At 41.5% G+C, this 532,712-nt stretch overlaps 5 protein-coding genes, 1 long non-coding RNA gene and 1 pseudogene across 10 annotated transcripts; 4 read left to right on the forward strand and 3 right to left on the reverse strand.

Moving 5' to 3' along the window:
* The first annotated feature begins 88,306 nt into the window (after positions 1–88,306).
* On the forward strand, positions 88,307–124,590 carry JAG1 (jagged canonical Notch ligand 1). The gene is made up of 26 exons (XM_082744390.1): positions 88,307–88,925; positions 89,356–89,661; positions 98,245–98,296; positions 103,682–103,936; positions 105,696–105,756; positions 109,941–110,071; positions 110,377–110,496; positions 110,950–111,063; positions 112,698–112,811; positions 113,402–113,515; positions 113,928–113,974; positions 114,317–114,490; positions 114,907–115,057; positions 115,861–116,025; positions 116,495–116,608; positions 117,163–117,276; positions 117,389–117,502; positions 117,645–117,761; positions 118,261–118,288; positions 118,767–118,852; positions 119,897–120,010; positions 120,602–120,711; positions 120,825–121,058; positions 121,247–121,378; positions 121,567–121,717; positions 122,579–124,590. Exons 1-26 carry the CDS (start codon positions 88,845–88,847, stop codon positions 123,034–123,036), a joined length of 3,657 nt encoding a protein of 1,218 aa, XP_082600516.1. The 5' UTR covers positions 88,307–88,844; the 3' UTR covers positions 123,037–124,590.
* A 10,389-nt stretch (positions 124,591–134,979) lies between these two features.
* SLX4IP (SLX4 interacting protein) lies at positions 134,980–320,776 on the reverse strand. The gene is given in 13 exon segments (XM_082744411.1): positions 134,980–139,288; positions 139,290–139,613; positions 139,617–139,872; positions 141,021–141,121; positions 157,962–158,050; positions 161,270–161,347; positions 198,907–199,027; positions 203,414–203,503; positions 300,732–300,787; positions 309,087–309,343; positions 315,657–315,703; positions 318,658–318,704; positions 320,403–320,776. Coding segments are annotated over 9 exon segments (1,224 nt in total). The 5' UTR covers positions 300,759–300,787; positions 309,087–309,343; positions 315,657–315,703; positions 318,658–318,704; positions 320,403–320,776; the 3' UTR covers positions 134,980–139,150.
* Positions 320,777–321,650: 874 nt separating this feature from the next.
* On the forward strand, positions 321,651–352,627 carry MKKS (MKKS centrosomal shuttling protein). 2 transcript variants are annotated; one of them, XM_082744405.1, is made up of 8 exons: positions 321,651–321,763; positions 329,370–329,454; positions 333,515–333,750; positions 339,821–341,237; positions 343,461–343,636; positions 344,605–344,715; positions 346,694–352,309; positions 352,518–352,627. In XM_082744405.1, exons 4-7 carry the CDS (start codon positions 340,253–340,255, stop codon positions 347,132–347,134), a joined length of 1,713 nt encoding a protein of 570 aa, XP_082600531.1. In that variant the 5' UTR covers positions 321,651–321,763; positions 329,370–329,454; positions 333,515–333,750; positions 339,821–340,252; the 3' UTR covers positions 347,135–352,309; positions 352,518–352,627. The 2 variants fall into 2 exon arrangements, with proteins under 2 accessions (XP_082600531.1, XP_082600532.1); XM_082744406.1 differs by having other exon boundaries at positions 321,661–321,763; positions 339,821–340,730.
* Positions 339,863–340,221, forward strand: LOC309871429 (uncharacterized protein; the record flags this gene model as incomplete). The annotated part of the gene is made up of 1 exon (XM_082744415.1): positions 339,863–340,221. The coding sequence occupies one exon, from the start codon at positions 339,863–339,865 to the stop codon at positions 340,013–340,015; it is 153 nt and encodes a 50-aa protein (XP_082600541.1). The 3' UTR covers positions 340,016–340,221.
* Positions 352,628–376,950: 24,323 nt separating the features above from the next.
* Positions 376,951–377,504, reverse strand: LOC309871428 (large ribosomal subunit protein eL21 pseudogene; annotated as a pseudogene). The gene has a single exon. The product of its transcript is annotated as a large ribosomal subunit protein eL21 pseudogene (transcript).
* Positions 377,505–433,877: 56,373 nt separating this feature from the next.
* SNAP25 (synaptosome associated protein 25) lies at positions 433,878–517,906 on the reverse strand. 3 transcript variants are annotated; one of them, XM_082744413.1, is made up of 9 exons: positions 517,741–517,891; positions 509,046–509,114; positions 462,335–462,470; positions 460,395–460,436; positions 454,398–454,446; positions 447,422–447,539; positions 443,650–443,775; positions 440,430–440,574; positions 433,878–435,179 (listed from the first exon to the last, which is right to left on the reverse strand). In XM_082744413.1, the coding sequence occupies exons 3-9, from the start codon at positions 462,404–462,406 to the stop codon at positions 435,111–435,113; spliced, it is 621 nt and encodes a 206-aa protein (XP_082600539.1). In that variant the 5' UTR covers positions 462,407–462,470; positions 509,046–509,114; positions 517,741–517,891; the 3' UTR covers positions 433,878–435,110. The 3 variants fall into 3 exon arrangements, with proteins under 3 accessions (XP_082600539.1, XP_082600538.1, XP_082600540.1); XM_082744412.1 differs by lacking the exon at positions 509,046–509,114 and having other exon boundaries at positions 517,741–517,906; XM_082744414.1 differs by lacking the exons at positions 447,422–447,539; positions 509,046–509,114 and adding an exon at positions 447,714–447,831 and having other exon boundaries at positions 517,741–517,894.
* Positions 517,907–518,525: 619 nt separating this feature from the next.
* On the forward strand, positions 518,526–519,493 carry LOC309871431. The gene is made up of 2 exons (XR_014315274.1): positions 518,526–518,870; positions 519,255–519,493. It is a non-coding gene; the product is annotated as an uncharacterized lncRNA (long non-coding RNA).
* Positions 519,494–532,712: the final 13,219 nt, after the last annotated feature.

The following is a 532,712-nucleotide window of genomic DNA, read 5'->3' on the forward strand; positions in this document are numbered from 1 at the left end:
TCCAGGGCCATTATCTCAGTTGGGTCATTATTATTGCTCAGTATGCTATCACGGCAGTGCTCCGGCTGCTATGTTGCCTCCAATCTCTGCCAATTTCCCTCCCAACACCTGCCATTCAAGAACTCTGCCTTTTTTGCTAAGTCCCTTTGATGACTCAAACTCAAGATAACACCGCAATCTCCTTATATGATCCATACAGGGTTCTCCAAGACCTTCCCCTTCCAGCTACTTTTCCAGCTTCATCTGCTTCTTCCCCCACCTCCACCTCTGTTGAATAACTTAGAGTCCCCCAAAGTTCCAGCCTGCAGCTTACCATCATGTGCTAAATATGCTATTGCTTCTGCTTTTGATGCTTTCACCTGGTTGACATCTGTCCATTTTATGAATTCAATTCAACTCTAACTTCCTCCCAGAACTCTCACCGTAGTCTTCCTCATACTAATTCCAGCTGAGTTAGCTATTGTCCCTCCTTTACTTCCATGATCTTCTGTGCTTCCTTCATCGTTAATGCTTTATGCCGCACTAAAATTTAGAGGAACTTTTTTTTCATTTTATCTTTTCTTCTCCTATAGTTGTAGTTCCTCTACTATAGGGACCATTTTTCACTTGTCTTTTTGTCCCTAGGGACTATGTGATCTCTGTCATGCAGTTATTACTCAGTTCCTGATGAATTAATAAAGATTAGGATGCCATTCTTCAGGATTCTAGAACATTATTGTTTACACTACACCTAAAATAATGACTGACTGATTAAGAAGGAGGTATATCAATAAACATAGTGGTCTATAAAATACGAGACTGTTTTTCATACTGTACAAAAATGTAAGCTTACAAATATCTCATGTTCCAAAGACCTGGTAACTGGAACTATGTTCCAAGAACTGATTTAATTCTTATTTTATTATATTCTAAGAATTAAGTTATTCATTCTAATATTTATATATGTTGACTTCTTGTCATTGTTTAAAGCTAGAGATGCTCCTTCCACATAAATGAAATTGCTGAGGTTGATTTCAGAGATGATATCCCTTTTTTTATCAAAGATTTTACTTATTTATTTGAGAGAGAGAGAGAGGGAGAGAAAAGCACAGGCACCTGTGCCTGTGAGCAGGGGGAGGGGCAGAGGGAAAGACACAAGCAGACTCTGCTCTGAGTGTGGAAGCCAATGCAGCTCTGTCTCATGACCCTTGGGATCCAGACCCTGAGATCACAATCCTGAGATCATGACCTGAGCCAAAATCAAGCTCAACCACCGCTTAACCGAATGAGCCACCCAGGTGTCCCTCAGAGATGATCTTTAATAATCTTGGATTCAATTACAATTTGTAACAATTAGTGCACTTCTGTGTGCATTTCTGGTACCATGGTTCTCATCAGAATTCCCCTGCTGCCTAGCCGGTTTGTCCAGAAATGCCCCCAAATCTTTGAGGATACCCTCAAGTGTCTATGAAGACACAAATAGAACACTTTGAGTCGCTTTCTCACTCCACATCATCCCATCTTATTCTACCCTTCTTATCTGACAACAAAATGTGGGGGTAATGAGCCTCATAAATCACCTTTAGATTCCCTGCAAGGGACCAACTAATAGGGAGACTGCCTTAGAGTAAAGATATTCAAGGACCTGAATAGTAAAACCCATCCAAGTTGAAACCAAGGACTCCTAGGATAGCAAACTTAATCACAAAACAAATAGAAACCGCCTACAGAGAGCCCCCTAACACTCAGAAATTAATTTGTACATAGCTTTGCTCAGAACTTGAAGTTTATTTTCCCAAAGAAGCTAACCTATACATCACAGATACTTTCTCCTGGGCTGCTTCTAATGGTGATTTAAGCCTCTTATCATTTAACTGTGATAGAATTGAAGGATCTATCTGCCAATCCAACACTATACATGTGGACAACAACTTAAGTCCAACTTCCAATGAGCAAAATATCTGATTTTCCCACAACCCTTACAGAGTGAGAAACCATATTTGAGGAAGATTGAGAGGAAACCCCCCAAGACAGGGCAAAGGGGAATTTTTAAAACTCAAGACTGCCTGTGGGCTGGAGAAACTGTTTCCTGCAGCCAGTCACATCCCAGCTGGGCATTTGTACTTCAGTAGGCAGCGCATAAAGCTAAAAGGAAATTCCACAACATCAGACAGACCCAAATTGAGGGACATTCCACAAAATAATTGGCCTGTATTCATCAAAAATATGAAAGACAAAGAAATACTGAGAAATTCTTTCACATTAAAAAAAAAAAAAAAAAACTAAAGACATGTTAACTGAATGCAATATGTGATCCAGAATTTTCTTTTGCTGTAAGGAACATTATTGGGGGGTGCCTCGGTGGCTCAGTGGGTTAAGCCTTTGCCTTCAGCTCAGGTCATGATCCCAGGGTCCTGGGATCGAGCCCCACATCAGGTCTCTGCTCGGCAGGGAGCCTCCTTCCCCCTCTCTCTCTGCCTGCCTCTCTGCCTACTTGTGATCTCTCTCTCTCCATCAAATAAATAAATAAAATCTTTAAAAAAATTATTGGTACAATTGGGGAAGTCAATAGGATCTATAAACTAGATAATAATATGTCAGTGTTAATTCCTGATTCTGATTATGGTACTATGATTATACGACTATGTTCTTGTTTTTAAGAAATATGCATCAAAATCTTTAAGGTAAAAATATATCTTTGCAAGGGTATTCCCAGAATTCCAGGTGAGATAGATAGATAGATAATATATATATATATATATATCATATATATATATGATTATAAGAGAGAGAAGGAGGGAAGGACGGAGGAAAGCAGGCAGGCAGGCAGGAAGAGCAAGGAAGAGAGAAAAGAGGGGTCATTAGTAAACACTGAATATGAATGTGAAGGGCAGACAGCAATTCTTTTTACAGTTTCGCAACTTTTCCATGAGTTTGAAATTCTGTCAAATTTTTAAAAAATTGTAAGGAGATTCCACATTTTTGTCATTTTCAGTCACGCGGTACAACTCTCAGTCGTGGTCTTAAGAGGCTAACATGCTTTTTACAATTTTTTCACTTGAGTAACAATGGAGGACTGCTACAAGTCTTCCAAGGTGTGAGGCCACCCCTTTACAAGTGTCTTTGCTTCTGGTTCTTTGTAGAGCTGTCTCCTAGTGGGAGGGGAGAACCAGACTACAACCCCAGCCTGTAGCTATCTCCAAGGACCCTACTGTTGTGAGTATTCTGAACAGAGCTTCCCATTCTGAAGGCATGAGCAACATTTATCGTTTTCACCCAAACCTTTGGTTAAGCCTGTTTAATTTGGCTCTCCCTTAGTTTTATTCTGCTATGCTTGGATAATGGTGTGGATCTATTTACAGCTTTCCCTATTGTCTGAGAATGTGGCTTTGAGACAGTGTCATTAGGCATTTCCAACTTGGTGTCAATGATTTCTCTATGATACCTTGATCCACTCCTGGTCCCTCCCCCTCTGCTTCTCCTGGAGGGTCATCCATATACCAGAGGACTTGAGCTGGTCCTCTTCATTCCAAGCAACTCACCCAGCCTGCCTCCCTTGGCCCGCCCTTCCAGCAGCTATCTTGGTGAAATGCTTGACACGGCCCTGCTCAGGCTTGTCCCTGGGCCAAAATCAACATTTGATATGTACTTCTGGGTTTTTTAGAGCTGACCCCAAAATATCTATTTACCCAGACGTTGACATTCTCATGAGTAATGGGCAAAGCTCCGAGGACACACTGTTGGTGGCAGAGCAAGATTCAGAATCCCACTCCGAATTTGAGAGCAGGATGGGGACTGAGAGATTGTCAAATCCAAACATCTCAGTGTAGGATAAGGAAAATGGGGCTGCAGACAGTGAATAAACGTGCCTGTTGAATTCAGCATTAGAACCCAGGTATGCTGGCTCCTGGATTAATTCCTTTTGACTCTACCAAAGGAATGAATGCACTTGGGTAGAATGGGCTCTGGAGCCTGAGTTATTAGGTGGGTAATGGTGAAGACAGCCTCCCAAATACATACTTTGGGATTAGAGACAACATTTCCAAACCCTTTTTCAGAGTCCTACACAAAGAAACCTCAAACCCAGGATTCCAGCCAAAAACAATGATTCTCAAGTCCCTATGAAATCTTGGATGGACGTTTAATTGGGCAACATATTAGCTGACTCCTGCGGCAGAGGCAGGCCGCAATAGAGCTCCAGGGCTCCCACTTCAAAAGGAGTAGATGTGTGTGTGAGTCCGAATCACACACAGTAGGCCATTTGCTCTTATCATTTGGAAGAGTGCGTGCAAGAGAATATGAGGGAAACTTCTGAAATGTAATGCAATACAATATGCCCCTTTTAACTCAATTCACACATTTCTCACAGCTTACAGAAAAGCTTACTGAGAAACTTTACAGAGAAAGTTCCAGAAAAATACATTGGAAGAGGGACATTTCATTCTCTGTCCAGTATTAGTACTAAACAAGAAAAACACAAGTATTAACTCATTCATTCACTCCCTTTCTCAGTCACTTATTCATTTATTCATTCACATGAGAAAAAATTACTGATTTTCACTTTGTCATTAATATCTTGATGGATTACAGTGAGGTCCCCACTCTTATGAAGCACTTCATTCTAATTTCCTTAATATATGAACACCTGACACACTAATAAGAAAGGAGCAACCCAACTGAGTTATGACCAAGGATTAGGGAAATCAAATTAGAGCAGTGAGATAATTTTTTAACTCTCACCTCAGCCACAATTTACAATACTGTTAATATCAAGTGTCCAAAGATTGTGGAGAGAGGGGGCCTTTTTAATTGTTGTTGGTGCTGGGAATACAAATCGAGATACAATTTTGAGACAGCAATTTGGTGGTAGCTCCCAATTTTTTAAATTCACACAGCCTCTAGCCCTGTATTTCAATTTGTAAAAACCCATCTTGATTCCTTCTCTTGCTGTGCAGTGTTCCTTCCCCAATTATTAGAAGTCATCAGTGAGAGATATTTCCAGGGGCCATGAGCTTCCTGGCACTTCAAGTCTTCCCCATGCATGGGCAAAGAGGACCTTGGGCAGAGGGTGTCTGGTGCTGGCAGTTAGAATTTGGGTCAGCATGCATCACAGTGTTAAATGTCAAGGACATATGTGTTGGCACAGAGATCATCTGCTTTAAGTATATCTTCCGGGACTGATAAGCAGGTCAACACAGATGGGGAACAAATGCTGTTAGGAGAGGTGTTTGAAGATACCTATGAGATCAGGGTGATGATGTTGGGTGGGTCAGTGAAGAGATCTTTCCACCGTATTAAGAACTTCTTGGCAATGGGAGGCCAAGAAGAATGTGTAAGTAGTAGATAAGATCAGACACATATAAATTCATTTTAGGACAGCAGATCTAATCACAGTTGTCTAGTTGTATTTAAAAAATTGACAAGTAAATTTAAAACATTGACAAGTCAAGATCCACTACCGTGTGTGTGTCACAAATAACACTCATCCTTTCAACAAATATTTATGGAGCACTCACTATAAATATCTGTTAGGCCCCAGGAATCTGTTTTCAATAATTTTTTAAACACAGTTTGCAAGTGATTTTTTTAATGAAATGCAGATAATTTCATAATCATTGTGTGATATCAGTCCTATACACAGATCCATGTGTTCTCTTGAGTGGGAACATGTAAAAAAAGAGCCACAGCCATGTGCTAGCTGTGGGTGCCCTTCCCAGACATATCTTACACATGAATACCATCTGTTAGTATTAAAATTATTAAGGAATGTTTGTTTTTGAAATTAAATTAGATCACAAACTGGAGACAGATAGGACAATTGGGAAGGGTTTTTCCAGCCATCCAGGAAAGAGATAATGGTCTTGAACTAAGGCTGAGTTTTCAGGTATTGAATGGATAAGATGAATTTGGGCTGGTCATTGTCTACTTGTTGCTTACCCCACCAGGTCCCTTTTGTTCCCATCTTAGCCTTTTCTGAGCCCCAGGAGCCTGACTCCTATGGCCCACAGTACTAAACTCCTGTGCCCTCTGATTTTCAGTTGGCCTTTGCCAACAAGGAGCTCTGGTAGCAGATCAGAGGACAGAAAGAGGGAGTTCTTATTTCCCCTACTCCCCCTGGACTCACTACAGTTCTGGCAGTGGCTGCATTATCATTTCAGCTCTCATTGGGTGGCTTTCTTTCCATGGCCCAAGCTCACATATAAAGTACTTTTGAGAATGTCACTGCCACCTTACCCCTTATTTCCTAGGATATTCACAGCATCCCATTGTTAACCCTACATCTTTCCATATTCTTTCTTAGCTTCCTCATCTTGACTCTGTTGTTGGGAGGGTTAGGGGAGGGCTCTTCATGAAACTCTCTGCCATTCAGTCCTTTGAGTATTTCCTATGGAAACGGTAATTTCTACATAAAATAAAAGATTGTTTCCAAGGGTGCTTGGTTAGACTTCATGATTAGTTGGATGGGAGGTTGGGAAGAAAGAAAAAAATAAAACCTCTTCAGGCTCAGGCTGGAGCAGTGAGGCAGATAGTCAATGGTGTGAGAGATGAAGCCAGAAAGGTACACAGGAACCAGCAGGTTGAGCAGCAGGAAGAAGGAGTAGGTGGGGTTGCTCACAGGTGAAGTAGCATTATGGATCTCTTACCTTAAGTCTCCAGGCACTGATGCTGCCACTGGAATACAAGCATTAGATTGGGGTAGAGGGATTGAGGATGTGGATAGATTTGGAAATGTGGAAACCCATTAAGAAAACCTCTGACAGGGTGGCTCCATTAGCTGATTGTCCAACTTTTTGGTTTCAGCTCAGGTCGTGATCTCAGAGTTGTGTCCTCCAGTCCCAACATCTGGCTCCATCCTCAACAGGGAGTCTGTCTGGGATTCTTTCTTTCCCTCTCCCTCTTCCCCACGCCCCCACCCCTGGCAAATAATTTTTTCTTTTTTTTTTTTTAAGAAAGAAAACTCTGGCAAAATACAACACCTACAACTCCATCCTCTTTTTTTTTTTTTTCTCCTGCTTCTTCCTCAGCCCCACCACACTCTTCTGCCTCCAATCCAGATTCCCTGTATCCCATAACATTGTATATTTTCAAGACTTCCGCCTCCCCATCACCAAAGATTTTCTAGTTTCTAATCCCTCAGAGGCCTGAGCACAGTTTTCCAAAATGAGAGCAAACTCCTCTGAGAAATGACCTCCACATAATATAAAAATCAAACTCCCACATCACTGTTCCAAGGGAGAATTTGTATATTTCAAAGGACAATGGCTAGACCACCAACTGGACAACGACTGAAGTCCTTGTTTCACAGAATAGGATCTACCTCCTGCCAAGGAGAGAAGACATTGTTCCAGAGGAGTATTCAGGGATACAGGATAAACGTGGTCCATCCTCCTAGAACATCAGCTTTTTTCAAAGATTTGAGTATGGATGACATTTTTAAATTAAACAAAACATGGATACAGTATGGAGAGGATGCAAAATTCCTAGCAGTTTTTAAGATAAAACATAATCCTCCAAAGCATTCCCTGCCAAAAGGTTCACATTGAATTTGACCTGCTTGTGGGGAACTTAGTGGGGACGTTGAGCTAAATTAGTGCTTCTCCAAGGACTATGCCAAAGATGGGAATTTCTGAACATTGGAGAGCAAATATTTTAGAGCCAGCAAGACTTATGATACTCTCATAAATCATGCCTCTTTGGCCCACCCAAACAGCATTTACCACAAGCCTGTGCCTTAAATGACAGTTCCTTGTTTAGCTGCCTTCCCTAACTTTGGAACTTGGTGCATAAAATACCTTTCAAATGATGTAAATCCATCCACTACGAGCCTTCTTTAGGTTTTTCTGTTGTATGTTGTTTTAAGTGCAACACACTTGCTTTCTTCCTGCAGAGAACTTATCCTGAGTCCAGAAAAATCTTCCAAGGGAGAAGGGAAAAAATGCATACACCAGCTTCTTGAAACATTTGGCACCTGCTACAATCACCAATAAATCTAAACTGGACAGCTTGACATTTCCTCAAACAAGACCCCACCTCTCAAAGAACATTTGTCCTAACATGAAAAACAATAAAAGCCCAGCTGATAGGATGCAAAACATTTTCCCTTGTCTAACTGGAGAAACAGAAACAAAATAATTGCTTGCTTCGGCAGTGATCTGAACCACTCTACAGTCCATGAACATCATAATCCTGTCAGATGGCACCAACAGATTGGAAAATTGGAAAAATTCACATGCTGTCCCAACCATCAGTATTTTTAAATCTACCTGTCAAAAGAGAACTGAACTCTGATCTTCCTAAATATTGTATATGCCTGCATGATGGCTGTGGAGCTCAGTGCATCCTTTTTTACTTTGTAAAAACACAGTTGTCAGTTCCGGCCTTAGAAACAATTCAACTTATAAACAATTTAATGGAGGTTTCCTGTCTCCTCCTTTCCCCTTTAACATGGAGCCTTCCTCCGTTGTTTCCAAAGGAGACCTTAGCTTCCCCACCAAACCCCCACTCCCACAGGCACTCCTCCCTTACTACTCAATGGCTGCCAAATTCTCCCAAAAGGAGGAGGACAGGATATGGCAGAGCCTCTACCAGTTTCCCAATCCATCGAGCTGTCTCTCCAAGGTTTGGACCTTAGCAGCCTCTGAGCATTTTCATTCCAGCTCAGCCACTTGGGAAATCCAATAGACTTTTATGATGGCTTGGGAAGATAACCGTCCCTTGGAACACTGTTCTATAAGAAAAATGCATCCAAAGTTCCAAGGAACTTTTGGAACAGAACATTTTCACATGATAGGACTTCTGTGATCTACATAATGTGCTGGAGACTTATGTATAGTTTCCATGGACCCACAAGATTTTGTGGGAGTTCCCTAGCAATGTCACCAAAAATTAATCTAGAGGATTTTGGGAAGGGCTGGGAAGATCATCCACTTGCTTAAAGCACTAGCAAAGTAAGAGAAAAATGCTCATTCTTTCAATTTGATTTGCATTATTTTGCAAAGTATCAGAAATAGTCATATTAAGAAAACTAGAACTCTTTTGGACTTCATTTATTTCGGGCTTAGAATTGTTATTTTGAATTCTGTATGGGGAAACTAGCTTAAAGCCATTAAACAATCTTAAACAGGCCTTGATTACTAGATAAAGGGGAAAGAAAATCGGTATTTGTAAAAATACCAGCCATGGCTTCCACACTAAATGGTTAACATCTGGGTGTCCATTTCCTATGACCTTGGTTTGCCTAACAATTCCTTCCAGTTTAACACTTCATGGGGTCAATCATTTCTCTCCTGTCTTCATGCATCATTCTCCAATGGGACCTTCTTGCCCTGGGTGAATAGTACCAAGATTCTTCCTGCCTAGGTAGAAACACAGCTGTGTCTCCTGGGTACATGAATTGACATTCCCCAGAACCTAGTGAGGCAGCAGAAAAATGGAGGATCTCAGCAGATGCCATCTACAAACCTCAGTAGACAACATCTGAAAACTCCTGTGACCACTCAAGACCCCATGTCAACATTCATAATATTCCAAGTTAGATGACCATTGGATTCACCTACCAGGTGCCTAACAGTTGGCAAAATTCTCCTGATTCATCACAATATCGTAGATTCTAATGTTAATATTACACCAATTCCCTTCTGTTTTAGAAAACAGGTAACAAGACACCCTAGGTTGTGGAAATGGAAAAGCCAGTATCTGTCAGTTGGTATAAGAGAAAACATTTAGTTGATGCTTTTTGCTCTCTGCTCTTTGTGCGTCCTCTCTCTCTCTTTTTCTCTGTCCCTCTGTCTTTCTGTCTACCCACACACAAACGCGCACGCGAGCATACACACACGCACGCACACACACCATCCCTCCACTATGTGCCAAAGGTTTCAATAGTCAAAGCATTTTGAGCATAAAGCCAAGTCTTGCTTGGCAGGGAGGTCTTGATTCCAAGAAACTTTAGATAAAACAATCTGCTAACTCAGAACAGCTTGCCTGAGCTTTGGAATCAGATAAAACAGGGGTCATTTAACTGTGGCCTCTGGGCCAAATCTGGCTCACCACCTGTTTGTGTATACCTGCAGGCTAAAAATGATCTTTAGATTGTCAAATCATTGAAAAAATACAAAGATGTATAATAGTTTGAGACACATGAATATTTTATGAAATACAAATGTCAATATCCATACATAAAGTTTTATTGGAATACACATGCTTGCTTATATAATGTCTCTGACTGCCTTTACACGACAACAGAAGAGGTGAGCAGTTACAATAGACTATATAGCCCACAAATTGAAAAATTTGCTATCTGGCCCTTTATAGAAAAAAGTTTGCCAATCCATGAGATAGATCAACACTTTGATTCAGCCACTTAATATTTCTGGGGCACTAAGCAAGTTTCTTGGCCTCTGTGACCTCAATCTCTTTTTCTAAATTATGAGTAGTGTATCTAGAATATGCAGGTGTCTAGAATAATGCTTAGAACCACATATATTGGATCTTTTGCCATGTGTTCGTGCTATGCCTCTCTCGGTGTAGCTCTCAGAGGCATTAGGCCAACAAAGTTCTAATTTACAAAGAAGGCAGACCACATCACATCTTGGTTGCAAGGACCAGAGCTGGGCTTCTGGGCCTATTTTAGTAAAAGTTATTTTTGGCCAGTACCTGGACTTTTTATTATTTTCCTTTCAGCAGAGGTGAAAGTAGATATTAACAAATTTGCATCTACCACTTTTTCTATTATACTCCTGGGAAACTCTTGACCAAGAGGAAAGTGTGTTTTAGTTATTAAACTGATAAACCATATAAAATAAGTCAATAAGTATTAAAAGTTGGAGGGTTCAGACATCCCACTCCATGGAAATTGGAATTATTTATTCAATATGCAATGACTACAAAGCATAAAAGCTCCTACAGTGAGAGCCCGAAATCACAAGGTCCTCTGAGACTTCCCTGCTGTTCTCTGGGATCCCTCTGCCCACTTCACTCAAAATTATGTTACCGCTAAGTCAACTCAACAAGGAAAATGGTACTCTGAAACCAGCTGAGCAGATGATTCCTCCCTCAGAGGGAAACCGCTATGTTTAGAGAAATTAAAATACAACTTGAGTAGTTTTCTACCTAATTGGGAGGCAGTGCGCTTTCATGGAATAAACTTAGGAAGGAAGCAGGCCTGGGTTCCAACATCAGTGTGTTTCCTACTGCTCCACGATATTGCTCTCTCACCTTATTGGGACAAAAGGGGAAATCATTTTTACCCCAAAGTGTTAATGTGGCATTAAATACAATGACTTAGGGGTGCCTGGGTGGCTCAGTGGGTTAAAGCCTCTGCCTTTGGCTCAGGTCATGATCTCAGGATCCTGGGATCGAGTCCCACATCAGGCTCTCTACTCAGCAGGGAGCCTGCTTCCCTTCCTCTCTCTCTGCCTGCCTCTCTGCCTACTTGTGATTTCTCTCCATCACACAAATAAATAAAATAAATAAACAAATAAAATAAAAAAAAATTTTAATAAATAAATAAATAAATAAATACAATGCCTTATATAGCAGCTTGTGAATGTCTGAGCTATGCCTGGCACATAACAGTCGTTCAGCAATTATTTGTTTCTAGCCCCATCTCCACAGATTCCAAACTGAATCAGGGGTTCAGGATTGCCACCCTTTGGAGCTTCTGCCTGTACTGAAAACCACAGCTATGTTCAAGATCTCAGCGATGATGTGTTTGATGTTTGTACCTTCTGCTTTAGATGAAGATATTGACTACACAATCCTGAACATGCCCTTTGCTGTGTAAGACATATATGTTTAAGGACTGGAGGGATTGTGTGGAGCTGGTTAGCTTAGCTGGCCAGCTTCATTATGCATAAAAGATTTGCTAATTGTTGGGGCACCTCGGTGGCTCAGTGAGTTAAAGCCTCTGCCTTTGGCGTGGGTCATGGTCTCGGGGTCCTGGGATCAAGCCCCACATCAGGCTCTCTGCTGGGCAGGGAGCCTGCTTCCTCCTCACTCTCTCTGCCTGCCTCTCTGCCTACTTGTGATCTCTGTCTGTCAAATACATAAAAAAAAAATCTCTTTAAAAAATTGCTACTTGTGCCTAAGGCCATGAAGATGGTAGAAATAATAATCTGGCCAACCTTTAAACCCTTGTAACTAAAATATGATATACCGAAAATATACTTAGGCATAAAGTTCAATGAATTTTCACAAACTGAACACACCCCGCAACCAGTGCCCAGACCAAGGCCCAGAACAAGACTTGCCCCCAGGAAGTGCCCAGCCATAATTTCCTCTGGTCACTAGTATTCCAAAGGTAACCACTATCTTTTTTTGTATTTAATTTTATTTATTTATTTGACAGACAGAGGTCACAAGTAGGCAGAGAGGCAGGCAGAGAGAGAGGAGAAAGCAGGCTCCCTGGTAAGCAGAGAGCCCGATGCGGGGCTCGATCCCAGGACCCTGGGATCATGACCTGAGCCAAAGGCAGAGGCTTTAACCCACTGAGCCACCCAGGCGCCCCGAGGTAACCACTATCTTGGCTTCTAACAGCACAGATGAGTGGGGCCTGTTTTTATACTTTATATACCTAAAACCACGCACTGTTTTTTCCCTCATGTCTGGCTTCTTTGTCCAACACTGTATTGGCGGGTGTCATTTAAAATCGGATCATTTACCCTCTATGCTGTAGAGCTCCCCATTTTGTGATTCCACCATAATTTATTCATCCATTCTATTGCTGGTGGTCATTTGGGGAATTCCAGTTTGAAGGTATTTGAGCATTCGGCCACAGGTCTTTGGGTGACCATTTTCTGCCCTTCTATTAAATACACAGTGAAGACCAGGCTTCCTGAGCCCTGGGGTGGCTTACATTCAGCTTTAGTAGGTAAGACCAAGCATTTTCCCAAGGGTTTGTCTCCATTTATACTCCCACCATCAGTGTCCCACATCCTTGCCAACAGTTGGAATCTTTTCCGTTTTCTGTTTTTACTATTCTGGCACACCTCTTCCCATTTTTACTTCGGTCTCATACACACAAAGTATTCAGCTCCAAGAATGAAAGACAAGAAATGAATACAAGGAGGACAGATGGAGGGAGCATCACAACGTCTCCAGGAAAAACATGAGGGCCATGGACATGGTGAGCCACTGGACAGCATCTTTGTTATTTCTTTTCCTACTATTTTATTCATTTATTTGAGAAAGAGAGATAGAGCAGGAAGGAGAGGGAGAAAGAATCTGAAGTAGACTCTATGCTGAACACAGAGCCCAATATGGGTCTCCCGTGACAGTGAGATCACAACCTGAGCTGAAACCAAGAGTTGGGTGTTTAACCAACTGAGTCATCCAGGCACGTCCAGCATCCTAGCATCCTTGTTATCAAAGGTATGTGGAACTCGCTTGCATGCTCAATGATTCAGCCCCCTCCCCCCACAGTGCTTATAAATCTAATTTCTGTAATAGGATCCTGTTTCTCCATCATCCCACATTTTGACTTCAGAACTGCATTTTCTTCCCACCATTGCTTGAGTCTCCCAGGAGAACCTTTATGAAATTTGGGATATTGGCAGAGAACAAGTGGGAGAAATAGGAGAAGACTGGGGTCCAGATCCAGGAAACTGTCAGTAAATATAATATGGGCTTCAAAATGGGAAGGAGTGGGAAGGGAGGAGCCTGAGTTGGGCCCCATACGTCCCATCTATAGCGACCACTTCCCCAGTTGATGCATGTAATACTTTACATTTATACAGCCTTTTCAATTTATAAAATGTTCTGGGAACCTATGGAACACCAGGAAAGAAAGAAGTCCTGTAAAAGCAATAATCTGAAAGGATATTGCTTACTGGCTTCGTACCAGAACTTTCTGCAGTAGTCAGGTAATAGCTGCTCTAACTAAGTGTGGACTTCTGACAATAACAGAACCATCATAAGCTCTCTCTCTCTTGCCTGGTTGTTCTGTTCCATTTCATGCCATCTGACCTTGGGGACAAGCTGAAAATGGGCTTCCCTCCTGCCCCCTGTGACACTGCTTGTGCAACTTACATCCCTTCCCCATCCCAAAGCAACCCTAGGCACTTATAGTTTTACTACTGAGGGGCCTGTACTCCATAGCTCATAATAATAACCCATACTTACTGCCTGCTGTTACCTGCTGGGCAGTGTGCTAAACACATTGCACGCATTATTTATTTTGATTTGGCTTAACCCCTGCAAAGCTCAGAGTCACACAGCACATAATTCATAAAGTCCAGCATGAGTTCCAATCTGCTTCCTCTAACAACCAGTATTCCTTCTATTTGGGCCATGTGATCTGAGGAGGGCATCCCCCTTCCCCAAATAACCCATGCCTGCTGGTGCTTGAGATTCTACAATTCTAATTCTGTCCCGTGTTAGAAAGGACATTTGTGCTTGTTTGATGCATTAATGTGTAGTGAGGATTTTATCACACTTGCTCCTCCACGGAAATGTGTTGAGAAGGAAAAAGACCCTCTGTAACCTGAGGGAGCCTTGATGAAAGGTCAAGGAACATGAATTGCTGGATGATTTTTCCTGCCCTTCGTATGGCTAAATCCACAAATACATTTCTGGGTTTCCTCTGAGACAACTCTCTCGGGCTCTGAGGCAAAGACTAGCTCAGAAGGTAAGGGTAAGGTAGACACAAAATTATTTCCCCAACCCCAACATTCACAGAGCAAGTAAGCTCCTTTTCATTCTTTCCTTGGAGCTAAGTTTAATTATTCTACCCAACAATGTATGAACCCCCAAGTGGGCACAGTCTCAAGAAACAAAATAGACTTGTGAAAGGTCATAATAATTCCTAGTTGGTAGTGACACCATGGGTCCATGCAGCCCACTGGGATATCACAGGAACACAACCTGATGGTTAACATCAGGGGAAGCAAAGTTTCCTCTACCACCTCGCCCTGCAAAAACCACTGAGGTAGGAAGAACACCTTTGCCACTTGCTCTTGGGGTACCCCTACCAACTCCAGAAATGACCTGAGGAGTCTGGCTTCTGACTACCTTGTGTGACTCATTCCTCACCAGTCCATATGTTAATCACACCAACTTTCTTTTAGCTCTTTGTACATCCTGGGCATTCATCCATATGCAGGCCTTCACCCACACTGACCCTCTGCCTAGAAAGCATTCTCCTGCCCCTTGATACCCATTGAATTTCCTCTTAATCCCTAGACCTCAGTTTTTTTTTTTTTTTAAGATTTTATTTATTTATTTGAGAGAGAGACAGTGAGAGAGAACATGAGCGAGGAGAAGGTCAGAGGGAGAAGCAGACTCCCCATGGAGCTGGGAGCCTGATGTGGGACTCGATCCCAGGACTCCAGGATCATGACCTGAGCCGAAGGCAGTCGTCCAACCAACTGAGCCACCCAGGCACCCCCCTAGACCTCAGTTTTAATTTCTGTAGGAAATCTTTGTCAAACCCCACATGAGGAGAAGATCCCGGTCCTTTTAATGGCCTTTCTTGCTTTAACCCCATGTCCATTTTTTGGAGATTATGTGATCATAATTGCCTTTTTATGCATCTATATCTTTGAATGTCTAGCATGAGGCCTGGCACAGAGTGAATACCAAAATATCCCTTCATTTTGAATTAACGAATAATTTGTTCATTAAACTAAGACATTTTATTCTAATCAAACAACAGTAGATCCCCTAGATGCCTTCAACCATCTGGGATAAGCTTGCTATTCTCTTTGGGAAAGAGAGAGAAGAGAAACCTAACTGAGAGAAAAAAGCCTACACTCCATAAGACCAAATAAATGAATTCTATGTAGCCAACAAGTAAATACAGGATTAGGAGTCAAAAGTCTACAAAACCCCCTTCCTTGGCATGTGCAGAAATCATGGCCAGCTCTGAAGCATCTTCTCTTTTCCCAGACTGCTTTTGTTGCTTAGTTGTTTAGCAAAAAAAAGAAGGAAATTCGTGCACTCCCAAGTCTCCCTCCCACGGAAACCTGTTTTACTAGCTGCATTTTATATGGCTGCAGAAGGCCCCAGAAGGAACTTATGGAAAAGAGCAAGGACTAACAACCATGCGTCCTTGCAGCTCCAGAACACACATCCAGGCCTCATAAGAGACTCTGGTTTGGGTGTTTTCTTCGTGTACCTCTTAGAGCTGCTATGTCATTAAGTGAACTTGTATTTTGGTACTTGTATAAAGCATTCTCTTTGTGGCCCATTCCCAGTCTTAAACCTTGCATGTGACCACATGTAAATGTGTATTTTTATGGTCCTATAATCTCAGGACTTTAAAATCTCTGTTGCTTAAAGGCACACAGTGAGCTGAAGCGGAAAACTCAGGAGGTTTCTGATCATTTAGAAGCAGTTTATGTGCTGGTTCTAAGTGGCTTCACCGCTTCGGCCATTGTAGGGACTGGGGCATAGAATAGATAAGGTCCTGACACATACTTAACTCTTAGGGGCCTTCAAAACAAAAAATCAAACATCATTAAAAATTAGGCAACCTCTTTCTCTTTACACACCGCATTCGCAGGTACTTGTATCTGCTTACTCACTGGAAGGCTCCCTTCTTCACCGTCACCCTTCTGTTGTCTCTTGTATTGTCAGTACGTCTTCAGATCTGATTTTTCCTCCTAAGTTTGCATGGGTTTCTTTGGATGGCCTCGATAAAAGGCGTATCGACAAGGAAACAAAATAGGAGAGCATGGGGCTCAGGATCCAGGAAATGTGCTCTCCTCATGTTCTACGGAAAATGTTCCTAACAAACTCTTCACTCACATCTCGTCCACTCATTTATTGTTCTTCATTCTTGTAGTTCAATATTTCGTGGACCTGGGTCAAAAGCAAAAAAGGTAAGCAAAATGCAAAAACAAACAAACCCCATAAGTTGATCTTATATTTAGATTCTCTTTTTCTCAAAAACAGGCATCATTTCTTGGGCACTGACAACAGATGACGATTCAAAAGAATATTTTCAAGTGTTGATGTAATGAAAAATATTATATGTATCTCTCTACTCTAACAGCATTCAATTAAACTTCCTATACCCAAACCCCCTGAGGTGCTTTTTTCCATTATCCAAGTGTAATTTCCATGTTATTTGCTCTTTGGGCCAAATTGATCTGTTACTTTTTTCAGAACCCTCTTCATATTTTGTTTCCCTATCTCTTTTTTTCTACTTGTTTATGTCCTTGTTATTATTTCATCTAAAAATTTGTTTCTGAAAGATTGTCATAAGGAAAAAACAGGCAGCAGGTTTTGAAGCTTAGTATGAAATCACACTTAATATACAGTCACACAATTCCAAGAAAACACCCGCCTAATGGGTTTGCTCAAGAATTCAGATGTTGACAGCCTCTCATTCGCCCACTATGTACTGAGCCCAGGGCCCCCAAGATCTGGTCAATGTCTTCACTTCCAGGCCACTAGTTTCTCATTCAAGTACTCGACAAGGGTGAGGTGGGAAAAGTTCCATTTCCACCCAATCCACATTCCTAGCATGGGTTTACTTGCAGTGAAAACTCCCAACCAACGTTTTATTTTGTTTTTGCCCATTTTATTCCCCTTTGGTCTGCATTTATGCTGGCTGATCATTTCTGATCCAAGTGAACAATCTCACATATATACTCCTGTTAATTTCAAGTTGTTAGAGTTGGCCCAGATTCAGTTGTCATGACTTTTTGGATGTTAAGTCAATCTTAAAGTCAGAGGAAGGCTGCCTCTGAGAAATTGCGTTCTCTTTCAGCATGGCGTCCACAACACATTTAAGAACCATACTCTCAGATCTTCTTCCAAAGCTCTTATTACAGTGTTGGTAAGGGCAGGTCAAGAAATGAGCTTTGGCACCCATTATTGTGGCAGGATTTTAAAAGATTGTGTTTTTATTGATGCAGTTCCTCAGATAGATATCATGAAGATATTTTGACAGAAAAAACTGGTGAGAGATGAGAGGTGTTACATTTCCACCACTTGAGTTTTCTAAGAATGGAAGGACTACGAACAGGGATGGCTTCTGATGAAGTGAGGGTGAAACTAAGTAATCTCATTAGGTTTATGAAACTGTTTGGTTTGACATCTTGGAAAAGAAAAATGATCCCATCTATACTATTCTTTTTTGTATATCCATACTTTTAAAAAGAGTTGGCCCTGAGAAAAATCAGTCTTATGGGAAATTGATTGTCATTCACATTTTTTAGGATTGCTCTGTAGCGAAGTCTTTTTGCCTGGTGGCCCATGCATTCCAAGAACAAGTAGGCAAAACCCTTCTCTCTTTGGTAGAGGCCCAGATATATCTCAGTCTTTTATCTCATCCCAAAACAGTGAGTGAAATTCCAAGACAGTTTTATGTATCTACTTACATTTATATATACCTAGATTTGTGCTATAAAAATAATTGATGCAGGGATACCTGGGTGGTTCAGTCAGTTAAGCATCTGCCTTCAGCTCAGGTCATGATCTCAGGGTCCTGGGATGGTGCTCTATGCTTGGTGAGGAGTCTGCTTCTCTGCCACCCTCTGCCCCTCCACCCCCACATGTGTTTGCCCTCTCTTTCTCTCTCAAATAAATAGTCTTTATAATGAGAGGAAAAAAGAAAACAAAAGAAAGAAAGAGAGAGAGAGAGAGAGAAAGAAAGAAAAAAAGAAAGAAAGACTAATTGAAGTGGATGGCCAAATGCTAATGCAAGAAATTCCCCAACACAATCCTCCTTGTCTCTCCTTGAGGGTCCAGCACACTTTGGTTGGTACTAGGGTGTAGCCTGAAGCTTACATTTTTTACAGTTGGGCAACAGGGAGAGATTCCTTCAATATCGTATGTACTTAATAGGTGTCTGTGGCCTTGAAGACATAAACAATTATGCTCTGCCGTACTCATGGGATGTGATCAGATTACATTTGTGCACAAAAGAATCCACATTGCACTTTTTCTGTGTTTTTAAATACTTGAAATCCAATAAGAACCTTTAGGAATTAACACGCCTGTCTTTCAAGTACATTTACTTTAGGTGCACATTCATAACTGTCACATTCTCATGGCATTTATAACTTTGGGTAAATAGCAAAAGAAAGGGATTCAGAGAGACAAAGAGGCAATAAGTGACCAATTGCAAAAAAAAAAAAATCTGTATCTCTTGAAATGGGCATTTTGGACCTCATGTTTAATTAAGGATGATTTGGATTTCTCTAGAATGAACTTGCTACTTTCTCATATAAACCTAATAGTTGTTTCAAGCAGGAAACACCAATTAAAACTAGTAGGTGAAAGTATGATGAGAAACAGGACGTTCAGTATCAAAGTAACTCCCCATAGTTCAGTTATTAATTATAGTAAGAAAATTTTTGACTTTATGGTGGAGAAACCTGACAGACACCAATCAAACCACGTGATCAAAGTTGACAACATCAGTAATGAGATATCAACACCCTGTACCTTCTGATACAGTGCATTGAGAAGGACATAATATCAGTTTTTGGTATTCCCACTAAAAGTGCATAACCTGAGTAGAATCACAAGAAAACATCAGACAAAACCAAGCTGAGGAGACTTGTACAAAATAACTAGCCAAACCACTTTAAATTTCCAGGTCACTGAAATCAAGGAAAGGCTAAAGCAATGTTTCAGAGGAGAATGATAGGGGATAAAAACTAAATCCAACAAAAAACCTTACATTGCACTTGGGACCAGAAGAAAGACATTAGTGATATAATTGGTAAAATGTAAATAAGATCTATATTTAGATAATGGAGGAGTATCAGTGTTAATTTATTGATTTTTGATCATTGTGTTGGTTTTAAGAGATTTTAACATTTGGGGGGTCTAGATGAGGGCACACCTCAAATTATTTATATTATATTTGTATCTCTTTTATAAGTCAGAGAAATTCCAAAGTCAAAAGTTAAAACATAAAAAAATAAAGCCAGAAAAGATGAATATATTCACATATATGTCATATCTAATAAATTGCTAAAGGGGGAAAAAGGTATAATTGAAAATCTTAAGTTCGGAGAACTACTAAATTTGATAATTTTATATATAATTTTATAGTTTATATATCTATAATTCCATGCTAATTTTTTAATAATTCCATTAATTATGAAATTAAGAAAACCAGAAAGTGTCGGGGTCAATTGCTTGAAGAAAAGCTGCCTCTAACTGAACTGTGAGAGAGAATAAGAATTTATTTGAATTTCTTACAACTTCATGTTCACACCAGGGATATAGAATCAGTTAATATGTTTGTGAGAGCCATTGGTTGCTTGAAATGAATGTGCCTCTTATTTTTCCTCCTAGTTGGGGCCCATACACATGTGTGTATCATTAATGAATTCTAGATAATATATGAGGTTGATTATCTAAATTATCCATACTCATTCCAACCTAGATTGGCCTGACATGTAGCTTTCCATTGTTTATGGTTGGAGTGTTCACAGATTAAAATTTCATTTCAATTCCCCTGAAATATTCAGGAGATAAAATTGCTTCTAGGAATGCAGAAAATAACATATAATATATTCTGTGGGACTGTTTAAATATAACCTACGTCATTGTGCCTCTGTGTTAATCTTTTCAAATGATGACATGTACCTAACTTAGCAATGTCCACACTCTAAAATGAAAGAAGAAAAGTATATTTAAATTTGAAAACAAATTCCCTGGCTAAGATCAGGCTCAGGAATTATTTATCATCTTTGATTACTATGCTTTAAAACATGGTTCTAAAGAAGTGTTTGGTATTGTTTTTAGTAAGGGTACTCTCCTCTCCATAGACTCCTATAGACTCCTAGAATGGTAGGAAGAGATGAGAAATAGCACTGTGGGTTCTGGCTTTCTCTCTGCCACTCACCAAATTGCCACCATTTTTTCAGTTGTAAGTAAAAGATATTGAACAAGAAGAGATTCTTAAATCTTGTATTAGGGACCTCTTTAATAGTCTGATGAAACCTATGACCTCTTCTTAATATAATATTTTAATTGGTAAAAAATAGATATAATTATAAGAAACCAAATTACATAAAATACAGTATTCAAATATTAAATCTTAAATCTTGTATTACGGACCTCTTTAATAGTCTGATGAAACCTATGACCTCTTCTTAAAATAATATTTTAATTGGTAAAAAAAATAGATATAATTATAAGAAACCAAATTACATAAAATACAGTATTCAAAATAATTTTAAATATGTGATGTAGTAATATATATTTCTTTAATAACATTAAGTATCTAACAGTAAATCTAATCATTACTATAATTTCAAAAAAGCCTTGACCATAAATGATATCTTGAGATAATCTGCAACATTGTAATATGATCTGAAGACATCTTTGATTTTGACTGTGTCAAAATCATGGATACAGGTGATACCCTTGTGGCTCATTGATTGCATTTGAAATGAACAGAAATATTACATTTCAATTAGAAATTAGTGAAAACAAAAATTTAATTGTTTTCCCATCTAAGTTCTCAGATCCCCAAGTTCTCAGATACCCCCTGTATTCTTTCCACGGATTCCTTGGTTATGAACCTCTGGACCAGTTGACCTCCAGGTTCTGTTCTGGCCCCCAGGAGTCTGTCATTTCTGTAATCTTCTCCAGACAGCTACCTTGAGGGGGACCCTAGTCAACCATGTGTATGTGTGTGTGCACCTCTCTGGGGACTCAAGTTTAATGAGATATCAAAATATTTCATTTGCAAGTCTTGGCTGCTGTACAGCACTTAGCAAAGCAGAGCCAGTTTTCCTAGTTCAGATTGGTCAACATCAGGTTCATTTGTCTAGCATTTCACAAAATATTTTCCCACATTTGTCCAACTGCAGTTTGAAGGCTATAACTGACAATATAAATGTGCCCTAAGGTGGAAAGTCCGACCCCATTTCCCTGAGTGATCTCCAGGGTTGGCCATTACCATGCAGATGCCCGGAGTCAGGGGATCTCCATGGATCTGCTAATTATTCCCCAGACTTTTCCACCAGCAATAAAAATCCCATTTGTTGTAGCTTGTTTGCAGAACAGCCCCCATTTCCACAGTGGTGGCATTAATTAGCAAAAACCTGTGAAATTTGGGACCAGAGTTTATAGGTTTGAAGGGGAGAGAAAGAAAGAACCTTGAGTCACTTCTAAATATTCTTATAAATTCCCCGACAGCAACCAGGAGCTAAAAGCCCGCTTGTCTTACATACAGTGATTTTTCATGTTGGTAGTCCTAAGTGGGAATTAATAGAGGCCCCAGGTTCTCCATTAGGGTAGTGGCTTTCTGAATGCAGAAAGATGGTGAATTTCTCAGACAATCAATCACCATCTCCTAATGGTCTCGTGGCACCTCACACTGGGTCTAGAAGGTTCCTGGATGCTCCATTCTCAAAGGGAAGACCCCTGCTCAGTGGGGTGCTCTAGATACAAACCATTTCTCCAGGAGATATTCCAGATGATGACGTCGGGTTTTGAGGACTGGAGAGTGATGAGAGGTGCCCCTGCCCTTCAGTCCAGAATAATATACGATCTTTGACCTCAGAGATATCTGATACATCCACACTAGACTGATGGAGGAGGAAGAACAAAGCTGGGAATGTTTTCATCAGTGATTTTTATCAACTCTTTGTTTTGGAGTTTTGTTTTCATTTGTTTTTGTTTTTAAGTTAAGTAGCCCTATTTACTATTTAACAGCTCATCCCTAAGGAGAAAATGGTGTGTCCTGCTCTTAAAAACCCAGGACTTAATCACTTTCTAAGCAAGCGTGACTCTAGATTTACTTCTGAAGGGTTAAACAAATGGATAAAGGGTAATAAATCTTCCCTCTTCACTTTCAATGAGTTTCAGAATGTTTTCCTCCCTAATTCCTACCCTGAGCCAACAATCACTGCTGACTTTAGCTAAGAATTCTGTTTTTTAATTTTTTTATAGCTGCAATGTGAGTTTCCCATGCAGTTTTTATTAACTCTGTTTCATTGCAAGCCCTTGCGAGCAAAAATGGCCTTTATTTTTATTTGGAGAAATCTATTTCAGTGACAATCTAGCCTCAGGGCAGCTATATGTCAATCTCTTTGCTTTTTTTTTTTTTTTTTTTCTGTTGAAACAAGCATGGGAAAGTTGCAAGACAAATGCTACCTAGGGCAGGGCTGAGGAAAGCAACATACCAACCCTCATCTTTGGCTAGCTCAGGACCAGAAAGCAAAAAGAAAAGTGAATGAAGGGAGGAGCCAATGGTATAGGTAGAAGAAAGCTCCTATGTGTCTACTAGGCCTGATTCCCAGCAGATGGAAGGCCTTAAGTTCTCACCACTTACCAGCTTTTCCCAGAGATGACATTATGTGGAATTATGCTGGGAGGCTGGAGCATAATATTTACAATAAGAAGCATGTCTTCTTAAAAAGGCAATGGGAGCTAAGTGCCAGATGTTTCTGGGCTACCACCCCGGACTTCCGGAACCTTTACTTTGCTGTGACCCCTGATACAGAGCCAGTTTCTTTAAAGATTCAAAGATAGGCATCTAGAAGTCTACAGTAGGGATTATGGGACATCAAATCCAACACTTCACACTACAAAATGGTGGTACACCAGCAGGACCTGTCTGCAGGTATGACCATCCTGAGATTAGGTTCCCTAGACTCACACAAGCTTGTCATCTAAGCCTCAGTTGCTTGACTGAAAACAGTATTTGAAATTTCAACCCCTAACACAAAGTTCTAAAAGCAAATGGGAAAATACTGTAATGAGGCTAGGGAGTATGAATGTCTCGGAATGAGCCTGGCACTGTCCCAGATCTTCCACATCTCTACATTATTTCACTTAATCTTCCCATCAACACTACCAAGTAGGCTTTATTGTCACCATTGTATATACAAAGATGAGGTTGACGAGAGAATTAATAGCCAAATAAACAGCAATATAAGTTATTATGTTCTTTCTTTATCTGGCATATTTAGAAAAAGAACCCCTTTCTTTTTTTTTTTCCAGGAGAAAGTTGGAAAGAAACTCTAAAGACCATCTGGTCTTACTTCTCATTTTATAGCTGATGGCTAATAGAAGAAGGACAAATCTGGCCCACAACATGTTTTTGTCAATAAAGTTTTATAGGAACATGGCCACACTTGTTCATTTACATATTGTCTATGACTTTGTATTACAAAGGCAGAGTTGAGTAGCTTAAATGAGGATCACATGGCCCATAAAACCTAAAGTATGTATTGTCTGGACTTTCACAGAAAATGTTTGCCAACCCCTACCAGAGATGAATTTGAGAACTGGCACCCTTATATTGAGTTTTCCAATCCATGAATATGTTTTTCCATTTATTTAGGTCTTCTCTTCTTGCAATGTTTTGTATTTTTTAGTGTACAAGTCTTACTGCATTTTTTCGTTAGAAATAAATTTAAGTGTGTTATCTTTTTTGATGCTATTGTAAATGGTATTTCTTATTTTATTCTTCAATTGAGGTAGGATATTCAAATGTAATTGATTTTGTATATCAACCTTGAGCACTGAAACATTCCTGAACTTACGTATTTATTCCAGCAGTTTTCTTGTAGATTCCTTAGGATTTTTCTACATAGATAATGATGCTATCAGTGAGGTAAGGAGTTGCAGACTTTCTTTCAACCTTTATGCCTATTTTCCTTTTCTCCCCCTTATTGCGCTGGTGTGACCTATAGTAAAATAACAATGAAAGTGGGAAGAGTGGGTATCCTTGTCTTTTTCATGATATTAAGGGGCAAACATTGAGTGGTCACCATTAAGGATTGTGTTAAGAATTGCTTACTCTTTGGATTTGAAAGTCCTTTACCTTCCATTTCTTTAGACCTATTGAAAGATGATTTGTTTGTTTGTTTACAATGAATGAGAAAATAAAATGTAAACTGAGATGTCAATATCCACCGAGTCCTGCCCCATGTTCAGATTGACTAGCTAGCCTGCTTGATAGGAAAAGAGGGAATTGGGGGTCTGACAGAAAGCAGTACAAAGATCTCGTTCCAGCATGTTGATCTTTTGAGAGAAAGTCTTGAAAAGTGTATAAGATAGCACTACTTTGAAAAGCCACTTGATGGCTTCATATGAAGTTAAACAATTGCCTATATTCTGACCCAATGATTCCCCTCTGTGCATCTATACAGGAGAAATAAGTGTATATGCCTATACAAGACTCAAACATGAACTTTCATAATGGTTTTACTTATAATGTCTCAAATTAGAGATAATCTAAATGTCTATCAGCGGGGAAGGGGGTTTAGAAGTTGTGGAATATTTTACAGTACTACTACTCAAGAGTAAAAAGGAAACCCACACACATGAGGTTCTATGGATAAATCTGAAAACCATTATGCTACATGAAAGAAACTAGACTCAGAAGAGTACGTACTATTTGGTTCTATTCACATGAGATTCTAGAACAGATAAAACTAATCTATAATGAAAAAAATCAAAAGAGCTATTACCTGGGGTGGGCAAAGGGGGAGGGAATGACTGGAAATGAGCAGAAAGGGATTTTCTGATGAAGTGAAAATGTTCTAAATATTGATTGTGGTGGTAGACCCATGAGGGTATGCTTTTATGAAAACTCAAGATCTTAAGTACACTTAAGATCTGTGCATTTCGTGGAGTGTAAATTAATCCTCAAGAAAAAGTAAACTTAGAAAGAGCATACCTGCAGGGAAGAGACAAAGTACTAAGAAATGAGTCTTCAATGATGCAGTTTCAGCCTTGGCCCCCAGTACACACAAAAATTGACTATATGAGTAAATACAGTCTAATTAACATACTTACAGTGTCTTGGAGAGTAGCAAATGTACAGGAAACATGAGATACCACCAGAGCTTCCATTTCTACTTTTTCCCTCTAGTTCTCCATGAGTCTTACTGGATCCTCAGGAGCAGTTGGAAAACAGGCCCACGTGTATGTTTTCTTGACTTTTCTAGAAGTTCTGAAGGAACTGTAGAAGCCTCCCCATAAAATAAGAGGCTAGAAGGAAGATTTTTCCTCTATGAGGGCTTACACTCTCATCCAGATTTACCATATCCCAGAATTTCAAAGGATTCTTGAACACCAACACATTATGCTTAAGCAAATTGAGACCCAAGACAGTAAAATGGGTTTCACCAAGCTCCCCTGTCTGTCAGAACCATGTTAGGACTTTGCATTCACTGCATTTATCTCCTATGACTTACATGTAGCCAGTGCATCCAATAGGCACTCAGTAAATGGTTTTACAAAGTGCATAGTGGGGTCAGGAGAAGTTAACTCCCTTTCAGGGTAGTGATACGTTCAAAATATGCTATGATAAATTCATTCATCCATACAAATTAAAATTTGTTGAATCATGAGGATTTTTATTTTTTTACAACTAGATATTTTTCTCCCAGGCAATACCTTTTGCTTTCCTGGGTTACACAGGAGAATTTAAGCAACTGAATTGAAATATCTGCTTTAATTTCTAGTCTAGGAAAGGCAGTATAACAGAGGGAAAAGGCAGAGACCTAGGGGCTAACTTATCCTAGCTTCTGAGCTAGAACATGTTACTTAAAACCACTCCACATCCGTGGGTCATTAATTGCCTCCCTTGCAAGCTTGTTGTGGGAGGCTAAGACTGTGTCTAGCATAAGGCTTGGTACATAGAATCACAACAAACAGATGCTTTTCATAATATTAGAGCTTGTCCTTTCTCTAGTTGCATGGGTCAACTGACCCTAAGCTCCATCACTTCCAGCCCATTGTCCTTATCCCATTCTAAGTCTATTCTAGGTCAGAGCTTCAGAAGCAAAGTAGGTCATGAGGGCTGTCTTCAGCCAAAATGATGAACCCATGTTCTGGTGCAGCTTTAACTCAGGCTGTTAGGGAGGTGAAGAAGAATGATGCTTCATGTATCAAAAACAAGCAAACAAAAGAGGAGACGGGTAGCCTGAGCTCCAAAATTCAAACCTAGACCAAGTAACAATTCCAAAACAGCCTCAAACTGGGGCACAGTGAACCATTATGTAACCAGAAGGCTCCTTTATTTATTCCATTGGCAAACATTTCCTGCTTGGTTTTGTGTAAACATGGGTGCAGAATTTCCTAGCAATCGTATCTTCTGTGGGGCCAACTATCATTACCCTGTTTCGTCGGAAGGTTGATCTCATTGTTTTAGCACTTTGCTTCTCCCCCTCACACCAGACACTTGGGTGAATTGGCTCCATTTAGGGATGAGGGGTTAGAGTCAATGCTTCTGGATTAACAACACCACAAGACTGAGTTGTCCCAAGCAGCATCAACAACATGAAAAAACCCTTCCCCTGAAGAACTTGAAGCTCAAGTAGTTCCTCAGCTTTTCTGAGAGGTGGAAAGAATGCAAAGATACATAAGGACTTTATCCAGGTAGGGTTACACCTTGTAAGTCTATGTGTACATGAGAGAACTTGGTATGCCCCAGGAGCTCTTCTAAGAACTTCACAAATATTAAATCATTCCACGAATATACACAACCCTGTAAGAAACACACTATTTATTCCCATTTTACAGATGAGAAAATTGAGGCAGAGGGGATGGAGATGATAAAGTTAATAGATGGCAGAGCTTATTCAAGTGTAGACAGGTGAGCTCTAGACTCTGTGGTCTTATCCACTATGCCATACTACCAAAATACAGTTCCTAGGATGAAGGAAGTAGAACAGATTTGAAAGGTCCTCCATGTCATTCCAGGCCCTGCCTCACCAACATGCTTCTCTCACATGACAATAAATATATATTGAGAACCACCATGTCTTGAGTTATGATTCAGAGCTGAATAGGACATGGATCCTATCCTCTAGACCAATATGTTTGCCACTAGACACATTTACCTAATTAAAATTAAACAGTATTGAAAATTTGTGTCCTCAGCTGTACTAGGTGCATTGAAAGTGCTGAATAACCACACATGGTTAGTGGCTAGTGTGTTGGACAATATACTGTATAGAATATTTCCATCACTGCAAAAAGTTCTATTAAAAAGCAATATTTTAGACCTTTGCTCTTCAGGGAGCTCTGAACCAGCAGTACCAATCCCTAGGAGCTGGCTAAAAATGGAGCATCTCAGGCCCTGCCTCAGACCTACTGGAGATTAGAATCTTCATTTTAACAAGATTCCCAGAAAATTCATGTGTAATTTGAAGTTAAAGAAGCGCATGCCTCATTATTTCCTGCTGAAGTATTAATCAATAACTAAGATGTTTACAATCAAATAGCATGATTCCTCCCTCCCTAGAGCATGTGCCCTATAATAAGTGATTTAAGAACCAAAACTGTCCAAACTAAACAAACAAAAAGATATTCTTGGGATGACAGGCTGTGAGTTCTGTCTGATATTCCCTCAAACATCTAAATTTAAGGAGAGTCTGGGCAGAAAAACTTAGGATGGAAGGGTGTGGAGAACCTGAGTCTGATTACCAGACCATGTGGATACCAGTCTTGGATCTCCTCTAAGTAACTGAATAGCCTTGGGCAAATTACTAAAACCCTCTGGAGTTAAGTTCCTCACTCATAAAATGAAGGAGATTGTGATGGTCATTTCCAGATCAAAGCCTCTTTATTCCAATGGAGCTGGGGATAAAGGAAGCAAAAGGAGGAAGAAGTGGTCCTTTGAGATGGGGTGTCAGCCCTGGATAATGGTGAGGGAAGGATTATTTTACTCACATATAAAGAAATCTCACTATAAAAAGTCTTCCTTCATAAGCGGAATTCAGTATAGAATGGAGTCATCATGAACCCTGTATCCAATGGGGTAATTTCAGGCTTATTATAAAGTGTCTCCTAGAGCTAAAGTGATTTCTTTAATGATCTGCACCCCTCTCTATAGCCACGCCTATTACCATGTGATTTGGGGGCTCCTCCCATTGAGAGGTATAGTCTTCCTTCCACATCCCCCCTCCACCCCAGCCCCTTTTAGTTCTACCACGAAACGTTGTAGTATCCTTCTCTGACTCTAGGAATGGCCCCATAACTTGGTTTAGCCAGTAGAAAGAAGTGAAACGATGTACAAATTCCAAACCTAAACCTTAAAATGCCTTGAGTATCTCCACTTACTTTCTTGAGCCTCTACCATCAACAAGCAAGCCCAAGCTAGTCGGCTAGAGGATGAAAGACACGAGGAGAAGAACTGAGTATTTGCAGCTGATCCAGCAAAGGTCATCCTAGATTAGCCACATCTAGCAGATATGCAGGCATGTGAGTCTCCAGCCAAGATCAGCAGAGGTGGCTTGGCTTACCAACAGCTGAGCCTAGATGCGTGAACCATAAATGTTTAATTTTGCATGCTACTGAAGTTTTGTGTTATCACACTGCATCATTATAGCAACACATAACAGGCATGCTTTCTATTGTGTCTTCTTAAAAACAGAATACAGATCTGTGAATGAAATCATCATTGTAACAGCTAAGCTCTTTTCATCCATTTCTAATTTAATCTCACAACTACCTTATGAAGTGACTTCTTAAAAATGAGGAAATTGAGACTCATAAAGGTTAAATTATTTGCTCATAATCACATGGCCTATAAGTGTGTAAGCTAGGATTTAAACAAAGTTGTCCAACTCCAACTCTGACCCAAACTTTTAAGCCCCAATGTTATCTAAACACTGTATGATTGTATGAAAAGCTACTGGCTTGAGTATTTGTTACTAAAGAGTTGAATAAGTCATGGCTCTCCATACATCAGTTTCCTCAACTGTAACATGAGGAAGGTGAACACATTGATTTGTATTTTTCTTCTATTGCAACAACCCATTGTTCTGTAAGATTATGAGTCCAGTTCTCTAAGTTTAAGACTCTTCTGACTGGAACTGTAGAGGCATATCTTAGAGATTTCATGGTATCATTCCTAATAAACTTTGGACACATATCCAAACTGGAGTTCTGCAGCAATCTCCATTTCTTGCTCAAAGTTAGATGAGCTAAATTGGAAACTCAAGAATGAACACAGGATATAGAGTATTCTCAAGGGCCCAAAACCAAAGGAGCCTGATGGGTCTTGCTACCATCATGACTCTCTCTTAAAGCTTATGCTAAGCCAGGGGGTAGGGGGGTGGGAGGTGGTTGGGGTGGATAGGCCATTAGAGAGTGGTGAGGGTAGGCAATAAAAGGGATGAGATAGCAAAATTGTACATATACATGAATATTGATAACTAGCAATAATAATAACAATTAACATTTATGAAATGAGTACAATGAACTAGGTACTTGTGAGTGACCTGGAGATGTACCACACAGACCCTTCTTTAGGAAGGGCTTACTATTTACCTGTGGATATGCCTTCTACACACAGGCTCTAGCTACCAGTCCCTTCAGGATCTGCCTCAATCACACAGTCCCCAAGCCTAAGCCACACATTTTCTTGGCACAACCCACATCAAATGACTGACCTATGAAGACATTTAAGGGAGTGGTCATCTTGACCCAACTCAGGAGAGCTCTGAAAGACATCATAGCTCTAGAGTTCACGCCCAATTGGCTTAGGCTTTTTCAGACATGCTTCATGTTTTAATTTTTTTATCCCAGTTGTACTCCCTAGTCCTTCCTTTCCCAGGCATTAATCTCTTTTTCCCCTTTTTTAAAAAGTAGACTCCACACACAATGTGGGGCTCAACTCATTACCCCAATATCAAGAGTCCCATGCTGTACTGACTGAGCCAGCCAGGTGTCCCCACAGGTGTTCATCTTAATAAATATCTTGCATCTCAAACTCTGCCCCAACATCTGCTTCCAAGACCCAAAGACAAATTCACTATAAGAGTCTGTGGTTATAGTAGGTACTGAAATCCAATCCATTCATCTAATGAAAGTACTACTTTTTTTTTTTTTTAAGAAATAAAAGATAGAAAGAAGAAGGAAGGAAGGAAGGGAAGGAGGAAGGAAGGAAAGGGGGGAGGAAGGGAGAAGGAGGAAATTAAGAGAAATTATGCACTTCCCAAGATTTACAATTCACTACCATAGGCTCTAAAAAAACAGAATTTGTGACGCTTTTGGACCATTATGGAAGTAGTAGTCAGTGATTAACTGAACACCAGCTGAGATAAGGAAGCAAGAGATGGAAACTTCTTTCTGTTCTCATATTGCTAACAGTCTTTCAGGTTCTAACAGGAGTAGAAGTAGGGCAATAAAGAAGAGACTTGGGGCAAGTTGGAACATGAATCTCAGTAATGTCTGCATGAGTTTCCAGAAGTTCCTTTGTTCTTTGCTCTCTTCAAATTTATGACACCATTTTTATAAGAAGTAATAATAAGGAATGCATATTGATCTTTTACTATGTAACAAGTAAATGTGCTAAGAGCTATACAATATTATATCAGTCATCACTCAAAACAACCTTAATATAGTGAGGTAGGAATTATTGTTCAACAACTACCCACTCGGTCTTCCTCTTTCCATGGGAAAAGCATAATTATCCACCTCCTCAGTGTTGAACTTGGCCATATAACTTGTTTGACAACAGAAATGTGAATGTATGCAAGCGGGGGTCTGACTGAAATTGCTAAATGATTTGGCTCATTCTCTTGTGCTTCTGACATTCCTCCTTAGAGAACCACTTCTCTTTCAGCCTGGCACCTGCGGAGGCAATCTGAACACAACTATCAGCCTAAGAGTTGCACAGTTGATCTACAGACCCCTGAAGGAGAAAAAAATATTTATGGTTATAAGCCACTGAGATTTGGGAAGAGCTATTTGTTACACACCATTATTGTAGTAAAAGAGGATTAATATGGACAAGTTCTATACTTACTCCCATTTTCAGATGAGGAAATTTAGGTACAGAGAAGCTAAATGACTTGACCAAGTTTACATAGCTATATTAGTGGAGAAGCTGGAATTTAAACCAAGCAATAAAATTCTTAAACTGTGTCCTTAAGTCCTGTTTTATATTGCATATTCAGTGCTTAAGATAAATACTATCATTTCATTCTATGTGAAATGCATTGCTTCTTTTTTTCTTCTCTTCTCTTTTCTTTTTTTTTTTTTTTTTTTTTTTTTAGTTGTCAAATGATTCTTTACTGAAATATTTTACTTTATAGTTCTTAACTGGCTGGGCAATCCACTGTACCATTATTGATGTCATTAACAATGTCATGAGAATGGTTGTCATCGACATTGCAGCCTACAGATTGGACAGTCCTCAAAATCTTTTTAATGGTTCCAGAGAATTCTCTGGCTAAAGACTGGTACCACATCTATGGGTCAATGTTAACAATCTCATCAAGAGTGGTATTTCCACTGCACTTAAAGTCTTTCTGCTACTTTCTGTCTGATGGTAATTCCTTGAGGGCTTTGATAATCAGGGCAGAGGCAGAAGATACCACTTCAATCTGGCCCTGTCCTTTCTGAATGGTCAGTTCCACTGTAATCCTCAGACCATTCCAATCACTGGCTGCCTTGCTGATGTCATTAACAAACTTGTTTGGAAAGAGACCCAAGGGGCCAATCTTTGGGGCCAGGGCAGATGTGGCTCTGATTTCCCCAGTGATGCACCTCAGGTACATGACTTTGATCTCATTGGGGTCAAACGTAGGTGGCATAGTGGAGGTGGCTGTTGTCCAGTGAACTTGGATTTAGGATGACCAAAGTCTGTTGCACCTTCACCTTCACCAAGTCAAAAGCCAAAAGAAGCTGAAGTGCCTAACTTCTACGTCTTAAGAGATTGTTGAATTTCACCTCAAAACAAGACTCAGTTATTTTATTTCCTGGTCTTTCTAAGCATTCTCAGATGGTTAATGTCTGTGAATGGGCCAGCATTTAACATATTACTGTGAATATTGTACCAAAGAAATGATGCTAAAATGTCCAATCATTGGGATGCCTGGGTGGCTCAGTAGCATCTGCCTTTGGCTCAGGTCATGATCTCAGGGTCCTGGGATCAAATCCCACATGGGGCTTCTTGCTTATCAGGGCAACCTGCCTCTCCCTCTCCCTCTTACTCTCTCCCAGCTTGTGCTCTCTCTATCAATCTCTCCCTCTCTCTCTGGCAAATAAATAAATAAAATCTTAAAATAAAATAAAATGTCCAATCATTGGTTCAGGAAATATGTACATTATTTCCATTTTTAAGACATGAGTTATTATTGAAACACACCTGATTTTCTTATTAATGAAAACTTGGGGCAATTCCAACTTTAAGGGAGATGAGGAACAGTTGAGAACAGGCATATGTCTAAGCCTGTGTGCTTTAAGAGATTTAAACCATTAAAATAAAGATATGTAAATGAGGAACTGTAACTTGCATTTAATTAAAACTTTAAATTAAATAATTAATCACAATATTTTCTTTTTGATTTTCAAAAGTAGCAATCACAAAAACCTTTCCTCTTATTATTTGACTCTTACAATCAAACTTTCCCTATATGTACTGAAATGTATACAATTTAGTCTAAAGGATTGTGTGAACCACCCCCCCTTTTTCTTCATTTATTGAATTTAGACTTTAAGAAATTCTTGAGACTTCCTGGGGAATTGCAAGACCCCAACAGAACTTCCATGCACACCCTTCCTCAGAACAACTCCATCCATCATCCCCTGCCATTGTGGCTGCTTTCACAGCCCTTAGAGAAGATAAACTTGTGACCCACGCTGGGAAGTTGGGACTGACTCATGCTGAGAAGTTGAGCAGTATAAAGGGCATCTGGTACTTTAATTTATTCCTTCAGACTTCCCACTGCCCTTACCAGAAGCTTACTGCCGCAGAACTCCAGGCTCTTTCAACTCAAACCACTTATATACCTAGCTAGAGATGCATAACTATAAAAGGTCCAAACCATTAGTTTAGATTCTTTCCAGACCTCTTCAGAAGGTCTGCCCTAAAGACAGTGACATGCAGTAAATGACCTCAAAGGTAACATGCCACAAAACCCTTACTGGAAAGATGACCTAGGATGGAAGAGGCATAACAAAGAAAGGCATTTTAAGATTCTGCCTCTAATTCTCTGAAAGGCATCTTACCTCTTGCAGCCTATGAGTACCATGAACAAAATGGCTATGGTAATACTGCTCCCCTTACCTCCATGCTGGATGAATACACTGTCCTTCTGTGGCTCTCCACAGGGTCTCCCATCATGGTTTGCAAAAAGTATCTGAAAAGATAAGAATACATATTATAGCTCCAAAGTAAAACAAAAGGCCCCAGTTTTGTAGACTCAATATAAGTCAACAGTAAGCCCAGCACTGCCCTGTGCACGATGGGAAATGTATGATAACGATGGGGCCTCTCCCCCCCTTTGGGATGCTCACAAAGCAGGTATTCATTCAGCAAATAAGTGTGAACCACAAGCTCAAGGTGTGTCCCACCTCCTGAGGAAGAATATGGAGGCAAATCAATCTATTATTCCAATTCCAGGACTTTGCAGTCTATAAGGAGAGAGAAAACAGACACTAAGTTATTCTAATAAGAATAGAGAGTGATGTGTGCCTACGAGACACCCAGATCATGGACAATAATGGATTAAGGAGAAAAGAAATTACTTAAGTAAGGGGGATGAATCAGGGAGGAACTCTCCACTGAGGGAGATTTTAGGTGGGTCTTTAAGGACAGGAGTTGGATGTATGCAGTCAGAGGAAAGGCACTGTAAACAGAAGAGAATTTTATTCAGAAGAGCTAAAGACACAGAATGGAAGTATATGGAAATAGCAGTTCCCTCAGACTCAACTGTAGGGGACATAGTTGGCACTAATGCGAAATAAAATGGGAAAATTTTGAGAGGAAATTTCAAAGGTCCATGACGATGAGGCTCAGGAAGTTGGCACTTATTCAAATTCTCTTCTGCTGAGTTCTGGGTGTTATGAAGACAGAATGGGCAATGATCCAGGATACTCTCCTGTGTGACCAGAACAGCCTGCTTTTATCTAGTTGACATACTGGAGTTTCTGGATAAGATTTCATTTGGGGGACCACATGTAAAACCACTGCTGTCAGCAAATTGAAGCTGTGTACGTTTTTTTTTTAAGAGGATCTAGTGAGTCAGAAAATCAGATGCCAAAAGATGAATCTGGTGGTAGCGATGTGTATGATGGATGACAGGCAGGAGAGTATAAGCTTGGAAGGATGAATTAAGAGGTTATTAAACATCCCCAGGTAAAGGACTTGGGGATCTGAAGTCAAGCACAGTAATATGGGAAAGGAGGCTGGGCCTTAAGGAGCACAAAGAGGTCAACCTTCTGGGCCTTGGAAGCAAGTGGAATATACAAGGAAATCAAGAGTTTTGAGTCTAGAAGATGGGGTGCCATGACTAGAAATAAAGAACACAGAGCACAAGACAACTTTGGAAAATAAGAAGCCAAGTTCAGTTTGGGAAATATTATGTTTGAGGTTCTGGCAAGATTTCCAGAGGACAAACAGCTTGGTGGGAATGTCTCGCAGGCAGTCAGGGGGAAAAAAAATCTCACTGGATAAACACACACATAAGAGATGAACACATTAAATAGTTACTCATATACATGGGGATATTTTTTAATGAAATGAAAAAGCTCACTACATACCAGACTTCACTTAACTATTTGCTTCCCTGGTTTATCTTCCTGATCCCCAATATGTCAGGTGCACAAGTTTTGGTCCCAGACCCTCTGTTCTTTCTGATCCTCATTCTTCTACTCAAAGATTCATTTACTACCGACTTCAAAAATCCACATTCCATATCTTTATTTCTAGCCCCCAGAGCTCCAACTGCCTGCTAGAGGTGGCCACATGGCTTGGGCATCCCAACCCAACCAAAGCAAACATGAACTCTTCTATTCCTCTCCCCTGTAACTGGTGCTTCCTCCAAATGTTCCTATTTCTTTGAACAGGGACTTGAAGCTCTGGTGCCTCAGACCTCCCCTCACTCATATTGTCCTAGAATAGCATGTTTCTAACATGTAGTTCCCTTACTAAGGGAACTCCTCAATGTTGGACAAAACAAAGCCAAGTTTCTTTATCCAGATTTCAAGGCCATCCATGGGTCCACCTCAAATTGCTTTTCAACAGTTCCCACTGCCTCTCTGCCCAAGCCTGCTCTGAGGAGACCATCCTGCACTTGACCCTCAAGCATGCCTGCCTTGATTCCTTCCCACCTTCTCAAACACATTGGCGTTCCTTCCTTCCACCAGAGATCATTCCTCCCCCTGATGCATACCCTGCAAGACTTAACTAAAGTCCCACCTCATCCTGAATCCCTTCCTTGTCTATCTGAAGCCAGAGGAGGTACTTCCACTATTCTCACTAAACAAACCAGATGGTGTTTGCCTATTTCCTCAAGTACCTATGTCATAGGATTGTTTTGCAAATGAAGTAAGTGCTCAATAAATAATAATTACTGCCAGGATATAAGCAGGAATAAGACATAGTCCCTGACCTCAGGAGCTCAAAATCCAAATGGGATTTTGGGAAGACAGTTGACTGGAGAAGGGAGAAGCAGTTAATAAGACTTTTCTTCACTACTCGTCTGTCTTTTCCAGGATGTAAGGCATGCTTCTTATACATAGCCTTGGACAAACTAAGTTTAATATTTAATGAAAGACTCTTTGGAAAGTGTCTCATTTCTTTTTGGTGCTTTTTACTTCTCCTAGGAGATTGTGTACTAAGTAATTTTTTTCCACAAAATTAGCATTTTAATTCCAACAGAGATTTTTACTCATCTGACTCCATTTCAAAATAATAGTATTATTATAATAGCCAGATATTTAGTATTTTCAAGTGATAAGTCCTCATCCCTATATGCCTGTGTATCACACACACACACACATTCATCCCTTGCTGTCCAATGCATATGCACTCAGAGACTTGAGAAAAGCACTAAATCTAGAGAAGGAAGGAAGAAAGGAAAAATCTCCAGTCTCAGCTCCATCTCTAGAAGAGGAGTTGAGTACATTAATTGTCCTAGCCACATATCAGTCCACTCATTTGTAAAATGTATACACTAGATTGTGTCTCCCCATCCCGGTTGGTCATAGATGCCCATTAAGAGAGATTTATTATCCTGTGATCTCTCTGATATGAGGAATTTGAGAGGCAGAGTCGGGGTTACGGGGGGAAGGGAGAGAAAAAATGAAACAAGGTGGGATTGGGAAGGAGACAAACCATAAGAGACTCTTAATCTCAGGAAACAAACTGAGGGTTGCTGGATGCGTGGGAGGTAGAGATATGGTGGCTGGGTGATGGACATTGGGGAGGGTATGTGCTATGGTGAGTGTTGTGAATTGTGTAAAACTGATGATTCACAGACCTGTACCCCTGGAGCTAATAATACATTGTATGTTAATTTAAAAAAAAAAAAGAAGTTTATGAAAAATCATGTTCCTGAATTCCAGTCTGGACCTGCTGAGTCAGAATATCCAGAGGGAGAAGACTGGAAATCTGTATCTTAAAAAAGCATTCCAGGTGATTATGATAATCAATCAAATTTGAGAATCCCTATCTCAATTCTGATTCTTCTCACATTAAAGACTTACTCTTCTCCAAAGGGTCTCGGGCAACCTCGAGTCAGGAATCCAAAGCAGAAAGAGCATAACAGTTCTAAGACAGAAGTTAAAACAACGGACAGGGTCTCCTGCCTCCTGGCTTTATGCTTAGAAACACCCTTTCCTTTCACTTCCTAACTGTGGTATCTGATCAGCATGAACATCTTAACCATTTATAACTTTTTCACAAGATGCCTAAGAGCAAAGAAAACACTTTGATTATTTTGATACCTCTTAAGGGCTCAAAGCCAGCTTTGAACACGTGACACAAAATCTCCCTCATGAGACAATATTGTTGCAGTTGGTGAATTCAATTTGAATGAGATGCATATCTTCAATTGTTTCACTTACTCAACTGTGTTATTTTAAAATCTTGTTGAGTCTTCCCGGTTTACACAAAGATACACTTAAGGAATTATGCTCAGCTTTCCTGGCTTTGATAGAACCTCTTCTATAAAATGCCACTTTGCTGGGGCTTTCACTCAGTTAGCTTAAGAGGAAACGTCTACCCACTCTCCCAGGGGAGCTCCAGAACTCTGCTTTGCAAAATCCAGAGGGCAAATTTTTCTAGACAAGAAAACCACCTATAAGAGGTTCATAGGAAGAAACGTTTCCGAACTCGAGCTAATCTCTACGAAATGTGTTTGTTCACTAAAAATGACCATTTGCCCTTCCCCCATACCATATGACTGGTTCCTATGTACAAACAAACAAAATCACCCAAATTCTCTGAAACTAATTTTTAAGATGTTGTGCTTCTTTCTCCTGGTTGCGGCATTGGAAACTGATCCCAAGGAACTGTATTTTCTGGTTAAAACCTCCCAGCTTCTGGACCTCAACTGTCTGGCTTCATCTTTTGCTAGCTACATGAATTCAGGCAAGGTACTGATGTTCTTTGTGTATCTGTTTACCTACCTGAAAATAGTGCCCACCTAAGAAGTTCCTGTGAAGTTTAAATTAGGTGTATATAAAAGGGTGAAAATAAATCCTTTCACACAGTAAATACCCCCATGAGTGTTAACTATTATTTCTTCTTACAGGACTTTAGCATTTTGAGCAAAATAAGAAAAAAGAGTTCCTACACTCAATCCATCCCACCACCTCAGCAATAGCCTATTGTCTTCTTGAATGGTTTGACTTTTTCTACACTAAGAAGCCTGTTCAACCACATGAACAACTGCTCAAAGAGAGACTTGAAAGAGCTTCCTTGGATGACTGTCACTCTTAATTGAAGGACACAATTTTGTTCACTTTCTTTGGTATCAAAGGGACACCACTAGCAGGTTCCACATGCTCCATTCTCATGCCATTGTGAAGCCATCTCTAATAACTCTTGTACACCAACAACATCAGAACACCATTGCTTCAGCTCATCCCCTACTGCTGCCATTCTGGGGGTGAGGGATGTACAGTCTAACCTCAGTTGACCTCAGGGGTTAACATCCAGTAGGTACCCAACAAATACTTGAGTAATTAAGATCTGCCCTTCCAGCCCTCCCTATTGAGGCATACAGACTAACATGGCACTCTGAAAAATTATCAGTCTATCTCAGATTGTCCTTTAAAAGCCAGAAGAGGTAGAAAGGCAAGGAGAGAAGGTTGGGATTATAAAAAATTCACCATGAGAAGCTAGAGATTATGATATCTTTTGGGAAGGGAGAACTTGAGTATGAAGTGGTGGGGATTTAACAGGATTCCATCTGTTCTACGCCTAGATTTGAGTTTTGATGTGACACGGATGAGAATGCACCAAACTTTATGCCATTTCCAGGAAAATGACAGAACTACCCAGGAGTCTGGATGAGTTACTTGACACAGGAGACTGACGAGACAAATAGTCAGGCACAGTTAAACAGTCAAGAGGCTCACTGCACCAGAAAACCTTGAACAACATCAGCTCCTTGGCCACAGGGAGTCTTGTGGTCATTTCCTACTGAGCAAGATGGCTCTGTGTTCAACGACAGCAATGGAAAACCAACTCATGCAGAGAGTCATTTTGCTGGTAAAGCTTCCACAAGAAACTTATCACTAAGATGACAAAACCTAAAATTTCATTGATTTAAAATGTGCAGTGTTGAGAGTAAAACAATGTTTACTAAAGCATGACTTGGAGGGATGATCTTGATTTACTTCAGAGCCATGCATAATTAAGCTAAGACTGTAAGTTATTTTCCCTCAAGTGTTGCATAATGTTCGAAGTATGTGGTAAAGAGTTAGTTCTTTATGGAGTTTTTATTACATCCTACTCGTTGGGACACTAAACACTCAGCCTACTCCCAAACCTAATATCATGGTTCAAATTCTGATATTTGGAAATGTAATGAGCCTTCAATATTTGGTTCATATCTGGGAGGAGGGGGAGAATGAACGGTTCTACACAGAGAAAATAATATGAATTATTCAGAAGAAACTTCTCCGTAATAGCTTAATCTGCTCTGTTTCCACATATTTGTAACTGATACAGCTTCAGGAAGTAAAGAAGTTACACCCATCCTAGTTTTAACTGAAAAAGCCCATGGCATTCTGGGAGTAGTCTCTTTTTATCAGTGTTGCTTTGGAGAACACAATAGCTCCTGGGCAATGCCAGTCATTGGGAGATCAACCAAACTGTGAATTCTCTACCCCAAGACAGGGCTTTAATTAATATTTAAAAATCTCTAATATAATGGATTCCATTATTCTCAGGACATAAAAAAAGGAATGGCTTTTACTTTTTGAAACATCCCCATAAAAACATTATTTACTGTTAATAAAGGTGCTGCAGCTGGCAAGGAAAATGACCTGTGAGGGAAATTTTATTTATGCAGAATTTGTTTATGGACTACTGACTTTTTAGTCTGATCTATGTTGCAGGAAGCAGCAGAGCTTATTATGCCTGCTCCTTTCTATGTTTTCTTGGTCTGGTTTTCTCCTGACCATCTCTGTCACCAGGACTCTGCTGCCACAGGAAAATGAGTATGTTCTTGGGACCGTTGGCATATGGATAAAAAAGGTAACAATGGAAACCCAAGCAGAACAGCGCAAAAATTTGGCATGTAAAAGCAAAATGAGTTACAGATAATTAAAAAACGTATTACTTAGTACAAAAATCAAAACAACTATATATTTAGTAAAGAGCAGAAGCTATAGGAACTGAGACTGGCTCCTCAGGGTGGTTGAGTGGTATATGGGCTATTCCTCCAACACAGTCCTCTGTCTCCAAGGAGAAAACAACCAAAAAAATGGCTTCGGCTCATTCCAGAAAAATGTCAGCTTAGCTCCTAGGATGAATTCTTGGTGAATAAGTTGATGCGTATCATGTTAGGTTACAAAAAGAAATCTTATAATCTCTCTCCCAGGAGATGTTGAGACACGAAAAGCCCAGTAACGTGCATGGCCATTTCAAGGGGCCAATTTATCTGGAGCCAGAGAAACATACTAGAAGACTTCCCAGGGTCCTGACAGGCTCAGGATTTTTTAATAATTCAACAAACACGAGGCTATAGAAGTGTCTGCTCTGTACTGAGTTCAGCAATTTTGGCAAATTCCAAATACTTTTCCTTCATACAAATGAGGTTAACAGCAAGAATGGATTTTACAAGGGCATTTTACAACCAATCAGCACCTCATGGGAGGGGATAAATACCTGCTTTTTCCTTAATATGGTAAATGGCAGGACATGGTTTAAAATAGTGCCAGAGCTCAGTACAATTAAAAGAATTGGGGCGGGGGGGGGCGGGGAAGCACCATATACAGGACAGTCATGTAGAATGTCAGTGTTTCGGAAAGATAGTCTGTGGACCTTGTGTTCACAGGGGAGTTTCACTGGATTCTTTAACCAAAGTCAATCTGCCACATTGAGGAAATGCAGGGTCAGGCTTAATGCTTTCGGTCCCAAGGGAAAGTTGTGCAATTGCCAGAATGTGAAGGAGAAAGGGAAGGAAAATTATCTCCTTTTCTGTCAGTGCTATGAGCAGTGACTGAGAAGAAAAGGATCCCATGCTAAGGCCCACAAAGAGAAAGCCTGCTGGCACTTGTCACTCTCTCAGCTGAGACTTGCTCCTGCCACACTAGAGATATGCATGGAAACCCAGACTCTCAGTGAAAAACAATTAGAAATTTTCTAATTCAAAGTATGAATGTGCATGCACACACACATACACACACCACACATCACAGCAGCTAACAAAGACCAATAGACCAAGACATCTTTGTTCTTTCCCTCATAAGGAAGTCACAATCCAGGCAAGAAAACCATCTGAAAGGTAGCCCCATCTCAAGAACTCAGAATAGTCACCCCAGTTTACCCTGCTCTGAAACGCAACCTCCTGCTTCCTCTCTAGGCAGCCACTTCCCAAAGACATAACAGCATCCCTCTGCTTGGGAAGAGATCTCAGTAATCTGCCTTAATTGATGGACTTCCCATCAACTCTTGACTCCACCACAATGATGCCTTAAAAATCCCACACCCATTTTGTGTCCTAAGCCTTGGAATTTTTCAAGAAAATTTAAATCTGAAAACTTGGGCCCGTATCACTCTGCCAAGTAAGTCATGCATGTGGAAAATGAACTCCCTGTTGGGAAACTCCTGGCTGTGCCTAGGTGTGTCACTAATCTATTCTCTTAACTGTTTGTTTGTTTGTTTGTTTGTTTTAATTCTCCTTTGTTCTTTTACTTCTCTTGGTACTAAATGAAAAAGAAGAAAGCTTTGTAATCCCCAATTTGAATGGAGAGCCCACTATAAAACAATTTATATAATGTGAAAAAAAAAAAAGAAAAGAAAAGAAACAACCACAATACTATCCACTGAAATAAAAATGGAAACTTGGTAAACGGTTTCCAAGCAAAGACAACAAAAGTGTCCCTTTTCAGAGCTGATAAGAGATCATGAGGTTGAAATTCTGCACAGCACTTTGAAAACTAGAAACCTTAGTCTGAGGACCTCATTCCCCTTTTAAAGCAAATAGCCCTGAAAGCCTGCTAGATCCCAGACTGGCTCGATCACGTGCCAGGATTTTGATCCCTGACTCTCTGAAACAATTCTTGCTATAATCAAATATACTTTGATTATTTATAGCTCTCTATGCCATTTACACTTAAGAAAAATAATTCTTGAAACATGTCACCATGAGGACATTACAAAATGTAATGCGCAAAAGTCATCTTCTTTAAAAACAACAAATAGAGGAACAAGTATTTTTGTTTGAAAGCTCACAAAGTTGGAAACAAGGCAAGTCAATAAAATTTCTTCCAAACCACCTTTCCCTACCCCTGGAAAGCATTTTATGAGATAATGAAAACCTCTAACATTGAGTGATGTGATTAAGTAATAAAAGGCTGGATTTTTCCTTCCTATGTAACCCCATGGGGTGCTTCCTAGAACACAGCAAAAGTCTGTATAAAGAGTTAACTGTGTGTTGGTGTAACACCAGATTACAGGTGTTTGTTAAGGGAGATCCCGCTGCGATTTTTCTCTGGACCCGTTAAACAACAGCTTCATTCTCTCTCACTCTAATGGGCTAGTTAGCAAGCCCTACCCTTTCTAGAAGGCTCTGTGCACAGGGTCCAGGGGTGCATTGCTTCAGCCTCAAGTCTGCAGAAAAACCAAGCTTGCCCACCTGAAATCTAGTGAGTAGAGGAGAGAGCTTGCACAAAGAACCAGCTTTCCCTCCACGTGTTTCCCAAGAGACTGTGGGGCTCGCCGGCAGCCATTGTCTGTCCACTCAGAGAAGACGTGTGGCCAGCCCCTGCCCCTGGGAACACAACACCCAAAGTACTGTGAATGTGCCCCTCGCTGGGCTTAATCTCACCCCATCCCTCTGGAGGAATGGTGCCGGGCACATGAGCCCCACCCAGACCCGCTGCTCTGCACTGGTAACAAGCAGGTTAAGCCAGCCAATAAATCAACCCTCAAACCAGGGCTTCATCACCCTACCCCCTGGTTTCTGGGAGCTTTGCAGCCATCTGAAATTTCTTCAATGGGATTATCCTGATGGACACAGAATTCCTGGGTTCTGTCATCGTAAGAGGACTCCTTGCAACCATATTTATGAGAAGGTGCTCTCATGGCTCATCCTCATATTTTTCTCCGACTATTCCACCTGCATGTACTCTAAACTCTTCTCCAACGAAACCTTTCCATCAGTGGGCACCTGTAGCTCTACAAGTGGGAGAGAGGTGGTGTGTGTGGTCAGGAGGCTGGCTTCTATTTATTAGAACTTTTTATTTTGAAATGATTTCAAGTTTAGAGAAAAGTTGCAAATCCGAAATGCCCTTTATACCAAGGCAATGCATTTTAATATTTTTCCATGTTGCTTAACACACCCCCCCACACTCCGTGTATTTCTGAACCATGGGACAGTAGGCTGTACCTTTGATTCCTTACTCTGCAATATCTCCATGTCTATTTCCTAAGAATAAAGAGTCTCTTACATAATCACAGTACAGTTCCCAAATTCAATAAATTTAACATTGATGAAATACTTTGTTATCTAATCTATAGCCCATATATATATTTCATCATGTGCCCCCCACAATGACCTTTATAACAATTATGATTCAGATAAAGGATCACGTGGTGCACTCAGTTGTCATGTCTCTATAGTCTTCTTAAACCTGGAAGCAATCCTTCAGCCTTTCATTTATTTTATAGACTGACCTCAATTTGGGTTTCTCTGATATTTCCTTGTGATTAGGCTCCCGGGTTGCATTTGGGGCTGCAAGACGACCTAATGATGTGTTCTTCCAAAAGTATCTCATCTCTGGACCCATGATATTCATTTGCGTTTGTGGTGATATTAATTTCTACCACTTGGTGAAGATGCTCTTCCATGTCTTCATTGCAGTTAACTATTTCCTTTCTGTACTTTTAGATACATTGTAATTATGTAAGTATGTTGCTCTTCATGGAACCTCCACCTCCATCAGTACCCACTGATGATTCCTGCCTGAATCCATTTTTATTCTAGTGGTCCTGTGTTTTCTTTTTTATTTACGTACAAAACAGAAACTTAATTCACTAAACATCATCAAAGGTAGGAAAAAAACAAAAGAAAAGAAAACACTTAAATTGCATTAGCACACAATTTACCAGCCTTCTTCATCCACAAGATCATGATGTCATGAAAATGATGAAAGAGGAAAATAGATGCACAACATGCTTTTCTTTTATCCTAGTTTCTCCAAAGGATTCCCATCCCCAGAAGTGAGAGAGTCTGAGTCTGAAATCATGACACATCTTCTACTCCTTTGAATCAATATCAAACATTTTTCATTATGATTACATGCAGTCACTAGTCCAGGGCATTTCCTCTCTTTTGTTTAAATTGCCTCTAGAATAAACATCTCAAAACTTAGGATGGCAGCCAGCGGAAGATAATCTCTCAGGGGAAAACACTGGAATCCTCACAACTTCCATCAGTAAGAAGAGGAAAATGACAAGTTGCCATTCATTTCTGAAGAATTTTACTTCACAGTAAAGTTCCTCACCTATAGTTCTATGGAGTGAGAGTTAAAATGTTAAATTTTATGTAGGGCAAATAAATCACAACATTTCCAATGGAAACAGAAACACATATGCATATATTATGTTTAAAATTTACACCCATACACACTTTTCCCTGTAAGAGGAATTCCAGGGAACTCAGAAACCTGATATGTGCATTATCAAGAGAAAACTACAGGGTCACATGAAATGAAATAAAGTGGAACCTATTGGTTAGGGGAATCTATAACTTATCCCCTCTAGGGTTTACCTTGTTTGCTAAAAATAAACATATTTCCTTGAGCACAGATGGCAAACGTGAGGTGACAATTCATTCTCCAAGAAAGCATGTTACTTCCCAAGGGGGAAATTCTCACTTCAAGGTGTGGAATATTCACGTGCATAAAAAACTCTGTAATCTTTAGGCAAGAAAGCCTACTGAAGTGAGAATTATCTAGTAAACAGGGGTTTGACTGAAAATAAAAAAAAATAGACAAAATGACCAAGGCCAACATACAGATGCTAATATGACCAATCCAACTTTCCTCCTGACTGACTAATCAGAATCCGGCAGTATGATTCTTGTCCTCTAACGGGGATTTACTTGTCTTTCTTGTATTGATTTATAGTGTGTAAAGATACTAAATCAAATTCCCTGCAGGCCAGCCAGGTGAAAAAGACTGTCCATCTTCACAGAGTGAAAGCATAGTGCACTGTGTTCTACGGTATCCTATCATGTCGGGTCTTACTGTACTTCAGAGCTAGTTGTAATGTAAATACCATTTTACAGTTCCCTCATTTTATAGGCAATGCAACAAAGACACTATTTGAATAAACATTCATTGAATATGTATTAAACTTCTTTAAATATTTATTTGTTTAAAGAAAGGTCTTTATCAAGCCCCTACTTTGTTCTAGGAACAAGGCCAGGTCCTAAATGATGGAGAAGAAAACAAATATAATCCCTATCACAAATATTCCAACCAACTTGTGCAGTATTTATTGCAGATTAAAAAAATCATTTTATCTTGCAAGCTTTAGTCAGATAAATCAGCAGTGCCCTATAGAAAAATCATGTGAGCCACATAAATAATTTTAAAAATAGCCAGTAGCCACCTTTGTTTAAAATGTAAAGAGAAATCAGTGACATTAACTTAACAATACACTTAAACTAACCAATATGTCCAGAATATTATTTAACATATGGTCAATATCAGAAGTTATTAACAAGACATTTTATATTCTTTTTTCACATCAAGTCTTCAAAACCTGGTATTTTTACACTTGCAGATATCTCAATTCAGATGCTAAATTTGCATCAGAAATATTTTATCGGGGGTGCCTGGGTGGCTCAGTCAGTTGGGCATCTGCCTTTGGCTCAGGTCATGACCGCAGGGTCTTGGGATCAAGTCCTGCATTGGGCTCCCTGCTCATGGGGAGCCTGCTTCTCCCTCTGCTTCTGCCTACTGCTCCCCCTACTTGTGCTCTCTCTTTCTCTGTCAAATAAATAAAATCTTTAAAAAATATATTTTATCTGCGTTTAGATTTCATAGAAGTTTACAGCTTAAAAATGTAGAATGACAAATACAAGTTATTCCGACCATTCTTAAGAGTTAACCAAGAACTAAAATCAAACAGAATTTATATTTACATTTAAAGTAATTAAAATTAAATTCAACTAAAAAATCCAGTTCCTCTGTTGCAGTAGCTTCATGCCAAGTACTCAGTAGTCCCACGGCACCAATGGCTGTCTTATTGGCTGTATAGCTCTGAATGATATCACTTTCTTTTCCTAGGAAATAAATGAGCAAGGCAAGGCAGGCATTATTACTGATGTACATATGAAAAACAAACATGGCTTGGAGATGATAAGATGAGTCATCTGAGTCGTCTGAAGCAGTAGGAACACCACATGAGTGATGGAACCAGCATTTAATCCCAAGACTTCCAAAGCCCAATCATCTTTCCTCTATATCATGCTGTATTAAAAATGAATATGAGGAGTCTTACTCTTTTCACAGCACTGTGTTAAGCCATAGAAAATCTGAAATGCAAGATTAATAAATTTGGACTTGAGCCAGCCCACAGAGGCACACAGATGGCCTGAGGCCAGAATTGAGCCACAAATGTGTTCTATTGGCCAGGTCCATTATTTCAAAAATCTGAGTTTGAGTATTTCTCAATGGGACATGCATTTTCCAGTTTTCCTCAGACCCCACCACCTTTTACTCATAACCATCCAGCTTCATTCACTAACCGTTCTTTTCTCTGCCCTTGATGCATTTGAATATGACAACTCAGCGAGGTAATGGGTGCTATTAAGGGTTTTCAAACATTCAGATCATTAATCTGATCCTCTGTGGAGGCTAAATTAGTACCGGTAAAGCCTAGAACCGAGAAGACTAGAGTAAGTGGAGTATTGGTCTTTTTTTCAATACTTTTAACTTCTTTCAGGTTTGTTTTCTTCAAGTTGTCATTGAAATATCTTTTTGACCCCAAAAAGAGTCTTCCAAAATGTCTTAAATTTTCAGTCAATGGCTCAAAAGCAGCTTCTAGTGAACTGGTAGAACTACTCTCCTCCTTTCCCTCTCACCATTTCTTTCTCTCTCTTGCACACACACACACACACATACACACACACACACATATTTTGTCTACCTGAGGGGCACCTGGATGACTCCCACTGAATGCTTTTTTTTTTTTTAAGATTTTATTTATTTACTTGACAGAGACAGAGAGATCACAAGTAGGCAGAGAGGCAGGCAGAGAGAGAGGAGGAAGCAGGCTCCCCGCTGAGCAGAGAGCCAGATGCGGGGCTCAAACCCAGGACCCTGAGATCATGACCTGAGCAGGCTCAGAGGCCTTAACCCACTGAGCCACCCAGGCGCCCCCCACTGAATACTTTTGAATTGTAGAGAAAGATATGGGTTTTTAAACTGTAAGGACATATTTTTTCCTTCCCTTTTTGCCTCCTGGAAGGCATTAAATGAAACCTGTAATCTGTTCTTTTCTTGCCAAGTAGAAACTTACACATTTTTCTTTTTTTAGATTTTATTTATTTACTTACTTACTTACTTAGAGAGCATACACACAAGCATGGGGAGAAGATGAGAGAAGGGGAGGAAGAGGGAGAGAGAATTTCCAGCAGACTCCACACTGAGTGGAGCCCCACGTGGGGCTCTATCCTTTGACTCTGAGATCATGATCTAAACCAAAACCAAGAGTCTGACGCTTAACCAACTGCACCACCCAGGTGCCCTATGCATTTTTCATCTTTGCTACACTACAGACTTCTTGAAGGGATGACTTAATGATAGTTCCCTCACTCTTTGTACGAAAGAAACCATAGGAATGTTGGCTTGGACACACTGTGGCTGAGAAAAGGAAAATGGCCAAATTTTGAGATGCATCAGTTTTTAGGAGTCCCTTGCAGAGCAAAAGCAATCAATCAAACTAATTCTATCTAATTTTGTCAGTATGAATTTATCGATTGATTTAACTGTGACATGTTATATTTATCATAATTGGGGAAAAGTTCAGCCTATTAAAGGCAAATCACTGGAAAAGTCCAACTATATTTTTTTTTTGTAATTCATTTCTGAATCAGTTTTCCATATCTGAAAAAATACTCTCTCTCTCGAGTCTAAGTGTTTCACTGACTGTATTGAGTAGGAGAATCTAAGGCAGAGATTCTCAAATCTGAGTTGAAGAGTTATGGGTGGGTCTGGGGGACCAATTATCATAAGGATTTCTGGGCCCTAACCCCAGACATGCTAATTCAGTAGAATTAGAGCACCTCAAGTTTCACAGTAAATATGATACAGAAAGTACCTATAGACCACACTTCGATAAATATGGGTCTAGCAATTGGCCATAGGTCATGATTCTTTCACTCGGGGTAGAGATCACTAACCTTATTGAAGATTACTTCCCAATTAAGATGTGGGAGATTGGTTACACAGATGACTCCAAGTAATGGTCTCCCTACAGCCAGTCTTGATAGTGTGACTCTGCAGCTCCTTCACTAAGAGGAAATCTATCTCTCTACCTCCTGAGTTTGACCTGGACTCATGACTTGCTTGTAACTTTGCAATAGAAGTATCAGTGTGCCAGCTCCAAGTCTGGGCCTCCAGAAGCTTTGCACACTTCTCTCTCTTAGATCCTTGTCATCACCCTAAGAGCAAGCCCTGATGAGTCTGCTGGAAGATGAGAGACAGCATGGAAAAGATCCCAACCATCTCACTCAAGGTGACCTTGGACCAGCCAATAGACAACTTAGAGAAACAGAGCTCCCTACCTTGCCCATCACAGGCCAGAGATGCATAGTAAGCCCGGCCAAGAGAACAGTCTAGTTAGCCCAAGAGCAGTAAGTGTTACTGTTTTAGGCCACAGAGTGTGGAGGAGCTTGTTATGAAACAATAGCTAACTGGAACATAAAGCTAAGTCCTCACCATCTGTCCTCTGTTTAGAAAAGTGTGAATGAGACACTAATTCATACACAGGAGGAAAACATTTCTGTTATTCGGGCCAAAATAAATAAATAAGAAATCCATGGCCAAAATTTTACCACTGGATTTTATCACAGCCCTTGAACTCTCCTAACACTGGTGGACCAACGTGATGGCCAAGGAGACAGTGTGAGAGAAGCAGTTAAACCCAGGCCCCAAATAATGTAATAGTTAATAACAAAAACATAAAGTGACATTATTTAACAGCATTGCAAGATTAGAGACCCAGGTCAAAATAAAGGTGGTTTTTTTTAGTTTGTTTGTTTGTTTGGGGGATTTTTTGTTGTTGTTTTTCAATGTTCTATTAGGGTCTTGCTAATAAAAGACCTTCACCATAAAAGAACATAAAAGTTATAGGATTTGTTCTTTTAATCAAGAAAGGAGACACGTGTAATCTGGTATTTTTCAGATTTCCTGTAAAATCTATCTAATCTATATGAATTCCTCAAAAGCACTCAAAATCAGATCTTTTAAAGCTCCCCACGTGCAAAAGAAAAGTTAAGGCTTTCTTAACAATTCAAATACAGCTTGGCTGAATCTTAGTGTTGCTGAATTATTACAAGATGTCTCATAGGTCTAAAATCAGAATGACAGAAAGACCAGGTTTCAGAAGAGAAATACATCTCTGAGATCCTAGAATATTGATTGTTTTGGCACCATTTACTTTACTCTCTGCCTATAAAGCCAGGTCCGTGGTGTAGGAAACTCTCTGGAGTGGTGGGTTGAATAATAGCACACCATATGTTCAGAAGTTCACGAGCACAATGGTCTGAAGTCAAGGGTGACCCTCTGACTCGGAATCTCTTTACAAACAGGGCTTTCCAGGAATGTAATGGGTACCTTACATTCAAAGGCCGAATGAGTTACTTCTTTTGTTTGACAAGATAATTATTTTACCCTATATAGAAGAATAAACAAACCTGTCAAAATCATAGAGTTTCTTCATCACTGACCATCTGCAAACACACTAAAATGGAGATGAGACTTTAAAAAAAAAAAGTATACTTGCTTATTAGAGCACATATTAGCCCCACTGGCCTTCTAAGATTTCTATAACTTTCTTAGACATGTGCCTCCTCTAATAGAGTGACCCCAAAAAGTCATCGAAACAGCCGCAAACTAAGAAACCACATTATGTAGTATTTCACAAAATTATATATACCAGAAGGGAAAACAGGAAAAACAAGATGTAACACAAATTCCAAGATGATTTCCCACACCTTTCAGCAAATTTCCTACCAGGTGTGAGTCTCAAGCTTTAAATGATAATCTAAAACCAAGGAAAATCCTATGGGTTCATAATCCTCATACTTGGAAGCGGAGTCTCTAAGTCAAAATATCGTCAGACATATATTTGTGGAAGATTACCTTCCCAGTTTAGGGGGAACCTACACCTGATCAGGCTTTCTGATTGTACAGATCCTGACATTTTGCTGTTTTAATAGAAGCTTAGTGGCTTCCAGTTCAAGTTTGCCAGCACTGCAGGAGTGCCCTCTTAGTGTGAGCGGTCAGAGATGATTAACTGAAAAATATTTCCAAGTTAAACATTGATTTGCCTCTGCCTCTATTTATTCCTATCTTGGACGACCTTTCCAACTCTTTTTTTTTTTTTTTTTAACAAAAGAAAGCAGGCACCAGTGCCTTTGTATTTCTCAGTAAAACAGAAAAAGCAGAATTCTGAGCCTTTAGTTCTTGTGGTTGTATCTTATAAAATGAGCAGGGTTTTGGTACAATCCAAGGAAGACCCTTTGCTTTTCTTCACACACATAGACAGACTGATACACACACACACACACATACACACACATACACACCCCTCCCCCTTAGCTCTGTTGCCACCATCACCCAACACTCTAAGCCCTAATTTTCTGCAATAGCATAATAGCTTCCTATCAGGCTCTCCTCCTCATCCTACTTGCAAGATTAAGATTAATTTTACTAGAACGTGGCTGTCATCATGCCCTGTCCATTCTCAAGAACATACAATGGATTTCTATTCTCTAATGTCAAAGTTAAATTGCTTTTCCTAAGTCAAAATCCCTTCCAAAACCTTGTTCCATTTTATCCACTCAATCTAATTTCTTGCCATTCTTTGCTGCATAGTTTTTATCCAGTTAGGCTGGTTCTTCGCAGTCTATTCCTCCCTGAGGAACTTTACAACTCTTTACCTTCCAAGCACTCACGAAGTTAGGTATGCCTGTGTGATCTCTTCTGGCCAATGAATTTTAAGCAGACAGAAGTTGTATATACCACCTCTGGATGGAAGTATTTAAGAGCTAATGTGTTATTCTCATCTCTTGTCCCCTTTGCCACAAAGACCTATAATCTTCCACATGGTAGCAACTCCATTGCCCTGGATTTCTAAGTGAAGATGAGTTGTGACAGAGACTTCCTACTGATGTATGATGAATATCAGTATGAACAAAACATCTACTCTTTGCTTTACATCACTGAGATTTGGGGGATGGTTTTCACCGTAACATAACCCAGCCCACCCTGATACATACAAGCCACTACACTGGTTCCTGCTTTCAAGACTGTTTATAATACACATGCCCTCTCTCTACTTTTTCTTGTTATTTGAAGTTCTGCTCAGGCTTCTGAATCCAACAGAAGTTCTCTTTCTCCAGAAAGCTTTCCTGCCACAATGATACCCTCCTTCTCTATATAGATATATGCCATCGTCTACTTTAACCCTTGATTCAATATTGACCAGATATTTAATGAAATTCTTGTGTTGGAAAATTATTTGAGATAAAAAAAGAAGGTGAGACAAAATCCCTTCATCAAGGAGGTAAGTTATATCCCAAGAGGAACACAATTAGAAAATCATATATTAATAGAATATGAGAAAAAAAATTCTCAGGCTGCAAAAATGATTCACTTAGCCAGTGTCATAAATACTTAGTGCCAATACTGTGACTCCAGGCATCTGTGACAGCTTTTAGGATGTTGAGGTTTCCCTTGAGTAAGTCATGGCCAGGGGAAAGAGAATTTTAGGGAGGGAATTAAAGTCAAAGTAAAGGTATGAAAGGAATATCTTAAAGTTGAATCTGTTCAACTTTAGAAACAGCAGTTTATTAGAAAAATATGTGTGTAGGAAAGTTCTAGAAAAAAGTAACATAAAGGTAGTTGAAATCGTGTTTTTCTGAGTCATATACATAATGTTGAAAAGTTTGAGCATTCTTCCTGAGGAAATGAAAAGCTACAAAGTTGTCCACAACAGAGAGTAACATGCAAAAAGCCTTTTATTGGGATTGAAGTGACATCTACAAAGTAAATTAATTGAATGAGAGTAAGAAAGTAGAGGCAATATCTAATATATCATTCCCCTCAAGTTTAATGAATGTTCACTTTGATTCCCTAATTATCACGTATCAGTTGGCTATTGCTGTGTAACAAATCACCTGAAAACTCAGTGACTAAAAACAAGAAGCACATGTTACTGGTCATAAGTGTATTGGTGAGCTGGATTGTTCCTGTGGTCTTGACAGAACTGCATCTGTAGTCAGCAACTGTTGATATTAGCTCAGCTTTCTCATGTGTTTTTTCCTGCCTAGGGACTGACCTAGGATGGTCTCCACAGAGATAACTAGGCTCCCCCATGTGATTTCTCACCCCTGTGCTAGCCCAGGCTTGTTCTATGGGAAAGGCAGGGGGCCAAGAGAACAGGCAGAAACACATAAGACCTTTGCAGGCCTGGCCTAGGAAACGGCACATCCATTCTGTTGCATTCTACTTGCCCAAGCAAGTCACAAGTCCAGCTCAGATTGAAGATGGAAGGAAATAGATTCCACCTCTTAAAGGGGGAAGATAGAAAGTCACACTGTCAGAAGTGGCAACTCTGGGAAGCCATCTGGAAAGGAAACACAAGGAGATGGGCATCCTCTCCCACGTTTTACCCATGCTTGCTTTTTTTCTGCCATAAGCCGAGAAGGTACATGATTATTCTCACCATTTTACAGGCAAGGAAACTAAGCTTCTAAGAGGTTAATAACTTACCTAAGGTCATATATAATTGAACAGTGTTTGAATCTCAGATTACTTCCAAAGCCCATGTAATTTGATTTTTGGCTAGAAAAAGCATGTTGAAAAAGCACGAGTGAAAATCAAGGGTAAGGAGGAGGAACACTATGCTGAGGTCAAGAGAATTAAATTCAAGTACCAGCTATGTTTGTTTCCTTATCTCTAAAATATCCAGCTGACTCACAGAGGCTAACATAAAAACTAAAACGTCTACACACATAAAAGTGTTTTGAGAACTACAACATTCCATACAAATATAATAGATCCCTTACTCGAATATTTAATATCCTTTTAGACTCTGGAATATACAGCAGGAGGTGAGCAATGACCTCCCGGAGAAAGGACACAGATTATCTAAAATTATTCAAAATAAGCCATACCAAACATATATCCAAAAATAGGCCAAAAATTTTTATATCTTTTTGTTAATGAGAAATTTCATTAAGGGAAGACTCGTGGATGTTAAGAAATTATTGTTAAGAGGGCCTGGTTGGCTCAGTTGGTTAAGCAACTGCCTTTGGCTCAGGTCATGATTCTGGAGTCCTGGGATCAAGTCCCACATTGTGCTCCCTGCTCAGTGGGGAGTCTGTTTCTCCCTCTGACCCTCCCCTCCTCATGCGCTCTCTTTCAAATAAAATCTTTTTAAAAGATTATTGTTGGTAATTTTAAGGCATAATAAAGCTGTTACAACTTATACCTTTCTAAAGAGTTCTTATTTTGCAGAGTGGTAGTAGCGTGGAAGAAATGATAAGAAGTCAAAAATTTGTCCAAAAAGGGTCAATCAGGATAGAGCTGAAAGATTAGCTATGATTAATTGCTGAAGCTGAGTGATGGGTACGTTTGTGCCTGTTTGAAATAATAAGATATTATAGGAAAAAGGTTTTCCTATTTATTTTAAAATCTCAATACAAGTGGACTTTCTTCCTTCAGAATAAAACCTCTTTGTAGCTGATATTTCAGAAATATTCCCGGAGAAATAGGCATGACATGTCAAATATGGATACTGTTTCTTTCAACTCCGATAGCAATTACCATTTTTTTCTCAATGGCCACAGCATGTTTCCCCAGTTCCTTCCCTGACTTGATCCCTACTCTCATTTAAACTTCAGGGTTCAACTTCTACACATTAACCACTGCAATCTCACTCCGCCCTCGCTATCTTTTCTTAGTAATTGTCTGTTCACCCTTGCCTGAGCGGCTCTGGACAGTATGCATTTCTGGGTAGCAGATTATGGAGCAGGGTTCCTGTTGATTTTGTGCAGTCCGCATTCCTGGAATGTTAGCACTGAGCACAGAATTTGACCTGTAACACAGTGAAGAAAGAGTTCAAATGCAAACTCCAAAGATATCCATCCTGCAGAATAAATGCCAATAAGCAATTTCCTTTTCCCAGCCTACAGAGATTTTCATCAGTTAGCCCATAACAGACAGAACCCGTGCCAATATTTTATAACCCATAAAATTTCTTCAAGCAATTGTACAGATTTCCAGCCATCCTTTGATCAGTCTTTGTAACAGTGACTCCGGGCCTTCGCCTAAAAATGATTCCTAGATCTCGATATATATACAATGGAAAAGATCTGGCCTTCAGAAAGTCTCTCATTAAAGCGCTAATCTGTTCCACCACATTCTTCTGAGACACAGCGATCAGCATTCTAGCCGGCCTCCATGGCCAGCTCTAATAAGACTGATAGAAACAGCTTAAGTAATTGGATTGCTATATGGGATTGAATGTCTGACAACAAAAGATAGCCATCTCTATTCCACCACCATATCTTTGTTCCAGCAATGAATTCATTTAGCAATGCACTTAGAGGCTCCTGGGCCCAGGGAGAAATGACAGACTAGGGACACAAAAGCTAGGCCAGCTGATGAGCCCAGAGACAGAGGCTACGCAATTCCAAAAAGTTAATTATGGTGAACACGGGCAGCAGACAATGACTTGTTGAATCATTACCATAATCACATTACTGCACTGGTCTCCAGGTCCCAGCCAAGGGCAGTGTTGGCTACGTCTCATTCTGACTGGCACTTCATCCTTACCTGCCACTTGCGATCTACTATACATGACCTCTTGGCTGATATGCTCTTAACTAACCCAGCTTATTCATGTGTCCTAGACATCTTTTTTTAATTTTAATTTTTTTTCTATCAAAAGAGTCAGACAGTGTAGAAGTGTTCAAATTGTCAGTGTAGAATACACTGGTACAAAATTATTTCAAATTTGTCTTCAAATTTGTGACTTGGGAAAACAGTATTATCCATTAAAATATAATTACAATATTGGGGCACCTGGGTGGCTCAGCTGGTTAAGCATCTGCCTTCGGCTCAGGTCATGATCCCAGGATCCTGGGATCCAGTCCCACTTCAGACTTTCTGCTCATCGGGGTGTCTGCGTCTCCCTCCCTCTGCCCCTTCCCCCTGCTCGTGTTCTCTCTCTCCCAATCTCTCTCTCATTGATAAATAAAATCTTTAAAAATACATATATATATATATATATATCTCAAAATCCTGTATTTATGTGTAACTTCAAATAGGTCTAAACAAAGTTAATATAAATCAAAATGTTGATTTATAACTTCAGATAGATCTAAAAAGGGTTAATATAAACCAGAATATTAATATCTAAAGCCATTCCTAGGGTGAAAAAACAGCAAGTACTCCCCACACTCAGTGAGTTTGAAGCAACATTTCCAGTTAATATTTTCCTAGAAGCTTTGACGTGTTTATTTCTTGACCACTGGGTATTTCATTTTCTCAGTGGTGTGACATAAATTATTCTCACTTGTAACTTCTCTGGGACAGCTTTGGTCTCTCTGGAAAGAATACTAGCCAGTGAGTGAGAATGGCATCTCATTTTATAATAAACAGAGACCTTGGTATAATGACCATTGCCAAAAGTACAATAACACAACAGCAATAATAAGAGAAGAATATTATTATTAAATAATAATTACTCTAGACATGTCAACTTAGAATGAGGATTCTAAATATTTCTAAATGAAGTTCTGATTGAGCCATACAATATTCTGCAAGAAAGCTCAGAGATCATTCATTCTGCATTAAAATGGAAAGAAATAGCAAAGCCAGGATATCTTCACTCTTTCAAACAGTGGCACCAGAGAAGCCTGAATACAAATGTCTTGACATCCAGTCCAGCACTCCAGGTCCTTAAAGAGCATGGTTTAGCCAAGATTCCTTGCCCAACTTGGCAAAGAGATAGAACCAGGTCCCAGTCCAAATTGTGACTTTGGATCATAACTGCAAATACACAAACATATGTTGTCCAAAGCTGGCATGGTTTTACCTTCTCAATTTATCACTGTTAAATGAAGAACATAGTCTCAAAGTGCTATAACCATAAAAAAGACTGAAATACTTCTAATCATGGGTGAAATACTTCTAATCATGGGTGAAGAACAATAGGCTTCAGGGACACCTCAGTGGCTCAGTCAGTTAAATGTCTGACTTGATTTTCACTTGGGTCATGATCTTGGGGTTGTGGGATCAGGCCCACACTATGCTGAGTGTGCGCCTCCTTGATTCTCTCTCTTCCTCTCCCCCTGCTCCTCCCCTCAGCTCTCTCAAAGAAAGAAGAAAGGAAGGAAAGAAGGAAGGAAGGAAGGAAGGAAGGAAGGAAGGAAGGAAGGAAGGAAAGAAAATATATTTCATTTTGACAAAAATCATGAGCAGAACCATAGAATGATTTCTACTCAAACCTTCTCAGCGGAGACTTCCATGCTCTAAACTTTGCTATGATAAAATGGGTCTCAAGTTCAACCCAAACGCCTACCTAAAATACCTTCTTTTCTTTTTATTTTCTAAATGAGATTAGAGTTGCAATCAATTTATATACAAGACAATCAAGAAAAATAATATTTGTTGTATCTTTAAGCACAATGGCTGAGTAGGACAGGAAGTGGGTCCTACATCCTATAGGAAGTTCTTCCTCACTGTGCCAGCCTTCCAGACCCTTCTCTCCCCTTCCATCTATGCCTTAAGGCTCCTTCCATTTCTACCATTGATTTCTCACTTACCATGCCCTGCCTGTACTACACAGTTTCTGCTTTTTTCAGAGAAAGCATGTATTTCTTCCTCCCTCCCTACATCTAAAGCCCTCTACCCACTCCTCACAGTACAAAACACAGACTTGCATTCCATAAGTATGTCACTGACTGATTAGGCTAGGGGTTAAAATACTAGACAGATTGTGTTGTACTTATATACAATGTAAATATGCATCCATGGCTTACCTTTGATGTCATCACCAATTTCCCAAGAAAATAAGAAAACAATAGGCTTCTAGTTCCAATGTTTGCTGTCTTTCTAAATCATGTAAAGTATGACTAGAACCTAGCCACAGCTTTGTATAAACCCCAAACCTGACAGCCATTTACAGGGTTACAGGAAACGTATGTCTACACAGACAGGGCCTTTGTCTTGGAGCGGTAAATACCCACTACATCTGTGACTAACAGTGAAATCACTTCTTTCCTGAAGACCACGCCCTGGCTCCTCTCTTAACTGCTCTGGGGTCACACAGGAAGGCATGACATGGTTAAAGACAGGTAGACGTATGTCCCTTGACCCACAGTCATTTCACATTTTCCTCATTTCTTATCCATTGTTCTCAGCCTTGTCACCTGCCTCTGCATGGCAATGGAAGGCTGCTAGTCTTTTGAAAAGGATCTGGAAATCTCTGATCAAAGGGCCTTCCCCCACCTCCATGTGGTTTCTCCTTGTCCCAAAGAGGAAGGACCCACAAGAGTCTGGGCTGATTTCTGCCCTTTATCCTTATTCATAGATCATTCTCAGGACTAGCTGTCACTTGCAGATTATCTGCCTCACAGGCTCTTATCTGATTTTCTAGGCTTTTCCCATCCAGCACAACATAAATACTATAAATTGGCAGCCTAACATACACAGGCAACAATGGACTTACAGATGAATTTTACTTACACTCTATACTTTGGTTGTTGTTTTTATAAATTCATCACCTGTATTTTTAAATTAAGAGATTTTATATATCAGTTAAGATGTCTAATTACTCTCTAGAAATTAGGTCTGGCCACCCCTGGTCTGCATTACCACCTGGCAGCATCTGCAGAAACTGAGTAATGGCTGCCCTTTTAGACATGGAGGCAACTCTCCTCTTCTTCACTGTCCCCATCACTCCCCATTGCCAAACATCAGACCCTTGTACTTAGATATGTGTCTGTCATGCCAGAAACTAGATATTAGCTCACAAAGCATGATTCTCCCTCTTCCTGAACACACACAAAACTCTATTCCCCATCTTCCCTTGCAGTTAAATCATGTGGTCATGTGACTATGCTCTGACCAATGGAATACGAATGGTCACTCTATGGTAAGTTCTATAAAATCTCTCACATTTGATCATTCACACTATTTTCTCCTCCACTTGATGCAATCAAGCCATGCATTAAAAATGGCAGAGCTCCTAGACAGAAGAATCTTAGGTTGGGAGATTCACCTGCAAGAATGAAACTAGCTCTATCATGTTTGAGCAATCATGCATTTTGTTTGTTACAGCAGCTAACAGGAGCTTAATATATCTGCCTTTCAACTTCACAGGAAGTCTCTGACTTGATTTAATGCCTGTATGCCCATAGTTCTCACCTTACATTGATCTAACCCTGACTAATTTCTCTGAAAGGCACCACTTCTTATAAAAAAGTACCCACCACGAACTTCAAAAGATGTACTTCCTTCCTGGGCCTCCCTAGTGACTAGCTTTGTATAACAACATTAATAAAGCAGCTATGATTGTGTCTGAACTTGCTTCCCCCTAACCTAAATCTTCACAATGTACCTAGAAAGTTCTGGCTCTGGTCTCCATGAACTTCTCCTTGGAAAAGTAATGCACACTTATGAATAATAGAATTAAAATAAATATAATTACAGTCCTTAGAAATGGAAAAAATTCACTGAAGTAGTATGATCCATCAGCAAAATTTTTTTTTTCAAGACAACCAAAGTCTAGAAAAGAAAAATGACTTGCCGAAAATCACAGAGCCAGAACATGGGAGAGAAGAATCTGCTCTTTTTTATTTCCAAATGCAGTGTACTTGACATTATCCTTCTTCTCTTATTACAGACCAAAGTGGTATTTTGTCTTTATCTACCACACGCTCACAACCCTAGCAATTTATGGAACATTCATTATGTGCTAAGTACTGTTCTGAGTCTTTTGCATGCACATATTAAATTTTAATTTCAGAATAAATATATAAAGTTATATAATCTCCAATTTTATGATGCAAAAAGTGAGACACAAAAGGTTAATGAAATTTTTCAATATTACCTATCTAAAAAGTGGAAGGCAGGGTCTTACTCAAAAGTCCATGCTCCATGTTATATTGCCCACTGCAAACTTATCTTTCTTCCTAGAAGGAAGCACTTTTTGCATCAGTTAGCTTTTCCTGGGAAACAAACCACCTTAAAATAGGATGGCACTACACAACAACCACCTGCATAGCCCATGATACTATGGGATAGCAATTTGGGCTAGGCTCAATGGGGAAGTTCTTCTGCTGGCATGACCGGGGCTCATCTATATATGTGAGGTCAGCTGGCCAATTAAGTTATGGCTAGATGATCCAGATAACCTCATGCTCATATCAGGGACTTTAGCTGGAAGAGCCAGGATGACTGACATAGCACAGACTCCCTCTACCTGGTCTTTCATCCTCCAGCAGTTTAGCCAAGACTTGTTCCCAGGATGGCAGTTGCAGAGTTGCCAAGAGCCCAGGAGTATCATGAAAGGCAAGTACCAAAACACCATTGCTTCTCAGCTCTCTGCTGGTGTCCTATTTGTTTCTATTTGGTTAGCCAAAGCAAGTCACATGGCTAACTCCAGTTGCAAAAATAAGGAAATAGACTACTTTTTTTTTTAATTAACATATAATTTATTATTTGCTTCAGGGGTACAGATCTGTGATTCATCAGTCTTACACAATTCACAGTACCCACCATAGCACATACCCTCTCAATGGGAAATAGACTGCTTTATACATAAATATATATATTTCTTCCAAATCACATAAAGATAAGTAATAGACATGATGCCCCTTTGTCCCTGAATATTTCAGTGTATATTTCCAAAATCAAAGTTTATTATAAACAACTATATAATTATTAAAATTCAGGAAATTAACTTCATAATACTATGACCTATTGTATCTGGTACTGTCGAATATAATAGCCATTAGCCACATGTGACTAAATATATTTAAATTTAAACTAGTAATAAGTAAACATTCAGTTTCCTTGTCATACTAGCCACATTTAAAGAATAAGCAACTACCACATATGTCTGGAGACTATGATATTGAATAGAGAAGAGAATGTTTCCATCATCACAAAAAGTCTCATTGGATGATATCTGTCTATATCTTTCAGGCCCTGTTAGTTTGTATTTACAGATTTATAGAGATAAAATCTGCAGGTGTTAGAAGACTGTAGTACAAGGTAGTAATTAGTGCCCCCAGGGAAACAAAATTAGAAAAGTGAACTGCATCCATATCTGTATAATAAGTCAATCCTAAAGCAGGGATTTGAATCTAAGTTCGATCATTGAAAAGACCCTTCACCTACCAAAGCAACATATTCCATTCCCAAGAAACATAACTCCATGTCTTAGGTTGGGTTCTCCGGAAGCAGAGCCTAAGACAAAGACTCATGTGCACAAAATTTATTAAGCTCTGCCTTTATTCAGGAAGAACTCTCAGGAGAAATAGTAAAGAAATGAAGGAACCAGCACAGGGCAAAAGGAGCCAAGGAATCAAAGTTCAGCCTGATCTTGAAGGTCATTGTGAAGCATAAATCATACCAAAGGCTTTGCCCCACATGGAGGCAAAAGAGCTAGGCTGTCAACATGCCTCCATCCATCAGTTGTTGGTTAGAGGCTGCACCAAGGGAATATCAATTTCTAGGTACTTGTTGTGTGGGCAAAGCAGTGCCAGTAGCCCAAGGGCTGTCCTCCAAAGACAGCCAATAGTTCCCACTGTTGGGAATCAAATCACACAGAGGCTGAAGCGTGAGCACCCTGAACCAGTGAAAAGGAGGCAGAGAACATTGGAATGTGTCCAGACAAAAAACATGGCATACCTTACTATTCTTTGTAAAATATGTCCATTAAATATCTCCCCCTGGGGCCTTTTGTATGAGTAAAACTTGAAAATCTAGCTTGCTCAGAATAAGCGCTCACTTACCCTGGCCTATTTCAATGAATATTTGTTTGAGCCTACAATATCAGTTGAGGAATAATGGGTGTGGTGGGTGGGGTCACCCTTGATAAGGAGCATAAATCAAAGGGCAAGAACCATGGAACACAGATCCAGGGGCATCTGAATGCAAAGCAGCTTGCCGTTAGTGGAACGTTCCACTGCAGAAGTGTCTTCTCCTCCACTACAATCCACACAGACTAGAGAAACCCACAGAAAGTAGTTTCACTAAAAAGGGTGAGGGGGGGATACAATTCAAGAGTGCCTCATATAACTCAAGATTACAAAATTTAGTGGGGCGTTACAAGAGAGCTGGAGAACCAGCAGGAACAAACTGTCTCCTCCTTCCCTTTGTTTTTTCTTTCTGTATATACCCTTGGATCTCTACTTCTCTATGCACATGAACCAAAAACACCTGCCCCAGATCCAGAGTTTGTAGACTGCATGGGATCCAGAAGTAGATCCAGAAGTACTTCTTAATCTCTGAATTACTTAAAATCTCCATCAGGATAGAATCCAGTTAGCTCAGTCCTCAGTAAGATGTCAGAAACCTTGGGACTTGTTATAAAGATGGTATCAGGGTCTTGGGCAAGGGTACAGATTAAGTTAAAAGGTGTGGCAGACTATGTTTTCCAAAAGTGGCCACAGTAATATCTCTGGTGCCCTATACTGTTCTGAGACTTGCCACCCACCCTGAAAAGTAGAGTCCATGTTCCCTTCTCTTGAATATGGCCTGGGGCTTTTGACTGCTCTGTCAAGTCAATAGTATAGGGCAGAATTGGTGCCAGGGGACTTCCAAGGCTGCTAGGTCATTAAAAAGATATAGTTTCTGCCTGGTGCTCCCTCTTCTCTCTGCCTCCCCCTCTCTCCTTACTCACTTTTGGGAACCCAGCCATCAGGCTGTAAGGAAATGCATTCACCCTGGAAAGGTCAGGTGTCAGCATTCCCTCCAACAATCCCAGCTAATGTTTCAACTAACAGCCAGCATCAACCACCAGACATCTGAGTGAGGAAACTTCAGACAATGTCCAGCCTCAGACTTCAAGCTGCTCCAAATGATCCTGAATGGAGCAGAGGTGAGCTGTCCCCACCGAACCCTGGGCAACATACAGATTCATAAGAAAAATAAATATTGATATAAATAATGAATGAATGAATGCATGTTGCAGCTTGTTGTTGGTTTTAGCCACGGTGTTGCAGATAATTTGTTGTGCTGTCATAATAAACCCATTTCAATAAGCTTTGGCATTCCCGTTGTCTTGTCTTTCCCTGAATTCACATCCTCTTGATTTTTGACAACCCCAATGTTCTGCTTTCCTTGTCTGGTCTCCTGGCCTCGCTACTACCCAAGCCAAGCATGATTCTGAGGCTGTGTGGAAAAGCAGTATCTCATTTATTACATGATTTCTATGCTGTAGGGATGATTCAAGATGCTAACTTCCCTCCCAGAACATACAGGGCAAGCAAAAAACAAACAAACAAAAAGCCCACCAAGTGCACTTCCATCAAAATGTGTGAAGGTTTATTTCACTCAGCATAATCCCCTCCAGTTCCATCCATGTCTATGCAAAATTTGGGTATTCATCCTTTTAATGGCAGAGTAATATTCCATCATGTATACAGATCACGATTTCCTTATCCTTTTGTCTGTTGAAGGGTATCTTGGCTCTTTTCACAGTTTGGCTGTTGTGGGCATTACAACAGTGAATAGTTAATCATAGAATAGGACATCAGAAACTTAGGATGTGCTATATGCTGGCTAACTACACATAATAAAAAAAATGTATGAAGAACAACTGAAGGAAGCTACTCATCTTCCCCAGGTGGAAGCTTCTGAATTTTTATTTTCATCTATTGGCATGAGAAAATATACAAGGGGCAAATCAGAAACACTCCTCCTTCATTAAAAAAAAAAAAAATCCCAAGTATAAAGATGCACTCAAATACACTGCTGTCTGGAACCACTTAGTGTAGCTCCTCATTGAACAATTCCTTATCCAAGACCTATGGGTTCTTAAAATGCCACCACTGTGTTGGTTCAAAACCTCAGAAGCTTCACAGGTGAAATCTAATGCTGGACTCTATACATGGAAGGCAAGAAGAGACTGGAGAAAGAGGCAGACCTTCTGGATCAGTAGGTGGCAGGTTTAAAATGCAAGGGACTTGGGGTAACTGCTTGGCTCAGTTGGTAGAGCATGCAGCTCTCGATCTTGGGGTGATGAATTCAAGTCCCATGTTGAGTGTAGAGATTACTTAAAAAAAAAAAAAAAAAGTAAGAGAACTTAACTTCAGGACTTGTCCTAGGCATGATAAGTAGATCTCTGCATCTGCCCACCCGAATCTTTTTTTTTTTAAGTTTTATTTATTTATTTGACATACAGAGATCACAAGTAGACAGAGATGCAGGCAGAGAGAGAGAGGAGGAAGCAGGCTCCTTGCCGAGCAGAGAGCCCGATGTGGGGCTCGATCCCAGGACCCTGAGATCATGACCTGAGCCGAAGACAGAGGTCTTAACCCACTGAGCCACCCAGGCACCCCTTGCCCACCAGAATCTTAAATGTTTACATAAGAGGCCTTACCTGGATGCAGTCCCCTATATGGTTGTGATGACTTCAACAACACATCACTCTCTTAAGACTGTGTCCTGAAATGTGGTGCCCATTGTAGAAAGACTGTATATTCCAAGGCAGTGCAAGGGGCTTCCAATTCCCCAGATCCAGCTCAAGGGTCAGTGAAGTCATGTCCTCTCAATGACCTCCTCCAACCCTCAAGCGTACCATTCTGGACTGAAACCTCCTGTCCCAATACACTGCAGAAAAGCTGACCACATGCACTACCTTTCCTACTACATAGAGCACTCTGGACCTCACCCTTCTTTACTGTTAAACCATCATTAACTCATTAGCCAGTAGGGTTTCCTTGGGGCTACTTACTATTTCTGAGGCATTTTATCATTGTCTTGGAACAAATATCCCTTCAAGGGCAGGCTGATCTTCTAGCTTTAACTAGTATAGTGGTTCTCAAAGTGTGGTCCCTGGGCCAGAAGCATCAGCATCATGTGAGAACTTTCTAGAAATGAGAATTTTTGAGACCATCCATACCTATTGGATCAGTAATTCTGCAGATAGACCAGAAATCTGTGTTTGAACAAGTCATCCAAGGCATTCTTTTTTTTTTTTTTTTTTTAAATAGGCTCCATGTCCAGCTTGGAATCCAATGTGGGGTCTTAACTCACAACTCTGAGATCAAGACCTGAGATGAGATCAATGTGATATGCACAACAAACTAAGCCACCCAGGAGCCACCATCCAGGGCATTCTGATACAACTTGGAGTTTGAAAACCACTAATCTAGTTAGGCATAAGAGATCAAACCATAAGAGTCACTGGTGACTAAGGGGAGGGAATAGAATAGATTGTTAGCTAAGTATAAAGTTCTAACCAGGTAACTGAAAAGGCAGAAAGGGAACCCCAAGGTCTCAAGGAGACCACAAGGAGGTAGCAGCTGGCACTTGGGCCAGGGCCTTTTTGTTGCTTTTGAGAACGAAACATGCAGCAGAGTTGTCGGTTTCTGTCTTCCTGGGACATCAACACCCTCAGAATATGAAAGCTCCTTGGATTTCTGTGGAGCTGGGATGGGCCTGGCAAGCATGCCCCTTGGCTACTTCAGAGAGTGTCCCCTGAGCTTTAAAAAGACAAAATCGCACATCCTTGAGGTCCCCTCTGACAGTGGGCAGCAACACCTCAACTCCAGGTCCTGTCAGTACCCCACCCCCGCGCTGCCCATCACTTTCAATTCAACAATGCCAAGGACGCTGAGATGTGTCTCTCTTTCTATCACACTCTAGCTCTTTTGGGAAACTGAATGCCAGATGCTTAATGGAGAAAAGAGCATGCAGATCTTTCAGTGAAACTGAAAAGAAATTTTGAGGGGCAAGAATATAAATCACTTGGCAGTGGAGAATAATGAGGACTTTTTGATGAAGGTCACAGATACCAAGAGGTCATTTCCCATGGCTCAGTCAGCTCCAGCCCATACTTCTACCATGTCTCAGGAAGCCCCAAGAAGAATCCATTGGAAAATCCTGTTAATAAAACACTATTTAGAAAAGAAAATGCAAGTACAAGAGGACACACTTTGTGTAGGCCTTGGGCCTCCCAACTTTGGCTGTTCTTTGAATTCTAGGTTTTTGTAATGTTTGAGATTGATACTGACTCTAAAACTTGCTTTAATCTATTTTATGTCATGTTGAACAACCATTTTGTCTCAATTCACACACAGCTCTGTACCAAAATGAACTTACAAGATTTATCACAAGATAAGTCTATTACTCCTGGCCAGCTTGCCTCTCTGCAGAAAGGGAATGGTCAGATTATCACAGTGCAACATATCACCCAACTTTGGAAGACTCACTATGGAGGAGGAGCCAAAACCCAAGCTCTCTATTGTGGCATTCAAGGCCATCCAGAGTCTGGCCACAGTCTTCTTTCTCCTTATCCTCAACTCTCTGTCACCTAAATACATGTTTATGTTCATAGGCTTTCTCTGAACTTACGCATTTCAATTCTTTATCAAAACACATCTCAACTTCCTGGCTCCTTCTCTCTTATGAAGTTCTTCTCCAACTAAACCAGTTCACCTATGGACTCTTCCTCTTGCTCTATTACTTAGTTAGCATCAACTAAGTCTGAAAATGATGGATACCACATCTGTCTTTGCTCTTCAATAAGAAGGTGAGATACAAAGGCAAGAACTGTATTTTAGATATCCCTCTGAGCACCTAATACATTTCAAACTTGCAACATAAATACAAACATATGTCAGAGTTCTCTGTGAAAACAATAAAAACTGACAGCAACAAAAAAATACAAGGTAACTAAGAACCTACCAAAAGATATGCAAGGATTTTATAGATAAATTCTTTATCAAGAGGCATTAATAAATAACTTAAATAAACAGAGAAATATACCGTGTTCAGGGGTGGGATGACAAAATTGTGAGAATATCGGTCTGCAAATTAAAATAAAATTTTAATGTAATTCCAACGAAAATGTTCACACAGTTCTTCATGAATCTTGACAATCAGATTATTGGGCAAAGGCACAAAAATAGTGCCTTTTGATTAAGTGTGTGGGAGACCCATCTCCTCACTGTCCCATTTGCAGCACTGGTTTTGTTTCCTTAATAAATTTTTAGTTATGAAAAAAAAAGAATGAATGAATAAAGGTGAATGGAGAAATTAATTTACTAAAATCTAGTATTTTTATGTACAGTGAATAGTGATGAATGCAATGTGGCATTGGCACAAAGATAAACAGAAGTCAGTAGGACACAGATCCTTGAAATGGTCTTGTTCATACCAAACCTGACATGTAACAGAAGAGGCATTATAGAATATAGAGGAAACAATGGACCACGTACTAATGGTGCTGGGGAGATAGCTCATCACACATGTAATTAGATCCCTGCATTACACTACCTACAAGAACCCATCCCAGGTGGTCTAAAGGCCTAATGGTGACAATATAGGAGAACCTGCTTATGATTTTAGGCAAAGGAGTTTCCTAACAACACCCACAAAGAACCCCACACATCACAAAAATAGAGATCAATAAATTCAACTGCATTAAAACTTAACATTTCTGCCTATCAAAAGACACCATTAAATAAGTGAAAAAGTCGGGCCGCAGACTGGAGAAGGATAATTTCAGGGCTGGTAACAATAAAGAATTACTATCCAGAATACATATCTTACTCCTACAAATCTGCAAGAAGACGACAAGCAATTCAGAAGGAAAGAGGAGGGCGAAGGATTTTCCCCAGGAGGAAATCTAAATGTCAGTAATCATCTATAAAGTTAATCGAGGGGCGTCTGGGCATCTCAGTGGGTTAAAGCCTCTGCCTTTGTCTCTACCCTGGTTATGATCCCAGGGTCCTAGGATGGAGCCCCACATCAGGCTCTCTGCTCAGTGGGGAACCTGCTTTCTCCTCTCCTTTCTGCCTGTGATCTCTGTCTGTCAAATAAATGAAGAAAAAAACTAATAAATAAATAAATAAAAAGATGATTGATGTCACAAATAATAAGGAAAGTTCAAATCGAAAGAAAATACCATTTCCCATCCATCAAAAATTGGTAAAAGTAATTTTTGAGTTCTGATAATACTATCAGAGAGAATATGAGATAGGAAGCAGAATTATTACCCAGAGGTGGGAGCGTAAATTGATACAACCATTGGGAAGAACAATTTGTCAAGCAGCCAATATATCTGAAGATAAATATACGTAGTGACCCGAAATTCCACTCCGAAGAATGTACCCCAAGTAATGGTCCCAGGTGATACGAGTGCTGCTTTGAGTGGCAAGTTACTAAAAATTACCTAAAAGTGACAATCAATGCCCCTTTCCACACGGATGGAGTATACGAGTTAGAAGTTCAGCTAAATGTGCACTTAACACCTCGAGGTCTTTAAAGAGTATTCATTCCAATGGTTCTTAAAAAGCATAAGACCCTTCGCACTGACAGTAATCTTGGTTTCTAAATAGTAATAGCATCCAAAAGTATTCCGAGGCTTCAGTGGCCACTTAGCACCTCATTATCGGAACACAGATAGGATTTAAATGAGCTTCATTCCCAAGGATAAAGTGTCCTAAGAGCGGTTTTGTACCTTGCTAACTGCGATCCAACTGAGAGTTTAACCCAAATAAACTTTAACGCCAAGGAAAAGGACAGCCTCTGAATGAAAACGTCATCATGTCAACAATTTAAAATCCAAGTTGCCTGAGAAGGCTTTTAAATAGAACCAGGTTTGCAAGAGTGAAACAGGCTCAGCTTTGGACATGGAAGTCATGGCGACCGCAGTAATGCGACTTCTACCTCGACAGCCAGAGCAGACTGATTATTCTGTCCACTTTACACGCAGAAAGAGAAAGGCAGAGGTGACCGCAAAAGGTAAACGAGGCAAGATTTCCAACAGGAGGCCTATCTTTTGTCCGTTGCTTTTAGTGGCTTCCAACCTGACCTATTAAAGGTATACCCTCGGCTCCAAAAAAGGGGAAAGAAACTATAGCTTTGTATTCCCAACTCATGTATCTTTGCTTGCAATCTTGCATTCAATTTCAGTGTAATATGAAGAGGCCTATTCTTTTACCAAAAGTTCCCTCTTCCCACCAGGCTTGTTTGTTATTTTATGTGTTTCTGCATCATTTGTAGACTCTGCTTTGATCTGCATTCCTCCTGGATGTGGGGTTTCCTTTTCAGCTACCAAAAGGAAAGCTGGTTTGTTTGAAAAATCTGTTTATTTGGATTTTTTTGCTAGCCTAAAGTCCCTATCTTTATCAGGATGCGCAGAGCTCCGTGTCTGCAAGTCTCAGACGGCACTCGTTTTCCCTAAGGAAAAAGGCAACTTGGAAATAATACAACTTGCCCGTCTGTATTTGGAATATTCTGGGAAAGAGGCTTTAGAGGTTTCAGTTTAAAGCTGAGGAGAAGTGATTCCTTACCAGATATATTTAATCAGCAGTGGATCTTTCATGTTTAGACTGAGGGGGAAAAAAAAGTTTCCTCTCATTATTTCTCAATTAGGAATTTTCTCAGCAAGCATGAGCTTACTCGCATACACAGCCAACTACCTCTGCACATATTGGCAAGAACCTAAACCCTCCACAAAGCGAGGACATCTAGGACAGTGTGGCAGTGCTCTGTCTAAACCAGCATGTGGATGTAGGGGGAAAAAAAAGAGTCAAAATCACACCAAGATGACCATGTCACTAGGTCACCATTACCAAAAAATTTTCCTTTGAAAAGAAAAGTCAGTGCTTGACTCAGGGATGGTTAGTAAGTTGCATCCCAGCTGTGATGAATGCACACCGGCTTCAGAAAGAATGCTGAGCACATCAGGGCTCCCTGGGAAAAGGGATACATGGTCACATGGTCACATGGCATGGAAGGAGAGTGGTAGGCATAGAAAGTCATGAGTTGAAAGTCATAGAAAGTCATCTAAACGTACCCTGTGAGTATCAGACCACTGGCTTTGATGAGTATATGTCGTGGATGGGGTGAAGGGAATATTTGTTGAGGGCAGGGTCATAGGTCTCTTAAACCAATCACATAGTTTACTACTTATTACCTGTACATGATACTGGTTCCTGACCAACATTTCTTCTTAGGGCTGAAGCAGTCTACAGACAAAACAGAAAGAGGAAATAAAGACTCTCTGAATGGGGAAGACAGGAGACATTCTCCCACATCCTCCAAATGCCTCTTTGATGGAGAAACAGGATGTGTTCCCCAAGGAGCTTATGAGACCATCACCTCACTGGACGGCAGTGACCGGGACCCTCTCTTCAGAGGGTTAACCAGCAGGATTCAATCTGGGAATCCAAACAAACCTAGGAAAACAATAGCCAGGACCAGGAAGGAATGGGAATTATTTGTCTGTTTTTAATAGAATCCTGCCTTCAAATTGTAGCTTTGCTCTAGGAAAAAAAAAAAAAAAAAAAAAAAAATCATGGTTTTCTTTAAAGTTACACATGAACAGTTTCTGGCTTCAAAAGATAGAGATCAAAATAAACTCCAGTTGTTGCCGAAGAACTACCTCTTTTTGTGGGGACACCGGCCCTCGCTCAGCGGAGGCTGCCTTGGGGACAGGTGGCGAGTCCGCAAAATAAAACTAGTTAGGTAAAATGACTCCACACTGTTTCTTAGCCATTCAAGCAGTTACAAACCCTAAATAGGAATTAAGATGGACTTGTTTACACCAGACTCGGGCTGATCTGATTTCTCCGTGTGGCCATCTATAGGAAGACCTTTGAGCCTCTGAGAACCAGCAGAACCTTACACCCCCATTGGTTACCAAGCCTCAGAAGTGCACACGTTTGAAGAAACCAGAGGGCTTTGTTTTGGCAGAACATTTAGATTCAATTTTGTCTTTAAAAAAGACTGCATCTACACTGTGTAAGTGCTAGGTCCAGAAAGAGAGTAAGGTGGGGTCAAACTAACCTGAGGATTTTTCATTCTGGCAGAGCAAAGAGAAACCAAAGGATCCCTTGTGGAGAGTTTTGGTTTTGAGGCTCAAACTACAAAGTAAGTTCAGCAGAGTGGACGGAATTGGCAAAAACCTCATTGAGAAGAAGAGAGTGTCTTCCTTCTTGATGATTCCCCAGGCACGAAAATACAGGACATACAGACTAAATTGACAAAATTGTCTGGGCATGCCCACCACCATCTTACACCATTGTAGCTCATGTGCTTTGGTGGGACACAATAAGGAATGGTGACTCTCCTTGGAAGAACTTGGCCATCATACCCCAAATCTCCTCTGAAAGGGCTAACATTTGAGGCCAGAGTTCCAGAGAACTTACTGAAGTTGAATCCCTCTCCTCGCAGATAAGCAACTGCATACACTCAAGAATCCTGAGGTCGGTGAGCGTAGACTACTTGCAGCGTGGACCTCAGACCAGCAGCTGCAGCTGGAAGCTTGTTAACAGCAGGTTCCCAACTCCCCTGCCCCCCACACTTGTGGAATCTGAATTGTGGCTGGGGGAGGGGAGCAAATCTGCTTCACAATTTTTCAAAGCGATTCCTATGTATACCTAATCGTGAGATCTTGGGGAATAGTCCAGCAGCTGACTAAGGGGTCCACCCCTGAAGGACTTTGTAAATGCAGCAAGGACCCAGCAAAAGGAAGGGTAGGAAAGAGCAGGTGCCCAGGATCCTGGGGTAACAAGGGAGCTTGGTGGTTGCACCTGTGCCTTCGCGTGAGGCCATAAAACTAACAGGGATCCATTAACTTTGATCTTTGGTGGAACACTGGACACTTCCCGCCACCCTTCTCAGTTTTCATGTGGTAGCGCAAAGGAAAAATAGGTTCAAGGGCCAGAAAACTAAACAAACCCTCTCAGATAAGAGGGGACTCTTACCAGCCTCCTTGGGACTCCCATCTTGACTTCACCTTCCAGGTGCCCATTCCATTCTACTGCTTATGACTTACTAACAACCTCTCAAACACACACACCAGTATCTCCTCCACACTCATCTTGCACCTCTTTCCTGGGTGTGCTCACTCAAGCCCAGGACTCATCCCCACTGATTAGGGCCTGGCCCCCGACCCTGTCTGCTGTGCTCTCGTGGATGGTCAAGCGCCATCCAAAAGTCAGAGATGCCTCCATTTCAACTCAAATCAACACAGCAAGTTTTTCAACCGGCGTCATAACCTGCCTCACTCCTTGGTTACATTCTACCTCTGTCCCTTCCAAAGATGTCAAACACTAACACACTTCTTCAGCGATAAATGAAGCCTCTCTGAGCTCAAATATATCGAACATCATGTCTTTTTCAAAGAGCTCCTTTAGTTAAGCTGCTGCCTTCGGCTCAGGTCATGATCTTAGGGTCCTAGGATCGAGTCCCGTATCGGGCTCTCTGCTCGGCAGGGAGCCTGCTTCCCTCTCTCTCTCTCTCTCTGCCTGCCTCTCCATCTACTTGTGATTTCTCTCTGTCAAATAAATAAATAAAATCTTTAAAAAAAAAAAAAAAGAGCTCCTTTAGTTTTAGTTTCTGGAATGTTTTAGTTTCTACTCTGTTGAGGGGGGAGAACTTCACTCAGTCCTCTCTCCCTTTTATCCCTTGATTGAGACTGACCGTAGGTCTCCACCCCACCGCCCGCACCACAGTGACCACAGTGATCTCAGTGATGATAATGGTAATGGCAGTTAAAACCTGTAGAGAGCTTACCATCTGCTAGGCATTGAATTAAGCATTTTACACACGTTACTTAGTTTTCCCAGCCTCCCTATGAGGAAAGTACTATTTATTATTTCCATCCTACAGATGGGAAAACTGAGGCTGAGAAGGGTTAAGGAGCTTGCCCAAGATTACAGGGATAATAAGTAGCAGAACTGGGATTCTAACCCAAGTCTATCTTGTATTCTTTATGCTTCGTTGCCTCTGTAAGCATAAGACAAAATACATGTGAAAGTAATTTTACCCTCTGAAGCAACATCCACAAGGAACACATTCTCCTAAAGGCTCTCCCACTCTTTCTGGCTCCTTCTTTAGTCAATCCCATTCTCCTTTTGGCAACGTGGCATTCTCAGTTTCTCTTTCCCTAAGATAGCAGATCCTGTTATGGGTCCTAAAGCTTTCCCTGACCCAACTTTCCTGTCCCATAGTGGCCATGAGACCCACATCCAATGGGCCTTTTGGAGAAGAGAAGGTTATTGATTTGTTCGTCTTCTTAGTACACAGTTTGTGAAGCCAGAGCCAAGTTTCAACCCTGACCCTCCTTGGAAGATTTCAATGGTCTCGGTGCTAAGGCTGTCAAGTAGACCAGCTAAAGCAGACTCTCCAGGGGATAGGGTCCAGCAGCAATCCCTTTTAAGGCTCCCCAGGTGATTTCAATGTGTGCAATGAAGATTGTGAACCCTGTCTCCCTGCTACAGTTCTAATTTTTTTTTTCGGGTACCTTATGATTACAAAACCCTCCAGAACAACTTTATATCTGTATGCCTCCTGGGCCATCCTCCATTAGCCGAAGCTTAATAAAGAATCCTGCTGGAATCTTAAAACAAGACAGAAGGAACGCATTGTTTGAAGGATGGGTGAAATTTCTTATGTTCTTTTGCTTTCTCTGAAACTGTATGAACTATGGAACTCTTATGAGGAGTTTTCTCGCAGCCTGGAAAGACCTGAGAAGGTCTGGGAGCATGTTACTCATGTATCAGTGAGTTTTGGGATAAAAAGAATAGGTTTGGTGCTCATTCTGAAAGTAGCCGTATCTTATCAAGTTTCTTAAAATTAAAGAACTTAGCTATAGTATCTCACACTTCTTGGTGGCAGGGGAGAGACCCAAGGTATGTGGCTGTAGGGTGCCTGGCTGGCTCAGTCCGTAGAGCATATGGCTCTTGATCTGTGAGTTTGAGTCTCATGTTGGGTGCAAAGATTACTTTAAATTAAAAAAAAAAGAAAGAAAGAAAGATCCGTGGCTGTGCTTGGCAGTAGAGTAAAATTGTCTTAGATTTCTTTAGCCATGTCTAAGAGTATAAAAATTTGGTAGAGATCCTTAACAATCCATAGGTGAAAATCTACTCACCACCCCCCACACCCCTGCTCCCCCCAATTCCCACCTCCCAGCCCCGCCACCAACCATCTCTATTCTTTTGCTATCTTTTCTGAAGTGAATGCATGTTAAAAGAAAATCCAAATGTTACTTTTCCTTGAAGCCCTTATTTTAACCCCTCTCAAATAGGAGTATGAGTAGAAGCTTCTAGATTAGGGAAGAATCAGCTTCCTGAATAGGATGTCAAATCATGTAACACCTTTCAGCTCCTTCCCAGCAAAGAATTAAGCCCAGGTTTACCTCCAGCCAACCCCACCTTGGTGAGAGAGAGCGGAGAGGATTTTCCACAGGATTAAATGATATGAATAGCTTTCAGGTTTCCACTGGGGGCAGAGCCCGGGAGGGGGTTGGGGTGTTGCTACAGCAGCTGCTCCAAGAAGAGAATAAAGGATTTGCTAGAGCTTTGTGTGACTCGGTGTATCTGCAGAGGATTGATCTGAGATCCTTTCTTAGCCTCCTTTCGAGGGGAGGGGGAAGGACTTCTTTTCAAAGTCACATTATCTGGCAACAAAGCCTGACCCAGGAGGGTGGTGTTTTGGGGATTGCCCACTTGTGGGAGAGAGAGGTAGGCTCAAAGCCCCCCTCAAGGAGGAGGCATGCAGGCCTCAGCAGATGGGTCTGGAAGCTGGGAGGAGCTGGGGGAGGTAAACCCAGGTTCCCTCACTTTCCTGAAACATCTGACCTCCGCCTTCTCCCAGGTGGCTCATGCTCCCGGCAGCTAGTTCCCTCAGATCCTAGAGTGGATACTGTCTACACTGCATGTGTCTGGAGCCTAGGGGCGCTTCATGGCATGCAGCTCAGAAAGATTACTCGCCTATTGCAAGACATGGCACAAAATGGTAGAGCCGCTCTGGAAAACAATTTATTATATATATATATATATATATATATATATACACATAAATATATATAATATATTTATAATATAAACGTACCCTTTCTGAATGACCCAGCAAACTCACTCCTTGGTATTTACCTAAGAGAAATTAAAGATTATGTTCACACAGAAGCCTGTATTTAAATGTTTATAGCTCTCTTTACTCATAACCACCAAGAACTGAAGCAACCCAAAGATCTCTCACCTGGGAACAGACAAATACACCGTGGTACATCCCTCCAACGGGATATCGCTCAACAATAAAAACCTACCCAAGTGTTGATTCACAGGACAGCGTGAACGAAACCCTAGTGCCTTATGTTACGTGAAAGAAGCCCGACTCAAGAGGCTGAACCCTGTAGGCCTCCACGTCTGTAGCATTCTTGAAAAGGCAAAGCTCTAGGACACAGAGGGAGGAGCTGAGTACAAAGGGGCAGCCTGAGGGGGTGTGTGGGCCGATGGAACATTTGTATCTCAACAGCAATGACATGACTGTCTACATTTGTCACAACTCACAGAAGTACCCCACAAAAGGAGTGTATTTCACTACAGGTAAGTCAAGAGAATCAACCAGTCACAGTTGTGTCATGAGAAGTGTGAAGAGAGGATTTGAAACTCCCAGCCCTTACAGTGGCTTTCCCTATAATTCACACTCCTTTTTCCTTTTTTTGGTGGTAACCAGGAGGGCAGAGTGTGGATTTCCATCATAGGCTTCTGTGGCTGGGGAACAGCTGACCCGATGCCCTGGTTTCTTCCCAGATATCATGGTAGGGCACAAGCAGTGGCTTTTCTTCCTCTGCACCCAGTTCCTTCCCCTTAGCTAAATACTTTCTCAAGAAGAATGTATGGCCTTGGCATTCCTCCTCAAGCTCATTCTTTTAACACAGATTCTCCTTGTGATCCCTCTTCAAATTCCGCATTGACAAAATAAAAGGCAAATTGTACTATGTGTACGGCAACATTAAGGGCCATTCAGGACCTCCCTCTCCTGCCGAGGGACATCCCAGTCTCTCCACCAATGCCAATGGAGTTCAGAGCCTCACTTCTCCAATTGTGTTAAGGGACCAGCAGCCTTGACATCACCTGGGAGCTTATGAGAAATGCATACTCTCAGGCCTGCTCCAGACAAGGCCCTAGAATAAGGACTTGCCCTTTTAACAAGACACCAGCCCTGCTTTACATTCAAGGGTCTATCCTAATGACATCATTTAGATCCCCATTAGCTGTTATGGAAAGAATGGAGCCTTTGGTCTTGGCCCACCCTGAACTCTTAGCCCTACTGCTTTCTCGCTGTGTGCCTTATTTGGGTGAGTAGTTATACAAGTATATAACCTTTGACCCTCAGTTTTCTCATCTGTAAAATGGAGATATTAATGTCAACTTTATAGTGTTGCTGTTACGTTTAAATTACATAATACAAGGAGCCAACCACACTGTTGAGGATACACCATAGGTTTATGTATCTCAGTTGCCCCACTTGAGTTCTCAACCTTTTTGGTTGACTTAGTAATTGTTGAAGGAATTAGATGGGCTGGAGAAGGTGGACGGACAGCGGGAGGACCAGATGACCTTGGTAATCGCTTACTTTTAGGCTATTGTAGGTCTGTGATTAACAGTTTGGTCCCTGAATAGCATTACCTGGAAGCATGTTAGAAATACAAATTCTACTATGGTTAGTGCTGTGAAGTGTGTAAACCCTGACAATTCACACCTGTACCCCTGGGGCTAATGTATATAAAAAATTTTAAAATATATATATACAAAAAAGAAATACAAATTCTAGGGTTGTCTGGGTGGCACAGTCAGTTAAGCATCGTCTACCCATTGGTTTCAGCTCAGGTCATGATCTCAGGGTGTTGGGATGGAGCCCCACATCGGCCTCCATGCTCAGTGTGGAATCTGTTTGAGATTCTCTCTCTCCCTGTCCCCCTCCCACTCTGCTGTTTCTTTCTCTCTCTCTCATTCAAATGCATACATAAAATCTTTAAAAAAAAAAAAAAAAAGAAATACAAATTCTACGGTCCTACACCAGATTTACTAAACAGAAACTCCATGGTAGATCCTAGAAATGTTTGATTTAACAAACCATCCCAGTGAATGTGATACATGCTAGTGGGACCTTTTTAGGGAACGTGAAACTCCTGCAATTTCAGCCTTCTTCGACAAGCTGGTATACAAGAATCAATATTTAGAGAGGTTTGCTGGAAAGCTAAGCCATTCCTCCAGCTTCTAGGGTACCGATTTTCCCATCAGTATTGAAACACATTGGTGTATGGAAACAGGTCTGGTTTGGTTGTGCTGTATGTTGTCAGCAATTTGCAAGTAATTCATTCAACAGATTCATTCAGCAACTAGTTCCCATGATCCTGCTATGCGTCAGGCACTGCTCCAAGCTCTACTAACACAATAAAACCTTAAGTGATGCAATCATGGCCAGTAATTGGTTAATCAAAAATGTCATTTAAAGACAGAATCATAAAACATGACACACACAGATCCCACAAATGGCTATTTATTTGCCCGGCTTCTGGTCTAAGACAAAGTTTTCTAAGTGGCCCGCCTTGCCTTCTATTTCCTCCATAGCACCTTGTTTATAATGTTCAGTTGGGGTTTCTTTCAATTGGAATGAAACTGAAAAGACACTTGGGAATCAAGTTGTCTTTCTCATGTTCATTCAACAAGAATATATTTTTAGCTACTCACATTTAATTTTTTAAGATTTTATTCATTTATTTGACAGAAAGAGAAAGATCACAAGTAGGCAGAGAAGCAGCAGAGGGGGAGGGGAAACAGGAGCAGAGAGCCTGATGCAGGGCTCAATCCCAGGACCCTGAGATCATGACCTGAGCCGAAGGCAGAGGCTTCACCCACTGAGCCACCCAGGTGCCCCTACTCACATTTATTCTTATCAAGTCATATTCAACTCAGTTTGCAAAGAAGTGATACCTTTTTTTTAAGATTCTAATTCTACCAGTTTATGGAACAGTGAATTAAACGATGCAAGCCAATAATAAGTATGATGGGCATATACTGGTTTAGGAATCATCCAAAGTGACTGGTAGAGAATGTAACATCCTACCCCTCTCTGGGACAGGAATTAGTCTGTTAGCTGCAAATGTTCTCCACGCTGTGGCTAGCAGTCAGTAGGGAAGAAGGGAAGGAAGATGTCCAGCGATTCCATCGAAGTGTATGATCACAAGAGTCTCTGTCATGATTGTCTTATGGGAGGCTGCAAATACCTTACTTTTTAAGAGAATTTGAGCAGAGCCCAAATTCCTTTAATAACACCAATTTAACTCACCTGCCAGCTTCCTCTCTCAAGCAGAGGCTGTTAGGTAAGATTGGTCACCCCAGGCTATGATTAGCTAGTGGCAATCATCCCTTATTTCAGGCTTGCACGTCGTTTCTGTGTTTCTCTTTTTTTAACATTTCACTCATGCTCACTCAGGACATATCGGTTATCTAGGGTCACAACAGTGCTGCATAACAAGCCAGCCGTAATCCTACAGATTTTTTTTTTTTTTTAAGATTTTATTTATTTATTTATTTGACAGAAGAGAGTGAAATAGCACAAGCAGGGGGAGCGGCAGACGGAAAGGGCAAAGCAGACTCTCCGCTGAGCAGGAAGCCTGATGTGGGGCTCCGATACCTGGACGCCAGGATCATGACCCCAGCGGAAGGCAGACGCTTGGTTCCATCTGAACCACCCAGGTGCCCCCAATCCTAAGGACTTGAAAGACCAGTTGTTTCTCACAAGTCGGACGAACTGGCTGGGAGGTTCTGCTGAAATGGGCTGAGTGGGCTGACCTCATCTGGGCTTCTTGCTGTGTGTGGGTAGTCAACACTCAGATGCTGACCGGGTAAGGAAGACCCCTGCAGGGATCGTCTCTCAGTTCTCATCCATACACTCTAGTTCTCCAGCAGCTTAGCCTACCTAGCTTGTCGCATGGCAATAGCAGAGTCCTGAAGCTAAAGAGATTGTGGAAATGAGCAAGATTTCAGGAGACCAAGGCTCTCAGCCCGCCCACCCGCACTTGTGTTTCATTCTCTACGCCAAGGCTACTCAGGAGGCCCCCACACATTCCAGGGGAGGGAAAATAGGCCACGCCTCCTGGTGGGAGGAGCCCCAGACGTGATATCCCAAAGTGGTCTGTGGTTATGGGGCTGCGGGGTAAAGAGTCGGGGTGACTCTTGCCCCTAATCAATCAGGGATGCATCTGTGATTATGAGAGCAGGAAAGGATAGCTGAAGACAGCTTGAGAAGTAAACTTAAATTCCCTGAAGCTAAGCTTATAAGCTTATTACGGTCTGGGAGAAGTCAAGGCATTTAAAAAACAAAGCGTAGTACTTTTTGATTTCAGATTAGCCATTTTACCATTCTTGGAAAATTTACATTTTTGAGAAAGCTAAATGGCTTATTTCACTGCTCAAAAAGGCATTTTATAAGTATCCTACCTCATGGAGGGGGAACAAAAAGGGGGGGGGGTGCTTCTATGTCAATGGTTTTACTCCCCAGAAACAGTTTACTGAATTTCAGCAAAATCTACACATCTCTATAAGAGGGAAATTTACATAATTGGGGGGCAAAAAAAACCCCACTGTGTTACTGAGCTGAATAATTACAACCATATAAACTGGGAGGTTACCTCAGAAAAGCTGTGCAGCAAAGGCCCATACTGGGTCGGTCTTCGGATAGGGCGATTTGTGAACATTTTTTGAATATGAACAATTAAATTGTTAGGAGTTCATTCCTAATCATTTATTACACATGAGAATTTATTCAGTGACTCGATAAATAGTTGCTAAGCAGGTATTAAAAAAAAAAGCCATGGTGCTAGATAGTTGGGGTCATGTTTGGATTAAGCAAAACTTTCAGAAAAATGTATTTCTCCCTTATCCCTGTCCCCACCCCACCCTGCTTTCCCGGATCCGTGCTTTGGTGTCAGGTCCTCAATTTCCATCATATATCATACATCGTTCTCAGAAAACTGTTGTATTTCTCAGCATCCCGCTTATGTAAGATCCCAGTCCTCCAAATAGCTACAACAATATACCCACACGTGTGGATATTTTTCATAACAAAATGCCAAGAAAAGCTTTGCTTCACCTGAGGGACTGGCTGGGAGCTCTGTATGGGTAAAGCTAATCTCATGGCTATTTTCTTGGTCTGCTTGGCTGGAAGCAAGCTCAGCATCCAATTCTCAACTCAATTCAAGGAGTTACATTCAACTCCATTCAAGGAGACAAGTAATACTTGTCTCCATTTATTACTTTTCCTCCCTGTTCTTGGTCTTCTTCTTTTAGCTGTTTTCCTGGTCCTAATATTTATTTACATACATGTTTAACCTGAAAGCCTCCCGAATTTTTTTAGAATATGACAGTAGAGGGTCACTTGGAAGGCTCAGTCAGTTAAGTGTCTGCCTTTGGCTCAGGTCATGATCCCAGAGTCCTGGGATCAAGCCCAGCATTGGGCTCCCCAGTCAGCAGGGAACCTGCTTCTCCCTCTGCCCTCCCTCTCCCCCTGTTAGTGTTCACTCTTTTTCTCTCAAATAAATAAAATCTTAACAAACAAAGAATGACAGTATATAAACATATTACTTGGATAAAAGTGAGGAATTCCCATTAGGATGCTGATGGGACAACCAATATAGATTTGACTAACCAACCCTTCTCCCCAGCAATATGGTATTGCAACCATTCCTGGAAAGAACATTTGATAGCTTTTGCTGAAGCATAGACTGGTTCTGTATTAGGTGGAGTTTAGACCTTAATGTGCATTTGAATTGCCTGGGGATCTCATGAAATTGCAGATTCTGATTCAGAAGGTCTGGAATAAGCTGAGAGTCCAAACTTCTATCAAGTTCCCTGGGGATGCCAATGCTGCTGGTTCTCGGACCTCATTCAGAATAGCAAGGGACAGGGGATAATAACGAGCCAGGGTTGTAACGATCAACGCTGCGACATTTAGACTTGACTTATTCGCTGCAGCCATTTGGCAAATATGTGTGTGATGGATCCCGGAGAAGTCCGTTCAGAAAGCAGACAGGTCCATGCCGTTCTCATCCCTGCACACCAGGTTCTACTAATCCTCAGTCAGTGGCATCAGTACCACATTGGTCAAAAACGGCTCCTAGATTCTCTCTGTGGGTATGGACCTGAATTGCCATCTTACCTGTTAATCCTGCCATGGCCTCCTAAAGATGAGGTTCCTAGGAAATCACCTGGTTCAGGCTCCCCTCCAGGATGGGGAATCTCCCTGTCTCCTGCCACTGTCCAAGGGTCCCATCAAGCTCTGTTTGATTACCTTCACTGGCAGGGACTCACTCATCCCTAAGGCAGCCTATGACATTAAGGAATAGCTCTTAAGAAGACAAAGCTTGTCTTTCTGCTGAGTCAAAATCAGCTTTCTGGGAACCTATAACCACTGAGTTTTGTGTGCTGTTCGCAGCATTTCAAGCCTGCTCTTACTCAAGTCAGCCTTTCCAAATCTGTGGACAGCTGAGAACCCTCCTTCCCTCTCTCCTCCAATTAGACACACCCAAGCCTCCAACTGCTGGGGTGAAAGGTCTAAAAATGCCAACCTTCTTCTGAGCATCGCCCAGTTATCAAGATGACTGTTAAAAATGGTGCCCAGCGTACATCCAAAATAATTGAAAGCAGCGTTTTGAAGAGATATTTGTACACCCATGTTCATAGCAGCATTAGTCACAATAGTCAGAAGATGGAAACAACCCAAATGCCCGCCAGTGGGTGAGTGGATAAGCAAAAGCTGGTGTAGACACACAGTGGAATATTATTTAGTCTTACAAAGGAAGGAGATTCTGACATAGGCTATGACATGGATGAATATTGAGGACACTATGAGAAATCGAATGACAGTCACAAAAAGACAAATGCTGGCGCATCTGGGCAGCTCAGTTGGTTAAGTGTCGGACTCTTGATTTCGGCTCAGGTCATGATCTCAGGGTCTTGGAATCCAGCCCCACGTTGGGCTCCAAGCTCAGCAAAGAGTCTACTTGAGATCCTCTCTCTTCCTCTCCCTCTGCCTCTCCCCCACCTGCTATGCTCTCCCCACCAAACAAATAAATCTTAAAAAAAAAAACAAAAGGACAAATGCTGTCTGATTCTACTTATGCGAGATAGCTAGGGTAGGCAAATTCGTAGAAAGGAGGGTGGTGATTGCCAGGGATTGGGGGAGAGGAGGAATAGGGAGTCGTTAATGGGCACAGAGTTTCGTTTTGGGAAGATGAAAGAGGTCTGGAGAGTGGTTTCACAACACAAATGAGCTTACTATTGAACTATACACTTAAAAATGGTTAAGATGGCAAATTTTATGTTATGTCTATTTACCACAACTTTAAAAAACAGTTGTGCCCAGACCTGGTCAAAACACTTCAGTTGTTTTAAGGCTAGTGTAGAATATGCTAGAGCTATGGTTTTTCCTTGATTGCTAATCTACATTTCTAGTAATGCAGCTTCAGAATGTGGCTCTAGTATTTTTAGAAGGTGCACGGCACCATTAAGGCATATCACATGTGTGATCTATTTTTTTAAGATTTATTTATTTATTTGACAGAGAGACAGTGAGAGAGGGAATACAAGCAGGGGGAGTGGGAGAGGGAGAAGCAGGCTTCCTGCCAAGCAGGGAACCCAATGCAGGTCTTGATCCCAGGACTCAGGGATCATGACCTGAGCCGAAGGCAGATGGTTAACGACTGAGCCACCCAGGCATCCCACATGTGTGGGCTATTAAACCCCTCTGTTCCTCTTCACATGAATTCCTGCCAAACTATTCTAAGATAGTGTAATTGACTTCTCTAGTTGTTACCTGCCTTCGGAAAAAAAAAAAAATATTGCCACTTCCATGGATGCCATAACCATCTTCTGGAAACAAAACTTTCTCCTTTATAATCTTTTTAAGTTTTCTATGCCTTAAGTTCATTTCCAAAAGAAAAATAAAACTTTGACATGTTCTGAAATCATTTTTAAATGATGCTTCTAAAAATCTGTGTATGTTATGACTGATATCTAGGGATCTAGAAGTTTGCAGGTAGTACTTGGGCCAATATTTCTGTGCTCAAGTGAATGTTTCTTCAGCCATCCCTGAACATTCTTGACATAAAGACAGTAATAAAAACAACTATTTACATTGCACATGAAAAACTAAACTTAAGTATTGCAAACATCCACTTTTCATGTCCTTCATAACTTCTAATTTAGAGAAGGGCATCAGTAAAGGCACCACTGGCTTGAGAACAAAAGTGTCAAGAACAGACATACTCTTGTAATTTATTGAGAACCATTAACCCAAACATGAAATACTGTGAGTGGAAAGCCCATGGCTTTTGTGCCATTGGCAGGTGTAATCACCTTTCTTTGACTCTCACATTCATGTATGTTTTGAAATTTTCTCAGATAACTTTCCCCAAGTTCCAACAACTACTGTAATTCTTAAAAATTTTTTTAGATCTGGAGGCAGATTTGGGTTTGCATCTGTTTGCAAAGGCTGAATGCAAACAAGATGAAAAGGTGCTCACGGAGTGAATTGTATTGGGGTAGTTCCACATGCTACCTGCTTCTGAGAGTATAATTTCCAGAGCCTTTTAGGAGATGAAAAGGTTTGTAAGAGCTCAGTCACACTTTGCAATTACAGAAAATTGTTAGTTGCATTTAGATCAGTCAACTGTACAAATGGACCAATTTGGTCTTTTTTTCTTTTTTTTTTTTTAATCCTATCCCAGAATACCTGTGGGTCAAGTTGTTCAGGTGTCATTCACAGAACAGAAAACTCACTACATCATCACTGCAAAAAGGAGGGTGAATGAATCACTTATAATTGTTTTGAGAAGGCAATTTAACAGCAATTTACACATAAGATTTTATTTTCAAAAAGGTTCTCAAGTGTAAGAAAATGGTACATTTTACAGGTAGAACTTTTTTCCCCAGTAAACTATGAAACTATAAAACTATGAAAGGTCATACAGAATCTTTGGTTTTAATTCAAGGTGTAAAATGAGGAATTCAGTCCCATGGTTTCTGGATTTTGCATCTTGGGGTTTTTGTGACTTTCGATCACTGGCTTGTTAAAGGGGCAGTGGACACAGAACTCTGTCCTGAGAGCTTTCCACATAACGTCTGTGAGACAGAATCGGGACAGGAAGGCAAAATTATAAATACCTGAACTCAAGCCCAAACCAAAACAGTGTTTTAAATGAAAGCTCATACAATATTATTGTTAATATTGCAAGAAATTCATAGTTCTGGTTTCCAAAGAAAATTAATTCAGCTCTCCTGTGGATGTGAAAAGAAGCTTTGAAAAAAGAGGGCTGGATCTCCTCAGTTTATGCTTAAATGGATAAACTTGCGGCCTGGTTATAGTTGCTGTGGGAGCTATAACTTTACCCTGAATTTTTTCATGTCTTACTTGCTGCCCATAGCTTTTTCTCAGAAGTGCTTGTGATGTGAAAGATGGAGAATCACCCACGAAGGTAATTGTCTCATCAGAGAACATGCTTCCTCGGAGAGCTGCCTGGGCAGAGTTTATAGGAGTTTGCATTTTCAGGAGTGGAGGGAACACTGGTAGAAGGAAGGAAGAGCTCTTGGGACATGGAAGCATCTTTGGTTCTGCCGGAAAGGAACAGAAAGAGGTCACCATCTGCTCTTCCACGAAACAAGTCTCATGAAGTTGCCTTAATTTCTCTACAAGGTGCAAACAAGAAAAAGGAAGATATTAAAGGATTTTTTTTTTTACAGATCCCTTTATATATTTGGACCAATTTCCCTTATTTATTGGAAAGAAGAAAGGTATTAGGGAGACAAGAAATGGGAGGAAATAAGGATCTCCCTTTTGTTCACTACTACAACCTATACTATCATGATCCCTTATAGGCATGTCCCCCTCTCTGTAATCTTTAGGTTCACTGTTTTGGTGTCGTCCACTGTCCTGGCACTGTATGCAATACCTGGCATATTCAGGTAACTATTTTTCTCAACATTTTATAGTGAAAATTTTCAGGCAGAGACATCTGAAAGAATTTTATGTGAACACTGTATGTCCCCATCTAGATCCTACCCTTAGCCCTTCACTGTTTTGCTTCAGCGTATATCCAGCCAGCCAGCTATCCTGTCTCCGTCTGTAATCTCATGTTTAAATTCATTTCCAAGCTGCAAATATCCTTTTGCTCCACTCTATATACTTCAGCACCCATTTAATTCACTCAAGTGGACTATTACAATTTTGTCTCTCTCTTTTTAAAAAAAATATTTATTTATTTGAAGAGCTTACAAGTAGGCAGAGAGGAAGGCAGAGGGGGGAGGGAAGCAGGCTCCCTGTTGAGCAGAGAGCCCCATGTGCGGGATCCCAGGACCCTGAGATCCTGACCCGAGCTGAAGGCAGAAGCTTTAATCCACCGAGCCACCCAGGCACCCCTACAATTTTGTCTCTTTTGAACACAGGAGATGCACCAAACCTAAATGCACTAATTAATTTTGATAAATGTATACACCTATGTAACCCAAACCCTTATCATGATACAGAACATCCGTCCCCTGGAGGAAGCCTCAAGACTATCCAGTTCATTTCCATCCTTCCATCGACATTTTCTTTGACTGCAAAGTAGTTTTGCCTGTCCTAGAACTTCAAACAGCATCACGCAGTAGGTAGTCTTCTGCGTCTGGCTTCTTTCATTTAGTAGGATGTTTTTGAGATCATCCACGTTGCTCGGTGTAATGTAGTTCCCAATAAATATTGATTTGCTGATTTTTATCACAGAGCTAAGGCATTTAAGTTGACCAAATGCATTTACATACAGTTGTTATAACTTGAATGTCTCTTATTAAGCCTTTGGTGCTTGTGGGGGCGGGGGGTTCAGGACTGCTCTTCGTGGATGACTAAGTAAAACAGGGCAAGTTTTGTGGAAGAAGTAAAAAAAAAAATCTTTTTAAAACTAAAGAAAGTGGGGAGCTGGGGGAGAGATCAGTTGGTCGAGCATCTGACTCGATTTTTGGCTTAGGTCATGATCTCAGAATCATGAGATCGAACCCCACGTGGGGTTCTGTGCTCAGTGGGGAGTCTGCTTGAGATTCTCTCTCTTTCTCCCTCTGCCCCTCCCCCCTGCTCGCTCTCTCTAAAACAAATACATATTTAAAATTAAAGATACCACAGGATGGTTATGATTAGAGCACATGAGACAGTCCAGACAGGAACTGACCACAAACCTCTCCCCTTCTCACAGGTGTAGGTGCGATGGTAAAACATGACACTTCCCACAGAAGCGTTTTTTTCTGGAACGTTCACTTGCTATGTGCAAAGGCAGGATGTGACTTGGCCAAGGGGGAATCTGCCTGCTTGAGTTCTTTCCGCAGTAGTTCCCCCTTCTCCAAAGAGTGAGGCTGAGAGCCGGCTGCAAGGAAGTAGAGGGCAGAGCTTCCACTTGGTGTCTTTTGCGGTAAACGTGACTGGCTTTTTGGGGGAGTACCAATTAGCTGGAAGAGTCCCAACTGAAAATTTTCAAAAGAATCCCCTCTAGCCCACAAGTTAGTGGGTTCCCAAGCTCAGGAAGGGTGAGGAACACTGTGCTCTTCGGCATGTGAATTTTATGTTTATTAGTGATTTCACATACCTGTCAGGGTTCACTAAAGAGTTTCAACCCCCAGAAATCTACATTCTCTTTCTTAATAAGAGAAAAAGAGTCAAGAAGGCTAAACTCAGCTGTGGCCTGGAGGTGATCCCAGTAATCTACAGTTCAGATTACTACCTGGAGGCACCTGAAATCTCAGGTGGCCCTTTTGGGTCAATCCAGGTGGCTGGATCTAAACTATTCAAACCGAAGGCCTCAGCCTCCTTCCTGAACAGGGTGTGGGGGACCAGTCATGGGGCACAGAATTAAAACAGTTTCAGACATGGGGAACTCCAAGGAGTGTGCAATTTAAGACCTCATCAGCTTTCATGAATTGTGTTTTTCCCCCCAGCACAAGCATTTTGCTTTTAAACCATTACTTAGCACCCCAATGGACATTTGGGAAGACAAGGGAGAAGGAGGCAGACAGGAGGTAGAGAAGATTGGTTTGGAAACTTTGGTGAGAAAAAAAATCTAGATGCAATTACAGATGATAACTGGATGGACTGGGGCATATTAAGACAAAATGCTCAGGTTGCTACTGTCTATGACAGCTGCAAATTTGTTCTGCTCTTGGATTATGGCCCTTCCAAAATAGGGATTATCTCGCCAATGATCATCAAGATGGGACACATTACCACGAAGTTCCCTTTCCTAGGAGTATTTCCTGGGACGTTAAAATGCCAAGATTGCTAAACCATCCTTAGTGGCTTATGAATGAATGTAAAGCGGTCCACTGGCTGCCTTATTCTCAGCGTGATGAGATGTGGCACTGAAAATATTGTCCACTAAATGCAGTAAATAACCACAATTTAGCCAACCTTTTATGCACTTATAACTCAGTATATTGGAAACTATTGTGCCTCCACCCATTGCAGCCCATCAGGCCCCACAGTCTCAGAGGGCTCAAGCCACGATCCTGTCCCTGAATAGTTAACGCTTTTTCCACAGAACATGTCCAATATAAGGGCCAAAATTTTGTTTTCCCTTCAGTGGAAATCAAGAGGTCCCCTAAACGCAGCAGAAGGTCTGCTGTGAGGGGGGCTGGCAGAGGCTTTGGCCAGCCCGCAGGTTTCCTTTGACCTTGGTTATGACCAGGAGTGTCGCTGTTAACTGCGAGGCTCGCCTCAAGGTGGAAAACAGCATCGGTTTCCACTGCCACCCCAGAGAGCCAAGCTCTGCTGCAGGGCGATGGCGGTGAGACGGTCCCTTCCAGGCTCGACTTTGCCACCCAGAGAGCGGCTCGGAGGCCGCCTACAGGTGCAATTCAGGCACTGCGGGCTGGGCAGCCGGAGCCAAAGCCCATCAGCATCTCGCTCAGCCCCTCCCTAAACCTGAGCAGACCCCAGTGTGTCCGCCGCCCTCCCCCACCTAGCCTCTGCCCTGGCACTGTTTGGAAAAGAAGCTGGGAGGCCTCCGAGACTTTGCAGACTCGGATCGCGGAGGGGGTGGGGCGCGGCCGAGGCTTCCCCTCGAATCTGCGGCAAGCCTGGCTCCGGGAAAGTTTTTCAAAAGTTCCCAGCAGCGCCTGCCCAGGTCGCCTCCGCCGGGCGAGCAGACAGCGGCAAGCCCGCCAGCCTCGCCGCCGCCGCCGCCGCCTCTGCCGCTACTGCTGCCAGCAGCGCGCTCCGGGCGGCTCGCTCACTCGCGGGAAGCGGGCCGGACTCCCGGCGGGCAGGCCCTCCTCCTGGGGCGAAAGCCGCAGCTGACGCAGGCGGCTCGGAAGGCGGAAGCTGCCCCGCTCCGACCGCTCGGGCAGCGCCGCGGCGCCTACACCTGGGGCCCCGACGGGTGGGCACAGGCGCCCGGCCCGAGGCGTTCGAGGGGGCTCCTGGGGAGATACGGGGCGCCGCGCGTCTCTGAGCAGCGGACCCTAGCAAGTTCCTCGCCGCACCCTGCCCCCCTTCCCTCCTGGCTCAAAGCTCCCGAGGGCGGGGGTCCGCCCTGAGCCCTGGGACGTCGAAGCCGTCCCGCGAGTCCCAGAGCCCCCAGCTCCTTCCAAGTTCCTCCCAGTACTCCCCCTCCCCATCAACCAGAGGGAAGGGGCGTGTCGTGGCGCGACACGCCCCCTCATGAATATTAATAAGCGCGCATGCGCCTGCTTCGCGCGCAGGGTAGAGGTGGCCAGCCCGGGCTGCTGCTCCCAGACGGGCTCTCCGAGTCCCTCGCCGAAAGCCGGGCGGGCACGCGTCATTGTGTTACCTGCGGCCGGCCCGCGAGCTGGGCTCGGTTTTTTTTTTTTTTTCTCCCCTCCCTCTCTTCTTTCTAAGCAGCTGATCTGAAAGGGAATAAAAGGCTGCGTATAATCATAATAATAAAAGAAGGGGAGCGCGAGAGAAGGAAAGAAAGCCGGGAGGTGGAAGAGGAGGGGGAGCGCCTCAAAGAAGCGATCAGAATAATAAAAGGAGGCCGGGCCCTTTGCCTTCTGGAACGCGCCGCTCTTGAAAGGGCTTTTGAAAAGTGGTGTTGTTTTCCAGTCGTGCATGCTCCAATCGGCGGAGTATATTAGAGCCGGGACGCGGCGGCCGCAGGGGCAGCGGCGACGGCAGCACCGGCAGCAGCACCGGCCGGAGAACCAGCGCGAGCAGCAGCGGCAGCGGCGGCGTCCCGAGTGCCTGCGGCGCGCGGCGCAGCGATGCGGTCCCCACGGACGCGCGGCCGGCCCGGGCGCCCCCTGAGCCTCCTGCTAGCCCTGCTCTGCGCCCTGCGAGCCAAGGTAGGAGCCCGCCGGGCCTCCCTCCCGGCCCGCCCTCTCCTTTCCCTCGCAGCTCCCTAGACGCCTGCGGTTGAGCGCCTAGAGCGGGCTTGGGAACCTTCGGGCGCCCGGCCTCCCGGCTGGGTCCTGCGCCCGGGAGGCTCCACCTGGGCTGGGGAAGCCCCGGACCTCCTAAGCCCCCCGCCCCCCAGGTGGAGCAAGGGGGCTGCGTTCTCTCCGCTCTTCTCCCCCGGGACAGTCGTCCGATTTCTCCTGCACTCGTGCATTTCATGCCCGGGAAATCACGTTTAGTCTTTGCACTGAGTTTTGCAAAATTATTTTCACTTGGCGTTGAGGGCTCGTCGGGGCGGGCGGGGAGGGAGTCGCTGCTTCCACCCTCGAAGAAAACAACTTTCCCCTGCGCTGACCTTCCTCCCTCCCTCGCCGGCAGGTGTGCGGGGCCTCCGGCCAGTTCGAGTTGGAGATCCTGTCTATGCAGAACGTGAACGGGGAGCTGCAGAACGGGAACTGCTGCGGCGGCGTCCGGAACCCGGGGGACCGCAAGTGCTCCCACGACGAGTGTGACACGTACTTCAAAGTGTGCCTCAAGGAGTACCAGTCCCGCGTCACGGCCGGGGGGCCCTGCAGCTTCGGCTCGGGCTCCACTCCTGTCATCGGGGGCAACACCTTTAATCTCAAGGCCAGTCGTGGCAACGAACGCAACCGCATCGTGCTGCCTTTCAGTTTCGCCTGGCCGGTGAGTGAGCGACGCGGTGAGGGAGGCCCGCCGCGGTCCGCACCCGCGCCTGCCAAGTCCCGCTCTCTCTCTTGCGAGAGGGATTTAAAGGGCCTTGGCTTGAAACTCCACGCTAACTGGAAAAGTCTTGCGGGGTGGGGTGTTAAGCAGCCGAGACTCCAGGGTTAGATCTCAGCAGGCCCCGTCTTCGAGGCTTTTTGCTAAGCGCACAAAAGTGGGACGCCCACAGGGGTTTGTGGGGGCAGAGCTCCCAGGTTTAAACTTGCAACTTGGAGGCCCTAGAGTGACCACCCCAACCCGAGCTGGGAGTCATTACAGAAGGTCTTCGCTTAACCAATTAAACCCGATGCGCCGTGGAAGGCAACGCGGCGCAGCTTTGGCCTTCGAACGTCGTCCAAGTCGGCACCCTCCCTTTTCTCGTGAGCCGCCTAGAGGGCGGGTGTGTCTTTCCTGGAGGGTGTGGGGGCGCCTGTTTCCCGCTGCTCCCCGGGAGACTTTGGGGCGTGCGGGGACGCGCTCCGGCCTGGATGTAAGGACGCGGGGGTGGCCGCCGCGTGGGGGGGGGGTTGTCTTTGGGCCTTGGCTGGAGCTGGGAGCCCGAGAGCCTCCGCCCCCTGCCGGCCCCTTCCTGCCCTCGCCCCCGCGCGGTGTAGCCCTTGTGGCCTCACTTCCAGCGGTTCCCGGGCTCTGGAACCAGCTGTGTTTGCAAACTTCCCCGGGAAGGGCGGGGGTGCGCCCTCGTCCGGCGGGCGCCCGGCCCCCGCTAGCCTCCGGGGGCGTGTCAAGGCCTGAAAGGGGCGGCCCACTCGAGGCGGCTGCTGAGCGTGCAAGTGCGTGGACCCCCGCCCTGGGTGCCGCTCGAGGGCCGGGGCCCGGCGGACCGACCCTGCAACGAGGCCCTTGCAACATCCCAAACTGGGTAGAAGGAAGACGAGTGTGATTGCAGAAGGGGAGGAAAGGGGAAAAGGCTGTGCCCTCTGCTCCGCTCCTGCTGTCCAGGAGGCGTGGCAGGTCGCCAGGACTGGGGCTTGGCCCAGCCCGTGCTTCGAGGGTGGGCGGTTGTGGGGGCGGGGAGGAGAGGGAAGCTCGGTGCCCGGGGGAATACTGTCCGCCACGTGCTCTGGTGGGGTGCGCTCTGCTGCCTCCTATCCGCGGGCTGGGGCTGTGATTCGCATCGCCAGGAGGGGAGGGAGGGGGAGAGTGCCTTGGTGTGTGTGTGTGTGTGTGTGTGTGTGTGTATATATCTTGGGGTGGCTCTCAAGGCCCGCATTTACTGGAGCTGGCGTTATAAAGTGCCCTCTGCCGTGGGTGAGATAAGACAGTTATCGGAAGCACACCATTGAAAGGGACTTAGAAAAACCCACTGTATGTAGAGTTCTCAGAGAATGGAGGGCTGTGTCTGTTGTGGGATTGCAGTTTTACAAAGCGTGTTTATCTTCTTTGTTAATCCCCTACTAGGGAGAACTTTAAAGAGTCTGGCCACTTTTTAATCTGACTGTGCCCAAGTTAACTGTGAATACTGACTGCCCTTGAACTTGTGTTTGGAGTTTAGGGGGGAAGGGGCCTGCAGGTGGTTCCACCCTCCTGAGGATCAGTCTGGAGCCCCTTGCTTTCACAAGACCATAAAAGGAATCTTATTAGTGATGTGGAAAAGCTGCAGGCCTGGCTGAGGCTCACTTTGGAGAGTAGGGTCAGAGGACCGCTTGGATGAGAACAGGGAGACTTGCTCCCTGGACTGGCTCTGGAAAAGTGACCTAGAAGGTGTGTCTGTCCCCATTTGACACTTGGCAGAGTCCTTAATGGGAAATGAACAGAAGCGGTGTGTGGGGCAGGAGACGATTGATTTGTTGGGGCTCTTCTGTGGTTTCAGGGCCCGCGGGTCACCAACCATGAAATAGACTCTCCGCTCTTCTAGAATAGGGAGACCACTAGGGCTACTGAGTGTGGTTCTTTTGAAGTTGGGCCAAATGCATGTATCCCTCATAAATGAGTCTCCACCCTGTCCCCCCTTAAAAGGCCTGCTGTGAAACATAAGCCTCACTTCCCAAGAGAAAGTGGCATTTAGGTGTATTGTTTTAGTTATTTTCCCGAGTGTGGTTAGAGAAACACCACAGTCTGTAACTTTCAAGAATGATTCCAGGGTGAGTGTTAACCGAAGTGAAAGCACTTAGGTATTGAACTACATAGAGCAGTTTCATTCAGTTTGGCAATTAAATATGAATAAGCATGTCTATTTAAAACCGACTTGAATAAGTGATAACTGAACTTGGTACAGAATTGAAGATGGAAAGACGATATGGGTTTTTTGGTTTGGTTTGGTTTGGCTTTTATATCAAACCACCTTGGACTTCCAGCCACGTGCACAGCTGACCCTTAGGCAGTCACAATCACTGATCGCCTGGGTCCTCCCCAGTGTGCTGACCATGAAAGGGCCGTGGTCCAGGGTGCAAGGTGGAAGGTCAGTTTAAAAGGTGGTGTAATTCTTGGTTTTTGTTGGGAATTATGACCGACTGCGATCAAACAACTGTTCGTGCCCTAGAGAGAAAGAAGAGGAAATGAGCTGTCACATTTGAAATCTAGTCCACATTCCAGTGTTCACGTGGGGAGCTCTCTGAAGGTGGGTCTGCCCATTGGGTAGTATCTGATTATGTTCTAGTGGCTGTCTACTGGCCCAGCTCCTGGCTCATGGTTCTCATTGGTGACTTCTAATCCCCATATCGGTGCTGTGCTCACAAGGCCTTGACTCGAAGCAACGGATCTGATTTATGACCCTCCAATCAGGGGGACCCAGTGATAAGAACATATATTATGGAAGGTAATTGGGCTTAACGGGAAGTGATTTGGGAATAACCATTTATAAGCCATTGAAATGGTTAAGTTGCACGTCCCAAAATTAGTGCTAAGTCCCGGTAGTACCTGCTTATTAAAAATCCATTAGGGCACTTACCAGTACCCAGCCCCCAAAGCATTTTGGGAACTGCAAAACCCCAGTTCGCTGAATTGATGCATTGCAGGCCCCACAGTGAAGTGAATGTAGAGAAACCTGGGGGGCAGTAGTTGACGTATCTGGTCTTTTCTTGGCCTCCTATCTAAATGGCATTGGCAGTGATAAAAGGCTGCTGAGAACAACTGAATTGTTCAGGGAAATCCAATGAAGAATTTTTTTTTGCATACCAGTGAGATGCCAACTTTGGCCCCCCATCACACTTAAGGCCTGATTGAACAACTGCCAGGGGTTTGGGTAAATGAGATGTCCCCACAAGATTCATCATAGGATGTAATTGACATGTTCCTGTCTGCATGCCCTCTGCTGCGTTTCTGGGTTCCTGCGCCTCTTGTAGGTGTGATGTGGACACATGGAGGGTGGAGGGATGGGGTTCTCATTGAACTGGCTCCTTTCTGCAGCCCGTCTCTACAACCCATGCAGACAAACGGCACCCAGGATTGTAAGTGCTCAGAGCAAGGGATTTTCCTCATGTGGAGAAAACCTCTTCGGCTCTCAGACACCTGTGTCAAATTAGAGTGATGAAATGACATGTCTGTATTGCAAAACCAGGCTTGGTTGGTGGGGGTGCAGGGGAAGTGGGCCTGTGCTCACTTTGTGCTAAGTGTCTGCAGAATGGCTGTTCCCCAAATGAAATTCCCATTCAGGGTACGTTGGTTTCTAATTCTTTTTTTTCTCTTCCAGGTGTAAAATGCTCTGTGTTTTCTTCCTTCTTATTGTCTTGTTTCTTAGCAACTTATTCAAACCTCCAGTACTTCTATGCATTTGTGACCCACCAACTGCACACCTATAATTCTACAGGGACTTCACACATGTGTAGAGAACAGTGAAGCTTTTGGCATACAGGCCTCTGGGGTGAGGAGGAACGACAGCAGCCTCTCTCAGGCTTGTCACTTCCCTGAAAACCAGCGATCTGAATACTGCCTAAAATCTTTATCGCAAAGAGGGGCAAGGGACGCTTTGGGTAGAAGGTGTGTGGGCTGGTTTAGCATGGAAGAAAAAAATGTTACTCATGAAGAAATGCAGCCAAGGCAACAAGGAGCCTTCCTGTTCCTGATTGGGAAATAGGGATGCAAACGGAGGCCATGACTGGCTTCCCAGCAGCCACCAGCCCATCGTAAAGGGACAGCACTTGGTTCCAATGTCCGGCTGTCCAGATTATGCATTCTTGCATTGTAACTGATCTCTGGATGTGCCTGTAGTTAGCATGGTCATCCATAAAGGCAAATACTCCAGAGCATTCCCCCTTGATAAACTTCTCTAAGTGTGTTCCTTCTGATAGAAGGGACACTTGGCTCCAGCTTTGAAATACACTTAAAAAAAATTAGAATGAAATACATTTGACCTACTTTACGACTTGAGGAAGATGGGTTAGGATGCGTGGGTAGTGAGGATTCTTGCGCTTTCTAGAATGGTGGTAGAGGCGGGACGGGGTTCCGCATTCAAAGTGCGCCACCTTTAACCTGGTTTGTGGTGCTGAGTGGCAGCTTTGGGATCTCCTCGCTGGTTTCCAACCAAGGAGAGGACTGCCCTGCCCTGCGGCCCTTGTTTTCACGGTGCCCGTGACATTTGTCACTGGGGCAAGGCTGTGTCTGTGCAGGGAAGAAGTTCTGCAGCGTGGCTCCCAGTGGTGAGAAATGGTACATAAATAGTCAAACACTCCCGAGTCCTCTACCAGCTCAGCCCAGTTTTTATGCACTTTTGGTAAATAAGTAGAAAGGCTTCTTGTTCAGGCTTGCTCTGTGTGAACCGGACGGTTGTGCTTGGCTGGCTTCTCGGTATTCTATCTATTAACCTCGCCACCCTTTTGTAACTGGTGCATTTAATTATCAGTGGGATGCTTTTCAAACAGGTAAGGGTAATGATGGGAAAGGGGGTGGGGGCATCTCGTGGAGAGCCTCCAATCTGGATATGAGCTGTGGGGCCCCCTTGGGGAGGCTTTGAGGTGGGCTTTCATGAGAAAATCGCCCTTTGTAACCAGATCGGACTCTATTGAAATGTCAAGCCCCCCAGACTAAATTGCTGTCTCTGGCTGAAGTCTCCTGAGCCTGGCCACTGTGGGGCAGTTGTCCTTTCTTCAGGCCTCCCCTTGCCGCAGCCGTGGGACCCGGTGAATTGTGCGGGCGGGTAGGCGAGTGAGCGTGCGCCCACCCATGCGATCGCCGAAGCCTTTATTTCATACGTCTGTGACCGGAATATTTTATACTGTGGCCACCCAGACGCAGGCAGGACAATAGCGTGGCCGAATTGACTGAAACGAGGATTACAGAGAATAATGCAGCCTCTCCAAAAATACTGCTAATACAGGGCCCGCGACAGGAAGCGCCAGTTGAGTCAGCAGAGCGCAGGGCCCCTGACCAGCCCGGGGCCGGGCCGACCGCCTTGCACAAAGGGCTCCCCTCCCCACCCCCCCAGGCACGGCGGGCACTCCCGGAGCGTGGGCTCCTCGGCTGCCGCACGCGTGCCGTTTGGATGGCGGTTTGTTTGTGTCCATCAGCTTGGCAGGAATGGCAGCAGCCTCTTCTTGGGGCTTGGTTTGGCCGCCACTGTTGCCAGGAAAAGGAAGTTCCCAGCTGCCAACACAATTACCTTTGTTTCTTACATCCCCCTTCTTAATGTGGCAATTAAGTGCTTACCACTCTGCCCAGTGCCAAGGTAACCGCCGCCTGCCCGCCTGCAGCCGCACGGCCCCAGGGACGCCTGGAGATGCCTGTGGAGCCGGAGGCCAGGGCCCTCCTCTAGGTAAAAGGCCACGGCAGTCCTCTCCTAAGTTGTCCTGAGAGCTGGCCGTGCCTCTTTCCTGCTGCACCAGCTCGCAGACCGGCTCTGGGGCCGGATTGCCCTGGGCCTGGAGGTGTGCGACTGGAGAGGTGCAAACCCACATGCAGGTTCTCTTTGCTGCTCTGAGGAGACTTAAAAAAGAGGAAAGCAAGGGGCCTCTCCTAGTCTTACTGTGGTAGTGGGAAACCAAGAAAAAAACAGGTATTCTCTATTTGTGTCTTGTGGGCGATAGTTTTGTGTGAACTGGTTAAGTTGGACACCTGCCCATCACCTGGCCTGGCACCCCCTTTCCAAGCCCTTGGGGGAGCTGCCCAGGGGCTTGGCCTCTGCTGGGGTCAGATTTGCAGTGACCAATTGGGGATGACATGATCCTAGCAGATTGCATCTGATTTTTCAGCCTGGTACTGGCCTAGTAGGATGGCATAAAGTGCATGGTCTGACTCTCCCGAGTCTGGATGCATATTCTGGGATGTACAGAGGTCAGGCGTGGGCCTGGGAAAAATTAAAGTTCCTAGCAGCTAATAATCATTACCAAATTATCTTGATTGTTGATCTATAGTGTGGGGATGGAGTGGGAGGTAAGAGAGCCTCCTAATAGGGGCCTTGGAGGGAATCCTTTCTTCTGAAGGCTGGGTGGGAAGACTCCTCCGGCCCCGGGAAGTGAGGCCCAGAACCAGAAGCCCTTCTCAGAAACCAGGGAGAGAGCTGGTCAGGGCATCTTACGTATTTATTATTTTTTTGGCAAAGCTGGAGCCCCCAGCCCTGACCCCCTTGTCTATCTCTGAGAAAGCCATTCACAGGAGACCATGACACTTGGGGTCCCAAGCTCTGTGCTGCTCTGTGTCCCCTTTTTCCCTTAAGGTTGGGCAGTGTTGGTCAGTGCCTCCGGAGGTCTTCCCGGCTCAGGCAAGGAGGAGTCTGATACACAGCTTGGTCTTTCAAGCTCTTTTGCAAGGGCTGGGGGGTGGGAGAGAATGCCTCCTCCTCTGAGCGTGAAGCCCAGTCGTGGCACGCCTTCCCCTTCTGTGGGGATTGTGTCTATGACACGTTGAGTGCTTGTGCAAGTCTGTCAGGACTACGGGTATCAATGCATTTAATCAGAGGATTAATTACAACAATACGTGGAAGTGGAGAACGTGGGTCTCGACGTGGCCAGCGATCCAAGGGCTTAATGATACAGAATCAGCCCCACATCTGGCCTCATTTGGACTTGGCTCTCGCCTCCAATCGGGAAAGAAATGTAATTTCTTGCTGCTCTCCGGGAAGAGTCCTGTAATTTGTAGTAAGTCCCAGGAAACTTAGAGGCTGTAAATAAGGTGTAACTTTTACTAATAAAATGTTAACGACGACGACAATGAATTTGGACCCCAAACAGGAGAGGGCTGGGTATGTGCCCTGGCTTGCCTGGTTTTGCTTGCTTTTCTGAGCATTTTCCCACAGTTATCAGTGAACGAAATGGAATCCTACTCTGCTTTGAGTATGAAACATATTTCGGCTGAATTCCAAGGCAGGGTCTATCACAAGATATTTTTATATTCGGAGACAACACGCTGTGTTTCTGTGTGAGCCATAAGCTTCCTAGAGTTATGAATGAAGCTTCTTTTTTTTTTCACCCCCTTTTGCTCCTTTTTTTTTGCCTCCCCTTGTAGGTGCCTTCTGTTGGTGACAGTGTTTCTGGCGGCAGGGTATTATTTGAGTGAAGTGCTCAATGTGCTATTTCCGATGCATTGGTATCTGACGGTGACAAGAGGGACACGGCGGAGGCCTTTTCTCCCCACCCCACTCCGATATAGTCCTCCAGTGCCAAGATAGCAGGTTTATTTAAACCCTGGTGTTCTGTGAGACTGACCTCATTATAAATTACAAACGAAGATTGGAGTAAAGCGGGAATTTGCTAATGGCTTGGATTTGTGGGGGTGGGGGGTGGAATTCTGAGATAAGCCTGGAAGATAAAAGGTGCCTTCAGTATAATAGCTGGCATCCTGCCAGTGTCCAGGGAATTTGTTTAGTTGGTAGACTCTGATTATGCCTGGAATGTTAGATCTTATTGACAGATAAGTCCATCAATAACTATAACCCATGGGTGTGTGGTTATTTCTCCCTTTTGTACTTTTGTCCCCAGAGTCTGTCCCCCAAGGACCCCGAGTTAGGTCGCCGCCTTTGTCTTAGTCTCTTTGCACTTACCCCCCACCCCAGCTTCCTAGAGTCACCTGATACTTGTGGGAGCTGAGATGGTCTCGCACAGACAGGGCTTTCAAAGGGGTTCTGAAAAGGAAAAGGGGGCCTCCCTAGGGACTGCCCCACCAGAGTCCAAAGTGTAACCTTAGCAATACCCGGCCCCTCACTGAATTACCCCCCCCACCCCCCGCCCACAGCTGCAAATACCTGGTTATGTTGGCTTAGAAAAAATTCGTGTGTGTGTGTGTGTGTGTGTGTGTGTGTGTGTGTGTGTGTGTGTGTATGTGTGTTTTTCCTCATGCACTAGAGTTAGAGGCCTGGAAAGTTTTGGGAAACTGTAGAGGGTTCACCTATAGGGAGGTGGTATCTCCTGATCATGACTTTGGGTTGCTTGCATAAGATGAGGATGACCTACCGCAGTGGGGCCCTGCCCAGCAGAAGGAGTCAGCCTGGGGGTGGGTGCCAATGAGGGGAGTGACCTCAGTTCCACTGAAAACGGAGTTTTCATTTTGGCTTCACGGTTTGGTTTGGTGAGGTGTGCGGGGGAGGTCGAGCAAGTAGGACATTTGGGAGCCGACCCCTCTTTCTGACTACTAAGCTGCTGTTGTTCTGTGTTGCAGAGGTCCTATACTTTGCTTGTGGAGGCATGGGATTCCAGTAACGACACCCTCCGTAAGTATCCCAGCAGTGGGCTCTTCTCCGGGTGTGCCCTTCTGGAAACACTGTGCTTGGAGTATGGCAGTGTCAGAGTTGGATCTGTCTGCTGGGTGCTTCCGAGGACGTGGACCACTCGCTGCTCTCTGCGTCCATCCCCCCTTCCGCCCCCCCCCAACCCCACCCCCAGGGTGAACCGCTCTGAGGAGCCCTTTCCACAACCTCCCCTAGAAGGTCCGCCTGGAATATTAAGTGGCCGGGACAGAGTCCCAGTTAACTGAGTCCCTGAATATGGGGCCTAGATTATCTTCAGGATAGCGATCTTAATGGTTTTACAACTTTAAAACCTTGTAGACTGCGAAAGGATCAAAGTAGTGACTTTTTAAAAGTCCATTTAAACTTTAAGTGAGTGTTTAATCTCTCATCAGAAAGATGAAGCCCACAAAGGTGGTGCTGGGCTCTGACTCTAACTAAAGACCGACCTTGAATTTCACTTGGTGGGCAGGTGAGCCTCTAGCTGGTCTGCTGGGGGTTTCTTTCCCACACTGCGCATGGCCGCCCTTTCATTGAAGTGGAGTCCCAGAGCCTCACAGTCTCCACGGCTGCCTTGCTCCCCCCTTGTGAAAGAGGGCAAGGGGTTCAGGGCGGGTTGCTTTTCAGAGCTGTGAGGGGTGGCTTTTGGTGGGGAGGTCACAGAGGGCGTGTCTAGCAATGGCAGCCGCCTGGCTTACCAGGGGTAGTCTTTGCTCCTTAACTATGACTCGAAGACGCTTTCCCTCCCGCGCCGAAACCGCACGCTTCCCTTTTGCCGGCAGGATCTGGACGGCTGTCTTGGGAAAACTTGATTCATACTGAAATCCCTTAGTCTGCGTAGGAGGAAGGGTTGATCCAACTCTTTGTCTTTGCCCTCCTTCTCTGAAGGTCTCCTCCCTTTTGTTTCTCTACCTCACTGACCCCGTTCTTTGTTTTTGCTGTTGATAACATTTCCCCTCGTTTTCTCAACATGCCTTTTTTTTTTTTTTTAAAGTGGATCGGAGAATGGGGAGTGCCCAGAGTGGACCCACTGAGGCCTTGGTACTTGTGAGACAGGCTGCTTTGGGCTGTGTCTGGCTTGTCACCAACCCCCCCCCCCACTACCCTTCCCCCCAACCACCCTGGGGCCATGGAATTATTGCTGAGCCCCAGTGTGCCTGAGGCTCCAGGCTATTTGGGTCACTCCTCCTGCTTTGACATCTGAAGCCCAGATCTGTGGACTTCCTCTCTGAGGGGCACCCCTGTTCCACTGTGGTGTGGTGGGAGGGGAAGGGGGTAACCAGCTGCGGTTGGTGGCCGATGCCAGTCAGGGTCCCAGACACATGTGTGTTCTCTCCACCCTCCCCGCCACAAACATTGGAGACGATGTGAGCCTGGTGTCGCTGTGACCTCGTTACAATGGTAACTAAGCATTGGGAAGATGGGGGCTGGGGAGCGGGGGAGAGAGATGCTTCAGGTATTCTGGTGCAGACATGCTCTTCTTCCCTTCCTGCTGAGATGTTAAAACAGTCTGGTCTCGTGAACATCCTTGGGATGGATACCTGGCTCCTGGCAAGAGCTGGCTCAGGATACCTGTGAGGGTGTGCAGGACCCCTAGCCTCTGCAGGGCCCTTTCTGGGTCTTCCCTCACCCCACAGGTCAGGTAGCTAGCTGTGCCCCAGGGCAACTGGTGCCTCTCCAGAGCTGCTCACGGCTGCTGCACTTTAGGGTAGCTCTGTTTGGGGGTTCTGGGGCATCTCTTCACTGGGGAGGCAGTCAGCAGGTCACAGGAAGGACACAGGAAAGAGTTGGGGTAGGGAGAAGGAACTTTCAGACCTCTACTCTTGAAGAAAGGAGTTGCCCCAAACCCCTGGAATGCCTTTGCAGGTCCTTGAAGCTTTCTTTGGGAACCCCAAAGAGGAGGGAGCGGTTTATCTACTGGCTTAGTCAGCCTCTCTTTTTACAGTGCTTCCAAAGGATCTTGAATTCATGTTCAAAACCATATTTGGCTTCTTCTCTCTCCAAATTAGATCCTGCCTAGGGCCCTTCATGGATGACTGGCACCAGCATTTCAACACCTAGTACCATGAGCCAGAAAGCTGGAAGACACCCTCTTGTACTTCCCTTTCTCTGAGCATCCATGTCAGATCTACCTCCAGGTTCTGAACAATCTTCCCTCCAGGGCCTCACTGGAGTCCTGCCACCTCCCACCATGTCCCCTGCCACTGTGCTGGTCCAAGTCACCATCGCTGATGCCCAACCTCCTATGGTCGTGGCTGAATTCAGTGTCTTCATATCTGCTCTGGCCCACCTCCACTGCTTTCTCCAACCTTTTGCCATCCTGGTCTTTCCAGGGCCTTTTCCTTTTTTAATATAAATATGATTGACCTACAGTATCCTCTGTTCATTTCTGGTGTACATCTTGATTTAATTTGATAATCAACTTCCCTAAGAGAGCCACTTGGCAGCTTCCTGTTGCTCTTGGGACAGCTCTTTGTGTGGCCCAAAAGACTTTGCACAGTTACCTTTTTTCCTTGCTAGCTCCATCCTACGTGCCACATTGACCTCTACCATATCCAGATTCTGGTCCTATCCTACCAGTCCCTGTTCTGTCCTCAGATGCGTCCTCCTATTCTGTCCTACCGCAGGGCTCTTGCACATGCTATTTTCTCTTCTTAGAATGTTTTCTTATTACTTTTACCCTCTGTCCCTCCCATGGGACTGTATTCCATGAAGACAAAGGCCAACGATGTGGAGCAACCCAGTTGAAGTTGGCTGCTCTTTGGGGGCCAAATTGCCAAAATCCTGGCTTCAGATTAGAGGTCGAGCCCTGAGTGTTAGGATGGAGAATTTCTTCTCACATGGGCTCTGCAGAGAGGGGCTGGCCCAGGTGAAGCCCAGGTGCTGTTCGTGTGTTAGAGTATGTCTAAGGCTGGCCTCCTGGCCTTCGTCTCTGCGATCATTTCTCTTCTTCTGTTTCAGAGTTGCAGTAGATAAGGGTACAGATTTTTCAGTCTCCCCTAGGGCAAATGGTGTCAGTTTGTGGGACGGCTCAGGAGATGCATCAACACAAATAAGCTTCCTCAGACCAGGTTTTCCTCGACCATGCTCCCGTCCTAGGTTTGTGGGTTGGTGCGGCCACCGGGGTTGTGCTCTGACTTACCTCATTACCTCCGCCTTGGCCTGCGAGGCTGTGGTGTGGGGGCCTTTGTGCTTCATCTTCACACAGCTGAAGATCACAGGAGGGTCTGCTAACCTCTGTTTCCAGTCATCAAGCTGGATTCCCAAGCGAATTACCCCCTCCCACCCCAGCCCAGCCCAGATGCACCTCTATGCCCCAAGCTGACAGGAAGTACGATTCAGGTGGCGGCAGCTTGGAAGAACAGGCAGCAGACATGATCTCTGTGACCCAGATGCCAGAGAGTGTGTCCCACACCCCTGACTCCCTGCCTCTGGGCTGCTGGGAGAAGCCTGCCACACAGCTGCAAAGTTAGTTCTACAGACCTGTTAGCCACATGGAGGCTTCAAGAACGATTGTTTTCATGTTTCCTAGACCTAGGCGGAAAGCCTACTGAACTACGGTGAACAACCTGTTGGCCTGTGCCTTGAGGATTGCCCTGGACTCGCGTCTGGGTTGTTTGTTGTTACCTGCCCCAGAGATGCTGGAGGCCTGTGAGCCATGTGTTTAAATAACTCCTTTATTAAGATCTCGTAATCACATGGTAATAGCTCGCTACACTTCTTAATTGAATCAGCAGAGCAAACACACAGTTAATGGAGGGACATTTTTGTCATTCTTTGGCCTGTGTTTATTTGTAAAACTTACTTCGGAAAGCGTTATCTGTGAGTGGTTCTGTGCGTGCTGGGGTGTAAGTCTGCAGGTATGTGGGCTTGTTCAAGGCTTGTCCTGCCCACACGACAGTTAAAGCCGGAGGGTGAACGCCGGGGCGAAGCTGGGAGTCGTGTGGATGGAGCCCCTCAGGAGCTCCTCCTCCCCTGGTCACCTGTTGGCTTTGCATGACCTTGTAAATGAGCGCAGGCCCTGGGCCTAGAAAAACAGGGGTGTGGGTGGGTAAGAACCACAGACGTTGTGAGTAGGTACTAGTATGGGCTCTCTGAGGAGGCCTCGCCCCTGACGAGGCGGGAAAGGGTTGCTGCTGGCAGGCTTAAGAAAACAAACCCCAGATCAGGCTGCGGTTCTGACTTCGTGCCTCGCTTCTATTCACATCCCTCCCCTGGACTCCTGGCACCGGGCATCTGTGTTTGTGTTTGTACCTGGCTCTTCTCTCAGACTAGATGACAAGGGACCTCAGGGCAGGACCACTGCCTACTCCTCGGGAGAGCTGGCTGCCCGAGCTCTGGGTGTGTTCATTCTCAATAGGCACCTTTGAAGGAGCATGACTTGGCTCGGAAGAACCCCCGAGCTACCTGTCTCTAAACTGGGGTGCGTTACTTTCCTTCCTCTGCCCTCTGGGCAAAGGTGAAAGGTGAGACGTATCAAGTCTGTGGCACAAGGGCCAGCTGACAGTAGCAAAGTTTATCATTCTTCCTAAAAACTACCCCTTGGCTTTCAGTAAAGAGTTGGGAAGATAGACCAAGTCTTTCTAAAGCAAGACCCAAGACTCTAAAACCAGAAGAGCAGGCTTGCTAACCTTTACCTGGAACCAGGTGCTTTCTATAATATGTAAAGGGCTTTTGCAAATGGCCAACGATGCAATAGAACACTTGGCAAAGGAGAGAAACCGGTCACAGTTCACAGGAACAGCTACAGGTGGCTTTGTAACCACGTGGAAGGGTGCTCACCATCCCTTAATTAAATGCCAATTAAAGTAAGAGCTGCTGCTTTCCCTATCAGGCAGAGATCAGAAAGTTGGATAACCTGTGCAATGTTGGCATCGCCATCAGGAAACCCAGTTTCCTGTTCAGGTGGAAAGACAGGCCGGCGGGGCTTCACTCACAGTAGTTTGCGGCTGGCTGGGGATGGACGCGGATCGGGTGTGCTTCCGTTTCTAGAAGGTCTCTTACTGCTAGAACCATGCACGCGGGCAGATGGGTACAGAGATGTTCGGTGTGGCTCTGCTGAATTGTAAAAGGTCAAAATAAGTATCACAACTAGTAAACGTGTTTCGTCATATTCTGGGATGGGGAAATACTACACACCCGTTAAAAAGGGTAAATAGATGTAAAAAGGTGGTTGCCTCTGGGGAGGTGGCCAGCCCTTGCACTTGTCTGCCTTTTTTTTTTGTCTGCCCTTTTGTACTGTTTCCATTTTGCATGGTGTGCATTTGTGTCCATTATTAAAAAGAGGCAAAATGGTCAGGGGAGAAGGCTTTGATGTGAATGTTAACGTAATCATTGCTTTTTGATTTTTATTTATCTTTTTGCTTCCAGAACCTGACAGCATTATTGAAAAGGCTTCGCACTCGGGCATGATAAACCCCAGCAGGCAGTGGCAGACGCTGAAGCAGAACACAGGGGTTGCCCACTTTGAATATCAGATCCGTGTCACCTGTGACGACTATTACTACGGCTTTGGCTGCAATAAGTTCTGCCGACCCCGAGATGACTTCTTTGGACACTACGCCTGCGACCAGAATGGCAACAAAACGTGCATGGAGGGCTGGATGGGCCCAGAATGTAACAGAGGTGTGTGGGCCTGTGCTGGGTGGGTTATAATCACTGCTGAGTGGCTGTCGCCATTGGGGTCACGTTCTCTCCCCATCTAGTCAAGTGTCTGTCTCGGGTTGTGGGTTGGGAGGAGTGTTTGGGCTGTTTTCTAGGCCTGAGGACCAAAGATGCTATACATACATACATACATACATACATACATACATACATACACACACACACACACACACACACACACACACACACACACCCTCCCACGCACCGTGCTAGCTGCTAACAGCTCACAGCTGTTCCTTCTCTAGAGCACTAGCCTTGGCCAAACAGCCACTCCATGCCTCTTCCTTCCAGCTCACAGTGTGTGAATGACTGGATGGGGGTACAGAGGCCAGCGCCCCTCCCACTCCTGTGCTACAGTTCACACTCCAGGAGTTCCCCTGGGATTAGGCTGAAGCCAGACTTCAGCTGAGACCCTTGCTCAGCTCTCTCCCCTGCCCCATCTGCTGCCTTCAGCTCCCTTCTGTACCCCGATCCCTGTCTCAGGCTCTGCTTCTAAGAAACCTGACTCAAAACAGATGCCAAATGGGACAGGGTTAGCTCCATGCCCCAACTCGTGATCTTGTAGGAAATGATGACCCCTGAGCTCAGGGTGGCCTCTTGGCAAGGCTTCACGGGGCATTGAGGGGGCAGGGGAGAGTGGTGAACCTGAGCTTTCAGACCCATCACAGCCATGTAAGCTTGCAGATGTACTTTCGGCTGTCCCAGCCCTTCCTGGGATTCAGGGAGTTAACTGCATAGTCACAGATGCTCACATCATCATCTGTGGTTTGTACCTTTACAATTCTTCTAATTCATAGCAAATGGGTAATTTTAGTTGACCAGGGTAGGCCCTCACAAACATGACTGCATTCTGCTTCTTTCACCTAATTTGGTAAATTCTTTCAGGATGTACTCAAATTAAAAAGGGAGTTTTTGAATTGTGACTGAAAGGCAGGACAAAGAGGAATTTGCAGGTCTCCTGAGCTTTTCTTAAATTACTAGAGTTCTAAAAGGATGGCATTTCTGGGATCCAAATGAAAGAATTGGCAAATGTACTTAAAGTAGTTGGTGTTCTAAAAATCAGTAACAACTACTTAAAAACCATGTTTAGTATTTTTTACCACGTGTTTAAATTTGTTTTATAACTGAGGCAGAATTGCTTTGCAAGGATACTTTGTAAAAGTACCACCCGATCTGGCCCCCGGATTAGCCTGCCAGATTTGAAGCCAGCCCAGTTGGCTTTGTTAGTCCCATGGGATTTTTGAGCCATCAGGCCTTTTAGGGGGTGGGGGTGTGGGGCTTAAGGAGGCTGTGACTCCTCTGAATGTACCCTCATGGGACAGAGTGGTTGAGATGAGGAAGGATCATGGTTCCTGTTCTTTTGGAGAGGGTGGGAATTGACAGGGAGCAGGGTAGCTATTGTTGAGAGAGACTGGATGAAGACCCCCTCCCACCCAACCCCCACTCCCATCGACTTGCCTGCGTTTTGTCCCTGAGTAGTATCATGTTTTGAAGATCTGCTAGCATGGCCTTGAAGTTTAAAGCTGGATTTGCTATTTGGGCACCTCCCATCTTCCTCTCCTTACAATGGACTTGACATGAGATCTCTTCGAGTCGTGGATTTTGTAGGCTTCATGTGCTAGGCCGTTCTCGACGGTGGTGGTGCAAGAAACAGTGTGCTTAACTCATCTTTGTGTTTGTTTTTGTTTTCTGTTTTTTTTTGTTTTTTGTTTTTTTGCAGCTATTTGCCGACAGGGCTGTAGTCTCAAGCATGGGTCTTGCAAACTCCCAGGTGACTGCAGGTAAATGACTAAACTTTTTAAAAAATATTAATCTTTTAGTGCCAGCGAGGGACTGAATTTATTGCGAATATGCCTCTTTTTCTTAGGAGGACAAGAAAGCTTAAAAAAAAATAGGCACATCCGAAGCTTATTAAATTATACCAGCTGTCTGGTGGAATGTGCACACTTCTCTCTTGGAAGAGAAGAAAAAAAAACTCTTTTGGGCATAGTCAGTGACTTCATGTATTAACTGTTCTGTAAATTGATAACACGTTTTTATAATCTTCCTCTTAAAGTGCTAATGGATGAGATGGAGGGATGTGGGTTTCTTGGAGTCTGTCTCCTCCCCCAGCCTGGTTTCCCATCTCCCAGCCCTCCCCCACTTTTCCCATCACTAGGGGACAGCGGAGCATTCTTTAGAATGGGATTAGTACAATCTCCTGGCCCCTTTGCAGGCGGGAGCCAGGCCGGTGCTGAGAGGTTAATGGCTGCGCTGGAATCTTGTCAGTTGAGCCTGATGAATGTAGACTTTTGCTGCTGGCCTTTGAAGTCTGTTCTTTTATGGTCCCAGACAATGCAGAAGCCAAACCAAGACCCACCCCGACTGCTTCGTGATTACAATTTTTGGAACCTTCTTGAAATGTACATGATGCCAATTTGGGAAGAGGCTTGTATCAGGAAATGGTGTTGGTGGCTGTGGCATTTTGACACAGTCTCACACTTCACTCCCTCCTCCCAGAGCTGAAGGATTAGCAGATTGAGGGGGCCACTGAAAGGATCCTTGGGGCCTATCACTTTTGCCGTAGAAGCCCCCCTGGTTTGAGCCAAGGGAGGCTTATGAAACCGTCTAAACCAGTGTTATCTCAAACTCCCATTTCCTGGTGCTGTTAAGATGCAGAGCCTGATCCCATAGGTCTGGGTGGGCCCCAGTCTCTGCCTTTCTGTCAAGTGTCCCCCCCACCATCCTGTGACCCCACTCTTGCTGGTGGGACCATACTTTGGGAATTGCTGCCCCAAACTTCAGTGCCCATGTCAGTAATTTCCCGAATTAACAGAGAAAGTATTGAAATGCTGATTCCTGGGTGCCACCTCACACCCACTGAACCCCGGGCCAGGGTCTGGCCCAGGAATCTGTATCTTGGAGAGCCCCCCAAAGGATCATGCTGCTCAGTGTATCTGGTAGACTGCAGCTTTAGGAAGAATTCTCGGCAGAGGGTCGGAGCGGGGCTGGTTTCCTCTGTGGCAGCTCTCCTACCGCATCTGTTGCTCTCCTATGCAGCCAGGGGAGGGGAAGCAGGGCACTGAGCTCAGAGGCCTGACTGAAGTCAGAACTAAGGCAGCGGGAAGTAAAATGAAACCAGGTTGATCTGGAATTGTGTCTTCCTGCACTTCTGAGAGAAGCTTATTTTCTGGAAGGATGGGGTTGGGAGGGGGATGTTCTCATCCTCCGCCCCATTGGTGGAAGCGGAGCATGTAATTGACAGCACTGCTGTCAAAAGTCCGAGCAGGAATCCACCTGCCTTCACCCTCCTTAATTAAGGATGTTGTAGAGAAAGTCAGGTCAGCAGCACTCTTAGCCTCTCTGGGCCTGCTCCGCGCTCAGATGAGTATCAGTGGAGACCGACTGCGATTTCTGCTACTGTCATCAGAATGGGCTCGCCACTGCACAGGGGAGGGCACTCCCAGCCGGAACAACAGGCTTTGTTTCCAGAATTTAGCCCTTTCTCTTTCGAAGTCTTCCCTCCCACTCCCTGCCCAGACACGCACCGGTGCCCTTATTTACTTAAGGTGCGATTTTCCCACACATCATTTGCATAGTCTCCTAGCCCATCTTGTTCTGCCTACCTTGAAAGAAAATCAAAACAGAACCTTCTAGCTGAGGAAGTTCAGGTTGTGTCCCGCTCCCAAAATAGTTGAATGGCGAGTTACCTGTAAGCTGTCTTACGGATTATGTATTACAGAGGAGGTGTTTTTGTTTGTTTGTTTGTGTTTTTTTTTTCCCTATTCCCATATGAGAAAACTTCATTGGTTTTGTCGTTCCCAAGTAGACTTAGATTCCTTCTCCTGGGTGCACATGCTTGCTTTATTGCAAGCCTGCCAATAATATCAAACTTAATGATGAATCATCGTAGGAGGAAAGTCACTTCAAATTCTCATGAGAACCTTAATCATATATTATTAAGCTGGGATAACTTTGTGGATGCCTCTTTTAGGGTCAGTATTTTTATTTGTTTTCTTTTGAAGTCATCCATGGCCTCTTGTGGTTTCTTCTTTATGCTTGGGGATCCAGCTCTCATTAATTAGGAGGTGAGTTTGGGTCCTCAGCTGCCTCTTCTTGCTTTTATTAGGCAAATTGAAGAGGTGTAGCCATCCATAATTTGGAAGGGAGTAAGAAAGACAGTAAGAATCCTGCTATTTCCAAATCAGCTCCCTCTTAATATCTTTCAAGCTAAGCTAATCAATCTTTTATTGAATGAAACCCCTCCCCCCACTCCCGCTTATCTAGGTGTCCCACTGTTTAAAAAAAACTGCAGGATTTATTTTTTTTCTTACTGCTCTGAATGATCACAGTCAGACTGCCGTTCTGTTTTACATAAAGCTGAACCCTCCGTCTGATTAAGTTTAAACCACGCATTCTGGTTGTTCTTTGAGTTGGGTGTGGATGGCTTGTTTGTGGAAGTTAGGAAGTGGTTAGTCAGTGTTCTCAGGGGTTAAGTTGACTCTTGGCCGTGGGTGATTAGCTATTAGTGGGATCCCTATAATTTTCCCATGATAAGGATTAGCTAGCCTGCCTCTGGCTCTCTGGAAACGGAAAGCCTTCCCTTCTTGAGGGTGCCTGCTTTGCAGAGTTATTACTGAGTGGCTCGGGGTGGGGGAGGGCGCTGGTAGTTCTTACTGTGGCTTTTCCCAGGTCGTGTTCTAGAAGTGCTCTGCCCATCCCTGTTTCACGCTCACCCCCTCCGGCACCAGGCTTTCCTTTCTCCTGTTTGTCAAAGCTTGAGTTTTGAGAGGGTGGTTAAAGTTTCCAAGGGCTTGAAACGTGAGGGGGGGGAGGGTGGCTGCTGAGACCCTGCCCTCTCCCCCACCTCAGGTGAAGGTTTATGTTTGTGTTTTTGTTTGGGGATCAAAGGCACCATTTGGCCTCCAAAGAGTACGATTAATGAGGCGCTTATAAAGGAAACTTGACTCTGTTTCCCAATACTAGATAAACTGGGTTGACCTTTTTTTTCCCTCCCTAAAGTGAGAAATAAGTATGAAATGAATTAGTGTGAGCAGCCCCGGTAGTGGGTCATAAATTATCTATGGGATTGGTTCCAAGTGCTGTGGCTTTCCTCACTCTCCTGTGGGTTCCGAGACCTGTACTGCCTCTTTGCCAGAGGAGGGTGCACATCCCCCCCCCCATACCCTCCCCCTGTGATTTCCTAAAGCCTCAGGAGGCGGCTTCCTGCCACCCTGGGTGTCTTGTTGCATTTTTGCGCACTGGGGTCGTGACTTGCTGTTTAGACAAAGAGCTGGGCTGCTGTGGAAACGCTCCTGACGGGCCGCCTTTGCGAAGACTTTCACATGGCTCTTGTCACCCCAGAGTCCTTCCGTGGCCTCCGTAGCTGACCGGGCGAACTGATTTATTCCACGCCCCCACCCTCGCCCAGCCCTGTGAGCCTGAGAAGAGAGTGGCTTTGTGAGGGCAGCCCCCGCCGGCCTCTCCCCAGACAGCCCTGCTTTTGTCACGAGTCGCCTGGGAGAGGACCTCAGCCCAACCACCAAAAATGTTTGTTTAGACAGAGCCCCCGCACAAACCTTGCAAGTCTGACTGTCCTATCACCACAAAAATGAATAAATAAATAAATAAATAAGAGAAAAGAAAGAAGGAAGACTGGAAGTGGCTGGACTTTTTTTTTTTTTCTTAAATATTTTATTTATTTATTTGACACAGAGAGAGAGAGAGATCACAAGTAGGCAGAGAGGCAGGCAGAGAGAGAGGGGGAAGCAGGCTCCCTGCTCAGCAGAGAGCCTGATGCAGGGCTTGATCCCAGGCCCCTGGGATCATGACCTGAGCCAAAGGCAGAGGCTTGAACCCACTGAGCCACCCAGGCGCCCCTGGAAACACCTGGACTTCTTATTCTTAACCTTGCATTTAAATAGCGCAGATTTCCCCGAATGTTCTAAGGACTAAAGGGGGGCATGTGTGCGCGGTCTGTCCCCAGGTGCCAGTATGGCTGGCAGGGCCTGTACTGTGACAAGTGCATCCCACACCCTGGCTGCGTCCATGGCACCTGTAACGAGCCCTGGCAGTGCCTCTGTGAGACCAACTGGGGTGGCCAGCTCTGCGACAAAGGTACACTCCCAGGGGACTGGACTGGGGCGGGAGGCAGGATGGTGGGGGCACAGCCGAACTGAAGGGGTGGGGCAGCTGTACTCGGGATTTTACTTTGATTTATTTTTATTTGTAGAGGCTTTTCATTCTGAATCTCTTAGAATTTGCCTTTAACTTGTGGTTTGGGATTTTTTTTTTTTTCTGGTTTTATTTTTCAAAAGAGGACTGGCTGGTGTGGGGGTGGGTGGGGGGAGCACTAGAAACAGGGCCGCTCAGCAGCCTGTATGGCCCGCTCTGAGCCGCTGACCTCCCCGGGTCTCTGGCAGATCTCAACTACTGCGGGACCCGCCAGCCCTGTCTCAACGGGGGAACCTGCAGCAACACGGGTCCCGACAAGTACCAGTGTTCGTGCCCTGAGGGCTATTCGGGATCCAACTGTGAAATCGGTAAGTGGTCCAGGTGGCACAAGAGCCCTTCATTTAATTTTCGGGTACGCTCAGCTTAAGAAATAACAGCACACTTTAAGGAGTTGTTAAAGGATGAAAACGGCCTTGGAAGCAAAGTCTTGTCATCCCAGCAGTTCTGTGGGTCTTTGAGACCTCCTGCAAGCAGCGTAAGGGTCTCCCAGCTGGTGATGCTGCCTAGCATGGGGGATGGAGGGGCTGTTTGCCGCACGGTGACCCCAGCCCTGAAATGCCTTGGAATGTGGCCGCAGACACTTGGGAGAGAGAGGCCTTCCTTCTCCCATAGACTCAGCAGGGTTATACAGCACATGCTTGCTTTCATTTTTCTGAAGTGAGCTGGAGCTGGTGGCCCAGGCGTGGGACTTGGCTGCAGGGAGAGGACAGAGGCGGCCCCAAGCGGGAGTCCCTTGCTGACTGCTCTCCTGGTTTTTGCAGCGGAGCACGCGTGCCTGTCTGACCCCTGCCACAATAGAGGTAGCTGCAGGGAGACCTCGCTGGGGTTTGAGTGTGAGTGTTCTCCGGGCTGGACGGGCCCCACGTGTTCCACAAGTAAGTCTGGGCTTTGGCCTGTCTTTTCCTGAGGATCGCTGTATTGAGATACGTGGGTTGGGGGCTGGGACCTGGGCTGGGTTCATTGTCAGGTCTCTGTGACCGGTCTGTCCTGGTGGGAGGGGCCCGGCTTGGGCTTCTAGCCTTGACACCGGGAGTCTCCCTGCATCCTCATCCTAAGTTAGTTCCTGGAGGAAACTTCTGCGTGGATACCTCTGTCCTTGTGTGCTCCCTGGAGCTCGGCCTCCTCTGAATCGAGTCATAGTTCTCCTTGCAGCCATGGAGAAGCTGCCTGCAGGGAAGCTGTCACCTTTGAATTTGGTCATGGGGGGTAGGGGGCCCCCAGAGAGGAAGCTACAGTGCAGAGTTGTTGTGGCTGCAAGGCCTGGCTGCATGGGAGAACCGCCAGGGGGCTGGACTGGACCCTGTCGATGTGGTATTCCCAGTTTGCCTTCGGGATCAAGGAGTCCACATTCTTTTTTTTTTTTTTTAGATTTTATTTATTTATTTGACAGACAGAGATCACGAGTAGGCAGAGAAGCAGGCAGAGAGAGAGAGAGGGAAGCAGGTTCCCTGCCAAGCAGAGAGCCCGATGCGGGGCTCGATCCCAGGACCCTGAGATCATGACCTGAGTTGAAGGCAGAAGCTTAACCCACTGAGCCACCCAGGCGCCCCTAAGGAGTCCACATTCTTAAACAAGCACCTGGGTTTCTGAGGTGCAACCAGGCCCGAGAACCACTGTTGTCAGCACCCTGACAGCCTGGTGAAGAACGGGGGTTTGGGGGTCAGGCCACCGGGGCTGGCCCTGTGGCCCTGCCTGCCTCTTGCAGGATGGATCATTACCCCCACTCCCTCTCTGTGTCCTCTTGATATGGGACAGGAGAATTCCCATGTCTTCCGAATGTGAAGAACCCATTAGCAGATTCAGAGAGCGAGCCTGCTCCTTCATAAGTGGGCAGCGGATGAAGGAAGAGGCCACTGTAGTCCCGGGCAGAAGTGGGGGTGGGGACCCCAGCTGTGTCATTTTGGGAAAGCTCTGTGAGCTAATAAGAATGAAGTTTTCTACCAGTGAAGACTTCTTTTTCCTTGCCTTTTCTTAGCCACCCTTGAGCCATGCTGAAACTTTTCTTTAAAAATCAAAGGTGGGGGATGCCTGGGTGGCTCAGTTGGTTAAGCAGCTGCCTTCGGCTCAGGTCATGATCCCAGCGTCCTGGGATCGAGTCCCACATCGGGCTCCTTGCTCCGCAGGGAGCCTGCTTCTCCCTCTGACTCTGCCTTCCACTCTGTCTGCCTGTGCTCACTTTCGCTCGCGCTCTCTCTCTGACAAATAAATAAAAAAAAAAATCTTAAAAAAAAAAAAAATCAAAGGTGGGCAGAGCTAGATGTCCCCTGTTACCAGTGGGTCGATGCTCTGGGGATCCAGCTGGCTTTCCCTGCTGCTTAGGTTGGGGATTAAATGAACTGGGGCAGTGGAGGATTTAAAGCTAAAATCGGGCCTTACCGTCACAGCAGTCCCTTAGAGCAGGTGTCTGGCTCTTAAGTGAAGGCTCCTCATGTGAGGGTTGGCATTAAATGATCTAATTGTCAAAGGGACGGAGATTAAATTGCCAGCCCTTTTCCCTTTTGTCCAACAGACATTGATGACTGTTCTCCAAATAACTGTTCCCACGGGGGCACCTGCCAGGACTTGGTTAATGGATTCAAGTGCGTGTGCCCACCCCAGTGGACTGGCAAAACGTGCCAGTTAGGTAAGGAAATGCCTGCATCAGGATTGGCTTTGATGAGCCGGGCTGTTGAGGAAGATGAGCCTGTGGGTAGTGGTGTGGGTTTGTACACCATCGTGTTAAAAAGTAATTTATTGTCAAGAGTCCACCGGGCCTGGGAGAGAGAACTCGAATGCAAATGGCCTAGCTCTTTTAGGCCCTGTGGGAAAGTCATGAGATTCCTTGAACCATGTCAATCGTCTGTCTGAGGAGCGTTCAGCTGCGTTGCAAACTGGGATGGTCTCATGAGGAATGAGCTGTCTGCATTCTTCCTGCCACATTTAAATCCCAGCAACTAGGCTGCACCGAATTCAGCACAGCAGTGCCTGGTGGCTTTCTGCTCTCCTATTGGGGGCCAGTTGTTAACCAGCAGCCGGAAAGTTATCAATTAGCATTCCTTATTGGGTAATGGCTAGGGAGCGGGATCAGCTGTTCCAAATAGTGGGAACCTAGTATCTGTGATTTAGCTAGGTTATTAAAATGTCTCCTGGTTCAGAGAAACTATCAATAGGGCTGGGGGCGGGGGAAGTGGGGGTAAATCTCCATTTCTCACTGCCCCTCCACATTTCTTTCAGATGCAAATGAATGCGAGGCCAAACCTTGTGTAAATGCCAAATCCTGTAAGAATCTGATCGCGAGCTACTACTGTGATTGCCTCCCAGGCTGGACGGGTCAGAATTGTGACATAAGTGAGTACCTTTGTTTCAATTTTGATTTCTGTGAAACGTTGGTACTGAAGGCTTTCTAGGCCTGTATGTCCGCTCCAGCTCGAAGTGTGGTAAAAGGAGAACCTCGGAGAGGCAGTATTTTTGGAGAGGGAGGGATCAGTGCAGAAGGGAAAACCTGGCACTTTATCAGGCTCCTTAGCCGGTAAAACAGCCATGTGCTGATAAGGTGGCTCAAACAATGATGTGAAGTTCACTTGCTCAGTCTGGAGGAATGAGGGAGGGTTCCCACCCAGTGTAATAACCTTATGCCAGGGGAAGCATACAGGAACTCTGATTTGAGGCTTTTATCTGTCCTGAGCAGAGAACACTTTTCAATTAAGCCCAACTTCAATGGAAATTGCCTCTTTAATATGATGACTTGTTTATTTTTCAGATATTAATGACTGCCTTGGCCAGTGTCAGAATGACGCCTCCTGTCGGGTACGTAAATCTTTAAGCTAAGATGAAAACCTTACTGATTGACACGAATCTGTAAGGTGTATGTGACCCTGGGAGAGCTTGGTCCCTGTGAGATTTAAAAATGCAGGTGGAGAGTGATTCTCTGGACGTTTCACTTGGGCTCATGTTACCCACCCCAGCCTCTTGGGAGCCATGTCGAAGGCCTGCACATAGAAATTCCTCTCAAACATTTCGAGAGGCTGGGCACTGAGCGATCTCGGCAGATCAGCGGGGCCGCGGCAGTCAGGCAGGACCGCCGCAGCCCTGTTTGTGGAGGGCAGAGAAAAAAGCATGTGTTTCTCCCCCCTCCTTCTCCTCTTCCAGGATTTGGTTAATGGTTATCGCTGTATCTGTCCACCTGGCTATGCAGGCGACCACTGTGAGAGGGAGGTCGATGAATGCGCCAGCAACCCCTGTTTGAATGGGGGTCACTGTCAGAATGAAATCAACAGATTCCAGTGTCTGTGTCCCACTGGTTTCTCTGGAAACCTCTGTCAGGTGAGCGATGCTAGAACCTCCATATGCCAAGTTTCTACAGCAGGGCTCCCTCCTCTTGCTGCCCCCTCCTCTGCTCCCTCTCCTATCCCCTTCCCCTCTTACTCTGGAGTCGCCATGAAGTCTGTTAGCATCCAGTGACCAGGGACTTCTAGGTGACTGCAGGTAGAAGGACACCGAGGAGTGGTTTTCTTCCTAGTGTCAGCAGCCTGTCGATTTGACTTTGTGCCCCTGACCTCTTCCACTCCGCCCTGTTTTGCCCGTGCATCCCTGCACAGTCTCTGGGACATAACTGTATCATGTAGGGTGTTCTCCTAATGGAAGGAGGTGAAGGGGTCTGATTCCAGCGCCTGCCACCCCAGAGCAGTTATAATCACAGCTCCGTTTCCTCTCCCCCTTCCCTGCTCCTGGCCCCGCAGCTGGACGTAGATTATTGCGAGCCCAATCCCTGCCAGAACGGCGCCCAGTGCTACAACCGTGCCAGTGACTATTTCTGCAAGTGTCCCGAGGACTACGAGGGCAAGAACTGCTCCCACCTTAAAGACCACTGTCGCACCACTCCCTGCGAAGGTACCTCCCCTGCCTGCTGCCCTGGGTGGCTGCTGCCTCTTGCCCCATTGGCCGCTGCCCCTTGATATTCTCAGAGGCCGTTCAGATGAGATGGAGAGACCCTAACCTGACTGCTTAGGGAAGCCAGAACAAGTGGAAGCCGTTTATTCAGGCTCCGCCGGTGGTAGAGCCAGGTCCCCAGGTAGCCCAGGGGCGAGCATACCTGTTCTGGTTTGCAGCACAGAGATGGCCCTCAAAGCAGCACTGCCAGAACTTTCTGCAGCTGTGGAAATGTCTGCTATCTGCACTGTCGGGTATGGTAGCCCCAGGAGCCTTGAGTGTGACTGGTACCACTAGAAAGGGGGACTTTACTTAATTTTAATTCACCTAAATAGCCACACGTGTCTCAGGGCTGTTATAGTAGGTGACACAGCTTTACAGGCTCTTTGGTCCTTCCTGCTAGCTTATGTATGATTACATAGGAAATGAAGCTGTCCAGCTTCCTTTAGCAAGCTTCTGCCAGGCTGAGGAGATGTCACAGGGAGGAGAGGGCCCACAGACATGTAGGCTTCTTAGCCACCTCAGGGGAAAATGCCTTAAAAACAAACAAAATTCTGTCTGCCTGGAGTTTCAACTTTGCCTATCACAGTGTGACGTGGCCCACTGCCAGAGTCTCAGCCCCAAGGTGCCTCTTGACTTCTTACCCTCATGAACCAAAGGGTGTCTGTCTCCAGGAAAGCAAGCTTGGTGTAGGTCCTCAGCTTAGGAATGCCATGTCTCTCGGGGGTCCGTGGCCGTGATCTAATCCCGAGTCTGTCTTCTAGTGATTGACAGCTGCACAGTGGCCATGGCTTCCAACGACACACCTGAGGGGGTGCGGTATATTTCCTCGAACGTCTGTGGTCCCCACGGGAAGTGCAAGAGTCAGTCGGGAGGCAAATTCACCTGTGACTGTAACAAAGGCTTCACTGGAACATACTGTCATGAAAGTAAGACCCCTCTCCGGGGATGGGGCAGGGTGCCCCCTCACCCCGCCTCTGCCCAGCTCGGGGAGCATTTGAGCTTAAGTCATTACAGTTGAGGCCAGCGAGGCTTCCCAGTCAACCCAGGGCCCGAGACCAAGTTAGGTTTAATTTATGAGCTCACTGACGCCTCTGACCCTTCAGCATACTTATGTTCTGGAATCTGACTAGTTTGGGTGGTCCCGCTTTTCCGTAGGAATTTTTTCCCTGCTCCCTCCAAGCAGCTTAGTCTCTGAGGCACTAAGACAGACAAGGCATCCTCTGGAGGCTTCTGCCTGATGAACAGTCTGTTGAACTCGAGAAAGGGTCCTGATGGAGTTGAGAATGTGGAGATAGCCCCTGGCCCCTCATTTTCTCAGAAGGTGGTCCTGAGACCAGTGCCTGGCTATGGCGTCGGGTGTCCTTTACTCACCAGCTTTTTGTCTTCGTTTCACAGATATTAACGACTGTGAGAGCAACCCCTGTAAAAATGGCGGCACTTGCATCGATGGGGTCAACTCCTACAAGTGCATCTGCAGTGATGGCTGGGAGGGGGCCTACTGTGAAACCAGTGAGTGTGTGGTCTTTTCTGGGCCAGACAGCTCTGGGATGCTCGGTGTGGGGGTGGGCAGGGGAATCCTCACAGGAGGCTTGTCTTTTTCATGGGAAGGAGGCCCTGAGACCCCAACTGTTCTTGTCCTGGGATAGCATCGCCTGTGTCCTGTTAGTGTTTGTGAGTGCCTATGACAGGCCCCAGGGAGGAGCTTCTGCGAGGAGCTGTAAAGGCAGACTGTCATTAGGACAAATACCCCTGCTTGCGGGGAATGTAATCCTTTCTGTTTTGATTATAATTTCTGCCTGTGCTGACGTTAACTTCCGTGGCAGCGACAGAGGCCTCTCCCTGTCTTGCCACCTTGTGGGGTTACGAGTAACCCAGCTGAGGGCTCCTTTCCTCCTGCTGAAGAGTGAAAGTGTGAAGAGTGAAGTCCCGGGATTGCTCAGCTGGTCTTGGACCTCGGAGTGGAAACCAGCGGGTGGAGGTGGCCATAGGAAGGGGTGCGGTTCTTCCAGGCCGTGAACAGTTCTGGAAACTTCTTGAGCTGGGTGTCTCCTCTTTAATTCTAGACATTAATGACTGCAGCCAGAATCCCTGCCACAATGGGGGCTCGTGTCGTGACCTTGTCAACGACTTTTACTGTGACTGTAAAAATGGGTGGAAAGGAAAGACCTGCCACTCACGTAAGTGGTAGCTGGCGGGGGGTCCCCTCCATCCCCGGAACTCCTCCAGCCTTCCCTGTCTTCTGTGAGGGGGAGCTGGCCAGGGGCTCACACAGAGATCCCCCTCCTTCAGGTGACAGCCAGTGTGACGAGGCCACATGCAACAACGGTGGCACCTGCTATGACGAAGGGGACGCTTTCAAGTGCATGTGCCCTGGAGGCTGGGAAGGGACGACGTGCAACATAGGTAGCTCTGCCCCACATGGGGTTGGCAGTGGGCGTGGCTGTCTTGACACCTAGGACTGTTCTCCCGGCAGGTCTGCTTCTTGGCTCCTGGGACTGTCCGTGGAGCCTCAAGGAGGGTGGTCCTGTCTGTTCTTGTCTTGTAGCCCGGAACAGCAGCTGCCTGCCCAACCCTTGCCACAATGGGGGCACCTGTGTGGTCAACGGGGACTCCTTCACGTGTGTCTGCAAAGAAGGCTGGGAGGGGCCCATCTGTACTCAGAGTGAGTGTCCCTCTGCCCCACATGCCCTGAACTCTGCAAGGGCTGCAGGAGCACAGCCTGACACCCTCAGGGACTCGCGATGGAAACCAGAAGCAGAGCTGTTTGATGTCTGCTTCTGCTTCACCTGGGTCTGTTCTAACGCACTTGATGGACTGCAGCCCTGACCTGGGCATGAGAAAGTCGCCGAGGAGATAAGTGGAGACAGATGGTGTCTGCGCTCCCAGTGTGGGTCTGACCAGCAGCCTGTCTTCCTTCCCTTCTCACAGCCCCCTGCCCGCCCTGAGCGGGGCCTCTTCCTGTGGGGTGTCCCACGGCATAGGGAACAAACTTGTGGCGCAGGCCTGGTTCCAATTGAACAGAGGTCGTCAGCGCCTTTTGCTGGTGTAAACTACGACTCTATCAGACAGGTCTTAGGGAAACAAGGGCTGTTTCTACATACGGTTTTAAACTGCTTTGCCGGATGAAGGCCTCGGTGTTAAGTCGTCTTTTTACTTTGCAGATACCAACGACTGCAGTCCTCATCCCTGGTAAGCATGACCACCTTTGAAGCCAGCCTTTCTTGGACACATTGTGCATGGGTATTCCCCCGGGATCTTGCCTGGAATGCAGGTTCTGCTGCTGGAGGCCTGGGTGGGGCTGCAGACCCTGCCCGGGGCACATATTCCCAGGGGATGCTGGTTCTGCTGGTCCGTAGACCACACTTTAATCAGCCAGGCTGTCTCCCCGTTGGGAGCTGAGACTTTCCACCTTGGCTGTCCACGAGGATCACCTGGGGAGCTTTTAGAAGTTCCGATGCCCAGACTGCAACGGAGACCTGTGACTGAGCGCCTCTGGGGGTGGGACCCGGGCACTATTATTTTTAAAGCTCCCCAGGCAATGGGGAGTGTGTCCAGGGGTGAGAGCCACCTAACGTAACTGGCATGGCGCCCCGTGAACTGGCTGGCGGAGTCGTGGATCCGTGGATTGGGAGGTCAGTAACTGAGGCGGTCTTTGCTTTCTTCTTAGTTACAACAGTGGCACCTGTGTAGATGGGGACAACTGGTACCGGTGCGAGTGTGCTCCTGGCTTTGCTGGACCTGACTGCAGAATAAGTAAGGACCAGGCCGAGTTGGTTTCCCCAGTGGTGTTCTTGCCCCTAACTCCCAGCCCTCAGACCAACACTTTTCATCTTGAAAATGGTTAAAGTCACTCTTCCCTTTAGCCCTGCCTGAGAGGCGTATAACGTCCCACCTCCAGCTGGGATTAAGGTTCTGGCTAGGGCCAGAAGCTCCCAGATACCTGCTGATCCTTCCCCCGGTAGTATGGCCCTCGTCTAGGGGAGGGAGTTTACCAGCCACAGAATTGGACAATTAATCCATTCTGAGGCCGCAAGGAAAGAGTGCTTTTCCCCTTGACTATGCTGAAGTCATTGGCACGTGGACATAAGCCACGTGGATGGGACTAGGGTCTAATGGTTTCCAAAGGTTTGGTCAGGCCTTAGGGTGCTTAAGGTTTTTATTTTGAGACCTTTCCTACCTTTTTATATGCCCTTTAGTTTGGGTGGGATAGCTATAATTTTCATTCTCATCCCAAATCATTTAAAATTTTCCTAGTGCTTGAGTCTGGGACTGATTGGTCTTCAGCACTAAGTGGAGGTAGATTTGGTCTATTTCATGTTTCTAAATTGTGTTGGCAAACTGTTGCCTTGACCCACAGCCTCTTTTTGTAAACAAAGTTTTATTGGCACACAGCTACTCCTTTATGTACTGTCTTAAAGCTGCTTTCATGCTACAACAGGGTAGAGTAGTAATGACAAAGCCGATTGGCCCACAAAGGTTAAAATATTTGACCCTTTATAAGAGCTTTGCCAGTCCTTGCTCTAAGTTGTACCATCTGATAAAAAGGAACCTATTTCATCAAAAATTGCTGCCTCCTGAACTGACCCTCAGCTGCTCAAAATGATCTTTGGGGGGCAGTAACGTGCTTTTTGGGGTACTGATGATCGATTTATTTAGGTGCTGGTTATGTAACTCATTAAACTCAGTAAACTTATACTTAGGGTCTATATGCTTTATCTGTATGTTAGGTTAGTAAAACCTTAGAAAAAACATCACTGCTTCCCACTGGAGCCTAAACTTAATCTCCGCTTCTCCTAGACATCAATGAATGCCAGTCCTCACCATGTGCATTTGGGGCAACCTGTGTGGATGAGATTAATGGCTACCGGTGCGTCTGTCCCCCAGGGCACAGCGGTGCCAAGTGCCAGGAAGGTATGTGGGTCAGCCTGCAGCTGCCCATGGGGCGAGCGGGCCCTAGTCACTGCGGTTACCCTCTGACTGTTCCCGAGCGCGCACTGTGCTTAGGGAGAGAACATGGAGGGGGGATGTGCAGAGGGAGTCACGGGGACCGGGGAAGCCTAAGGGGCCCCTACAACTAGGGTAGCTGTTTGTAGTCCGGCTCTCGGGCAGTTCTGCTCTGTGACAAACCATCCCAAGACGTGGCCTACAGCAGGCATTCATCGTGTTGCTCGGGGCATGCAGGGCAGATGTAGTGAGAATGGGCTGCGGGCTGGGCTCAGGTCTGTTCTGGGCGCTTCCTCCCACTCTGTGGATCAGTAGCCCTATCTGGTGAATGGCCAAGCTCAGCTGTGAGCGACTCTGCTCACATCACCCCCCACAAAGGCGGCCCTGGCACAGCCCGGTGGTCATGGGACCACGTGCGGAGGCAGCCGGTGAGGGAAGAAGACCTGTTCTCCCATGGCCCAGCGCAGAGCTGTAATCCCTCCCTAACAGGGAGGAAGTGAAGAGTAGAGCGCCTAACAGAAAAGGACACCCCTTCCACTCAGGCATCCTACCTTGCAGTTTCAGGGAGACCTTGTATCACTGTGGGGAGTGTGATACCAGATGGGGCCAGGTGGGACGATGACTGCAATGCCTGCCAGTGTCTGAACGGAAGGATCGCCTGCTCCAAGGTACGGCAGGAGGGCTTGCGCCGCTCGCCCCCATGCTGGGTTTGCTGCTGCCCGGCGTTCCTCCTGAGCTGCCCTCTCCATTTCTCTCTCTTTCTCTCTCTCTCTCTCTCCAGGTCTGGTGTGGCCCTCGACCTTGCCTGCTCCACAAAGGGCACAGTGAGTGCCCGAGCGGGCAGAGCTGCATCCCGATCCTGGATGACCAATGCTTCGTCCGCCCCTGCACGGGTGTGGGCGAGTGCCGGTCTTCCAGTCTCCAGCCAGTCAAGACCAAGTGCACCTCCGACCCCTACTACCAGGAGAACTGTGCCAACATCACGTTCACCTTCAACAAGGAGATGATGTCACCGGTACGGAACCAGCGCTTTTTCAGTTAGGCCTGGCGGTGTGTGTCTGCTTGTTCCGAAGCAGGAACGTCCCCAGCGAGGCGCTTGTCGAGCTTCCATTCCTGACTTCCAAGGAAACCTCGGCTGTTTTTTGTTTTTTTTTCCCTCTTCTTCCAGTATCTTACATGGGTGGTTTTCAAATGTGATTCTAGGGTCTCACCACGGAGCACATTTGTAGCGAATTGAGGAATCTGAATATCTTAAAGAATGTTTCTGCCGAATATTCCATCTACATAGCCTGTGAGCCTTCCCCGTCTGCGAACAATGAAATACACGTGGCCATTGTAAGTATGAGACCCAGTCCCGCTTCATTATTACTTGGTTGTGGGTGGTTCGCAAACTTGAGTTAGCCACTATCCAGACAGAGCGAGGTCGCTGCAAGTGAGTGTGGCACACGTGTTCAGTAACTCTTAGTAATGGCTCCTGTGGAGTGTTGCCCTGACCATGCAGCTGACCGTTCTCCTTTTTCCAGTCTGCCGAAGACATCCGGGATGATGGAAACCCGATCAAGGAGATCACTGACAAAATCATAGATCTCGTTAGTAAAAGGGATGGGAATAGCTCACTTATTGCTGCCGTGGCGGAAGTGCGAGTGCAGAGGCGGCCTCTGAAGAACAGAACAGGTAGGTGGCAGGTGGGGACGGTGCCCTGGAGGGAGGACTGTCCGATAGATCTCGGCTCACCACCCAGCAGGTGGGGCATTAGCTGACCGTTTCCCCTCTTGAGGACCACCCCCAGCCCCCCACCCCACCATATAACTGGGGAAAACAGAGGCCAGCTGCCATGACTAAGGTCCTGGGGTGATGGGCAGAGGTACCTTCTTTTGTGGCCACCACGCTGCGCTCTCGGAAGCCAGCACCCCTGCCAGACACGCACCGTCTCTAGGTCCACTGCGGAGCCCTAGGGCAGAGCATTGCTGTGCCCTGAGCTCATGGCCAGGCAAACCCTGCTGTGGCATTCTGGTGTCGTGGGACAGTCTGGCCTAAGCACCGTGAGACACGGGTTTGGTAGGCAGCCTGATGGCCCTGCGGGACAGCCACGCTCACCTTTTGACCCTCATTGTTCGAGTGAGGTGAGAAACTGGGTACATGAGAATATGGGACATCTGAGCTGTGCGTGCTCCGATCGGGTTGCAGGTCATGCTGCAAACCAGATCCTCTAGTGAGCTGCGGCCCGAGGAGCCAGACTTTCCTGGACTGAACCAGATGCTCCTCTCCACAGAGCCATCAGGAGCCTCGAGGAGCTGCTACTGCGCCTGGTCTTTGGGGACAAACGTGTCAGGGTCCCCAAGGGCCCCAGTCCTGTACTTGCTTATCAAGCTGTGAAGTGACAATATGTGGTTGTGAAAAGGGACTTGTCCCCATGGCACCCCTTTTAGGAATGACGGGCAGGAGCTGCACCAGTGTTGGTATTCTGTTGTTCATGTGATGGCTTTATTTTTCCTTTCCTTCTGAGAGCTCATTGGTTTTGTGCCCGCCTTACAGATTTCCTGGTTCCTCTGCTGAGCTCCGTCTTGACTGTGGCTTGGATCTGTTGCCTGGTGACGGCCTTCTACTGGTGCGTGCGGAAGCGGCGGAAGCCCAGCAGCCACGCTCGCTCGGCCTCCGAGGACAACACCACCAACAACGTGCGGGAGCAGCTGAACCAGATCAAAAACCCCATCGAGAAGCACGGGGCCAACACGGTCCCCATCAAGGATTATGAGAACAAAAACTCCAAAATGTCAAAAATCAGGACACACAACTCTGAGGTGGAGGAGGACGACATGGACAAGCACCAGCAGAAAGCCCGGTTTGCCAAACAGCCGGCCTACACGCTGGTAGACCGAGAGGAGAAGCCCCCCAACGGCACGCCAGTCAAACACCCAAACTGGACAAACAAACAGGACAACAGGGACCTGGAAAGCGCCCAGAGCTTAAACCGGATGGAGTACATCGTATAGCAGAGCGCGGGCGCGGCCGCCGCTAGGTAGAGTCTGAGGGTGCTGGGGGCTTGTAGTTCTTCAACTGTTGTGTCCTAGTCCAGTCTGAGGCTGTCGTTGACTTAGAATTCCTGTGTTAATTTAAGTTTTGACAAGCTGGCTTACACTGGCAATGGTAGTTTCTGTGGTTGGCTGGGAAATCAAATGCTGCATCTCACAGCTATGCAAAAAGCCAGTCCAAAGTGCCCCCCACCCCCTGGCGCACACGGCCCACAGCCGCCAGCTCTCGGACCAGGCTCCCCGGACAACGCCCGGCCTCTGGGCCTTGAGCTCCCACTTCTGCCAGCTGTCCCAATGGTGATGCAGTCTTAGGATCATAGTTTTTATTTATATTTATTGACTCTTGAGTTGTTTTTGTATATTGGTTTTATGATGACGTACAAGTAGTTCTGTATTTGAAAGTGCCTTTGCAGCTCAGAACCACAGCAACTATCACAAATGAGTTTATTATTTATTTTTTTTATTGTATTTTGTTGTTGTTGATGTTGTTGGGGGAGGGGGGACTTTGATGTCAGCAGTTGCTGGTAAAATGAAGAATTTAAAGAGGAAAAATGTGTCAAAGTAGAATTTTGTATAGTTATGTAAATAATTCTTTTTTATTAATCACTGTGTATATTTGATTTATTAACTTAATAATCAAGAGCCTTAAAACATCATTCCTTTTTATTTATATGTACGTGTTTAGAGTTGAAGGTTTTTGATAGCATTGTAAGTGTATGGCTTTATTTTTTTGAACTTATTTTCTTACTACGTGTTGCCTATAAGCCAAAATTAAGGTGTTTGAAAATAGTTTAAAACAATAGGATGGGCTTCAGTGCCTGGATACTGGTGGAATTTTTTTTTTTTTTTTTTTTGTACGACGTCAGATGTTTAAAACACCTTTTATAGCATCACTTTAAAACACGTTTTAAGGACTGACTGAGGCAGTTTGAAAATTAGTCTAGAACAGCAGGTTCTTTTTTTTTTTTTTTTTTTCTCTGCTTTAGACTTGAAAAGAGACAGGCAGGTGATTGGCTACACAGCAGTTTAAGGGAACAACTTTGAGCTTCAACTTTACGTAGCCAAAACGTGAGTGGTTGAATATCATTAAAAATATCAAATTGTGTGAAGTTGGAAGCACACCAATCTTATTTTGTAAATTCTGATTTCTTTTCACCATTCGTATGTAATACTGAACCACTTGTAGATTTTTTTTTTTCGTTATCTACTGCATTTAGGGAGTATTCTTATAAGCTAGTTGAATACTTGAACCTTAAAATGTCCAGTAAGATCACTGTTTAGATTTACCATAGAGTACACTGCCTGCCTTAAATGAGGAAATCAAAATGCTATTGCAAAGTTGAAGATCAAAAAGGCTTATGAAAGTTAATTTCGTTGGCTCATCACTGAGACCGTGAAGATACTTTGTATTGTCCTATTAGTGTTATGAACATACAAATGCATCTCTGATGTGTTGTTCCTGGCAATAAATTTTGAAAAGTACTATTTATTAAATTTTTTGTATGAAACCTGGAACAGTGTGGCCTCTTCTGAGCTCATGTAGTTTTGCTTGGCTCTGCCTTGTGCCTCTGCCACCCCGCCGAGTCTGTTCTGGTAACTGGGGTGTGATAAATAGGCCGCGCTTGACAGGGGCACGGAGGGAAAACTGAAAGCGTTTTCAGCCACAAAATTCAGCTGAAGTTCTCCCAAAAAACAACAACAACAAAAAAAGCCAAAAAAAAAAAAAAAACCACACCACCCTGGGCTGCTGTGAAGCCAGAGAGCTGTGCGAGCCCCATCTCGGGGGCCTTGATTCCCTTGTTACTCAACAGCAAGTGTGAATACTGCTTGAATAAACACCACTGGGTTAACGGCCTGTAGTGTGGAGGTGAATTGTTTGTGAGCACTCACGGGAAATGCCCACCATACTAAAAGGGTTTTTAAAAAGCTTGGAATTAGTGTTCAGGGAGGAAGAGGGTGATTTGGTGCCTTCAATCTTTTTTTTTTTTTTCTTTCCCTGGTTACTTGGACTAATATTAATGTCCTGCCATCTGGACCACACCCTCGTGGCTTCTGTGCACGCTCACACCTCCAGGGTGGTTTTATGCACAGGAGGTGGTAGCTAGAAGCTTCTGGGGTCAGAACCATCTACTCCTCACTTGTGCCCGGGGAGTCCGTGTTTGGGTGGCCTCACCACGTAGCCGTGGGGTGCCGGGTAGCTGGCCTTCAAGGAGGTTCCAGAGGTTGCCCATTTGTACCTGTTGAGGACAGGAGAGCTGTGGTTCTTCCTGTGGCTGCTGGTGCCAGACGCCAAATGGCTCTGCCCCCCCCCACTACCACCCCCAACACACATGTGGGGCCAGGGAAGCTTCACCTCTGGCGCCTCTGTAGCCAGGGATGAGCCGCGGGGACGGGCGCATGGATGGCTTCCAGCAGCGGCGTGGAGCTGCCAGGAGTCCTCTGCTGCTGAGGAGCAAGCCAAAGCTTACCCTCCCTGGAGCTGTCCCCCAGCGTTGCACAGTCGGCCACCCGCCACCTCCGGTTTGCATAGGTTTTTCTTCTTTCTTGGGGAAGTTTTCTTCTATCAGGCTAGGAACTTTGTTCTCTGATGGGTGTCTGTTTAAGAAAGGGCGACGGGCTTTAAAAATATCCCTAGCTTTTTGTGCCTGAGCAGAGAGCACTGAGGAGTCAGAATGTCAGAATTCAGAGCAGTGTGCCTGGGCTTGCTGGGAAGGCAGCCTAAAGGACCTGGACACCAGCGAGTCTGGATTCCCACGACATCTCCCTGCCCTGGTGGAGCTGTACTTTCTGTCCCTAATCTCTGCCAGTGAACATTTGGTTTCTGGAAGGTAGGGTGGCCGGGAGGGAGGGAGTGCTCTGGTATAGACCCAGTGAGCCAGGACACCATCTGATTTAGCAGTGCTCAACTCAAACCCCATCCCAAAGCAATACCTTGCTCCAGTGGTTTGTGAACTTGGATTCTTCAGGACCCCAGAATTCCTTGGGTAGTTGCCAAGTGCTTTAGTGCCAAGAGGAAAAAAAAAAGTTTAATGAGCCTCTGCAATTCTTTATTCCAGGAGGGACGTGATCTTGAGATTCACATTTGTTTTAAGAAGACTTCTCAGTAGTGAGAAGGCAGAGATCAGGCTCCTCTGGGCATGGCTCAAAGCCAGGCCCTTGATCCTAAGGGGCAGTTTTTCCCTTACTCCAGGTAGAGGTAATCAGGCAAGGGAGCTCTGGTTATCTTGGGGACGACGTGGAAAAGAAAGGACTCCATACCTTTCCCATTCCCCATTAATGTTCTGGGCCCTCTTCAAGCAGACCCTGGAAGAGAAATAAGTTTTTCGTCCAGAAACGTGACCAACTCGAGCCCCAGCATTAGACCATACCATGAAACTCCAGTAAGGAATTAACTGGAAGCTGACTGTGCTGAGAGAGTGTAGACTTAGACAATGTAAAATCAGGAAAGTGGGTGGTGGCTCTGTCTTAACTGACTACAAGTCCAGTGAGACTGGGCAACAATCAGAAGCATAGCTTGACCGCAGGTTTCTCTCCATGTAGAGTCCCAGGCCTGGTCCAGGAGTGGGGATAGGGAATCTGTATTTTCAACAAGCTCTTCCCTCCCTCCCCTTCTTCTCCGGCTTGTGGGTAGTAAAATTTAAGAACAACTCTACTGAAGCACTAAAGTATAAGCTCTTCATTAATTACAATGTTTTTCCTCCTTGTTAAACTGAATTAATTAGCCTGCAAGCCAGTTTGTTGCTAAATTGCCACCTGACATCATTTTTAAGTAAAATAATTGTACTGCCCCTTGAGCAAGTTGTGGTCTCAGTGCTTCATGTTTATTGGCTGATCTGAGGGGTCAGTGAGTCAAAGTTAACTTATTTGGTAAGAATTCTTAAGTACCCAGGAGTCCAAGGAACAAGAGCATGGGTTTCCCACCTTCGTCAACAGTGTATACCTGTCTGTCCAAAAGTGAGCGAGTGTGTCACTAAACACCAGTTGTCTTTAAAGAGTAAAAAAAATAAAAATAAAAATAATTCCTATGGACCTACAGAAGCTTGCAACTTGGGCTGGGCCACGTTTTCTATCATTTCCGCTTCGGCTGCGGCTCCTCGCCTCTACTGGGAATAAGAAGCAGCAGTTCAGAGGTTCCTGGTCTGGGAAGACACACAAGCACTGGGTTATGGGAAGCCTCCTCCTGCTAATGTGTATTTATACTTTGTGAGCTCTGATTCATCCTAGCATTGGAACAGAAATCTGCTTCCTGAGGTTCTGTTTTTAAATAGATAGTTTGCAAAAACAACAATTATTTTTCTTAGCATTTTTTTTTCCACCCCACAAGCAGCTAAACATCCCGGCCTGGGCTATGTCAGTCTCCAGCAATGCCAACAGACAGCTTGGGTACTGGAGGCAGAAGGGTGCCCCAGGGCAGTTCTGTAGAGTGTCGGCCCCAGAAGTGTTAAAAACAAAGGTTAGAAACCATTAGGGCAATCTTGTTGCGTCACTTCAAATCCATGAGACATTTCTGGGACTATTAAAAATAACGAATTTCCCTTTGTGAACAGCTGCCTTCCGACGGTGGTTAAAAGTAAGGGCAAGTGGGGGTGATGCTCACGGGACCCCAGGTCCCACAGCACACCCGCATGGCACCCTTTGAGTGCGTGTCAAAAGGGCGTGGCTCTCTTGCTTTTTGGACATAAATTCCACCTCTGTTACTTGCTCTTGCATGCCGGGCACAACCTTCCTGGCTTAGAGTGTGTTTCTTTCAAGTCCCAGGCAACTTTTACAAGTCTTAAATTATGTATCATTAGGCATGGGTCTGGTATTAACCTGTGATACGCACAAGTCGGGCGGGGGGGAAAAAAACTTGGAGAGAGTGAAGGCTCTCCAACCAATAGGAACCTGCCTGCTGCCTCCCTGACCGCGCCCCCCGCCCCCGCCCCTTCCCCTGCAGTATCCTCACCAGGGCACCTGAAGGTTGAGTTATGGGGAGAGCAAAAGCAGATGCCAGCAACATGAAAGAAACAGCTTTGTTTTAAAGAGAAGCTCTCCCAGCAGGGCCAGTGGGGCTGCTCTGTGGTCCCCGAGGGGAATCCAAGTTTGCAGCTGGCTTCCTAATGACTACTCAGGCAACCGAACGATTTGGCTCCCACTCTGACCCTGAAGAGTGCAGAGAGGCTTCCTTTCATCAGGGCCGTGACATGCGCAGTTGAAAAGCCTCCGTCTTAGACTCACTGGACAGTGATGCAATTGGAGACCTTACCCATCAAAGGCTCCAACCCACATTATTTTCCCAGGATGGGAAACTGAGGCCTAGTGAGGTTGGAGGATTTGCCTACGGCCACACAGAGGGTTAGCAACAGCCGAGACTAGAACCTCGAGCTCCTGCAGCTTGGGTTGCTGTAGTTTCTGGGGATTTGCCAGATTTATGTCCAGATCCTGCCTTTGGTGTGAATTTCAAAGGCACACAATTGGGAGAGCAGTGATTAACAAAAAGGGGCTGCAAAGCCTCAAGGGAGGCTGCAGAGAGCTGCCAAGGAGACACTGTCCCCAGGCTGAGCGGTGCCTCCCGCAGGTTTCGCCTAGAAAAGTGACATCTTTATAAATCTGATAGCAACAGGTATTTTCTGAACCAAAGGCTGACTAAGCCCTGTCGCTTTGGAGGTGGTTCCTTTGTTCTTGGGCAGCTTCAGATTTCCTTCTCAGTTTCTGCTTCACAGAACTAGAACATAAGACTGAAGGAAAAGAGGCTCAGAAAGGAAACTGACAGCCTCACTCACTACACCCTACTCCTCTGTGCACGCACCCGCAGGCACACACACGCATGTGCACACACACACGCACGCACACACACCTTACACCTCTCAGGACGTTGGTGCTGGTCTCCATGTATGAAAGGGGGTTGGGAGGGTCCTGGCCAGTGTCCGGTGATGGCAACTGTGATTCGGCTTCATCCCATATTCCCTCAACACCCCTGCTTCCCCCCGGCAGGCTACTTCCAGATTATTCATGGAAAAATCATCCAAGCATTGAACAATACTAACATCCACGTAGCCTGAATGCAATGAAGTTCACCCTGTCCAGTGCACAGCTGGGCCAGCACAGGCAGATCTGGGAGTTCCTGGCACTGCCTATGGGCAGCTCTCCTTCCTCCACCCAACACCCCAAAAAGCCTACTCCCCCGTGCTCTCCCCACCCACCACAGAGGGATTAGGAATATATCCCACAAGTCAACTTTAACCTGTTTGTCGTGTCAGGATAAGCCAGAACTACATATTATGCAAAAATTTTCTTATGCGCTGAGGCACCCACGCTGAACAACTAGGAAAAACCTCAACCTGGAGACCAAAAACATAAACTCTCCAAGTTCAGGACGTTAACAATCAGTCTCTCTCTAGGGTCTCTCTCTCTGGCTTTGCCAGGATGGTGTGTGGAAGTGTTTTTTAAAAAGGAAGCAAGGCCCAATGCAGAAAGGGAGAGCAAAAATGTGAAACAGCTACAGGTTTGCACAAAACTAAGGACAAAGTACGAGCGAAAGGAAAGAGAGTGGGAAGAGGTCTGAAGGGGGTGGGCAAGACCTCTCCAAACCTCCTTTCCCTACACAGCCACGACCCCAGTATTTCTGCATGTCCTGGGAGCTCTTGGTACAACATTCAACAAAAGAGGTCCTGAACATTTCCTCCAGGATGCCGTGCCTCCACGTGGGCCTGATGAGCAGCCTGTTGGCTTTCACCTTCTCGGTATGCAAAGCCAGGCTGTCTGCTGAGTGGCAAAGGCATATGCTCTGGAGCCAGACTTCCTTGATTCCAATCACAGCTCTTCCTTCCCGATTTCTGGCACGGTGTTTTTTTGTTTTGTTTTGTTTTTTTGCCTTTGCGGTATTAAGCTCACACAGCTGCAGCCCAACAGCAGAATTTCTGTCCTTTGGGGTTGGACAGACCTGGATTCTAGGCTCTGCTACTTACTAACTTCAGAAAGTTCATAAAATTCTTTGCATCTTAGTTTCCTCATCAGTGAAATGATGATAATAAATGTGTGCCACTGTTCATATTCATGAAAAGGGCTGTAAGAAGAAGAAAGAAAAGTGTTCTGTGGGACAGGATGTAGAGTCCACTAAGAGATTAAGGAATCCAGCTAGATTCCAGTGATAGTCTCTGTTCTAGCCACTAAACTGGGCCTCCCTCTGCGAAGAGCTAAGGAAGGGCCATTGGATCTGGAGGTAGACAGAAATCCAAGATGGCCCCCAGAGATTCCTGGGCCCTGGCTATTTGATTGAACACTAATCCAAGTACTGCTGTGAAGGGATTTTGCAGAAGTAATTAAAGTCTCCAATTAGTTGGCCTTAAATTATGGAGATTTTCCAAGTGGGGCTGACCTAATCACAGGAGCTCTTTAAAAGCAGGGTTTTTTCCCCTCTGGCTGGTCTCAGGAGAAGTCAGAGACACAAAATGTGAGAGGTTCAGCATAAGGGGGGGCTTTCTCCATACTTGAGACAGAGGCGGCTATGGGGCAAAAACCCGAGAATGGCCTCCAGTTGCTGAGTGAATTCCCCCGATCACCAACAGGAGGCTGGAGTCCACAGTGTTAAAATGGCAAGGAACTGAATTTTGTCAAAAAACCCAAGGGAGCTTGGAAATGGGTCTTTCCCTAGTTGAGCCTCCAGATGAAGATACAGCCTGACCGACACCCTGATCTGAGTCTCATGAGACCCATAGCAGAGGATCCAGGTAAAAAGTGTCAGAACCTGTGAGAGCATTGATTTGCAATGTTGCAAGGTGCTAAGTGCGTGGCTGTTCTGCAGCAACAGCGAAGTTCTCCTCTAACAGGAGCTGTACCAGGCTCCGTCATGTGGGGGTCTTGGTTCCGGTTACACAAACCATTTGCTTTTCCCCAAATCAGTTCAGTGCCTGCTATCAGTGCAACAGAAAGAGAAGTGTATTCAAGACAAGAATGAACTATAGGATAAGAAAACTTGGTTCCTGGTTAAATTCTACAAGTGTGTGGTCTGCCAGTGTAGGCAGCTCTCGACAGCCTCTAAATAATAGCAATCGAACATGGTTCTGTCTTCCATATCCATCCTCCCTACTCTTTTATATAGTTAGAGCCAGATGAGGTAAACCCAGGTGCTTGGCCTTGGAAGGACTTTAGGGCACAAGGTCTTGGGTCAGTTTTCTCTCCTTACGGAATGTGATGTTTGACTTGTTTTCTTGATGAGGTTTTCAGAGGACCGGACGTCCCAGAAATAGTTGGTAATGGCCTCCCCACCACCAAGCAGCTTTTCCCTAGAAGGAAGTTCCCTCCTCAGCCAGCCATTTGCTCTGGACTGAGTCAGAGTTAAGTATCAAGCCCAACTTTCTTTTGTACCATCTCCCCTGTCCTGAGTCTGCCCTCACAGGGGCAGCTGGCCTAGATGAACATGCAGAGCCAGTGGCAGAAAGTTTAGGTTTCTCTCAAGTTCAGCAAGCTTTCCTGAAGTGTTAACCAGGGCCTGAATTAGACCTTATAAACTTGCAGAACAACAGCCCAAATTGGGCTGGATCCAGGATCCAGAATCCAGAATCCAGAACCAGGATCCAACCAGGATCCAACCAGGATCCAGAACACATAACCTGATAAACCGGTGTTAAGGAATACTATCTTCAAGAGAAAACAGAGCCAATTTGATGTGGAAAATTCACAGATGGACAGTATTCTTGTCTTTGAGCCTGTATAGAGGTTTTAGGTGAGATCCAGAAGGTTCTTCCAGCTAGATAATTAGCATCAAAACAGGAACCCCAATAGCAGATCCCCTGAATCTCTGCCATGGGAAGATCTTGCTCCCAGAAGTGCTTTCGTACTGATGGGCACTCTTCCCTGGGGAGCCCCAGAGGACACTTTACCAGATGCCCCAGGGTCTGCCCATGCACTCACCACTCTGCTTTAGATGGTCACCGGGCGAGCAGAAGGCACTGGGAAAAGGCTCATCAGGGGAGCAGCATTTTAAGGGGAAGGCACAAATCAAAGCCAGGCTGTTGCTTCACCAGCCATGCTTCCTTCTGGCATTGTTAAAGAGGGCCTTCTAGGCGCCTCCTGCTGGGACACATCCCAGTCTGCCACATCAAGGCTGGAGGTCACCCTAATACACCATTCCACCTTCTCTCTCTGACAAAAGGAATGGATTGGCTGGTATTAATCCTCCTGGGCACCCACAGTGGGTTTGGGAAAGAGCCTTCTGCATGCTTCTCACCAGCTGAGCATGTTGAGGAGGAAGAGAAAAGGCCTTATGAGCCACTGGGCTTAGAAAAGTTCCCAGTCAATCCATCACCTGCCTCCTCCGGAGAAGGTTCTGCCAGAGCGACCCACAGTTCCCGGGGCAGGTGGGGAGAGGGACATGAGGCAGCAAGTGGAAGTAAGAGCTCCATCTGCGTCCACACGCCAGTGTGTGTGTATACATCTGTATATGTGTGCGTGTGCACATGTGTCTGCGTGTGTATCCAAGCGCGGAGACAGGACTAGTCATAGAAGAGCCGGTGAGAGGGCGTGGGAGACTGGGAACTTATTTATAAAATCTCTTCTGCCCTGAAGCAAGTCAAACTCCCTGCTGAGGAGTTGCTTTTTCTTCCTCCCTTTTGAGTCCTGTGTGCTGAACTGACCTCTCCCCAGCAGAGGTCAGCGCTCGGCTCACCCCGTGCACACTCGGCCTTCTGGGGCTTGATCGCCTTAGAAGCCTGAAGACCAGAGAATCTTCAGCTCTAATTTCTGAGAGAAAAGCTGTAGTAAATCTCGTGAGGAAGCTGGCCTGCATGTGTGTTTTAAAGAAATACAGATGATCTTTTGGGGACTGTGGCGAAAACAAAAGGCCCACAAGAACACTCTACTTCACCGGAGTCCTCTCCCACAGCCTACTTCGCCCACTAAAATAAATCAGGCTGCGTAATGAATGAGGTTTTAAGAAATGTAACTGAACTTAAAACACAAGGTCAGCATCTCATCCTAGGTAATCCTTGGGAGGATGAGAAATTCTCCTGATTTTCCCACAGGGTTATTTCAGATGTGCTTTCGGAGCCAAACTATTTTAAAAGCGTTCATTCTTCCACTGCCCTGCCACATGTGAACTTGAGATTCACACGCACTTTTCGAGAGCTTATTAGTGATATTAATGATCGTGGATCAAAGGCAAACCCTGGACAATTATTTAGGTGCTTTAAAAACTCGTCCTCTGTACAGAGGGCAGCAATTTCTCAGTGTTGGCAAAGATGACGCTGCTGGGACGTGTTGGGTCCTAACGCCGCGTTACTAACACAGAAGGCCTGAAGGAGAAGGCAGAACACATTTCTTTTGTGATGAAAATGTACGCCTATTGACACCTTGTCCCCAAAGCGTTTCTCATTCATTTGAGAGCAGGCACACTCCTGAGTTGCTTGCACGCCCCTCCTATAAAAGACAATCAGCTCTGAGCACACCCTGCCTCTTTTAACACCCACTAAAATTTAAACACACGCACACACACACACATACACACACACACACACCCTACATATTAAAACAATTTTTAACCATGGCTTCTCATCAGAATCAGTATTTGAAGAACCTTTTTTTCTCTGCTCCATGCTGAGCAGAGAGCCCGATGTGGGGCTCAATCCCAGGACACTGGGATCATGACCTGAGCCGAAGGCAGAGGCTTTAAGCCACTGAGCCACCCAGGCACCCCAAACTTTTTTTTTAAAGGTTTTATTTATTTATTTGACAGACAGAAATGACAAGCAGGCAAAGAGAGAGGAAGGGAAGCAGGCTCCCCACTGAGCAGAGAGACCAACGCAGGACTCAATTCCAGGACCCCGAGATCACGACCTGAGCCGAAGGCAGAGGCCTCAACTCACAGAGCCACCCAGGTGCCCCTATGTATAGACCTTTTAAAACTGCTGATACCCAGGCCAAATTTCAAGGATTCTGATTTACCCAGAAGCTACCCAGTTATCCCAAAGTGTGGACGGTATGAAGAACCTTGTTCTTAAAATGGATACAGAAATTACCACATGGAAGTGCTAAGAATGTGTTTCTTAAAATGATTACAGAAATTACGACATGGAAGTTCACCTATAGTGTGGCACTTAAAATAGGAGAGAATTTTATTTGACAAAGGAAGAAACTGAGGCCTGGGAAGTTGAGTGACTTGTCCCAGAACACACAAACCAGTTAGTGGTAAAGCAGTAGCCTGAACCTGGGGTTTGCAGCCTGGAGCACCAGACCATCTCCAGTCTCTGGATCCCCAGCCCAGACCCCAGGCCCAGGGCAGGTCAGTTTTCCCGTGGGCTGGGCCAGCTAGCACGCTAGCAGGAGCAAACCACTAAGAAAGGCACTTTGTTTCATCACTGCAGCAGTTCTCAGCATTTCATGCTTTTCAAGTGTATGATCCCAACCTCATACTGAAACGCCTCTGAAAAATCATGTATAGATCCAAGGGGACATACATATACAAGCAATCAGAGGGGCCTAGGATCCTGTCCTAAAATGCAATGTAGACGAAGAGTTGGTCCAGGACTTTATTCAGTGATGAACAAGGACTAGATCCACTCAGAAAATGGAAATGAGTCCACTTGGGAAATGTCAAGATTCTTCTGGAAAGGAGTCAAGGTTGCATACTTTAACCTCTCACAAGAGGGATCTCTCTTAGCTCACAACTGGAAGAAATGGGAACATATCTGCATTGTAAAGACCACCCCGGAATCTTACACCTCACACAGGATTTTCCAGACCTAAATGTTCAGAAGCAGAGCTCCTTGGGATTATTTTAACATAGTGTTCAAAACCACAGAGTTGTTTCAAGGAGGAAAAAAATCTCTAAGAGAATATAATTTTAAATCGCATGTTCAGAAAAGGGCATTTTGGATATATACTCCTTAGGGTGAACTCCCTTGCTTTAGAGAAAGTGATACACACTAATTTAATTTTTTAAAACAATTTTCCTTTTTATTTTTAAAGCAGGTTTGTTTCCTCTACATACTACTTTGATCCATGTACCTTCAGGCATGTTCAACTCTTTTGTAGTTGAAGTAGTTCAAACAAAACAAATGACAGGATAAAGGCGATGGGGAGAAAGAACTCTCCTGGTGATGGCTGCAGCGTCTGGCTTCCTACCTTGATTAATAAAACTTATTCTGGGATTCTCTCACATCCATATCTATGGTCACCTGATCAGATGTTTTTGGGGTCCTAATATAGTTTTACTGATTCTTCTTTAATTAAAAAAAATCAAGATTTTCGATAAGTAATTCTAAAAGCAATTATCAAGTAATACATGGTAATATTATGCTGCATAATAAAACTTACTTGAATGTGGTAAAAGTCCAGTATTGAGTAGTCAGCCACAATTAAAGGTAATAATTTCAGACATTCAAGTCCCCTCTGGTAAGTGCACACACTGACAGGTATTTGTTCCTTGTCTTCTTAAATAAATATAGAAGCCAAATTAGAAGGAGTTCTGTAGATTTCTGAGAATTTAATTATATCATTAAATTGCAATACCAATGATCCATATACTGTCCTGAGTAATTATCTGCATTAAACTTCCTTTTACAATGCTTAATTTACTTAAGGAAGATCTTAAACTGCTTAACAGAAATCAGCTTAATTTTGATTTTTTACTTGCTCCACCATGTTTTAATTCATTAGTGTTTCAATAACAAGGAATGAACTCTATCGTCTTAACAAAATAAACATGGATATTTCCTCATAAGAGCAAAGAAGAAAACTAAAATGATTCCCATATTCAACTCATGGAATGCTGAAGAGAGGATTTTTGGCTCTTAGGAAAGGCATTTGTTACCTCAAAAGGAAGGCCATTCACTAAAATTCTGTGGAAATAGGACAGTGGGGCCTGCCAAGAAGGAATTCAAGGAAACCGGGAATGGCAGCACTGTGATCCCAGGCCATTCTCTTGGGCACAGAGGTTTCCTTCCCTTTTGTGCTTTGCCCTCACCAAGCTCTTGCTAAAATCAAAGGCCGTGTGATACAAAACAATTCATACTAAAATCCAAACACAACACCAGAAGCAAACAATTAACTGTGATCCCACTGTTGTCCCTAAGACATATCTTGAGATAAGAAACAAGCTATATTCTCCATATATCAAACTAGAGCGTTTTTAATGATTCTTGCTTTTTATAAAATGAAATACATTTTCTTACTTCTTTGACATAAATAAAAAAGCTATAGCACTCACTCCTCTATCCCCAAATTGCTGCTCCTTTGCATTTAAGAATTTATATGCATATCTGGACAACAGTTAACCTCCAGTGGCAAAGAAAAAAAAAAGTGTAAGAAAAATTGCACTGCCTGTCCTCAGACATTTCTTGTTTAGAGACATTAAAAAACAACAACAAAAACACAAAACTCAACATCAATCTATTAAAAAGTCATCTGAAAGCACATGGATGTGACTTAGAAGCCAAGACATTGAGAAAGTTCAAAGTTGTAACAGTAACAGAAGTGGATCCACATTTCTCCCAAGCAGCAGAATTTTAGGGACTTGAGCATAAGTTGAGTTTGGGTTATTAAGTTAAGTGGTTGAAGAACTTGTTCTTTTTGACTAAGAATATTGACAGCCTCTCAGATTTTCGGATGTGGAATTAATAAGATTATTAAGAGTGTGAACACATAAACCACTCCCAGTCATAGGGAACTCTGCATTTCCCAGCTAATAAGCAACAATAAAACCTGGCAGCCATTTTCCCCTTTGTACTTTTAAACATCCAAAGAATCGCACAACCACTCAAGTAATAAGAGATCCGGGGGGGTTTCAGACATGTGGAAGAAAATGCTTAAAGGCAAAATTCCTCAGACACATGCCCCAGTGCGGAAGGGGAGAGCTGTTCCCTCTGTTAATCCTGTGACAATCCCATGTGCATGCGGGCTGTGAGGAAGACCCTGTCAGTCTACAACCACAGGTGCTTTTTTCCCTCTGAGGTCACAGCAATTGTTATTTCCACAAATATATCAAACTCTAAAGCTAAGGCTGCTCTTGAGAGAAAATCATCAAATCACAAAGATTGGCTGTACCCACAGTGCAGGCCCCGGTTAACAAATGAAAAAAACTTTTCAATTAAAAGCTTTTCTCTGGCGCCTCCATAGCAAACACCTCCCAGTTCTGGGTTAGCAGCAGCTATTGTTCTGGAATGGCTGCCCTTTTTAATCAAGACTCTGTTCTGGGAGCTTATTGTTTCTTGGCCGGTCACCTGGGTTGTTATGTGGGCCCTCTCTATTTAGACTGTTCCAAGAATTCTGTTGAAGAAGATTCAGCGACACACTCTGCCCCTGTCTTCGGGGAAGAGCACACCTAGAACAGCTGCCGCTCGAAGAGAGGGGCCCCCCGTGGAGCATTTCCATTCTGTGCTGTCTACCCCAACTGGATGAATACAATCTGCTCCCTAACTAACTCGACTCACTGTGGTGAGTACTCTGTCGGGCTCCCTCTTCTCCTGTAGAATGCTTTAACTGGAATCAGCTAAGAGCAGAGAAAAACCTGTGGGAAGAGGAAAGGACACCGATGGGCAGGGCCATGTTCCTGGTCGGGGTGGTGAGTCTGGGACCATGAGAAGGGGACAGGTGTCCAGGCAGCCTGGGGAACATCAAAGCAATAGCATCTATGTTCATGTCTAGGCGTAGTGACCAACACTGAACTTCATGAACTTCATGGTTGCCTCTTAAGGAGTCTTACCCTAACAAGTGGGAAAGGAGTCACAGGCCAGCATAGAATGAGCTAGGAGAAACAAAACCACAATTAGTTTTAAGCATTCTGAACCACCTACACTCTCTCTGTTTCCATGTTCTTTTATTTCATTGGACTTTTTCTGGGTCATTTTTCTGCTAACTCCAACACTCTGGGAATATACTTAATTTTCCTGTTACTAGGGAGGTGCTACTTCAAAGGACCACACAATGTTGAGGAGAAAAAAAAGATGCATTTGATGGGTGGCCTTTGAATATGGGTTTTCTCCTATTTTATAATGAAATTGGGTTAAGAAAATCTTTAGTAGGTGTCCATCCAAAATAAGTCATTGCTATGATTCACTCGGTGACATTTCAGCAGGCCCACTGGAGACATTCGTGGGTGATACTGCAAATGGAAGGCTCCTGTTTTGAAATTCAAACTGCCTGTGACGTCTTCCAACTGGGAAACTGGAAACTTCGGCCACTGATTTCCCCTTGGGTTTTAATCCTTCCTGAACCTAACTGAAATCTTAGAGCTGGGGGCAAGTGCTGGGACAGGGATACGCCTGGGCTACAAGAGAGAGCAAGCCTCTCCCTCCACTGTCTCCCTCTAATGCTGGGCCAAATGACCCATAAACTTCTAACACTTCTTAGGAAGGTAACAGATTTGTGGGTGCTGCAGCCACCAAGCCGTGGAGAAGCCAGGAACTGAGCAGCTCAGATGCCAAACTCAGGTGTTTTACAAGTTTGACAGAACACGAGGGGGTGCCTGTCCACAAGCGGGCCTCAGCCGATGAGCTGGAGGCCCTGGGAGCCAGGCTGGAGGAAACAAATAGCAGGGAGTTTTCAATTAGTCCAGTGGTTCTTAAAGTTGAGCATGTTTTGGAATCGCCCGGAGTTTCTCATTCAGTAGGTCTGGGGTGGGGCCCAAAGTCTAACACATTTTCAGACAGTGATGTGGGGCCCAGAACCAGATGTTGAGGACCACTAGCCTGTTCCTTCACTTCTGCCCGACTCAGGCTGAGGAACAGAAGGAGAAACTGTCCCCCCAGATACAGCACCGTCTTCATGTGGCCCATTGTATAGTCCGCACAGTGATGAGTCATGAAGGCACACTACTGGTTTCTTTGTGCAGTTCCTTCAAGAAGGAGGTCATCTTTGACAAAGTGAAGGACTCTGAAGGCAGTTATAGAAGTAAGATGAGAAAGTGGCAGTGTTGTTAGAAAAACCACATAGCCTCCCGGAGATGAATGTGTTAAAAAAGAATCCTCACATGGAGCTCTATTTTCCATGCAAATTAATCGTTCAAATTCCTTCAACGTTGGTACAGCCGCACACACCCCTCTCTTTCCACACCTTCAGCCATTACATACCCAACTACAACTCAGCAATCCCCGTTAGTAAGTTAGTGGCCTCTTTCGTACTTCTTTCTTTTCTTGGTTGGGCTGTCCCGGACTGCAGATAATCTTTCAGTGTTTGTGGTTGAGCCGGTCTGCTGTGCCTGCCTTGGCTGATATTTTGTAAGATGTCCGGAGGAGAGATTTTTCCAAAACATGCAACTCTTCATTAGATGCCGTTTTTGCCAAACCTCGTTTCAAAAGTAACCCCGGATTTGACAGCTCTGAGGCTGGTAAAACCCTGAAAGCTTTGCTTTGTTCTACTACAATTTCTCTTGGGGCTAATTGATCACTTCCAAGAGAAACTCTCTTGTGGTGGTCGACATCTTCTGCAGAGCCGCGGTTTCTGCATTTCTGTTGTGCTCTGGCCCTTTGTGGACTTTGTTTTGGACCTGGTGATGCTGACTCACAGTTACAGACAGGGCTCCTGCTTAGAAGGCCTGTCTCTAACCACTCCCCAAGATGAGGTTTTTACTGGCCACTAGTGTCTTTTGGCTGGGTCTGATGAACATTTTCCAGCTCTTGAACAGGAAGCCCCCAGTGGCTCTCGGCTGCCTTTATGTAATCTTTTGCTTGTCCCGTGGACTCTGACGGGGGACTGGCTGAAGTCCGACTGTCACCCCTCCTCCTCGCTACCTCCGCAATCACTGGGTCACTACATGTTCCCACAATGTCCCTTCTGCTCCATGATTTGCTCACAACGCTGCTGTTCGTTTCAGTTCTTTTCACCCTAAAACAAAGAAAGATTTTTTGGGTTTTGTTTTGTAAAGCTGTAATGGCATGCTGTCCTCCAATTTCTATACCACATGTCATGTTTCCCAGACCTAGAAAAGGAGGCACGTGCTACCGTTCCTTCTCCCTTACCTCCCTGGCAAATCTAGAACAATCCATAAGTGTTATGTTTACATTCAGACTGGATCAAGCAATAGCCATCGCATTTTCCAACAAACGAGGATTCGTTATTAGGATACATGAGGACAGGCTTTGTTTCTTGATCACTGGGTTTTCAATGTAGTTATATTGGAGTTATGATGGATCTCGTTTAACTAAGGCAGGCAGGTGCTTGTTTCAGATGTGAAGGGTCAATATTGCCTAAATTTTATATATTGATTTTTTCCTCCCAGAAGTAAATGATCAGATACATCTAAAGCACAGGCTATGTGTGTGCATACACACGTGACAAGGATGTGCTCGTAGACACATACATACACGTTTTCTAGAGCACACACAAAAGGCAATGCAAATGTCACTCTGACTGTAAAATTCCCTTTGAAGGGCAGGGCAGGAGCTGCATGGGGAGAATTGAGAGACTGCAGATATTGACTTCAACACAGATTTGCAGGCTTGTGAATAGCGAAGAAATTTCTTAAACCACCAAACTCGTAACACTGAAGCTGAAATATTTACTTTGGCTAAGCTTTAGTCTGGAAACACACACACACACACACACACACACACACACACATGTTCTTATTGTTCCTAATCAGAGGCTTGAGGTTTATCATAATTATATTAGAATCAGAACCTGCATTTCAGCAAAGGAATGCATTTTTTTAGATGGGTCTGTAGTCACTTGGAAAGTTGTAAGAAACACACCAGCAAACAGGTGCTTTTCATCTTCAAAGCATTTGTAATTAATTACTCCTTGCAACACACCTGTGAGGCAAGGACTTGCTCCCCACTGTCCAGAATGCAAGACAGTCAGGAAGGCAGAAGGGCAAACATGGGATTTAGGGTAAGTTTGGTGCCAGAGGGGGTTTTGTGATTAATTTCCACAAACTCCTGTTGAATTCCAGACTTCATGTCACATACCCATACCCCCCACCCCGACACACACACAGAATTAAAAAGAAGGAAAAGAAAACTGATCAGACCTACATTTCTTTCAGAGCATTTCTCTTGCGCTTTGCACTGGGAGGAAGTTGACTCTCCGCACACTCAGCAAAATAATCAGACGCTCCATGGAGAGCTCCTTCCGTCTACTCCAAAAGATAACAAGGGTTCAACCAGAAATCTATGAGCTGAACATGAGAAAAAACAGTTCTACTCTGAATGCCCCAGTGAATGGATTTTCATGAAGACTAGATGAAACCACTTAGTGTCAGGCTATTTGAATTTTTTAAAATCTAGAACTTTTGGGTAAATGGTCACTTTTTCTGGACTCCTACCCAACACAGTTCATATGTTAATATGCACCACAGACATCCAAGTCTGTAAGAGAAAGGATGTTGGATCCAAACTATCTGGGATCTCTTGGCCAGGATCTGCTATCTCTGGGGCCCGAGTGTGATGAAGACAGCATTACCGGGCCAGGCAGCAGCATGTGCCTGAGCGCTGATCTTCTAGAGAGACCTGCTGGCACCATGGTCTACACCCTAATTAGCCTAAGAATTCCACACATTTTCTCTATTTACAAAAAATACAGAACGTGGCCTTTGTAATACTTAAGGTTGCAGAAGTTGAGTTAAAACCTTTGAATACCGGTACTTTGAAAACTGAAGTTTGTGGTTCCTGGCTACCAGAAAACTGGGAGTTTTTTCTTAAACTGACAGCACCACCACAGTTTTACATTAATTCAGAGATTATCTGTTTATCTATCCTTACATGTTCCCAAGGAAGCGCCATACAGAAGTACTTCTAAAACGTCAAAAACTCCCCATCTTTGCCCCCATTAACCTACTTCACAGTTTTGGAATCATTTCCTTTTTGTTAAGCAAGTAGATAATCCAGACAAGGTGTTAACTGTTCTCATTTCCTGGGAGAGTAAGTTCCCTTCTCTACCAAATTCCACAGTAAAATGTTGAGGCCATAAGGAAGAATTCTGGGAAATTATCAGTAGGTCCCTTGCTTTAGACTCACATTGGAATTTAGCAACGGCAATCCCAGAACACCTGGTAGACAGCGGCTATCAGTATGATGCCAGGGAGCCCCAAAGACCAGTGCTTTGACCTTTGTACAATCACTGCCCCACACCACAGAGTACAAGCTTTCAATTCCTACTAATCTCGCCTATGGTTTCAGACCTGGATCAATGACACTCATAATCATATCCAGTTATAACCTGTCAGTTTTAAGAGTTAGTGAACAGGATATTGTAGGTTTTATTGGATTATACTGCATTTTGATGCTTCTCCTTTTCTCCCCTTGACCAAACAGAGCTACAGTTTTAAAGTTAAAGGAGAGAGAGAGAGAGAGAGAGAGATGGAGGGGCAGGGGGAAAAGAGGGGACGAGAGGGGGAAGAAAAGGGGAGAGAGAAAGAAGGAGAAAGAGAGAGAGACTGAGATTTATGTGTGAAACACTTCTAAACATGCCCTATAAGTACAGTAGATTTTCCCCTTACAACCACACCCTGTAAGTGCTGTATTTTCAGAGTTGAACAATTAACATAAGGAGCATGAGTCAGGCTTTGAACAACTCTGTGGGAACCAGAAAGCCTTTTGCTATTAGGAATGATGTAAATTCCCCAAGGCTTGAAGAAGTCCACAATGGAAGGCAGACAGGGTCATAAATAACAACAATGGATACTGCGCAGACCACATAAAGTACGATGCCGCGATAGTGACACTCTTCAAATCTCATACTAGATCCAATCTCTGCCTTTATTTATTTATTTTTTAAACTCAGTTTAAAGAGCACTGTGCATTTCCTATGGGAACTTCAAAAACTGCTTTAAGAAACATGACAATTGACTCTCGTCCCAAATTCCTCTGATCACAAACAATGGGGGAAAATGTCCTTGGAAGGAGAAGGACAACAGAAAACGTGATGGAGTGACAGAAGGATATGTCCAGTTCAAAAAGTGCAAAACCTGTGACTTCGATTTAAAAAAAGAGAGAGAAAAAGAAAAGAAACCGGCAAGGCTGGGTCTCCTGCTTACAAATCAAAACCACATTTGGCAATTTGTTGAAGGAGGCATATTTACATTTGTATGAAGACTGGGTGGGCAGGAAAATTTAAAAAAAGCTTAGATTCTTTCTTCAGTCCTTGAACTGTCAGATCTCATTAGAAATCTCTCATTCTTATTTTTCTAGGGTCAATTCATTCCCCTTTGTCACTAAATCGCAGCCTCCGGAGCCCCCCAAACAAATATTCCAGAGGAAGCAGTGATTCTCTCGAAGAGGGACTGGGAACAGGATTTCCCAAGGGAGCTGTCCTAATTACTAATGGCTTCTCACATCTGGAACCAAAATGTAATCTGTGGCTTATCCAGAGGCAAAACTCCAAGGTACAAGACAGTGTGTGCTCTGAAGTGCTTCTTGGGTTTACCTAAATGACGCTATTCCTTTTTAGATTCTGCCTTGAATAATGACCTGGACATCTTTTGCAAAGAATACATACAAACTCAATATATTAAAAAAGGTTACCAGTTGGCCAAAGTCCAGAATGCACACTCCATGGGGACTCGGTTACTAAAGAAACAGGTTAACCAAGGGGAGCCTGGGTGGCTCAGTCGGTTAAGCGTCTGACTCTTGATTTTGGCTCAGGTTATGATCTCAGGGTCCCAGGACTGAGCCCCACATTGGGCTCCGTGCTCAGCGGGGAGACCGCATGGAATTCTTTCTCTCCATCTCCCTCTGCCCCTCCCCTGCTCATTCTCTAAAATATATATATATTTTTAATCTCAAAATACCACTAAAAAAAAAAAAAAGAAAATTAGAGAAGAAGAGAGAAGAGAAAATAGGTTAACCAAGGGGCTCTCTTTGGGCCTTCATGGGTGATTCTTCTCAACCTAGAGCCTAGCTCTGAGTCTAGAAAAGGAATAAAATTCTGCAAGTATCATCACCTGCCCCCCTCTACTCCCCACCCATTTACTTTTTGATTTTTGGCAATGCTTTGATTTTAGTTTTAAACTGTCCAGCTGTAAAGACTGTCTATATATAGTTCCAGGACATAACCAAAAAAAAGTAGGGCAAGGCCACAGGCCCCAAAGGGAATCTAATCCAGGGGAACACTTCCCTTGGCAGACTGAGCAGCCCAGATAAGCTCCCAGGGCAAGGGGTCAGGTCTTGATGTCATCCTCAGGGACGCTGTGGAGTCTTGTGGATGCGCCCTGAGGCTAAGGTTGTGGGCCCTAGTACAGGTCCAAAAGGAAGGTTGAATAGGTGAGCATTTAAGTATGAAGATGGGTGATGTGCCTGGCCTGACCTAGGAAACACATTTTAAATTTATTGCCAGAAAACACTGCAAAGAGAATCCCCACTGGAATTAGCGAGGCAGCTAAGACATGCTTCCTGCTTCTGATCAGAGAATGGGCTGGACTGAAATGTAGTTAGACAGACTGGCTGATGTTTAAGTTACAAAGGCAAATCGAAACCGAGGATAAATCAAGGTGTTCATGGCATAGTGACCTACTGAATACCACTTCTGAGTAGAACACTGTTGGGTTAGTGAAGGATGAGAAGAGAAGTTGGCCTAAAAAGATGTAAGGGACACCTGCTCTTGAGTTTGTATCCTCCTCAAGGAGCCTATAAAACACAGCTGAGACTCCCAAAGACTGTTGGGAAGACTGTCACCAAGGGAGCTTTTCAAAAAATACAGATTCCCAAGACCCATCCCTGGAAGTTGATTCACCAGATCTAGGGTGGGTATACGAGATCTATATTTAGGTTCCCAGGTGATTCAAGCACTGCTAATATACATGGAATGATACTCGACAGAACAGAGCAACAGATAAATGTAAACTGGTCCACTGAGGCAGTGTTTGGCCAAGTGTGGTCCAGTTACCTCAGGCATCAAAATTACCCAGGGAGCATGTTCAAAAATGTTTAGGATTCTACCCCAGAATCTACTGCATTTGGATCTCCAGGGCAGAGAGGCAAAGCGGATGCATTTTTAGGCAATCTCCCCAATGATTCTGATACCCAGCAGAGTTAATGAACTTCTGCCCACTCAAACAGGGCATGGGTGAACTTGATAACTGAGCAGAGTCCGGCAGGATCATCCCATCAGGCAACACTGAACTCTGTAATGAACACTGTTTTTAGGCCCCTGTAAAGAAGGATGTGCACTCACAGAAAACATTTCTGCTCTCACGGAGTCTCCATCCCATGGGGAAGACAAGAAACAAATAAACATATGATGTGTCAGAAGGTTGTGATGTTATGAGGGGATAGAAATGTCCAAAGTGTCTATTTTAGATCTGTTGGTGGGGGAATGCTGTAGTAGGTATGAAGATGAGCTTTACCGAGAGATCGGAGTGGAGGGTGAGCCATGTGAATGTAGTGCATTTCAGGCAGGGAGAAATGTGAACACCAAGAATCTAAAGATAGAATGTGCCTGGGGGGAGAAGAAATAGGACAGCAAATCAGGGGGAGGGGTTGGAGGGAAGGTAACAGGTATGTGTACGTATTGGTGGAGGCAAATCACATATGGGTTTTATAAGGATGGCATATTTTATTCTAAGGACTATGATGTGCCTTTGGAAGGTTCTAAGGGGAAAAGTGACTTGGGCTTTTAAAAGGGTCACCCTGGGTGCAGTAGGGGGACAAACGGACACAGGGAGACCAGTAATAAGACTACTGCCATAGTCCACTCAGAGACAAGGGGTCTTCTAGGAGCTGGTGATGGTAAGAAATGGTTAGAATGCAAATATAATTTGAAGGGAGGCCCAACAGAATGTGTCAATAGACTGGATAGAGTTTGTCATCAGAAAATTCAAGGATGACTCCAAGATCTGTGGTTTTAAAAAGTGGGTGAAGGAAGTTAGCCTTTACCAACACAGAAAGTACTGAGGGAGGGACAGGCATGGGGAAGTGGGACCAAGAAATCAACCTTAGATATGTAAACCTGAAGAGTCCTCCTGGGTATCCAAACAGAGATGCTGAGTAGGAAGTCAAGACACAGGTTTTAGGAAGAGAGCAGTCTGGGCTATGGACAGAAAGCTGGGAAGTCCATGCAGATGGTATATAAAGTCATCAATCAGGATGACCCCAGTAAGGGGTGAGTTTGGATGAGGAAGAAAGAAGTCAAGAAGATGAGGAGGATTCAGGAAAGGAGGTCATGAGGAAACAAAGTCTTTCACTGAAAGTGACAACCATGTCAAATACGCTGAGCAATTAGGAGTGAGAACTGACCAATGGAAGGTGACTTGACAAAGGCTCTTTTTTGGTGGAATGTCCAAAGCCTGTTTGGGATGGACGGGTTCAAGAGTGAAGTGGAAACAGAGTAGAAACCAGTGATCTCCAGCAGGAATATAACATGTGCTGTACATGTAACTTTAAATTTTCCATAGACCATGAAAAAAGTACAAGAAAACTGACGAAATCAGATTTCAATAATATATATTATTTAGCCCAATATATAAAATGTTACCATTACAACATATAATATAAAAATGTTGAGATATTTTATATTTTTATACCAAGTCTCCAGAATCTGTTGTGTATCTGACATGAACAGAACATCACTCCTGACTTGCCACATTTCCAATGCTCCATGGCCCAACGTGGTCATGTGGGGCCAGTGTAGGGTCAGTCACTTTTGAAGGTGTTATTCCCACACTCCAGGGACCTCACTTGACATGGACAAACAGAATGGCCTTCAGTGCCATTATTCATCTGACAAACGGGGCTTCTGTTGGGAGAATCTTGCTTCAGCTTTCAAGCCGTAGGCTGTAGGCCCTGGGACATGAGTAGTAACCTAGGTTGGAACTGCCGGGGAAGGTTCTGGGGCCACGAGACCAGACTGCAGGTCACTCGAGGAGCTCCGTGGGTACACCCCACCATTGCAGTGCAGCCCCCAGTGGGGTGCTCCCAGCACCCCTCAGAGCTACATTTAGAAGGGATGACAGGAGCTATCCCACCACACTCTTATTTCCAGAACTGCAGAATATCCTGCCTGATAGGGAGGCAATAACGGGAGAAGGCAGGAAAAAAGGCTTTTCAATGCCATTAAGGTTTTTCTCACAGTAGTACTTATGCAGTAATGTGGTACTTTCAGGCTCTATCTTCTTTAGAGATCTAATTTCTTATGGTCATGTACGTGAGTTTCCTCTGATTGTTTCAGTCAATCCTAAATGAAAATAATTCATAACTCAACCAGAGTATTTTAAACGGAGGTAACTCATAGTAAAATATTAGGACACGTAGCTTTATGTCACATTCAAAATGTTACTATGTCTGAATTCTTTGTGATCACATATCTCCCGAGTTTGAGCAAATCAGGTTAACACTCCTGGGAGGGGAAGGGGAACACAGTGAAGTAGGAGATGGAAGCCAAGGTCTGGTAGTCATTGGCTGCTTGTGCCAGAGCCCATCTCTGAATTCCCTGATTGGTGGGTTTCTCATCTGTCCTTTAGGACTGTTTGGGAAATTTAAATGCAGCAAGCTGTATGAAGCACACTTTAGAAACTGGAAAGTGCTAAACACATTTTCTTGACATGACTGTAAAAAGAAAACTTGGTGCCTACAGAAACCATACAAGGTCTTTGAAAATGCAAGCCTGCCTTGCATTTGTAAAGAACTTACGCCATTAAAGTCCTTTTCCCCACATCTCATTGGAGCTTACTTAGCAGGCAGGTATTGTCCCTATTTGAACAATGAGACCCAAGAGATTAAGTGTGCTTTTAGCTAGGGGCAGAACTGAGCAGAGAAGGCCTCTGTTGAGTGCTCTCTGCACTGTGCCCAGTGGGTCAGCTGCCATCATAGTCAGAGATGCAACTTGTAGAAAGAGTTGAAGTCCTTGGGTCTAGCCCCCACCCAGTCTCTTCCTTGCAGTGAGCTCTAGACAAGCTACTTCTCTTCCCTGAACACCAGTTTCCTCATCTAGAAAAAAGGAATAAGAATATCTCTATGGTGGACACTCATTCATTTCCTGGAAATAATACTCAGATTTTGCCTCTAGTCCCTATCCGATATCCATGCATTTTAGGAGGCCTTGTCTCTAAACCAGACTCCAGAAATAGGCCCATGACCCCATCCAGGCCAATCAGAGTACTGAATTCATGAGTCTCAAAGAGATGCATGAGCTACAGGTGGCCTGGGAAGAGGCCTGCTCTCTGTTCCCATGGGCTGGAGCTACCAGAGCCAACCACCACATACAGGCTGAAGAATGAAGCCAACACTGTGGAAGGCAGAGCCAGAGGATGTGAGAAATAGTCATGATGATATTCTTTGTGCTTCTGGTCAACAAGCCATACCTGAAGTCTGGACTTTACAGGCACATGAGCCAAAAACCTTCCTTTTTTGCTAAGCCATTTTGAGTTGGCCTTCCTGTCCCTTGAAAACTAAAAGGTTCAAGACTGATACAATCTCTTCTCAGATTTGCTGCATTGAATAAGTTATTGTATGTGACAGCTCCCTGCCAACAATACAAGTTTTTTGCAAACAATAAAAGCGGAGTAAAAGTAATATATTATCAACTTATTTGGGCAGCAAATAATAGTATTAAAGTATAAGCCTAGACCACTTTCAATTCTTTATAACTCTGTGATAAGGCAGAAAGGTTATTCTTGAACTTTAGTATGATGCCCATTGATTTGTAAGAGCATCAGCATTCTGAACTAGGACAGACTAGGGAAGGTTGAGTCACTTATAGAAAAGCAGGCCCAGCACAGCACAAATTCCGACAACGACCACAATCTTAGACCATGATGCACTGTGACCATACAGAAGCCACATGTCTTAAAATGAGGAAGAGGTCTCCCTTTCCCAAATTTCACTTTTAATGTTTTCTTAAATTATTTGGTAATGAATAAGTCATGGAAATAAAAAGGGTAAAACAGGTGGGGCGGAGTACTAATGAACAATTAAAAGAATGTATAGAAACTACAGATAGACAGATAGATAGATACCTATATCTGTTATCTATTTCTATATATAGACACAAAGGAACTGAAGCAAAAAGAGGTCAGATGAAAGGGCAAAGGGTATCTCATGAATTCCACCATAAACTGAAATCATCTTCTCCTAAGATGATAAGGATTGAAGACATCTGTACTGAGATACCACAGACAAAGCAGTTAACATAGGTACTAGCACCAAACGAGTCCTCCTGGGACAGCCAAGAGGAGGACATGACCTTCCCCATTTCAGAGATGAGGAAACTGATGCCCTATGAGGCCAAGTCATCTGTCCAAATACCACAGTGAAGGATAAACCTTTTGCTTCACTGTGTTTCTCTGGGCCAAGTCCCTCTTCCAAAGCCTCCTTTTCTCTGCTTTCCTGTGAAAGGATCGATCTCTAAGGGAAAGTGGAGCGCAGCCTTGCTGATGCCACTGCCTGGGTCAGTAGCAAACACTGTAGGTTTTTTCTTGTTTTTGTTTTTTAATAAAAATTTTAAAGTTTTCTTTTATTCTGAACTGATGACCATGAACCTGCCTTGTGTATATCTAGGGAAGTACCAATAAATTGTTGCAAAGAATGTTAACCTGAAAATGGAATCAGTAAAAAAAAATCAAGGAAGTTATTTTGCAGGAAGTACACATTTCACAGGGATTTTCCAGTTTACATTCACCTAACCCTTGAGAACCCAAAAATAAATCCCACGTACCCCTAGGCCCCACTGTCGAGCCTCTGGCACCATACAAGCATGATGAAACTTGGATGCTTTAAAAAATTTATAGGTTTGGGACCTGTGCTTCTTAATGATGGGGAGTTTGTTGACCACTCTGAGGACTGAATGAAAGTTATTAAACTTTGGTTAATAAAATATTTTTTAAAGAAGCTAAAAATTTCTTTTTTCTTAAATTTTAGGGAATTTATGAATTACAGGTTAATAGTGCTCAGTTTAGAAGCAGAAGGGAAATATCTGTGAAAAACAGAGAGAAACTTAACGGGAACTTCCTCAGGCGGGATACCCCATTCTAAAATAATTCCTCCCACAGAGAACTGTGGTTGAAAATGCCAACACCTGCTAGGAAGATTGCTAGTCCTTCATTCAGGTTGATGACTTTTTTCCCCCTCACATGTCCCGTGGCTCAATGTGTGGGCCTGGACATGGGAGAAGAGCCAGGTGGGTAAATGTATATCCAGCCACGCAAGAGGTAGCGCCAGCCAGAAGAGGGCCCATGGTACCCCCTGGACACCAGTGAGAATAAGACAGAAGAGCCAGAGAGAAGACATCACAGATGACTGTCTTGTTTCAAAATTCTGAGTGCTCAGAGCTGGCTCTCTGCCCAGGGACACAGAAGGAACAGCTCTTCCCACTTCTCTTGAACACAGACAGTAAGACCCCCTTTCCAAGACTCCCATCTCACGACAGTAACAGCTTCTGTGAACTAGTCTGGGAATCTCACCCCATTTATGACATGGTTTCCTTGGGAAAATGAGTACTGAATTCTAAATCATCTGCTTACTAAATGAACTTTCTAAACATAATCCTCTTGCCTGTCAAACTCTGTGCTATCACTGTGGGTGTTCAAAAGAACTTAAGAGCTTTTACAGATTTGGGCCTGAGAAGTCTGTGGACTCCCAATTCCTATGTAGTTCAGAGAAGACACTGGGCCCTTCCTCCAAAGCCGTATCTCATCGTGAGTCTACTGGCAGCTGTTGGAAATGAAAGGCATTCTAGCTGGTGGTTTCTGGCCCTCCTCCTCTGGATGTTGATTAACGGAGCTCCCACTGAAGGTCACGAGTTTATGCTCTCATTGTAGCCCTTCTTCACCACTGACTTGCTGGCTAAATGGGAGTTTATCACTTACCTTTTTGGTATCTCTCTTTTTATAGCTGCAAAATGAAGCTGAGCTGACAAGTGGAGACAAAAAAATGAGGGTGTTGAGCTTTTTGGGAAAATAATATGTGCAGATGGACATTGCCATTTACATCGGGCAGGGTAAGATATACAGCAATCTGCTAATCTGGTGTTAATGATGTTTAAATTAACTCCTCTTCAGGGAAGAATGGAAACAGTAATGATAATTAATATTGGAAAACTGCTTTTTAAGTCTAGAAGACATTTTTATATTCACTATCTCACTTGATCCTTAGTAAAACTTGGGAAGGTCTGTATAATAGGCATCGCTTTTACCTCTGCTTAACAAGACAGGGGACCAACACTCCGAAAGGTCAGATGACTTGTCCAAGGTCATCCAGGGAGTGAGAGAGGCAGTGGTCAAAGCCAGATCTTTTAATTTCAAGTTTGATCTCTTTTCTACTTTTTCTATTCCCTGCCCTGTTTTTCCCAATTCAATCTATCATCTAACTGGTCATCCGAGAAAGATTCTAGGTCTGCACTAGAAAGAATAAGCACAAAGGATGAGAGGACCCAGAGACATCCTATTCTCGCTTACTCTATCTAGTCTAACTTAGATATGTCCTATTTCAGCTTACCCTGCCTATCCTAGTCTCATTCAGCAAAGGGCAGGCTCCTTTTTTGTGTTTTGTTTTGTTTTTCTTAAAGATTTTATTCATTTATTTAAGAGAGAAAGAAAGAGAAGAGAGAGCACATGTGGGAGGGAAGGGAGAGGGAGAAGCAGGCTCCCTGATGAGCAAGCTGGATATGGGACTCAATCCCAGGACTCCGGGATCATGACCTGAACTGAAGGCAGGTGTTCAACTGACTGAGCCACCCAAGTGCCCAAAAGGGCAGGTTCCTTACGGGTGCTAGAATCAGGGGAGCACGAACCATCTCTTTCACAAACACTGCTGGCTAATCATTGGAGAGAATTTTATTATTAGGAAAGGAGAATGAAACTTCAGGTTACTGTAACATATAATCAAAGGATAATCTTTTTTCTTAATTAATTTATTTACTTTAGAAAGAGAGAGCACACGTATGTGCCAGTAGCAGGAGGAGCTCAGAGGGAGGGAGAGAGAGGGGGAAAAAAATCTCAGCAGACTCTGTGCGGAGTGCTGAGCACAACTTGGGTCTATTCCATGACCCCAAGATCACAACCCGAGCTGAAATCACAAGTTGGACACTCAACCAACTGACCCACCCAGGCACTGCAAGGATAGTTAATCTTTAAAAAAATGATGTGTATTAAGGAGGGCACATGTTGGGATGAGCACTGGGTGTTAAACACCAACTGGTGAATTCTCTGAACACAACAAGAACTCGTGATGTACTATATGTTGGCTAACTGGACATAATAAAAAATAAAAAGAAATACAATAAAAAATTTTAAAAAAAATTTTTTTCTCACCTGAGGAAAAATGTATCTTCTTTGTCACAGTTTAGAAAAACTATTCTAAACAGACCAACCTGACCTAGAATATCTTATCCCCACCACCAGCCATTAGGACATTGCACCTGCCAGTACGTATTATAAGGGCAGGTGTGTGATGGCTACTATAGTTTCTGACTAAACCCAAATAGCCCATCTGTAGGCTCTGCTGAGGGCGTGGCCCTAATCTGTTCCTCAGCGATCTGGTGACCATGTTCTGACCCTGAGCACTGGCCACAGGTGACTGGAAGAGGAGAGGGCAGTCAGCCTAGGGATGCAGAAGGCAAGATGGTGGGCATTGGAGATGTTCTGCTGCTACACGGTCAAGAAGAGAGCCTGGTCCCCAGAGAAGCCCCTGCTTGTGTGCACACCAAGTGAAGCCTCATTAGTACAGGCAGACTGAGCACCTTTATCCCTTAAACCCAGTAACTACAATTATCACAACATTGATCAACATACAGAATAAAAACTACCTCATATTACAAACTAAAACAAATTCCACAAAAACACAAGAAAATATAAAGAAATATTTGTCTAACTCTGAAAACCAAAACACCAAGATAATCAAAGGCAGAAATCATTACGGAAACCATAAAATTGAGGACATACATATCTATCACACAGTCATGTCATATAATTGAAAGGTAAATGATAAATTCACTAAAAGTTAACTTTCCTTACTATGCAAGAAGTTTTTAAACAGGAGTTTGTGAAATACAAAAATACCAACAGAAAAATGGACACAAACACACAATTCACAAATGAATGGGTCCTGGCTAAAATAAGTACACAGTGACCTCAGCTATCAAGTATCAAGTATGGAGGGGGACAGACTAGGTCATTAACAGAGGCTGTCTTTAGGTTGGGAGTTGTGGATAATTTTTACTTTCTTTGTTTATATTTGGATTCTAGAGTTTCTGTACAATGAACATGGACAATTTTGGTAAGCAGTTATTAAGTAAAAAACTAAGTTCAGAACACTGTGGGAAATGTGAAATATGGGAACAACCTCTTCCCCTTCAAGGAACTTTTCCTAGTGCTACAGGAATCTTGGCTTAATGGCTTCCAAGTAATCTACCATTAGCATTGTTTAGAAAATACAATAAGATGAGAAGAATGGAGTCTTAAAAAGCTTATGACACATCATGAAAAACCTAGGAAAAAAATCTACTACTTACTTAATTTTTTGATACAAAAGAAGTTCTTTTCTTGAATGATTTGATTTATAGTTAGGCAGAAGTTCCCTCATAAAACTAGTCCTGTCAATAAGGGTGCAAAGTTAATGCACAAACTGTTAAGAAGTTTATTTCTTCTAAAAATGGATGGTCTGAAATGTTTGTTTCTTTATATATTCTTTTTATCTTTCCTAAAATAAAATGTAGCTCTACCCCCACTTTTTTTTTCTTGTAACACAACTTTTAAATTTACAAGTGAGTTTCTCTTTTGTATGAAATTATTTAACGGTTGTTATTTTGCTACATTTTCATCTGCTTCCCTAGACAGAAATTCAGTGTGAGAAAGGATTTCTGAGATCATTTGATACCCTTCCCCTTGACTGAGATGAGGACTAAGGCCCACAGAGGTTCAATTATGAAAGCCAAGCTAAAAATAACCCCGGCTAGCATAGTTTATTGCTTCTTCAGACTCGTTCTCTTGTCAATTTTATACTCATAAACTAGCAGAATTCTTTGCCATTACACAGTAGTTAGACTCACGTGTTCAGTTTAGTGCTTAAACAGCGTCTCCCATCGGGACATGCCAGTGATGGTCTTCCAAGCTGATGCTACAGCAAAAGGCTAGCACAGAGGACCTGATGACTGGGGTACATCTGATGGCTACTGTCACAACTTGGCCACAATCTCAATGGAGCATGAGGCAGAGAACTCAAACATCTTCATTATATACCCACTTTGAGGCAGCCCTGGGGTATTACATGCCATTTTTAATTTCCAAAGGAATCATAGACTTTTACAGTTTCGGTTTAAAAGTTAGAAAGTAATTTAGAATTTGGGGCTTTCTTCTGAATAGCAGAGGATCCAAGTGCACCATTAAGATGCAGAATGGATACATCTTTAAGAAAAAGGGAAGCTCTATTTGAATTACATTTTTTTTTTTTTTTTTTAGGTCACCAGGGTAACGTTCAGTGCCCCTGATTTGGCAGACTACAAGCTCCTTGAAGGCAGACTACAAGCTCCACTTTCTTTCTCTCTTTCTTTTTTTTTTTTATTCTGTTTCCCCAGTGCCTACTCAAGCTCCTGGCACAGAGCCAGCACCCAGCAAATTACGTTCAAGTGTGATGGTTAGAACAGATGGGAAAGATCTCCGAAGGGTAGGAGTGCCTGTAACCAATGCTCTATGAGATAATAGCTTTGTGCTGACCCTGAAATGTCCCAGATATATACAGAGTTCTATTTCCACAATAAAGTTATTACTTTGTAATTACTTTGGTGATTTTTGGCTATTCACTTTAATAAAAAAATAATACAAATAATAAATAATTTTTAATTTCCCAAAGCCCCAGAGCTTTACCTCTGAGGGAAAAAAAACAGCCTCGATATAGGGAACTGGGTTTGTAAATACATGACAATATCGTTGAAATGGACTATAACAGTGCCATCAAAATTTACTTTATGCTCTTTGTACTTCTCAGGAGAAACAAAGGTAAGGGAGAACAAAGGGCACAAAACAAAAGGTAAAAACCCTCAGAAAGACTTCCTAGCTCCATTCCTAGCAATAGGTCAAACACTGAGGCTACAAGGGCCTTGAGATTTCTTATGAGAAACTGTAGTAAGAAAAATACAGTGACTCATCTCATAATAATGCCCTTTCTTCCCAAAGCACACATCCCAATTCCCACATCCCCGGCACATGGGCACTCGGTGCAGAGCTGTCGCAACAAGGAGCATCTCCGGGCACTAACGCCCCTTGCGGGGCGGGGGGGAGGGGGGGCAGCAATGCTGACACTGGGGTAACAGACCTCCCTGGTGTTGGGGGAGGGCACGAGGGGGTGGCATGGCTGCACCTGCTCTGCCCTCCAAGGGAGGGAGATTACTCCCTTTGTAGCATTCGATCTGGAACAGCAGTCCTTTTGTGTAGCCACCTTCAGGAACCAGGGCACTATGTGCAGCCGGCTTCCTTCAATACAGGCTGGAAGACGCCCCTTGGCAGAGCAGTGCTGAACAGGCACTCCCAGCTTTCCTAACCAACTGTCATTTAGACACTGAGGAACCAAAAAGAAAAAAGAAAAAAGAAGTAGGAAGAAGAAAAGGAATCTGCTACTTGAGGCACAAGACGGGTGCCCAGGCTGTTTGTTGCCTGGGTACTGGCTTACTCCCCCATCACTTTAGGGGCCATGGCAGACTGAGTACAGTAAACACTTAGAGGGGTGCTCGCTTCGGCAGCACATATAGTAAACACTTAGAGGAAACTCGCTGATGTTTAGTGACAAAAACACATCTCCAATACGGCTATTTAGGAAGCCGATTTCCCAGTCCTTGCCCAGTCAGACATTCCCGGAGAATAACCACCAATGGAAATGAGATGGATCCTGCCCTTTGGCAAATACCAGTGTAAAGGGATAAAGATGTCAAGGCTTTCCAGAAGTTCAAGGAATATGCACACGAGAGCCAGGTATCACTGGCTTTGGGCATTTGAAGTACATAATGAGGAGTATGCCTGTCTTCTCTGACACAGAAGGCAATTCTGGGAAGGAAGGATGGTTTACTGAGCCTCACATGGCTGAGACAAGTAGGCTCTGCAGAGGTCCAACATCAGTGAGGTGAGAGCTCCAAGGCACCTGTGGTAGAAGGACCATGTTTTTGGCCTGATGGGCATTTTGCAGGAAGGCCTTGGGTAGGCCTGGATAGTTCACCATTTCTAGGGACAACAAGCTTAAGGAAGTGGTGGACTGGGGGCCTGAAAGGAGAAAGGGGTGCACAGAGCCTGTGTCCAGGGAGGGACCTGGTTAGTGGTGCTACGTGTTAGCTGACTCCCATGTGTGTGGCTGGGAAGCGTGTGTTCCTGAAGGCACAGTCAGAGGTGGGGGAGTGGAGCGGCAGCAGAGCCAGAGACGGAGCACATCCGTAGAGAGTCACTGAAAACAATGAAGGACCCTGGTGATAGGAACTCTGATAGCGTTAATCACTACAAGTCACAACGTACTGAGGATAAGAAAACTGAACGGGCTTATGTAAAAGGCTGAGACTAGTCAACTCTTCAGAATGAAAACTTAACATTTACGAAGTCCTCTAGATTACAGGATTTCTATGACAGCAGTTATAGAAAACTCAGATCCATATAAAGACCAGTGCCCCGAAGGAGGATAGTATTTCATTTGTATTGAAATGTTTTAACTCAGCCTTAATCATTTAAGATATAAAGTATTAATATTACATATCATAAAAGATCTAATTTCTTCTGTATTCCATCTGAAGCAGGGACACTTCCTGGTAGAGTTAACTGTTTTCTTAAACCACAGATCAATCTCTTCACTGCTCTGAGAATCAGTTAAGTTGTATTATAGTTGTTTACTAACAACGTTACTACTTTAGTATTTATTAATTTACTAAGACAACTCTAACATCCTGGGAACATTTCAAAGAATACACTTTGAATACTTTTTGCTAAATTTGCTTCATTTATGCCATTTAATTGATACATGAAGAAATAAGGGTCCCACTGGCTTTTCCAAAGGGATCATCTGCTCCAAACAAAAGCTTGTCTGCTCTCTACTTTTCCCAAGTCCCTATTCACCCTTCTAGCATTTATTTAAGATGAGCTAAGAAGCTGATTTTAGACCAGGTGGCCCAAATTTCACATTTCATATAGATTAAAAAATAATAAACATAAGGGGTCATCTAATATCCCCATAAATTATTTTAGAAGCATAACAATCATGTCATACTTCATGTCCAGGTTTCGTGTCTGCTAGATTTTTCTCCTCTTTGTTAAAGTTCAAGTAATATATCCAAAAATATGAAAAAAAATTATACAGCGGTAAGTTTAGATTGTGGACTGTGGCTGCAGCACAACACACACACACACACACACACACACACACACACACACACACACCCAAGTAGACTCTCTTAAGTGTGTATGTTAAGCTGAAAAGACAAAGCTCAAAGCTACCATAGTGTGGATAAGTTTTCTCTATTTATCTGCACTGAGAACTCCAACAAAATACAAATGAAACAAGGACCTGATGAGGCTTGAGACAGAGAAAAGCCTGAGAAAAGAGACAGAAAACAAGCCCTATCAGCAAAGAAACAACACACTGGGGAAAAGTACTGATTCTCATGAAAATGTCAGTGATTCACCATGGAATAAAATTCAAAAGCCACTGACCCCAATGAAAGCTTCTAGCAGAAATATGTGGATTTTGCTTCATTTCACTGAAAGATTTTGCTTTATCTCATTTGAATATTATCATAAGCATCATCACAGTTTTTGTGAGATGTTGCTTTCTCATGTAACATTGATGTAGAAAAGATATGGTTGATCAAACTAAATTTTCAACGGGTCTTCAGAACAAGAAAATAAAAACAAACAAACCAAAACACATCAGTTAATATTACCATGCAATAGGTAGGATATTTTTCATCCCCTAAAACATGCACTGAATGCTGGATAACCAAATGAAAACTGAAGACAGTACTTTTTCAATTTTTAAGTTGTCATTTAAGTGGACTTATTTACAGAATGTTTTTGTACATACCAATTCTTCATTCTGACTTGCCAAAAGATCATGACTGAACGAAAGCTGACTTACACAGACCACAAATCTGTCAGGAAATACACGGAGTTCTGCACAAAATGAAGAAAATAAAATTACTAAAGGCATCAAAAATCTATGACCAGAGAAATGCTTGGTCCCAGAATTTTCTGTTCTAGTCATAAGCATGTATGTATAAGACACATGTCTCTTCTCCTCACCTTTCAGTGTTTGCACTCAGCAGGGCGGGGCAAGCACAGAGCTCTGGGGAGCACCCAGGAGGTTGCAAATTGGTCCACCTGAGCCCCTGGACCATTATGTTATATCCCTTCAAACCCCCAGGCAGGGCCCTTGCAGCCCTCCCCCTGTGTCAGTTTGCTGTTCTCTGACCAGAACTCACATTTGGGAAATAGGATCAACGTTCTCTAATGATTGTGTGGATTTATACAAGAGGAGGAAGAGAAAGATAGAAGATTAAAATCTAAAAACTCATTGACATTCTAACTAATTACTTTAATTGTCATCTCTTTGGTCATCTGGTCTTAGATCCGTCCCCTAAACTGAAGGGCAGATTCCCAATCTGAATCAGGCTATGGAAATAGCAGTGTCCTTAACAGGAATAATAATAAGGAAATAGTAAAACATGCGATAGCACAGTTGATACAATTACACTATAGTCACACTAATCATTACAATTTCTTAAAGCAAAACAATTGACTTTTGGGCAGAAAAGGCTGAAGGAATCACAGAACTGGATGCCCCAACATTCAGTGAAAGAAAGAATATGAAGTGGTAAATGCCATCTGTATCTTTTCTCCTCTCTCATTTGTCTATCCATCCACATTCACGTATGCAGCCTCCAACTATCTCTGGAGTGATGTTTAGCTGATGCTAACAATGTGTATTCTGGGTGGGTGGTGAGGATCTTCTCCCTTCTTTATACTTGGTTGTACTACTCTAATATTTTTATAATACACATGTATCATACTGATTAACACAAAGCCATTTTTTCTAAAAGAGAAAACCTCCCTTTAAGATGACCAATATTTTTACAGAGGGATGGTATGAATCGGTAAGTGAAGCCTTTTACACACATTGCTCATTTCCAACAATGGCTGACAACGTGAGGGACTGACTGAGGCAATAACGCCTCTTAGCCTGATATACTCAGGAGCCAAGTGTGAAGGTGTTGATTACACAGATGCACAACTTAAACAGAATTAACACCATACCACCTGGCTAGGTTAAATTACACCAAAGGCCTAATGAGTTGATGTTCTAGTAAGAGCCATCTCCTTACCCCGCCCCTAGATCACTGCTGTGTCCTTGGTTATCACTCTTCCCTATTCTATTTCATCCTACTCAGTGCAAGCAGGTTACCAGCTCTAAAAAACAAACAAACAACAACAACAACAACAAAAACAAAAAACAAAACCAAAAAAACCCCAGCTCCATTTATCCTCCTCAAAACCCCATTCTCAGTATCTACCACATGACCTACACACTTCCCTGAGTGGAACCTAACCTGTCACTCTGGTCTTAACCCCACTAGTCCTCCTCATGTAAAAATCCCCCTTTCAGAAAGCGTGCTGTGAAACTCTGACCTCTTACAGATGTTTTATCTGGTTAGGAGACTAGGAAAGGACTTTGAAAAGCCAAAAATAAATAAAATAGAAGTCATTAATATCCATTCATTCTTTTTTTTTTCTTAAGATTAGTTATTTAGTTATTTACTTGACAGAGGGAGAGGGGGAAAGAGAGAGTACAAGTAGGGGAAGCAACAGAGGGAGAAGGAGAAGCAGGATCCCCACTGAGCTGGGAGCCTGATGCAGGGCTGATTCTAGGATCCAGAGATCATGACCTGAGCTGAAGGCAGATGCTTAACTGACCGAGCCACCCAGGCATCCTTATTCACTAATTGTTAATTTCTTAAAAAAAAAAAAAAAAAGATTTTATTTATTTGAGAGAGAGAGAGAGAGAGAGAGAGAGCATGCATGCATGCAAGAGCAGGGGAAGGGGCAGAGGGAAAGAGAGAAGGAGCAGCAGACTCCCTGCTGAGCAAAGGGCTCAATCCCAGGATCTCGAGATCATGACCTGAGCCAAAGTCAGGTGCTTAACCAAGTGGGCCGCTCAGGCACCCTAATTCTTAAAATTTCTTAATGAGATAAGTGGTAAGTAGCCTGCTTCTCACTCTCAGGAAGGAGGAACTGAGTCACAGAATTCATTATCTGCCTCTTGCCGAAAACTGTAAAATCGAACTACAACTTAGTAGATCAGAATTCAAATTCAAAATGATCAATTCTATCCAATAATTTCCCTGATTTGTCTTTCCACTTCTTCCTCTAAAAAATAAGAATGCTAGAATGATGAATTTTGAACATTTGGGGGCCAGGTATTGTATAAATAGAAAGCAACGTCTGCACACCTTTTCTTTGCTTAGGTCATAACTGGAATTTTTATTGTTTTAATATTTAATATTTAAATAAAGTGAAGATTTAGGCAATAAAAATCTCTACCATACAGAGTAGCTAGTCTTCATTTTAACAGACAGGCTTATTTTACTAAGAGAACTGAACAAAGTGGAAAGTCCCATTAAGATATATATATATATATATATTTTAAAAGAGTAATATATTTGATTGACACTTTAAGTTTAAAAAGTGCAGATCATTGTTAAGATTCCAAGAGCAAATCTCCACACAGTTTATTTTCAAAGTCCCTGTTTCATATCTTATATATTAAAATCATCCAAGGAAGTTCAGTTAGATTTTCTTTCCAATGCTCAGATCAGCTTGGAGAATTGTCATTAGCATCTGACTTTATTGTTGTTGGCTGGACGTGTTTGACATCATTTCCCCAGTGGACTTCTTGACTTGGGGAAATGAGGAGGGAAGCTGGCCTTGTCACACACCTAAGAAAGGCTCTGACAGCTCTGGGCTGGGAAAGCATTTTCTCGTGTACACACTTGTTCTGTATCCCAGGGAATTGGTGTGCACAGACAAAGATGAAGTGATTCATAGTTTAACTGCCTCTCAAATCATTCTAGAAGCTCAATGAAAGTGCTGAGATGCAGCAGGAGAATGAAGCATAATGTGGTTCAGCTCATAGTTCTCAGAGAGGCAGTAAATCAGTGAAAATTGAAAAACAAAACAAAACAAAAATCACAAATATTTAGAAATAGTCTTAATTAGTACTTCAATTTCACAAAGGTAATTAAGCAAGTTGGAATCTTCATTCCTTAATTTTCATTCCTTCTCTAGTGCAAGTTAATAGTGCAAAATGCCTGACAACTAAAGAAATCAGTTTCTTACCAGTACTCTGTGAACCCCTGAAACAGTAAAGGCGTAACCCTCTCTTGAGGAAATAGGCTGTGATTTGAAAGCCATAACCTGCAAAGTGAAAGAGGAAATCATTAGACTATAAACTTGCTCGCCACTAAATCCTATTAGCTCCCCAATGCCTACGATATAGTATGTGTTTAATAACTATTTACCAAATGAAAGAATAAAAGGAATCAATAGTGGGACTAACTTGAAAGGAAAGGTTAAATATTACAATCTGAGCTCCTCTAGCCTGGCCAGAGCACCTGGCTGGAATGGTCTCCAGTCCCTGAAGTACCTCAGATGCTTTATCTGTACAATAAATTCAACCAAGAATTCTCTCCCCCTTAAGGTTATCATCCCAAACTGGAGGAGAGATTAAGAGTTTTCCTGATAAGCAAAAGATATAGGATTCATCACCACTATAATGGCCCTATGAGAAATGCTAAAGGGCCTTCTTTAAGGCAAAGAGAAATTGCACTATTCATTATAACCAAATATATATTTGGTTAAAAATATTAGAAAATATATATTTGGTTATAATTAATATATTATATATTCATAATTAACATCTATTATATATGTTCTCACACACACATACACACACATATATATATATGAATAAAGTTTAAAAATCTCACTGGAAAAGGAAAATGTATAACAAAGGTAGTGAAGAATTGCCTGTAAGGCAAGTGTGAAAGCTGAAAGAAAAACATAGTAAAATTCCCTCAAACTACAATAATTAGTTAAGGGCAGCATAAAGTAAAAAGATGCAAAATGTGTCATCAAAAACTATAAAACATGGCAAAGGGTAATAAGGTAAGGCTTTGAAATGTATTTAAAATTAAGTTTCTATGAGCCTAAAACAAGCTGCTATTTATATATGATATTTTATGTGAACCTCATGGTTACCACAAGGGAAGAAGTATATAGTAAATACACAAAAGAAAATGAGAAAGGAAGCTAAACATAACACTCAAGAAAGTTATCAAACCACAAAGGAAGAGAGAAAGAGAAAAAAGGAACAGAAAGGAACTACAAAAATAAGAAAATAATGAAGGAAATGGCAGTAAGTATATACTTATGTATATTTTAAATGTAAATGGTTTAAAATCATCAGTAAAAAGACACAGAGTGCAAAGCAGATTAAAAAACAAAACAAAACAAAAACAAAAACAAACCAAGACCCATCTATATGCTGCCTACAAGATATTCACTTCAGAAGTAAGAACACAAAGACTGAAAGGACAGAAAAAGACAGTCCATGAAAATGGAAATGAAAAGAATGCTGAAGTAGTTATGCTCATTTTCAAACAAAATAAACTTCAGAACAAAGATTGAATTAAAAAACCAAAGAGGGCATTACAGGGGCGCCTGGGTGGCTCAGCGGGTTAAACCTCTGCCTTAGACTCAGGTCATGATCGCAGGGTCCTGAGACTGAGCCCCACATCAGGCTCTCTGCTCAGCAGGGAGCCTGCTTCCCTCCCCCACTCCCATCCTCCTGCTCTGCCTACTTGTGATCTCTATCAAATAAATAAATAAAAACTTAAAAAGAAGGCATTACATAAAGAGGTCAATCTAACAAGAAAATATAACATTTATAAATATATATGCACCAGACAGGGGAGAACTAAAATATATAAAGAAAATATTAACAGACTTAAAGAGAGAAATTGAAATCAATATAGTAACACTAGGAGAGTATAATATCCCACTGTTGTCAATGGATAAATTATCTAGACAACAACAACAACAGCAATAACTCAATATAGAAACATCAGTTTCAAACACATTAGACCAGATAGACTTAACAAATATATAGAAAACATTCTATCCAAAAGCAGAATACATTTTCTCAAGTGTACAGGAAATGTATCCAGTTTGGATCACAGATTGGCCATAAAACAAGTTCAATAATTTCAATAATAGTTAAATTGTATCAAGCATCTTTTCCAAGCAAACTGGTATGAAGGTAGGAATTAATTAGAAGAAGAAAATGGAGAAAACAAACAAACAAACAAACATGAAAACTTGGAAATTAAACAACATGCTACTGAACAACCAATGGGTCATTAAAGGGAAACAAAGGAGAAGTAAAAAAAAAAAAAATCCATAGACAAGTGAAAATAAAAATAGGAAATACCAAATATATGGGATGCAGTAAAAGCAGTTCTATGAGGGAAGTTTATAGCAATAAGGCCTACCTCAAGAAATACGAAAAATCTCAAATAAACAATCTAATTTTACACCTAAAGGAATCACGAAAGAAGAACAAACAAGGACCAAAATTAACAGAAGAAAGGACATAGTGACCAGAGGAGAAACAGAGACTAAAAAGGCAATAGGAAAAAAAGGATAAATAAATAAATAAATAAATAAATAAATAGCTGGCTCTTTGAAAAGATAAACAAAATTAACAAACACTTAGCTACACTAACCAAGAAAAAGACGAGAGAGAGAGAGAGAGAATTCAAATAAAATCAGAAAGAGAAGTTATAACCAATACCAATAACACAGAGGAGAAGTTACAACCAAGGATTGTAAGAGACTACTATGAAAAAATGATACACAAAAAAACTGGACAACCTGGAAGAAATTAATAAATTCCTAGAAACCTAGAATCTTCCAAGACTGAATAAGATTGAATAATAAAGAGATAAAAGGAGATATAAAATCTAAATAGACTAGTAAGGAGATTGTAACAGTAATCAAAAACCTCCCAATAACAAAAGTCTAGGACCAGATGGCAGATGGCTTCACCGGAGAATTCTACCAAACATTCAAAGAATATTTTGAAACTCTTCCAAAATTTGAAGGGGATGGAAAGCTTCCAATCACATTTTACAAGGCCAGCATTACCCTGATACCAAAACCAGACAAGGGCACCACAAAAAAAGAAAATTAAAAGCCAATACTCTTGATGAACAGAGATCCAAAAAATCCACAACAAATATCAGCAAAACAAACCCAACAATACATTAAAAGAATCATACACTGTGATCAAGTGCAATTTATTCCAGTGATGCCAGGATGGTTCAACATCTGCAACTCAATCTATACTGCACATCACATTAACAAAATGAACAAAAATCATGATCTCAATAGATGCAGGGGAAAAAAATGTGACATAATTCAACATCCATTTATGATAAAAATTCTCAGTAAAGTGGGTATGGAAGAAATATACTTCAATGTAATAAAGGCTTGATATGACAACCCTATAGTTAACATCATACTTAATGGTGAAAGGCTGAAAGCTCTAAGATCAGGAATAAACCCATTCTCACCACTTTTATTCAGAACTAGTATTAGATGTCCTAGCCACAAATATTACAAGAAAAAGAAATAAAAGGCATCCAAATCGTAAAAAAGGTAACACTGTCGCTACTTGCAGATGACATGATACTATGTACAGAAAACTGTAAAGAATCCACCAAAAACAAAACAAATACCTGTTAAGAGTAAGTGAATTCAGTCAAGTTGCAGGGTACAAAATCAATGCACAGAAATTTGTAGTATTTCTATATACTAATAACAAAATATTAGAAAGAAGTTTAGAAAACAATCCCATTTAGAAATGCATCAGCAAAAGAATGAAATACCTACTAATAAATTTAACCAAGAAGATGAATGACCTGGACATTGTAAGACAGTAAAGAAGCTGCAAATAAATGGCAACATATTCTGTTCTCAGACTGAATTAATATTGTAAAAATGTCTACATTAGTCACACAATCCACAGATTCGGTGCAATACCTATCAAAATTCCAGTGGCATACCACACAAACTAGAACAAGTAAGTCTAAAATTTGTATGGAACCACAAAAGATTCTGAAAAGATTCAAGCAGCTTTGAGAAAGAAGAACAAAGCTAGAGGTATCACACTTTCTGATTTCAAACTATACTGCAAAGCTGTAGTAAATCAAAACATTATGGTATTGGTACAAAGACAGACACACTGATTAATAAAACAGAATAGAAAGTCCAGAAATAAACCCACACATAAATGGATAGTTAATCTATGACAAATGAGCCAAGAACATAAAATGGAAAAAGGGCAGTCCCTTCAATAATGTTAGAAAAACTGGACAACCACATGTGAAAGAAGAAAACTAGACCACTGTCACATTATACATAAAAATTAACTCAAAATGCATTAAAAACTTCAATGTAAGACCTGAAACCATTAAATTCCTAGAAGAAAATATAAGTTTTAAAGTCTTTGACATCAGTTTTGGTAACATCTTTGTAGATCTGACATTAAAGACAAGGGAAACAAAAGTGAAAGTCAACAAATTGGAGATCAAACTTAAAAGCTTCTACCCAGTGCAGGAACCACCAAAAAACAAACAAAACAAAACAAAACAAAAAACTAAAAAAAATAGGCAACCCACTGAGTAGGAGCAATTTTTTCTTGCAAACTACGTATCCAATAAGGGGTTAATATCCAAAATACATATAAAATTCATATAACTCAATGACAGCAACAAAGCAAACAAACAACCTGATTAAGAAATGAGCAGAAGAGAGGTGCCTGGTTGGCTCACTCAGTTTAGTGTCCAACTCTTGATTTCAGCTCAGGTAATGATCTCAGGATTGTGAGATCGAGTCCCATGTCAGGCTCTGCACTGGGCATGAAGCCTGCTTAAGATTCTCTCTTTCCTTCTCCCTCTGCTCCTTCCCACATAGCTCCCCCTCTCTAAAAAAGGGGGGGATGGAGTTGTAGTTTATTCATTTTTAGGGGCAATATAATACTTCACCAACCATGCTCCCTTCTCTTTAAATGTAAATTTCAGATGTACATCTTTATAATTCAACATTTATACACATCACAAAGTGATCACCACAGGTCTAGTTATCATTCATCATCATCCAGATAACACCCAGATAATTCTCTTCACCCTTTCACCATCCACAAACCACGCCCCCATCCCCTGTAACCTCTAGTCTGTTGTTTTTATTTTATTTGTTCATTTGTTTGGTTTTTTTGGATTCCACATATGACTGAAATCATATGGCATTTGTCTTTCTTTGTCTTTTTTTTTTTTTTAAAGATTTTATTTATTTGACAGACAGAGATCACAAGTAGGCAGAGAGGCAGGCAGATAGAGAGTGAGAGAAGGAAACAGGCTCCCTGCTGAGCAGAGAGCCCGATGTGGGACTCGATCCCAGGACCCTGAGATCATGACCTGAGCCGAAGGCAGCGGCTTAACCCACTGAGCCACCCAGGCGCCCTGTCTTTCTTTGTCTTATTTCATTTAGTCTAATACCTTCAAGGTCCATCTGTGTTGTCACAAATGGCAAGATTTCGTTCTTTTTTGTTGTTGTTTTAGTAGTAGTCCATTGTATAAATAAATATGCTGCTCCTTTTTAATTCATCTATTGATGGACAACTAGGTTGTTTCAATATCTTGCTATTATTGTTAAGTAATGCTGCAGAAAACACGGGTGTGCATATATCTTTTCGAATTAGTGTTTTCATATCTTTGGATAAATACCACAGAGTAGAATATTGGGGTCATACAATAGTTCTATTCTTAATTTTTTGAGGCCACTATATTTCCTTTTCTTCAGGTTTTTTTTTTTTTTTTTAAAGATTTTATTATTTATTTGTCAGACAGAGAGATAAAGAGAGACCACCAGCAGGGGGAGTGGCAGGCTGAGAGAGATGCGGGCTCCCCACAGAGCAAGGAGCCCAATGTGGGACTCAATCCCAGGACCCCGGGATCATGACCTGAGCCAAAGTCATATGCTTAGCCAACTGAGCCACCCATGCATCCGACTGTGTCTTCCATAGTGGGTATATTGATTTACCTTCTCGCTAACAGTATACAAAAGTTCCTTTTTCTCCACGTCCTCACCATCACTTGTAATTACTTATCTTTTTTTTTAAATAACCATTATAAATGATGTTAGGTCGTTGTCATCTTGATTTGCATTTGCCTGTTAAATAATGGTGTTAAGCATCTTTTCATGTGTCTGTTGGCCATCTGTACATCTTCTTTGAAATAATGTTTATTCAAGTCTTCTGCTCAAAATTCCAGTGGCATACTTCATAAACTAGAACAAATATGTCTAAAATTTGTATGGAACCACAAAAGATTCTGAAAAGATTCAAGCAGTCTTGAGAAAGAAGAACAAGGCTTGAGGTATCACACTTTCTGATTTCAAACTATACTGCAAAGCATTGTGGTATTAGTACAAAGACAGACTCACTGATTAATAAAACAGAATAGAGTCCAGAAATAAACCATGGGTGGTTTGTGGGTGGTGAAAGGGTGAAGAGAATTATCTGGGTGTTATCTGGATGATGATGATGAATGGTAACTAGACCTGTGGTGATCACTTTGTGATGTATAGAGATGTCAAATTATAAAGATGTACATCTGGAATTTACAGTTAAAGAGAGGGGGCATGGTCGGTAAAGTATTATATTGCCTCTAAAAATGAATAAACTACAACTCCAGGCCCTATCAGAAAAAAGTCTCACAAACAAAATTTTAAGTAAAGAAGCCTGGTGTAAAGGAGTACATTCCATCTGAAAAATGGAGACATTACCATTCATCTCATAAGGTAGCAACCGAATTTCATAAAAAGTACCAGCATGGTTCCTTCTTCTCTTCCTCTCTCTCTCCTTTCCTCCCTCCCTCCATCTCTCCTTTCTTCCTTCCCTTCCAGCCCACCTCCAGGTATAAACTACTCTGTTGATGACCTTCCTGGAAACACAAGAGGAGTAAGCATCCAGGGGTAAGCATCTCCAGGTTCCAAGACAGCCTCAGAGATAGTATTATAACCATGAAATTGGAAGGGCCGGAAGTTCTAACAGGTAGTCTCCAGGACCACCAGATTCTTCAAAGTCCATGATTATAACTGTTCTGAAATAATTTTTATATTAAAAAAAAAACACAAAGAAGTTTTCACTTTTATATTCAGTATCCTTCAGACTCTCCTGTAGAAAGATCCAGAACATCAGTGACTGCAGTTTGACATCTGTCTACACAAGCTACAGCTTTGACAGCACAATTGCTTTAGTCACGAGGATTGCAAAATAAGAGTGACATCTATGACAGCGTAATCTCTAGATTTACAGAGATGAAATGCATTTTTTCTAACACATCTGACATGGATCGCGTTTTGATCATGTGCCTATTCTCTACATAAAATGTCAAACAAGACATGCACACCACTGGCATTATTCTGAGTGCTTTAAAATGAATCCTTTATTCCTTAGTCACTGAGAGTGGAAGAGACTTCTGTATTTATTTGTCCTACTTCTTTGTGGGGTGGGGATGGAGATTGTAAGAAAAGAAAGGAGTCCTTAACAATTCACAAATTTGGAAATTCCGGAATTCACAAATACAGAAAAATTTTACAGTGATTTTCAAAGTAATGATTATAAAGTCAGTCTTCCAAAGGCGTGAATAACAATAGAATGGCAGTATCTAAGTCATTCTGCCTTTGTTGATAAATCATGCTTAATACTTACAGATCTAGGTAACTAAGATCGAGATTTTCAAAAATCTCCTTGTACAAAATCTCTAGCAATAGAATGTTATTATTAGGAAGGGGCTAAAACTGAAGTTGACTATGAAAGCTACAGCTCTGAATTCAGAAAGCACGGTGTGTGGACACACCTTGAGTGATAACTAAATCTTACCAGGAGGCTAAACAACAGTATCAATATGACACCTTCCTTTATAGAAAAAGAAAGCAGTCTAAAGAAAATTGTATGTAAGTGATTACTGAAACTACTGGGAGAACACTGAACTCTTTTTCCCCCCATCCTTTCCACCCCCAGGATAGGATTATGCTAGAGAGAATCATCCCTAAACTGGCCACTCACCATAATTCCAGTGGAAAAACCACCCCCACCCCCTACCTCTGCCATGGCATCTACAAGAGAAATGGCAAGTTCAACATGCAGAAAACATTTGCACCTGCTTATTCCAAATTCCACCGGCCATAGGAAACTTTATTGGTTGAAGAGAGATTAAACACAAAAGATACTGTGTCAGTCCTCATGGCAAACTAATTTTGATATATAAACAGAGAAAATCACTGCCACTAAAATATACTGACTTGAAATGCTAGAGAGATGTATTTCATTTATCCACAGATAACAGACGGTGATAAAGACTACAAGCTTATCTTTGCTCTTTAATGTAATTAACTTTCCTCAAAGAGTTCAGCGGGCCACTGAGATTTTGTACTTATCCAGAGCTAAAGCAAAGTTCCACTATTCTCTAAAACTAAATAGCAACTTGGCAAAGAATCCAGGAGGCCCTTTTCCTTTCCCTTCTCTGGGCCTAAGCTCCAAGCCTGCAAACACTGGTGTTCTAAACGCACAGAACTGGAGTCAGGAGGAGATTGGGGTTAGGGGACAAAATGGAAACCATATAGTGAGCATCTCTTCACTTGAAAACCACCTGACAATGGCATTCCAAGACTCCGAGGCCACTGTAAATCACAGTTAAGTACTTCTGCTCTCTTGCCAGTTATTGTGGTGCCCCTAAATCTAAGAAGACTGTCGTTAGACACAGGAAGAGACTGGGGTTAGGAGGAGGACAGTTTTGTTGTGGGATCAGTTTTCTACCAGGAGCCTTCAGGTATGTGTATTTCTAGAAGTAATTTATATTTCCACACTGCTTAATGTCACTCGACGTCCAGTACCAGCAAGAGTCCATTTCCATCACAGGCTTCCAAGCAGCCTCCAAGGGTCTCCAGTCCAGGTCTTTGACATCCTGTTGTTTGTAAAGAGCTGCTGCTCTACTACCTTTGCACAAACCTCCCAACCTCCAGGAGGCCCCAAATGCTGATTTGTTACCACATTAACATTCTTCTGGCTCACCTGGTCATTCACAGAAGAGCATTAAGTCTCTAGGGGAAAAAAAGGGGGGTGGGGGGGGAGGGACTCAGCAGTATTTACGAGAGAAAGAAAGAGGGGCGTATGTTTTAAGGACGAACCTGAGTTCTGCTATTTTATTCCACATTTTGTCTAAACAAACTGCTCCAAAATGGCTTTATTAGAAGTTCAGAGACTACATGAAGAGAAAGGGAAAAACAACAACAAAAAGTCAAATACGGGTTGAACAAATTCCATTCTGGCTTAGCAGGGCAGTAGATGAGTTTTAAGTAGTACCATGGTCCAGTGAGTAATACTTTTTAAGGGAGTGGTCGTGCATTGGGGTTGTTATATTTCATAGTCCCAGGGCACCAAGAACAAATATCCAACATGGAGTTTTTACTGTAAAACTATCCAGCTTCCCTTGTTTTCCAGGGAACTCATAGCCAAGGCAATGTGAACCTCCCCCAGGCTGCCAAGAGAAGTCTGTGGGACAGTGCATCCGAGCAGCAGAGCACTCTCCCACAGCTCTTCTGAGAGCACGTGGAGCCTGGGAAAATGCCTCTGAGTGGCCTGCAGAGTCATGAGGACTGCATGACGGGTGAGCCCGTCATAGCTGGTTCAACCCAGCGCTGCATGGCTCTCCTCCAGCCAAGCCGCCTTCTCCCAAACCACAAGGCAGCCTCAGGGTAGGAAGACCCACGTTGTCCCACAGTGTCTCTCTCCCGAAGATGACCTCATTATTATTATTATCATTCACAATTATGAAAATTGTCAAACATCCAGAAAAGTAGAAAAAACAGTGCCATGAACACCCCAAACCCTGCCATCTGGACTCTATAATGGTTAATATTTTGTCATATTTCATATACCTATTTGGTAAACCATTTCCATTTTTCTTAAGATCTTATTTATTCTTTTGATAGAGAGGAAGCTCAAGCCACAGGGAAGAGCAGAGGGAGAGGGCTGAGATTCCAGAGATCTCAGGACCCCGGGATCACGACCTAAGCCAAAGGCAGACGCTTAACCGAATGAGCCACTCAGGTGCCCCTTGGTAAACCATTTCAAAATAAATTAGACATCATGACCCTTCACTCCTAAATATGTGAGCACAGACTCACATATAACAAAACCTTTTCCTATATCACCAAGAGACTGAGATCACAACTGAGCATGATATTATGGCTCCATCAAATAACCAGCCCATATTCAAATTTCTCAAACTACCCCCAAAATGTGTTATCAGTGATTTTCCCTCTTGAATCAGAAGCCAACCAAGGACCATGCATTGCATTTGGTTAAGTATCTTACATTTCCTGTAACCTAAAATAATCTCTCCCTTTCTTGTATTCGTAACTCTGATCTTTTAAAAAGAGATCAGGCTAGTTGTCTTAGAGAGTGACCCCCCCAATTAGAATTTGAACTTTAAAAAATTAAAAAAACCCATTTGCCTAAATACAAATTTTCAACCTGTATGCTCTTTTATAATGTCAGCCCTTTATTAATTTGGATAGCTTCTTTAAGTGCTGCAGGAAACAGCAGGTTCAAACTAATGCTGTAATTGTAATTCCAAGTCTGGAACACAGAGGACGTGAAGATTTAGTCCCAAAGATTAATTTCAAAGAAATTAGATCTTAAATTTATAAACACTTGAATTTTTAGCAAAGGTGATCAAGTAGGATAGTGGTCTCATACTTGATTTAAGAAAGGGTACTTGGTGGCAATCAGATGACTATATGCTGACCTGGAAGCAGCTCCACACTGAGGACTAGTTCAGACTTGTGACTGTTTCCAGTCTGAGGTCATGAGTCAGCTCTCATTCTCCATCTGAAGACTTGTTTAGATTTAATAAGAGGGTAGCAAGGAAGAGGCTGATAGCTACCAACTACTGACAATGTCTGCTATGCTAGACTAGACCTGAAACATAGAAAGCATTTTAAAAATGAAGGATATGTGTATTTTAAAGCTATTTTGTTCATGAAAAATAAAGTTGTAACTCATTACTTCTGTAACAATCCACTGGGAAACTTATACCTGTACTTATCAGATAGCCAAGGGTAGAAAAAGCACAAGTGTGATGCCTTCGTATAGGACATACAGAGAGGTTCCCAGTATAAGACGGAGACTTCGGAAAAGCCCTGATGGGGCCTTCTGAAACATGTTATAAACCGAAATGTCATCTTCACCATTACTGGTGATGGGTGGGGTTGAGGACAGGGGTTGTTCTGTGGGAACCAAGAGTCCTACCATAAGTTTAAGAACACACACACATAGGATCCTAGTTTAAGACCACAACTGGGAAACAATTTGGGTGGGTAAGTGGAATATTTGGTCCTGGGCTAAAAGTTTCACTTATTACCCAAGACATTTAGAGACTCCAAAAAGGATCCCTTGAGATAACATTTCACGTCCTTAAATAAGGATAGCACTGGACTCTGAGTCACAATAAAGCTATGTCTACTTGATGCCAAAAGAAATGGGGCAAACTAGTTAGTTCCATGGAAAAAAAAAAAAAAAAAAAAAACCTACAAACAAGATTATTGCTTGAGGCCAAATTTCTTTAAGAAAAATTTTTTTTCTACCTGTCATTTCACTGACTTTGTATGCAATACCACTGGCCACATGTGCTATTAATTTTCCTATCTGTGGGATCCATCTGAGAATTTACCACTGAATGAGAAAGCTTCTCAGACAGACAAAAATTAGAAGAAAACAAATTGAGAAATTATCGCTTCTGATTTCTTTCCTATATTGCTTTTCCACTTTTTGCTTTACGAAAGTACGCCCATAACATTAGGTATGAAAACCGTGTTTAGATCATGGGTAAGCACCAATGAAATGATATTCAAAAGAACGGTTCCCACAATAGGTACTCCACCAGACCATGCATAATAATGGGGGTGGCAGAACTGGGTACTTATAAAACTCAAAGTTCCCTACAAAGCCCTTCCCTCCCCTTTAAATAAATATGCATAAAAGAAACAGATTTTTTAATAAACCTTCTCAGTGAGGTAGCCGGTTGTTTGAACTGCTGGCCCCTCTACAATAACTTTCACACTTCCTGAGCGTGGGACGAGCTCCAGATGAAGCATGTCCTCTGTGGCCTCACTGTCTTGCAGGGGGGTCCATTCTAACTCTGCACTTCTACGTAGGACCATGTGCAATGAGAAAAGAGTCTTGGAACCACTGGCCTATTATACAGGATCACAGAATCACAGCACAAACAACATCCTCGAAGAATCATTCAGTTCACTTCCTGCTTGTTAGCCAGGACCGTATTTAAATTATATTTTAAAAACAACACCGAAACTGCAAATGAGAAGATGCAACAGCCACTGGCATGCAACTTGATTCTTCCTTTACCATTTGAATTGGGCTGCAAACTTAGATGCTGACAGGGGCAGGACAGGAACATGAAAAGGGCTGGGTGTGGGCTGTGGAAAACTGGAAAGCGCATGGTTGGTTTATGGAAGACAGGAGCTCCCGAACTCTAGCCTCAGCTGCCACTGGGAATTAGGGCACTGGAGTACCAGGTTTTAGGTCTTTCCAGAAAAGCTGAATATCCTAATTTTTATGTGTAATCTCCCAAATTTTAGATTAACAATGACTTAAGATTTACTGTGCAGTCCAAATATGGCATTTCTGAGGGTGGCTTCAGCTTCATACTACAGGTCTGTAATCTCTAATCGAAATTCTTCACCATGTAGCTGAAGTTCATCTACTTGTGTTCTGTTTTTGGCAGAGCTGGAAGAACGCTGGCCACTACCAAATGCTTGGACATAGGTAGTCAGTTTCAATCTAGTCATTTACTCTAAGCTAAATAAACCCAGGTCCTTAACCTCGCTACACAGGACATGTTTATCTACCTTTAAATCATTCTGACACTTCTAAGTCCTGACATTAAATATAACACAGCTAACAGTTTGACTCAACGTGGGGGGAAAATGAAAAGACTGCACAATTTTAGAAATCATTAGTCATGTCAATGTGTGAGATCTGTATTTTAAAAAAATCACAAAACTTAACGTTTATTAAAAAAGGACTCAAAGCCCAAGTAACATACCATGTTCTGGACTGGAAGGGCTAACAGTTATAAAGATGCCAATTGTTGCCATATTTATTTATTTAACAAACATGTACTGAGTGTCTATTATGTACCAGAAAATTCCAGTCAAAATCACAATGAAAATGGTGTGTGTGTGTGTGTGTGTGCACGTGCGCATGCACGAGTAAAAGGAGGTACTTTAGAAGTTGTCAAAAACAATTCTAAAACTAATCTGGAAAAATAAGCAAATAAGAATAGCTAAGAGCTAAAAGAAAAAAAAACTCCAAACAAAATTTTTTTTTCTAATTAAAAGTGATGTATACTCAATGTGTTTAAAAAAAAAAAAAAAAAACAACCTAGAGAAAAACAAAAAGGTGTAAGGAGAAACTTAAATTGCCAATAATCTGACCACTCAGTACCAGTTAACTTTTGTCACCTTGATTTTTGATGTCCTCCAAATCTTTCCTCAAGATATATAAACACACACACACACACACACACACACACACACGTATTTTTTTATTTTTACAAAAATGGAATTACATGATAAATGCTGCTTTATAACCTGATTTTTCGTTTAAAAAAGCCTCAATGCTACATATGCTGATTTTCGGTATGGTATTACTTAGGAATCCACTTTTACTCTTTCACAATTTAATATTCAATTGAAGAGGGTTCTAACTGATCTACAGTGCCAGCTCTGCCACACACAGGGCCTCTTTTTCAGAGTTATTTTACTCCACTGCCTTATCAGTCAAAATGCACTGTATTAACCACCCGAGCTTTATTTACAGTAAACCTTAATATCCAGTAGGGCAAATTCTTTTCCTGACCCTCAACACTGTTTCTAATCTTCTTCTGGAGTATACAGAGTTATTCCTCCTCCTTTATGCTTTCATATAGCTTTGTGTATTAGCTTGCCAAGATGCAAAAAAAATCTGTGTTGGAAGTTTGATTAGAAAGGCCCTGAATTTATAGATCCATTTGGAGACAAATGGGACTTCCTATACATCTGACATGGCAGGCCTCCCAACTATTTTTAAGGACTTTTAAAAATCTCTTTCAGGGGCGCCTGGGTGGCTCAGTGGGTTAAGCCGCTGCCTTCGGCTCGGGTCATGATCTCAGGGTCCTGGGATCGAGTCCCGCATCGGGCTCTCTGCTCGGCAGGAAGCCTGCTTCCCTCTCTCTCTCTCTCTGCCTGCCTCTCCATCTACTTGTGATTTCTCTCTGTCAAATAAATAAATAAAATCTTTAAAAAAAAAAATCTCTTTCAATAAGGTATAAAATTTTTCTATGTAATGTTCTTGCATACTTCATTAAGTTATTATGAGGTACTTCCCGTTTTTTATTGTTGCCATCATACACATTATTTCCTAAAAATTTCATTTTCAAATCATCTGCTGTTGTAATTGACTTTTTTGCATGTTGACCTGCAGCTGAAAAACCTATTAAACCCTCATTAATTCTAATAATCAGTTGCCATATTTCCCTTAGAGTTCTCATGACACTTTTATTCTTTATTTCCAATTTTCTCACCTATATTTTTCTTCCCTGACTTATTGTCTGGGTGGGAATCTTTAGTAAATGTTGAATACTGCTGCTAGTAGGAATCACTGTGGGACTCCCGATTATAAAAGGAACTTTTTTTTTTAAAGGTTTTATTTTATTTATTTGAAAGAGAGAGAGCACAAGCAGTGGAAGTGGCAGGCAGAGGAAGAAGTAGGCTCTCTGCCCAGCAAGGGGCCCAATGCGGGACTCAATCCCAGGATCCCAGGACCACGACCTGAGCCGAAGGCAGAGGCTTAACTGACTGCGCCACCCAAGTGTCCTTAATAGGAACATTTTTAATGTTTCAGCACTGAGAACAGTATTTGTTTCCATTTCACCTAAGTTTTCATATTTTTTAGCTTTTGTAATAGGTACTACACCACAGATTTGTGGCTCTGTCCTTCATGACACACAGTGAACTGCTTTCTCCCATGGTATTTATGTAGGCTGCTTTCTGTTCTATGTTTTCTATTCAGCATTTGTCTGTAACAAACATTCCCCTCAAAGAAAAACAAACAAACATTCCCCTCAGTACTGTCACAGTCGTTTAGGATTTGTATCCCATTGGACAATGTGCTGGGTCTTTTCCCAATTTTTGATGCATTCCCTTAAGTCACATGTAAAAACAGTAAATTTCCCCAAAGTTTATCATCAATTCTACCATCTTCGGTTATTAAATAAACCACTGTGAAGTCTAAGAAACCACCTACTAGTCTACAGTCTTTCCAGTTGCCAGTCATGAGCCCACTACCCATACATAAATCACTCGAGGAATGTGAAGTTCCAAGGCTGGGGTCTTTTCTCACTGTAACTGATCCCTGTAGCCCCAGCACCCAAGAATCTGATGTAGATCTGGGGTGAGTTCCAGAAACCTGTGTTCTGTTTAAAGAGCTCCAGGGGATTCTGATGCATAGTTCAGATTTAGAAGTCACTGCTCTAAATCTTATTTTGTTGATTTCCTGCTATGTTATAATGAACTTCGTAGCAAGAGTCCTGCTAGAGTAATGGTGGTACTTTATAGAGTTCTTAGAAGATGAAAACAAAACTCAAGTTCTGGAAGTGAATATAAGAGAGATATTATCCTGGCTTCTTAAACACAAACAAATAGGACTCTGGTAGGAGTACTATAGCAACAGTGAAGAGGCATGGGGAGAAAGCTAATTTCTAAGGCACTCAAGGCCCAAACTACCGAGGCAATTTATGAGAAGCCAATGCATATTAGCTTAGTTATTATCACATCTCTGGAGGATTTCAAAGAACAAGTCTCATGCCTCCTTTGTTTTGTTTTCTCTCTAACTGCCAGATGAACTACCTTTTCACAGGGAAAAAAAAAAAAGTCACTACATACTTCTCATTTTTTATCTTCCCCAAGTCCTTAGAGTTCACCTAAAATATATATCATTTTGATATGTAAAAATTAAAGTGATAGGTATGCGATGACTTATGATCGTAATTAAGATGCTAAATCAGATCTCACATAGACTCAGATTAAAAAGGAACTAATAAGGTATGCTATGACTCAGGTTTTATTATTTCCAAAACACTACCTTGATATTCTTATCTTAACTGTCTAAATGAGGCCAATGAAGAGTATGTAAAGAGGACTTTTTAATTTTGTTTTGCTTACACGGTATTTCCTGATATATATATATATATATATATATATATATATATATATATGTCAAATGAACAAATCAAAAACACTGGTTAATATAAAAAATCATAAAACAGAACCTCTACCTTTATCATATACATGTTCTGAACATGAATTTGAGAGATATAACAAGACATGTGCTTCCAAAGAAGAGGCAACAGGAAATACACCCCACCTACCATAAAGGATTGTTGCATAAGAAACAACAACAGGGATCTGACCTCATCAAGTCTCTTGATCTAACTACCAGTTTACAGGAAATACAGGGGCTGGAAGACTATGTTAACACTACCGTGCAGATGCAGCCAGCCAAACCCAAAATGTGGGAAATTCCAGAGGACACTTGACCTAGTTTCTTCAATAAGTAAACACAAAGAAAAAAAAATTGGAAGGAGTGTTCCCCTAAGTTCAAAGAGATATTCACCTAAGGTAAAAAGAATCAATCAAATGCCATGAACATGTGAACCAACCCTGTTTGGACCCTGATTTGAACAATCCTATCATAAAGGAATTAAAGAGAGAGAAATCTGAAGACAGACTATACATCCTGATATATAATTCTTAATGACATCAAGAATTATTTTTTTCTTTAATGGCACTCTGACCATTAAAAAAGAAAAAAAAACTTTTTATTTTTTTATTTTTTAAAGCTGTATATATTTAATTGTTTATGTATACAAAATATAACATCCAGGATTTACTTTAAAATTGTCTGGAAGTAGGGACAGGAAAAAGCAAGTGGGGGGATAAATAAAATAACATTTGACCTTATGTTTAAAATATAATGCTGCATGTTGGACAAGAGGAGGTTCACTGTACAATTTTATTTTTGTATACATTTAAAATTTAAAATTGCACACCCACAAGCAAGGGAAGGGCAGGCAGAGGGAGAAGTAGGCTCCTGGCTGAGCAAGGAGCCTGACACGGGACTCATCCCAGGTTCCTGGGAACATGACCTGAGCCAAAGGCAGATGCCCAGCTGACTGAGCCACCCAGGGGTCCTATATTTTTTCCTCTAAATATCTGTGTTAACATCATCCTTCCTGCAAAGTTTCAGAACATATAGTCACAATTAAAGCTTGCTTTTCTAATTTGCTAGTTTTGAAAATAACATTATATAAAAAATGCAAAAGCATTCTTTAATCTGTTGTGAACTATAGCCATCATCTTTAGAAAAATTTGTAAGAAAGTAGTAATTAAAAAGCAACCTAAGCAAATATTATCTAATAGGTGACCATACTCTCATCTTCCTTAAGCCTTTAAAGTAAGCACACTTTCGTCCTCACAACAGGTATGGTAACTTCGTTCTTGAGCTACTAGTGGTCCAAGATGGAAATGTAATGATTATAGATATAGGTATAGGTATGGCGACAAATATATACATTATGCAGACTCAAGCCACATTACCAACCTCTTAACTATGCAGTAAAAAGCTGTACCATATTAAAAAAAACCTGAGCCTTGCAGTAAAAAGAGCACATGCCAGAAGTGGAATCTGGGGAGTCCAGCAGAGATAAAGGAGACCCTCCTGCTAAAAACATACAAAAATCTGGACCCTGTGGTGCTATAGAGTCTCTAAAAGGGAGTCCGGGAGATCCCTGAGAGGTCCCGGAGCAAGCTGTTAGTTTCAAAGTGATACCCACCTAAGCAAGGATTTCAATACCCTTGTGTCGTGTATCTCCTTCTGCCTTGTGCCCTGCTCCGCCCCTCCCACTTCCTTCCCAGTTCTTGTGCTCCTTGCTGGCCTACTATGTTTGTCTTTATCTTTTCTCAGTGGCACAACCTATCCATGGGCTCTCCTACCACTGAGGTCCTAACAAAAAGTTTTTTTCACTTTTTCTTAGGGTTTTCCTCCACACCAGCCCTGACCATACCTCCCATCATCACCATCCCCCCTGTCCCGCCCTGTGGTCTACTCAAGCTGATGCTCCATGGGCCTGCTCTTCCCTGACTGCCCTCACCTATACCCCTCCACTCTGCTCAGTCCCATCACTGAAACCCCTTCCCACACATCATAGCAAGTCTTACTTCCTTCTCAGCTCTCTTTCTGAAAATACAGTTGTTCTAGAAAAGACTTCCCTGGGCTCAGGAAAAAACAGAGAATTCCTTAGAAATGAAAATACGGCCAACATTGTTAAACAAGTTTGAGCTGTACCTCTCCATCTGGGAATTAAATGTTAGTTCCACGATATAAACTAAGTAGCACACTGATCGTAAGCTATTACTGCGGGAGCAGGATGGCAGCAAACGAGTTGTTTCATTCAGGTGAGACACTCGAAGAAGTAGAGATTTCACTCTTGCTGACCCTGAAAATGATCTCAGTAGAGGAGTTCCTGGGACTAGCGTAAACAGAAAATGGTCAGTTTTTTTTCATCCTGTCAAAAGCCAGCTGCACCTCTAAAAGAAATAATCAAACCAGAGTCTCCCCACGCACGCTACCTGTGCCCTTACCAGACACGAGTACTGTGGGAAGACCCGGGTGGGCCAGTAAAACTGCTCAGCTCCTGAGGGACTCAGCTAAGGTCAGAGAGAGAGACAGAGCAGGTAAAGGACGAGGGTTACAACGTACATGCTACAACAAAGACATGCGCTGGGAGTCGGGGAGACCAAGAAAGGTACATCTCATTAAATAAGGGAGAGTAATAAACTAAGCTGGGAGGAAGGTGAACCCCAAGGAAGGGAAACATCTAAGCAGTGTCTGAAGGTATCAAGGACTGAGAACACAGGCATGTCTGTGTCAAATCACAGACAACTCCTACTGGCTCCTGGGAACCCTGGGAGATAGAGGAGGCTTAGAGGTCAGGATGCACAGGACAGGGAGAGATGAGGTACAGGGCAGAGATGGGGGGTGATAAGCAGAGGAGCCTGGATTCTGACAAGTCAGATTTACCACCTCAATTACAGTCAGATTTACCACCTCAATTACAGTGTTTTAACAGGAGTTATTGAGACCCCCTAGCAAATACAAATACACTATGGGTTTCCATTAATATGAAGACCTCGACTATACTGAGGATCATTTTTCTCTTTACTGATTTGGTTAAAATGGAATAATTAGGGGCACCTGGGTGGCTCAGTTATTAAGCTTCTGCCTTTGGCTTAGGTCATGATCCCAGGGTCCTGGGATCGAACCTTGCCCGTGTCAGGCTCCCTGCTCAGTGGAAAGCCTGTTTCTCCCTTTCCCTCTGCCCCACCTCCCCACTTGTGCTCTCTATCTCAAACAAATAAATAAAATCTTAAAAAAAAAAAGGAATAATTAAAGTTGATAAATTTGTGCAAGGATTTCATCTAAATATCCTTAAAAAAAAATCTTTGGCATAATTAATAATTTATTAATTCATTAAAAATAAAGTGTACATGCACACATGGGTGGCTCAGCTGGTTGTATGTCTGCCTTTGGCTTATGTCATCCCAGGGTCCTGGGATCAAGCCCTGCATCTGACTCTCTGCTCCATGGGGAGCCTGCTTCTCCCTCTGCCTGTCACTCTTGCTGTCTGTTAAATAAATAAATAAATAAATCTTTTTTTTTTTTTTAAAAGGTATTTATAACAATTTAAAATGATGTTTACACTGACGAGGTTATAAGAGACTCCTGATCCTGATTAGTAAATATAAGTTTTAACCTGTTGGGGAAAAAATAACATTTACTACAAAGCTAATTAAAATAGTTTGGTAGTGGCATAAGAAGAGACATGTAGAAATAGGAACAAAAGTCCAGAAATAGGGCGCCTGGGTGGCTCAGTGGGTTAAGCCGCTGCCTTCGGCTCAGGTCATGATCTCAGGGTCCTGGGATCGAGTCCCGCATCGGGCTCTCTGCTCAGCGGGGAGCCTGCTTCCCTCTCTCTCTCTCTGCCTGCCTCTCTGACTACTTGTGATTTCTCTCTGTCAAATAAATAAATAAAATCTTTAAAAAATAAATAAATAAATAAATAAATAAATAAATAAAAGTCCAGAAATAAATCCTTTTATTTACTGACAACTGAGGGAGGGGGGACAAATGATTTTCAATAATTAATTGTAATTACTTACAATTAAGTAAGTACGGGGACAACTAGGTAACTACATGCAAAAGAATAATCAGGGAGTCTACCTCACATCACACATGAAATTAACTCATTAACTCAAAATGGATAAAAAAAGGAAATATAAGAGTTAAAACTACAAAAGTCTTAGGAAAAAACACAGGCACAAATCTTCATGGTCTTGGATTAGGCAGTGGTTTCTTAGATACAACATAAAAAGCATAAGCAACAAAACAAAACAAAATTGAATAAACTGGACACTACCAAAATTAAAATTTTATGTTTCAAAGATCCTATCAACAAAGTGAAAGGATAATCCACAGGAGAAAAATTTTGCACATCATCTACCTGACAAGGAACTTGATCCTAAAATATGTAAAGAACCCCTGCAACTCAATTTAAAAAAACAACAACAACAACAACAAAAAACTTCAATTTAAAAATGGGCAAAGGATTTGAATAGACATTTCTCCAATAAATAAATAAATAAACAAACAAACAAATGGCAAATAAGTACTTGAGTAGAGGTCATTAGGCTATTCAAGAATAGACACCATTAGCCAATAGGGAAATGGATATCAAAATCAAAGACACACCCACAAGAATGGCTATAGTCAAAATGACAGATAATAACAAGTGTTGGAAAGAATGTGGAGAAAATGGAATCCTCATCCACTTTCGATGGGAATATAAAATGGTGCAGCTGCTTTGGAAAACAGTCTGGAAGTTCCTCAATATATTAAATACAGGGATACAAAATTACTCAGAAATTCCATTCCTAGATATATACTCATGAGAAAAACACTCCACTCAAAGACCTACACCAATATTCATAGTAGCATTATTCCCAGGAGCCAAATGGTACAAACCCAAGTGTCCATCAACTGATGAACGGATAAACAAAATGTGATACATCCATACAATGGAATATTATTTGGCAACAGAAAGAAATGAAATAGAATCTATAAATGCTTACAACATGGATGAACCTTGAAAACATTATGCTAAATGAAAGCCAGTTACAAAGAACAACAACCTATTAAAAGATTCCATTTATATGAAATGTCCAGAGTAGGCAAATCTATTTTGTAGAGACAGAACACAAACTGGTGGTTACCTAGGGATGGGGGTGGGAAGGGTGTTGGGGAAAAATGGAAAGTCGCTGCTAATCAGCATAGAGTTTCTTTATAGAGTGACGGAAATGTTCTAAAACTGGTTCTGGTGACAGTTGCACAAGTTTGTGAATATATAAAAACCACTGAATTGTATAATTTAAGTGAGTGAATTATATGGTATATAAATTATATCTCAATAAAGCTGTTATTAAACAAACAAAAAAAAGAATGGGATGAAATGTGCTTCAAACTAAATGGATGGGAACTGTCAGTGTTCCTCATTCTTAAATCCCTAAATCAAATACTTAGGAAATGATGCTTTCCTCTAACTGAAAATGTCCAATGCTTTTACAATGGGGTCTATGACTGGTTGGACATGCTGGCAAATTCTAAGAGGCTACACAGAAAAAATGTTCCCCAGTGTTTTACTAGATTCAGCAAATATCATCTACAAGCATTTGCTTTGTGAATTGTATAATTTTCCAACAGTAGGCCTCCTTGACCCACCTTATCCTAACTAAATTTCATTGGTGTCTTTTAGCCCATTAGAACACCAAGTCCCTAGTTTATTCAGCCTCACTTTTACTTTTCTAAAATACTAGAGGGGGGATAAAGGTTTAATAAGCTGGAAACAGGGGAAAAAAGTATGAAAATGCTTCCTCATACAAGAACTATTTATAAACTATACCCTTTTGCTATTAACAAGTTAGTATTTTACTAAAGTAAGGATAAACATACACAATGCAAAAATTTTAGTATTCCAAAAGTTCACATTACCTTAAAAGGAACCCCAGAAGCTGTTTTATTTTCAAATATGTCTTAAGAAGAAAGATTTCCTAAGTGTTTCAAAAATGTTTTCTCTTTAAGAGAAACCTTTACAAGTCATTCTTTAAATAATGAGAATTTCTTTTCCCCCAAGGGAATAATTTCTACTTCAGTGTTTCTAAGAATATACAGGGTTAAAACCGTGTAAAATAGATTTTCTCACAGTTAGGGGAGAGCAAAACACCGCAAATAGGAAACCAGACAGCTCGGGGGTCAAAACACTACACTTCCAGGTCAGACTTCTGGTTGCAATTAAGTAAAATTCCTGCAAATATTTGTAAGGAAATCATATTTTTGGTGTCTCCTTTCAGGCCTTGTAACTTTTTATTTTCTTTAACAGCAACTTATATTTGAGGTTATATACATATCTATATTATTTATTAAAGATGCACAGAAATACAAAAACATAAACATTTATGAACACATACATACCAATTTATGACCCCAGAATTGCAATTTGATCTTGGCCTCAAAGGTAAAACTAGCATCTCTTCTAGGCATTCATTTTTTATGTTTCAGATAATGGGGACCTAGTTTGGTTTTTTTTGACACAGACAATGGAGAATTTGGTACTCAAGACATTTCACAAAATAGGTTAGGCCAAGTTTCCCATTAGATTGCATGGTTCATGATCAAATAGTTAAAGTAAATTTGAATCTGATTGGAGTTTAGGCTCTAAGTAATAACAGCACTGTGTCAGAACAACAAATATAAATAAGCCCCACAATTAAGTGTACCTGAGCAGTTATTAAATACGCTTCTACTCCACTCCCTGGGAATAGCCCAGGGGTTTCACAGTGCTTCCCAAATACCTACCTCAGGAATCTGCGGCGCGCTCACTTAGAGACAACAGAAATACCTACTCTACCAAAGGGAGCAGATACTCCCTGCTCAACTCATAGAGGTTATTACAGTGAGTATAAAATGATTTTGATTACAAACAACTGAAATGGTAAACTGAAAAGAGTAACTATAAAAGAATACAACTTTAGAGTCTTTCACTTTTGTTCCAAATAATTAGAGTAACTAGGGTGCCATGTTAGGGAATTTGAAAATGAAAGCGCTCTGGTTTTTAATCATCCTCTGGGTTGTAGTCCCCACAATTCCCAAGGTATTGAGTTAGCAAATCTCGGTCCCAAAGTGTTAAACCACAGTCTCTTATGCCATACGAGGGCCTCTTCACTTGTTCTCTGCACCCTTCAGAATCAAGGGGTTCTTGACAGATATTTACTCTGTTAGATAATTACTATTTTCTCTCCCAAGCTTCCTAAGGGCTATTAATATTAGCTCAATTACTACAAATTTTAAAATCTTGGCATGTGACTTGGCATGGAGAGCCTGGTCAAAGGAAAAGAATTTAAAGGGAACAGACAAGCTGGTAAATGCTCTGGGCACTTCCCAGACAGGGTACTGCTATAGTGTAATGCGCATAAAACTCCTGAGAAATGAACAGTACATGCCAAGGCAAATAGCTTCCACTATCCCTTGTCATCCCACACATTAAAAAATTATATGCAACCCCTATGAGAAAAGGCCTCTGTTTTATGAGTGGTGGTGGGATGGTGGGGAAGAGGAGTTGTCCTTGTTAGTATCTGTCAAACACAGGAGAGGTTGCCACGTTTTAAGACTTCAGCTGGAAAATGCCAAAAGAAAGTACAGTCTTATAGGAGTCCCACAGCACATGCATGCCCCCCATATCCTCCACCCTTCACCTCAACACATATATACATATATACGCTAACACTAGCCAACTATTTGGACAACAGAAAGCTAGTGCCACTGGGGGCACATTCCCAAAATAATGCTGGGATAAATCACAATTTTCAATTGGTGAACCCAGAGAATTACAGGATTCCCATCTAATTGTGGCCATTGGAGATAATGTGACAAAAGAGATCACCAAAAGAAAGGTTTTTAATCTCACCCCTACTATCAGTTAAAGGCCTGAGACTTTTTCTTCCATTACTTCTCCTCCCACTCCTAGCAGGACAGGAGTGCCAACCAGTTCTACCTGACCACCAAATGGGATTTGTCTTTGGAATATCTAGTAATAAATCATCAGTCTTCACAGAGCTGGTAAATGGGCAGGGCTCTGAGGCAATTGGGCCAACTTCTTAAAAAAAAAAAAAAAAGGTCTTGCAATGTTTGATGTTTGATGACAAAGATCTTTCTGGAATCCAAGAGTCCCAGGGGATTTAGCAGCATTGTTCTGAACTCCCCAGTTTCAGAACATGCAGAAATGTGGGAGCACGGAGTCCGGATGTCAGTGTGAACAAGACTCAAAAGTAATACGGAGTTGCATCACCATAAAAGCTCCAACAGAATGGCTTTGTAATTTGAAAGTAAGCAATGGCAATACAGACTTTGTTTTATGAGGGAAAAATCATTGTCTTTCTGATGTGCGTGGTAGGAGGTGAAGGGAGAAGGGTGGGGTGGAAGAGATGGAAGGCGCTTACTCATAGGCCAGTAGGATCGATCTCATAAGGTTCACGGCACCATCGACAAAGTTTTCTAGGTGGTTCCAACTGAAGCATGACAACCTTTTGGTGTGGCAGAAAGAATCCTAACCTTTTCTGAAGCTTTGTATATCGGGGGGTGGGGGGGGTGAAGGAATGTTTGTGCGTGTTTTAATTCCTTGAAAAATTAAAAAGTGAACGAAAGGTCAGTCACCGAAACTGGCAAATTCCATGACAGGTGACTGTAACAAGTGGAAATACTACCCTTCAAGGTTTAAGGATTTTGTTTTCTTTTTGTTTATTGCAATAAATGGTTAGCAAAGTCTTCCTGGTTTTGGAGAATACAAAATGTCTTGTGTGGTCAATGGTATCTTAGCACACTTTTTTGGTAGAAAAGTACAAAAACTTTAAGTTCTGCAAAATGCCCCTTCCTAGAAAAATAATCTCTGCTACCAGAGGGCTTCTAGGCCCTTGCTTTCATTATTGCCCTTTTAAGCTTCTCATGTGGATGAAAGCCTAGAAAATGTTTTGATTGAGTACACTATGGGAAGAAACGTAAATAATAAGCAAAGCTATTTAAACACATGTGTAAAAAGAAAACACATGTTCCCACTGTGCCCTAGGACAAATCTAAGGAAACCCATTTCTATTTGCAAAGGGCTGTGAATAGAAAAAACAATGCCTAAATATGAAGAATATTTACCAGAACAGTAGATAATTGAAAATGTGTTGTGCTGTTTTGCTGTTTATAAAACCACACGAGGGCTGGGCTCTCCCCCTTTCAGCCGTCCGTGTCTGGCTGCAGAAGCCCGAGGACCCCTCCACGGCAGCGTATGTGACCGTGGCCCAGTTCCACTGCTGAGGCGGGGCCTGAGGACAGGAGCAGAGGCTGACCTTTCCACAGGGACAGCTGATGGCCGTCAGGAGTGACTGCGGCAGTCAGCAACGTTTGTCCAGGGGACTTCTTCAGGGTTAACGGTTCTTGGACATACTCTTGTTAATGTGCAGGGAATGGTGTTTCTTGGCCAGTTTGCACTGTCCTCTCGGAAAATGCATGCCTGTTCACTGTCTGAGGAAGGGCCGGGCTCAAAAGGAAAAGTGGTTCACTTCCAAAATTTATTTTAAATAGGAAAAGGCCCTGTTTTCAATGGGCTGGGAAAATAAATACAAACCCAAACAAATAGCACATATACAAATTTGCACTCTTGGGGCCACCGGAGAGAAGGGCTCACAATCATGCCTGTGTCTGAAGAGAAAAGAGAAAGCTTTCTTTGGCAGGTACCACACACTGGGCGTTGGGGAAAGAAGGGGAACATTTCTCAGACAGAAGAAGAATAGGAAGAACTTGCTTGTTTTGGCGATTCTCGTCTTTTTCTCCTCTGGTGTGAACACCCACTGATTTCCTAACATGGTGGTAATGTGCCCCACCACAGAATGCTGCGTGGGTGTCGATGAAGAGAGAGGAAGCCTGGTAATTCAGCCCTGAACATTCGCAGAAGATACCTGGGAAGCCACAAAAGAATGAGCAGACGGCTCCATGCATTGGCTAAAGATTTAAGCTAAGATTTTAGAGGCATGCTCAGCTTAGAAGAAAAGCCAAAAAGAAAGCCACTGCAGACAGAAACCACAGTACCCAGGAAAATTTAATTTATTTTATGGCATTTTCCAAAGGACTGGGTTTCTTAGATGTTCACTGCAAGAAAAAGGTTATACAAAATGGAATAATGGGCAGTTTAAAAATAAAAAAAGAACTGTTCCACAAACACAAAGATGTAATGAACCCTTACTATTTAGACAATGCACTGAGGTAAATGCTGAGCTGACAGATGAGTTCTATTCTGGAGTCTATGTCTCCCTTTCCATCCTGTGATCAGAGAATAGGGGATATACAACCCAAACAAAGATATCCATGTGATAGTTCAAGTAAGACACCTTTCCTGGCTTTCACATGGTTAACTTGAAAGATACCTTTTTTTTTTTTCAATGATTAGAGGAAAGTTTTATTAAAAGAGAAAGCACCCTCTCTCTCTTTCTCTCTCTGTCTCTCGATGGGGATACTGAAGCAGTTTAAACAGGCCAGACATTAGATAGCTGTATTTTCACACAGACTCTGACACTTACTAGCTTTGTGACCTACGGCAAGTTGCTCGAACTCCTTTGGGTTTGGTTCTCCTCTTCAGATCAAGAGTTAAGAATGCCGGCTAGCAAGGGCTGCCTCAAGGATCTGCCGTGGGGATGCAGGAGGCACAGCACAGGGCTGGTAGCAAGCAGGCTAAAGCCCACTAACAGATAACTAGTCGGGGTAAGAATACTAACAGACCCTGGGATAGGGAGGGCTGGAGGGAGGAGAGGTTGAGTCCCTCGGTGCCGACCAGTCAGGAAGGTACTCTAGCTGCTCTTACACCAGAGTGGGATGTGGTTTTGACTTTCTGAAAACCAAGCATGAACAACTATTTAATAATTTGTTAACTCACAGGCCACTTTCACCTCTGCCTTTTGTCAAGGGGCAAGCGACATTGCAACGCAAGTGTGCCACAAAGCTCTGCCAGATAAACACATGGCTGGTGAGCAGAAACGACACTCCGTTCCTTTATTTCTTCCATGGCTTGTGTTCCTCCTGAGTGTCTGTCTCGGCACTGGGTGCTCAACAGCACCAGAGACCTGCCCTCAATGAAAATGACATCTCTCTGGGATTCGAGGAACAAGCTGGAATGGTGAGTGCTGCTACTGCTGAGGGGGACCGGGTACCCGGGAAAGGGCAGGGGGCAGGTCCCTCAGAGAGAGGGTGCAAAGAATCAGATAAAGCTCCTTAGGAGAAGTGACACCTGGGCACAGGCTTGCAGGAGAAGGAGGAGCTGACCCAGCAATAGGAAAGGAGAAGAGAGCTGCAGGGAGAGGAAGGCAACATACACAAAGGCCCAGAGGCAAGAGTCTGATGTTCTGGGTCCTGTCACTCAGGTTACAGTAACAAGTTGATAACTGACCACAGAAGCTCTTCCAGGGTTGCCTGGCCAAAGCCAGCTGGGACCAGTGACTCCCCTCCCCCTAGGGAGAGGGACTCCTCTTGAATGTGGCTTCCCATCAGTCCAGTTGCAGGGCTGGCAAGGTCTATAAGCTCTGGGCAGTTGGCTTGCTCAGCATTCCTCTGAATAATCAGACTGCCTGGTGCATGACATTGGTACTAAACTGTGCGCCACCACTATGCCCACAAGATCACTTTCCTACTTGCTCAATAAAAAGGTTGATCAGTAGGAGAACCAGGGTCCTCTGCTGAAGTACAGATACAAGGTACATTAAGCTGCACCCCAGGTAAACACACCTAGTACAGGATACCAAGAGAGCAGACAGTATGCGTGCTGATCGGCATAAGAATGCCAGCCTGTGCCACGTGACTGCTCTGTGTTCCCCAGAACCCTGTGCGTAATGGTGGGGGGTAAACATGGAGAGGACACTGTTGCCAGGGCTATTCCTGAGCGGGTAGCCACATTGGGTGTAAGGGTCAGGGAGTAAGAGATAGTTGCTGAGAAGGCTAACGACCAGGACAGACACGGTGTCTGTAGACCACAAAAGTCCAAGAGTGGGTGTGTCATCTGGTGACTGGGTGGCCTAAAATTTGCGGTCAACTAAGGCCCATGGCTGGCCAAGTCACTTGGTCCAAGATTACTCAGTGGTAACCTTGGGAGGAAATCTGTCAGTAGCTCAATCCACAGACATCTTTGGCTTACTGGTTAACAGTTATGTCCACAACTCCAAATAAAATGGACAGCATACTTGGGCCCTACTTAAACTGTATATGACAAGCTGAACTGTGTCTCTCCAAAGCTTATATGTTGAAATCCTAATCCTCAGCACCCCAGAATGTGTTGTATTTGGATATAGGATCTTTAAAGAGGCAATTAAGTTAAAATGAGGTCATCAGAGCGGGCCCAAATCCAGTATGACTGGTGTTCCTATTACAAGAGGAAATCAGGACACAGATACAAATAGAAGGAAAACCATGTGAAGCCATCGGGAGAAGACGGCCACATCTACAAGCCAAGAAGAGAGGCCTCAAAAGAAATCAATCCTGATACCTTGAGCTTAGACTTACAAGCCTCCAGAACTGTGAGAAAACAAATTTGTTTAAGCCACCCAGTCTGTTGTATTTTCTTATGGTAGCCCTAGCAAAATAATACACTATATAATGGGAAAAAAAAAAAAAAATCAAGGTCTGGTGAACAGGGGCCTGACTTGGGCTACTTTGAAGGAGAAGCCACAGATTCTTACTTAGTCCCCAGATTTGACTCAATCCTCAGAACCACATCTCCCGGAAAAGAGAGCCAGACATCCCTCAAGTCAGGACCATAAATCTCCCACTTGTGATGTGCACCTGTTTTCTAGGGGAGCTGCATAATGAGAAAAGGTGGATACACAGAACTCTAAGACTGGCTTTGAGATAATTCTAATTCTCAGGGTTCCTGACTACCACTGTGACCGACCAGTGTGATAAATAGAAACTTGGTTTCAATTCATGTCAAAGAGAGCCCAGTAGGTCTATGAAAATCTGTATTTGTCTTCTCAGTTGATGAGTACATAATTGGGATAGATTTACCTTGCAACCGACAGAACCTAAACTTGGACTCCATGTCTCATGGAGTACGTGCTATACAGTAAAGAAGGGCCAAAAAAAAGTCTCTGGAGCTCCCTCTTCCCATCAAAACCAAAAGCAGGGCACCTAGGTGGATCAGTCAGTTAGGCATCCAACTCTTGATTTTGACTCAGGTCATGATCTCAGGGTCATGATATCAAGTCACACGTTGGACTCCCCATTCAGCGGGGAATCTGCTTGAGATTCTCACCCTCTGCCTCTCCCTATGCTCACTCTTGCTCTCAAAATAAATAAATACATCTTTTGGAAAACAAACAAACAAAAAAAGAGAAGCAATACTGGTCCCTGGAAATCAAAGAATTCATTCTGGGCATGTCAAAGAGTTCATTCAAGTTTCTGCACCCCATTGCTCTTAGTACTAAGAAATAAGCACAAACACTTTTCAGGATGTTTGCATGTTTTTTTGATCTATGTAACTGATCTGAAAGGGTGACAGCTTCAGTGACCTGTTTACTAGCAGATAAAAATTTGGACATGGTTCATCAATGGCTCCACCCAACCAGAGAGTACCATCCAGAAGTAAATGCATGAAATGATATAACCTCACTTGGGGTAGAGAAAGAAAATCTGTCCCATGAGCTGAATGTTGAAGAATATACTTTGGGTCCATTTGGCCAGTAAGGAAAGACAGCCTGATACATGTACGTGTGTGTGTGTGTGTGTGTGTGTATTCATTTATTCAGTGGCAAGAACTCAGACTGGTAGACAAGGACATATGAGGAAAAGTTAAGTAGAGTACATGTGAAAGTATCTGTATCTTGTGTGAATATTCTCCAGCAAGATCCATTAAGCAATTCTTATAATGAGCTGAACAAAATGACCTGCCCTATGGACACTGGCCAGCCTCCTACCCCAGATGCCAGATGACCTGCTCACAGGGCTCATGAGACATGTGGCCCTGGTGGCAAGGATGAATATGCTAGGGTTCAACACCATGAATGTAACCTCACCAACACTGAGCCCTGCCAAATGCCAAATCTGCCAATAGCAGCAATTAATATGAGTCTCCTTATCAACTCTCACACTGCAAGGAGATGGGCCAGTAGTCATCAGTGGTGGGTTGATTATTATATTAGACCTCACTCATCACAGAAGAGATAGTATCTCCACTAGAACAGACCTTTATTCGGGATTTGAATGTATTTCTATGCCTGCCATGTTTCTGCCAGCCATATCACTCAAGAACTTACTGAAGGCCTCATCCTCCATCACCACCATAGTGCTTCTGACCAAGAAACTCACTTTACAAAGAAGCCAATAGACTCATAAAATGCAATGGTCCTACCAAGCAATCAAGCAAGGGTCAAATGCAGCTGGTCTTACAGAGCGGTAGAAGGGTCTACTGGGAATTCTGCTGTGATACAAACGACAAGGCAGGATTCTATGGGGCTGGGGTAAAGTTTGACAAGACATACTACATGCTGTGACCAGCAGAACAATATGTGTCCCCTTGGCAAGAATTCCTGGAACCAGGGAGTTGAAGTGGGAAGTGACCACCTCAGCAAAAATTTGCTTTCCATCCTCATGACTGTGCTTCAGGAGTATTCAAAGGAAGACTGGAACGGAGGGGATAACAAGGGCCCAGGCCGCAAGTTAAAAGTGCCACAGAACTACTTCAGGCTTCTTATGCCATCAGACAAAAAGACCAAAAGAGGAGTGGAAATGCTGGCCCATGATGACACCACAGAGGCAAGTGGATGAAACACAGAGAGGATAACGGGCTTTACTGAGTGGCACATTTCCAGTGCTAAACCTTCATGAGAACTGTGGGTGACCTCAGAAAGGCAGGACCACTGCCAGCTCCAATCCCTCTGGAATGAAGGTTTGGATCGCCTTGCCAGGTAAAGAATCCTGATCAGCTGAGTTACTAGCTAAGGGCCAAGGGAATATGAAATACATGTTAGGTGAGAGAAGAAAGAAATATCAACTCTTCATTTCAAAAGCTAGTATGGCATCCTCCTCCTACACCGTCTTCCTTGCTGCATGATGTATATATTTGTGTATTAACTAAGTTACTGACTTGGTTAATATAACTTAGTTAAAATAACTTACTATTTTATTCAAGCTATGTTGGCAAGAGTGAACTTCACAATTTAGTCAGTAAGTTAACAAACGTGAGCTATGAATGAATGTCACTCAGAAAGCCTAGGCTGGGAGCTAGAGCATGAGACTTTGGATTCTTGCTCAAAGAAGATGCTGGGCTTATTTCCTCTGTCGCTGGGAGAGCTGTGTCACTAGGCAGAAACCTGCTGTTTTCTGGAAGTTTGTAGCAAAAGGCAGCCAAGAGAAAAACTTGGGAGGCTCATTCAAGAGTTGATTAAGAAGTCTCCGACCAAGGAAGGGACAATGGGAAAGAGAAAAAATTATGAAGAAAATGGCAAACTACCCAATATGAAGATGTACAAAAGCTATAAATACACAGTTCGTAAAAAGTGAAAGATAAAAATCAAAGAGCAGAGTATCTCCTTTTCTGGTTTTTGGCCTGTCAGACTGGAAAAAATTAAAAACCCTGGTAATACCTAGCACTGGAAAGGTTAAAGGGGAAAATATTAAATGAGACAGAATTGACAGAATTTGACAGTTAAGTCCTTTTTTAAAAGATTTATTTATTTATTTGAGAGAGGGAGACAGAGAGTAAGAGTGCAGAGGTTGGGTGAAGGAGCAGAGGCAGAGGGAGAGAGAATCTGAAGCAAATTCCATGCCACGTGTGTGGAGTTCAATGCAGGGCTCAGTCTCAGGGCCCTGAGATCATCCAAGAGTTGGACCCTTAACTGAACGCGCCACCCAGGAGCCCCATGACAGGTAAGTCTTTTAAAAAACTTTCTCACAACACTAATTTTTACTGAATCTATTGAAATAACATCCCAAGCGATTTTTAAAAAAAAGATAAACTATCAGCAAATATCTGCGCTTTACTGTTCACGGAGTTTACGAATACTCTTTGAATTCCTCTACATGATGAGACACATTATTTGCTACATGGCTCTAGAAATGGAAAAAGGTAAGAAATTCATGTGAATGAGAGAAGATACCCACTTCACACAAAAGCATAAACCACTCACATTCATCCAAACCACCAACACAGTAAGGATAACTCTATTTTCAGGGAACATGAGACACAGAACTGGATACTGAGGAGGAAATAGGCAGGGCTTTAGGGTTAGTGGCTTTGAAATTGCTTTTGAAAAAAGGCATTTAAGTAAAATTATGGGAACAGCTGAGAACAGGCAGTCAGATAAATGTAGAGAGATGTCTCTGGCTCTGAGGCAAGACGAAGAACATGTATTCAGTTTCCAGTTTTAGTAATGCTGTTAATAAATGATGTAAGGTGACAGTATGTTACTGCGTGTGTCTACTTCATTCCTACGGGTACACACAGCCTAGAGCAAGATGAACCTCTTTGTGGAAAGCAACCTTGTGGGAGAGATAGATGAACGATGGTCTTCCTGCCTTCTGGAAATTAACAGTTTAGTATGAGGTTAAGCGCTTACAACCAGAAGCATGTTCTAGGGCTATGTTCTATGGTTAAGCACTAATGTGATTTGGAGAAGGAGAGAGGCTCTGTAAGTGGCAAAGCACCAGTCTTTGCCGCTGAAAGGGTAGGATAAAGGTAGGTAAATGGATTATAGCAAAATTATAACACAATGTGACAAATGTATTCAAAGTATTAAGTGCCAGAAGATGAGAAACTGACGGAGACTTTGGAGAAGTAATATTTGAGGTGGATCTTAAAAGTTAAATATAAGTTTCCCAGACAAAGGCGAAACCTATAAATGTTAAGGCAGCAGTATCAAGAAAGCAGGCTTGTGGGAGGCAGGAAAGTGAGTGGTGGGAGGAGACATGGCAGGCTGGGAAAGTTATGGTATGCTTTGACCCTACTAGGAAGAGGAGAGATAGAACTATGCATGTAATTTATCACCTGTACAAACACTTATTAAATACCTACTGCAAAGCAGGAAATGTCCTCCTAGTTGGAGTCACAATGGAAATAAAAGAGGCTGAACCTGTCTTCAGATGGCTTACACAGCTCGTGGAGAGACCAACGTTAACCGAATGATGTTCGGGATGCTTGTGGGCCAGTAACAGGGAGATGGTTCCCCAGGATAAGTTTCCCTGAGGAGTGATTTTGAGCAGAGAGCAGAAGGAGCACAGGGAAAGGATCGAGACCTGGGCTCCAGTCTGGGCAGAGACCCCCCAAGATGAGCAGAAGAAAGGAGCTTTGGAAGAAAGGCATTAAGCTGCCCCCACTGGGAGCAAGAAAGAAGGAAAGAGTGGGACAAGATGAGGCTGGGAGGCAGGATCCTGGCTTGCACCTGGGAGTCTTGGCGAAGAGGTTCACAAGATCAGACCTGTGATATTAAGGGATGACACGAACTGAAGTATAAACAGCAGGAGAGGCAATGGCCAGAGTGGACACAAGGAAGCCAGCCAGGAGGCTGCTGTGGGTGCCCCGGCAGGCAGGGGAAGCGGGAGCAGAAACTGGTTGGCGGCAGCAAAGGAGGGGACTGACTAAGGTCTGAACATCAAAGGACATGGTCAATTAAAGGTTAACTGTTACCAGAAGTAGAAAGGAAAGGGAAGTGAGACTGCTTTCATACCAAGATGACTTTCAAGGAAGAACACTTAGCACAGCTGAGTGAACACAATGGTGCTTCAGGATCCTCCTGCCTCCCTCTGGCAATCGACTGCACTACTGATCTCATTACAGTGAAGCCTACCTAGCATTCATCCCGAAAGTGGCTGCTCACTGAAAGATCCACCAGGCAAATGCAAGCTTCTCTTAGTTTGTGGTTGTGCAGTTAAATAAACCAAGTCGAAGGCAAATGACAAACACAGAAAGGTCACGTACAACACATAAAACATACAAAGCATTTTTATCCTTAAGGAGCTCTTACAAACTAATAAAGATATGAACATTAAAACTAAAAATATTATAAAGGAGTTGCTGTGTGCGAACATGTGTATCATCAAGATACTCACTGTGCTATTGTTTACAAGAGAGAACACATTAAACGCAACCTAACTGTCCTACCAATAAATTAAAGATATTTAATGGAATACTACACAGTCATTAAAAGTGGCGATGAGAACCCTGAGGGGCCAGAAGAATTTTAAAAATCATTAAGGAAGTTGGAAGACTCATATTTTCTAATTTCAAAACTTACTGCAAAGCTATGGTAACCCCCAATTGGCATAAAGACAGACATGTAGAACGATGGAATAGAATAGAGAGCCCAGAAATAAATCCTCACATTTATGATCAAAGACTTTCAGTAAGGGAGCCAAAACCATTCAATGGGGGAAAGGATAGACCTTCTAACAAATGGTGCTGGGACAACTAAATACCTGTATGAAAAAGGATGAAGCTGAGCCCTTTCCTTAAATTTAATTCAAGATGGATCGAAGACCTAAATAAAAGGAGCTAAATCTAGAAAACTCTAAGAAAACATCGGAAAAGCTTTGTGACATTGGATTCAGTAAAGATTTCTTGGAAAAAGTGTCAAGCACAGACAGCAAAATAAGAGATAAATTGACTACACCAAAATCTAAAACATTTCCACATCAAAGGACACTCTCAAGAGTGAAAAGGTAACAGATGATGGGAGAAAATATTTGCAGATCATATACCTGATAGGGAATTAATATCCAGAATATATAAAAGAAATCCTACAACTGAAAAAACAAAAGCAAACAACCCAAAAAATGGGCAAGGACATAAAAAGACATTTCTCCAAAGAAGATACACAAATGGCCAATGAGCACATTAAAAAGATGATCAAAAGCATTACAAATGAGGGAAAAACAAATTGAGACCACAATAAGATACCACTTTATATCTGTTATCAAAACAATAGAAACTAAGTATTGGCAAGATTGTGGAAACACCAAGATCCATTCTTGGTGAGAATGTAAAATGATGTAGTCACCAGAAAACAGGATGGCAGTTCCTCAAAAAACAAAACAGAACAGAACAAAACCAAAAACCTAAATAAAAAAAAAATAAACAAACTGGTAATTACCGTATGATCCAGCAATTCTACTTCTAAGCATACACCCAAAGAAGTGAAAAGCAGAGATTCAAAGAGATATTTGAACATAAATATTCATAGCAACATTATTTACCATAGCCAAATGGTAGAAACAACCCAACTATTCTATGACAGATGAACAAATAAACAAAAATGTGTGTGTGTGTGTGTGTGTGTGTGTGTGAGAGAGAGAGAGAGAGAGAGAGAGAGAATATTATTTGGCTTTAAAAAGAAAGAAAATTCTGATAAATGCTGTAACAGGGATGATCTTTGAGAACATTAAGCTAAGTGAAATAAGCCAGACACAAAAGGATAAACTGTCTGATTCCATTATATGAGGTACCTCAAGTAGTATATTAGAAAGCAGAATAGAGGTTACCAGGGGCTTGGGAAGAGAGAAATGGGCAGGTATTGTTCATTGGGTAAAGACTTCCAATATGGGATGGCGAAAAGTTCTGGACACAGAAAGTGACAATGACTGCACAACAATGTGCATGTACTTAATGCCACTAAATTGAACACTTGAAAATGGTTACTCTGGTTAATTTTATGTATAGTTTACCACATTAAAACAACTTTTTAAAAAATGGTGATGCATATGTTTTAAAGGATTTCCATATTATGTTATGTGGGGGGAAAAAAAACAGGGTATAAAACTCTATGTAGGGGACACCAGGGGGGGCTCAGTCAGTTAAGCATGGAACTCTTGGTTTAGGCTCAGGTCATGATCTCAGAGTCCTGGGATCAAGCCTTACGCTGGGCTTTGAGCTCAGTGAAGAGTCCACTGAGGATTCTCTCTCCTCTCTCTCTACCCCTCCCCTGCTCACACGTGTGCACTCTTGCTCTCAAATAAATAAACCTTTTTTTTTAAATTTTGTATATACAGAAAGATCACTTTTCTATTTAAAAACAATATTGTTGTAAATAAATACATAAATAAATCCATCCATCCATCCATCCATGCAAATAAAAACAAACTTCTTGCCCACATGAGCCCAAGAAAGACTTTGATTTTCATCTTGGGGACAGAACAACACACAACCCATCTTCCCTAGCTGTGAAAGAGGCTGGGAAATTGAGTATTTAACATTTTTCACTCAGCAGCAGAGAAAGCCAGGGAAGGGCTAGTTGAGAATCAGTATTGACCATGCTACCTCCACACCAGAAATGAAGGTCTGGGAACCTTCTCTGTTCCTTCTCCTTTTGTAGCAGTTATAAAATGAGACTAGCCCAGTCTGCTGGGGTATAAGCCCCTCTGGCTTTTCTCCAGCTTTATCCTACTACTAAGCGAAATACCAGAAAGTGTCATCTAATACAATACTGTTTGAATTGAAAATTCCGTTCGAGGCTTTCAGTTCGGGTTAAATTAATCTGTCTGCCTATTTATCAGCTGTGTCCAGGTGAACAGTGTAGATTAAGTGTGCCTTCAAAGGGGTTATTTAACACAATTCTTCTCCTAAGGGGATGCTGCATTAGCATAGCCTAGTTCATGGCTGTCCAGTGCTGCTCTCTGAGGATTAACACAAGGTTGACCTTATTTGTACCACAAAGAGTATTATGAAATGCTGATTTAAAGTTAAAAAAAAATAAATAAAAGCCCGACAATGACAGAGAGGAAAGAACAGTGGGCTAGGAGTCAGAAGAGCTGGGTCTGGGGTCAGGTTCTGCCACCTGTCTCTCAAGTATGCTTTCCTTCAACAAGGAATCTGTGTATCTGGCATTGGGCTAAATATGGAGGAGGGGGGTATGTGGGGTAAGATGCCAAATAAACAAGATCATCTCTGTCCTCAAAAAGATGATCTTCTATTTAGGTGAGCCCCTAGTCTTGTAGATCCTCAGCTTCATCACCTACAACTCAGACATCACCATTCTCAAAGTATTGCTGGGAAATAAGGCAGGACAGTTCAAGCTTAGTGCCCTTGACGTTTTGGCCAGATAATGCCTTGTTGTGGGGGGCTTTTCTGTGCATTGTAGGATATTCAGTGACATCCTTGGCTTCCAATCCCTAAATGTCAGTAGTTCCCTGTTGCCCCCAATCCCTGCTCACCTGATGACAACCCAGTGTCCCCTGGGACCCATCACCCCCAGCTGAGAATGTCCGAAATAGAGTCACATATATGAAAGCATTTAAAAAAGCATAAAGCCCCAAATCAAGTCAGCATTAATGTAAATCTATCTGTAATCTACTTGTCAAAAAAAAAAAAAATCCTTTAAAGTATTTACATTTTCCTTAGGAATGTTTTATTCTCTATTTTTATATTTTTTGCCTACTATTAAAAGCCCTCCAGGGCTTTTTGGTTAATTTTCTTTACCCAAACAAAGCATCTTCATCAGAACATATTTTTTAAATGTATCACTGTACTAACATGACAGTCAGAGTCAAACATAATTGCCATCTCTACAAAGCAGAAATTTTATCCAAAATCAAAGTACTCAGTGCCTACCTTTTAAGGTCAAGGGACTGGATCTTGTGAATTCTGTATTTGATGGCCTGTGCTGTTTACGAACTTCCAAGTATTCCTTAACTCTTGAATCAATGGTTTCTTTTAACAGTAAACAGACTTCCTAAAGTAAGGTGAAAAATGAGACATAGTTTTTTCATGTAATGCAATGCAAAAAGAGTCAACACCGTGCATATTAAAAAGTCAACAATGAACATTTCATTTTGTTTGTTTTACTTAGCTGGGAAAGCTGAAAAGAATGCTGTCTGTGCTCGAGGGTAACCTCCCAGGTTGAAGTTTGTTACTGATGTTTGGTCAAAACCATGATGCTGGCTTACTCTGTGACCTGAGAAATGCATTTCATTTCCCTCTGCCTCAGTTTCACATTTCTAAAAGTAAGATAAAAGCAGTGAAGTGACTCACGTGGCCGGGCAAGATGGGATGGCAGCCACCCCCTGCCACTCCACGGTTTCAGGGGACCGTTGTCATGTGAGGATTCCAGGGACAGGGTTATTAGCTCTTCCTATCTGTTCAAGAGGAGTGGCCATAGTGATTTTTAAGCGAATATTTTCCCATTTTTCAAACTTGGTTCAAAACCTTTTTTTTTTTTTTTTTTAAGATTTTATTTATTTGAGAGAGAGCATGATTTGGGATGATGAGGGATAGGGAGAGGAGCAGACCCCCCCCACCCCCACAAAAAAAACCAACCTAACAGACAAAACAACAACATTTTTTTTTTTAAGATTTTTATTTATTTATTTGACAGAGAGAGATCACAAGTAGGCAGAGAGGCAGGCAGAGAGAGAGAGGAGGAAGCAGGCTCCCTGCTGAGCAGAGAGCCCGATGCGGGACTCGATCCCAGGACCCTGAGATCATGACCTGAGCCGAAGGCAGCGGCTTAACCCACTGAGCCACCCAGGCGCCCCAACAACATTTTTTTAAACACCACCTAAACACCACCACTCACTAGTTTCTGGCCTCAGGTTTAGAAATCTACTGAAGAAGGAACAGTATCGAGGGATGAGCTGAAGAGAGAACTAGAAACCAGTTTTGTGATTTTCTTCCAAGCTCTTATTGATGATCCCGTACATGCCCATTTGCTTTTGTGAAAACTGCACTATATCTGCTGATTAATGCTGAAAATAATTTAACTTCTCATATTTCTCTAGAGTATATTAATATTTATTAGGCAACAGAAACACATGGTTTTAATTCAATGTCAACACACCACACCACCAGCAAATTTCTGGGGCCGTCTATTATGTGTCAGTGTTACTTATGAAAAGAAAAACACAACTCTCAAAGTCCACCACACAACAGGAAGAAACTGTCCACCAGAGACATGAAGCCAAGGCAGGGAAAGGGAAAAACGGCACACAAATCTAAATTTCTTAATTTAGATTAAGAAACTGGTGCGTAAGGACTGATAATTCTGATCCAAATCCCAGCCTCTGCAGAAGGCTCGGAGTTGCCTAGGTCAGCTCAAACCTGTTTCACTGGTTTCTTCAATGCCATCTCAGGTTGATCTCTTAGAAGCTTCATAAATTAAAACAAGAAAAAAATTCTAGGTAGGTCTGAAGGGCAATGATCGCCAAACTTGTTTTTTATTGCTAATAAGTACACTCCTCAAGAATACTGAAAATCCTTGATTTAATTCACAAACGTGATCTACGTAAAATGTAAACACTGGTCTCCTCTCTCCTGCTCTCATTTTGCAGCCCAAAGATGCAGTGCCTTGTCGAATACAGAGATATCCGTTTACAGCTGAGTGTCCTGGCATTGTTCACACAACAGAAAGGCAGCCTTGCCTCATACTGTTGTTTTAACAATTAAAGAATTTTGCTTCACATGCAGGGTTCAACGATGACTGAGCTAGAAAATATGTGAAAGACATACATGGAAACAGAGATTGTTAAAATTTGGCCATAAATGCCCTATAAGGCTAGAACTAAAAATAGTATGACAAAAATAAAACAAAGGCCCATACAACACAAACTTTCTCCCTATAGTTACGGGGCTTTCCTTCCATGAGTCAGGTTTGACGAATGGAAGGTAAACCATGAGCAGTGTGGTCAAGATACCCTAGGAACTGACCACACCACACTGAGTGAAGCATTCTCCTCAGAACCAGAGCAACGCTAGAAAAGACAAATTCCCAGCTACACAGGAGGGGCACCTAAGAAGACCGAGCCAAAATCAATGAGCAAGAGGACAGAGATATATACAGAATTTCCAGGCTAACAGGGGTTCACACTTGCTTCCTCAAGTTTACAAATGAAAGAGTACGAGTTTGCGTATTTGGGTACAAAGACTACTCGTGCTGGACTCAAAATAAACTTGGGTTTAATACATGCAATTATTTCCTTTTCCTGAAAAGGAACTGGACATTCTTAAGACTTTCACTATATAAAGTGACTGCTAAGATGCAATCAAACTGATCGCTCATGAAATCCCAATCATGAAATGATCTAATAATAAAAAAAGATGAAAACATTGGGACACTGAATACAGGCTAGAGTCCTATTCTTTCCTTGACTAGCTTTTCTCCTTTCTCTGGCTCTCCCTCTCTCAGAGCCATTTCAATGTCAGTGAAGAAACTTTAAAGGAACGGCTTCAAGTATAAGCAGCAAACCATATGCTCTGCTTGGAGAGGCAAGCGCAGCTTGCTGGCATAACCGGCCCTCCTGCAGCCAGCACCGCAGCCAACCTCTGCAAGTCCCATCCTGCACTGAGCACCTTTGCTAAGTCATGCCTTGCTGCCCGGACGTAGTTCTAGGTGGAGCAGCAACAGCTGTGTGTGGCACCCTGGAAAAATCTAGTCTCATGCTTTGGCTAGAAGGTGATTCACATATTCATGGCTTTATTTTAAAGCCTTTCAAATCAACTGACTCTTGGCAGAACTGACTACCTATCAACAAGAAAGGGCTAAGGCTGAGGTGGTAAAGCTGGGAGAGAATGGAGAAAAAAGGTGGGCCCGAAAACAGTGGATTCTAGAATGCTGTTCATGTCTGTCAAATCAGAAGACTTTTGGGGTGAGGTCCCCTCAGGTGAACCTTAGTCACTTTGGGGAAATTGAGTGTTGGTAAGCCAACACTGGTTAAGCCAAATTTGGAATTCCATGGAGCTGAGTTGTAGCAGGAGATGCTGGCTTTCTAAATATTCAGTCCTGAAGGGGACAATCCATTTATTTAACCTGAACGATAAATCGCATGACACTGAATCTCGTGCCTGCCTTCTTTCAGCCGTGGCCCACGAGATACCCAGGACAATATCGCCCAGCCAAGTCTTGATTACATTAGTACCTCGTGACTGAAAATATATTACTTTTTTTTTTTTTTTTTTTTTGACAGACCGAGAGGCAGGCAGAAAGAGAGGAGGAAGCAGGCTCCCCACTGAGCAGAGAGCCCGATGCGGGCCTCAATCCCAGGACCCTGAGATCATGACCTGAGCCGAAGGCAGCGGCTTAACCCACTGAGCCACCCAGGCGCCCCTGAAAATATATTACATATAAAATTTTCTTTGAGGGAGTTTTTGTCTTCTAGTAGTCTTCAAAAGTTGACTAAAAACAGTTACCACAATAAAGGTGTTTTTTTGTTTTGTTTGCTTTGTTTGATTGCCACTGTAACTAGATTCTTCTCCACATACTATCTTTCAATAAATCTTATTTTTACTTTTAGCTCTAAAAAGCTATTGTGGTGAGGATCATAGAGGACACAAAGTGCTACAATATATTGAGAGTTATGTGAAAGCTGCTGCCTCATAATTGCGCTCCCTGCTCTCTAGTACAAGGACATGGAGAAGGAAGCAGAGCACGTGAGAAGAGCCAGATGCACTCTCCAACCTTCTGCCACAGCACCACTGGGGTGGGATCATGGAAACTGAGAGCTAGGAGTGACTCAGAGGCCTCTGGTCCAACTCTTTCATTTACAAATAAGGAAACTGAGGCCCAGGGAGATCAAACCCATGACCACCCCAGCCATCCACTTCCCTGACTGATCACAGTGAGAAGGACTACAGTCAAATATCTCCATGCTTGCCATCAAAGATGCCTGTTAAAAAAAAATACAGTGGAAGACAAAAGTGTGGATGATGAGAATTTAAGAATTAAATAATATTTGATTTCAAGCTGTAAAAGATCAGTCTTGTGTTCACCCCACGCCTACTTCAGGGGCTCAGCCTGTCCTTTACAACCAGTTAGATTAAAATCCCTGCTTGCCTAGAACCCTCACTTTACTATCGTCTTCTAACTATAATGAGCCCTTTCCCCCAAAACAAAGAGGTAGAAAATTCCTAGTTTAAATAATATAGCTTATGAAATACATAGATGTATTAGCTTCTCAGGGAAAAAGAAGCAAGTGTATGTCTGTCATTGGGAATACAACAACCATTTCTCAAGGGTTAAGTATAATTCATTATTTTTTGCCCACAAATGAAAATGAAGGTTGGAAAGAGTTAATATGTCTTCTAGCAGCAGACATTTGCATTTAAACAGTAAAAAGTTTTGTGGTACCTCTTTCTTCTGTTCAGAAAACCAGCTGGTATCTTTGTTTGAACCCTGTGGCTGTATGTGAAGATCGACCAGGACAGCAAAATTCCCACACTAGAAAGACATTAATGGCAGAGTTAGCTCACACCCAGCAAACAATGAGAGAAAATCTCACAGATTCCTATGTGGTTGCTCATGATGAAATGGCAACAAAGTTCCCTAGTGGACAGAAACCTTCCTATGGGGCAGGGCTATGCATCATAAACCCACCAGTTTTTTCAAGTTTAATATTTAGCGTAAAAATGCTAAGGAGAAATATAATTTTAGTCATGATAGTAAAGACAAAATACCTATCTCTGGGCCATGCCTTGAAAGGGGATTGTTCAAGACATCCATAGCAGCTGGAAGACTATCAGACACTGAAAGAAGTCAAATAGGTCAGTCCTGGGTAGGCTCCAGAAAAGAAGGTTCTATGGATAGTCAGGGAAAGTTTTTCTTCTACGTAGGAAGGAACAGCTATGAGCGACTGCATTTTTAGACAGACAAAAGGAATAGCTGAGACAGCACATCTTAGAATAGAAATGAAAGTGAGGACAAATGAAAAAGAACCAACCAATGAGAGGAAAGTAGATGCTGAATGACAGTTATCAAAACTAAATTAGTCTCATTAAAATATGCTATAAAACTGTCCAAATCCTGCTTCCTGTCGCTGTACAATAGGGTAGTCAATAACCATGTGTGGCTACTGAACATGTGAAATGTGGCTACTATGATTGAGAAGTTGAATTTTAAACTGTATTGAACTTTAATTTACTTCAAACAGCCGTATGTGGCTAGCCGTTCTGTGGCACAGCTTTAGACCCTATAAAATATAGCCTTATAAATCCTCACACCTTCTATGAGTGATTTCTAAAAGTCTCTAGATAACTGTGGATGAGCTGACTCAGAAAGGAATAGGAGACTAAGACTGCAGGCTGGGGACAGTCTCTGAGGTCCAAAGGGTCAGTGATGGCCCATAGGAAAATGGCACTTCTGTACCTCTTTGGCTAAGTAGGTTTTTTTTTTTCCTTTTAAAATTCTGTGCTATAATTCAATGGTGAAAGGAAATTATTTTCGACTAATGACCCGAGAATACCAAACATAAATATGTTAAGAAAATAAAACGGGGGTGCCTAGGTGGCTCAGCGGGTTAAGCCTCTGCCTTCCGCTCAGGTCATGATCTCAGGGTCCTGGGATTGAGCCCCGCATCGGGCTCTCTGCTCAGCAGGGAGCCTACTTCCCCCTCTCTCTCTGCCTCTCTGCCTACTTCTGGTCTCTGTCTGTCAAATAGATGAATAAAATCTTTAAAAAATAAAAAAGATAAGAAAAGAAAACTCGACATTTACATCACACCATACACAAAAATGAATTTGAGATGGATGAAAGACCATATAAAAACCAAAATTGTCTTACCAAACTTAGAATATAAAAAAATTTCTTAGGATGCAGAAAGTACAAAACACAGAAGAAAAATATTAAATGGAACTCTGTCAAAATTAAAAACCCTTGTTCATTAATAAAATGAATATGTATGTCACAGGTTGAGAGAAAATATTCATAAATGCATATATCTGACATAAGGTCTGGCATCCAAAATAAAGAACTCCTACAAGTCGATATTAAAAAAACAAACAACCCAAGCTTGAATAGATACTTCACAAAATAAACAAACAGCTAGTAACACATGAAAAAGTGTTCAACATCAGTCATCAGACAAATGCAAATTAAAACCACCAAGACATACAACTCCATACCTACTAAAGTGACTAAAATTAAGAAAACTGACATACCAAATGGTTCGACCACATTGGTAAACAGTTGGTCAGCTTCCTACAATTAAACATACATTTAATTTACTGACTAAACCCAACAATTCCACCTTAGGTATTTATCAAGAGAGAGAAAAACAGGTGAACAGAAAGACTTGTATGCAAATGTTTGCCCAAGTTTTATTCATAATAGCTAAGACAGAAAACAACCCAAGTCTATCAACAGGAGAATAAACAACGTGTGGTACATTCATTCATTCGATGGACTGCTCCTCACAAAACTACTGATAAACTCAATATGGACTGATCTCCACCTTATGTTGAGCAAAAGAAGCCAGACAAAAAGAATACATATTGTATGATTCTAAAATAGCAAAACTAAATCTGTGGTCAAAGCAATCAGACAGTGGGCACGTGAGTGTCTCAATTGGTTAAGTGGCTACCTTCCACTCAGGTTAGGATCCCCGTCCTGCCGCTGACTGAGCCCCACATGGGAGTCCCTACTTAATGCGGAGCCTGCTTCTCCCTCTCTGCTTGCCACTCTCCCTGCCTGCATGCCCGCGCACGCGTTTTCTTCCTCTCTCTCTCTCTCTCTCTCTCTCTGTCAAATTAATTAATTAATTAATTATTTAAAAAATCAATCAGACAGTGATTATTTAGGATGGAACTGAGTGAGAACAGGCACAGAAGAACATTGCATAGTGATGGGATGTTCTATATCTTGCTGGGTTATACGCTGAAGATTAGTTCATTTCAACGTATATAAATTACACATCACTAATAAATAATTTTGTAAAAGCAGATTTATATTTACTGACAGTTATGTAGAATGTATTATGTCCCTGAAAATGTAGGGGTATTTCGGGGAACACCAAAGTGAAGTTCCCCATGTAAAAAAATCTTGCAATATGGTAAAAGAGGGTCTCCTATGATGTCAAACAGTGTAACCCACTGAACTGTAGTATACTGTTTTACGACCATTATTTTATTTTAAAGAAAGAGAATCAAAGGGAATATTTGAATAGATCAAAAAATATCAATATGTTCCATGGTAAGGTCAAGTCTTGTTTTGTGAAACTTATGTATGAGTATAATGAGTTATGATGTAAAGCCCATTTTTTACTACGGATTTGTGGTCAAAACTTTGAGAACCATACTTAAGTATACTGTTATTTTTAAAAGTTTCTTCACAATGCGGATCATAGTTTTAACCTTTAAGGAGTATGCTGCCACCAGGTGGAGGTCATATGCCACAACTACATGCTCTTAGCCAGAGGTTATTAACCTTTTGTGTGCCACGGACCTCTTTGAGCAGCTGTGAAGCTGATGACATCTGCTCAGAATAATGTTTTTAAATACATGAAACACAATGCATAGGAGTAAAAAAAAAGACACCAATTTGACTGAAGTATGTTTATCCAAATTAAAAGAAAATTTTGCATGTGATTTAGTAATGTATGTACTTGTTTATTAAGGCACTGGCTCTTCTCACATAGTGGCAGATCTAATAACTGCCATAAATACAAAGTAGTGGTAAGCATAAACGATATATGCGCCACAATTTTAATATAATACGAAAAAAACTTTGATTCTAATGGTGACATATACTGCGAATACTACGTGTTTTAAATACTTAACTTATGGGGCACCTAAGTGGCTCAGTCAGTTAGTGCCCAATTCTTGGTCATGATCTCAGGGTTGTGAGATAAAGCCCCGTGTCAGACTCCACACTCAGCACAGAGTCTGCTTGAGATTCTCTCTCTCCCTCTCCTCTGCCTCTCCTCCAGTATGCACATGCACTTGCTCTCTTTAAAATAAATATTTAACTTATAATAAAAATAATAAATTGATTAGAATTTGGTTAAAATAAAGATGTAATTTTGTTCCCATCCAAGTTCAATGACCCTGTGAATTCTATCACAGACCTGTTGAAGCTCCACAGACAGCAGAACAAGAGCCTCTCCAAAGCAACAGCCTTACACACATCTGCCTGGGTTTCCTGCAAGTATCTAATCCTGACTCCTCAAACCAAGTTCTCTATATCCTCTTCTCCATTAGCAAAAATATCTTTTTAAACAGATTGAAAAAAAAAAAAAAAAAGTGATGCTCAAACAATCTGAATCAATAGTACCTAACAATAGCTTTCTATAAAATTAAGTATCAAGGTCCAACTCGGGTATTTTCTCATCATTTCATAACTTTGATGACAAAAACACCTAGTGTAAGTTTGATTATAAACAGACTGATTAGAATGTCTCTTTCTTTCAACTAAATCATAGACTCTTACTCTGGTGTTCAAACTTTCCTGAATTTCAGCCAGACTCCAACATGGGGCACGTGTGCAGTCTCCTGACCTCACCCCGCCCCCCAACAGCAGAAGTCTCCCTCTGCTTCCAGCAGTTGAGTTCTCTAGCAAGTGCCTCTCAAACTCCCATGCTAAGCAGCAGGACTTCTGCCTTTCTAAAGTCCCCTGCTCTCAAAACTTTCCTGCTTTGCTCCCATGAGTGAACAGACATTACTGTTGCCAGAAGCACAGCCTTCACTTCTTAATTAGGACGTCATTTTCAGCTCTCAGCAGATAAACTGTCCAGCTCTCTCTTTAGAAAGGAGAAACACAAGAACCATCACTTCTTTCTTAGGCCAGAGCTGCCCATTTTACACAGGCCAAGTTATCTCTTTAACAGACCAAAGGCTACTAGAAAAAGCTTCGCATCCCATAACCAGGGTTGTGAGTCAACAGGTCAGGGTCTGAGCCAGCTTCTAGGCCCCTCCGCCCAGAGGTTTCTGCCAAAAGCCTGGGAGTCAACTCTAACTCCTCCCTTTCCATAGCCCTCCACAATCAGTCACCAAGTCCTGTCGATTTTACTTCTTAAAGAGCAAAACAAACCCCTGTCTCTTGTTCTGCAACTCTTATCATCTCCCAATTGGAATATTAGTACTGCTTCTCTTGGTGTCTCATGAACTCTTAATGCGCCCATCAGAGCAATCTCTAACAAATGTGCTGTTTCTGCCCTCTGCTTCTAACATACCTCAATGCTCCTGTGTTTAGTGAACTCTTATGCCTCCTTGAACCCTAGCAAGGGCATGGACATCTCTGTGGAGCTTTTCTTAACAGTCTGTCACCTCCCCCTCTGGATCAGGCATAAGAGTCCCATGCTTACTTATTCCTGCACTAAACGGCTGTCTATGAAGGAGCTGCCCCTGCTAGGCTGTTAGTCCCTTGGTGTAGACAGACAGGGTTCCAATCTCATTCGACTCTACACTCTGGATCAGCTTATAACAAGTGCTAATATTGTGTGTGTGTACGTGTATGTAGGTGTGTTTTTGTGTGTGTGTGTACACACACAGCTTTAATCTTCAGTGGGACCAATATCCAGCATCCAGGATACCACTCCTCCTCTCAAGGAGAAGGAAACAGGGCACGTGCTTACTTAGTATTTGACAGAAGGAAAAAAGCAATGAATGAACAAAGATGAGATAAACGGGCTCTGAATTTTGGGCAAACCACAGCCTTATCTGCTAAGTGAGGGTGCTAAACCCATGCTGGGGACATGGCTGTTCCAATTCAGCCCAAGACACTGATGCATTATAGAACAACTTCCTCTCTCCTTATTCTAGAGTCGCAACAACTACACCATCACCAGTGGCAGTCATTTTTTATAGTTTGAAAAAGGAATAATACAAGGATCCTACAATTACTTTGCCCTAAACTCATTGCCAGGAATAGATGATCTTATTTCTAATTTTAACCTAAGTGTAAAATAAAGGTGGAAATGCTAACATTTCTCATACATGCAGTATCTCAGAAGCAGGCTCAGAATGGCAAGATCCATGGATGTTCTCTCTCTCTCTCATTCACTCATTCCTTCAGCCCCCACTGAGATTCACAGGGATGCTGGCCAGAACTTGAGGCAGCAACAGAGCACTACAGTTAAGTGTAACCACAGCGTACACCCAAGGACCAATAGTGGCCACACTGTAACTCTGTCCGAGGGAGGCCAGGGCTGAAGGGTATGACCTCTCACCTAAGTCCTGAGGTAGATGGCAAGAGGCGGAGAAAGAAAAATAAACAGGACCCACCCAGGGAAAGAGGCCTGGATAGCCTGGCATGCTCTGGGGACAAAAGAGTCTAGTAAGCAGAAACCATGGCAACGTCAGCAGAAGAGGCCAACAGGGCAAGAAGGTTCCACTGGGCAGGCCAAGGGGAAACAAGAAGACCTGTGGGAGGGGCGCCTGGGTGGCTCAGTGGGTTAAAGAAGACCTGTGGGCTGGACAGTTCTCGCAGGTAGGAGTGTGGTGCATGCACTGGCGGGGAGAAACCATAGAACCATGCAGATAGGGGGTAAAGCCACCCCCAAAACCCAAGTCAGAGACAATGGAGGGCGATGGGTGAAGACAAAGGGGTAGATTTGAGAAACTCAAAAGAGAAAGAAGAGGGTGTTGGTTGGGTGGAGGAGAAGGAAGGGCAAAAATGATGCTCCAGGCACATGAGTCGTGTCACACGCTCAAGGGGCTGTCCCCAGGCGGCTCGTCCAGACGGGGCCACACTGTCAGTGGCGTTGTATTCTCACCTGACCAAGGATTTAAGGCAGGTTGGATTAACAAGGCAAAGACTAAAAATAGAGGAAACAAGAAAAACAAGGGTAGAAACATAAAATGAAACCAGTGGTAAGTCTGTCCAACATTCCCACCGTGGTCATAGGTTTCTGCAACATTTGGCTCTCAGTTTGCTACTTTCCAATGGAAAACACGGAAAGCCAATCAGAATCCATAAGACAAGAATGAATCATCTGAGGATAACTGGATAGTTCTAAATATTACATCTAGAAAGACATTGCCCCTGAAGGTTTTCATAAAAAAACAAAAAACCCAAAAAACAAAACAAAACAAAACAAAAAGATGGCAATTCTCTTCTTGGAGTAGCACCTTCACTAAAAGGCTTTAAGGAACATATTAAATATTTTCACATCAAAATAAACTGCACATCTGGTATAACATGGAATTAAAAAGCCACATGGTTTTTAAAGGAAAAGTATAGTTTCCAGAGCACCTATGTTCTAGGCATTGTGCTAAGCTTTACCAATAGTATTCAATTTAATCCTCACCCCTAATCTATGAAAGAATACAACTGTTATTCACATTTTATAGATAAGGAAGTGGAATCCAAGAAGGTAAGGACTGGTCCAATATGACATAGTAAGTAACAGACCCAGGAATCAAACCCAAATCTCTTAGACTCCAAAGCCCACTGCCATGCATTACTTCGAAGGACTCGCTTCCAGAAGCCATGTGGAGTCACACGTAAGGCTGTAAGGCTGCCTAGACTGGACCCACCCCACTGTACCTATCCCTCCGGGGTAAGTATTGGCAGCCATGTCTATCCTTTAGGGCCAGGGGACTGAACTAAGGACTCTGCACAGAGTCACTCAGCTCCCTTTCCTGAACAGAGCGACTCACTCCATCCTGGAAGCAAGGCACTGAGTTCAGATGCTAAAGCTGCTGGTGTGGGATGCCCTTTTGGGTAAGAAGGCTGGGTGGTGGCAAAGCCCCTCTACAGGACTACGGCAGGAGGCTAGTTTGGTAGAAGGCAGAAGGAAAAGGGGAAGGGAAAGAACGCAGCAGAGCATGAGGGCAGCAAATCACAGTGAAGGTGGGGCAGGGTTGGGGGGGCACAGGAACAGTGGTCCCCGGATACTAACAGTCCTTACCCGGAGTTAAAGTGGAGGAAAAGTCAACACAAAGCTTTTGTCGATTTAAGCCCCTTGGCCTGCTCCTTATTACAATATTCACCCAAGGAATCCAAGCTTGAGTTTACATTAAAGAAAAGCCAGCAGTGTACTTTAGAATGGCATATACGATGAACCAGCAGACAGGTCAGGGAAGGAGAGAATAGAGAGTCATTCCATCGGAATACACCGTTTCCTTAATCTGACTGCAAAACCTCGAGGGTGAACAAATTGGCAAGAGTTAAGATTCACTGAGCATTTATTGTGTGCCAGATACGATGTGAAGCCCTTTCTATACATTACTGCATTTGACACTCATGACAACCCAGAAAGTCATAAAATGATTACCAGTCAGTGTTCTGAAAACACCGAGAAACCAAAGAGCTCTGCTCTCTTTCACTTTTAGAAGATCCCTGGTGATCATGGTTAGGTTTTGTTTTGTGTGGTGCCTTGCCAACCTGGCAATGCTTGGCAGGCCAGGTAGAAGGAACACTATAATCTTAGTAACAGAACAGAACACAGCCCAAATTCAAGATCACAGCACACAGAGGAAGGCCTGGAGAAAGCCCTTGGATGACGAACAGGAGAAGGGCCTCACACAGAAAGTCCAAGGCCATGAATCCCTTCTGATGATGTCCTAGTTTCAGAGGGGTGTGCCACCTCCCTTCCGGGGCGTCAGTTTCCCCCTGGGTAAAATGAGGGGCCACAGCTAGGTCTCCTTTGAGGTGCCTTCTACCTTAAGATCCCACCTCCTGGTTGTGTTTCAGTTTACCACCTTTGTTTGGTGGTTTGAGCACAGGTTTGCCCCCATGTGTAGGTTAGGAAAGGACCACAGTGAGTCTGGCACGTTGACTCGTCCTGCCTCAGCACTACGGGTCACATAAGCACGATAGGAAAAATCTCAAGAACCAGCGAGTCCTTCCCCTGAGTGTTCTCCAACACATTTCAGGCAGGAATAAGCTTCTGTTTGCTGCCATAGCACTTTCTTCCCGCTTCCATTGTGGAATCATCACAGGCTGTAAACACATGGCTGCGTATATCCATCTCCCACAGGCTGCCAGTGGGGAGGAGCTGCCTTCTGTCACCCTTGGGCTGTCACTGCCTCAAACTGGGCCTGGCACAGAGAGGACAGTGAAGAGTGCTTGTTAAATGAATTTTTAAAATATATATAAATATATATATATATTTAAATTATATATAAATATATATATGTATATATGTATATATATATATTTAAATTATATATAAATATATATATGTGTATATATATATATATATATATATATATATATATATATATGATAAAAATTACTTAAATGTCTGCCTTGTTCTGTGTCTAGGAAAGATTACCTCCCTCTTACCTGCACCCTGTCCTTAGAATAAGAAACAGCACAGAATCAATCTCATGGCTTGTGACTAAGGTGGCCTCATTTATGAACAGAACAGTGTCACCCCAGAAAATGGGCTGCGAGGCCCACCCCTCCATGCCACACAGTTTTCCCACCTTCCAATCAGGCAGAACAATCGGCAAAACCCTGGCTGACAGTGTGAGCTCAAACCCCATAAAGGGACCATGTGGGAGGCCTTCCTTGGTGGCAAACAGATGACTAGTTCTTTGAGCTCGAGTTTTACTGGCTGAGGGGGACGCAGGGGAGGTGGTGGCTTGTCTCAAGTGAAAAGGAATCAGAAGGGGAGGGAGTTTCTCTCTCCTGTCTGGTGTCTGTTGTGGGACTTCTGGCTACAGGTCAGGGATTTGTTTTTCTTAAGAGATTTATTGTTATGGATGTTACGAATGGGGAAAGAAGCATGGGTGAGAAGCAAGTTGTGAAGGAATGAGAAAGAACACAGAGAAGCAGAGCTAAGGGGGGTTGATGACAAGGAGGAATAATTAAGTAAGAGGCTTCAGTAGATTGTCTCTGGTCTCCTACTAAAAGGAGTTTGGGGGTTCTGGCCTAGAATGCTCACACAGTGGCTCACAGTCTTCTCGGGTAAGACTGGGGAAGGGAAGTAAAGCTCTGCTCGGAATAAAGCAAAGGCCAACTAAAGTGGTATATATTATAAAATGATGCTTAAATTTAACATGTCATTGGAACCTTTAAGAAACATTTGGGGCTGAATCACAGACTCTAAAACCCATCAGGGCAGGAAGAGTGCAGTTAGGAATCAGGCCTCAGCCACTCCTTTTGACAGATAACGACTGACTTCATTTCTTTAGACATTTTCCCTGATGATTTTCAAGAAATTATTCTTTCAAATGTAACCAGCAGGCCACTATTCCTCAGGGGACTGGCCCTTGGTGTGTGCGGAGCGCGAGCAGCATCGAGGACCGTGACATCTTTGGGGGTAGGCCAGATCGGACTCTAACCCCCTGCCCTGCACCTCAGTTCTCCCAGACCAGAGGAAGTGCCTGCAATGTGAAATGGGGACAGCGATGAAAACTCCTCATGGCAGTGTCCGAACATGAAATGAGGGCCTGCAGGTGCAAAGCTTCAGCACGGCGCCAGCCCTACAGAAAGCTCAATGGGTTGTTTTGGGGATTTTTCCCCTCCCAGGGTAGAATTTGCTTCAAATTCCAGGGCATATTAAATGAACTCTGAATTGTCAGTTCCATAAGATTTACAAACAGATAGGGCACAGGTTTCCACCTATTCCTACTAAGAGCTAATAAATGCCTCGTAATTCTTTCATTTAGTTTTACTCTGGCCACACACTGCTTCTTAGAAGAAGAGCAGATGGTGTGTAATCACAGCAGATTACAAAGTAAAAAATAAGAACTCTCCTCTCACATATTTCTGCAACAGAGAATGTGAAATGAGAAGATAACCTGAAAGAAATTATTATGTGCCTGTCTATAGGGAACTTGTCTTGAGAGAGTCTTACTTGGCTATAAAGACAAGCAACATTCACAGAGACATTTAGGCCATCATGAGTGTGCTCAGCACCAATTACGGCCAACCACTTAGCAATCGGAAAGTGGGGTTTGATAAACAACAGGGCTGTTAGTCGCCACGAATACCCCTCACAACTTTAACCAGCATATGTGTTATCAAGAAACTTTGGAAGGTGGGTTTGGCTTTAAGTCTCTAAAAATTAACATCTGAGAAAATACTCTTTCACATCCCTGAAGAATCTTGACATTCTTCAATGTCAAGAATAAAAGCAGTGCAGCCTATGAGTTAAAGAAATTTGCGACCAATTCTAAATGAATCAGAATGAGAAAAGAAAAAAACTCGTAAATATTCCTCTAGTGACCAATGCCTACAATTCGTGGATTGTTCAAAAGGGTGGTCAATCTTGGAGGGCAATTTCGTGAAAGAGAAAGGGAGATACAAGACAGATGACACATTTTCTGACTTCCTTGGTAAGCGGGACAAAGATTTTTTGACGAATACTCTGGTGAATGTGGGTAACTTAGAGGAATTCTGTTTATTTGGTTAAAAATAAAATAATGTAAGGAATCTTCTACATCAGTACGTTTTCTCTGGAATCCTCTCAATCTGCTTTCAAATATAACAAAGGACTTGCCAGATAAAGCTACGACAGGCACTCTCTGCTCAATCTAGTTGTCATTTAACTTTTTGTGGAGTATTGATATTGTATACATTTTGTTGACAAAGGGGGCTACAGTGGCTCTTGTAAACTGGGTCAGGGTAAGTGGTGATTCTGAAAGCAACTTAGAGGCCAAAGATTAAGGCTACAAGTAACCGTTACAGGAGAGCACAAAGAACCTCCTGATGCCTATGGCACATGAAAAGCTTCCACCTCAACACGGCTCAGGCTTACCAGAACCTCACAGAGACCAACCAAGTTAAGTGCAAGCCTCATCTCTGCCCTTGATCATACTTATTCTCCAGGTTCTGCCAGTTCAGGAAAGCAATCTGTGTGTACAACCCTAAGGATATTTACCTACTGGAGCCTAGACAGAGAGCCCTGACTCTCAAAGTACCAGCAGCACAGAATCTGCTGGAGCTCATCTGCTATGCAAATTCAGACCCAGCTAATGGGGAATTTCAGGATGCCCTGTGTTTTATAAAGAGCTTTTCTAGGAGATTCCGGTGGATGATCAAGTTTAAGAACCACTGCTGTAGATCACTGTGTCTCCTCGAAGACCATCTGTCGCAAACAGGAAATTTTTAGAGGTTATAATAAAAAGGAAGGGGGAAAAATCTAATCAGGCTTCACCATATAAAACAATGGAAGGTGGCAACACACCAGAATTGTGAAAATATTACAATTCTAAAACTCACAAATAAAGAACATCACAATTTTATCACAATGATAAAATAATTCCCTTAGAGTTCTAAGACACTCAAATTATGATTTTCCCTAAAAAGAAAACATAAAAACCCTCTAGAGGTGAATGTGATGTGTGGCCAGGCTCGAGAACCACAGATTCAATAATGTCTTGCTGAGAAGCTTAAAAACTCATCTCTGGCTTAGGATGATAAAGATGGTGATAGAGATCCAACAGCAAGACATGACCTAATTGTCAGATTGAGACGGCACCTTTGGTAGAAATAGAAAAGAAGGAGGTTGTAAGCCCAATACAGACTGGGAGGTGATACAGTGCACGTCAGTCCTTTAAGTCAGATCACTGGGCTGGAGGGAAGCTGCCCCAGGGCACAAGGAGAATGAGCACTGTACATAGCCTGGCCACAGAAAGGATGAGACAATGGCAAAAAGATCCTAGAGAGAAGCAAATGACATTGCAATTCACAAAAGGGGGAGAAAGACAGACTTGGCAACTACAAACTTCATCCCTAACAGATTAGAGGGATCCAGAAGAAAACCCAAGGTACAAAAAACTAACTTCATTTTCTTCTTTAACAAGGTTCCCAGACTGCAATGACTGGTGAAATCTGGCTGACAACAAAGCAGGTGTGAACCTCAACCATCAGACAGTTTCCCATGATGTCCTTTTGCCTGAACCACTCCGCCAAAATGGCTTCTCTTAAGATTACCAATGACCTTCACATAGCCAAGTTCAATGGTCGGTTCTTGGTCCTCATGTTACTTGACCTCTCAGAGCCGTCTAAGAAAGTGGTTCTTCCACATGCCCCTGCAAACCCTCACTTCTAGGATACTCTGCTTTTCCGGTTCTCCTCCCTCTTCCCTGGCCACTGTTTCCCAGTCTCCTCTGCTCGTTCATCCCCATCACACTGAATCTAAACTGACCATAGCTCAGTCCTTAGACCTCTCCGGTCTCCACTTACACCCTCATCAGTGTCCAGGTTCAGTTCACATGCTGATGAAACCTACAGTTCCTGCTCCAGCCCAGACCACCCCTGACCTCCACATATATACACTCGACATGTCCATTTGGATGTCAAACACGCATCTACAACCTAACAAGCTCAAAACTAAACTACTGATATTTTACCCTCAAACCTGCTCCTACCAGGTGTTGCTAAAGCTGGCTTGGTAAATGGCAACTCTGTTCTCCAGCTGTTCGGGTCCAAAACCACAGAGTCATCTTTAGTGCCACTCTTCTCTCATAGTCTACACCTAATCTATTAGCAAAGCCCTAACAGTTCTACTTTCACAAGGGCCTTCCTGGGGCACAGAAGGAGCTCAATAAATATTAATGAATGAATCTACGAATGAACACAAATGAATGCCGGTAAAGAAAAACCAGAAAAATAGGGGTGGAAGAAACAATGATTAGGTGGCTTCCTAACTAGTTCAAGAGCCGTAACCACAGGAGCCATGAATGGCTAAAGAGCAACGTGGAGAGAGATGATAAAGAACTTCTTCCTTGACCCATATTCTTGGAAGTGACTTGAAAGAAGGTATGAAGATACAGTGTCAACAAAAAAGGTGGATGATACGGCATGGGATGGAAAAAACCAACCATCCAAGCACAGAGGTACTACTCTTAGGCAAGAGTCAGCCCTGTGAGTGGGCAACATAATGCTGTAGCAGTCCATGATGGCAAACTCATTTTAGGTTATTTAACAGTAGCAGCTAGAATAAACATTATGATGGCTATGCTTTATGTATTTAGTGTTCAATTAGTTTCAATATACACAGTGAGACAAACTATTAGACTAAGGATGACGCTTAAAATCATATTACAATGATAAACTGAAAAAAGCAGAATGATTCACTTTTTTAAAAAGAAAAAAAAGGATGAAATAATATTAATAGGATTTTTTTTTTAAGATTTTATTTATTCACTGACAGAGAGAGAGAGAGAGAGAGTGAGCGAGCGAGCACACAAGCAGGGGGAGCAGGAGAGGCAGAGGGAGAAGTAGACTCCCCCCCTCAGTAGGGAGCCTGACACAGGACTAAATCCAAGGACCTTGGAATCATGATCTGACCTGAAGGCAAATGCTTAACTGACTGAGCCACCCAGGCGTCCCTTAACAGGACGTTTAAAAGTGGAAAAACAATCCTTTTTAGTTCTTTAGGGCTTTAAGAAATAGAGAAACAGGTGAGTGAACCACATGAGCAAGACTTTTCCGATGGGAAAATGATATGCCACGGGAAGAGGTGTGCTCACCACCCAACCCAGGAGATCAAAGCATAAAGCATGTGAAATGGATAACTGCATAAACTGTTATCACAGGTCACTGGTCTAAAATTACACAGGAAAACATATGCTACTGACTTGCTCCATTTTATCACTTAGCCACTTAAACCACCCAAAGCACCATCGGTTACTGGTCCTGACCTCAAAAGCCAGAGAACTTATCTTCTTAAGAGACACTTTACCAGGGATGCCCAGGTGGCTCAGTCGGTTAAGCATCTGCCTTCAGCTCAGGTCATGACCCCAAAGTCCTGGAACTGAGACCCTCACAGGGCTCCTTGCTCAGCAGGGAGCCTGCTTTTTCCTCTGCCTGCTAGTCCACCACTTGCGTGCACACTCTCTCTCTCCCTCTCTCTGAAAAATAAATAAAATCTTGAAAAAGAGAGAGAGAGACACTTTAACAAAGAAAGCCTGGACATTAGAATCAGGCAGGTGAGTGGCCCAGCACTGGCTGTACCTTCTATGGTTGTATGGTCTGGGGCAAGTTTTTCAGCCTCTGTGTCTTCACTCTCTTGTCTGTAAAATGGGGTTAGGGCTCCCACAGAGATGATGTCAGGATTAAATTCAAAGAGAAGAAAATACAGTACAATGACAAACAGGAGTTAAAGAATAAACTGGGAGTAGTTAATAATGATACCTTGTTCTCAACCTTAGTATCTCAACTAATGAGGGTCACAAAACTGACCAACACTGCCCAAAAACTTTCTTTGGTGACTAAAAAAAAATTTTTTTTAAGATTTTATTAAGAAAAAACAAACAAGATTTTATTTTTAAGTAATCTCTACATTCAACATAGGGCTCAAACTTACAACCCCTAGATCAAGAGTCACATGCTCTTCCAACTGAGGAAGGCACCCCAGAAATGTTCTTTATCGGTGCTGATATGTTAAGTCACAAGGCCTGAAATGATGCCAGTGCCAATTTTGAATTTTATTTCATTCTAATTAATTTAAATTGGTTTATTTGCGATTAATTTATTATCTTACATAGCTCACATAAACTAGTGGCTACCATACTGGACAGCATAGATACTTCCCTAAAGCGACTCCTTGTTGAGAAATCCTGGTTCTATTATTTCAGTGAGAGAATAAAACCAAAAGAGCAAACAATATTGGGAACCCCATACTAGGAAGTATCCAGTGATGCAAGGGGATTCCCATCCCGCAGGGAATTCCAGAAGCCTCCGCAAGCCAGAATGTGAGGGAATGACAGGGACTAACCTGGGAAATTTCTATGAACTTTACCAAGGATGGTGCTGATCCAATAGAACTGTTTTATGTAAAGGTGTTTTCCTCGTAAACAGAAAATGAAGCAATAAAAACTGTTACTGCCAATTAGAGGATTAAGAAGTTTAAGTTTCCCTTCACTTCTCACCCCTTTCCCTGTGTGACCTTGCTCTACCAATCAGAGAACAGGATTCAAGGAGAATTCTTAAAATTATTATCACAGCCACAATAATCGTTCCTAAGCCCCTGGCTTTCACCAAGAATGAACCTTTAAAGTTCGGTGCTGAATTTCCCTTCCTACTCTGCTCTGCTTCTCAGAGCTCAGGACACAATCACCTAACTACTCTCATCACTACTTCATCAAGTTTCTACAAAATGAGCAAGAGTTCAAAGGGAATTTTCAACCAATTCATGCCTAAGGCAGGAAATTGAAATACCAAGTGGAATAGAAGAATGTTAGACAAACACAGGCGAGGTCTGCTGGTGAGAGCCGGACTTTTTTCTCCCCCGACCCATTTTTAAAGAACTACAAAGAGGAATAAAGGGAGGTGGTTAATTGGTCACAGGACTTGTTTAGAGCCCCATCTACTTTCCTTTTCTAATTGACTGCTGGGAATAACACCCTCTTCAAGGACTGCTCACAGGGGAAACGTGCTGGGACAGGAGACCCACTGATGAAATGGCTTCAGAAGCTGAAGATCATTAATTAAGAATATTGAGAGTGAGGTTGAAAGCTTCGTTGGAACAAGTGGGAGGCACAACTCGGTATCAGCTGCGACCTACACATTAGCAACTAAGCCCTGTGAAGGCTCTCAGTGGAAAGTAACAGCTCCCAGGCATTCCTCCTTAGATGAGTGAAAAGTCTCCTGAGGCGACTGAACTCTGAAGACAGTAGCATTGACCTTACAGCAGTCTCTCCAACATGCACTATGATATATATATACACCCTTGATTCTCAGGATTCGGTGTCTTTCAAGTACCACTACCCACTGCCTGAAACACTGTCTCTTAAAACCGAGCATGAATCCAATTCACCACGGGTGATTCACAAACACAGACTGCAAAGGCTCATCCCCAGAGTTTTCTGATTTCATAGGCCTGAGATGGGGCCAGGAATTTGCATTTCTAACAGACTCAAGGGTGATGGAGATGCTGATGCTGCTGGTCCGGAAACCATACTGTGAGAAATCACTGGTCTAGAAATAGGGATTTGCAACCCTGGCAGCACCTTACAATCACTTGGGGAATTTTTTAAAGATCATGTCCCAATTCTACCCCAGATCAATTAAATTAGATTCTCTCGAGATGGGGCCTGGGTACCAGTATATTTTGAAGGCTCCCTATTTGATGAAATATGCTAGCTGGGTTAAGAACCACGGCAGAAAAGATCACCTTCAAGCTATCTCAACCTGGAGATTACACACACTCTTACAAACTAGAGACAGGGAGGCAGACCCTGGCATCTGCTGGATTCCACTTACCCCTCGGTGATGATATTTCACTGGTCATTTTTTTCCACCAAAACCAAAAGTATAATTTTCCTTGTACCAGCAAACCACACATTCTCATTCTCTTTCTCTCTCTCTCTCATTCTCTGTCCAAGAACTCTCTGAAGATTTACTAATTACAGCAACTAAAGATCTGTGAACACTGGTAAGTCTGCTAATCCCCTGAAAATACTGTGGGTAATGAATGAATAAATTTTGAAATGAGAACCCTACAAGATGAATAACACGGAATGATTCTTAAACATTCAAAATCATCTAACGTCTTCCTTCCTCCAATTTTTTTCTCTTCTCCTCAAATTCATTTTCCTTCTTTGCAAATCAAATTCTGTTTCCTCATCTCTACACATCATTTGCCTGCTTCTAGTCTTCCCTCATTATCTCTGCCTTAAAATGACAAGTATAAAGTTTAGAGTTAGTTATTCTTATGAAATAGTTTTATGATGCCTGCTCCTAATTTAATAAAAAAGGGAACTAAATATTTTTCTTGGTGAGAAGAAAGAAGCTAAATCAAATTATTTTTGGTATGTACCTCCTGATTAACTCTGCCTTGGGCATTAGCCCTCAACAGGAAACCTATTTCCCACCCTGAATTCCTCAAATTAAGGAACCTCCTGGCTAAAATACACCGTGTGTCCTACATCAGTACCTACTGATTAAGTGTGACAGTGCGGTGTACCTCCAAGTAATAAGGCTAACGAAGAAGGAATATATCATTCATAATCCAGGAGTATGATTCTCGGGCAAAATCACCATCTTCCACCACCTGTCCACCCCCAATGTGCAATGTCTGGAAACATTTACAGTTGTCACAATTGGCACCTAATGGGAGAGATTACAGAAAAGCTGCTAACATTCTCTAATGCACAGAACAGCCCATAACAAAGAAACGCCTGGTCCATATCGCCATTAGTCCCCAACCAGAGAAACCCTGCTCTAGAAATTACTATATGGAGCCAGCTAACATCTCAGGCACTGGAGAATTTGCCAGGACCTGAAGCCAGCTAAGAGGATGAAGAGAGAGAGGGGCGAATGGTCCAGAGTCAACAAGTCCTACAAAATGCCCAGCCAGAAGAGAGGGCTGAGGCTGCTGTTCCATCTTGCTAACTATCTAGAAAAAGAGGGTCCTCTTAGTCTTGACCTTGCCAGACTTTGTCAGTAAGGGCTTTTTTAATATATAGGGTTAAAGGTTTAATTTGGTAAAATAGTTCAATTCCATGATTCATCACCTGACCAACTGACAGACTGCCCCACTGTCTGAAGCAGTCTTGTATCACTAATAACTTTTAACAAGACCTAAACCAATGAATGAATGAATGAATGAGAGAGAGAGAAAAAAAAGAAAAGAAACAAAAAAGGATAAATGCAGGAATTTTGAACAGCTATTTTGAGAAACAGACTATATCCTTAGTTTTACAAAAATCTAAATGAGTACTGCCCATTCTCTTGACAGACAATCATCTAACTATTTTTACTTTAGGAAATCTGCATTGGGGTCTTTGCACAGAGGTGGGTGGGGTAGTACTTAAGGACTTTTCTCACACATCATTCATATCATAATGAGATAGTGACTGTTAGATGCTTGTCCTGTGACTACTGAATTTCTAGAAAAATTACACTGACCAACAGAACTCTAAATATCAGACTGCTACAGCTTCAAAAGAATAACATTGTTGCGTTTAGATTTTAGTAACCAAAACAAGTATGGGTGCTAGCTTTTATTTGTGATATTCTTCAGATTTTAAATGTCAAGAGCTTCTTAATGGGTTACTGAAAAACCTAAATTTTAAAAGGGGGTACGCTAAGGGCATGTTTAAATGCCTCACAAAATAATATTTCCATTCTAGGGAGTCACGACACGGTTCCTTTAAACAGCAAAGCCCACTGAGTTCATCTGAGCGCTCACCTTCTGTTGGGGACAGAAAGAGAGGATGCCACTCAAAGACACATCAGAGAAGAATAAGCAGCAGCTGGACAACAGGAACTGTCCTTTAGCTGTGGCATAAACTGTCACAGTAACCCCAACTTCTCATTGCCCCTTTCCAATAGAGTTGTTTTAATATATTCTTAAGTTTTACCATGTAACATAAACTCATCTCTAAATGATAAATTTTGTAAATATGTCACCAAGAAATGCTACAAAACCTCTATTGAATAGGAATTGTTTATCTCAGGCTTATAATGTTCAGTGCCCTAATGCTTCAGAGATATTAGATACTAAAATTTTATTAAAACCATGTCCCTTGCGTTTGCTGCCATTATTGATGAGGCAAATTCACACATGTGTTAGCTAATGAAGCAGTCAGACAGGGTTTCATAGGCAGAGAAGAGGCTGAAATGAATCTTTTTTGCCAAAGAGAAAGTGCCCTAACTGTGGAAAATGATATGGTATCTAAGGTAGCTCCCACAAGCCAAAACTGTAAATAAGGTTAGCCCCTCACATGGTTCCATGGTCTGAGTACACATTACAACATTTCAAACCAAACACTCATTTCACTTGAGGGATTCATGCCAGCTGGCACAGCACCGTTGACCAAAAGTGAAAAATGAGCCTGAATTCTCCCGCTCTGCAGAACTCCGCACACTTGTAGCGGGAGCCCCTTACCAGAAGAGGGCAATGGCGGCCCCGAGGGCATGCCTTCAAGCTGTGACAGTTCCGTCCAGGCAAGGTATCACCTGCCAAGGGAGTCAGACCCAGGCAATGGGTTGCAGAACTGATGGCTTCTGAATATCTTGCAGGCAAAGACCAGCCCCTTTGCCTTTCTGTTTTCTGAAATGAATTAACAGGCAGCTGCAAGACCAAATCATTCCAATATTTCCAATTGATGATGGAGAACTATTGCTTACTGCAACCCAACCAACACATTTTAAAGTTATCCTCTCTCCCTGGTCATACCAGCCACAAAACTCTTCCCACGCCAAAAACAAGAGGGTCTGTTAAAGATCTCCAAAGAGCGAATATTATATAAATAGTACATTAGAAGTCTGCAACTGAGAGGAACTGTAAGAGCCATCCTAAATTCTGATTCACGTTCACTTGTAGTACCCAAGCTTTTCAGACCCCTATGCTGGAGTCTCAGTTCTGCAATCCTTTTCTCCCTCATGAGTGTCTCCAAGTTCTTCCTCTCCAGCAGTCCTTTTCCAGCTCAGGGTCTTTGAGCTTTTCTAATCCAAGCATTCCCTAACCTCCTCTCCCTCACAAATTCTTCATTTTGCTTTGCAGGCTTAACTCCATGTTTTCTTTTTAAACAGTTCTAACGAAGGAAAGGCTTTGCTTTTGGCTCATCAAATTTCAGGCACAAGCGAGTAGTGAACAGACAGGTGGGAGAGGCGGGGGTAGTGTGTAGAGGGATTGGGCGTGAGCACACGCCACACTAGCCGAGTTGCATTACTACCTCCTAGTTTGGGAATTCACAAGCCAAAGAAGGAAAGCTCTTAAATTCACACCTTCACACCTTGACTTCTCCGCCTGTCCAAAATGATACACTCTCCCCAGCCCTGCTCCCTTTCCCTGTTCTGGATCAGCCAGCAGCCCCCAACATCTGTCCAGTTCTGAAGCCCTGTCACCTCCCTTTCCTGACCAGCTGTGTGCAACCCATCACCACATCGTGTGTCCTTCCCCCGCGTCCCACCATCCTGGCCTCCAGTTCAAGCCACTGCTTCCTCCTCCCTGGCCTTTAACTGTACCAGTCCCTCATGACCCCCTGAGTCAGCTCACCTTCAACCTGCTACCAGACTGTTGCCAGAGGGATCAAGTATCAAGTCTGGCCCTGCCTTCACCCCTCCATTCAAGCATAAAACTTTCTGAAAGGCCCTCAGCAATCAAAAAAGAAAAAAAAGAAAAAAAAAAAAGACTGCATTCCTTACAGTGGGGGGTGCCTGAATGGCTCAGGTCATGATCTCAGGGTCCTGGGATCGAGTCCCGAGTCAGGCTCTCTGCTCAGTGGGGAGCCTGCTTCCCTACCCCCCTGCCTGCCTCTCTGCCTACTTGTGATCTCTGTCAAATAAACAAATAAACTCTTTTTAAAAATAAATAAATAAATTCCTTACAGTGGCCTGTAAGAGGCTAGCCATACAACCTAGTTTGCCTTTTAGTCTCATTTCATGCCCTAGTATCCAAACATAACTATTAATAGCACCGCCTCCTTTTGTCCTGATTTCCACAACAACCCATATATATGGTCTCTTTAGCTACAAGTCTCTGTGAGGTCTGGTTCCTGCCAGCTTCTCCAGCCTCATGTCAATCCACTGTCTCTACACTCACGGCTGGCCGTAATTTTTATTTACTGAACATATACCAGACACCAGCTTTGTGCCAGGAGCTGAACACAGAACAGAGAACAAAAGAGATTGGACCTGGGCTCTGCTGGAAGGCACTCCCCAACCCTGCCTGCACCCAGCTCCCCCTGGGCTCCCACTGGGGCTTTTTATTCAGCCTTGGGTCAATGCCCGATCCTCTTGGAAACCTGACGGCTCCAGACCAGGTGTCCCACCCTTCCCCTCACCAACAGCATCATGTGTCTCTCTTTGAAACAACGGTTCAAGACTGCAACTTTTCCTGCTTCCATGTCATGATCTGACTACCAGATTCTTCCACGAGATGATGAGGTCTGCATCTATTTTCCGCTAGTTACTAAAGCCCTAATGTTCAGCAGTGCCTGGCCCGTCAAAGATGCTCACAAGTGCGTTGCAAGAAGGAAGGAAGCCTGGAGTGTGCACCGTTCAACTCTGGGCCAGCTCTCCTTCCTGGGTCCCAGTGTGACCCTGAGGGTGCCTAGAATCTTACAAATCCTCTCCTGATCTCAGCTTCTGGCCCTGTTCTCCCCACCCTCCTAGGCTCAAACCTGATCTGTGAATTCTGGCAGTGAGCAGAAGCCGTCCACCCTCTCGCCATCATCACCCCTGAGCTGAGATGCACTCTGTACTCTGCACAAACACCCCCACTCCCAGAAAAGGGCTGGAGGAAGGTCTACCTGGAGAACCACTACCAAAGGAGCAAACCAAGCCAAATACTGCATCAAAAGCAGGTATTCTGAAATATCAACTTTTATGAGGTTTTGAAATACTGAAATTTCTCCCTCTTGACAAAAAAATATTGCTTGTGGCTTATAAAAGTCCATATTTGGGGGGGTGTCAGTTTCTACCCATTATAGATTATCTCTGAATACCAATTTCAGCTTGGGTATAGCCACTCACCTTGGCAGCAGCAGGGGGGATACTAAAAGGATGTGAAGCCGTATTCAAAAGGTTGGTTATTTTCACAAAATGCCACAGTGGTGGGGATGGCATGAGGTGGGGCTTGGAGACCAGCCATAGTTTCTGAAATAACCACACCATATCCCAGCCATGAGAGTAGCTGGCAGGCTGAAGATACCAGAGTCACACCTCCAGGAGGGGAGCCCTTCCCTCTCTCCTGTCACCTCCAGAGTACCCTCACATGCACCCTCATCACGAGGGCGCTGATGTCAATCAAAAGGCAGATAAAAGTTCTCATATTTCTTCCACAGCACAGTGGATTACTTAAGTGCTCCCTCAATGTGGCATGTGCCCACATAACTCTGGAGACACTGCAGTCGACCAGAGAAACATCTGGATGACTCCAAGGAGGCCAGGAGTTTACATAAAGGCAGCAAGTACAAACTACTTCCGGGAGACAATGTCAGAAACTGTTCATGGGCAGCAATGAGAATTAAATGGGACAAAAGGAGGGCATTTACAATGACAGAGGATAAAAGCTGTAAAGAAATCAAAACTCTCCTGAGAATCCTAGGGAGAGACAGCATGCGAATACAGATGGAAAAGCTGCAAAATCTGTTCCTCTCAAATGCCACATGTTTCCATCCTAAAGCCTCTTCTTGAGGTTTCCTCCTTAGAAATCACTTCTCCCAGATCCTTGGGGAGGCACGTAGCTCTTTTTACTTGACTGTTTACCTGGAATGCTCCTCTCCGGAAAGGCTCTCTGGCCATCTTCTTTCTTTTTTTTTTTTTTTAAACTAGGCTCTTTACCCCAAGTGGAGCCCAACTGAGGGCTTGAACTCATAACCCTGAGATCAAGACTTGAGCTGAGATCAGGAGTCGAACGTTTTCTCAACTCAGACACCCAGGCACCCCTGGCCATCCTCTTTAAACTGGAGCCACCTCTAGTCACTCACCATCGAACTACCAGATTTTATTTTCTTCATCACACATACCATATCTGAAATTATCTTGTGTTTTTCCTTGTGCAATGTCTGTCTTCTCCTCAAATGTCACCTCCATAACACCATGAACGTGTCAGTCTTGTTCAGCTGAGAACCATTCTGGTACATGGGAAGCAAACGCTAAATATTTATTGAGTAAATAAAATGTTTGAAAACAACTAGAGAAACACTGAAGTCACAGATGACTGAATCCCCTTCTTCCAGCCCATGCCAGATGAGAGAGGCAAAAATAAGACCAGAGAGGACAAAGAATATACAATGGTGACCTGTAACATATTCATCAAGCCCTGTACAATGACAGCAGAGAATACACCATCTTTTCAAGCATTCACTTTTTTAAGCACTAACATTTTCTGTACCTGTCAGTCTAAACTTCCAATTTCTTAAATGAATCTGAACTTCACTGAAAAGGTAGAGCAGGCAGCAGGTAGAGAGTGAGGGTCTGATCCCACATCAAGACAGCAGCCAAGGTATAGGGAGAGGTCCAAGCCCAGAACCTGTCTCCTAGGACTCTTCTTCCTATCACATGGCTCAGTAGGCTCTCCATTACGGTCTAAACAGAAAGATACGCTATTACCTAGTTAGCCAGGAACAACATCTAAATATGTATTAATAAGCAGAACACGCTACAAATACATGCTCCTTAAGCCACTGATGTACTACTCACTATTAGAAATGCCTCAATATGTGTCTAATATGATAAACTATGTTCATCAGGGTTCTATAATCTCTATTTTTACATCCAATCCAGCTGCAACACTGGTTGTTATTACTGGTGAAAGTATTTACTAATCACTTCTTATTTTTCCAGTATAGAATCACTTTAGAAACTAAAAAACTAAAACCTCCCTTTTAAAAATTTGTTTCAATACCAAAATTCATTACTTTCTCTTTACAATCAAAATAGTTTTTGAAGCAAAATGGAAAAAGGCCTACAGCCTCTACACCAAACCTTATGCTCATGCCATAAATAATTTATAGAAAGATGGCTGCTTCTCAGCGACAGGCTCAAATTCACATTTTAATCAAAACTGATTTTGAAATCTATTTCTCAATTTACATGTGGTCAGGGAGCTTCTCCCCATGTAAGCTCTCACACTCCTTCATGGAAATGGGCACTCTTCCCAAACTCCTAAAACTTCGGGACGTTATTAACCACTGGTAATCATTTTCTTCTACACTCTTAACTTCTTCAAAGGTTAACGTCATGGTGGCAGCTTCAGAAGGAAATCAAAAGCTCAAAGCCACAAAACACCAATGGTACCATGTTTACAGATCTTTCCAAATGTGCAAACAGACCTCACAAAGGAAAAAGCTCGAAAATTCACTGAATCATCTGAACACACAAACTCATACCAGAAGCATGATGACTAACCGATAAATGACAGTTTTAACCAGTGCAGTACTTTGCTTCAAAACTCCAAATCTGTGTCTCAGACACTGCTTTGCCTAACTCTGGGGCAGGTAACATATGAAAGCCTTTGTATGCTATTTTTGTTTCCAAAAAAAGAGTCTTCGTTTATCCCCTGCAAAGCTTTTGGGCAGTTTTTTTGTTTGGTTTTGTTTTTAACTACAAAGTGGATTCCTTTAAATATTAAATGAAGCGTCAGCCTATTTGTAAGGGCGTCCCAGTATGGATTCCTAGAACTTCCGGTAAGCACCACATTCCAGGACGGAGTACTGGCTAGGCAGCCAAAGCTACAGCAGAGAAAACCAGAATCTTCACAGTGCCAACTCCTGTGGCTGACTCCCAACTCCGGTCCCATAGGTGGCAGCTTTGGGGGCTGCACATGGTCTTGGACTTCTCCATCAGCAGAGAAATAGAAATAACTGCCATAATGAGTCTCTTCTGAGGGCAGAGACTGAAAAGGCTTCCTGATCTCATGAAATTCTCCCAGCAACAAGGATAATGCTAATTTTAGCCTAAGCTGGTTTCTATCCAGGTGGACTAGAATTGAAAAGAACATTTCACATAACAGCAGTTATGGAATAGGGTCCTTGAATTGTTAAACAGGGTGCTTGAATTTTCAATGATTTGCTGTTCTTTCTTTCTTAGTGATATGAAATTCTAACAAAACTAGTATTTGATAAATAAAAGAAAGTGATGAGAATGAATTTCTAACAGTGAGCCATTTATTTTATCTTCTTCTACCATAGGCTAAAGAACAAAATATATGATTGGGTTATAAAAATTAAATAACTCATCACCATGAGAGGAAAATTATATCCACATATTCCACCTGAAACTGGATTTGTAATAAAAGGAAAGCAGTGGACAATATATGAATCTTTTTGTTAGACACCATCCTAAACTTATAATCACAAAGCAAAAGACTCAAATCCATCTGAATAAATCACTGATGAATCATGTATTTTCCTTACACAGATCAAAATGAAATTTTTAATACTGTCACATTTGCAAGTCACACACATGAAGGGAAACCTCCAGGCGTCTCTGACAGCCTCTTAACTTTGAGCTGGGCTGCATATGGTCACATAGTTTGAGGGTATCAAAGATGTTTGCATAAATGTTCAGAAGGAAAATCCCAAACTACAAAAATATCGAACATGACCAAACATGTTCAGTGACTCTGGCTGGGTATGGGTCTTCACGTAGACTCAGGGGATTTATCTTCTGGGTCTTTGGATGGGGGCTGACAAGCCTAAGCCTTCCTCTCTCGTCCTGATGCATGAGGAGAAAGACCCAGAGCTCACTCTAAAAATCTAGTCTATTACAATAACACACATTCCCAGGAGTTTAAAGAAAAGAAAAAAGAAAAAGAAAAATCTACAAGTACAGCAAGGCCAATGAGGCCAATGAAACTTAAGGCCCCAAGCCCTTTAACTCTTCTAGGTAACATAAGTAACATTATTTTTTACTTCATAAATGTTAGCTGGTGCATTTGCTATTACTCATGAGTATCAGATGGAGAGGGGAAAAAAAGGAGCAAGAGGATGACTGATTATGGAAGGTACAAATCCCTTTTCAATAATTCAATCGCACCATGGAAATTAACTATGTTTCAAAAGTGATGTCTGCTCGGGCGCCTGGGTGGCTCAGTGGGTTAAGCCGCTGCCTTCGGCTCAGGTCATGATCTCAGGGTCCTGGGATCGAGTCCCGCATTGGGCTCTCTGCTCAGCAGGGAGCCTGCTTCCCTCTCTCTCTCTCTGCCTGCCTCTCCATCTACTTGTGATTTCTCTCTGTCAAATGAATAAATAAAAAAATCTTTAAAAAAAAAAAAAAAGTGATGTCTGCCAAACCAATGTCATGTTCCCACGAAGGATCCAGTTCTTGTAATAAGCACAAAGCTTTTAAAAATTGCTCTGATGTTCTTTTTTTTTTTTTTTAAGATTTTTATTTATTTATTTGAGAGAGAGAGTGGCTTGATCTCATGACCCTGAGATCATGACCTGAGCTGAAACCAAGATTCTGACGTTTAACCAACTAAGCCACCCACCCAGGTGCCCCATCTTTCATTCTGATACAATTTCAAACTTCAAAAAAATTGTGAGAACAGTAAAATGTTGGAGAATTTCTTAAAAACACATTTTGATTTATTTCCTATGAACTTCAAACTATTTTTAAATTAGCTTCAAAAATTAAAAATAATATTGATTCTACTCTCAACTGGTAAATGGTTGCACAATACCCATAATGATCAATTATCTGGGGAAGGTAGAACCACCAGGTCTGTCAATGTTTTCTTTTTTTTTTAACTGGAACATGCAAGCAAGAGGATGACGTTTGTGAGCCACTCCCAGGAGTGCACAGATAAGGCAGGCTAGCTGTGATGTGCCAGCTATGTCTATGGTGGTACAGAGCACCAGCTGTCCCTCCACCTTTTCTTTCCCAAATGAAAACACAGAATGAAATGCGAAAGAAAAGGCATTATTATATTAATGGATAACCTTAAATGTGTGTCAATCTCTTTTTTTCTCCCCCCAGTAAAGAAATCACTGACAAACTTAGGTTCCTTATTCCTGATAACAACTTATCTAAAACACAATGCACTATTAGGAAATCTTGGACTAGAACCTTTAATAGAAGAGATAATTTCAAATTTATAAATTATTCTTCCTTATTAACTGAGTCCAAAAAAGCCTCATGAGAATACTCTGAAGAAATAGTTTTGAGTGCAAGCAAGTACCCTAAAACAATGGAAAGCAAAAAAGCATTTCCTGAAGGGTATGTTCTATTTGCTTTATTAAAAATATCTTCCTTGGGGCCAGAATAAATTTTTAGGGCAAGAAGTAACAGGGCTCATATTAAAAAAATGAGATGATAACATAGAAAAATTCAACACCTGGCTTTACAAGAGAGTTTATGTTTGTATCACCAAACCACTGTGCACACTACCAACCTCTGGCTGATAAAACATGACAGTAGTCCTTTGACTAGACCTCTCTGCCCTTTCCTCTTGTGTCTACTATACTTGCCAGCATTTCCCTTTTTATTTCCAAATCTATGTCTACAGTTATTTAAAAATGTACTCAAATGATAGATTAGAATCCTCACAAGAAATCTGGCCTCTCTGGCAATACTGTGGGTTCTGGAGGGTTGGGATTTTGTCTGTGTTGGCTTTTCTAACGCCAGCACTTAGCAGTCATGATGTATATCTGTTAAGTAATGAATGAACCAGTAAAATACTGGTTGATGTGTGATCATTATGATCAGAGAACAATTTTATCAGCAGATACAACATATCTCAACGGACAAACGACATATCTCAAAGGACACTGCGCTTCAGAGGCCATACTGGGTTGCGTGGTGGCCTCCCCACTATGCATGTCATAATTGCTAGAACCTGTGAATGCTACCCTATTTAGAAAAAAAAAAGATCTTTGCAGTTGTTATTAAGGATCTTGAGATGAAGGGATCATCCTGGATTATCCAGATGGGTCCTAATCCAATCATAAGTGTCCTCACAAAAGACACACAGAGAAGACAAACACACAGATGAGAAGGTGATGTAAAGACAAAGCAAGGGATGCAGTCAGAAAATCAGGAAGCTGGCACCCATCGGAAGCTGGGAGAGGCAGAGAATGGCTTCTCCCCTAGAGCCTCCCCAGGAAACAAGGCCCTGCCAACTTCAGACTTGGTTTCAGATACCTGGCTTCCCAAACTGTGAGAGAATAAACTTCTATTGTTTTAAGCCACCAAGTTGAAAGTAATGTGTTAAGGTGGCCTAGGAAACTAATACATAGGCCTACTAAAACTATCTCGGAAGATCAAAAATAATACGATGGAAACAATACCTGAATGGCAATCTTGAAGACATATTTCGAACAGCCAGTGTTTGTTAGTTTGCTTACCATTTCCAAAGTCACCTGTTATGCTTAAACAGTATTAACTGTATTTGCTGATGAATTATACCCTGGCTCATTGCAAAAAGGATTAAGGCAGTTGACGAACAGTTGCCATACGCCTGCTTGAAAACTGCCACTTTGTGCTTTGCTAAACAAAAGTAGAAATAATGTTCTTTCGCAATTATAATTTTATCACCTGAATAAACATCTAGCATACTGAGTAGACTTCTCCAGGTAGATAGCCAGAGAAAAGCCTTCAGCCAAAGGGGACAGCATGAACAAATGCAGAGGTGTGAAAGGACACAGTGATGCTGAAACATGCAGGAGGGTGTGGAGGAGAAGACGAGGTTCTGCATGTAGGTGAAGATGAACAGGACCAACCTGTGGGCCCAGCAAGGAGCAGGGGAGAGGACTTCAAGCGGCAGTGAGACCCTTTTGATGCTCAGCTCCAGGGAAATGCTGGCAGAGAAGCAGTGACCACAAAACCACAAGTCCTTACTCCCTACATCCACATCCCTTATTCAGGAAGTTACTAGAAGTTTGTCCCACCAAACAAATAAAAAGTGGAAAGAGTAAGGGAAGAGAAAGAGGATCTAACACAGGAGAGGGGTGAGGAGAAATCAAGGATGATGCTTGTGTACTGAGTCTCAAATGCAGCCTGGAAAGCAGGATAACATCTCTGGGAAGAAACAAAGAAATGTACCAATAATATACCCAAGAGGGTTGACTGTGGGAAAATATTCTTTGGAAGGACTTTACAGTGCCTTTGGATAATTTCGGGGGGGAAAAGTGATAGAAATAAAGAAAATTGTAACTAACAAACAGAAGCAAATCTAAATTCCAGGAAACACAACATATTTTAACACTAGGAAAATATCCATGGTATAGTTTGGTACAGCAGTGAAAATACTTGTACAGTTAGAATAATATAAACACCGAAGCCAGATTTAGCTAAACAGCATGATACAACTACAGAGGACACAGGGCAAGTTTCTGTATGTCAGTGGGAAGCAAGAGGTAGAAGAGTGCCAGTTCGCATCTACAGAAGTACAGAGATAATGTCGAAATTTGGCAAATCAAGAAATTACAATATAAACAGCTAAAAAGAAGTATCTTCTAAGATACAGGATTTCGAGATGAGGAGAAGTGGGGGCCAGGGATCTGCTACTTTTCATTAAAGTCCCTGCAGTACTGTTTCACATGTGAAACTAGTAACATATAAAAAAGGATAATAAATATATACACCAACTATCAAGACAACACTTGAAAGAAAAAGACTGGACAAGAATGTAAAGCTTTTCTTTCATTTTCCCCCTTTCATGATTTCTGTTTTAAATAATGTGCTAACGACTTTTCATCATGCAGTATGAACATACACACATGTGCATGCGTGTGCACACAGACACACCCACACAGGTAATTCACAAACATCACCAGGCTATGCCAGGCAGGGTGGCTGGGAGAAGGGAGAAAGGGCGAAGTGGCCACTAGAGAGTCTGACAACAGAAGGTGCCGCCTGGACCCAAGACAGTAGCGACACGAACAAGAGGAAAAGGGAGCATGTTCCAGAAACACCAAAGTGGCAGGGCAGGAGATGAGGCTTCTGGATGTTAGGGGCAGAGGCCTTGCCGGGGGATTTAGGCTAGATGTACTTACTTGATATCACCAGTGTTTAGGTAAGGAAAGAAGCTGGGAAACTAAGACACTGGGGTAGTTGGGGGAGGAGGGCAGTACACAGAGTGGGAGAAGATAAGGGTTTGGGGCAAAATGTCACCAAATCTGCACAGAATCTCAAAACATGGGCAAGCATGAATCATTATCCTCATTTTGGAGAGCTGTTAACTAAGGTTCTGGAAAGATCAAATGCAAGTAACTAGTGGAAGCCCAGCTCTTCTCGACACTGCTCTGTTGTCTCCTGAACATACATATCTTGCCTAATGTGTCTGTGGCTCCAATACCACCCCACACCCACCTTGGGTCAAATAAAAACTTGAAAGCAACTCACAAAAATATTAATTATTTTAAACATCAAAGACATTTTTATGTGCATAGTAAACCAAATTTCCAATTAAATGTCTTCTCTAGGACCATCCTCCCGGCATCATGAAGTGGGCCCCCGGGGAACCCTGGGTGGAACCCTGAATATGCCTGATTTCCTCCCCAGGCCTGGCCATAGCTGATGGACCAGTCATTTCATGTTTCTCAGCAATGCGGAACTAGGGCAATGCAGGTGGTCCTGAATGTCTCCTCCTTGGCCATACCTGTAACATGTGAACTGGGAAATGCTGGGGCTGCATGGGAGCCTGAGAAGAACCACACTGAAGCCCAGAGAGCTGACCGGAAATATGCCACATAGGCCTATCGCCCTACCGCCATGGAGTTCTGTGCACCAGCCTGTAATAGGTAATAAACAAATGCCAAATGGACACAGCTGGTTCCCATACTAATAATCTCATGAGGCCTGCAGCCTTCTTCCCTCCCACAGCTCCGGGTTGAGCCTAGGCTGCCAGTGTTGCCAGACCTTTCTGCTTCTCCACATCTCCCATCTTGAGGGTCTTTGGTGGGGGCCCCAGCCAGCCCTGCAGACTCTGTGCTGGACCAGCTAGTCTAGCCCTCCCAGGCCTGTGCCAGGCAGGAACAAAACCAAACCACCGAACTTCACTGCCTCCTCCTCCTGATTCACTTTATAAAAAATACTTCACGTAGGGGTCCCTGGGTGGCTCAGTGGGTTAAGCCTTTGCCTTCACTCGGGTCATGATCTCAGGGTCCTGGGATCAAGCCCCACGTCGGGATCTCTGTGCAGCAGGGAGCCTGCTTCCCCCTCTCTCTCTATGCCTGTCTCTCTGCCTATCTATGATCTCTGTCTGTCAAATAAATAAATAAAATATTTAAAAAAAATACTTCACGTATTTACTGTCTACATCCTTTAAAAAAATGGACTTAAGAGATTAAAAAAAGAATTCAGTTGTAGCTGATAATGTGAGTTATTGTTTATATGACAGATAATTCTTACAAAGATTTCTTAGTCTGCTCGTAATTTTAAAGCTTAACATGAGCTTCTTACACAATATATCCTCCAGCAGACAGCTCCAATGTATCATCCCCTGCAATAAATTTTTCACTCATTCAGTAAGGCAGCACCAGGGACCTGGGTGTCAGGCACCGTGCCAGGTACTGGGGAGGGTGATTTGAAAGAAGCAGTCAAGGTCCCCTGGTGCTTAGGGTCTCATTTTAGAAAGTTATTATGGTTTAACATAACATTTAAAAGGGTGAAGGGAATATGACCTTATTTATCCTATAATTAATCTCTTTCCATATAATTGTACCTCAATAAATATGGAGAAATAAATACAAAAGCATTTCATTATGTCACTATACGGAGGAGGAGATAAATTTAGCCAATCTAACAATTAGCATGAAAATCAGTGAAATGTGATTTGAATGAATTCAATCAACTCCCCTCCTCCCTACACTGGCTTAGTGCAACTTCCTCATTAGAAACAAATTTCATGCGGGTGCCTGGGTGGCTCAGGCAGTTATGTGTCTAGCTCTTGGTTTTGGCTCAGGTCATGATCTCAGGGGTGTGCAATCAAGCCCCGAGTTGGGCTCCCCACTTGGCAAGGAGTCTGCTCTCTCTCTGCCCCTCTCCCTCTGTCCCTCCCTCGTTCCCCCCACAAATAAATCAATAAATATCTTTTGAAAAAATTTAATATAAACTTCTACCAGAAGGAGAAAGCTATCAACAATTTCCATGTCTCAGTGACCATTACAGTATCTACAGCCAAGTGTCCTTTTCAGGCGGATCTGAGTTTGAGATCCATCTGGCCAGGAAGGCAGTGATGGCCATCTTCCCCACATGCTTGTACCCATTGATCCATCCAGTGCCAAGAAGTCTGAGGCAGATCAGACCTCTGTCTGCACACACACGTATGTCTAGCAAAAGCAGGGAAGACCAGTGGACAGGAGACTTAGAGGCTAAATGGCAAGGAAAAGAGTAAAAACTTAGGGCAGAAGGGAAGAGGGTTGTACATACAGCCTCATGGCTCTGACCTGCGATCCTACCAAAGTCTGTATTCACAAAAGGTCCAAGCAGCCCTGTGGTAGGACCCCTTCCCCACCAGTGGGGCATGTTCCCATCAACACTTTGGCAGTTGGGCTCCTGTCACACGAGTGGATGACTGATTAAGTGCTTCAGTGGCCAGGAAGAACAAGGAAGGTGTTCTGTCGGGAGGAAGACCGGCAGCAGCCACCCAGGCTGATATATGAGCACATATGGGACAAACCCTCCTCCCCTGGAACACACAGACCTGGGTGGGCAAAGGACATTAAATGAGGCAGGAGGGCGAGAAAAAAAAAATAGATAAGCAAAATCTAGGTTTTGGTTTTGTTCAGTGTCGCTGGTACCCACAGGCCGAGGAGGCCTGGGGCCATGTTATCTCCCTCCCTCCTTCGTATCTCCTTCCTTGGTCCCTATTGAGCAGCCTGGATGGAGGACAGGGAGGGAGACAGACTTCCACCAATAGGATACCTCCGCTCTTTGGAAGAATGAAGAGAAGAAGCTGGAAAACCATCAGTTTGTACCACTGAGCTGGGGGGGGGGGGTTGTTAATAAATCTTTACAAAAAGATCCATGATCCCAAGAAAAACATGACTCTAAGGGAGAACTACTAATCCCTTGATATTAACTGCAATACAACGTACATTTTCTACTGACAGCAAAAGATTGAAACAGCCATTTTCCAGTTTTATCTTATTAATAATTATCTTCAATGCTTGCATGTCACAACACATGCCTTCAAATTCCTATTGAGTCTCCGCTGAGCTGAGCCTACTCTCCGCAGCCTCCAGCAGCCACCCGGTCTACTGCTGTGATCTCTAGCACACATCATGGTAACTTCCTCCTACTTCTTGACTGTGGTTAACAAAAGTTCTAATGAGTTCCATTTACTGGGCAAGGTCTTGATCAGCCCCCATAATGAAGCTGTCTCTTCTTGACGTATCAGAGATGATGGTATGGCTAGGTAGGTCGGATTCGCTTCAGTCCTGCTTCACTCAAAAAATCCTAACCTTGGTCTCCTTCTTTGGACAATCTGAAGGAGCCAGTCCTGATCATGGCTAAGACCATGTCCAGACAGTTTGTTCTAAAAAGTGGTGCAACTTGAAGACAGCGCTCCAATGAACATATTCAATGTATTTTTATTACAACACATTATACAAAACTCTTTTATATTATCACAGTATGCCATAATAACAGATTTCCTGGTTAACTAAGAAAATATTACAACATAAGGTGGGAAGGAAAGACAGAGGTAGAGAACTTGGAAGCTTTGTAAAATATCACTGAGGGGCCCCTGGATGGTTTAGTCAGTTAAGCATCAGACTCTTGATTTCGGCTTTAGTCATGATCTTAGGGCCATGAGATCCAGCCCTGAGTTGAGCCCTACATCAGGCTCTGTGCTGGGCGTGGAGCCTGCCTGGAGTTCTCTTTCTCCCTCTGCCCCTAGCTCCACTGCTCACAGAAGCACGTTCTCTCTCTCTCAAAAACAAAAACAACAACAACAAAAACAAAAACAAACACTGATTTGCTAATGTATACATACATGTACATAACACTTTTTTTTTTTTAACTTACTGAACACAAATAGTTTTACTGACAAATGCCATTTATAAGGACAGTCATTATAATGTGTTTTCAAAGGCAGATAATGGAGATGAAGTCCGGAGCCCAGCAAATATCCTATTCTCATAAGGATACAAGGTAATAATCCTGTCTTTTCATAATTGTGACAAATGCATTATGTATAAATGCATTCTATACAAAGTCATTTTCCAGATAGTTAAGACTTACTCCTTACACTTGCGTTCATAAAGAACACCAGGCATAATGCCTAGCTCAAAGGAGCTGGTTAGCATCTCAGAAAAGAAGCTGTGGGGGAGGTAGGCCACTGAGGAGCACCAGAACAAAGTGGTATCTTCACATGATTCTGACACTCACAGGACTTTCTGTAGTAACATCACATGATGCAAACTCTGTACACACATTAGGTCTTTATATATTGATTTTTTAAATAATGTCCCCATATATTCCCTTAGCTAACTGGCACGTCTTACTGCTCACTTCTTACTGTTCTATCTCTAGCCTTCTCTCCACTCCTCTGATTTTAAAATTTTTTGACTTAGTATCTGTTGTACTCAGGAGAGCCAAACAGTCAAGTTACTTTAGAACTGCATGCAAAAGAGAAACAGACCCAAATGAAGAGAGATGTGGTGAGGAAAGTATCTGAGCTTCAGTGGCCATATTTGGGGATACGGGGGCCATTGCTGAAAGCACTGAATCCATAATCCACCTGTGTGACAACAGCCCAGCTGCTGTTTGTGATGAATGGAACATACCCCTTTGGTGGGGAAGGGGTCCCACCACAGGGCTTCTTGGGCCTTTTGTGAATACAGATTTTGGTAGCATCACAGGTCATTATTGGTTTTTTTCCTGGTAGCTTCTTGGTTTTTAGAGTTATAGTTCTGGTGAACAAGACTGCCTTTTTAGATAAGTGAGCTATTCTTGACTTGGGATTTTTAATTTATTTCATTTTCAGTATCCAGGAGTGGGGCAGGGGGAGGTAATTAGCTCAAGGATATTAATAAGGAACTTCATTAATCCGGGCATCAGGTACCTCAACTAGACAGAAAGGATCTCTGATAGAAATACTCATGCTAGGCTAGGAAGCGGGGGACCCAAAGCAGGGGAGAATGAAGGGGACTCCTAAAAGAAAACCCAACAGGAAGTCTCTGGAAGACAACAGTTCTGGAGAGTGACCAGCCTGGAATGAATGGAGCAAGGGAGGAATCCAGGACAGATGACTCCCAGAACAAAAAGGACAGAAAGACAAAGGGAAAGAACTGAAGAGAGGATTATCTGTTGGGTCTAATCATTTGGAAATTGGAAAGGCAGGCACTTTAAAGAGATGTTGGCAGGTAAGGACAGATCAGACTGACTGCTGAAAAGGGCAGGGAACTTAAAATAGTGGGGGCAGGAATTAACTCCAAGGAAAACAGAAATGATACAGTAAAAGAAATGTAGTCAGAGTATACTATGTAGCTCAGCAGTAAACACTGTCATACTAACATAAAATACTGTCAAAATAATGAGACACCTATGGATTTTTATAAAATGTGTCAAAATTAAATATACTGAGTTTAATTATAAAGACTGCCATTATAAGTATGCTACTTAGATGTATGGAGAAGAAGTATCTAAAAGAGTTCAGAATGATCACTTCTAGGGAGAACAGTGTAAAGAGAGAGGTGAGACAGGCAACTACTATTTCTCTTTCAAAGACTAGAATGTGATGTCAAGGCAATTAAATGGAGGAAAGAATTAAAAAAGGAAAGAAAAGAAAACATATGTTCATAAAGATGGGTTGGGACAATTGGATATCCACATGCAAAAGCATGAAGTTGGACCCATTCCTCAAACCATCTGCAAAAATTAATTCAAAACGGATCATGGATCTAAATATAAGAGCTAAACCATGAAATTCTTATAAGGAAACATAGACATAACCCTCCATGACCTTGATTAGACAATAATTATGAGATATGATAATAAAAGCACATGTGATAAAGAAAAAGATAAATTAGACTTTGTCAAAATCAAAAACCTTTGTGCTTCAAAACACAAGATCAAGAAAGTAAACAATGTACAGAATGGGAGATGACATTTGCAAATCAGGTATCTAATCCGAATATATAAGGAATTCTTACAACTCAACAGTAAAAAGACAACCCAATTTAAAAATGAGATCTCAATAGACATTTCCCCCAAATGAGATCAATAAATGTCCAAAAGGTATCTGAAAACATCATTCGCCATGAAGGAAATGCAAATTAAAACCACAATAAGATACCACTTTACACCACTGGAATGGCAATAATCAAGAAGATAGACAGTAATAAGTACTGGCAAGGATGTGGACAAAGATGGAACCCTCCTATACTGCGGGCGGCAATGTAAAATGGTACATAATGCCTATCTGGAAAAGTCTGGTAGTTCCTCCAAAAGTTAAATACACGGTTACCACATGACCTAGCAATTCCACCCAAGCAAATGAAAACATACATGCGTACACAAAAACTTTAACTCAAATGCTTATGGTGGCATAATTCTTAATAGCCAAAAAATGCAAACAACCTACATGTCCATTAAATGATGAATGGATAAATAAATAGTGGTATATCCATACAATGGAATATTAGTCAATCAAAATAAGGTATGAATACTGACACACAGTGCAACATGGATGAACCTTAAGAATAATTTGCTAAGCAAAAGAAGCTAGTCCCAAAAGACCACATGTTGTATAGTTCTATTTATATGAAATGTGAAAAATAGGGACATTTATTAAAAAAAAAAAAAAGCAGACTGATGGTTGCCTAGGGCTAGGAGTGAGAACAGGAGGTAGGGGAAAAAACAAGAAGTAATTGCTAATAGTTATCAGTTTCTTTTGGGGGTAATGAAAATGCTCTAAAATTAACACTGCAGTAATGGTTGTATAATTCTGTGAATATACTAAAAGCCACTGAATTATATGTACTTTTCATAGAATTTTGTAGTATGTGAATTATATCTCAATAAAGCTGTTTTTAAAAGTCTGTAAAGCAGGGGCACCTGGGTGGCTCAGTCGCTTAACGGTCTGACTCTTGACTTCAGCTCAGGTTGTGGGATCTGACAGTTGTGGGATCAAACCCCACACCAGGGTCCACACTGGGTGTGGAGCCTGCTTAATATTCTCTTTCCCCCATCCCAACCCCACGTGCTAGCATGTACTCTCTCTTAAATAAATTAACTCTTTAAAAAAAAGTCTATAAAGCAGTGGTTATTGTGTAGATATAAACATTTGTCAAAAGTCATCTAGCCATATACTTAAAAGAGTACATTCAACTGTGTATAAATTATACCTCAATAAAGTAGACTTTTTAAAAATGTCTCCAATGAATTTACAGTGAATTTAGACAAAGATACTTTAGATACTTTCAGAACACCAAGCAAGCAAGAACATCAAACTCATTACTACCGTTCCGTGACTAGCATTAATCATCATTAGGCAGACATCATCTGCTTTCATTAGAAAGGCCTCTAATACTGGTTCAAGAGTATACTGTCAGAAAAGACAAGATTCAGTGTCTAACAGGAAAGCTACAATGTCTGCTTAATGAACATTTTTCTAAACTTAGCAAAAGTGGCTTCTTGGCAGAACACCTAATTTTCTAAATAGAACTATTAATTACTAAAGTACTATTCATTCTCAGTCTGCTTTGGGGGAGAATCACAATTTCAGCTGAAAAGCTTAACATTTTTGTGGTAGGAACTTGGGTATCAAACCCTTTATTTTACAGACCTAGAAACTGACTGAGGCCTAGAGAAGTTAAAGATTTGCTCAGGCCCACACTGACGGTAAACTGACAAAGCTGTAGCCAGATTCCCTGTCCATGAACACCAGCTCTGGTCATTTATCAGCATCCCCGGAGACAGGGGCCCATGATCAGCAGCACACACTGAAGTCTCCCTAGATTGCGGGTACTGCACTAGGACAGGATGCTCCTCACTTACTCCTCCAGGGACTCTGTGAAGCAGGGACTATCACCCACCTCCTCCTCTCCAAGTAACTGGTGAGAAACTAGATGCCAGGTGGTTACACCTATAGTCAGGAGCTGTACGAAGGCAGCCAGGAGGCCCACTTGGGCCATCTGTCTCCAGATCCTGAATTTCTAACAGCAAGATATGCCCATTTCCTTAAAGCAAACATTTTACACTTATACTTCTTTCAATAAATGTTGGCATTTTACATTTCTAATATATGGAAAGATACCTATGGACACACTGTTTCTGTTAGAACACCCTGTTTATCCCTATCTCGAATTAAGTTCTGGTCTAAGTCTTGAAGCCGGCCCCTTCTTTCTCTCTTTCTATCCCCGAATCTCCCTTTGTCAAGCTGGACTGAGGGGTGCAGCATTATTCCTGGCTTTTTGTGGTACCCAGCATGGCGCTGACCATATGGCAACAGGTATTAGAGAAGCAGTCTTTTTTGTGTGGTATTATATGAAAACAAAGAACCAGTAAGAAATGATGGCATGGAGTCAAGAGAAATGTCTGATTTAAATGATTTCACAAATTCTTATGAATGCTTTCTCAAAGGCAATGGCTTGACAATTTAAAGTGTGATCAGAGTGGACATATACAACAGACACCTTCCACGTTCATTCTCGGCAACTGTTTTACTAAACCCATTAGTCTATTGGGTTTAAAGTTGCACACTGACCTAAAAGATAATCTTGACCTCAAAATAAATCTATTAAAAATTTTATAGAATAAAGGGAACTTCTCTGAGAAGCAATCCCATATTTGGTCTTAGGAATCCACTGCGATGTAAAACAGACAAAATTATGGGCCACTTTAGAAAGAAGCTGTAATTGCCCAGACGTTTTTCATTCTGTTAAAGGGAAAGATGAATAAAAGCCAATGGAGACGACCTAAGCCACTCTGAGATTTTCTTTGCTAATGCCAGCAAATTCCTTCTCAAAAACAAAGCAGCATACTTATTGCTTGATGTCTGTCTCACAGCTGTCTTCAGCACGGTGAGCTTCTGGGATTCTCCCTGTTAGAGCCATTTGATGAAGAAGGGCCATTAAGCAAGAACTTGACCTGTTGTAAGAAAACCCAAAACTGACACAGGCCAAGAAACACACATCTCAGAAAGCACCATGTCCCTTTCTGAATGCTGCCAAGAGCCAGGGATCTCTCTTTTGGAACAGCCCTCAGAGTCCATTTATAAGCCTCACAGTCATAACCCGCCGCTTTGGTCAGTAACATTAACTACCTTATCTGTCAGCCATAGACAACAGCCTGTTACTTTCCTCTGAAATCTCCCCTGAAAGATTAAAAACTTGTCAGCAACTACATTTTGTGTGTGTGTTTGTGCACTTAACCATGGCAAAGGCAGCACTACCAGGCCAGGTATAATGGAGTAGATAAAAATCACCTCAAGCCAGGGGTATGGTGGGGGGGAGGTGGAGGGAGGGATACCAGGTAACTAACAACACAGCAAAATCAGGTATATAAAGACTTTTTTCACCATTACCATAAAGGCTTTAAAGAACAAATTAATCAATACTCTGATATTGGGGGCGCCTGAATCGCTCAGTCGTTAAGCCTCTGTCTTCAGCTCAGGTCATGATCCCCGGGTCCTGGGATCAAGCCCCAAATCAGGCTCCCTGCTCAGCAGGAAACCTGTTTATTCCTCCCCCAAACCCCTGCTTGTGTTCCTTCTCTTGCTGCATCTCTGTCAAATAAATAAAAATCTTAAAAACAAAACAAAACTCAGGTATCGACTATACAAAGAGATCTAAAATGATGACATACATACAAATATCTGACATTTTGAAATAACCAACAAAATCTTCAAGCTAAAAAAAAAAAATCAAATATAATGTATAATATTCAGGCTAGAGAACTGATGAGCAACATTTATGTCATGAATTTTATTCAGAAGACATCATTTCCTTCCCAACACTTGAGAAATATCAGTTTCCTAAGTCTCGTCATTTATGCACATTTTAAGTGTTTTGACTGGACTTCCCTAGTAGTCGGGAGCCAAGGCTATTTTAAATAAGCCAAAACATCGTAAAATTGGTAATTACATTACTGGACTTTGTCCTTGTATCAATCAATCCTTTCTGAGCTTCTGAAAGCAACTGCACCATTTCAAATGCACACCTACTGCACCAGAAAATCCTTTCTTAAAAAATGCTCCTACTCCTACTGCACCAGAAAATCCTTTCTTAAAAAATGCTCCCACTTGTGAATTCAATTTAACAAGATACGCATCAGCCTCTGACTTTTCCTTCCAAAGGTACTGTATTTTTTAAAAATACTTCGAGAGGGGCCAAATTCAAACAATCCATATTCTGCAACCAAAGTGGAAGGTCTTGGGGCCAGAGACACCCGTGTTCTCGTACAGGTCTTGCCACTAACCGCACTCATGATCACTTAACCTGACACAGAGCAGATGCACCTCTCTCGACCTCAAAAGTCTTAAACTGAAACGAAATGCACAGAGCACTAGGCTAGTAATGCCCACTTTATTTCTATTGTTTTTTTTTTTTTACATAAAAATTACTTTCAGAATATGCTGTTTGTTACTAAGCTTATAAACTTCCAACCCCTCAAAGCTGCTTCGAGGAATTTCTCTCAATTTGATGCATGTTAACTTGACAGTGAAGAAATACATTTTTACCACATTAAGGCTCCCATGTGGCCCATTAAAAGTGTTTGGGATTATTAGTACAGTTATTAAATGTTTAATGCATTATACAGAGGGTGATCTTTCCATGCTATGAGAACTTTAACTTTAGTATGCTCCAACCCGAATACTCAAACATGAAAGCTAACTGTTTGCAGATTTTTGCACTTGGTGCCCTAACATCAGTTAAAATGTGGAATACAACAGGAAAGAACTTAGCCAAAAGCTTAACAGAACAGAGAAAGAAGTTGGGGCAAGAGTCAGGCAAACAGGAAACATCCTCTCATTTGTCCTGATGCCAAAATGAACTTAGACAATTGTCCTGGGGCAACACTGAAAGTCTGGGAAAATACACCATCTATAATACATCTCGAAGAATTCATGTTAAAAAGCAGAGGTCAGGAGGCATACCCACTGGTTTCCTACTCTCACCTCCTACCCTTGGGAGGAGTTCTGTAACCAACCTATAGGCACCCTGCTTTGCACTTCTCAGCAAGTAGTTTGCAAAAGCTCCAAAAGACCGTCTTCATTGTGGTTAGGGTCACAGCTTTGGAAACTGTACAAAAAAATACCACCCAGAAATAATAAGAGTTGATGGGAATTATTTTTAAAGATTTCCTTTTGGCACAGTTTTATCTAAAGAAGGCAACTCCCTTCGAAAATTATATACAACTTGGTGTTCTTTTGAAATCACTGGGCTGGAAATATGGGGGTCTAACCTATAGGAGCCCAGAGACTAGTGTGGGCCACTCCCTCTCCAGCTGGAAGCCACAGGTGTCCTAAGGAAATACACATCTTAATTCCCAGGCATATGCTGGGTTGAACACAGACTTCTTTACTCTGCTGCAGAGAGGCGATGACTAGTGAGAAGCAAAGCCATGACTTCTCATCCTTTGGCCAGCCAGCCAGAGGCAGCTCCTAATCCATCAAACTCTACCCCTTAAAGTTCAAGGATGTCCTTAGTCCATTTGGCATCTTTTGGCCTCAAGTCCCTCCAATGCCCTGAGGCTTCTTTCAACCAAAAGGGCCTAACAATGTTGTAATTCCTTTACTCCCGTGAGAACTCCCAGTTAAGACTCACTGACCTTCAAGATATTTATACCTATGATGTGATGAAAAGGGTAAGAGGTAATTTCTACCACCTCTTCTGCTCTGGAAAAGAGCATGCTTTCAACTGATCCCAATCTTGTCTTGCTTGCATTTGACCTATTTATTAGATTTAATTAGTTTTAATTCTTTCACACTTGATCAGCCTCAGAGCTTAGGTTCCGAGGTCACACTCCAGGTCTGAACCCAAATGCAACTACTAGCTTTGTGATTCCAGGCAAATTTCCTAACCTTCTGGGCTTTAGGCTCCTTATTGGTAAAGTGAAGATAATAATCATACTTAACTCATGTGATTAGGGTATCTCATGACACAATCCCTTTGTAGCCCCCATACAGCGCCCAGCACACAAGCAGAATTGCAAAAAAGGTGAGTTACAGATACTCCTTTGGGAGGTCTCTCTATTCCCTTCCTCCCTCCTTCCACTGCCAGGCCTTCTTCCTAGACCAGAGGAGGGTAAGAATCGATGAAAAGGTCACTTGATGTGGTAAGACCCTGACTATTATAACACAAAATAACTGAGGGAAAGAAGGACAGAAACCAAAGTTTCTACTTCATCTTAGTCTCATTAATAATCTTAAGGTGACATAATACTAGGGTGACAATATATTAATTTATGACCAAGACACTTGAAACTGAAAGAGGGTGCTATTAATAATTATGCCAAAGTAACTAGCACTGTCCTACTTAACACCCACTTGTAAACACTTTCTCACCATTAAGGAAAACCCCATTAAATGCAAACTATGATCCAGGGTCCTAACCCAGCTGTTGCTTTTTATAAATAAAGCATTACCAGAACACAACCATTCCCACTTGTTTACACATTGTCAATGTCTGCTTTCATCAACAAGGGTGGAGTTAAGTTGATGCAGAGACCGGATGGTTTGCAAAGCCTAAGATATTTAGTAGCTGACTCTTTACAGAAAAAGTTTGCCAACCCCTGTTCTAGGCTCAAGTAATTCAGAGACACTGCCTTCCAAGCCCATAGGCAAATAGTAGTGTGCATTTTTTGACAAGAATAAAATGGTGAACTACTTCTCTTATGATAAGCATGGATTCTTATTATATAGCAATACCATATTTTAAATGAACTAAACTTTATCAAAATAACAGCTTCCTCATGGGAGCCAAATTAGAAGATTCTATCAAACTAGAAAGGAGCCAAAGAAGCAGGAACACTTACGTATTGTGTGTAGGAATATTATTACATGTGGAATGATCAAGGAAACTAAACTATTTAAAAATAGGGGTGCCTGGGTGGCTCAGTTCGTTAAGCGTCTGCCTGAGGCTCATGATCCCAAGGCCATGATCCCAAAGCCCAGAGATTGAGCCCTACATCCGGCTCCCTGCTCAGTGAGGAGCAAGCTTCTCCCTCTCCCTCTGCCTGCTGCTTTGCCTACTTGTGCTCTCTTTCTCTCTCTCCCTCTCTGTCAGATAAATAAATAAAATCTTAAAAAAAAAAAAAAAAAAAAAAAAAAACAACCATTTAAAATAAAAGGAGAAAAGACTTGGGGTCAGAAAGGATAGGACGATGGTCTTAGCACAGGGGAAAGGTTGTCAGGAAGAGCAGGAGCCAGCGTGATGGGTGACTCAGCGCTCCACTCTTGAGGGTGGCCCCCTCACCTCCCCTCCAAGCCATGTCTGTGAAACCAGGATACTAACAGTACCTTCTTCAAAGAGTAGTGGTGAGCATCAAATGAGATGGGAAGTGCTCAGCTGCTCCTGCTTTTATTAAATCACTCCTTTGTATTATTGCTGTTGTTGGGGGTGGGGGGTAGACACACTCTGCTGACAAAATTAAAACAGCCAGGAGTAGGTTTCAGACAGATTTCAGCCTGACAGTAGAAGTCTTACTACCACTTTCCTGCCTGCCTCATAAGCAGATAAACAGACTCATAAAGCAGAGTTCAAAATCCCTGACACTGACCCCAGAGGAGTCATGACCCTATGACAGACAGGATGCAGAGGGGGCCGCAGAAGAGTAATAATTTGTATTGAATGACTGCAATGGTATTTTTTCTGGGACCATTTTTTTGGTTTCATTTTGCTTTTAAATTTTTCTTCTCAGTGTTCCAAAATTATTATTTATGCACTATACTCAGTGCTCCATGAAATGCATGCCCTCCTTAATACCTACCACCAGGCTCACCCAACCCCCCACCACCCTCCCCTCCAAAACCCTCAGTTTGTTTCTCAGAGTCCACAGTCTCTAATGGTTCATCTCCCCCTCCAATTTCCCCCAATTCCCTTCTCCTCTCCATCTCCCCATGTACTCCGTGTTATTCCTTATGCTCCAAAAATAAGTGTTATTCCTTATGCTTCACATATCACATGTGATAATTGACTCTCTCTGCTTGACTTATTTCACTCAGCATAATCTCTTCTAGTCCCATCCACGTTGATACAAAAGCTGGGTATTCATCCTTTCTGATGGAGACATAATACTCCATTTTATATATGGACCATATCTTTTATCCATTTGTCAGTTGAAGGGCATCTTGGTTCTTTCTATAGTTTGGCGACTGTGGCCATTGCTGCTATGAACATTGGAGTACAGATGGCCCTTCTTTTCACTACAGCTGTATCTTTGGGGTAAACACCCAATAGTGCAATTTGCAGGATCATAGGGAAGCTCTATTTTTAATTTCTTAAGGAATCTCCAGAATGTTTTCCAAAGTGGCTGCACCAACTTGCATTCCCACCAAAAGTGTAAGAGGGTGCCCCTTTCTCCACATCCTCTCCAACACTTGTTAATTTTGGCCATTCTAACTGGTGTAAGGTAGTATCTCAATGTGGTTTTGATTTTAATCTCCCTGATGGCTAAAGATGATGAACATTTTTTCATGTGTCTGCTGGCCATTTGTATGTCTTCTTTGGAGCAATGTCTGTTCATGTCTTCTGCTCATTTTTTAACGTGATTATCTATTTTGTGTGTGTTGAGTTTGAAGAGGTCTTTATAGATCTTGGATATCAGCCCTTTGTCTGTAGTGGCATTTGCGAATATCTTCTCCCATTCCGAGAGTTGCCTCTTTGTTTTGTTGACTGTGTCCTTTGCTGTGCAGAAACTTTTGATCTCGACGAAGTCCCAGAAGTTCATTTTCGCTTTTGTTTCTTTTGCCTTTGGAGACATGTCTTGAAAGAAGTTGCTGTGGCCGATATCAAAGAGGTTACTGCCTATGTTTTCCCCTAGGATTTTGATAGATTCCTGCCTCATGTTGAGGTCTTTTACCCATTTCGAGTTTATCTTTGTGTATGGTATAAGAGAATGGTTGAGTTTCATTCTTCTATACATAGCTGTCCAATTTTCCCAGCACCATTTATTGAAAAGACTATTTTTCCACTGTATATATTTTCCTGCTTTGTCGAAGATTATTTGACCATAGAGTTAAGGGTCCATATCTGAGCTCTCTACTCTATTCCACTGGTCTATGTGTCTGTTTTTGTGCCAATACCATGTTGTCTTAGAGAGATCACGACTAACACCAATGAAATAGAAACAGTCATCAGAAATTATTATCAATAGCTATATGCCAATAAGCTAGGCAACCTAGATGAAATGGATACATTCCTGGAAACCTATAAACTTCAAAAACTGAATCAGAAAGAAATTGACAACCTGAATAGACCAATATCCAGTAATGAGATTGAAGCAGTGATCAAAACCTCCCAGGGGCGCCTGGGCTCAGTGGGTTAAAGCCTCTGCCTTCAGCTCAGGTCATGATCCCAGGGTCCTGGGATTGAGCTCCACATTGGGGGGTCTCTGCTCGGCAGGGAGCCTGCTTCCCTTCCTCTCTCTGCCTGCCTCTCTGCCTACTTGTGATCTCTGTCTGTCAAATAAATAAATAAAATCTTTAAAAAAAAAAAAAAAACCTCCCAAAAAACAAGAGCCCAGGAACTGATGGATTCCCTGGGGGAATTCTACCAAACATTTAAAGAGGAAATAATACTTGTTCCCCTGAAGCTGTTTCAAAAAATAGAAACAGAAGGAAAACTTCCAGATTCTTTTTATGAAGCCAGCATCACCCTGATCCCCAAACCAGGCGAAGACCACTCCAAAAAGGAGGATTTCAGACCAATATCCCTAATGAATATGGATGCTAAGATTCTCAACAAGATCCTAGCTAATAAGATCCAACAGTACATTAAAAAAGATTATCCACCATGACCAGGTGGGATTTATCCATGGGATGCAAGGGTGGTTCAACATTTGCAAATCAACCAATGTGATAGAACAAATCAGTAAGAGAAACGAGAAGAACCGCATGGTCCTCTCAATTGATGCAGAAAAAGCATCTGACAAGATACAGCACCTGTTCCTGATTAAAACAATTCATAGTATAGGGATAGAGGGAACATTCCTCAACTTCATAAAATCTACCTATGAAAAACCCACAGCAAATATCATCCTCAATGGGGAAAAACTGACAGCCTTCCCTTTGAGATTAGGAACACAAGAATGTCCACTCTCATCACTGTTGTTCAACATAGTACAAGAAGTCCTAGCAACAACAATCAGACAACCCAAAGAAATAAAAGGTATTCAATTGGCAAAGAAGAAGTCAAACTCTTTGTTCACAGACGACATGATTCTTTCTATGGAAACCCCAAAAGATCATCCCCCAAGCTACTAGAACTCATACAATTCAGTAATGTGGCAGGATACAAAATCAATGTACAGAAATCAGTTGCTTTCTTATACACAAACAATAAAAATAGATCAAGGGAAATTAAAGAATCGATTCCATTTACTATAGCACCAAGAACCATAAGATACCTGCGAATAAACCTAACCAAAGAGGTAAAGGATCTGTACTCGAGGAACTACAGAACACTCATGAAAGAAATTGAAGAAGACACAAAAAGATGGAGGACCATTCCATGCTCTTGGACGGGAAGAATAAACATTGTTAAAATGTCAATACTGCCTAAAGCAACCAATACTTTCAATGCCATCCCAATAAAAATTCTACCAGCATTTTTCAAAGAGCTGGATCAAATAAAATCCTAAAAATTTGTATGGAACCAGAAGAGACTCCGAATTTTTAAGGAAATGCTGAAAAAGAAAAAACTGGGGACATCACATTGCCTGATTTCAAGCTTTACTACAAAGCTGTGTGACTATGTTTAAGAACGTTTTATATGTGCCTGAGAGATGAGCACCTATCATCTCATTGATAGAGAAATACGACACATCAGAGATTAAACAGATGTCAGTAGATTATAAAGACAATGGATTGCAAACTTTTGACATTTTAAGGGACCACCAGCAACTCAAAACAGTAAGAAAGCAAACTGGTTCCATTTCACCACAAAGGTGAATGGAAGGGCAAGAACATGGCGCAAATGAATGCCACGATGTTGACTGATGGATTAACCCAGAAACATGGCTCACTGCCAAACAACAGAACTGATGGTTTTGGCTGGCAGGAGGCACACTGTGCCCAATTCTGCTGGGCCCATTCAACCTGGGCCCACTGATTATTCGCCAGGCACCTGAGGCTAGGCCTAGTCTCCCTCCCACCATAGTTGGCCTTATCATTTGGGGACAAGCTCCAACAGGAGGCTTCCTCATGGATCATGGTGAGTGGAAGGCGGCCAGCTGTATAACAGGCCTGCAGTCCCAGCTGCCAGCTTACTCAGGATGAAAGTTAAGCATGGCCATGAGGAATATAGACTCACACGCTCCTTAGTGTGCTCAAAGATTGAGGGTTATTAATTCAGGATTGGGAATACAAATCAAAAGCATTTTCTTTTTTCTTTTTTTTGGGGGGGGGGTGTTTTTAAAATAGAGGAACAGAAAGAGGAGGAGAGGAAAGTATGGGCTTGCTACAGAAAAATCACAGTTGAAACACAATGAAGAGGCCAGCGAGGCTGCAGGCAGATAAGAGGATAAAGGTAAGCATACTACGAGAATACACAAGTCCATGTTTTCTTCTTGAATTACAAGTATGAAATATCTTTACACAGGTTATCGAATCTTCCATGCCATCCTTCTCAAGTCCTCTCCCCCAGGCTGGACAGGCACTGGAATGCCTAACAAGTGCTACTCCTTTGTGTGGTACCTGACAGTTCATAAGTATGGTGGGTATTCTACTCCCAGACTCAAAGAAGACCAGTGACTTGGCAGATGTCTCATAGCTAAAGGAGACCACAGTCCGCCAACCCACTGTACTTTTTATCAGACAGCTTTTCAGAGCTAGGATTCTCGGACAGGATGGGAAGAGAATGAAGTGGGAGAGAAGGAAGGAGGAGCGCTAGGCCCTTTCTCAGACAGTTTTTCCTCACACAATCCTGATAGTGTATAGGAGTCCTCAGCATGGCAAAGTGGACTCGGAGGGGTCAAGTTCAAGATCATATGTGGACTAGCTGATGGCATTAACTCCAGGTTGCTTTCCCTACCCCAAGGCTGCCTGGAAACCAGGTATGGAGACAACAAGGCAGGAGAAACACTGAGGGAAGCTCTGAAGGCAGCTCTGTGCTATAATGAGATGTTCACCAGCTTCAGAGAACAAGGGTAACAGAGCCTAGGCAGGCGCATCGCTGGAGACTTGGTGAGAAATGATCAAGGATCTAGGCAGAAATAAAGGGGATAAGAGTGGGGGTAGGAGGAGTGAACAAAGGAGATGGTCTGGAGGACCTAGCACCATGTCTCCTAGTGGCTGACCTCAGACATGCGCTTATCCACCAAAGCAGGTAGTCAAAGCTCTAAAACCTCATCCAAAAGCAGTCATGGGAAACATACCAATCAGTGGTTTGTAGTTAGTTTTTAATTTCATGAAAAGAGGAAGTTCAACCCTAATGAAGCAAAAACAACTTACCATCTAGAGCAGCACCTGCCTCCTCCTCCTCTCCACCCCATGCTCTCATCCATGGCCATGCTCTTACTGCCACTTGGGGGAGCTGTCCTGATCCCTCAGAGATCCTTTCCCCTATGCTTCTCCAATTTCTAGAAAGCTGGCTGGAGGTGAAGACAAGTGTTTGACTCTCTGTTGCAGCTTTCTGGGCCCCTATTCCATGAATGCCGTCCTAGCCAAACAACACGGATGCCGAGGCCTGCAGGATGGGGCTACAATGAACCATGCAGCTCCCCCACTGACTCACTGCCGTGCACCCTGGCAACAAATGGCCACCACGCCCCAGTGGAGCCCCCAGCAGCTCTCTCCTGACTTCCCTGGAGTGTGAGCTGCCTGAAGGTGCTGCAGAAGGTGAAGGAATGATTTGAGTTTTGACCTGTGCAGACATGGCTATGAACTCCAACTCTACCCAGTGCTAGCTGAGTCCCAGTTGTCTTAGCTGAAAAGTGGGGATAATGATTCTTACCTCAAAATGTTGTGGGGAAGACTAAATGAGACTGCATCTGCTAGAATCTGGTACTGTAGCTAGTGCATAAACATTAGCTCTCTAGATTTTCTCCTTCTTTACCCAATACTGGGAGATAGGCTGGCCTGCAATGATGTGGGGTACAAGGTAACAACCCGCTCTTCCCCCGGCTTCTCTACCCTTTCATCCGTCTTCTTCTTGCCTCTCAGGCTTCATTTCAGAGCCTGATAAATGCAACATGCAAGGGTAAAGATTACACTGCAAGGCCTCGAGGGCTGGTCCAAGCCCACCAGTAACAACATTCCTATTTTAGGCATACAGTGTGGAATCCAACTTATATGATGACCAGGTTCTAAATTCACCAAGAACTGACTATATTAAAAATTACTCCTGAAACTATCTTAAACACAAAAACAAATAAAACACAAGTTTAGTACTGTCTGTACAAAAATCAATCCAATGTGACCAGTTTTTTCTATTTTCCCTCTAGTGTTGAAACTAATCACAGTTTCTCTAGTTAAGTAACAAAAACTATAGCTAACTTACACTTAGGGATCACATTATAAAAGAAGTCCACCCGGTAGATGTACAGTGTAACAGGTGTGTGTCATCTGTGTGAGCCGTGCGGCCCCTCACTATTACATCCAGGGAACTTTAAATATGGTTTCAGTCCTTGTCTCCCTAACCAGAGTTGCTTCTGTCTCCCCACCCCAGCAACCCCATTAAAGGATATTTTTTAATTTATAAAAAGAGATGGGTATTCTAGAAGTTTTGCTAAGTACAGAAAGGAAGTAACAAAAAGAAAGCCCTTCACCCCAAAAAAAGCAGCCTCATTTTGGAATATTTCCTCTACAGTCTTTTTTCTCTTTAAACTTTAATATTGTTAGGGTCACAGTGTATACAATTTTTCTACTGTTTTTCTTCCTTAATTCTGCCTGTTTGACTTAATATTATAACACCCAGGGGCACCTGGGTGGTTCAGTGGGTTAAGCCTCTGCCTTCAGCTCAGGTCATGATCCCAGAGTCCTGGGATCAAGCCCCATATCGGGCTCTCTGCTCCACAGAAAGCCTGCTTCTCCCTCTCCCACTCCCTTGTTTGTGTTCCCTCTTTTGCTCTCTCTTTTGTCAAATAAATAAATAAAATCTTAAAAAAACAAAAAGACCAATGACTTTGCTACAATCCTTGTTATTAGCAACTCAGTACCTATAACTTTAATGGCTACATAATTATATAGCTATTTCAAAATTTACTCATCAGCCCAAGACTAGACCAGCTGTCTCCAACTTTTCACTTTTCTAAATAATGCCACAATGAACATCTTTCAGGACAATTCTTCATCCATGCAGTGAATGGGTTCCAAACCACTTTTTTTTAACCAGCAGATAATCTGGTCCGCACAGAGGTGATATCCCACCAAGCCTCGGAAACGAAACACAAGAGACCACCTGCTCCATGCTGCTGCCAAGGTATTCCCACTTGGAAGTCAGGGTGCTCAGACACAACACAGCAAAAGCAGGGCCCCTATGAGCACAGTGGCCAGACTATTCTGTGGTGGGAACATGCCTCAGTCAGTGGCCATTGATTTACATGATCTTGGTCAAGTCATTTCTCATTTGGGGCTTTGGTTTCTTCAGCTGTAAAACTGGGAGCTGGAATGAGATCATCTCAGTGCTCCCTGCTGCCTTTAGAACTGAATGGCTGGTTTTAGAAAAGAGAATGAGTTTTATAGACCCAGCTAGTGACTTTCCTCAACAATACAGTTGAATTTCTCTAACGGTGAATTACAACTGGAGGCCATCATGGCCGTTACTGAGAGGCCCTGTGCCCCAAGCTGACAGTCAGACACTGTGGGAAGAAACTCAGGAAGGAGAGGTAAAGTCCCAGTGTGGTACAGTAGGGGGGAAATGAACCCGCTGTGGCGAGCAAGTACAGAATGCTTACAGAGCTTCACACAGCTGTCCTGCTCTGAACATCGGCTCTCTGCAACATCGGATCTCTCTGGAGAGCACGTGTCCAAACAAGTTCGCTGGTCAGTATCAGGATGTCAGACTGCGAAGTCTAACAGACGCCCTGAGTTAACCCCTGAGGTCCAAAGCAAACGCTTCATGGACAGCCACTCACGTGGAGTCTCCTTCAGCCTGACCCAGAATTCTCTTAATTTGGTTATCTACTTCCGCAGGCCAGAGCAGACAGGAACTCAGAAGTAAGGAGAAGTGGGACTAAAGGAGAGTGAGTGGCAGGCTGACAAGAGCAAGAAGGGAGAGCTGGCAGCTGGTGGAGGGGGAGTTCTGCACAAGCGAGCAAGGATAAGCAGAAAAGTTCTAGCAAAGCAGTCTGGGGTCACTTATGGCAGGAACAAGCTGTCCATGGCCCTTGCGAGCATTAATGATATAGCCACAGGGGTTCGAAGGAATGATCCTGGTTAATTCACACCAAAAGTTAACAGACTTCATTTGAGAAGACATGGAAATCGAAACCCATGAGACATCTGAGGATAATTTCCATCAAAAGTGTTTCAAATAAAAAAGGGAGAAGTGCCTGGGTGGCTCGGCTGGTTAAGCCCCGGCTCTTGGTTTTGGCTTGGGTCTTCTTGAAATGGAGTCAGGCTCCGCGCTCAGTGAAGGTTCTCTCCTTTTCCCTCTCTCTCTATCCTCCCCAGGCTCACGTGCTCTCTTTCTCTCTGAAACAAATATACCTTTAAAAAAAAGTAATAAGGGGCGCCTGCGTGGCTCAGTGGGTTAAAGCCTCTGCCTTCAGCTCAGGTCATGATCTCAGGGTGGGATCAAGCCCCACATTGGGCTCTCTGCTCAGCGGGAGCCTGGTTTCCTTCCTCTCTCTGCCTACTTGTGATCTGTGTCTCTGTCAAATAAATAAATAAAACCTTTAAAAATAATAATAAAATTGGGGCACCTGGGTGGCTCAGTGGGTTAAGCCTCTGCCTTCGGCTCAGGTCATGATCCCAGGGTCCTGGGATCGAGCCCCACATCGGGCTCTCTGCTCTGCAGGGAGCCTGCTTCCTCCTCTCTCTCTGCTTGCCTCTCTGCCTACTTGTGATCTCTGTCAGATAAATTAAAAAAAAAAATCTTTAAAGAAAAGAAAAAAAATAAAATAAAATTTTAAAAGGGTAAGTTTCAGTTATCTGAAAGAATGGCCCATGTGAAGCACCTCATCTGCTAAAGTAATGAGGAGTCAAAGCAAACTGATTCAGGACAGACCCTGTTAAAGAGACGCTGGTAAAATGCAGGGGTTTTCAGGACTGAGCTCTTGTACCCTCTGCCCATACTGGCATCATGCCTAACACTATGCTAAGCCCTAGCTAGGTGCTTGCAGAGCGGAGCTCATGTTCCAGAGCAGGGTCTGTACACAGACACTCCTGCTGACTCCAGCCAGGGGAATACTGAGCCCCAGCGTCTGCCACGGACTTCCCAGGAAACACTGACTCTCCTCTACACCTTCCCCTTCCCCAGCCCAAACCAAAAACAGAAGATCTGCTAAAAAGTGATCAGGCTGACGCACAACATGGCTGCCTCTAGGGTGGGGAAAGCAACTGAGGCTGGTATTGAAAAGAAGTTTCTCTTTCTCTCTCTCTCTCTCTCTCTCTCTCACACACACACACACACACACACACGCACGCAGTTTACAACGGCTGAAAACAACTATGCCAAAATGTTAAGTGCTATAAATTCTGAGTGACTGGTATATAAATAGTACTGTTGTATTATTCTTGGGATTTTGTGTATGTGTGTTTTCAAGTATCTCAAAAATTAAAAGATGATGGATTTCTGTCCCCCAGGAGGTTATGTCACTAAATCACTGGTGCATGTGTCCATCCATGCAGGTGTCTCCTGCTTTGCAGGGCCTGATACCTGCCAGGCTGGGCTGAGCTGGGGACACAGTGAAGGGAACAGATCAGGTCCCAGCCCTGCAAAGCTTCCATCCTTCTGTGTGCTTTCACTGCATGCTTTTTCCATTCTCTGAAATCTTAGAAGACAAGAAGTGGCTATCTCATCTCCTTCTACCTCTGTTTCCACTCACTATAAAACCCAGGGCCCTTGCTTAGACCTACAACCTTACCCAAGCCTCCTCTTCCCTCTCCTACTCCATGTCCCCACCTCCTGCCTTCACAGGGCAGCATGATGACCTCTGTCATTCTGTTGCACTTCTTAACATGCTTTCATGCTGAAATCCTTAGTATGGGTCCATGGCCCCTTCTCTCCTTGTCTGGTTCACTCCCTTCCAGTCACTTTGTCTTCCTTGCTGTTCTCAAACAAACTGGTCTCCCAAAGGCCTGGAACATTCTGCCCACAGACACCACTAAGCGAACTCTGTCACCTCCTCAAGCCTTTTCAGTGAGGCTTTCTAGGAACCTCAATTTAAAACTGCAGGCTTGGGGCGCCTGGGTGGCTCACTGGGTGGCTCTGCCTTCAGCTCAGGTCATGATCCCAGGGTCCTGGGATAGAGCCCCGCATCGGGCTCTCTGCTCAACAAAGAGCCTGCCTACCCCCCTCTCTGCCTACTTGTAATTTCTCTGTCTGTCAAATAAATAAATAAATAAATATTTTTTAAAAAAATAAATAAAAATAAATAAAATAAATAAAATTGCAGCCTGTCTGCCCCCAATCCCTGCCCCCCCACCAATGCCTTTTACCTTGTTCTACTTTCTACTTTTTCTTATTGGATAGTACTTACTACCAACCTACCCTCCAACACACAATATAATTTATATATTCATTTGGTTTACTGCTTATTGCCTGTCTCTTGCACCAGAACATAAGACCCATCAGAGAAGAAATTGGTTTTGTTCACTGATGTATCTGAAGGGTCTCCACGATGCCCTTGATAGACATCTGATGTTCAGCAAACCCATTTCAGAGGAATCAAAAATACCACCTTTCTTGTTTACCTGATTACTTATTTACTGTTTGCTCCAGGAGAGTCAGAGGAGCCAGAGAAAGTATCATGAGGGAAGAGTGGGTCTGTCCTGCTTAATCCTGACACCCAGCAAGTAGAAAAGAGTCTGACACGTTTGAGGTGTTCAGTAAATATGTGAAGCAAAACAAGACACTATCGGGCTAGGTCTAATGTGAGTTTTTCTATAAAAGGACTTCATGGGAATTTAGCTACCCATTTTCCTCTAATTTCCTGGAAGAATCACAGCCATCTGAAAAGGAATCATTATTTTAACTAGCATAATCATGATGCAAAAATAATTATTTCACTTATTCTGCATCCCAAGTTTGGAAGTCAGCTTCAGACTGTAATTGCTGTCCAAATCCCAGTAGTAAACAAACCAGCTTTGCATTTTATATGTTACCATGAGGCTCTCCAGGTTTGTTCTCTCCAGCCAAAGAAATGTTGACACAGTTGCACACCAAGTTTCAACATGCTGATCATGTTAAAATAGTGCACAAGAAATATTTTTCCACTTTATAAAAAGCCAGACTGTTTACATGCTTAAGTGGCCAGAGACTTTGCTATCTGTGTGTGGTCCTGAAGTCTCAATATCATAACCACGAAGACAAAGTGGAGCAGCATGCAACAAACTAGTTGATGTCCTTCCACAGCCAAATTGGGAATCAAGAAGTTACTATGCAAGGAGTAACTCATAAATGAGCAGGTTAAAAGAGACTGGGGCGGGGGGGAGGATTAGTGGGAGAAGAAGAAGCCTGGTGGAGTGTCTAATAATGCAATTTTAATATATTTTTGGAGAATAACTTGATATAACTGGGTTGTAGCTGCATGTAAATAATATAGAAAACCATATATATTAAATAGGGAATGAGAAGGAGCACAAGAGAGAGGACAGAATAAGGTCTCTGGCCTACAAATTTCTACTCACGATCACATACAAATCTGCTGAGCACAATATGAACTACAAGCCCAGATTCAAGGGGCAGGAAGATCCAGGAAAGGACTCCCAAGCACGGACTGTCATGTACTGGAGATGAGAGGTGTTACTTGGGCTGGACCCAGTGGTTCAATGGAGGCCTCGGGCAGCCTGCGCGGAGCAACCAGCAGAGGAGGGGCCCCAAGTTCACAGCCCGGCCAAAGGAGAAGACATGCCCTGTCTCCTCTGTCTTTCCGTTTTCTAAGTAGCACTGGCTTTGGTCTACAATAACTCAGTCTTTCTTCAAGCTAGAAATAGAATTCAAGCAGGGCCTCCGCCCTGTCCAGACAAGATATAACTGAAAAAAGACCTCACAGAAAGAAAAATTATCTACATCTGACTAACTGAAGACACTCATTGCCAGAGTCTACGGTTTAAATGCTCAAGACAGTTTCTGGCTTCTGGGCTGTTTGCATTTACCATTCCTCTAAGTCCCCAAATGCTTCAGGTTAGCGAGCACTGCCGGTTCTCACATTTTTAATAGTTCTCTACTTGAAAAAGGTTCTCTGTACACTAGATCTAAACAAAATAAAAATAATAAATCACTTAATGTAAGCAGGTTCATGTTGCAACCTGAAATGCCATTTCCCATTTGACTGCCAAAGGCACAAACTGTTACTCTTCGTTGACTGAATAAGTGAAAGAACATTCAGTGAAAGAACGTCACTTCGTTACAATTTCTTTTCCCTTGGCATTCTTTTTTTTTTTTTCCTTCTACAGTTTCTTTTACAGCCTTCTATAGCTATAGGTCAGAACAGTTTTTCTGTTGCTAGGACAACAGTGTAAATAAGTCAACTTCAGAATTCACTCTGGGGGTATGGAGCTGCCACATTTCCGGCTACCTAAGCCCTGTTGGGTGTGTGTTGCACTCTTCCCTATAGACAGTGGATCACAGCCATTTAACTGGCCTCCCTCCATTGCAGCCACCATTTTTCTGGCCAGGAAAATCCCACAAGCCTCTGAGAGGCCCCTCTCTAACTGCTGGGACTCCTACACACACATCCGGTAATGGTCTCCCGCTAAAAGGAGAGGACTGTGAGTCCAATGCTACCCTTCCCAACTGCAGAGCCATGATTAGAGGAGCATGGTGGATATATGCCTCTCCAGCTCCACCAGGCATCTTTGATGGCTCCCACTTCTTACACAGCAATGCTACAGAGCTCTGATTAAAATAAGGAGCACGAGTACTAAGAACCCCTTTGAAGGAGCAGCATAAAGGGTCTGGGGGAGCCCTTGAGAAAGAGCTCTTTACATTCAAAAGGCTCTAAACTGTCTCTCCACCATGTCCTGTTGCAGCTTTTCAGGTCTATTTCACTAGAGATCCAGGAACTCCTACAAGGGACCAGGAGGGGCTTCTCCCTGTCATTTCAGGGAATTCTCCATTCAAAGTTAACCTGTCCATTCTCCCAGGGCTCTTGGAACCCAAAGAGTAAAGAAGGTACACATATTTAACTAAATCCCACTCCACAGTCTGAAGATGAAAGATGCTAGACCTAGGATAAGCCAATAGTAAAGGCAAACATATTTACACAATCTCAAGGCTGTCAAGAAGTCAACTCAGCTCTTCACCCACAACCTTTCTTCCTGGTTGCTACTCCTTCATTGTGTTGTTGGTTGAACTGTGTCCCCACCAAAAGATATGCTGAAGTTCTAATTCCCAGTACCTGTGAATGTGATCTTATTAGGAAATAGGGTCTTTGCAGATGTAATCAAGTAAAGATGAGGTTAGTAAGGTGGGTCTTTCATTCAGTATAAACACAGTCCTTGTAAAAAAAAGGAAAAAGAGACACAAAGAGAGAAGAGGGCTATGTGAAGAGGGAGGTAAGGATTAGAATGATGTGTCTAAAAGCCAAAGAAAGCCAAGAATTGCCAGCAAACACCAGAAACGAGGAGAGTTAAGGAAGGATCCTCCTCTGGATCCTTCAGAGAGAAAGTATGCCCTGCTGACACTTTGATTTTGGACTTTCAGCCTTCAGGACCGTGAGACAATAAACTATTATTTTTAAGCCACCAAATGTATGGTATTTGGTTACAGCAGCCGCAGGAAGGCACGATAAAGGGCAGTTGCTCTCTGACAGAAAGTCAGAACATTTGGGAGTGGAGCTGTCCTTCAAATGAAAGCAAAGCTGCTTGAGACAGCACAGGGTACACACAGAAGATCTCCTGTGCCAGGGGGCAGCAGGCTGGCCCCGACAGCAGTTTTACAGAAAACAACATGTGCAGCTACTTCTCAGGGGAGCAGTACAGCACCTGGCAATGTCTGGCTCCATAGTTAAAATCTGCCAATATGTGTACCTAGGCTGAGCATCTGACTCTTGATTTCAGCTTGGGCCATGATCTCAGGGTCATGGGATTGGGCCCCAAGTGGGGTTCCACACTCAGCACAGAGTCTGTTTGTCCCTCTCCCTCTGCTTCTCCCCAAGCAAGTGCGCTTTTTCACTCTCAAATAAATAAAAAAATTATTTAAAAAGTCTTTAAAATCTGTGCATCAGCCACCTGCCAGCAATAGCTATTTTACCCCTGGGAAACTCTAGAGAAGAACAGGTCTGGAGACCTAGGAGCTCCCAAGAGACTGTGACATACATATCCTAGGGCCCTGCCTAACTTGGCACACGGAAGGGTCCCGTTCATACCCAGAGAAAACCCTGCTAAGTTAACAGGAGGCAGGGAAACAGACAGCTGATAGACCATAATGGTGGTGTCCCACAGTGGTAACAACACTGGTGGAGCATATATCTAAGGCAGCCCAGGACACTATAACTAGAAGGAGAACCAGGTCACAGTCACCACACCAAGGTTAAATAACAAGAAAGGTGGTATAGGCAATCAAGTCTAAAGAGCTAGATGCACATTTTGAACACCTACTATACACAGCTGCAAATTCACCAAATATTTGCTGAGCATCTATTATATACCAGGCTTTATTTGGGGCATTAAGGATATAGCAGTGAACATATCAGGTAAAAATCCCTGCCTGAGTTTTCACTATAATGGAGACAGACAAGGTGGTGGTGGAGGGGGCGGGTAGACATAAAATATCAGACAAGGATTTGAGTACTAGGGAAGGGTGAAGCAGAGGAAAGGACAGGAAAGGCGGGAAACAGGGGTGGTAATTGAAGTAAATGGAGTAGAGGAAGGCCTCAAAGAGAAGGTCAAGGACAGGGAATATGCTCTGCAGCTATCTGGGTGAAGGGCCTTCTAGGCAGCATTGTAGGGGTAGCAAAAGCAATGACCATGAGATGCGGGCTGGAGCCTTCCAAGAATAAAAAGAAGGCCTTTTCTCCAAGTGGACATGAGGCAAGCATGCACATGCACACAGACAACAGTCAGATCTCACAGGGCTCTGAGGACGGGCTCTGACTCTGTGCGAGTGACACAATATGACAAGTGTTTAACACAATCACTCTGGTTGCTACATGGAGGGTGAGGGCACAGTCAAGGGGAGACCAGGGAGAGGTTCATGCAGCAACAGCCACACCTTTGCTAGCACTGAGGATTACAAATCTTGGCCAATGTGGTATGGTCAGTGAACTCCCCTTCTGAGTAAGTATCCTAAAGAAAATAAATCATTAACTGCTCTCTCAGCACCACCCACTGAAAAATTTGGCCATTCTTTGCTTAGTGAAACTACATTCAAATCAATGATCCACCTTTATTTCAGGATTAACAGTCTACCCTATTCATCAGGATTCTGATACACTGTACCTATTAATTACATCTTTATCTAAAACTTTATTTTAAACACTGAAAGATAAAGCACACTTCTTAAAAATTGTTAAATTATTAAATTTTTAAATAAGTCACCTGTGTCTCAGAAGAAAATGGAAAGAAATTAATACATTAGAACATAAGCTTTTGGGGCACCTGGGTGGCTCAGTTGGTAAAGTGGCTGCCTCTGGCTCAGGTCGTGATCCCAGGGTTCTGGGATCGAGCCCCGCATCAGGCTCCCTGACTCAGCAGACAGCCTGCTTCTCCCTCTCCTTCTGCCTACTTGTGCTCTCTATCTCTCAGTCAAATAAATAAAATCTTAAAAAAAAAAAAAAAAGAACTTAAGCTTTTCCTGATGGTGACAATAATTCTCATTTCTTTTTTAAGTCTGTTCACCTGGGTAAGTAAAAGCAAGTATAACCCGCCATCTGGCATGACCACCATCTCTTTGTGGCCTTACAGTAAGTCTTGAGCTCTTTGACAGGTGAGGGCCTTTGCCTGTCAGCCTCAAGAACCAAGTGGAGTGGGAACTGTGGAGAGGGGGTAAAACAGAAGACTTCTGTGGACAGAGAAATACCTACTAGCAGTCACAGTCCTAGAGAAAGGATATTCTATTGTGGTACATGAGCACTTTGTCTCGGTCTACCAGCTCTTTGCCAACTGCAAACCAGTCAACCTTTGACTCTTTAGTGAAGGCGGACTCCATTTATAAGGAAGACAGCTCATTCTTTTCAGCTCCAGGTCCTTTTACTTACTATCATCTTTTTTGAGAGGACAGACTATGGGGTCAGGGAAGAAAAAATAAACTGAATCATCAGGGACGCCTGGATGGCTCAGTGGTTAAGCCTCTGCCTTCAGCTCAGGTCATGATCTCAGGGTCCTGGGATAGAGCCCCACATCGGGCTCTCTGCTCAGCAGGGAGCCTGCTTCCCCCTCTCTCTCTGCCTGCTGCTCTGCCTACCTGTGATCTGTCTGTCAAATAAATAAATAAAATCTAAAAACAAACAAACATAAACTTTAAACTGAATCATCTGTATATGGTGGAAATTCTTCTATATTGGTTAAGAGCATAGGTTCTAGAATTAAACAACTTGAGATGGCATGGGCACTTTCTCAGTGTAGCAGTCAGGATTTTGCAAAGAAACAGAACCAATAGGATGTGTGTATGTACTGAGAGAGATTTGTTTTTAAGAAACTGGCCCACACAATTGTGGGGATGCACAAGTCCAAAATATACTGGGCATGCCAGCAGTCTAGTTACCCAGGGTTGAGTTGAAGTGGGAACCCTGAGTCCAGAAGGCAGTCTGAAGGTAGAATTCTTCCTTCCTCTGGAAAACCTCAATCCTTTCTCTTACAGCCTTCAACTGACTGAATGAGGCCCACCCACATCATGGAGGGTAATCTGTTCTACTCAATGTCTACTGATTTAAATATAAATCTCATCTAAAAGATATTGACACAGCAACATCTAGACTGGTGTTTGACCAAAAACTGGGCATAGGGCCTAGCCAGGTTGACACATAAAATTAGCCATCATATCCAATTTCCTATCTGAAAAGGTGAAAGGTCATAAGACAGCTGTGGTTGTGGCTCTTCATGCAATATTAGTTCACTGATGGATGTGTATGAAAGAGCTCATACATACACATACCAGCCATCATTATCATTATCACTGCCACCAGCACTATTGTTTCTAGTTAAACAGTGACTGTAAGAGTTTCACCTACTTTAGTCACCATCAATGCAGATACATATGGCTACACCAAAACTTTCTATGAGAACTTTCATGATTTAGGTATTATTCACGTAAACAAAACAACCAGCTGATTTCATCAAACATCATCAGGCCAGTGGACAAAGAAGCCCAGGCCAAATGAACTCAGGATAAGACAGACCCGTTCTAGAGAAATGTGGTGCTCTGTCCCTCCCCAGAACTCGCCTGGACCTGCACTTCCATCATACATTCTGCATCTGATACCCAGGTTTGGAAGCATCTTTACCAAGAACAATCCTCTGGCAAACAAAAGTGGCTACAAAACAGAATCCCAAAAAGAGTACCTGGGGCATGGGGAAGGCAAAGCATGTCATGGTAGACCTTTAGAAAAGTCCCCCTTTTGCCACAATGAAAAAAACTACAGGCAGAACCCTGATACAGAACATCATAAATGCAAAGCCCTCTCCTTCTATCCTCAGAGCTCAGACAGTAATAAAGCGTCAGGATTTTTAAATAATCTTCTGGTCTCTTGACGATGTGGTATGTGTTTCTTAAATTAATCATCTCAGAATTGTGCAATAACCACGTTTTAACCACAGATACTCCTTTTCCATTGGCATGACCTTTCCTTGCATTCAGTTAATGAGTTTGTTTGTGATTTTGCAACAATCATCACAGTTAGCTGTATTTATTACTCTTTTAGTCCAGTTAAACCCAGGTTATAGTTTGGGATGGAAGCACTCAATTGTCTTTTATTATTTTAATTTTTAAAGATACTTTTAAAGTTTTTTAATAGCTTTTATTTCAGAGCTAATAATCTTTATGCCACACTCTCTGAAAAGGGGTAAATCATTACTTGGTTCTCATGTTTAATAATACCGTTTTTAATAATGTTTTTCAGGGTCGCCAGAAAGTTTCTCTTGTCTGTGGTTAATAGTTTTAATATGTTTCAATATTTCCTGTCCAGTAATACAAGTGGGAAGATAAATCCCAATAGTTAACTTTCATAGAAAGTTAGAAACAGTAGAAACTGTTCTCCAAACAATAACCCATTAGTGGGTCCTGAAATCAGCTTATGGGTTTACAATCAGTATTTTGTTTAACTGAGTATAGTCAACACTCCGGAACTGATAAAGCAAAGTATACGACTACATGTTAAAAAGAAGGAACATTTCTAAAACATTACAAAAGCTAAAAATTGTTTTGATACTTTCAGTTGTATGTATGAATGCATGTGTGTGTACATGCTGTGTATCCTAATCTGAAAGATTTTAAAACACCAAAAATGTGAGCTTTGGAACCAATTACACATACTCTGTGATTTGGCCCTAGACCCCATTCTGAAGGAGCCATGAGAAGAGAGCGCTGGCTCCCAGGAGCTTTTAAGAAAATGTAAGAACTGAGGTGAAGATTTCATACAGAGTGGCAACAGAGGAAAAACAACCAAAAAGCAGCAGCAGCCGCAGCGACGCCCACCACCTACTAAAATTGAGCTGACAAACCCAAATTCCAAAATATATGAAGAATTCTAATGTTGAGAAAGGTGAACAAGAAGTCAATAGGAAAAATTATTTCTGGAAAAGCCTAGGAGAATGAGAAATAAGTACGTTTGAGAAGTTTAAAGAGAAATAAAAGAACAGTTGTCATTTAAAATATTAAGAAATTAAAAATATAGGAAGGGACAAAAAAGAAAATGATAAGAAAAATACCAAAAGAAAAAATTAGAAATCTTGGAAAATATTTTGAAATATCTTTAGACAGCATCAAGTCTAGACTGAAGTGAGATCTCACACACACACACACACACACACACAATTAGTAAGCTGGGAGATAATGCTGGTGAAATTTCCCCAAAACACAGCAGAGAGAGAAAGAGAAATACGTACATAGGAGAGAACACATCCGTCACAGAAGATGAATTATAAGGCTGGAATAAGGTTTCCAGGTAAGAAAAGAGGAAGGAATGGTGGAAACAAACTATCTGAAGAGCATATACTGGAAAATGTTCCCAACTTGAGGAAATGATTCCACAGATGAAAATACCTTTGAGTACAAAGCAAACTGATAAATCCACATCTCAACACACTGTAGTGAAACCACAAAATATCAGAAATTATGAGAAAGCTATAATGCTTAAACGCTATCATAAAGTCTTACAACAGACTTAAGAGTTTATCAGAAAATTTTAGATTAAAGTATGTGTGGGACACTGCTGATGCCTCACCTTAAAGCCTAGTCTCCGTCTCCGCCCAGCCTCTTTTTGGGGTGTGGAAGGGTACAGCGCTGGCCAACAAAATGGAGGTCTCTTGGTTGGTGCTCTCAGAAAAGCCTTTGTTTTTCTGACCAAAAAAAAGGCGGTGGGGGGACTCCTTGGTAGGGGTATCTTTCTTTACCCATTTGCCCTTTCCCAATTTCTTTTTGCCTGATGGATGGATGTGACACCTGGAAAGGCAGCCGCCAGCCTGCCGCCAAGAAGCAGCAAGAATGAGGAGAAGCCAAGAGTGCTGGGTGATGGAGCAGAAAGCTGGGAGGAGCCAGAGTCCCTGATGGCAGCAAGCCCACTTCCAGATTTTGTGCTGTGTCAGAAAAATAATGCCTATTTGTTTTTAAGTAGGGTTCCTGCCACTTGTAGTTGAATATCATTTAAACTATATAGTTAGAAGAATTAAGAGTAAGCTCCATAAGAACAGAATTACATACATATATTCCAAAAACAGAAGAGGAACTTCAAGAGAGAAAGAAATAAAAGGTTTTGATTAATCTGCCAGAAGGTAGGAAAGGGGAAAATACAAAGAAAATAAATGGTAGGGCACCTGGGTGGCTCATTTGGTTAAGTGTCTGCCTTTGGCACAGGTCATGATCACGATCGCAGGGTCCTGGGATCAAGTCCCAAATCTGGCTCTCTGCTCAGCCAGGAGACCGCTTCTCCCTCTGCCTCTGCCCTTTCCCACCGTCCCCCCTGGCTCGTGCTCACCGGCTCTCTCTCTCAAATAAATAAATAATCTTTTATAAATAAATAAATGGTAAGCAAAAAAAGATACTGTTGTTGAAATAAGTCCAAATAATAAGTCCTAATATACTAATATTTGTAATAAATGTAACCAATGAAGAGGTCTTATTATTATGCTAGGTAAATAATGAAGCAAACAAAAAACAGCTATCTGTTGCTCATAAAGGAGAAAATGCAAGGAAAGAGTTGGAAAAGCAAGTATCTCGGGCGCCTGGGTGGCTCAGTGGGTTAAGCCGCTGCCTTTGGCTCAGGTCATGATCTCAGGGTCCTGGGATGGAGTCCCGCATCGGGCTCTCTCCTCAGCAGGGGGCCTGCTTCCCTTCCCCTCTCTCTGCCTGCCTCTCTGCCTACTTGTGATCTCTCTCTGTCAAATAAATAAATAAAATCTTAAAAAAAAAAAAAGAAAGAAAAGCAAGTATCTTGCAAATTTGAACCAAAACAAAAACTGAAGAAATATCAAAATCAAAATTATTATCAGAGAGAAAAAGCATTAATATCACTGAAGGAGAACACTTGATCATAAAAATAGATAAACAGAGGAGGGTATTGGAACAATTATGAATTTATTTGTACCTAGCAACACAGCTTCAAGATATATGAAGCAAAAACTGACAAAATTCTAAGGAAAAAATGATCTTTCCAATAACCACAGTGAGAGATACCACCAGAAGCTGAGAAATCAGGCAGAATACTTGAACAACAAAATTTATGAGCTTAACCTGATATTTAAGTAGAATCCTGTTTTTAATAAATGCCAAATGCTAATTCTTATCAATTATACATGGAACATTTACAAAAACAGACCAAGAACCACCTCAGAAAGGAAACCTCAACAAATATCCAGAAATTGCAATCATACAGATCACATCCTCCTAATCACAATGCAGGCAGTTAAATTAAATTAGAAAATGACAATATAAATGCTCTTTAAAACTATTTGTGTGAAAAACTGAAGATGCAATCCTAAATAAATCAGGAATTAGGAAATAACAATAAAAATCACAAAATATTCAGAAATTAACAATGACTAAAGTACTACATATCCAAAAATATAACATGCAGTTAAGGTGATACATATATGTAATTTTAGAGCCTTTTGTGTATATTCTAAAACACAAGAAGGAACCAAAATAATTTCAATTGAAGACAAAGCAAACTAAAGGTAAGAAGAAGAGACAGAAGAAGGGGGGGTAAAGTCAGAGGAATAAAGAAAGTAAAAATTAAACAGAAAATGAAAAAAACAGCAAATATTAACAAAACCAAATTAATCAGGCAAACCTCCAGCACAAATAAATAATATTGGATAAAAGACTGATATAACATTAAATATAGTAGCATTTTTCTAAGATTTTTTTTTTAAGTAGGTTCCACACCAAGCACAGAGCCCAGTGCATGGCTCTAACTCATGACCCTAAGATCAAGACCCCAGCTGAGATCATGAGTCAGATGCTTAACCAAATGAGCCACCTGGGAACCCCTACAGTAGTGCTGTAAGAAAAAAGAAAAAAAGAAAGAAAAAAGAAGGAAGGAAGGAAGAGAGGGAGAGAGGGAGGGAAGGAGGAAGGAAGAAAGAAAGAAATTATTTTTAAAAAATCTATCACTCAATTTTAAGACATGAAATATGTGAAAATATGGAAGAAATGTCTGTTATTCTAGAAAAATATTAACCCCCAAAATGGACTCAAAATAAATATTAAAACATGTGCAAATCAGTAAATAATAAGGAAAAGAAGCTAATAATCAAAAGTTTATATTCCCGTCCTTCACCCAAAAGACCCAAACTCAGGCAGTTTGATAAGAGTTTTACCAAGTCTTCAAGACACAGATAATCCCAACCTTGTGCAAACTCACTAAAAAATATTAACAAGGGGGTGATCTACTCAACTCATTTAGTGAGATTAATAACAAAGACAGTACAAAAAAAACCCAAAAAACAAAAACCACAAACCCTGAAGATAAAGCTCACTTATTAAAACAGCTATAACAACCCTAAAATGTAATATTGGCCAATCAAAGCAGAGTTTATCCCAGAAATAATAACATCAACAAAATCAGAATATAATGTATATGTATAATAAAATATACATATCAAAAGACTAAAGATTAAAATATAATCAGTTCAATAAATGCTTTTTAGAAATCTTCAATAAATTTCAACACTCATTCATGAGACAGCATGGTTACAAACCAGACCAGTTCCAATCCTGAAAGGCAGTATCTATCTAGACCTAACACAAATGCTATCCTTTTTTTTTAAGATTTTATTATTTATTTGACAGAGAGAGACCACAAGTAGACAGAGAGGCAGGCAGAGAGAGAGGGGGAAGCAGGCTCCCCACTGAGCAGACAGCCTCATGCTGGGCTCGATCCCAGGACCCTGAGATCATGACCTGAGGTGAAGGCAGAGGTTTAACCCACTGAGCCACCCAGGTGCCCCCACAAATGCTATTCTTAATATCGAGACCAAAATTCTTTCAAGTTAGGCACAACACAAGTACAGACTACATCTATTCATCACTGTACCAGAAGTCCTACCCAATGCAATGATTTAAGAAAAAGAAAACTGATATATAGAATTAAATGAAAGAGACAGAACTGAACTTATCTGTAAATAATAAGTGTTAACAATAAAAAAAAAAAAAACCTCTCAGAGAAACTATTCAAGAGTTCAGTAAGGTTGGTAATTTCAACATCCATCTATAAACAATGAAGAACTCTCCTAAACCCTATGATAACCCTTTACAAAACAAAACAGAATAAAAAGATCCCATTTATAGTAGCAGTAGCAACAATAGTAACAAAAAGCCCAGAAATGAAACTACTAATAAAAGATCTTGCTTGCCTCAGGCCAGTATAGACTTAGTTCAAAGATAAGACTCAGAATTATTAAAGATGGCAATGCTTTCCAACTGATGAACAAAATCAATGTTTTCTGAATCAAAATCCTACATTTTTAAGGAATATCAAAGACCTTGGGGTTGATAATTTTGAAAACGAATAAAAAGGTGGAATATTTATAAAGTTCTAGCAATCAAAACAATTAATATTAAAGGTGGACAAAGGTATAAACTTACAGTTCTAAAGTAAGTTTTGGGGATGTAATGTACAATGGTGATTCTAGTTAATCATGTTTTGTAAATTTGAAAGTTGCTTAGAGTACATCTTAAAAGTTCTCATCCAAAGGGGTGTGTAGGTGGCACAGTCAGTTAAGTGTCCAACTCTTGGTTTCAGCTCAAGTAAAATCTCAGGGTCCTACATGGGCTCGGCGCTGAGCATGGATGGAGTCGGCCTGAGTTTCTGCCTCTCTATCCCTTTGCCCCTCCCCCATGTGTGCCCGTGCACATTCTAATAAATAAAAAAATCTTAAAAAAAAAAAAAAAAAGTTAGGTGCGCCTAGGTGGCTCAGCCTGAACGGCCTTCAGTTCAGGTCATGATCCCAAGGTCCTGAGATTGAGCCCCACCTCGGACTCTCTGCTCAGCGGGGAGTCTGCTTCTCCCTCTTCCTCTCTCCACCACTCCTGCTCACATTCTCTCTCTCTCTCTCAAATAAATAAATAATTTGAAAATTTTTTAAGTTTTCAAAAATCTGGTAACTATGTGTGGTGATAGATACTAAGTAGACTTCGTATGATGAGCATTTTGCAACATACACATATATCAAATCATGCTGTACATCTGAAAGTAATATAATGTTATATGTCTCTTATATCTCAATTTTTTAAAAAGTTGCCATTGGCATATAAAGAGACAAAGGTAGTAATACAAAAATACATCACTGTATATCTAGAATCATAATATATGAAAGAAGTGCACTGCAGAACAGTGGGCAAAGAAGAAGTTGTTCTGGGACAACTGGCTTTCCATATGGAATTAAATAAAAGTAGATACCTACCTAATGTAATACACAAAACCAAATACCAGGTGGACTAAAGACCTAAATATGAAAACCCAAACTCTAAAATTTTTGTATACAGGACACATTTGGATTGAAAAATGGATATTTTAAACCAGACCTAAAAAATACAAATCAGGGCACCTGGGTGGCTCAGTGGGTTAAGCCGCTGCCTTCAGCTCAGGTCATGATCTCAGGGTCCTGGGATCGAGTCCTGCATCGGGCTCTCTGCTCAGCAGGGAGCCTGCTTCCTCCCTCTCTCTCTCTGCCTACTTGTAATCTCTCTCTGTAAAATAAATAAATAAAATCTTTCTAAAAAAATACAAATCATAAAGATTGATAAATCTAACTATATTGGAACTTAAAACTTGGCCTGTACAAAAGACCAGAGACAGAGTTTAAAAAGACAAGTCACAGGTCAGTATCAGCAATACATACAAATTACAAAAAAGCAGTATATTGGATAAAGATTATGTCTAAAGAGAAAGACATATAATCCTACAAAACAATAAGTAAGGAATATGAACTGACCACATGTAGAAGAAATAAAAATCAACTGTAAGGTATCATTTCATACCCATAATATCATAAAAGTAAAATTTCTGTCAATACCAGGAATTTCCAAGAATGTGAGGAAGAAGAAATTCGCAAACATTGCCACTGTAGGGGAAACTGGCACCTCAGTGTGGAGAGCGCTTTCCAGTGTCTAGTGAAGAATGAGCAGCTCTGTGCAGTCCAGCAACTCCATCCTGCGCACATCTCCTAGAGCAACCAGCACCTGCATACAACTCTCCATGCCCTCAAATACACAAGCATGCGCATCATGAACTGTTGGGCTAGCACAACATTAGAAAAAACTGAAAGAGTCAACGGGAAAATGGGACAATAAATGGCTTATAGTCATGAAAGAGAAAACAAAACTACACAGCAGATCCCTCACTAGAGCTACATGTCCCAATGTGGTGGTATCACTGACTTAAGAATGATGGAAAAGGCAAACTGGAGGATACTACGCCCAGCATGCCATTTATATGAAATCTGAAAACATGGTTGTTTAGAGACATATTCACTTGTAGAAAAGCCATGAAAGCGTACAAAGAAATAATAAACACCGATTATTATTTCGGGGTGGGCCAAAGAATTACAGGTTGAGGAGAGGTACACAAGGAGATTCCCATGTGTCTGTCCTGTTTTTAACCCTATGATATTGGCACTGTACAAGCTACAATGCTGGGTGATGAGTTCATGAATTTTTGTTGAATTAGTGCTTCATAGTTTTACAAATACATTACAGATGTTCTTCTGTATGTATCAAACTATTATCTAACACAAGAGTTTAAAGATGTAATAGAAGAAACTATCTCGGAAATTAAGAAATAAATCTTCAGATCTAAAAGATACATCATGTTTTGGGAAAGACCAATACAGCGTAATTGCCTAAAAGATGCTTAGGTTATAGAACTAAGGCACACAGAAAAATCCAGTCATGAGGGGGAACCCACAAGGTGATTGTTTGAATGCTTCCCTACATTGGTTACTGGAGAAGACGAGACAAAGTCCAAAAGCTCCAAGAGTAGGAGTTAGACCTACCTGAGTTGCTGGTCCAGAGTATACACACAAGAGAAAGGCATATGTCAAAAAGGAAAAAGCAAAAACCCTTGAGAAAGAAAGTATCAAGGAGCCATTCTCAAAGATTCTTCTATATGAATAACTCTGGCCACTGAGAGGTAAACAGAAGATGTGGTCAAGGGAAAGGAAGGGGTGGTATGCATGAAACCCATTTACACAAAGAACTAAGACCCAACAATGTAATAAACATGATTACAGGGGATAAACATGAACAATCTTGGCTGCATAAAATCATAGTATAAAAAATAGGGAAGTTGAGGGGCAAATAGAGAACATAAAAGTATTAACTCCATATTCTTAAGGAGAAGTTGACAGAGACTGCCTATATTTGGCAAAATGTTATGAAATGTTCAAATTGGGGAATGAGTACAAAGGTATCATTCATGTCATTATCTGCTTTAAGTATGTCAGATATAAATTGTTAGTAAGAATCAATCAAATCTACAATTGACTAAAGAAAGACAATACTCGAGTGCCAAAGTTTGTAACCATTTGCTTTTAAGAAGTGGAGCCAACTGACAGCAATGTGATAAAACCATTCTTTCACTTGCTTTTCACTGTACTACCCTGAATGGGAAAGAAAGGGGTGGAATTACAAGTAGCTTACTTGGAATTCTGCATAGCCCTGGATACCCCCCTGTGAGTGTGTGAGGCATGTGAAAGCCATCTGTGTTGTAGCAGAAAACAAGTTGAGAGGCACTGAATCAGAGCATTCAAATCCAATAATGAATGCAAACGGGACTCTCACCATGAGAAACTATACTCACAGGGAGAAGGAAAATTGACAGACACACGTTAAAATAAACAACAAAACAACAAGGAAAAAATATCTAAGTCGCTATTTGGTCAATAATTTTAAACTGCAGACCCATCAAATCTTTTCAAATTCTATTAACTAACAGCAACACCTATGGTTGGGTTTCAAGACCTTCCATTCTTTCAGAGTCCTTTGGAAAAAGCACAAAGGGAGAAAGAAAATGCCAAAACACTAGGTCTCCAGAAAAGGCTCTGGAATTAAAGAGCTCATAAAATTCCCAAAACGAGTGGCCAGTCTCAACAATGTGATGTCAGAACAATTGATGGGGCTGTGAATCTTAATCCAAAGAATCTATGAGACTATGACTCTTCATCAGTTTTATTTATTTTTAATCCACATTTGCTACCATAAGAAAACTGTCAGAAAACAACACGGACAATCAGCTGACCATCTCCTTGGTCACTGTTACTCTACTTAAGCCAGTGAAGAGGTCTAGACACAGCATGAAGAAAGAACTAGGCAGGGAGCCAGAAATGGAAGATTTTAATCATTAAATTTTATTCAGAACAAAATAAAATTGCAGTCATAAACAACTTACATACACACAGAGAAAGTTTTTAATCTTTTTTTTTTTAAAAAAAGGGAACATTTTAGTACTTTAAGTACGAAAAATATGTTCTTTCAAAACACACCATGGGGGTGCCTGGGTGGCTCAGTGGGTTAAAGCCTCTGTCTTCAGCTCAGGTCATGATCCCAGGGTTAGCCTGCACTCGGCTCTCTGCACAGCGGGGAGCCTGCTTTCCCCTCTCTCTCTGCCTGCCTCTCTGCCTCCTTGTGATCCTTGTGATCTCTGTCTGTCAAATAAATAACTAAGAAAATAAAATCTTAAAAAAAAAAAATCATGTTTTTAGGTTCACATAGAAATTCTTTCCTAAGGCCTCTCACAGTGATGGTAAGTTTTCTAAGGTGTGTTGTTCTTTCTAATCCATACAGGTATTTCATCAGAGCCTCTTCGGAATAAATATTAAGACTAAGGATATTCTTAGGCCCTGCCCTGAGCTCTCACCTATAGATATAAGTGGGTGGCATAGAACTAAGTAAAGAAGACAGTTTAAAAAAAAAATGAAGAAGACAATTTCAATCAGACTGGAAGTCAAGAGTGAGACATCATGCATGATAACACCACATGTGTTAAAACACTTTCAGAAGACAGCACAGTAATTTCTGAAGAACTAGAAAAGCTTGTGAATAAACGTGAATAAAATAATTGCCTTTGGATTGGCAATGCTCTCAAATGTTTATTGGTAATGATATTGATATTATGAAGTTTGACATGGAAACTCTTTGGCAGATGGAAAATAAAATCACTTGAAGTGTTAAAAAAGAAGTTAATTAAAAAATAAAAAATAACTAAAATCACTGCCTTTAATTTGGCTGAATATAGTTGAAACTCGATTTAATCATTTCACTATCCCTTGCACTAAGGCATACAAAGAAAATAGAAAGAGCCATTAAGGCCCACCCAGCCATATCCCACCATGGCTATCCCCATTCCCTTTTAAAGTTCTTTACCTAGGCCTAACTTGACCCCCTGGTCTTTTAATCCTAACAGATTGAGAAGAGGGAATATCCTAATAGAGGAAGAAATTTTAAAAGGGCTCTGAAGAACACAGGAAGAACATGACAGAGCCTCAGACAGGAGGGCAAGTACTATTAAACATTACATTTATCTTGTTATAAAAGATTTCCTTTCTGTACCTTGAATCAAAATACATTTTTTCTTTAGAGTGGGAAAGTAATTTTACTTTACATATCTTTCCTTAACAAGGTTAAGGCACATTAAAAGGGGAAAAAAGAATTCACAGTCATATAGAGACTAAGGGAAAAAACAAAAAGAACTACAGAGAAGATCCAAAGGGAGCATTATTTCAAATGTATCTTACGGGTTTCAGTTGCTGATTTTTAGAGGAAAGACATTTATTGAAGAGGTAGGCATTCCTCTGCATTCTTCTAGGACAGCACTAAATACAACGTCTTAATTTTGCTGTATCACTGGACACAACTCTCACCTACTGACAAGCTGAGCAAGAAGAGACCAAACCCCCAGGCAGAACTTCTGGACACTTGTGAGACTCAGGCAGGAAGAACACTTCACGGTGTGCAGGGCACTTGCTGTGCTACTGTTCACCAAGGTGAGGCCTCTAGCAGACATGTGAGTGGCCTGTGTCTATGTGGCAGGTTCCTTGGGAAAAAATAGAATAAGCCTATAGACGTCGAAAAGAAACCACCTGACACATGTAAGGAGGAAAAGCTAATGAAATGTCATCCAAAATATGCTAACTTCCAACAATAAAATGTCTTCCAAAATATGCTAGCTTCCCAGCAGTAGAATAATAGTTGCACGCTTTCAAGTGACTTGTTCTCTGGTTACATATTACATATGGACTAGACAAGCTGTCATTTGTTTAGTGTGTCAACTTGGAAGGGACAGCCTTGCCCCATCTTCCCTAGTTTAAGGGAAATATCAAGAATGACTCCTGAATGAAAAGAACAAAACTAGGAACTGAAAAAAACTTCTTCTTTGCGTGTTTTAGCTAAATTAAGAAATATAACAATTATTATTTTGCTGGAAATGGAGTACACTTTTTTTTGAGGTATTAATCATCAAATGTCAGAGCAGGAAGGTCCTGACATCATCTACTCCAAGTCTGCTACTTGAAAAATAAGGAAGTAGAAGTCTAAGAGGCTGACTGGCTCGCTCAAAGTTTTGTGGCTTTGTGGGGAGATGGGGGGGTTAGGACTGTATTCATTTCCTGGGGCTGCCATAGCAAAGTACCAAAATGTGGGTGGCTTAAAACAACAAAAAAATGTATTTTCACAGTTCTTGAGGCTAAAAGTCTGAAATGAAGGTGCAACAAGGTAGGTTCCCTCTAAAACACTGTGAGGGAGAATCTATTCCATGCCTCACTCCTGGCATGAAACAGATTCCATGTCCCCCACTCCTCTACTTGTAGATGGTGTTCTCTATCTTTCCTCTGCACCCATCTGTGTGCAAATTTCCTCTTTTTATAAGGACACCAGTCACACTGGCTTAGGGCCCACCCTAAAGACATCATTTTAACTTGATTACCTCTTCACAGACCTTATTTCCAAATAAGGCTATATTCTGAGGTACTGGGGCTTAGAAGTTCAACATCTTCTTTTGGGGGTTGGGGAGAGACATAATTCAATGTATATTGAGGAATATGAGGAACTCCACTCAGGACCTGAGAGGACCCCAGGTCTCCTACTCCCATGCCAGTAGCCTTTCTTATTTATAAGATTCTCTCTGCTACTGGGACATATTGCACATTGCAGGGTCCCCAGATGACAGGCTCTACTTACAAATTCAGGTAGGGCTTCTCCCAGCCACAATAAGTTGATTCTGCCAAAGCCCATAAACCATTCAAAAACCAACTGACGGGAAAACATTATTCCATTTAGTCAGTAAATGTTCACCAATGTATTTTAACATCCTCCCTCACCAAAATGCCTGAAATATTTCTGCCACAGGCCAGCCCCCATCTAAAATGGCTGCTGTTCAGAGAAGGGGAAGACGTGGAAACAGGACTGTGGAGGAAAAACAAATGAACTATGTATCCCACATTGTCCAAGCTGGCCAATCTCACACAGCTCAGTGTGCCGAGGAAAGAAAGCACACTGTGGAATTTCCTTGGGTGAGAAAACACCTCGAGGGCCTTGGGTTTCCAGCAGACCTCAGTTTCTTTCTGCCGCCCAGGCTGTCTATACAGCGAGCAGCTGGCCAGTCGAGCAGGTTCAGAGGTAACAAGGCCCAGGCCCGTCCTTCAGCTTGGGGCTGCCTCCTGGCAGTGACATTTCACAGCAGTCTCTGTTCAATCATCACTCACCCTGGTGCCTAAATATTCTTGAGTCCTAAGATAATTGTCATATTGTCTATTTTCCATTATAAATTAATGACATCTGTAACAGTGAGTCATAAAAAAGTCTGTCCAAAGCACTGTATTAAAAATTACATGGAACTGATTTCTCTAAATGGCCTCTTAACAAACACATACCCGCCCTTTTCCATTAAGGCCTTTAGAATCCTGATCTACAGCTGGCCTTGGAAAATTGGGAATTATGTTTTGCTGCACAAGATCTAACAAGTCATTACAGTTCCAAAAAATGTCTCAGTAAACAAGAGCAGTGACAGCGGAGGGGGATTAGACTGGATGCAGGGGTGGTGGTGGTGGTGGCTCTCACCCTTGTAGTCATTAACCCTCCAAGAGCTACTGCCTGAAGGGAGAGTTGTCTACAGTACAGGAGAGAGAGCGCAGCTGACAAGGTCTGGGGGCTATCCTAATACAAACCTCTGTTACTAAGTAGGACACCAAGGCCCCCTGCTGAAGTGAATCAGAATCAAACAATCAAGTGAACTATACAAATACACTTAATTACGCCCTTCATTTGATTATTTGAAAGAAACAAAGTACGTTTGAATTCAGAACCTGGGGCATTACTTTGTTCCAACAGGAGAAATCTTTTTTCAGACTGGAAATCCTTTCAAAGGGCCATTTTTAAACCTTCGGAGAAATGCTAGGGTTGAGTGTTTAGATAACGAACTTAATTCTAAGCAACATTTAAAGGACTAGTAATTATCTTAGAGTTTAACATTTTGTAAGCAAGGACACTGGACTGCCCTGGTTATATCCTCTGCCTGATCAAATATCCCAGGAGAGATGTAACAATACTGAGTTATTTTACAAGACCTGATTGCCTTTCCTACCAACATGCTAGCAACAGATTCATCCAAACCTATGACTGAGATGCTCACACCAATATACAGAAGCCCCTCAGTCTTTCTCCTCTGTATACAGGGATTACAATTTTTACCAGGAGGTAGTAAGAACTACAAGAAAACAGGACAGTGCCTAGCACACAGGTCCCATCTTCTAGTCCCTGCTCCCAAGGGCTCCCTTCTCTTTCTCTCCAGAAGCATTTCATTATTCCCTTTATGATGGTCTGTACATCCTGTTTAGGACCTCACGTGCAAACTCCAGACTTCTGTCCAGCACACAACTCCTTCAATGAATTTCTGTCCCCTTTTTTCAAATAAAATATTTTTGTTTGTATTACACTACATCAGAATACCTATGTAGGAAAATTTAAAAATGAAAGAGTTTGTGCAAGGTGCCAGAAAAAAAAGAAAATGCAACAACCAAATATACAAACCTTCTAAAATCCATAAGTATCTTGCACATAAGAGATGCAAAAAAGAGCCAAATTATCTACAGGCTGATCAGTAACTTTTAAGAGTGAGTTTATAAATTTTAACCTAATCATTTCTTGGCTCAAGAACCAACTGACTCCCTAATGCCCAGTGAAATAAAACCTCTTCCCTTGGGCTTTCAAGGCCCTGGGCACTGCAACCACTCCTTCCATCCAACTCAAATTTTCCCCGTTCTTTTCTCTACAACCAGAATCAGTGCTGTCTCTCAATTCCCCACAAAAACTATCTGCAATTCTACCTTGGAAGCTGGGCATGTAGCCTTCCTAAGTATATTCTCTGTTCTTACTCAAGGATGCAGGTGGACACACTTGGTTACTGCTAACTCCCCCAGCTTTTCCCAGGACTCCTAGCCACCACCCTTCACCATTCTCAGGCACAACTCAGACAATGTGAACACCTGGAATCCATAAGGGGCCTTGTGTTATCAGCTATCTTTTTCATATACACATGGCTTAGTCTCCTAACTAGAATATACTTTCCTGGAGGATAAGGAGTGTATCTCACTTATTCTTTCATTCACTCATGCATTAAAAGTTTACAGAACACCTATAATATACAAAGGATCAGAAATATAAAAAGGAATTCATAAGATACAACTCTTCTCTTAAGGACCTCACAATTTTAGTATGTCCCACAGTACCTAACAGTGACAAGCACTTGGAAGTCTTTACCCATCTGTTTACTGGAAGGCTAACTGGTAGGAAGCTTGCCATGAATCTTTTTGCATCTAACAGATCACCAGAGTAATGAGCCCCCAATAAAGATACCTTAGGTAAGTGAAAAAAAGCTCCTCCTAAGAGAAATGTAGGTTTTTCTAGAATTCCTTATCCATAAAATATCAATCTTTGTCATCTTAAAACCATCAAGATTTGACTCTACTTGACTCTATATAAATAAAAGGCTAGCTCATCATATAACATTTCTAGGAGAGCATTACTTGAAATTTTTTTCCTCTTTGCTACTGGTTTCTTTTATAGTTGGGAAGCAAATAAAATCTAATTTCCATTTTTGCAACATTCAGGTTGCATTCATTTCATTTACACACCATCCAATCAATACTGGCCAACTACATGTTGGTTTGCTAGTGAAGCTAAAGAGAACCAACTAACTCATTCCATAATACAAAACTATCTTTCTGGTTTTACTTACTCACGGTAGTACATGTCCACTAAATTCACCAGAAACATGAATGGCTGGGACTACTGAGGCATCACCATCCTGAAAGTTATTCTTTATACCTCTAATTCTCAAAAAAAAGCACACTGAACACATACGCTTTTGTAAAACAGCCTTATCTAGGTTTAATTTGCACATCATAAAATCTACCCGTCTTTTTTTTTTAAATCTACCCGTCTTTAGTTGCCAATTTGATAAGTTTTAATACATTAAATGATTGTGCAACTGTCATCACAATTTAGTTTTAGAGCAATCACCCCAAAATATTCCCTCAGCCCATTTGCTTACTCCAGCAAAACTGCTTTTCTTTCCTTCTATTAAATATGGGAAAGGGCCTTTTGGGAAGCAGAGTTAACAACAGAATGTCCAGTCCCGCCCACCCCTCCACAACCAGGAATGAACTCTGACACAGGACCTCTAACAGAACCTCAGAAGACAGCAGGATCCAGGTATAGTGGAATTAACTTCCTTACTGCAAATGAGCTTTCTTTCTCCGAAGACTATCCTTTATAGCTACATAATAATGGACTGGCCAAAATAATCCATCCTCAAACTTTACTTTGAAGGGAAATCAAACTGGCATCAGATAGAGGGAAGAATATAGAAAAGTCATTCACACTATATCAAAGTAAATAGAATGTGTGAACACAGAGAGAAAACTGCCATAGAAATAAATGGCATGGCTTTAGGTTTCTATGAAAAGCACAATATAAAAAAGGAACAAATGTGCAAAAGGCATATGCCAAACTTAAAAGGAAACATAATGTGAGAAACAGGATCTAATTGCTTCAGGAAACAAAGCAACTCAGGGCTAGAGGGAAAATTCATTAACTTAAGAACCCAAAGACAGATGATAAAAAAGAATAAAATGGCAAGGAAGGTGTGCCAGGTAGCATCTAAGAGAGCCCCTAATGATCTTGTCTCCTGGTTTTCATGCTCTTCTATAATCCTTTTCTCTTGATCATGGTTTGTGTTTAATGACTTGCTACTGAGTACGCGAAATGTAGTGAGACTGAAGAATTCAATTTTATTTATATAAATTTAAGTTTAAAATTAAATAGCCAAACACCGTTAGTTACTACCATACTGACTAGTACAGGACAAAAATGTGATTAATACAAAACACATTAAAATAACAGATAAAAATAACAACAAAAAATGGGAGGTGAGGAGAAAGGGTGAGACGCTGTTGTCCTCTCTTACAGCAAGCAGTCGACCCCTGGGGTCTAAGACTGCAATTATTTTTTTTTTTTAAGATTTTATTTATTTATTTGACAGAGAGAGATCACAAGTAGGCAGAGAGACAGGCAGAGAGAGAGAGGAGGAAGCAGGCTCCCTGCTGAGCAGAGAGCCCAATGCAGGGCTTGATTCCAGGACCCTGAGATCATGACCTGAGCTGAAGGCAGAGGCTTAACACACTGAGCCCAAGATAGGGGTTTTAATACAGCTAGTAAAAGTTAGTAATGCAATTATTAACATTAAAAATTATAATCCATATAAGAAGTCATATTATCATCAAGGGCAATTCTAAACCAATTGCTTACAAGACTGCACCTTAGCAGTCTCTACCTTCTTCATCAAAGCATACAACTATCAATAAGAGATACCAGGCTTGAAACCTGCCTTCACCATTCTGACCTCCGACCTGAGCCAATTCTTCAACCTCATGGCCCTTTACCTCCATGACTATCAACAGTAAAGTGTAGTTGGCAGTGTTCTAAGAATTAAACAGGTTAATACGTGACAAACACCAGTTCAGTAGATAGTCAGTAAATGGAAGTACCCTTCCTTGGCTATCACAAAAGCTTTTAAAAGAGAGCCTGTAGCAAACAAACAAACAAACAAACCCAAAATTACCACCACCAACAAAAAAACCCACCACAACCTGCTTGCGCTTCACACATGAAGCAGATGAAATTAAATACCTGATGAGGGTAAAAAAAAGCCTACACAATCTTAGAACTGCTCTGCTTTTCAGTTGTGTGTGTCTTCGATGTGATTACTAATAGCTAAGACTTACTTAGTGAGTGCTTACTAATTGCCAGGCACTGAGACATTTTTTAGGTAACAATGCTGTGAAGGTTGACACATTATTCCCACGTTGGAGAAAAGGAATCAATATCCCACAGTGAGGGGACACCTGGGAGGTTCACTCAGTTGGGCATCTGCCTCTTGATTTTGGATCCAGTCATGAGCTCCTGGATCATGAGATTGAGCCCCAAGTGGGACTCTGCACTCAGTGGGGAGTCTGCTTGAAGATTTTGAAGATTCTCTCTCTCTGCCCCTTTCCCTACTCTTTTTCTCTCTCAAAAAAAATCTTTTTTTTTTTTTAAAGATTTTATTTACTTATTTGACAGACAGAGATCACAAGTAGGCAGAGAGGCAGGCAGAGAGAGAGAGAGAGAGAGAGAGGGAAGCAGGCTTCCCGCGGAGCAGGGAGCCCGATGCGGGGCTCGATCCCAGGACCCTGAGATCATGACCCGAGCCGAAGGCAGCAGCCCAAACCACTGAGCCACCCAGGCGCCCCTCTCAAAAAAAAAATCTTAAAAAAAAAAAGATCCTGCAGGTAGGAAAAGCAGTGAGGTCCATGTCACTATTGTATAATACTCCAATGAGAATTCTTTTCAAACTAAAATCAGAAATCAAAGGAATACTGGTATTTTCAGAACCCAGACAACCAAAATCAACAGTTTTAGTGGCTGCTTTTGTCATGCACTACCCATATTAACACCCTAATAATATCTCTTGTACTAATACTTGTAATAATATTTCTTAGAATTTAAACTGAAAACTGAAGGAAAGAACAAAGGCTCTTTTGATTTTGTGAGGGAGGATTATTAACTGTTGAAATGTGGAAAATTGAGTTTCAACATACAAGTGTTAATGTCACACTGGTACCACTCACTTTTTTAAAACCTTCAACCTACATATTACTTAATTTCAAATTGTCCACAACACTGAAGATGGGTGATGGGTACATCAGGGCTCATTATACTCCTCTTTTTTGGTATTTTTAAACTTCTCCATGAAGAGTGTTTTAAGCTCTACACACACAACAACCACCCTCTGATTCTTGCAGTGAAGGGCTGATTCGTGTAAATTTTGTAGACAACACCCTTCTCTGGATAATTTTAATTTTTCCTAAAAATAAACATTCTAGTCACCAACCCAGTGAGGGGGCAGCAGCTCAGGAATGCACTGTCATGGCAGATGGAGAATCAGTCATTGTGGGAAGTGAAACAGACTCGGGCAGGATTGGAAATGATGCAGCAACATCTGATCCCATCAGACCATCTTTAAAAAAGCATTTCATCAGCTGTTAAAAGACTTTGCACAGTGGCTAGCAGCACAACTTGGTGACAATTAAAAATACTAAAGCTACAATCCAATTTTTGTTGTTTCACACACTGGAGGAAGTACAGATGGAATGCTGAGTCAAAATCAAATATGCAAACTCATAGCTGAGTCTCTGGAATGAGACTCAGTGCTTTGGAGTTTAAGATTTAATGACAGATTCACACTACTGAAGGTTGGTTCCTCTCCTGACTCACAATGTCATCTGTGGAGCAGACATTTGGAAATTTCAGTAGAATGACATCCTCTTTGGTACTTTTCTTGACTGTTGCAATAGTTTGGTTTAATTTCCGTAACGTATAAACACTGCGGGATAGGAACGACCTTAAAACACCTCAACATGCATACCAACAATAAAGCAAGTTGCAAACTGTAAGTAAAGCCCTAATTATGAACATCCTCATCCCCAGTAACCAAGAGAGCCTTCTCAAGGGTCAGATTATTCCAGCTACCTCCTGGATGCCCCTGAGGCCTCTTACAAACTTTAAGTACTCATTATTACGTTCTGTAAGAAAGCTTGTCTATAGGATTGCCAAGGAGAAACTTTAAAGTCTCTAAACCCTAAGTACTACTGCATAACTTTTGAGGTTCTCTGTGCCCCTTTTTCTAACAACTGCCATGCCCGAGGGTAGGTACAGGCATGGCATGGACAGCCACATATGTACTAAGTGACACTGCCCCTGTTCCACAGTCATTGGAGCTAAGGTGCCTACCTACCCAAACTCACCTTCAGAGGTTGTAAAATACATCACACTTGGGAGGCGAGGAGTCATCATGTTCTATAATGTGCACAAGGAAACAGAAAGATACCAGCACAGGGAGAATGACAAGAAGATGCAGAGGTCAGGGCCCTGCTTGTCAAAGAAAGGCCCACGGTGGAACTGGGCCAAGGGTGGCCAAAAGCTGTCTCCAGGCCTTCACGAAGCTCCATGCTGGAGGACACTGAGACACTTCTGATCTCTTATCATAAAATACCCTTCTCCAGCCCGGGCAGTCTGCTAGGTTTGTTTCTTCTTCCGATGAACCTTCACTACCACCAGTCCAATAGTCCTTACTCTCTTCATAGGGCAAAAAATTCTCTTGGGCAACTTTTCAGATCTTCATCTTCTACTCCATAGGGATTCTGACCTCCTCTGTGAAGGAGCTGGAGTACATCAGTGCCCCTCAATGTGTTTTATGCCTCCCTTCCCCCATTAATTCTCAAATACATGAACCTCAATACATGAAAATGATAGGAGCTAGGCCATTCAGCTGGAACAGGACAGGGAAGTTGGGTCCTTCCATGGAACCCCGTGAGCACTTGCAGGGACCACTTTTGAAGATTCAAAGCAGAATGCTCTCTGGGTCCCCTGGCTCTGCCTGAGTATTTTACCTTCCAAGGGAAGCAGTTGCACAGGAGCCACTCAACATGCTGGCCCAGAGGAGGCAAGAGACAAGCGGATGAGCACTAACACTCAAGCCAAGACGAGTACAAGCAAGGCAAACAGTCAGTCACTGGCCATGGACTGAACCCGAGGCTTCCTTGGGGAAAACCATCACTTCTAGTCCTAGAAGGAGGCGCCACAAAGAAGCTGACAGCTCAGCCAAAGGATGGTTGACAGCTCAGCGGTCAGACAGTGACATCCCAGAGAGCACCCATGCCTCTGAATCAGCAAGCCCCAAAGACAAATAAACTGCTTTTCACTTTGGGAGTTGGCTTAAATGTAGTGGTAAGGGAGAGAAAAGAGGAAGTGAATAAGGCAGCCGGCTGAGCGGTAGTGGCTCCAGGCCCCAACCAGGGCCCCCACAGCCTCACTGGCCTTCCTTTTGGGGTTAACCATGATCCTTATGTGACCACAAATGGAAAAGAAAAGGGGGGGGGACACTCCACAGAGACTTTTGTTTAAAGACATCAAGATCTAAAATGAAGAAAGAAAAGAGATCTAGAGAGAGAACGGCTCTTCAAAAGCAAACTCCAGAGTTCAGACATTGCCTGGGGACTCATCAAATGGCATTAAAGACTCCCACAAACATCAGGGCTTTGAACCTATCTGCATAACTATGTTATATGATTTCTCAACATCACTTTAGACGGAGGAATATCTTCTTCAAAATTATGAGCTTTTGTAAGAAGCACCTTGAGACATTGCTTAAACAAGTCTTCATTTTCTTAACAACATGAAATACAGCTAGACCGACAGAGCAACTGCAAAACTTTAAAAAGGACTAATAAGAACGCGGGCAGCTCTAAGAAGTGCGAAGTAAGTTGCTGCCTGAAACATCCCAGAAGAAAAAAATTAATCAAAATGATTACTATAGTAATAGTGTTATTATACTGTCCAATATTTATTAAAATGATTACCTTTGCTAAGCACTTCATATTATCATTTCATTTAACCTTCACAATAACAGTGTGACAAAAATACGCACTGCAATTAGTGCAGGAGATGCTAACGCTGCTGGTCCAAGGAACACACTTTGAGAACCAGTGCCTAAGAGAATACAGTCTTTCCTTTCTTGTATTCTGTTTGGTCTCTGAGCTTTTGGACCCATTTCACATGGCAGTGGAAGCACATGTCCCAGGTCACCTATCAGTCCTGGACCGTGGGCGTGTACTCTCACAGTCCAAAACCGCCAGACAGAATGCTGGCCACCCCACATGGTTTTGTTTCTTTCTTCCAGACAAAAGATACTAGAAATGCCAAATAAGTCAGCTGTTCATAGACCAAAATATATTTTCAAATTAGTTATTTTTAAGCATGTTTTCTAAATAGCAGTGGTGTTCTAGAGATAATTCATAACACCACCATGGCTAAACGAACTGAATCGTCTTGTTTGAGCTCCCAATCTCACAAAAATATCCTAGCACCCACAAAACGTGATTAAATACCTGAACATCTTCATATTAGAATTAAAAAGACCTGCAATTAATGTCTTCAACTACTATTGGCTTTGAAAAAGGCCCATAGCAGGTAAAATGAAGAGAAAGAGAAAAAAGCTAACACTTTCTGAGGGATGATTCTGGGCTACAATGGACAATTATCCCACACGGGAGTTAATGTTAATGCTATTTATTTAACCCTATTTAACAGATGAATACAAAAGCTCAGAAAGGAGTAAGTCCTTTTCAAAAGTGCACATTAATGTTAAGGCCCTGATTTAAATCCAGGCCTTTCTGTCTCCAAAGACCAAATTCTTTCCACTATAACATACACAAAAAATTCCTCAAATAAAAATTTACAGAATCGGGCGCCTGGGTGGCTCAGTGGGTTAAGCCGCTGCCTTGGGCTCAGGTCATGATCTCAGGGTCCTGGGATCGAGTCCCGCATCGGGCTCTCTGCTCAGCGGGGAGCCTGCTTCCTCCTCTCTCTCTCTCTCTGCCTGCCTCTCTGCCTACCTGTGATCTCTCTCTGTCAAATAAATAATAAAATCTTAAAAAAAAAAATTTACAGAATCATAAAAATGTAGGGCGAGCATGTCCTTAGAGACTCCCTACTTCAACACTTCACTTAACAGATAAGGCAACTTTGGTTAAAAACTCTGCAAAGATGGCCACCAATAATTCCGCACCTCCTCTGTGTATGTTCGCCACTCCTCCTGTCAAGAGATAGAGCCTCTTTCCTTTCCTCCTGACCTTGTGATCTGCCGACCATTAAAATATGGTAGAAGAGGGGCGCCTGACTGGCTCATCGGGTTTAGACTCTGCCTTCAGCTCAGGTCGTGATCCTGGGATCGAGCCCAGCTTCGGGCTCTCTGCTCACCAGGGAGCCTGCTTCCCCCTCTCCCTCTGCCTGCCTCTCTGTCTACTTGAGATCTCTGTCTGTCAAATAAATAAATAAACTCTTTAAAAAATAAAATAAAATAAAATACAGTAGAAGAAACAGTTTACTAGTTCCAGACACAGCCCTTAGAAGCTGGCAGTTTCTGCTGCCATGTTCTCTGGAGAAGCCAGCCGCCATGCTATAAGAAAGGGAGCTCAAACTAGATTACTGATTGATGAGACATCCTGTGAACAAAGAAACAGGGCATCATGGAGGAAAACCAAACACGTGAGTGAGGCCTTCTTGAGATTTCCAGGTAAGTCAGTATCTGAATGCATCCAAGAGAGTGACCCCGGCCAATGTCATGTAAAGCAGAAAAACTAGTTGGCTGGATTTTCTGACCCATGGGATTAGGAAGTTTGGGGCTAGTTGGTTACACAGCTATAGATACTAAAGCAAAGGAGGTAAACTCACCTGGCCAAAGTCAGGAAGAGCAAGGACTAACATCTAAGCCCCTTTCTAGCCCTGGCCACCAGCCACTGTAGTCCACCACGTAAACTAACACACAAATAGGATAACAAACCGAATGACCAACCTATGGCTTTGCCACAACATCCCATTCAAAATAAATCTGAACAAAATCACTGCATATTAGCTGTCCATAGTTTCAACTTAGACAGTTTCGGTTACCCACTGTCATCCAAGGTCAGGAAGCAGATGATCCTCCTTTTGACAATATGTAGTAGCTTATGCCCAACAGCAGCTTAATGCTATGTCATTCACCTAACTTCATCTCACCAGGTAAACATTTTATTATCTCACATCAGCACAAGAAGAATGAGTCAGTAAAATAAGATATTTTGAGAGAGAACACATTATATAACTTTTATTAGAGTGTATTGTTAAAACTGTTCTATTTTCTTATTGTTGTTGTTTCTCTTACTGTGCCTAGTTAAAAATTTAAACTTTATCATAGGTATGTACATAGAGTAAAAAAACATAGTACTTATAGGGTTCAGTACTATCTTTGGTTTTATGCATATACTGGGGGTCTTTGAATGTACCCCCCATGGGTAAAGGGGGACTACTGTACTCATTGGTTGACATCTCAGCTAAGCAGGGCACTCTGGCATGTCCGTGTTCCACTGACCTACTGCTATTCACAGTTTGACACATTGATTTCTCATTGCAAATCCTCCTGAGGATAGGAAAGAGCGATCATCAAGCCCTGTCTGTGTCTCTAGTGCCTAACCCAGAGCCCTGCATGCCAGCATAAATGAAAGTTTGCTAAGTGACACCTCCCATGTGAAAAGAATTAGACTAGTCCTCACTCCAAAGAATTATGAGACCAGGAACAAGTGAGATGCTGACGCCAAATCCCTCTTTTACTGTACAAATTATCACCATAAAATAATCACTGAGGGCCATGACATGTATAAAATGTTGTTTTCCCAAACACTTGCACAGCATTGTCTTTTATTATAAATCTGATACTCACAAGAAACACTGTCAAACATATACTGCTACTATTCTTCTCTTAGAGTTAAAGAAATGAAGTTACCCAGAGAGGTAACAGGATTTGCCCCAAATCACCCAATTTTCCCAAGTGAAACCACAGTATGAATTCAGGAAACCTAATTAAATGTACAATGCTATTTTCATCTTCTAGAATCCTCTCCTCAAAAACCAGATGATCTAAATTTCAATAAGTATTATAAAAGAACTTAAAGTAACATGAATATAATATAGCCAATTACAGAAATTTAGAAATAGACGGGACCTCAATATTATCCATGATATACAGTGAATTTTCACGTAATGAGAACTGGGACATGAAGCCTGGCATATGCCTTGCCAGCAACTATATAACACTACACCTTTGTGATGCAAATAGTATGACATTCCTTCTCATCTCAGACAACACTTGTAAAATACAGCACATGCCTATGTGAGTATGTAGGGTCACCAGGAAAAACTCATTACTTGATGTTTCTTATAGTCTTAAAATCAGAATGTTACTGTCACATGCTACTCACATGTGACAAAATGATAAATGCAGTGGCCAAGCTTCCTATATTACATAATCATGGGTATTCCAAGACGTTATGACAAGAGAAACTTTTAAAGGACAGTAAGCGAACACTGTACATCCTTCCATGATTTGGCTGACTGGACTGCTGCACACATAGCTATCTCAGCAGAATGACATCTGCATGTAATTCCCAGGGAATGAAGAATGCAACAACTCTGTGGTCCCCCACTCCACCTCTTCAACCATGCGTTCCCAAAAGGAACAGTGAAGACAGCAATAAGGCAGGTGAGTAGGAAAAGCTTTAAGTGTAACACCATGGCTTCAAGGACTTGTACCACTCCCAACAAACCCTCCAGCCTTTACTGCCAGGACCAGGGCGGGGCTGGGCTGTCCAAGCTTTCCAAGGACAAGGGGGATCCTCACTCTCAACCCATTAATTTCCGGTTCCTAAATCTGGAAAGGAAACACACCAGAGGCAGTCTTCTGTCACTCTAAAAATGTTTTCTCTCAGGCCATTCTGGATAGTTTGGGTTGTCGTGATTATTTTCTACTGCTGCCATTAATGGTGGTGTTTGTTTCCTGGTGAGGACAATTGTAAGACAGAGCAAACTAAATATCCACAGGCACACCAGGCTACAGATGAGAGCATGCACACAGCTCCCAGGCAAACAAACACCGCATTTAGGACGTCATGATAATTTAGGAATGAGCCAGCGATTTTAAAAGCACTTTAGTTGCTGCTTTTCCTTGAGTCGCAATGTCTGCAGATGCCACATGCTTAACAAAACACAGAACAACGATGCCCTCTACAGCCTTCAGAGAGAATACATGGAACTTGACTGAGTTCTTATATCTGTTGAAAGATTCTGAGTCTAGTGTTCTACCCAGAATTATTTTTTACACTAGAGTAAGTTCGAACATACATAGAACATGTGTATATGTTGGAAAAATGAAAATATCAAGATCTAAAGCCGAGATGCTAATTAAAATATAATAATGTCCAAATGATTAACATTATACTGAAATAATTCACTTTCCTAAAAGACCTACAGAAGCAAACTACACATGTTCATTTTGACTAGTAACAGAGGCTATTTTCAAAAGAATTACTTAAAATATTTTCAAACTGCAGGCTCCTAAAAGGAGAAATAGGTTGAGATGAAATTTTTTTTAAGAAAAGAAATATACCACAAATTGAGGATTACAACATTCACTCCCTGTCTGGAAATGAAATAATAATAATAACACCAGAAGAAGTAACTCTAAGCTCAAATGACTTCCCTGTTCTCCATGAGCCATGAGGAAAGAAACTTCTCATATTTGTAATAAGGAAAGTGAGGGAGGCGGTATTGAGCACCTCAGAAATATTCCAGATTACTCAAGGCCTGTGTAGATACGAAAGATGCAAAGGCCCTTCTTCTCAGGGAATGTGGCTAGGACAGGACGTTGTCAAAGCAATGGTAAACATACATATAAACAATTGGCGATCATATAGAAAACATAAGCTGCACATGGCACTCCAAGGAACAAAGGATAACCAATGTGAGAAAAGTTTACGCTGTGTGTCAAAGGAAAAGCAAGTCATTAATCAAGCCTGGTACAAGTTTGATCGTTGTACAGAGACTAAGGAAGAAAAGGTAAGAGAGAACAGGAAGAGAGAAAACCACAGACTAGATCACTGCAGGAACTGCAAAGGCATCAGTTTCAGAGGAATAGGTGGGCATGTTCCCAAGTTCCGAGATGAAAACACAGGTCAAAGTTAAAGAGGAAGACAGAACAGTTATCAGAGTGTCTTAAATCTAGCCAGAGAGTTCAGATCAGATCTGATTAAACAAAAGGAATTACTCTGATCACTTAAGGATGTAACATGATGAAAATGGTGTTAAGAAAACAGTATCCTGGCACTTGTCTAGATAAACTGGAATGGCAGGAGAGGAAAGGAACAGAGATCGTCCAGAGATTAATGAAGAAATACAAACCACAAAGGATCATAAGCCTGCATGTAAGAAAAGAATACAGAAGGAGCAAGCCCAAGACACTCTGCAGAGGGTAGATATATTATACAGGTTATCATGAATACAGGACAAGAAGATATCATAATTTGACAAGCCTGGGATGCGTGAAGGTAGCATCACGGATATTCAAAGCAAAAGCCAGTTTAGAAGAAAACTATGACACACTGAATTCTCCGTCTGAGGTTTTAGGGATCAATTTAGGCAGAAATTTAATGGAGGCAGGTGGAAAGCTGAAATTGAAAAGAGAACGAGAAGCCAGGGCTGTATTTAAGCACTTTCTAATCATCCAAAAAAAAAAAAAAAAGAATACTTGATCTTACACACACAGGAAGGGATTGAGGAAAGAAAAGTCCAGAAACTGGGTATCTGGCCAGAAAGACAGAGAGAACACTTGGAAAAGGAAGTTTCACTTGAAAACCAACAAGAACTTTGTTTCAAAGTCATCAACACTCAAGCAAATGCCCTATTGAGTGAAAAGAAACCTAAGAGCTTTAAGTCTGAGGCAGAATTAAATGGGAATTGGGTGACCATTAGTGCACTTGGTGAACTTTATCTGGAGTCTATCAAGTAATCAGAACATATTTAGTTGACTATGGTTTCCAGGCCAGCCAGTATAATAGAACAAATAATATGTAACAAGCGAAAAATAGCAGCCTACTTCGGCTGAAGCATGTCATTCGCCACTAGGCACACTCTTACTGGCTCTAGGTCTTGAAAACCGAAAGCTCTCCCAAGTAACAGACAGAATTAAGAAGGAACTGAAAGATGGAGAGTTTAAATACTGGGAGAAGAAATACAGAGATACTTTTTTTTTACCTTTTTAAAAAGACAAAGACAAATGCCTCCGTAAAAACATTCCCAGGGATAAAGGTTACACACTCCTCATTCAAATTCATTTCCAAAAAAGAATGTAATCATTTAAAACTTCTGTGATTTAAGACACTTCAGGTTTATTCTTAAAATATAGTAGAAAATCATTACCTAGAACTCAACTGGTATGAAAATATTTGTATGAATCTTGTTTTTTTAATGCCATACATAAAGTTAATACATCAGTTTTCAAATGAGTGCTGATGACAAAGTCAGTACCACAGTCCCCTTTAGGTAGACTAAAAAACCTAGGACACAGAATTGAAATGGTTCACTGAGGCAAGCCAGCAAGACAAAAGCCCATTTGCTATTCAACTTTCTCTTTCTCTAGAAGTTCAAAGCACTGCTCTTCACTTTTGCTATAAAGGGGAAATTACTGTCAATTTTTGGACATATTTCTCTTTTTCTGGTTGTTCTAAGGAATACAGAGACTAGGGTTAACTGAAATTCAGAGCAGTACCTAAAACTATAACAGCTACCAAGGAGTAGAAAGAAAAATAGATAGTAAAGATGCAGGGAACTAAAAAAAAAAAAAAAAAAGTAAGATGTAAGATCTCCCCTCTCCTCCTAAACATTAATAAAATCTTAAACCTGTTACCTTAGATTCAGAAAATGATTCAGTCTTCCTACCCCCAAAACTCCAGCTCCCCACCCTCCCCAGAATAGAGTGGACAAATATCAACAGCAAAAGTAAAAGCTTTAAGTCTCCTGGAGTGGGTGAGAAGGAGGAGGAGGGGGTCATTACACATTCTCTGTGAAAGAAGACAAAGCCAGATCCACATTCCAGGGAAATCTGTCTGGTCCGAGTTTTTCCTTAAATACAGATTGGCCTGTCACTAAGCCAGGCTCTGTAATCTTCCCAGGCTGCCACTGCTAGGGAAGCCAGGAATCCCTTCTAATTAATCAAGCCCTCCCAACAAAAATTTTCCCACCCACAATAAAGTAGATTGGGGGGAGGGGAAGCAGCAGAGCAGGCTTTGTAGCCAAAAGAATTCTAGACTTTGGTGTAATACCTAACTAATCCAAGAAAACAGATGCAGGAAGCAGAGGAAATGATCTACAAACAGAGACAGACAATGAGGTAGGAACCTTTCAAAGTACTGCTTTGCTGGAACCCGAGCTGAAAACTTTAAACCCTAAGATGTAATTATTACCGGGAGTGAGACCTGGCAGCATTACATACTTTCAAAAATAACTTTAAAGCAGGGGATGGACCCATAAGCTTTTCAGAGGCAAACACGATATATTCTGATTTGACACTTTTGACCATAATTCCTTATTCAAATTTATTTTCTTATTTCTTTACTTATTTCCTCTTACTAAAACTAAAACTTCTTACCAAAACATGGATAAAAGTCCATGATTAATACAGTTTATGACCACTTCTTGTTTCCACTTGCAAAGGAAATGGCCTTGTTTTGGCCTTGCTAATTTACCCACCCTTGCTGCCAGTTTAACCCCTAGGTAACTTCGCTGAAAGCCTACTCTGACAGGGGGCAAGATGGATACACAGATTCAGATCTATGGTGTCCAATACAGCTGCTACTGGCCATGTGTGCTTCCTGAACACCTGAACTGTGGCCAGCAGGAAGTGAGATGTGCTTTAAAAGGTCGATTTATACACCTAAACCAGAATTTACTGATATAGAGAGACAGATATTTCAGACTTTGCAGGCAATGAGATCTTTGTTACAACTATTCAACTCTGCCACCATAGCATAGAAGGAGCCAGAGACAATTTGAAAACAAAAAGGAGCGGCTGCAATCCAATAAAACTTTATTTACAAAAATAAGCAGCTAGTCTGTGGGATATAATTTGTTGGCCCCTGACCCCTCAACAGTATATAATTTCGGAATTTCTAAAATATTGGGGTGGGCGCAGAGCTAGAATTAAGATCACTAAGGAAACTTGGGGACATATGTGTCGGCTGTCACCACTACACCGGACTGAGAAAGGAGTTATGAAAGTATAGGACTTATCTCCCTGCCACAAGTTGTAGTGACCCAGAAGTCAAGAGACCCTGAAAGCTGTGGTTCCAAGGACTCTGTCATCTCATTCACTGCTGCCATTTCCTGGAATTCTGGCCCAGGAGACAATTATAAGAAAAGTTCAAGGACAGGGACATAGCAGTTTTGTTTTGTTTTCCTTTTTTTGGTTTGGATTTTTTTTTTTTTTTTTTTTAGGGCCCTCTTACAGGCAGGAAGGTCAAAAGACTTTTCTGCATTTGAAGAAGGATAAGTGGGGCGCCTAGGCGGCTCAGTCAGTTAAGTGCCTGCCTTCAGCTAAGGTCATGATCCCAGGATCCTGGGATCAAGCCCCACCTCTGGTTCCCTGCCCAGCAGGAAGCCTGCTTCTCCCTCTGCCTCTGCCTGCAGTTCTCCCTGCTTGTGCTCTCTTTCTCTCTGTGTCTGTCAAAGGAGTATTAAAAAAAAAAAAAAAAAAAAACTTAAAATTTTTTTTTAAAAATGAAGAAAGATAAGCTGTTTGCATGGATAATTAATACCATTCCAAGGAAAGTCTCAGAATAAACAACTGAGATGCAAATGGCAAACTATTTGGTTTTCATCTGGTTTTCTATTACTTTAGAAACCATGTACATGCATCTATATGAAAATTTGCTAAGATTAATTCCTTTTAAACTTTACTTACTCATTTAATTACTGATTATATTGATATATATACACACAGATTAAAATGCCTTATCAAAAATAGGCCTCCTCTGCCCTGTCCTGTCACCACCCTCTCCAGCTCTCATCAAGAGCAACGACACTGAAAACTTCAGCTATTTGATCTGGTATTTACTATCATGTTTCTAAATACTATGTTATTACTACCAATTTCTTATTATTTTAATTTTACATACTTTCTACTGAAAATGAAGACAATGCTTACAACCCACCACCCACACATTGCCTTCCCCAGCCTTCCAATATCTGGAGTTCACAACATGAAATGTACATTCTGTTCCAAACTGAGCCAGGTAGGGTATGTACTATGCTTACTGTCCAAACTTGCACAAGAAAGGAAGGGTTGTTTCATTTTTCTTTTGTTTAGTTTCCCATATTCTTATCACTAAATCATTCCCTCACTCTCTAACAGACCTAAGAAAAACTCCTCTCCACTTTCAAATACATGAGGTATTTCATCCTTTCATTTCCTGTTGGAGACATCTTTCATGGAACTCTGAAGTCCCGTGCCAATTGGACTGGTTGCTTTCTAGGCAGGACACACTGCTGATCACCATGGGATTTGCTCAGGCACTCACCTGCAAGATTTCCTATTTCCCAGACCCTATAATTCACTCCTTCTCTGTTTACTCCCTCACTTTGGAACACCACATTCTTCCTAAAATAGGGTACATTAGAAGGAAATTTTTTTTAGATTTTGCATCTCTGAGAATGTCTCTGTTCTGCTTTACCTGTCACATGGCTAAAATTAAAAACACAAGAAACAAGTGTTGGCAGGCATGGCAGGCATGTGAAGAGAAGAGAAAAGAACCCTTGTATTCTGCTGGTGGGAATGCAACCAGTATAGCCACTGTGGAAAACAGTATGGAGGTGCTCAAAAAATGAAAAAATAGAATTACCAGATGATCCAGTAATTCCACTACTGGGTATTTACCCAAAGAAAACAAAAACACTATTAGTAAATACTAGATTACTAACTTACTAACTAGTAAAAAAAATTAGATTATTACAAAATTAACAAACCTGATCTAAATGACATATAGTTCAATGTACCTGATGACCATCACATTTTTCAAATGTTCATGGAATACTTTCCAAAACAGACAAAGGAATTATGCCAAATGAGAAAATGATTAGAAAATTTCCAAATACTTAGAAACACTATACATTTCAATAACCCAGTGATCAAAAATGGCTTCACAGGGGCACCTGGGTGGCTCAGCAAGTTAAACATGACTCTCGGTTTCACTTCAACTCATGATCTCAAGGTCATGAGATGAACCCTTGCATTGGCCTCCCTGCTTAGGAATCTCTCTCTCCTTCTCCCTCTGCTCTCTTTCTCTCTCCGAAAGAGGAAAAAAAAAAAAAAAATGAAATCACAGTGACAATTAGAAAATAATGTTTATTTGAAAAACAAAATCTCTACTTAAACTGCATCTCTAACAAAACAAGACGAATAAAATTAAAGCAGTAAACATTGGAAGAGAACAATTTATAGCTTTAAGTGATATACTGGAAAAGAAGAATTGCTCAAATTCCATGATTTAAGCTCCCGCCTTAAACTGGACAGAGAACAGCAAATTTGCTCAAAGAAAATATAAGGGAGAAAATTTTTTAATCCATAAAATAGAAAACAAGTACACTACAGGGGAAAAAAAAAAAAGCCAAAAGATGGTTCTCTGTTTGAAAAGACTCCTAATTAAACAAACCCCTAACAGTACTAATAATTGCTTTGCTGGAATTGCAAATCAAAAACCATTATCGCCTTATTCCTGCTAGAATGGCTACTATCAAAAAGACCAGAGATAAGGAATGCGGGTGAGAACATGGGGAAAGGGGAAGCTTGGCTGGTGCATGATTGGTGGAAATGTAAACTGGTGGCAGACACTATGGAAAATAGTATGCAGCTTCCTCAAAAAACGAAACACTGAACTACCATGCGATCTAACCATTTCATTTCTGGGTATACACCCAAGGAAAATGAAATCACTATCTCAAAGAGGTATGTGCACCCCACATTCATTGCAGAATTACTCACAAAAGGCGAGACAGGGAAACAACCTAAGTGTCCATTGATGGATAAATGAATAAAGAAAATGTGGTATAAATACACAATGGAGTATTATTTAGCCATTAAAAAAAAGGAAATCCTCTGTTTGTGACAAATGCATAGACTTTGAGGGCATTATACTAAGTGAAACAAGTCAGAGAAAGACAAATATTATATGATCTCACTAATATATGGAATCTAAAAACTTCAAACTCAGAAAGAGAATAGAATAGTGGCTGCCAGGGGATAAGGGGTAGGGAAAATAGATGTCAGTCAAAGGGTATAAACTTCCAGTTATAAGATGAGTAAGTTCTGGGGACCTAACATATAGCATGGCGATTACAGTTAACAATACTGTACTGTATCCTAGGAAGGTGCTACAAGAGTCAAGCTTTAATGTGTGCACCATAGAAATAACAAAATGGTAATTACATGAAGTAAAGGATGTATTAACCTTACTCTGGTAAACATTTCTCCACATAGGTTTATCAAATCACCGCATTGTGTACCCTGACCTTACACAATATTATATGTCAATTATATCTCAATAAAGTGGGGAAAAGGGAGACAAAAAAAATCACCCTGTTGGAAGGTATGAGCCTGGCAGTCAGCATATGTGGGAGCAAGGACAGCAGAGAGCTAGGATCCTAATGCCCAAAAGGGGCAGAAGAGAAAGGAGAGGTCAGAAGGAACTCATCCCAGTTAAGCCCAGAGCTGTAAGAAACTTCAGCCTCTGTTCCTTGTACAATGCTTCACACATAAGCACTGGATTTATAGGTATCTCTGTAATACTCTATGATATTTCATACAGGTAAGTCTGTCCATAATTTCTTGGAGTAGGAACTATTCCATAGAACTTTTTCCTTCATTCTCTTGATAAACTGTGACCTTCATGAAAATGGCAACTAGAAGAGAAAACATCACTGCTTGCCATCCAAGGAAAGCGATGTGGAAGCATGCCATCCATCCAGGGCTTTAGCAGGAGGGAAGGGAAGGGAAAACAGCAAGGAAAATCCTAGAAAACACTAAAAACACCAACCTTATACCAGACTCTTTCGTAGGTTGCAAAGTTGTACTACCCACAAGGTGGTGGAATCCCAAGCCATGAAATTAATGTGAAGCCTGGTCCAAAACCACTGAAATGCCAGTGGCTCCAGCAGAAATAAACTTGAAACTGCTCAACTGCACTAGAATGTGTGTGTGTGTGTGTGTGTGCGCGCGTGCATACACATGCACACACGTGAATGTGCACACAATGCACGTGTAAGATGTGACTGAAAATGAGCACACAATTAAAAATTACACATATGAATAATCCAGCAATTTCAATCACCAATTTATTCCACACTTAGTATATAATAATAGAAATAACAGAACAGTCTACAAGAGACTATGAAACAAATTATTTTATTACTATTATTAAGATTTTATTTATTTATGTGATAGAGAGAGACAGCAAGAAAGGGCACACAGGCAGGGGGAGTGGGAGAGGGAGAAGCAGGCTTCCTGCTGAGCAAGGAACCTGATGCGGGGCTTGATCCTAGGACCCTGGGATCATGACCTGAGCTGAAGGCAGATGCTTAATGACGAAGCCACCCAGGTACCCTGAAACAAATTAGTTTAAAATTATAAAGAAGATAAAAGGATGTGGAAATATATTTTTAAAATAGGATAAGCATATAAAAAAAAAGGACTGGTAGAATTTGAATTTAAAAAAAAAACACAAATTCTCAGCTGAAAAACATAGTCACGAAAAATAAACACGTTGAAGAGTTGATTAAATACAGATTAAACAGCAAATTAAATCCAGATGAGAAGATATTAATGAACTGGAAGATGTGTAATAAACAGCACTCTGAATGCAAAACAGAGACACAGGATGAAACAAGAAAAGGCAAATGGCCAAGCAGCACTCATGCAAGCCTACTTGAGCATTCGTCAGAGAGGGCACATGATGTTGGCATCGGTAGCAGGTATGCAGATCCCCCGCTGCCCATGACACCCTAGGCCAGCACAGATAATCTAGCAAGAAGGATGTCACACATTCAGAATGGGGTCTCAGTGTTTGGGTTGTGGGGCTTTTTAAGGTGCATGTTTCGGGAAGCACTGGCCCACTGCCTGTGTGATCAGAGGCATCACACAGCTTGTGATGCATACAAGCTTCCATATAATGTGCCAGAACACTGTCTATCTCCCTAACTGCTAATCTGATACTCAGGACTGGAGGAACTCCCCTGTCTGGTGTGATCTAGGAGCTAAGTTCCAGGCCTTGCTGGTGTGGCCAGCTGTGAGATGGGGCAATACGGTAGCCAAATCTGCCCCATCAGTGTGTATGGCTTTGAAATCAAGAGACTCCTCTCCAGCATCATGAGGCACCTCAGGTCCAAAATCTGTGGTTGATCAGAACTGTCTGGCCTACTGGGCCACTGCCAGTTTTGGCAGAGCTTTGCACACAGCCTGTCGGGGCTCGGTCTCGGTCAGGCTAATATATCACCCTCACAGCACAGAAGAAACTACTACATGAAACTACCCAGAAAACTCAGTATAAGAGTTCCAAAAGAAGAGAACAGAGACGATAAAGCACGGTACCTGAAGAGACCATGGTTGAGATTTTCCAAAACTGATAAAAAAAAAAGACTTGTATCTTTCAAATAAAGATGCACATGCATCCCAAGCCAGATAAATAAAGTCTATGGCTTGAGGCTTCATAATCAAATTGTAAAACATCAAAGCCAAAAACAAAATTTTAAGAGCAGCTAGAAGGAAAAAAGCCGATAACCAAGATAACCAAGAAAGAAATCACAGTGAGGCAGGAGAGAAACTTCTGTGGTTACTAGTCTCCACAGATGTGCCCTCACAATCTTTGCTTCCCTGTGGGCACATGGCTGCTTCTTACATCAAAAGCTGCAGCTTCCCCTGGGCTGGGACCTTTGAGTGCTCTAACCAACAGAATGTAGTATGAGTGCCAAGTGAGACTTCTGAGCCCAAGCCTTCAAAGAACTGGCAAGTTATCTTCTTTCCTGTAGCAACTCTTGTCCGGGGACACCATCGCTCAAACTCAGCCACCATGCTAGGAGAAGCCCAAGCCAGACAAATCAGCCATGTGCATGAGAACTGACAGGCAACAGTAACAGCCCCTGGTAAGGTCCCCAGCCACGGCCAGTGTAAAGTGACAGCCATGCAAGCATGTCATCTTTGACATTTCCACTAAACTGGGCTCCCAGATAATTGCAGCCCCGACCATCATCAAAGACAGAAATGACCCAAATGATCCCAGGCAACCTACACAATCACAAGAGAGAATAAAATGGCTTATGTTTTAAGCTACTAAATTTTTTTTTTTAAAGATTTTATTTATTTATTTGACAGAGAGAAATCACAAGTAGACAGAGAGGCAGGCAGAGAGAGAGGAAGGGAAGCAGGCTCCCTGCTGAGCAGGGAGCCCGATGCGGGACTCGATCCCAGGACCCTGAGATCCTGACCTGAGCTGAAGGCAGCGGCTTAACCCACTGAGCCACCCAGGCACCCCTAAGCTACTAAATTTTAAAGGTGGTTTTAAACATCAGTCGGTAACTACAAAGTTTCTCAGTTGCTGTAAGAGATTCCAGAAAACAATGGAAAAGCATCTTCCAAATGCCAAGGAAAAATAATGCTCAACCTAGATTTCTATAACCAACCTTCCAGATTTAAGACAAAAATATATTTTTTTAGAAAGAAATGATGAAATTTCACCACTTATAACCTCTCCTAAAAAGAAATACTACAGAACACATGGATAAGCAATGAAATTTATTAATACGGTGTACGTCTAATAAGCCAGGACTCAGTAAAACTAAGACATAACTACAATACTAAGTAGTATCTGATCTGGTTAACTATGGTAATATGTCTATTTCGATGTTGTAAATGTACTTAATATAACACTAGCACAGAAAAAGTGTCCTCAGCAGCCAGCGTAGGTGAAGGCATCTTAGGCACCTCATAGTCACTATTTATCAATTCTTCCCCTCTCCTTTCCCATACCCTTCACACATAGTTCTCCCATCTCCCCACAATGGAGAAGGTCTCAGCCCCAGCCACCAAGGGACAGAGGAGAGATGCTTACAAAAAGAAAATAAAAGAGGGCAGCGAGGCAAGAGACCTCTCTCCTGGCATTCACCCACCTGCAGCATTCACTGCCTACTTCATTTCTATCTGCTTTGTCATCATCCAAAATCATGTCCCAGACATACATATGAGAATGACAGTTTTTAACATTAAGGACCAAGCTATGACCCAAAGGCATTTTACAGAAGACTTGAGGCAAGAAACCCCCATAACCATATGAACTATTTCCCCCCCAACTCTTAATATACAAATCTTCAATAACCTACTTTAACTTTTCAGTAAAGATATTAATTTAAAGAGTAGAAAGCAAGTTCAGAGCTTCAACTGTCAGTGAACACAGAACTCAATTATATTAGAAGATGATTAACCATTTTAAAGACTATTAAGCACTACTTACTTTAATGGCAAATTTCTTTGACTCCATGGCTTATTGATTCCAGAGTAATTACAGACCTTTAATAGAAGAAAAAAGTTTATAAGTAGGTATATCAAAACCTCTATTTGGGTAATAGATAGGAGAAAGTTTGGCTGAATAGCCAAGTAACAGTAAGTAGTTGCAAGATGTAGACTTACTTAAAACTAGTCTTAAAAATATATTGTTATCGGGGGCTCTGGATGGCTCAGTCAACAAAGCATCTGACTCTTGATCTCAGCTCAGGTCTTGATCTCTGGGTCATGGGTTCAAGCCCCACACTGGGTTGCATGGGAGTGGAGCCTACTTTTTATATATATACATTATTGAAATATATAGATAAATATTGAATTAGCAACTGAAAACCCACCAACAAAGGAAAGCACAGGCTCAGATAAATTCTATCAGATATTTAAAGGGAGTAGACCACTGGGGCACCTGGTTGGCTCAGTTGGTTAAGTGTCAGACTCTTGGCTGTGGCTCAGGTCATGACATCAGGGTTGTGAGACTAAGCCCTGCCTTGGGCTCCACGCTGGACATGGAGCCTGCCTAAGATTCTCACTCTCCCTCTGCCTTTGCCACCAAAAAATCATAAGAGTTAATACATTTATAGTACCATATTGTGGGTTTTTTTTTTTTAAAGATTTTATTTATTTGAGAGAGAGAGAGAGAGCACAGGTAAGGGGAGCTAGCAGGCAGAGCAAGAGGGAAAAGCAGGCTTCCCGCTGAGCAAGGAGCCTAATGCAAGGCTTGATCCCAGGATCCTGGGATCATGACCTGAGCTGAAGGCAGATGCTTAACTGAGCCACGCAGGCGCCCAGTACGGTACTGTATTTATTGAAAAAAAATCCATGTATAAGTAGACCCACACAATCCAAACCTGTATCATTCAAGAGTCTACTCCCTTTTAATATGCTCAGCCAGACCAACTGCTCTCTCTCACCCTTGCAGAAATGTGGGGAATTATTTTTTGGAGAGATTAAGACAGAGAATCTGTTCTGGAAAACACTGGGCACAGTATAAAGTATGGCAAACCCTACTGTAATAAGAGAAAATTAAGGGAACATTTACAAATTGATATCTTCCCCATCCCACATGTCCCTTATGATGGTTAATATTATGGGTTGACTTATCAGAGCTAAGGGGATGCCCAGAAAACTAATAAAACATTTCTTCTGGGTATTTCTGTGAGGGTTAAGAAATCAGCATTTGAATTGCTGCATTTCAGTAAAGCCAATGGCCCTCCCAGTGCAGGTGGTTACAATGCAATCCACTCAGGGCCCAAATGGAACAAAAGGTACAGGAAGGGTGAATTCAAAGTCTTTGTTTGAATTGGGACACCCATATTCTCCTGCCCTCTCCTGCCCTCAGACCTAAGGGGGTCTTTGGACTGAGAATGAATTACACACGGGCTTTCCATGTTCCCCAGCGGGCAGACAGTGGATTATGGGACTTCTCAATCTCTGTAATTTCATGAGCCAATTCCTGTTATAATTATATATACCTTCCATTGGTTCTGGGTCTCTGGAAAACCTTGTCTAATACACCCCTCTCTCCTGCTTAGCCTCTCCAAATAGGAGACTAAAGCTATTCAGGGATTGGACTAACCCAAAAGGTAGGATCTCTGACACAGAGATTCCCCAAGAAACAGCCTCAATGGATGGCTCTAAAGGGAAGCAAACACCCACAAGCCTCACATCTGCATGGAGAACTGTCTTCCATCTTTTTAATACCCAACTCTCAAATACAAGTGAACAACCAGGAATCACCTGCCATCTAAGGAAAGACTCTATCAAACAGCAACTCTATAAAACGAACAGCAAAGAAACTACTTGGCCCAAACCAAAACTGTGCAGGGAGAAGGAAACCATTTTTTAAGAAACTACCATTGTTATCAGGGAGATAGGAGATATTGCAACCATAAAGCAATAAACACTATTACAAAAAATAAGAAATTTTCAGAAAACAACAAATTAAAATGATAGCTGAAATAAAAAACAAGTTCTGGAGTTCAGTTAAGTCATTCAGAAACTTCAGCGAAAATAAAAAAGATGAAAAATAAGAGAGAATAAATTAAAAAATTAAAGGACCAGCATAGAAGGGCTCATACACAAAAGTTAGGATGGAAACATCTCATATTAGGGCATATAACACAGTAAAACATCAGGCATTGGAGATTTAAAAAAACAAAAAATTTTAAAAAGAGGGTGGGAGGTAGATAGAAGGGGTGGTGAGTCAATGTTTGGCTCCAAATGGCTCAAAGCAATTCCGGAGACTAAAAGACAATAGAGAAGTATCTTCAAAATTCTAAAGAAAATTGTTTCCAACCTCCACTTACATTTAAACATGAAGGGGAGGGGACATTTTAGACATGCAAGGTCTTAAAAAATTTAAATCCCATGCATCCTTTCTCAGGAAGCTTAACTAAAGATGTACTTCACCAAAATGAGGAAATTAACCAAGAAAGAGGATGATAAAGGAAACAGGAAGGCCAAGATCGGCAAAGGCAGAGGAAATCCTAGGATCTGGTGAAAGCAGATCCCTCCCTGCATGAGATCATGGGCCAGACCAGGAGAGAACCATGAGTGGGGTCTACAGCAGTATCCGAGTCTCCAAGAGATGCGTCTCCAAAAGTATCTGCAAGCACGCAAAGTTGACTTTAGACAACTGGTAGAGAATCTGAGATTGAATTAGAACAGGAACACGGAAAGCTAGGCAACCAAATAATAACAAGGCAATTACTGATCCCAGGATAAACAGAAATTGTGCAGAAAATAAAGAGTACTTCATACATAGCTCAATCACAGCAAGCATGTGTAGTCATGACAACAAACCCTAAATTTTGATCTAAGCAATGTCATGTTTACAGCAATATTACGAGGATGGAGAATATGTGTGTCTGTGCAACCTGCATGGCAAGGGTATGGGGTTAAACTGAGCAAGAGCTCCCTTGAATGCTAAGGGGATGTTTCAGAAGCAAAGCCTACAATCAATATAAAACAGTAACAACTGCCACAGCAATAGTAATAATAAAGCAGAAACGCAGCAAGCAATTTAGTGATATGGACCCAATAGTTAAGTGCTAAACTTGGCACCAACATGAAGAGCAAGATGAAGACAGCTGCTCTGGAGGAAAGAATGAGGTGAAAAGGATGCCACAAGTCACAAGCCTTGTACATGAACTTTTTGCCCATTTCAACTGTGTGCACAGATGTTAGAGCACCACTGTACAAAAGAAAAACAGAATGCAAGCTGCAGATGTACTTTTCAATTTTCTAGCAGTTGCAGTTAACAAAAATGTAAACAGAAATGGAGGAAATTAATTTTAACAATTTTAATATTTAATTTTATTTAATAAAATAATTTCAATAATAAATATTTTTATTTAACCTAATAAATCCACTGCATTACCATTTCAGCATGTAATCACTATAAAAATATTTACATTCTTAGTGTTTTACCTTAGTCTTTGAAAGCAAATATATCGGATCTATATTTTCTATTTCCAGCACATCTTAATTTGGATTGGCCACATGTCAAGTGTTTGACACCCATGGTCAGTGGCTACCACAACAGACAGTACAGTTGGAGCGTGCTTAGTTTCATTACAAGAAAAGCACTTATTTCTGTGTCCCAGATTACTAATTTAAAAAACAACAATAGTAATACCTAATTCAAAATTATCAAAAGGATTAAATAAAATGATATATGAAAACCCCCTACACAACCTTTGTAAACACCAGGCCCTTGATAAGTATTAACTACTTAGGCAATGATAATGATTTAAAATCGGATGATTTTTTTTTTTTCAAAATGTGATAACCTTTGATTCTACTTTTTTTTTTTTTTTAAGATTTTATTTAGTTAATTGAGAGAGAAAGAGACAGAGAAAGCACAAGTGGGAGGAAGGGGCACAGGGAGAAGCAGACTCCCTGCTGAGTGCGAAGCCCCACAACCCCAGATCATCCCAGAGCTTGATCATGACCCAAGCCAAAGTCAGACACTTAACCAACTGAGCCACCCAGGCACCGCTGATTCTTTTTTTTTTAATGGACAAAAACATCTTTATTCAAACCCCAAATCACTCCAATTAGTCATTTCTATTCTCTGAATGATGCAGTGCATATGATTTAGAAAAATTCTGAAGGACATTCACCAAGTAACCCCATTTAGAAATAGGTGTAAATGGAAAAAATAAGTTCCTAGAGAATAAGGAACATGTGTTTGAAAACAACACTTATAAAAGCTGCCCTGAAAACTTGAGGTAGATGTTTATGCTATCTGAGAGCTGATAAACACAAAACTGATCCCCTTAAATATACTAAATTAGGTTTGAATCACTTTTGCCAAGAATTTAGGGGATCCCTCATTGGAGGGTGCTTAATTGCTCCAACTGACAGAGATAAGGGGGACAGAGTTTTGTCAGCAAGTACCCAACCAAGCTGAAGCATGTGATCAAATTATTTTTTAATTACACACTCATTTTCCCACATGTCCTTCCCTTCCTGAAGGACAGGTGGACCACAGGGGAGGCTGCAGCAAGGCTTTCAAACCATATCTGCCATTAGATTATGGGCCATATTACAGTGAAGGTTACATTTTTCAACTCACAATAAGGTTCCAATATTCATTCTTAAAGCACTCATTTTTTTTTCTTTTTACTTTTATCAGTAAAGCAAGAGTAGTTGCATTTTTTAAAGGACTGGATTCTTCAAAAAGTAGCATCAAAGCCCAATCTCAAAGATATGATCTGTAGGAATCTAGGACCAAATAGTATATGTTTTTATATAATATGGCCCACTAATGTAAAAATAGGCCACATGGGGAAAGGGAACTATATTGTACATTTTGCTTATGTATTTTCTCTTAATTCCCTTCACCTATTTGATATTTTTACATTTTGCTTATTTTTAATCCATCGTTTAACACCATGTGGCATTCTGCCTCTCAATGTATATAATTTTTTTTATTTGTTTCCACAATGTTTGGAGGTTCAAAAAGTCACAACTTTAGGACTAAGAGAGACCTCACAAACTATCTACTCTCAGTCCTGCCATCTATTCCCCTAGAGAGTATACTTGTCAGATCAGGCCAGGGTCTCACAGCTGAGAGTCAAGGGCAAGAAAAGTATCTTGTCAACTCAGCTGAGAGCAAACTAAGACCATCTGTCCACTGCAGAACTGCCAAGGTCGATTGTTAACTGGACTGTCAAAGTATGTGTACCCTCCCTCCCTCAACAACCCCTGCCCCCTTGATTCCCACCACGAAGCCACAAGATTCCAAGAGAGTAAGATTTTTTTTTAAGATTTTATTTATTTATTTGACAGACAGAGATCACAAGTAGGCAGAGAGGCAGGCAGAGAGAGAGGAGGAAGCAGGCCCCCCGCTGAGCAGAGAGCCCAATGCGGGGGGGGGGGGGGGGGGGGGCGCCCCCAACAGAGTAAGATTTTAAATAGAGCTACATGAGTGGTGGTTTTCTCCTGCTAATGAAAGAGGAAGGAAGTCTACACTTGAGGAAACGTGGTCTGAATGACTTTAATATACCATTGTGCTAGGTGACATGGCACATATCTTCATAAACAACAACAAAAAAAAGTCCACCAACATAAAGCCCAAAAACATATCTGGACAGTCAACTGTATAGACCTTGAGCCTGCAAATCCGCTGGTCATTTTAGAAAAGGAAGACATATTACCTTTGCTTCGTTACATCATTAGGAACTAGAAATGAGCTAAATGGTGAACTGAAATGGTCTGCTAACTCCCAAATACAGTAAAAGCCCTCTTATTCATCCTGGTAGGAACTGGTTCTCAAAGGTGAATAGCCCTCAGAGCACTGCTTGACACTAGAGGGTGCTCAAGAAATGTCTGCTGGATAAAGAAAAATATTCCAGATATAGGAGCTGGGTCATTTAACACACCCGACCATTTTATTTTTGCTGTTTTTAGGGAAATTTTCCAAAAAGTATACTGAATCTTTACAACTTTCATAAAAAAATACCCCATGGTGAATATTTCTTTGATACTCAGAAGAAAGTGATTCCCTATCAGCACACTGGGCAATACACAGATTAAAGGCCCTCTGAGCTGCTACTCAATGGTGGAGCCAGTGAGGGTTCTGCCCGCTTTCCTAGGCTTTCCTTAAGCTGTCAGAGTGCCTGTCTTCCAAGGCTCCCTCTCTCCCCGCTAGGTTCTACAACTTCACTAGATAAGTCTAGAAACCTAATGGACCAAGTTTCCTGGGTTAATGGGTATTTTCCTAGCCTCTCTTACATGGATTTGCATGGACTTCAGTGTGAAGGTAATAAAATGGCTGTTACCTTAACTTTAGGGTTTCTGAAATGATGAAATGGCTGAGTCATGGAACTGTGCCCTTTGGATTTGAGCCTCAGCATTTAATTCTTTCTGCCTCTGCAGGACAAGGATGTTACACAGATGGATTCTCAAGTCTATCTATTGCTAAATCGTTGTGATCCAAAATCCAACAACAGTTCAAAGAACAAATAATACCACTTTACAAATCCCTACAGAAAAGAGAAGAGGGAACTCGGCCCGCCCCCCTCAACAACTCATTATATGAAGTCCTGAGAGCAAAACCAGATGAGGGCAGTACAGGAAAAGAAAATCACAGCCAATTCTACACATGACCATAGAGGCAAGAAACCTAAACAAAAAGAAGCAATCTGAATCTAACAACATTTAAACAATAGATGAGAACCAAGTAAGGTTTATCAGAAGAGTGCAAGGTTGGTTTAACACTAGAAAAATCACCATACTAAAAAATTAAAGTAGGAAAAAAACCCACATGATCATTTTAATAGAGGTAGGGAAAAAAAAAAAAAAAAGAACATTAGAAATCTGAGAAAAGAAATTTCTTAATCATAGGGGCACCTGGCTGGTTTAGTTAGAAGAACATGCAACTCTTGATCTCAGGGTCATGAGTTCAAGCCCCACACGGGTGTAGAGATTACAATATTATAAATAAATAAATAAACAAGCAAACTTAAAAAAAAATTTCTTAATCATAAAAAACTGTCTGCAAAATATGTAACAAACATGCTCTTCATGACAAACCATTAAAAGCAATTTCTCCAAAAAAGGCAGAAAATGTCAATTTAAAAATATCTTTTAAACTAGCATTGACAAATATAAAATATCTTAGAGTAAATTTACCTTTTTTTAATTTAACTTATTTATTTGTGAGAGAGAGAGAGTGCATAAGCAGGGGAAGCAACAGGCAGAGGGAGAAAGGAGGCCTCCTGCTAGGCAAGGGACCTGATTTGGAATTCGATTCCAGGACCCTGGGATCATGACCTGAACTGAATGAAGGCAGACACTTAACCGAGTCACCCAGGTGTCCCTAGAAATAAATTTAATAAGAAATGTGGAAGACCTCCTCAAGTTGCTCTTCTAACTTAATGCAATTTTAAGCACAATCCTGAACAGGGAATCTGAGAGCAAAGAGGCCTAAAATACTTGTAAAGGAGAAAAGAAAAAAAAAACAAAGGATATTTACCAGACAGAGCAAAACTACAGTAAATAAAATAATATACTGGCAAAGGCGTAAACAGTCTAAAGGGACAGACCACACAGACTAGAAAACAAACCTCCATGCTTATGGGCATGGATGACAGAAGCAGCACTGCCGATCACAGTGGGAAATGAAGAGATTATTCATTCAATAAATTGTGGCTGAACAACTGTTTATCCATTTGGAAAAAGATGAAACTGAAGTACTATTTCACACAACACACAAAAATCGATTACAGATGGACTAAAAACTAAAATGTAAAAAAAACAAAAACAAAAACAGAACCTCTTAGAAAATGTTTTCAAGAACTTAGGGTAAAGGAGGAGTTTTTCAACTGGATACAAAAAATGCAAACGGTTAAAAAAAAAAGAATGGTAGATCTGACCATATTAAAATTAAAACTTCCCAACAGACTGGATGAAAATAATCCGCAATTTACATATCCAACAAAAGTCTTAGAACTAGAACATATAAGAACTCTCAAAACTCACCAATTAAAAAAAAAAAAATACAATCCAGTCAGAAAATGGGTGAAAGATATGAAAAGACATCTCACCAAAGAGGATATACAGATGATAAATAAGCACATGAAAAGATGCTCAACACTGTGAGCCATCAGAAAAATGCAAATAAAACTTCAATGAGATATCACTACATACCTACCAGAATGGCAAATAGAAAACAGGGGGAACACCAAATGTTGATGAGGATGCGGGGAAAATGTATTTCTCATTGCCTGTGGGACTATTAAAGTGGTACAGCCACAATGGAAGAGAGACAGGTTTATTATAAAACTAAGTATGCACTTACCATATGACTCAAAAACTTCACTCCTGGGAGTTTATCTGAGAGAAATGAGAACTAGGCTCATATAAAAATCTTTATACAAATGTTCACAGCAAACTTTATTCATAATAGCCCCAAACTGGAAACAACCCAGATGTCCTTCAGGGGGTGAACGGTTAAACAGATGGCGGTATCTCTATACCATAGCATATTACTCAGCAATAAAAAAGAATGAACAGGTGATACAGGTAACAAGTTGGATGGATCTCAAAGGAATTATGCTGCATGGAGAAAAAAAAAAAGCCAATCTTAAAAGGTTATTTAATGTACGATTCCATTTATTAACATTCTTGAAATAACAAAATAATAGAAGTGAATAACAGATTAAAGGTTGCCATGGATTAGGAATGGGGGAGGGGTATGTGGCTTTACATAAACAGGTGGTAGGAGGAGCCTATGGTAGTGGAGTTCTGTACCCTGACTGTGGTTGATGATGGTTACATAAACACATGTGATAAAATGGCACAAAACTAAATAAATACGTGTAAGACTGCTTAAATGTAATAAACTCTGTGTATTGTACCAATGTCAATTCTCTGGCTTTAATTGTTGCTCTACAAACATGAAAGATATGAGTACTGGGGAGGAACTGAGTGAAGGGTACACAGGACATTCCCCCCTTTTTGCCAACTTCCTATAAATCTCTAATTATTTCAAAATAAAAAGCTTATAAAAATTAACACTTCTATTCATCAAAATCCACAATAAATAAATGAGGGGGGGTTGACAAGCTGGGAGAAGAAATTTATAAGACATAGAACCAGCAAAGGACGACATTCCAAAATTAAACAATCCAATAGAAAAATAGGCAAAGGCGGTACCCAGAACAAGATGCCCCGTCTCCCAGCCAAGTCTACAGGTCGGGCAAGGTGATGGGGAGTGGAGGTGGAAGAAATTTCCTGATCCTTTCTATTATTTATGCCTTTACAAGCACTGCACAATAACCAATCATAACTCTTACCTCCTTTGGGGAGGTGAGGGTATGTCTCTCACTATTCTTTCTTAAAGTCTGGGAAGCATGAAGTCTAAATACAGAGAGACCATTTACAAGGGAATCTGGGGAAAGCACATACTTCTGCTCTCTTCTCTTACTTCAGGCACACAGCCATCATCTGGGACCAAACAGATGAAAGTCAAAGATGGACCCATCTGCCTTCCAGGAGAAGGAAAAATCATTACTTGGAGATGCCAAAAGTCCCAGTCCCCAAAGAGCTAGTTATCATGAAGGTCCCCACAACCAGAGCACTTCTCTATCCCCAAAGCCATCACCGGAGCTAACTGAGCAGGAGTCCTCCAATCAGAACTGTTGACTGGGATCTCCCAACTTCTCAGGCCCTCCACCCACACCTCCATCTCACCACTCAGGCAACTCCACGGCCTCAGTACCCCCACACAGCCACCTCCACCATATGTCCTTGAACATGAAGCTCCCACTCTCCCCACTATCACCCATACAGACAGTCCTAGAGAATGTCCTCTCCCTCCCAAGGGAACTATCTTCCGAAACCCAACTCAGACACCACCTGCTCTGTGGAGACCTCTATAAATCTCTAGACTGAATAACTCTGCTCTGGGCCACATGGGCACCTCACACTGCCACTGCTATCATGCTTAGCTCAGTAAATTACAAGTAACTCTCATCCTCAGTCTCTCTCCTCTGTCTGACTATACATGTCTTGAGGACAAGGTCCATCTTCTTTGACACCTGGTGCATGGCACATGTCTGCATCAGAAATATGCTGACTTGGGGACGCCTGGGTGGCTCAGTCGGTTAAGCATCTGCCTGCAGCTCAGGTCATGATCCTAGCATGCTAGGATTGAGCCCCACGTCATGCTCTCTGCACAGAGTGAGTCTGCATTTCTCCCTCTCCCTGTCACTCCCTCTGCTTGTACTCTCTCTGTGTCAAATAAATAAATAAAATCTTAAAAAAAAAAAAAAAGTTTGCTAACTTGAGCCTGTTGATGGTTCTAAATAAGGGGCTACAGACTTTTTTTTCTTTTAGATTTATACCTGTTTATCTAATAAATTCTTACTGTCCCCAAATCTCAAATCTTTTAGATTTATACCTGTTTATCTAATAAATTCTTACTGTCCCCAAATCTCAATCTTCCACACCCTTTTAAGCTCTCTTAAAAAGAGGTCAAAGCACTCTGGACATATTTCAATACATAAATAACACTTAAGTTGAATGTATCACGCAGCCTAAGTTGAAAGAGTTATAATACACATAAACTTGTAAACAAAAGATAAAAGTGTTTCCTCTTAAAAATGGGCAACAGATCAGAGGTATTGTTAAAGTGTAGGTCATAAATATGAGTTTTTCACTGTGTAATTTTGTTTTTAAAATACAGATATTCTAATATTCATTTGAATGGAAAAGGTATTTTTAACCTCTGTATTCATTCAATTTTAAATCTGGTAACATCCTGAGATTTTTCTAGACTTGCTTTACTAGTCATCATAAACACACACACGCACGCATGCACACATGCACGCACGCATCTTAAAAAACTACTTCCCTAGGCCTAAAGTTGCTTTCAAGACAGAGCAACAAGCTCAGTGCCCCAGGGTTTAGAGCATAGTTAAGTATTGCTATCAGGGGCACCTGGATGGCTAAGTTGGTTAAGCATCTGCCTTTGGCTCAGAGGTGATGATCCCAGAGTCTAGGATAGAAGCCCTGTGCCAGGCTCCCTGCTCAGTGGAGAGCCTGCTTGTCCCTTGCCAACCCTCAATTTCTTCTCTCTCTCTCAAATAAATAACTAAAATCTGTGGGGGAAAAAAGAAGTCTTGCTATCAGAGCTTCTAACTGAAGTCTAGTTCAGCAGAATTTTGCCTGATTTTAAGAAGTTCAGGACAATATCCAAAAAGATCAATTTTCCAAATATCTGAAATACACAATTTACATAAGTATCCTGAGAAGTTAAGTATATTATAAATCTTACAAATTACAACTCATCCTCTATTCTGCATTCTTGAGTCTACTTTCTCTGGCCTGAAAACAGTCATTCTTTTCACAAAGAGGAGACTTTGATAGAGTATGACCCCACCAAAAATATGTGTGCATTAATGTCTTTCATAGAGACAGAAAGATCCTAAGATCTTTAAGAAAATTAATTTGGGGAGGGAATGGAAGTAGATTAAACATTATCACATGATTGTCCTGTCATTTAAATACAGAGCAGAGATAAATGCTAATAAAGAAAGTCAGTGACCTTCTAGATTATTCTGTGGGAAAATCCAAGGCATTCTGAAGTTCACATTTGTCTTCCTTTTAGATTTGCTGGACTGTGTCATAAGGCAAAGTAACTACCCCAGATTATGGAGGCTAGAAATTAACTTTAGGTTTCTAATCTCTGGATTTCGAATTTTATCAAGAAAGTTACTATACTTCCCTTTTTCATCTTAAAAATGTTTGCTAACTATGAGAGCAGAAACAGAAAACAAAGACCCTAGGACTCCTAAAGGAACAACCATAATTCAAAGAATGAGAAATCATTTCATACCCTGTCCCAATCTAATTTTATCACCAAAAATACCCCCACAAAACCCAAAAATCATTATCAAGGAAGTAGCCACAAACTTTAACAAAAATACCAAGGAAAACTAACAAATGAACAAAGATCTTGCTGTTGACAACTTAGATAAAGCTTAAGATGGCAATGTAATTGTAAGGAAGAATCGGCTTTTCCTATTATTCCTATGATAATTTTGAATGCTCAGCTTCTAAAAAAGGAAAACAAAACAAGGCAAAAAACAAACAGGGAAGCTCCCACAGTGGAAGTGATGCAAGTAACAATAACAATAATGCAAGGGACAAAAACATTAGGACTTTCTTTCCTTTTGTCTTTAAATGTAGGTCAAATACTGAAATCCTCTACCAAAAATAATTCTATGAAATGGTACTACCTTTCAGTCACTCTACACCCTTTATCCAGCCAGTTGGCCCAAGATCTGGGCCCCTCACTTCCTGCTGTAAGCACAAAAAATCTTCACTGATCCTGGCATGGGATGCTTCACTAGTAGACAAGGTCTAATTTTTATTTAATACTTAGTCAGAAACAGATACAGGCACCTGCTTTGGGGGGCAGGCACACTCTTTAGGTTCTAGTAAAACAGACGTGTGTTCAAATCCTGCCTCTTCAAGTGATCTCAGACAAGTTATTCAATTCCTCTAAGTCTCCTGTTTTCTTATCTATGAAGTGGGATAATAATGAGTGTCTATCTAGAGCTCCTGTGAGAACTAGATAAGACCTGACAGGTAACACTTGGCAGAGTTTCTCAGACATCAGTGGTGGTGATGTGGGAAACAAAGGCAGAAGAACAATTATTAAGTTTCCTTATACTTACAGACATTGACAAATCCTTGAAACAGGCAAAGTGACATTCGTCTAGAGATTCAACTGCCTCAATGTTGCCACTTTGGCAATCTTAGCCCAAACCCCAGGACCCTGTAAGTCTCCTTTAACATATAAAAATACCTTTGGAAACTTTCCTTATCTTTACCCCCAAGATACCTGTTGGCAGTCATCCTCCAAGCATATGGCCCACCGATACAGATCGGAAAGGTCTCATGACTGAGTTTTTACCAAACTAATAAATGACCTTTTCCTAACAGCAGCTAGCCCCCTCGGGATACTGAAAACCTTGCCTCCAAATACCAGTGATGCTTACACCATCCCTAACCCCCTCCCAACTTGAAAGTCTATAATGAGCCACTTCTTATGACCCAAGTGCAGCTCTTCCTGCCCACATGTCCTGTTCCCACGCTATAAAAGTCACCTTTTTGCACCGAAGACGTCTCAAGAATTCTTCCTTGGCCGTTGGCTTTGAACTCTAACATCTTTTTCTACATCAGTTCCCTGGTCTACGTTAACCATAATCATTACAAACACCGCAGGCACAACAAGCACCTAATCAACTCACTTCTTAACTGCAAGCCCCAAGCCACACTCTGACAAAGGTCTTCCAGACACCTTCACAATACAAAATACCTTTGATAATCATTAACATAACTCTATTGAAATCTCATCCTTTCAACATGAAAACTATAGAGATGGACTGCAGATCTTTGGTTGCTAATCTGGAGATGGGAGAGAGTTACTACTAACGGAGCAGCAGAAGGAAATTTTGGCAGGGAGTGGGGGAGAGGTGGGGAGATAATGAACTCGTCCTGCATTCTGACTGACACCGTGGTTACAAAACTCAGTGCACTGGTCAAAATTCATGAAAGTGTATAACAAAAACTATGAATTTTACCATACATAAATTTAAAAATAATTTTTTAATTGCAAAACCAAAATCCAAACTTTTCTAGAGAATCAACAGAGTGACACTTAAATATCCAAGATATTCTAACAGCAATATTTTATATATTATTCTATAACTAACAGAAGTCAAATCCAATTTTAGTTACCAGCTCTAATATATTCAAGCACAAAACGTCAATGCCATAATAACCAGGAGGCACTGCTTCTTTATAACAGAAGCCAAGACTTTAGAAATGTACTTACACCAATATTAAACGAGCAGTACTCTCCATTTAGATTCTCTACTCTGTTGCCTGATGGGTAGGTTTCTTAGTGTACATCCATTATTGTTTTCAATCTCCAGAAAGTAATATACAAACAGTAGGCTTTAAAGATTCAACACAGCTTACAATGTACATATCAAGAGCTCCAGCTCACTAAAGAGTCAATGCATGCATTTTGCATTTTTTTTCAAAGATTTTATTTATTTATTTGACAGAGATCACAAGTAGGCAGAGACAAGTGGGGTTGGGGGGTGGGGGAGCAGGCTCCCTGCTGAGCAGACAGCCCTATTTGGGACTGGATCCCAGGACCCTGAGATCATGACCTGAGCCAAAGGCAGAGGCTTATTAACCCACTGAGCCACCCAGGCGCCCCACATTTTGCATTTTTAAAAAGCCGTAACGTGATTCACTCAAAAAACATTAATCCATAAACTAACAAAGGCAAAGGTAAAAAAAAAAAAAAAAAAATCCCACGACATACCCATTTTACCATTCCCACCTCCCGGTTTCAGTATACACAGAAAGCATGGATACCAAATAATTGGCCTTTTTTTCCCCTCAATTCAAAGAAGCTGGAAAACAATGCAAAGTGAAAAGAAGTACTATGAAAATAAGAACCACCTCAAAGTCCTTCTACTGGTGAATGTATAAACAAATTACAGGACCTCTAGCAAGAAAATACTACCTAGTGATTAAAGAAAAAAAATGAATATTGGGGTGCCTGCGTGGCTCAGGGGGTTAAGCCTCTGCCTTCAGCTCAGGTCATGGTCCTGGGATTGAGCACTGCAGTCTCTGCTCAGCAGGGAGCCTGCTTCCTCTTCTCTCTCTGCCTGCCTCTCTGCCTACTTGTGATCCCTCTCTGTCAAATAAATAAATAAAATCTTTTTTAAAAAATGACTATTGATACTTGAAACAAAGAACATGCTCAATCATGAAAAGAAACCACACTCTCAGAACTCCCACCAAAAACAGCATTTCTTTAGATAAGCTAGGAAATGCAAACTTACCTATAGTGACATACATCATGACAGAGAGCAAAAGAGTGGCTGCCTGGAAGATAGTGGCCAGAGGGATTATAAAACAGCAGAAGGAAATTCGAGAAATACGGGTATGTTCATTTGGGGGCATATACCTTGACTGTGGTGATGGTTTTACCAGTATATCCATGTCAAGCACATCAAACTATAAACCTTAAATATGTGCACTTCACTGTACGGCAATTCCAGACATACCATAGTGATACTCCTGGTTCAATGCCACATCACCACAATAAAGGGATTATCACAAGGAAGTGAATCACATGAATGTTTTGGTTCTCAAGTGCCTATAAAAGTGATGTTTAAGACCAGGGACGTGGAGCATCTTGGAGGTGGTGAATAATAGCTAAGCAAGTCTACAATAAGAAAATGGCCTCCAATAAAAAATACGTTGCAAAAAATGGGAAAGAAACAGAGCGGAAAAAGTAAAAAAATAGAAGAGGCAGAGCCTGAATTTGTGGTGGACAAAGTACTGGACCAATGTGCGGTGAATGGGAAACATTTTGTAACCGTGGATAAACCTGTGTTTCTGGGATGCTACCATTTTCGGTAACAAGAAATAAATCACTTAAGGGGCACCTGGGTGCCTCAGTTAAGTGTCTACTTAGGCTCTGGTCATGATCCCAGGGTCCTGGGACTGAGCACTGCAGTAGACTCCCTGATCAGCAGGGATCTGTTTCTCCCGTTCCCTCTCCCTCTGTGCTAATTTAAAAAATCTTTAAAAGTAAAAACAAAAAAATTAAAGAAATAAATCACTTAAAATTAAATCAAAATTTTTCCTGAAGCCCTAATCTTTCAAGTTTTGTAATTAATTGGACAATTTAAATATTATGTAGACAATTTAAACTGGACAATTTATAAGAAGCCATATCCATATCTACAGTCATATAAATGCAAGTTTATTTGCAAGATCCCTGGAAAGAAAATTTTATCACCACCAATGACCTCCCCACCCAAATGACAAAAACTTGACAAGTCCTGGTGTGTTTTAATTAGGTAAGCAAAACTTAAATGGACATTTAAAGGTTCTTTCTAGTGAACCATTCCTTTTCACAAAGTTGAAATCCCTGTGACCAGTCCGTAAGCAATACCGGACAGTAGGTGATGACCATATATATTCATTCAAAATGAGGCTAACAACTATTAGTCCTGAAATTTACTGATGTTTCTAACAGAGACTAACAACAACTGCAAACATATATCTGCAAAAGCATGAGTCCAACACCCCAAACTCACAGACTATCAGAGACCTGTACTGCCTAAAAGCTCATGTTTCATGGAATGTCTAAGGCTGTGTTTGTGAAAATCTAACCATAATCAGAACGGAAGAGATGCTGGCAATTTAGCACCTGCTAGAATAAATGAGTGGACAGACTTCAATAAGCTGAATTCTTGACCTGTATGTTTTTTCTTTATCCCAACTTACTCTTTTTTTTTTTTTTTTCAAGATTTTATTTATTTGCTTGAAAGAGAGAACACAGCCCGCAAAGAGGCAGAGAGAGAGTGAGAAACAGACTCCTCAGCTGGGCAGGGAGCCTGATGTGGCCTGATCTGAGGACTGCAGGGTCATGACCTGAGCCAAAGGCAGACGCTTAACCAACTGAGGCACCCAGGCGTCCCTACCCCAACTTATTCCTGACATGTAGTCTCAGTCACTTTCTCAGTAACTGAATTACTGGTTCAGTAGAAAATGGGAAAAACAGTAACTTCGTAGTCAGAATGTTATCCAACTGTATATTGTTTACTTTATTGTAAAGTGGTCAATAAGGTTTTATATTCCTTAAAAAAAAGTGATGTTAAATTATACTATTATCGATTAAATGTGGCCCAGCATTATGTTGAAAAAAACTATGTATATACCTTAATTTAAAAATACCTTATTACTAAAAAGTGTTAACCATCACCTGAGCTTTCAGCAAGCTTAAATCTTGCTGTGATCACTGATCACAGAGCACTATAACGAATATAATGAAAAAGCATGAAATATTCCAAGAATTACCCAAAATGTGACACAGAGACATGAAGCAAGCAAATGCTGTTAGAAAAATGGCACCGAAAGACTTGTTCAGTGCAGGGTTGCCCTGTACCTTCAATATGTAAAAAAAGACAGTATCTGCAAAGCACAATAAAGCAAGATATGCCTATAATCCTCAATAAGGCTGTTTAAAAAGAAAAATACCATTTAAAAAAAAATATGTGGGGCACTTGGTTGGCTCAGTTGTTAAGTATCTGCCTTTCACTGGGGTCATGATCCCAAGGTCATAGGATGGAGCACCACATCAGAATGCCTGCCTGCTGGCAGAAAGCCTACTTCTCCCTCTCCACTACCCCCCTGTGTTCCTCTTTCGCTGTGTCTCTCTCTGTCAAATAAATAAAATAAAAAATATTTTAAAAAAATAATAAAAATAAATTGTCTTCCTAGTACATTTAGACCAACCTCCTCTCTTCCCAATGGGTACATGTCCTAAACTCATGGAACTGTAATACCTTTTCCCTTAGTGATTTTCATGAATGAACAAAACTTTAAGAACCCAAAGATTTAATTATAATAACAAAAAACAACGATTAATACATATAGAACTGTAATCACCCACCAGGTATTGTTTGTATTGTTTTAAACAATCTATTATTAACTTCTCTAACCCTCATAACAACCCTATTTTAGGAGATTAAAGCAGTTAAGTAATCTGTTCAAGGTCGCACAGCTAGTATGTGGAGGAGTTAGGCTATGAATGCAGGGCATAAGGCTCTGAAGTTCATTCCTTTACCCACTATACTCTACTGGCATATGCAACACAAGATTCAATACGTAACAGTCAAAAGCAGTAATTATATTTACCCAACACTTAAGCATTTGCTGCATTTTGAAAAACTCACGTAAGGATAAATCAAAAAACTACACAACCTTCATTCTTTTCCAAATTAGTAAGTGGAAAAGAGACAACACAGAAAAGCTGGACAACTTACCGAGCACATAGAACAAATAAATGGCAAGTTGCCTGGTTCCTGGGAAGCTGGGAAGTGTTTAAAAAAAAAAAAAAAAAGATTTTATTAACTTATTTATTTAATTACTTGATTTTTAAGTAATTTTAAGTAAATCCATCTGGAATTTTTAAAAAATCTAAACACAGCATGTGAAAAACATAAAAGTAATTTGCTGTTCTTTCAAACACCTTACTTGTTCGTAAATTCCAATCACAGGGTCTAGAACTGCAGATATTGGCTGGGAATCTTTTTTTAAATTATTACATTTCTCATTAGAGGAAGACGAAAGAGAGCAAAATGCCACAAAAAAACTTCAGTAAAGCATGGCCCAAGGTTTTCCAAGTCAATATTGCACTGTTGAACATGTGCAGGCTTTTGAATTCAACTTGTAATAAATTAAAAGTAAAATATGCACACAGGTGTTGCCATGACAACAGTTACATAATAATATACTAGACTGATAAATTCTCAATGTTTTAAAAGACTAAATTGTTATCTAGACATCAAGTTGATAGGTAAAAAACACAAGAAAGGGGTGGCCAGGTGGTTCAATCCGTTAAGGGTCAGACTCTTGGTTTCGGCTCAGGTCATAATCTCAGGCTCCAGAGTTCCCCTCTTTTCTTCTTCCCCTCCCTACCCCTCTCTCTAGAAAAATAAATAAATAAATAAATAAATAAATAAATAAACACAAACAAACAAATGTAAAAAAGACAAAAGGCCAGGAAAACATGTCATATGTCATACGTCTACTGCATGGAAAACATGGAATAAACCGACAATATACTGTGAACTGTTCAAGAAACACAGGTTGAAAAGAGGCATTCTGTATCTTGAGTTCATGTCCTGAATTAATGCTCCATGAATTTTAAGGTACACTCCCCAGGAAAATTCTGATTCACTGGATCTTAAGATGGGATCTGAGACTAAAGTCTCTAAGAAACTCCCAGGTGATGCTGTCAATAGGCCACACTTAGAGCAAGACTCTAAGTAACTTGAATATTGGTCATAAAATTAGCCACCTGGCCTACAACTACGGTGGCATCTAGGATCCAAAAAATAAGTGTCAATACAGTTTCTCCCTAGTGCAGGGGGTTAAAAAAGGAAGGTGAGGAGATCGAGGAAGAAGCAGGGGGATACCTGTCATATTCCAACAGTGCTAACAACCACATAATATCACCTGCCCCAGCCTAGTAGCTTTTGAGGTCAGACAGAATGCAAACTCCAAGAAAGAAAGGAATTTTGTCTTGTTTTGTTTTTTAGTTTGGTTTGGTTTACTGCAGAATCTTTAGGGCTTGGCATACATTAGCTACTCAATAAACACAATGAATGAGTGAACGGGCAGTATATACAAACACAACCCATACCCATGTCCTAACCTAGAAATGTCTGAGAAGAGACTGTTTTTCTATAAATAGTCGTGGGCAGCCACAGTTTGATACAAACAGCTGGCCCATTCAGTTTACTCCATTTCCTCGCCCCCCCCAAAAAACCCAAAAAATTCTCCAGACCCAAATTTTCCACTTTTATACCTAGGTTTCCTGCACCGTTAGGTTAACAACTCTTTAGCACTTTGAAAACAATGAAAAAAGTTGAAAGCACAGGAAAAAGAATTCAGAAAAGGCTAAAAAATCAAAATTAAAAAAAACTCGGGGAGTGGGAGGAGGAGGAGATGGGCAAATAGTTCAAGTGAAGGAACACTTAGGTTGTCAGGAGTTCCACGTTCTTACCTATGATGGTGGCAGGGTTTGGGTTCGGGATTTTATTAGTTTTGTTACTGTCCAGGGTCACTGGTGGAGGAGTACTTGGCTGAGGAAACAGACTAAACAGGGAGCAGGCTCTCAAGCCCACCTTCAGCTGTTTTGGGGATTCAAGCTTCGGCCTTACTTCCCCTTTCCCAGAGTTTCCCCGCGCGTTGGGAAAAACGCCGCCGCCGCCCAAACACAAGATGATCTGAGCGGCCTCACCCTCTGCTGAGGCCAAAACCAGAACTTAAGATGGCGGCGAAACACTGAGGGAACAGGAGAGCGCGAGGAATCTGCCCCTAAAAATAATGGCCTCCGCCCACTTTTCAAAGAGAGCCCAAAATAAAAATGGCGCCCAAGGCCGGCTATTCAGAGACTAGGAGCGCCGTGAATATGATTGGCTTATAACAAATCACGGTTACCCATAGTGCTACACGGCGGAGATGATCGAGAGAAAGGAAAAATAAAACCTAACGTTTCTGTGGTTCAGAGCACCTTGATACCGGAAAATTACGAACACAAGAATCGGGTTATAAAGAAGGTCAGAAAGCAAAGGTGGCTTTCATAATGCCGGGTAAACTTTAAAATAGAAATACACATAGTTTCCTCCGTAATTCTTTTGGATGCTACAGAAAAACAAAAGTTTTGTCCCGGAACTAAGAAGCAGGATGGGTAGACACCGCCAAAATTATCTATTTTGTGAAACGAAAGAGTTGGAGGACTCCCGACCTCCTCAAAAACCCCCATAGGAAAGGCTATAGGCAAAAGCTCTGTGAAAGCGACCAGCTCTCGTTTGCGCATGTCCACTTTCCAACCCGATCCAGGGACGTGGTGATGAGCTATTCCTTTTCTCCTGGTTTTGGAAGCAGATGTAAAAGAGGGCGGGGAAATAGCGCCAAAAAATTAAAAAAAAAAAAATGAATCAGGCGCCTTGTGATTGGTCAAATCTGGGAGGACAGTGTGTTGAGGGGAACCGTTAACTACTTTGTCATTCAGTCAAAAATAGTTCCGAAGCGCGCGCCACAAGGCGGATACTGTACCCTAACACATCCAGTTGATGTTATATAAATTCTTTAGTTTCAACTCCTTTGCAGAGACTGACGCCGAATAAGCTCCGCCCCCGGCTCTTTCCGGTCTCTGGCAAACGCTTTCCGGGCTGAGAGCCTCACTAAAACCCGGAAAAGCGGATTCTCGGCAGCGCCGGAGCCAAGCACAGCACTGCGCATGCTCTGTCTCCAGGCGCGGTGCGCCAAGTTGCCAGGACCGGCTGCGGCGGCTGCGTGTGGCTCGGCCTCTGGGGCCAGCTGGTGGCGGCGGCCTGGGGAGGCTCAGCGGCTGGTGGGCAGGTGAGAGCGCTGGAACCTCAGGTGGAAAAACCTGTTTTCTGCCTGGCCGATGAGAGGGGAGGTGGGCTTGTTGGTGCCCCTGGCCCCTCTCCGAAAGGTCACTGATATCTTCGCTGAAGGATATTTGGGGGCGGGGACAAAGAGGAGGCTGGCCCCTTAGAAAACTAGACACCTTCCCGTAACATAGCCATAGGCAGTACATGTTTGGTAACGGAAGGAATGTGGATGGCGAGGAGGTTTTCCAGTCGTGTGGGTAGAGTTCCAGGTGCAGGCCCTCCTCCCTCTCCCGTCTGCGCGGCCACACCGTGGAGGAGCTGGAAAAGGTGTTCCCCGTGAAAGCACCGTCTGCACCTGCGCTGCCACCTGCTAGCTGGAACCTGTGATGCGTCGGTCCCTCCTTCAAGGAAGAGGGCACTGTGCGCCCGTGTCAGTCTGGGGGGTCAGGGCCACTCTCTGACGTGGAACTGGACGTCAGAACTGTTGTACAGCCTGGTTGGTGGCCACCGTGTGAAAGCAGAAGCAGGACTCACAGGACTTTTGACGTTGTGGGGATGAAAATCTTTTTGAGATGAAAAACTCCTGGGTCTGTATTCATCTTTTTCTCGAATAGGACCATGTCCAGATACTGTAGCTGTTACAGGGGCTCTCAATTCATTCGCTAACTTGGTCAATTTATATTTATATTCATATATATAATTTATATTTATATTTCTTCTTTCTTAGTTTCTGAGCTGAGTTAGCGGATACAGCAGTGACCAAGACAGACCTAGTCCCTAACCACATGGGGCCTGTATTCTAGTGATGGAAGAAGAAACAAGAAACAAGTACCCTGATAATGAACAAGGTGCTTCCAGATTATCCTAGGCTGGGTTCCATGGAAAGTGGACTCTGAGGAGGAGAATTGAGGGCAGGACGTTTATTAGGAAGGACTGTTTTGGATCTTACCAAGGAATAAAGGAGGAATTGGCAGATAGAAAAAGTTAAAATGCAGTGCAGTCCCTAGGGAACTCTGGTGCTAGTTTGTCCCTTCAGGGGTGTCCCAAGTTGGAGGGAAGGGCCAGACCTTTATACCTGGACAGTCATTGGATGCCTGTTGTCCTGAAAAGAAGGCCTGACTTCTGCTCTTTTCAGCCATGTCAGTCCTGGAAGGAGACTGACGACTGAGGGCTGTCTCAGCAGTCCCAAGAGCTAGGGAAATAAGCCTTTTATTCTTAAGGGGGATCAAGGTGGCACATCACAGCATTCACCCAGAACAGGAGGGCTTTGAAGGTAATGGTGGGATGTGTTAGGGAATAATGGGGGTGAGAGAGGGAAGAAACTGTAGACTGGGTGCTCAGAGAAAGTCTCTGGGTAGAACATCTGAACTAAGTTGAAGCACAAGAATGAGCCACCCTGTGTAAGACAGGGCGAGGAAGATGCTCCACTTTTTGTTATGTACTGAGAATATAATGGAGAAACAAAACAAATGGCTGCTACCTTCTGTTACAGTGGGTGGCTGTTACTGGCTTTAATACATACTGACTCCTGCTATAACTAAAGATGGAGTATGTAAAAATAGATGGAGACTAACAGAGGAAGATAGAGGAGAAACTGAGAAGTCCAGAAGTTTTGAAAAACTAGTCAACTTTGTGAAGACTTTAAATCTCTACAGTATTTTTTTTTTTGGCTCATATACAGCATTTAATCATGCTTTATTTGGATTTTGCCTTTCTCTTCTCAAGCTTGTATTCTCTTTGAGGACAGGAACCATGCCTTATTCATCTTAATTGTTCCACAATGCCCGCCCACCCCCACCAGCCTATTGTCCTGCTAGCACCTAACAGAGACTAAGTAAACATTTGAATAGAATCAATCTCACTCGTATTTGGAATGAAAATTGATAAGCCCTAAATATATATTTAACCGAAACACTGTTTTGGGATCTGTCTTTACAATATTCCTCAGTTTTATAAATTATAACCCAATATTAGTTGAAATATTAGATGATAATACACAATTGCTTTGGTCAGACAGGAATCTCCAGAAGTGCCTGTTTCTATTAATTTGTATTAATACAAAGATAATATACTTACAGTAGTAATAGTTGCTATATATTGAGTGCCTCCCACAAACTGGACACTGTACCAAGCAATAAATACATATAAGTATATACATAGTGATCTTCATAACATAGCTGATATTACAGATTATTAAATTGAGGCAGCAGAGAAGTGATTTGCCCAAAGTTATAATTAATTTTTTTGGGATACAGTTGAGATTCCCATCATTACTTAATGCCTTTGCTGTTAAGTAACAAACATGCTCACTCTCCCTCTCTCTTCAATCTTTTAAAAAAAGTAAACATTTCTGAATATATAGTCCACTAGGACTCTATTAAACTGTTACCAAAGAAACAAATTACTCACCCTGTTTTTGTTGCTTTGCTCTGAGTTTTCCCTGTTTCCTTCACAATTAGCTTTCCTGGCTATCAATGTAGGAGTTTACCTTTCCTGTAACTGGAATCTGATTACAGATTCAGCCCCCTCTAGTCAAAATAACCCCCGAGGGCACCTGAGTGGCTCAGTGGGTTAACACCTCTGCCTTCAGCTCAGGTCATGATCCCAGCGTCCTGGGATCCAGTCCCACATAGGGCTCTCTGCTGAGCGGGGAGCCTGCTTCCCCCTCTCTCTCCACCTGCCTCTCTCCCTACTTGTGATCTCTATCAAATAAATAAAATCTTTAAAAAAATAAAATAACCCCCGAGATCTCAGAAGCTCTTACATGAGAATCGGGGTATTTTTACTCACATCGAGACTAACAAACTGCCCAGGGAAGCAGGCCTCCTTTATTCATTCCAGTCCTCTCCTTCTTGCTATATGTTAGGCTGGCTCTGTTCCTTTTGAAATAACCAAAACAAGAGTAATAGCTAATAATCACTGAGTCCAGACTAAGTGCCAGGTATTGTGCTAACTTCACAGCAACCCCGTGATATGAAGTCATTATTACGCTCATTTTACAGATGATAAAACTGAGTGACAGCGAGGTTAAGAGACTCATCCAAAGTCACAGCTAGTTGTGAGGTGCTGAGGTTGAGATTGAAAGCTCAGGCAGTAGGATTCCACAGTTCATCATCCCCTTCATAACACCACACGACAGTGCATTCTTACTAAAATGACTGGCTCTGCTTTACCTTTTGAAAACTACTAACCAGGAACTAGATCCTGGTGGGCCTCTTGTGCTATATAAAGAAATTTTAGATTTCTTCCTCTAATAAAAATATCACGAATGGGGGCACCTGGGTGGCTCAATGGGTTAAAGCCTCTGCCTTCGGCTCATGTCATGATCCCAAGGTCCTGGGATCAAGCCCTGCATTGGGCTCTGCTTAGCAGGGAGCCTGCTTCCCCCTCTCTCTGTCTCTGCCTGCCTCTGTGCCTACTTGTGATCTTTGTCTGTCAAATAAATAAATACAATCTTTAAAATATATATATATTTTTTAAAAATATATATATATAAAAATATATATAACGAACAGCTTTTAAGCAAAGCATAAACCAAACCAGATTTGGTTTTGCAAGATGGCTGTTAAGTGGGTGGAGTATATTTAATGCAGAGCAAACTAGAGCAGTGGTTCTCAAACTTTAACTTAGAAAACACGGATTACTGAACCCGTGTTTCTGATTTGGTAGGTCAGAGGCAACCCGAGAATTTGTATTTCTCATTCGTTGATGATGCTAGGGCTACTGGTGAGGGGACCACACTTCGAGAGCCCCTCGGATTATAAGCAAGGACGTCATCTGAAGTGATAAGGATCTGGACTGTGACTGTGGGGAGAGGACTGAGACTGTGAAATTATCACGTCAAATGGCAGGGCTGGGGGACTGATTTGAAGAGGAATACAAAGAAAAGGGCAGAAACCACTATATTCAGACTTCGGAATTGAAAGGCTTAGTAGGTTTTTTTTTTTTTTTTTTTAACTGAAACTATAAATAATAAATAAATAAATAGAGGTAGAACAGCAGTTTGGGAATGAAAGAGGATTCATATGTATACGAAATGAGTTCAGACTGTGGGTACAGATAAAGGTGAACCATAGCAGTTGGACACATGGTTTGAAGATAGAACCATCCTGAAAGGATGTACTGTAACAGAAGCTTTGGATGTGAATGAGACCACCCAGGGATGGAACACAGGAAGCCACCGACCAAGGACAGATCTTTGATAAGGGTGAAGAGGTGGATGGAAACCGAGGGACCATTAAAGGAGACTGACAAGGAACAAACCAGAGTCTCAAGTACTTAAGGAAGTTTCAGGAACACATCAGAATGCTTCAGAGATCAAGTAAAGGGAGAGTTCGGTGATTGTCACAGTCAGATCAGTTGCCACAGAAGGTAGAACAAAAGCAGATTAGCTGAGTTTGAAAATGGAGGTGGGAAGTGACTCTAGGAAAAGATTTGTTTTTTGAAAGGGCAGTGGCTGGGAAAAGTGTAGCAGCTGGAAGGGAGACAGGGAAAGGGCAGTTGCTTTAGGAAACTTGTTTTGGTGCTTTTCAGTAGGGAAAAATGGTCAGGTTTTGCGGAGGAGGAAGAAGACCCATTATAAATAGTGGGAGGTGGGAAATGTAAGAGAGGGATAATGGAGTTAGAACCCTGCAGAGACAGCAGGGAAGGAGGCTAAGATGAGAACTGAGATTGACGGGTTTTTACATGTGAGACGGGAAGTCAAGGGTGCTAATGCCTGATAGCCACCGTTTCTTCTGGCCATTAGCTTAGTTGCAGAAACAGAGGTGAAGAGTAAAACAGAGCTCTTGAAAAGTGATGAAGATAGAAATCATCTTTTTAGGGATTCAGAGCTAATTAGGGGTACATAGTCACTGCTCTAGCACCAAGGGGCCAATTAACTGCACATTTAATATGAAACAAGCTGGCTTTCAGCATGATACCCACTCCCTTTCCCCCACCAACCTCAGCATCAAATGGCAGCCAGGTGTAAAAACAAGGAATGGAAAGGTTGTAGTGTTGTTTTATAGAGTTTATACTTAATTAAGTGTACTTAAAAGAGAATGCATCTAAATATACTTAATTTAAGTATAAACTCAATAAACAACACTACAACCTTTCTGGTTATTCACAGCCTGCAGTAAGCTAATTTTCTCATCCTCATTAGTCCCTAATCACTCATTCACTGTTCACATTTTGGACTGCCGACATTTAGTAAAGCGCCCATATACAATCAGTGATGCTTTCAGTATATTACTTACTCATAAAGACGTTGAGTTCACAGAAATGGGGGAGGGAGCAGAGACTATAAACTACTTATACATAACTATGTTGACCTTCATGTGTTCTTGACTACTCCTGACCAGCTGTGCTGTCAGCATTATAGCTACTGGGTATAGGTCAAGCTGACCTTGAGGCAGTGGGGAGGGAAATGTGGTAGGATTTTGCCAAATGGAAACTTTAGAACTCAGGTATGATCCATTCAGTTCAACAGCCCAACAGTAATGTATTTGATTATGTGTGTTTTTACAAGATGAAAATTCAGCAAAACTGTGTTATTTTAGGTGATAAAGATAGAAGATGGGAAAAAAGGAAACTGGTGATCTCTCTAGTATGCCAATCAGTTGAATAAGCATGAAGACCGTACACAGACCTTCTAATGTGTACACAAAAAGTGCCAGCATTTGAACTGCCATATTAAAAACTTCGGATATTTTTAGCGTCAGAGATTGAAGTTCAGAAATGAAGAATTCTCAAGCATCTAAGCCAACATTGTCATAAAAGAAAAGGCATTATATAGATCCGGTAAACTTCATCACAGTCACAGTCACAAGATCTGGGATAATTGATTGTGTAATATTCTGTCTAATGTCCTCTTCACATTTAAATTATATTCAGGGAAGTTTTTAAAAATTAATATTTTTCAAATACTTTGAGCAGAGCAATAATGGAAACCTGAAAAGAATCTACCTTACACTATGTCCGAAAGACCAGCAGATGGCGCCTTGCAAGCCCAGTAGGCAAAATGATAACCTTTTCTAGAATATTTCCTGCATCCAGGTTGTTGTAGGCTTAATTTAGTAATGGCCAATAACAAAACTTGATGATTTTAATTGACATGATGCTACATGGGCAGAATAAACTGATAGCTAGAGCTAGGCTGTTTAGGATTTTGTAGGAAGCCTACCTGTCTTTCTGTCCTTTGCCTTACAGACCAGTCCTGTCACCTAGAAACCTTCACTGAGCTTGCAATATAACAAGCCGCAGCAAACCTGTGAGAGGTCTCAGTGGTAGAAACTGAAGAGATAATAATTTCTGTAATACAAAATAGGGGGAGGGAAAGTTGCTACTTCAGACACAGTAATACCTTGACTTTAAACAATATTTGTGGTATGAAGTAATATATCTCAGTGTTTTCCTTTCTTAGCCTTGATATTTATGTGCACTCGGGAGATTACAGTTATTTTATTAAGGTGGAAATACAGCAAGCTTCTCCCCATTCTGTTCATTAACTCTTATTATTCATTCTGTATATGGAACTAAGCTGAAGAAACTGAACTAAAATTAGTGCAGCTAATCTCAACTATTAGTAGGTCACAGATGTGTATGTGGAGGATACAGACTAATTTTGGACAAGTTGACACAAGACCACTGTTAACCTCTTACATACCTGACATGAGAATCAGAAGAACATGCCAGGCTTAATACATTAGGATAGGTGACCTCAGTGACTCTTAAAAGTGTGCACAATGTACTCAGAATGTTCTTATCCATTATCATGCACTGGAAATTCTGATTAACTCTACTGCCAAAGCTGGGTCACTAATTCTTGACTCTGGAAAATAGCCTAAAAGAATACCAGCCAAGACTTTAAGGCCTCCAAAATCCAAGCTGAATGCCAGTTAACTGACAATAATCTTGGAATCAATCATTTAGTGTTTCCTCATTTATAAAGTGGCCTCATAAAACTGCTATGAAAACAAAAAGATAAAAAATGTGAAGCCTTTCGAATAATGCAGGGTACGTATTTTTGAAAGGAGTATATGAAAGCTAAATCTGTGTTAAGATTGTCTCTAAATGGGATGCCTGGATAGCTCAATTGGCTGAGCCTCTGCCTTTGGCTCAAGTCGTGATCCCAGCGACCTGGGATTGGGTCCCACATTGAGCTCCTTGCTCAGCAGGGAACCTGCTTCTCTCTCTGACTGCTGCTCCCCCTGCTCATGCACTCTGACAAATAAAATCTTAAAAAAATAGTTTGTCTCTAAACAGGTTTTAAACTTAACAGAAGGCACTTCAATGAATAAAACTATAAACGCTGTTTTACTTGACCTAAACTTAGTAATTTTGTAACTCTTCCTTTCTCTCATCTTTCCAAGAGTTCCATACCTTCTTTGTTTCTTTAGGAGTGCATTTAAAGAAGATTCAGAGAAGATAAGAAAAAGGCAGTTGCAGGTACCAAAGGGGTAAAGGACGAGGAAAAATCATTATGTTCTTGTTTCTGTTGCTGCTTTACTCCAAGCACACTTGAAAAGCTCAGTGAATAAATAACAAAGACTAATTTATTTTTAGGGATCAACCTGTTACTGCTCATCAAACCTGATCATTCTGAGTGCATTCTTGTTTTGTTTCAGACTCAGGAATCTCTGGTGTCAGTAAATAGTTCCCATCTCATTTGGAATGACTTGCCAAGTGTTTTGAGGGAAGGACCATCTCAAGGTAAGTTGTATTTAGCTTAATTTCCCAAATTGAATTTCAGTATCCCTTATGTTCAGCACCATGAACCTTTGTAAAAGTCAAGGTTTTAAAAACAACTTGTAAATTCATTTGGAAAATGAGTTAATGAAGAAATGTGGTAATTCTTTATATTATCCTGAGAAGCAGCATTTAGAGACTGTAAGCAAGGACTCTGGAATATTTACAAGAATATTTGTAGCCATAGCATATTTAGCAATAAAATTAACGTTGAAACAAATCTCAAATTTCTATCAGAGAGCCATCCAAATCAGCTTATCTCCATATAATAAAAAACTACGCAGCTATCAAAAATGATAATGAAGATTTCTATTCTTGGGGGAAGAAAAAATTATAAAACAGCAAGTAAATTGTCACATTTTTGTCAAAACCAAAAAGATGCCAGACATTTTTAGCATTCTTATCCTTATTCTATATTTTCTAACTTTAAAAAGCAAACTTATATTAGAAATAGCAGGATGATGATTTTCATTTTGAAAAAAAAAAAAAAAGTCCCACAGAAGAATTGAGAAAAGGTGTTAAAATTGTATCCCCAAAATATGTTTGGTTGTATTTTAAAGATCCATAAGAAGATATGAACAAAATAAGGAACACATAACCTCACTACTACATGGAATGTTAAATTTCAAAGCTATGCTGTCATTTTCTTAAAACTAATAATGAGCCTTATTTAGTAAAGTCTAATGTGTCTTGTTCTGGGAAGTTGGTTGTTCAGGTAATAATCGGATACATGTGATGTGCTAGAAAACTATTAAATCAAAGAGATTAAAGTTACTGTACCATTTTAAAAGATTGCTAGTTCCATCTGGCTTGATGGAGATGGGCTATTATACATATAATGTGGTAGTGTTTTTATGTGGATTAAATGTGAAAACTCTAGAAGTATTTTTCAAAGTAAAAAGCTTTATCATCCTGATCCTGATCATCTTCCAAGCATCTCAGAGTACAACAGAATAATCAATGGAAAATAGTTACCTACCTCCCACTCCCATTAGCCAAATCAATATATGAGACATAGAGAATTTGAGGAAATGGGGATATGTACATGTTGCGTAAACATTAAAGCAATTAATCATTAGATCAGTCTACATCATTTACTAACCAGAAAGTCTGTTACGGGGCCTCAGTAATAATGGCCAATAATGAGTTTTCAACCAAAACAGGTAATTCCCATATTTAACCAAGCCCAAATGTAGAAAAAGATGTATAGCTCCTTAAGTCATCCTAATGGAAACAAATAATAGGCTATTAAACACAATGTAAATAAAATGGAATGCCTCCCTTGTCCTTAATAACTCTTAGACGACCCAAAGAGTCAGCTAACTTGATGCTAACTCTCTTTTCTATAAGCTGTTTCCCTAAAAGTTTTGTAATTGAGGGAAAAGCTGACAAGTACAGAATTAGGTTAGTGATCATGGAGGAGTAAACTGCGAAAAGAAGAGATGCCGTCCATTAAAAGTAATGTGACTTGGGGTGCCGGAATGGCTCAGTCATTAAGCAGCGTCTTGCCTTCAGCTCAGTATGTGATCCCAGGATCTTGGGATCTAGCCTCACATCAAGCTTCCTGATCAGGGAGAAGCCTACTTCCCCCTCTCCAACTCCCCCTGCCTGCTGTGTTCCCTCTCTCACTGATTCTCTCTGTCAAATAAATAAATAAAATCTTTTAAAAAGATGTAATATGACTCGATAGCTTCATGTTGAGAGTGTCAGAGGTGTTGGAGTCACCTTAAGTATTGATAAGACCAAATATGAATGATAGTATCTTTGAAACCTTTAATTGAAGATATTTTGTGGACAAAACATCACATCAGTCAACACAAGCCAGTTAACTGGTACAGCCTCTGTCCTTCTGTCTCTGTGAAATAATCCTTACTATAGTTCTTCCCTCATTACTTCCAAATCACCCAGGGTTTTACTGTATCCTCAAATCTCAAAAGCATTTTGTATAGTGGGCTTCAAAATGAAATTTAATGATACAGTTAATTGTGATTGGCTTTCTCCAAAGATAGAACATAAGTATGTTCTATCTTTGGAGAAAAGAGGTATGGTATGGTCCTAAAGAGGTATGGTCCCTAAAGGTTGCAAAAAGTACATAGGATACAAGAGGACTTTAGAACCAGAAAGAGGGGGCACCTGGGTGGCTCAGTGGGTTAAAGCCTCTGTCTTCAGCTCAGGTCATGATCCCAGGGTCCTGGGATTGAGTCCCATACTGGCCTCCCTCCTCAGCAGGGAGTCTGCTTCTCCCTCTGCCACTCCCTCTGTTTATGTACCCTCTGACAAATAAATTCTTAAAAAAAAAAAAAAAAACCCACACAGGAAAAAGGCATAAAATACTTTGTTACAAAGTAGACCATTGGTTTTTTTCCATCTAGTAGAGTAAGTTTTACAACAAAGTCCTTATAAAATGTGAATTTGGACACTGGGTTAAATGGTTTCTATTGCTAGAAACGATATATGTACAAAGAAATGACTCTAAATTTTGTTTTCTTTTGTTTTTTTTTTGAAGATTTGTTTATTTAGAGAGCATGTTTGAGAGCAAGTGGTGGGGCACAGGGAGGGAGAAAGAGAATCCCAAGCAGACTCCCCACTGAGCAGGGAGCCCAATACAGTGTTCAATTTCACGACCCTGAGATGATAACCTGAGTCGAAATCAAGAGTCGGATGCTGAACCAACTGAACCACCCATGTGCCCCCATTTATTTTTAATATATGTAGAACACTGAGATAGTTAAGGTGTTTAACTCATTAGCAGTATATTTTAATCTTGACTTAAAGGGGAAAGAATAAGTAAATTCTGTTTAGACAGTGTTCTAGTGACAGTCATACAGTTATTGTAACGTAAATGATTACATGATATTGAAACTCATATATATGCAATTGAACCTAATTCTTAGTATATTCCATAGATGATGGAACAGTTTGTACTGTCTTTCTGTGCTCAGAAAGGAACTTTAAAAATGAGCACATTCATAGCATCACAAGTCTATAAGCTAATCACTAAAGCCTAATGAGCATCCCTTAAATTAAAAAGTATAATTAGTCTTTAGAGGTTGTCTAGACTCGAGTTCCCAAACCCAACAGATCATCAAAACCAGACCATCATACTTTCCAAACCAAAGACCAAGGACAGGAATCTTTTTTTTTTTTTTAAGATTCCATTTATTCATTTGACAGAGATCACAAGTAGGCAGAGAGAGAGAGAGGAGGAAGCAGGCTCCCCGCCAAACAGAGAGCCCAATCTGGGGCTCGATCCCAGGACTCTGGGATCACGACCCGAGCCGAAGGCAGAGGCCTCAACCCACTGAGCCACTCAGGTGCCCCAAGGAATCTTTCTAAATACAACCTACCTTTGAAAGTACTGCCAGGTTACTACCCCCAATTTCTCTGTGTAAACTGGGTAAAGAGTAAACCCTGTAGGGTAGAGTTATTAGTAGTAAAGGTAAACACTAAAATCCTGTGCTTCGGGACATAAATTGAAATGGTATTAATTCCTACTAACCCAGAGTCCATTCCAGTATTCAGTTGGAATCCATGCATGACTGTCCCAATCTCAGTTGAAATACCGTCACTTACATGTGTCGGAATACAAAATCTAAATTCTTAGTGCATACTTAAGGATTACCATTTGATTCTTCTGTTAAAATTCTGACTAAATGTATTTTTTAAGTCTAATTTTACTGTGGCTCAGAGAATGTATAATTAATTATATAAAGAAAATGACATCTATGCCTGAGGATTTCCAAAGACTTATATAGCTTTTCTAGCTAGTGATTTGGCTCCTTTAACGATTTTCAACTAAAAGTTTGTATTGCTTTATAAGTTTCTCAAGGCTGAACTTCCCGCTATCCCTTTGAGCCTATAACATATCCTTTTTTGTTAATTAATATTACACTATATTGTACCCAAAAATGTTTAATAGTCAACTTTCATTAGAGTGCAATATTCTACTTGTGACAGTTCACAGATGTAACTTGAGGGAGTTGTTTTTTGTTCTTACCTTCTTTGCCTATTGGCCTTTTCCTAGGTGCACTGAAGCTAAAGTAAAGTACTATGAGCTTTCAGAACTTTTGGAGCAATTATAAAGTTCTGATTGTTATGATACCCTTAGTTGGATTCATACATTTGGGATGGCATAGAATCAAGAGCAGCCCTGTTTTCCAAATGCCCAACAAGGACAACGTCTCTGCGCCAGATAGTCCAGCATTCGAATATCCTAAGAAGAATCACACCGAAGGGAAATAGCAGGCTTGGAATCTTCAGGTAAGCTCAGTTTAATCTGGTCAACCAAATGGCATGTTCCAACAATGGGAAATACAGTCTTTAAAAAGTACAGAGGCGCTTGGGTGGCTCAGTCAGTTACGTGTCTGCCTTTGGCTCAGGTCATGATTCCAGGGTCCTGTGATTGAGTCCCACATTGGGCTCCCTGTGCAGCCCGGAGCCTGCTTCTCCCTCTCCCTGATGCTCCCTCTACTTTTGCTCACGCTTTCTTTCTCTATCTGACAAACAAGCAAAATCTTTTAAAAAAAAATTAAAAACATTAAAAATTAGAGCTCTGAAAAGAGAAAGCTTAAGTGGTAAATTACCTGTTGTTTTTATGATGACTCACTGACACAATATTATTCTGCAGTTTCTTCTAGAAGTTTGTTCCATACAGACCTTGACAGTTGCCTCACAGAGTCGTTTGGATGAAAGGAGGACAGTCAGTCCATTACTTGCCCTGTCCTTTTCACTAACAGTGTCACCAGGATCATGAGTGTGTCCAAAAGAGCAGTTGTCTACTTGTCACAAATCCATCCCAGAGCATACAAATCTGTAACTTGCAGAAGTTCTCTCCTTTGTTATTACTGTTCTGTTTCTTCCAAGGCAAATAAAACTAACTATATCTATTTAGTATCTGTTTTTATTTTTTATTTTTTTACTTTCTTATTTGAGAGAGAGAGACAGTGAGCACGAGCAGGGGGAGGCAGAGATAGAGAAGCCTCCAGCAGACTCTCCACTGAGCAGGGAGCCCCACACCTGGCCCAGTCCCTGAAATCATGACCTGAGCCAAAGGCAGACATAATCGACTGAGCCACCCAGGCACCCCTAGTATCTAACATTTTACCTTCAAAATAATTTACTTTTGAGAGTCACTGAAATAAGAGAATATAGTTACATTATTCAGGATTATAATCCCTTAATTACAATTCCAAAATCCAGAAATTTCCAAAATCCAAATGGTTTTTGTCATAACTCCTTTGGTAGCAAAACTTGACCTTAACACACAAGGAGGTTTGCAGTCTTTTTTCCAATCAATATGGATATTTAGTTTCACTGCAGAAATACTGTTGAGTTTAATTATGAGTGTTATATTTATATTTGTTATGGGTATTAAACAGTGTATTTTGATTATGGGTGCTAGACACTATATTATTTTTCTAAAATCCCAGAAGTTCTGAATTATGAAACTCATCTGCCCCCAGATAGAGAACTGTGGCCCTATAATTGTGGAGCATTTTCTATCTTAATATATCATTTTGACCTTATGTTGAGTAATAATGTGCTTCAAACTTTGGCATAAGGTAGGTCATTTTAGGGTCTGCTTCTTACAGAAGGAAGACCTCAGTAAGATTTTCCTCATTCTTAAGAGGTCTATGATTTTGACTTATAAAATTATGATATATAATTTATATATATAATATATATATTATTTTAAATCAAGATTTTATTTTTAAATGCTCTTAAAGAGAAAGGGAAGAGCATGGCTCAGAGTATTAGACAATCATTTAATAATAAAAACCCAGACAGTAAAATATCAGGAGCTCAATAACTTAAAAGAGTAACCTTAAAACATTCTATGTAAGATTTTGTTTATAAAGGGAGTCTTAGTGCACATGAGCAGGGAGTTAGAGTTTATTAGATGCTTAATTTTTATCCATGAGCTTTTCTAACTGTAATGATATCATTAGAGAGCATGTGTATGTAGAGAGGAGAGAGAATACATTTATAGTGTGATATATATTTATACATATATATATAGTATGCATATTCCTTATGACATCATTTTTTTCCCTTTAATTCTTCTCATAAGAGTTTGAAGCCCTGCTATAGCCAAACTTTGAGGGGGGGCGGAGAAAGTAGTTTCTCCTTCTGTGAAAATACAAGGAATATTATTGAGGTATTCTTAGAGGAAAAGTAGAGAAGAGAAAGCATCTTTCTAAAACTTTAAGGTAAAAATAGAGATTTTAGATGTCAGTGCTGCAGTATTTAGAAGTCTTAGAGTGACCAACACTGCCAATCAAGCAAGCAGAAATAGATATTAGAACAACTTTGGGGTGAGCAAATGTTACAACCAGATTTAGAGTTAAACACGATTCTACCAAAAGAATGTACTATTTTTTTGTCCTTTAATATTTTTCAATTTTTACTTTTTTTTAAAGCTTTATTTATTTGTTTTAGAAAGAAAGAGGGTACAAGCATGGGAAGAGGGAGGCAAGCAGACTCCCTGCTGACCGTGTAGCCCGACATGGGGCTCAACCCCAGGACGCCAAGATGTGTCCTGAGCTGAAATCAAGTCAGATGCTTAATTAACTGAACCACTCCATAGTTTTTACTTTTTATTATGGAAAATTGCAAACATACTCCAAAATAAAGAGAGGATAGTATATTCAACTCTCCAGTATCCATCACCCAGCTTTAACACTTAACATTTTGCCCATCTTCTTTTATGTATCCTTCCTATCCTTTGATTATTGCAATATCTTAAAGCAAATCCCAGGCTTCAGTGTGTATCTTTAACATTAAAGATAAATACACACACAGCCACAAATGCATTATCACACTGAAAAAGACTAATGGTAACTTCTTACTACCATTGGATATCCAGAGACATGTTCATATTTCCAAATTTGTCTTTAGAAAAATCTTTACAAGTGCTTTGTTGGAACTGGGATCCAAACAAGGTCTACACATTGCATTTTAAAGATCCATCTCTTTTCAACCACTATATAACTACTACATTTCTTCTTTTTGAATGTCCCACATTCTGAATTTGGTTGGTTGAGTCCTCATTTTGTCACTGAACAAGTTTCTCACTCTCCCATATCTCCTGTCATCTGGTAGTTAGATCAGAAAATCTGCTTTGATTTACTTTATTTTTTTCCTCTTGAAAAAGAATACTTCACGTATGTGCTATGGTATACATCCTAGTGAATCACATTGTTTCACATTTAATGTCTGATCCACTTTCAGTGTTGCTAAGATTGAAGTGCATTATCAGTCTGATCTCACCATTATAAAATCTATTACAGAATTTATTTATGATCCGGCACCTGAGTGGCTCAGTCAGTTAAGTGTCTGACTTGATTTTGGCTCAGGTCATGATCTCGGAGTCGTGGGATTGAGCAGTGTGACAAGCTCTGTGATGGGCATGGAACCTGCTTGGGACTCTCTCTCTCCCTTTGGCCCTCCTACCTCTCTAAAGAAATTATTTAAGATCATTGTTTTAATCTAGTCATTGGAAAACTTTTTTCTATGTAGGACCAGATAGTAAATATTTTACACTTTGGAGACCATAGAGCCTCTATTTCAACTACTCAGCTTTCTGTTGTAACACAAAAGCATTCATATATAATACAAAAGTATGAGCCAATAAGACTTCATTTACAAAAGTAGGCAGTGGCTGGGGTGCCTGGGTGGTTCAGTGAGTTAAGCCTCTACCTTTGGCTCAGGTCATGATCTCATGGTCCTAGGATTGAACCCTGTGTCGGGCTCTCTGCTAAGTGGGGAGACTGCTTCCCCCTTCTCTCTATGCCTGCCTCTCTGACTACTTGTGATCTCTCTGTCAGATAAAAATAAAATATTTAAAGAAAAAAAATAGGCAGTGGGCAAGATGTGGCCCTACTGTGGCAAGATGGGCTCTAATTTGCCTACCACCATAAAGGTCCAATCCATCCTTTCCTTAGAGGTTGCAAAATGATGCTGTTCAAATTGCACCATTCCTTCTCCACTTATGAGCTAGAACAACTCCCCTCATCAGCTATTCATTTATCCGTCCAAGTGCATTTATCAGGAAAAGCAAGATAACTGCTTTATTTTCTCCCAGTTTTTATAAAAGTGAGTTAGTGCCCTAACAGCAATGAGGGTTTTGGGGTTTAATGACAATATGAATTTATGAGTCTGCAAATTATTTGAATTATCTCAAGGTATTACTATCAGTATTTTCAAGACTCAAATTGTACCATCTTGGATGCCCTCCAAGTTGACTCCTGTTTCTGTTTTTTTCCTGTGGTCTTTGATATGACCCAAGTATATTTTATGGCCAAAAACTCCTCAGTTCATCTTGTGTATTTCTTGCCTCAGACATAGAATCAGCCATTTCTCCAAGGAAACCTGGTTCCTGTTAAGAGAAATTTTAGCTGTTCATATTTCTTTAACTCATAACTTACAGTGAGTATCTAAATTTAGAATACAGTCATGTAAGTTTTACTATTATTTTAATTAAGTTAAGCATGCCTGCAAAGGCCCATCTGCCAGACCTTTGTATCCAGGAAGTCAGAGTCGTTCATGTGATGGTAGCCTTTGGAACTCTGGGTCACAGTGTTAGGAAAAAGAGTCTTAATAGGTCCAAACTGACACTTCCAAACATATTTATAAGCCAGCCCAGTGTTTGGTTTATTTCTTTTCTTTCATTTGTACCTTGTTTTGTCTGGATTTAGACCCATAAGTCAGCAAGTTTTGACATCCTAAAAAGGATTTGGGAGTCACCAGCACTTTCGATGATTGCTTCCTTTCTCATTTTATAGAGAGATTAGCCAAAAGATGTGGTTACTGGTCTCACTACCACAGACTGTTAGAGGTGCCAGCTTAACATTCCATTTTTGAAAAGTTGCATGTCACTGTTACATATTAAAAAAGACTTTTTTTTTTTAACTGGAGAAATAATTTTCTTGATCACAATTTCTATTACGATTTGTGGCTTGTGTGGGTGTGTGTTAAACATGTAAAGTAAGTATGGAAGTCACTGCACTTAAGGTTTCATTTAAATATATCTCAGATTTTGCTGAATATAAATAACCACTGAAATAATATTTAATTACCTAGCTGTTCCTGGCATAAGATGAAGGGTTATTTTCCTCGTCTTATAAAAGATTTATTGCAGAGAGAAAACTAGCCATCATTGCTTTCTCTTTATTTGGTCCCAGTTGCCATGGTTATAGTCCTTTAACTGGAGAGTTAATAACACTCCTTCCCTCTCTTCACCTGTTCTTTGTATATCTTCCATCACCTTTTTGGTCTGTATCACACTATGCCATAGTCTACTTCAGGTCATACTGTAGTCTGGTGGTCACTTAGTTTTATTTATGCTAAATACTGTCGAAGGAATTAGCATAATTATCATATTCCTGAAAATAATTATTGGCTGAACTTTTACCTTTAAAGCACCTAAACTCAACAAATAAGATCCATGACCTGAGTTTTTTCATTTTTTCCACACATTATTAATATGTCAGGACTTTGTGCCTCAAGGCACACTATTTATTTAAAACCATGTTAAGAAAGTTAGTACAAGAGTACTGGTTACAACATTTTATGGTATTTAGACCTTTTGAGATCAAATTACAAATCAGATACTATTTTTCTCTTTGTCAAATAGCATATCCCCTGATTTTTGTATTTACAAAGTCTTGGAGAGGATTCAGTTTTAGGACATTAAAACTGACAATCATTGATTGACAGACTAAAACTATAGAAAATTACTTTGAAATCAGCCAAACATTGGAAACATGGTTTTGACAGTGTGCTGTGCAGAATTATACAGCTAGAGATGGCCTACACGATACGGAGTGTGTCTATAGTAGGGAAACTAACAGTTCTTTTAACTCATAATTATTTACCAGCAGGATTTGATGTATGTGTATCTTTTGTTCAGACCTACAGTTTCCAAGTAAACCAAAGTTATGGAAGAAAACATTAAATCTTGATGTAAGAGAATAAAAACATTTGGGATCTTTTTTTTAAGACTCAGTGTTTTATAATGAGTTTTATAATATAGCATTTCTTTTCTAGAAGCATATCATATTCAAATAACTGTACTGTAAGCTTTCTAGCTATGTTGTTCTGCATTCCAAAATCATTCAAATATCAGTACTTTTTCTTGGAGGGATTCATTGAAGAATAAAGGAATGACTGTTTAGTCTAAGTGGATTTACATTTCTCATTTTGTGGAGGCTTGTGCCAGTTGGTAATTCCTTTTTCTAAAGAGGGAGCAGAGCATCAAAATACTAAACTGCATTCTATTAAATGTTTTGGACTTACTTCTCTAAAATGTTTTTTCCTTTATTTCTTATAGAAAGAAGCATCTTTGAATCTGAGCTTGACATTGAAAGAGGAGATGAAAAACATCAGCTGGATTAGAAAGAACTGGCTCCTCGTAGCTGGAGTGTCTTTCATAGGCGTCCACCTTGGAACATACTTTATACAGAGGGCTGCAAAGCAATCTGTAAAATCTCAGTCTACAGGCAAACAAGAGAGTATTAAAGAATGAAGTAAAAATAAATATTTGGAACTAAATTACTAATATGTCATTAAATCATTACATGCTAATTAGCTTCATAAACCAGGAGCTAATTAATCTTATAGCCACAGTGCTGCATATTCAAGACTTTTATTCCTGAAGAATAATTTTTTTTTCTAAGTGTCAAGTCCCATGACAATGCAATAAATAGAAAAATATGGTTAACAAAATAAAAACTGTCTTCACCACTTAATCCCCTAGAGTAAGATGTCTCGTTTAGAAGCTAAAAAGCCATCTTTGTGTAAAAGTGAACCACTGACAAGTGAGAAAGTCAGGGCCACACTTTGTGTCTTGAAAGGAATCCTGACATCGAGCTATGGCCCTTCGGGGAGGCTGAAGCAGGTGCACAATGGCCTTGGAGGCTGCGTGTGCACCACCTCACAGTCATCAGCCCTGCTCTCTAACCTTCCCGTCACCCATCCCATTTTAAAGATCCTGACAACATCCACGAAGAATCATGTTTCGTGCTTCAGTGACTGTGGCTTATTCACAGCCATTCTTTGCTGCAATCTGATTGAAAATGTTCAGAGAACAGGCTTGACACCCACCACTGTTATTAAATTAAACCAGCATCTTTTGCGCCTCTGCACCAATTACCTCAAGTCTGAGTCCTGTGGTTGTCGAATTCCAGTTGACTTTAGCAGTCCTCAGACCCTCCTCTGTTTGGTGCGCAGTATAGTAACAAGTAAGCCCGCCTGTATGCTCACCAGAGAGGAAACAGACCATATCAGTGCTTTGGTTCTGAAAGCCTTTTTGCTCACAATTCCAGAAAACACCAAAGACCGCCTCATTTTAGGAAAGAGTATAATTGTGCCTTTAAAGGGTCACAGAGTTCTAGATTCTACTGTATTCCCTGGAATACTTATAGAAGTGTCAGAAGTTCAACTGATGAAGATCTTACCCATCAAAAAATCAAATGCCTTCAAGGTGGCACTCTTTTGTGCTTCTTTATCTGGAGATCTCTCTGATACTGGAGAAGGAACTATGGTGGTCAGTTCCGGGGTCTCTCTTGAAAATGCAGTCCTGGAGCAGTTGCTTAACCTAGGAAGGCAGCTAGTTAGTGATCATGTAGACCTTGTCATGTGCCAAAAAGTTATACACCCATCTTTGAAACAGTTTCTCAGTATGCACCAGATAATTGCCATTGATAGAGTTGGAGTGGCTCTGATGGAACCCCTGAGTAAAGTGACAGGTAAGAAGCACCTTCAGCTTTTGCCCCTCACAGTTAATAAATCAACAGTCTTTTTTGAGTGGAGACATTCTTGGTGTGTGTCACTGTTAACATCCTGAAAAGTTTTAGAAGCTGCCAACCTCACAACATGTGTATCATTTCTGCCCGCAAAGTTGGCTTCTCAAAAATACATCCATTAATGTTCATTTATTTAAAATTGAGTGATTATGGTAATTTCTATTTTCCAGCCCCAGAAAGGACTACAGAGTCTGTTATAATCTAAAAACATTAACCCCCACAAATAACTTAGATTATTGAGAAATTTAGCAGCTTCATAATCCTAAACTCTTATACTTTATACACAAAATCCTTCTTCTACTTGAATTTTACAAGTAGAAATGACATATTCAGAAGGTAATTTTGCAACTAAAATATCCTTTTCTTCACTTCTCTACTTCTTCACTACTGTACTGCCTAAATAGTAATTCCTAATTAGGGGTAGGTAGGTGGGTGGATGTGTGCGTGCACACATGCACGCTAACTTTAAATATCCCAGATATTTCCAGCTGAGCTTCTTGAGAATCAGGATTTGTCTTTTATTTTTAGCACTGACAACAGGCCTAGTTGACAGTTAGGTGCTCTAAAAGGCTTATTGAATTGACTAATATTTGGTAAGATACAGAATTGTAACGGACAAGAAATTTACTGTATTTTACAAGTTAAAATCAGACCTAAGGTTGATATTCACCTATTACAGCCAAGGAAACATGATAATGTAAACAGTTTGTGATTTGAGCCACTTTTCAATATCCTTTTGATTGCACTTTTGTATCAGTCATTCCATTCTGATCAATTACTAGGTTTATCAGACTTAAGCCATTGTTACAGTTCACCATCTTTAGTCTTATTATAAATAATCAAATAGTAGTATGTATGCCAGTACTGAATACCTAATACCTGGGTTACTGCCCTATTTCTGTAAGGCTGTCCCATGATTGCCAAAGTGGAAATTATTAAGAAATAATGGAAACAGTTCTATGGAACTCCTTGTTGATGTTCTACATCACACCCATAGTTTTAAATATTTACTGGTTTTTTCATGACTTTTTCAGCTGTGAATATTGGGTATTACAGTTTTTAAAATGTGAAACAGTGCCTGGGTGGCTCAGTCGGTGAAGCATCCACATCCAACTCTTGATTTCAGCTCAGGTCATGATCTCAGAGTTGTGGGATTGAGTGCCACATCAGGCTCCTGCTGGGAATGCAGCCTGCTTAAGAGTCAGTCTCTCCCTCTCTAAAAAATCCAAAAGGTGAAAGATTTTGTCATAGAAACAATAGTTTGAAGTGGGCATTGGGTTTCTATAGCCCCACAATTCTTGCTTATCCCACGTATAACTAGAACATGGTATAAATAGCCAGAGCTTTAGTCCTGGATCTTGGGAGCAGTGACCTTTTGAGATAAAAAGGAAGGGGAAAAAACAACTATACCAAGCCTGTATGTTTTCCACCCTCCCTACTGTATCTAGATTAATCTCCTTTCTTCCCCTTTCAGACAAAATTCCTCTCGATTAGTCTGAATTAAGTAGTGGGATTATTGTGCATGGGCCACTGGTGTGTTTGAAGCTTGGCATGGTGTACAGAGCATTGAACATTTGATTTGCTTTGTCTCCCTATGGGGAGGCCTGCCCTGAAAAGTTAAATGATATGAATGACTTGCTTCATGTCCAGGAGCTCATAAACAGTAGAGCAAGAGCCTCTCACTACAACAGATTGTCTGTTGTGTCCAGGTGAAGTGACACATTGTTTTTTTTTTTCCAATCCTTAAATTTCAGATTACTCAGGTACTCCTTATTCTTTGAGGCTTCAAGAAGAAAAGAAGGATAGTCAAAGAAGTTTAATCATTCAGTGATTATTTTCTGGGTTCTTGCAAATTTTTTAAGCTCCCAGAAAAAGAATGCACATTTTTGTGTGCCTTTTTCTGGAGAGTACAAAATAGCTCCTAACAGATGTTCAAAGAGGTCTGTAAACCAAAAGAACCTCTGCTTTGCTTTATTTCTGTATCATCTTAATAGCAGAATACTACTTAATTTACAGGTCTTAGAAGCATCTTGTTATTTATTCTATATTTCATGTGTTAAAGTATATGCATGTGGGACTTTTATTATTGGCTTGGAATCAGTTTTAAATGACTGCATGTTCCATCTTTACTCATACGTTTTGTGTTTTCTGAACTTTAAAAAACAGGAACACAACCTATTGGTTCCCTAGGCTCAATATCTCCTAGTAGTTATGGAAGTGTGAAAGATTTGTGCCCAGCAAAATTTGGCTTCAAACATTTTCTTCATCTAATTCCTAATGAAGCAACTATCTGCAGCTTGCTGCTCTGCAACAGAAATAACACTGCCTGGGATGAGCTGAAGGTAGGTCACAGACTCAATTCCATTATTTAGGGGCTGAAGCTGGGATTGAATAGTAGGACAGAAATGATAGGGTTTTTTTCGCGGAAGTGATCTCTGTTTTTTTGTTTTTCCTAACTTTCCCAGATGATTTAGAAAGCAAAAACAACAAAAATGAGAGTTAAAGTTACAAGTAATCTGATTTACTTGCCTATGATATTACAAAAGACTTGGCGAGTGCTACCAGTATATTTCTAGTATCTACACAAGATCTAAAGGTCCTTGACATGTGACCTTTTCTTAGCAATTAACATGAACTATGTACTTTTTGATGCTAACGTGTATGAATAATTCACTGAAAAAGTGAGCTTCCTAGCCATACCCAGCATCCACCTCTTGGTAGAGTTTGTCATCTTCTACCCGCAATAACACATGCAACTTATATATTATAAGAGAAGTGATAACCTATGGGTATTGATCACAAACTTAAAGGTTCATCTATACTCAAGGATATACCCTTGGTAAGTGTGAAAGGTTTCTTGTATTTTTCTTTCTATTACTACCGGGTTGTCGCTGTTATTAATTCCATAGCAACTTGAAAGAAATTCTAAAGCATGTATATAGCTAATTTATTTAGACTCAAATCATTTTTTTTTAGTAGAAATACTAAACCTTGCAGCAAACCTTGCTGACCCAGTTATTTTGAGGCCATCCATTTGTGAATCTTAGTTTGAAGAGCTAAGTGCATAAGAGATGCTATTAATCTGGTTCATGGAAACAAACATCTGGCTAAAATATTTTTCTTTAATCTCTATTCTTTATTATTCCAAAATGTATCCGTTATATTACAAACTTGGCAACACAGGTTTTGTTCTTTTGTCATTAAAATCCAGCTCTTTTAGTCTGCTATCTAAGTTCCCTTGAAAACATGGTTATATTTCTTTGTGAACCTGAGGGCAATGTCTGATTCTGATGATTCGTCTCTTCTTTAGCTCACATGTCAAACCGCACTGCACGTTTTGCAGTTAACAATCAAGGAACCATGTGTTTTGTTGGGAGGCGGCTGTACTGAAACTCATTTGGCAGCATATATCAGACACAAGGTAGGTTACATGGACCTGCTCAGAAGATCTGAATTCTCAGCGACATTTGTTTTATGAGATAATAAACCAAATCATGATACCCTGGGGCTACTAGTCTCATGCAAATTTTATATTTCAAAACACGTGAGAAAAATAACACTTGCAAATATAAGGTAATATCTCTATTACAATGATTATTGTTAATCCATCCCCTCACCAAATAACCACATTCTTTGACTATTGTTGAAATACTGCATATTGAAATGAGCATTCCGTTAATGGAGGTTGTATTAGAGATTTCAACTGCTGTGGTATAATCATAATTGATAGTCATAGTGAAAGTGTTAAGATTATACACAATACTTCAGTACCTTCTGGACTATCAAGAGAAGACTTAGTTTCATTTAATAATGCATTCCAAGTATTAGATTCTATTATAATTTTAAATTGGTATCTATTTATAAGTTCTGTCAAATAGAATGTTTTTTATTCATGTAGGAAACTATATCCTGATAATAGGTAAATTTAGTGCATTATAGTTCTGATTAATTATTTCATAAATACTGACCTACTTTATTTGAAAATAGATACAAAAAGGTTTGTGTTTTCCAGATATTTGCAGTTGATTCTTTGGTCAGGATTGTTCCCAAAGAGACTACAGGGGGCGTCTAAGTGGCTCAGTCAGTTGAGCATCTGACCCTTAACCTCAGCTCAGGTCTTGATCTCAGAGTTGTGAGTTCAAGCCCTACACTTAACTTTAAAAATGAAAAAGAGAGACTGCAGAGCTTCCAGTGACTGACTAGGATTAAAGAAAAAGTAAACATTTTTTCACAGAAGGAAACAGAAACCCTGTTTCCCAAAAAGATTTAAAATCTGTTTGATGATAAAGCCCATTCATGAAAAGTTATCAGAGTATAAATTATGAAAACCAAAATCAGTGCCTATGTATTGATGCTGAATGCCAATAATGTAGTCTGCAAATAGAATTAAGTAAACTGGAAAAGTTTTTTGGAGGAAGACTGTTTTTTGAGTAGGATTTTTAAGAATACTGCATTGAAAATATGGGAAAAGAACATACAGTATAGATGGTCTCATCTGGTTCACACCTTCTGGGCAGAAAAAAAAAAAAAGCAGCCACTGCTTTGGAATAGTTTGGATATGGGTTTTAACTATCATTCAGTTATTATCTTGCTAATATGTTACTTTTTCTATCGTGAAATTGCTAGGAGCAACTTCTTTATTTTTATTTTATTTATTTTTATTTTTAAATACTCCATTTATTTATTTGAGAGAGAGAGAAAGAGAATACAGAGGGAAAAGCTGACTCCCTGCTGACCAAAGAGCTCTATGTGGGGCTCAGTCCCAGGACACTGAGATTATGACCTGAGTCATAATGCTTAACTAACTGAGCCACCCAGGTGCCCCAGGAGAAACTTTTTCAGAATGGTGAAACCAAAAAAATGTTTAAAATTATATTACTTTTTCCTTAATTAAAAGAGAATTATTTATTTTTAAAACATTGACATGAAAATTACACTTGTCCCTAAATGGCTTTTGTCTTAATAATTATGCGTGTTCTAATTTTAAACAAGTCTCAAACACTTTGCCAACTATAAATAAGTATTTCACTTGAACATTAGCCTTCAGGAACCTCCTCCTGTGTGTATAAAAACCTTTGATATATGCATTATGTCTTGTCCATCATATATTGAGGGAGCACAACTGGGCAGTCATTCAGAGGAAGCTGATGATGGGGTTTATTCTGATAAGATGACTAGCATATATTTATACTTTATTTATACTATAATACTACTCTGATTAAGGAATAATAGCCTGGCCAGCTGATCCATACTTGGCTATTAGCATTTTGTTGAACCCCGAAGGAAACTGAACATAAATAGTAACTTGATGATAAGGGTCTGATCAAGTATTTTATTTTTGAGAAACTTTTTTGTAATATTGCTCTGTATGTGTTTTCAATGGTTTTATTACTCTTTAGACTTGTAACGAGCCAGAAAGCATTCTCAGAGACGATGGATGTACTCAAACAGAACTTCAGCTGCTCACTGAAGCATTCTGCCGTGCATTAGAATCTGTCGCTGGCTCTTTAGAACATGATGGAGGTGAAGTTCTTACCGACATGAAGTATGGACACTGTTGGTCCAGTCAGGCAGAGTCTCCCTCTGTTGTTAACTGGCCAGATTGGCTTTCCAGGTGTGGCTGTGGGCTATGCAATAGCCAGGAAGAACTCCGCTGGTCGTTCTTGAAGGCTACTCAGCATCCCATCGCACCACAAACCTGCCTTCCACATGAAGCTACAGGCTCATCCAACAACCTGACCTTGGACTGTTTCACTGCTAAGCTTAGTGGCCTGCAGGTGGCTGTGGAGACAGCCAATTTGATTTTGGATCTTTCATATGTCATTGAGGATAAAAACTGATAGCACAGCATGTTTATATTATAGACAAACAAAAAATCTAGTCAGGCGTCAGTTAAGAAAAAATATTGAGTGTATTTTTTTCTCTCCCCATATTCTGCTTATCTGGATAGATTATTCATAAAATTACAGAGATACTTACATATGGGAGAAAAGTATGATTCTTAAATAGAAATACCATAAAATATTAAAAATATGAAGCATTATTATTAAAGATATTAGAGTATCTTAGGGTTTCCACAGAATGCCACTGTATGTTTTTATGAATTTTTATTGTTATTTTGCCATCACTCAAGAATCTGCAGAAATTTAAAAATTTCCCAATTTATAAAAAAAAATTTACTAATCTATGCTCTGATTTGGATATACTTAGTATACTTTTTAGTAGTTATTAAACATGTTTAAAGTGTAAAATTAGATTCCAGAGTATCACAAAGCATCTAATATATATTGCTCAATCAAGAGAAGTGCTCAAACTACACATCTAGTAAAATTTCGATGTTCTTTACCTGAGGCCCTGTCATTCAAAGGTTAAGTAACTGATTTCGAACCTGACCTACCTATAATTTTTAGTTTTTCTCACAGTTCTTCATTTGTGTTATTTTGAAGAAATGTGTGATTAGGAAAAAAAATTACTTACATAGTAACAAAGCAGATAGAGAAAAGAAGTGGAAAAGTTATTTCTCTAGTTCACTCAGTAGTGTAAAAAAGAAACCAAAACAGCTCTCATAGTCAAAGTAGAGACACTGATGTTTCATCAAAGAATGTAATTTGAATGTTATGCAAATGCAATCAATGCATCGATAAATTGAAGAAGAAATACAGAATGCAGCTTGAGGAATACATATGGGGCTATAGCAGATGCTGTATTAAACCTTAGGAAAATGTTTTGAAAATTTTAGGAAAATTAAATGATGTGTAAGAGTCTGTGATCAGATCTATAGCCATGATAGAAGGAGATAGAATTTTTAAGCAATTCCCTCCAATATTCTTGTAATGCAAAAGAATTTTTACCCAGAGCCAAAGAAAAAAAATCCAATACAAACTCACAAGGAATGCAATATATATTGAAAACTCAGCTGCACTTCATGCTTCATAAAATAACTGCTCTTAAACCTTACTTCTTTTATTATTAGAGTCAAATAGAAGGGCAGTGTGGTAGGCAGCCTATAAGAGGCCACCAGTGACTCCTCCCTTACTCCTGGTTTTCACACCCTTGCATAATCCCCTCCCTTCCCAAGGTTGTAGAGACTGGATGTAGAGACGCCTCTGAGTCTCCATTCCCCGCCTTGTGAACAGGAATGTCTTACTGCAGTACTGCTATGCCTGCTTTATTATTGTATGTTGGGCATGGTAGGCAGATGACTTGTCCCATTAGCTTCTTGGGTCTATCAATGAAGAGGAGGTCCAGAAGCTGCACTTAAAGAAAAGCCTCACCCACCCTGACTTGGTTCCAGTGATAAGATTCCTGACTCCAAGCTGACATTGTAATGCAATGAGACTTCTGGGAAAATGGGGAGTATGGGAATGTATTTTGCATGCTTATGGGCAGCCTCTAAGAAGGCTCCCTGATCTCATTTCCTGGTAATGCATCCTTAGGGTGTGCATGGGACATAATGACTGGCTTTTAATGTATATACAGCAGAAGTGGTGGGGTGTCACATTGTAAAAAGATGGTCTTCTCTGGATCTCTCACTCACTCACCCTAATGGGGACCACCTGCCAGGTTGGAAACCAACTATCAAGAGGCCCACATAGCAAGAGACTGAGAAAGACTTCCAGCCAACAGCCCACAAGGAACTAACTCCTACTGACAACCACAAGAGTGATTTTAGAAGCATAGCCTCTTTAGCTGAGCCTCAAAAGTAGCCCCCACCACTGCAGTCACTCAAGAAGCCCCGAAGCAGAGAACGTAGCTAAATTACTCCCGGATTGATTCCTGACCCACAAAATTTGAAAGATAATAAATCTTTAATCAAGTTTTGGATGTAATTTTTTATGCATCAATAGACATAATAAAGGCAAGAACAAACGCTTATTTATAATTACATACTGAAAACTCGGTCACACAATGGAAAAAAGCATTCCTAATACCATGCCTCTGCATTTCCACCACCCCTCCAAACATAAAGGCAGTGTTCTTTATCATACATGTTCACTGTGGGGTTTTTACATTCACATACAAAAGCCTGTCACATGGGTGGCTCAGCTGGTTAAGTATCCGACTCTAGGACTCAGCTCAGGTCATGACCTCACACTTGTGAGAGAGGCTCTGTGCTCAGTGTGGAGTCAGCTTCAGATTCTCCCTCTCCCTATCCTCCCTCACCCCAATAAATAAATAAAATCTTAAAAGAGAGAGAAAGAAAGAAAAGAAAAGAAAAAAGATTGATTAAGAAAGCATGTCACATGGAAATATAATTCTCCTGGGTCTCTTTGGCTTTCTCCTGCATTTCCAAGTTACTCCACAAAGGGACACCACAGTCAATCTCTCTAATTGATCTTAGAGGCTGAGTGTCTACTTCCCATGACAGCCATTAGCTCTATCATTTTTAGCTTTGCCATAAAATTCAGTTACAGACCTTGGTGAAACATCAGTGCTCTCATTTTTTAATATGTCATAAATCTGCTGAAATACTCGCATAAAGTCATTTTCCAAAATTGTGTACAATCCTTAGTAGAAAATACTGTAAGTCGTTTTTTAAAAACCTCACTTCCTTAATTGTTCAATGAAATCATCATTCAAACTCAGATGGTAAAACAAGAGATAAAAGTTCTTTTTTTTTTTTTTTAAGATTTTATTTAGAGAGAGCACGAGGGAGCAAGGTGAGGGGGAGAGGGAGAATCCCAAGCAGACTCTTCACTGAGTGTCGAGCTGACACACAGCTGAATCCCACGACCCTGAGGCCATCAACTGAGCTGAAATCAAGAGTCAGATGCTTAACCAACTACACCACCCAGGCACCCTGAGATGAAAATTCTTGACGAAAATAATTTCAGAGGAACTCATTTTGACAGAAATAAATGACAAGAAAAAAAAGCAACCAAGTTAAGCCTCAGGCACTGCTTCGTGACTTAAAATAAAACTGAGGTCTAAATATTGCATTACGAGGTTCCTCAGGAGACAGAACAGGAACCTGATAGTTACAGAAAAGGAAAGGGAGAGTAATGCACAAGAGAATGAAGTCAGTGACAGCTCCTCACTCTTATGGTACTTACAGGACAGGCAACATTCAAGTTTATTGAGCCATAAGTGTCCAACGGGATTAGCATCTTATTAATCAAAAGAGATTAGGATTTTGGCAGCAAAGAAAAAATTGGAAAAGTAAAGCAAATGAAAAGAGTCTTTTAAGTCAAAATACTTATTTGGTCTTATAAACATCCCATTCCTTAATTCTTCCATTTGTACTATATTTTTAAAATCTTTACATTATTAGTGTAAATCAACCATAACAGTGAAGTATTTTACTCAAGATACGTAAATTAGTATCTTTTATTATCCTTGTGTCCTTGAACTCACTCAGTTTGTATAATCAAAGCTAGTTAGGCATTCACATGATAGTAGAGAAAACTTAAATACCTCTGTAAGATCCATCATATCCTGTATTCATCACAATGGTGAACAACTTTAAAGTAATATTGTTTACAGTCACATAAACTATGCAGGTTATTATGTAAGAGCATCATGTACAAAAATCTCTTACAGGTCCTGTATGCAGGCCTTGTCAGACATCCAATTAGTTAGCTTATTCGTTCCTTTCTAATAATCTTAGGGGAAACAGCCAAGGAGACAAAATATCTCCTACGGGGTCCTATTTCAGCTGTCTAAATAAATCTATCTCTTAATCTGGAGGAAAAGGCAAGTGTGAACCTCTGGTGTCTTTATAATATTTTGTATCATGTAGTTAAATGTTTCCACTTAACAGCTATGGTATCCCATAGTCCTTGGAAATTTTTGACCCTTCCCTACAAAAGTTGAATTTAAATTTTATCTAAACCCAATGTAAGCCTGTATCTTTAGATTGCAAGAAAATTTATATACTTCATTATTAAGGCTATAGTAACACTCAGAAAACAGGCCGCAGCCCCCGAAAATGCAGGTATGTGCTATGCCATTACCTGCAATAAATTGTGACTTTAGAGGGAAATGAAGTAACTTGATAATTTCCTATTAAGAAATCACACTGAGGGCACCTGGAAGGTTCAGTCAGCACAGGTCATCAGGATCCCGGGATTGAGTCCTACATCGGGCTCCCTGTTCAGTGGGGAGGGGAGTCTGCTTCTCCCACTCCTGCTCTCCCTGCTGGTGCTCTCTATGTCTCTGTCTCTCTGTCAAATAAATAAATAAAAATCTTAAAAAAAATCACACTGAGAAAATATTTATAATGAACATCCTATTTTAGCCCTGTTGCTTTTGTTTGACATGTTATACTTTCATTTTGAGAAGTATTAATTAACCTCTTTTTGTTCGCCAGATACAACAGTCGGTGGTATTAGAGGTTTTAAAAAAAAAGATTTGTTCACAGTCCCTGACCTCATGGAGCTGATCACCTAGCCCGTGAGATATTTTTTAAATACTCTTTTTCTTTCTTAAAAAGCAATTGCATAAAATTATTTCATAATCATTCAAATTATTCATAAATATTATGTGGTAATAGAAAATTAGGAAAGTATGCAAGACACACACACACAAGGAAAATAAAATCCAATGTCATCCCACTACCCAGAAATAACCACTGTTTACATTTCCTGTGCATCTTTTCAGTTTGTTTCATATATATACTTTTCCAAAATGTGATCATGTAGTATGTTATTTTATAATGTTCCTTTTACCTAGTACGATGTACGAACATCATAAACAGGTACAATCACTACATATCCTCCTATTACAGCATTTTTAATTTCTTTTTTTTTTTTTAAAGATTTTATTTGTTTGACAGACAGAGATCACAAGTAGACAGAGAGGCAGGCAGAGAGAGAGAGAGGGAAGCAAGCTCCCTGCTGAGCAGAGAGCCCGATGTGGGACTCGATCCCAGGACCCGGAGATCATGACCTGAGCCGAAGGCAGTGGCTTAACCCACTGAGCCACCCAGGTGCCCGCATTTTTAATTTCTAAGGAAATTTCTATTGTAGAGATTCTACCATAATTTAGTCAATGAGCTTTTATTTGTATACTTTCAGGCTGTTTTAATTTTTTTTTTTTTAAAGATTTTATTTATGTATTTGATAGAGAGAGATCACAAGTAGGGAGCGAGGCAGGCAGAGAGAGAGGGAAGCAGGCTCCCCGCTGAGCAGAGAGCCCGATGTGGGGCTCGATCCCAGGACCCTGGGATCATGACCTGAGCTGAAGGCAGAGGCTTTAACCCACTGAGCCACTCAGGCGCCCCAGGCTGTTTTAATTTTTGTACCAGTATAAGCAAAACCTCAGTGAACTTCTTGTATATATCCTTTTCCCATATTCTGATTATTTTCTCAAGATAAATAAACAGAATTAAGATTTCTGGGCCCAAATATTTATTTAAAATGGAAAGACCATCAATGTACATTGTCTTCATTATTAAGTCTTCCAGAAATGTTGCATCAACATACTCTGACCACAGTGTGTGGAACTGCCCATTTTCCTGAACTTTGGCCAACACTAGTTATTTTTTTGCTAATTTAATAAATGAAAATTGACTTCTTTTAGTAATCTGCATTTTTAAAATTATTAATGAGGTAAACACTTTGTAAACATTATTGGCCAATGTCTTCCTTCTGTAGTCAAATTTTTCTTAATAGGCCTTCCATGGTTTCTATCAGTAAGTTTGTCTTTCACATATATATTTATATTTTTTCATACACATTATTAAAAATATGTACACATCAGAAGGTACATTTTTTAAAGCAAATGCATTGCCTTTCTTCATGGTCTCAGTTTTCTAACTAGCTCCATAGGTCCAAGCTTTTAATGGTACAGTCTGGTACACTTCTATTGATTTATAATGCATAAACAGCAGTAAAACACCTATGAAGTGTGAAGAATATAAAATACTACATAAACTCCTGTCTCTGCCTTTTGCCATCTAACCCTGTGACAAAACATCCGTGATATGGACTCTGTATGACTTGACTAGGGCAGCCGTAATCAATTACCACAAACTTGGTGGTCTACAACAACACAAATGCATTTTCTCACTGTTCTGGAGGCTCAGAAGTCTGAAATCAAGGTGTTGTAAGGGCTACACTGCCCACACGGCAATGTGACCACATTCTCCTCCAGTCTTCCTTGGACCAGATGGGGGTGTGCTGATTTGCCCCCATTCAGGCTGTAAACTGTGATGGAAGAGCCAAGCTCCACCACAGGAACGCATGCCCACCACAGTTATACCCTCTGTACCCTGTGCCAACTGACCTCCCTTCCAAGTCCCTCCATATAAGGTGACCATCATATGCTGGGATGTGTGACCTTGACAAACCAGAAAAAAAAAAAAGTCTCTTCATTTTTAATGCTCATTTCAACAGCTATTTAGGCTCCGGGCACTGTTCTAGGTTCTGAGAATAAATTGTCAAACAGAAGGCTCACAAAAAAAACAAAATAGCATCAGACTGCAAATCTGAAGGGGTCAGTTCTAGATGACTGCCCCCTCCCCACCATGACCCATTCCACTTCAGATGCCATTGGCAAAACCAGGATATCACCTTGCTTCTGACCTACCAGCTACAGAACAGATTCCAGTGATCCCTCCTTGGGTTCACTTAATTTGCTACAACAGCTCACAGAACTCAAAGAATTTATTAGGTCACCAGCTTTTTATAAAAACATTTAACTCAGGAACAGCCAGACAGAAGAGATGCATAGGGCAAGGTATAGGGAAATGGCCCAGAGCGTCAATATTCTGAGTTACTACTATCCCCAAATCCATGTGCTCACTAACCCAGAAGGCTTTTATGGAGGTTTCGTTACATAGGCATGACTGATTAAATCATCGACTGGGGATGAGTGATTCAATCTTCAGCTCCTTTCTCCAGCCCACATGTCAGAGAGGGGGACTGAAAATTCCACACCTAAATTTTTGGTTGGTTCTCCTGGCAATCAGCCTCCATCCTGAGGGAGAGTCCAAAAGCCACACCATTAACATAACAAAAGACACATTACCTCTCACCGCTTAGAAAGCAAGAGTTTCACGAGCTCCGTGCCAGACATGGGACAGAGACCAAATATATTTCTTAGTGTAAATCATCAGTATCACAGTCCATCCGAGAAGTGAGGTCACAGGGCAAACAGCTACTCCCAAAAATGGAGACAGATACAGAGAATCAGTTTATCAGAGGAGAAACCCACAATCAGAAACCACCGCGGGAATGAGTGCCAAGGTGGGAGAACTGGAAGTGTTATTAATGAATTGTTGTCGCCTCAATATGGACAAGTCTGAGAAATAAAAACTGGGGGGTGGGGGGGGGCTGATGGGGGGCGGCACCTGGGTGGTTCAGTAGGTTAAACCTCCACGTTAGGCTCAAGGTCCTGAGATGGAGCCCCGCATCAGGCTCTCTGTTCAGTGGGGAGCCTGTTTCCGTCTCTCTCTCTCTGCCTATCTCTATTTGTGATCTCTCTGTCAAATAAATAAAATCTTTTTTAAAAATTATTTAAAAAAATTAAAAACAAAAAAGCTACAGGTGGACCGAATCATAGGGGAAGTCACACTTCCATGGGTTTTAAACCTCGCCCCATTCCAGAGCTCTACTCGGTATCAAACGCTGAATATCAAAGAAAAATCCCCTTGTGTTTTCAACAGGCAGAGGGGAAAAGGAACCACGTGGAAACCATTCTTCTTAACAAGCCCTGCTCTCAGGAGAAATTAATTTACCAATGCCTGATAACCTTAAAAATAAAATTGCCAATTATTTTACTAGCAAATGGGCTAGGAAATAGTGAAGAATTGCATTCTTCTGCGACATGTGAGCCACGTACCAAAACCAAGCAAAACCACAGGCCAGGAAGCCGAACAAAGCAAAGGAATGGTGTTTTATAGGAAGGGGAAATTGCAAAGACTGTTACAAACAAAAAGGCCATTGGTGTAAACTTGGAGTTTGAAGTATAATGGCTTTTCATTGGCTGAGTTGTGACAACTCTCATTGGCTGGGCTGTTGCCAGGGGAGGAAAAGAACCCTTCTTCCTCCTCCTGGGATAGTAAAGTAGCCTTGAAGTAGGATTGACTCGGAAGGTACAGCTCTTCCTGTTGCGTCTGCAACTGACAAGCTACAGCAGGTTGGGAGAGCTCCCCCTGCTGACCTCCCGACTCCATTCTAAACTAGGTTTCATGAATTGATTTTCAGTCTGTTTTATCAGACCTGCTGGGATATTATCAGAGGCATACCTACCTGAGTGATGAGAAAATCTCCAGTCCCCTATGTCCTTCCAGGGAGAAGGGGAAATACACACCTCCAGCCCTCTCCAGCTGTCCTGTCTCACCTAAGGGGGAACAAAAAATCTTGGACGGGTCCAAGATGTCCTTCAGTAGATGAAGGACAAGAGAATATTATTCAGTGATAAAAAGGAATGAGCTTCCAAGTCATGAATAGATACAGAGGAAACTCAAATGAATGGTTGCGAGAGACTGGGAGGAATAAATAGGTAAAGTACAGTGGACTTTAGAGCAGTGAAACTACTTGGTACAATATTACACTGGTGGATACATGTCATTATACATTTGTCAAAACCCATTAATAAAAGAGTGTTTTAAAGTTTCAATTGAGATAAGGCAAAATTACAAATTTATAAACTTGGTTGGAGTGGTTACAAAGATATTCAATCATTTGCTTAATTTAGAAGTCTTCATATGGGCTTAGTAATTTAACTGGGTATAATCTTATAATTTTCTTGGATTATGTCAGGGACTATACAATAGGCATATTTATTAAACCTCCCGGACAGTCTTGGTTTCCTAGAAACATAGAGAAATGTACTACATTTTACTTTTTATCAGTGTATCAGATACATCTATGAGTATGGAGTAGTGATTTCATTGCAAAGGAATTAAATATTCCCTGAAACTAAGAAAAATGCACTTAATTTGTATCAACAAATTACTAACATTTGATCTCAATAGTACTTAAAGTATTATCAAAACTGCTATTTTTTTCATCTCTTTACTCCTATTAAAAATTGTTTTGGGCTACAAGAAATGAATAAATATATGTGAAATAAGTATGAATCTACGATTATATAAGCAACTTGAAAATTCTCAAGTTACTCATCAAAATTAAAGAACGTTTTAAAACTAAAACAAAATTTTTTCTATCAGTTTTTCAATATAAACCATCAGCCATTCTTATTTATTTTACTTAGGAATTTACTATGCATGAACATCTTATTAAATTAGGCTATTCTTACATGACGATGTATAATGGAAATTTTTATCTTTATATTTATGGCACATGAAACCAAAGTCTTTACAACACAGATGAATTCAAGTTCTTGTTTAAATATTCTTTTTGCTTTTTATTGAGCATTGTAAGAAATATCTTCATCATTTTTTATTATAAATTAAATCTTGATTATCTGCATGGGTGAATCTCTCTTCTCATATTTGAATCCTTTCTGGTTTATTTTCATTGTAAGGCATTGACATAAATATTGGGCCTTTTCTATAGAAAGAATTTCAAAATGGGAAATTAAATATAAAGCACTTGCAGTTGGTTTTCTGAGCCATGATTCTTACTCACTTAGAAACGGATTAAGTTTCTCCTCATTCTCTTAATGAAGAGCTATTGTTTGCTGACCATGTCAAGCCATTGTGCACATATCTGTCTGTCTAGTCTCATTTTTCTATTCATTTATTCATGACCTAGCACCATAGCTAGGAACACCATAGCAAGTACAAAAAGTCATTGCCCCTGTTCTGATTGAGCTTAAAATCTGAAAATCAGCCACATAAGGGTAAATTTAATTTGAGTTATGTAGCAGAGTGATATAAGAGTATAATGGGAATCAGGAAGATTTTACCTAAGAAAAAGATGATTGCAATGAAATCTTAAGAAGTAGAGTTAATTAGGATAACGAAGAAATTAGATGATTCCAGGCAGAAAGAATAGCATATACAAAGGCCCTGTGGCAGAAGGAAACATCACATGTTTCAAAAGTTGAAAGATCACTGTTGCCAAAGCTTAGAAGGGAGGGCAAATGTTATGGAAGACCAGGCTGGGCCAAACTTTGTAAGCCATGATGAAGAGCTTGGAATTAATCCTAAAAGCAATGACAATCATGGCATTGTTTTGAGGTAGGAAAGCAGCAGAGGGAAAAGTACTGATTTTGAGGAGAAGAAACTAGTTAAGAAGTTATTCACCAGAATGGGGAAGAAATTATGGCAGATGGTGGTGGCACTATAGATGAGAGACACAGATGGACTCAAGAAAAATTCAACAGATAGACTCAGTGGGATTTGTGATGATTTAGATAATCACAAATGGACAGTTGGATGGTTAGAGATAATGCTCTGCTTTTAGTTTACCCGTCTTGATGACTGGTAGAGGAAAGGATTTGCAAGAGGGATAGTATATTATGTTTTGAACATAATGAGTCTAAATTGGTTTCTTGCTAATCAAGTGAAAAGAGTAAGGAGGTAATTAGATATACAGGTCAGGAGCTCAGAGAATGACTTTAGGGTAGAAATACAAATATATGAGTCATTTGCATAAAGGTAGTTACTGAACCTGTTCATTGACTCATTATTTAATCACCCACATTTATTTATTCATTTTTTAAGATTTATTTGTTTGAGAGAGAGTGAGTGCAGGGAGGGACAGAGGGAGGAAGAGAGAAGCAGAATCCCCACTTAGCACAGAGCCTGAGCCAGGGCTTAATTCCATCCTGAGATCATGACCTGAGCCAAAATCAAGAGTTGGATGCTCAACCAAATGAGCCACCCAGGCACCCCTTTCCCCACACATTTAGTACACCTCTACTATGTTCAAGGCACTGTTCTAGGTTCTGGGATTCAACTGAATTTTAAAATCAGTTTGAGAAGTTCCCTGAAAGTCCTTTGGGACTTCAGTTGGGATTTCATTATTTATACATAATTGACATCCATGTAATATTTAGGCAGTGCAACCTGAAAAATGATATACATAGCTCTCTACTTAGAATTTACTTCTTTAATACTTTTATAATTGTTTCATTACGTGCCTTGCATGTTTCTATTTTTGGATTTATTCCTAGATTTTCTTTTAAAGATTTTATTTATTTATTTGAGAGAGAGAGCACAAACTGGGGGGGGGGGGGCGCAAAAGGAGAGGGAGAAGCAAACTCCCTCCTGAACAGGGAGCCCTACCCCAACTAGATCCCAGGACTAAGAGATAATTAACTGAGTAAAAGGCAGATGTTTAACCAACTGAGCCACACAGCTGCCCCTATTCCTAGGTATTTTATTAGGGGTTTTTTTTTGTTGTTGCTGTGCAAAGAATCTTGATGTCACATTTCTCAACTGATTATGACTGACCTATAGAAAGGGCATTGGTTTTTGTATGTTGGACATTTATTCTTTCCTTACTAAACTCCCTTAAAATCAGTTATTAGAGTTAATAAGTCAGAATCCCTTGGCTTTTGGAGCTAAACAGTTGTATTATCAGCAAATAGTAACAGTTTTATTCCTTCTTTCTGATCTCACTGAATCAGCTAGGATTATGAGTACAATTTGAATAGTAAGAGGGATAGTTAGAACTTTTTTTAATTTCTTTTGTTTTACAGATCTGTACCCTTTTCCAGTCTGTATGAAACATACCTTTCAAGATATAGAACCAAGAAATATCTTATGGTAATGTCCCCAAATGCTTGAATTTATATTGAAAATGAGCCATATATAAGATAATTTAATGTGTAGGCCCTACTGTCATTATTATGAAATTTGAAAATGTCAAGTTTTACTGTTTAAATGGATTTTCCCAAAAACTACGGATATAACATGGACTTGACGATTCCAAATAAGAAAGATCTTTTTGGTTTGAGATCTACATCCTAAAATATATTGAGCAAGCTTAGAAAATAGCAGGGATAACCAAGCCAAATTGGAACATATGTCTGAAAGGCTACAAAACCACTAGTCTTGCACAGTTAATGATGACCCTGGAACATGTGCTGTGAATAGCACTTTGCTTCCTGTTAATAATAGCTTGCCATCTAAATAGAATAATATAAAGTGTAATGAGTACTACTCTTAAGATAAATATTGCTTTTGTTTTCAGTGAAGTGGAAACTACTGCCTTTGTCTTTTTTTTTCTTTTTAATTTCCAGTTGCTACAAAAAATAAATTTACCCAAAGGTATGTCCAACAGCCATTGCATAGCTCTGAATTCAGGATATAGTCAACTAGGCTGATGAAGAGCAAAGTTATCATTATTAATCTGCAAAACATTTGAGGGACCTAGGACTGTCAGATTTGCTTGCCAAATTGCATAATGTTTATGGACATTTAATGTCAAAGTGAATATAACTATGATGATTTTGACATGCCACTCTATAGATAAGAACAAATTATTTACCTTTAGAAAAAATACACTTTTTTAAAAAAGTAGACTCCATGCCCAGTGCAGAACCCAACATGGGGCCTGAACTCATAACCCCAAGACCAAGACCTGAGCCAAGATTTAAAGTAAGACACTTAACCAACTGAGCCACCCAGACATCCCCAGAAAAATATACTTTGTAAAGAGGAAAACATTTAGACCAAATGGTCACTTAACAATATTTTCAGTTAAAATATATAGACTTTCAGGGGTGCCTGGGTGGCTCAGTGGGTTAAAGCCTCTGCTTTCGGCATGGATCGTGATCCTGGGTCCTGGGATCAAGCCCAGCATCAGGCTCTCTGCTCAGGGGGAAGCCTGCTCACCTAACCCCCGCCACCTTTGGCTCTGCCTATCTGTGATCTCTCTCTGTCAAATAAGTAAATAAAATCTTTTTAAAAAGTATACTTTCAAATTATGAAATGACTGAGACTACTCTCTGACTTCAACTAAACCACAGAGCAAGCAGCTTTTGTTTTGTTGAATTATGCACATTCTCCTGCTATCAAGAATTTTAGAAGTCCCATGTAACACTGCACACTCCCATATCACTTCATACATTTTGTTTTTTTAAAGATTTTATTTATTTATTTGACAGAGAGGAAGAGTACAACCAAGGGGAGCAGCAGAGGCAGAGGGAGAAGCAGGACTCGATCTCAGGACCCTGCAATCATGAACTGAGTGGAAAGCAGACACTTAACCCACTGAGCCACCCAGGCAACCTGTACTTCATACATTTTAAACATATGTAAAAGATTGAAAATTTTAGATATAGTTCAATTAAATCACTCTGTAATGTTTTCTTCCCAATTGCAAAGGAAAAAATTACTAAGAATTATCAATTATGATTTTCTCTGGGTGATGGAATTATGAATGGCCCTATCCACTTTTCTGTTTTTTAGAAATAATTTATGTGAGTGTATACTACTTTAATAATAATAATAATAATAACAACGAACAATAATTTTTTAGAAGTTGATTCAAGGCAATAGGGAATACATTTGCTCAAGTAAAGTTTCCCAAGGCTAGGAGTTTTACGTAAGTTGTTGAGTTAGAAACAATCTTGTGCTCGGGGTGCCTAGATGGTTCAGTCTGTTATGCATTCAACCCTTGATTTCAGTTCAGGTCATGTTGTCCATGTCATGGAATTGAGTCCCGCATTGAGCTCCATGCTGGAAGTGGAGCCTGCTTGGGATTCTGTCTCCCTTGCCCCTCCTATGCCCCTGACCTGGCTGTTTCGCTCTCAAAAAAAAAAGAAAGAAAGAAAGAAAGAAAGAAAGAAAGAAAGAAAGAAAAAGAAAAAAAAAAACCCAACACCTCCTCTGTCTGTTGAATAAACATAAATTAAAGAAAAGAAGAAATCTTGTGCTCAAATCTTGAACTGAGTCAAATCTTGAACTCCTCAGGTCTCTATTTCCCCTGTCCCCATTCCCCATAAGGTGAAACTTGACCGTGCAGAAACAAAAACAGGATACAGGAGGATATGGGCAGAATAACTCTCCCAGTAGAATTTTTTAAAGATTTAATTAATTAATTAATTAATTAATGAAAGAGGATACATACACACATAGGGAGTGGGTGCGGAGCCCAACATGATATGGGACTAGATCATAGGACCTGAGATCATGACCTGAGCAAAAAGCAGCCACTTAACTGACTGAGCCACCCACGTGCCCCTCTCCTAATAGAATTTTTATCTAGTATTTCCAAAGTGGTTATAACACTTTATACTGCGAAAAGTAATAAAGGGAAACTGACTAGAGTGGGCTCAAGGTGCTAGAAAGGGAGGCTGGTAAGGGGAGACTTATGGCTCCATGTCAACTACCAGAATTGTCAATTACAGATCTCTAACAGAAGAACCTCAGCAGGAAAGAATCATCAACTACAGGTGCCAGCAGGGAAAGATGTACATTGCCTCTCCTACAAGAAATGGTCCATCTCTGCACCTCAGCCAATGACCAGATGTCATCAACCTGAACTCCTCTGGTTTTTCTCCAATGGACTTTTATTCAAAACAATCCTCCTCGATTTCCTCCTCCTTCAGAAAATAACATTGCTCTGTTTTGTTTGCTGGACTTGCCTATGGTTTTGTTGAAGCTTGCGTGTGTGGATTGCAATTCTGTTACTCTCAAATAAACCCATTCTCTGCTGGTAAAAAAACTGGTAGTTTTATCTGTAAAGTTAACAATGCCTTGACCAGCAGGAAATGCTCACCCCGTCTCCCACCTCTTCACCTGGATTTGGACTGGTTGGCTGCTGCGATGTTCAAACCGCACTGCATCCCTAGGCTTCTCTCTCTCTCTCTCTCTCTCTTTTCTGTACCACTGCCTGTGCCTCTGCACATATATACACACCCCTACCCCTGTATCATGGAGAGTAAGCCCTTTACATGAATGTTGAAGTCCAGACTCATTGCATTCATTTCCTTCATTCAGAAATCATTATACCTACTGTGTGCAAGATAGATGAACAAAGTACAGAGGAAAAAGGTACAAAGATAGAGCCTCAAAAGGGAGGGTCAGGCACTTAAATATCTGGTACAGGGGGGCTTGAATGTCTCAGTGGGTTGAGTGGCTGCCTTTGGCTTGGGTCCTGATCCCAGGGTCCGGGGATTGAACCCTGTGTCAGGTTCCCTGCTCAATGGGGAGCTTTCTTCTCCCTCTCTGTCCCCCAGTCATGCTCGCTCGCTCTCTCAAATAAATCAACAAAAATAAATAAATGAATAAACATCTGGTGCAGTCACCCACGAGAAAAGTGTTGGTGAAGGCTTGGGATATGTGTCCATGACAGCTGTCGGAAAAAAGGAAACAAGACTCAGTCAAGGCAGGGTCACCCAGGAAATGCCGTTTGGGCTGAGCCTAGGAGGTAAAAAAATAATTACCGGGCCAACTTCAGACAAAACACGTAGAAGATGGGGTTTCTCGTGGTCCATCCCCCTGGGTGTGTATTTCTGAGAACCCAGAAGTTCTAAACTAACATGACAGCTGCCCAGAGTTCAAGGATGGCGGGGTGGAAAAAGGAAGACAATGGAAAAATACATGAAAAAATGGTGGAGGAAACAAAGATAAATATGGAAAGGTCTCAAAAAGAGAAAGAAACATTTATTTTTACTACTTTCTCTGGTCATAGAATCCAAAGACACAATCCAGAGTTGCAACTCTCTTTATGTCTCTCTAAACTGCACCAAAGTAGTAGGTAGAAGAATTAAATAGCCAGCCTACTGTCCAGCAACCTGGTACAGCAGAAAGCAGTGGCTCTCAAACTCTGGCTGGCCTAGGAATCACCTGGAGAACCTGGTAGAGGTTCTCTGAGCCCCACACCCAACGATTCTGGTTCAGAAGGTCTGAGGTTCTGCATTTCTCCTGCTGGCCCGCAAGCCACACAATGAATAGGAGTACAGAGAAACCACACCTAGGGATGCAGTGCGGTTTGAACATAGGAGTACTGGAATAGGAGTACTGGAAAAATATGGAAGTCAGGTCTAGAAACTAACATCTCTTAATATGAGGGATATTTTCTAAAAGCTTAGGCTCATAGAACAGTGCTGTTGGTAAGAGAATGGATCTGATGTTAAACAAATTGAATGCAATCCCATTTCTCCCAGTTCCGATAGTTAGAGACACTGGACAAATGGCTTAACTCTCTGTGCCTCCGTCTCCTTGCCTGTAAAATGGGAATAATCATAGCTACCTCATGAGGGGCTGTGAAGACTGAGTGAAATGACACTTGTAATGTGCTTATTATTATTAGCACAATGTCTAATAGGTAGTAAGCACTTAATAAATCTTTGCAGATAGGGCCACTTACTAAAAGAACAGCAATAAAAACCCATTTCATAGTGGACTTCTGGCAGGATATAGAATTTAGAATTTAATAGAAATACTGATCTCTCACTTCTACAAAGAAACTACATTTGAACAACAGAAAATGTGAATCCAAAGTCAACCTGTTAAACGGGTATCACAGGCTGTTTCTTCAACAAATAACAGCAGAGGAAAAAGATAAAGGGAGTGGGGACCCTACTGATTAAGACATTTAAGAGATGCAGTAATCCAATGCAGCGTCCATGCACTGACTGGATCCTGAATCAAAAAAACTAACTGGAGGGGCGCCTGGGTGGCTCAGTGGGTTAAGCCGCTGCCTTCGGCTCAGGTCATGATCTCGGGGTCCTGGGATCGAGTCCCGCATCGGGCTCTCTGCTCAGCGGGGAGCCTACTTCCCTCTCTCTCTCTCTGCCTGCCTCTCCGACTACTTGTGATTTCTCTCTGTCAAATAAATAAATTTAAAAAAATCTTAAAAAAAAACTAACTGGAAAAAAAAATAATCACAATTAAGAAAAATTATAGTCTTGACTATTTGATGATATTAAATTATTTTTTTCATTTTATTTTAGATGTGATAATGATATCACGGTCTTTATCTAAGCCTTTTAAAGTTGTGTGTGTCTAGGGGAGCCTGGATGGCTCAGTGGGTTAAGCCTCTGCTTTAGGCTCAGGGTCCTAGGATGGAGCTCTGCATCAGGCTCTCTGCTCGGCGGGAGCCTGCTTCCCCCCTCTCTCTGCCTGATGCTCTGCCTCCTTCTGATCTCTCTCTCTCTGTCAAATAAATAAATTTTAAAAATCTTTAAAAAGAAAAAAGATGTGTGTCTCTCTATGGAAGCCTTTACAGATAAAATACAATGTCTGGAGTTTGCTTTAAAATCATCTCGTGATGGAAAAGAGGCAACGGCTGGAGTATAAATGAAACGATACGGACCTTATCCTAATCAGCTTTGAAAATGTGTGATGAGTACAGGAGAGTTCATTATACTATAACCTCTCTTTCTGTCTATGTTTGAAAAGTAAAATACTTTGTTATCACAATAGAGAAGTAATAATTTATAGAATTCCAAACGATTCAGTACTAGAAATGCTTTTTTCTGTTAAATTATTGAATGTCATGTTAATTCTCACATTTCTGATAATATCTTTGACATGAAACTATTTACACAGCCTATATTTCAATTTCTGCCTCCAACTACTCTTATAATTTATGAAGTTGAAAATAATATTACTAGTCACCTTGGACCGGTGCAGTTAGAAATAAATATTGAAAAGTGGTATCATGATTGAGAAATCTTCAAAAAGTCTCAAAAAGATTCGACCCCCAAGTGAAGAGAATTTAACTAGATTTTGCCCCTATTGATTGGAGAATCAAAATATGAAAAGGAATTTTTTTTTAAGATTTTATTTATTTATTTCACAGAGATCACAAGTAAACAGAGAGACAGGCAGAGAGAGAGGAGAAAGCAGGCTCCCAGCAGAGCAGAGAGCCAGATGTGGGGCTAGATCCCAGGACTCTGGGATCATGACCTGAACTGAAGGCAGAGGCTTTAACCCACTGAGCCACCCAGATGCCCCTGAAAAAGGATTTAGGAAAAGGCTCATTCTGAGAACATTTGGACTCTGAAATGTCATCAACAATCATGATTCCTTTTACTGAAAGACTGGCCTCAGCCTTCCTTTAGATGACTGCTTCCACTTGACTTTGTAAAATAAATAACCCAAATCTGATTAACTCTACCCGTTTTAAGAACACACCCATTAGATAGAATAACTGTAGTTACATTCTGAGCCACAATCTTCTAAAAGTTTGGGTGGTATTTTTGTTTTGCTGTGCACTTTATTGAACTATAACATACACTGAGAAAAGTGCATATCAATATACAATCGGTGAATATTTACAAGTTGGGCAAACACATGTAACCAGTACCCACCCCCCCCAAAAAAAGGACAATTCTCTGCTGTGTTCCCTTCTAGTCACTACTCCTCCCAAGAGAAACCAGCCACTCTTCTGACTGCTAACATATGGATTCATTTTGCCTTGGTTTTTTGTGCTTTAGATAAATGAAATCATATGGTCAGTACGGACTCTCTGTGTCTAGCTTTTTTCACTTTTTTCACTTGTCATTATGTTTGGGAGATTCATCCATATTTTGTGAAGATGTAGTAAATACTTCATTCTCATTGCAATTTTTGAATTGTATTGTCTAAATAAACCAGAAGTTATATATCCATTCTTCTCTTGAGGAGCATTTGAGTTGTTTCCAGTATTTGGCTACTATGAATAGTGCTACTGAGAACATTCTTGTACATGTCATTTAGTGAACATATGTACATATTTTTCTTGGTTATATAACTTTGAATGAAACTGATAGGGCATGTATGCTTATAGTCAGCATTACCAGATAAAACCAGGGTGACTCACAATTAACACTATGAGAGTTCTAGTTGTTCCACACCCTATCCAACATTTGATCTTTTCTGTCTTTTTAATTTTAGCTTTTCTGGTATATTTTGATTTATGTGTAGTTTTAATTTTCATTTCACTCATGGAAGCCAAGCACCTTTTCAAATGTTTATTGATGATTTAGGTATTCTCTTTTCTAAGGTGTCTGTTCAGGTCTGTTGCCTATTTCTAACAGATTGCATCTTTTTTCTTGTTGATTCCTAGGAGTTCTTTATATATTCTGGATAAAGATCTTTTGTTCAGAGTGTATGGGTGGCTCAGTCAGTTAAGCATCTGCTTTTGGCTCAGGTTGTAATGTCAGGGTCCTTGGATTGGGTCCCATGTCAGGCTCCTTGTTCTCTTCCCTCTCCCCTTGCCCCTCCTCCCCATCCTCTCATGCTCTTTCTCTCTCTCTCTAATAAATTTTTAAAAAAATCTTAAAATTAAAAAAAAGTCTTTTGTTGGATATATATATTACAAATGTTCTTTCTGCAAATTGTGTTTTAACTCTCTTCATGGAGTTTTTTGATGAACAGATGTTTGCAATATAGCCCAATTCTACTTTTTCCATTCTATGTTTTGTACTTTTTAAAGTTTTATTTATTTATTTAAGAGAGAGAGAGAGTAAGTGAGAGAGAGAGACCGCGTGCGCACAAGTTGGGGGAGGGGCAAAGGGTGAGGGAGAAACAGACTTCCAGTCAAGCAGAGAGCCCAACTTGGAGGTCCATCCCAGCACCCTGAGATCATAACCTGAGCCAAAGGCAGACACTTAACTGACTCAGCCACCCAAGCGCCCCTGTTTTGTACTATTTAAAAAAAAATCTTTGCCCACCCAAAATTACTTGTTTTTAAATTTTTTTAAAGCTTCTTTGTTTGACCTATTATTTTTATTTTTATTTTTTTTTAAAGATTATTTATTTGACAGAGAGAGAGAAAGATCACAAGCAAGGGGAGTGGCAGACGGAGAGGGAGAAGCAGGCTCCTCACTGAACAGAGAGCCCAATGTGTGGCTCAATCCTAGGACCCTGGGATCAAGACAGGAGCTGAAGGCAGACCAGGCCACCGTTTTACCTTTTATAATAAGATCTGCTGTCCATTTGAAATTGAAATTCTATGTAAGATGTTTAGGGGTCAAATTATACATGCATATATCTACATCTATATATATATGTATTTGGAGATATATATATATATATATATGTCTTGCTATCTCATGCCCCAATCAAGTTGACACATAAACTATTGCACAGAGACCTGGAGGAGATTCCTGTTTGGTGAATACATGATGTGCTGGGAGGGTAACATGCCTGGATTCCATAAGGAGAGAGCACAGAGGCTCTGCCTTATCTCCTAACTTTGCTCTGTGCCTCTCTTTATTGGTCAGGTCTGCATTCTTTATAATAAACCCAAATTGTAAGTATAAAATATAAGACTTTCCTGAGTTCTGAAAATTCTAGCAAAGCATAAAGCCTGAAGGGGTCTATGATTTGTAACCAGTTGTTCAGAAGGGCAGTTGTCCTGGGGACCCCATCTGTGTTTAGCCTCTGAAATGGGAGCAATCTATAGGATCTACGTTAATTCTGGGTATTTAAATCAGAATTGCATTTCAGGACACCCAGTTGGTGTGACAGAATTGACCTCATGACATTGGTCCTTCTTCAGTTACCAAATTGTTGTTTATATTCATATTATTCTCACTTGTCTTACAGGAGAATTTTACATATGTGGTGCCCACTTGGCACGCTGTAGAAGCTTACAGGTATCACAAAATGCTCACAAAACTCTTCTGATTTCTCTCCAGAGCTCTCTCCTTTCTATTTTCCCCTTAATGCCAAAACACCCGTGAACATTTGTAATTTCCACTCCAGAGGATTTCCTATCATGTCTTAAGTTTTAAGGATCATGAAGGCTTGGACAGCACTTCTTCCTGACAGGTCAGAGTGTTCTGCTCTGGTGGAGATAATCACAGCACCATCTCCAACAACCTGAGCCCTTGGGTCTTTTCTCTTTTTTACCTAGTTTTCTACCTATTTTTCTCTTTTTAGTTGATTTCATCCAGTATCATGGCTTTAAATGTCATCTATATATTTCATATATATAGATGCTTTGAACTCTGGATTCTTCCATTCCATTGTCCAGTCAAAATCCTCACTTATGGGGCTCCTGAGTGGCTCAGTGGGTTAAGCCTCTGTCTTCGGCTCAGGGTCAGATCCCAGGGTCCTGGGATCAAGCCTCATATCGGGCTCTCTGCTCAGTGGGGAGTCTGCTCCCTCCCCGCCCCACCCCGCCTGCCTCTCTGCCTACTTGTGATCTCTCTCTGTCAAATAAATAAATAAAATCTTAAAAAAAAAAAAAATCCTCACTTACATCTAATACTTCTCTCGAACTTAACACATACAAAACTAAGTTCATAATGTTTTCCCCAAATCCTGCACCTCCCACAGTCTTCCCAATCTCAGTTAATGGAAGCTTCATCCTTCTAGTTGCCCAGGTATGAGTCTTGACTATCTTTCATTCCCCATGTCTGATCTATCAAAAATTATAATGGCTCTATTAATAAGAATATTCCAAATTCAATTATTTCTCTCCACCCTCCCTGCCATAAGTAGATTCTACCCATCATTCTTTCTTTTTTTTTTTCTTTTTTTAAACATTTTTAAAAATTTATTTGAGAGAGACAGAGTGAGAGAACATAAGAGGGAGAAGTGGCAGAGGGAGAGGGAGAGGCAGGCTCTCCACCTAGCAGGGATCCTGAAGTGGAGCTCCATCCTAGGACCCCTGGATCACCACTGGGGCCAAAGACAGACACTTAACTGACTGAGCCACCCAAATGCACCTACCCATCATTATTTATTGATTAAATTATTGCACTGTACTCCTAATTGGTCTCCTTGCACAGATGCCTCCATGGTCTATTCTCAACACAGAGGACAAAGAGATTATATTAAAAATAAGTTAAGAAAAAATATATATAATTTAGATCATGTCACTTCTCAGTCTGAACTGTCCAATGACACTCCCTCCCATTCACACTAAAAGCCTACATTCTTATTAAACTCTACAGGCCCTTCATGGCCTGGCTTCACTTCCTTTCTGACTTCATTTCCCAACTTTACCCATTATTTACTCTATTACAACCAAGATGGTCTCCTTTCTATTCCTCTCAGGTACCAGGCATACTCCCACGTCAGGGCTATTTACTAACTATTCTCTTTGCCTGGGATGCCATACCCCCAAATACATGGCTCATTCCTCCCTTATTCAAGTCCCTTCTCAAAATTCTGCTTTTGAGTAAGATTTTCACTGTTTATCTTATTTAAAATTTCAAACCTCCTCATCCCCAGATATTCACATTCCCTCTTTCTGCTTGATTTTTCTTCTTAACTCATATAACCATCCAACATACTGTGTATGTTGCTTATCCAAGATCCAACTAGAAGTTCAATTAAATAACTTATGCAATTAGGAGCTGGGGAAAGAAGAAGATTCATAATAGCCAGGAAAGACTTCATAGCACATGATGATTTGAACTGACTTTTGAAAAGGTAGATGGAATTTGAGTAGTCAAGTGAGGAGAAAGGAAAGTATTCCACATGGGTAGGGGCCAGAGGGTGGGGTGGGGGAGGTGTTGAGGAAGAGACATGAACTATTTTTCAGAGACTTAAGATGCAAAAGTCTGATCTCTTAAGGAAGTAAGGTATTGTAGTACTTTTTTGGGCATTTCCTTAAACACAGTCACTTTTTCATCTCTGTTTTCTCAAAGTTTATCCCAGTACCTGGCAAAGAATAGAAATTCAGTAAATATTGGGTGGATTATTGGATGAGTAAATGGATGAATGTATGGATGAATGGATGGACCAAAGGATAGATAACTAGGTCAATGATACAAACTCATGAATCCAGCTACTTTCTGTTTAAACTACACTGGATTCTGATGCATTATAATCATAAAGATAATTCTTTACCCAGGGGTCAAAAGACCGAGTTAGTTTTAACCCACACAGGAAAGAACCTTTTTAAAAAGACTAAACTTTTTTTTATCATTGTAAAACACACATTATGTTAAATTTACCATCTTAACCAATTTTTTATAGGTTTATTTATTTATTTGAGAGCACAGGAATGAGTGGGAGGGGTAGAGGGAGAGAGGATCTCAAGGCAGCTCCACACTAAGCCACTAAGAGCATAGCCTGGGTGAGGGGGCTCATTATTACAACCCTGAGATCACAACCAAAAGACAGATGCTTAACCTACTGCACCACTCAGGCATCCCACCATCTTAACCATTTTTAAATGTATAGCTTAGTAGCATTAAGATTTTCACATTTCTGTACAGTAAGTCTGTGGAACTTTTTCATCTTGCAATACTGAAATGCTATACCCATTAAATATTGATTACCCATCTCCCTCCCCTCAACTCTTAGCAACCCCCTTTCTACTTTCTGTTCCTATGATTTTGACTGGTTTAGATACTTTGTAGGAATGGAATATTTGTCCTAAAAAGACTACAAGAAATTTTAACTTCCCTTTATGCTACTTTGACAGTAGTCACTGGGAAACAGTCTACCTTGGAAGACAAAGTTCCCTGTTCTGCAATTCAAAACTAGATTGAGAAACAAAAGCTGATGATTAATTTCTTGGTTTGATCTTTATGTGTATTCAGCAGAGAAAATGATAATTATTCCCATTATATAAATGAGGCAAGTCAAAATATTGTATTTTATCAATTCTGAGTCACTAATTTCTAACCCCCTCTACATTTTAATATCTCTGAAATAAATATATGTCTTATATTCAATGGTATTTTTGCATTATGTCAGTTTAATTGGCAGTATTTCTTTTTTCCTGGTGGCTTTTTTTGCTTTTCTTTCAAGTAGGCTCCATGCCCAGTGTGGAGCCCAATGTGGGGCTTGAACTCATAACTCTAAGATTAAGACCTGAGCTGAGATCAAGAGTCAGATGCTCAATCGACTGAGCTATCCAGGCACACCTCCTGGTGACATTTTTATTTTAAAAAATTTTATTTATTTATTTGAGAGAGAGAGTGAGAATGGGAAAGAGAGAGAATGGGAGGGGAGAGGTCAGTGGGAGAAGCAGGCTCCCTGCCAAGTAGGGAGCCCAATGCAGGACTCAATCCCAGGGCTCTGGGATCATGACCTGAGTCGAAGGCAATTACTTAACCAACTGAGCCACCCAGGCGTCCTCCTGGTGACATTTTTAATTGACAAATTTATAAGCATTGGTGCCTTCAAGCTATGAAATAAGATAAATGATTAACTCAAAATCTCACACAAAGTTCATGACCAAGGGATTGGCACTAAGGCTTCCTCAGTTTTAAAGTAATGTTTTAATGGCTAGGTAACACTTCCACTTAAAAAAAAAAAAAAAAAAAGGATTCCTTCCCAAAGTGCTCTTTTGCCATATCTTATGAATTTAAGGAAATTCTCATTTACCTCTAGATGCCTCCCATTTGATGTAAAAGGTAAGGATTGTGAGTTTCAGAGACACTGTCTTGTGACAAGTTTCTTGCAGCTGGGACCTCACCTCATACTGCCAGATACAGCAGATCGCAATACAGGAATGTCTCACCTATTACATGACACATCCTTACACTGAAGAGTAACTCATTAGTTATCTGAAACTCAAATTTGACTGGGCACGCTATATTTAATCTGGCAACCCTAACTTCACCTAATTCTTGGAAGAAGGGCTATCAATGGATTGGTTTTGACTTTTCTCAAGGTTCTCAGTGAGAGGGCTGGGCAGGGAGATGTGAGATGCCCCAGTTCACAAAGAGTTGAGGCCCCCTGGACAATGCCTGACCCAGGATTTGGGAGATCCCTTGATCTGGCTCTTAAGATTCTTGTTGGAAGTGTACCAAATACTCTATTTTAGCTCATGGCCAAATGACCTAGTGTTAAAATAAATATTGGACTGAAGCTAAATATCACCAACTTAGAATGCATTTCTAGGGCAGGGGCTCACCCCAGGACCCTGAAATCATGACCTGAGCCAAAGGCAAACGCTTAACCAACTGAGCTACTCACACCCTGCCAAATACGCATCTTAGCAAGATGCCTAAGTGATTTACGTGTGCATTAAAGCCTTACCTCCTAGAAGTATCCTAGAAGTTACCAAAACTGAATGTTGCATTTCACTATCACTGTCTAATCGGCTAACAATGATGAAGAACCAGGGACACGGAGTGGTCCCTGTGCCTCAGAATGACAACTGGACCTGATTCAGGATTTTCTCATGGTGAAGTATGGGGATTATTTCAACCAATGGTGAACAGATGTCAATTGCATTCCTTTCCATCCACAGTGTTCCTTTTCACTCTTTAATTAGCATAACCACCTCCCCAAAACCTCTTATCTCCTGTGTAGCCCTTACCCCTGGTTTTGTTTCCCAACAATAACTAGTTGATACAACATCTCCTATGATACATCAAAATCATTATAAAGGCTTACCCCCCAAATATTTGGGGAGATGATATATAAAATCTTCAAATTTGTTTAGAGGCTTCTTCTAAAGACTGATTCCCAGCCCTGGCTGCATATTCAAATTACCCAGTGGCTTTAAAAATTCTGATATCCAAGGATCCCTCCAGACACTTTAAATCTGGATCTCTCAGCTTACAATGCAGGCATTAATCTTTTTCTAAAGGCTGTCCAGCGGATGACTAAAATCACCAAAATCTAAAGAGAGAAACAATGATCTAAAGTCTGGCTTAATTACCATGCCTCCTCTACATGACTTGGCCTATGCAGTCATACTCAATACTCATGGTTGTGGAAATTCAAGCAAATGAAACACAAAAGTTGGGGAAGTCTCATAATCTATGTCACATTGAGGAGCCTTCTAAGCAAAACCATCACTCTATAAACCCTATCAACTGTGAACTCTATACTAAATGCATTTTAGGAATTGAGTTCTTATCACAAACTTCAGACACATAGAAGCTGGTATATCAACACTTTGCCCTAATATTCATGTTTCATTTTCTCTTATTCCTAAGCTGGTGACTCCCCGAAATGTGTTGAGGGTACATTCCCAATGAACTCCCTTATTTTATCAGTAGGAAAAAAATGTAAGAGTGAGAGTCCTATAGACAGTTTGGGATTGACTTTTAAGTTGGAACTCCAGGTTAGATATTGGTTCTCGTATCTCTCCACCTAACATAGTCTTATGGGAGAAAATACCCATTTTTTAACTCTTCTGGCCCAAGACTGTTATTTAAATTTACCCAAATCCCTCCAGCAGCTGAATGGTTCATCTCTACTCTTGAAGAGGAACTCTTGATTACAACTCTGCAATCCCAGGTATGCTCTGGAATCTGAAGTTTGTTGAGTATAGAAAGATAACACAGCGCATGTATGGCAAATCAGATCATATCTTCAGGAAGTTCTAAAGCAGCATCCTGTAACAAACACATTTACATCTCTGCAACTGAAACACAAAAATTCACAGTAAGTGAGAGGAATACACATCATAAACAGTCTCACATGAGTTCTGGTTTTGTCATTACATTTAAGAGAAATTTTAATTTTCAGAGCTTTTTCTATTTGGGCATTGTGGATAAGAGATCACAGAGTGCAAGTTGCTGCAAAAGAATAAAAAAGGAGTGAACTTCAGTTGGGAAACGCTGAAGGGGAAATGAACAATGACAGCGGTGTCCACTGGAAAATCTCATTTAACAGATTTCTTCCTCCAAACAACCCAGATTTGGAACGAAAATTGTCTGTGGCCAGGCTCAGAGTTCCAACCAGGAGACATTGGAATAAAAGGTACTGAGGTGGACTGGGTGATGGGTTTTGGGGAGAGATAGAACAAGGGAAATAATAACAAGCCTTGGGAGCGCCTAGAAATGGCATCTTGTATGTGGGCTAATTATTTTCAATGATGATTCATCCCCCAAGCAGTTCGCAGCTGGCTCCCTTTTAGTTCTCCATTTTAAAATTCATCTACATCAACGCAGTTAGTGGTGGGTGGTTCAGGATGTCTTGGCCCACCCTCAGACAGATCCATTGTTCTTGTAGCTTTTTAGAAATCTCATGGCTTCTCTTCACATCTTTTGATTTTGCCTCCAAAATGCTCAGGTCTTCTCTGTTCCTTGACTGTTTTCTCTTGGCAAGGACAAGGAAGGGATCCTACGGTCTCCTTTGACTATCGGATTGGCTTTTGCTCAAGGAGCCTCACAGGTTAGTGCAAAAAAGATGGAAAGTAGGAGGCTGTAGCCCTCCTTTCAGAAACCATATGCTGCTTTTCTTTCTCAGCATATTCCTGAAAATTTCCTTTTGGCAACATCTTTTAAAGAAAGGATCTAAACTGAGATGTGTCAGATCAAAGATAGGTTAAAAATTCAGAAGCAAATAATTTTTTCCTCTCAAACACTTCACTGAATAGAATAACCAAGCACTTCAGAAGTAGAAAGTCACTTTTAAGATAATCTCAGGTTTTTTGGTAATGTAAATTTTGTCAGTGCATAGTGTATAGACAGAAGAGTACACAAATCATAAGTGAACAGATAGATAAGTGAACTTATCACAGAGTTTACGCACTGTGTAAACTACACACTGTGTAGTTGGGGTCCTGACTAAGAAATAGATCATGACCAGCACTACAAAGGCTTTTCCAATGGTCCCCAGCCCAAGGAAGACCACCAAATGTCTAAGACCACAGACTAGTATTTTTTTGTTAATTTAAATTTTCTGATTATGTTTCTTTTTTTTTTAAGATTTTATTTAAAATTTTGACTGAAAGAGAGAGAGCACGAGCAAGGCGAGTGTCAGGGAGAGGGAGAAGCAGGCTCTGCACTGAGCAGGAAGCCCGATGTGGGATTCTATCCCAGGAACCTGGGACCATGACCTGAGCCGAAGGCAGACACTAAACTGACTGGGCCACCCAGGTGCCCTTTTTGTTTGTTTCTTATTCACAATCTTGTATTTTGAGATTACCGTGTTGTTGTGATAGCTGTATTTCCATGGTTTGCACTGCTGTGTAGGGCTCTTTTGTACAAAATGTCCCTTCGACATTCTACCATAATGGTCCTTTGGTTTGTGGCTGCTTAAAGCCTTCTTGTTAAGTGTCCTGGGTGAACATAGACATGCTTTCCTGTTGAATACCTAGAAATCGGATTCCACTGTTGGGTCATATACATATACATGTTCACCTTTAGTCCACGCCGCCAGTAAGTTTTCCAAAGTGATTGCAGTAATTTTTATTCCTGGAAGCAGTACATGAGAGTTGCATGGGGCTTTCAAAATCAGATATCTGGGTGCCTGGGTGGGTCAGTTGGTTGGGCACCAGACTTTTTATTTCAGCTGGTGTCATGATCTCAGGGTTGTGAAGTTGACCTCCCTCTGTGCTTAGCAAGGAGTCTGCTTCTTTCCCTCCCCACTTCCTCTGTTCCTCACTCTGCTCAAGCATGCATGGGTGGTCTCTCTCAAATAAATATATCTTTTAAAAAAAACAGAATCTAAGCTCAGTAATATCTTTCAGTTTAGGTATTTGAAGTTGTCCCTTGGTTTTATAACCATAAGGATCCTCACAGTTAATCTACAAATCTGTCTTTACCTTTTTTTTTTTTTTAATTTTTTGGTTTTTTAAAATTAACATATAATGTATTCTTAGTCCCAGGGGTACAGGTCTGTGAATCACCAGGTTTACACACTTCACAGCACTTACCATAGCACATACCTTCCCCAATGTCCATAACCCCACCTCCCTCTTCCTACACCCATTCCCCCAGCAACCCTCAATTTGTTTTGTGAGATTAAGAGTCTCTTATGGTTTGTCTCCCTCCTCATCCCATCTTGTTTCATTTTTTCTTTTCCTACCCCAACCCCCCCCATGTTACCTCTCAACTTTCTCAAATCAGGGAGATCATATGATTATTGTCTTTCTCTGATTGGCTTATTTCACTGAACATAATACCCTCTAGTTCCATCCACGTCATTGCAAATGGCAAGATTTCATTTCTTTTGATGGCTACATAGTATTCTATTGTATATATATACTACATCTTCTTCTGTCCTTACCTTCTAAAATAATTTCAGGTTTTAAAGTAAGTTCCAGGTTAAAAAAAAAAAAAAAAAAAGCCTGGCTCACTGTTTTATGAACTTCATGGCACGCCATGGCCTTTTCTATCCTTTCCTGAGGAGTCTTCTTCAGCAGAGCTTGGTGCTCTGATTTGACTACTTCTGAACTTGCAGAGAACAGTTTAAGAGACTTAACAATTTAGGCACAAGGTTCAGTATTAAAACTTAATTCATTAGTCATTGGAGAGTTTGCAGAGAAAATGTTCTCAATTCTAGTAAAATCTAATACTGACCATACCTTCAGACAACAAAGTTACCGGGAAGATTTTCATGTGTGGTTTCTCTCTCTCATTATTTTGAAGTCACATTCATAGACATTCATAAAACCAAGAATATATAGAGTCTCTTCGTAACTTATAGAAGTTTTCTTCTAATAATGGCCTTATTTTATGCACAGGTAAATAAGCTAATAAAAATAACACTTATTTATTAACTGCTGAGTATGTGTCAAGCAGTGTAATCTAGGTATTGTTTTAGACCCTTGCTACTCAAAGTATAGTCCAGGATCAGCAGCACGGACAACATCTGGGAGGCTTTGTTGTTGTTGTTGTTGTTTTTAATCTTTATAAAGATTTTATTTTTTATTTGTCAAAGAGAGACAGAGCAAGAGAGCACAAGCAGAGGGACCAGCAACAGAGGCAGAGGGAGAAGCAGGCTCCCAACCAAGCAGGGAGCCTGACTAGGGACTCGAGCCCAAAACCCTGGGATCATGACCTGAGCTGAAGGCAGATGCTTAACTGATTGAGCCAGGCATCCCAACATCTAGGAGTTTGCTAGAAATGTACAGTATCCAGAGCTTCTGCCCATTTTTAAATGGATTTTTTTTTTTTTTTTTTTTTTTTTTTTTTTACTATTAAGGTGCATGAATTCTTTGCATATTTTGGTTATCAGTCTTTTTTTTTTTTTTTTTTTTTTACAGTCTTGAGGTCTTTTATTTTCTTTTTATTTATCATGCCATGAATTCATAGGGAATGGGTTCCAGCAGTTTGGGCTCTTTTCCATTGGTTCTCACGAAATGTGCTTCTCTGGGTGGAGCAGGCTGACGCTTCAGCTGAACCTAAGTACCTTTCTCTTTGGCTTCCTTCTTTTTCTGATCAGTTTCCTTTACACGCTTCAGGAAGCTATCTCGGCTCTTTGAATGTTTAATATGCTCAATGCGGACATTAATTCTCTTGGCAAGAATCTTGCCCTTAACTTGTTTGTTTACAACAATACCAACAGCATGCTGAGTAACATTGTAGACTCTTCCAGTTTTGCCATGGTATCATTTGTGGGGCATTCCCTTTTGAACAGTGCCCATTCCCTTGATGTCCACAATATCAGCTTTCTTGTAGATTCGTATGTATGTGGCCAAAGGAACAACTCCATGTTTTCTAAAAGGCCTAGAGAACATGTACCGGGTACCTCTCCTCTTTCCCTTTGTGTTGGTCATTTTGGCAAATTACTGGAAGATGGCGGTTCCGGCCGAAAGGCGGTTATCAGTCTTTATCACATACATGATTTACAAATATTTTCACGCATTTTATAGGTTGTCTTTTTATTCTGTTGATAGTTTCCTTTGCTGTGCAGAAACTTTTCAGTTTGATGTAGTCCTACTTATATTTTTGCTTTTATTACCTTTGTTTTTGGTGTCAAATTTTTAAAAAGTCATCACCAAGATTGATGCCAAGGAGCTTACTGCTTATGTTTTCTTCTAGGAGTTTCATGGTTTTTCAAGTCTTTAATTCATTTTCAGTTAATTTTTGTGTCTGGGTAAGATAGAGGTCCAGTTTTATTCTTTTACCTGTGGCTGTCCAGTTTCCTCAGTACCATTTATAAAAAGACTGTCTTTTCAACATTGTATATTCTTGGTTCCTTTGTCATAAATTAATTGAGCACTTATATGTGAGTTTATATTGAGGCTGTCTATTCTGTTCCACTGATCTATGTGTATGTCTATTTATATTGTGACCAACATTTAAGTTGTTTCCATATTTTAGCAATTATGAATAATACTGCAATTAACATGAGAGTGCAGATATCTTTTTGAGATCCTGTTTCCATGTTTTTTGGGTATATACCTAGAAGTAGGATTGCTAGATCATATGGTAGTTTTTATTTTTAATTTGTTTTAGGAAACTCCATATTGTTTTCCATAGTGGCTGTCCCAATTTACATTCCCAGAAATAGCCCCATTTTAGAGATGAGGAACCCAGATGCATGAAAAGTCTTTGAAAATACAAATTTAGAGAAGGACTGACAGTAGAGCACAGATTTATAATCATTATGCTGTATTAACTCCAACTTATTTTATAAGCATTTATATGTACATTTTTAGGACCTTACCTTGGCATATATAAATAATAATAAGTCCACCATGTATATAGATTTGGTAATAAATTGGCAAAGATAAACCTTGCCTTATATCAAGAGGAAGAAATGACTGTTCTTTTGAAGCCCACAAGTGTATCTTCTCCTCAATTTACTGCCATCTTGCCCCAGGTTTAGTAACTGTAATAAGCAACCATCTTCCCCAAGGCTCTGTGGAGCTCAGGACATCACCTGGGCTACAGCATCGGCCTATTTTAAGTCTATCCTTAGCAGTCTCAGCAGCCTCTGAGCTTCCTGCTAAGGTGCTGAAAGTGTTTGAAAAAGTGAGGGAATTTTTAAAGCAGAAATCCTCTAGGTAGCTAACTGTATATGAGATTGCAGAATTGATCGATGAGCACTAGAAGGTCTGAAAGAGGATATATAATGCAGATACATACTCTTTCAACATTTGCACTTCATTTAATAATACCATTTTGCTCCTTTAGAAGCCTGTTTAACCTCTGAACACAAAAAGGTGTTATGGAAGAAATATGTATTTATGTATTTATTCAGTTTCATTTGTCACAAGGAAGAAAAAGCAACGACTTTCCTGTACTTTGCTAAAAGGCAGGCTTTCTACAAAACAGAATTACAGAAGCAAAGGAAGGAAGTTTCCATTTACTCTTTCATTTTTTTGCATTATACAATCTTGAGATTAATAAACCCCATCTGAGCATCCTTTACAATGCATCTGTGTTGTGGGCTCAATGTTAAATGATTATGGACTAGAGAATAAATAAATGAATAAGTCCTGATTAATTAAACAGTTTTTGGCTTGAATTTTTAAATCCTGACAACTGAATATTATTTGGTGGTCTTTTCATAGAAAGTGTAGAGTATACGTAATGAGTTCAAATTAGAAACTTTTTTCAGATTCTCTAAAAATCAGGACTAAAGCATCAGTAGAAATATACAAAAATATGAATTACTGTATCTTTAAAATTCTACCATGATATCATTACAATTCTTTTTCTATTTAAATTTTATTTATTTAAGTAATCTCTACACCCAACGTGGGGCTCGAACTCACAACACTGAGATCAAAAGCAGCGTGCTCTTCCAACTGAGTCAGCCAGGTGCCCCATATTTTTAGAATTCTTATAACCAAAGGGGTCCACATATGTAAATGTTCATGACTACAGAAATTTTTATTCTGCATTTAGACTGTGCAGAAAGATCACCTGCTAACTTCTCAAGTACTTCCCCTGCCCATCACCTTTTGCTTTCACTGAACTATCAAGATTTACTTTTGTATTGATATTCTCTGGTCAGGCTCTAGAGAATAATTAGGCAGAACCAACAACACTGAAGATAATTAAAAGGTTAGAATAGATTTCAGATGTATCAAGAAATAACATTAAAAAAGGTGTAGACTTGGGGCGCCTGGGTGGCTCAGTGGATTGAGCCGCTGCCTTCGGCTCAGGTCATGATCCCAGTGTCCTGGGATCGAGCCCCGCATCGGGCTCTTTGCTCGGCGGGAGCCTGCTTCCTCCTCTCTCTCTGCCTGACTCTCCGCCTACTTGTGATCTTTCTCTCTGTCAAATAAATTAATAAAATCTTTAAAAAGAAAAAAAAAAAAAAAAGGTGTAGACTTTTATGCACTACAACAATAGAGCAGCTAGATTTTGAGCCTAAATCAACTGAATTATTTTTGTAGTAAAAATATATAGCTAGGTTAAAGTTATCTCAGTATTTTCACAAAATAATCTCTTTACACTGAACCAATGCATAGCATCTCAAAAGCATTGTCCATTATTTTTTCTATTAATTATAAACTGAGTTCATCAAAGGTCAAAATAGTAGCACCTTCTATTTTTTTCCAGCTTTATTGTGATAAAATTGACATAAAACAATGCACAAGCTTATTATCAGGTGTACAACCTGATAATGTGATACACATGTATATTGTGTCTAATTACCACACTAAGGCTAGTTAACACTCCCATAATTTCACATACTTCTGTGTGTGTGTGTGTGTGCATGTGTGTATGTGGCACACACGCACACACATGCTTATTTTGTATGGTAAGAATATTTAAGAGCTACTCTCAGAAATTTTCAAGTATATAATTTGGTACTGTTAACTATAGTCACCATGTTATATCCAGAATCTATTCATCTTATCACTGGAAGTTTGCACAATTTGACCAACATCTTCCCATTTTTCCTCTCCCCAGCCTCTGGCAACCAACATTCTACTCTATATTTCTGAGTTCAGCTTTTTTAGAGTCCACATATAAGTGAAATCTTACAGTGCTTGTCTTCCTTTCTCTGACTTATTTCAGTTGGCATAACATCCTCAAGGTACTCCCACATTATTGCAAAGGGCTGATTTCCTTTCTTTTTTTGGCTGAATAGTATTCCATTTTATTTATATAGATAGACATATATTATAATAATATACATATTTTTATGATGATATACATTCATTATATATTCATTGTATACATTCATTGTATATACATTGACATTTATCTGTCAATAGACACTTGGGTTGTTTCCATGTCTTAGCTATTGCACGTAATGGGAACATGGAGGGCATATGTCGATTTGAATTATTTTAATTAATTCAGATATATATCCAAAAGTGAGATGCTGGATCATATGGTAGTTTAATTTTTAATTTTTTGAAGGACCTTGATACTGTTTTCCATAGTAGCTATACCAATTAACTAACATTCTCACCAATAGTGCACAAAGGTTTTCTTTTTTGCACATCCTTGCCATCACCTGTTACTCTTGTCTTTTCAGTGATAGCCATGCTACCAGGTGTGAATATCAATGTAATTTTGATTTGCATTTTTCTGATCATTAGTGATGTTGGGCATCTTTTCATGTACCTATTGGCCATCTGTATATCTTCTTTGGAAAAATGACCATTCAGTTCCTCTGCCCATTTTAATTTTAATTTAATTTATTTTATCTAAGTGGTAAGTATTAACATACAGGCAATATTGGTTTCTGGAGTAGAATTCAGTGTTTCACCACTTACATACAACACCCAGAATTCAGTTTACAACACTTACTTACATCAGTTACATGCAGCACCAACTTACCTACAACACCCATACAACACTTACTTGCAACATCATCATAACATGTGTCCTCCTTAATGCCCATTACCCAACTAGCCCATACCCCTACAATCTCCCTCCATCAACTCTCAGTTTGTTCTTTATCATTAAGAGTCTCTTGTGTCTTGTTTGCTTCTCTCCTTTTTTTTTCCCTCCCTTCCCTTATGTTTATCTGTTTTCTTTCTTAAATCCCACATACGAGTGAGATCATATGGTATTTGTCTTATGCTGACTTATTTCACTTAGCATAATATACTCTATCCCCATCCATGTCATTACAAATAGGAAGATTTCATTCTTTTTGATGGCTGAGTAATACTCCATCCATTACATGTACGTGTGTGTGTGTGTGTGTGTATGTATGACACATCTTTACATCTTCTTTATACATTCCTCAGTTGATGGACAATTGGGATCTCTCCATAGTTTGGCTGTTGTTGATAATGCTGCTATTAACACTGGGGTGAATGTATCCCTTAGAACCTGTATTTTTGTAAATACTTAGTAATACAATTGCTGGATCAGAGAGTAGTTCTATTTCTAACGTTTTGAGGAACATCCATATTCTTCTGCAGAGTGGCTGCACTAGTTTGCATTCCCACTAACAGTGCAAGAGTGTTCCCCTTTTTCCACTTCCCTGCCAACACCTGTCATTTCTTGTGTTGTTAATTTTAGCCATCCTGACAGGTGTGACATGGTATTTTCTTGTGGTGTATTTCCCTGATGTTGAGCATCTTTTCATGTGTCTACTAGCCATCTGGACATCTTTTTTCCTTTGCCCATTTTTATTTTTATTTTTATTTATTTATTTATTTGACAGAGAGAGATCACAAGTAGACAGAGAGGCAAACAGAGAGAGGGGGAAGCAAGCTCCCTGCTGAGCAGAAAGCCCAATGTGGGGCTCGATCCCAGGACCCTGGGATCATGACCTGAGCTGAAGGCAGAGGCTTTAACCCACTGAGCCACCCAGGTGCCCCCCTTTGCCCATTTTTAAACTGGATTATTTGGGGGGGGATTCTATTAAGTTGTATAAGTTCCTTATGTATTTTGAATATCAACTCCTTATCAAATAGTTTGCAAAATATTTTCTCCCATTCCATAAGAATCTTTTTATTTCATTTATTGTTTATTTATTTATTTATTTAAAGTAAGCTCTAGGTCCAAAGTGGGCTTGAACTTATGACCCTGAGAGTCACATGCTCTACTGACTGAGCCACGCAGGAGCCCCTGTTGGTTGTTTTTTCAGCTGTGCCAAAGCTTTTAGTTTGATGTAGTCCCACTTGTCTAGTTTTGCTTTTGTTGCTTGTACTTTTGGTGTCGTATCCAAAAAATGTTACGAAGGCTCATGTTAAGGATATTTTCTCCAAAATTGTACTATACCCCAAAGATACAAATGTGATCCCAAGGGGCACCTGGACCCCAATGTTTCTAGCAGCAATGTCCACAATAGCCAAACTATGGAAAGAGTCTAGATGCCTATCAACAAATGAATGGATAAAGAAGATGTGGTATATATGCACAATGGAATACTATTCAGCCATCAGAAAAAATGAAATCTTGACATTTGCTATGACATGGATGGAACTAGAGGGTGTTATGTTATGCAAAATAAGTCAACCAGAGAAAGACAGTCATCATATGATCACCCTGATATGTGGAACTTGAGAAACAAGGCAGATCATAGAGGAAGACAGGAAAAAATAAAATAAGATGTAATCAGAGATAGAGAGACAAATTGCAAGAGTCTCCTAAGCATAAGAAACAAGCAGGGTTCCTGGAGGAGAGAAGGGTAGGGGGATGGGGTAATTGGGTGATAAACATTAAAGAAAGCATGTGATGAAATGACCACTGGGTATTATAAAAGACTGATGAATCACTGACATCTACTTCTGAAACCAATAATACATTGTATGTTAGCTGAATTTAAATAAAAATAAGTACATCTTTAAAAAAGAATATTTTCCCCTATGTTTTGTCCTAGGTGTTCTTCAGTTCATATATTTAACTATAATTCATTTTGAGTTAATTTTTTTGAGTGACATAAGATAAGGGGCCAATTTTATTCTTTTCTTTTTTTTTTTTAAGATTTTATTTATTTGTCAGAGAGAAGAGGGAGAGAGAGCGAGCACAGGCAGACAGAATGGCAGGGAGAAGCAGGCTCCCTGCTGAGCAAGGAGCCCAATGTGGGACTCGATCCCAGGACGCTGGGATCATGACCTGGCTGAAGGCAGCTGCTTAACCAACTGAGACACCCAGGCGTCCCGGGTCCAATTTTATTCTTTTGCATGTGATTATCCAGTTTTCCCAGCATCCCAGCATTGTTTATTATTGAATAGAAACACAGCTGATTTCCACAACGTTACTGGATCTGTTTATTCTAATAGTTTTTTTGGTGGAATCATTAGGATTTTCTCTATCTAAAATCATGTCATCTGCAAAAAGACAATCTTCCTTTGTCCTTTCTAATTTGGATGCCTTTATTTATTTCATTTCTTTTTCTTATCCAATTGTTCTGGCTTAGCCTTCCAGTACTGTTAAATAGGAGTGGTGCTAGTTGGCACCCTTGTATTGCTCCAGATCTTAGAGGAAAAGTATTCAGCCTTACACCACTGAGCATGTTAGCCATGGATTTGTCATACAAGGCCTTTATAATGTTGTGTTCCTTCTATACCCAATTTTTTGATAGCTTTTAACAAAAAAAAAAATCATGAAAGGATATAGAATTTTGCCAAATGCTATTTCCGTATCTACTGAAATGATTATATGATTTTTATCTTTCATTCTATTAAAATGGTGCATTCCATTTATTGGTTTGCATATGGTGATTCCATCCTTGATTCCCAGAGATAAATCCCACTTGATTGAAAGGTGTATGATTCTTATAATGTATTATTAAACTTAGTTTCCAGCATTTTGATGAGAAATTTGCATTTATATTTATCAGGGATATTGGCCAGTAGTTTTTTCCTTGTAGTGTCCTTATCTGATTTGGTATGAAAGTAATGCTGGCCTTATAAAATGAGTTTGAGTATGTTCTCGCCTCTGAAATTTTTGGAACTTTGAGGACTGGCTTTAAGTGTGTGGTAGAAATCTTCAACTGGTCCTGGGCTTTTCTCTGTTAGGAGGTTTTTGATTACCAAACAAATCACCTTACTCATTATTGGTCAATTCAGATTTTCTATTACTTCATGGTCCAGTCTTTGTAGCTTGTATGTTTGTAATAATTTTTCAATTTTTTTCTAGATTATTCAATTTTTTGGAGTATAATTATTCATATAAGTCTAATAATCTTTTGTATATCTGTGTTATCATTGCAATGTCTCATTTCTGATTTTTTGAGAATTCTCTTTTCTTTTTAGTCTAGCTAAATATCTGACAGTTTTGCTTGTCTCTTTAAAAAAAAAAAATAGCTCTTAGTTTCAGTGATATCACTATTCTTTTCCTGGCCTCTATTTCATCCCATTCTGCTCTGATCTTCCTTATTTCCTTCATTCTGTTAGCTTTGGACTTAGCTTTGTCTTCCGTATCTAGTTCTTTAAGGTATAAAATTAGGTTATTTATTTGAAGTATTTCCTTTTGTCTTCACAGAGGCATTTACCACAACTGGAGTGCCTGGGTGGTTTAGTCGGTTAAGCATCCAATTCTTGGATTTTAGTTCAGATTATGATCTCGTGGGTTGTGGGATTCAGCCCCACAATGTGCCCTACACTCAGTGGGGAATCTGCTTCTCTTCCCTGCTCTCCCTCTGCCCTTCCATGTGTGCATTCTTTTTCTATCAAATAAATAAATCTTTAAAAAATTTAGTGCATTTATTACTATAAACTGCACCCATAAATTTTGGTATGTCATGTTCCAATTTCATTTGTTTCAAGATATTTTTTGGCTTCTCTTTTGATTTCATCTTGACCCACTGGTGTTAAGGAGTGTGTTGCTTAATTTCCATATATTTATGAATTTTCTGTGTTTCTCCTGTTACTGATTTCTAGTTTCATACCATTGTGGTTGGAAAAGATGCTTGGTAGGAATTCATTCTCTTTAAATTTACTAAGACTTGTTTTGTTGAACCAACAGATGATTGATCTTGGAGAATGTTCTGTATGGTCTTGAGAAGAATATGTATTCTGTTGTTGTTGAATGGAAAATTCTGCATATGTCTGTTAGGTACATCTAGCCTAAAGTACAGTTCAAATCCAATGTTTCCTTACCAATTTTGGATGATCTATCCACTGTTGAAAGTGGGGTACTGAATACCCCTACTATTATTGTATTATTTATTTCTCCCTTCATATTTGTTAACATTTGTTTAATATATTTAGATACTCCCATGTTGGGTGCTTATATGTTTACAACTTTTGTATCTCCTTGATGGGTTGACTCCTTTATCATTATATAATGACCTTTGTTTCTTGTTAGAGTTTTTGACCTAAAATCTATTTTGTCTTATATAAGTTACCTATGGTCTTTTTTGGTTTCCATTTGCATGGAATATCTTTTTCAATTCCTTTACTTTGAGCCTATGTATATATCCTTAAAGATGAAGTGACTCTCTTGTTGGCAGCATATAGTTGTTTTTTTAAAACCCATTCTGCCATTTTATGCCTTTTGATTGAAAGAATTTAACCCATTTATTTTAAAGTGATTATTGATAGGTAAGAATTTATAATGCCATCTTACTGTTAACTACCTGTTCTGTAGTTCCCTTGTTTCTTTCTTCCTCTCCTGCTATCTTCCCTGGGAACTGATGGTTTCTCATAGTGCTTTGCTTTGATTCTCTTGTCTTTATTGTTTATGTATCTATTGTAGGTTTTTGCTTTGTGGTTAGCATAACACTTACATAAAACATCTTATAGGGTGTCTGGGTGGCTCAGTGGGTTGGACCTCTGCCCTCAGCTAGGGTCATGATTTGAAGGTCCTGGGATCGAGCCCCGCATCAGGCTCTCTGCTCCGCAGGAAGCCTGCTTCCTCCTCTCTCTGCCTGCCTCTCTGCCTACTTGTGATCTCTCTTTCTGTCAAATAGATAAATAAAATCTTTAAAAAGAATCTTATAGATGTAAAAGCCTATTTTATGCTGATAACAATTTTACTTCAATTGCATATAAAACTCTACTCTTTAATCCTCACCCCCCATTTTTTCAAGCCTATTGGTCTTACAGGTTTTTAAAGTTCTCTGGTTCTATTTCACGCTGACCGCAGGAATCTACTTCTTTGTAAAATGGAAGCATACAAGACTACATAAACAACATATAGTTTATATAAGCCTTCATGCTGTGCTTTATAACAAAATGAATTTCAGTAACTTAGAGTCCAAAAGCAAATGCCTTTCCAACAAATTAATAGTTTATTTCTCATAATGTGAAATGAATTTAAGTGAATCAAAAAATAACAAGATGATCAAATAATCAGGATGACTATAGTATTATTATTAAAATATAGGAGTTTGGGGGCACCTGGGTGGCTCAGTCCATTAAGTGTCCAACTCTTGATTTCATCTCAGGTCATGACTTTAGAGTCATGGGATCCAGTTCCATGTTGGACTCTGTGCTCAGCACAGAGTTTGCTGGAGATTCTCTCCCTCTCCCTTACTGCCTCACTGTCCCCCACTCCCCAAACCCAGACCCCCCACTCAGTTGCACATGCTCTGTCTCTGATAATTAAATAAAGTCTTTAAGATATAGGAGTTTATTTCTCTCCAATAATGCCTTTTGCTATTTATTATGAGATGTTCCTGATTATGGTGATGGTGACCAGGGGATGGTAACTCATGGAGACCATGTCATATTTGGTATGATTTTAGCCATATCTCAAGGAGGTAAGTATTACTGTCCTTACTTTCCTGAAGTTGAAACTAAGGTCCAGTGTCCCATCTATTGTCACATGGTTAGAAGCAGTAAAGGCAAGACTCAAATGTAAAGCTCTCATTTGAGTTGTGACACTTTTTTTTTTTAAATGTTAGAGCTGCCTACATTAGAATGGCACCCAAATACAGAAGACCATATAACGTAAGGCAATATACCTGGCATTGGCTTTATTTGTTTACAAATTCCCAGAATGTTATAAAATTTGATTCCTCACAGCAATTTCATGCTCAGTATCACTTTGTAGAATCTCTGCTCATAAAAAACGGCTGTTACTGCTGATTCAGGCTGCCCATTGTCTGGGAAGAACCCTGGAATCATGACTAAATTAAAATGAGAAATGAACTATTGATCAAACAAAGCCAAGTGAAACTTTCCTTGAGAAAATGAAAAGTACACTGGGCTTCCTGAGAGGTGATCTGGGGCCTCTTTATTCAAGTTCTATACATACTAAATACAGAAAACAGACTCAGTAAATGTATCATGGGAAGTATTTATGAACTGGATTTAAAAAAAAAAAAAAGACTAATCAAAAGCTCACAGCATTACTTGTCTCAGAGTACCTGCGTGCTTTAGTCTTTAGAAGAGCTATCACTACTAAAAATGCTTTATCTTTCTGGAGCTAAGTTTTCTCTTCAGTCAGTTAGGAACAACAGAGTCTGTCCTGATCTTCCCTGGGGGTTGTAAAGGTCAAATGAAATGATAGCTGTGCATACTGACCTCTGTGCTGTTCCCAGGTCCCTCTCTGGGCAGGCTCAACCTTCCTGAGAGTAAGGGGTGCAGGCTACGGAAATTGCTATGATCCTACAATTCTCCTTGTTCCAACGTGTGGGTTTCTCCCCACACCACCAACCACCGTGTCTTACGGCTCAACTCAATTCTGACCCTATCTACCCGAAGATAGCATCAGATCTCACAGGTTCAAGGCTCAGCCTCACCAGTACCCTTCACTTCAGATGCTAATCATCAAGTCAGCTTGTCACCTTGGGCTTCTGGCCAGCAGACTATATGTACATCAGAGCTTCCCACTATTCCCTCCTGAGGTTTAATTTGCTAAAGAAGATTTCAGAATTCAGGAAAGTAGCTTACTCACTAAATTACTGGTTTATTACAAAGAATATGAAAAGATACGGATCCACAGCCGGATGAAGAAATACATGGGCAAGGTATGGGGTTTGGAGGGAGAGCTTCCTTCCTCTTCCAGCATACCCCTCTCCCCAAATCTCCATTCTTTTGGTTTCTATGGAGGTTTTACTACATAGGCAAGACAGATTAAATCTTGGGCCCTTGGCAACTGAACTCCTAGGGCACCCCCTCTCTTGGTCAGGGTGGGGCTGGTGGGGTGGGGAGGACTGAAAGTGCCAATACTCTAATCAGATGGTGAGTTTCCCCGGCAACCAGCCCCCAGCCTTAGGTGACCTAAGGGCTTTTTTCTTTTTTTTAAAGATTTTATTTATTTACTCGACAGAGAGAGATCACAAGTAGGCAGAGAGGCAGGCAGAGAGAGAGAGAGGAGGAAGCAGGCTCCCTGCTGAGCAGAGAGCCGGATGCGGGACTCGATCCCAAGACCCTGAGATCATGACCTGAGCCGAAGGCAGCGGCTTAACCCACTGAGCCACCCAGGAGTCCCTGACCCAAGGGCTTTTAAGGAGTCATTCATTTATGTAGCAAAAGACGCTTAGGAAATCCCAAGGGTTTTAGGAGCTCTGCGCCTGGAGTGGAGCACTAAGACTAAATGAATAAATATTTTTTATTATACACACAGCTAGGTCCTAAGCCAGGCTTCTCAGGAGGGAGGAATAAGCCTGTCATTTCTCAGCTTACAGTTCCTTGCATGTAGCAATGCCAGTAGGAAAACAGTCAAAACTATGTGGATATAACATCACGTGATTTATTACAGACTGACATTGACCAAGGTCAAAAAGGAAAATATCACAGGGGCCCAGAAACTCTCAAATAGGTTTAATTTAGCCTCTTTATAAATAAGAAGAGTGTTTTCCTCTTCTCCTTCATCCTCTGTCACCTAAAACCCAAGGGGAGAGCTATATGGAGGCTACTGGTAGCTCCACCTCTAGTTGAAACCACAACAGAAATGCAAAGATGGATGGAAACTAAGTCAGATACACTAATGCTTCCACAAGGCTTGACTTTATTTCTTTTTTTATTTTTTTAAGATCTTGTTTATTTAATTGACACAGAGAGAGAGAGAGAGCACAAGCAGGGGGAACAGAGGAGGGAGAAGCAGGCTCCCTGGGAGCCCGATGCAGGACTCTATTCCAGAACCCTGGAATCATGACCTGAGCAGAAGGCAGATGCTTAGCTGACTGAGGGAGCCACCCAGGCACCCCCCCCCCCGACTTTTTTTAAAGCTTGACTTTAAACTGAACACATTTTTCTCTTCCTCATTCCTTATTTTTTTTTTTTTTAAGATTTTATTTAGTTATTTGACAGACAGAGATCACAAGTAGGCAGAGAAGCAGGCGGGGGGAGAGGGGAGGAAGCAGGCTCCCTGAGGACCAGAGAGCCTGATGCAGGGCTCCATTCCAGGACCCTGAGGTCATGACCTGAGCTGATGGCAGAGGCTTAACCCACTGAGCCACCCAGGCGCCTCCCTCTCTTCCTCATTCTTGAAGCCTCCCATTCCCTTGACTTGTATTTCTGTAGAATTCTTTGTTCTAGGAACTCAATATCGATACTTAGTAATGAGGCTCAGACAGCCCGTGTCAGTGCTGGTCATGAGACTCGCCTGGAAGACATGATGAAGGCAGCTGGCAGAAGCGACTGGATTCCAGAGTCAGTATTTTACCCCAGGGGCAGATCCGCAGGGTTTTTTGTTTTGAACTAAGATCCACGTCCAAAGTGGGGCATGATCTCGGGACCCTGAAATGAGGGGCCACACACTTTCCCGGCTGAGCCAGCCAGGCGCCTCATGGGTCTGGAGTTTTGAAGGTACTAGCCTGCTGCAGCCTCCTTGCCTGGCACAGCAATCATCTGTCCTTCTTTATACCCAAACTCTGTCTTTAAGTTACGTGTTTCAGTTCTGGAGCATAGAGGTTAGCTTTTGACACCACAATTACTATTACTTTCATTTAGGCTTTTTTTTTTCTCATTAGCAGATGGGAGGAGGGCAGGTCCTCATCAAGAAAACCCCAAGTGGGTGTGTGTTCAGGCTCCATGGGCCTCTCTTTCCCATTAGGTTACATTCCCATTGGCTCAATTCATTTTTGTGATTTCAAGAATATAAATAATTCACACTTTTCTCCTCATTTTTACTTCTCCATAAAGTCTTGGTGACCTGAATACATTCCCCAGAATTCACTGACTTCATACGTTCCATTTCTACAACTGACTTCAATAGCTCCCTCCTTGGATAAAATAAACTCCCTGACGGATCTACACAGGCTCCTCCTAGTGAAAAGTTCATGAATAGACATGAGACCCTTTATAAGCCTGGTATTGCTGTTGTGCTGTTGTTAGATTTGTGTTGCTTGTTTCCAACCTAAAACATCGGTAAGGGTAAACCTAAAACATCGGTAATTTCGAACAATAGTTAGGACTACATTTCATCTTTCTTGTCTCTAGGCTTTTGCTACTGCTCTTCCGCCTCTTTCCATGCCCTCCTAGCATCTTACCCCAAAAGGTTAAAATTCTACCAACCCTGGTCTTGAAACTTACCTGTAAACAGTTCTTTAATCTCCTAAACCTGGAATCATTATTCACTGGCACTTGTTAGTGAAACACATTTAGCAATCTGCTCAAGAACTACTCTGCAATATTACTTTGCTTGCTCTCTTTACTGCGTATCTATCTTGCAGTTAATTTCATGTTAATGTCACTTCTCCCCACCTAGAATTTTAACTCCTTACAGCAAGCACCTGTTAACTTCTAGGTAATCCCACCCTATTCTATCTGATGTCTTCATTTAGGAGGCCCAACCGAAAATGATTGGTTGTATTTGTTGCTTTAAACATATGATTCCTACATTTTGCCAAAGGAAATTAAATTAAGCTGGTGGTCCTTTGACTATTACCACCTCTTCTACCCTGAATTTTTTTTTAGATTTACTTTATCTGAAAAGCTAACAGAGCAGAGTTTTTTTTTTGTTGTTGTTGTTGTTGTTTAATACAGAGAGAGATCATGAGTAGGCAAAGAGGCAGACAGAGAAAGAAAGGGAAGCAGGCTCCCCGCAGAACAGAGAGCCCAATGCGGAACTTCATCCCAGGACCCCGAAACCATAATCTGAGCTGAAGGCAGAAACCTATCCCACGGAACCACCCAGGAGCCCCTGGGCAGAGTTTTTATGGGGATTAGATAGCTTCAGGGTGAGGGCCTGGTGGCCTGAAAAACCAAACATGTGATTGGATGGTTGAAACTTTCAGCCTCACCCCCCAACCACTGAGGCCAGGAGAGGGGCTAGAGACCAAGTTCAATCCCCTGGCCTACTGATTTAATCAAGCATACATACAAAATGAAACCTCAGTAAGAGCTCTGAAGAACTAGGCTCGGGAAGTTTCCTTTGAGTGAAAACGATGTACTAGGAGTAGGGAATCTGAGTCCATGGGAACAGAAGCTCCTGTGTTCAGAACGCTTCCACATCTCACATCCTATGTATCTCTTCACCTGGTTTTTCATTCGTATCCTTTCTCATAAAATGGCAATGTATATATAGTGTTTTCCTGAGTTCTGGGAGTTGTTCCAGTGAATGAATAAACTTGCAGGAGTGGGAGAGGCCCTGAATTTGTCGCTTGCCAGGCAGAAGTGGGTGGCTTACATTCACCCAAAACTTGTCGCTGGCGTCGGAAGTGAGGGGCAGTCCTGTGGGACTAAGCAGTTAACCTTGGAGTCTGTGCTAACTCCAGGAACCAGTGTCAGAATTGAGTCGAACCAATTCTGGTTCTGGTGTCAGAAGACTGGTATCAGAATGTACACTGACTGGGCCACGCACTTTCTATTATCTCATCTTGGCCTCACAGTAAACCCTAAAGGTCAGAGTGGCTATCATTATCCTTTGTGCAGATCAGAAGGTTGAAGCACACAGAGAGTGATTTCTCCAAGATCAGAAGCATGGTATTTTGATGTCAAAATCCAATGTTGTGACTTACTAAGTTATACCGCCCCCAAGTCTGCCAGGTCTCATAAGCTAAAGAGAACTCCCTTGGCAGTGGGGGACTGAAAATATACTGGGCACCTTTTTTGCTCATCTACAAATCTTCCTGGACCCTCCTCTTACTGGACCTACTTACTGTGGTAACTGGTTCCGGACAGCTTCATGGGGCTACATCTCATTCAGACTAGCCATGCTCCTTTTGCGCAAACACCCTTGGTTTCCCTCAGCCTCTACACATGTGCTCCCAGATGAGTGGCAGTGCAGACCACTGACCAATGGGCAAAGGAAGCCAACAGGTACGTAAACACTCTCCTCTTTTGCCTCTGAGACATGTATTATAAAACTCTTCAAACACCAGTTGCCACACAGTAGAGGCTCACCTGGCAGTGTAATCCTGTGCTGTTTCTCTCTCTCACCCTGATGTCCTCCTCCTGTCCTACACTCCTGCTTCCTCACATTATTTCCCAAATAAACTACCGACATTTTTGTGGGCTTGCTTTCTGTGGAACCAGATGAAGACAAAATATGGTTAACTTCAGCCAAAGGTATGTTGATGATACCCTAATGACAAAATGACCCAAAGAAATGGGCTCTCCCTGAATTGAAAGCCCCTGCACAACTCTGGTTTGTGGCAAGACAAAATATGGTGAAACTAATTAAAAGTGTTTCACATCATGGAATTTTTTGAACGGGATGACTGAACTAATAACATCTGAAATGATGAATAGTATGGTAAATGAAAAATTAACATCAATGAAGAGTGTTCATTAGAATTTATGGAGAAATTAACATGAAGAGATTTCAGAGTAGATATCTGTTTACATGAGTTTAAAATTTATTTTTTAAAAAAATTTCAATTTTATTTTGAATCTGAGGGATTTAGAATAAAAATTTTTATAAGTTACTATCTGCCTCAGAAACTCAGTGGTCATAGCATACTGTTTGTATCCTCACTGTTTAGTGTCAGGCACATAATCAAGACTTAGTAAACATGTGTTGGATGGATAGAATCTGGAAACAGAATCAGAGGTTGTAGTAGGTTGAACTGTGGCCACTAAGGAGATGTGTCTTCATTCTAACCTTAGTACCCATGAATGTTAACTTACTTGGAAATAGGGTCTTCATGGATAGAATTAAGTGAAGGATCTTGAGAGGAGCTCATCTGGGATTGACAGGGTAGACCTTAAGTCCGGGAATAAATGTCCTTAGAAGAGAAGAAGAAACAGACACAGGGGGAAGGCCATGTGACTACAGAGGCAGAAATTGGACTGATGCTGCCAGAAACCAAGGAAGACTTGGAGCCATCAGAAACTAAAAGAGGCAAAGAGGGATTCTCTCCTAAAGGCTTTGGAGCGATAGCCAACATAGAATTTTGTCCTCAAGTATTATTTTTATGATTGGAATAAAACATCCTTCATCATATTCTGCAAAATGTACTTTGGTTTCCAAATGCTCTAATATTTAACAATTCTGAGTCCTGCTGGGTTAGCATCAGTTAACAAGCAGAGCAAAGTTCTGAAATGCTAGAAGGACAAAGCATAAAGTGAGCAATCAAATCCTACAAAACTAATAATTTGGTGCTTCCAGATGAACTGGAAAGCTTCTTTACATTTCAACATCAGTACTAAACTTAAATGTATTGAACTTAAACAAATTCCATTTGGCAACCCACACACAAGGCACCCCAGGTCTCAGGAAGCTAGCTGAGGAACAAAAATTCTCATCTCACACTGACCATGACACTCACCCTCAATCAGCGGAATGGCAGGCACCATTTTTGTTTTCTCAGCCTCCTAAATTCTGGAATGCCTTGTGTGTATGTGAGTTTCTATAAAACTGAGTTGAATATAGTTCTTGTGTTTAAAAGTACGTAACTCTCCATTCAGTATGTCCTCTGATTCCAAGCCAATTAATGTTAATAGCCAGACCTTTGATTTCATTAAATTTCTTGTAAGCAATACAGACGTTAGAGGTAATTTGAAGGGTTTTTCAAAAGTAATCTTATCTCATATAGAACCTAAACTCAAGAAAAAAAAAAGTGACAGAGAGAGAAAGAGAATCTGTTAAGCATTATATTGAACAAAGACAACAATATGAGAAATGGATAACTGTAGCCCCAGCAAACAGCTTGACTCCAATCTCATGAGAGATTCTGAGCTAGAACCACGCACGCTATGCTACTTCTGGAGCAATCTGAGAAAATAAATGTTCGTTGTTGTAAGCTGCTAAATTTTGGGATAACTTGTTATGCAAAGCAACAGATTACTAATACATCTAGGCATCATAGATTTGAAGAAGAAAATGTAGGGCTGTTGTTTTTTACTATTTTGAATCGGAGAGATTCATATGCAAAAAAGAAACTATGTTTTTAAAACAATGTGAGAAATGCCTTAATTGAAGCAGGTCATTTGTGAGCTAAATAATTTCCAGCAACAAAAATGGAACATTGCATTCCAGATTACTAGGGGACTAGTATTAGATAAAGAATCATCCACTCCCCCCCCCCCCATTTCCCTACTTGAAGTCCAAAGCAGTGAAAGGAAGAATGGGGGTGGGGGGAGGGAAGGAAGCACAAAGGAGAGCTGCTTTTATTAATGATCTACTATGCCTTGTGTACTTTATATAAATGATCTTACTCAGTCTTCACACCAATTGCATGAGATAGGTATAATTCTCTTCATCTTATAGGTGGACACCTGTTATGCCCCAATAATGGGTCTATCCGTGATTAAAGGAGCGAGACTGATATAAAGCAAAGGTCAAGCAAAGTTTTATTTCGCGGCAAGCATCAAGAATCTAACTGAATGTTCAGGGACGCACCTCTTACAAGAGAGGGCAACCCTTCTGTTTCACAGACTAGCTTTTAAGGGCAAAGGCCATGCAGTAGGGCCTGGCCATGCACAGGTGACCAATGACATTGTAACACACACAGGAAACTCCATAGTGATGCTAGGTGACCAATTGAATTACAATTTACCCTAGTAGACATTTGAACCAGCCTATTACACCTTGATTAGGATTGGTGCCAAAAAGCTCCCAAAGGGCGGGGCCCATACTCCTTGGTAGCTAGGGAGACAGTATGCAACCCCCCACTGATTGGATGTCTCCACCTGGCCTGACTGGGCTTTGTTACCTGGAGCTGGTTTCTGGGACTTGTTTTTAAGTGAATCCCCTGGGGGAAGGGGAGCAGGGACAGTTTAAGGGTTAAACAACAAGGTTTTTGTTTAACCTCAATGAAAGCCTCTTGCTAAAATATAAAAATATAAAATAGGTCTTTACACACCTAAGGCCCAGTAAGTGGTAGAGCTGAAATGTGAACACATGGGCTGCTGGCTCCCAAAGCTTATTTTTGTTCTACTGCATCAGATTGTTCTCCCTTCCCCCTCAAGTTCTTGTGATGCCCCAGGGAATATCAAAGCATATAAAGCCTTTCTTTTTGGAATATTCCACAGCATTTGGCAAAGTTGAACACGAAGGCTAGGCTGAAAGTCAGACTCTCTGGCCTTATCATAGATGGTGACCTAGATCTCCTTCTTAGTCAACTGCCATCAGACCTCTGTTACAATTTCGTAGGGTTTGGCAGACAGTTCAGGAAAGGGGAGAATTAAGCAGTAAGTAAAAGTAACTTAACCTAAGATAGATTGTTTTCTTCTCAGTTCCCTAACTTTATAGACAAATACTATTTTCTAATCTTTTTTTTTTGAAGATTTTATTTATTTGAGAGAAAGAGAGTGCACGAGTGGGGGAGGGGCAATCTGCTTTGCTGAGCAGAGAGCCCAACATGGGGCTTGATTCCAGGACCCTGAGATCATAACCTGAGCCGAAGGCAAATGCTTAACCGAGTGAGCCACCCAGGCACCCCACTACTTTCTAATCTTATTTAACTTTCCCAAAACACTTCAAATGGAAATGTTCACCGAATGTCATCTTTACCTTGAGAGTTATGATTATGCCTAAATTTTTAAAATCTTTTGAATAATCAAGAATAAGCACAAGACATTTATCTCCCAAGAAATCTGTACTGATGGCTGAAATTTCTTTGAGAATATAAACTTCAGCATCACTCTTACTGCTAATGATCTATAATTCTGTGAAATCAGATTTGTAAAACTGAGCAGGAATGAAAATCGTTATTACTAAATGAGACATGGTTAGAAGCTGGCCCAGATAATTATCTAGCCAAAGTGGAGAGCCATCTACCTCTGTATTTGGAGAGGTGATGAAAAGGTGACCCAGCCAGTGATTAGTTCATTGTTTTGTTAAAACACCTACAATTCCTGTGGTTAGCTTCACTCTTTTTGTGTTCTGCAAAGCTTAATAAATGTGCATGGGTAAGGGTTACAGGATCAACAAAACAACAACAAAACAGGGGCCTTCAATAAAAACAAACCTTTATAAATCAGCCTCCCTTCTTCAATTCCTGAAAACTATGCCAAATCTTCAAGGAAAATGAAAAAGCACCTTCTCGCAGTGATGAGGGAGCTGGAGGCTGGCTGAAGACAGAGCAAAAGCTGGCGCCTTGCACCCCCTCTTCACCCGCTCCCCTCCGTAATATGTGTAGCATTCCTCAGACACCCCTGACTGCCATAAAACGATAAATAATTAACTTGCAGGGATTGCAATCCTGCAGAACAGGAATCTCCCTTGCTCTACAGATGTCCTAGAGATCTAAACAGGGAGGTTTCCTTATCAATAGCACAAATTTCCAGAGGCAAATAACTCTCAGTTCCTGAAGCCCTAATGTCTCCCTCCTCACCATAAACTGGAGGAGGCTGAGGTAGAAGGGAATGTAAATGATAGTAGGATCATAATACCCCACCAAGAATCTCCCAACTATCTTGATGTTAATGCCTGACCTAAAGACGACATTGATCAAGCCATAAGGGCAAGCCGCCCCCACTCCCCGCACCTTGTAGGCCCTCCTTAACATGTGAAAAGTCCCCTGGAAACCTACCTTCTCCTCACCTTCCCCCAACCACAAGGTATATAACGTGCCTACCCTCACAACCCGGGGCAGCAGCTCTTCCTGCGCCCTGGTCCTGTCCCCGTGCTTTAATAAACCACCATTTTGCACCAAAGATGTCTCAAGAATTCTTTCTTGGTCATCGGCTCCGGACCTCAGCCCACCGAACCTCACCTGGGTTCTAGAACTTCATCAGCAGATTCCATCTGTGTGAAAGAAGGAGGCAAATATGACCCATAAACTGTAAAATCAATAAAGCAGTGGAGTGCAGCAGCAGCTGCAAAAAGAAAGGGAAGGAAAAAAGCAAGAGATTCGTGGAAGAATCTAGGAGAAAAACAGAGCTAAGAAAGCACTGTAAGAAGGCACTTGCTGAAGGTTACAGGCTGGCCTTGAAGTGACCAGGGACAATATAGAAATGTTACAACTTACACACTGGAGTGAAGGAGGTAAGAGTTAGAAAAGATATGTTGATTATCTCATCTACAATAACTCTGACTAATGACTAATCAAGGAACAGACATGTACCTAATTCTTAATGGTATAAAGACAACATTAAGAAAGGCGCTATTAATGATTTAAATTGGGTGATGGAGAAGAAAGAGGAAATGTTATTTTTATTATTTCTCATAGCAGAGGACTATAATGCACTGACTGAATGCATTAATAAAGGTAATCACCAGGACAGAACTACAAAGCTTCCTAAAACTCAGAGCAAAATATAGAAAACAAACCAAAGGAAATAGACCACATAGAAAAAGGACTTAAAATATATAGACAGAAAATATGCAACAATATGACGGAACCAAGATCAAACATATATTTCATTTTAGTAAATACAACTGAGTTTAACCTCCATATTTAAAGGATTTTGGATTAGACTGGAAGATAAAATGAAAACTATGCTATATCTAAGGATCACACTGAAGTAACTGAGGATAGTAAAAAATAGAAAGATGGGCAAAGTCTACTAGGAAAAAATATATTTTGAAAAAAATTCTTTTTTAGATTATTTTTTTTTAAGTGATCTCTACTTGCAATGTGAGGCTCAAATTTACAATCCTGAGATCAAGAGTCGCATGCTCCACCAACTGAGCCATCCCAGCACCGGGCGCTGTGGAAAAGGTACATTTTTAAACAACCAGGAATTATTAACATAATATCCACAAAGGAATAATTCAGCCCAAACAGCAGTGGGCACTTCATGTTTTCTAAAGGTGCAATGCATGCAGAAATAATATCCCTTACCATTATCTATGCATCGAATTACATAGCAACAACAACCAGAAAGCAGAAATTACAGAAGATAAAAAGACAAAGAGAAGCACTCTGGTAATAGAGGACTTCAAATCAACTCTTTCAGTCTGTGATAGTTTGAGCAGATGAATAGTCAGAAAGCATATGAAAGGTCTATATGACATAATTTAAAAGCAGAACTGATCAATATATATCCGGCTGCACCCTGAAAACAGAGTATATGCATTATTCCCAGCTGCCCATGAAATACTCATGAAAATTGGCCATATTGAAAAAATTAGGGTGCACAAAGAAGCCTCAATAATTTTCAAAAAGTAGACATACTTAAAAGCTTAGATGAGTGAATGAATGTTTCTGGAACACCTACTGTGTTTTGGGGGGTACTCCTAGGAAACAGATCCCAAGACAATGATTTGACTATAATTTGGGAGGTGCAGGAAACATACGGGGCGGGGAGGGGGGTGATGGGGATGATCTAAGAGAGACAGGGGAAGGGAAAGGAGCCAGGGATTATGTGCCTTATTGTGCCAGCTACTGTAATGGATGACTGGAGCCCAGTTTTGCTGGGAAACTCTGAAAGCTAATGTAGAACATATCAGGCTTATCCTACCTGAGGATCAAAGGAACCGGGACATTTTACACCAACTAGCAGAGGGTACAAAGCTCTCAGGGAAAAAAATATGGAGGCTGGCTGCTGAAGTTGAGCCCTTGTACACTGTACTATAAAGAGGAGTGCAAGGGTGCATATGGGACACCAGCAGGCTCTGATCTTCAGTGTGCGAGCATAGCTTTTAATAATCGGGGAGAGCTAAAACCAGAAGGGATGAGTTTTTCTGGGCACACAAGTTGGACAGAGCAGAAGTATGAAATCAGAGCTTTTTCTAAAGCTCCGTTGTGTTTTTCTATGTTCTTTGTTCTTTCCTACAAGATCCACCTCCCAATGAGTGTATAAATGCCCCAGTTCTTTCGCCTGGGCTAGGCTGTACAGTTCTTCCATAATGTCTTGTCTTGATTATGCCTAGAGATCATTGTTAGAATGGTTTGCACAACCTTTCCTCATTCAGGTAACAGTGATGTCCCGTTCTAGGTTTGTTCCTCCTGTTTTTCCTTCTAGTTTGCCCCTTGCATTGGTTTTGTGTGGTGGCTGGTGGGTGTTGGTAGAAACTGGAAAGGGACTGTAAACAATTTGGTAAGATGGAAAACATTACATGGGGTGTGAAATGTAAAACGTTTAGCATACAACATGGTGAGGACACCAGCCAACTGTCCTGAACTCTTGACTGAATGTTGGCTCTCCACTCTGTTCTAGAGTTAACCCTTCAGTAGCTGGTTGATTCTAGGACTTTAAGTGGGGAGAGGCTGGGGATGACTGAGATAACCAGTGGATTCCCTAAGGGTACTGGCTAAAACTTCGCCCTAAATGCAATCTAGGTTAAAACTTTGTCAATATTTACTTTTTTTGAGTTAGATTTAAGACGGCATTTTCCCCTCATCTGCTTTGCAGATGGGGACCAGAGAGTCTATAAAATCTCCCAGATTTCTGTAATTCACAATGGTTGTGGTCTAATGATGCAGGCAGACCTCTAAAGAGGCCACATGAACTTGATTAGTCTAGACACGTATCTTAAAATCCTTGCTCCAGTACCATTTCCAAACAATAATCAATTATGTGAGTGTATTTATTTTTGTAAATAAGGTTACCAAGGTGAAATCAGAAGTTACTTTTTTTTTTGAAAGTGCAGTCCCCTTATGTGGGCCACATATAACAAATTCCTGAAGGAAAACCAGGATATGGATGAGTTGGCTAGAAAGATCTGGGTTGATTTTTTTTTAATCAAAGAGAAGTGAGTAATTTGAAACACTGAGGACTTAAATGGGTCATGGCTTTCTTCTTAGAAATAAAGAACTCAGTATTTATCTGCTTTCAATGTGTGTAATTGATTCTGAAGGAGTTTTTGAGAATCTATAATGCTGTCAAGCAGAATTCATTGTGCAGTGTAGCTGCAAAGCACGCAATTTTCAGGCATATGTCCATGAGCAGAAGGCACATACTTTTCTGATGTGATTTTGCCGTGAAAAAGGTTTTCTGATTTCACGCTCATCCTTCCTTTTTTTTTTTTTTAAAGATTTTATTTATTTATTTGACAGAGAGAGAGATTACAGGGAGGTAGGAAGGCAGGCAGAGAGAGATGTGGAAGTAGGCTCCCCGCTGAGCAGAGAGCCCAATGCAGGGCTTGATCCCAGGACCCTGAGATCATGACCCAAGCCGAAGGCAGAAGCTTAATCCACTGAGCCACCCAGGTGCTGCTCGCTCTCATGCTTTTTTATTAACACGATTGCAATGAAAAATATCCAAAACTTAAAAGGGGAATAAAATGATTGTGCCACTCTTGTTTCTGTTGTTAGAAAATGCCTTGTTCCTAGTGTTCCTAAATGAAAGGTTAGCAAGTTGTTTTGTTTTGTTTTCTGTAAAGGGCTTGATGGTAAATATTTTAGATTGTCCGACTATCTAGTGTCTGTTGCAGCTATTCAACTCTGCTTATAGAGAGACCATCTAATACATAAGCAAATGGCTGTGGCAGTGTTCCTATAAAACTTTATTTACAAAAACAGGTGGTAAGCTAGGCCTAGCTATAATTTGTTGACTCTTGCTTTAGAGTCACATGATATACAAATTTGTTTGATTTACCATTACTGTTGATTAGGGCTCATACAATTGTCAACTCTGTAAAGCTAGATGTTCCTTCATTATTAACTGATAAGATCTAAATTATTTTTGCCCAATATTATGCAAAAAATTTTGTCCAGGAGCAGTTAAAATTATTTTTGTCTGATAGTAATACAATGATTTTCCTTGTGTCAAAAAGTTAACCCCAAAGGCTATGGACATATTATTGATACAACAATAGGACAATAATCAGTTTTGCAACTAACCTTGTGACTTATTGCTGCATTCTTCCTTTATTTCACTGACAATATAATAATTAATTACATGTATTCTTTCTTGAACTAACTTCCTTCATTGATGAGTTTAATAAGACTTCAGAGCAACCATTCAACCTAAATGCCAGGATGTAGCTACAGGCTTTACAACAGAAAGTGCAGGAGGCCAGAATGTACCACCCCCCAAAAAATGCCTTTTTGGTATAAGTACTATTTAGAGCTGGTTGTTATTGTTGTTATTTAGAGCTGATTATTTTAAGAAACAGCAGATGCAGAAAAAGTTCTGCAGACAGAGTAGAAGTTACTCTTGTGTAAGAGAAATTTGCATTTATAAAGGAAATCTTCATTTGTAAAGGTGTCTCTCTCTTTGTACCAAAAGTGAAGTCTGACTCCAAATCCCAAGAGTCAGAGAAGGTACAGACTCAAATCTGCATAACAGACCTTACCCTTCTTTCCTATACTTTTTCTGTTCACCTTTCCATCCTTCTTCATTTGTTTTAGCTAAAGACAGTGTTTAGGCTCAAGTTCTAGCCACCTCTTTGAGTTACTCATTCCTGAGTTTTTCCCATGTGATGGAAGATATACTTTTTAATAAAATTCTGTTTCCCTTGTTATTCTCTGTTGTTACAGGTTCCCAGTGGAGAACCTGGAAGAGTAGAAGGAATTTTTTTCCTCCCCTCTGAAAATATGGCATGTACTTCTAATTCTGATAGGTTAAGGTGCACAGGGTAGACCTCTTGCATCATTTTCTATTTTCCAGCAACATTTGTCTCAGTTGGCAGATACTTTACCCACTAGAAGTTGTCAGCACACTTTTCTAATACTACTTTTACTTTGATACATAAAAATGAAGCAAAACTAAAGTAACGTTTCAGTGTAAGCTAAAACCATTTGCCAAATACATTCTCCCCCACCAAACCAAAACCCCCACCAACCCAAAAACAATCCTCAGGGGAATCTGAGAATTTTAATTCTTGTTCTCCCTTTGGCTCACAGCAATGCCTGGACCTGTGTACAAGAGGATAAAACTTTGAAGGACAGTTGAGTTCATGCCAATCAGCAGGCAGTGGCAAAATGAAATGGATTTTCTTTCACACTAGACTAGATGGTATAGTGGAAAGCTGAAAACTATTCTGTTTCATTTTGGATTCATGGCTTTTTTTTTTTTTTTTCCCCCCTACTCTGTGGTACTTGAAAGTCAAACTGAATGTCAGAGATAAAAATGTCATGCAGATCATGGCTCAGTTCCCCTGGGTTCACTGGAGATGTATGCAATCGAGACTTTTGACAGAGGTATAGAGAGGTCAGTTCAGCTACACTGCTTCTCAGCCATCCCCTGCTATTCCTCACTCCAAAAGAGTAATTCAGTATTGTGTCCAGTTGAAACTCAGGTAAGACTAATATTCAGCTGGGCTTCTGGAGGCTGAAAGGCAGTCAATTTATAAAATTATTAAAGAATAATTTTTTTAGAAAAGATAAATCCACATCTCTCATACATATATAAAATGGCATGTCAAAGATTTTACTTAACTCAGAAAATACATATTAGAAATTTTGCAATGAATTTGAATTTGCTTAATTTGTGCCCTAATGGCTTCTTCTACAGAGAGGGAGGTAAATTAATCAGACCTCCTCCAAATTCATTTGCATATTTTTAGACAAGAATCATTTGCATCTCTTTCAGTTATTTACAACTCACACATTTGTGAACATCAATATAATGAAAACTGCAAAGATGCCATAGAACCAGGTAACCTGGAGAGGGATATTAGACAATGTCTAGCTTTCCTTTGAAAACGTCCAGTCATTTTTTTTTTCCTGATGTATTTCAGTACTTTTCAATTTTTCCCTACAAAAGAAAACCTGACTAACGTTTTGTTTTTATCGCTAGGGTTATATAAAACACAAAAATGCAATAGTGTTCTCCTCCTGCATCTGTTTGCCAAAAACAATCAAAATAGGACAACAGATGGGCTGAGTAGCAAATACTTGAAAGCTGGAGAAATCAAGTGGAAAGAAAAGTAAACTTTAAAATATCCTTTGCTTAATCATGCCTTTATAGCACATTACTTTGTGTTTCACAATGGGGAAAATTTTAAGGGAAACATACTAAATGGATGAGCTATCTTTTAAGTTACCCTGTTTTCATTTCACAATTTTTTCAACATTTTGGAATGTCAGGAAAAGCCCCATGAATTCTGGGGCCTTGAATCAAAAGCCCTGAAGAATAATGTGAAAGTCTAATGACAATTGTTCTTTGAAGAACAAGGAGACACACCTCTTCTCCCACCCAAATCTCCTCTTTCTTGCTTGTTCTTCCAGAGTCTCCACTTGTGCTAGGTTTCCTCCCTACCTCCTCTATCTTCTCTTTTTCAGTTTTCATGAAAAATAATTTCATCATCTCAACTCTTCAGGTCTTTCCTTCCACCTCTCAGCATAAAGTTCTGAAAACCTAAGCAAATACTATGTCCTTTATTCTTTGAATGGAGTGGAGAGAGCTATCACAAAAGCATAATTTGATACATTCCTCCATGCCACAGTTTATTTTAAACTTAAAAGGAAAATATTGGGGGTGCCTGGGTGGCTCAGTGGGTTAAAGCTTCTGCCTTCGACTCCGGTCATGATCCCAGGGTCCTGGGATCGAGCCCTGCATCGGGCTCCCTGCTCAGCAGTGAGCCTGCTTCTCCCCCTCCCCTGCCTGCCTCTCTGCCCACTTGTGATCTCTGTTAAATAAATAAATAAAATATTTTTTAAAAAAGGAAAATATTGTTGCTATATATCTTGGAATATAAGTAGCTTCCATGTCATAATTTTAAGTATAGGTACACCATGAATGATAATAATTTTATCAGATCTTTGTAAAAAAAGATTTCACAGCTTTTTTTTTTACATGTCATTCAGTTCTTTCCAACACCTCAAATTCAGACAGGCAAAAAGACTATATTTGTTTGCTAGGGCTACCATAACAGAGTACTCTAGATTGGATAACTTAAACAACAGAAATTTATTTTCTCACAATTCTGAAGTCTGGTGTCCAAGGTCAAAGTGTCAGTAGGGTTGGTTTCTTCTAAAGTTTCTCTCTTTGACTTGCAAGTGGCCATCTTCTCCCTGTGACTCGCATGGTCTTCCCTTTGTTTATGTTTATGTCCTAGTCTCTCTCTCTCTCTTTTTATATTTTATTTATTTATTTGACACAGAGAGAGAGATCACAAGTAGGCAGAGAGGCAGGCAGAGAGAGAGAGGTGGAAGCAGGCTCCCTGTTGAGCAGAGAGCCGGACGCAGGGCTTCATCCCAGGATCCTGAGACCACGACCCAAGCCGAAGGTAGAGTCTTAACCCACAGAGCCACCCAGGTGCCCCTCTTTTTTTTTTTTTTTTTTTTTAAATAAGGATACCAGTCATATTGGATTAGGGCCCACTCTAATGACCTCATTTTAACTTAATTACCTCTTCAAAGACCCTATCTCTAAATAACAGTCACATTCTAAGGTCCTGAGGGTTAAGATTTCAACATATAAATTGGGGGAGGGGCAGATATAATTCATTTCATAATAAGGGCCATTCTTTTCATTTTAGTAGCAGAAAAATGTCTGGTGTTCAGGGATAAAGTGATCTCTGAAAAATCCATCAAGGAACAGAGCCAGCACCTATAATTGATAGCTTATACTATTGATTTCTTTAAGTCATTCTTAGAAGAAAGCATTGTTAGAATGCAGATCTTGGGATGTCTGAATGGCTCAGTGGGTTAAGTGTCTGCCTTTATCCCAGGTGGTGATCCCAGGGTTCTGAGATGAGCCCTCATCAGGCTCCTTCCTCAGCAGGAAGCCTGCATCTCCCTCTGCCTGCTTTTCTCTCTCTCTCTCTTTCTCTCTGACAAAAAAAAAAAAAAAAAATGCAGATCTTCTTGGAATTTCAGTTGGCATTATGGAACAAGCTTGAAGAAAGTAAAACTTTCTTTCTTTTTTTTTTTTCTTTTTCTAAAGATTTTATTTATTTATTTGAGAGAGAGTGTGCATGAGAGCAGGGTGAGGGGCAGAGGGAGTAGCCCATGGATCCTGTCCCTGTGCTTTAATAAAACCACCTTTTTTGCACCAAAAATAAATAAAAATTTTAAAAAATATAGTGTAAAATTATCATAAGTATCTGAGTGTGTAATTACGTGGCAAACTACTCTGCACTCTATGTAGATTAATTATAATTTCTGTAACTCTACAAAGTTGACATGATTGGCATTTACAGATAAAGACATAAGGCTTAGAAATGTAAATGACTTTCTCAAATTCACCCATCAAATAAGTCGAAGTGCTAGTAATTCACACCCAGGTCGATGTGCATCTAACACCCAGGTCTATATAGCATACCACTTTAATCTCTCCTTCCCCATTTTCCCACAGGTAATATGTTCTCGTTGCATGGAAATTAAAGAGCACAGGTAAAATAAAAGAAAATAAGAATCACTTATAATCCCATCACTCAGAATTCACCACCTGTCCTTATTTTGGCATGTACTCTTTAGTTGTTTTCCGTTTATATGTATCAAAAATATGTATGACTTCCTACACATAAACTCAGTTTTCTAAGGAATGTCACACGTCTACATTTTCTTCAAATCAAATTAAATTTGCCTCTGACCTTCGTCCCCCCAGGTTGCCAGAAGTCTCTTATAAGTACTGGAGCTTCTGATCTTTCTTGGGGTCAAAGAGAAAAATGGGAGGCTTATACACTGCTAGTAAAGTGGGGCGATGCCTTTGATTTTCAACCCAACGTGGCAGGCTTTATCACTATCTAATGTCCAGCAATTTGGGAGGGAAGGGACTCCACAGCTTCAGGGCCCAAAGGAGCGGAGTCTTGCTGTGGATGGGAGGCTAAGTAGCAGACTGAGATTCCCTCTCAGGACTCACCACCACCTACAGGTACTAAGAGGCATGAGTCCTGGGACCTCCAGCTCCTGTGCACCTCCCCCCAACCCCTGGAACTTTAAGGAATGCTCCCTTCTATCTGTCCATCTCTCCTGCAATTCCTTCTCCCACTATATGTATAATCCCTTTTGTTCAGTTAAAAAAACTAAGAGCTGAGAAAGGAAATGTTTATAGTTAACAAGTCCCTTTCCAAAAAAAAGGAGAATAAAATATGTGACTATTGAGGAATTATTTATTCATTCATTTATTATGATTACTGCTTACCAAATCAAAGACACATTCTACCTGCTGTTTTTTAAATCTAATTTGACAATCTTTACCATTTTTTTAGCTCATTTTTGTCTTACTATTGAGTTTTAAGAATTCTTTGTATATTTTGGATACAAGTGCTTTATCAAATACATGTTCTGCAATTAGTTCCTCCTGTTCTCTCATTTTCTTAACTGTCTTTTGCAGGGAAGATGTTTGAAATTTTAACAAAACCCAATATATCAATTTTTCCTTCTTTAGACTGTGTTTTCAGTATTGTATCTAAAAATTCATCTCTCAATCCAAGGTTATATTGATTTTCTCCTATATTTTCTTCTACAGATTTTATAGTTTTACACTTTACATTTAGGTCTATGATTCATTTTGGGTTAATTTTTGTGAAAAGTATACGGTATGTATCCCAAGGTCCAGAACCATTTATTTAAAAAATTGTCTTTTCTCCACTGAATTGCCTTTGAGTCTTTGTCAAAGATAAATTGACTATATTTGTTTGGGTCTATTTCTAGGCTCTCTATTCTGTTCCAATGTTCTTCTCCACCCCCCTCCCCATTCTATGCGGTTTTGATCATTGCTGCTTTATAATAAAACTTGACATTGGGTAGTATAAGTCTCCCAACTCCATTCTTCATTTTAGTATTGTGCTAGTTTTCTAGGTCTTCTGCTTTTCAATATACACATTAGAATCAGTTTGTTGGTATCTACAAAATAACTGCTGAGATTTTGACTGGGATTGCACTGAGTCTGTAAGGGAAGCTAGAAAGAACTGACATTTCTCATCAGGACAGTCAGGCAATGACAGATGGGAGGGAGTTGATTGATAGTACCCAAGCTTTCCCAACCTTCAGGTAGACATGTCTGTGCATGTTCTGCAGCAGTTCCCAGAGTCCTCAGCAGGATCAAGCACCTGCTTGATTGCCCACCATGGCAACTTCTCATTAAAACACCTTTTATGGGCTTTTTCTCTCCTCTGCTGACTTCCACATCTTCTCAGTGTCACTAGCTAGACCCTGAGACCCAACCTTTACTTGTCTTGCTTGTACTCACTAACCTTTGCCTTACATTCTTCCTTAAGCTCTTCTTTACAAGGTTTACCCTTTAACTCAGGCAAATGAAACCCGGAACTACCCCTCAGTGGTGGCAACAGCCCTGACAAGACCTTCCACTGGCCCAGACCCCCCAGATCATCTAAAAGTCTCACCCCTGCACAGGTGGGCCATGATGTGACCTCCTGGAAGGCCTGGTAATTGTCTGTACCTCATTGTAACACTGAAATCTCCACCCAAAGAGAAGCCTCAGCCTCATTTACATAACATACAATTTATGTAGAGGAGGTTTCCCTAAGGCACATGGGCGAGCTTATGCCCACCTCTACATATAATGACATGGCTTCCCTATCTGAATAGTCATCATAACCTAAACAAAAGGAACCCATCAACCCTCTCTTGGGGAGTCATGGCTTTCGAAGCCATTTTTCCGGGATCTCCTTATTTGCTACAAATACAGTTTTCTTGTGCGACTCACCTGGTGCAGTTTTCGAGACTAACCAGGGAACGAACTCACATGGTTCAGTTATATGACCAGTGGTTCCTGGAATCACTTACTGGAGAAAATATGTTCCCTCAAAACCTCATCTGAGGGTTTGCCTCTGGAGAGATCCAAACTAACAGCTGTGACAACACAGGATACTAAACGGCAGGCTCAAGTAGGACAACTCCCATTTCCTAAATGCATCCAGGTTCCAAAGTAGTACCAGCTTTATCCGATCTAGACAGAAAATGTACAGATTTAGGTAACTTAATACCTAACTCCGGGTATTCAAATTTAGTCTTCAATTTAAGATGCAGAAAGCAAGCGCCTCTCAAACCTGCTATCTCTCTCCCCAAAGGAAAAAAAGATACAAATGAAACACATTTAATTTCAACAAGCATGCCCGTGCATGAAAATCTACCTTAAAATAGCTAAAATGGTAAAAGATGTGTTGCTATTTTAAAGCCAGATTTGGATTTGCCTCAGGCAGCTTTTAGCTTCTAGAGTTTTATGGCTCACTAGTTTCAGGTTAGAAAAGTGGAGTTGCAAAGGCATGCTGTGGTTTGTCTCCATCATTCTCTCACAATTTCATGGCATGAGGGTTTTTCCAGGGAAGGAGAGAAGGATGGGGTGGAGAGGTACCAAGAGAATGGATCCAACTATTTCTCTTTATTTTTAACAGTCTTCAAAGCAAGTCATGCACGATGAGCACTGCAGAAGCACCAGACATTTGTTAGGGGGAAAAAAATCCTCTGCGGATGCGCTCCTTGATGGGAGAAAATGGCTTCATAAAGAAAGGATACAAACCCTGGGCTCTCTTTATTTGCAATTGCAGAAGGAAATAGCCACTATACCCAATCCTCTGTCAGCTGCAAAAACAATGTGTTGTAATCGGATATTTATTTTTGCTGAAATGGAGCTGCAGCTCTGCCATTCTCTATCCTGCAGCCTTGCAAAGAGCCCAGAGAGCCTTTGTGGGCCTTGGGGAGTGAAGAGAATGAAACATCCTCACTTCTGCAATGTGATTTTTCTTTTTCCTCAAGAACCCAAGGCAAAGTTAGAGGAGTTTCTCTCCAGCTTCTGGAGCAAAAAACAAAAATGAATTAATTAAGCTTATCAGACGGCCTTTAGCAAATGTAGTATCAGCCCTCTATTGTGATACAGTATCGGCCAGCATTTGCTTCATTTTTCCTGGGAGGAACTGGATTGGGGCTGGTGATCATGAAAGAAGCCCTTCGTTGTCTCAGTCCACACACTCGAGTGATTTCAATCTGGTCTCCAGGAGACTTGACATCATAAAGGGAAATTGTGTTCAGACCTTCGAATCTATGAAACATTACCTCAACGCTGCTTGATTTCTGTCACTACCACTGTTTCTCTCCCCATATCTCCAAACTTCATGGGAAAGAAATCATTGCCTTATTACTTCACCATCTATTATTTCCTTAACTCTAAGATCCGTTGCCATAGAACCCTTGAATGATGTTATTCTTTTGAAGGTCACCAAGGACTTTACCTTCTCCAATCCCATAAGCATGTTTCAGTCCTCATGGCTGCACCATTGGATGCTGCCCACCCACTTCTCCTTCCATCCAAGCCTTGTGTTTCCTTGCCTTTTGTTGACATGGTCCTTCCCTCTTCCCTATGCCTCCTCCTGGCCCTTCCTTGTGGTCTTTCTCCAAGTTTCTTTCTTGCAGCCTCCTATTCTTTACATTTACTCTCTCAAAAAGCATCCATTCCCATACTTTCAAACATCACCTCCTTGGTGGCTGGAGCTTCAGCAGCAATCTTGAATGATGAAGTACCTGGAAGAAGGACTTCCCCAGGGGAGGATGCTAAAGCCGGACATTAGAAGGAATCTGGTCACCTGATGATTTTGCTGAAACCACCATATTTATCCTGCCCTGCCTACTTCCCGATTCCTTCTACATGCTAGAATAAACCCTGTGTGTTTAAGCCATTGTTATTTTGGATTTTCTATTATATGCAACAGAATCTAGTTTTCTTTTATTTGACGGAGGGAGAGATCACAAGTAGGCACAGAGGCAGGCAGAGAGATTGGGGGAAGCAGGCTTCCTGATGAGCAGAGAGCCCTATGTGGGGCTTGATCCCAGGACCCTGACATTATGACCACAGCTGAAGGCAAAGCCACCCAGGCACCCAACAGAATCTAATTTAAATAATAAAAATGGGTATAACGATGCCATCTCATAAAGGTAGTGTAAGCTTTACATGATATAAGGCATGTGCCTAGCTCGTGTCCCTAACCAGGCATGGCCTCTTTGGTCAAATATTATAATATTGTTATAAACTCATGCTTGTGTTCCCAATTTCATGATGCATTGTATCACAGAATGTCGACTATGCTGAAAACAAATCCCTCCCCAAACCAACTCTTCCTCTGATTGTCTTATTGTTTGGTTTATGACATGACTAATCTCTTATTAATCAAAGTTTTGATCCTTTTTTTTTTCTCCAAATATTGAGTCAATCACTGAATGCTATTGATCTATTCCTTCAAATTTCCTCCAAATAATTCCCTTACATTTTCCCTGTAAACTCCCTAGCTGAAACTTTCATTTCTTACTCAAACTATTATAATCATCGACTCAATTGATTCCCCACTTCCTGTATATCTTCCTACTCCAAGTTATCCTACTGAAACGCTGAGATAAGTTTTCCAAAAGCACAGCTCTAATTTCCTTATTCCTCTAATTAAAAACCTTAGTGGCTTGTTACTGCCCACAGAGTTAGACAACATGCTCTTCAACTTGGTGCCTGAGATCCCAGTCTGTATCTTCTGATTCTCATCTCTTATCTCCTTCCATGTCCATCAGTCTAGACTCTTTGATTTGCCTTCTGCTTTCTTAATTCTGCTGCCTGGCTCACATTTCACTCACCTAGAGGGTCCTCTTATGACTCCGCTCCCTACATTTCAATATTTCAGCTAACATTCAAAGCTTCATGGAAGAACTATCACTCCTAGAAGGAAGTTCAACTTTCAAATCAAATGTGATTTTTCCCTTTACACAAAGCACTTTGTATCTCTCCCATGGTGCTTGTGCTCAATTGCTTTAGCGTAGTTAGTGCTCAAATTTTAGGGAGAATCTTAATTATCTGGAAGAACTGTGAAAATACAAATTGCTGACTCCTAGAGACCCTGATTCAGAGGGTCTGGGGAGGGGTCTGATATCTGCATTTCTTCCTTCCTTCCTTCCTCTTCTTTTTCTTTCTTTTCTTCAGATTTTTGTTTATTCATTTGACAGTGAGTGAGCACAAGCAGGGAGAGCAGAAGAGAGGGAGAGGGAGAAGCAGGCTCCCCATTGAGCAGGGAGTCCGATGTGGGTTTCCATCCTAGGACCCCAGACTCATGACCTGAGCTGAAGGCAGACACCTAACTGACTGAGCCACCCAAGCCTCCCAGAGATCTGCATTTCTAACAAAGCCCCCAGTGATGCTGATGCTGCTGGTCTGGGGATCACATATTGAACACTGCTTTCTAGTTATCTGGATCTCATTCTCTCATTTGCAGTATAAACTTCTTGAGATCAGACAACATGGCTCATTCCAATCTTTGTATCTCCTGATGCTCCCAGCACACAGTAGATAATAAGTATTTATTAAAATGGACCTGGGGCGCCTAAGTGGCTCAGTGGGTTAAAGCCTCTGCCTTCGGCTCAGGTCATGATCTCAGGGTCCTGGGATTGAGACCCGCATCGGGCTCTCTGCTCAGCAGGGAGCCTGCTTCCTCCTCTCTCTCTCTCTCTCTCTCTCTCTCTCTCTCTCTGCCTACTTGTGATCTCTGTCTGTCAAATAAATAAATAAAATCTTTAAAATAAAATAAAATGGAACTGAATAGAACAAGAGGCCAAGCAAAGCAGGCAAGGACCCTTTGAAGCTATGTTCAGATGTTGATTTCCATCATACAGAAAGAAAGCATTTAAGTGCTTTTGCTAAGAGCATAACCAAATTCTTCCTGGTCTTAGTTGTTGTTCTTGGTCTGGGGAAGTGAGCTCACAGCATGTGCTTAGAAGAATGTTAGATATTAAAGGCAAGAACACGACATGAATTCAGGGAAAGCAGGAGCCGAAGGGCTCCCCCAAGGAATAGGACAACAAAAGTTCAACATTTGGGAAATTAAGTATGAAGGTTGCCATGGTAAGGTGATTTCAAATCTGTAATTGTACCTGGCGAGAGGCATGTTAGAGTCCCTTTCATATACCTTTGTTTCCTTCTTATGCTTTTAATGCTTCAGAAACAAGTCACTCTGAATTCAAGTTGTGCTTCTAATTGCCCTTATTATTATTCTCAGAATGTTCTTCAGAACCAACGTGAGTTTTGGGGAAAGCGAATTAATTGCAGCTTTTCTTGATTTGGAAATGTGGGCAACTGAGTATTCTGGTGGCTCCGTGTCCTGTTTTCCTTCTGTGTGTGGATAACAGACTGATACTCACCTTCTGCCTGTCTATCCAGTTCTCACATCGTGGCTTTTTTTCACGGGGGTGAGAGGATATTTTGCATATGGAAAGTGTTTTTGAAATGACAAGAAAATGAAGAACAAGTCAGCCAAGAAAATAAAACGCGCCGCAGTCATCCCCCAAAGACCTTTCTTTTTACTTTCTTTTGTATTTCATGTCATACCTCTCACGAAATAAATCCTACAGAAATAACAAAAGATAGATGGAGACCATTACAAGAAAGGATGTATATCCAGTATGGATATTTTTTATTTTAAAGAGGCAATTCAATTAGACCCAGATGGAACATTAAAAAAGTCACATCTATGCATCATCGTCTCTCAGCAGCGGCACAGATGGTCCCTCTCCATTTGCACCACATGCCAACACGGTCCGTGTGTTCAGCTGTCTGCCCCACCCCCATTGCGATTCCAAGTTTACATGTAAGAGGACATGTTGCTTGAGTTAACTCAGAGACCCTTGGGAAACTGCCTTGCCTGGAGCCCTGACATTAGTATTTTATAATATTTCCTTCTTCAAGGAAGCAGATGGGATTGCCAGACCGTGACTTTTATCTACTGTTCTTGAGTAAGGCGCCCTAAGGCTTCCTGCCCCTTCCCAGAGACAGGCCACAGATCTCCAGTGATGAAGAGAAGCAGGCAACAGCTGTGGACCTTCTGTTAAAAGCCCTTATTTGTTTAAACATCCTGTTTCCTCGCTGTTTATGTTTCTAGAAATTAGGGAGATGCTTATCCCTTCTTGTCCCAATACCGTTAAAAATTACAACCGATGTCATCAAGGGCCCACAATTTCTGTCCTGAGTGAAGACACAAAACAAAACAAAAAACCAGAAAACAAAAACAGAGTGAAAATACACCACCACTCTCACCGCCACCATCATCACCCACATCTGAGTGCTGGAATGGTTTGCCTGGGGACGGTAGCAGATTTCTGCCTTCTCTTAGGAAATGACTATGGTGTTCTAGGGGAATATACCAGCTCAGGGCTTCCAGGAGAAACCCACTCAGGGAAGATCCTGCATCACTAATGGCTGAGAAGAACTTAAAATTAAACTAAAGGGAGAGTGAAATTGTCTGTCAGTCTATCTCAAGCTGTCCCACAATGTCAGCTTCACTGAGATAAAACAGAGCCGGCCAGAGAGCAGAGAACCCCTCATCTGGGCATATATTGAGGCCCTAGCACATTTCACAGTCTAGCATTTATGTATCACTTGAATTCTTAGCTTTCTGAGCTCACTGATTTCACAGACAGTGAAAGGCATTTCTCATTTTCAACATTTCACAACTGTGTTAACTTCTGCTGTATCCAGTCCCCGGTTAGCAATGGAGAGCTGCCCATCCTTCTGCAAAGCCCTGTCTTCCCATTCTTCAGCCCCTCCTGTATCTGTGCCCTTTGCCACGTGGCCTTAGAGTGCTCTGTTTGTCCTAGGTAAAGACAGTCTGGATCAATCAACAGTCAACTGACTCCTGTACCAATCCTCTACCGTTCAATTCACTGTTGAAATCCGGTTTTATGTTTTCTCATCTCTCTCCACCTCCACTGTCATTGCCCTAGTCCATATACACCTGTACCATATTTCACCAGGATTCTGTAATGTCCTCTTAGATGGGGCCCTGGCGTTCCCTCATGTTCCCCTGGAAGCATATTCCCACCCAGTAGCCAAGGAACCTTTTAAAGACATAAATCGGATGGTGTTAGTCTCATGGATAAACCTTGTGATGGGTTCTCTTTGCTCTTGGAATAAAATCTAGTATGTCCACACAGTTCTCAAGGCTCGCATACCGGGCTTCCTCACTGGAATGGATACCAGTCTTCCTACTCTCCTACTGCAGTGGTCTGCTCCTTTGTCTCCTCAAATAAGCCAAGCCCACTCCCATCTTAGAGCCTTCATCCCAGTTACTCCCTCTGCTGGGGACCCCCTTTCTCCAGCGATGTGGATCATCAGCTCCATGTCCTCTGTCAGTGGTTGCTTCAATATCACCTCCTCCTGGAGCTCCTTTCGGAGCTTCTCCTTGTCCTCTGCTAATAGGTCTCTTCCAAGTTGCAATCAGAGCAGCTAGATGGTTTCTTCCCTAACATTAATCACAATCTGTAATTATCCTATTTATTTCCTTTTTTGTTGGCGGCCTTCCTAGTTAGAATATAAGTTTCCCATAGACAAGATCTTATTTTCTTATTTTCACCGATCTTTCTAGTACCTCACCCATAGTCAGTGCTCTGTGTATGTGTATGAGAGATTAAAACCGGAGGACTCTTACACACACACACACACACACACACACACACACACATATACACATATTTGTTTCCTATGGGAAACTCATATATTATACATACATATATAATGACTACCTGCACATATATGTTAATGGGCCCTTTATCTGTAAGTTCATAGAACATACTAATGCATATTTGAAACACACATGTTTGTAATCTATGTAAATGTATAATGTACACATATATGTAATGAGTCTTTTATTTTTAACCTGACACACATCTATGCAATTTACTCTTTAGAGTCCTGCATTACAGACAAAACTGGAACATTTTTTATAACAGCAGATACAAGCCTACCTCATTAAATTTTCAGAGTATTCCTTTGTATGAATGTACCATAATTTATTTAGTCAATATGAGCTAGTGCTAGGACTGTTCCCATTCTAGGGTTGAGGAAACAAAGGCTGAGGGAAAGAAATCCTTGACCCAAGCCAGCCAGGGCTGGACCTGCTGGCTGAGTCCCAGTGGTGGGATGGGGTAGGATGGGCCTGACCTTGCACTTGCAAGGCACATGCATGAACGGAGGCAAGTCTGTGGGGGCTCGGTTTCTGTTGATGTTGCACTTCTTTGTCTATGGCTTTCTGTCGACCATCCTCCCTCCCATGAATGCTTCTTCCAACAAGTTGAATGAGATGACACACACTAGTGGTTTTCAAATATTAGTGCCCATAAAATCACCCAGGTATCTTGTTAAAACACAGATTTCTGGGCCCTGCCCCCAGAGATTCTCACCCAGCAGATCTGTCTGGGGGCTGAAATTCTGCATTTCTAACAAATTCTTAGATGATGCAGATGCTACCAGTCCACTGAGGCCGCTGTAGGTACGCGAGGTGCTCCACAAACAGCAAAGCCCATGCAAACTCCGGACAACATGAACTTTAAGTTTTTAGTAAGCCCCTACTGAATGCCAGCTATGGTGACAGACGTTTTGGTGAAAACCCCGTAACGTGGGGCCTCGTCCGTGAAGATTTAAGAATTCAGTTGGTGAAAACAAAATATGTGTCACAAAAACATAAACTTTCAGTGCCTTAAAGAGTGAGATAAGTGACAAAGGAATAGTCTTTAATTAGAAACCAGCTCTGGGCGTACAAAACACTCAGAGCCGACCACTGGGTTTGGGCACGTATTTATCAAACAGCCATTCTGCTGATAAACCTTCTTCCCTCATTTTAGCTGTGTGCCAAATTAGCTTCCTCACAGAACTCATCCACGACTGGTTTGAACCTCTGCTTGCTGCCCCCTACCTTAGCTAAGCCGGTCCTAAGAGGTGCAGCATTTTAGAAAGGGCGGCTGTGTTCGGTTGGGTTCCCTAGAGCAAGAGCGTGAGATGAAGGTTCTTGTGCATGTGAGTTATTTACGGAGAACTCTGGGGACGACCCTGTGGCCAGGTGAGGTGGGTAGGGCAGGGTGGAAAAGGGATGTGGTCTCGCCTGCAGCCTCACCGGACTCCACAGGGCACCCGACTCCAAGGCACCAAGAACTGTCTCACCGTAGGGGGCTGGCCTTTGTATCCCAATATTAGTCCCTGTGGCCTGGGGCTCTGTGGCATCATCTCCCATGTGCTGTGCCTCCCATCAGCACTGGCACGTTCAGTAGGCCCTTGCAGGTCAAGGGGTCCTTCTCTATGGGTTCACAGAACCCCAGCCTTTCCCCCATTTCCACACAGATGCCCATAATCTTTGTAGAAATTCACTTTTCTTATTTTATTTAATGAGCATGCATGGCCTATTGTAGGCACCAGGTGTTTGTAAGGTCAGGGCCTTCACTGGTGGGGCCTGAACTTCTGTCTCACAGCCCACAGTGATGTCATTTAATACCGAAATCTGACCTCATGGCTGCAGAGAGAGCTCAGGTGCACTCTCACTCGGGGCTGCACATATGGAACTCACCCGGCAGAAAAGGGAATGGCCTGCCTTTAATGTAGTCCTCTTCTACCCTGCTTCCTACGGCAGCCCGAGGAGCCTCCAGTAAAGCCAGTCTGTTACTGCCCTCTCACAGAAAATCTTTAATGGGTGCCCTATTGCCCTCAGAGTAAAATCCAGACTCACTGTTCTGGTCTGCAGGGTCCTTCATCCTCTCTTAACTGCCTGCCTCACCTCTCATCTTTCAGTTAAACCTGAGGAATGCTGAAATACCTGCTCACCAGGATGTCCACCGTCCAGGTCTTAGGCTGTGGTAATACAATGAGTATCCCCAAGATATCAGTTCCTAATCCCTGAAAACTATTGATCTTACTTTATATGGAGGGGTGCCTGGGTGGCTCAATCGGGTAAGCATCTGCCTTTGCCTCAGGTCATGGTCCTGGTGTCCTGGGATCGAGTCCCGCATTAGGCTCTCTGCTCAGCGGGGAGATCCAAGCTCGTGCTCTCTGTCTTTCATGGTCTCCCTCTCTTTCTCTCTCAAATAAATAAATAAAATCTTTGAAAAAAAAATCTTACTTTATACAAAAAAATCTTTGCAGATCGGATTAAGAATCTTGAGAAGGAGAGATTATTCTAGACTAACTAAATGGGCCTTAAATGCAATCACAAGTGCCTTATAAGACAAAAGCAAAGGACAATCTGACAGGGCAGTAGGTGATATGAAGGCAGAGGCAGAGACTGAGTGATGTAGCCACACCAAAGCATGCCAGCAGACCCCAGAAGCTGGAAGAGGCAAGAACAGATTCTCCCCTTGAGTCTCCACAGGGAGAATGGCTCTGTCGGCCCCTTGATTTCAGACTTCTAACCCTCAGAGCTGTGAGAGAATAAAACTCTGTTGTTTCAAGACGCCCAGTTGTGGTAATTTGTGAGAGTGGCCCTAGAAAACAAGTACAATTATGATATTACCGTTTCTGGAATTACCTGGGCGTCCTACTCTCTCCCACAAGACATACTTCATCAGGATGACTGTTTCTGCAGCTCACGGGTTGCCCTCTCCAGGCAGCCTGCTAGGTCTTTCCGCCTTCCACCTCCAGGCTCTGGTCTGAGTAGACACCCCTCCTCTTCTCCCACGTTCCAGTGAACAATCCTCTTCCTTGCTTTTTGCCTCATTCTTTTATATGACCTTCCAGGGTCAATCTCCCTGTGAAATGCTAAATCCCTCGGGCCTTATTCCTTTTTATTGTTCCTAGACCTGGCACAGTGCTGAGGGCAAAGTGACTTTTTGGTATTTGTTTCTTGACAGGAAGAGGGGGTGGATGCTGCTGCTCAGTGGCTGAAGGAGTCTCACATCACTGGCTAAATCTCACTGGATGTGGGTAGATGGTGGCTCCATGCACAGGCTTCTCCCCCGTGAAGCCCTGTCACTGCAGCCTTCCAGGTTTCCCCACCCGAAGCTTTCTGAGGTCTCAGGCCTGGGTGCTCCCTTCAGCTTTGCGTCTGCAGAGCTCGGCGTTTACTTTCTGCTTGGCTCTTCCTATGTTCTTCTCCTCTCTCTGCTCTCACTCTCCTGGCTCCCAATCAGCCGTGACTCACCACCTCAGACACTGCTCCCTTTTGTCATTATTTTGAGGAGTAGCATGATTTTGCTCATTATCGCCTTCGGGCTAGAACAGGAGCTGGCCTGCAGTGTTTTAATTCCCAGGGCCAAGCTGGGGGGCGTAAAGCAACTGACAAGTTCAATAAGCTGGGGGTCACGTCAGGGTTCTGGTAATCTAGTTGCTCCGAGGAGGTGGCGGCTAAACCTGGACTCAGAAAATCAGCAACAGGGCTTCAGTCAAGAAGACGATGTTAGAGTCTTTTGAATTCTTCATCTATAAATTTGTTGTCTATAAAATGTTGTCAGACTTCCTGGACAACATTTATAGTCAAATTTTAGTCTCTCCCAAAACCTGACAGTTTTGTCTCTTTTAGCCTCCAAGGAAGACAGATAATGATTTTGTCCTTTTTTTTTTTTTTTTTTAACATTAGGTAAGGGGACTCCCAAATACAGGGGTGGTGTGTGTGTGTGGTTTTATTCTCTCTTTTTTATGCTGTTGAGAAGCCACTATGGTGTTGTAACTATGGAACCTGTGCTCTGGGGGAGGTTTTAATAATTTATTCAAAAAATGGCTCAATTATTTATTTATTGTTGCCTAACAAAATATCCCAAAACTTAGATCCCAAAACTTAGATCCCAAAACAAGCATGTGTGAATTCACAGAGTTTCTGAGAATTAGGATAAAGCAGCAGCATGTTCTGGCTCAGGGTGTCTCATGAAGTTGCAGTCACAATGTTGGTTGAGGCTCCTACAATTTTCAGAAGGGCCTGGAGTAGCTGCTTACAGAAAGTCTTATTCATACACCAGTTGGTTGGAGACCTCAGTTCCTTGTCACACAGACCTCTCTACAGGGTTGTTTGAGTGCCTTTATGATAGCATAGCTGGCTTCTCCCAGAGCAAGTGATCCCAGAGAAAGAAACGAAGAGGGCACAAGGCCTTTGATTACCTCGTCTCAGAAGTTACACACTGTCTTTCTACCTTATTCTATTCCTTAGAAGTGAGTCACTGTGCCCACACTTAAGAGGAAGAGAATTAGGCTTCACCTGTTGGAGGAAGTGTTAAAGAATCTGCAGGTATGTTTTAAACCACTTGGGGAGCCTTTCCTTCGAATAGCTCCCGAGAATGCAAACAAATCATTGTTACCACCTGGTATTTGAATGTTTTGCTGGGAGGTTGCAAGAAACATAATCATCTTACATTATAATCATTAGAATAGGGAAAAAATAATAGCATTAATAGTGAAAAAATAATGTTTATGAGGATCTGTGAGAGGATACTGTACTATCTTATCTTAGATCTGGATAGGTGATAGGATTTGAGAAGAATAGTGGATACCACTGGCTTTGATCTCAAACTTTCTGTTTAATATATACAATATTAACTACCTATCTCATTGTGTTCTTTGATTCAACAATTCAACACCAAGTACCATGATAAATGAGCCAAAATCCTTGCTTTCAAGGCTGAGAGATGGAAGAGAACTATCCTAGAAACAGCCAAGCCCAGCACCGATAGAAAACCCCACCTGACCACAGATGAGCCTAGCAGAGACCAGGAGAACCACAGGGCTCAGATATGTTGAACTCTACAGAAACACGAGACATTAATATTTATTGTTGTATACCTCTGAGCTTATGTGACTATTTGTTACATAGCAGTAGTAACCGATACAAGTTCTCTGTCTAGTGGAAAAGACAAACAGAAAGGCAGATTTTATAATGTAATATGATATTTATCATACTCTAAGACTGGATAGGGTCTTCTGACAAGAGTGAGAAGAAGAGTGTACACCTACCTCAGGGTGATCAGGGAAGCTGAAGACTTCTGGTGTGCCTGAATGAAGTCCTAAGGATGATTGCCAGCGTGGGCTAGAAGACTAAGGCTGGACTGTGGGCCCCATCCTTTTCAGGTAAGTGCAAGGTCTTAGTAAGCTAGTAAATAGTTGTAAAGGATGGGTCCAAACTGCTGGCAGCCTCTGGATCATGAATCACTTCATATGTCCTGCTGAAGAGTTTGCTCTTCATCCCAAAGGTAACCACTGAAGGACTAAGGAGGCGTAACATAATCAGATTGATGGTTTATTAAGCCCATTCTGGGAGTTGTGTGGACCCAGGCGGGAACTGGGGTGGCTGGTCTTGAATCTGTGCTCCTCCAGATATGGCCATGGGAAAGAAGGGGGCAGAGGAGGGAAATATTAGGAGGTAGTTCACACAAGGCTTGGCAACTGGCAGAGTGAGGGGGTGGTACTTGGCTTCAGCTCCAAGGCAGAGAAGTTTGGAAGGGGGCGGTGGTAAGCATTTCCATGTGGGTCATGATGTGTTTGAAATGCCTGTGGGTGAGCTGAAAGGAGGTGTTTAGTAGGCAGGGGAAAAGCAGTTCTGTGCCTTGGAAGAGGTGCCTGCATCAGGCAGCAGGCATAGACTCTGGAGCATCAGCCACAGGGAGGCAGTAACCAAAGCTATTATAGGCAAGGTTGGGTTTACATAGAATGAGAAGCAAACCAAATTTAATACCTTAGGGAAACACTGACACCTAAATGATGAGCAGAGGAAGAGAAACCAAAGGAGACTGAGAAAGAGAAGCCAGAGAGTGCGAGAAGACACAGAGGAAAGTGGGTGCACATAAAACAAAGGGTTTTGAAGTTGAAGGTTAACAGTATTACATAACACCATATCATGGGGAGGTAGGAGCATGGAGGACTGAAGAGTGTTTTGTTTGTTTGTTTTGTACCCAGAAACTATGATGAGTTGCATGGCGACTTGAGCAAGGAGTGGATCAAAAGTCAAGAAGGATGAGAGATGTATCGCCACAAGTACACAAGGACATGCAGACAACAATGGATATTAACTACTGCTCAATAGGAAAACCATCCGTGGTCTCTTGGTTGCAGCTCTAACGTCAGCCATGGATAGGGAGAGAGTTCTGTGCAGGCAGGCTTTGACTCACTTCGAGCGGACAGCATCTTGCCGCTGGTATGTCCTCTGAATTTTCCTTTCTGTCCAGGGCTTTTCCAAAACCATGAGCACTAGTGAGAGCTGGCTCGGCCCCATATATCTAAGCTTGGAAGTATGGGGGAATTAACACTTCTGTGGGAGAATTAATAATTACCCACCCATGGGGATGCAAGCTAGTGAATAAACTCTTCTACCTTGCATTTATTGACAACAGTCAAGATATGGAAATAACCAAAATGTCCACTGACGGACAAAAGGATAAAGAAAATGTGGTATATGTATGCAATGAAATATTATTCAGCCAAAAAAAAAGAAGGAAATTCTGCCCATTTGTGACAACAGGCAAGGAGCTTGAGAACATTATGTCAAATGAAATAAATCAGACAGAGGAAAACAAATACTGTATGATCTCATTTATATGTAGAATCTGAAAAAAGCCAAATTCAAAGTAACAGGGAGGAGTAAAATGATGGTTGCCAAGGGTGTGGGAAATGGGGAAATCTGGTCAAGGGTACAAATTTCCAGTTATAAAATGGGTAAGTTCTGTGGATCTAACATTCAGCCTATAGTTAATGATTCCTCATTTTCTATCTGAAAGTTGCTAAAGAAGCAAATCCTAAACATTCTTACTGTAACAGCACTCCAACTGATCTTAAGGGTTAACTTGCTTTAAGCTATGGACTCCTTGCATTGAGTCACTAAGACTGAAATTCCTTGATCTATATCAGAACTGACCTTCTTTCCTCAAAGCTTCATTCCTTGAAGCCTAGAGGAGTGAAGAACCAACTTTCCCAGAAGATGAGGTCTGACCACATTCAGAAACAGCTGCCCCAGAGGCCAGCAGGTCTGTGTGGAGTCTGATCAACTTATGACTAATGACCTGGGCACCTGTTTCTTTTACATGTAGCTCCCCTCCCTTTTCCTATGCCTTCCCCCTTTAAAACCCTTGGTCTTTTGAGATGTTGGCCCACCGTCTTCCCAGGTGGCCACCTTCCTGAATCAAGCAACCTCTTCTTTCCCACCCTCACTAGTCTCTCGAGTACTGATTTTTTTTCTTAAAGATTTTATTTATTTATTTGACAGAGAGAGAGAGAGATCACAAGTAGGCAGAGAGTGAGAGAAGCAGGTTCCCCGCTGAGCAAAGAGCCTGATGCGGGGCTCGATCCCAGGACACTGAGATCATGACCTGAGCTGAAGGCAGCGGCTTAATCCATTGAGCCACCCAGGCGCCCCACGAGTACTGATTTTTAAGCATTGAGCAGCGGAACCTGAATTCAGAGCCAGTTCTCTGGTAACATTACCACACACACAAAAACTGTAATTATGAGAGGGGACAATGTTAACTAACCGTATTGTGGTAATCATTCTGCAATATAACAAATCATCTCCTTGTGTGCTTTAACACAGTGTTTTATGTTAATTATGATTGAATAAAGTTGGGGGAAAAATGCCTGCCTCTCATCTTTAGAGTGGACAGTTCTGAGAGGGATTCTGTAAACTTCTCACAGCTCACATGGAACTGAGCTCAATCACGAAGAGCAGTGCTACTGACAACACATGCTCATATTGGCCTTTCCTCCTCAGCTCCCTCACTTAGGCTCCCTGGCATCACCACTCAAATAAACTACTTGAATCTAAGCTCATATCTCAGGCTCTGTTTGGGGTACAATCTAAATTAAGAATAAAATTTTTTACACTAAAGATGTAAGATAACTACATAGGTATCAACAGGTACTCAGCCACTGCACTCCCTCTCCTTTGCTGCTTTAAGTGGCCATGTTTTGCATCACATGACCTTACTCTCCAAAAATAGCTAATTGAACCAGGAGCAGGTGACTCAGTCCAGCCAATCCAAACACACTCTGGTCAGTAACCTATGATGTTGCTGTTGTGAACATGGGGGAGGAGCTATTGACTAAAAAGAAAATGTCTTCAGCATGCAGATGTAAGCAATGAGAGCGAAGCTGAAAGGTGGAGATGGGTAGAGGAATGGAGGAAATACCATAGCCACATTATGAGAGAACAAAAGTAGTGAGTTAGAGCTGCTTTGGTGGCTCAGTCGGCTAAAGGTTCGTCTCCTGGTTTTGGCTCAGGTCATGAACTTAGGGTCATGTGGTGGAGCCCTGCTCTCTCGGGAGTCTGCTTATCTCTGTCTCCCTCTGACCCTTCCCCACCTCCCTTTCAATGCTCACTCTATCTCTAAAATAAGTAAGTAAATAAATAAATCTATCTTAAAAAAAAAAGGCAGTGAGTGAGTTACCAAAAGAATGTAAAGAGACAGGGTGCCTGGTATAGATATGCAATGAAATATTATTTCATTGACTGTGGGTCAGTCCCTAAGCCTCTGCTTTCAGGCTCAGGTCATGATCTCAGGGTCCTGGGGTGGAGCCCCACATCAGGCTCACTGCTCTTTGGAGAGCCTGTTTCTCCCTTTCCCTCTGCTATTGCCCCTGCTGTGCTCTCTCTCACTGTCTCTCTCTATCAAAGAAATTAATTAAATCTTAAAAAAAAAAAAAAGAATATAAAGAGACAGAAGTGGAATTTCTATGGGGCTCATAAACAAGAAGAAGAGAGGAGTCCTGCATGCTCCTTGCTTTTTTTTTTTTTTTTTTTTGGATTTATTTATTGATTTGAGACAGAGAGCAATAGTGAGTGCGTGTGCAAGTGCAAGGACAGAGGAAGAGGGAGAAGAGGACTCCCCACTGAGCAGACACGAGGCTTGATCCCAGGACCCCAAGACTGTGACCTAAGCTGAAGGTCGATGCATACCAGAGCCACCCAGGAACCCCTGTCTCCTTGATTTTTAATTCCATTTCCAGCCTTGTGACTCTGAACCCCTTCCCCACTCCTTTTGTCCACAGGACTGTTAATGAGACCATTCCCTGCAGCCACAACAGCCTCCATAGTCAGAGTGGCCAGAGGGAGATGCCTGAGGGGAGAAAATTGATGTCATCATTTCCTCCTCCAAACCAATGCCCTTCCCTTCTCTGCCCTTGTGTTTCATGGGGGCTTTTGGTACCAAAAGGGGGTTTTATTAAAGCACAGGGATGAGACCACTGGGCAGAAAGAGCTGTCTCGCAGGGCAGCTTGTGTGAACTTCACCTCCTCCCCTCCGCTGGCTTCTGATGGGGTTCAGCATATGGGAAACATCAGAAAGGCTGATGGGAAGGTGGGAGGGGAAAGAAACTGTGGTGTTTTAATCTCCTGTTTCCTTCTACCACGTTGATCTAAGTTAGCGCCATCTTCACCCCGGCAGTCTTCTCTATGTAATCCGGCCACCCTTTCCAGATTCAGGGAACTGGTCCTTCCCCTCCTATCTTTGGAACTAGGGCTGGGAAGGACCCCTTACTGATGCTAGCCCCAGGGGGCTGCACTCTCCCTCCTCATTTCCCTAAACCTGCTCACACCTTCATAAATAGTCCCTGTTATTAATAGTCCCTCTAGGATCCTGACTGTTGTGGGAAGACAGTACACCAGAAGAGAGGGATGATCTTGAACCCTGAACTGAAAGGACAGGAACTGCAAATTTGTGCCTGATAATTACAGACTGCCAAGCTCCACTACTCCCAAAAACATTTTTCACATCGGGATGGAATTGTGTGAACTATGCTCCCACTGACAACTGCACTTTTCCCCTTAAAATATAAGGTAAAGTCATGCTAAGAGAGATGGAGATAAAAGGGTGGTGTAGGAGGGGTTCTTTTAGATCTGAAAGACCCCAGCAGTGAAAGGGAGAGCCTGATGAAGCTGGGGACTATAGCTGGTTGTTTTTACAATCATTTCAAAACTTCTTGTTGTGGTACAACGTATATGCCGTAAAGTGCACACATATCCTATTACATAGTTCTGTGAATTTTTGCAAACTGAACACACTCGTGTAATCAGTACGCATGTCAAGAAACAGGACATTTCCCATGCCCTAGAAACTTCCCTCGTGTCCTGGTTAACTCACTAACCCTTAACCCCACGGTTAAGGTAACCACTATCCTAAACTCCAACACTATTGATTAATTTATCCTGTCCTTAAATTTTATATTCATGGAATCAAATAATACGCTCTTCGTATTTCGCTTCTTGCATTCTACATTGAATTGGTAAGGTTTACACATGTTATTTCAGCATGTAGTTGTGGTTTCCTCATTTTTTTTTTTTTAAGGATTTTATTCATTTATTTGACAGACACAGTGAGAGAGGGGACAGAAGCAGGGGAAGTGGGAGAGAGAGATGCATGCTTCCCTCGGAGCAGGAAGCCCGATGTGGGGCTCGATCCCAGGACCCTGGAATCATAACCTGAGCCAAAGGCAGATGCTTAATGACTGAGCCACCCAGGCACCCCAGTTTCTTCCTGCTTGTTGCTGTATATACTACATGTAAAAGCAACCATAATAGATTTCTTCATTCTATTGGTAATGGGGATTTACCTAAATTTCAGTTTGGAACTATAATGAATATTTCCACTGTGAACATCCTAGTACGTATGTGTCTTTCGGTGAACAAAAATGCACATTTCTGTTAGGTAGATACTTAGGAACAGAACCGTAAGTCTGTACACATTGAGTTTTGTAGATGCTGCCAAATGGTTTTCCAGAATGGTAGTACCAATATACATTGTCACCTGCTGGGCATGAGAGTTCCAATGGGACCATATGTTTTTATTGGTGACAGTCCAAGTAATTGTGTGATTTTTAAGCTGTGTTCCCAAGAATCCCAGGTACGGGGGTAATCAGGCAGTTTGGGGTTTGTAGTCCAAGGCTGAAAGGTAGAAAATTGAAGCTGCCAACATGAGAGTGGAAAGAGTCATGCCCTGGGGCTCTTGCCAATCTTGGAAGCTGGAGTTATTTCTAGAGAGCTTAGAAGAAGGAACTAGAAGTTTAGATGAATTTGAAGGACACAGGGAGAGATGTAAGCCCGTGAGAGAAGAGAGGTGTGAAATATTCTGTTCAAAGAATGAGTTTAGAGAAATGTTGGATGAGACTAAAGATGAACAGCTTGAAAGAGAGTAGCCTCAGGCTGGAGGAACTTGTAATCAAGGTCACCTTGATGCCAGCCATGAGAGAAGAGAGGAGGGCCAAGGAACACAGGTAGGATTATTTCGAGATGATGAAAGAGAAGGAGCCTGCAAGTGGCTTGCCCCATGTCCTCCAGTCTTTTCAGTCACTATTTCTATTTAAAAGTTTCCTTTTATATTTCTTTCTTGTTCCCTTTTAACTAGTTGTGTCAATTCCGCCTGCATTTTCTTCTGTTACGACTTTGCTAGAATTGCTCAACCTTATCTTCTTTGGTGTTCCTTTTTCCCTTTCTTTCTCCTCATGCTGAACTTTCTAGCCCTCTGCCTCTGGGTCTTCAGGACTCAAAACGACAACAACAAAAAATGAAAACAAGTCTTCCTTATTACTTTTCTGCTATCATCTGAAACCTTGGCTCTGCCACCAGTATTTAGAACTTTATCTTTTCCATCTATTCTACAGTTGGCCTTAGCTATTTGTCCTCCAACTTATTCTGAAATGGTGGCTTTTAAAGGTTTTATTTTTTGTTGTTTTGTTTTGTATTTTCTTTTTTATCATTGGAAGGTCTTTCAAACAAAATCTCAGTTGAAACCCTATATAGGGAGCAGGAGAATATGGAACTGTTTTTATGAAGTGAATGATGCTCCCTAGGGTTGAGCATTATGCAATATGTACAACTGTATGCAGTGCATGTAAGACATTTCTTTCTTTTCTTTTTTTTTTTTTTTTAAAGATTTTATTTATTTATTTTTCAGACAGAGATCACAAATAGGCAGAGAGACAGGCAGAGAGAGAGAGAGGAGGAAGCAGGCTCCCTATGGAGCAGAAAGCCCAATATGGGCCTCGATTCCAGGACCTTGGAATCGTGACCCGAGCCGAAGGCAGAGGCTTTAACCTACTGATTGGGAACCAGTTTTATGCAGACTTCAACCAGCTTCGTACAAGTGTGAACTGATGGTGTCTTACCTCAGCCCCACTTCTCACTTCTGCCCTAGAACTTCTTTTTCCTTGAGAAGAACCCCTTGACATATGTGTGCACAACCCAGAAATACAGGGCTGTCCTGTGACTGAGCTTGACCAAAGGGAGATGGAAGTGGCTGGGTAAATCTCCCTTTTTTGCCCCCTGGAAAATTGTCCTGATGTGCATTTCTCAAGATTTATCAGTTGCTTCACAGGAATTAATCACCCAGGTGCCTATAACATTGGCTAATTCATGCATTCTTGCATTAGCTCTCCCTCCTTCGGCACTTCCCTCTCCTGCCACTCATTCCTGCTCCCTGAAATCACACTCTCAAATTAACTCCTTTGACTTCTTCCTCTGTCTGAGGCTTTGTTTTCTGAGGAACCAGCTGGTAACACCTCCTAACTCAACCTGCTGGGGGAGGAGAAAAGTACTTCCAAGGCACTCTGGTGATTCTTCTTCGTTTGAAATGAGTGTTCTGGAAGAAAGTTATATTGAGACAGTTAGTAGGGATATCTTGACTGAAGAACTGCTCATTATTCTTGGAGCTGGACACATTATTTATATTTAGGTGCATACATGAAAGTTCAGCAGGCAGAAATGGAAATGGGCCATTGTCATGGTCAGATCAATAGGTGTGGAAAACAAAGTGGATTTATAGTGGGAAGGTATAAAAGCTCTAGTTCCTTAGAGAATCTGCTTGGCCTAGATTGGAATTTTGCCTTTAATAACAGATGAGAATAAGGGTTTAGGTCTCTAGGGCTTTCTATCTGCACAGCCTCTGAAAGTTTAAAAACACACACCATTAGCACTTGCCTCATCTTTCCTAAACTGGCGGTTGTCACAGTTCCTTTAAAGAAGTAAGAGTGCCTCGGAAGACAGCAGTCACCTCCCACACCCCCACTCCCCCAGACACCCAGGATACATCTTGTGTATACTTAAGCTGTCTCTGACACACATAATTTCTTTTTCATCCCTGAGTAATCAGTCTTCTTTATCCTCTTAGCAAAGAGAATGGTGTATTTTTGTACAGAAAAGATTGGGAGGAAAGGAAAATAAAAGAAAGCCCTTTCCCCCAAGAAATACCAGTATAAATTCCCACAAGGTAGCAACAAATAAAAGATGGCAAGGAAAAGCCACAGAAGCTTCTCGAATGAGGGTGTTTGTCAAGTGCTGGTTGAGGATCCAGTTCTATTTTGAACATTTTGAAATTGTTTTTTTCAAATTCTGTTGTTTAGGGGTTAATGACGGTACTGAAACCCTACTGCTGTGAATAGGAGGGATTAGTTTCTCTATTTCAGGATTAAGGTCAGTCTTATCATCCACAGGCTGCCACATCCTGTCAGCAATCCTCAATCCTACGATCATTCTGCTCACAGTTCTCAAATCCTCCCTTGGGCTGCTGGCCTTGCAGGGCCCTAGACTTTTTCTTTTGAATATTACTAAAAGGGAAGATTATTGGCATGAGTCCACTCTAAGACACATGGGGGGCTCACCCTAACCTTTCATTTCCATGAGATTCTTCTTCTTCTTCTTCTTCTTTTTTTTTTTTTTAATATTTATTTATTTATTTCAGAGAGAGAGAGAGAGAGAAAGAGAGCACACAAGCAGGAGGGGTAGAGGGAGAGGGAGAATCTCCAGCAGACTGCACTGAGAGCAGAGACCGATGTGGTGCTCGATCTCATGACCCTGAGATCATGACCTGAAAGGAAACCAAAAGTCTGATGCTTAACTGACAGCCCCACTCAGATGCCCCATTTCCATGAGATTCTAAAGACACAGAGGAGAGTAGAACTTCACAGGCCTCTTTGAGGTAGCGGTTGATTGACCGTGAAGATAGCCATATTATTCACCCTTCTCTTTGCACTAGGACTTTGAAGATTTCCCCAATAAGAAGTGGAGTATATTTCCCTATCTCTTGAGTTTGAACTGGTCCTGTCACCAGCTTTGGCCGACAGACTGTGGTAGAAGCAATAACCATTTCCACTCTTTCTGACTTTGTCATGAGAAAAAGTCCCAGCTGACCTCCTGGAGAACATGATACTACACCATCTGCCAACTTCCAGAGGCTGAGCTGCCCAGGTGACCTGTAGTTGACCGTAGTCATGTGCAGAACCCAGCCAAGACCAGAAGAACTCCCAGCCAAACCTAGCTCAAAATGCCAAACTGCAGAACTGCAAACTAAATAAATATTTATTTTAAGTCATCATGTTTTGGGGGCAGTCAGTTACAAAGCAGCAGAAAACTACTACAGAGGGGTCCACCATATTTTATGGATCCTTTGTCCAGTTTGCCTTATTATCATTAATGGTATTGGCAGCCATGAAAACAATACATAATATGAGGAGTACAACTGTAGCGTGTACAACTCATTTGGGAATAATTCCCATTTTGGACATGAGCAATTGCAAAATCAGTATTAATGTTCTTGACTTTAATGACCTACTAGATGTCAGAAAGACTGGTTGAACTTCAGTTGTGAAAAATTTAAAGCACATTTATCTACAGCAGCATCTTGGGGGAGACACTCAGAAGCTGGCATGTATCATAATGAGAATATATTGCCTGAGGTAGGGCTTCCCCAGGAGCAGACCCGAGACAAGGATTTCAGGGGAAGTAGTTTATTTGAGAAGAGATTCCAGGAAACATAGGTGGTGAGGTGGGAAAGAGAGAAGAAAAGACAGCCAATAAATAGTGATAATTACCAGGCAAGGTATCACGTGAAGAACTGGAGATTGATTCTGCTGGGGAACTCTGGTAGATAGGGTAGAACACACAAATCAAGGCTACCCCAATCTGGGGCCAAGGAAACTGGGCATCCATCTAATCACCAATCCCCATCCACCCTTGGTTAAGGACTGCTTCCCAGGGCATTAAAACTTTAGTGGTTCTGATGTTCTCTGCCCCAAGACAGAGAATTTGCTGTGCTCTTCACTGCAAACAACCTTTTGTGAGTAGAGGTAAGTGCTCAAGGGGATATGGGCAAGGCACAAACAGTGTCTAGTAGAAGGACGATGGGCCACATTTTTCTGAATTGCTTGTGGAGAGAGGATCATGAACTTAAGACAGGAAGTCCGCTGAACAGAGTGGTCTTGAAGCTGTGTTATGGCAAGCAGCTGCAGGAGCTAAGGATGGTGAGATGGTGGGTGGGAAACATCAGTTAGGGCTCCCCACCTGGGATTGGGACTCCTGAGTAGATACCTGGAGCTTTGGCAACTCATCCTGGAAGTAGCTGTGGGCATTGGAGTTTATTGACTTGTTAATGGTTTACTTTTCTTTAGTTTCCTTGTTTCCCAAAGTCTCCTACATTCTAGGAGATAGATTTGAGTTTCAAATCCTAGATGGACAACTTGAGATATATGACTAACTTGCTTGAAGGTAAACTCATATGTCAATGACTGTATGAAGAGCACCCAGAGCAAGGACCTTAAAGTCAACAATTTCTCCTCTCCTAAGAGAAATTAACTTGATGTTCATCCCTTGCACAGTTTGCTACATCCTCTGGTTTGCGTCCTTCCTCTCTGAGTCAAGGATTTTGCAAGTTTCTTCCAGACAGTGTGGGAAATAGTTAAAACTGGTGTTGACTGAGTTGCAGAGGAGGAACTCCAGGATTATTAAATGACAAGGTATAGTCTTTATATTTGTTTTCTCACTCCCAACCCCTGCCTCTCAAATGAGTTCACTCTGGACATATTGCTCTGGTTACTCCAAACCTTGAAGAATTCTCTACTTAAACTTCACTTATCTGTGAGGTCTTCCCCAATCATTCCATCTTAAAATAACACCCTGTACACCTTCTGCCCTCTTTTTACTCTTCACTGCTTACATTTCTGTGTGACACGTACCATCTGATACACTTCATACTTGATTTGTTGGTTTATCTATCTCCCTTAGCTTGAATATAAATTCAATGAATGCTTGAGAATTTTCCCTGTTCCTTCTGCTGCCTCTTCCCCTCCCACTGCCCTGTGTACTCCCACATACTCAGAACAGGATCTGGCCTAAAATATCAATAAATATTACATGAATGAATGAAGGAATGAATCAAAGGTGTTCGCTATGACTTTTGACTAAGAAATCCAGCTTATTTGTCTTTGCTGCTCTTTGTGAAACCAAATAACTCCTGAAGTTCCCTGGCTGGTTGAATTGAGAGAGGCACAATCCTGGATTTCTCTTCCAAGCTTCCCTATAGCTTTGAAAGTACACATCTGGTTTGAGTCACATCTACACCACTTACTAGCTGAAAGGTCTTGTTCAAATAAACTATTAACTTCTTCTTCCACACAATGGGCTAATAACCCCCACTTTGCAACATTTTTAGGAGTGTTTAATTAAGTTGACATAAATAAGGCACTTAACACAGTACCTGGAATGTAGTAGATGATCACCAAGTATGAATCTTCTTCCTTTTCTCTTAATTTCAAGGGCAGTCATCAATTGGCTGCCCAATCAGTGACACAAAGATTGGTAAAGTTGATCAAAGGAGAGGATGAGGGAGGATGTGAAAGAAGGAAAACAAATTAGAAATGGGAGAGGCTCCATCCTAGGCTGCTCCTAGGATCTGGGACCACCTTTTACCTTTCGGTTGTTTGTAGAAGGGCCATGGATGAGGAGGGCAGAAGATTTAGCCTTTCCCTAATATGTTTCTAATGTACTTCCTGAGTTGGTTCCTACCCAGAGCAGATTCATTCTCAGGGAGTATGTCCTCTTTTAGCCAAAAGGAACTGACTGCATAAGAGTTGAGGCTAGACAAACACAATTATTCAAGGAAATGGTTTTCAGAATGGATTATGTGATGGGCCTTAAAGCAAAATGCTTATATCTCAACTTTCATGTATCCAGTAGGGGGTTTTAATTACTCATACAATGTGGGAAGACACCTGAGAGGAGAAGAAATTTAGGACAGGATTTTCTAATATGACTCATACATTGACCCCTTAGCAGCTCTGACATATGTAAAGAATACTTATCTACTTTATCTTCTAGCAGTCTCTCTATGACTTTAATTTTCAACAAGAGATGTATTGTTATAGTCGTTCCTCAGAATAACTTCCCTGAGCATCTGGTTATGTCTAGAACTTCTTCTGAGGCTTGAGAAGAGGGTGAGGAACTGCAAACAGTTATTGAGAGTGATGAGTTTGTCATCACTGTTTCCACTAACTTTTCTAGCAATCCCCCAGAACTGCTTTCAAGGGTGAAATTATCTGGTGGCCGATCAAGGCAACCAGAACAAATTCATCTGTATCACTATTATGGGGTAAAAGAGGGAGGCAGAGGAGGAGATGGAGGTGAGGGAGATGAAGGTGGTGATGGTGAAGGTGGTGGAGAAGGTGGAGGTGAGGGCATTGGTGGTGGTGGCAGGTGATGAAGGCGATGCTGGTGACTGGGAAGATGGCAGTGATAAAGATGAAGATGCTGAAGATATTAGGTAAGATGAGGAAGTAGAGATGGTAATTGAGGTAATCGAGGTAGTAGTGGCAGTGGTGTTGGTAGGGCTGGTACAGGTACTGGTGGAGATGATGGCAGGGGAAATAGTGACAGAGGCAGTGATGGAAAAAATGGTGATGTCAAAAGAATTGAAAACATGCCTGTACAAAAACTTGCACATGAATGTTCACAGCAGCGTAACTCATAATAGCTAAAGAGTGGAAACCATCCAATGTCCATCAATGGATGAATAGATAAATAAAATATGGCATCCACACCATGGACATTATTTTGCCATAAAAGGGAATGAAGCTCTGTTACACGCTACAACATGGATGGCCCTTGAAAACAGGCTAAGTAAAAGAAGCCAGACACAAATCCATCACATACTGTATAATTCCATTTATATGAAATGCTCAAGAAGACAAATCTATAGACAGACATAAATCAGTGGTTGCCTATGGCTGGAGGAAGTGGGATGGGAGTGGCTGCTAATTGGTATGGGGTTTCTTTTGGGGGTATTAGAAATATTCTAAAATTTGATCACACAACTCTGCCAGTATACTAACAACCATTTAAGTGGGTGAATTATATGGTACATCAATAAAGCTGTCAAACAAGTGGGGGCAGCAGTGGTGTGGTTGTGAAGGGTTCACTTTTGGTGCTGGGATTGGATTTTGGAGAGAGGAAGGAAGAGTTGATCGATACCTGATAAACCTAAATCTTTGTAGGGTCAAGCCTGAGTACCACAGATTTTTTTCCATAGCTATTTTCTTCTATCTTCTGGAAAACTGTATTTTCTCCCATAGCCAACACTGAATCCACACACAGCTATTTCTGAATGAAGCCAAGTGTCACCTGCCATTGGACTTGTGTCTAAAAGAGACATCTTTTGTTTTTTTCCACACAGTGTTCTTAGCACACAGAACTGGCTTCTCAGGAGCAATGGGAGGGAGTGGCCAGACTTCCTCTTTTCACGTGAATGCGAAATCAGACGGAGTCCATGAAGAAATTAAAGCAGACATCTGGGGTCTATAATTTTTAATAATTTTAAACTAGCTACAAAATGTCAATCACTTCACAAACCGACAGAGGAGACAGGAGGAATTTAATATTACATGCTGTAATGATATTTATCTCACAGTTTATCTATATTTCATTCATTTATATTATTTTTTTTAAAGATTTCTTTATCAGCTACTAAATATCTCAGCAATTTGGTGTGCATAGCTCTAGATTAAGCAACAGAGAATTGTACTGATAACAAACCACAGGGGGAAATGGTGATTAGTAAGAGTCAGCCTTATAAAATTTACATCTCCACACGGTTTCACAGCAAGATTGCTTTCTCTGAAACATAGCCTTCAAAAGCAGCAAACAAACCCTATATTACATTCATTTGACATAGTTCAGCCAAACGTCTACTTTGCTGGAAATGATTAAATGGTAAGTGTGTCAAATCCATCTTTTTTTTAAAATTCTTTTTTTTAAAAAAAGGATGATCATGATTAGTAAGTCTATATATTGACAGAAAGAAAGTGACACTACTTCAGTTTTGCTGGTAGAACTTAATCTTGACAGTGTCTCAATACTGAGCATGCTTTGTTGTTGTTTTGTTGTTTCTGTTGTTGTTGTTGTGTGTGTGTGTTTTCTCATCAGTATGCTACTGTCATGGAAAGATTTTGTTTAAGTAGGAATCTAAAAATCTATTTAGTTCTCATGCATAAATGCATAAATCACATCACTTTTAGTGCAATGCCTGTAATGTAATTCCACATTGTCTAATCATGAAATCATAAAGACAGATGACAGCCATGAGGAACCAAGGACAGCAAATTTTGGGAGTTTCAGAGCCTGACACCCAAAGAAAGGACAGTGGCAGTAGCTCTGTGGAATGTCACAGTTTTACAAGAAAAATACTGTGTATTAAAAGAATCAACAGCACATTGAGCATTCCTAAATTGTTGTCATTCAGCAAACACCACTGAGGAGAGAAAAGGAAAAATGAAACCCAAGACATCTTATGTAGGGAGTTAGAGCCACCAAATGACTATTATATATAACTTTTGGAAAGAAAGAGACTCAGAAAGAACAAGACACATAATAGTTTGGGGAAGCTGATAATGACACAAGACAACATTCACAATGGGGGTGAACTGATGTGTGTATGTGTGCAGACCTACTAGGTAATACGATGAGAAAAGCCTGAAGGTGCTATCTTGCCCAACAGCATTTGGAAGAGAATACAGGTGGACACATTTAACCACTCCCCAGCATCTTTGTTGCACGTTGGTTGGCCTCATCAATTCTGGTTTTGTTGGAATCAGCCTAGGAAAAAGGGAAGAAAACAGAACTCAGGTTACCTTTGGACATTCTGTTCTTCCTTCTGGGTCTGTTCAAATGCCCCCTTCTTGAGTGAAGGTATCTTTAAACTTCTGCCAGAATTGACACTCTCTTCTTCTGTGATCCCAGAAACATTGCTTGTGGTTCTATTTGGACATGGTCCTACATCTCAGTACTCATGACTGTTTCACCCTACCAGAGAGCACCCTTTTGAGGACAGGGTTATATCATTTATCCTTCTGTCCTGGAATGACACCCAGTGATGTCTCTGGAAGGCATTCACATCTGTGGATTGAGTTGAATTACCACCATTTATGCAGTTGGGTTTGAGTCAGTGTCACGTTGGGTCATTTACATAACATCTTGGGGCCTTGGCTTGCTTTTCTCGTGGCTGGGACAAAAAAGAATACTGCTAACAAGCACAAATGTCTATTATATCCCATTCATTCAACCTTGACATCAAGATTGATATTAACTATGCGGTGTATATTATTATTAATTCCTTTGTCCAAATGAGGAAACCAGGCAGCATGGAGTCAGAGTCCACCTAGTAATCACAATGTTAATTATTATAGTATTGATGTCTGCTGTGAAAATGAAATGAGTCTGTACAAATAATGTGCTTGGAATATTTTTTTGCAAAGATTAAGTGCTCAATATATTTTAAGTTGCAATTACTGTTATTGAGTGAAAACTCGACTTTTTTTCAGGATGTTTAATAATTTTAAGCTCCATTTCTAAAGACTCACTCCCATGAGTTTGAGAATTGGCTTATTTGTTTACTTACTTACTTGCTTGCTTATTTAGTTTTAAGGAGGCTCCATAACGAACTGGGGGCTTGAACTCACAAATCCAAGATCAAGAGCCACATGCCCTACTGACAGAGCCAGCCAGGTGCCACTTACCATTTGCACTTTTACCATAATTTTGTGCCTTGACTGATCTCACTCTTTCAGTCACCTTTTTCTGTATATGCAGCGTGAAACCCAGAGCTGCTACCAGGATAGACTTTCAAACCCCAGAAAATGAACTATTCCCAACACCACTGAGAAAGGTATGAGTGAGCAAGCAGAGACAAAGATGAAGATTCTGTGTATGCTGTTGTTTTTGTCTTATCAAGACTTATAATGGTGTCTGCCCCTCTCTAGCCTGGAAAGAGGAACACGAAGCTGAGAGCCAGGACAGGGAAACTGAACTGCTTTTTTATCCACCTGCATTTGTTAATGATTACTGATTTTGCATTTACTAGGGTGCTTGGTGCTTTCCAATCTCCACCAAGCTGGATATACTTTATTTAGTTTAATTGTGAATTCCCAGCACATTTAGAATTATCTATATTCAACTAGAAATTTGCCAAGTTAAAATAGAAATATTGCTATATTATTCATTATTCTGAATTATCTGGCAATGGTTTCCTATCATCTGTTTGGATAATCAAAAGTTGACTTTCAAAACAAGTTAAGATAGAGCATAATTTTCCTTGATTGTTTTGATCTATGGATTCATATTTTGGACTCTAGGTTCCTGATTTGGAAAATAAGTATTCTCTCCAATTTTATGTGGTTCTTAAATCTTCCCTCTTTAGCTATAAAGTCTATCAGAAATAAGGATACTTTGGTGCAAAGGAAAATTCTAGGCTCAGAGCAATGGGAAATGTTTCTGCAGATTTAATTATGCTATTTTTCCAGGCTGAATACTAAGGAAAGTTCAAATGGGAAGAAATCATTAATTTAAAAATGGATGGCACATCTAGAAATGAGAATTCTAGAAACTTTTGCATTAAGAATACACTGGTGAGCATTCACCTGGTGGCGGAAGGGGATATTTTGAAGCAGAGCATGAGATTATTCTCTGGACATCGTCAAAGGATCTAAAACAGACCTATGTCCACTGAAGATCTGTGATTTCCACCTAAATTTTCTCTGAAGCATATAAAAATTCAAGCCCATATACCTTATGCAATAGGTACTACATCTTTATTATGTAACAGAAATCGCATCTTTTAGGAAAGAATCCTGAGGTAAGCTCCTTTTAGATGTCTCCCTGGTATTTGGAGAATGCCTCTGTGTTCATTCTTTTTATAAGCTTTAGGACTGTATTTATGGAATATACCCCACCCCAGTTTCCATATTTCTATTTGGAGAATCTTAAGCTCATCGGCATACCCGAGATATGCCACATGATTTGCCCTTGTGAGAAAGCAAGGATGATCCCCGCAGAGCCACTAAGAGAGTTAGAAGGAGATCATTAGCCCATCCTTCTGAACACTCTGGAAATCTCAACTTCAGACCATGGCAGTTAGCTTTTAGGCCCCTGCTCAGAATTCCAGAAGTGGCTGTTTGTTACCCTACATAGTAGCCCCATTCTTATCTGAGGTTTGAATTGTTCCCTTATTATCTTTCAGATGAAGAAATCAGGTCATGAAGCTGGTAAGCAGGAGGAAATGCCACTGGAACTGAAGACCTTAGTTTTCAGATGCTAGGTTTCCTCATTGATAGAATTCAAAGGAAGGCTAAATCTTCAGCCTCACTGTATTTCAACATGTGTGTGGTATCTACCACTGACAAGTTTAAAATTGAAGTTTGAACATGACTACTTCCTGAACAACATAAAGCAGCTAATAAAACTTTCCCCATTTTAGTTTTCTGAAATTATACCATTTCAACCTTAGAAGACTGTACATATATACACCTTAAAGCAGAAAGCAAGACTTTTAAATAGACAAAGTAATTTCTGGACAGTCCATGGGGATGTATTAAAAATTACATTGTTTTGGACTTACAAAACTTTACTATCAATCCAAGTGATGAGAGAGGACGATGATTGATGAGGTAGGTTGAAGATTATTGTCGGGGGCCATGAGAAAATATGGGAGAAACATCAGAACATTTGCTTTGTTTGGTTTTGTTTTTTAATTTTTTAGTCATTTATTTATTTTAGAGAGAGAGAGACAGACAGAGATGATGGCCTGAGCTGAAACCAAGAGATGGATACTCAACAGACTGAGCCACCCAGGTGCCCCAAGATTCTTTTTATTCTTAGACTGTAAGCCTAATTTACTGTTAGAGATGTAAGAGAAGTTTTATCACTGTTTCCTATTATCACAAGTGAGAACCTACATGAGAAGTTCGAAATCTATTAAAAACTGGGCAGCTCATAGGACATGTATCATTTGTGCCAATGCTGGGTTGAACCTGACTCTATCCAATTATGTTCAGATTCTGATTTTGGAGCTATGACAAAGACTAGTTATTCAAAGGCAACTAGACCCCCCTCTCTCACTTCTTAAACAATTCAGCACTTAAAGAATGACACAAACCATAATGGCTATTTCCAAACCACTTGCCTGACTTCCAATTACACATCATAGCTGCATACGTTTTTGCCCTTGTCATAAATTGGGCCCCTCTAAAAGCTCTCTTCCCCAGAGAAGAGAAGTAGAAGTGCGAAGTGGCAGAATTAAGATGCCACTTGCCTTTCCAGGAACACTTTTTTGTGCTGAAAGTCCTACTCTATCAATAAAGATTTGACCCCTCTCTCTTAGTAAAATTACTCCTTCTGGAACTCTAATTGAGTTAGAGGTACATTATCTTTCTACATCTGTGAGTAAATTGGGTTCATTGGCAGAAAGTGAGTACTTCTTGTTTTTTCAGATCATTTTCCTGATGGAAGATGGTTCTCCCATTGTTTCTTAGCTCATTTTTCTGGGCTGTAATGGGTTAGGTCAGCTTGTGTTGGCTCCAGCCCTTTTTTAAACTCTCAATACTGTCCTACAATCTATTGATTTGTGCAGCTTTAAAAGCTTTAGCATATCAAAGGCTCTTAACAATGATAAGTGTGTCATGACTTGTAAAAGTAAGCAAAGCACAAGCTTTTTGCCAGCAAACACTGACATTTGTGTAACTCTGTATCGATCAGGCAAAATATTATGCGATCAGATATTTTTAATAGGGAGCACATAGAACACAATAGGGCAAAGCGTTTCCTTTATGTTTGCTCTTTCTGTTTTCAACTCAGTGGAACATTCTTGGGTACCAAGAAACCCAATGTTTGCCCTTAGGATTCAAAGCATCCTTCTCTGCTTACTAAAGTGGAATGAATTGTTAAAAAAGAAACTCAGGGTTTTAGGCTCAAAACTTCAGTATCTCCCAGGGCATAAACTCATACAATGTAAGATTAGCCAACTAGAATTGATTATAGATGCATAATTACCAATAAAGCTATAATGTATCCATTTCTTCCTGTTGGCATTTTGACATCTTAGATTATAAGCAATATTTAGGACTCTACTGATTGGGGAGGTGGCAGAATACAAGATCATAGCAAGTATGTCAGATTTGTATAATGTGGAATATTGGGTTTTGGTGTCCCAGATCTTTTTATAAAGGCTATCCAGTGTTTCTTTCGGTTCCCTTCCAGTCTCAAGCCCCTAAACCCACCCCTTCCCATTCTGTCCTCTTCACTTTTCCTTGTGCCTCTTGTTGACACCAGGGGGTTTTGTCTTCGAGCCACATCTGGTGTCCTTGTGTGAACTCAACTTCATCAGACTACGCTTTCTATTTTGAGATCTGGACATGTGAACTGTTGAACTGGAAATGGAATCTGGGCCTTTTTGAACTATCATTAAAGCGCTGGCATTTATAAAATCAAAGTTTATATTCATCTTCTGGTTAAACTAAAATAAGTATTCTTTCCCTTATTTCCTGATTCTATTCCTACATCATCTCTTGACAAGCTCCTAACCGATCTTCAAGACTGGATTTGATTTTTTTTGGAGATTTTTCCATTGCTTAACTCTTGAAATCTTTCCTCCTCTAACCCTACTTAGCATTTTATGTGTGGCTCTCTTGGCAAATTATCTTTCGTGTGGTAGTAAATTCAGCTGGAGGCTCACTGCCTCCTGTAGGCTGTGAGTTTCTTAGCAGTGGGAATGATGTCTTTCTCATCTTCATCATCTCATGTCCTTTGGAGCCTAGCACAAGTCCCGAAACAGAGGTGCCTCTGAAGAAAACCTGCTAGATTAAATTCTACCTTCTTACATACTTATATGTTGTGAATTTTTGTCTAAAAAAATAAAGGGGGTAAAAAAAATAAATAAATAAAGGGGGAAATTTTCACCTATCAGGATGCCTGAATCCCATGTCACAGTTTGAGGGACTTACTGTGCTGTTTATCCCAGTGGTATTTCAGAAGAAGTAAGGAACAATGGAAGCTTACTGACTGCCACAAGCTTACCTTCTCCATGATCCTGTCGATCTGGCGATTCTGTGTATCGATCTCATTGCCCATGTCCAGGGCCATGTGACGGAGGTTTCCAATGATACCGCTCACCTGCTCCAGATTCTCATCCATTTCATTTTCTCGGGCATCATTTGTTACCCTGGTAGTCAAAATGCAATTTTTTAGCAGATAGAAAATGTGAAAAAATTAAAATACTATGGACCCAAAGCTCAGGGAAACTCTAGACACTCATAGGTATCAATCCCATGCACCTCTGTTCAAAATGAGTACATTGTGGCTTTTATACATTAGAAAATAATTTTTATTTATTTAATCATTTATTTAGTAGGCTCCAACACAGTACTTGAAGTCATGACCCTAACATCAAGACCTGAACTGAGATCAAGTCAAACCCTTAACTGACTGAGCCAACCAGGTGCCCCTAGAATATAATTTTAATATCTATCTATCTATCCATTTATTTATTTATTTTTGGTAGGCAGTGAAGCAAAATTTACTGAGAGATAGCAAAATAATAGTACAGAGTTCCCAGGGAGGAATGGGACCCGAAGGGGTTTGCCCTTGGAAAAGAATTTTTAAATATCATTTCTGAACCCTTGCCTTTCTATTTTTAAAGAAGGTGGATTAAATAGATTAATTTATCTATTTCTCTCACTTGCACCAGCATGTCATTTCCTCTCTGTGATCATATGTTTATCCCAATTTTCATTTTTTAAGAAAAAAATTATTTTAGTTGAGAGGATTGGGTCAGAGAATGAAGATGGGACTACTTAGAAACTCTATTTTTCTTTCTGAAATGTCAACCAAAGTCTCCAAGAGTTAAATTGAGAATCAAAGAAAAGGCTTCCTGTGTTAAGTCAGAGAATTTCTCTGCTCATTTTCTTTCCCATTTGAGACCAAAATCGCCGGGAAGAGTAAGGATAATTACAGTCTGCCCCTTAATCCTGCTTGCTCCCAAGAAACCCAAATGGAGCTATCTATTCAAGATGATTTCTATTTGCTCCAATTTCATTGCAGTGGGGGTGGGTTGGTGGCATTGTGAATAGGTGATTTTGTAGGGAAAAAAATGTGACGAAAGATTATTTTTCCAGTTTGGCAAGGAAGGGGTGGGCTCTCGAAGTGCCTTACCACCTTGCCATCTTTTTCACAGCTCAGCTTAAAAGTTAAGAAGGTAGTGACTCTTTATTGCAAATAGTAAGTATTCATTCTAGGATGTTCTGGCTAAGTATGTTTCCCACTGCAGATGGTGATAGGCTAAAATTGTTCAGAGGGGTTAAATCCCATCCCCCATGGTAACTCCCAGTGTAGACTGGCCCACAAAGGTTTTAAAGCAGCCTAAACCAGGAGAAATTAAACGGGAACTTCCTAGCTTGCTTACCTGCAAAAGAAGCTTATTTAAATGACTATCAACAGCTAAGGCATACTTCTGGTTCCATGATTCTCAATGCTGATTATATATTAGAATCACCTGAGAAGCTTAAAGAGCCCAGATGCTTGGGTCTCACTTTTTTTTTTTTTTTAAGATTTTATTTTTTATTTACAAGAGGGAGAGAGAGAGAGCAAGCGAGCAAGTGAGTGGGAGGAGGAACAGAGGGAGAGGGAGAAGCAGACTCCCCACTGAGCAGGGAGCCCAATGCGGGATTGTGGGGCACGCCAGGACCCCTGGATCCCAGGATTATGACCTGAGCCAAAGGCAGACATTTAATTGACCAAGCCACCCAGGTGCCCCTCAGTACTGATGTTTTTTAAAAACAGCCTCAGGTCATTCTAATGTGCATCCAGGATTGAGAACCCTTGGTCTAGTTTCCCTGGGAGCAGATAGAAACAAGAATAGAATTGTCGGGACGCCTGGGTGGCTCAGCGGGTTAAAGCCTCTGCCTTCGGCTCAGGTCATAATCCCAGTGTCCTAGGATCGAGCCCCACATCGGGCTGTCTGCTCCGCGGAGAGCCTGCTTCCCCCTCTCTCTCCGCCTGCCTCTCTGCCTACTTGTGATCTCTGTCTGTCAAATAAATAAATAAAATCTTTAAAAAAAAAAAAAGAATAGAATTGTCATCTGTGAGGCTTTATGTAGCTATCTGGACTTAATACCTAAGTGACCATGATCTGTTACTTGAATCTGGCTTATTGGCTAGTAACATCAGCTACAATGACCCAGGCATAGATAGATATACATCTCTGTACTACTCAAGCCACTAGGCACCCTAATCACTGCTGAGCCATAGTAGTGGCCTCGAAAAAAAGAGGTTTTTTACATTTTCTTTTCTTTTTAACAGGAATATTTGTCATTATTTCCTCTGTTTTCCAGTTTCCCGAAAGCTGATTTTTAGATAGGCAGATTTGTGTAATTTGAGATTTTTAAATAGGTCCTTAAGTTGGGTTTTGCTTCCAGGTCCCACAGGAAATCAGAAGTCAGGGATGCTTGTTATTCTCTATTTGTCTTTGCAGGTCCATTCTCTGACCTGTTTTGCTCTCTGCCAAGAGATGCTGACCTCTCTCAACTGCATCACTCAGATTCTCTTGATGCTCAGGCTTCCAGTAGGCTTTGGCAGATGTCCAGTGACATATTGGAGGGCAAGAGGAAAGAGGAATGGGGGCATTTATTTCCCTTTCTCATTTCCTGCTATTTTGCAACAGCTGCATTTCTCTGTAGTGGTAACTACTGTTGGGTTCTGATAACAGAAACTTCAAGAGTTTTCCTGCTATTGCTAGTCCACAAATGCTTTACCATCGCTTGTTATCAACCTGGCCCACACCTCTGTAAACAATGTCTTTAATAAGTTCTGTTCAATTCCATCTGTGGAACGAGACACCTGTTTACTGCCACATCGATGCCGGTCACGGTCATGTGACTCCCTTTGTCTGATGAAACTGCCAAACCCGACAAGGCTTGATAAATGCTTGTATGTTGGAACCTGCCCCTTTGGAATGCTGCCACCAACATGGGAGAAGCCAGGGTTCTGCTGGAGGAACCACACGGGGGAGAGTGGAGGTGCCCTGCCCTAGAGACGAGTGCCTGAGACCATCTAGTGCCATCGTGCATCCACCTGCATGAAATGAGGGAGCCCAGGAGGGGCTCGTAGCAGAACTGCCCATCCAACATACACATTCATAAGTGACCAGTAAAATGGTTGTTGCTTTAAGAACCACCCAGCTAGGGGTGATTTGTTACTTAACCATGGACAAGGGCTATAGAGCTGGCTGCATGCAGCTCACCTCCGAATGAAGCCACCACTGATGGCCATCTGCTCCCGTTCATCCACCACACGAGCAGGCTGGCTGGCCACCACGCCGTCCTGATTGTTGCCCCAGGCTTTTTTGTAAGCATCACTTGATTTAAGCCTATGCAAAAAAGAGGGTGAGTGACAAGGCAAGGGAGTGGAGCATCAAGCTCACAACAATGGTCACCTCTTCAAGCGAAGAACCGAACCAAGCAAATGGGTTTTAATTCGAGGCATCAGAGAATACCGATATATCATGATCTGGACCCAAACAGTTGGCCACCACCATGCCTCAGCTACTTAGCATTTCATTTCCAATCGAGCCAATTGCAATTGTCAAGACTGCAACCTTTGCCCAAAGGTTGTTCTTGTTTTGGTCTGTTTTTGCAGTTTAGTTGGATTTAAGACAAGGATTAAGGTAGCTGGAGGACATTCAGTTCTATTTCAGTGACATGGTTATATTTTGAGACACAAAACACACAGAAAAACATACTGGCAGACAGACACATAACAAGACTGCCAAGTAGAGTGTGTACATCACACCACAGCAACACACTGTTACCAAGAAAAACATACTCGACCAAGTTTTGACACACCATCATGCAAAGATTCCCTGTTTTAATTCTTCCCCTAACGCATGTGTGGAACTAACTCTTCCAACTCTGCATGAAGGACATAAAGGGTTGGCGGTTGGCCAAGGGTGGTGGTCTTTGAGTTGCCTCGAGAATGATTTGAATTAGATAATATATCGGTACTTCCAAACAGTTACCATACATCTAGTTGATGTACAAACCTTTGTCCACAGAGACAAAAAGTAAAAGAGGCATAGTGAAATGAATGCAGGAAAATAGAAGAGAGAACAAGCCATCTAGCACCAGAAAAGGAAATCCCTCTACGTCTTCTTCATGCACCAGCTACAGGCATGAGTAGAAAGTGAAGCATTCTCATTTAAGCCAAACTACTCCAGAAGTTGGCCATTCTCGAGAAAGGCACTAGCAGGACAGTAATAGCCTTCATGTGGGTTTGAAACGCAGTTCAATAGCTTCTTTGTCAGGCTGGGGGACGGGGTGGGAGGGTTTACCAACTCCTATTTCAAGCTATCCTGGGATGTGGCAGGGGAGAGTGGTCTGGAACTGCTGTGGTCTCCACGGGCCATATTTCACTGAGCTGCCTTGGAGACAAACTTAAAATCCAGGCATACCTGTTGTGCCCAATAGAAACATGTGCAGCATATTTTGGTGGGTGTGTTGTAATTTAAGGCAATCAAAGATGTTTTTAGGTTCTTTGCATAGTAGAAACCACATGCTTTTCAGTCCAAAAACAAGAGAGCTTCCTGTGGTCCCATTTTCCTATTTTCTCTTATAAGACACCAGAATTTATGCCCACCCCCCTCTTTTTTTTTCTTACACTGGAGGATCACAGCCATCTATTATAAACTGGCTCTAATACTAATATTTGCAGATTGGGGACCAAGTAACCCTGGAATAAGCCGGAAAATTTTTACAAATGGAATTTCAGCAACTCCCACAATCTAGTGTATTATGCCATAGCCCTTGGAGCTGTCAGAAGTGTCTCTGCTAAAGAGCCACAGGGTCACTCCGTGGGACAGGATCCAAAAACTAATTTAATAGAGCTTAGAGTCTGGCTTTGTTTTCTTTCTGACTCCCCATTCCCTCCCTTCTCACATTACAAGAAGTTATATGGACCTCGTGAGGTTTTCTGCTATGTAAGATATCTGGTATACCATCTTTGGCAAAGTCAAGGGGGTGGGAAAGTTTGCGTTTCTGAAAGAAGGCGAATCACTGCACCCACAATGCTGCACATAGACTCACAGAACTGCCGTACATCTACCATAGTCCTTTGAAACATGCCGAGACAGGGCGAAGCCCTCACAGAGTCTGGGGCACCACCAGCCACTGCATTGTGACACATGGTTTTTAAAGCATTATTTACACACAATAGGGAACACTTCACTCAAGCTTTGAAGCTCAGTTAGGGTCTCTTGTGCCAACTACTATGTGGAATGCATAGGGGCCATGATTTCATCTGAACTTTAGAATTCATCCTGGGGCGGGGCCTGCCTCCATGCTTTCTCCACACAGAAGATGAATGGGGAAATCGTGTCTGTGGGAATTCATCACAAGACAGGTGGAAATCTCACCTGGGGGGCAAGAGGCCACGGAAAAGGATATACAGTTAAGTCTTGACTAACTGGAATGCGTAGCCATGAGTCATTTTGGTGAATGGCACGACTTTCTTAATTAACAGTGGGCCATGGAAGAAAATTAGGTTTCAGGGGTGATTGTTGAACATCTGTTAGATTCTCAAGACACTTTCTTGCCTTACAGTCTTAGGGTAGTGAACATGACCGAATTTTTCCTTGATTATGGTTTCACTTGGTGTGCCCGATGGCCTTTCCTCTGAGGATCAACCTTTATTGTTTGGTCCCCGTAGGTGTGGAAGTTACAGGATGTAGACTGCGCGATAGAAAGTGAACTGCCTAGATTGCCCTTCAAGAGAAACCATTTTAAGTCCCCGACATGATCCCCCAGCCATTTGTTCAACTGTCTCTTTTTACTAACAGTGGAAGGAAGCAAACGTATAAATACATTTGAGAGTTCCAGTCAGCTGGATTCCAGTTAATCAGGCTTTACTGTAGATCATTCTTTTAAAACAATTTTAAATTTATTTGTACATCGAGCCCCTCCCCCTCCTAAACAGGAAGTGGGATATTTTAAATCAGCCTCAAAGTTTAAAGGACGTGAACAGTTGTATAATCAGCTAGAAATGACATCAGTTGCTGTTCTAAAAGCTAGGATCAGGAGAGCTTTTAGGAAAAAGGCTTCTGTTCAAAGGGAAGTGGGAGGGGTGAGGGAGGCTGGGTAACGGGTTTAATTTTCCAAATGCATGTTGGACAATCCACTCATGCATTTTTTTTTTCCACTGCTAGTCAAATAAGACTATCTTCCAGAACCCTCATTTTCAGGTTCCTTCTGTTGTAAACCTTTATAACCACATGTCACATTTCTGCTACATTCCAAAAAAGCGTTGCAGAACCTTGAGAACAGTTGAATGTTTTGTGATGTTCGTGCATGCAAAATCTACACATTTCAACATTTTGGTCAGTGTACAGGTAGATCTTCCAAGAGGAAGAATTTCAGAGGGATGGGTCCAATTTGAGTAAGGCCTGAGCACCTCTTGCTAAAGTGCTCGCAGCCTCTGTGCTGGGTGCAGTTGGGGCATCTACAGTCTAATCGCTGGGCAGATTTGGCAACTGGTGGGGCAATCTCTGTCATACTCTCTGTCTTAAGGATGCTCGCTTAGGCCAAATTACCTGTCTCTTTTGCTTCTGGAAAAATCCAATCTTGAACATAGGTGTTTCTCAACTTCCAAACTTACCCCCACAATATTTTCTAGCTCTGCAATTTTGGCTTTTGGGGTGGTAGGAAAACAAAATTTCCTGGGTGCCTCTTTCTTGAGGCTCATCTCTGTCTCAAGGTACACTTTCTGGAAAATGTTGAAACGTTTGTCAATAAAAGTTGCTGACAGTGAAGCTTTCACTGTAGTATGCCTGATTTTTAATGCATCAACAGTAACTCCCACTAATATCATCTATGCTATGAGATGAATGCATTGGATACGGTATTGATCTGTTGTTCTGCATGCCACATACTCATCCTGCCTTTGTGCTTGGCAGGAATGAGCTTGTCAAGGCTTGGAGATGGGCCTTGGGAAACCAAAGCTTCAGGCAGGCAGGCAGCACCTACTTGTTACAGGGACACACACAAAGCCCGCAGAATTTTCCTAGGTCCGTCAAATTCTTTTCTGCTTCTTTCATGTCCTTATTGATTTGGTCCATCCCTTCCTCAATGCGTTCCAGTTGTTCTGATTAAACACAAGTATTTTATCCCCACAGAATGAAGCAGATGGAAAAGGACAAAGAAAAAAAAGACAAAACTTCAGACATTCACTTTGACATTAAAAAAGAAAAAAATCAAAAGAAAGAAGAAAAGAAAGAAAACTGGACGCCACAGATTAGAGCTGGTACCCAGTACCTACTTGTTACAAGGACATATGAAAAGGCCACAGCATTTCCCTAAATCTTTTAAATTTTTCTCGGCCTCCTTCATGTCTTGGTTGATATGGTTCATGCCTTCTTCGACACGATCGAGTTGTTCTGGTTAGGACAAAGGGATGACAGTGTGGAATGAATTTTTTGGGGGTTTCCAACAGAACATGAGAAATGACTATGTGGAGCAGAATTTGAAAGAGAAAGATTTTACAATGCATGGTCCCAGAGGATGCATTGCTGGAACCTGCTGCCGCCCTACCAGGCACAGGTGGAAGGAAATGAACAAAAACAATGCTTGAAATAGTTTGTAATTCAGACATGATGGGATGGGGTACGTGGGCCTGTTGGATTCTGAGTGTCCAGGAAAGCAACACAACCTATTCACTTATTCAGACACCAGCGAAACCCAAGAGAAAGAAAAACATGGTGTTAGTGTTTTAGGAATTCAAGATGTCATGTTACTAGAGAAGGTACCTGCTTCAACTTTAAATATCTCTGTCTTTTGGTTTTAAGTATCCTCCACCAGGTAAGGGTAGTAAATAGAGTCAATCTTCTTTGGGGAAAATAACAACAATTAAGGTGATAATTAGCAATGGGTACCAGATCTTTTTCTTTTTTTCCCCCTAGCTGTGGGCTGTTCCCTAGCCCAGGGACAGTTCTTGGTTTTGAATCCTTAACTCATAGACACTGCTTAAAAAAAAAAAAAAAAAAAAAAAAACAGAAAAAAAAAAAAAAGGCAATGTCAGCAGAGTCATGTTACAAGCACTGGGACATTTAAATTCTTCTCTTCATCCTATGATTTACTTGTTATGAAAGTTCTGGAAGGCATTTCACTTCTCTGCTCTCTGATTTCCCAGGCTCTACAGTGGAGGAGGGGGGCGTGTTAGATTCCAACCCCAGGCAGACAGCAGGGAGAACAAACACATGGGTGTCTGGAGGAGGGGTGACAGGCTGGAACACAGAACAGTTACCGAGTCATCTCTTCCAGCAAAGAGTGCATCTGAGACGTAGATCGATAGCCATAAAATCAGCTCATGCTTCTACGTTGCCATGGTTACGTTCACTAACTTGATTAATTTTTCAAAAGTTATGGCACCACATTGAGTAAATTACAAGTTCAATGAAGGGGTTTTTAGAATAGCTTTTAAGACCCTTAAAGGAAAGCAGCAATGTGATGTGTTGGCTGTCAAGTTACAGAACCTAATTACACTTCCATCCCTCTTTTCATCTACATTTCTATGCACACCTGCCTGTGCCTCTGGGAATAAAGTCTTGATTGGAATAAAACTGATAAATCTATTTCCAGTCTAAGGGCAGACATAATCACTTAGAAGAATTTCACATTAAATTGTCCAGTGGAAATTATCATTACAAACTAAGATAGGTTCCTTATTGACCCAAACTGGGGAGACTGTCCATTTGGAAAACAAGAGCCCACTGTGTTTCTCTCTAAGGGGGCTAAAGAATAGAATCCAGTTTAGAGAATCTGCTACCAGTGCTGTGCCCTTCAAATAAATGATGAAGGCAAGATTTAAGTGTCTCTCCAGCATTGGATAGCTGGGGAGAAAAACGGTGTTGTGCCAGTGAACTTCTGCTGGGTAAGCATAGGTCTAGTAATGTCTTTAAGAAAATCTTTAAAAGGACAAAATAAAATAAAATAGAAAGGATGGCAAGTCTTTACATTCCAGAAGATTTTGTGTCTTTATGAAGACTTCTTTCCAGTTCCCTTTAAAGAATGTAATAAATTAGCCTGCAGATAAAATTAACTATTGACGAGGGGGACTGATAGAGAGAGAAGGAGCTCAACATCGTCAAAAGGAAGAACCATGTTAAGTACAGACCGAAATCCCAATGGAATAATTGCTAATAGCTTCCTGGAGTGCTGGGTGGAGATGGGATTGATGGAGCATCTGGAGTCAGGGAAAACATGCTGCACTCCACTAATGACCGCTGAAATTCACAGAATATGGCATGGGGGTACATATTCAGGCCTTTGTCCTTTCTGGGGAATTTTTCTGACAACATTTCAGGAGCACCACCTACTGTAGGCCCAGGGATTAGGAGGTAGTAAAAATAAAATAAAAAATGTAAATTGATCCACACGTGCTGTGTTTCTGAACCAGTGAATTCAAATTAAAATATAAAAACAAACAAGCTGGTTGCAGTCGGAATTTCTGTGAGCTGGGTTCTATCACAGGTTGACAGACTATTAGGCAAAGGTCATAGCTAAGAAAGGGATGCTGAAGCTCTTTCAGAAAACAATTTTATAGCTACCAATATTGGTTGAATTTATCACTTCAACACAATTATGAGCCAAGCCCTTAATATAAAAACTATTGTGGTGCCATTTTGTCATTGGTATTCTCACTATTCATCTTTAGAGGATACCGTGTTAGGTTTGTGGGTGTTTGGTACATGGAGACTTCATGGCTTTTCAATGGAATTCTGTGAGGACATCTCTCAGGAAATGCTTGAAAATAACCAATATCTTCATTCCATCCTGGTGTGACCAGCAGCATCTCACCGGTTGATGCAATGTACTGCCCATAGTTGACTGCTTCTTACCTCTCTAGGGTGGTTTCTGGCTGTTTTCTGTCTATTCTTGGAGACTCAGGAGGACAATAATATTTTGAGTTAGGAGAGGCATTCCAGTATGATGATGGCACTATATGTTGAGGCAAGAGATTGTACTTTCTTTTGCCGTGTTTGGATGACTAGTTATTTATGAGAGATCCACCAATGTGAGGATAGTGAGGGATCTAAGCTTAGACATTTTTTTTCCTACTAATCTTACTTAAGGAAGACAACATGAGGCCCTTAGAATGCCCAACCTGGCTAAAAAACAAACAGTAAAAGAGTAGCAAGACGTCAAAGTTATTGACCCAGTGTACAAGACTTCATGAGAATAGTCAGTTACCAGATGCTACCTATGTGATTGCCATTATCCTTAGCATTATTGAACATTTGGAAATTCATTATGTAAATTTAAATAGTCACATGTGGCTAGTGGCTATCACACTGGACAGTGCAGCTTTCATCATTTGTAACAGATATTAGTGTGTAGACTTTAGCAAGAGGAATGTTTTCTCCAATGCTACCTTGCAGTGCCATGAACCTTTTAAGAAAGTCAGCAGGCACTCTGGAAGAGGCCTTACTTTGCCCTTCCTCTGTAGAGGTCAAAGCTTTCACTGTTTAGCTTGAAGTAGATCCCATGGGATTTTCCTAAGGGCTGCATCTTCAGCATCGAAACAAACACATAACCCAGTAAAGACCAAAAGGAACAAGAGATATGGAGATGAAAGATTAAATCATCCCACATTAGTGATAAGGTGGTTTCATGGTGATTTCACTTCGAAACAAATTTTCTGGAAGGAATAAAAGTCCCAGGACTCAGTACATTTCCAGGGCCATCTGTCATGCTCAGTGCTCCTTGGTGTCTCTTGATACCTGGGTATAAAACAAGAATCCCATAAAGAATTTCTGAATGCAACCATTTAGCTGGACAACCTGGAATGGTTCTTTGGAAGGATGTCTGTTTCTTGAAACTCCTGTGCAGCTGCAGGAGAGAAGCAATCAACATTTTTGGTGCTGAGGCATAGACAAAATTAGGAGAGCATAACTGGAGAGAAATTTTAAAGCATCTAAACACAGCATATGCAGAATGAAAATGCATTTATCATGACAATGAAGACAGTTGTTGACTTAGGCTCATCCATCATTTTAAAAGGCCCTAATCACCTTATAGTATAAATGGAACATGTACCACTTAAGACCAGGCAGAAGCCACTCACTTTGTGGGGTTTTCCAGTTGTGTGTTTTTTCTCAGTATCATTGGGATCACCATGAATCTGGTAAAACCAAGGCTAGCCTACAAAATACGTTTACTGAGGGATTCAGCATTTACCGTGGTGTGGCTACAAATGAAATGTTTTAGCTGAGAATATTAACTATCTTTTGGGGGAAATCTATTCTTTTGCTTCCTTTCTCAGAAAAATAATATATAGATGTTCCTGAGAATCACTTGTGCTTAAGAATATATTTTTGTATGGAGATTCTGGCAAATTTTATCTCAAGAATCTCTTCATCAAAGTGCAATGAAATTTGCAACTCAATTTAAGCATGTTATTCACTTTCTCTCTTTTTCATTCCACATTTGTATATATTATTTTCCAAGTCTTTATGTCAATGTTTTATGGTATTGGGAAGAAAGCATTACTTTGAATCTTTCTCAGAACTTTCCTGCAATTACCTTTCTCCCTTTTCTGTCCCCTTCACATGAAAATTAATAAGGTGGAATTCCTAATTATTTGAGTGTATATGTATCAGTTTAACTCTGGAAATGAGGTACTACTCTTCCACACGGGCACCTGTGTGTTAATTTTTAAAAGTTATTTGCTATGTCCACAGTTTCAAAATCTGGGACATTGTTACATGGATCAAACCAGCAACTATTACAACATAGCAAATTTATTTGGGGAGTTCTGAAGACTGCCACTGCTATTATAATTCCTTCAAAACACAACTATGTCACTAGGCTCAGTTATTTGTGTCTAAATCGTTAACAATTTGTATTTTAAAAATTGTGGGTAAGTGTTGGGGTTGATGTTCAATTATTTAAAAAAACTTTTTTCTCTTGAGTTTTTAATTGGTTGGCATATATTTATGGACAAAGCTCAATACAAATAAATAATACAGAAACAAAAGTCTATATATGACAGCCATGATGATATGCCCCTCAGATCTCCCTTTAAGAGGGAATTTGTAGTTACCTCACATGTCCAGTTGCTACACCTAAGGGATCCCCCAAAGTCTTTTCATGGAGACTATGCTGTCACTGGGATGTTTCTAGCCATGAGCTCAGCCATATGGCTCAGCCATAGCCATAAGCACAATGGCATCACTACATTCCTTCCTACGGTAGGGCTGCTCCATTGGGTTTTCTTAGCCCCTGGACTCCCCATCAGCAAGGCTGACATTTTCTCAGAGCAGGACTGGAGTCTGAGGCACTTCCTCCCAAATCCTCTCTGCTCTGTTCCTTTTAATAAGTTGTTAGACTTGCATCAGTCAACAGCTTTCCCCATCTACTCCTATTCCTCTTCCCTTAACCCATCACAGGCATCCACAAGAGATCTCATACACGTCTGACTCAGCATTTACTCCCAGAGGACCCCAAATGATACCTTTTCCCAGTTCCTCCCTGCCTTGCCCTAACTCATCAGAAGGTGGTAAAGATTTATCTCATTTAGTGTAATGGTTGAAGAATATTTCTTTTATGGCTAGTCCATAATTCATTTGGTTGGTCTCCCCACTGACAGATATTTAGGCTGTTTCCAGTTTTACACTCTTAAACACAATAGCTGTCAATATATTTCTGCAGCATATAATTCCAGGAGTAGAATGTCTTGGTTAAAGATGGGTGTATATCATAATTTGAAAATATTAACCAATCATTCTTCAAACATACATATCAGTCTAAAGAGCCTATCTGTACATTGAAGATCTCTGTTTTCCCCAAATACTCACAGCATTGGTGTTTATCAATTTTAAAAATTTGCATTGGTCTGCTAAAGACATTGTCAGTTGAAACATGGTTTCATATGTCTGTTTATAAACTGATGATTTATATCTTACATCAATTTGCTTGTAGGTTGTTGCCCTTTTCTCTGATCACTTGCAAAGTCTCTCTGCATTTTAGGAAAATGCCTTATGTCTGTTATCTGTATGGCAATTCCCATGCCCCCACCCCATTTGAGGTGTCTTTATTTTTGAATTTTGTTTGTGGTGTCCTATGATGTGAATACATTTTACATTTTTATCTTTGACATTAAAAATTTCTGATGACTTCTAAGAATTTTCTAAAGTTTTCAACAACATAAATAAAGAGAAAAAATTCTCAGCAATTTGCTTGCTATGATAAGAATTCAGAATAGAATCAGCTAGCTAACTTGTGGCTAGAATTAAATAAGCATCACCATACCACAAGATATACTGACAGAAAATGTTATCCTTCTAGATTCCACTTTAGAGTATAAAGATGCTTTTCATGGGTTTTCTGATTTTTGTTGCTTTTAGCAGTTCCATAATAATTACAAAACAATTTAAATATTTTAAATGGTTCAATTCCCCATTTTCCAATGATCTCCCTCAGCTTATATCCTGTTGAAGACCTAAAAGGACCTAGTTTGGTTATTTAAGGAATCCTCATGATGACTTAGAAATCAAAACTGTCAGATACTGAAATAGGATGGTCACAAGAAATGGAAGTGATATATTATTCTCTCATTCTATCTAGGAATTACTATAAGAAGACTAAGTTTATGGGGAAAATTAGGGGAAAGGAGGATCAGAGAATTCTCAAACTGTCCAAAATACTATCATTAAAAGAAAAAAAAATGACTTTTGCCTTAAAAATTCTCTTACTCCAACATATTTAATAGGGAGAGTAGTGACATTCAATCAGTCATGAAGGCTTTAACATTCCCATATATCTACCAATCTTTTCAACAGAGAAAGGGAAAGAGCAAGATGGTGGAAACTCTAGTACCCTTATACTCATACTCATATATGCATATAAATATGTTCGAAGGACTACCTGTGTGTACACAAATAATTTTTTTAAATGCACTTTATTCAGATGAGGAATTGTTCTTACTGAAGAAATCTCAACTTACCTCCTTGTTCATCCAACATAACCAAAGTCCTGATACCAGCATCTTTACTCTATATTCCAATAATGGTAGCAAAGTTGAATAAAGAGTTAGAGAGAGAAAAGAGAGAAAGAGAAATCAGTAAGGGGACAATTAGCCCTAGAAATGGAAAATGAAGAAGGACCAAAGGAAAAAGAGGGAGGAAATAGGGCAAGTGTACTAAGGGTGCAGGAGGGACTCAGAGGAAGTGGTCATCTGTGGACTTGCCCTATCAGTGAATCTTAGGATAGATGAGGGGGATGTGGCTCAATTTCCATGGGGGTAGGGTTGGGGTTGGGGCTTGGCATGGAATTGGAACACACAACTTAATATTATAGTGTGGTTTTATATTTGCAAAACAATAATGCCCTGTAGTTTCTATAACACCAACTATAAAAAGCAACCCTTTCAAAATCTTCTAAACTAAATCTTTGCTGGCATGATGGATCAGGAAGTTTCCCTCAGTGAATTGGGACTGGATGCCCCATTGGTAAGTAAAAAACTTTGGGGGTGAGGTGACTGCCTCACAATGGTTGAGAAATACAGCCCCAAACCGAACTCACCCTCCCATTTTCCCTCTACGCGGAAAAGTTCTGTGAGATTTAGAAAACCAATGGCCAGATGAGAAATAAAGGCTCTCTATTCTGAAATCTAAAATTCTGCACAATAATAGAGTATGAGAAAATAATTCACCCACAAGCAGAAGTCTGGAAAAGGCAATCCTCATCTCACTCCACATGATCTAAACAAACCAAACACCACCTGAAATATTTGGTGATCGGAGTAGGATGTGGTGGGTAGGGGAAAAGATATTTGAATGGCTCATTCTTAAAAATCATCATTGCTGGGAGCTCAAACTGGTGAAGTAAAGACTTTTCATTTTACAGGGTGATTGTTAATAAGTATGAATAGGTATTGCTAACAGTTTGGATTAATTTGTTTTTCAAGGAATACTCATGGTGGTCCCTAGAATAAACTTGAATGGAAGACATTTCTCATGGCCCCATATATTTTCCACTGACTTATTTTAAACTGAGAAAGAAAGAGAGAGATGTTAGTGGAAGTCCCCGGAAAGATTTAGCTTTGTTTTGTTCTGTTTTGAAATAGTATTTTAACAACTCAATAGGGCTTCTAAAATACAGAGCATTGAAAATGTTTTCTGTGAGTTTTATAAACTCACTATTTCAGAGAATGGTCCAGAAAGGAAAAACCAAGTTTCCTCTGAACACATTTTGATAGGCTTCAGTTAGTGAAATTAGGAAGTCATTTGGAGAGCTTAGGTTGGCTTCCAGAGTCACCAACAGCACAAATTCTGGAGCCAGACTCAGCCCTGGGATCCTGGTGATTTCATTTCCTAGCTGTGGAACCTCAGGTAAATGTCTTAATTATTCTGTGCCTCAGTTCCCTCATTTGTAAGACAGCAATAATAATAGTTAATACCTCATGAGTTGTCATGGGAATTAAATGAAATAGTATGTGGCACATGCTAGAATGGTGCCTGGCCTAGAGTTAGAATGACATAAGGGTTTATAAAATAAATATCTTCAGAAAATGCATCTATAGCAGGATATTTGGCAAATGAAAAATATCATCATTACCTACTATGGTCAGAAGCTTCCAGAACACTACCTCCCAAACCTTAATATGCAGGCAAATCCCCTGCACAGGAAACATCTTATTAAAATGTGGACCCTGATTCAGTAGGATTGAGACAGACCCCGAGATTTTGCTTTCTGAATAAGCTCTACCATCTAATGATATTGCTGGTGCCGGGATACCTCTGGAGCAGCAAGATTCCAGACCCCAGGAGACGTTTCAAAATCTTTTCTTTACGTGTGCTGTAAATAGACATTTGTTTACACTGGCCTGTGTTTCAACCATTTCTGTGCCCAGACAGGAACAGAAACAGCTCCCTCACTTCCCAGAGTATGTATAGGGACAAAACGAACTACAGAATGTAAAGACTTCTAAAAGTTCAATTCCAGGGGAGGCTACGGTTCCAAAAAGCAATTAAGATAAAGGATTTAATTTGTATAAAATCTCGATCAGTTTGGAATGGGCTGCTGTGTTTGCTTCCTCAGAGCCTTCCGCTTTTTGCAGAATTCTCAAATAAAAAGGAAATATGGTAGGAGTTGCTGAGGTTAGGGAAGTGTTACAAATAAGTTCATACTCTGGGATCAGGAACACCTGGGTTTTAACTTCATCTCTGCCATTTGTAGCTGAGAGTCTCAAGCAAGTTCCTTAATCACTGTGTACTGCAATTTCCCCCTTGATAAGATGGAGATCAGAATAGTAGTAAAAGGTAGGGACCTACAAGAGTTAAGTTAGGTTATATATGTTTGACGAAGATAGCTCTGGGTATAGTACCCAGCATATAGTAGGCTCTTGATAAATATTAGAACTTACATTCGATTTCATTGTGTTGCTGACAGTTTTTATCAAAATAACTGGATTGTTCTTTGGGGAAACTAGAAATGTAAGGGAGGAGAAGGGCAGGGATGAGGACAGTATTTCAGGGAAGGCAGAATATTACTTTCTCTTATTCTTAAGTATTATGTTTTAATAGCTGGAAATGAGAGGAGGTGGTTCCATTTTTGTCTTAGCTTAATTGTTTGAGATATTTAATTCTGTTTGAGATTGCTGGGAAAACTGTCACTTAAAAACCAGAGGATTTGTTTCATTTCTTTCTTTTTTCTTTTCATTTCTCTCTTTTTATTTTTCTTTGCTTGCAGATGAATCAAGACCATACCTAGAACATTTTTAAGTCTTTCTTTTGTCATTCTGAGATGCTTTCCCCCAAGTCCAACACATCTGAACTAAAACCAGGACTCTTCCGGCATTTCCTTAACTGAGAGAATTCCCAAAGGCCCCACATCTACCTATGTGAAAAGAACTACCCTGCTTCAAGTTTCCAGTTTTAGTAGAAAGTCTGGCATAACAAAGGCATGGCTTTAGAATGCTTATTCTCTTCTCATCGCCAAGGTGCCTTGAAAGATAAGTTGGGATGAAAAAAAAAATACGCTTAAAACATCCATGCAATGTTGAAGAACCTCAGTAACTATTACTCCGTGAAAGCTCTAGGTGGTGCTTCTGGTCTGGCCTGCCCTTAAGCAGTGAGGCTTTCTGGGGTGACTTTCCATAGCCCAAGACATTCATGTGTAGACTTCATTCCCAGTATGTAGTGTCCACAAAGTCAACTTTTTTGCCTGGACCAAATATTCCCTTCTTGAGGAAACATTCATGACTCTGTTACCAGAATTAATTACATGCTCCAAAGATAGGACTTGACTTTGGAGAGCTATGTTCATTCCTGTTTTCCCACATGATACCAATTTATATCTTCCCTCCCGCTCCCAAAGGGAGGCCTTCCATACACGTTTGTTGAAGTGCAGCCATCAAAAGAGCCAACGGGAAACTCGAAACTGGGAACCAAGTACTATATGATTTCTAATCTTTTTGCCTATGTGTGGTATCCAGTTTTTCTGATCTTTCCCAACTAATTTCTGTAAAACCTTACATTATCCTTGAGATGCCAATAATGGCACCTATTAAAAAAGCAAGTTTCTATACCTGCCACTCTGTTACACCCTAATGTCTGTGAGGACTGGCACAAAGTCCTATACTGAGCTGAAAGTGGTGTTGTCTGCCTTAGGGAGACTCTACAAATTTAGTATACTTTCCCGTCTTTGAGACTAAATTTCAGTAAGAATTCAACTCAATTCAAATTATATAGCACTGATATAGCACTTGGGATCCTGAGCAAGATCCTGGTATTTCAGTGCTCATATTTGCCAAATGATTTCTGCCTTTAATGAATATTTAATGCTGATTCCTTTAAAGAGAATTTCTTTTTTGATTGAAAAGCAGACTACCTTCTGAATAACCAATGCCCTAGACCTAAGGGGTATTTGACCATCAATATAAAATAACCCAGGGGGAAGTAAAAGCAATCAACCTATGCTAATAATGCCTTGCTCATAAGTTCCGAAGGCTACAAAGTCTAATAGCGTTTTCTCATTTATGAGAGGTAGGAACTAGCTTCCATCTGTTTCACCCCTTGTTCTAAGAGGCAACCTCATGCTTGATCAAGAAATCCTTCAGGAGAAACAAAAATGTATGATTCAAGTATACTACTTCAATAAACAGAGCTTTTGAGAGTTTCTTCTCCCCCAGAATAAATTAGAACAAACACCACTTACTCAAGACTGGTCGACACTGTCTGCCATTTAAGAAGAGGCAAAAAAGAAGTTCATTGGCCCACTGACTCTGATGGATGAGGAACCAGTTCAAAGTAATGCATCCTAATGCATTTGTTCCACCACTTCGCACATTCTAAGCAGGGTTTCAACACTGCACGGGTGGACCAAATGGTGATAGTTCTGATATTTTAGAAATTTACTTCACATGGGCACACACATAAATGAAAATGAAAAATGAGCCTGGAGTCTATGGTTGAAGGTCATAAAGACATATAACGTGTCAGTTGACATGTGAGTTCTCTTCAGGTCAACGTGAGAACTCACGTGGGAATGTTAAGAAGATCTGCCCCTTTTGTTTGTTCTCATTATGGGCTGAGGGACAATAAGTCAACTCTGAAAGCCTCGCCAGCACTCAGATTTTGAATACCTGCCTTCTCTTTGGGGGTCCTCAAGTATTTCTGCATGAGTGTTCCCAGAATAGAGCAACAACAACATTTCTCTTCATTTAGAGAAGGAAAGCTGCTTTCTGTGCTGCCAAGGGCTGCTGTGTTGGCCTGCCTTCCTGTGGGAGCCAATTTGTGCTACATGGCAGGCTCAAGTACTCATTTTTTGTGATAACAGGTTTCAGTAAGTGTACTTCCCCCCCTTCCCTTGTGTCCTGAGGAGCTTACGGTGCCCCCTTCTCCCCACTCCTCTTGTGGCAAGTCACATTTAGCCAATATTTCATTTCTGGATATGAAGCTGAAGCTGCAGAAATAAAGGAAGATGTTGACTTCCCTCGCTTGAGGGACAGCCGAACTTCCTGTTAGCCTTATAACATTGATTTTTCTTTCCTTTCATGTCATTGCATAAGCAATTTACAGTAGCATGAGGCAAGTAGGCTCATTTAACCATTCTGCTCGAGAACACGCAAGATCTCTAAAAATGATAACCACACATGAATTGATAAGCAGTTTTAAAGCATAGCTAAAATAGCATTTCACTGAATAAAAACTATTAGACTTGTTTTATTCAGTTAAGATAAATATAGCCCATCCCATTCTTTTTCCACTTCATCTCTCCCAATGGGCAAGTTCAATTAATCCACTTATTCCTCCTGGTTGACTACTGCTCTCCCCAACTGGAATGAGCAAGCTTTATTGTAAATGCCCTTTTGATTCCATTATTGCTATCTGCCCTATTTTACCCATTTAAGAGTAGTTTGGGATTCATTAACGATGCCTTGCAAATGGATGTTCAATCCAGAGTCGGGAATATAAAAGAGTTTCTATATTTGTGTTATGGCCTTGAAATTCCTTTTATCAAAGAATTTTCCTATTACTTCATGAATTTTAGTGCCTGACTCTCAATATTACAGTTTCTGAAAACATTGTGTCTACGGGGATATATATTTTTAAAAGTCATATGTGTGGCTAAGTCAAAACAGAATGTCAAGATTAGATGTGACTTAGAGGCATCAAAAGCATTACAAATGAAGTTTTTATGTAAGTAATGACTTTATATTTGCTTAAAGTGATTCAATGTTCTACGATTTCTTAGGAGCATTTACTTGGAAATACCATCCTTCTCTACTTCCCCGACTATAAAGGTAGCCGGGGCTGGGAGGTAGAGAGGATCCTTTGATGGCTTTCTGACATCTCCTTCATTAATGTGAATTCCAGGTAGGCTATAATGGAATCAATGGAATCAATAGGATCATGGCCTAGGAAAAGGCAGTAGGGTCTAGGAAAAGAATATGCTAGCAAAAGGGATTAGTTTATTTTGAAACATGGCCACTCCTTACCTCTTCAACCAGTTGCAGCATACGACGGGTGCTTTCCAGTGACTGAGATTTAAAAAAAAAAAAATTATGAATGCAGGAATCAGAGGTCTTGGAAAATCTAAACTATTCTCTTCACTTGAGAGACACAAAGGGTTATTATCACATATTCTTTTAAGTTTGTAACTGAACACATTTTCAATCTATTTCCTATCAGTCTTTCTACATAATAAGATTCCCTAAAGCAATTACATTAAAGCTGATCTTCTAAAATCAAAACCATATGATGAAGCTGATCTTGATATCAAAGACAAAGTAATCTGGAAAAGATAATTTTGCATGTGCAGGATGCATGAAAAATTATCTCAAATAGTCAGAGGATTAATTTGGCCTCCTTGGACCAGGAATATTGAATTTTAAACACAAACATAATTTCTCATGAATTGAGATGAATCTAACATCAAGTTTCTTATAAAGCTCCTAGAAACACAATTGGAAGTTCTTATCAATACAAATTAAGCTGTCGCCTTAGGGTGAAAAAAAAAAATCAAGCATGTTTGAAATAACCAGCCTATAGGAGACAGCTACAATAATTATCTTCAGCCTTAGATAAGACAAAGTGAGATGGAAAGTCTGAAGTCAGCACTGGTCCCTCAGGCACATCATTGTCACTTTTTTCTCAGTTCCTTTGAAACGAACTACTAGACTCCAGAACGAGTGTGATTTCTCAAGGCTTTGTTTTTAAGTGACAAACTTATTTTGGACAAGATTCTGCAGGAGCAGGAAGAATGTTAAGTTTCCAGGAAGAGCTGTTAGGAGGCTGCTTGTTGAAATAAAATGGCTATAAGCCGTGGTATGCTGGTAAATGCTAAAATAAATGAATATGAATATGTGAATATAAAACAGATATGAATATACATATATGTATAGTTGTTATGTAAACTTATTATTTTCCTGATAGAAGGGATCGAGATCATAAAATTTATAGATAATACAATACACAAAGCCCTTTATTATAAATTTCAAGTAGCAAATTGATTCTCACAGAAAGCTTTTGTCAAGTTTTGCTGAACTCTTGTGTCCACTGCTAAGCAGGCAAAGAACAAGTGTAGTTCTGACATGAATGTCATTTGCATTAATGAGTAAGCGAAAAGTGAGACAATAAAGAAATGTTGGGACTTTGCTACTTTGTCAATGATACAAGTGACTTCTTTGCTGAAGACAAAAAATTTTTCAAATACTAGATTTTCTCCATTTTTTTGTGTGTTAATTAAAGAATAATGGCTAGAGACATGCACACTTTGAAGTTCAATCTATGTTATTAATATTTTCTCCACTTAAGTTTAGACAGTCAACAAAACAGTAAATCAAATCCTGGTTGGGAGCATTTGCAGATTCCTGTGCTATAAACATCCTTAACCTGTCTGATTTTTGAACACAGCATGGCATCCCTGAAGGTGAATTTGGGAAGATGTACAGTAACACGCTGTTATATGGTATTCCTGCACTATAGTTGTAACACAAATCAAAAACTTTGAGAACATAGGTAATAGGGAAATATTTAAAAACTGATTGAGTTTTGAGTGTTTATTGCCCTTGGTTTTTAATATAATCTATTTAATTATCAATTTGTATAAGTCAATTTTAACACCAGCTTGAAAGATTCTGGAAAATGTAACAATCAGCTCTCAGAATCAGGCCAGCTCCAGACAGCCAAAGACAGCTTTTCTTAGGGGATCTTGACTTCTCTAGATTTCTAGGAATTGGGAGTTTCGGCTAAGACATTAGTTATATGTAGGTTTATCTACCCATTCCTATCTGTAGAGGTGTTAGGTGTATAGAAAATCAAAGTCCTACTCCTCCGTTTTTAAAATTGAGATGTTAGTAGACCTTTTCCACCTGAACCTGAATAAGACAAACTCAGCTCCCCATGTTTTGCTCCTTTCTCACGTCCCATTCCTCACCTCATCAGCCAGCTGGTCAGCCCGTCGCTGCATCTCCTCCAGCTCATTGCGCATGTCCGCGTCTTCGGCCATGGTAGTGGTGGGGGGGTGGCTGGGTCCTTGGCCTGGGGGTCAGTGATGGCTTTGGACACAAAACCTAGAAAAAGCAGATTTGAACATGTGAGAGTTTATGTAAGTGCGTGTCGTATGTGCAAATAGGAGAGCTAAATAGCCTACACTCTGTCTCCATGACTCAGTCATCTTCTGAAAGACAGAAGCCATACTCAGGGTTCAGTAGAATCTTGCTATTTCTCTAAAAGGTGCATTATACATACATACTTGCCAGCTTTACAATGGAGACAGATACCTGTCTACATTTGAAGCATTTTTAAGGCACACCACCCAAGAGTTTTGAATGGTGGTGTCGAGGGATGTGGTTCTGGGTTAGTATACTTTTTTAAAAAATATTTTATTTATTATTTGACAGAGAGAGACACAGTGAAAGAGGGAACACAAGCAGGAGGAGTGGGAGAGGAAGAAGCAGGCCCCCCACCCAGCAGGGAGCCTGATGTGAGGCTCGATCCTAGGACCCTGGGATCATAACCCGAGCCAAAGGCAGATGCCTAATGACTGAGCCACCCAGGTGCCCCTGGGTTAGTATACTTTTAACCTCACATTTATTTTCTATTTTTATTTTATTTTTAAGACCTTTATTGAGGTATGATTGACATATAATAAATCCCACATATTTGAAGTGTATAGTTTGAAAAATTTTGACATATGTACACACACAGGAAACCATGACCACAATTAGGAAAACATATTCATCACACCCAAAGTTTTTACAGACTCTTTGTAATCCTACACACCCACTCATCGCATCTCATCTTACCCCTGTGTTGAGACTACTGCTTATCTGCTTTCTGTTACTATAAATTAGTTTGCATTTCCTACAATTTTATATAACTGGATGATACAGTCTCTACTATTTTTTGTCTCTTTTTTTTACTTAGCATAATGATTTTGAGATTTATTGTGTTGTAGCATGTATTAATAGTTAGTTCCTTTTTGATGTTGAGTCGTACTTCACCGCATTTAGAAGCATTTAGACTGTAGAGGCTAAGGGCAGGCCCTAAGTGCCTACAAGAATTTAGATAGAGAAACTCCTCCAGGAAAGGAGCAAGCACCATAGATAATACAGTATAACAAGAATTTGGGATGGTAGACACAGAAGGATTTAGCAAAGTCTGATTATTACAATTCCTCCCTATATTGCATTGTTTCTCTATAGCCCAGCAAACATTTGTTTACCAACCAGTTACTCTTTTTTAATCTTTCTGTGAATTTTTTTCCTTTCCTTTGAAGTTCCAGACTCCTACCCTCTTCTCCTTAGTCCAGGATGACATATATACCTCATTTTGCCTGACTGCCTTTGGCACTCATATCTATGTGGATTCCCCATTTACATATAATTAAATTTGATTTTTCTCCTGTTAATCTGTCTCATGTCAGTTTAAGTCTAAGACCAGCTAAAAGAATCTTAAAGGATAGAGGTCAATTTTTCCCTCCCCAGCAATGGAGCTAAAGGTAGAAAATTTTTAGTCTCCTTCCGTTGTTATCAGAGGCTGCCGAGAAGGCTTATGTGAGTATGCATAGCTATTTTTCCAGAAAGGGATGGATTCTTGTTTCTGAAATGTGACCAGCCCTTTCTTGGTTATACACCTGAAATTCCATAGGATGCAAATTACAGGTAGCTCCCTCTGAAGCCAACCAGCCCCGTTCCCCTCTTCCTTTTTCCTTTCTTTCTTTCTCCTGTCTTCCCTTCTTTCTCAAATATTTATTGAGTATTTTTAAGATGCCAGGGCAGTGTTAGGCACTAAGGATACAGTGATGAATGAGACAGGTAGATTCACTATTGTCATGGAGCAACAGCTTAATTAGGAATTTGGGAGTCAAATAAGGAAATTCAATTATTCAGGATGAAGCTAATTTTTTGGGTCACACCATACCTGCCTATGGGTCACAGCAGGCCTCCCTGAGGAAGTCATGTCCCCAGGAAAGGCCATCAGAGGTAACAAGATAAAGAGCCCAAGGAAGGGTTTGAGATGATAAATATTTGATACACTAAAACCTTCTCTGTGAGTAGCACAACTGTAGAAGGCCTGGGCTCTTGCTTTGTGGCTGAGATGGTTAAGTGGGCTGGAATTCTCCCTCCCTCTTCCATGGTAGTGCATGGTCATAGGGAAATGGCTGCCCAGTTGGGAATTACATTTCCAGTTCTCCCTGCACGGAGGTGGTATAGTTGGTAGAAATGGCGCGTGAGTTACAGTGGAAATGATGTGCATCCCTGCCACGCGAAGGCCGTTCAGAAGCAGGCATTCTTTCTGTGTCCTCTCTTTCCCTCTCTACCAAAAAAGCCAGAGCCCTAGAGGATGGCCAGGCCATGAGACAGCAAGAACTTGGGCCTTGGAATTCCTGCAAGGAGGCAAGTTGAGAGTTAACCACAAAGACCTGAACCTTCATATGAAAGGACAGTGCACTTCTACTGTACTGCACTACTGAAAAGGTGAGCACTTTATTTTGTTATAGCAGTGGGTGTTACAATAACAAAGGCAGGCCAGAAGAAACGTAGATCGGAATAAAAATACTGCACAGGAGCATGAATTCCCAACTGAAAAACATATCTGCGTATGTTCTTCTATTTAAAATTGAAGATGGGAAAGGAACTTAGATTGAGGGCCTTGGAGCAATACCATGTTTAATTATTATTCATTTTTTAAAGACTTTATTTATTTGAGAGAAAGAGAGAGCACGAGAGAGAGCATGGGCAGGGGAGAGGAGCAGAGGGAGAAGGAGAAACAGACTCCCCATGGGAGCAGGGAGCCCCTGATGTGGGGCTCGATCCCAGGATCCCCAGATCATGACCTGACCCGAAGGCAGATGCTTAACTGACTGAGCCCCCAGGTGCCCCCATATTTAGTTATTATTCTAATAATTATTGTTATTATTACTTGTAGGAGAAGGGTTTTTTTTTCCCAAAAATAAAATGAAAAGTCTTCATCAAATATAATCAGGTTCTGAGTCAGGCCCTCAATGAACTCATCTCCTAGGTCTGCTGCTGTACTGCTTTCTCAACAGTTAAGGTTAAAGTCCTCTGGGATTTTAATTTGGCACATATTATTAGACTCTTCCACATGTATTACTCTTATGAAGTAACTCAGACTATTCAGGGTTCCTCAATAGGAGGAGTCCTAGAGTAAACCTTCTTTGGAGATAATAGATTTCACAGTTCTTTTATACCCAGTGGTTCTTGGGCAAAGTGACAAATGTGGAATCACAGTAAAAAAAAAAAAAAAAAAAGAAGGAAAAAGCTTCAGAACTACCTTCTACTTACCAGCATTTTTTAAAAAAAGGTAGTAAGCTTATATTAGGTTAGTTCTGTGTGTAGCCATTTAAAATGTCAGCAGAGCATCATACCATGAGCCTGCTGATTTTTAATTTTTATTTTTTAAAAGATATTTATTTATTTATTTGACAGAGAGAGAGAGAGAGAGAGATGGAATACAAGCAAGGGGAGCTAGAGAGGGAGAAGCAGGCTTCCCGCTGAGTAGGGAGTCCCATGTGGGGCTCCCTCCCAGAACCTTGGGATCATGACCTGAGTTGAAGGCAGACACTTAATGACTGAGCCACCCAGGTGCCCCAAGCCTGCTGATTAAAAAAAAAAAAAACTTATTTGAGAGAAAGAGAAAGAAAACATGAGTGGGGGAAGGAGAGAGGGAGAGAGCATGAGTGGGGGAGGGAGGAGACAGAGGGAGAGAATCTCAAGCAGACTTCCCTCTGAGTGTGGAGCCCAACATGGAGCTCAATCCCATGACCCTGAGATCATGACCTGAGCTGAAATCAAGAGTGCCATGCTTAACCAACTGAGCCACCCAGGTGCCCTGAGCCAGGTAATTTTTGAACACCAGATCTGGCCACCATAATATGTACTCATGATATAGGGCTCTATATGCTTCGTGTTTTATTTAAATACATGTCTGCACTTTGGAAATTAGGGATCTAGAAAGCAGAAACTGCAAGGAATTTACATTAAGCCATTTCTGAACCTTGAACTAGGCAGAAACAAAATTCCTGTGTTCTTCTGGGTGGCTGGGATCTACACTTCAGAATAAATGGTGCATCCATGGAAATGTGGAGTAGATTGTGAGCCCTAGCTTAGTGGAGTGGACAAGAGCTTGCATAGATGGTTGACTCGAGCACTAGGTTGCAGGCTCACTCTGGGTAAGTTTATCACCATCTCTGAGCCTCAGCTTTTTTCAACAGGGCACATAATCCTAGAGTCATAGGCTTTCTGAGAGGAATTTAGTATATTTTTTTTTACTTTTATTTAAAAAAAGTTTTTTCCCTTGGGGAGAGACTTTTATTTTTAAATTTTTACTTTTTACTAACATATAATGTATTATTTGCTTCAGGGTTACAGATCTGTGAATTGTCAGACTTACACAATTCACAAAACTTACCATGGCACATCCTCTCCCCGATGTCCATAACCCAGCCACCCTATCCCTCCCATCCCATTTACCTCCAGCAACCCTGGGTTTGTTTCCTGAGATTAAGAGTCTCTTACGGTTTGCCTCCCTCCCTGGTCCCATCTTGTTCCATTTTTTCCCTCCCTTCCCCCCACAACCCCCTGCCCTGCCTCTCAAATCCTTCATATCAGAGAGATCATATGATAATTGTCTTTGATCAACTTATTTTGCTTAGCATAATACCCTTTAGTTCCATCCATGTCATTGTAAATGGCAAGATTTGGGGTTTTTTGATGGCTGCATAGTATTCCATTGTATATATATATATATGCATATATATATATATATATATATATATATACACACCACATCTTATTATCCATTTATCTTATTGTCCATTTATCTAGGAAGGAACCTAGATCCTTTCCATAGTTTGACTATTGTGGACATTGTCGTCAAAAACATTTGGGTGCATGTGACCCTTCAGATCACTACACTTGTATCTTTAGGGTAAATACCCAGCAGTGTGATTGCTGGGTTGTAGGGTAGCTCAATTTTCAGCTTTTGGAGGAACCTCCACACTGTTTTCCAGAGTGGCTGCATCAGCTTGCATTCCTACCAACAGTGTAGGAGAGATGAAGGGAATATATCATAGAAAGTTCTGATCAACCTTGTTTGTAATGACCTGGGGGCTTCATATTCGGAAAGCCTTGCTTGTTTGGGATAAGCCTGTACCCTTTGCAAAGAATGGAGGAAATCCAGTATTTGTTAACTAGGTTTCCTTTCTAATGGCTGGCCAGGAGGCACGTTGCTGAGGTGCTGAGCCCTACAGCAGCCTGAAACCAGGGAAACCAGCAGAGTGCCCGAGCCTGCAGTCCTGAAGCAACACCTCTCACAGGATTGCCACGTGGAGACAAATAAAAGCATCTTCTCTCCCTGTTCTCTATCTTTGTATTTTGCTGCTGGGTTCCTTGGGGGATCATCTTCGTTCACTCTAAGCAAGCAACTGACCTTTCCTCCTAATAAGTTAGTTTATTAGAAGGCGGGTCCTGTTTTTTCCAAACTAGAGTATGATTGTTAGTTCTCTCTTCCAGGTCTATTTCCCGATGGTGCTCGCTCTTGCTCTCCCTTTGTCTCTCTTTGTTTCTGTCTCTTTATCTTTCTCTGTCTCTCTTTCTTTCTCTTTCTCTGTCTCTGTCTCTGTCTCTGTCTCTCTCTCTCTCACACACACACACACACACACACTCAGGTCTCATGGGTTTCCTTGGCAATTTCCTCCCAAAGTTGCTATTCTCAACTCCTGAAAAACAGCTGTAGGGCCCTCCCCACCCCCCACCCTGCCCCAGCTTCAAGTTGACAGCAGCCGACAAGGATCTGGCTGATGGGCTGTTGGTGTGATGGCAGAGAAGCCATCTGGTGGATATCTTTGTTTTCAGCCCTTCCACGGTCTCCCCAGGAGCTCCCGCACCTTAGCCCTGCTCTAAGAGGTGAGGGATGTCTGATCTGGGAGGAGGGCCAAGGACGTAACGATCTCAAGTGCACAGCATTTTCAAGCTGAAAAAGTAGTGTCCACACCCCTGAAAAGACTAGAGGGAGAGTAGGCATGGGGTATGTCTCCAGATCTTCTGTTGGGATACGTCATGCTAGTGTTGGATACATTTGCCCCACAAGCCCCAAACCCAGGCATACTAACCTTTTAAGAGATAGCACCTGCAGAGGCCTACTGATGTTGATGAACCCCAAACAGATCAGCTGAAAGGATAGTCCTAGTGAAATGGTTTTTAGTGTCCAGGTGGGATAGCACAGTCACTCATATTATTAGCACATTGAACCTTCATCATGCATGTCGCTTGGGCTAATGGTGCGGTCCAGGCCAACAAAGCCTGCTGCTCAGTTAAATGAATTAGGAACAGAGCAACTCCAAACTATTCCCTGGGCCTCTGCTATAAGGTAATCTCCCATTCTATTAAGGGTCCAACAGTATCCTATTATCTCAAACCACCGGTGTTTAGTAAAGGATCTGGCCCCTAGTAGGTGTTTAATTCATGTTAATTGATTCATTGAGTGAATGAACACACTGTTCTGATGCACACTCCCCCCCCACACAGGTGGCATTTAATGTTCCCAAGTCAGCAGTTTTCCAGGTATGGTCTAGAGCAGTGCTTCTAAAACTTCAGCGGGCTTCAGAGTCTCTCAAAACCTGGTTAAAACGGACTACTAGGTCCCACGCTCAGAAATTTTGAATCAGTTGTTCCGAGATGCGTTCCCAGATTCTGCATTCCCAACAAGTCCCAGGCGCTGCTGCTGTCACTGGCCCACAGACAGCACTTTTGCGCAGCTCTGATACCTAGGACCCTATCTCCTGGAGTGTTAGCGAGTGTCACTGGGTGAGCGGGGAGCAGGTGAGTTCTGCAGACTCTGGGGGAGACCAGAGGCTCAACCAGGGGCTTTAGGGAATTATGGCCAAATCCAGTTCATTGCCTATTTTTGTACTGGCTGTATGCAAGGACAATTTTATATTTTAAATGGTTAAAAAGACTCAAAGAAGCATAACTTACACATGTAAAAAGAGTATGAAATTCAAGTTTTAGGGCACCTGAGTGGCTCAAATGGTTAAGCGTCTGCCTTTGGCTCAGGTCATGATCCCGGGGTCCTGGGATCAAGTCTCACATCGGTTGCCTGCTCGGTGTGGAGCTTGCTTCTCCCTCTGCCTCTCTCTCTGTGTCTCTCTCTTCAATAAATAAATAAAATCTTGTAATTTTTAAAAAATATTTTATTTATTTATTTGAAAGAGAGAAACAGTGAGAGAAGGAACACAAGCAGAGGAAGCAAGAGAGGGAGAAGCAGGCTTCCAGCCAAGGAGGGAGCCCAATTTGGGGCTCGATCCCAGGACCCTGGGATCATGACCTGAGCCGAAGGCAGATACTTAACCACTGGCTACCCAGGTTCCCCATTAAATAAATAAAATCTTTTTTTAAAAAAATTCAAGTTTTAGGGTCTATAAATACAGTTTTATGGACACACCCATGCCCATTGGGTTCCCTGATGTCAATGGTCCTTTCAGGGTACAAAGGCAGAGCTGAATGGTGGCAAGAGACCATGTGTCTCTCACTGTTGAAAATATTTATTCTCTGGCGCTATACAGAAAACATGGGCTGATCCCTGGGTTAAATCAAGTTAAACAAAAAATCCTTAAAGCATTCCCTCTCAGTCTTTATACCCACAGAGCACTGTACATTTCTTGTAGAAAGACACATTGTCTATATTTGTCTGAAGAAGCCCCTTCTTGTGCAATGGGTTTGTATTTCCTGGACCATTTATTTTTTTATTTTTTAAAGATTTATTTATTTGAGAGACACAGAGAGAGACAAAGAGAGCATATAGGGGCAGAGAGAGAGAGAGTTCCAAACAGACTGCACCAAGCACAGAGCCCAATGCGGGGCTCAATTCCAGGACCCCGAGATCATGACCTGAGCCAAAGCCAAAAGTCAGACGCTCAACCGACTGGCGCCCCTGGACCATTTTTTAATTTAACATGTAACATGAATTTGCTTTTAGCTGGTGATTTCTACAGGGTTTTAGGACTACAAATTAGAGTTAATCCATGTAATTCACACAAGGTCCTGGGATGCCTGTGCAGACCTCACAGAGATTCCTAACTCCCATGACCACCTGCAGGCCAAGGTTCCCGGCCCCAGCAACAGCACTGGACTGCATTAGAGACAGAAACACCTGAGAAGCTGTTGCTGTCACTGTACATGGTACAAAGTAAGCAGGGTGCTGCTATTCCTTAATGTCAAGTATAATTTGGAAAGTTCTGTTTTCTCATGTGGAACATAAGTCTATAAGACTAGCATTAGACATGGGGCAAGTAAAAGGCAGAGACAACCCTTTCTTCCCTGTCAAGAGGGTTACTTATTTTCATGCACTAGGCTAAAGCTGTTCTCTCCATGCAGAGTCTGGGACTCAAATATGGGATTAGGACCCAGGAAAAGAGATGAGCGTGGAAATAAGGGATGTGTGTTTTTAGCACATTTGGCTATTAGAGATATGGATAGCTATTATTCTGGGGACACTGGCCATTAACCTAAGCATGATAGGGCAGGAACATATTGGAAAAAAAATGTAATGAGAGTATGCCATGAGCTGACATCTATTTCTCTTCATGCTTTATCTTTTAATTAATACAACAAATCAACAAACCCACACACATCAACACCTACTGGCTGAAATCATCCCCAAGCTGAAACCTACAACTTGGTGTCTTCTCACACTGCTGATAATTGGAATGAAGCCTCTTCGGGGTCATCTCTTTCTTCTCCTGCAGAACCTGCCTGCTTTCTAATGGAGATACACTTTAAAATTCAACAAAAGTTTACCGAAGACTCACTGTGTTCAACCAAGCCCAGAGAAGAACAAAGGGACTTTATAAATTAAATTGGACAACTCTCCTTAGTTATTGATAAAATTGCACTAACCGGTACTGAGGGCTCTTCGCTGGACCCTGTTTCAAGTGCTTTTCATATAATAATTTACATGATCCTTCAATGCCATATGGTGCGCATACTATTACTATCCCCACTTTGCAGATTAGAAAACACATTTAGAGGTAATTCTCTATTATCCACACAGCTAAATTTCTATCAGAAACCTAGGTCATTTTCTTTTCTTTTTTTTTTTTTTTAAAGATTTTATTTATTTATTTGACAGACAGAGATCACAAGTAGGCAGAGAGGCAGGCAGAGAGAGAGGAGGAAGCAGGCTCCCTGCCGAGCAGAGAGCCCAATGCGGGACTCGATCCCAGGACCCTGAGATCATGACCTGAGCTGAAGGCAGAGGCTCAACCCACTGAGCCACCCAGGCGCCCCTGGGTCATTTTCAAAAGTATAATTTCAAAGCATATTTATTCTGAAAGCACATTGTGTGGTTATTTTTGTCTTCTAATCAAAAACTAAAAACTATTTTATTTTTAGTTTCATTTATATGCTGAAAAATAACATAGACTGGTTTGACAGGTACATCTCAGGATACCCCAGCTTTCGAAATAATTTATCATCTCTACCTATGCTTTTACTCTCCAGTTCTTCCCCTCCCCATTTTTAGCTTATTTTAATTCTCTTTTCCTCCTAGGATATAACTGTGTTCTCTTTATATCTTCTTGAATTGACAAGAGATTAATTTATTTCACATTTTTTGGTACAGCATACTTATTGCTGTAAAATTGTTCTCTATGTGTTATTGTGGCTCTATCCTAAAAATTTGGGAATATAGTACAGCCTTTGTTATTTATTTCTAAATAGCTTTAAATTTGAATGTTAATTTCCTCTATTCTCATTTCTTCTGTTTCAAGTTTAATTTGAAATAACTCAAGAGTTATTTGAAAGTATGGTTTTAAAATTTAAATAATAGAAAAAAAATAATAGAGGCTTTTTGCTTGTCATTTCTAATTTTATTTTCATCATGGTCATTGACAGTGGCCCATATGATTTGGTTTTTGAAATCAGGTGAGATTTCCTTTGTACCCCAGTGCATGGTCAATTTCTGGTAATGTTTGATTTGTGTTTAAAAAGAAATTCTAGGGATGCCTGGGAGGCTCAGTCTGTTAAACGTCTGTCTTGGTCTCAGGTCATGATCCAGGGGTCCTGGGATTGAGCGCCATGTTGGACTCCCTGCTCAGTGGGGAGCCTGCTTCTTCCTCACTCTCTAATCTCTGCTGCTCCCCCTGCTTGTGTTCAATCTCTCTCTGTCAGGTAAATGGATAAAACTTTAAAAATAAATAAAGAAATAAATAAGTAAAAAGAAAGTTGTTCTATCTCTGACTCTCTCTTGCTATCTCTACATCAAATCAAGCTGAAAAGGCAGGTTTGTTATCAGATGCCCTGAAATCTTTAGTCAACTTGATCTACTGATTTCCATGTAGTTAAGTCCCTGGCATTACTGTAGCTTTATCAATTTCTTCTTCCATTTCAGCTCATTTCTTGCTTTTTGTATTTTGCAGCTGCATTGTCACATAACAGTCCCATGATCGCTACTGTTTCATAATAAATGGTAGTTTTTATGAATATTAAGTAATAGAATTGCACCCATCTACCCCATTTCACCACATTATTGATTGATTGACTGAAGTACAGTTGACACATATGCTACATGAGTTTCAGGTGTATGGCATAGTAACTTGGCAAGTCTGTACGTTATACAGTGCTGACCACAAGTATAACTACCCTCTGTGACCACACGGCACTACAATCACATCCCTGACTATCCATACCGTACCTTTCATCCCCATGACTTATTCATTCCATGACAGGAAGCCCGTGTCTCCTATTCCCCTTCACTATGTTATTTATGCTGCACAACCTTGGTCAAACTCAAGGGTCAGGAATAAATGAACTGGCCCTATTCCTTTTGTCGTCTAAAACAAACCAAAACAACAGCAATAACAAAGCGGCATCACCCCTGTAAGATGGGGGATCTCTCATATGGCTCATGACTCAGAATCAAACAGTAGAGTCACCTGTTTTCTTTGGCTTCTTGTCCTCACTCGAGAAGGACCTCGTACTTGGATATGTTTGGAGGCAAGATCTCTTTCCCCAACTACAACGATAGGAGAATGCAATCAAGGATGAGCCTACTGCCATTATTTTTACTGGATGGAATTTCTTTTGAAGATAATGGAACCACAAGACCCAAAGTGCCCATTCTAAGGGAACAGTGAAGTGCAGTTATGGCTGCTGGGACAAGTCCCCAAGATTCCTCAAGTGCATCAGGAGCATCATTTACTCTGAACAATCAGAATTTGACCCAGGTTCGAACCAGCCTTTCTCAAATAAGAAAAATCAGCTGCATTTATTCCAACATTCTATGTCATTATAACTATTGTTGTCTAAATATTATGCATAATAATCATCATTTACTGAGAACTTGCTATGTGCTAAGAAATCTATATAAAGCTGGGGGTGTTTCATATAGGAATCCCCAAACCTTTGCTATTCCAATGGCAGTCCCCAGACAAGCCACATCAGCTTCATGTGGGAGTTTGTTAGAAACGCAGAATCACAGTGGTGCCTGGGTGGTTCAGTCTGTTAGTGTCTGCCTTTGGCTGAAGTCATGATCCCTGGGTCCTGCGATGGAGCCCCGCATTGGCTCCCTGTTCAGCAGGGAGTCGGCTTCTCCCTCTGTCCCTCTTCCCCTCCCCCCACCTGCTTATGCACTCTGTCAAATAAGTAAATAAAATCTTAAAAAGAAAAAAAAAAAAAAGAAATGCAGGATCATAGTCTCCACCCCAGACCTCCTGAATGAGATCACCTTCTGAACAAGGTCATCAAGTATCAGAAGTTTGAGAAGTGCTGCCCCAAACCATGTTATCTCCATATTAAACAAGAAAAGATGAAGTACAAGTTGGCTCAATAACCAGCTAATATCAAAAGGTTAGTGGGAGAGCCTGAGAAGTCCCTAGTTCGGGAGCCAGACTTTGGGGGAGCCAGACTCTGGGCCTGTCTGTGCTTCCACTGCTGCACCAAATCCCATGATTCCACTTTGCTCCCATTCTACATGACCTGCAGACTTTCAGCAGCATTTGCTTCCCAGCAGATGGAAAGCTCCATGGGCCATGGGTTCCAAATGTCCCCCAACAGTGTCTTGTACTCAAAGGATGGCCAAACTGGCTAATTTCCACGAGACAGTCTTTCCTTCAGATAACAAAGTGTAGATGCTTATCAGAAAAAGCACATGGAGACTTTCCTTCAAATAAGAGTCCATGGGGGTGCCTGGGTGGCTCAGTGGGTTGGGCCTCTGCCTTCGGCCCGGGTCATGATCTCAGGGTCCTGGGATCAAGCCCCGCATTGGGCTCTCTCCTCAGCAGGGAACCTGCTTCCCCCTGCTCTGCCTGCCTCTTTACCTACTTGTGATCTGTCTTCCAAATAAATAAATAAAATCTTAAAAAAAAAAAAGAAAGAAAGAGTCCATGAAGGCTAAGACTCATTTAAGATGATTAGAGCTGGACAGTCCTGATAAATGCTTCCTCTAAAATTGATAATAATTAAATTATGTGTCTTAATGCCAAACTAAGGATCAGAGGAAATCATAATTTTTAGCAAGGTTCTATTCATATTTCTATAATTAAAGATGGTCAGTTCTTAAATCTATGTTCATGGTTATATAAGTTTTTCAAAGTGTGGACTGGACTCAGTTCCCTGTTCTTCTATGTTGGATATTCTTGTACAGGAAATTCAATTTCCCTCTCTCTTCATAGTGGGCACTACTGATTTTCACAAATTGCTTAGTTGAATAAAAAAAAAAAATCTTTCATATATGAAGAACAAGGGGCTCATAAATAAATGGATTTACCACCTTCCTTCCATTTTATGACCATGATCTGGCTCACTGATAAGTCACAGTGCTCACAACAGCACTTTTCTGTAGCATGGTCTAAAGACTCCTTGCATCTAAACCTTTTTGGTTTTTTGTAAAAATGCTGACTGCCATTCATACCACCTATGGAAGGAGACAGATGAAGATGGGGCTATAATTCGCATCTTCTACCACAATAGGTCCTTCTTATGTCCGATAGAATGGGAGGATTCATGTATAGCTTTGTGTAGCACTAAAGGGCTTTGCAAGTGTCCAGTGGGAAACTCTGGTAATTCTATAATAAAACCATCTAGAAAGGCAAATACGTGGCTAGTGTGATCTGAGAAAAGGTGGCCTCCTTTTCTTCCCACCAAGTTCTTCTCAATAACTGATGACACAGAACGGGCTAGGTTAAACACTATGAAAGCATTCCTCCCAGGAAAATTTGCCATAAGAACCATCTCATGTGAACAGCTCACAGTTATGTCGCTGTTTCCCTAGTCTCTCCAGGGGAAGCCAATGACCACCATTACCACTCAGTGCCTTTCAAACTCAGCTTCCTTATTTTCCAAACCACTGCACCCCGCCCCATTTCTACATGGGATTCCGTGTCTGTACATCTTGGTATATAAAGAAATACAGTCCTGAACTGGTTTCTTTGCAAAAGAAAAGTCTGACTTCCCGGTGAGACCCCTCCCTGAGCTATTCTGGGCATAAGGACAGCATGGTGGGTAGGCGGCATCAGCTTGGTTTTTGTTTTTTAGGGTCCTGGTCTAGGACCCTAAAGCAGCCAGCTCCTATGCAGCCAGCTTTTGGCATCTCTTAATTGCAACAGGGCTGCCAGCCACAACCAACATTGACTATGCCTAAATCTCTCTTTTTCAAAAGTGCCAATGTTTCCTTTGTTTTGCAAACGCAGCCGAATGGGTATTTAGCAGAGGAGGTTTGTATTATGCTACAGTTCCGGATTGTTTACTTGGGAGCCAAGCACTGAGGACTCACTGACAGGGAGAGAGGGAAGGGCAGAATGGTATTTCATCACTTACTCTGATCCTACTCAAAGCAAACCACAGTAATCGGTTCAGCCATTTAACCAATGTTTATTAAGTGCGACCCCAGCACCCCACATTCAATTCAGGGTGCAGCTGGAGTAGAATGGCCACCTGGAAGGGTTGACTCTAGGAGCCTTGTTAGCGGCCCTTTGCTTCCAGGTCTCTTCCTCCATCTTGCCTAGGAGGAAACTGAAGATGTTTGTATTCCAAGGGACCTGGCTGGTTCCTGGGAGAACAGTGATATCCATGCAGGATTAAGCAGATCCAAAAGCACAAAGACCTTAATTCTAATCAAAACAAACTATTTCTGTGCCCACAGGACCAAATCAACAGTTGTTGGCTGCTATTATGTTTCTGTTCACTGATAGTCTTGCCTTCAGTAAGGGATGTTGGTGCTCTGTTTGGCCCCCTGGGATTCCCCTCACTTGTTCCATACGGGCATCCCTTAATTTTGGTATATTTCACTCCTGATGCCCCGCTAGGACCCTTTTTCTAAGAAGCCCGCTAAGGCTGCTTCATCTGATCCTCTGAGAACTATCAGTGCCTGAGTCTTGCCAGGGCAGACCTATAGCTGGTGACTCAAGGGCACAGCAGAACAGAAGCCCAACTGTTTTGACCTTAAGGTGAGGCATGAGGTATAATGGACCATCCAAAGTTTCTCTTGGAGGTTATGCCACATCTAAGACCTCTCCTGAAATTGTTCCACAGCCTGCTTCCTCTCCATCTCGCTGTCCTGCTTCCTACTCTCCTTTCTTTTTTTCTCCTGGTGCCACTTCCTTAATAAATCTTGCACATACATCCTTGTCTAAGGGTCTGCTTCTGGGGACTCCAGCCTAAGACAGCTTCCATCGGCTTGAGAGTTATATTTCATGAAGTATGGATGACTGTAGACCAGGTACAGAAAAGAATGAACACATCATTGCATCAGGAAAGGAGCAAAGGCAGGAGCAGAACAGAAACTGCCTCTATTCCCAGCCATGCCAAAGAATACGGTAAGTTCCAGCTGGACTTACTTGGATTTGAAGACACCACAACCAAAACACCACAGAGTGGCTAGAACTTGAAGGTTACTAGACCATCATCATCACAGGAGGAAGGAAAGCTCAGAGAGGTAGAGTAGTTTTTTGGTGGTCATATCATCATCTGGGACCCACATCTTTTAACTCCCCTTCTAGGCCTCATCTTAAGGTACTACTGAAACCGCACATATCAGGAAACTTGGAGGGAAGGGACTAGACTGATGTGAGCTCATTGAAGGTCTTCAGAATGTATAAAAATACCACAACTAATGCCCATGTGGCCTGTGCTCTTTTCTGCCTGTTAAGTTGAGGCAATTGCTCTATCTGCCATCATATCATCTCTCTACTAACAAAACCAAAACTGTAGTTTCTGCTAGCTTAGATCTCTTCTGGTGGTACTGATCTTGGTATAGAATGTTTTCTCTACTAAATTTAAAAGGAGGCATATGAGCTCCACAGGTTTTCTCTAAGAATCAGTAGTATTTGTGTTGTTAAACTAACTGAATTTTGGCATTTTCCTTTTGGAGACATAAACAGCTTGACAGATGAATGACGCTGATTACCACCATCTGCTTTCCTAGGAAAGGTACTCATGGTGAAGACTCCCAAAGCCGGGTCCTCCACATCCTAGACCTGTTATCCATGTGAATAGTTTGTTCAACTCTTATGTTTTCTGCACAATTAAAGCATAAATGCACACCAGATTGTTAATTTCATCCTTTTTAAAAATTGGCTCTAATGGACTCATGTTTCAAACTTGACCTCATTCTAAGTAATAATACCTATACAACCAGATGTTTGATGTGTTAAGTATGTTTTCCTACTATATACTGAAATAGACACATCACTACTCAAATTGTTTAAAAGAAACTTTATCAGACTCTTTCAGAAGCCATTTTGTGTGTGTGTGTGTGTGTGTGTGTGTGTGTGACAGAGAGAGACACCTGGGAGTTCATTGCTTTACAAATGTAAAGTGAAGGGCCGCCCACCCATATTCTTGCCTACATTTGCACATGTTTGACCCACGTAGAGAGGACAAAGATAGGCAAAGGAGTTTGGCAAATAGTGGCTCTGAGTTTGAGCAAAATCTAGGGTGTGGTGGCCAGGGCACAGTAGTGGAACATTAGTGTATGCGTGTGTGTGAATGTGTGTGTGTGTGGGTGGGTGGGTGTGTGCGCACGCACGTGTGCGCACAGTTGGTCTGGATCTATGCTCTTGGCTTAAAGTTTAAAATTGGTCCTTTATTCTATTTTAATTAAGCAATTCTCTTGCTCACCGGCTCTCCCACCTGAAGAACTTGTTAAAGCTGAGATCACTCATGTAGTAAGTGGTTCTGTAACGGTGTCTGATAATTTGCACTTCTAAGAAATTCTCAGGTGATGCCACTGTGGATGGTACAGGGAACACACTTTAAGAACCATTTCTCCTTAAGTCAATCAGAGAAAGACAATTATCATATGATCTCCCTGATATGAGGAATTTGAGAGGCAACGTGGGGGGTTTGGAGGGTAGGGAAGGAAAAAATGAAACAAGATGGGATCAGGAGGGAAACAAACCATAAGAGATTCTTAATCTCACAAAACAAACTGAGGGTTGCTAGGGGGTGGGGTTATGGACATTGGGGAAGGTATGTGCTATGGTGAGTGCTGTGAAGTGTATAAACCTGGCGATTCACAGACATGTACCCCTGGGGCTAATAATATATTATATGTTAATAAAAAATAAAATAACCCCCCCCCCAAAAGGAACTATTTCTCTTAACTGATCTGACTACAAGGTCACCTGAGCTCTGTTACTAGAATATCCTTGCCTCACCCTGGATAAGCCTTTTAGGCAAAGTGCTAATTGGAGTGCCCAAAAAGAAAGCTGGGGTATCATGCAGGTAGAATAGGTTGTTCAATTAGGATTGTGTCTTCCTTCCCAATAAATACGTGCATGAAGTGAAGAATTCATCCTGAGGCTTGTTTTCCTTGAACATAATACCTACTCTCAAAGTCATGGGAAAGGAGACTACAAACTTCACCTACTCTAACTACTAAAGGCTTCAGATATCTATTAAATAACTACAGACAAATACCAAATTGGCAGAGATCAATTTACTACAGACACTGAGGAAATAAATAATAATAATTTAAAAAATAAAAAATAAAAATAAATAGAAACATCAGCACTGGGAAGTAGTTATAGGTGAATAAAGTTTGTCTCAATAAAGAATACTGAAGAAATTTGTCCAAAGTTTAGGTTGCAAGCCTTCAATGAAGGGAATTCCTGCTTCTTGGAAATATATGAGGAAAGGCTAGTGGCCGGTGGTGGTCAAGATTCAGTTAAGAGGGCGCCTGGGTGGCTCAGTGGGTTAAGCTGCCTTCGGCTCAGGCCATGGCCTCAGGGTCCTGGGATCGAGCCCCGCATAGGACTCTGCTCAACAGGGAACCTGCTTCCCTCTGTCTCTCTGCCTGCTGCTCTGCCTACTTGTGATCTCTCTCTCTCTCTCTGTCAAATAAATAAAGAAAATCTTTTAAAAAATTTTAAAAGTTAAAAACAAAAGATTCAGTTAAGAGAGAGACACTGGGTTTCGTTGCAAATCTGAGGTTGCTGGATCCATGAAAGAAGTTAAGGTGTAGTCATGATATTGATGCCACAAGCATGGATCCCCACAAAAGAGTAGGTTCTTTATAGCCAGGGGAATTGGGGTTCGTTGATTAGTCAGAGCAAAATCCTTTAACATGCCTCTCAGGATCTACTTCTTCCATAGGCAGTCTTGAAGAGGCAGACTTAGATGGACCTAATTCTACCCTCTTGTCCTTTTGGGGAAAGATTTGCCATGCAGGAGCGGACACCATCCACTTCTGGGTATTAAAGGATCCACTGTGGTTGTAAACAGGAAGATGTTCCTTAAATGGACAAATTCCAGGGAGGAGCTGGCTCACTTGCAAAGTGGCTTCACGGAGATGAGAGGACCAAAAAATGGTGATTTTTTTAGTGATTATTTCCCAGATGAATCTGACAATATCATATCCAAGAATATAGGCATTCACCCTGGACTTTATCATTTTGACCTTTGATGGAAATTATTATTATTATTATTATTGCCTTAAATAACAGTTCTGCTATGTCTCCCCTTGAAGCAGCCAGGAGCTACAAGCACACTCCCACTCTAAAAAAACTCATCATGTACCAACTTACTAACGGATTAAGCTAAGAGACTCATGGAAAATTATTTGGTCTAAAAACAAATTCACAGGGATGACTGGGTGGCTCAGTTAGGCGGCTGCCTTCAGCTCAGGTCATGATCCTGGGCTCCTTGCTTGGCGGGGAGCCTACTTCCCCCTCTGCTTCTGCCTGCCACTCTGCCTGCTTGTGCTCTCTCTGACAAATAAATAAATTTGTTAAAAAATCTTTAAAAATGAATTCACAGCAAGATTTCTTTAAAATAGCAAAGCTCTGGGCTTGCATTCTAGTATGTTTCATACTGTTAAGTACTTGACAGAAAGAATAGGACCAAAAAAATAAAAAAGTCCTACAAAAGTGTGAGGAGCCCCAGCTGACCTCAGAAGAGCTCCAAATGATGATAAAGTGTTTCTGAGGTGATTGTGTTAAGTCACTGGGAACAGAAGACTGATTTATAAAATTAAATCTACCCAAATCTCCAGTTGCTTAAGATAGGTAACTAATGTGACTATAATTACCCCAGTCTATAAATTTGACTTCTTCAGTTACTCTATCTGGCACTCACTATCATTAATATGGAGTGGATTTAAGAAACACTTTAGATGAGACCTTGTGGGCAGAGGGCCTGGGGACTATTTTTTTTTTTTTTAATGAACCAAGAATATCCAAGGGAAGGAATCTTTCTGTGGTTAAATGATAAGATTTTCATGCTGGATAAATCTCTACTCTATGAGTATCCCATGTTCACTTCCATCATTCAATGTGTGCTTGATTATTGCTAGTTTCAAGATACAATTTCAACAAGTTAAAAACACAATTCTTATAAAAAATATAGAATGAATATGTGTCAATGATTTACGTAACTCATTAATGAGGGAACCAACTGATGATAATTGGGTTCAAGGATAACTCATATACAATAATGCTGGAATGAGATTTTTGAAAATCTCATTTTTGAGAAAAACTTTTATCTTTTCCACCAGACAGAAACATTTACATTTTTAGCACATAAAAAAATCTTCAAGTTAGGGAACATGTAACTTCACAGAGTAGGGAACCTGATCAAAAGTCAATATAGGTTAAACCAAGAGAGTTACATAATCTGTGAGTGGGTCCCTGAGACCACCATCCTTTGCCTTATTCCCTAGTTTAGGATAACTTTTTTTAATAATAGAAATGGGTGAGTTTTTCCTTGGGCACAATGCCATTATATGTGGTGGCAGTCACCAGATGAACTTCCTGCTTTGGAAGGCTCAGTGGTTAGTCATGCTTTCTCCCAGTGCACTTGGTGAAGAATCTTAAACATCTTGTGCCCACGGTTCTCAAATCTGGTGGGGGAGGAGTGGGGCACATCAAAATCTCTTGAGGAGCTTAAAAAACTCCACATGCCAAGCCAACACCCCAGACCAATTCAGTGCGAATCTCTTTAGAATGGGTCACAGGCAGCAGTATATTTTAAAGCTCTTCTGGTGATTCCTTTTTTTTTTTTTTTTTGCTCTTCTTAAAAAAATTGATTGATTGATTTTTTAATTAACGATAGTATATTATTTATTTCAGGGGTACAGGTCTATAATTCAGTCTTATATTAACACCCACTGCTCATAACATCACATGCCCTCCCCAATGTCCATCACCCAGTTACTTCATCCCCCCAACCCCCTCCAGCAATCCTCAGTTTGTTTCCTGAGATTAAGAGTCTCTCAGGGTCTTCCAGTGATTCTAATATACACCAAGACTGAGAACCACTGTATTAGAATCAATATGTGTGTATACATGTGTATACATAAATTATTTTAAAATTAGGATCATACTAACATTTATTTATACTGTTTTTAAACTAGTAATTATATCCTCAGAATTTTCATGAAAAACATTGCTCAAATACCATTTGATTATTTTTATTTATTTTTTCAAATGCCATTTTAAAAGACTGTATTGTGTTTCATCGTATAAATGTATTATGATTTATTTGGCTATCTCTTATTCCTGGATGTTTAAAGCAATTTTTTCTTTTCTGTCTCTCTCTTTTCTTTTTTTGCCATTATAAATTAGACTGCCATGAACATATTTATATAAAAATTTTATCTACATCTTGGATTATTTCCTTACAATGGATTCTGGGAGTGGATTTACAGGCCAAAGAAAATAAATGTTTAAAGACGTCTGAGACATGTCACCAAAATGCTTTCTACAAAGGCTTATTAATGAATACTTTTAAAATGGTAATTTCCTCCATAATTTATTTAGAAAATGCTTGCATAAAAAATTTTCTTTTTTTTTTTTAAAGATTTTATTTATTTATTTATTTGACACAAGTAGGCAAAGATCACAAGTAGGGAAAGCGGCATGTAGAGAGAGAAAGGGAAGCAGGCTCCCTGCTGAGCAGAGAGCCCAATGCGGGGCTGGATCCCAGGACCCTGGGATCATGACCTGAGCCGAAGGCAGAGGCTTTAACCCACTGAGACACCCAGGCGCCCCAAAAAATCATTTTTAAAAGTACTTCTTAATGGACATTTTAAATTTAAGTTTAATTTAATTCAGCTAAAATTTATTTTAGTGTGTATATGGAAAGAGTTAAAACCTCAGTTTGATATTTTCTCCAAACAGCTCCTTTTCCCAATGCTATTTGTGGAATAATTCATTCTTTCTCTATTAGTTTATGTAACATAACATACGTAGGTTAGTACTCTTAACCAGAGAGAACAAACTGACAGCTACCAGAGGGGAAGTGGGTGGGGGGATGGGGGCAATCAGAGTTGGGGATTAAAGACTGCACTTATCATGATGAGCACCGAGTAATGTACAGAACTGTCATATCACTACATTGTATACCTGAAACTAACACTCTATGTTAACTATACTGGAATTAAAATTTTAAAAAATATGTAGGTTGGTGAACTGTACTTTGTAATGGTGGATAGACTCACAGATGCACATGAAAGAGACTGACACTTGTAACAAACTATTTTGAGTACATTCTTTTCTCAATTTTAACCGTTAGTATATTTTAGAGTGATCTAGTTGTGGTTTTAACTCTCACTCCCTTACAGAAGCCTTAGGTGTTGAAAAACAACTCGAAAGCTCATCCTCTCTAAGATGGCTTTAATCTGTCTACAAGCAGCTTGTCGCTTTGCCAATAACAGACCTGCCTAAATCCATCTGTTCTACTTCAAATATTCTCCCTCTGCAATATTGGTTATATCCCTGCATCGCCTATGAAGAAAAGGTTTTTTCCATGGAATGTCCCAGATCAACATATTATCAATTCTGAATTGAGTGGAATCCATTTTTACGTATTTCTGTTTGTATTTATTTATTTTTAAATATTATTTCTATAATCATCAGAGTCTCATTATCCTATGCTTAGTAGCCCCATTGAAAATCAATAAAGGAAGCCTAAAGTCATCAAAGACAAATCACACAACAGAAAAGGAAGCCAGAATTACACTCAAGAAAGCAGGAATACTTTCAGTGAATTCAGGACACAAATCTTCTCCTTCCTTACCCACAAGATTCCTCTGTTAGATCATAAGAAGTAGACTTGTCTACTAAGTTTTTTAATGAGTGTGCCTCATCAGCTATTGTTCTTTTTTAGCTTTGTGGTGTCTAAATTCAAAGAAAATAAATTTATTTTATTGCATCTCTCCTACAGACAGGCAATATACAGACCACTGGTGATTGCCTATTACAAAGCAGAACAACGGACTTCAGTAAATTTCTACCCACAAACCTCCGAAGGCAGAGGAAGGCATAACATCACCCCTCTATTCCAAAGAGAGGAGGGGGGGGGTCTGTGTGTTGCTGTTCCAGAAGCTGGGAAGAGCTTACGGGGACCAATTCACCTTCACCCACCCAAACTCTGTCGCCATCAAGAAATTATTTGCACTTTGGAAGGGTACACTCCCAGATGGTGGACAAGAATTAAGGGTATCATCTGTGATCCTTTAAGTGATCAACCTTTGAAGTGCTTTCCAGCGCCGGGGTCCTTGTCAGACCATCTCGACTTTTGGAACTCTAGCATGTTGGCAGCTATGGTCATTACATTCACGCAAGGGCCCACTGGGACTCCATAACCTGACCAACTCAAAAAGGCAAACGTTCAGGTTTTTCTTTTACCAAAGGCCTGACACCTTCTAGGGAAGGGATCCCTCCATGTCACTTCAAGTACTTCCGGCTAGCAGGGGCTGTGCTACAGAGTTCCAAGGTGCCTCAGCAACCTTTTCACTTCAAGTGAGGAAACAGAAGCCTCAGACCCCCTGATGTGGCTGAGCTGAAGGAGGAAGCTGAGGGAAGTTTCCTGAGGTCAGTAAAGCACAGATCAGGCTGATCTTTTTCAGAAGTTTCTGAGGTTCTGGGGCTGCCCAGAGATGGGAACATCTTTCAGTAGGGCAGGCCTGACTAACCCTTGGGAACATGAGTTTTCTCTTTGGAGGATTCTGAATGGCTGCTTTCCCCCACCCACTCAAAGCTCCATGCCTTCCTTTCCTGCTTTCCCTCCAGCCCTCAGAGTGCTTACAGAGCAAGCAGCTTAGGATGAGGCCAACGGCTCAAAGCAAGCCCTAGCTTTGTAAAAACTTCCTCAAGTTCTTGCAAAGATACTTCCCTACTGGAAGTGAGGGTAAGGGGAGGAGGTGGTCCTGGGCTGGCTTCTTCCAGGAGTCAACCTGAGCCAAGAATCTGTGTCTAAGAAGTTTACTAGGTAAGCCCCCCACTGCTGTCCTGGGAGACCAGGGAGGGAGTGGAGGAAGTAAACCTAGAAAGGGATAGAAGCCAAGCAAGACAAGATCATCCTGTGGGAGCTCTGATGTGTAAAACATACCTTCAAGTATGTCCCACCTCAGGGCCAAGGTGCTGGGCTTTTGGAGTTGTTGGTGAAAGTCCCTGAATGCGGCAGGGAGACAAAAATTCCCAGGCATTTCTGGAACTCTATAAGGATGAGGCAATCCTCTATGGGGTTATACACAGGCAATCCTTTGCATGGGGAAGTCATAGGTTGCCTTTAGCAGCAAAACCTGCAGCAGAAGCTCTCAAGTGGGGTGATAAGAAGGATCCAAGGTGAACTTATGTGGCGGGGGGCTACAATGTCCACTGTCAGAACCCTCTGGAGATAGATCTTGCAGCTCTGGGCTGAGCAGTACCCCAGAACTAGAGAGAAGCATCTTGCCAAAAGCAGGTGGTAAGCCATCTGTGGGCTCTGTGGGAACATGAGGGTACATCCTGCTTAGGGAACCTTGCCAGTCAGCAGGGTAGAAGGCCTGGCCAGGTCGCCCTGAAACCTCCTGGCCAGCCTCTTTGTGGGTGTGAACACCTTTTTGCTAGTCCCACGGTGTGAGTGATATGTAGATCACAGAAGGTTTTTGTGTCATTCAACTGCATTTGCTTCTGCCAGACAACCCCAAATGTTGAAGTTATTCTTGAATGATCCCCCCCAAAAGGAGAATTGCCCTGCATATGAAAATTACATTTCAACCCTCACCACTCTGAGAAATTCAACAACACTCCTTGGTCTTGCTTAGCATCCAGGACCCATAGCTACTCAGCCACTCATCCAAAGGCCCTAATAAAAGGGACGATCACTGAGTTCTTAGTGTCTGTCAAGCCCTGTTTAGAGCCTTGTATGTGAAAACTCAGTGTAAAAGTTCCAGTAACTCTGTATGAGATGGGGGCCTTTACTTGTTTCCATTTTATACATAGGAAACCAAGGCACAGAGGGGTTAAGCCGATGGCATGGGGTTCCACAGCTAGTGAATGGCAAAGATAGGATTTGAAGCTAGAGGGCCTGAGTCGAGTCTTTGCCACTGACCACTGAGTTACAGTATGGTGAACATACAGCCCTAACCTAAGTGCTTATGAATAGTTTCTGGATGTGAAGAAGTCAGAATTCCATCAGGATTCAGTTCAAGACCTGGTGAGTGAATTCCAATTCAAAAGTTAGATCCCACTCTGACCCTTGTTTACGCTTCTTATAGTTCAACTGGTGTGAAATGAGAGGTAAGAGGAAGGGAAAGGACTTGGTCAAGATCATGCAGTTCGTAGTATCCAAAGAGCCTTATTCTTGGTCTACGGTCTTTCTATCCAACATATTGTCTCATTCAGACTCTTCATTGAGATACTTCATTCCTTTGAAACAATGACTAAGAACAGTTAACATTTACTAAGTCCTTAATGTAATATATACCAGGTGCTTTGCTAAGTACTCCACATGTGTCATTTTATTTAGTCCTAGTTATATGCCTATGACATAGGCATGTATTCATATATTCTTTTTTTTTCAGATGGAAAATCTGAGCCTTATGTGGGTTTAAATATTTTGCCCAAGGTTATACAATTAGCAAGTAACCAAACCCTAAATCACTTTTATTATAGAATCAATTGCTTTAATTAGTGTCAAGAGAAATTATCCAAAACTTGGAAATAAAGCAAAAGGATCATAGCATCTTTTTAAATTATACTGAGACCCTGTCTAACAGACTCACCCAAAGGATCATCTATTTTCCTAAGGGAATGTGCCTTTGTTTTGCTTACTACTTTTTTTCTCTCTGTAACTGCTTTATTAGGATATAATTGATGTATAATAAATGCACATATTTAAAGCCTCTAATGTGATATATTTTGTCATATCTACATTGCCATGAAACCATCACCACGATCAAAGTAATAAATAAATCCATTGCTCCCCAAATTTTTTACTATTGGTCTCAGTGGGAAACCAGACTATCAAGTTCCATGTTCCTTTCCAGAAGACTGGGCAAATGACTTTCATCCAGTAAAGATGCAAATGATTTCTCTTTGGTAGAAAAGATAATCCCAAGTGTTACAGTTTTACTGCCCTATAGGACATTAATCAGTCTCCTACTTAGCTAAGAAATTTATTTTAACGCACCTTTCCTGACTGTCTATATAAATCTTTGTTCCTCAAATGCTCTGTGAATGGACTTGCAGCCTCCTGTTACGTTAATGATGCGAAGGAACCTTTGGCATATATCCATTGTACGTTGGTAGAGGAAAGTCATGTTTTAACTCTGGAAATTGTATTTTGCCACTCCTGAGTTTGCGGGTGTGCATCTCAAAAGCAGTTGTTGTATTCTTGTTTCCACAGGCCCTTCCAGAGAGCAAATCCGGGCACATGTAACGATGGTAGAGCTCTACATGGTTTTAGAAGACCATGTCTGCCATGGTCTCACTCATTCTTATTTGGTATATACTGGTGGAGTGACTTGGCCAACACGGTGTCCACAGAATTCGTGCCTTGAGTCTGTCTGAGTTCCCGTTCCTTCCATTCCACCAGATTTGAGACTTCTTTTTTCTGTAGCTACACAAATATCTAAAATCTCCATAAATTTGCTTTCCAGGAGGCAGGTATCACAGGCAGACAGGCTTTCTGGAGCCTGCAATCCCCAGAGCTAGACCCTCAGGGGGATGTGAAGAAAATAGATTTCATGAATAACAAAATGTTAAGACGAAAGCCACCAGAAAAGGTTAGTCTGCTTTAATCACAAGTGCAAACACGGCTTCCTTCGAATAGATTTATGTGTTGCTTTTTGGAGGTAGCAGCAGGTTTGTTTAACATTTTCTAAGGAATCAGATCTCATGCTTATTAATCATTTGCTCCCTCAGGAGCAGAACTGATGAAAATGCTTACCGTTTTCACTTTGACTGTGATTCTCCAAACCCCTGTCATTTTGCTTGCCATAACCTCACCCCTCAACCTTGCCCTGCCTCTTTTAGCTGTCTCGCTTCCATCCCACTTCCAAAATTCAGCACAAAGGGCATCTCCTGGAGGAGTCTGGTAGCCGTAAGGCCCCTCTGGCCTGCCAGGCACTCTTAAAAGTCCTGTCCTGGTATGGTTGACCTTGTGCCACAGTCCTCTCCATCTCCCACTACCCTAGGACAGGTTCTCAAAGGATACCCTCTTAGTGCCAGTGGCTAGCAGACAGAAATCACTGAGTAAGTATTTTTGAGGACAACAATCATAGCTCACACTTCTTTTTAACATTTTTGACACGATGCTGCATCTCAAACTTGAGCAGGCACTCACATATATGTTGCTTAATTCTTTCCTGCAGCTTTCCAGCACCAATCTCTCTTTGACCCTTTAAGGCAAGATGTTCTCAACTATTTTGAACATGTTAGTATTTATGAGATAGTCCAATAAGCAACTTAAGAAATTACACACACACACACCCACACACACTCATTCACCAGCTTCAGTATCATAGAAGGGGAAGTACTGAGGGCTTAGCAGAGATTCAGGTGTTAGAGAAACACATTCAGGTTTCTTTCCCAGAGAATTTCGAGACCATTCTTGGCCATTTGGATGTTATTTTTGTGGGCCCTGATGAATGCACCCAGAAAAATGTAGCCCCATGCAATATTTATCAGCGGCTCTGGGTCTAAGCAGATCGAGGTTTATCAAAGTCTCCCACACATGGAGTCATGAAGCTCTGTCTTGCCCTCTTCAACTTACTTAGACTTGACCGGCTCCTTCAGAAATGCCTGGGACACCAGACTCGGCACTATTTCAAACACAGTTTGTGGGCTTTGGTTGAAAAATAAATTTTAGACGTAAACAGTTTTCTGAAGAAAATGAATTCCCTAATTAAGAAAATAGCATTTTTACTTTATTTTTGTTAGTATTTTATTTAAAGTTTTTATTTATTAATTTGACAGCGAGAGAGAGAGAGTGCACAAGCAGAGGGAGAGGCAGACAGAGGGAGAGGGAGAAGCAGACTCTCTGCTGAGCAGAGAGCCTGATGTGAGGCTCGATCCCAGGACCCTGGGATCATATTCTGAGCTGAAGACAGATACGTAACCAACTGAACCCACCAAGATACCCCAAGAAAATATCATTTTTTAAAATGTAAGTATAGACTCAGAGATCTTAAAAAGGTCTTAAAAGTTAAAGTCAGGTTATTATTATTTTTTTTTCTTATGAAGTATATTGGCTGAAGGACTGCTAAATTGGCATATGGTTAAATTAAAAAAAAAAAAAAAGAAAGCTATACTCCATCTAGCTAGAACATCATGAAGGCTTGGTGATCACTGTTTCCTATTTTGTTTTTGTTTTGTTGTTGTTGCTGTTGTCATTGTTGTTGTTTTCTCCCCCTTGTAAGAAACCTGGCAAAATATTACCAGGCTCTTAGATATTTAAAAATAGCACAGAAGCTTTTGGAGCAGGTTCCTTTCTGTAGTTTCAAAAGGCAACATCTTTGTGCATTTTTTCTCCCTTTCAGATCTTTTTTGATCCGAACAGTCCATTAGATGCCCGTACATGGAGGATGCTGGGGGCAGAGCTCATAGCACTACCCATCCCAGGACTTCCCAGCGGGACCCCCTCACCAAGGAAATGAATAATAAAGAAGGAATGAGTGTAATCTCTGCATCTCACAGGACAGCCTGGCTGTCACAGAGGCTGCATCTAAGTTCTGAATCATCTCCTTGAGTGCTAGAGTCACAACAGAAGAAAAGCATGAGCTATAAAATTCAGTGAAAATTGCCCATTCATTGTTTTCCATGAGAGTAAACTGGACGTAGGAAATAACATAGAGTTAACCAGCTGTGTGTCTATGGGTTGTTTACTGAACCTCTCTGAACTTCTACCTTTCCATCTATGAAGCAGAATTAATAGGACATACCTAACGGCTGCCGTGAACAAAACTATACAGTGTGGTTCGTGGACCAGTAGCCTCAGCATCACCAGGGAGTCTGTTAGAAATGCAGGATCTGGACATCTGGGTGGCTCAGTGCATTAAGCATCTGCCTTCAGCTCAGGTCATGAGCTTGGCGTCCTAGGATTGAGTCCAGCATCAGGCCCCTTGCTCAGTGAGGAGGCTACTTTTCCCTCCATCTGTCGCTCCCCCTGCTTGTGCTCTCCCTCTCTGACAAATAAAATCTTGAAAAGAAAAGAAATGCAGCATCTCGGGCCCCATCCCAGACCACCTGAGTCATAACATCTGGGGGTGGGGCTTTGTAATCTGTTTTAACAAGCCCTCTAGGAGATTCTGATGCACACTGCAGTTTGAGTAACAGTGAATATGACTGACAGTAGATTCTAATGGTTAAGAATGGTTTAAGGCATAAACAATGAATCTTGGAACACTGAAAAAAATACAATACAATATAATACAATACAATACAATAATGGTTTAAGGAGTGAGGTTGCAGTGTTTCAAATGTTGACTCTACTACTTACTTTCTGTGTGAGCTCAGGCAAGATGTTTGGGCTCTCTGAGCCGTATTTTCCTCATGACAGAAATGATGGCTATTGTAAGAATTAAATGAGATAATACAGGTAAAACAGCAGAAAGCCTGAAACACAGGGCTCAACAGATGGTATCATAGATACTTAAATACAGAAAAGAACAAAGCCAGTGTTATACCACTGAACCAGGGGATCATGAGTGAATATTTTTTTTCTTTATTTCTTAAACTTCTCTTACATGTTTATTTTCCGCAATTGCCATGAATTGCTTTCATAAGCAGAAGAAGAACCATAAAATGATTTGTGTTGAAGGAAGACAAACATTAACAACTGAAGTAGATGAGGTATTGGGTTTGGCTAAGGAATATTTCATGGGTTGTTATGTACACATACCCAGACCCTTATCTGTACAGCCAAGCATAACTTTTACTGGCCTCTGAACATACATGTGTGAGTTTGATCATTCCCATGCAATCAGTTAGGAAGAACATCTTAGGCCTCATTACCCATAGGCATGGGCTCAAGATAGACTACAATGAGCTGTCCTCCATCCCTCTTTGTATGCATGCAACCATTAGGTAAACAAACCAGGCAAGCCCAGCAGATCACAACATAGACCATCATGCGATAAGCCAACTTAGCTAAGGCCACTCTAGACCAAGAAGTTCCCAGTTGACTCACCCGCTGAGCACAGAGTGAGCTCAACCAAGACTAAAAAAGGGAGCCCCACTGAACTCAGCCCAAACTGCTGTCTTGTAGAATCAAGAGTTAAATAAACGAATGATGTCTGAAGCTACTATATTTGGGGATTATTTGTTACCCAGGGAAAGCTAACCAAAATACCAGGTATATCTCAAGAGTTTGCTACAATGTCATCATCCATACCCAGCAGTCAAAGTTCTTTCCACTCTTTTATGTTAGGAGTTTTACAGGCAGTTGAACGAGCAGTATGAGTAAGTAGCAGGCGGCAAGTAGAGCAGAAATAAAGCTTGCTTGGAAGGCAAGTCAGTAATGGAAGGTGCTGTCTTCACATCCTTTAATGAAAGAAAATAGGCCAAGAGGAAAGAGAAAGAAGACTGACTTAATATAAATTTTTCATATGGCATATCAGGAACAACCGGTAATTCTATTCTTAGCTTTTCCCTCTATTGAAGCTGAAATTTATTATCAGGGTAATGTCTATCTTGGTCTGAAAAAGAATACTGAAGTCGTGGCCAGGACAGGAAGAATGTAGTTGGCAAAATAAAATGTTGTCATCCCCTTTCATCTCAGGAAGCTAAAATAAAAAAGTCAATGCAGGGCTGGACCCAGATGTCACCACCAATCTGCCCAAGTGATTCTTGGTGACACATCTTTACTGATCTGCTGATGGCTGACAATTAATGAATCCTCAGGAGCAGCAATCTGGGCAGAAGTAGGGTGTTCTCTGAAGCTTTAGGGAGAAAGAAAATCCTTGCCTTAGCTGTTGAGATACTGCCTAGTGTTTTCTAGCTTTTGGGTCACAGATTTTAATTAGACGAATTAATCCATCTTGAGTACCTAGAAGCACCACAGTTGACACACAGTTGACTCACTGTGTGCCAGGCAGCATCTAACCTCTCTGTGTGTGCTAATCCTTACAACAACCCTATTATCCTCACTCCTATTTTACACATAAAGAAACAGGAACAGAGAGATTAATTAGCTTCCCCTTTCATCCAAGGCCAGAGTGCCTACCATTAACCAGATCACGACCAGATAGCAGCACAGTACAGGAACGCTGCAGAGGTTTGATAAACACTGTGTTTGACTTAGCACAGAAGCCCTAACAGGGATGCTGTGCCTGGGGGGCAGGTGAACCTCATAGCACATCCATTCTTTCTGGATTTCAAAGGGACACTGAAACTCTTTACAGTTTAAAAGGTGGCAATTTAGTAGATTTGTCTGGAAAGTGACTTATCCCCCACAAGCAAGCAGTTTTCATTTGGGTTCTGTGTGTAGATGATGACAGAAGTACCCCCTATACACACCCATCACGGTTAAGGTAGCTTGCCTCTATTCTTTCTTCTCTGTAAAGTGTTTTAACCAAACATCAACATTTCCTGGGCTCGGCATCTTTCAGTCTTTATTGATAAGGAGAATCTCGCAAGTGCATTTTTCTCTCCTTCTCAATAAATGGGTCAGCCCCCTTTAACTCCTCCCATCTTCGACTCCCAGCCCACATACCCTTACAGACATGCACAGAACATGCATGCCTATCATTCTTTCTTTTGCTCTAAACCAGGAAAATTCAATGTGAGACTGTTCTTTAAAGTATAATGGCCAAGAATCCATTCAGAATCCAGCAAAACCACCAGAATTCTGAGTTTTCCCAGCAGGCTTCAGACAGAAATGGAACCAACATATTCAAGCATAAAATGAATTCCAAATTGCTCCACTAAATAACACCAGAGCAGGAGAGTGCTCTTTACCTGGGCTGAAGGACATGCTGCTTTGAAGTCTTAGATGTCAGTAAAGATACGTTTAAAATTTCAACCATGATGTGAATGAACGTACTTTTATTCCTTGCCAATTTTGGAAGCAGGAAGTCAATTTTATATGGGGATAAGATGGAACAAAAGAAGAGACATAGCTTGTGATTTACATGTACTCCTAAGATTTCAAATATAGATACAGCTTCAAATATGGAAAATATAAGCAAGCCATAGCACCTTCTCATAAATTTAATTATAAATCCATTTAAAAGAACATATTGAGGGGCACCTGGGTGGCTCAGTGGGTTAAAGCCTCTGCCCTCAGCTCAGGTCATGATCCCAGGTTCCTGGGTTTGAGCCCTGAATCAGGCTCTCTACTTAGCAGGGATCCTGCTTCCCTTACTCTCTCTCTGCCTGCCCCTCTGCCCATTTGTGATCTCTATCAAATCAATAAATAAAATCTTTTTAAAAAATAAAAAGTAAATAAAAGCACATATTGAGGGACACTTGGGTGGCTTTATTGGTTAAGTGTCTCAGGCTCTTGAGGTCAAGCCCCATGTGGGGCTCTGTGCTCAGCAGGGAGTCTGCTTGAGATTCTCTCTCTCTCCACCTCTCTGCTCCCTCTGCCCCCTCCCACCCCACGCTCAGGATGCACACTTTTTCTCTCTTAAAAAAAAAAAAAAAAGACCAAAACATTAATGTGTGGAATTTTTTTGTGTGTATATATGTAAAAGATAAGATGGCATTCTTGTCACCATTTCGGGTGTAAGAATATGGGTCTGGGACATACCCAGGGTGAGGACTTAAATGCAATACTTCGAAATCCAGAGAAACAGCCTTTTTTTTTTAGACTCAAAGATTCAAATGAATATTTGTTTTCCCGGAACACATTTTGATAGCTCATCTAAGTTCTCCCAATCAGGAATTTCCTTTGCATTACTAAACTTTCAACATAAAAATGAAGTAGGGTGGGTTGATTTCCTTAAGTGTAGAAGACAAAGCATGAGGGGGATGTGGTTTGAACGGTCCAGATTCTTTGATGCCAACCATCAGTTCCAGTTACTGAAAGAGATGTCCTGCGCACTCTGATCTCCCTAAAATCAAAGACATGCCAGATTTCCCCATTAAAGAAGAAATCAAGAGAGGTGAGAGAGGAGACTTCTTAGGGAAAGGATGTCTAACATCAGCTGGTTTTGGGGGAGAATCAATGTTCCTTAATCTTTCCAAACACCTCCACTCTCCTTCCCTTACCCCACCCCCACTTGCCTGGTATGTCCCGACTGAAGATTTCACAGATATTTTCCCTGACTGGGCTCCCTTCCCTAATGCAGCCAAACCCCCCCACCCACCCTTTTAAGCAGCATCACTACACTCACTCATACACTACACTCAACATACTTATTGTAGCATCTGGTTGTGGTTATCAACATGGACCTGAGAGTCAGACTGTCTCAATTCAAATCCTGGCTCTGCTACTCACTCTCCATGTGTCTCAGTTAGCCAAGCTCCTTCACCTCACTGAGCCTCATTTTATCAGTAAAATGAGTACATAAAAACACTCATTTTATCAGTAAAATAGGGATAATAATAGTTGTTACCTCATAGGATTTTTATGAAGACGAAGAGAGGCAATATTTATGAAAATGATCAGTGCGATGCCTCGTGTATGGTAAGTGTTAAAGAAGTGTTCATTTAAGAGGTAAACATTCCAGAATGAGTTGTGTAATATCTCCCTCTCACATGTAAGTTTCAACATAGTGCTTCACGGCACTGAGGTGCACTAGATATCTCATTCACAAGGCTGGAGTGGGGAAGGTATTACTAGTATTATTACTACTGTCAATAGTTAACACTTACCAAATGCTTGCTCTATGTCCAGCACTACAGTCAGAACTATATGGATTATCTAATTCATCTTTGCAATAACTCTTAGAAATAGATACTCCATTGACACCTGTTTCTCAGATGAGAAAACTGAGGCTCAGTAGGGACTAATCACCTGCCCAAGGTAATAAGGCCAGGAAGTACTGGCTCATTCATAGGGAGTTGGAGGAGTATGCCAAGTTCTGGATCATTTGAGAAAGTTCGCACAGTAATGATTGGGAACCAAGCCAAGAGATCAGGACAGTATGGTGGCCATGAAAATGTGCCCTTTAGATTTTTGCCTGGAGGTAGGGCTTGATTAACACCTCCTCCCACCCCACACACATAAACACATAAACCTTGATGTTGGACTAGACTCAGTGACAGATTTCCAAAGATTAGAATAAGAGAAGGGAAAAAAGACTAACTTGACAGTACAGTCACCTGGCAAACGCTATCCTGGGTGAATAATGAATTTTAACGTCACCCTTGACATCATATGGATTTGCTAAATGTGAGATGATGGGTGGGGCACTTTACTTCCGCCATATTCTTTCCCAAAACCCACAATCCCAGTCTAATAATGAGAAGAAGAAACAAACCCAGATTGGATGACATTCTGTGGGTACCTGGCCAATTCTTCTCAACACTATCAAGGTCATGAAGAACAAAGAAAGATGGAGAAACTATCACAGGAAGGAAATGGGGAGACACAACTAAATGCAGTGTGGTACCTGGACTGGACTCCAGAATAGGAAGAGAACATTAATAGAAAACCTGGTGGAATCCATCTAAAATCTGGAGTTCACTTAATGTCAATTTTCTAGTTGTGACAAAAGGTACCATGACAACGGCAGGTGTTAACAGTGGGAGAAACTGGATGAAGAGTATTCCTTCGTCAGGGGAGAGGTATGCCATCTTCACAACTTTCCTGCAAATCTAAAACTATTCCAAAACAAAAAGTTTATTTAAAACTGCCCCCAGAAGTTGTGATTTGATCGGTTTAGGATATGGCCTGGCTTTGGAACTTTTATAAGATCTTAAGCAATTCTGATGTGCAGATAAGTTTTGGAAACTCCTGGTCTACATTCTTAAGAGCTACACAGTTGAGCACTGAAAGCAGTTTTAAAGAATGCCGTGTCAAGGTGGTCCCACTCCCGAGCTACTGGCACTTTCCTGTGGTCATAGTGCAGGGGTTCCTCCTAGACCTATACTCCTTGTGAACAGGCCACATCTACTCTCAGAAGCAGATTTAGATCTCTCTGGTGGGAGACTCTGGGGGTACTGGGTAGGTGGGCCTACTCCTAATCTTCTTCTACATTAGCTAAATGGATATTTAGGTGTAACCTTTGTAGAACCAAACTAAAATGGAGTTACTTATGTCAAGGACAAAATGGAGCTGGTTAACACAGGTGAGTTAAGGAAACTTAACCTGACCTTACAGGAATTAACAGTTCTTCTCAGAAATCAGCAGAGGATCTAGCCAATCCCCCAAATTCCGAATCTGTTCATGTCATCTCCGGACTCATTGTTCCCCTGACTCAGCTCCCCAGGTAAACTAGACCACGAGGCAACCAATCAGCTGAAAAAGCCAAACAGCTTCTGTATTTATCCCATAAAAATCCCTCAGTGTGTGGGGAACTTGGAACTCGCTGTTCCCACAGCCTTGGGTTTCCTGGCTTGCAGGTCACAAGCCTTTGAGATTCGCTCATCTCTCTGCTTTGTTTTATTCTGTATGCAGCTTGGTTTTTGACACTTTCCAGCATGGGCTGAATTTATTCCTGAGAAGCTGGGTGAATGGAACACCAGTAAATCAATTCGTATTTTAAATGCATAGTGGGAGCTGACTGTTTAAAGGTTTTTTGAAGAGAACCTGTGGGTAACCAGAGCTTCCTTCTGTAACAGGTCACCCATGTTAGCTCAACTCATTTATTTTGGAAAATTTGGGCTCTAAAGTTTTCTTGCAGCGAATGCTTCATGGCCTGGTTATCCCCCCCTCCCCTCCCCACGGTCCACTGGGGGAAGTCATGGCTGCAGGAGGCACCTGCCCAGATCCTTGTTACCCCTACCGGCAGGGGCACCAGACGCCCAGATGTGCAAATACCTGTCTGGCTCCTGCCTCAGGACTTTGCACCAACCTTTGGAAATACTCTCCCCACCTTCATGGATCCCTCCTCCTCTGCAGCTTAGCTGCCATCTCCTCGGAGGGGCCTTCCCACCTTACCGATTTTAACCTCCTGCCTCGCATGTGACAAACACGTGGTGGATGACAGAGGAAAGAAGGGAGGTCGGATGCCTGCTAATGAAAAGCCATCTGGTTCAACCCACCACAGGCCCATTGGGGCTCTGGAGGCATTGCCAGGTCGCCTGTAGGTCACTGAACAGAGAGACCCCCCCTGGCCCTGACTGTAGGCCCCTCCCCCCGCCAGCCTGCCCCTGGAGACCCGTCCCAGGCCCTGACTTTCTGGACAAGGCCTCCACCACTCTTTCTGGCTCAAAGCAGCCCAGCTTTTGCAGGGTTCAGAATGCCGAGGACCCCACAGGCACGCTGACCTCCCGTGAATGGGGTGGGCAGGCCCAGACCTCTTGTTTGGCCCTATGGAAGCTCAGCAAGGCTGCGGGACATCCCTAGAACCCCCAGCGGCTGCTTCGCACAGGCGTTTCCATAGCTCACGCCGGGGACACCCCCCGCCGCAAGCCTGCCGTGATTGCTGGCTCCACAGAGCGATCGGAGCCATTGGCATCACTCTCCAGGACGCTGACAGCGAACACTGAAAGTCAAATCCTCTAGAGCCCCCTGCCTGCTTTTCCAGGGCTCTGCGAGCCTCGCCTCTTCTGGAGCGATGATTGTGGATGGAGGCAATCAAGGTCAGGAAAGTGCACGCAGGCCCTAACTCAGGCCAGCAGGCAGGTCTGCAAACATCAAAATTACCCGGTTCAAAAAAACGAGGCCCGGCAGCTGAGAAACGGTCGTTTGGGAGGCCCCTGACTGTGTGACGTGCATCCAGGTGCCCTCTGGAGTAGGAGCACGTGGCTGACTGATGGAAGAAGAACAGGACTTCCCCCTGGCGTGGAGGGCGGAATTCTAAGATGGCTTTCGCAATTCCTACTCCCGCCACACAGACTCTGCGTGGAAACTCCTCCCATTGATGTGGGTGGCTTCTGTGAATAGCACGGGATGTCACTCTGTGACCAGTTTAGGTAATATGGGGAAGGTAAAGGAATTCTACATGTGTGATCAAGGTTCCCAAACAGTTGACTTTGAGATCACTGGTGGGCCTGGCCTGATCAGGTGAAAGCCCTCCCAAGAGGGCTTGGCGGGCCTTCTAAAGAAATCCTTCTAAGGATATCCTGCCGCTGACCTGGAAAAGGTAAATTGCAATGCGGTGAGAGGTCCTGCGGGGGGACCAGGTGGTGAGGACCTGAGAAGGATTCCAGCCTGACAGCCAGCCAGGAAACCGGGCCCTGGGTCCTACCAGGCAAGGAACTGAATTCCACCAACAACCTGAATGAGCTTGGAAGCGGACCTCAGGCTCCTGATGAGAACGCAGCTCTGGCAGCTTGTGAGAATCTGAGCAGAAAGCCCAACCATGTCGTGCCCACAATCATGACCAGTGGAAACTGTGAGATAATAAATGCTGCTTGAAGCCTCTGGGTTTGCTGTCATATGACACAGCAGGAAATAAGAAATGCTTCTGGGGGCGCCTGGGTGGCTCAGTGGGTTAAGGCGCTGCCTTCCGCTCAGGTCATGATCTCAGGGTCATGGGATCGAGTCCCGCATCGGGCTCTCTGCTCAGCGGGAAGCCTGCTTCCTCCTCTCTCTCTCTGCCTACTTGTAATCTCTCTCTGTCAAATAAATAAATAAAATCTTAAAAAAAAAAAAAATGAAAGAAAGAAAGAAATGCTTCTGGGTTCCAGAAAGGCCTCTGTGCATTCCTGGTGTAGTCTCCTGATATCAGAGGGCTTCTACCCCCTCCTATCTCCCTCTCTTGCTCCACTTAGGGAAGCCTTGTGGGTGTTGTGGTATAGGGTGGGGGTCTAGTTAACAGGTGTTAATTTAACAAAGTCACTAGAGTATCTTTACTTGTTAGTGAGGGTTTTGGGGTTGAAGGCTTCCCAATATTTCTTCCAGCTTGACCGTCCCTGATTCTGCAACGTAACCCCCACATGGGGGCACAGAGTTGGCACAGCACACCATGCATTCCAAAGGGCCTAGTGAGTTGCGGCCCAAGATGGGGTTCAAAACTACCCTAAATGCCAAAGGCCCCTATTTTTCCTTCTCTGCTAAAACACTTTGGATTTTTAAATGGTCATTTAAAAATGATCTATTTGGGGGCAACTTGGTGGCTCAGTCCATTATATGTCTGCCTCCCGATTTCGGCTCAGGTCATGATCTCAGGGTGGTGAGATCGAGCCTCACATCAGGCTCTGTGCTGAGCATGGAGTCTGCATGGGATTCTCTCTCCCTCTCCCTCTGTCCCCCCCCCACCCACCTGCTCATGCTCTCTCTCTCAAAAAATAAAAAAAAAATTAAAATTAAAAATTAAAATGGTCTATTTGGATCCATGGTATACAATTTGCACTCACAGGTCTACAACAAGCCATTTTCCATCACAGACCTCAGCCCCATTCTTTCACTTCTTGTAGTTTCAACTTTATCTTCTGGTTGGTTCTGGGAGAGGTGGGCAGAATGGGCTACTCCCCGGTACTGGCCCCTGAGCACCAGAGATAGTACTGGCGCTGATGCTCTAGGATATTGTTTTTCGAAAAGATCGTATGTGTTTCATGAAGTCAGACATACTTTCTCCGAAATGGTGCCGTGCAGCATTGTTTTGCACCCCACCTGCCCCCTTTATGTTCCTTTGCCACCTGGAGGCTGAAGCTCTGTGTTTACTGCAGAGTGTCCTCCCCAAGACAGCAAAAGCTGCCGCCTTCCTCCCACTCCCCTGCTGGCAGGCTGGAATTAATTATTCCCTCTCTTGGTCCTCACCTCATGCCATTCTATTTTTAAAATATTAACAACAGTAAATTGGGACTTGCATTTTGGTCCGATGCTCAAAAACAAGCCATTTGCTGCCTGTTTGCATGGAGTCCCCAGGGTGAAAACTGAAATCAGCCCTCAAGTCACGAGATGTCAAAAAGAGATGGTTCCCTGATTCCTTCGGCAGGATATCGGAAACAGCAGGACCTGCCAAAGTGCCGACACGTGCTGGTTGAAGGAGAACAGATCACGGGTGGATGTAAGTTGGGGGTTGTTTAAAGACCTAGAGAGTCAAAGACATAATGAGGTTGGAGAAAGAGGTCACCATGGCCAGGGTCAGGGGGTCTGGAGGATGGGAGTGACAGCCTCCTGCCCTGAGAGAGGGTTTGCAACACCAAAGAGGTTGGAGGTAATTCCCTGGAACCAGCTTGAGAACTAGAGATAAAAGAACAGGACAGACAAAGAAGAGAGAGGGGAGAGATTCTGGAAGATGGTGGCACAGGGGCTGGGTGGGGTTGGGGCTTCTCTCAAATGAGGAGAATCATACCCTGACCTAATTGGGTGGTGGTTTACCATGGAATGGAGTTGAGACTTGAAGGTGGACCAGAATGGGGATCTTGGCTCTGCCATTTTCAGGCTGAGGGACTAGAGGTAATTTATTAACCTCACTGAACCTCACTTTCCTCATCTGTAGAATGAAACCAATAATCCCTCCTTGCAGTTTGTTGTGGCAAGCAAATGAGATGAAGTTCCCCCAAACCTTAGCTTACTGCCTAGCCTATGGGTGTGAGTGAATGGTACCCAGTAGGAGCCCAATGAATATGTGTTAAATAAACACAGGACTAAATCATCAATGCACCAAAGCTCAAGACAGGTGTTGTGATGCTTGAGGTATCTGGAGGTGACAGTTGACACAGTGGTACCAGCCATTCTTAATGCCCCACCTGTATCTCCTTGGCCCCCACCTTTCCTGTACATTCCGAGGGTTACTCAAGCTATGACTCCCTACGATGGGGATTTCTCCAGTCTCAGGAGTAGGCTGGGCTTCCCACAGGGCTGGAGGCAAGTTAACAGCCCTTAGCCAATGAAGGATGGGAGTGCTTCACAAATACTCGATTCCTGGCCTTTCAGATGAAGCATTCTGGGACTGAGGCCCAGCAGGTGGTAACCTGCCCATACCCACCTCTGTGCTGACTGCCTCCTTATTCTCTTACTTCCCTGCTCACCTACCAGCCTCCCCTAGGATCGCCTCTCGAATACGATATGCGTACTAACACTCTTCAGAGTCTGCTTCTGGGAGGACCCAACGTGAGATAGCACTCTGACTCAAGAATTTAGAAACCTTTAAGTTGTGCGTGTGTGGTAGGAGAGCTCAGTAAAGACGCGGGTGCAGGATCTAAAAGAGAGAACAATTCTTCTGCTCAGGGTCTGAGCTTCAGGAGTCTGCCGTCTGATATGTGAAGTGAGCTGAGAAAATGTACAGCAGGACTCAGAATGCTCTTTGAAGTGTGGGACTAGACAGCTGGGTGAGTCAGACATCCCCTGCTCATCTACGGAATAACTAAGACGAGGGCTCCGGTGGGACCTGCTGGGAGGCCCAGCGCAGGTGCCTGGCTGGTTTTCCATGACGCAGCAGCACAGTTGAAAAGCCTTCAGGGTTTTTTCCACTGCCTCCTCCCTTGGGTTCCCATTTTCAAAGTGCTCATTGGGCAGAGGACGGGCTGAGAATTGTTTCTACCGTTATGCGGAGCTCTTGCAATTAGAGCAGAAAGAAGAGTTTGCTTAAACAGGGGAGGGCTTCTGGAAGGAAAGGAAAAAACAAAAACAAAAACAAAAAAACAAAACAAAAACCCTTCAAATACAACTGCCCTCACCAAGGCCAGCCCAGGCAAAATTTCAGATAAAGAAATGTTGGGCACCTGGGTGGTTCAGTTGTTAAGCATCTGCCTTTGGCTCAGGTCATGATCCCAGAGTTCTGGAATTGAGCCCTGCATCGGGCTCCCTGCTCTGCAGGGAGTCTGCTTCTACCTCTCCTACTTGCCCTGCTTGTGTTTCCTCCCTCGCTGTGTCTCTCTCTGTCAAATAAATAAATAAAATCTTTAAAAAAGAAAGAAAGAAACGTCATCAAACAATAAGAAGGTGATTTTTTTTTCCAGTCTGAATCCAGAAAGGCTTACTCATCCTCAGTGTTCAGAGGAGAAAATTTTTCTTTTGCCTACCCCGTGAATTTACCAGACATCTGGGGCTGTGGTTGTTTGGTCAACTTGGAGAGATGTAGCAAGATGTTCCAGGTGCTTTCTTGACCCAAGGATATCTAAAACTTACACCCAGGGGCTCTAAGTTTGGCAGGTTAATAATAATCCATGCCTAAATTCCCTGATTTTAGTGGCATTTGGTGGGAGTTGTCTAGCCCCAGGATGGACAGGCAGAGCCTGGTGCCTAACCTGTGGTAGATGGAGGCCTTTCCTCTGTCTAATGCTCCCAAGTTTGCCAGGAGCTGTGGTAAATAATTTTGCAAAAATGGTTGGAAGAACTCCCCTCTTGGTGTCTGTAGTTTCTCCCACACTGACTCTGTGCTTGGCCATGAGACTTTCTTTGGCCAATGGGACAATAGCAAATGTGACCTAAACAGACTTGAAAAGTGCTTCCATATTGGTGCTCACCCTTTCTGTTTTCGGATGATGAGAGATATGTGGTCTAGTTACCTGCCACTCAAGCCCACACCTTGTACCAATCACCATTCATGGAAGTGAGGATGTTACAGACCGACAAGACCCCAGAAGTCTACCAGCTGACCGAAGAAGCACCTGGCTAACCCAGAGGCCCAAGAACAATAAGAAATTGCTGTTTTAGGTTTGGGGATAATTTGTTACACAGCAAAAAATAACTGCTTTGGGGAACCCTTGGTATTGCCTGTGCCCACATGACATGTAGATCAACCCTTCTTTCCTCTCCATTGGCTTACTCCCACCCCCACACTGGGAGTACTGGAGGGGGTTCGAACCCAGTAGAAATCTCAGATGTCTTCTAGGATTATGCCATGGTTGTTACAGATATCTCAAAATATATATTCTCATCACCACTTGAAATTGTGGTTGTTGTTAGACTCTCCACCAAATATTGCTATTTCATATTGTACTTTTTAAAAGATCATGTATTACTATATCACAAATTATAAAAAAAATTTTAATAATTGTATTTCAATACAACTTGTTTCTTAGGAGATCTTACATATTCTATTTTATACATTAAAACAATGTCATTCTGCAAAGGGATTCATAGCTGTCCCCAGATTGCCAGCAGGGTCAGTGGGAAAAGCAAAAAGCTAACTGTATTCAGATTTTTAAAAAGTAAAAAAATTGGTTGGTCTATTTAGTGCAATTTATTTTCCCCATCTTAGCTCTCAAAATATTGATTTAACTTATGAAGACATCTTGAGGGAAGAACTGTGGCAAAAGAATTTTGCCACAATTTGCCAAGAAACTTCTTGTATTTGGTTCTGGCAGGTCACAGAACCACCAAAAATGCCGTAACTTTGGCAGGCCGCAGAAGAAACTCAAATGTCTCTAGGATAGAGGAAGATAACAGAACCAAGTGGACAACAAGGTATAAAAAGTTTTGTAGTGTTAGGCTCTATGGCAAATTGGAGGGCACATATGCTGCCTTAAGGCATTCATTTTTTAAGATATCTGCAAATCCAGCACTGGGCTAGTAAAGTAAGTTTTGGGGTCACATTAAGCCTAAGGCCACTAGTTCGCCATCCATGAATTAGGAACAGAACTGGACATCTGGCTAATCTTCATCCTTGAGCTGGCCCTGCCTTTGACTAATTTGACTGCCTTTTTCAGGGCGGTCAGATTCTTCTTTTTTAAGATTTTATTTATTTATTTTACAGCGATCACAAGTAGTCAGAGAGGCAGGCACAGAGAGAGGGGGGGTGGGAAACAAGCTCCCTGCTGAGCAGAGAGCCCATGCAGGGCTCTATCCCAGGATCCTGAGATCATGACCTGAGCCAAAGGCAGAGGCTTTACCACTGAGCCACCCAGGTGCCCCCAGGGCAGTCAGATTCTTAGGCCCCAGCCTTCAGATCTGAAAAATGGTTATTTTTTTGTTTTCTTTTACCATCTTTCCTGCCAGAGATGCCATGAAGTTTTAAAAATTAGGTCATAGCAGGAGAAACAATTTGGAAAAAAGAAGCAAGTGTCACTAAACACTTACAGGGTGAATTAAGTGTTTGGTAAGTGACCTGATAAAAATTATGTCTGTGTATATAGGACATATAATATGACTTACTATGTCTGCCGAGAAACTGGTTCTTCCCCCAATCAAATCATGTGGTTCCAGCCTCCAAGTCCTATTTTCCTTAACACCTCACATTCACAGCTGAGGGGTGTAGGTGAGCACTTGCCCCGAGCTGGATCAACCAGGGTCTTTCCCCAAGATTTCTGAACATGGGGTACAGGAAACAAATGGCAGTGCCTTTTCCATAGTGGATGTGTAGGAAGAACAAATTGGGAGCCACGTTTCTGGTACGTGGAAGGAGGAACTGGGTTTTTCAAAGAGAAAGCAGAATCAGTACTCAGAAGGAATCAAGGACAAGAGGGAAAAGCGTGAACCTCCATAGTAAACCTCTGCTTTTCCCATGGTTTGGCACTTCAACATTTACTTGCATTCTCTGAGCCAGTCAATCCCCATTTTTGCCCAAACCACTTATATTTGGGTTTTTGTTATGTGCAAAACCAAAAAGACACAAGCCATACAGCCATCCTTTTCAGGAAGCTCTGCCTGGCAGCTGAGAATCATAAGAATGTTCCTTCCTTGCTTTTATAGACGTTGGGTCACCATCTGAGGCTGAAGGCCTCAGAGGGTAACAACAGACTGAGAGATTTCCAGCCTGGAGTGTGGCCCCGTGCTGGAGAGAAAACGTGAAAAGAGGTGAAGGCAGAAGTGGCAAGGCAGGCCAGGGCAGCGGAAGCAGCACTCAACCGTGAGCCGACAGCCCTGGCTGCAAACACTTAAGCTGCGACTCTGGTAAGTCATTTATCTCTGGGCCTGGTCATGTGTCATTTTTAAAAATGCCATTTGTGAAGTCTGCCCCAGCAACCCCAATGTGTGATTCTACACAGAAAAGAAGGGCAAGGTGAGCCAGCAGGATCCTTTCTTTCCTCAAGGGCAGTTGGAGCTGGGGTCCAGAGCAGAAAATAAGAGACTGCAGGGATGTATGAAAAGCGGTCATGTCGCCTCCTTGTACCTGTGACAGTTTATGGAGGAGACCAAAAGAGGAATGGGAATTCCTCCATGGGAATGGCTGTATCGTTGGCACAGTGGGTACATTTTCCTCTCTGGTATCCTTCAGGCTGGTGCAGCAGAAAGAAGAAAGGGGCTCTCTAGTCATCTGGTGCAATTTTACATTTTGAGAGGTTTTGGGGGGTAGATTCTAGGAGCAAGAGATTGAGCCATTGTTGTAGGGGGAGAAAAGCATAAAAAAGAGCCCTGCATCCCCCACCTAAGACTCTTGTCCTCAGTAAGTAGAGACTTCTAGCCAGTGGCCCAGGATAGCTCCTCTCTAAGTTCCTGGTCACAGCTTTTGTGAGGCAGAGACAGTGAAAATACCTCATCCTCATCGGACCCTGTTTAAGATGAATGTGAACCCTTGAGGAGCTCCTAGATTGCTAGCACGTTAGTTCTCAAACTTGAGCCTGCCTCAGAATCACCTGGAGGGGATGAAAACACAGACTCCAGCCCTCCCCACTGCACTGGAGTTTCCGATTGTGTAGGTGTGGAGTGGGGCCTCAGAACAGCATTTCTAACAGCCTCTCCGGTGACAATGATGATGATGATGCTGGTCCAAAGACCCTCGCCTAAGAACCAGTGTCCTAATGTAATGGGTCACTGATTGTGGAGGGTCAGTAATACTGCACTTAGGATCTTAAGTTCAAACTCAAGTTTTCTCTCGTATTAGCCAGGTGGAAGAAAGAGGAACTTTTCTGATGTTCAAAGACTCATCAATTCCTACTTTGTCCCTTAAAATGGGAACCTCCTCTCTTTGGGAAGACCAGTACAGGGAAGAGGCCTTCTACCACCCCCTCCAATCCTTTTCTTATTTGCCCCAGCTCAAGTACTCTGTGAGATAGGAAATGGGCAGTGAGCAATCAGAGCTCATGATAGCTCCCAACTTTCTCTCTCCCAACTTGGTTTTTTCTCTCAGATTTGTCTGCTCCAAGCTGCAAACCTCCTGAGAAAGATTCTGTGCTTTGGGAAGGATGGATGGAGAAGGAAGGTAGGACCTTAGGTTTCTAGATGTTCTGATTACACATATCTCTGCAGCCCTTTCTCCCTTAGTGGGTCCCAGTATAGACTTGGAGCAGAACTCATCTGATTCCAGCTGCTGGTCCTAACCATTTTTTTCCCTAGTCAGGCTAAAACAGAAAGCCTGATATTTGGATCACTAACCCCAGTTAATGTATCCACTGGTTCATGGAGAGGGGACGGGCAGCACTTAGCACCTTGAAAGGACCTTTATCAAACAGTATCCTCTCTAAGTATAGAAAATAACACCCACCACGTAGAAGATTGCTGTACAAATTAAGTATAATACTAGCTACAGTAGGGAGTGCCTGGGTGGCTCATTTGGTTAACTGTCAGACCCTTGATTGTGGCTCAGGTTGTGATCTCAGGGTCCCAGGATCTAGCCTCTTGTGAGGCTCTGTGTTCAGCGCTGAGTGTGCTTGAGATTCTCTCTCTCCGCCCCTCCCCCTACTTGCACATATGCTCTCTCTCTCTCTCTAAAATAAACACATAAAATATTAAAAAAAAAACTAGCTACTAGTATACTAGACCATCCTATACTTGTAGTATACTAGTAGTATACCAGTATAATAGACTAAAATATAGTAACTAGTACATAGTAGATGCTCAAAAGACAATGTGAGTTTCAAAAATTTTCCCCAAAATCTCTCCTATCCTCAAGGTCTAGATGCACAGGACTGCTCCCAAAAGCAGAATCTGAGGTCATGGCCATACGCAGGGTTGCTTTGGGGGATCTGGAACTTGGAAGAGAAATCATTCTGTGAATGCGACATAGCAGCATCCATTTTGCAGCTCATGTAACACACCTATGCAGGTTTTATATTTATTGGCTTATGAATAAAACTAAAGCTTTTGACAATGAGGTGAGATAGGCCGGAATCTTGTGCCCAAGGCCGCCTCCAAGAAAACATCTGTGTTTGCACCTCTCTGCTTGCGTATTGTGTACACATACAAAACACACACGCATGCACACAATATTTAGTAAGGAATCCAACCCTCCCCGACAAAAAACCTCACACAAAGCTGAATACAAGATGAAGCCAACAGATGTAGCTTCGGTAACGATTCACAAAATAGCTTACAGCAAATTTCTTTTTCTCAAGCTAAAGAAGAGCAGGAAATTTTGCATACCATCTCTTTTTAACTCATTAAGGGCCTTAAGTCCCCAGGCACCAAGCAAAAGGGGACCAGTGTTTAAACCATAACTGAGCCTCTTGTATCTCCAAACGCTATCCAGAGACTCACAAGTCCACTCCATAAGCAGAAATGCTCTTCAAAGGCATTTTTAAAAATCCTCCCCCAAGTAGAAAAACCAGACTGTTGACACATTTTCCCATTTTATCATGCATGCTGTGCAAACTAAGATATAATGATACCAAGACCTATATCTTTAAGCAAACTCAACATTATAAAGAGGAAAAGATGCATACGGTCTTCACATTATCTGCAGTAAAGAACACTGAAAATCTGGCATGGCAAATGATGGCTACTAGAGCATGGTAATAACAGTTTCCTCCTCGATTGCAGAGTGATGGAAGGAATAGATCTTGACAAGCATTAGCTCCTTTAAGTCTCATGACAACCACGTGACATACGTAAGGCAGCTATTGCTTGCTTTTTATAGATGTGAAAATTGAGGCTCAATTCAGGTTACATAAATTGGTCCGGGTCCTATAATTGCAGTGGCAGAAATGGGCCAAGTATGCAGCCATTTCTCTCAATGCAGTGCTCAAGGAGCTTGCTGGATACTTTGTTTCTCCTGGTTCCCCATACTACCATATCTCACCTGACTTTCTAGCCCAGAGGACTGAGTTTTTTTGGATTTTGCTGACTCATGTTCTACATGTCCAGAGCATGCTTTCTGGTAGATCTCAACGGATTGTATGCAACTGATGGGGAAAATTCATTGTTGGGAAAAAACACAGGCTTTGCAGTCAGAGATGAGAATTTTAAGCCCTTTTAAGGTTGCCATAGAGATTCAATGAGAAAATGTATGCGAATGGTCTAGTGTACCATACCACAGTCATTCCATAAGTTAGTTAGCTTTTTCTTATGTTCGTCAAGTGGTAGACTTGTTTGCAGCTGGAGAAAGTAGGGTGCAGGGTAACTGACCCATGGTTTTAGACTTGTTTCATGAGAAGGGCTGGGGAAAAAGAAATGCAAAATCCAGTCCTTAGCTGGTAACAGCTTTTTTTTTTTTTTTTAAAGATAAATGGGAGTGATTTACCACATCATGCCTCAGTTTATTTTTCTCTCCTAGGCAAGAGAACACTGGATGTTTGAAAGGAAAAGTTAGCATTTGCTGGGAAGCCAACTCAACCATGCCGCCATTCTAACAGAGAAGTAGCAAATATATAAACCAGAAAATTAAAGTTGGCTGAAGAACCACTCTATCTCTCAGTGACTATGATATGTGTGGACAGCAGAATCAAAAACATCTTTTTCATCTTAGTAAAAAGTAAAGAATTTTAGCTATGTATTTTATATATGTCAAATAGCTTGGCTCTGTATGTAATTTGACTTAAATCACTCATAGGCAATGGCTTTTCATCCCTGAATACAAACCTGCTTTTGGCCTCACTTTCCTTGAGAATCACCTGAGTCTTCATTAGCATTTTAACCCCTGACTTATAGGTGATAAAAGAGCAGGTCAGAAAAAAAGAAATTATTGGCCAAAGTTTGGCAGCTAGTTGAGGTGAACACAAGAACTTCGTTGGCACCAAACTTCATTCCAACAGTTAGGGTGAATATGCATTCCTGAGTTGTTCTGATCGTAACATTTGGTTAATAAAAGGAGGAATTACTTACAGTAGTAGAATTCTTTTTTCTGCAAAGGGGTGGTTGGTAATCCCATTCACTCATTCATGTCCTGTATACCTGGTGTGTGACAGGCACTGTTACCAAGGATTCAAAAATGGTTAAACATATTGCCCTTGCTCTCAAAGATTTTATAGTCTGTTAAGGAAGAAAAATGCATATGTAATTACAAAGCTATGTGAGAAATCATATAAGGGAGATGGGAGCATTGCTCATTGGGAAGAAAAGGTACATTTCTAAAGTCAAGAGTTGGGAACCTAATACATATTTCTACTTGATCCTGAATCTTTGAAACCTTGTTTCACGACAGGAAGTTCCCAGAGGAGGTAAGTGGATTGGCTTGGGAAGTACTGTCATCAAAAAATGCTGCTCTTTCTCTCAGTCACCCTATTCTTACATTGTTCCATGACCTTTACAGTCAGGGCTAGATTTTCTGACTGAGAAGGTACCATGTTCTTCAAAGCTTGACCTGTTTCCCCCATGACTGGTGGGAAGGATCTATAGAGATAGGTGCCAAAAGACTGGGATATATGCACTTAAAGGAAATGTTAGTGATATCTTAGTTGATTGCCATGTACATAGAGACAAATTTATGTAAGGGTATATCTTAGACATTTACTGAATTCCTTGATGACTGAGGGTGTTAATACATATTCTGTTTATGATGTAGCAATCCCTCTATGGATACTGACCACTCAGTAGAAACCTTCAATCAATTGCGCATGTTGAATAGAGAACCACGTTCTTTTCTAAGTTGGTTTAATAATCTTAGATTTAAAAAGGGATCCTATGTGAAACACATCTTCTAAAATAATAACATGTCAAAAGGGCATGCCCAGAAAAATGCAATGCAGGCAGAAACGTGCATGCTTTATTTACTGCTCTATCTTCGGTCATCAGTACAGTGTTTTCTGGCACATGACAGATGCTCAATAAATATTTGTTGAATTAATTAATTAATGAAAAGTGCCATGATGACGGCTGATTTAAGTTTGAGGAATACTAGGGAGAGTCATCTTAGAATTGGAAAAATTGGGTATGTTCAGCAATTTCCCTTGCCTAAATCAGGAATGCTATCTTGATTTCTAGTGTTACAGTGAGTTTACAATAGGATTTTCCAATAAAATAAAAAATTCACTTGACAGGACTATTGCATAGTCTCCTAGCAGACACATGGGCATGTATATTCCTCTAATTTCTGTTTATCAATGGATAAGTCACGGTCTGATTTACTTGGAGCTGTCAGACGGATCTGGGACTAACTGCAGAGAAATTCAAGAAATGCATGGCTTAGCAACTTTTCAGTCATTACTTTTTTGAAATTGTACAAAAGATGAATATAAAGAAAGGAAATCAGCAATTTGGTCTGAGAGTCCCCATCGCAAAGGAATTCTGTCCAACTTGCAGAATTCTCAGAACTACACAAATGGATTTGTCTGAAATAGGAGCAGGGCCAAAGTGCAGTGCAAATCTGGCCTCAGGGGGGCACCTCTGAGGCTTTCATTTTCAGAAGCCACTGGCTCAAGCCTGCAGGCATGAAGAGTCATCTCCCAAGTTCAAAACCTGTGACTGGTGGGATTTGGTTATAGGAAGCGATGGGGAAGTGATGAGACCAGGTGGTCATTTTGTAGAACCTACCATTTTAGTGGGAATAGAATCTTGTTCTTCAAATATAAAATGGACTGTTTTGGAGGATGGAGGAGGGGAGGGAGCCGAAAGCACAAACACGAGACGAGACGCGAGAGCATTAACCATCTCTGGGTACTAGGAACCAAATCAGGTCAACAACAACAAAAACCCCAAAGCAGGAGAAAAGATTAGTTGAGTCGTTTGAGTTCCCACTTCACAGGAAACACAATTTGGCTTCCTTTACTAGCTAAGAGGATCATGTGTATTTTTCCACGACCACGGAAAGCCCATCCATAAAGCCAGTGCTGCTGTCATACAGCGTCAATCTGGTAATGACACTGTCATTTACTTTCAATTTCTCTAGAGTGATCACTGAGCATTTAAAAGGAAACACGAACCCTTCCACAGGATTGTCCCCCATCTCTTTTAGGGGATACAGATCTGTTCTTATCATCGGTTAAATTGCTGCCGAGGCTAACCTCTGAGAGATAGCAGTGAAGAAATCAGTTAAGATTTCCTCTTGTCAGGCCATGCTTTACTCTGGTAAAACATTGCAGGAGGAATGGGATTTTAGCAACAAGGGGAAAACATAGCTTTTCGGGAGCATGGGACTTCAATTCACATGTGACTGAGTTTAATTAATAAACATTGTACTGCCAGCTGCTAGCCTCTGAACTATAAATCTCAGAGGCTTTAAGGCTTCACCTTTTCTTTGTCCCTTGACCTTTAAGGTTTTTTTTTTTTTTTTAAGATTTTATTTATTTATTTGACAGACAGTGATGACAAGTAGGCAGAGAGGCAGGCAGAGAGAGAGGAGGAGGCAGGCTCCCTGCCCAGCAGAGAGCCCCATGCAGGGCTTGATCCCAGGACCCTGAGATCATGACCGGAGCCAAAGGCAGAGGCTTTAACCCATGGAGCCACCCAGGCACCCTCTTAAAGCTTTTTTAAATGTTATTTTCCCTCTCCACCCTTAACTCATCCATCAAACTTGATTAGTTTTTGAACTAGCTACTAATATTACGTGATTCAAATCACATGGAATTGTTATGGTTTAAGTACTTAAGAGCTCACAGATTCTAGGAAAGTGTTTTCCTTTTTTCCAAGTGGCAGAGGAAGAAAGAGGAGAAATGAAGCAATAGTAGCTAATAAACTGCTTTAGGTCTAGAAAGGGATAAAAAAAAAAAAAAAAAAAAACCAGCAACCGCCAGTTGATTAGACTGGGAAAAGAATTATAAAAAGTTTAGGCAGGTTGTAGGAAACAGTCTGTGCCAGAGAACAATAAATCTGATTGAGAAGGGTGAAAGGTCCCCAAAACACTGATGGCTCAGATCAGGGCCTTGAGGAAAAAGCCAGGATTTCTGAAGTCTGACCATAAGACTTCAGAAAGATGATGCGAAAGAAATTCCTGGGAGAGGGGGAAAGAGAAAGAGAGAGGGGGAATGAGAAATTGAAGAGGAGGGAGACTGGATGTAAATTAATCTCATAATGGGGGTGGGAGTCAGGTCAGGTACTGAAGCAATGTTAAGGCAGGGCCTGCTGAGATCAACAGGTCACTGGAACCAGACCTACTATCCAGAGTTTGCAGCACCAATTTCATTAACTTCTGAATGGTACAGATATTGGAAAATATTAGTCCAGATCTGCCATTCTATAGATAAACAAACTGAGTTCAATGGTGGTTGAATGACTTATGTAAAGATAGGGGGACTCCCAAACAGGAAATTACAAGCAGATGCTTCAGGGCTAGAACTGGGTCTCCTGGCTCCTGATCAGCATCTTTGCCATCATGCCCTGCAGCCCAATCTAGGGGAAAAGATATTGGAAAAGAAATCATGTACATTCTCTGGGCCTGATTTGGCCGATACGAAAAATGTGGATGATGCAAGAGGTCGCATAATAGACAGTTAATGGCTTAGTCTCTGGACTCTGCTCTGTGATCTTAAGCAAGTTTCTCAGCCTTCCGTTGCCTCAGTTTGCTCATCTGTAAAATGGAAATAGTAACGATACCCTGAATACAGGGTTGTTATGCAGATTTACTGAACTGGTACAGGTAAAAGCTTTTAGAATTAGTGGCTCACTCTTCTCCCCCATAAACCTATTCTGATTAATCATGGCTTTGGGTATCTCTGTTCTTCTACATGAGAGCTATGGCTTACTAAATGTTATCTAATATCATATATAAACTCATCCTATAACTGTGGTTTGCAGTATTCATTTAGAAATCAGAAACTGGTGGTACATTTATATTGGGTGAAATGCTTTGAAATCCTTGTGAAGAAAATTATGTAGCAGTGAGTAGCTATTATCATTAGAGCAGTGATAGTAATTCTGACACTGCAGCTAGAGTTCTCTGGAAATTTCCCTGAAATCTCTTCCTCCTTTTACAACTAATTATACTTTAAAACCCTTTCTGCACTCATCATGTTCTGTTTCCTCAATGCTATACAGTGTCTTCTCCCTCCCTCTTGATACTTGGAAGGCCCTCTGCATTCACTTTAATAACCACCAGTTTGACCTCCTCTGAAACATCACTATTTCCAAATTCCCCCCCAGGGAATCGTCTTGGAAATCAACATGTTATCCTAAGGATGTCTCACCTGCCAGTGTTTCGGTGAAGAACAGATGAGCATAGTCCCTCGACACTTCCGCGTGAGAATTGAAAGAGCAACAAGATCTACGTCTGCAACTGCCACTTATTCGTCCGCATGGAGTCTCTGACTATTTCAGTTCAGCAGTTCTGACAGCATTTGTAATTCTGAAGCTCTGCTGTGAGAGTGGTAACCACAAGATTAAAAATGAAATAGGTATAGTTCAGACTTTGAGCTAGTCCTGGAGTAAGGAGACTCAGCAGAGTTCGCTAGGATGGTAAGGAAAGAAATAGGCTATCTGTCCACCTCACCTCAGTTTTCCAAAATTTTACTATAGATTTTTTTTTCTTCAGATTTTAGCTACTTGGGACTGGTTGTATATGTCAGGCAGCCTGAAACATGCACAGAGAAACTGGCCTCTATTTTCATTCAGCCAGCCAGTGTTATGTTACAAGGCAGAATGCTCCAAGGATGCAAGAGAGTGCTCTACAAGTCTATTGTGCATGTGTACCTTCTGGGTGCCTCTCATTCCCGGTTTCTTGACCTGGTTTGCAATCTTTCTGGTAGGTGCTCATCTTGAATAATTTGTCCTAGTCAATAATGAACATTTGAACCTTATCATTAACTTCTAGGCAGACTCATAAGTCCACGTATATCCTGAGAAGGATCTTAAAGGATGCCTAACTGAGGATTTTTTTTTTCCTTCTAATTAATCATCCTTTATACCAATTTACTCCCCTCTATTTCTGGAGGAAGGCAAATGTAATCCATTCTGGAAATAGCAGTTCCCAGATGTTAAGAAGGATCTGGTTACTTTATTATATCAGCTTCTCCTCTGAAATTAACTTTAGAAAATAAAGCACTAAATCATTAACTTGGTATTCAAAGCCTTCCATAGAAGGCTTCAAGTCTCTGTTCCAGCACATTCCCAAACATAAGAGACTCACTACCCAAATGGATGGAAATTTGCTGTCCATAACTTGGGTCTGCCTTATTTGTAGTTCTGCCTGTGCTGTAACTTTTACTCAGCAGATCTCCCCCACTTCTCCAACCTCCAAAAATCAGCTGATGTACTGCCTTCTTGCCCAGATCATTCTAGTCCAATGCAATATTGTCCTCCTTAGAATTTACCTTCTTTATTTCTGGTCACACTCAGTGGGCAAATCATTCTATATTCCCTTCATGATTTTTCTTCCACTATTTTATTGTATTTCATTCTGGTATTATTTATTAATTTTTGTTGTTTATTATTTTTACTAAGATTATTACATGCTAAACTTATTGAGGTCAAAGACCATATAAGCATGAGACTTTATATCCTCCATGGGGTTCATTTATGTATCTGGTGCTCATTGATTGGTCAATATCTTCCTATCACGTCGGTTCTTGCTGACAAGGGATGACACTGCAGAAATGTATCTACGCTGAGGCTGACAACACCAATTTTCTTACCTTTATATAATTGAGAAGCAGCTTCGTAATGTGAGAGAAATGGTTTTTTCATAGTACATCATATAAAAGAGCAGATTTATCTATTTTTATCCTTCATGTCTCCACTCTCAATCTCTTTCTCAAGTTATCTTTTATTTCTACTAATCATCAAAACCTACACGTTCTGCTGAAGGCTGGCTGCTATGGGAAGAGGTGCCACTGGCAGAAATATCAGTCTTCTGGTTGATAAACACCACTCTGGGGCTAACACTTAGAATTTAGGAATTCCATTAGACAAGCTAATTAAGGGGCAGTTTATTGTGTTTGTGCATGTGTGGTTGTGCATGTTTAACAAAGTAGGAATAAAACTGTAAATTCTTGGGAGATTTTTACCATGGAGAGGTTAAGAAGATTATAAACTGTTTCGCATTCTGAATGCCAAGGTGATAATGCAGAAAATGCCAATGAACAAACAAGCAGCTACCATCGGAGGGTCTGCATGAATGTTTCCTGGCACATCCTGATGTCCATCTGCTCCAGCCTCTTCTTGCCGTATTGCCCTGGATGTTTAAAATTTAAAATAGAAAATCTCTTCATGTTTTTTTCTGAAGCTTATCAATAATATAAATGTTAAATTCATGTTTTAATTATGTTTTTCTTTAATTTCTCAGTACGCTGTTCTAGAATTAGCTCCATAATTGTGCACATCGCCACTTCTTTCCAGATCTTTGCCCTTTGCCAGCTCCACTGCGGTCTTCTACCTCCACCCCCCCCCAATCCCTCCAGTCTTCCACTAGCAAACAAACCCAGCAGTAATTACTAATGTCCAAGCACGTAATTCTGGCAGCGTTAGGCTTTTTCATTTGACGCAACTACGCAGAGCTGTCTGGACATGCAGCATGAAGTCAAAGCATTTTTAAAGACTCCTACTCATCTTTTCTCCCCTCCTCCCATCACTAAAACACAGTTGTTTATTTCGCTTGCAGATTGCAGAGTTATAAAATTTTTTCATGCACTTACGTGCCCCTGAATATTAATTTTACAACTATACACAGTAATAGATCAGTATATACTCATATGAAAACACATGGTTATCCATGAAATAGAAAAACATTAGGAAATAAATAGCCGGCAATGAAAGTACCTCCTCTATATTGACAGGGCATTTTAGGAGCTCTAGTATAGAAATGATTGGAGTTATGACTTACAAAAACAATCCAAGATCTTACTGTGAGGCTTTTCAAAGATTCATGACAGTGTTTCTTTTAATGCGCTGCATAGATTCCTACCTATGACGCTGTTACTCTTATTTAACAACTATTCAAATAGTACAGTTTTGCTCCTGGTCATTTTATGCCAATTTTAGTTATATCAAACAGCAGGAAATATCCCAGTGGTAATTTTTTTCACTCAGAGGCCCCAATCCTCAGAATAGAAAATGGTTAAAGTACTTATCACTGTCTCAGCAAAATCCCGCAGTGCCGTAATAGAAATTGCAGTAGATCTTTAGGTCAGAGTCTGGTTTCAATCTAACACCTGCATTACCCTGAAGGACACAGTTGGATTTTCCTGAGGAAAACCAGTCTTAATGATGTTCAAATCAGAAACTATCGGTTGAGATAACTAAGGTCCATAGGAAACACTTCCACTCACTCTGAAACCATGGCCAAAGAGATTAAATCTATACCCTGGAGGACCTGTAATATTTCTCAGAGATGTATTTTTGTGAGTATGTGCTTATGTTCATGCCTAATTACAAGGATGGGGGAGAAGGAAGGGGAAGAAGGGTTTGTTCTTAAAGTTGATTCTGCTTAGTTCAACTACCCCCTCTTTTTTTAATCAAATAAAAATTTATATGGAAATATCATGTTGATGATATCTACATATATACCTCATTCATGCCCACTGAAGGTCTGCAGACAAACTCTGTGTTAAAAACAAAACCCTTGATATCCAACTGGAGGATGAGTGCATATTTTTTTTTTTAATTTAAGAAATGTGTTTATTTTTGACCTAAAGGGGGGGAAGGGTAACGTGAAAATTTCCATAAGTAGACTTATTTTTCTGAAGCTATGAAGGAGCTGAGGATGGAAGAGGTAATTAATTGCCTGCAAAGGAGTCCTGTGGGCAGGATTTATTTTTTTCTTTTTTAAAATTGTTAACCTACTATGCCTTCTCTATTAGGGAGTCTCTGTGAGACCGGGATCTCAGAGAGGCAATTTGGTCTCCAGCCCTAAACACCCAGCTCTGGCCGGGCATCTCTGCTGCGGGTAGATGCGGCGCAGCTGCTGCCGGACCGCTGTCCGCGGTGCTGAAAGGTCGCGGGCGCCCTCGAGGGCCCTCGGTATTGCTGTCCAGGGTGCTGACTGCGGCCCGCCGCAGTCCCCAAGGCGAGCCCACCCCCGCCAGCCCTCCGCAGAGCCCTCCCACACAGCACGACCCGCCCGCCTTCCGCCAGCCTGCAGTTGACGTGAAGCAGGCGGCATAAATCAAGTCCGCGGGGCATGGAGGCTGCAGCTCAGCTTGCCCGGGGCGGGAACTCCCCCTTCTGCTTTCGCCTCCCCAGCGCCCACAACCTGCCTGTTCCCTAATTCTTCCCTGGATAATAGCGCCTTAACGACAACAGTCAAAATAACAGGGTCAGAACGACAGGGTTTGTTTGTTTTGGTCTATAGAAAACAAAATAAAAAACCTAGCAGCCTAAACATCTCTGAAAACTGCATCGCAAAATGGAAGAGAGAGAGAGTCCCACTACTGTTTCGAAAGAGTAAGTTATTATTCGGTACGTATCCTTGCGCTTCCTTCCCATCGCTCCATCTGCAATGTCCCCATTCCTCCTTTCCCCAAGCAGCTCACCTAGAAAATACTTTATAAAGCCCCAGACCGGAGCTATCCCAACGCGCACACACGGAGTACCGCACCCTAGGTGCACAAATACTTGTATTTGCCCAAGCTCACTTGGTCTCCCTGGCTGTGGTCCCCTCTGGGTATGCAGCCATCCAAAACCAGAACCACGTCCCGAGGTGGAGGCTCCTTACCTTGGCTTCTTCAGAGGGTGGTGTTCGCCCGGCCCCTTGCAGGTTGCAAGTGTGGAGGAGCCGCCAAGCAGGGAGGGAAGGAGAGACAGCGCCTGACCTCCCCGAGGTTTCGTCTTCAATGCAACGTGAGCTCTGCCCTCATCAAAGATGGCCGTCCCTTTTGACGTCAGCAGCTTTTAATAGCCCTCTCTCGGAGGGGCGGGGAGGAAGTGTGTTGAGGGGAGGGCGGAGGGAGGTTGGAGGCCGGCGGTGGGAGGGGAGGAGCCGAGTTGTGCGGAGCGCTTGACTCAGCTCCCGGTGCGCTATACTGCAAACCTTCGTATTTCAGGGTTTATTATAAACACCTGAACGGGCCGATTCTTAAATGACTCCATTTTCACACCCGGTGTCAGGCAAATACATTTATCTCGCGACTGGTTTTCTGATATTCTTTGTGTGTCTATGTATATGTATATATGTATCTCTCTGTTATATTGTGTTATATATGCGACATATATGCGATTATATATAATCCCTCCACCCCCCGCTGAATTGTCTTTGGTTGAGTCATAGAAGGGGAGGGGAAGGCAGAGGAGTAGAAAGAGGGGGAGAAGGGAGCCGAGGGGACTTCAGCTGCAATGTGTTTTTTTCTAAAGAAGCGGCTCCGAAGGGGCATCCCTGTCAACCCTCACCAGCTCCATATATGGCAAGGCTACGTGGGCTGCTATTTTTATGAGTGATTTCTTCATTTTATCAAAGCAGCATCGAGCGCTTGGAGTTTGCATTAATGTGGTCAGTTGGGGAGACAGACTCGTACACGTTATTTTAAAGTACGTCAGAGCAATTATCTCTGAGAGATACAAAATGAATTGGGCGAAGGGGGAGGGAAGGGTAGTTAACCGACCAGCGTGGGTTTCCTGGAGTTCACGGCTTGGAGTTGAGAGTTGTTTGCTGAGGGCAAAATAGATGACGCTGTTTTCGGTTGAATATGCAACCGGAGCCTGGGGTTTTATGTTGGGTTTCTTAGGAATAGTTCGCGGAAGCGCGTACACACTTTTTAGAACCATCCGGACTTTCAAGGGGAATGTGGAGGGCTGAGGATTCAAGGACGCTACAAAAATTCTGGTGGTTCATTCAGTGCGCAAACCTAGGTACCAGTCGAGGCCGGGGGTGGGCGGGGGGCGGGGGGCTTGCTGACGCTCGAAACAGCGTGAGCGAGAAAGGCTATTTGGCGCTGGTCATATGAGAGATTAAAAATAATAATCGTAAAGAAATAATCCTAACTGTCCTCCTTTGTTGTGCTTTAGGCACCGAGGGAGAGCGGGTGGTGGGGTATGCAAATGATTTCGCGGTGGCAGCCTCTCGGATGATTCACAGGTGTTGGGGAGGCTGTCGCGGGGTTCTCCGCGGGGAGGGCGAGCTGAAGAGTGCGTGGGAGGTGGGGGACCTCGGCTGAGGAACTGTTTGTACTTTTCCGGGAAGGATGCGATTAGAAGTCGTGCCTTGCAATGTTAAAACCTGATGGCCTCTTTCAGGCGATGGAAAATCCTTCTCTCGGATCCGGAAAAACAACACACAATCCCCAACCCTGCCACCACATCCACACACCCACCTCGCGCTCTGGCCTCAGGGCCACGCTCAAGTTTTTAATGGCAAGCTATTGGAGAGAGAATCCCAGGAAAAGAAGGAAAGGAGGAAAGCAGAGTTGTAAAGGGGACGTTCATAACTAGCAGAGCTGTAAGAATTTAATAAAGGTTGCTTTTAGTTGAAATAAGTACAAGTCATTGTTTCTTAACGATTCCCTGACCCAAAGGGTATTTTGAAATATTAGTGTTATTAATAAAAATTAACAAATAGTGCTTTGATTTTTATTAAAGCAGGATTCCCAAAACAAGGCATGTTGCTGAAATTTGTCTACTTAAATATTCATTAAACAATAAAGATTCTTATACAATAAAGAAGAAGAAGATCTGCATGGTCCTTAGACCCTTAGTTGCCAATAAAACTGCTAGTTATGGTTCTCACTTTCATGATAAAGCAAGCTGGAATGGACTGGGAGAAAGTGGTGACAAAGGCAAAGTCACTTCAAAATCCTTTATAGTCAGGATTACCCCCTGCCTCCCCCAAAATGTGACACTAATTTAGCATGTGGAAGTTTCTTGGAGAAAAGCCTACAGTGGAGAGAAAGGAAATATATATATGGCCCTCAGACTGAAAGTCATTCATGCAGAAAGTTTTGTGAAAGAATGGAGGAGGTGGGGGATTTTCCAGATTTAATAAATAAATAGAGGAAGTTTGGCAACATGTAGACTCATACGCAGACAAAAGTTATGTGGCAGTCACAGGGGAGGACTGGCTTTGTATTCTGAATTTTCAACTGCTAATGCCCCACATTGACATCTTTAAATATTCCACCTATGAGGAGAGAGTCAGACTGATTCAGAGCTTCACAGAAAATTCCACAGGCCCAAAGGATTAACTTGTGGTGGTAGCATTTTCCTCTCTCCTGTGCTTATGAATGATACTGTTTAGGATTTTCTTCATCTTGGTCTGGGAAAGGTAACAGAGTCTAATTTAAGAAACAAACACTGGATAAATTTAAGTCTATTAAGAATGACCAGATAGCCCTAAATGTATTTTTAATATAATAATGAGATTTTTCCCCTAGGATTTACTCACTGCTTGATTTAAAAAAAAAAAAAAAAAAATCCGTTGTCCTCCTTGCCAGTAGGGAACCAGCAGATTCAAATTATTATTCAGGGTCTATAAAGGCCTAAACCACACAGAGAAGGAAGGTGATGGAAAATTTGCTTTGAAATGATTCAGCTGCCTGTGAGTTATTTCCACAAAGAACCAATAGGTAGAGTAACTAAAGCTTAGGAACTCATTTGATGAGTAATGAGAAAATTACCTGCTCTGCTGGATGGATATTTACACACTATGCTAATTCAGTCTCTGAAAGCTTTTTCTGGTACATCATGCCCCCAAAGTTTTCTAGTTTGTAATAGCTCTACATCCAGGTAGCTAGCTTATATTTGTCAGGTAAGGAGCAAGATGCATGATTGACTAAAAAATGACTTCAAAAAGTATCATAATGAAAGTTTCTTTTTAAAGACTTATTTTTATTTATTTGAAGTGGGGAGGGGCAGAGAGAGAGGGAAAGAGAAACCCAGGCAGATCCTAAGCTCCATGAGGAGCCCCACATAAGGGCTCCATTTCACAACCCTGAAATCATGGCTTGAGCCAAAACCAAGAGTCAGATGCTTAACCGACTGTGCCACCCAGATGCCCTAATAATAAAAGTTTTCATAAAACTTCCTATCATATGATCTTTCCAAAGTCAATTCACAAGTAGGTTAGCTACTTGCTCAGCTCAGAAACCCCCTCTCCAAGGTCTACCTTTGGGATATGTCTATCACCCCATGATAATATTTGAAAAGACCGCAAGGGCACAAGGCTTGGGCATAGGAATATACAATTTAACAGATCAACTGTTTTGATTCCTTGATTTGTTTTCCACATGGCTTATTTACCGCTTTTTCTTCATATGTCCTTCTAGCCCTTACCCCAGCCCCCACCCCATTTACAGGTAGTGAATGAATAGTACCTAGTGAAATTTCTCAGTCTAAACTCCCCATGATTTTCTTGTTCCCTAAAGCCACTGAGGTAGGGACAGACCCAGGAATAGTGGTTTCTGTTTCTGGCTTGCCATGTAGAGAAGGAATAAGATCGTATACCCAGAGTTTTAAATCACATTTTGGTTTTTTACTAAGAACAACATTGTAGGAAAGAATGAGAGTGCTCATTAGCCAAAGGCTAGGCGCTTCCACACTTCTATCCCTTAATGTATCAAAATTATAGGCTCTATTTTGTACATGAAGGCATCCTAGAACCCTCTCTAATGCCAACACATGCCTGTGGTCAAGTAGGAAGGAAGAACCTTGTGTCAGTTTGGGACAGAAGAAAGCAGAACAGAGTCAAAGTAATGAAACCTTAAAAAGGCTCTTTGAGAGGGATCACAGTATTCCTTCTGTCAATCTTTTAAGAATATTGTTCCGTCAGCTCTCTGTACCTCAGTTATCTCATAGGTAAAATGGGGACAATAATCATAGCCAACTCACAAGGAAATTGTGAAGCACTTAGACTCATTACATAGGACACCATGGAGCATTGGTTAAATAAAATAAATTGATCAATTGATGAGACTTTTAAGTTTCTCTAAGTAATGACACATACCTCAGCTGCTTTAATATGGAACGTTTTGGTTTTTTTTTTTTCCATTAGCTGCTAATTAGATATGTATAATCCCCTGGGCCTTGGTTTCTTCATCTGTATTCATTCATTTATTTACTCAACATCTAAAACCATCCACATGATTGGCACTGGAACATACTCAGGTTTAGGTAAAACAGAGGAAGGAATCAAGGATTAGAGAGGTTGAATAACCTGACTAAGGGCACAGTTAATGAATGGTACAGCTGGAATTTGAACCTCATGGCCCGAGTTCATAATCATCATGTTTATTACAAACTCTTCCAGCTCCATCAGATTCATTCCCTCTGTATTAGGGTTCTCTGGAGAAAGAGAAACAGAACCAATAGAATGTATACACACATGCTTACCCAGAGGTATTCTCTCTCCCCTGCCCCTCTCTGTATATATGAAGAAAAAGACTTACTATAAGCTCATATGATTATGGAGGCTGCTAAGCCTCAAGATTTGCAGGATGAGTCACAGGCTGGAGATCCAATAGGGCCAATGGTGTGGTACCTGTCCAAAGGCCAGCAAGTTTGAGACTCAGCAAAAGCTGTTGTTTCAGTTTGAAACTGAAGGCAAGAAAAAGCCAATGTCCCAGTTTAAGGGCATTCAGGCAAATAAACTCTGTTACTCAGGGGCAATTCAGACTTCTTATTTAATTTAGGCTTTTAGCTGATTGGATGAGGACCACCACATTAGGGAGGATAATCTTCTTTAGTCAGTCTACTGATATAAATGTTAATCTCATCCAAAGATACTCTCACAGAAACACCCAGAATAATGTTTGACCAAATATCGAGGCATCCTGTGACTCAGCAGACCCATAAAATTAACTATCACATTCTCCCTTTATAGCTAACCTCTCTGCCTCAACATACTGTGGCTTGTGTATGACATTTTTCATTAGCAGCCTCAGGGGTCCATTTACGGATGGAATGAGTCTATGGATTACCCGCCACAAGGCTTGGTTGGGGTGAATTCCAAGAAAGGGATCTAAGCTGGCAAGATGATTACTTGGAGTAAACAGAGAAAATATAGTCAAAGGAAGAGTGCCAAGTACAATCAAGGAAGAAATTCAGAGATCAATACCAAATAAGGAGCATAAATAAGAATTGGGTCAAGATGATGCATTCAAAATATAATTGAAAGTGTCAGCGAGGGAGATCAGAACAGAACAGCCCGGTTTGATCATTGGTTTTCAGGGAATGATAAAAGATCTTAAATAGGAAATTATTCTAGGAGCCAGGAACTCCGGTAGTAAAAATCAGGTTGAGATGGGTATAGGTGAATAATTCAGGATATGTTTTGGAAGGGACGAATGATATCTGGAACTATTCTGTCAGTCTTGGCATGAAAGGCAGTGACATTCTGCCAGCTAACACACACCAGAGCATTTTTTCACTTTAATATCTCAGCAGGTAGCATCAGTGATCTCCTGGTCAAATCCAATGGACTTCCCATGTTTCTTAACCTCTGCCTTCACCTGGTACTCTCTAACACTCATTCCATTTCTGAAAGTGTTTATGAAGTGGCTTCACCTCTGGTCCTCTCCCTTGTCCTCATTTTCCATAACAGATGAGTTGAAGTAGCAAAATTGTGATGCCCAGCAGGTTAAGCTGTATATTTCCCTGAGCTCTACACAAGCCCTTTGGGAGCTCCAGTTGTCATGGAATGTGTCCTGACTCTCCACTATGAAAACTTCCGTACTCTAAAGCAAAGAGTAGAAAACTCAGCAGCTCACATTTGTATACCCTGGTACAAATTATAAAGCACTATCACACACATGATCTCATTTTATTCTCACAATTCTCTGAGATATTTATAAAAGCAATTATTATTTTATTTCTAAATGAATACATGAGAATTCTTATTGATTTTTTTCCAGACTCCTGGAAAGTACAGACTTCTGTATTTTCCATGGTACATCAAGAGAACCCAATGTCCTATTCCTTCCTTCACATCTTGTCTTAAAAGAATATGATTCATACCCCTGATTTTAACCATTGTTTTTATGTGTATGACTGTTAATTTTATATTACCAGTCCCATCTTCTCTCATGAGCTTCAGAGTCATATTCCTAGCTTCTGACTGAATACTCTCATCTGCAGGATCAAGGAATCTTCAACCTGAACGTATATATTCATCAGTTGATTTCCTCCACTCTTCTTCATCTCTTACATTCTTAATTAACAATCTCAGCAGGTGTCCTGTTTGCTAAATTAGCATTCAGAAGTATCTTCATTTCATTCTCCTTTTTTCTAGATGAAAATCTTGTCTTATTTCACTGATCTGTTTCCTATGCACATCTCACCTATGAGAAATGTTGCTCTATTTTCAAAACATTTTCTAAATCCAACCACTTCACAACTTCCACGGTTGAAGCCACCATCATCTTTCACTTGGGCTACTACAGTAGCCTTCTGATTTGCTTTCTTGTCCTGATTTCTTCACATAGCTACCACAATGGCACTTTCAAAAAATAAATCTTTCTTAAAAAGGTTAAATAGCTCCTATCACATTTAGAAGTCCTTCTCCTAACCTACAATATCAGGCTCCTGGTCACCTCTCCAAATTCATTTCCCAACGCTCTCCCTTTACTTACTCCATTACAATCACATTAGCCTTCTTGTTCATTAGACAAACACACACAGTTCCACCTCAGGACCTTTGCATTTACTATTACCCTTACCTGAAACACTCTTCCCTGGATCTTCTCATATCTAATTTCCTCAAATGCTACTTTTTCAAAGGAATTTTCTCTGACAATGCAAACTAGCTAACCTTGTTAACCTCCAATTCACTATCATTATTTCTCTTACCTTGAATTATTTTTTTCATAGCACTTCTCTCCCCTTGACATTACATATTTGTAACAATTTTCAATGACATTAGCTTTTCCTTTGAGTAGAGTATTTTTGTTTCTAAATAGTATGCAGACATTGTTAATTCTTTATTCATAAAATAGACTATCATTTTACTTTTACTTATTACTATGACCAATGATAATCAAGCTCTCTTACATTGCTTTTTTCCTTCTCCCCAACCTCTCAATACCATGGCTTTTTATTAATCACTCAATTATTAAAATGAATAGGTTAGCATTGTTCACTGATAAATTAATCCCACACAATGAATATGATTCTTCTTTTGCATAATTTCCCACTTACTTGGAGAAGATTTTAAGAACTTCTATAGAGGACAAAAAGATGGTTGCTTACAAAGAATCATGACTCACATCGACATCCAACCTCTCATCAGCAAATGTAAATGGTAGGGGACAATGGGATAAATCTTTAAGTGTTAGAAACAATAGTAAGTTGCAGCCTATACACCTTATTAAGCCAAAATGTTGATAAAGAATTAAGGTCAAAATGAAGACATTTCCAGACATATATGGAATCAGGAAGTCTACAAATGAAAATATTTTATGAGGATTGCACCCCAGCAAACAATCCACAAAAAAAAAAAAAAAAAAAAAATTCCACAAAATGCGGGAAACCTAGGGATTTAGTAAATGTTAGAACTAATGTAGGATTTCTTTCCTAGAATCAAAGCTAGGAAGCAAGCATAGAAATAAATCATTAAAAATTAGATCATTTAACAAATAGTGTAATTTAAAAGGTGTATTAATCTGACATTGATCTCTTTGAAGAACAATAAAAATAAAAGTGTCTTATAAATGCCGGGAAAAACACGCTATCCCAAATATTTTTTGTCCAAATGTGACATAATTTTGAGCAATTTTTGATGGAGCTTAAAGAAGGAGCTTCCATCTATCTCTTTTGTTTGATTATTTTCTTTGTGTGAAGATTTGGTGTCATAGGAATATTGAAAGACTCACTACTTGGTTCTGCAGTGAATAGTATTAATATCATCATGATGCCATGAATGCTATATATTGGTTTTAAAGTTTATATTCAAGCTGTAGATCAAGCACAAGAGACTTCACTATGTTTTCCTAACAGAATATAAATATTATGAACCCTGTCCTATAAAAATGTTGGTAGTACTGTCAGAATGTGGTAGTTAAAGGAGGGAGCTGAGGAAGGGACAAGGTAAAGAGGTGTACCTTAATATATAAGCTCCAACTTACTCATTTTCTGTGGTAAAGGGTTAAGAGAATTACTATAAAGTTGATAGAAGAAAGAAATAAAGTCTATTATGTGATTATATATACAGTTATATACAAAATTATAAAATTAATCAACAGAAAACCAAACTTTAATAAAAGAAACAAGTTTTGAGTGTTTGAATGAGAGAAAGAGCCAATTAGATCTAATCTTTAGATCTTATCTTTTTTTTAAAGATTTTATTTATTTATTTGACATAGAGAGATCACAAGTAGACAGAGAGGCAGACAGAGAGAGAGAGGAGGAAGCAGGCTCCCCGCTGAGCAGAGAGCCCGATGCGGGACTTGATCCCAGGACCCTGAGATCATGACCTGAACCGAAGGCAGTGGCTTAACCCACTGAGCCACCCAGGTGCCCCAGATCTTATCTTTAATAAAAGAGAATTAATACATATTATTCAAAGTTCATAAATCAAGTAATAGAAGTACATAATTTAAAATTAAAGTTATAAACATGAAGAAAATTTTAAACTGACACATTTAAAGATGATTACTTTGGGGAAGAATAAAAACTAAGATGTGTGATTTTATTTATTTTTTTAAATTTTTTATTTTTTAAAATGTGCCTATTACTCTTCTTAAAAAGAATAGAGATGGCAAAATTATAAAATTCTTTCAAAATGCTTTTTTTAAAGATTTTATTTATTTGAGAGAGAGAACATGAGTTGGGGAGGGGCAAGAGAGGAAGGAGAAACAAGCTCCCCACTGAGCAGGAAACCAGACAGATGTGGGGCCTGATAACTAGACCATGACCTAAGCCGAAGGAAGGTGCTTAACCAGCTGAGCCACCCAGGTGCTCCTTTCACAATGGTTTTAAGGAGGCACTTGGTTTGGGTGGCCTGCAATGTTCTACCTAGAGTGACTATCTTATAATGCCTTAGAAGTTCTAAAAACTTTTTTGCTCAGTCTGTTAAAATGCTATCCACTTTTGTAGTGGAGACCAAAAATAATACTGAAATGTATTTTTAACTCTTTTGTTTTTCTGGGTAATGCTAGAGAAAGAGTCTGGATTCAAATTGAAAAGCAAGATGTAAGAGCTAACATCTGGGCAAGAGACCTGTTTGAGTCAACATCTCAATAATGTAATTGTGTTTATGGGAGAGCCACTTTTGTGATGGTGGAGTAAGACCTCCAAAATTTGTTCCTCTATAAAAGCAAAGAACTCACTGGCAAAAACAGTCAAAACCAAATTTTTTTATTGCAACTTTTTTTATTTCAACTTGGTTAGATTTTAGTTCTTTTATTTCTCCAGAAAGGGCTTTTATGTCTCCCGAGAGGGTTTCTCTAATATCTTCCATGCCTTTTTCGAGCCTGGCTAGAACCTTGAGAATCATCATTCTGAATTCTAGATCTGACATATTTCCAATGTCTGTATCGATTAGGTCTCTAGCCTTCGGTACTGCCTCTTGTTCTTTTTTTTGTAGTGAATTTTTCCATCTTGTCATTTTGTCCAGATAAGAGTATATGAAGGAGCAAGTAAAATACTAAAAGGGTGGCAAAGGCCCCAGGAAAATATGCTTTAACCAAATCAGAAGAGATCCCAAATTGTGTGGGGGAGAAAGGGGATAAAAAGAGGTTCAGAAAAAAAAAAAAAAAGAAACAATTAAAAAAAGAAAACAAATAAAGAAAAAAATATAAAAAAGAAAAATATATATATTAGATAAACTAGTTAAAAATGTTAAAAAAGAAAAGGGTAGAAGTTAAAAAATTTAGCAGAAAAAGGAAAAAAAATAGAAAAAACTTAAATTAACTGCAAGACTAAAGAATCATGGGGAGAAAGCCATGAATTCCGTGCTTTGCTTTCTCCTTCTCTGGAATTCGCTGCTTTCCTTGGCATTGAAACTGCACTCCTTGGTAGGTGAACGTGGTCCTGGCTGGATTTCTTGTTGATCTTCTGGGGGAGGGGCCTGTTGTAGTGATTCTCAAGTGTCTTTGCCCCAGGTGGATTTGCACCACCCTACCAGTGGCTGGGCTGAGTAATCAGCTCGGATTTGCTTTCAGGAGCTTTTGTTTCCTGAATGCTTTCCGTAGAGTTCTGGAGGATGAGAATGAAAATGGCGGCCTCCCAGTCTCTGGCCCAGAGGAGCTGAGAGCTCGGGGCTCCACTCCTCAGTGTGCCCTGAGAGAATAGTGCCTAATTACTCCCATCTCCCTGGCCTCTGGCCACACTCCTGCTCACTGAGCCGGTTCAAGGTAACCCCGAGCTGAGAGCTCACTCCTTGGCTCTGTCTCCGTAGCCGGCTTCCCTGTTCTAATACCTGCAAGCTCTGTGACACTCAGACACCCCTGGTCCTTCTGTGACCCTGCGGGACCTGGGGCCATGCTGACCTTGCATGGGCTTCACCCAGGTTTAGCCTCTGGAGAGATGTCCTTCAGTGGAACAGACTTTTAAAAGTCCTGATTTTGTGCTCTGTTGCTCCACCGCTTGCCGGGAGCCGGCCCCTACCCCTGTGGTCTATCTTCCCGTTGTTTTGGATTCACTTCTCTGCCAGTCCTACCTTTCAGAAAGTGGTTGATTTTCTGTTTCTAGAATTGCTGTTTTTCTTCTCTTCAATCTCTCGTTGGATTTGTAGGTGTTTGCAATCTTTAGATAAGCTATCTAGCTGATCTCCTGCTACCTGATGTAGTCTCAGACTTCTACTTCTCCGCCATCTTGACTCCTCCTCAAAACCAAATATTTTAGAAGTCTGGAAATTAACTAAAGGTTTACAACAACTTGAGGGCACTTATTTGAGAAAGATGGCTAGATCTACGTAAGAACAGCAAATTTTGTACCACTTAACTTTCTCTATTCCCACTTCTCTTTCTTCAGTTCTGTGGTAGTCTTGAAAACCTAGAGGCCTAGAAGAAAATGGAGGGGGGTATAATTGGTTTGGAGCTTCCCAGAAGCCCTATCCAAAGAGAATTGTCACTGTTTTACCTGTGCAAAATTTCTCCAGAATTTACCACTCTCCATGCTTGTCTTTGATGTGACTAAGAACTCAGTGTGAACAGTGTTTTCCCCATGGCACTTGTCAAAAACAATCAGCAGCAAATGTTTAACATAGCAGCTCCCTGAGGCAATGATGATCATTGGGGCAAACAAGGTGCTGGAAAAACACTTGAAAGGAAATCCTGAGAAATGAAATGTACGTAGAGGCTTTGTAAAACTTCAGTAAATTCCTTGGAATCTAGAAATTCATAGAGATGCATAGGGATGTACACATGCCCAAGAAAGATCTGAGAAGGCCCTATTCTCTACATGACCTTGAGATTCTGCAAAAGTGGGAAGTAGAGACTAAGGCAGTGTTGTAAACTGCCCACTGGAGTTTTGAAACACCACTCTAGCACACAGACAGAGGTTCTCTGCAAAGATTGTGAGAAGTTTTGGCTCCAGGCATTTGAGGAAATCCGTAGCTGATCACTAAGTTAGCTGAGCAAAGACTTCAGACCACACACAACAAAGAATACACACTTTACACAAGTAGTTTGGAAAATCACCAAACTAACAAACAGTGGCTGTTAAATGCTGTGGGTACTGGTGACAGCAGAATCTTATCTCAAGTTTCTACATTATACTATTTTAAATGTACAGTTTTTAACTAAATATTGAAACCTGCAAAGATATATAGCCCATAAGCAGAAGAAAAACTATCAGTAGAACTTCCCATGAGGACACCTAGACATTGGACTAACTGAACAAAAAATTTAAATTGGTGATTATCAATATGTCAAGAACTTAAAGAAATTTTATCTAAGGAACTAAAAAGAAGTATTAGAAAAATGACTTAATCAAATATAAAATATCAAAAAAGAGGTAGATATTATTTTTAAAAAGAAACAACTAGAAATTCTTAGAGTTTAAAAGTATGAAAATTGAAATGAAAAATTCACTAGAGAAAGACAAGAGTAGATTTGGGCTGGTTGAACAGAAAGAACTAGCAAATTTAAAGGAAGGTCAATTAAAATTATTCAGTCTGAGAAACAGAAAGAAAAAGACTTTAAAAAATTAACAGAGGGGTGCCTGGGTGGCTCAGTCAGTTAAACATCAGCCTTTGACTCAGGTCATGATTCCAGAGTCTTGGGTTGGAACCCCTTGTAAGACTCCCTTCTCAGTGGGGAGCCTGCTTATCCCTGCCCCTCCCCCACACCCCTACTTGTGGTCTCTCTATCTCTCTCTCAAATAGATAAACAAAAAGAATCATGAAAAATTAACAGAGCCTCAGAGACAAGTGGGACACCATCAAACATACCAAATATGCATAAAGGGAGTAAAGAAAGTAAGGAGAGAAAGGGGTGGAAAGAATATTTGAAGGAATAATGGTCAAAACTTCCCAAATTTGGGAAATTACATTAATTTAAATATTTAAGCAACTTATTGAACTCCAAGCAAGAAAACTCAAGGAGATCCCCACATACATATAGCATGGCCAAACTATCAAAAGGCACAGACAAAGAAAAAAAAATCTTAAAAATTGTAAGACAGAAATTATTAATAACATACAAGGATCCTGGATAAGATTAAGAGCTGATTTTTCATCATGAAGTGTAGAGGCAATGATATGATATATTCAAAGTGATGAAAGAAAAGTCTTTCAACAAAGAATTCTATATGAGCAAAACTGTCTCTCAAAAAGCAATTAAGACGTTCTTAGATAATAACAACAACAACAACTGAGAAAATTTGTTGCTAGCATAACTGCCTTACATGAAATACTCAGCCACAGGGAAACCACTAAGAAAACAACTAGAAAAATATAGTATAAGAAATGACAATGAAATTAAAATTGTACATTAGAAAATATCTAATAAGGCAGTTGGAGGAGTAGAGGAAAAAATATATAAGACATATAGAAAACAAATATCAAAATGAATATATCATATCAAAATGGCAGACATAAATGCTACCTTATCAGTTGTATTAAATGTAAGTGGATAAAACCCTCCAATCAAAAGGCAGGGATCAAATTGGTCAAATATTTAACTATATGCTGCCTATAAGAGACACAGTTTGTAGTCAAATATACAAATAGGTTGAAAATTAAAAAGACAGAAAGAAAATAAGCAATGCAAACAAACATAAGAGAACTGGACTGATCATACTAATAAAAGATAAAATAGATTTTCAGACAAAAGTTGTTACTAAAGAGACAAGGAAGGACATTTTATAATAATAAAAGTGTCTGGGGCACCTGGGTGGCTCAGTGGATTGAGACCTCTGCTCTCAGCTTGGTTGTGATCCCAGGGTCCTGGGATCAAACCCCACAACAGGCTCTCTGCTCGGCGGGGAGCCTGCTTCCCCCTCTCTCTCTGCCTGCCTCTACCTACTTGTGACTCTGTCTGTCAAATAAATAAATAAATAAATAAATAAAATCTTTTTTAAAAAAAAAGTGTCAGTTGGTCAAGAAGACATAATAATATATAAATCACAGCAGAACCACAAATAGACTGAAGGGAGAAATAGATAATTCAACAATAATTGTAGACCTCAATTCCCCACTTTAAATATAGACAGGAGCGCTTAAGAGAAGATAATAAGGTTCAAGGACTTGAACAACACTAAAACACACTAGACCCTGGCAGACTTCCATATAACGTTCCACCAAACAACAGCAGAATACACATTCTTCTCAAGTATGCATCACCTCTTCTGAGCACATATTACAGATCTTTCTTTGCCTCCCTTTTATAAAGATATATGAACCCTGATTTCATTTAAGCCTCACCCCAGATAATCTAGGATAATCTCATCTCAAGGCCTTTAACGTAATCACATCTGAAGACCCTTTTTCTAAGTGAAATCATATTTACAGATTCCAGAAATTAGAAACTGGTATCACTGGGAGACATCATTCAGCCCACTAGTGGAAGCTTTTAAAAAATATGTATGCTTGGGTATCATTTCTAGAAACTGATTTCTTTGGGTTGAAGTGAGCCCTCAGCATTCATAATGTTTTTAAAACTTTCCAAATGTATCCAGTATTTCAAACTATTGCTGTGGGTACGTCATAGATAAGCTGATGAATAGGAGTTAACTTGTTTATTTCTTTTTGGTTTGCTCTGCCCACTCCGTCCTTTAATAAAATCTCCTTCTCCTTTCAACATGGCAGTGGAGTTAACCTGTTGCCTTGGTAGCTTCAACTAAGAATGGATTGTCAGGTAACTAATTAGTATTAAATTCATATTAAGTTAATTCATGTTTACCATGCTAAAAAAAATCAAATTAATTTTAAAAAGAACTAAGGTGGGATTTCAGACACATTGCCTGGTGTGTCTTAGAAGAAATCTTATGGGGAAAGAGGTGACATTTTCTGGTATAGGGGAGTTGCAGTGTACCATGGAAATCACTCCAGACAGAGATCAAGACTTATTTTTATTTATTTAACAGAAATATATAAAATGTTATATGTTGCTGGCATAATTTAAACACTTTACAAATTTAATTCCCCTACAACATCAGGAAGCTTGTATTATTATAATACCCACTGAACAAATGAGTAAACTGAGACACAGAACAGTTAAGGATCTTCCCAAGGACACCCAGTAATAAGTGCCTGTGCAGCCCAGCTCCAGAGCAACAGTGTTCAAACATTACCCACTATTCTTTTGTACCTTCTCAGTTTTATTG

This window comes from Mustela nivalis, assembly GCF_964662115.1.
Source record: "Mustela nivalis genome assembly, chromosome: 8".
Classification (NCBI taxonomy): Eukaryota; Metazoa; Chordata; class Mammalia; order Carnivora; family Mustelidae; genus Mustela; species Mustela nivalis.

Excerpts from the sequence above, each read along its gene's own strand:
- JAG1 (XM_082744390.1), top strand. The coding sequence starts at position 88,845 with ATGCGGTCCCCACGGACGCGCGGCCGGCCCGGGCGCCCCCTGAGCCTC. Across the intron at positions 118,853-119,896 it reads TGGACCTGACTGCAGAATAA|ACATCAATGAATGCCAGTCC; the intron begins GTAAGGACCAGG and ends CGCTTCTCCTAG. Across the intron at positions 121,379-121,566 it reads ATGAAATACACGTGGCCATT|TCTGCCGAAGACATCCGGGA; the intron begins GTAAGTATGAGA and ends TCCTTTTTCCAG.
- MKKS (XM_082744405.1), top strand. The coding sequence starts at position 340,253 with ATGTCTCGTTTAGAAGCTAAAAAGCCATCTTTGTGTAAAAGTGAACCA. Across the intron at positions 343,637-344,604 it reads CTGCCTGGGATGAGCTGAAG|CTCACATGTCAAACCGCACT; the intron begins GTAGGTCACAGA and ends TCTCTTCTTTAG. Across the intron at positions 344,716-346,693 it reads CAGCATATATCAGACACAAG|ACTTGTAACGAGCCAGAAAG; the intron begins GTAGGTTACATG and ends ATTACTCTTTAG.
- SNAP25 (XM_082744412.1), bottom strand. The coding sequence starts at position 462,406 with ATGGCCGAAGACGCGGACATGCGCAATGAGCTGGAGGAGATGCAGCGA. Across the intron at positions 460,437-462,334 it reads CTGACCAGCTGGCTGATGAG|TCACTGGAAAGCACCCGTCG; the intron begins GTGAGGAATGGG and ends TTTAAATCTCAG. Across the intron at positions 454,447-460,394 it reads TGCTGCAACTGGTTGAAGAG|AGTAAAGATGCTGGTATCAG; the intron begins GTAAGGAGTGGC and ends ATTGGAATATAG.